Source organism: Natrix helvetica (genome assembly GCF_964273705.1).
Source record: "Natrix helvetica genome assembly, chromosome: W".
Classification (NCBI taxonomy): domain Eukaryota; kingdom Metazoa; phylum Chordata; class Lepidosauria; order Squamata; family Natricidae; genus Natrix; species Natrix helvetica.
In genome coordinates, this window is record NC_138555.1 from 70,730,248 (window position 1) to 71,306,963 (window position 576,716).

Here is a 576,716-nt window from a genome sequence, read left to right on the forward strand (position 1 = left end):
TTTATTTGGATTTATATGCCGCCCTTCTCCAAAAGGACTCAGGGCGGCGTACAACATTAAAAAACACAAATCTCAAAAGTTAAAAAAGATTAAATCCATTTCCAAAAAAAACAAACCGAATTTTTTTAAAAAAACAATACATTTAAAATAAGTTAAAATTAAAATTAACAGGCCAGGCCGGCTTGCTGGAAAAGCCAACTTTTTAGGGCGCGTCAGAAGGACCGGAGGTCAGGGATTATGCGGAGATCCGGGGGCAGCTCATTCGAGAGGGAAGGCGCTCCCACAGAGAAGGCTCTCCCCCTGGGGGTCACCAGCCGACACTGCCTGGCCGACGGCACCCTGAGGAGGCCAACTCTGTGGGATCGTACTGGACGGTGGGAGGCTACTGGTGGCAGTAGGTGGTCTCGCAGGTACCCTGGGCCTAAGCTATGGAGCGCTTTAAAGGTCATAATTAATACCTTGAATCGCACCCGGAAAACAACCGGCAACCAGTGCAGGCCGCCTAAAAGGGGTGTAAGATGGGAGCACCTAGGTACCCCCATGACAACCTGCGCGGCCGCATTCTGGACCAGCTGAAGCCTCCGGGTGCTCTTCAAGGGCAGCCCCATGTAGAGAGCATTGCAGTAGTCCAGGCAAGAAAGGACGAGGGCATGAGTGACTGTGCACAGAGCATCCCGATCCAGGAAGGGGCGCAACTGATGTACCAGGCGAACCTGGTAAAAGGCCCCCCTGGTCACGGCCGTCAGGTGTTCTTCTAAACTAAGCCGCGTATCCAGGAGGACTCCCAGATTGCGAGCCTTCTCTGAGGGGGCTAAAATTTCTCCCCCTATCGTCAAAGATGGAACAAGATGTACAAATCGGGATGACGGAAACCACAGCCACTCAGTCTTGGAGGGATTGAGCTTGAGCCTGTTCCTCCTCATCCAGATCCGCACAGCCTCCAGGCATCGGGACATCACGTCGAGGGCATCGTTTGGGTGGTTTGGGGTAGAGATGAAAAGTTGAGTATCATCAGCATATTGATGATACCGTACCCCAAAACCACGGATGATCTCACCCAGCGGTTTCATGTATATGTTGAACAGGAGGGGTGAGAGAACCGACCCCTGGGGCACCCCACAAGTGACGCGCCTGGGGGTCGATCTCTGCCCTCCAGTCAACACAAACTGCGACCGATCCGACAGGTAGGAGGAGAACCACCGTAAAACGGTGCCCCCCACTCCCAACCCCCCGAGTCGTCGCATTAGGATACCATGGTCGATGGTATCGAAAGCCGTCGAGAGGTCTAATAGGACCAGGACAGAGGAACAGCCCCTGTCCCGGGCCCGCCAGAGATCATCGACCAACGTGACCAATGCCGTCTCCATGCTGTACCCGGGCCTGAAACCCGACTGAAACGGATCCAGGTAGACAGCTTCATCCAGGTACTGGGGAAGCTGACGTGCTACCACACTCTCGACAACCTTCGCTACAAAGCAAAGGTTGGAGACTGGACGATAGTTGGCTAAAGAAGCTGGGTCTAGGGAAGGCTTCTTCAGGAGGGGCCTCACCACCGCCTCCTTCAAGGCGGTGGGAAAGAACCCCTCTCTCAATGAAGCGTTGGTAATCGCCTGGAGCCAGCCTCGTGTCACCTCCCGGGAAGCCGAAACTAACCAAGAGGGACATGGGTCGAGCACACAAGTGGCAGCACTGAGTCTCCCCATAATCCTGTCCATGCCTTCGGGGGTCACAGGGTCAAACACATCCCAGATTGTCTCCTCAAGATTCATCCCCGTCGGCTCGCCCGAATCTACCCAGTCAGAGTCCAAGCCTGTCCGGATCTGAGCGATTTTATCCTGCAGATACTGAACAAATTCTTCAGCCCTACCCTGCAAGGGGTCTTCCCCAGTTCCTTGGTTAAGTAAGGAGCGGATCACCCTATAAATATTGCCGTTTTGCCGCTTCTATCGCCACTAAGTAGGATTTAATATAAATTCTTACTAGTGTTCGATCAGATTCGGACCGTCTGGCCCTCCAACCACTCTCTAGGCGTCTTTTCCAGCGTTTCATCTCCCGGAGCTCCCCGGTAAACCAGGGAGCCATCTGGGATCGACACCGGGTCAGAGGCCGCAAAGGCACAACACAATCCAAAGCCCCAGCGGCAGCCCTATCCCAGGCTTCCACTAGGGCTTCGGTCGAGTTGTGAGCAAGGGATTCAGGAAAAGTCCCAAGCTCCATCAGGAACCTTTCGGGGTCCATCAGGTGCCTGGGGCGGAACCATCTAGTCGGTTCCGCCTCCCTGCGGCGAGGGGTAGCGGTATGGAAGTCAAGCCTGATGAGGAAATGATCAGACCATGACAAGGGTTGAATAGAAATATCCCCTAAATCTAGATCATTCATCCACTGCCCAGAGACCAAAATCAGGTCGAGCGTGTGTCCCTCATTATGGGTGGGGTCTTGAATTAACTGAGTTAGGTCCATAGCTGTCATGGAAGCCATGAACTCCCAAGCTGACCCGGATGTCTCGCCAATGGAAGGCAGATTGAAATCCCCCAGGATCATGAGCCTGGGGAAATCAACCGCCAATCCAGCTAATACATCTAGCAGCTCCGGCAGGGCCGATGAAACATAGCAGGGAGAAAGGTATGTAACAAAAAGGCCCACCTGAGCTCCAAGGCTCCACTTCACAAAGAGGGACTCACACCCGCCTATCTGAGGCACAGTGACCTCATGAGGTCTGAGACTTTCCCTAATAACCACCGCTACCCCCCCGCCCCTGCCCTGGGCTCTCTGCTGGTGAAACGCCCGGAAGCCTGGTGGGCATAGTTCACTAAGGGGCACACCCCCCTCATGGCCCAACCAGGTCTCCGTAATGCACGCCAGGTCCGCTCTACCCTCTTGTATGAGGTCGTAAATGAGGGGAGCCTTATGTACCACAGACCTGGCGTTAAGCGACACCAGCTGGAGACCAGGGTCCTGTAATCCCGGGCACCCGGGGGTGCAAGAAGGGCGATGAGGGTCGGAACGCGCGATTGCTCTTAAACAGCAAACCCGCGTCCTCCGAACATCATTTGGCCCTCCGCCCCCACCATATCTGCCTCTCCCACAAACAGTAGAGATGGTGAACCCCCCAATGGAATGGCTTAATGTCTCCCCCGGAATCCCAACCCTTCCTAGCCCTCCCAACCCGCGCCCATTAGTTAGAGCTGGCCTGTGCCCTGGCAGACTCCCCCCCAAGCCTGTCTGAGCCATCCGAATCAACCCCCCCTCCCCCCCTTAAAATTTGGTTTAAAAGCCCCTGTAAAAAACCCTTAAGAAGTCTCTTCTTCGCATGCCACCTCTCGGGATCCCAAGATCCGTCATTAAGGAAGCGTCTTGATAGGTCAGAAGGCCATCCCCGGGAAAGGGGGAGTTCCCGGAGGGAATAAAGTTCTGTCGGAGTATAGCATAGAGGAGAGTGTGGCATCAACCAAACGGGATGACATCATGGGGAGATGGAATGAGGAGATGACATGTCCACGGGGGGGGGGGGGGTAGCCGGCAGTGTTCAAGGGAGTAGCAGGAAGCTTATGTCCATCATAAAAATTGTCGGTGTTGGGGACAATATGTAAGGGTAATGGCCAGCTGTCCAAAATCGCAGCAGATGCTAGCTTGCGAGGTGGTAAAGCGGCCAGTGATGGCGGCAATGAGGACAGCGGCGGCATCGGCGGCTGCTCCAACTCCGACTCCAACAGCTAAGCTCCGCCCACGCCAGCCGCACTCCGCCCACGCCAGCCGCACTCACATCCATCGCCAGGGCCGCACTCCGTTGACCCAGTCCATAATATCACAGGAGGGGGGGCCAAATGGCCAAATGGCACAGAACGGTGGCCCAGGCAATGGCAGTAATACAAGGGGGGGGCACAATGAAGGACCCCCCCACTCCAGCCACGCCCACGCCAGCTCCCGAAGCCATCTTCTGCTGGCGTTAGTATCCATGCCAGCTGCCTCAGCCACTCCCTGCTGATCTAATTTATCATGTTCACAAGCAAGGGGGGGGAGCAACCGGGATAACACCACGGCGTGGGGAGCGGCAGCTGTAGAGACCCCAAACTGTGACTGTGGAAGAGATGCACGAAAGCTATTTGTAACCAATTGACACACTTTCTATAGTATGTAAAGAAAGAGGATTCTTTGTGTTGTATTTGTGTTTATTCAAAAAAAAAAAAAAGCCATGTCTGACTTCAGCACCTTGTAGTCCTGGCTGTAGCCAGAGAAAAAGGAGTCAGGGTAAAAAAGCTGCTCCATCTTCGTGCACATCAGCTGCGTGCTGGGAGGAGGGGGTAGATGGCTAGGACCATCCGAGATGGCTCGGTGCTCACAGGAAAGACCTTCTTTATCTGCCTGCCTGGGGCGTGGATCGAGTTCTTCTCCCAATGTGAGGAGAGAGCGCTCCTGCCTCCCTCCCAAGCTTCACTCCCAGATTTCAGAAGGGGGAAAAGAAAAGTTTGTCTTTCCGGTGGTTTTTTACAACATGGCAAGTGGGGCACAAGGTGCGGCGGGCGCTCTTTTTGCCACAGTTATTGGGGGGGGGAGCTTATTTTAGCCCATGCCCTGAAAAGCCCGATTGGGCTTAGTATTGGGACATGTCCTATTTTCAGGGAAACACGGTATAAACCGCTTCACAGTGCTTTACAGACCTCTCTAAGCAGTTTAAAGAGTCAGCATATTGTCCCCAACAATCTGGGTTATACTATGTTCTATGTCAGGGGTTTCAAACTCATGGCGTTACGGCGGCATCATGTGACGTATCGTGACTTTCCCCCCTATTATTGTAGGTGTCTCAGGTCTCAGTTTATGTTTCTTTGGGATGATATTTCCGCAAACACAAATATAATTTAGTATCATTTCTTATTCCCTTACCTTCGCTAATCTATCCTAACTTTATTCCCCCACCCCCTTGGGTCTCGCTCTTGTATATATACATATATATTTAATAATTTATTTTCTGTTTTCCCCTTCCTCTTCCCCCCCTTTTCCATTTAACAGTGCATCGTCTGGGTTCTATATCTTCTCCCTACTTTCTTTTCTAGTTTCCTTTCTATAGCCAATCATAAAATCTTCCCCATGTCTTGAAGTACTTCGATTTCTGTTTATCCTTTATTTTCATTGTCAACCTATTCATCTTTGCACAATCTAATATATTTTTTATTATCTCTTCATCTGCTCGTAGCTTATTTAGTTTCCAGTTTTGGGCAAATACGATTCTTGTTGCTGTAGTTACATGCATAATAAAATACCGTATTTTTCGGAGTATAAGACGCACCCTTTTTCCTCAAAAAAGAGGCTTAAAAACTGGGTGCGTCTTATACATCGAACACAGCATTTTTTTTTGCTTCCCAAAGCCCCGCCCCTTCACCAAAATGGCCATGCATAGCCTTATGGAGGCTTTCAGAGAGCTCCTAGGGGCTGGGGAGGGCAGAAATGAGCAAAAAATGGGCTTTTTTTGCCCCCCCCCAGCCCTCAGCAGCACTCTATAAGCCTCCAAAAGGCTATGCATGCCTTTTTTTTTTTGACAAACAGCCGGAGGGTGACAAACAGCCTCCGGAGGGCGACAAACAGCCCTAAGGGCAACTTCCAGGTTGCCCATAGGGCCATTTTTCCCCCTCGGAGGCTTCAGGGAAGCCTCCGTAGGGCCTCTGGGAGGACGGGGGGGGCTGTTTTCGCCCTCCCAAGGCTCCTAGTAAGTCTCTGGAGCCTGGGAAGGGCAAAAAATGTGTCCATCCGCAAAAATGGGAGGGGGGGTCGTGCATGCATGCGTGTGTGGGGGTCACGTGCATAGCATTATGGGTGTGGCACGCAAGCGCATGACCCCCCTGTGCTCCCCCCGCTTTTGGCACGCGATGGCAAAAAGGTTTGCCATCGCTGCTCTAGTGTATCTAATCTGTAGCTTTGTTCTTCCCAGTTTACCAAAATCCCTTCTGTAACCAGCCATCTAAAACTCACCCTTTTCTTAATCAGATTCTTAGTCAGGAAGTGGTATTCTTTTCTTATTTCTCTGACCTTCCTTGGAATTTGCTTCAATACCACTATCTCTCTAGACTTGTATTTAATTGTGGTACTACTTGTTGCTTGCAATATTTCATTTTTTAGAGTTTTTTAAAATAAATCTTACATGTACCTCTCTGGGCAGGTTGTTTCTCATTGCATATCTTGTATGTACTCTAAATGTCTCGTCCATTCCACCTAAAATATATTCCTTACTCATTTCTGTGACCCCTGAGAGAATTTCTGCAATCTTCTCTGCTAATTTCTCTCCTTTCTCCTCTTCAATGTTCTGAAATCTTAGGTAGAATTCAGAGCGTTCCATTTCCCAAAATATGGTGGATTCATCTTGCTTTTTATCAATTGTTAGCAATCTATAATCCATCTCCTCCACTTTTTTCTCTGTTATTTCTGCTCTGTCAGGGGAAGATTTCACCCTGAACTAAATGAGGCTTAGATCGCGGCTTTTCCAAACAGGCATATTCTTCAAGAAGCGAAAAAATGAAAATAAAACCCGATAACGTGTTCTAATGAAAAACAAACTTTTAATACAAAAATAAGAAATAAGGAAATAAACAAATCTATCTAATTGTTACATTTTGGCAGAAGCAGTTTGCCTCCCAGCTTCCTGGCAGACGGACAAAGATCAAAAGGGAAGAAGTCTCTGGAATGTGTGATGTATATAATAAATAATAAAATAAATTTAATTTGTTAGCCGCTCCCTCTCCACAAGGGACTCGGGGAGGCGTACAACAAAAGCACATATATATATACATATACACATACACATACACACATACACATACACGGAGGAGGTAACAATCATTAAATACATACAATAATAGTAATAAAATTAGCAATTAAAATACCCCAATTTAAAAATTACGAATTTAAACAGACTGTCAGGAGGAATGGATGGAACTACGGTTGAGCCAGGCCAGATAATTGAAAAAGGTGGGTCTTGAGCTTTACACGGAAGGAGCGGAGATCGGAGGTAATCCTAATGTCGAGAGGGAGGTCATTCCAAAGGGCTGGGCCAATCACAGAGAAGGCCCTACTCCTGGGTGTCGCCCCCCGACACTGTTTAGTGGACGGCACCCGGAGAAGTCCCTCTCTGTGCGAGCAGATTGGTCGTAGGGATGTATGGGGCAGGATGCGATCCCGCAGGTAGCTAGGTCCTGTGCCATGGAGCGCTTTGAAGATCGTAATCAAAACCTTGAAACGCACCCGATAGACCACAGGAAGCCAGTGCAGCTCGCGCAGGAGAGGTGTCACATGGGAGTATCTAGTACTCCCCTTAATCACCCGCGCGGCCGCATTCTGGACCAACTGTAGTCTCCGAGTGCATCTCAAGGGAAGCCCCATGTAGAGAGCATTGCAGTAGTCTAGGCGAGACGTCACCAGCGCATGGGTGACTGTGCGTAAGGCAGCCCGGTCCAATAGGGGGCGCAATTGGTGCACCAGGCGGACCTGGTGGAACGCCCCCCTTGCCACGGCTGTTACATGATCATCCATGGACAGCCGGGCATCCAGGAGGACGCCCAAATTGCGCGCCCGCTCCATGGGGGCCAGTTGCTCGCCCCCGATGGCCAGAGATGGAAGCAACTGGTTGAACCGGGGGGCCGGAAGCCACAGCCACTCCGTCTTGGAGGGGTTGAGTTTGAGTCTGTTGTCACCCATCCAGACCCATACGGCTTCCAAACCCCGGGACATCATTTCGACGGCCTCATTGGGGTGGTTCGGGGTGGAAATGTACAGCTGAGTATCATCAGCGTACAGATGATATCCCACCCCAAAACCACGAATGATCTCGCCCAGCGGCTTCATATATGTGTTGAACAGGAGTGGCGAGAGGACCGACCCCTGTGGCACCCCACAAGTGAGGGGGCTCAGGGTCGATCTCTGCTCCCCTGCCAACACACGTTGCGTCCGGCCGGAGAGGTAGGAGCCGAACCACCATAAAACGGTGCCCCTAACCCCCAACCCCTCCAGCCGGTGCAACAGGATACCATGGTCGATGGTATCAAAAGCCGCTGAGAGATCTAATAGGACCAGGATAGAGGAACAACCCCTATCTCTGGCCCTCCAGAGATCATCAACCAACGCGACCAAGGCCGTCTCCGTGCTGTGCCCGGGTCGGAAGCCGGACTGGCGCGGGTCTAGATAATCAATTTCCTCCAGGTGACGTGGGAACTGTTGGGCCACCACACTCTCTACAACCTTCGCTAAGAAGGGAAGGTTGGAGACAGGACGATAATTGGCTAGCTCCGTTGGGTCCAGGGAAGGCTTCTTGAGTAAGGGTCTCACAACCGCCTCTTTCAAGGCGGCCGGCAGAGACCCCTCGCCCAACGAAGCATTCACTAGCCCCAGGAGCCAGTCGCGTGTAACCTCCCAGGATGCCAGTACAAGCCAGGAGGGACACGGGTCCAATAAACATGTGGTAGGTCGCAGACGTCCACGTAACCTGTCCAAATCCTCGATGGCAACCGAGTCAAACTCCTCCCAGAGTGGTGTCTCAAGACTCGCCTCGGGCGTCTCCCCTAGCCCACTGAAAGGGACCCATTCCCTCTGGATTTGAGCGATTTTATCCTGCAGATATTTCCCAAATTCCTCTGCCCTGCCCTGTAAAGGGGCTTCCCGCGGCCTCTGTGACAGAAGGGAGCGGGTCACCCGGAACAGGGCGGCAGGGCGGTTATCTGCGGACGCAATAAGAGCGGCACAATGTCGACGTTTGGCCGCTCTTAATGCCACAAGGTACATCCTTAAGTAGGTTCGTACTTGTGCTCGGTCAAATTCGGAGCGGGAGGATCTCCAACGACTCTCTAGGTGTCTCTTGTGGCGTTTCATCACCCTTAGCTCCTCGGTAAACCAAGGGGCCAGGGTGGTTCGTTGCCGCAGGAGAGGCCGCAAAGGCGCCACTCGATCTAGGGCCCCGGCAGTCGCACTATTCCATGCGGCTACCAGGTCCTCTATCCGGGGGCGGGTCAGGTCTACAGGAGGTGGCCCAAGCTCCGTCTGGAACTTATCTGGTTCCATCAGGCGCCTGGGGCGGAACCATCTAATGCCTTCCGGCTCCGCCTCCCCGCCGCGGGGGGTAGCACCAGGGAAGTCAAGTCGGAGAAGTGAGTGATCTGACCATGACAGGGGAGTAATAGTTAAATCCCCTATTCCCAGATCACTCGTCCACTGGCCAGAGACAAAAACAAGGTCCAGCGTGTGGCCTCCTTCGTGCGTGGGGCCCTGAATTAATTGAGTCAGGTCCATGGCTGTCATGGAAGCCATGAACTCCCGAACCACCTCGGACACTTCTCCCATCGATGGCAGGTTGAAATCCCCCATCACTAAAAGTTTGGGGGTCTCAACCGCCACCGATGCGATCAGCTCGAGGAGTTCAGGCAGGGCCGCTGATGTATAGCGAGGAGCCAGGTATACTATCAGCAGGCCCAACTGTCTCCCTGGGCCCCATCTCACGACAAGGGACTCACACCTGGATGTCTGCGGCACAGTGAACTCTCTCGGCTCTAAGTCTTCCCGGATGATCACTGCTACCCCACCGCCCCTTCCCTGGGCCCGAGGCTGGTGGAATGCTCGATAACCTGGTGGGCACATTTCCACGAGGGGTAGACCTCCCTTGTGGCCCAACCAGGTCTCAGTTATTCCTGCGAGGTCCGGCTCCCCCTCCAGAATCAAATCATTGATGAGAGGGGCCTTGTTGACAACGGACCTCGCATTGCATAACAACAGCCTCAGGCCCTGGGTCTGTGGATCCTGACCACCTAGTATGCGGGAGTTGGTACAAACGACCGGGTATGACCAATAACCACGGTCTCCCAACCGACTACGAGTTCTTAATCTGTCCTCGCCCCTGCCCCTCCCTACGACCGTTGGTATCAAAGAGCCCTGTATTGGAATGCTATCTTCCCTCTCCTCCCCCACTCCGCTCCCTCCTCTCTCGACCACACCTATTCGCCTGGCTCTACCATCACTCCTGACCTGATCCTCCCCCCCCCCAACCCTGGAACCCCTTAAAATTATTAAAAAACGATTAATTAAAAAGCCCCTTAGTTTGCGCTTCCTCCACCTCTCTGGGTTAATAAACCTGTCCTCAAGGTGGGCCCTTGAAAGGTCTGGAGGCCATACCTGCAAGAGGGGGGACTCTCGCAGTAGTAGTAGGTCAGACCTCGTGTGCGTGAAAATCATACAAAGATCATACAATTATGTCACAGGGGCAAGATTATTTCAGGTGCTGTAGATGGAATCATAGTTTGTCATGGGATTGTCCTTACCCTAGATGGAAAGGGTAAGTTGGTGGGCTAGCCGACTAGCTAGGTTTATCTAAGGAGGATCACAAGATGGTATTGGAGCCGATTAAAGGATGTTAAGGGCAAAGCCACAGTCATGATAATAGAGAAAATTGATGGAATTCGAAGTTTTGGCAAGGGAGGCAGTTGTCAGCAGGGATAGAAGGGAAAAAGTCAAACCTTCAGCAGATGTCTACCAATCCCCCCCGGTGTCTCTCCTCCATGTCCAGTCCCAGGGAAGAATGGCCATCTGCCTCCTCGGGAGCACTGGAGCTCATCTTCCCGGGGGCTGTTGTTTTCAAATCCGAGGCCGCCTTGGCTCCCTGAGGCTTTCCCAAGCCTCCTGCAGTTGGCAGCACGCTCTAGCACCCCCGGCCTCGTTCTTCCTCTTGCGACTCCCCTGCAAAACCAGGGGTCATGGCGACCAGAGGGTGTGGCGCTCGGCGTCTCCGACTGCCTCCCCTGCCGCCGCCATCGCCAAACCCTCGCCGCCTGAGCCGTGTGAGTTGCCAGGGTAATCCTCACCTCCGACATTGTTCTTCAAACTTGCCACTCCGGTCTGCTTCGCTCCAGTCTGCTTCGCTCAGCTCCACCCTCCACCAGCCGCTTCATTTTGTTCTACTCCACTCCACTCCACAGAACGCGGCAGTTCACGAGCTCTTCGGCCAGCGCCCCGGCCAGCACGCCTCCATGCCTCCATGTCTCCACGCGCTTCTCCGCTCGGCGCCGCTCGCCCAACCAGCCGACCACCCGATCACCCTGCCTGACCAATCCAAAGCCAGGGCAGAGCCGGGGTGGTCGCCGACAAACCCCCGACCCTCAGAATGAAACCGAGGGTCGGCAGCACCTCTACCAGTGGGGAGGCCCCTCCGCAATCATGCGGAGCTCACAGATCGGCCGCCATTCCCTCCGGAAGCTCCTCCTCCTCCTATCTCCTAAACATGTTAAGCATGCGCAATAAATCATTGCTGATAAAGGCTTATGACCTGCGCAGTAATTCTTTCAGTAACTATTCAGTCCAGTTCGGCTAGCAAACAATATTGCGTCGCTCTCATTGCATCCGCAGAGAACCGCCCTGCCGCCCTGTTTCGGGTGTCCCGCTCCCCCTTGTTTCAGAGGCCGCAGGAGGCCCCTTTACAGGGTAGGGCAGAGGAATTTGGGAAATATCTGCAGGATAAAGTCGCTCAAATCCGGAAGGATTGGGTCCCCTTCAGTGGCCCAGTCGAGACGTCCGTGGCAAGTCTTGAGAAACCTTTCTGGGAGGAGTTTGACTTGGTTGTCATCGAGGATTTGGACAGATTGCGTGGACGACTGCGACCTACCACATGTTTACTGGACCCGTGTCCCTCCTGGCTTGTACTGGCATCCTGGGAGGTCACACGCGACTGGCTCCTGGGCCTAGTGAACGCTTCGTTGGGTGAGGGGTCTCATCCGGCCGCCTTGAAAGAGGCGGTGGTGAGACCCTTGCTCAAGAAGCCTTCCCTGGACCCTACGGAGCTGGCCAATTATCGTCCTGTCTCCAACCTTCCCTTTCTGGCGAAGGTTGTAGAGAGTGTGGTGGCTTCTCAGTTCCCACGACATCTGGAGGAGAATGATTATCTAGACCCGCGCCAGTCCGGCTTTCGCCCCGGGCACAGCACAGAGACGGCCTTGGTCGCGTTGGTTGATGATCTCTGGAGGGCCAGAGATAGGGGTTGTTCCTCTATCCTGGTCCTATTAGACCTCTCGGCGGCTTTCGATACCATCGACCATGGTATCCTGTTGCACCGACTGGAGGGGTTGGGGGTCCGGGGCACCGTCTTGCGGTGGTTCGGCTCCTACCTTTCTGGCCGGACGCAACATGTGTTGGCAGGGGAGCAGAGGTCGACCCTAAGCCCCCTTACTTGTGGGGTGCCACAGGGGTCGGTCCTCTCGCCACTCCTGTTCAACACATACATGAAGCCGCTGGGCGAGATCATCCGTGGTTTCGGGGTGGGATATCATCTGTACGCTGATGATACTCAGCAGTACATTTCCACCCCGAACCACCCCAACGAGGCCGTCGAAATGATGTCCCGGTGTGTGGAAGCCGTACGGGTCTGGATGGATGACAACCGACTCAAGCTCAACCCTTCCAAGACGGAGTGGCTGTGGGTTCCGGCCCCCCGGTTCAACCAGTTAATTCCATCTCTGGCCATCGGGGGCATACAACTGGCCCCCGTGGAGCGGGCGCGCAATTTGGGCGTCCTCCTGGATGCCAGGCTGTCCATGGATGACCATGTGACAGCCGTGGCCAGGGGGGCGTTCCACCAGGTTCGCCTGGTGCGCCAATTGCGCCCCCTATTGGACCGGGACGCCCTACGCACAGTCACCCATGCGCTGGTGACGTCTCGCCTGGACTACTGCAACGCTCTCTACATGGGGCTTCCCTTGAAATGCACTCAGAGACTGCAGTTGGTCCAGAATGCGGCCGCGCGGGTGATTATGGGGAGTACTAGGTACTCCCATGTGACACCTCTCCTGCGCGAGCTGCACTGGCTTCCTGTGGTCTATCGGGTGCGTTTCAAGGTCTTGATTACGATCTTTAAAGCGCTCCATGGCTCAGGACCTAGTTACCTGCGGGATCGTATTCTGCCCATACATCCCTACGACCCATCCGCTCGCACAGAGAGGGACTTCTCCAGGTGCTGTCCACCAGACAGTGCCGAGGGGCGGCGCCTAGGAGCAGAGCCTTCTCTGCGGCAGGCCCAGCCCTGTGGAATGACCTCCCTCCGGATATTAGGACCACCACTGACCTCCGCTCCTTCCGTATAAAGCTCAAGACCCACCTATTCCAAATAGCTGGCCTGGCTCAACCATAACTTCATTACGCTCCTGACGGGTTTTTTAATTGGTAATTTTATTTAATGGGATTTTAAATTGTGTTTTTTAATTGTCTTCACTTATTAATTTACCTCCTCCATGCACATGTATATGTCTTTGTTTCTTATGTATGTATGTTGTCTTTATCTGTATTTTATTTGCTTTGATTGTACGCCGCCCCGAGTCCTTCGGGAGAGGGTTGCGGCTAATCAATTAAGGCACATCTTATTTCACAGATATTCGTGTTGAACTGCTGGAAGTGGTTTGTTGAGCATGTCAGCAATCTGATCATGTGTAGAAACATATTGCAATTTAACAAAACCTTGCTTAACTAATTACTTTGTGTTTTGATAACGAATGTCAATGTGTCTGGACCTAGAACCTGTAAAATGTGACTCAGAAATATAAACCACCGATACATTATCTTCCATCACGGTGATTGGTCGAATCGGACGTGTCCAGATAACTGTGATCAAAGCATCAAACCACGTTAGAGAATTACAAGCATCTGAAACACAAGCATATTCAGCTTCAGTAGATGAACATGAAACAAAACTCTGTTTTCTCACTTGCCAGTAAACAGGACATCCATTCAGGAACATCATGTAACCAGAAGTGCTTTTGCGTGATTTCTTATCACTTGCCCAATCAGAATCGGCATAGCAACATAACCTTGCATGATCAGTGTGTGTTGGTTCTAGCAATAACTTCATATGTTTAGTGTGTTTCAGGTATTTCAATAACTTCTTAATGCATGCCCAATGAAATTGTGTTGCCTTACCTACGTGTCGTGATAAAAGATTAACACTAAGTGCAATGTCGGGTCTGGTCCAACTACTAATGTATAACAGTGAACCAATGACTGAACGATAAAGTGTTTGATCCTCGAACTCAGGACTTGGTTCATGTGTTAAGTTGTGAAAATCTGTTTGCATGGGTGTCTTTGTTGTGTTAGCATCTTTCATGTTGCAATGATGTAGAATGTGGTCAATTTTCTCCTCTTGTAAAAGACTAAACCCCTTCTGTGTCTTTTCAATCTGGACACCTAAATAAGTGCTAATGTGTCCTAAAGATTTCAGTGTGAAGTATCTCTGCAAACTTTTGGCAAAAATCTCACTCATTTTCTTATTTGGACCAATGTAAACAATGTCATCAACATAAACAAGAATTATCTCATATGCATTGTTAGATCTTTTTGTGAACATGCATTCATCAGTTTCGGACTTAATAAAGCCCATTGAATTTAGTTTGTCAGTAAGACATAAGTACCACATTAAACCTGACTGTTTCAGACCATAAAGACTTTTGTTCAGGAACCAGGTATCCCCTTCTTGCTGTCGGAATCCTGGAGGGCTTCTCACGTAGATCTCTTCATCTAGGTCTGCATGTAGATAAGCTGTGTCCACATCAAATTTGAAAACTTCTAAACCAAGAATAGTTGCAGTGGTTAAAGCAATTTTTACACTTTCAGTTCTGACTGTTGGTGAGTAAGTGTTTGTGTAGTCCTCAGGATAACGTTGAGCGAAACCCTGAGCTACAAGTCTGGCTTTGTACAAAGACTCACGATTCGGTTTCTTCTTGATTCTGTAGACCCATCGAGTGCCAATGACTTTCTTGTTTGCTGAAGGTTTTGCACATGTAAATACATTAAGTTTCTTTAAACTGTCCATTTCATCCTGCATTGCATCATACCATTTGTCTTGCTCCGAATCAGGAAGCTGTTTGATTTGTGTGAATGTCTCAGGAGGAAGAGTAACGTTGCAAATCAAAGGCAATGGTGTTTTTGTCAGTTGCCACGAATATCGTTGTGGAGGGATTCCTTTTGTGACCCTCTTGGAACGTCTCGGAACAACAGTCCAGTCTCTTCTTCTTCTTTGTCCTCGTCCTCACGTTCGTCGCTAGCATCAGCATCCACGGCTTGCGAAGATGGAACATCAGGTTGTGAAGAACTGGTAGAAGGAATATCTGCCTGTGAATTGTCATCAGGCTGCGTGGCATCTGGAACATCATCTCTAGGAAAATAAACTCCAGGATCATTGGAATGAATCCTGGACCAGTCAATATCTTCCTCAAAATTTGCAGATTGTGAAATGACAATCACATGTTTAGGATCAATGAATTTGCACCATTTTGAGTTATCATCAATACCCATAAATCTCAGTCTCTTTGCCACTGGACCTCCCTTTCTTCTTTGAGTTAAGGGAGTGTTCACCATAGCGTATGAACCAAAAATGTGGAGGTTCTTGAGATCAGGCTTGTAGCCATACATCATGTAGAAAGGAGTTTGATTGATTACACTGCTCCAAGTACGGTTGACAATGTAATTTGCATATTTGATTGCTTCACCCCAGTATATGCTACTGAGATTGGCATCTTCTAGGAGACAACGCATCATGGTTTGTAGAACTCCTTGTCTTCTTTCTACAACTCCGTTATGAGCCGGTGTATATGGAGCGGATGTCTGGTGAAGAATTCCATTCTTATGCATCCAGTCCTGGAAACGCTGAGACATGAATTCTGCACCACGGTCACTCTGGATTCTGGCGATGCGAATTTGGTATTGTGTAGAAACAAAAGCTGCAAAGTCTTTAAAGATCTGAAAGGTCTCAAATTTCTCTCTCATAGGATATACAAATCCATATCTAGAATGATTATCTACAATTGTTAGAAAATACTTTCTACCACCAATTGTTGGTGGGAAAGGACCCACTATGTCAGTGTGTACCAAATCAAAAATGCGTGTTGACAGGCGTGTAGCGTGTTTGGGAATTGCAGCTGCTTTGGATTCAGCTTTCCTGCAAACTGCACAGTCCAAAAACACCTTACACCACTTTAGATCCAAACCTTTTGCGAACTCCAGCATCTTTCTAAGAACACGGAAACTGGCGTGCCCCAATCTTCTATGCCACTTGTGGATACACCTGGAATGCAACGGTTTACCAGTTAGTGAATTCTCAACATTAACAGTTTCATGAGGAACCTCAGGTTTGCTCTATGCAACCTGCTTCTGTTTTCTCTGTTTGTTGGCTTTAGGAGCCTTTGGAACAGTAATGGGTTCTCTCTCTGAACCAACTCTCTCTGGGCCCGTGCGGTCCCTTTTTGGGGTTTGCATACTTGCCTGTGCTTGCCTTTTAGGCTTTGGCTTTAAGTAATAAACACCACCAATCAGCATGGTTTCAGCAACAATATCTCCATCTTTAACTATGTAACTTGCTTTTTCGAGGTGGTGAAACTGGAACTTTAACTCTCTAGACAAATGACTTTGACTAAGCAAATTACTGGTTGCTGAAGGTATGTAATAAACATCAGGGATGAATGTATCGAGCTCTTCAATGTAAACAGTTCCTTTTCCCATGACCTTGCAAGTGTGGTTGGAAAAGGTGTATAGTTCTCGATATTCAGACTCTGGCTCGCCCATCTCTGTGAAAAGTTCCTTTCTGTGGGTAACGTGTACAGCTGCTCCACTATCTAAAGTCCACAAAAGACGTCTGTCGTACTTTGGATCAGGTTGTGGAACGTTGGTTATGGCCAATGTTGGGAGTGGAGCTTGTGGATCACGCCTTGGACCACGACGACCTTGTCTTCTGCCTCTACCTTTGCCTCTAGAGTCTGTTCCTCTGGGCTGGTATGTGACGGGAGCTGGAACTCGTTGGGGGACAATCCCGGGTGTCATGTCCCACACGATTGCAGGTGTAACATTTTGGCATCCTTGGAGCATAGGCTCTTCCTCGGAAGGGACGTCTAGCTGGAGCCTTTGATGCTGGGGGTCGTTGCAGATGTGGCATAGCTAATTTGATAGCTTCCTCCTCCACTAAAAGTCTGCAGACATGGTTAACTGTGCGTTGAGCAATAGGCACATAGTTAATCTTTGCAATGGCATCTTTCCATTCATAATTCAATGAGTTAATGATGATGCTGATCATTTGGATATCATCAAATACATGGCCACTTTCTCTCAATTCACTTCTCATTCTCTTCAGTTTGGTCAAATATCCACCAATTTGTTCACTAGGTTTCAACTTCGAACCATGGAACTCAGACATGAGCAAACATGAAGATTCAATTGAAATGGGCCTGTAGCAATCTTCCAAAATAGCCCAAATTTGTTGGGCTGTTGCATCAGGTGGAAAAGTAACCTGCAGTTCAGTGTCCATCGACATGAGCAAAGTTGTGCATGCCCTAGTCTCTAGGTCTCTCATTGGCTGGGCAGGAGGATTAAAAACCATACAGTGTGTGCCTTCTCTGCGAAGCAAGAGTGCAATCTCACTGACCCAGGCTTTATAAGTCTCTCCTGACTCCTTTAATTTTGACTCACCAGTCAAAGGAGTGACAGAAAATGCCTGCTGAGGGATATGCATTTGAACAACTTGCTGTGCAGGTTGAAAAGCTGGTTGTTGAAACAGGGGGCGCTGTAATTGCACCATTGGTCTTTGTGTGGCAACATTAAATTGACTTGCTTGAGGGGGTGGCCTTGTTCCATCTAGGGAAAATCCAACACCACCAGGGGGAGTTGAACACTTAACCCGTGGAGGCCTTTGTATTGCATCTTTATCATCTGAACGACTTATAGATAGATCTGTCCAGGTTTGCTGCAATTCATTTAACTGTTGCTCTAATAAATTATTTCCGCCAAGAGATGGCAGTGCAGCTTCACTTCTTGGCTGCAACAGGCCTGCGTACGTGGCAGAATCTGAAGAACAAAGAAGATCACGTGACCTCGGTGACGTGTACATATCTCTCTGTTCTGATTTGCCTGACACTTTTTTCACCAGGGGGTGTGTCTTAGGTTGTTTAGAAGAAGGCAAGATGGCGTCCTCAGACATTTTGGAAGTGGGGAAACCCCTCCTACTTGCCTCCAATCTTTCATAGTGTTTTTTAGCTTCTAGGACTTGTTTTTCAAAGAATTCTATCCGATCACGATAGCTTTTTATATCTTCCCCAGGGCCTGAGAAGGATTCATAAGTTTTACTTTCTGCGTGGGGGTGTTTTTCCTATGCCGGCAGTTGCCGCGAGGGCTTTGGCCAGACATCAATCGTTTGATAATCTCCAAAAGTTTGGGAGTGAAGTTGGTCTGGCAACGTGGAACGTTTTGGCTTTGCCCCGAGCATGTCATAATCTCTTGGAGATTTTTGGGAACGTGCATAATCAGAAGGGGGAACTACTGACCTCGGTTCGTAGATTTCACCTCCTGTTGCTCCTTCCCCCACAGCAGGGTCTTCATCCAGTCCGGTTACTGGAGTTTGGGAACTTGGAAGCCAGCGTGAAAAGTATTGCATTTCTGTGTCAGAAGAAATGGATTCCTCCGAGTGTGTTTCATATCTGTCTTTTTTCTTTTTCTTCCTTGGCATGGTTAGAAAGTTGATTTACGCGTACCTCAGTAGCCGGATCATTCTTTCTAATTAGCCTGGTCGCTTATCTCTTAAAGATAGCTTGGAAGGAAACAGCTGTAAATTATAAACCATCCTTCTGCTGCCATTAATTGTCAGGGGAAGATTTCACCCTGAACTAAATGAGGGTTAGACCGCGGCTTTTCCAAACAGGCATATTCTTCAAGAAGTGAAAAAATGAAAATAAAACCCGAAAACGTGTTCTAATGAAAAACAAACTTTTAATACAAAAATAAGAAATAAGGAAATAAATAAATCTATCTAATTGTTACATTTTGGCAGAAGCAGTTTGTCTCCCAGCTTCCTGGCAGACGGACAAAGATCAAAAGGGAAGAAGTCTCTGGAATGTGTGATGTATATAAACATGTTAAGCATGCGCAATAAATCATTGCTGATAAAGGCTTATGACCTGCGCAGTAATTCTTTCAGTAACTATTCAGTTCAGTTCGGCTAGCAAACATTTAATGCAGTGACATGCTCTTTCTTCCACCTTCTGCAGTCTCTGCTCATTTTTCCCCATCATTTCCTTGACTTCTTTCAATTCATCTTCCACCTTGTCCGCTTTCTCTTCTACTTTGTTTACTTGCTCCTTAAGATCCTTAAGATCCGTGTGTATGGCTTGCAACATACTTTTTAATTCCAAGGTATCTTTATCTTGTTGTGTTGGTATGCCTGTTACTAAACCGGGCGGTGTAGCTGTTGTAGAGGCATATGATGTTATTTTCTTCATCTTGGTATTTGTTTCTGACATTGTTGTGTTTGAGTTATAATCAAGTTTTATAATCCAAAGAGTGAATTAATAGATTGATTGTAATCCTGACGTCGCCCACAGCAGCTCAAGCACCGACCTCCAAAAACCCAACCCCTGTTCTTGGACCCAGTCTTCAGGTTCTTGCTACCTTAATCCATTCGCTTTATAATGCCAATGTGTAGTTAAAAAAAGGAAAAAAAACAAGGAAACAAGAGAAAAAGGGATTGGTGAAAAAGCATTCACCCCAACAAACAAACCAAAAAAAAAGCCCCCAAATTAATTCCACAATGGTAATCCACATTTCATTGCAAAAATGCAACAAAAGAAAACAAAAAGAGAGATGGAGAAGAAAAAAAAGGAAAGAAAAAAGATAAAAATTCATGTAGAAAGAAGGACCAAAGTAGACAAGTGGGGGAAAAAACCCTTTAGTGTGGGTTGTCTGGTTTATCCAAGTTTCTTTTTCCAGTAAAAAACCACAAAATTGCACGGTCTGAAAGGTATTCTCAGCAGCCCATTATAATGTAGCAAAAGAGTGCAACACAGTGTTTACACAGCTGGTCTTAATTTCTTTCTTCTAGGGAGACTTTATCATCAGTTCAGTATTTTCAACAAAAAGTCAAGGTCAACTCTTCTTAGCCAGCTTCCTTTTATCTTTTTCGGTCAACTTTGTTCAGTCAACTTTTATTTACCACTAAATGGCAATGCAAACAAATAATTCATCATATTTATCCTTTAAATTTAAATCTTTAAAATCACAGCTTCACAGCAAATCGAAAGCAAATCTCAAGAGATTGTCAAGTTACTAAAAAAGAACAAAAGCGCAGAGTGAAAGTCAAGATTCCAATTTGCTTTCTAGCCCTTAAACAGTTAAACAGTTCTATTGTTCCTTTTGATTTACTAATGGCTTCGTCTGTCTGTTTGCTGCTGGTCCGTGGGTGGAAGAGCTTTCTAATGCCCGTTCTCCCCACTGTCTCCTGCCGCTCTTTCTTTACAAAAAAATTCAACTGGAGGTTAAAGTTAATTACAGGAATGTTGTACTTTCAAGCAATCTTGTTATCTCACCCACACAAAGCACTTCACTGCTTTTCCAAACTGCTCAGTGTGGAAGCTCATAATGGCTGCCTTCCCTGTGTAGGAAGTTAAAACCCATCCCTCTCCTAGAAAAATGAAATATCCTGGGAAATGCTGAAAAGGCAGAATATATTCCCTTGGATGTGAAAAGGGAAACACCTTTTAAAGACAGAATCGCTCCCTGCAGCTTCCTGCCCCCACCCCCTTTGTCAATGGGTCATTAAGATGCCCAAGCCAGTCCCTTTATATAATAAAGAGTTCTCCCCTTCAGCTCCAGGGTGATGGGATTAAGGCATGATAATATTGGCCCTTTACCCAACTCACCACATGGCATCTGAAAACTCAACCAAACCTGGATTCAAAACACAGCCTAGAGAGTTGCCCCTGCATTGCCCCATGGGAGTCTGACAACTAATCAGAATACATTCCTTACACAGGAACAGGAAAGAGATAGGTGGGGCTGAACAGAGTATTAAAACCCCAAGCAAGCCCCTTCCTCAGCCGTTCTCTTCTTCCTCACCCAACATTGAAGCATGTGATCACCTTTTCTGTTCAGGACTCAAGCCATGTGGTCCTGTCCACCATTAAACCATCTTTCCAAGCAGCCTCTGTGTCTTTTTCCCCACTTGGAGCCGAACCCAGGACATTTCTTTCAACACCTGCTTTGGGTCCAGAAGTAAATTGCAGGTGTTTTGGGGGAGTTGCAGGTTCCTCGACCACACCCACTTGTGCTTCCCCTCTTCACTGCCTCCCCAAGACAACTATGGTTAAACACCCCCTCAAACAGCAGTGAATCTGACGGTTCTTCGGAGAGCCCCCTGGGAGAACACGTCCTATTGCTGAGATTCAGGCCACACCCCTGGGTTTATTGAATATGTAAGGTCCCCAAATGTACTTGAGCAGCCCTGGCCAGCCCCCTGCTCTGGCTCCATTAATCTATGGAGCAGGATGTTCCTGGGTAGCTGTTCTGTTCTATCCTCCTTATCCGTTACTTGTGCCAGTGCAGCAAGGAGGGTGTGTGTGTGTGTGTGCCTAGCAACACAGGTGTTGAAAGAAATGTCCTTCTGGGTTCGGCTCCAAGTGGGGAAAAAGACACTGGAGACATGGAGGCTGCTTGGAAAGATGGTTTTAATGGTGGACAGGACCACATGGCCTGAGTCCTGAACAGAAAAGGTGATCACATGCCTCAATGTTGGTGGATAAGAAGAGAAGGGAAGACAAGAGAGGAAGGGCTTGCAGGGCTTTTTATAATCTCTCCGGCCCCACCTATCTGTTTCCTGTTCCTGTGTAAGAAATGTATTCTGATTGGTTGTCAGACTCACATGGGCCTATGCAAGGGCAACCCTCTAGGCTGAGTTTTGAATCCAGGTTTGGTTGAGTTCAAATGCCATATGGTCAGTTGGCCTTATATTATCATGCCTTAATCCCATCCCCCTGGAGCTGATGGGGAGAACTCTTTATTATGTAAAGTGGACTAGCTTGGCCTTCTTAATGGCCCATTGACAAAGTGGGGATGGGCAGGAAGATGCAGGAATTTTCTTTGTGTTTAAAATGTGTTTCTCCCTTTTTTCACATCCAGGAAAATATAATATTCTGCCTTTTCAATATTTCCTAGGATATTTCATTTTTCTGGGAGAGGACTGGGTGATAACTTCCTACACAGGTATTTGCCCAATGTCTGAACCCTGCCAAGCCATGACACACCCCGCTTGTTTGAGACATGCACCAGGCATAGGGTCGTACAGAAAAGGAGTTATATTACCGGTAAAAGCAAATGGCATAGGCAATTCTAATTCGTACAATAGCAAAGCGATTTTTACAGAAGCAAAATGGCAAGTTAAACTAATTCTACTTATTCTATTATGTCCCTTCAGATGAAGCAAATTTTCTGGGTTCGCGTGACATTCAACACACACTGAATTGGGGGGGGGGGTGTCATATACTGTATGTGATTTAATATGTCCTGCAAATATAGCTGCATCCATGCAACATGTTATTGGAAGGTTTCAAATCTTCCTTTGCTAGGTTCGATTTTCCCGCCGGGAGCGTGAAAAATAATTTGAGCGGAACAGCTGCATGGAAGCCAGGTATTTTATTTTTCAGGAAGGAGGTACAAGCAGCAAGGTACAAGCAGCAATGACATCGTTCCTGGGCTAGCTACTCAACTGGGATTGACTCGATATTTTATACTCTTTTTACCTTTTGAAGTCTGATACTAATGATTCTGGATTTTGCGTGATTCCTGTGTTAATGGTTTCATTCCTGCTTTGCTCTTTGACTGGCAAGGAGGTGTTTGCTAGTTTGTGTTTGTAATTTTAACTTTATTTGCCCCAAGTATGTTTCCCAAAACTGATACTATCTTTATAACCTGTCTTCAGCACCTTTTTTCTTCCTTCCTTGTCATTCTGGCCTCTCTTTAGCACCTTTTGCTTCCCCCCTTGTCACCTAGCCCGATCTCCTCTTGTATCCGCATTTCCTGTTTTGTTTTCCTCCACTATATTGGAATTTTAATTACTTTGGTCTCCCTTCTTGGGCTATCTGTTTCTATGGGGGCTTTAGATGATTATCTATTCCAATGTTTCCTGTTTTTCCTAAAAAGCTTCTAGTGGTGCCTTTGTTTCTGAATTTAGGATTTTATTCCTTTTTTTTTTTTTAGTAGTGGTAATTTCCTCCCATTTCCTTCCTGCAATGTTAAGTATGTTCATCTTTTTCAACGCCACAGTATGCTATGGAAGCCCAGCATATGAAATTATTCAGCTTAGTGTATTTCACAAATGAAAACAATTTAAAAAGACTACTCATTCTTCCGCTATTTTGTACATTGACATCGAATGCTCAGCCACCGAACAAGCACTCTGTAAAAAATCCCCAGGAAGCACTCGAGCAACGATGGAAATACTCGAGAGACCTTTATTTTTAAGAAGCCATGGGTTTTTATTTTTTGGTTTTAAGCGGGAATACAAAGGCATGAAACAGGCGCCCGAAAGGTTGTAAGATGAAGGAAATGACGTTACAAAGAATATCCGAGTCTCTCCGTAAAAATCCGAACCTTTCGTAGAGAGGCAGCCTTTCCCGAGGGCTTCTTAGACGATTGGGGGTGGGGACTAGGGAGCGGGGAAAGGCAGCCACTTCTCGAAAGGCATTCCGGAGATAGGCGAGAATTTCCGTTCACATCCGAAGCAGTCACCGGAAGTTGCCGAACTCCCAGAGAAGGCGCTCTTGCGGCCTACTGCGCGAGGAGAACCTGTGCTGGCAGGCGCCACCACCGTGCAACAGTAGCTAGGCATAAAGGGGCGTCCTCCTCCCTTCTCCACAGCCATGTCGGACTTCGACGAGTTCGAGCGGCAGCTAAATGAAAACAAACAGGGTAAGCAAGCGTAGTTGGGGGCAAGCAAGTCTGCTGGGTTCAACGCCAGAGGGAGAAGAAAGAAGTACGAGGTGGTGGCGGCGCTCCCCTTTAACCGCTGTCCGCTCCGTTCTTCACACCGCTGGTTTTCGACGCGGTCCATGGGCTGGCCCCGTTTAAGAGAAGGGTTGGAAATCCTAATTTGGCGCGAGTCTGAAGTGGTTCGTGGGGGGCGGGGGGTAGGAGACGAGGCCGCGTGCCCCGGGACCGTTGGCCGAGTGCACGGCGTGCGTTTAAAAAGGAGGGGGTCAAGGAAAGGTGGGGGGGAGCCCTCAGTTTTTCGGGGGTGGTCCAGAAATGGAGTACGCACGTGGTGCGCCCTCCCCTTCCTGGAGCCGAGCGAGTAGGCGAGACCGGCACTTGGGAAGGACATCCCTGCTAGGGCGGAAGATAGGCGAGCCGCGGAGCGTGCTTGGTTAGCTGCAAGTTGGACGAAATCTGCTCGGCCACTTTCCTCGGGCTTCATGGTGGAAAGGAAGCGAGTGGTGGCCTGGCTTCCTAGGCCCGCGGGAAGCTGTTCCTCAGCGTTACTAAAGCCATGTGGCCTGACGCCTCAACTGTAACAGGATCCCAGAGTTGGAAGGGACCTTGGAGGTCTTCTAGTCCAACCCCCTGCTCAAGCAGGAGAAGCTATGCCATTTCAGACGAAGGGTTGCCCCAATCTCTTCTTCAAATCCTCCAGTTTTATATGAAGAATATGACATTAAAACAAAAATGGATCCTATTGTGGGAAGCTACCCCCCTCCTAGAATAATGAAAGATTTTGAGGAATATTTAAAAAGGCAGGTTATATTTCCCAAAAGGAGAAATGTGGTTTTTTTAAAGACAGAAAGCAACCCCCACTTTCCTTAATAGCCCACAGCAGATGTCAGCACTTAGAGAGAAAGCTTATTGAAAAAAGACAAGTATCTAGATAGCTATTCATAAGCAAATAGCCATCACCCAAGATCCAACACAGGATGAAAACCATTAAGCCACAATAGGAATTACTCAACACCCTTTCAGAATACAAGGCCCTTCATTGCATCACCCTCAGAAACTTCAACCAAACTTAGACAAACACCTAGGATTGCAGCCCATTTTTGGCCTCCCCGGCCTCCAGAAGCACACTGCTGGCCAAAAATGGGATATTCTTGTAGAAGGACAGCATCCCTAAAACAGCACAAAATGTTCAGGATCATTGGTCTTTGGTTGAACATCTGATCAGATCTTTATCACCTGGAAGCCAATGATACAAACCCTACTCTTGAGTAACCTTTATAAAAGGTTACAAGGGAGAGGTTCCAATAAATTTATTTTCCAACCATTTTTGAATTAAATGGCCACTATTCCGATAGTACTTTCAACAAACAAAATCTGCTCAGAACAAAAACATATTTGGGAGAAGTGAAGCAAAGGTGTTTACAAAAGTGTAAACACACAACTGGAAGCCAAGTTATCAATAGTTACATCCCTGCAGCTTTCCAGATAGGGTAGAAAGAACAACTGAAAAACCCCACTATATCCAATTAGCACCTGGACGAACAAGTGAATTCCACTGACCTAAAAAATGTGGATGAAGAATAAGTAATAAATGCCTGCAATACCTGGTAGAAGAGATAGGAAAATGGTTATAGTAAAGAACTGTGGAAGGAAAGAAGGGCATCTTAAGCCTGTGTCAAACGCCCACCATGACCATGCCCACCCCTGGCCACCAGGACCCCTGGCTGTCCGAGGTCAAACACAACCCTGATGTGGCCCTCAATGAAATTGAGTTCCACACTCCCGCAATAGAGCCAGCTATGACCCCTACTACATAACCCAAATAACATTTTCTAGTTCTAAAACATTGTTTGTGTGCAGCACAGTTGCATCAGTCTTCTCCAGTCTCCAAAACAGTTCTGTTTAAGATCTATTGTTCTTCTGTGCGCTGCTTGGGGAATCCACGCATGGGTTAACTTTGTCCATTATCCTAGAGACTGAGTTATGTAATTGTTAACCACGCCTCCTCTGACTGGATAGCCAGTTTTTAAACTCAGTCCAGCCTAAGGAGACGTAAAACAATTTGCTCTAGGACTAATAGGCAAATTATTATTATTTTTTTTCAATTTTTCAATTTTATTAACAAACATGTAAAATACACACAAAACTTAGACGTACAACACATTTACATAATGCAATACAAACAGGAGCTTCCTGTTCTTTCTAATAGCAATTATCAATCGATACCGCTCACCTTATATTATTTCCCCTTCTGTTGTATTTCATTTGGATTTCACCATTCATAACTCTCTTATTTTACTTATAACTATTATTTTTGAGTTTTGTTATATTCATTCATTGATTCTTGTTTCTTTCCTCCATCCACCTATACCATTTATCCCATATCTGATAGAATTCTGATTCTTCTTTTCCCTGAATTTCTTTAGTTAATTTGTCCATTTCAGCACAGTCCATAACCTTTATTATTATTACATCTTCGCTTGGAGTTAGTTTGTTTTTCCATTTCTGGGCAAAAGCAATCCTTGCCGCCGTAATTATATGTAGTATTAAATACTGGATTTCTTTTTTGTATTTTGCAGACATTATTCCTAATAAAAAAATTTCAGGTTTCCATTCAATTTTAACCCCCTTTATTGCCTCCAGCCAATTTTTGATCTTTTTCCAAAATTTTTTAGCCTCCTCACAGGTCCACCATAAATGGTAATATGTTCCGTGTATCGATTCACATTTCCAACATTTTGGGGAGGTATGTCTTGAGATTTTAGCTAACCTTGTTGGTGCCAGGTGCCATCTATAAAACATTTTGTACTGGTTTTCCTTGTATGCAACTGATCATGTCATTTTTAAGTTTGTTCCCAAATTTTTTTCCCATTTGTCTAATTCAATATTATAGCCAAAGTTCTGTGCCCATTTTATCATTTGTTCTTTCACAATTTCCTCTTCCATTTTATACTTCAGGAGAAATTTATATATTCTCCCTATCATTTTTCTATCTGAGCTTTGAATAATTTTATCCAATTCGTGTGGTTCTGTTTCAATGTCATATAATTTGGTATCTTTATTGTATTTCACTTTGATTTGAAGGTAAGTTAGCCAATCAAATTTCATGTTCTGTTCTGCCAATTCTTCAATTGTTTTTAAATTTCCCTGTCTATCAATTAAGTCTCTATATCTTAGCATTTTGTTCAAATCTATAAAATTTGGATGGGTCGTCCTTTCTGTCGGTGATAGCCAATTCCGAATTTTCACATAGTGGATTTTTTTTATTTTGAGCCATTTTTGCAATAACGCTCTTCTAATTAAATGATTTTGAAAGTATTTGTGTGCTTTATTTTTATCATCCCATAGGAATGTATGCCAGCCTGCTTGCAAATCATGGCCTTCCAAGGTCAAAATTCTTTTATTCTTTAGCTCTATCCAGTCTTTCACCCATGTTATTGTTACTGCTGATGCGTATAGATCCCAATTTGGTAATGCTAAACCTCCCCTCTTCTTGCTGTCTTGCATTGACTTTAGTTTTTTGTTGCTTCTGGTTTGTATCTGACTCATTCTTCAGGATTCCAAATCTACAGGATTAACCAGCGGTGATTCTAAATCTGACTGTTGTGGCAGGGCGACAGTTTGCTGTCAGCCCGACATTCATTCTCTCGGCTTTCAACCCCCCACGGCTCTAGTGGCCGGGGGAGGAGAAGGAGAGTTCCAGCCGTTCAGGATTCCCCCCCCCCCTTTTAAGTAATTTTGCCGTTTTACTTCTATGCGCTTGAGAGTAGGTGTGCCGCTCTCCGTTTGCCGTTGCCGTGGTTAGGGGGGTCAGTTCGCCGCCCCCGTGCAGGGCTCGAAAGTCGCGACCCGCTAATAGTGCTGCTGACTCGGCGCGTGGCCGCGCTGTTGGTTGCCGCCGCTTCTTGCCACTGTTGTCGCGCAGGGAAGCCGCCGTTGGTCACGCAGGCCGCCGCCTGTCAGCAGGGCTCCGGCCGAGCAGCGGGCAGTTGATTCCGCTTATTTGAATTTTGTAACTGGCGCCATTTTGGAAGCAGCCGCCATTTTGAATTGCCTTTTTGCGCGCCAAGTGCAGACGGAAGGGGGCATATCTGGGACTTTCGCGCCCTTTTTCTTAACGGCTTATTTTCCAGAGTTCCTGCTGTCTCAAGGTCTGATTTGCAGCCAGGAGCTTCGCTATTCGTAGCAGCACTACTGAGCATTTGGCCTTGAGGTTGAGCCTTCTCAAATTGAACCATTCGTATATTAGCATGGCGGATCAGGCTGTCTCTGGGGGTAGCGCCGGGGCTTTCATCTCCCCCTCCTATCCACCGCGAGTGCTAGGTCGGGCAGGGCCACCACCAGGGCCTCTAGCAGAGCGCGTGCCTCTTCTGCAGCACCAGACAGGGCCGCCAGGCGGGAACAAGGCCAAGGCCGCGGCAAATTCCACAGTGGCCACTGGCAGTTCATCGCCCATGCTGACCGCTTTGGGCCGTTCCCCGGCTTCTTCCATCGCCCCGGCGGGAACCCACGGGTGGTCCCCAGACCAAAATCTGATCCAGAGGGCGGAATATGAGGAGGGGGAGTTGGAGGCCCAATCTGCCCCCACCCTTTCTGAAGTCAGCCTAGCCTCAGCCCAGGGACGTTCGCGCGCTAGGCCCACGGCTACAGTTATGCCTACGGCCGCAGGCCTCAGGCCCGAGGAGGGAGTCGAATTAGACCTTCCCCCTGGCCATCATCAATTAATTTCTGCTGCCATAACGCAAGGGGTGGATGCGGAACTGCAACGCAGGGCCCAATTACCCAGGCCAGCAGCCTTAGCCAGGGAGCCTGTTACCACTCAGGCTGACCCTCCATCGCCCTCCCCTCAATTTATAGCGAGGATTCGATCCTAGGCGAGGAGGGTGAGGTGGCTGACATTGAATTCTCGGATGATGAGGGCTTAGCACAGGACAAGCTAACCTCCTCAGGGTTGTTCCGCCCAGTGCTATTCAAATCCCTGCTGTATAAGGCGAAGGCCACCACCAACAGGGGGGGGCACCACTCAGGCAAGCACCGTGGAAGGGCTTGATTCTACCGAACGGCTGTTTGCAGAACAAGTGCAGGAACAGGAGGTCATCCCCTTTCCAAAATTGTTCCTTGATGTGGTCCAAAAGCAATGGACACAACCCACAGCTGTCCCTCCCCCCAGTAATGGGGACAGGAAGCTCTATGCCTCCACACCAGAGCTGGATGCCATCCTCCAATTCCCCACGGTGGATCCGCCAGTGGCGGCATCGGCCTCTCCAGCCCTAATCCCATCCGAAATTTCGGAGGGCCTTAAGGCAGAAGACCGCAAAGCCGAATTGGTCTTACGCAAGACCCACCAGGCTGCGGCCTGGGCCTTGCGAGTGGCCACAGAGGCTTCATTCTTTAACCGGATCTCATTGGTCTAGGTTTGACAATTACAGGGCAGGCTTGCCCCCGAGGACATGCGCCTCCACCAGGATGTCAACAAGCTGGTGGCGGTGCTGGAATTTTCCTCAGATGCTACCCTCAATGCGGCAGAATTCGCATCTCGAGTGGTAGCATCCAATGTGGCGTCCCGTCGCCTCCTTAGGCTCTGCCATTGGCAGGCTGACCTCTGCTCCAAATGGTGCTTAGCACCCACACCCTTCAAGGGTGGACCCCTGTTTGGCGCCGTGCTTGACCCTATCCTGATTGAGACAAGGGACAAGCACAAGGTGCTCCCAGTCACCAACAGGCGCACGGACAGAAGACAGCAACCCTACAATGCGACCCCTTACGTCCCCCAATTTAACAGATCCTACATGCAGCCACAGGATCGGCCGCAGGACCGATCCGCGGGCAGGGACAGGGGGCGCCAGCAGGCCCAGAACCAATCTCAGGGCCGGCGGCCATTTCGTGGCGCCACCAACCGGTCCTTTCAAAGATACCCGTGACTCGGGCGACGGGGGGGCCTATTGGCGGGCGGTTGTCAGCTTTCGCTCACCAATGGGCAGAGGCCACCTCAGACGCCTGGGCCCTTCAGACAGTGAGGCTGGGCCTCACTCTGGAATTTCTTACCATCCCCCCGAGGCGGTTCATCAGATGTCAGGTAAAGAGGCGTCTGATGGACACCGAGATCCAACACCTTCTCGATATCAACGCCATAGAGTGGGTGCCCAAGGGACAGGAACGACTAGGGTTCTATTCTATTCTCTTTCTAGTCCCCAAGAGCTCGGGAGGATGGTGGGCCATCCTAGATTTGAAAACGCTCAACCTTTATCTAAAATTTCAAAGATTCAAGATGCAGTCCCTAAGAAGCATCTTAGCCTGCATTCGACAGGGCGACTGGCTGACCTCTGTCGATATCAAGGAGGCGTACCTCCATGTGCCCATCTTTCCGGCACATCGGAGGTTCCTGAGATTCAATTTTGCGGGCCGTCATCTACAATACCGGACCCTACCGTTTGGCCTTTCATCGGCTCCACAGACTTTCACGAAGCTGCTGACGGTCGTAGCCGCCTCCCTCCGATCACTACCAGTCAGGGTGAATTGTTACCTAGACGATCTCCTGGTCCTATCGTCATCCTGGGACCAGGCCATCCAGGACATGCAGTGCATGATCGACTCCCTGCAGCGGCACGGGTTCATTCTCCATAGTGAGGGGGGAGGAGTATCCAGGATGGGTTAACCTTATCCCCCAGCTGATTGGACTGAGTCAGATAAGCTCTTGGGACACGCCCCTTGCCCACCAGGCACTCTCCATTATTTGACTCAGTCCTCAACTGGACAGATTGCCATCCTGGATCTCCAAGAGCAACTTTAAGAAGAAAAGAAGAAGAAATCAGCAAGCAGCCGCAATTGAGTTGGAAAGCTCCCAAAGCGGCAGGAAATATTTGCCAAAAGCCCCCTTAGGGGGGCGGCAAGCTGCCCAGGCGTCTGAGTGAGACAAGGATCACTCAGGGATCGACTCTGCCGGGCAAGCCACCAAACAGGGCACAAGCCTTCCATAGGCAAGCCCTGCTGCGCTGAATCCAGAGGAAAAGGAGCGCGATCGGCTGGAAGGACAGCGCAGGATCCCACCCAGAAGGTGAGCCCGCTGCTGGAAGCTCTGTGAGGCGCCGGAGCGCTCCGCTGCTCCCCACCGGGTTGAGCAGCGAACCGCGGCTTCCCCAACTCCGCGGAGCACCCGCGCCTGCATCCACGTGGCTCACCTCACCGGAGGGAGCCACGAGCAGAGCCTAGCTCCCCCAGCGCCAGAGAGAGGCAGAGGGCAGCGAGAAAACAGCGTGGGAGGCGCGCGGCAGCTCCTAGAAGCACAAGCCGCAGGCAGAGGAAAACTTTTTAAAAAGCGCGCCCTTTCTACTGCTGGCGGGCGCCATTTTGAAGCCGGCTGGGACCACATGTTCCAAGATGGCGGCGCCCTGCAGCCAGGAAGAAGCCGGCAGGAGTCCAGCACCTGCAGCAATGGACAGCAGCCCTGCCAGAAGCCCTGAGGAACAGCCAGAGGTAATCACCACCGCTAGGGCTGCCCAGGGAGGGGGGGGGAGGAAAGGCTAAGGAGAAGAGAAAGCACCTTCCCCTCAGGGCAGAGCTGGAAGAGGGTGGTCACAAGCCTGCCAAAGCCTCCAAGTATGAGACTAGAAGGCACAAGAGGCTGGAGGAGATCTATAAGAAGGCAAGTGGGCACCAATCCACCCCAAGCCTGGGACAGAAGGGGAAAGCCCCTGGAGCCCCCCCCTCAAGAGGAGCCACAGGGGAGGAACCCCCATTGCAAGCTAGGATCCCAATTGACACCTCAGGTCTTTGGGGTCTCTCTCAGGGGTGGCAGTCCCCTCCACCTACAGCCTCTCTGGGCCCAGCCCTGCCCATGGGAATCCCACTGCTGGCTTCCCCCCCTGCACAGGTGGGCATGGCACCCAGTCAACAACTCCCACCAGGGGTCCCCAACTTCCAGGACCTAATGATGCGGCCTTTCCAACAATGTATGACAGCAGCCTTTCAGCAGCCACAAGCGCAGCCACAGGCGGTGCCAGCACCCAGGGTACCTGAAGACCTGCTGGACCAGGAGGAGGACATCTCCAACTCCTCAATCTCATCGCAGTACGACAGCGACCTGGATTGCGAGGAGGGGGAAGTCAGGGAGGACAAACTCCGAGGACGAAGGTATACCCCCTCCTAAGCCGGCCTTCACGGGGTTGTTCCAGCCCTCATTGTATAAATCGCTTCTGTTCAAGGCCAAGGCAGCAGCCAAGCTGGGAAATAGAGCGACAGAAGCCTCACCCCAATTCCAAGGGTTCTCGGCTGAGAACATCTTTGACGAGAAGGCCATTGAGACTGACACAGTGCCAACCCCCAAGGCCTTCCTGGAGTCAATCAAACGACAGTGGGCAACCCCCACAGCTGGCCCAACCCCCACATCCACTGATAAGACATTTTTCAATGTGGATAAGGACATGGCGGGGGTGCTGGCCCAGCCCTCCATCGATGAGCCGGTGCGGGCACTGCACACCCCAACTCACCTCCCAGGGGAACCAGAGGAGGCCCTGAAGTTGGAGGACAGGAAAGCAGATCTTACTCTCCAAAAGGGACATCAAGCAGCTGCCTGGGCGGTGAAGGCGGCCACCACCGCCTCCTCCTTCAACCGGACGTCCCTACTTTGGCTACAGGAGCTGCAACAGCGGATTCCCGTCACCGAGAGTAGAGCGCACCAAGACATCAATAAACTGGTGGCAGCCATCCAGTTTTCGGCAGACGCCACCTTGTCCGCGGCCAAGTTCGCTTCCAGAGCCATCGCTTCTACAGTCGCATCCCGCAGACTACTGTGGCTGAGACAGTGGCAAGCCGAGGTGCGGCACAAGTGGCGCCTGGCGTCAGCTCCCTTCACAGGAGACTCCCTCTTCGGGACAGCCCTGGATCCATACCTTGTAGAGAACAAGGATAAGAAGAAGGTGCTTCCCACGGCTGCAAAGAAGGGTCAGTCCAGAGTGACGCCTTACCCCAGACGGTCCTACTCCAGGGGACAGGACTTTGGGACTTCCTTCCGGGGTCAGGACTCTTTCAGGGGTTCTGAGGCGGGGTACTCAGGGGCCAGGCAGTACCAGGGGTTTGCTGCCAGACAAAGGTACCCAGATAGGCCGCAGAAAGGCAAACAGCAGAAGCAGCCCTTTTGAGGGGGCGGAGGCGGCGGCGGCGGGCGCTTCTTCCGCAAACGCTGAGGCTAGACCAGACTCGCCTCCCATTGGGGGGCGCCTAGCGTATTTCGCAGATCGCTGGGACCGCTCCACCTCTGATAGGTGGGTGCAACACACCATCAGACATGGGCTGGCCCTGGAGTTCCTTTCCAGCCCCCCTGGGTTCTTCCGAATCTGCCCGGTGTCCAATAACCCGGCCAGGAGGTTATTGATGCAGGAGGCCATACAGCACCTGCTGGATATCCGAGCCATCCAGCCAGTGCCCCTAGAACAGCAAGGTCAGGGGTATTACTCAATCCTTTTTGTCATCCCCAAGGCTTCAGGGGGATGGAGGGCGATTCTGGACCTGAAGCGGCTAAACCGCTTCATCCGCTACAGGAGGTTCAAAATGCATTCCCTCCACTCCATCCTGGAGCGGATCAGGCAGGGGGACCTCCTCACTTCCATAGACCTTACAGAGGCCTACCTCCACATTCCAATCCTGCGAGATCACAGGAGGTACCTCAGGTTCTGTTACCTAGGGCAGCATTTCCAATACCGGGCCTTGCCCTTCGGGTTGTCATCCGCCCCCCGGGTGTTTACCAAGGTAATGGCTGCCTTGGCAGCCCACCTGAGACAGGTTCCGGTTAGAATCCAATGTTACCTGGATGACCTGCTAATACAGTCATCCTCCATTGAGGGGGCCCTAGGGGACCTAGATACAACCATGGCAGCACTAAGGGAGCATGGGTTCTCCGTAAACCTGGCCAAGAGTCATCTTCACCCCTCCACTAGATTAATCCACCTAAGGACTCTGATTGATTCAGAGGAAGGCAAGGTTTTTCTGTCCACAGAAAGACAGAACTCCCTGAGACGACTAGCCATACAGGTGGTCTCGGGAGGTAGGGTGTCTCTAGCCACCCTGTCCAAGCTGCTAGGCACCATGGTCTCGGCCATTGGCATTGTCCCGTGGGCGCGCCTCCACACCAGAGACCTACAATGGTTCCTTTTGCCTTTCCAGCAAAGGCGCAGGAGCTGTTCCCAGACCAAGGTCCGACTCCCGGCAGAAGTCTCCCGCTCACTGATCTGGTGGACGTCCCCCGCGATTACAAAGGGCGAGGTCTTCACCTGCAACCAACCTCGTCCATACTCCACCTTGGGACCGTCATTGACTCGAACAGCTGCGAAGTATTTCTGTCACAGGAAAGACGTCACAGCCTTCACAGCCTGGTGAGTCACGTGATGTTACAGAGATCCTTGCCATTGGCAGTGCTCTCCCAGCTGTTGGGAAAAATGATTTCCTGCATAGACATTGTTTCCTGGGCACGGGTACACGCAAGGCCGCTCCAGTGGTTTTTGCTCCCCTTTCAGAGGGCTCATACCAGCCACTCACAGGTCAGGGTGCACTTGCCACCCAGGGTGCTACGGTCCCTCCGGTGGTGGACATCCTCCAAGCTACTCAAGGGATGTCTTTTCAAGGAGCCAAACCGCATCGTAGTCAGGACGGATGCGAGCCTCTTCGGATGGGGAGCCCACGCCCTGGACCAAGTCGCGAAGGGTCGTTGGATGGACCAAGAATTGAGGAACAGCATAAACTGGCTAGAGCTGCGAGCCATGCGCCTAGCCCTCCACGAATTCAGACACCTGGTGACGAACAGCCACGTCCTAATTCTAACCGACAACGTGGCCTCCAAGGCTCATGTCAACCGCCAGGGAGGCACGCAGTCCAGGTCCCTGATGTTAGAGGTGGAGAGGCTCCACCACTGGGCGGAGAACCGGCTATTATCCATCCTTGCGGAACACATATCGGGCTCAGCCAACATGCAGGTGGATTGGCTGAGCAGGGCTACGGTGGATCAGGCGGAGTGGCGTCTCCACCTGACTCTATTCCAGGAGATCTCCCGAAGATTCAGCCAGCCCGAAGTGGACCTCTTTGCGCAACCTCACAACTCCCAGTTGCCGAGGTTCTACACCAGATACCACATGCCGGGGGCGGAGGGCACCGATGCGCTCCGCAGCCCATGGCCAGAAGGGCTCCTGTATGCCTTCCCGCCACTACCAATCATCCCATTGGTCATCCAGAAGATCCTGTTGGAGTAGGCAGAGGTTCTCCTGATCGCGCCAATGTGGTTGCGTCGTCCGTGGTACGCCGATCTCGTCCATCTGTCGGTATCCAGGCCTTGGAGAATTCCGGACAGGCAGATCCATGTCTCCCAGGGGGCGCTCATCCACCTGAACCCCCAGCTCCTGCAATTAGCTGCCTGGCACTTGGGCGGGCTATCTTGATCCAGCAATGATTCTCAGAAAAGGTCATCGACACAATCCAAGCGGCACGACGACCATCCACATCCCGCATCTACGAGGCCACCTGGCAGGCCTCCTGTAGGTGGTGTCGGACGACCGGCGTTGACCCGACCAAGGCATCAATACCTCAGGTCTTGAACTTTTTGCAGACGGGTTTGGACAAGGGTCTAACGCCCAACACTCTGCGCCGCCAGGTCGCAGCCTTGTCAACAGTGATTAGCGGCAGGCAGAGTCGTCCGCTGACTCAGCACCCAAGAGTCTGTGCATTCCTTAAGGGTTCAACGAACCTCAGGCCACCGGTAGTACATCGCTACCCTACCTGGGGCTTACCTCTCGTACTCAAGGCCCTCACGGCACCGCCATTCGAACCCATTCGCTTGATCAGCCTCAGATTGCTGACTCTCAAAACTGTTTTCCTAGTGGCCATCACATCGGCCAGGAGGGTGTCCGAGCTGGCAGTGCTGTCGGTCCGCACGGACCTCTGCATCTTTCATCCCAGCAAAGTAGTCCTGCGATTGGATCCGACCTTCCTCCCGAAGGTTAACTCCTGGTTCCACCGGGCGCAGGAGCTCATCCTTCCCGACTTCTGCATCCACCCAGTGCATACACGGGAGCATCAGTGGCATCATTTGGACGTCCACAGTGTTCAGAAGGTCGGAGGGACTGTTTGTGTCGTTTCAGCCATCGTCCATGGGACAGAAGGTATCAGCACACACCATCGGTCACTGGTTAAAGGCTTGAATCGCCCTCGCCTACGACAGCCAGTCACAAACGGTTCCCAGGTGCATCACTCCCCATTCCACCAGGAGTGCTGCCACCACAGCGGCCTGGGCGACACAGGCCTCGGTGGAGGACATCTGTAGGGCGGCGACCTGGTCATCACTGTCACCCTTCATCAGACATTATAAAGTGGACACATACGCCTCGGCTGAGGCCTCCTTCGGGCGGCGGGTCTTACAGAGGGTGATCTCATCATCTGGGAACCCTGACCAGCCTGGCTCCCGCCCCTAACTTTCATTGCTTTGGCATGTCCCATGCTTGGATTCCCCAAGCAGCGCACAGGAGAACGAAAGTTGACTTACCTGAACGGTCCTTCTATGTGCGCTGCAAGGGGAATCCAAACTCGGCTTTGGCTGGTTCGGGCATTGTTCAGACTTCATCCACGGATGTGACATTCCACGGTTATGACATGCACCAACTATGACTGTCTGCCTCCTGACTACTGACTGGAGACTCCTACCTGACACATAGACTTACGACCTTCTGGACTATTGTTTCACTTCCTGGTTTGGCTGGGACTTCATACAAAACTGCCTATCCAGTCAGAGGAGGCATGGTTAACAATTTCATAACTCAGTCTCTAGGCTAATGGACAAAGTTAACCCATGCTTGGATTCCCCTCGCATCGCACATAGAAGGACCGTTCAGGTAAGTCAATGGTCGTTTTGTATCTAATTCTGTTTCATATCACACCTATAGTTGGTCTTGTAGTAGTTCAGAACTATTAGAACGTAGTGTTAGTTTTGTTGAAATAACATCCTGCATTCTTGCAATTATAGCTATTGATATATTTTAGTAGCAGATGGCATATCTTTTGATACACTTTTCCTTGTGTTTTACTTTGTTTTTGTTATGTAGCGTTCGTATCTAGAAGTCTCAAACATCTGGGCAGAAATTATGCCCAGGTTTCCTCAGTGTTTTTCAAAATAGAAAGCAAAGACTACTTGGTTTTGACTTTTAAAGAAATTAATTAAATTGTTGACACCATATTTAGATTATCTCATTTTTTGCTTCTTGGGAATATGTTGCAAACGTCTCATGGAAAATAATTATGTGTGTCTCAAGGTATGCATCAAGGGTTTCCAAATTGGGCTATACAAACATTCTACTTGCTAGATTTGGAGATAAACTTTGAGAGAGTTGTGTGCCATATTAATGTTGAGAAATTTTAAAACAATTACCTTGTCTCTATTTTTCCCTTTTGATCCATTTGTTGTTGCCCTTTTCCAGGGGCAATTAAGATAATTCCAGATGGTTATACGACAGACATGACCCAATCATGGTATCACTTTCTTCTTGGCAATGTTTATTTTCTTCAATGTTCTCCTTTGAAAGCCAAAAAAAACACCAGCTCACTGTTTTAGGGAAATGAAATGGTTTGCGGCAACCAGAGATATGTTCTCTGTTCTGAAGCAACAGCTGGATGGCTCACTGTGTTCCATCCTGTTGCCTTTAGAACGTGATAAAGAGAATCGTCATCGTAAGCGCAGCCACAGTCGTTCACGAAGTCGTGACAGGAAACGTCGCAGTCGTAGCCGTGACAGGCGCAACAGGGATCAGCGCAGTGTTTCACGAGATCGCAGGAGACGCAGGTACAGATCCCCAACAAGATATTTTTATACTGATTAGAGAATCTTAGGCAAAACCTCAGAAACATGGATCCTTTTGCCATTCAGAATTATGCAGAATAGTGATTTTTCTGAAAACTAAATTTAGAGAAACAGATTTTTTACATTGTTTGAGACCAGAATAGTAATATTGTCTAATAATCCAGATTTAAAAGGTATATTGGCAAGTGGAACTAATTAATTATCATTGGAAATGAATGGTTATTCAGTTATTCTGCTGAAACTAAATTTGTTAGGAAACTGTGTTCAAGGATCACCAAAATGAAAGTAGTTTTGTCAGTGCTATACGAGAGCATGCTGAAATTGCATGTAGGCAGTATGTCCTGTCAGTTATGTACTGTATCCTTTCTAGTGTTGCCAACTGTTTTGCCTCTGCATATTGGGTGAGTTGGGAAATGAATAATTTTTTGTAAAAAGCCTAACAAACTGCTTCACAATTACATTTCTAGTTTTTTCCTCCTTGCCTTTAAACTTCTGTTTCCTTGGCAGGCAGGACTATTGCAGTCTTTTGCTGTATCATTTATCTTATATGTAGCGTACAAGATGACCTACAAGGTCCCTTCCAATTCTATTATAGCAATAGCACTTAGACTTACCATGTTTCCCCGAAAATAAGACAGGGTCTTTTTTTCTTTTGACCCCCAAAATATGGCCTTGGCCTTATTATTGTGTGTGTGTTATTATTTTCTGGCAGGTGGGGCGGGCAAGAAGTGAGACATGCGTTTTACCTTTCCAGCTGTGTCGCGTTCCTCGCCATTGTGTCCTGGGAAACACGTAAAAAAAACCTTGCGAATTCAAGCAAATTTCTTGAACTCGCAAGAAGGTTTTTTTACAAGGTGCTTCCCTGGACACAATGGTGAGGAATGCGATGGAGCTGCCAGTCTCTGGTAAGCCGTGTGTCTCACGGTGGGGTGCAGTTTGTGGGTGGAAGGTGGGGCAGGGGATGGGGCAGGCCGGGCCACAAGTCTTACCGGACACTGACAGCTCCCATCGCGTCTCTCAGCCAGTCTGTGCAGGGAAACACCTTGCATGGTAAAGAAAAACTTTTTGCGAGTGCGAGCAATTAACTTCTCAAACCCGCAAGAAGTTTTTCTTTACCGTGCAAGGTGTTTCTCTGTACAGACTGGCTGAAAGATGCGATGGAGCTGCCAGTCTCCAGTAAGCCACGTGTCTCGTGGCCCAAAACCTCCCACCCCAATGGCAACAGCATCCTGGCTGCTTCCCTTTCCCGCTGTCTCTTTAGCAAGAGGGGTGGCAGGTGGGGCAGGGCTGAGCGATCCGCTCCAGCTTCCTCTTTCTGCATTTGGTGGTGGCCAGGCGGTTACGAAGCCGTTTCCTCTCCACCTTGATGCGCTCCTGGTCTTCCATGTTAATGGGAGACATGGCAGGCTTTGCACATCCAGCACCGTCTGGGGCTCCTCTTTGAAACCCTGGGTGGGGTGGGGTAAAGCGAGGTCGCAGTATGTAGCTCAGGTTGGCACTGGGGAAGCTGGACGTGGTTCTCAGGGCGCCAGTAGTGTTATAGCTGGTCAAGTTGGTGTACATAGGTGGCACCTGGGGAAGGGAGGCACCATAGCCGCTGCTGGCCGACGAAGCTGCTACCGCGGCCCCGGTTGAGACATTAGGGGGCGGCATGTGGTTCATCTTATGGAGATCATCCAGCGCCTTAACAAAACTGTCAGTGAAGCCATCCTGCTCTTTGGTGACTCCCCGCGGATAGTAGTATTGTCCTGGCAGCATGGGAGTGCTGGTGATCACGCTGTTGCTGTTCTGAACCATAAGGCGCTCCAACTCCGGAGTAGCTACCTTAAGCAAAGAGCTTGCCGCTGTAGCCGATTGGTGCTAAAGTGAGCCTGGGAAGTAGCCAGTGGGGCTGTCTTCTTGACCGCGGAGGTGATGGGGAAGCTGGGACTTCAAGCTGTGGAACAGATTGGCCGACAGGTTCAAAGCCATGTCCGACTTCAGTGCCTTGTAGTCCTGGCTGTAGCCGGAGAAGAAGGAGTCAGGGTAGAAAAGCTGCTCCATCTTCGTGCACATCAGCTGCGTGCTTGGAAGAGGGGGTAGATGGCTATGACCATCCGAGATGGCTCGGTGCTCACAGGAAAGACCTTCTCTATCTGCCTGCCTGGGGCGTGGATCAAGTTCTTCTCCCAATGTGAGGAGAGAGCGCTCCTGCCTCCCTCCTAAGCTTCACTCCCAGATTTCAGAAGAAAAGTGTGTCTTTCCGGTGATTTTTTACATGTGGCAGGTGGGGCGCAAGGTGCGGCGGGCGCTCTTTTTGCCACAGTTATTGGGGGGGAGAGCTTATTTTAGCCCATGCCCTGAAAAGTCAGATTGGGCTTAGTATCGGGACATGTCCTATTTTCAGGGAAACACGGTGTATACCGCTTCCCAGTGCTTTACAGACCTCTCTAAGCAGTTTAAAGAGTCAGCATATTGTCCCCAACAATCTGGGTTAAGCTATGTTCTATGTCAGGGGTCTCAAACTCATGGCGTTACGGCAGCATCATGTGACGTATCGCGACTTCCCCCCCTTTTGCTAAACCGGGTATGGCTGTGGCCAGCGCATGACGCATCCGGTCCACGGGTCGCAAGTTTGACACCCCTGTTCCATGTGATTGAAACAGCTTTGTTTGTTTTAAAACCCTGGAATCTTGTAGTAGTAGCACTTAGACTTATATACCGCTTCACAGTGCTTTTACAGCCCTCTTTAACCGGTTTACATAGTCAGCATATTGCCCCCAACAATTTGGGTCCCCCTTTTACCCACCTTGGAAGGATGGAAGGCTGAGTCAACCTTGAGCCTGAGATCTGCCAAATTGCAGACAGTTGGCAGTCAGCAGAAGTAGTCTGCAGTACTGCATTCTAATCACTGTACTACCGTGGTTTGATTATTGATAATCAAACACTCTTCTTTTTACTGATTAATGTCTGGCATCCAATGTACTTAGTGATAAATACACATGACCTAGGTATTTGTGCCTGGGCACTTTTTAAACCCAGTTAGAAATGTCATATGCCACAATAATAAATGAATAAAGTTCTTTCTGGAACTTTTTTTCTTAGACTGCTCATTTGTCTACCTTGGTTGCACCTCTGCTCACGGATGCAAGATTAACAAAGTTATTAAATTAATAATTGTTATTAAATCTCTCTGAATGTTTTTCTGGGGTTGCTTTAAACACAAACCCGTTTCATTTTTGTTTTTCAGATCTCCTCTAAGCCTGTCAGGTCCTCTAAGGTGAGCATTGCCAGTTCTTCCTGGTGCTGGCAGGGCAACGAAAAGCCATAGGAGGCTTAACTAAAAAAAATAATTAAGGGAAACAATGCAGGAATCAGAATTCATTGTAGAGGTTGTTGCATTAAAAATATTGGCCCTGGATATCATGAAATATCCCAACTGGGCTAAGCATAGACTTAAGTAGGCATTCATTTTAATTTTAAGACTACAGGAAATTAAATATGTTTTTCCTTTCTTCCTACTAACCTTTACTCTTGCTCCCTACTACAGCCGTTCTCCTCGGCATGAGAAGAAGAAGAAAATCCGCAAGTATTGGGATGTCCCTCCTCCAGGTTTTGAGCACATTACACCCATGCAGTATAAAGCCATGCAGGGTAGGTTCCTCTTTGCTTAAGTCACCTTGATTCACTCAGTTTTATAGCAGGGTTAGGCAACTTGCATAATTTTAAAAATCTTCTAAAGCAAGCAGTTTTGATGTCTCTCTGGTAACAGAGTTTTGTTCCTTCCATGGCAGTTTGAACCATGGGCAGGTCAGTAATAGAGAGCATGGGCAGGTCAGTAATAGAGAGCATAAGTGGCCCTACTCACCAGTTGGTTCATTGCACATCCATTTTGAAGCCGGGAGGACCAATGTGGTCCAAGATGGCAGCGCCCAGCAGCTCCAAGGAAGGAGGAAGTCAGGCAGCTGTAAATCCAGCTAGCAGCCCCACCGGAGGGGCAGAAGACTAGGCAACCAGGTCAGTAACCTTCCCAGAGACTGCCCATAGGAGGGGGGGGGGGAGGAAAGGCTAAATCCAAACAGAAGCACCTCTCCCCCAGGGCAGATCTAAGGGAAGGGGGGGGGCAGAAACCTCCCAAGTCTGCCTCCAAGTACGAGAGGCGAAGGCATCAGACCTTGGAAAGGCTCTGCAAGAAGGCAAGCGGCCACAAGAGCACCCCAGGCATGGGCACAGAGGGACAGACTCCAGGGATTCCTTCCCCCATTGGAGCCACAGAGGAGAACCCAGCAATGCAGGCTAGGATCCCTATAGACACCTCTGGTCTTTGGGGCCCTGCTCAGGGGGGGCAATCCCCCTCCCCTTCTGCAGTGGGAGCAGCCCTGCCCACAGGATCTCCAGGCCTGGGCATTCCTCCAGCACAGGGAGGCATGGGACAGTCCCTTCCCATAGGGCCATGATGGCGACCCTATGGCACGCGTGCCAGAAGTGGCATGCAGAGCCATTTCTCCTGGCACGTGGAGCCATCACCAGTTCCTCTTCCGGGTTCGGGCGCAGCAGCCAGCTGGTCTTGACATGCATTGGCGTGCCAGAAAGCAGAAGTGGAGCCGCCCGGTGCGCATGCGCACGCTAGGAACATGATCTTTTTGTTTCCAGGGTGCACATGCGTGTCGGTCATTTGGTGATCTTGTTCCTGGCACGCATGCACACCAAAAACCAGCAACAGGAAGAGCAATGGCCGCGCATGCGAAAAGACAGAGGGGGGTTCCTGGCCATTGCTTCTTAGTAGAGCTGTGGTTGGGGCTTCCCTCCCTCCCCCGCCTGAGTGGGCTTCTTGCATAGAAGCAACCGGGCAGCCACCGGCTGGAAGCAGCAGCGCAACAGTCGCCGTTACCAGGGGCGAAGGGGTGGTGGCGAGAACGGGCGACTGCCGCCCCTTTGTCTCTTCCCCAACAGCGGCTGTTGCGCTTCCGCTTCCAGCCGAGATGCTGGCGGAGGAGCTGCTGGCGGGGAGGCGAGCTACCCGCATCAAGATGCCGCCAAGGGTCTGGCAGAATATATCCCGGCTGGAAGCGGCAGCGCTCCGGACCGCGGATCCTCATCAGAGCTGCAGGCTGGAGCTCTGAAGAAGTCTGCTCAGGCGGGGGGGGAGGGAGGGACGCCTGGGACAGCCCGTCCTTGCCATCGCTACTCCTTTGCTGTTGCGCTGCTTCTTCCAGCCGGGATATATTCTGCCAGACCCTCAGCGGCGTCTTTATGCGGGTAGCTCACCTCTCCGCCAGCAGCTCCTCTGCCAGCATCCCGGCTGGAAGCAGAAGCGCAACAGCCGCTGTTGGGGAGAGGATGAAGGGGCGGTGGTCACCCGTTCTCTCCACCGCCACCCCTTCACCCCTGGTAACGGCGACTGTTGTGCTGCTGCTTCCAGCTGGGACACTGGATGAGCTGCTGGCAGGGAGGCGAGCTACCCGCAAAAAGACGCCGCTGAGGGTCTGGCAGAATATATCCCGGCTGGAAGCGGCAGCGCTCCGGACCGCGGATCCTCATCAGAGCTGCAGGCTGGAGCTCTGAAGAAGTCTGCTCAGGCGGGGGGGGAGGGAGGGACGCCTGGGACCGCCCATCCTTGCCATCGCTACTCCTTTGCTGTTGCGCTGCTTCTTCCAGCCGGGATATATTCTGCCAGACCCTCGGTGGTGTCTTTATGCGGGTAGCTCACCTCTCCGCCAGCAGCTCCTCTGCCAGCATCCCGGCTGGAAGCAGAAGCGCCACAGCCGCTGTTGGGGAGAGGATGATGGGGCGGTGGTTGCCCGTTCTCTCCACCGCCACCCCCTTCGCCCCTGGTAACAGCAACTGTTGCGCTGCTGCTTCCAGCCGGGACGCTGGATGAGCTGCTGGCAGGGAGGCGAGCTACCCGCATAAAGACGCCGCCAAGGGTCTGGCAGAATATATCCCGGCTGGAAGTAGCAGCGCTCCGGACTGCAGATCTTCATTAGAGCCGCGGGCTAGAGCCGTGCAAGCAGCCAGCTCGTGTGGGGAGGGAGGGAAACGCTTGCCCATGCTTGCCACCACTGCCCCCTCACCCCCAGCGGCTGTCACAGTGCTGCTTCTGGCTGGGATGCTGGAGCAGCCAGAAGGAGAAGCTGCCGTGGGGGAGGTGGGTGGGGCAGACACCGATTGCAAATGCTTCTCCCCCAGTGCAGTCCGAGAGACAGCAAAGAGCCTCGGGAGGGTGGGGGAGGCTGTTTTCACCCTCCTCAAGCTCCTTGAAAGCTTCTCGAGCCTGGGGAGGGTGAAAAACGGGTCTATCACGGGCCAAAAGGGAGGGGTCACACGCATGCGCAGGGTGTGTTTGCGTGCATGCGCAACCAGGGGGGTCGCACGCATAGCATGGGTATGGCACGCCTGCATATGACCCCCTTGCGCTCCCCCCGCTTTTGGCACGGGAGCCCAAAAAGGTTCGCCATCGCTGCCATAGGCACCCAATTTCCAGAAAATGATGATGAGGGCCTTTCAGCAATGCATGGCAGCGGCATTCCAACAGCCACAGCCACAGGGGGCCCCTCCTTCCCCTCTCAGGGCCTGTGACTACCTGGAAGTCCAGGAGGAAGACTTTCCCAGTTCCTCAGCCTCATTCCAGGAGGACAGGGACCTGGAAAGTGAGGAGGGAGAGATCAGGGAGAGCAAGCTATCTGATGATGAAGGCATGCCACCTCCCAAGCCTACATTCACTGGGTTGTTCCAGCCCTCGCTGTTCAAATCTCTGCTCTTCAAGGCCAAGACAGCAGCCAAGCTGGGCAACAAAGCTAGAGGTTCCACCTCCGTGCCAGGGCTTCTCAGCGGAGAACATTTTTGATGAGCAGACTATCAAGGCGGACACAATACCTACGCCCAAGGCCTTCCTTGACCTGGTCAAGCGCCAGTGGGCATGCCCCACTGTGGGCCCTTCACCTTTATCCACGGACAGAGTCTTCTTTAACATGGACCAGGAGATGGCGAAGATGCTGGCGCAACCTTCCATCGACGCTCCGGTCGTGGCTCTGCACATGACTACCACCCTACCAGGGGAACCAGAAGATGCCCTAAAGTTGGAGGACAAGAAGGCAGACCTCACCTTGCAGAGGGGTCACCAGGTGGCCGCTTGGGTGGTGAAAGCAGCCACCACAGCCTCCTTCATCAACCGATCTTCCTTGCTGTGGCTGCAGGAACTACAGCAACGCACCCCCATAACAGATGTCCGAGCCCATCAGGACATCAACAAGCTAGTGGCGGCCATCCAGTTTTCGTCGGATGCCACCCTAGCTGCAGCCAGATTTGCCTCCAGGGCGATCGCTTCTTCGGTGGCTTCCCGCAGACTACTGTGGCTACGACACTGGCAGGCAGACGTCCGTCACAAGTGGTGATTGGCATCAGCTCCCTTCACAGGAGACGCCCTCTTCGGACCAGCACTGGAGCCATTCCTAATCGAGAACAAGGACAAGAGGAAAGTCCTTCCCACCGCCCCGAAGAAGGGCAGCTTCAGGATGGCGCCATACCCCAGACGCTCCTACTCCCGGGGTCATGATTCTGGCTCCTTCTTTCGGTGTCAGGACTCCTTTAGGGGATCAGAGGCGGGGTACTCAGGGAACAGGCAGTACCAGGGGGGATTCTCTGCCAGGCAGAAATACCCAGACAGGAAACAGAGAGGCAGGCAGCAAAAGCGGCCCTTTCGAGGGGGCGGAGGAGGCAGAGGGCGGCGCTCCTTCTGCAAAAACTAAGTCTAGGTCCAGCTCTCCTCCCATCGGGGGGTGCTTGGCGTACTTCGCCGACCGCTGGGACCTCTCCTCCTCCGATAAGTGGGTGCAGGATACCATCAGGCATGGCCTTTCGCTAGAGTTTCTTTCCAACCCCCCCCGAGTTTCTTCCGGATATGTCGGGTCTCTAACAACCCGACCCAGAGGTTGCTGATGCAGGAGGCCATCCAACACCTGTTGGAGATTAGGGCCATTCAGCCCGTGCCTCCAGAGCAGCAGGGTCAGGGGCACTACTCCATCCTTTTTGTCATTCCCAAGGCTTCGGGGGGCTGGAGAGCGATCCTGGATCTGAAGCACCTGAACTGCTCTATTCGATATAGGAGGTTCAAGATGCACTCTCTGCACTCTATATTGGAAGGGATTAGGCAGGGGGACTTTCTAACATCCATAGACCTCACGGAGGCCTACCTGCGCATTCCCATTGCCAGGGAGCACCGTAGATATCTCAGGTTCTGCTACCTGGGGCACCACTTTCAGTACCGGGCCCTGCCCTTTGGGCTGTCCTCGGCCCCTAGGGTATTCACTAAGGTCATGGCGGCTCTGGCAGCACGCCTGAGACAGGTACCGGTACGCATTCAATGTTACCTAGAAGACCTGTTACTACAGTCATCTTCCTTTGAGGGTGCCCTAAGGGACTTAGATATCACCATGACAGTCCTGAGAGACCACGGGTTTTCAGTGAACATGGCCAAGAGCCACCTCCACCCCTCTACTAGCCTGATCCACCTAGGGGCCCTAATAGATACCCAGGCAGGCATGGTCTATCTGTCTCCAGAAAGACCGATAGCCCTCAGGCAGCTAGCCACCTTGGTAGCCAGGGAGCGCAGGGTTTCCTTAGCCATTCTTTCCAAACTTCTGGGTACCATGGTCTCAGCCATCGGCATTGTCCCGTGGGCTCGCCTCCACACCAGAGTCCTCCAATGGTTCCTTTTGCCTTTCCAGCAGAGGGGCATGAGCTGCTCTCAGTCCAAGGTACTTCTTCCAGCAGAAGTCACCCGATCACTGTCTTGGTGGAAGTCCCCGGTGATCACAAAGGGTGAGACCTTTTGGACACCAGACCGCATAACGGTAACTACGGACGCCAGCCTGAGCGGGTGGGGGGCACATCTGCAGGCTCAGATGGCGCAAGGACACTGGTCTCAGGCGGAGGGGACTCACAGCATCAACTGGCTGGAGCTCAGGGCGGTCCGCCTGGCCCTCTTACATTTCCATCGCTCAGTCAGGGGCCACATATTAGTCCTCACAGACAATATCACCACCACATAAACAGACGGGGGGGACCAGATCGAGGGCTCTCATGCAGGAAGCCAGGCAGCTGGGGCTGTGGGCCGAAAGGAACCTCCAGTCTCTTGAGGGCAGAGCACATAGCGGGGGTGGACAACACCAGAGCCGACTGGTTCAGCCGGGCCGAAGTGGACAACGCGGAGTGGAGGCTGCAGCCGGCGATCTTCGAAGAGGTGGTGGAGCGCTTTGGACGCCCAGAGGTCGACCACTTCGCCACTCCTCTCAACGCCCAGCTCCCAAGGTTCTTCTCCAGGTACTGGACACGGGGGGCGGAAGGGGCGGACGCTCTCCGGTGCCCCTGGCCCAGGGGTCTACTGTATCCCTTCCCGCTTTTACCCCTGATCCCCAAGGTCATACGGAAGGTCCTGCAGGAGGGGGCGGAAGTGGTTCTTTTGGCCCCCCACTGGCCCCGCAGGCCGTGGTTTGCAGTTCTCCAGTCTCTGTCAGTGGAGAGGCCCTGGAGAATTCCCCAGGAGAAGATATCCCTCAGCCAGGGGTCTCTGGAGCACCCAGACCCTCAATGGCTCCAGCTGACCGTCTGGCGCTTGAGCGGAGCATCCTGAGGAAAGACCTCTTCTCCCCCAGGGTGATACAAACCATCCAGGCCGCCTGCAGACCCTCCACGGAGTGCATCTACGGCGCCACATGGTGTGCGTTCTCCTCATGGTGCAGCTCCTGGGGGCACGATCCCATCCAGACCACGGTGCCACAGGTCTAGGAATTTCTCCAGGCGGGCCTGGACAGGGGGTTGGCTCCCAACATGATCAGGAGGCAGGTTTCAGCCATTTCATCAATTCTCCTGTGTGGCAGGAACCAGAGCTTGACTCACCACCCCATGGTCAAGCAATTCCTTAAGGGGGCTTCCAATCTCAAACCGCCCACAGTACACAGGTACCTGTTGTGGCCCAGCAGGAGCCGTTGGAGTTGCCACCAGACTCCGACAGCGAGGTGTCCTCTGAGTCGGCTCAAGAGGAGGTGGGGGACCCTGGACAGGGTTCCGACGCTGAGCAGGGCGCAGAGAGGCTGGTTGGCCACCAGGGGGCGCCTGAGGCATGGAGCAGTGGTGAAAGCCAAAGGAAGGGGGCTCCTGATGTCATGCCTTGGAGCAGTGGGGAGGAGTCACAGGACAGTGAGTCAGACATCAGCAGTGAGCTATTAGATGCTCGTTACCAACGTGCTACCCGGTGTAAGGAGCAATTGAGCAATTACAGGAGATAATGGCTCTCAGCTGCTGATCATTAGACTCCTCTCCAGACTATAAAGGGACTGCTTGTGGACACACCCTTTGCAGGAATCAACTGATCATTGGAGTTGGAGAAGCTCAGATCTGTGTCGTACTTTGGCAGGCTGGATTGCTGCTAAAGGTTTTACCTGGATTGCTGTCAATCTGTTCCCTGGACCTTGGCAGGCAGGAGTGCTGCTAAGGTGATTATCTGGAGCTTGGTAGCTGGATTGCTGCCAAGGGGTGTCGCTGTAGCTGGATTGCTGCCCAGAGTGCTATCTTGACCTTGGCAGGCTGGATTGCTGCCAAGGTGGAACCTGTATGTCAATAAACATCTTTGAAGAGACTTTGTGTCGGAGTGTCTTGGTATACAAGAGGAGGGGGTCAGAACAGGTACCCGTCCTGGGATTTACACAGGGTACTGGATGCTCTGACAGGCGCTCTGTTTGAGCCTTTAAGCACTGTTTCCCTTAAGTTCCTGACCCTTAAGGTGGCCTTCCTGGTGGCTATCTTTACTTACTTTACTTTATTCACATTTATAGACCGCCCCCTCTCCCAAAAGGGACTCGGGGCGGTGTACAGTCAATACATAAAAGATACATAGATAAATAAATCAGTACTCCAATATTTAAATACATAAATAGTTAAATAATTAGATACTTAGATGGAGGAGGTTAAAAGAACTGTACATTAAAGTAAAGTGTTTAAAATACAATCTTTAAAAGACCCCTAAAATACCCCAAAGAGTTAAATTTAAAATGGTTCCCCAGAAAATACCAATTAAAATATATCTGCCAGGAGGTAAAAGCTATGAGTGTGCCAGGTCAGCTAATTGAAACAGGTGAGTCTTTAGTTTTTGACGGAAGGAGCGGAAGTCGGTGGTGGTTCTAATGTCGGGGGGAGGTCATTCCAGAGAGTTGGACCCATCACAGAGAAGGCCCTACTCCTAGGCGTCGCCCGTTGGCATTGCCTGGTGGACGGCACCAGGAGAAGTCCCTCCCTGTGAGAGCGGATTGGTCGCAGGGATGTGTGCGGCAGGATGCGATCCCGCAGATAGCTAGGTCCTGTGCCATGGAGCACTTTGAAGATGGTAATCAACACCTTGAAACGCACCCGAAAAACCACAGGTAGCCAGTGCAGCTCGCGCAGGAGAGGTGTTACGTGGGAGTACCTAGTACTCCCCATGATGGCCCGCGCTGCTGCGTTCTGGACTAGCTGTAGTCTTCGGGCGCGTCCCAAGGGAAGCCCCATGTAGAGAGCATTGCAGTAGTCCAGACGAGACGTCACCAGCGCATGAGTGACCGTGCGTAGGGCATCCCGGTCCAGTAGGGGGCGCAATTGGCGCACCAGGCGAACCTGGTGGAACGTCCCCCTTGCCACGGCTGCCACATGGTCGTCCATCGACAGCCGGGCATCTAGGAGGACGCCCAAATTGCGCGCCCGTTCCACAGGAGGCAATTGCTCGCCCCCTATGGCCAGTGATGGAGTCAACTGACTGAACCGAGGTGCCGGTAACCACAGCCACTCAGTCTTGCAGGGGTTGAGCTTGAGTCTGTTGTCCCCCATCCAGACCCCGACGGCTTCCAAACACCGGGACATCACTTCGACAGCCTCGTTGGGGTGGTTTGGGGTTGAAATGTACAGCTGAGTATCATCAGCGTACAGATGATACTCAACCCCAAAACCACGGATGATCTCCCCCAGTGGCTTCACATATGCGTTGAACAGAAGGGGCGAGAGGACCGACCCCTGTGGCACCCCACAAGTGAGTGGCCTCAGGGTCGACCTCTGCCCCCCTGCCAACACACATTGCGTCCGGTCGGAGATGTAGGAGCCGAACCACCGCAGAACGGTGCCTCCGACTCCCATCCCCTCCAGCCGGCGCAATAGGATACCATGGTCGATGGTATCAGAAGCCGCTGACAGATCTAATAGGACCAGGATAGAGGAACAACCCCTATCTCTGGCCCTCCAGAGATCATCAACCAACGCGACCAAGGCCGTCTCCATGCTGTGCCCGGGTCGGAAGCCGGACTGGCGTGGGTCTAGATATTTGGATTCGTCTAGGTGTCGCGGAAATTGCTGTGCCACCACATTCTCTACAACCTTTGCTAAAAAGGGAAGGTTGGAGAGTGGACGATAATTAGCTAGCTCCATCGGGTCAAGTGAAGGCCTCTTGAGCAAGGGCCTCACCACCGCCTCTTTCAAGGCGGTTGGTAAAGACCCCTCGCCCAACGAGGCGTTCACCAGGCCCAGGAGCCAGCCTCGTGTCACCTCCCAGGATGCCAGTACCAGCCAGGAGGGACACGGGTCCATTAAACATGTGGTGGGTCGCAGCCGTCCACGCAACCTGTCCAAATCCTCGGGGGCAACAGAATCAAACTCCTCCCAGAATGGTCTCACAAGACTCACTGTTGACGGCTCCCCTGCCAGAAGGATATCCGAACTGCAAGCGCTGTCCACCAGGGAGGATCTCTGCGTGTTCCACCAGGACAGAGTGGTGTTGCGGTTGGATCCGTCCTTCATCCCCAAAGTGTGCACCTGCTTCCATCGAGCACAGGAACTGATCTTGCACAACTTCTGTCCAGACCCTTCTCACCCGTTAGAGAAGAGGTGGCACACTCCGGACGTAAGGAGGGCTCTGAGGATCTACCTCAGGAGAACCAGGCCAAGCAGGAAATCCAAAGCCCTGTTCGTTTCCTTCCAGCCGGGGACTCTGGGGAAAAAGGTGACCTCCACAACCATAGGCAGGTGGTTGCGATCCTGCATTGCCACTGCCTATCAGTCACAGGGCCTGTCCACGCCAGGCCGCATCACTGCTCACTCCACGCGGAGCACAGCCACTTCTATGGCCTGGGCCACGCAGGCGTCCTTGGCCGAAATCTGCAGGGCAGCCACGTGGGCTTCCCCTTCACCTTTCGTAAGGAACTATAAACTGGACTCCTTTGCTTCGGCAGAGGCCTCTTTTGGCCGCAGGGTGTTACAAGCGGTCCATAGGGCGGGGGCCACGCCTCACCAGGCATGAGTTGGGGGGGCCATGGGCCTCAAGGGTCTCCCTCCCTAGGGACGTGTAGGCTTTGGTACGTCCCAGTCTGGATACTGCTCCCCCTCACTATGGAGAAAGGGCGTTGGTACTTACCTGATACGCCTCTTCTCATAGTGGGGGAGGAGTATCCAGCCCCTTCGTGACAATGTTAAGTTGATAAAGTGTTATGTTGACGGTTTTTAAGTTATGTTGCTGTTTGATGCGATAAAAGATAATATATGTTTTAAGAAGTCTGGAGTGAATGGTACAACGAGTTGGATAGAGTTCTTCGCCAATAACTGGGTAGCACCTGGTGACCAGTGGGCGTTCCCAAAGAGCTTATCTGACTCAGTCCAATCAGTGAGAGGACAAGGTTAACCCAGTCTGGATACTCCTCCCCCACTATGAGAAGAGGCGTATCAGGTAAGTACCAACGCCCTTTTTCAGCAGCAGAGCTGTATAATGTTATTAATCTTAAACCACAGGCTGGCAGTTCTGTGACTGTGCTGCTTAGAAGGGAGAGGCAGTGAGCATGAGTGAACTAGTTTGATATAATGGTTAAGGTGCTGGCCTGGAAACCAAGAAACTCTTGAGTTCTAGTCCCACCTTAGGCATGAAAGCTGGCTGGGTGATTTTGAGTCATTCACTCTCAACCCAACCCACCTTGCAGGGTTGTTGCAAAAATAGGAGGAAGGAGTATTAAGTATGTTGGCTGCCTTCAGTTTCTTATAAAGTAATAAAGGTGGCATAAAAATCTACTAAATAAATACATGAACATGTGATTTTAAAGGCAGAAATGGTACTGAAAAGGCTCAGCCTAGGAGTTCCCCAATTTGACCTTATAACAGCTGTATAACATCCATGTTGTGGTCAGAATGTTCTATTTCAACTTGGGAACATTTTTCCTGTGTCTGGTGCATTTTGAGCTGATGGTTTACTGTGCATAATGGAAAAGATAGCTCTGGTCTTTGCTGGTGAATAGCTAGTTATTTTTTACTGATGAAATAACAAAATTAACACTTCTATGTATTTTGAAAAGTATTTGGATTCCTAGTTCTCTTCATCATTCTATATATGTTTTAATAACACCTTAATTCTCACTGTTGCCACAGAGTGTTTAGGGCTCTTCAAAATGTTCTGACTCCAGGGACAGGAGCTGACGTCGCAACGGTACGACGTGCGATCTTGGAGCTCCGAGATCGCAGTTGATTTTTTTTGCCGCTGGACAGTCCTTTTGGACCTAAACCGTCCCGAAGAGACGGTGACAGGGAAGAGTACGTCTTGTTGATCTCAGGGACATCACAAAGTCCCTGATTGATCCAAGAGAATCTCTTCTTGCAGGCGACAAAAGCGTAGCCAAAAGCTGCTGAAGTTGGGACAGCTTCGCAACGGGTGGAAAGCGGAAAGAGAAAGTGTGTCCATCTGGTGAGGAAATTTTATTGTTATAAAAGAGACTGCCCTCCCCAAAATCAAAGGTAAATTAAACTTGCAAAGAAAACAAAATAAGCGGCGAAATTAAGCTATATTGGACAGTGTGTTATCCTTTTTTGGGGGGATGGAAGTTTTGCAAATATTTCCTACTTTTTAAAGTGAAAGTATTGGTTTTTCTTCTTCTATTTCTTTTTTTACCTATGGATTAAATCTTTTTCTTTATTTTTATAATATTGGTTTGGATGGGTTTTTTCTCTTTATTTTGCTCCATTTAAGAATTTTGTTTCTTTTAAGCCTGGAATATAAAGAAGATATAAAAGGAATATAAAGAGAGTAGTTACATCAGAGGGAAAAGAAGTTACACTGCCACTTGGAAGTTGGAGGTTGAGTCCTGGAAATATTGCTTTCTCTTTTTTCTCTTTGATCATTTTGACTTTGCACTTCAAAGGCTTCAGCTTGTTTACAGAAGAGATAAGGAGAAGAGCATGGGTTGTTTATACACGTGCTCAAAACCTTGTTTTGAAACTAGAGTGGCAGTGTTTACTAGTTGGAAGAATGGCACAAAACCAAAAAGAAACCATAACGTTACAACAGATTATGTTTGAAATTCAAAAATTATTAGAAACAACACAGAGAATTGAGAAGAGATTGGAAAATATAGATTGTAATGCAGTAAAATTTGATGGAAAAATTGAAGATATCCAGCAAATGGAAAAAGTGGAGGTTAGAGTCCTAAAAACTCAAGGGAAAAATGAACAAAGAGGCAAGATAATTGTGGATACTGACAGTGAACTGAGTGTGGTTGGAGATGGAAAGAGTGGAACATGGAAAGGGAAGATAGATGGAAAGGAGCTCTACCCCAGATTTCAAGGTATAGAAGAAGAAAAAATAGAAGACTTGATGGACTTAAGGAGAGAAATTTTGACAAAAACACTACTGATAACCAAAGATAAGCTGATTAAAGAAGCTGATGGAGGGCTTCGAGATTTTACAAGATATGTAACAAGCAACAAGTTGCGAAGAGAAGTCCAAACAAATTCAATTAAGGAAATAACCAGAAGACTAATTCCACAAATGGCAAAAGACATAAGACTGCACTATTACTGGAAAGACACAGGTTGAGATATGAAAACAAATAAAATATTAGTCAAATTTAGTTAAAATTAGAGCATTATGTTAAAAAATGAAGTGATAATGGATATAGTTACATAAATAATTGATAATGATAACAATGTACACATGTATTGGTTTGATAAGAGGAAATTTGGTATAAATTCTAAATGGTGATCATTTAGTTAAACTAAGACCAAAAAGAAGAGAGAAAAAATGAAATGATTATGGATATTGTTAAATAAATGATTGATAATGATAATAATGTAATATTTGTATTGACATGCTAAAAGGGAAATTGGATATAAATTGTAAACAGTGATTAAGAAAGATGGTCTAGAAACTGTTATTAAACATAATTTTTATTTAGAAAGTGTTATAAAGATGTAATGTTGCTGAATGATATTGAAAATAGATAACGGAATGCCATCATGTGGTTTTGCTTTAAATTTTGGAATATTTTATATAAAGGGATGTAAAAACAATTATAGTCATATGAAGATTCAGGTATAATGATAGTAATATATATAAATATATTTGATTTAAAATATATAACTTGATATGAATTGTAGGTGATGACTGTGGAAGGGATGCATGAAAGCTCTTTGTAACCAATTGACACACTTTTTACAATTTGCAATGGAAGACATTTTTGTGGTGGGTGTTGTGTTTTGTCTGTTTGTGTTTATTCAAAAATAAAAAATTATATATATAAAAAAATGTTCTGACTCCAGAATAAGCTATTCTGAATGTTTTGGAAGTGTTCTATCTTCAAAACAGACCTATTTTAAGCCACTTCTGTAACACACAAAATGCAGCTGTTTTGGGTTGGCATGTTTCATAATGGAACATTTTGCACATCCTTAATCCTGTGTATTTATATCATCAACACTTTCCCAATATATAATGTTTTTATCAGGAGAATCAGCTGGTAACGTTCAGTATACTTTTTTTTTCCATTTCTAGCTGCGGGACAAATTCCAGCTACAGCCCTACTACCAACCATGACTCCAGATGGGCTGGCAGTAACACCTACACCTGTGCCTGTAGTCGGCAGCCAAATGACGCGACAAGCTCGACGTCTCTATGTTGGCAATATCCCTTTTGGAATCACTGAGGTACTTGTTAGCTTACTCTGTTATCTCTGCTCAGCCTTGAAACTTTTGACTGCAACAAGTGCTCAGTTTCAGTGACACCACCAGAAAAAGCAACCTGGTTTAGTATTTGTTTCTTTTTTATTTTTAAAGAGATGGGGGTAAGAATGGAAATGGGAGTGCCTCACTATCCAGAGGAATTCCACCACTTCCAGTTTTATTTTGCCATTTTTGGATCAAAAACTACATATTTGACATTTTACCATTGAAATGCCAAAGGGAATACTGGAAGTTTAAGCTGGGAGAGCCAACTGAATTTTGTTAAATACTGTCATGACTTGGCATTTAATGACTCATATTTGATAGATACAAACTTTCTGTGGTGTTTTTCATCGATGAATCGCATGAAATGAATTTTTGCTTTCTCTGAACTAGTACTTATACAATACAATAGCAGAGTTGGAAGGGACCTTGGAGGTCTTCTAGTCCAACCCCCTGCCTAGGCAGGAAACCCTATACCGTTTCAGACAAATGGCTATCCAACATCTTCTTAAAGACTTCCAGTGTTGGGGCATTCACAACCTCTGGAGGCAAGCTGTTCCACTGATTTAATTGTTCTGTCAGGAAGCTTCTCCTCAGTTCTAAGTTGCTTCTCTCCTTGATTGGTTTCCACCCATTGCTTCTTTTTTTTATAAACAAAGTTTTATTGTTTTTTTAGGGAATAAAAAAGGAAAGGGGTAATGGAAAGGTTACAAATTTTGGCAGTTGCAGTGTGCGGCAGGTGTCCCCTCCCTCCATACTCATAGTATACATTTACACAAAGTTCAATACTAAATAGCAATATATAGTCAGCATGTAAATTCAGTTAATGATTTCAATTTTTGTGATCTGAGTTTTCTCGGTATTGCCCCTTCTCCCCCCGCCAGTAGAGCTCAGGCCCCTCCCGTGTCCTGTGTGTCTGTTGTAGGATCATCTGGTTTATCTTTGTTTTTTTCCATAAAGGCCTGCGCCTCTATGGTTGTATTAATTCTAACTCTTGTGTCCTCCCAGAATATTAACATACCTTCAGGCATCAGCCATCTGAACCACACCCCCTTCTGGTAAAGTTTCTTCGCTAATTGCGAATAATTTTTCCTTTTGTCCCTCACTTTCTTGGGGATCTGTTTCAGAATGGTTATTTCCCTATCTTGGTATTTCAAAACTTGCCCCCTTTGTGCACTCAGGATTTCATCTCTTGTGGTTTTTCTGAGAAATTTAATGTGTACCTCCCTGGGTACATTGTGTGTTCTAGCATATGCTGAGTTCACTCTATAAACCAGATCTAGTTCCCACCCCATCTGTTGCTTCTCTTTCTGAATGTATTCAGCCAAAATGCTTGTCATAATGTCCCTTATGTCTTCATCATCTGTCTCTACCACATTTTGAAATCTAAGGTAAAAGGACATTCTCTCAAATTCTGTTTTCATCTGTTGGGTCTCAAGTTCTTTGTTCCCCTTCTGCACCCCTTCCATCTCCCCCCTCATCTCAGCCGTCCCCTCCTCCAAAAGATCCAGTCTCTGTGAGTTTTTACTGATCTGGTCCTGGTTCTCTTTAATTTCTTCTTTCATCTCTTTTAATTGTCTTTTTATCTTCTCTTGTCCCTGTAGAATTTGTTGGAACATTTGTTGGAATTCAGTCTCAGTAGTTTTAGGCTGCATCAGAGATGTTATCGTTGATTGTGTACTGGGACTGGATGTTGTAGATGTCGGGGCAGAGGCAGCAAAGCCAGGCTTCCCAGGAGGTGGTTTTTTACGTGACATTATATATGCAATAAAGAGTTCAGTCAATGCAGAGAGTGATCAGTCAGAGAGGTAGAACCGCCAAGAGAGTTCAGGAGACTAAAGGTCCAGGCAGAAGGAGGTTTTTCTGGTCACACTGGCAGTAGAGTAAAATTTTTCACTCCAGGGAGTCCAAAAAGTCACAATCAACAAGAGATTTATCTGAGTAGCACGGAGACAAAGACCGGAAGCCTGAAGTTTTATAGGTGGAGTCAGTTTTCACTGTTTACAAAGACAACGGAAGTGTGCCATCTTGACCTGCCAGCTTCGGGTTCAGGAGGCATAACAAAAGTTTCAAAGTTTCCAAAGTTTCCAGATCATCATTCCATTGTAAGGTTAAATCCGAAATTCGCCTTTGCTATGAGCGTGGTGTCATTAGTTGGCTCTCTCCCTGCCTCCTCCCCTAGGGCTGAGAGCGAAAATAGTTTATAGCCGCCTGTCCGAGAGGGGGGGGGGGAAATCCCCCTCCCTCCAGCCGTGCCTCTCAAAACCAAGTCGAAAGAAAGTTTTAAATAGCTGGCAATTTCCCTCAAGCAAGCAAAGGGAATGGATAGAAGTTTCCGCCTCACCGCACCGCAGCCGCGTCCTTCTGATCGCTCATTCTTCCAGCTGCCTCGCTGCGAAGACGCCGGAGCGCCTCCCCATCATGCTCCCCGATGCCTAGGGCGATGCGGAGCCCCCCCCGGCCGCTGCCGACTCAGGGGATCCCCCACGGTGCCGCCCCTTCGGCAGGAGCCTCTACGGGGTGTCCTGTGCCCCCCAAGGAGTGAAGGGCCCACCAGGAAAGCGCGGGGCGAGCAGAGCCTGCCCGTCGTAGTCAGCAGCCGGAACCGGAAGTCTCCCACCCATTGCTTCTTGTTCTACCCTCAGGTGCCTTGGAAAATAGTTTGACTCCCTCTTCTTTGTGGCAACCCCTGAGATATTGGAACACTGCTATCATGCCTCCCCTAGTCCTTCTTTCTATTAAACTAGACATACCCAATTCCTGCAACCGTTCTTCATATGTTTTAGTCTCCAGTCCCCTAATCATCTTTGTTGCTCTTCTCTGCACTCTTTCTAGAGTCTCCACATCTTTTCTACATTGTGGCGACGAAAACTGAATGCAATATTCCAAGTGTGGCCTTACCAAGGCATTATAAAGTGGTATTAACACTTCACGTGATCTTGATTCTATCCCTCTGTTGATGCAGCTTAGAACTGTGTTGGCTTTTTTGGCAGCTGCTGCACACTGCTGGCTCATTTTTAAATGGTTGTCCACTAGGACTCCAAGATCCCTTTCACAGTTACTACTGTTGAGCAAGGTACCACCTGTACTGTAGCTGTGCATTTCGTTTTTGTTGCCTAAATGTAGAACCTTACTCTTTTCACCATTGAATTTCATTTTATTAGATAGTGCCCAATGTTCAAGTTTGTCAAGATCCTTCTGTATCTTTAGCCTATGTTCTGGAGTGTTGGCTATTCCTGCCAGCTTGGTGTCATCTGCAAATTTGATGAGTTCCCCATTTATTCCCTCATCCAAATCATTGATGAAGATGTTGAAGAGTACTGGGCCCAAAACAGAGCCTCCGGGTACTCCACTGCATACCTCCCTCCATGTAGATGCAGTTCCATTGAGGACTACACGTTGAGTGCGGTTGGTCAGCCAGTTAAGAATCCATCTGGTGGTGATGCTGTCCAACCCACATTCTTCTACTTTATCTAGTAGTAGGTTATGGTCTACCTTAATGAAATGCCTTACTGAAGTCCAAGTAAACTATATCGACGGCATTCCTCTGGTCCACTAATTTTGTCACATTATCAAAGAATGCAATAAGATTAGTCTGGCATGATCTGTTTTTGACAAATCCATGTTGGCTTTTGGCTATTACTTTGTTTGCTTCTAGGTGTTTGCTAATTCGTTGCTTGATTATTTTTTCCAGAATATTTCCTGGTATTGAGGTCAGGCTGATAGGTCTGTAGTTTCCTGGATCTGTTTTTTTCCCTTTTTTGAAGATGGGAACCACATCAGCTCTTTTCCAGTCCTCTGGTAGTTCTCCGGTGCTCCAGGGTCTCTGAAAGATATAGTTCAGTGGTTCTGAGATCTTGTCTGCCAGTTCCTTCAGAACCCTGGGGTGTAATCCATCTGGTCCTGGTGATTTGAACTTGTCTAGGGTAGACAGGTGCTCACTTATCATTTTCTTCCCTATTTCAACTTGTGTTCCTAATCTGATTTTTGTGGTGCTGTTTTTGATAGTTTGGACTGTTTTATCCCTTTGTGTAAAGACAGATGCAAAACATGAGTTAAATAGTTCTGCTTTCTCCCTGTTGCTTGTCACCTTCTTGCCACTTTCTCCCAGCAATGGACCAATTGTTTCCTTAACTCTTTTCTTGTTTTTAACATGTTGGAAGAAGCTTTTTTGTTATTTTTTACTTTTGTGGCAAGCAGGTGGCAACCCAGACTTTCCAGATATACTGATGGGAATTGTAGCCAGACTGAAAGGATATTCTAAATATTCCTTCCTATCAGATCATGTCTTCTCCTCACACATTTTAGTGTTTGTCTTTAAAAAGAAAAATGCTTGATTTGGGCTTACTGCTATCCACATTTTTGAGGTTAGGTGCAATAGAGACATAATCCATCCTTAGTGCTAGGGTCAAAATTGGTTAAATGATGGCTTGAAGCTGTGCTGAGCATGCAGAAAAAGCAGCTCAACTTTTTTCTCTGTGATACAGATAAGAGGATGCTGTTTTCAAAGGACGTTTCTTGCTTTTCATTAATTATCAACCAAAGTGACTACATTGAGTCAGTGAGTTGCTCAGTTTAATATAGTATTTCTTCTTGGGACATGTTTTAAATTTGTCTCGTACAGTTGATATTTACATTCAAGCGGACCCTGCACTTGCGGGAATACGCTAGGACAGTGGTCAGCAAGCCGCGGCTCGCGAGCCACATGCGGCTCTTTACACATTTTAATGCGGCTCTTCTGTGTGCCGGGCGCCCGCTCCCCTCCCTCCCACTGTTCCGTCTAAGGTGCGCGGCTGCTAGAACTGGCCGCCCGCAAAGGACCTCCCCGGACTTGTTTTGGTGAGCGCGGGGCGACTGACGCCAGGAAAGCAAGCCCGGGGAGGAGGTCCTTTGTGGGTGTCCAATCCTAGCTGCTTGCGCCCGGCGCTGCAGCTAAAGTAAAGCCCCTGCCGCTACAGGTTTTAAGGAGGAAGACATGGGGGGGGGGGAGTGACTCGCTAACAAACTGTACTTTCGCTTTATCTCCTTCGGCCTTAATCTGTTTAAATCGCCCTCGGTATTGGGGGGAGGGGAGAAGACACAGAAGATATTGCATTTCAATGACACTTTGTGGCAAGGACACGTGTTAGTTGCTCCCTTTCAGCCTCAAAACGACTCCGAAAGCGGCAAGCGGGGAACGGCAGCAACTTCCCTCTTCCAACAGCCCCCCCCTCTGGGAAAGTGGCTTTTGTCGGTTGCCTTTTGAGCGGCCAATCCTAGCTGCTTGCGCCCGGCGCTGCAGCTAAAGTAAAGCCCCTGCCGCTACCGGAATATCTGCTGCCGCCTCCTCCTCCTCTAACAGCACCCGACGCTGCGGCAGAGGTGAAGCCGCCAAAGCTCCCGCCGGCGCCCCCGCCTATGGCAGCCGCGCCTCCCCCTCCGTTCGGAGCACCTGAGTTGGGCCCTGCGTTACCCTGCCCCCTCCTCTGCTGTGCTTTTGAGGAGCCATGAGGCCGCGGGAGCCAGTAGGAAGGCGGCGGGGGGTGGGGCAGGAGCAGGGAAAAAAGGCCTCATGGCTTCTCAAAAGCATGGCGGCAGCGGAGAAGGCAGCAGGGGTAACGCGGTGCTCCGAGTGGAGGGGGCGCCAGCGGGAGCTTTGGCGGCTTCACTCCAAATGTAGTGGTGCTGTTGGAGGAGGAGGAGGAGACAGCTGTTGTTCTGGTGGCGGCAGGGGCTCTTCGTCGACATCTTCAGCAGCAGCCCTGCCCCCTGTGAAAAAACCCGAAGATGGAGCAGATCCACGCAGATGACGTCGCCGCAACATGACTGGAGGAGGAATTCTGGGAGTTGAAGTCCACAAGTCTTCAAGCTGTCAGGTTTGAAGACCCTGGGTTTTTTCTTTTTTCTAAAGGGTTAGGGATGCAAGGATCTTGTAACTTGACAGCTTTAAGACTTGCATGCTTCAATGCCAGAGTTCCTGAGCCAACATGACTGGAGGAGGAATTCTGGGAGTTGAACTCCACAAGTCTTAAAGCTGTCAGGTTTGAAGACCCCTGAGTTTTTTTTTCTAAAGGGTTAGGGATGCAAGGATCTTGTAACTTGACAGCTTTAAGACTTGCGTGCTTCAAATGCCAGAGTTTATTGAAACTAAAAACAGTGTACCATCCTATGCATTTTCGGTTTTAAAAATGTGGCTCTCAAAATAAATTTCAATCGTGGTTTTGGCGAGATTTGGCTCAGTTGAAAAAAAAGGTTGCCCACCACTGCGCTAGGAAGAAGAAGAAGAGTTGATATTTACATTTGATCAACATTGTTGGTTTGAAGCAGTGAATTCTGATTTAGACATTCAGATATGGGAATGGGACATTATTTCATCTCATTAAATTTGTTATGGCTGCTACTCCACTAGACCCTGGGCAGTATTATATTTTATTTGCAGTCCTGACTGAAGCTCAGGGTGCTTATATCTAGTAGAGGGAGATGTATTACCGTGTTTCCCTGAAAATAAGACAGGGTCTTATTTTCTTTTGCCCCACAAAATGTGGCTTGGGCCTTATTATCAGGGGAGGGCTTATTGTTTTGGGGTTGCCCGACGGCTGCACTTTTGCGAGCGGGCTCCCGAAGAGCCGGGCACAGCCTCAGGGTCGAATGCCTGTGTTGCTCTGTCGCAGCAGCACTACAGAGCAGCCATGAGGTGACCACACTCACGAGCAGCTGCCCGGCAACCCCCCTTTCCAGCTGGGCACAGCGCCATTCATTGACCTAGGGGTATCGCCAAGCCGTGTGAGCGCCTTAACGCCGCCCTCCGGCTCCTGTGGCTTGGCGTCTTCAGAATGCCCCTAGGTCAGTGAATGGGGCTCTGCATGGCTGGAGAGGGGGGGTTGCACGAGCGGCTTTTCCGCTCCCCGCTCACGTGACTCCCAGGCTCACGATGCCCTTGCCTAACTTTGCCTCTCGGCTCTCCACTACGCATGCCCAAGATGGTGTCCTGTCGCGTTTGAGGAGAGCTTCCGGGAGATGATTGTCCTTGGGGGTTGCAGGGGTACCCTATTTCATCGTTGGTTCCAGGTGCAGCTATGAGAACTTCCTGGGACCTCGGGGGATACCCTTGAGCTGCGATGTCCTGCCTTATAGCCGGAACATCGTGAGTGAAATGGGGCGGTGAAAGGAGAATGGAGAGCGTCGGTCGGCTGCCGGCGTGGGTGTGGTCAGCAGCTGCGGCGGGACGCCCGGCGGGACGCCCAGCCTGGGGTCTTTGCAACCGGCGTGGGTAAGGCCAGCGGTGGCAGTGGGACGCCCGGTTTGGGGTCTCTATAGCTGCCACTCCCCACACCGTGGTGTTATCCCGGTTGCCCCCCCCCCTCTCCTCCTTGCTTGTGAACATGATAACTTAGATCAGCGGGTAGTGGCTGAGGCAGCTGGCATGGATACTAACGCCAGCGGAAGATGGCTTCGGGAGCTGGCGTGGGCGTGGCTGGAGGGGGGGTGCTTCATTGTGCCCCCCCCTGGTATTACTGCCATTGCCTGGGCCACCGTTCTGTGCTATTTGGCCCCCCTCCTGTGATATTATGGATTGGGTCAACGGAGTGCGGCCCTGGCGATGGATGTGAGTGCGGCTGGCGTGGGCGGAGTGCGGCTGGCGTGGGCGGAGCTTAGCTGTTGGAGTCGGAGTTGGAGCAGCCGCCGATGCCGCCGCTGTCCTCATTGCCGCCATCACTGGCCGCTTTACCACCTCGCAAGCTAGCATCTGCTGCGATTTTGGACAGCTGGCCGTTACCCTTACATATTGTCCGCAACATCGACAATTCTTATGATGGACATAAGCTTCCTGCTACCCCCTTGAACACTGCCGGCTGCCCCCCTGTGGACATGTCATCTCCTCATTCCATCTCCCCATGATGTCATCCCGTTTGGTTGATGCCACACTCTCCTCTATGCTATACTCCGAAAGAACTTTATTCCCTTAGGGAACTCCCCCTTTCCCGGGGATGGCCTTCTGACCTATCAAGACGCTTCCTTAATGACGGATCTTGGGATCCCGAGAGGTGGCATGTGAAGAAGAGACTTCTTAAGGGTTTTTTACAGGGGCTTTTAAACCAAATTTTAAGGGGAGGGAGGGGGGGGTTGATTCGGATGGCTCAGACAGGCTTGGGGGGGGAGTCTGCCAGGGCACAGGCCAGTGCTAATTAATGGGCGCGGGTTGGGAGGGCTAGGAAGGGCTGGGATTCCGGGGGAGACATTATGCCATTCCATTGGGGAGTTCACCATCTCTACTGTTTGTGGGAGAGGCAGATATGGTGGGGGCCGAGGGCCAAATGATGTTCAGAGGATGCGGGTTTGCTGTTTGAGAGCAATCGCGCGTTCCGACCCTCATCGCCCTTCTTGCACCCCCGGGTGCTTGGGATTACAGGACCCTGGCCTCCGGCTGGTGTCGCTTAACGCCAGGTCTGTGGTACATAAGGCTCCCCTCATTTACGACCTCATACAAGAGGGTAGAGCGGACCTGGCGTGCATTACGGAGACCTGGTTGGGCCATGAGGGGGGGGGTGCCCCTTAGTGAACTATGCCCACCAGGCTTCCGGGCGTTTCACCAGCCGAGAGCCCAGGGCAGGGGTGGGGGGCTAGCGGTGATTATTAGGGAAAGTCTCAGACCTCATGAAAAGGGGGGTCTCAGACCTCATGGAAAGGGGGGTTGCTGGGTGGCTGCTTGTGAGCGTGGTCACCTCATGGCTGCTGTGTAGTGCTGCTGCGACAGTGCAACACAGCCGTTCGACCCTGAGGCTGTGCCTGGCTCTTTGGGAGCCTGCTCGCAAGAGAGCAGCCACCCGGCAACCCCCCTCTCCAGCTGGGCACAGCGCCGCTCACCGACCTAGCGGTATCCCAAAGGCACCAAGCAACGCGAGCCTTCCCCCCCCCCACCTCGTTCCTGTTGCTTGGCACCTTCGGGATACTGCTAGGTCGTTGAGCTGCGCTCTGCCTGGCTGGAGGGGTGGTGGTTGTCCAGGGGGCTTATTTTGGGGGGAGGGCTTACATTTTTGTCCACCTAAAAAATGTGGCATTGCCTTATGACCTAAATGTCCAGAGAAATAAATATGGTTGCTGGTTATTTAATTATCCCTACCAAAAAGAAAAAAAGACCAAAGAGTTTTCCATTTCTCTTTAAGTGAATAGTGTATGGGACTGCAATCCTCATAGCTTCAGTTTGCTACTATCATCAGCAGGCAAGTAGGAAATGTTGTTTTGTAACCTATGTGTGGTCCAGGCTGCCATTCCAGCTTGTATCATACATCTACTCTTTGCATCTCTTTCCATGATTTTAATAGGAAGCAATGATGGATTTCTTCAATGCCCAGATGCGCCTTGGTGGCCTTACTCAGGCTCCCGGTAATCCTGTCTTGGCTGTGCAAATTAACCAGGACAAGAACTTTGCTTTTCTGGAGGTGAGTTTATAGTGACTCAGGACAGGTTTAAAACACCACTCACATGATTATGATTCTGGAGAAATCAAAGGAAATGCATAAAATTGTTTCATGTAGACTTATTGAATGGTCAAAATATAACATAGTCCATGTTTGTGAGTTCTAAAGCTTGGCTATGTTTGAGGCTCTATAAGAGATTTTTTTGTATGTTTTACCATGATCTTAGGCCACAACTGTAGAGGTTGATGGTGTAAGGTTAATCCAGCCTGCTACAAGTTAATAAATTTAATTCAAAGACTAACTTCAGTTTTTAGAAAAGATTTCCATAGAGCAGTGATGGCGAACCTATGGCACGTGTGCCACAAGTGGCACGCGGAGCCATTTGTCAGGGCACGTGAGGCGCTGCCCTGTCAGCTGGCCAGCGTGCATGTGCGCGCTGGCCAGCTGAGTTCACCTTTTTAAAAGCCATTTTTCGCCTTCCCCAGGCTCCAGAGGCTTTATAGGAGCCTGGGGAGGGCGAAAAGAGCCTCCCCCGCCCCCCCGGAGGCTTCAGGGACCGTCCGGAGGCTTCCCTGAAGCCTTTGGAACGCTTAAAACGACCCTCCGAGCAAACCGGAAGTGACTTCCGGGTTGCTCGGAGGGTCGTTTTAAGTGTTCCGAAGGCTTCAGGTACCGTCCAGAGGCTTCTCTTGATGCCTTTGGAGCGCTTAAAACGACCCTCCGAGCAAACCGGAAGTGACTTCCGGGTTGCTCGGAGGGTCGTTTTAAGTGTTCCGAAGGCTTCAGGTACCGTCCAGAGGCTTCTCTTGATGCCTTTGGAGCGCTTAAAACGACCCTCCGAGCAAACCGGAAGTCACTTCCGGTTTGCTCGGAGGGTCGTTTTAAGCGTTCCGAAGGCTTCCGGGAAGCCTCCGGACGGTCCCTGAACCCTCCGGGGGGGGGGGGGGGAGGCTCTTTTCACCCTCCCCAGGCTCCTATAAAGCTTCTGGAGCCCCTGGGGAAGGCGAAAAAAGCATGTAAAAATGGGGGGGGAGGGTGACAGTGGGATTGACCTTTATTGGATGCAGGACATTTTAGAAATAGTGCCTTGTTTATTTGTTCAGTTGACAAATTCTTTTAATAACATTGTTTTCTAGAATTTGGGACTAATTAGAGCACCCCAATTGTGCTGCAAACTTGTTTCATTATTTAATTATTCTAATTAAAGGCATCTCTTGCTGATGCTACCCTTTGTTGAATGTCTGCATTTAATTGAACAGTAAAACATGGAATTTGTACAGAGGAAGAAAGCTAATATGAAATAGATTGTATGTCATGCATTAATGGACAGGAGATACCGTGTTTCCCCGAAAATACAACATGTCCTGATAATAAGGCCATGCCACATTTTTCAGGTGGGCAAAAATGTAAGCCCTCCCCTGAAAATAAGCCCCCAAGCTGCAGGAACGGGGGGGGGGGAGGCTCGTGTTGCATGGTACCTTCAGGATACCGCTAGGTCGGTGAGCGGTGCTGTGGCCAGCTGGAGAGGGGGATTGCCGGGTGGTTGCTCTCTTGCAAGCAGGCTCCCGAAGAGGGTCGAATGGCTGTGTTGCGCTGCTGCAGCAGCTGAGCAACCGCCCGGCAAACCCCTTTTCCAGCCGGGCACAGTGCCATTCACTGACCTAGGGGTATCACCAAGCCTCATGGGCGCCTGTTTGCCGCCCTCCGGCTCCCACGGCTTGGCGCCTTCGGAATGCCCCTAGGTCAGTGAATGGGGCTCTGCATGGCTGTAGAGGGGGGTTGCGCAAGCGACTTTTCTGCTCCCCGCTTGCGCGCCTCCCAGCCTCACGATGCCCTTGCCTAACTCTCCCTGCAGACCCAGGGCACCTTCTGCTGCCGCCGCATGGCTTTTTCTGCGGCTTCCAAAGCACAGAGGTAGGATGCCGAGTCTTCCGGAAGTTGCCACTCTGGGAATATGCTCTATGGTTGTACGCTCTGGAAGTATGCTCTGCCAGCAGCCAGCCCACAACCATAGAGCGTACTCCCAGAGCGGCCACTGCCAGAAGACTAAGCTGTGGATCTCCGGCGTTTTGAAGCCGGAGAATAGGTTATGCTCGGAGCGCTGCAGCGGTGCCCTGGCCCTACAGGGAGAGCTGGGCCAGGGCATGGTGAGGCTGGGAGGCACACGAGGAGACGGAACAGGCGCTCGCGCAGCCTCCCTTTCCAGCTGGGCAGAGCGCCATTTACTGACCTAAGGGTATCCCGAATGCACCAAGCCGCGGGAGCTGGGGTGGGCAGAGCACCACGCGACTTAGCACCTTTGGGATATCACTGGGTCGGTGAGTGCCGCTCTTCCCGGCTGGAAAGGGGGGTTGCTGGGTGGCTGCTCGTGAGCGTGGTCACCTCATGGCTGGTATGCTGCGCTGCTGCGACAGTGCAACATAGCCGTTTGCCCCTGAGGCTGTGCCTGGCTCTTCGGGCGCCTGCTTGCAAGAGAGCAGCCACCCGGCAACCCCAAAACAATACCCCCCCCCCCGGATAATAAGGCCCAATCAATATTTTGGGGGGGGTCAAAAGAAAATAAGACCCTGTCTTATTTTCGGGGAAACATGGTAGAAGTAAAAAGTGGGATGGATGGCTTGTAGAAACAAACTCGGCGCTCCTGCCCTCCTCCCCAAAAATAAATAATTTTGCAGACCTTAAAAGGTTAAGAAGTTGAATTGTTTGGAACCTTAATCTTGATAAATATGAATATGCATTTAAATATGAGTTATCAGGCCCAAGAGTATTGTGAAAATTTGCAATCTTCTAAAATGTTTGTTAGAATAAAAATGCTAGATATGAAGTAGTGGCTATGTGAGGCTTAGCTTTCATCTGACTGAGTTTCTTGAACTTCTTTGACTTCTAACTTCATATTTCTTTGTATTTTATCTACTCTAAATGCTTTGTGGCTAAATGCATAAATTCCCACTTCAGCTCAGGGCATGTCTCCTTAGGTGTACAAAATAATAGCTTCCTTGTTCTAAGTATTCTACAATCTGGAAGATTATTGGTGAGAATTTCATTCCTTGTAAATTTTGGAAGACATGTATGTTGAACTGTAAATAGTCTACTTGCTTTCATAATCGGGCACTGATCATCTAACCTCATATAAGTCTAGAATTTAATTAGAGATGCCTATTTTGCTTCTTGGTCCTGAGTAGTAGCCATACATTTTATGAGAGACAATAACACTGATTTTGCCCACTTCTCTCCCCCCGCCCACTTCTCTCCCCCCGCCCCCTTCTCTGCTCCAGTTCCGTTCTGTGGATGAAACTACACAGGCCATGGCTTTTGATGGGATCATTTTCCAGGGACAATCACTGAAGATCAGACGCCCCCATGATTATCAACCACTTCCTGGCATGTCTGAAAACCCATCAGTTTATGTGCCAGGTAGGTTTATCAGACGTCTGGTGAATAAAAAAGTGATGATTATGTAATATACAAGGAGGGGAAAATTTAGCAATGTTGTATGCAGCGTATGGATAATTTCATATATTTTCCTGCCATGTTGACCCGCTTCCTTCTTATAGGTGTCGTTTCCACAGTGGTCCCAGATTCTGCTCATAAACTGTTCATTGGGGGTCTGCCAAACTATCTTAATGACGATCAGGTCAGTCTGGGAATATGACACAATTCAGGATAACGTGGGCGTTTCATTCTCCATTCTCCTTAATTTTTAACCAGCTGGGAAATGTTTCATACTCAGTATAATTCTTTGTTAATGCCAGTTTAAGCCAGTTAATAGCCAGTTTGATCTAGCATTTTATGGGAAATCCTTCTGAAGTATTTACTAATTTTAATAACCTCCTTATAAAAGCCAGATAAGTCTTTAAAGACTAGTTTAATTCTTCACAATACCATGCTACTATGAAGATTTGGCTAGTATTTGGTATGATGACAATCATTGACATTGTTTCTTCCGTCTCCATCAGGTCAAGGAGTTGCTCACTTCCTTTGGGCCCCTAAAGGCTTTCAACCTGGTGAAGGACAGTGCCACTGGCCTGTCGAAAGGTTATGCCTTCTGTGAATATGTGGACATCAATGTCACAGATCAGGTAGGGCCAGCCTCCCTTGTTCATTCTCCTTTTATTTTTGCTCTGCAGCGGCCCGCCAAGCTTCCCGTGGGATGAGGGGGGGTTCTTTGTCCTTTGAGCAGGTGGGGTGTTTTTTTCTCTCCTCCTCCCCTCTAGGGGGTGCCAGCTTTTCTCTCCTTTACAGCACAGCTGCTGACATAGCGGCAGACACCATCGAGTTAGTGTTCTGATCACTTCTGCTTTTTGTTCCCCCCAAAAAACAACAACTCTCCCCGAATGTTAGTCGGAGAAGGCTTCGGCCTTTTTGCGAAGACCCTGGCCGCTGTGCCCGACCGAGAGCCGGTAAGAAGCCCTCCCCTCACCAGTCAGGGAAGAGCCGGGTCCGTAGTTCATTTCACCCATTTCCCTACCCCCCAGTAAATTCTCTGTTCTGCACCCCTAATAACTATGTTTCCTTTCTCCCGCTGTGCTTTGTGTTACAGCGGGGGAGGGGGGGAGGAACAGGCCCATAACAGCAGACATGCTTGCTAACTCCAGTGGGAGTTGTAAAATGCAAGTATTGACATTTATAGTTTAACAATAACACAAAGGAAAAGCACCCCAGATTCCCCTTGCCCCATTGGAGAGGGGGGACCTGTGGTGGAGAGGAAACACCCCACAATTCCCAATAAGGTTCAGAGCGTGTTTGTGGTAACTTTGCATGCAGAGCATAAGCTCTTGTTTTCGGGTTGATCTTCACCAGAGTTATGCATGTGTTTCTTTGTAATTGAGTGCCATTGTTTGTATGGATGGATACATGTTTTTTTTAAATATATTCTCCCCCACACCTGCTTCCTGTCCCATACAGTTTTTCTTCCCACATGCTACTTGGAAAGTGTGTGTTTTCCCATGCTCTTCCTTCCCCTCCTTTGGTCTTTCTGCATCAAGGAGAAAGCTATGAGTTTTTAGCAAAAGCTAAACTTTTGGATGAGATCCAAAATCAGATTATAAATCTGAGAGGAATGGATTTTACCTCTTCCTAAGCCACCAACCTCCAAAATGGTTTCATAGATTAAGAAGACAATATTACAAAAAGTAGCCCCAAGAAAGCATACAAAATACATTTTCTGTGTTATTCTCAGGCCAAAGGGGCCTGTCGAACACCCTAACCTGGGAAAAGAGCCAAGGTTTTAGAGTTCACTTGAAGGTGGGTCAGGTGAAAGCTGTATGAATCTTGGGTGGATCCTCTTCTAAAGGGTGGGTTCAGTAATTGAAAGTTCATTTCCTGCAAGATAACATTGCTTGATCAGTGGAACCCAAAGCAAGTCAAATCTGATTATAGAGAACAAGTAGACACAATAAGAGATGGATGGCTGTACACCTTGGGCCCAAGAAAGCCATAAATGTAGTGTATGGACCTTCCTAAGGTTGATATCAAATTGCTATTTCTAATGCAGTAGAAAGACATATTATTGATTTCATGGAGAACATTTTCTAATGTAATTTCAGTTACATTTACATTAAATCAAATTATACCAATAATCCCAATTTGACTCTTGCTTCAAGAAATCCTCTGAAGGAGCAAGTATCTGAAAAAACTCTATTAAAGAAAGTTTATTTTTAGCGAACCTTATTTTTTTACCAATGATAGAGAGATACTTGATTCTTCAGAAGACTTAGACTGTTTTGTATACTCCACAGATTCTTAAATATATAGTTCAAAAGTTATAACTTTCACTTTGCCCATATAGTTTTAAGAAGTGTTTATTGAGTTGTCTCCTTGGATGAGATTTTATCTTCTACAACTAATTGAAAACTGCCGCATCAAGCCATTCCTTTCTGTTGTTTATATAGCTTGTAATTTATATATGCTTTCCAAATGAGATGCTGGCAGTAGATGTTATATGCTCCAAGAAGACCTAAAATTTTAAACTGCAGATAGTTAAAATGTTGAGACAATTCTGCTTTCTATACTTAGCTTTTTTGTGGGGAGGGGGGGATGGACGATCCTGGCCAAGTGTCATTAAGGGAAAGAAGAGTAGGATTATGTCATCTGAATAAGTGAAAATTACTTTCTGACTAGGTAAAGGTAAACGTTCCCCTTACACATATGTGCTAGTCGTTCCCGACTCTAGGGGGCAGTGCTCATCTCCATTTCAAAGTGGAAGAGCCAGCGCTGTCCGAAGACAGCATGTCCGTGGTCATGTGGCCGGCATGACTAAATGCCGAAGGCGCACGTAACACTGTTACCTTCCCACCAAAGGTGGTCCCTATTTTTCTACATGCATTTTTTACGTGCTTAGGTTGGCAGAAGCTGGGACAAGTAACGGGAGCTCACCCCGTTACGCGGCACTAGGGATTCGAACCACCAAACTACCGACCTTTCGATCAACAAGCTCAGCGTCTTAGCCACTGAGCCATCACATCCCCTTCTGACTAGACAAGTGTATAATTGTACCAAACATTGGTATAATAAACATTTTTAAAACCGTAAAACTGTCCTTTTTCCCCGCTTGATTCTGTGTCTTATACTCATACTTTCTCTAAAAACAAGTTTCCAGAAAATTGTCTCTGAGAAAATTAGATGCTGAAAATTTGTTCCCATGTGTATATTTTGAAGTTTCACAGTCATGAATACAACTTCTAGATCATAACTTGAATTATTTTTGCCAACTTGCAGTTTGATATGTATTTTGCTCCATCCCTGGCTGAACCAGCCCTTCATCCACTGTAAGATGTAAACTCCCAAAGCATGACAACCTCAAATCAGTGGAATTCTCATTCTGAGAAGTATGTGGTCTCATCTGCATCCTTTAGAATTTTCTGTCTTTGTTGGGAACATTTGGCTGAGGCTGAAATCTCACCTTTCCTCTTCTCCTTCATGCAGACAGTCTTGTTGACTCATCTTAATCCCTTCCAACAAGATCTATTTTTTTAAAAAACATGCTGATTTTGAGACCCGGCAGGTAAATAACCTAAATCTGGTATTAAATCCAAGAGCAGTGCAGTTCAGGTAGGAATCTGGTGGGGAGGGGGCATAAAAAAGCTATTTTTTGTGTATGAATGTGTGGATGTTTTGGAGCCTGGGGCAGAGGGGTGTGTGGTTGGTGGCTTCAGAGGCTCAAGTTTTGAAGTGTCTGGATTCACTTTTGTTTTGCCCTCGCAGGCCATCGCGGGGTTGAACGGCATGCAGTTGGGTGACAAGAAGCTTTTGGTGCAGAGAGCCAGCGTGGGAGCCAAGAATGCTACCCTGGTGAGGAAGGAAAGGGATTGGGATGAGGGAGAAATGGTGCCAAAGAACAACTTTTCCAGGATGTATTTGCAGGTTCTGTTTCTGAAAGTTAGATGATTGGTGTTATCAATACTATCAAATGCCAGTGGTTGCAGGCATAGGGGAACTACTCATTTCTTGCCTTGCTTAATGAGAGAGAAGCAATTTCAGGCCGAACAAGGTTCCCAAGCCTTTTAGGTTATCCTGGAAATAAGTGTGCATGAAGTAGGGAAAATTCTTCAAATTTGGAACAGCTGTGATTGTTTCATGTCACCTTTGGCTTGGCAATATCAAAACATCTTTAGTGGCTCTGGCTTTCAGACGAAACAGAATCCAAATGAGATCGACAAGGCTGGTGTGTGTTGCCTTCTTTCTCTCCTCCTCTACCCAGAAGCCCCCAGTGCAGCTGTCTGGCTGGCTTGACTGTCCCCATTGTCTTTCCAGCACTTTCACTCCCTCCCTTAAGCTGCTGCCACTATCAATTTCTGATTGAGTATTCCAGGAAGCTTCATGATATTCTAAAAGACTTGTTCAGATGGTGAAAGCCCTTTTTAGTTTTCATAAAGGTCTCTTTAGTGCATAGACTTTATTTTCTGTACTTCTGTACATGGCAGCTGTAATAATAAAATGTTTGCATCACATTTATTTCTGAATCCAATTCTTATTTTTATATTAAAACTATCTAGCCAGGTATGCACATGGACCCAGGATAATTTGAAACCTCAAATGAAATAGTAATACCTGCAGAAATAAATAGTGTCTTTATAAAGACATAGGCACTGGCATGATCAGCTGATGCATTGAAGCCATATATTAGAAGAATAGGGCATCATGCTGATTTCTGGTGATCTTAAAAAAAAAGTTTCCAAAGTAACCAGTACCGGTACCCAAAGAATTATAGTATATCCAAAAGTTATTACATTTTTGAGAATCAGAAATTATTACTTCTGCTTTGCTTATTTCTGCCAGTCATAAGAAACAAAAACTGGCTATTTCGTTGACAGAGAAGTAACACTTTCCAGAGTTTCAGATTTTGGGGCTTGATTTTAAAATACTATTAATAGTAGCTGTTTGGTATATTTGAGATTGAAGAAACGGATACTTTGATTTCTTCCAGAAAATAAAATCAAAGCTCGTAAAGAAAATACAGGATTTTTGTGTGTATTTGGAAACGACAGTTTAAATGGTTGTATCACTGAATTCCTCTGTCTGTGGCTTACTCTCTCCTCTCTTGCTGTCCCTTCCAGAGTACAATAAACCAGACCCCAGTGACCCTACAGGTACCGGGTCTAATGAGTTCACAAGTACAGATGGGCGGTCATCCAACTGAGGTGCTGTGCCTCATGAATATGGTATTACCTGAGGAGCTCTTGGATGATGAGGAATATGAAGAGATTGTTGAGGATGTCCGTGATGAGTGTAGCAAGTATGGTGTTGTCAAATCCATTGAAATCCCCCGGCCTGTTGATGGAGTTGAGGTTCCTGGCTGTGGAAAGGTACTTAATGGTGGGGATGGCATTTTAGAAGCAAATGAAGAAGCTATTGCTCTCTTAACATAGAATGCTTCTGTTCTTATTTGGGTCCATGAGCTCTAAGGTATACATGGGACATAGAAGGTCTCAATCAGATGGCTCTGCTCTAGAGCACAAACCTTATCTACTACAGAATGAAGAGATTGAATAATGGGAATCCAAATCAGGATTTCATTAGAAGTGTGGCTTAGTGTCCAAGAATGGCTTTATGTTTCTTGCCTTTGCAGAAACTTCTGGTATCCCATCTCTATAAAGTAAATTGAAAAAGCAGTGGGGTTTTTGTTAAGTAAGTCATTTGGTTGCAGACTGGGTATCAAAAATGGTTTTTATTTTTTAAAAAAACCTGGACTGATTTTTTGAGGAAAAATGAGACGTTTCACTTTCTATCCTGGAAGCGTCATCAGTTGTATTGGATCTTCACAGACATTTGCACACTGGGTATTCCCTGGTGAACTTACATGCATGTACTAAGCACATCGGAACCTGCTTAGTTGTTTAGGATTGGCTAGGTGCTGTTTGTTTTAAATCAGCCAGCATAAAACTGAGTAGCTTTCAACATAGTAAGTGGTGATCAGTTCATAAAAGCAGCTATCTACAAATTTAGTATGGTAAGTAAATTAGACTAGATGCATGGAAGAAACATTTCATGAGAATCAAATTAGAATAGAAGTACAGTTGCTTCAGTTTATTTTCCTTTTTTTAAAGTCAAGTTTTATTTATTTATATATAAGTATTTGGCTGTATCAATGCTTCCATTGTAGAAAGCAGACTGGTATTTTCCTATAGTTTTGTGATTTAATTTTTTCCCATACTAAAAGTAAAGCATTCCTCAATAGTGTCTTTGAAAGTATCTGTGTGTCATACTCCTTCCATACCATAGAAAAGCATGCCACCCTAATTGAAGATTATGTTCCTTAAATAATAGCAATCTTCTATGCCTCAAGTTTTTCCATTCTTTTACCCATGTAAGTACAGATGCCTGGTAATATAGCTCCCAATCCGGTAGCCCAAAACCCATTGTCTTTGGACTCCTATAACATTTTCAGTTTTATTCTAGTTTTTTCCCCTTGCCAAATATATTTCAAAATTGTTTTATTTAATTCTTCAAAATATTTTTCCTCTAATTTTATCGGCATTGTTTGAAATAAGAAAAGTAACTTCGGTAGTATGTTCATTTTTATAGTAGCTATTCTCCCTTTCATTAAGAGTTGTAGGTTCTTCCATTTCTCCAAGTCCAACTTAATTTGTTGCATTAACTTTGTATAGTTATCATCTTTGATTGTTGCACATCTTGCTGTTAAATAGATTCCTAAATATTTCATTTTCTTTACTATCTGAAGGTCTACTTTCTTTGTCAATTCTTTTGTCTGTAAGGTTTTGTACTATTTTAGTTTTTTCTTTATTTTCAATCCTGCAAGTTCTCCATACACATCAATTTCCCCTATCAATCTGGGGCCGGTTTCTAAAAAAACTAGGTTATCTGCAAATGCTTGTAGTTTATACTTTTCTTTTTTTATTTCCATTCCTTTTATTTCTGGATCCTATCTAATATTTCTAGTTAACACTTCCAATGTTAATATAAATAACAGTGGGGATAGTGGACATCCTTGTCTTGTGCCTTTTTTTAATGTAAAAATTTTCTGTCACATTTCCATTCACAATCACTTTTGCTCTCTGGTTTGTGTAGATTGCCTTAATCATATTTATAATGTTTTCGCCAAACATTTCCATACATTTTAATTGTTGCACCATAAATTGCCAATTTACATTGTCAAATGCCTTCTGAGCATCTAAGAAGATCAATGCTAGTTGTTTTTCACATTGTACTTCATAGTACTCCAGTGTATCTAAAATGATTCTCACATTGTTTCAAATTTGCCTTTTAGGTAGAAACCCATTTTGGTCAGAGTGTATAAACTCACTCAGAAATCTTTTCAGTCTTTTCAGCTATTATTGAAGCAAATATTTTATAGTCTGCATTTAATAAAGATATTGGCCTATAGTTCTTTATTTGTGTTAGGTCTGAAACTTCTTTTGGAATTAAAGTGATATTAGCTTCCGTCCATGAGTGTGGTATCGTGGCTTCTAATAAAACTTCATTATATACCTCTAACATTGACCGGCTCAATGTATCTTGTAGATCAGGGGTGTCAAACTTAATTTCATTGAGGGATGCATCAGGGTTGTGTTTGACCTTGGGGGCCGGGGTGAGCGTGGCCAGGGGCATCACTTGTGTTGGGGGCGCCTGTGGCCAGAGTGCTGTGCCAGAGAAAACGGGCTCTCAAGCTCCGTTTTTGGCTGGGATACCTCCTGCAAACCTCTGCCAGCAAAAAAACAGAGCTCAGGAGGGCCACGTTTTTACTGGCAGAGGCATCGCGTGCCGGTCCTTTGCTATTTCCAGGGCTCCCCCATGGGCCAAATCTAAGCACCCTGTGGGCCAGATCTGGCCCCCGGGCCTTGAGTTTGACACCCCTGTTGTAGATCTTTAAATTTCTGCTGGTAGACCATCTGGACCTGGTGTTTTGTTATTCTTTTGTCTTTTGATCGCCTCTACTAATTCTACAATTGTTATTCTTTCATTCAACATATTCTTCACCATTTCCAACACTTTTGGTAAGGGTTTTTTTCATGCTCATATAACTTATAGAACGCCTGAATTATATATTTTTTCTTTTCCATTTGATAGTGTAATGTACCTTCCTCATCCTGCAGCTTACTTATCCATTTCTTCTCTTTCTCCTTCTTCAATTTATAGGCTAGCCATCTTCCATGTTTGTTAGTGTTTTAAAAAAAATGTTTTGCTCTTTTTATTTGTTGTGCCAATTCTTCTTTTTCCATTTAACTTGTGTTTAATCATCTCCATTTGGTTTTAGCTTCACCTTTTGTGATTCTTTTTGTAACTCTGCTTCAGGTCTTTTATATTCTTCTAAAATCTTTTGGTATTGTTTCTTTCTCTTATTTTTCCTCGCTATATAAGTTATAGCTAATCCCCTAATATATGCTTTCACTGTATCCCACACATTTTGTAATGAAGTCTCCCCTTTCCTGTTCTTTTTTTTAAAAAAATCCCATTTCTTTTTCCATCATCTGTAAAAATTCTTTATCTTTTAGTATAAATTGATTCAAAGTCCATCTTACTCTTATCTCTTGTCCCTTGCAACTAATTTTTATTGGATTATGATCAGCCCATAGATTTGTTTCTATTACTATCTCTTGCACACTTGTGCTTAATTCCAATGACATCCAGATCAATTCTATTCTAAACCAAGATTGATGTCTGTTAGAGTAAAATTTGTATTGTTTTTTTCCCTGGGTTCATTTCTCTCCATGTATCTTGTATACATAGTTCTTCTGTCATTTTTAAAAAGTTTCTGGGTAGAGGGTTTTTTTTTTGCTACTTTTATAATCATGTTTTGTGTCAACTATTGCATTAAAATCTCCTAAGAGACAAATATTTTCATATTCTGTTTCAAGTATCTTCTTATGGAGTTGTTTATAAAATTCTTCTTGTCCATTATTTGGCGCATAGATAGCAACTAAGAGTATTTGTTTTAGATTTAAGGTCACTTCCACCATCAAGATTCTCCCTTCTTCAGCTTTAAAATTTTGATTAGCACTTATTGTTTCTTTAATATATGACGCCACCCCTCTTCTCTTTTGTTGAAATAGCGAGGAGAATAATTTCTCCAGTTTAGGCTACTCTAATAATTTATGATGGTGTTTTTAAATATGTACTTCTTGTAGTGATATTATGTCTAATCTTAATCTTTGTAGTTTTGGAAATATTTTTTCTTTACATGGGGGAATTTAGTCCATTTATGTTGACTGACAACATATTTATTTCTTCTTGCATTGTTTCACTTGTATATAGGTCTTATGCTCCTGGTTGCTTTTATTTCTCTGTTCCTTTGCTCTTGTTCCTTCTCGCTCTGCTTGTTCTTTTTTCTCAGCTTCACTTTAATCTTGTGTACACTTTTCTTCTGTAGTTGACACTTCTTGTCCTTTATATTCTATTTCTCCCCTAGCTTCCTGTCCCTCTTCCATGTTAAAATGATGGTTATAAAATTCCGTTGCTTTGTCCAATGAGTCCAGTCTGTATGGTTTTTCATGCCAAGTAACTAGTATTCCCTCAGGTATCAGCCATCTGAAATTTACATTGTATTTAATCAACATTGCAGTCAAAATTTGGTATTGTTTCCGTAGATCTCTTACTCTCTTAGGGAACTGTTTCAAGACTACCAATTGTTTCCCCTTATGTTGTAATGGTTTGTCTCTTGCCTTATATATTTCATCTCATCGATTTTTTCACAAATCTCACGTGTACTTCTCTTGGAAGTTTGTGCCTACTCGTGTAATTTGTGTGTATTGTAAAAATTTCATCTCTCTCTGCCTCCATCTCCTGCCTATCCATCCCTAGCGCCTTTTACAACAATTCTTTCATTGTGTCAGCTAAGTCTTCCCCTTTCTCCTCTTCTATATTCTGAAATCTTAGATCGTGGGCTTCTTTTTCTGTTTCCAATATTATCACGGTGTTTTCTAGCTCTTTGTTTCCTTGTGTCAGTTTATAATTTATGTCATCAACTTTTTTCTCTGCTTGTTCTGATTTCTCCTCCATTTTCTGAATCCTTTGCTCATTTTTTGTTGTCATTTGATGAAAGTTCTCAAATTTTTCATCCATATTTTGAATTTTTTCTTTCATCACTCCCATATCATTTCTCACTTCTATATCTTTATCTCATTATGATTGTTTTGTCATGGCCTCCTGCAGTGACTGAAACATCGCCTGCATTTCCTTTTGGAATGTATTCGATTTTTCCAGCTGTAGCATGCTCTCTATTGACCTCTGATTGGATAGACTTGAGGAGGCTGATGATGGTGTAGAAGATGCCTTCTTCCCTATTTTAGTTAAATTTGAGCTGCTTGTCATCTCAACAGCTAATATTAATCCCATCTTTTATAAGCTAGCAGCAGGGACACCCACCAATCCTACTAACAGCCAAGGGCTAGCCAACCAAAGACTAACCACAAACTCTACCCCAACACTTCAATATCCCACGTATCAAATAAATAAAAGACCATATCATAAATCCAATTCCCTCAAATTCAATCAATCTTCAGTATCTCAGTCAGTTAAGTTCACAAGGCCTACTGTATCCCCAGTCTTTAGTATTCCAATAGTCCACAAGGTCAATCCACACAGGTCATTCTTTATAAAGAGGATCCAAGAATAAAAAGGGAAAGAAGAAAAATATTTATCCTTCGGAATATCTTTTATACTGTCTTCTCTTTCATCAATTAGTATTTGTAATCCACAAGGCCTGCTGTGTCCCCAGTCTTTAATACTCCAATGTTCCAAAAAGTCAGGCTAAACCCAAAATCATCTTCCCATGTTGTATAAATTTTTGTCTTTCCACTTTTTCCATCAGTCAGCCAAAAGTATTTATAATCCACAAAGATTTAGGAGGAGTTCTCTATAGCTGCCACCTATCTCACGTTTCCCACATTGACTTCCAGAACAAACTCTGTCTTCAATCTATTTCTAAACAACAGGTGCAGCAGTTCTCAAAACAAAGTATTTTCAGTCTCTTATCTAGCTTAGTCACTTCCGAAATATTTATTTTATATACTGTCTTTGGCCAGTAGGTGTCACCCTTACTTTCTTTTTCCCTTTCCACTGTTGAGTTTAAGAGTCAAGACAGGAAAAACTTTCCATTATAGCCAAAAGCGTAGGTTTCGATTTCGATTTATTTCAATTTTTATACCGCCCCCTCTCCCCAAAGGGACCCGGGGAAAATAACTCAGTAAAAATGCATATTATCCATATCCACCTCTTAGTTAGTACTTATCTTATTAAAATACTCAGTCCAGTCTTTCTCTTCCCATTTTAAAAATAATTTTTCCTTTGCTTCTCTTTCTATTCCAGCGGATGTGTAATTGGCTCAAAACTTTCACTCTCCGCTTTCCTTTGGAGGGGGAAAAACAATTCCCTTCCTCCTCTCTGGAGTCCCCCTTCTCAAAAGTACTTTTGGGGAACTTAATTCTGGGTAGAAATTAGGCAATCCTTACCCAGATCCAGTACACTGTTTCCCTTTCCGCTTCTCTTTGTGCTTTCTTCGTTCCGGCTGTCACAGCTCCAGTTCAGCCATTAATGGTCGTCATCTTCTCTGACTGAAGATTTCTCTGGATCGAGGAAAGTGGGCCGCCATCCACTTGCAAACTACGGAGGGCCCTTCCTATTTTCATCACCCCTACAAGGTGACTTTGGTCCCAAAGAGCCTCCTGGCAGGCAGAATTCGGTTGGGCTCTGCTGAGCTCTGGTCGCCACAATTGTCTCACTGCGATGTCAGCACGGATCTTCCTCACTTCAGTTTATTTTCCTAGTCACACACACATATATATATGATCTGGGCCAGATTTGAACCCTTTAATTGTCAATTTTAAAAAATGTAGCACTAATTATTTTCTCTTTTGTCCCCTCACTCTTCTTCTAGATATTTGTGGAGTTCACATCTGTCTTTGACTGTCAGAAGGCCATGCAAGGCCTCACTGGACGCAAATTTGCAAACCGGGTCGTTGTGACCAAGTACTGCGATCCTGACTCCTATCATCGCCGAGACTTCTGGTAGCCCAGCCCTTGAACCAGCCTTGAGGGGGTTTTGTGGAGGAAGGGGCAACTCGCTGGCCGGAGAGGCTCCTTTAGCAGCATAGCCTGTTTATATTTTATGGCCAAAATCTGTATCCCGCCCTTTCCATTTATCCCAGTTCCTTCCTTTTCTAAACCTACCATCAGCCCACCCACCCACACCCCTACTGGTTTCCCAATGATGGCTACTCTGTAGTAGAAATGTTGTCTTATCCCATATTTCCCTTCCCTCCTTTCTCTGTGATGCTTCAGATTTTTTGCTAAAAGGTATTTTGCTGTCAAAACAGTGTTCCTGTTTTTGTTGTGTTTTCCTTTCTTCTACGCTGTGTGTATAGACAACTATTTCTCTAGTGTTGTCTCTCATAATTAAACATTTTTCCCCAATTCCCTGGTGTCATTGGGGCAACTTCAATTTTCAATCCCTGATTGTAAACTAAGATGGTTTAACATGCTTTTCAAAGGGAAATTTATCAACAAAGATGCTAACAGTATCAAAACCTGTTCTGACCCCCTTCCTCCTCTGCCCACACAGAACACGCTCCGGAACAGTACAAGGTAACAAGGTTTATTGCACAAAAAAACAGAAGGTTCCGTGGCAGTAAACCACCAAGACAAAACTCACAAAAACAAAACACGAAAGCAGCTATCCAGCTTGCTAGAATTCCAGACTAGAACTTCTGGCATAAGTCCTCTGTTGACTGCTGCAAAGGGCGTATGCACAGTCAACCCTTTTATAACCTGGAGAGGAGCCTCCTGATCAGCAGCTGAGAGCTCTTATTGCCGATAATTACACCCACGCTCCTTGCGTCTATGGGCGCGGCGATAACGAGCGTCCAGGAACTCCCTGTTCAGTTCTGACTCACTGTCTCGTGACTCCTCCCCGCTGCTCCAAGGCATGGCATTGGGAGCCCCCCTCCTCTGGCTCCATGCCTCAGGCGCCTCCTGGTGGCCGACCAGCCTCTCCGATCCCTGCTCAGCGTCAGAACCCTGTCCAGGGTCCCCCACCTCCTCTTGAGCCGACTCATAGGACCCCTCACTCTCGGAGTCTGGTGGCAGCGGCAACGGCGCCTGCTGGGCCACAACAAAAACCTATCAATAATAATGGATTATTACAGTAGTAACGGTAATCCTTATGGTAATTTGTATCAGAATTTGTCCCTAAATGATGTAAAATGCAATGTCACTTGACTGCCACGTAGTTCTAGCACTTCTGTTACAGTGGTGGGTTAAAACCGGTGCCTGCCAGGAGCACCGGATACCGTTCCGTTCCAGTGCTCCAGAGGGTCTGCCCGTGCTCCTTACCGGTATTTGAGCTCGTCAGGGTTTACGCGCACACACACACCGCATACGTTCCCCTGCACGACGCTCCACCGAGCAGCTGGAGTGTTGTGGAGCGTCGCAGGCGGTAAGTACGCATGCACGCGTGTACGCCAGGCCCTGTTGAACCGTACCGGTTGCAATGGCGCAGGGGGGGTTGCGCGCAGGTGTGCCACACCCATAATGCAATGCACGACCCCAGCATCCCCCACATTTTTTGCATGCTTTTTTCGCTCTCCCCAGGTTCCAGAGGGCCTCCGGGAGGGTGTTTTCGCCCTCCCCAGGCTCCTATAAAGCCTCTGGAGCCTGGGGAGGGTGAAAAATGGCCTCAAAAAAAGGTTGAAGTCATCTGGCCAGCGCGCAAATGCACGCTGGCCAGCTGACAGGGCAACGGCTCGCGTGTCCTGACAAATGGCTGTGTGTGCCACCTGTGGCACGCGTGCCATAGGTTCGCCATCCCTGCCATAGGATGTTGCACAGGCATCAGTTCCATTGGTTTATAGTGCAGGAGGCTGAACGTTTGGTAACCTTGAGCTGAATGAAATGCCAGTATATGGTACTCTGGATCTATAAACTTTCCAAAAATTTTCATTCAACTCCTTTCCACAAAACTGTTTCTCCAGGAGGAGCTTCCTGGAGCATGGCGGTCTGCCTCTGAGCTCCATATGTTTGTGGGGCTCTTTTGATTGGGCCGGGTTGCTGCCGGTCCTTTTTTCCATCTCGAGGACCAGGGGATCCAGTAAACGACCACCCTGGCTTTTTCTAGGACCCAAGTCGGTCCCCCAGGGTGGTCTGGTAGCCGAGGAGAGCGGGTGGAGAATGACGATGTGAGAGCCGTGAGAAGAACGGGAGAATGGCGACCGCCGGCCTGTCGACCAGCTGACGGGGGAGACGCCTTATGAGAACGGAGGAGGCCCGTAAGATGGCTGGGAGACGGCTGGGACGGCTGGAAGATGATGGTTGGCATGCTCGGGGGCATGTTGGCACCGGCGGAGTCACAAGCCTATAGCTTGGGCTGCGAACGCGGAGCAACGGAGCGATGGCGCCGACGGCAGCTGGAGAAGGCGGCCGGAGACGCCGAGCTTGTGGTGATGGCGACGCGAACGGCAGTGGAGGCGAGACGCCGAGACATCGAGTGCCGAATCCCCAGCCTTCTGTTGATTCTTGCTGACTCTTGCGGACTGCCCAGGAGGCTGAGCGAAGGCCGAGCGGAATGCGAGGCGCTGGAGGCCGGCGGGGAGGTTAAAAGCCGGCCGGGGGCGTTGGAAGCTGGCGCTGGAAGCCAGCGGGAGCGGCGCTTAGGCTCGGAGCAGCTCGGAGCGGCGGCTGGGAGACGCCGAACATGCAGGGGTTTTATTGACTATCCACCCCTGCTTATCACCCTCAGACCATCTGCCTCTTGTTGCCCAACGCGGACCATCCACCAGCCCCATTTGAAGATCTGACCAGCCCTCCATTCCCCCACCAAGAATTGTGGTTTCTGACACCTGATAATTTACCACCCGCACCCAAGCCCTGGCCTGCTACACTGCACTGGACTCAAACATCTACAGCACCTAAAATGGACCCCAGGCCCTGCTTAAGCCATAATTGTCATATATCCGAGGTCAGACCTGCTTCTACTGCGGGAGTCCCCCCTCTCGCAGGTATGGCCCTCCGCCCTTTCGAGGGCCCACCTTGATGACGGATTTATCAATCTAGAGAGGTGGAGGAAGCGGAGACTCGGGGTTTTTAACAAAATTTTTATCTAAATGTCATTTAAATGTTTTAGGGGGTTCCAGGGTGGGGGAGGGGGCTAATCAGGCCAAGAAAGGGGTTAGTGCCAGACGGACAGGTGTGGTTAATAGGGGAGTGAGCGGAGTTGGGGAGGGGGGGGAGAAGAATGACATTCCATTAGAGGGTCTTCCCATCTTAACGGTCGTAGGGAGGGGTGGGTGCGTGGATAGACGAAGATTCTATAACCGGTTGGGTGACCGTGGTCGTTGGACACGACCGGTCATTTGTCCCAACCCCCGCACTCTAGGTGGCCAGGGTCTACAGAGCCAGGGCCTGAGGCTGATGTTGTGCAACGCGAGGTCCGTTGTCAATAAGGCCCCCCTCATTAATGATTTGATCTCGGAGGGGGTTCCGGACCTCGCAGGGATAACGGAGACCTGGTTGGGCCACGAGGGGGGTCTACCCCTTGTGGAAATGTGCCCACCAGGCTACCGTGCATTCCATCAGCCGCGGGCCCTGAGTAGGGGTGGTGGGGTAGCGGTGATTATAAGGGAGGGACTGGAGCCGGTTCACTGTGCCACAGATATCCGGGTGTGAGTCTCTGTGCGTGAGGTGGGGCCCAGGGAAACAGTTGGGCTTGCTGATTGTATACTTGGCTCCTCGCTATGCATCAGCGGCCCTGCCCGAGCTCCTCGAGATGATCGCAGAGATGGCGGTTGAGACCCCCAAACTATTGGTTATGGGGGATTTCAACCTGCCGTCGATAGGTGAATCATCCGAGGTAGCTCGGGAGTTCATGGCTTCCATGACAGCCATGGACCTGACCCAAATAATTCAGGGCCCCACACACGAGGGTGGCCACACTCTGGACCTTATTTTTGTCTCTGGCCAGTGGACGAGTGATCTGGGAATAGGGGAATTAGCCATTACGCCCCTGTCATGGTCAGATCACTCACTTCTCCGGCTCGACTTCCCTGGCGCTACCCCCCACCGCGGGGAGGCGGAACCAGAATGTCCTAGATGGTTCCGCCCCAGGCGCCTGATGGGACCGGATAGGGTTAGGAGCTTGGGCCACTTCCTGTAGCCCTGACCCGCTCCCGGATGGAGGACCTGGTGGCCGCATGGAATAGTGCGGCTGCCGGGGCCTTGGACCGGGTTGCGCCTTTGCGGCCTCTCCTGCGGCAGCGAGCCACCCTGGCCCCTTGGTTTACTGAGGAGCTAAGGGTGATGAAACGCCACAAGACACGCCTAGAAAGCAGATGGAGATCTTCACGCTCCGAATCGGACCGAACACAGGTAAGAGCCTATTTACGGACTTACCTTGTGGCATTAAGAGTGGCCAAACGTCGATACTGTGCCACTCTTATTGCGTCCGCAGATAACCGCTCTGCCGCCCTGTTTCGGGTGACCCGCTCCCTCCTTTCACAGAGGCCACGGGAAGCCCCTCTGCAGGGTAGAGCAGAGGAATTTGGGGAATATCTGCAGGACAAAATCGCTCAAATCCGGAGTGGATGGGTCCCCCTCAGTAGTCTAGAGGGGACGTCAGAGCCGAGTCTTGAGGGACCATTCTGGGAGGAGTTTGACTCTGTTGCCGCCGATGATATGGACAGGTTGCGTGGGCGACTGCGAGCCACTACATGTTTACTGGACCCGTGTCCCTCCTGGCTTATACTAGCACCCTGGGAGGTTACACGAGGCTGGCTCCAGGAGCTAGTGAACGCTTCATTGAGTGAGGGGTCCTTGCCGGCCGTCTTGAAAGAGGCGGTGGTGAGGCCCCTACTCAAGAAGCCTTCTCTGGATCCAACTGAGTTAGCTAATTATTGTCCCGTCTCCAACCTTCCCTTTCTTGCGAAGGTTGTAGAGAGTAGTGGCGCAACAGCTCCCACGCCACCTGGAGGAAATTGACTATCTAGACCCGCGCCAGTCCGGTTTCCGGCCCGGTCACAGCACGGAGACGGCCTTGGTCGCGTTGGTGGATGATCTCTGGAGGGCCAGGGATGGGGGTTGCTCCTCCATCCTGGTCCTATTAGACCTCTCAGCGGCTTTTGATACCATCGACCATGGCATCCTACTGCGCCGGCTGGAGGGGCTGGGAGTGAGGGGCACCGTTTTGCGGTGGTTCTCCTCCTACCTCTCCGACCGGACGCAATGCGTGCTGGCAGGGGAGCAGAGGTCGACCCTGAGGCCGCTCACTTGTGGGGTGCCACAGGGGTCGGTCCTCTCCCCTCTCCTGTTCAATATGTATATGAAGCTGCTGGGTGAAATCATTCGTGGTTTTGGGGTCGAGTACCATCTGTACGCTGATGACACTCAGCTGTACATCTCCACCCCGAACCACCCCAACGAGGCCGTCGAAGTGATGTCTCGGTGCCTGGAGGCCGTACGGGTCTGGATGGGAAGCAACAGACTCAAACTCAACCCCTCCAAGATGGAGTGGCTGTGGTTACCGGCACCCCGATTCAACCAGCTGATTCCATCACTGGCCATTGGGGGCGAACAACTGGCCCCCGTGGAGCGGGCACACAATTTGGGCGTCCTCCTGGATGCCCGGCTGTCGATGGATGACCATGTGACAGCCGTGGCTAGGGGGGCGTTCCACCAGGTTCGCCTGGTGCGCCAATTGCGTCCCCTATTGGATCGGGACGCCCTTCGCACAGTCACTCATGCGACGGTGACGTCCCGTCTGGACTGTTGCAATGCTCTCTACATGGGGCTTCCCTTGAGATGCACCCGAAGACTGCAGCTGGTCCAGAATGCGGCCGCGTGGGCAATTATGGGATGTACTAGGTACTCCCATGTAACACCTCTCCTGCGCGGGTTGCACTGGCTACCTGTGGTTTTTCGGGTGCGTTTCAAGGTGGTGACTATGATCTTCAAAGCGCTCCATGGCACAGGACCTAGTTATCTGTGGGAGCGCATCCTACCCCATACATCCCTGCGACCAATTCGCTCTCACAGAGAGGGGCTCCTCCGGGTGCCGTCCACCAGACAATGCCAGCGGGCGGCGCCCAGGAGTAGGTCCTTCTCTGTGATGGGCCCGACCCTATGGAATGACCTCCCCCCCGATATTAGAACAACTACCGATCTCCGCTCCTTCCGCAAGAAATTAAAGACCCACCTGTTCCATTTAGCCGGCCTGGCCTAACCGTAGTTTTAATTTCCAACACTTCTGGCCGGTATTTTAATCCCTGGGGATAGATGTTTTAGATTGCTTTTAATTTTTGTTTTAGAACAGTTTTATATTGTTTTGTTTTATGGGTATCCGATATTTTATTTTGTATGTGGTTTTTAGCTGTGTGTTGTACACCGCCCCGAGTCCCTTCGGGGAGAGGGAGCGGTTTATAAATGTAATAAATAAAAATAAATAAAAATCCTTAAGAGGTACAGGTGCATACTTAAGACTGGTCAATTCATGCTGAGAACTTTATCCTGAGGAATTGCTGAATAAGCCTTCCAACATTTCTATAGCAATACTTCACTGCCTAATATAACGGTGGCCCATATCAATCACTAGCAATAGAAATAATGAAATTAGCATGATCTCTTACATAATCTGTTCAGGTTGCAAGGATTAAACTACATTTGCTGCAGAATTTGTGGTTACTTTATTACTGAGTTCTGATTTATTTAGCAACACGTCACTATAGTTTGTATAAGGCTTTTCTAAAGCTTGCCTCAGCTAAAAGAAAATGAGCTTAGCTTGTTCACAAAACTTAAATAGGATAGTAAATTAAAGCTTATAATGCTCAGTGGAGCTTAGTAATGTGTTGGAATGTGTACAACTGCAGCATGACCCTTGAAAATTCTCAACAGGGACTGATGCAAATATTTGCAATTATTCTGCTTCCAAAATACCAAAGCTTAACATATGAAGTAACTAGTAACTAATATTAATAACTAACTAAAAACCCAGTTGACCTTTCTCAGTATTTGCAATTTTTTTAATGAATGAACTGCTGATATTAATCAGCGTGATGAAATGTGTGCTCATATTGATATTAGGAAACTTATTTTAAATTCACCTTAATGGGGAATTTCATGTTGCTATGATTATTTCAAACTGCCTTTACTGAGTTTAGGTTTACTTCTGTGAACATAGAAATGGGAAAACAGCAAAATAGCGTCCATAGCTTCTTGATTTTTTACTCTAACATCTGGTATTGCTATAAGGCAAGCTTCTTAGATCTGTTATTGAATAAACTTTATATAATGTAGAAAAGATGTGGAGACTCTAGAAAGAGTGCAGAGAAGAGCAACAAAGATGATTAGGGGACTGGAGACTAAAACATATGAAGAACGGTTGCAGGAACTGGGTATGTCTAGCTTAAGAGAAAGAAGGACTAGGGGAGACATGATAGCAGTGTTCCAATATCTCAGGGGTTGCCACAAAGAAGAGGGAGTCAAACTATTCTCCAAGGCACCTGAGGGTAGAACAAGAAGCAATGGGTGGAAACTAATCAAGGAGAGAAGCAACTTAGAACTGAGGATAAAATTCCTGACAGAACAATTAATCAGTGGAACAGCTTGCCTCCAGAAGTTGTGAATGCCCCAACACTGGAAGTCTTTAAGAAGATGTTGGATAGCCATCTGTCTGAAACGGTATAGGGTTTCCTGCCTAGGCAGGGGGTTGGACTAGAAGACCTCCAAGGTTCCTTCCAACTCTGCTATTGTATTGTATAATCATATGAATTTATTTTCTAACATGTATTACAAGTACAACCACAAATAGTATATTACTTTACTTTACTTACTTACTTTATTGGATTTCTAGACTGCCCCTCTCTCAAAAGAGACTCAGGGCGGTGTACAGTCGTATTAAAATAGTTAAACAGTAAATATACATGTTATAAGTATACAATAAATAAATTAAACATAGGACTGGAGGAGGTAGTAGAAGTTCCCTGTACAATTTAGTTAAGTTAGATTAAAAATTTATAAAAATTTTAAAAAGTTAAAAACATTAACCTTAAAAGCTCTCCCAAATAAAATATCCGCCAGGAGGTAAGAGTAAAACTATAAGTGGGCCAGGCCGGCTAGTCGGAACAGGTGAGTCTTAAGTTTTTGTCGGAAGGAGCGGAAGTCGGTAGTAGTTCTAATATCGGGTGGACGGCACCCGGAGGAGTCCCTCCCTGTGTGAGCGAATTGGTCGCAGGGATGTATGTGGTAGAATGCGATCCCGCAGGTAACTAGGCCCTGTGCCATGGAGCGCTTTGAAGATGGTGATCAACACCTTGAAACGCACCCGAAAAACCACAGGTAGCCAGTGCAGCTCGCGCAGGAAAGGTGTTATGTGGGAGTACCTAGTACTCCCCATGAGGGCCCGCGCGGCCGCATTCTGAACTAGCTGTAGTCTTCGGGTACATCTCAAGGGGAGCCCCATGTAGAGAGCATTGCAGTAGTCCAGACGAGACGTCACCAGTGCATGAGTGACGGTGCGTAAGGCATCCCGGTCCAATAGGGGGCGCAATTGGCGCACCAGGCGAACCTGGTGGAACGCCCCCCTTGCCACGGCTGCCACATGGTCATCCATCGACAGCCGGGCATCTAGGAGGACGCCCAAATTGCGCGCCCGTTCCACAGGGGGCAGTTGTTCGCCCCCTATGGCCAGTGATGGAATCAACTGGTTGAACCGAGGCGCCGGTAACCACAGCCACTCAGTCTTGGAGGGGTTAAGCTTGAGTCTGTTGTCCCCCATCCAGACCCGGATGGCTTCCAAGCACCGGGACATCATTTCGACAGCCTCGTTGGGGTGGAAATGTACAGCTGAGTGTCATCACAAGTGAGTGACCTCAGGGCCGACCTCTGCCCCCCTGCCAACACACATTGCGTCCGGTCGGAGAGGTAGGAGCTGAACCACCGCAAAACGGTGCCCCCACCTACAATTATTGTAGGTAATTGCTTAAAACTAGGAGTAGACTTGTATGGACAGATACTCTTATTCCAATTTTAAGGAGAAAACACACACGTTTTCTTGAACATAAGTTTCAAATAGGAAAGCTAGGCTAGTTGATCAGCTGAGAATTATAGGTGGGCAAATATGTTTCTTGCTGCAGAGTAACAAAGTAATGGGAAATGCTTACCTTTTAAGGGCTGTGACTGCTATAAAGTAATAGCACATTAAAGCTGTAAATATCTAAAGCAATGGAATTTTAACATGCATTTTCTTTTCTTAAATATATTTTATTACATTTTTTTTATTCTGCCATTTAAGAAGTTCAGAATAGGAAAAATGTCTTGCCAAATGTTATCCTTGCAGGGACAGCAGTATGAAACAGAATCAAGAGAAAAATCTAATCTTCTGAACTAATGTTAATCACTATGCCTAACAGATAGGTAGCCAGGATTAAAGCTGCAGTTGCTATAGCCCAGAAGCACAAAATTTATATGGCTTTTTAAAAGGTCAGTGACTTTAAAGAAATCCTAGGGACAAATAGGAGTCTCCCTTCCACAAACATGAATTACTGAAAAGGTTCTTCTCTTCGGCTGTGGTTTGGAATTTCTATCCAAGGGAAGCTTTATCTCTGCAGGTTTTCACAACACGCCTTGCCTGTTTTTTAAATATATATAATTTTTTTAAAAAATGAATAAACACAAACACCTTAAAATCATCTTCCATTACAAATTGTAGAAAGTGTCACTTGGTTACAAAGAACTTTTGTGCATCCCTTCCACAGTCATCACCTATGATTCATATCAAGTTATATATTTTACATAAAATATATTTATATATATTGCTATCATCATACCTCATCCTTCATATGACTATAGTTGTTTTAACGTCCTTTTATAACAAACATTCCAAAATTTAAAACAAAACCACATAATGGCATTCCCTTATCTATTTTCAATATCATCCAGCCACATATCTTTAAAACACATTCAAAATAAAAATTAATTATGTTTAATAACAAAAATTTTAGAGCTCTTTTCTTAATAATTGTTTACAATTTATATCCAATTTCCCTTTTATCATGTCAATACAAATATTTGTATCATCAGTCATTTATTTAACAATAGTTTGACTAAATTTAACTTACTTTTTCCCTTTTTTTCACCATTTAAAAATTATACCAAATTTCCTCTTATCAAACCAATACATATGTATACATTGTTATCATTATCAATTATTTATCTAACTTTATCCATTATCAGTACATTTTTAACATAATGCTCTAATTTTAACTAAATTTAACGTGTTTTATTATTAATTTTCATATCTCAACCTGTGTCTTTCCAGTAATAGTGTAGTCCTATTTCTTTTGCCATTTGTGGAATTAGTCTTCTGGTTATTTCCTTAATTGAATTTGTTTGGACTTCTCTTCGCAACTTGTTGCTTGTTACATATCTTGTAAAATCTCGAAACCCTCCATCAGCTTCTTTAATTAGCTTATCTTTGGTTATCAGTAGTGTTTTTGTCAAAATTTCTCTCCTTAAGTCCATCAAGTCTTCTCTTTTTTCTTCTTCTATACCTTGAAATCTGGAGTAAAGCACCTTTCCATCTATCTTCCCTTTCCTTGTTCCACTCTTTCCATCTCCAACCACACTCAGTTCACTGTCAGTATCTACAATTATCTTGCCTCTTTGTTCATTTTTCCCTTGGGTTTTTAGGACTCTAACCTCCACTTTTTCCATTTGCTGGATATCTTCAATTTTTCCATTGAATTTTACTGCATTACAATCTATATTTTCCAATCTCTTCTCAATTCTCTCTGTTGTTTCCAATAATTTTTGAATTCCAAACATAATCTGTTGTAATGTGGTTTCTTTTTGATGTCGTGCCATCCTTCCAATTAGTAAACACTGCCACTCTGGTTTAAAAACAAATCTTTGTTTTCACTTCTTTCCAGCTACGAACAAGCATCCAAAGAGCACCTGTGTAAACAACCCATGCTCTTCTTATTTCTTCTATAAACAAGCTGAAGCCTTTGAAGTGCAAGGTCAAAATGATCAAAGGGAAAAAAGAAAAAGCAATGTTTCCAGGTCTCAACCTCCAACCTCCAGGTGGCAGTGTAACTTCTTTTCCCTCTAAGATTCCTTTTATATCTTCTTTATGTTTCAGGCTTAGAAGAAACAAAATTCTTAAATGAAACAGAATAAAAAGAAAAGTTCCATCCCAACTAGTATTGTAGAAATAAAGGAAAATATTCAATCCATAGGTAAAAAAAGAAATAGAAGAAGAAAATCCGATACTTTCACTTTAAAAAGTAAAAAAATGTTTACAAAACTTCCATCCATAGAAAAAAATTTAAAAAAAAGATATCACACTGTCCAATAATGCTTAATTTCACTGCTTATTTCCTTTTCTTTACCAGTTTAATTTAACTTCAATCTTTTTTGGGCAGTCTTTTATAAAAATAAGATTTCCTCACCAGATGGACACACTTTCTCTTTCTGCTTTCCTCCCGTTGCGGAGCTGTCCCGACTTCAGCAGCTTGAGGCTGTGCTTATTGTTGCCAGCAAGAAGAGATTCTCTTGGATCAATCAGGGACTTTGCGGTGTCCCTGAGATCAGCAAGACGTATTCTTCCCTGTCACCGTCTCTTTGGGACGGTTTAGGTCCGAATGGACCGTCTAGCGGCAAAAGTGTCGACTGCAATCTCGGAGCTCCGAGATCGCACGTCATACCGTCGCGACGTCAGCTCCTTTCTCCAACACGCCTTGCTTTTTAACAAACCTTAGATGTATGATGATGTTCTGCCCCAGCCTTAGCAGAAGCAAGAAACAGACTCCTTGTCACAAAAAACCCCTCTTTATTTACCTCTTGTGAATTAATTGCATTCAACCACGAAAAAGTCCAGGCAATAGTCCTTCAAGGAGTTAACTGCAGTAACAGAACTTATCAGTTCCTTGTGATAATTACAAGGCTGTGAGCTCCCAGCTGAAAGGCTGAAAATTAAGTTCTGGCAAGCAGTCTTTGTGGCACAAAACACAATGAGCACAATCTCCAGAAATACGAACTGTTATCTCCTACGACAACCACTCCCCTTTCCTTCTATTTATTCCCCAGCCAGGGTGGGGTCATTCAGCATCCATGTGTGCTTTGCTTCCCCAATTGACTCCATGTCCTACGTTGTTCACCTTCTAACTGCTCTGTGCATATGTGCATCTGGAACAGGCCCCAGCTATTCTTCCTCCTCACTCATATCAGTCTCCAAAGGGAGCTGCCTCTCCGGTGGCTGGGAAATGTCAGATGGCCCTGACTCGATCTCTGTGTCCTACGCAGAGCATCCATCAGAGCCTTCCCCAGACTCCAGAACTGGCTCAAGTTCCTCCCCAACCTCCTCATCATCTGAGTCTGCCGTCAGCTCTGCTGGCGGGCCACAACAGATGTTGACATCTTCCTGACATCAGTATATATATATCCCTTTTCAGTGAATGTGTTTACTTTATTGTGGGTTTTTGTTACTTGTTAGGATTGTACCTTCAGTATTTGGCTGGAATGGGAGGAGGTGGCAATTTTGCTTGATCTTTTATTTGCTTTAGATTTCTCAGAAAATTAGTATTTTTAGATAGGGCCCTGAGCTTTTAACAAAATTTAACAAAAGCAGAGAATTCCATTGTATATTTTCTATGTATATATGCTTACAAGATCCTTTATAATCACTCTATACCAGGGCTGTCAAACTCCCAGCACACGGGCCGGATACATCACGTGCTAGCCACACCCCCACCCAGTTTAGCTAAGTGGGGGAAATACATCAACCGCCATGTGTTTGACACCCCTGCTCTATACCATTTTGTATGTGCCTAGTTTATAGAATTTCATACACCACAGCAAAACTTTTCTATTCAACTAGTGTTCTCCAGCTCCAATAAACATTTTTGTAGTCAATAAGACTACTGGATTTGGGGGTGGGGGTGTTGTATGCTACCACTTAACATGCTAAATGGGGTGACATGGGTTGGGTACAAACATGTTAACAATACACTGAATTTTCTTTACATTTAATGGAAAATTTGCTGAATCTGTAAGATAAAAATTAAAAAATTCAGAGTTATGATTTGGAGTAGTCTCTTGCGATGGGATTGTTATTCTTTTCCTCCCTCATGGATCCAGTCGCAAACTTACCTTTATATTAATATCGTGCAGGAAAATGCTAGTGCTGTTTCTTTAAAATTTAGAAGGTGATTTGGGATTGACAAATCACAGGCCACATTTCTGATTGGTGTTCCCCTGGGGTGGGGCTCGCCATTTGAGCAAGTAGATACCAGTGTTAATCGGAGGTTGGGAAGAAGTGCAGTACAACCACAGGAACAACTACGACTCTTATTGGAGGGTCGTCCTCCCATTACAAGTAGCTATGCTTTCTGACTTCTTGCAAATTCACACAATACCATCTCGTTTATTAAACATTTGGCAAGGTTTGCCGTGGAGGAAACTACTGAAATTAATGTTTTAGTGTTGGATTATTGTTTCGATTGTAATGAAGTAAAAGTTTTGCTATTTCTGAGATTGGGGGGGTGGGGGGTTAAAAATCACCACCACCACCCCAACCAGGATGCTTACATATGAAGAAATGAAAAAAACCTATGCGCAATTAAACGCCGTGTGAAACGTTTAATTTTTTTAAAAAAATCTATATTACCGGATTGGACCGTTTGCATTTTCTTCCCTCCGTTTGTGGTGTTTTTGTTTTTTGTTTTGGTCACAGTTCATTTTCGCTTAGCCCTATGATGCGGGAACTATCGGCCTCCCAACTTGGAGAAGGATGAGGGCGGAAATGGGCACCACCTGGAGGCGGAACTTGAGGCTTCCGCTTCCGATTCGCGCGGGCCGTCCTCCCGGCGCCGCTGCCGCCGCATCTACCCCGCGGGCTGAGGGGCGGAAAGCCTTCGGAAGGGCCATAGAGTCTTGGTGCGGTAGAGCGGCCCTCCCTGGGCCCAGATGTCTCTGCATTGCCTGGGAGTCGGGAGAGAGCTCAGGGCGTGTGTGTGTGTCTTCAGACAGGGCCGAGGTTTTCCACGGGGACGAAGGTTGAACTGTCTGCTCTCCCCCCCCCCCGCCTCCTCCATTCTGGCCCCCGGAGTCCAGCCTGTGACTTCTGACCCTGCGAAGCCTTTTCCCTGGAGAACTCGCCTCCCTGACTTCCTTGCCTTTGTGACCTTTGAACCCAGTCCGTGCTAGCTTCTCCCAAAAGCTCCCATTCTTTTCGGTTTCTCCTTCCCACCAAGGAGCAGGTCTCTTCCGAGGTCTGTTGCTCAGCTCCGCTCTCGACTTTCACCTGACGTTTCTGCTTTTTCGTCTCTCGGGAGACTGTTTGAAAACGAAGCTTGCTTACTCTCCTGGTCTGCCAAGATTCTCCCGGTTTTTAAAGGAGGGCACCGGCTATGCCCCCTGGCTGGGGGAAGTGGTGAGGCTGAAACCCTTACTAGGGACCCGGGGGAAGGGAGGAGGGCTCCAGTGGTGGTGGTGTGGCTGTTCACAAATCTGTTGGTGTGAGCCCCAACCTTTCTGCGGCCTAGAAGATCGAAATTTCCCTTACACAATCCAGGTAAGTAACTGCCATTGGTAGCTTAAGGTATGAACGAGCGAAGGGTGGAGGCTAGGAAAATGAATTGTTTTTATATAATGTGTGGACAGTGTGTCTCAACTCCATTTCCTGTTGGCTGGAGGTTCTTTCAGTTCTGAGAGCTGAGTCTGATCTCAGAAATTAACTCACAAAGACAGGTGTGTATGGGTGGGTTCCTAACCGGTTTACTACCGGTTCGCTGAGGAACCTCCTTGAGATTTCTAGAAGACAAGACACACTTTTTCTGCATTTTTTGGATTCTCAGCTGTTTCCAGGATGTAGAAATTATCCCATCAAGGCAGAAGAGTGAGCCACGATGGATGAGATGTGAAAAGAAAAGCAGTAAATAGGGGGCTGCCTTATTTTAATTTTTCCTACTCTGTTGCCTTCAAAATATGGTAGACTACAGCTCCCCTAGTGCCCAGTTCACACTGTCTTTCCCAACAGTTTACCTGCAAACATGGCTGTTTCATGTAGCTGTTATGAGTTATAGCTATGGTATTGCATCTGGATTTTTGTCCAACTCCCTTTTGAAGTTAAGCAAGCAAGCGAGCAAATTGCATGTCAGTACAAATCATTCTCTTTTGGATGTGATTCCCGTTAACTACATTGACATTTTCTCCAGTATGGGAGGTAGGTAAAGATTTCCTTCTCCATACTATAGGCAACGCTTTGCATTTTAAAAATGCACCTTAAGCATTTTAAAGAACATGCTTCCTCTTCTGGTTGCTTTTGTTTTCTGGATTAATAGAGTGGTTTGCTTTACCCTTTTTTTGTGCACAGGGAAAATGTTCCTGTCTTTAAACTATTGTAAAAAATAACCCTTACATGATTCTGTTACTTTCTAAGTAATTGGTTCCATCATCAACTGTTTACCATCAAGTCATCAAAAGAATATTTCCCCTTTATTTGTTGTCAATATTTATATCCAGAAATGTGGACCAAAACATTTTCCAGGGTATTTTTTTTTCTATGAAAATGTTTCTCTTCAGGCAGCTTTTGTGAATTCAGAATAGTATATATTCTTAGGTGATTGTTTTTAAAAAATGAGAAGTGGGAATTTCATGGCTCCCTTTCTCTCTCATCAAATATAGTATCTTATTTATAGTAACAAAAGCAATAATTACAAATGTTGAGATAAAATGCTTATTGAACTCATACTCATTTGCATAGGAAAATGTTCCTGAAAACTCACATATTATTTGTATTAATTACTGTAGTGAATGTGTTTATTGCACAATTATGCATAAATTATTTGCATAATTCTTTCCTAAAAATGTTTAGAAAACATGTATGTTTGTATCCCAACTTTCATCAAAGGAATGAAAATCAAAGTTCCTTAACCAGCCAATGTTGAAGTGGATATCAGTGGATAATTGATTTACTGAAAACTGCCCATCAAGTTTGTAGTTGTAGAGAGGGAGAAGAAATTGAACGCACAAATATAGTGTATGGAGAGCAGAAGAGCCAATAATTGTTTTTTTTTTTTCCTTATGGGGAGTTGATGGTAAGATGAATTGATGTAAACATTTAATAATACAATATGATGTTGGCTACGTAATAGTATACATGTGATTATATGTTATGAAAATGAAAAATAAAAAACAATGAAAAAAAAGTTTGTAGTTGCATTTGGCTTTACCAGCTAAGTTTCATGGACAAATTATGTCATTTGATCTTTATACTGGATTTATATAATTCTCTTTCAAACCTGCTTTTGTTAGGGTAGGTTGAAAACAAATAAGGTGCTAGAGATCCAGATAAACACACACAACTTGAGATATTGTGTATTACACATTGTCGTATCTCTTTTCTACAATAAGTATCAGATTTTAGATAAAGTAAGATGATGAGAGTATTAGATTCTGCTTCCAATTACTCCTGTTGTGGAGTGGTATATCTCCAGCAAGATATAGTCCATTGGGCAAGAAAAGCAAATTTCTCCAAAAGAAAAAATGGATTTATAAGTACAAGAAACAGTGCTAGTTTTCATGCTACAGTACTTTTTATCCTAATCCTGCCTAGGACTATTTCAATCCAGCATAAAGCTGTTTCAAGTTGCATTTTATCTCCAAATATGCTATGTATATTCTTCATTTTTGGCAATTTGGTTAAGCTTTGGCAGAAGTGACTTGCTGTCTGCTGTAACACAGATAAAATGCATGGGGCTCCATCTGAAGAGTATTCTGAGGCGATGGTAATACATGTCTTTGAAGTCTTATATCCCTAACATTTATTGATTCTAGATATATCCCAATTTTCAGCTAAGATTAGCTGCTGAAGAGTTTTAAAGTTTGCCCAAACCTACCAAATCATCAAAAATTGTTGCAGTATGAGTTACCCTCTCTGTCGTTTGGCAAGGCAAGCAAGATACTACTCTAGAGAAGGAAAAGGAAAACTACAGATGGTAATTGTGGTGTTTGAAGGGGAAGTGGGCTGACTGTTTTTTTTTTAAATGCCAACCCACAGAAACAGCTGTTAATTGAAGGTGTATACAAATTTGATTTTTTTTCTGAAATGTTTGCTTAGGAAGTGGCACAAGGCTGACATTCTTTGTCAGAGGTCTGTGTTTGCATGTGTTTTCATTTTGTGGCTACCTTACAGCGAATTAGACCCTTGATCTGATTATACCTGTATTGCCTATTGTGACTGGTCAAAGACTGTCCATGGTCTCAGTCAGAAAGCAAAATAAATTAGCAGTAGTACCAACAAGAGTGTATCATGGCTGGAATAATTGCTGCATCAGTTGATGGTGATTTTTTTTTACGTTAAACAAATTTGGGTGGTGGTTTGGATTATAATTTCTGCAGTGGCCAGAAAAAAGCTTACGGTATTTACTTATTTATGGTACTGGTTTTGCTGAAACATGACTTATTTCCCCAAATCATTTCTAATGAAAATGCTAACTGGGAATTTTGTAAGAAGCCTAGAGATTTCTAGGCTGGTGGAGGAGCAATTTTGCTCTTTCCCAAAACTGTTGGAAGTTGAATTTGTTTTAGGTTTTGTTTCTTTAAAAAATTAACAATGTCTCAATGTGTTTTAAGTAGCTTTGTATTCCCAAGCAGGATGGAGAATAATATTCTTAAAATGGCCTTGCCATCTATTTATACCATCTTAACCTTAATAAATTAGAACTTTTCAAACATAAAAATTTAGAAAAGTGTGCCTGAAATCAATGGTCTCATTTATTTGAGCTCAGTGTCCTTGTTGCACATTAGGGCAGTGTGTCTCAATCTTCCTAATGCTGCGACCCTTCAATACAGTTCCTCATGTTGTGGTGACCCCCAACCATAAAATTATTTTATGTTTTCTGTATTTTTCCCAAATATATGTGTTTTCCGATGGTTTTAGGCGACCCCTGTGAAAGGGTCATAAGACCCCCAAAGGGGTCCCAACCCACAGGTTGAGAACCACTGCATCAGGGCCTTCGGTCACTTTCGCTTCTCTTGAATCATCTTCAGGTTATTGTTTGGTGACTTGAAATTTTAGAGCTGGAAACTGAATTGAACAAAACGGAAAAGGGCGGAAAGAGGAAGAATATTCAGCCACTGTGACTCATTCCTTAGAAATGTGGACTTCCTTCCTTTTGAGGTTTAAGAATGTTGAGGCTTAAGTAGGGTAGGGGCTTCCAGGAAGTTAAGGAGAATTTGGAGTCAGATGTTGCCATCTGCACAATTTCCACTTTCCATTGCTCTTACCTCCCTTCTATTCCACCCACCCATCTACTCTTGGGAATTGTACTCCGGCCTGAATTGTCCTAGAAGCAATCCTGACAAATTCAGATTGCTAAGGTGCTTGGGGGGGTGGGGAATGGGGATAAGAGGTGAAATTAGTAAATAATATAGGAAATTCTGTGTGTTTGGGTAAATGTTCCTTTGCTGTGGTTGAAGCATTTTATTCTGTTATGAAGGCTTAAAACTTATTTTCCCAGTTTTGTCTTAATTCCCTCTATTTTTTTGTCCAAGCCTTTTTTTCCCCAGGGCTTCACAAATCTCAGTTGTGGAGTTTCCAGTTCAGTTGCAGACTTTGATGTGGGTAGTCCTCGACTTACAACAGTTCATTTAGTGACTGTCCGAAGTTACAACGGCACTGAAAAAAGTGGCTTATGACTGTTTTTCACACAACCGATGCATGGTCACGTGATCAAAAATCAGATGCTGTGATCCCTTTTTGCAGGGTCATATGTTCATCTTTTGTGACCTTCTGACAAGCAAAGTCAATGGGGAAGGCAGATTCACTTAACAGCTGTGTCACTAACTTAACTGCAGTGATTCACTTAACAGTGGCAGTAAAGGTCGTAAAATGGAGCAAAATTCACTTAAGAAATGTCTCAGTAACATACATTTTGGGCTCAATTGTGGTTGTAAGTCGAGGACTACCTGTACAATGATCTTAAGCCTTTTGTAACACATTTTGAAGCCTACTTCACAAGGTCATCACAAAGATATGAGTAAGGTAGATTCTGTTCCTCCGTGACCTTTTCAGGAAAAGCAACTGTAAAATAAATCATGTATGAGGTTTTGGATCTTGATCCTGCAGGCTGATGCAAGTAAACGCCAAAATTGCAACCTTAACCGAGATGTCTGCTAGTATTTTGACCATAGAAACCTGTCTGGAATAAGGTGATGCTTCATGGGATAAAAAGTAAATAGTATAGAATAGAATTCTTTATTGGCCAAGTGTGATTGGACACACAAGGAATTTGTCTTTGGTGCATATGCTCTCAGTGTACATAAAAGAAAAGATACATTCATCACGAATCATAAGGTACAACACTTAATGATAGTCATAGGGTATAAATAAGCAATCAAATCACACTAGGAAACAATATAAATCGTAAGGATGCGAGCAACAAAGTTATGGTCATACAGTCAGTCATAAGTGGGAGGAGATGGGTGATAGGAACAATGAGAAGATTAATAGTAATAGCAATGCAGACTTAGTAAATAGTTTGACAGTTTTGAGGGCATTATTTGTTTAGCAGAGTGATGGCGTTCAGGAAAAAACTGTCCTTGTGTCTAGTTGTTCTGGTGTACAATGTCCTATAGCATCGTTTTGAGGGTAGGAGTTGAAACAATTTACAGGTGAAACTCGAAAAATTAGAATATCGTGCAAAAGTTCATTTATTTCAGTAATGCAACTTAAAAGGTGAAACTAACACATGAGATAGACTCATTACATGCAAAGCAAGATAATTCAAGCTGTGATTTGTCATAATTGTGATGATTCTTGCTTGCAGCTCATGAAAACCCCAAATCCACCATCTCAGAAAATTAGAATATTACATGCAGTCAATAAAACAAGGATTGTACATAGAACAATATCGGACCTCTGAAAAGTATAAGCATGCATATGTACTCAGTACTTGGTTTGGGCCCCTTTTGCAGCAATTACTGCCTCAATGCGGCGTGGCATGGAAGCTATCAGCCTGTGGCACTGCTGAGGTGTTATGGAAGACCAGGATGTTTCAATAGCAGCCTTCAGCTCTTCTGCATTGTTCGGTCTCATGTCTCTCATCTTTCTCTTGGCAATGCTCCATAGATTCTCTATGGCTGTGATGGCGAACCCCTGGCACGCGTGCCAGGGGTGGCACGCGGAGCCATTTCTTAGGGCACGCGAGGCATTGCCCTTATAGCGGCAGCGCACATGCGCACGCTGGCCAGCTGATTTTAGCCTTCTTTTTCGCTCTGCGGAGGCTTCCCTGAAGCTCCGGAGGGTGAAAAATAACCCAACGCACAAACCGGAAGCTCCACAAAGTGGAGCTCTGCAGCATGGAGTGGAAGGTGGGTGGGTGGGGGCTTTGCAGACTAGACTGGCAGGGCCGGGAGGAAGGAGAAGAGGCGAGGGGGTGGAATTTGTAGGCGGCAGAAGAGTGTGCGTGCAAAAGCTCCTTTAGGAATAAGGAATTGGGCTCAGATCGCTAGAGCCAATCCTGCTGCCTGGAAAACAAGTTCTTTGGAACAAGAATCATACGGTTCTCAGCACAGCCATTTCGACTTGGCATGGGGTTGCTGTGGCCACTTGTGACTGTCTCATCCTCAGCTCAGATTTACTTCACGTTGTCCCTGAAGAACTTCATGCTGGAGGGGAGGGGGGAGAGATCCACTGCTTGTCATCGTTGTTAATATTCTCCCGCCTTCAGGGAGGTGGAGATCAAGTTAAGCTCCTCAATGCAGGGGCAGCATCCTGACGCCCCAGCTTTCCAAAATCCCTCTGCTCCCTTCCATTCAAATAAGTACACCTGGCAGCTTTCGCCCTATTTAAACCCACTCCCTGAGTTTTCCACTCCCAAGAGACACAGGGGTGGGCAGGCGAAGAGGGGGCGATTGCTGAGCGGAATCACTGGTGGGAAGGGAGCATAGGAAAGAGGCAGCCGGGCAGAGCCTTCTTTAGTGCATGGTGGCTGATGGTGTGTGTGTGTGAGTCCTGCCAAAGAAACTGCTGCTGCTGCTACCTGTATTACTACTATTACTGAGGCTGCCGGACTGCCCGCAGTTCTCCTTCCTCCTCTCACGGGCAGTCCGGCAGCCTCAGTAATAGTAGTAATACAGGTGGTAGCAGCAGCAGCAGTTTCTTTTGCAAGACACACACACGCACGGCCATCAGCCACCATGCACTAAAGAAGCTGGCGGCGCTGCGGGAGTTTACTAGCTGGGCATGGAAAACAAGGTGCCCCGTGCAATCGCCCCCTCTCTGCCTGCCCGCCCCTGTGTCTCTTGGGAGCGGAAAACTCAGGGAGTGGGTGTAAATAGGGCGAAAGCTGCCAGGTGTACCTATTTGAATGGAAGGGAGCAGAGTGAGTTCGGAAAGCTGGGGCCTCAGGACGCTGCCCCTGCATTGAGGAGCTTGACTTGATCTCCACCTCCCTGAAGGCGGGAGAATATTAACAATGACAAGCAGTGGATCTCTCCCCCCTCCCCTTCAGCATGAAGTTCTTTTGGGATAATGCGGAGTAAGTCTGAGCTGAGGATGAGACAGTCACAAGTGGCCACAGCAACCCCATGCCAAGTCGAAATGGCTGTGCTGAGAACAGTATGATTCTTGTTCCAAAGAACTTGTTTTCCAGGCAGCAGGATTGGCTCTAGCGATCTGAGCCAAATTCCGTATTTCTTGCTTGCGTTTACTTTTGATTGCATTTGTCTCCAAATGCATACATACACCCCCCCCCCCCAATCTCCCTTCTCTCTTTCTCTCTCTTGCTTTCTCTCTTCCTCCGGAGGGCCTCTGGTGGGGGCTTTTTTCGCCCTCCCAAGGCTCCTAGTAAATCTGTGGAGCCTGGGAAGGGCGAAAAATGTGTCCATCCGCAAAAATGGGAGGGGGGGTCGCGCGCGCATGCGTGTGGGGGTTGTCGCGCGCATAGCATTATGGGTGTGGCACTCAAGCGCATGACCCCCCTGTGCTCCCCCCGTTTTTGGCACGCGATGGCAAAAAGGTTTGCCATCGCTGCTCTATGGGGTTCGGGTCAGGCGAGTTTGTCTGGCAAATCAAGCACAGTAATCCCACGGTCATTGAAACAGGTTTTGGTGCTTTTGGCAGTGTGGGCAGGTGCCAGGTCCTGCTGGAAAATGAAGTCAGCATCGTCATAAAGCTCATCTGGGGAAGGAAGCATGAAGTGCTCCAAAATCTCCTGGTAGACGGCTGTGTTGACCCTGGACTTAATGAAGCACAGTGGACCAACACCAGCAGATGACATGGCTCACCAAATCAACACATACTGTGGAAACCTCACACTGGACTTCAAGCATCTTGTAGTGTGTGCCTCTCCATTCTTCCTCCATACTCTGGGTCCTTGGTTTCCAAATGAGATGCAAAAGTTGCTCTCATCAGAAAAGAGAACTCTGGACCACTGAGCAACAGACCAGGTCTGTTTTTCTTTAGCCCAGGTAAGACGCTTCTGACGTTTGTTGTTCAGGAGCGGCTTGACAAGAGGAATATGACATTTGAAGCTCATGTCCAGGATCCGTCTGTGTGTATGGTGGCTCTTGATGCACTGACTCCAGCCTCAGTCCACTCCTTGTGAAAGTCCCCAACACTTTTGAATGGCCTTTTCCTGACAATCCTCTCCAGGCTGCTGTCATCCCTGCTGCTTGTGCACCTTTTCCTTCCACACCTTTCCCTTCCACATAACTTTCTATTAATGTGTTTTGATACAGGACTTTGGGAACATCCAACTTCTTTTGCAATTACCTTTTGAGGCTTTCCCTCCTTATGGAGGGTGTCAATGATGGTTTTCTGCACAACTGTCAGGTCAGCAGTCTTTCCCATGATTGTGATTCCTACTGAACCAGACTGAGAGACCATTTAAAGGCTCAGGCACCCTTTGCAGGTGTTATGGCTTAATTAGCTGATTAGAGTGGGACACTTTGAGCCTAGAATATTGCACCTTTTCACAATATTCTAATTTTCTGAGATTGTGGATTTGGGGTTTTCATGAGCTGCAAGCCATAATCATCACAATTATGACAAATCATGGCTTGAACTATCTTGCTTTGCATGTAATGAGTCTATCTCATATATTAGTTTCACCTTTTAAGTTGCATTACTGAAATAAATGAACTTTTGCACATATTCTAATTTTTCAAGTTTCACCTGTATGTCCAGGATGTGAGGGGTCTGTAAATATTTTCACAGCCCTCTTTTTGACTCGTGCAGTATACAGGTCCTCAATGGAAGGCAGGTTGGTAGTAATTGTTTTTTTCATTGGATGAAGCTTGGATAGCTTGATTGTATGGTTCTCCCCCCCCTCCCCCCTTGTTTCCAAATCTTACATTTCTTGGGCGATGTTGGAAGCAGCAAATGCAGCATGGCTGGCTGGGGAATTCTGGGAATTGAAGTCCACAAATCTTTAAAGTTGGTCGAGGTTGGACATCCCTACAGTAGAAGGTATTTGGCAGGGTGGGCCAAATGTCTCAGAATATCTCCTTTGCCAGTTGCCACTGCTAAAATACAAGACAGATCGACCTTTGTTCTGAACCAGAATAAGAAAATCATATTCTGTTGCTCAGTTGCAACTTTTGTTTCGAAGCTGTTACCTGTAAGCCAGAGAGAACATCTGAGTCTTACAGACTTACAAGCCTTGATCCGATCTGCTTTTAAAGTGGCTAAACAACAGAAATGAAGAATGTAGCATCTAAAGTGCCATACTGTGCTTTTTATTTTACTTGCTTTTAAAGTTTCTCTGATAAAGAGCTGTATAGAATTTTTTATCCTTTCTCCTGGTTATCAATATGACAAGTTAATTTTTGAAGCAGGTCTGCTTTTTTCATGTCTCTTAATGCTCTTCTCTTGAGGACTTAAAGCTAGCTTGGGTGGGAACTTTTGGTTTGACCAAGTGTCAGCTCCAGCTGGCCCACAGGCCCGTAGTTGACATTCAGGTGGGGGGCGGGGAGGGGACTGGGAGAGCTGCCAAGAATCGTGCTTACCAGCTGGAGATCTCCCTCCTACACAAGCAATCCAGCTGAGAACTCTCCATAACTCTACATGACTGACTGCGGGGTGATTTTCAGTGAGAACTCTCCATAACTGATAACTGATTGAGAACATTCCATGACTGATTGCTGGGTGGTTTTCACTCTGGGTCACGAGGTGATGGGTGTGCGCAGGGGTGGGGTTTAACCTAGTTACCAAATAAATTATAAAAGGTGGTGGGGAGCACCGGATGTCAGCTCTGACAATTTATTCATTGCCTTCGTGCTTTGTTGGTCAGTTTGTGCCAGAGGAAGAGAAACTGCATTTTTTTCTTTTTTTTTAATCTGATTTTTTTTATTCTCTTACATACCATTTTAAGTATACATTCACATAATGGTTATTCTTCTTTACATTTATCATTCTTATACATTTATTATTTCATTTAATAGGTTATACTATACAGTTTGGGTTGCTTTGTTTACCATCCTGTTGCAGAAAATAACGGCTTAGATGTTTCAGGATCAAGGAGAAGTTTATTTGGCAGCCAGGTTCAGAAAAGCTAGTCAAAGGCAAGCATGTAATTTCTGAACAACTCTTCTAATGGAAGAGTTATACTTTGTCAAAAGCAGCACAACCCGGAAATACTTAACCCATTTCTGATTGGTTACTGTCTTGCTTCCCCTTTTTGTCTGGGCCGCATGGAGCTCTAGTCTCATAATGGCTACGTGGCTTTGTAAGAACTTTAGCTGAACTTTGTGGTTTTGCCAGAACTTTAGTTGAACTCTGCGGTTTTGGCATTCACACTTCCTGTTCTTCCGCAAGCTTCAAACTCCGTCTTTTACTTTATAATAACAAGATGAAAGGTACCCCAAGAGGCTATCCACCCTGACCCCGTATGTTCACTCTTAATGTCCAAATCTCACTTTACGTCCTACTTTAATCCCTCCTGTTGTAACACCACCTTATTTTCCCTTTCTTTTCTCCCTCTCTCCCTTCTCTACTTCCTTCCTTCCTCCTCTCCTTCCCCTTCCTTCTTCCCTTCCCTTTCTCCTACTCTTCCTCTTCCCCTCCCTACCCTCTCTCCTTCTCTTCCTCTCCCTTCCATCCTCCTCTCTGTGAGAATCAAGAAATCTACCCTATTGATCTATTAGATTCAATAAGTCCTATGGATGATAGAAGGCCCAGAAGAAACAGATACGAACCAAATATACTTATATATTTGCTATTTTCTTTTCTGTTTTCCCCTTCTTCCATTTAACAGTGCATCGTCTGGGTTCTATATCTTCTCCCTACTTTCTTTTCTAGTTTCCTTTCTCTAGCCAATCATAAAATCTTCCCCATGTCTTGAAGTACTTTGATTCCTCTTTATCCTTTATTTTCATTGTCAACCTATTCATCTCTGCACAATCTAATATCTTTTTTATTATCTCTTCATCTGTTGGTAGCTTATTTAATTTCCAATTTTGGGCAAATACAATTCTCACTGCTGTAGTTACATGTATAATCAAATAAGTATCCTCTTTCTTGAATTTCTCTGGGATAATACCTAGTAAAAATATCTCTGGTCTAAATTCTATTTCTTGTTGTAACATTTTCTTTAACCATACTCTTCTCTTAGTCCAATATTTCCTTGCTTCTGTACATGTGAACCACATATGATAATAGGAACCTATTACTTGTTGACACTTCCAACATTTCGCTGATTTATCTTTAAACATCTTTGCTAATTTTTCCGGTGACATGTGCCATCTATAAAACATTTTGTATAAGTTTTCTTTGTAAGCTGTTGACATTGTTAATTTATAGTTCCTGTGAAGTTTCCAAGAACTGACCTAATTAATTTACGAGCCTGGAGACAAAATTTTAAAAAAACCCATTCATTTATTAGGACTAACATCTTGGCACGGACTTCTGTGGAGCTGAAACTAAATCCCACTTAATGGTGTCTGAACTTTACCCCTGTGTCCCCTCCCCTCTGCCTGAAGTCATCAATCACATTCTCCAACAGGACGTTACAGCAGAGTTCTGGACATGCGCATTCACATCCCAGTTACAGAAATATGAGACTTTTTATTCTGGCCAAAAGTATGCATGGCATTTTCCCCCCTTCTCAAGTTGATAGTAGTCATGGAAACACTTTAGACGTTGACATTCAGCTCCCCTCACTTCCTCAAAGCGACCTGTGTAAAACAAAGCAATTTGAGTACAGGTGTATAACTTAGGGATGTGTCCCTCCCCCAGGCTTGCTTGGATTTTCTGCGTGGAATTTTGCTATAAGGTGATCAGCCTGGATATTTCTACTTTCCACCCAAGATGCCTCTGATAAGGGGTAGCCCTTCCACTTGATTGGAGTTGTCTCCTGTGCCACCTTGAATCAAGGATACGTTGAACTTCATAATGGGTTTGGCCCCCTATGACCATAGGGCCCGGGGGCTCCCAGGGTAGTGGTCTCAGAGTTGATCCAATCACGGGTTTTAAGAGGCTACTATGAAATGCTGGGTGTATCTTCCCCAACAATCGAGGCAGTTTCAATTGCACTGTAACTGGGTTGATGATCTTTACTATGGGGAATGGTCCCATAAACTTTGGCCCCAGTATCTTGCTAGGCAGTTTTAACCTCAAATATTTTGTGGAGAGGTAAACCTTCTCTCCCACCCGGAATGGTCATTGCAGAGCTCGGTGTTTATCTGCCTGTTTCTTAAAGGTTCGTGCCGCTTTAGCCAGCGCTTTTTTGACATTTTCCCAGGTTGCTTTCAGCATTGACATGCAATCAGCCAAGCTGACTGAGGAGGGAGGATCCCTTGGATACTCAGGCATTGGGACAAAGTCCATACCGCTCACTATTTTGAATGGCGTGAGTCCTGTGCTACTGTGAACAGCATTATTGTACGCCACCTCAGCAAAAGATAAAACGTCTGCCCAATTGGACTGCTGATAGTTCACGTAGCACCTCAGGTACTGCTCCACCATGGTGTTCAGTCTCTGTGCTGCCCCATTAGTGCTCGGATGAAAAGCTGAACTAAGACCCTGAGATGATCCAATGGACCGCAGGAACTCCCTCCAGAACTTAGCCGTGAACTGGACCCCTCTGTCTGAGATAATTCTTAGAGGTACTCCATGCAGTCGGTAGATATGCTTCACGAACAGTTTAGCCAGCTTTTGAGCCGAGGGTTAGGGTTAGAAGTGTTCCTGTTTGGAGAACAGGTCTATTACAGTCCAAATCACCGTGTTTCCCCCACTTTTTGGCAACTCTACTATAAAGTCCATTGCGATCTCCTCCCACGGCCTCATTGGCTCTGCTACTCCTTGTAGTAGTCCTGGGGGGTTTCCTGGTTGTCTCTTCATTGTGGCACAGATGGTACAACTTTTCATGTAACTATCTACATCTTTCTTCATGCCAGGCCACCAGAATTGCCTCCGGGCTAAGTGTAAAGTCTTTAGGAACCCAAAGTGGCCTGCCGGTTTGGCATCATGACTCCTCTGGAGAATTAGGGTACGTAGGGATTCTGGGACGTAGAGTTTTGTCCCCTTCCATGCAAGGTCATCTCTTTTTGTTAAGATGTGTTGGTTGGTTTGGAACCAGGGGTCTGCTAGCAGTTCGGTTTTGAGCCTCATGGTTAGGTCGCTTGCAAGTTGGTCTTGCTGGTCACGCCGTTGCCCCCTGGTGGTCACTTGGGCAGTGGTTTGGGTAGAGGGAAAGATGGCGTCCACTTCGTGCTCTCGTTCGCATTTGTACTGAGGCATGCGGGAGAGGGCTTCAGCTAGAAAGTTCCTCCTGCCTGGAATATGCTTTAAAACAAAATCAAAACGGTTGAAGTATTGAGCCCATCGGACCTGTTTGGGTGGTAGTTTCCGTGGGGTCCTAAGCGCCTCCATATTTTTGTGGTCTGTCCAGACTTCGAATGGTTTCTGGCCCCCTTCCAACAGGTGTCTCCAGGTTAGCAGTGCCCATCTCACTGCGAAAGCATCCTTTTCCCATACGGCCCATCGTCTCTCTGTGTCTGTGAGCTTGTGGGAGGTGTAGGCGCAGGCTTATAAGTTTCCTTGGTTGTTTCTTTGGAGTAGCACCGCTCCCACTGCCATGTTGCTGGCATCTGCCTGGATCACGAAAGGTTGCTCGAGGTCAGGATGCTTCAGCACCGGCTCCTTTGCAAACATTTCTTTTAGTGTTTTGAACGCCTCTTTGCAGGTTAGGTCCCACTGTAGGGGTTGTCCCAGACAGGATTTCATTCCTGGGCTCCCTGTCTTCAGGAGGTCTGTTAGGGGTTTGGCAATTTTTGCAAAGTAGGGGATGAGTTGCCTGTAGAAGTTCATGAAACCTAGGAAACTTTGTAGTTGTCTGCGGGTGCAAGGGGGTTGCCAGCCTAAGACGGCTTGCACTTTGGCTGAGTCTATCTCTATTCCCTCATTTGACACTCGGAAACCCAGGTAGTCTAACCATGCACGGTGGAATTCACATTTTTATACCTTGACGTACAGGTTGGCTGCCAGAAGTTTTTCCAGTACTTGGCGGACCAGGGGTATGTGCTCGTCCATGGTCTCAGTGTAGATGATGATGTCACTCAGGTAGACGAGGACCCCCTTGTAGAGGTGCTCGTGCAACACCTCATTTATTAACTGCATGAATACCGCTGGGGCCCCCTGCAGTCTGAAAAGCATCACTTTGAATTGAAAGCTCCCTAGGGGGCAGTTGAACGCTGTTTTCCACTCATCTCCCTCTCTGATTCGTACTTGGTAGTATGCTTCTCTGAGGTCTAGTTTGGTGAAGACTTTTCCCTTGGCCAGATGAGATAGCATGTCCTTCATTAGTGGGAGGGGGTATAGGTTGTGTACGCACACCCCGTTTATCCCTCAAAACTCCACACACAACCTCATAGTTCCATCTTTTTTTTTTCTTTCAAGAGGACTGGGGCTGCGACCTGTGGCTTGGCTAGCTCAATGAACGCCATTGCTAGGTTTTTGCCTATGTATTTATGCATCTCTTGCATTTCCCGGGGTGTCATGGCGTACAGTTTGGGCTTGGGTAGTTTTGCCCTGGGGATTATTATGATGGCACAGTCTGTCTCACGGTGGGAGGCAGAACATCGCACTCGGCCTCGCTGAATACTTCTGCGAGGTCCTGATATTCCATCAGAATCAGTTCAGCCTCTGGGGTTTTGTCGGATGTGGTTGACAGTTGTTCTTGTGGCCTCTTTTCGGGGGTTTCCAGCGTGGGTGGTGTTTCTGCTTGCTGGTGTGGGAGGGGTTGGGGGGCCCTTCATATCCTATGTCTGCGGGTACCACCTTGCCACCAGATGGTCGGTCCCCACTTGTCTAGCCAGGAAAGTCCTAGTATGACTGCGTCTGTCATTTTGGGGGCTATTATGAATCGAATTACTTCCTAGTGATCCGCTAGCTCTAGTCTCACTGGTTCAGTCAGGTGGGTGGCATAGGCTCCTTCCATTCGGGACCCGTTGACCTCGAACCGGATCGGGTGGGCCAATCTTTTTGCTCTGATCCACAGTTTCAGGACTGTGGTTAGGTTGATCAAGCACCTTGTGCAGCCTGAGTCTATTAGGGCTTGAAAATCCCCCTGGTTTCCTGTTTTTGGGGCTGTGAGGCGTATTGGAAAAAGGAAAGGGTGAATTGGTTCTCTCACCATTGGGTCATTTTCTCCCTCGTCCTCGCTGTCATATGGTTCGGGAAACTGGTTGTCGTTGCCTGGGGTTCCACCACTTTTGCCTGGAGGGGAAGGGGCGTCTGCAGCCTGGAGGGCTTTCCCGGACATGTTGGTGGGCCCTCATTTGGGGTCTTGTTCTGGTCGTGCCCTGGGCGGTGGGTCTGGCCTTGGTTTTGAGGCTGGGGTTGGGCATGCAGCTGCCATGTGGCCCATCCCCCCTCATCTGTAGCATTTCAGTGGACTTCGAGGGAGGGTTGGTCTCAGGGCCTGCTGTGGTGCTGTCGTTCCCCGCGGGCTGGGTGGTTTCAGGTCAAGTTGACTTCTCTCTTTTGTGTCCGGTTGCTTTCTCATGTCGTTGGCACGCAGCCTGCTGTCGACTTTTGTTGCTACCCGGAACCACTCTGGGATGTCGCGGTATGCAGTTACATTGGCAATTTGCTTGTCTAGGCTTGTTCTGAAAAAATGCACCAGCAGTCGCTCTGGTAAAGGGGGTAGCCTTCCTATGACCTTCCTAAATTCAAGGATGTGCTCTTTGATGGGGCAGCCCCTCTGCTTTAGTTTGCTGAGTTCCTCTTCCGCATATGGGTCCTCCCCCTCCCCCTTCTCAAACCTGGCCTCTAGCAGTTGCAGGAAATCATCTATGTCTTGCAGTTGGGGGGCTCTCCTCTTGTGGAGGGCTGCTAGCCATTCCCTTGCTTCTCCCTCTAGACCAGTGGTTCGCAAAGTGGGCGCTACCGCCCCCTGGGGGGTGGTGAGATGGCTTAGGGGGGCAGTAAGAGGCCAGGGGGGCGGCAGAGGGGCGGTAAGAGGCTGGGGGGCGGCAAAGAAGTGCTGGAGGTGGCCGCCTCTAGCGAGCTATTCAGAACAAGTTTGCTCACTCACCCCCGCCTATCCAGAAGCTGCTCGATCGCTCACTTCCCCCACCCATCTGCACTATGCTAGCCCTGCCCACTCACTGATTGGCTGGCTCACCAATCGCCCCGCCCGCCTCTAAGAGCCCTATCTAAACCCAGTTATCTTTTTTTCTGCTTGGCTTTCTATAGATAGGGCTCTTAGAGGTGGGCGGGACGATTGGTGAGCCAGCCAATCAGTGAGCGCAGGGCTAGCATAGTGCGGACAGGCGGGGGGAAGCGAGTGATCAAAAGGAGGCCATTTCGCCTCCCTTCACTCCCACTTTGTCTTGATGAGGTCGCTGCAGCTGCAGGCGCGGATGGACGGAGGAAGCCAGAGGAAGCCCGGGGGGGCGGGCGAACAAGTGATCGAGCGAGCTGCCTGATCCTCCATTGCTCGCCCGCTCGCCTGCCCGGGCCGCTCAGGCTACCTCCGTCCGTCCGCCCCCGGAAGTTGCAGCGACCTCATCAAGACAAAGTGGGAGGCGAAGGGGCCTCGGTGCCCTGCCTGATCCTCCTGCGCTCGCTCGCTATTTTGCCTGCATGGGGTGCCTCGGCGGAAGCCCTTTGCTGGCGGCCAGACCTCCCCTCCCCGGGGTGACAGCACATCCATGATCACCGTCCCAGTAACGCTGCGGCCGCTCGGCCTGCGAAGAGAGGGAGGGAGTAAGAGTGAAGGGTGAGGGAGAGCAGCAGGGGCTCTCTGCAGGGGCTCTGCATTCCCCCACCCCCCACCGGAGCCTTCCCAGAGGAGGTGGGGCTGGGGAATGTGGGGCAGGGAGGCGCTGTCTGGGGTGGGACTAGATGACCTCTGGGGGTCCCAACCGGCCCTTCTGACTCTGGAGACCAGAAGCAAGCAAGCAAACACACACACACACAGCAAAAGTGTCTGGTTTTGAATATAATCCTCCCTAGTGCTTGGGGGAAAAAAAAGAGGAACATTTGGATATACATTTTGAATTAACTTGGAAAGAAAATTGCTAAAATCACTTTTAGTTGTGTTCTGCATTAAGAATTCATGCAGTAGCATTTCTTGTTGAATTAGCAGAGTAATATTTACAACAGCCAGCTAAGATAGTTTTATCTGTCTTATAATGTGCGTGGGTAGAGGACTTAGGCATAAGTGCAATGTTTGCCTGTGATTATATAATAAATTCACAGCTTATACATTTGAATTAGATGTTAGTCAATTCATGTTTAACCTATACTTGATATACTTGTATTCAATACATAAGGTGTTAATTATGTCAATGGAAGAGATAGGAAACTGCATTAGTGATATATATGTCAATGCGTTGATTTGTACTAAAAATGTTTAGTTTAAAGAAGTTATAAGGAATCACAAATATGAGTGTGGAAAATGTAATGTAGTTGTGGATGACCCTTTGCATGAGTTGTATTGGGAAAAATAAATAAAATAATAATAATAATAATAATAATAATAATAATAATAATAATAATAATAATAATAATAATAATAATAATAATAATAATAATAATAAAATTAAAATTAAGAATGGAGAGTTGGCAGAACAAAGCATTGCATGGCCAATTTCTGGAAAAAATAAAAGATAAAGTGGACAGTGAAAAAACTTGGTTATGGTTAACAGCAGGTACATTAAAGAAAGAAACAGAGTCACTAATCCTGGCTGCGCAAGAACAAGCCATTAACAAGCCACACAAATGCCATTAAGGCCAAAATCGAAAAATCCTCTGATGATGCCAAATGTAGACTTTGCAAAGAGGCTGATGAAACTGTTGACCACATACTCAGCTGCTGTAAAAAAATCGCGCAGACTGACTATAAAATGCGGCACAATTCAGTGGCACAAATGATCCACTGGAATTTGTTGAAAAATTATAATATTAAAACAGCAACAAACTGGTGGGAACATAAGCCTGAAAAAGTCGTCGAGGGTCAGATGGTCAAGATCTTGTGGGATTTTCGCATACAAACGGATAAAATACTAGCGCATAATACACCAGACATCACACTGGTTGAGAAAAATAAGGTTACAATCATAGACATCGCAATACCAGGTGATAGCAGGGTCGCCGAGAAGGAATATGAAAAAATCGCGAAATACCAGGACTTAAAAATCGAAATCCAACGATTATGGCACAAACCAGCAGTGGTAATTCCAGTGGTAATCGGCACACTGGGTGCTATTCCAAAAGCACTGGAATTACATTTAAAACAGTTAAAAATTGACAAAATCACCATCAGTCAAATGCAAAAGGCCGCACTGCTTGGATCTGCACACATATTACGAAAATACGTTACGACGTCCTAGGCCCCTGGGTGGGGCCCGACTAGTAATTAATGCCAAATCCGGCGAAACAACTGGCCGCTGTGATACAATTCTGTTGATGCAATAATAATAATAATAATAATAATAATAATAATAATAATAATAATAATAATAATAATAATAATAATAATAATAATAATAAATGAATGATTCCCCAAAGAGGTAAAAGGCTACATTTTGCTAGAATTATTCTTCCAAACTGTTGAGGAGGGGGATTGGACTCCATTGTCTATATTTCCCTTTCCATCCCCATGGTTCTTTAGTGAAAATTATAACCCAAGAACATATAGATCTGTTAAAATGTTCCATTCTCACTTTCCATATTGGGAATCCCTAGGTACCATGCAATAATCTCATCAAATAATTCAAGCAAATGTTGGTGACATTGAGCTGAAGCCAAAGTTCAAGAAATTGTACCAAGAGTTTTAGTTACAGAAAGAAATTTCTGATCGCTACCCTGCACTATGGACAGTGGTTAAGAAGTTCCTTGTTGCATTTCCAACATCATATTTGGTGGAACATGGCTTCAGTGTGGTCTCAAAGCAAAGAAAATGACTCCAGATTACTGAATGTGGTGATTTAAGACTCCTGCTAAGTGACTTAAAACCAGACATTGGGAAACTGGTATCACTTCATCAAGCCCATCCAGCACATTAAGAATTTACTGAACAGTGAAGTAGTTACTAAATTTTGCTAAGTTACTAGTTACTAAGGTTCTTGATAAATGACTATCAGACTTTGAAAACCTGGTATCACTGGATCATGTTCAACAATTTTGTTGAATTAACTAACTACAAAGGTTTTTAAATTGGATTTTTAATAAATGTGCAATTAATTGTTACAGTTTTGAATTTTACTGTTACTATCTTTATTCCTTCATGCAAACCACCCAGTCACATGACTCCTCCAGCCACGCCCATCAACCCACGCCCACAGAACCGGTCGTAAAAAAATTTGAATTCCACCACTGGGTGGGGGGCACTGAGGATCAGTTTGTAGCACCAAGGGGGTGGTGGACTGAAAAAGTTTGGGAACCACTGCTCTAGACCCTCTGCGATGCCATTCACCATGGTTCTGGGGGATGGGTAGAGGTGCCCATAGCGTTTTAGGTGGATATCAGCTGAATCAAGGAATAGGGCTAGCTGATCTGAGTCTCCGTCAAACTTTCCCCTGAATTGGGGCGGGTTGTTCAGCCCTACTCCAACCTCCTGTCAGCCTCTGTATGCTTGTGCCTGATATGGCTGGCCATCTTCTTCACCCCTAGTTTGGAGAGAGGGAGGGGGTTGCTGCTCTTGGTAGCGTGCCTGCTGCGTGGGAGAGGCACTGGTTGCCAGTTTGGGCTCCTTCTCCTTCTATCAGGAGGGGGAGGGGGCTGCGCTGCAGTCTGCATCTCCTCCCCTCAACAGGATCAGATGTCCCTTCCCTCTCTTTTGGGTGGCATGATGGCCCCTCATCAGCAAGGGTGGCCCGGTCAAGATCCTCCTTCAGTTGCACTATTGCACTCCCTAGGGATTGCATCTGGGGCTTTGGGAGCCTGGCTTGTTTCCAGTCCCACCTCCAGTCCGCCCTTGCCAGCTTGCTTGAGACCCTTCCCTGTATCTGGGGACTAGGGCAAGGGAATTCCACCTCAGCTGCTTTAGGGGTTGATTTCCAAAAGTACTCATCTTTTCTTGCTTCTGCTGCTGGGGAAGACATCGCTGCTTGGCATTGCCGCATACCTCCAGCTGTAATCAGTCTTTTTCTTCAGCCTCCTGTTGCCTGATTTTCCCTCCAAGCACCCCAAATATTGGGGGAGTGCTCGGAGCGCCCGGGATTCAGGAAACCTGGAAATCTTAATAGATTTTTAAAAGTCAGTTTCGGCTCTCTGTGAAGTTTCCAAGAGCTGACCTAATTAATTTACGAGCCTCGAGACAAAGTTCAAAAAAACCCGATTCATTTATTAGGACTAACATCTTGGCACGGACTTCTGTGGAGCTGAAACTAAATCCCACTTAATGACGTCTGAACTTTACCCCTGTGTCCCCTCCCGTCTGCCTGAAGTCATCAATCACAATCTGCAACAGGACGTTACGGCAGGGTTCTGGACATGCTCATTCACATCCCAGTTACAGAAATATGAGACTTTTTACTCTGGCCAAAAGTATGCATGGCATTTCCCCCCCCTTCTCAAGTTGATAGTAGTCATGGAAATGCTTTATTCATTGACAGTTCCTTTCCCATAGTTGTTGCCACTTTTCTAACTCAATCGTATGACCGAAATTCCTTGCCCAAGTTATCATTGTATCTTTAACCACTATTTCTTCTAACCTAGTTCTTTGCAGGTAACTATATAGTTTCTTAATTATTTTTTCTTCCGTAACCATAAGTATCTTATCCAATTCCGAACTTCCTTTATTCCTGTATTCCCTTTTATCTTTTACATATCTTGATTGTATTTGTAATTGTGAAAACCATCCAATATCAATCCCTTGTTTTTCTAATTCTTGTTTTTGTTTTAGTTCCCCCCTTTCTGTTCAAATATCTTTGTATCTAATAATATTTTTCATACTACTAATATTTGGATGTGTCAATGCTTCCATTGTTGAAAGCCACATTGGTATTTCTAAATAGTGTTTCCCTTTCATTTTTTCCCATATTGTTAACAATCCATTCCTTACATAATGTCTTTGAAAATAGCCATGTGCCTTACTTTTACCATACCACAAAAAAGCATGCCAACATAGTTGCAAATCATGACCTTCCAATGTCAATAATCTTGTATTACTCAGTAAGATCCATTCTTTCATCCACGCTAATCCCGCTGCTTGATAATATAATTCCGTTTGGTAAACCAAATCCACCTCGAACTCTTGCATCTTGCAACATTTTTGTATTAATTCTTGCTTTTTTCCCCTGCCATATATATTTCCCCACTATTTTATTCATACTTTCAAAATATTTTTTCTCTAATTTTATCGGTATTGTTTGGAATAGATACAGCAGTCTTGGTAGTATATTCATCTTTACTACTGCTATTCTTCCCATCAATGATAGTTGTAAGTTTTTCCATCTTTCCAGATCTATTTCTATTTGTTTTCTCACCCTATAATAGTTATCCTCCTTTAGTGTTACACACCTTGATGTCAATTGAATACCCAAATATTTCACTTTTTTCACCACCTGTATGTCCAGTTTCCCCATCAACTCTCTTTTCTGTTTTTCTGTCATATTTTTCACCACAATTCTTGTTTTATCTTTATTAATCTTCAAGCCCGCTACTTCTCCATATTCTTCTATTATTTCAACTAGTTTTGGCCCTGTTTCTATTGGATCTTCCATAATAAACACCAAATCATCTGCAAATGCTTGTAATTGATATTCTTCTTTCTTGACCCTCATCCCTTTTACCTCTTTATTTTGTCGTATTTCTCTATTCAAAATCTCTAGTGTCAGTATAAATAATAATGGTGATAGTGGACATCCTTGTCTAGTTCCCTTCGTGATCTCTATCTTTCCTGTCATCTCACCATTTACCATTACCTTTGCCGATTGGTTATTGTATATCGTTTTGATCATATTTATGAATCCCTCACGAAATCCCATCATTTGAAGTTGCATTATCATAAATTGCCAGGCCTTTTGTGCCATTTGCTTCTCTGGGTGAGCTTCGTAGTACTCTAGCGTATTCAATACAGTTCGCATATTGCCTCTGATCTGTCTCTTAGGGAGAAATCCATTTTGGTCTATGTGTATAATTTCATTTAAAAGTCTCTTCATTCTTTCTGCCATTATTGATGCAAAAATTTTACAGTCCACATTTAGTAGTGAGATAGGTCTATAGTTTTTTACTTGTAGATCTGACTCTTCTTTTGGTAAAAGCGTTATATATGCCTCCCTCCATGTTTCTGGTATCTTTGCCTCCCTTAATAAGTCATTAAATAGTTCCAACATTACATTGCTTAATACTTCTTGTAGTGTTTGATACAGTTCTGCCCGTAATCCATCTGGTCCTGGTGTTTCCCCCTTCTTTTGCCTTTTTTATTTTTAAAGAATTTTATTGGTTTTTACAAATATTTATAGGAAGGGGTAGGTAGGTATAAAAAAATTTGACAGCTACATCGTGCGAAAGGTGGAAATCCCCCCAAATCTCACAACTTTTACAGAAAAAAAAATTAAGATCAAAAATTAAAAGATAAACATTGGCAGCTTTTTGTTTTACATTATATGAACAATATATTCAATCATCTTATATGTCACTTCCAACAATTACATTATAACAACAATTGCAATAATATTTCAAACTTATTTTTGTGACCTGAGTGTTCTCAATGTTGCTTTCTCCCCCCTGTCCTCTGGCAGAGCCACGGCCCCTCCCTCCTTCATATCTTGTGTACTGTCCCCTGTTCCATCTAGAAAGGCAATGTGTTTTTAATGAAGGCCTCTGCCTCCACAACTGTGTTGATTCTAATTCTATTGCCCTCCCAAAAGATCAACATTCCTTCTGGCAATAACCATCTAAACCAAACTCCTTTATCATATAATTTCTTTGATAAAGAGGAATATTTCTTCCTCTTATCTCTTACTTTCTTCGGAATTTGTTTAAGAATGGCTATTTCTTTGTCTTTATATTTTAATGGTCCCACCCTCTGAGCTCCTAAGACCTCATCTCTTGTAGTCTTGCTAAGAAATTTAACATGTACTTCCCTTGGAACGTTGTGTGTTCTAGCATATGCTGAATTGATCCTATAAATCAAATCAATATCCCACCATAGCTGTTGTTTGTCTCTTTTAATGTATTCTGATAAAATTGTGGTCATAATCTCCTTAAGGTCTTCATTTTCTGTCTCTGGTAAGTTTTGAAATCTAAGAAAAAAAACCATTCTTTCAAATTCCACCTTTATCATATGATTTTCAAATTCTCTATTCCCCTTCTGGACTGTCTTAACCTCCTCCCTCAACCCAGTCGTGTCTTCCTCCAACACACCAATTCTCTGTTTGTTTTGTGTTGCTTGTTGTTGCGTTTCTCTGAGCTGTTCATTTAAATCTGCCAATTGTTTTTTCAGTTCGTCCTGTCCCTTCAAAATAGTTTGAAACATTTGGGCAACAGATAAGTCCTTTGAACTCTCTTCAGTTGTTTTAGGTTGTAGAAATGAAGCCATTTGTGTCTGTTGTGTAATCAGACTAGACATAGAAGATGTCGGGGCCGAAGATGCCTTACCAGGCGGTGGCTTTTTAGGTCCCATACTAAGTTCAGAGATAGCTATAAGACTTATGCAAAAGAAATGGCATCTGTGGAATACACAGCTGGGAGAGATCGTGGAGGCAAACAAGCCAGAAGTGAAAGTTAATCCTCCTGTACAGCTGCAAGACAGAGGATAAGAGTCAAATCCAAATCCAAGGGGACCACATAAGAAGAGAGGCTCCAGGAGATCTCCGGGGTGTAGAATAATATAAAGCCAGAAATTCTTTCAAAGGGGAAACTTCATTCGTAAAAGCAAAGAAGAAGGAGGAAGTTGGCCATCTTGGCTTCGCTTTCACAGGGGACCAGGGAGCAACATGTCCAAAGTTTTCATAAGGTAGTTTAAAAAAAAACAACTCAGCAGTCATCCCTTGCAATTGTAGCAAAAATCATTCTCCCATTGTTAGAGGAAGTGAAAGTTAGCTTTTAACTCTCTCTCTCTCTCTCCTCTGAGAGAGAGAGATATTTTCCTGTACACCGCTTGGAGAGTCCAAGCAATGGGTTAATTCAGTCTGCTTGCCCTTAGGACTGAGGAACTTTTTTTCCTTTAGCCACACCTCCTGGTGTAGTCACTCCCCAGAATTATTCCTCAGTCAGCCCGATTCGGATGCAATTAGCTTGAGCTCCCAGCTGAATTAATCCTTTTTGGCTTGGACTCTATTTTTTACTTTTCTTTTTTCCTAAAATCTCCCCTATTATTGTGTACTTTTTCTCTCTTCGTTGCTGTGTATTTCCCAGCAGATCTTCGATGTAGAAGGCCAGGAGGTAAGTCGGAAGGTGGGGGGGGGGTGCTCCTCAGCCGATCCGAAAGGGACGGCTTCGGAGGCATGCCGCTTGTCTTTAAAACGACGCGGCTGCAGCGGCGAGGTCCCTGATCCCCCAGGCCCCTCGTTTGTTGTTTTAGATGGAGTTTTTTTGTGTCCCCGGCCTGCTAGAGGACCTCTGCTGCAGGGAGGAGTGGGCGATGGTCGCCATTGAGGCGCGGTCGCCCCTCTAGTCCCCCTCTGCCCCCACGCTGTTGCGGCAGCCATTTTAGGCGTGAAAAGTTCGCGCTCTTTTCTGGCCGCCATTGCGCTTCAGCCACGCTATACAGGAGACCGCTGGAGTTTGAGAGGGCCTGGCAAGGGTCTCCAGGCCGGCCCACCAGCCTCCATTTCCCCTTTTTTGCGAGCGGTGCTGGTTCCTGGGCCGTGCAACGGTCACCATACCGGCTCAGGGAGGAGGCCTCTGTAAGGTGCAGGCCGAGACCATTTTTTTGCTTAGTCATTCTCCTCCCTGTCTCTCCTGCGGGGCCTTGCACCTGGGTGCAGGCCCCGATCCTACTCCTAGGCCATCCTACTGGTCTTTATGCAAGGGCTTTTGTTATGGTTGGATATTTTTATAACTCGAATGATTTCTATACTGTTCATTCACTAATCCTTGATTTTTTCTTTGTTTCCCCCTTTGCAGCAGACCAGTCTCGCTTCTACTTCCACTGCCTTGTCATAGCCTTGCACCATCTTGTGTGGTCATTGACTATGGAGCTGCCCAGTCCCCCTGATTCCCAAGAGACTAGGCCAGGCCTCTCCCAGGCCCCTAGCAAGGGTTCCTCCTCTTCAGGGAGTGGGGGTGCGGGCAAGAGTGGTGGGGGAGGATCTGGGAAACATCGTTCCAGAACCCCATCAGTGGCAGAGGCCAAGGATGTTGAAAGGCGCCAGCGTGCCCTTGACAAGCAATTCGAAAAGGCCAGACGCCAGGCAGGCAGGGAACCATCCCACTCCGAATTTCCCTCATCCCAGGAGGATCTCCAAAGGGTCCTTTCCGAGGAGGTGGAGTCCCAGGACCTGTCCCCAAACAGGTCACTCGCGGAGCCGGCTTCCCCAGCCCCCTCCTGGGCCTGCGAACAAGCCCCTCCCCCTGGGGATGCTAGCATAGATGACATGCCAGGAGAGGCTCACCCTCCTCTAGAGGAGGCCCTAGATCCTGATTCGGATCAAGATGAGCTCTCCCCCCGCATGCAAGAGCTGATGGCACGTGCCATTGCCAAGGGCATTACCGAGGCCATGAAATTTAAGAATCCCCCTGCAGTGGCCCCTAAGGGCTCCGGATCCGACCAGGGCGCTCCCCCTCCAGCTAAGCGAGCTCGACACCCTTCTCTGGAATCTTCTGTGGTCAGTGAGGCCTCAGCTCTTGAGGACCCTGACTCGGAGGCCCTAGGGTTGTCAGAAGACGAGGACCTCCCCCCCGAGGCACCCGCCTTTGCGGGTCTCTTCAAACCCAGCCTCTTCAAGTCAGTCCTCCATAAGGTCAAGGCTGCCACCAGGGTGGGGATCAAGCCCAAATCGGCTGCGCCAACGGCGGAATCGACCCCGGTCAACCCTAACGCGGTCATGTTTGACGTGCCCACTCCTCAACAGGAGTTGGTTCCTGTCCCTGGGTTGTTCCTCGATCTTATCCAGCGCCAGTGGGCTCAGCCAGCCACGCAGTCCTCTCCCAGCGGAGTGGACAAAAAGCTTTACACTATGGAGCCGGTACTGGAGGACCTTCTGGTCCTACCAACTGTCGATCCGCCCATAGCAGCCCTCACTTCTAACTCCTCCCTACTGGCTGACCTCCTGGAAGGCCTCAAGGCGGAGGACAAGAAGGCGGAGAAGGCGTGCCACAAAACCCATCTTGCCGCCGCCTGGGCCATTAGGGCTTCTTCGTCCGCGTCCTTCTTCAACAGGGCCTCTGTAATCTGGCTGCGCGAGCTGCTAGCTAAGCTCCTGGCGGGGGACATCCGTCTCCACCAAGATGTGTCTAAAATAATAGCGGCCTCCCAATACGCCGCTGACGCATCCCTTAACGCCACCAAATTTGCCTCCAGGGCCCTGGCGTCCAATGTCACATCTCGCCGCTTAATCTGGCTCAGGCATTGGCAGGCGGACCAGAAAAATAAATGGAAATTGGCTTCCGCCCCCTTTAAGGGGTCTAAATTGTTTGGCGAGTCTCTGGAACCTCTCCTCATAGAGTCCAAAGACAAGAGGAAGGTCCTTTCTTCTCTAAACAAAAAACAGGACCGCAAGGCTGCCCCCTATCCTAGGAGGCAGTCCTTTCGAGCCTCTGAGCCTTCCATTTCCGCCTCCTCCTTCTCTTCCCCCAATAGGTCCTTCGGACAGCAGGGGGACAGATCCCAGGACAGGCCGGCCTTCCGAGACAGAAACAGACAGCAGTTCGGCTTCCGCAAGTATAACCGCGGTGGGGCCTCCAACAGGCCGTTCCGTAAGTCAAAGTGACTGCCCGATCTCAGCGCCCATAGGGGGTCGCCTCCAACTGTTTGCCTCCCATTGGGCCCAGACCACCGAGGACGCCTGGGTCCTCCAGATTGTCAGGGAAGGCCTCTCCCTGGAATTCCTGTCCCTCCCTCCCCGGAACTTCATCCGGTGCCCCACCCCAACCTGCCCTCAAAAGAGGGAACGTATGGACCAGGAGGTCAGGCACCTCTTAGACATCAGGGCCATGGAACCCGTTCCACGGGACGAGGAGGGGAGGGGGTTTGACTCCATCCTCTTCCTGGTACCCAGGAGCTCGGGGGGGTGGAGGGCCATCTTGGACCTCAAGAACCTCAACAGGCACATCGCCTATTGGAGGTTCAAGATGCAGTCCCTCCAGACCATTCTGGCGGGGATCCGTCAGGGAGACCTCCTCACCTCTATAGACCTAAAGGAGGCATATCTCCATATCCCTATCCGTCCCCAGCACAGGAGGTTCCTGCGCTTCTTCTATGCCGGCCGCCACTTCCAGTACAGAGCCCTTCCATTCGGCCTCTCGTCCGCTCCTCGGACGTTCACCAAGGTTCTAGCGGTTGTGGCGGCTCAGCTAAGACGCAGGCCTGTAAGGCTACAGTGTTATCTGGACGACATTCTTATCCAGTTGTCGTCCAGACAGCAGGCCTTACGGGACCTCCAGGTCACCATGAGGTCCCTCAGAAGTCATGGCTTCTCTCTAAACATAGAGAAGAGCCACCTCGTCCCAACCACCAGACTGGTCCACCTGAGGGCGGTGATAGATACCACCTTGTGCAGGGTTTTCCTCTCCCAGGACAGGTTGGAAGGCCTAAAGTCCATGACCCACAAGGTGATGCACATGAGGCAAGCTCCAGTGGTCCTTCTGTCACAGCTGCTGGGGAAGATGATTTCCTGCATCTCCATCGTCCCCTGGGCCCGCCTACACTCCAGGGCGCTGCAGTGGCTGCTGTTACCACATCAGAGGGCCTCCAGGAGCAACTCGCCCATGCTGATCCGTGTCCCACCAGAGGTGAAGAGGTCTCTCCGTTGGTGGGTGTCTCCGGCGATCCTCAAGGGCCACCTCTTCAAGGAGCCCGAGAGGCTGATCATCACCACAGACGCCAGCCTCACCGGCTGGGGGGCCCATATGGGTCACCTGGTAGTACAAGGCAAGTGGTCCCAAGTAGAAGCCAGCTACAGCATCAACCTGCTGGAGCTGCGGGCCGCCCGCCTGGCCCTGCGCCATTTCCGCCAGTCTGTCCATCAACGCCATGTGCTCCTGATGACGGACAATATGGCCACCAAGGCGCACATCAACCGCCAGGGTGGCACCAGGTCCAGAACACTGATGAGAGAGGCGGAGTCCCTCGGCTGCTGGGCGGAGTCTCACCTGGAATCCCTCCGCTCCAACCACATCTCCGGAGTGGACAACACCCAGGCAGACTGGTTGAGCAGGACAACCATAGATCCCGCGCAGTGGAAACTGGACCCTCGTCTGTTTCATCAGCTGTCCAGCAGATTCGGCGCCCCGGCAGTCAACCTCTTCGCGTCCAAGGACAACGCGCAGCTCAGGCGCTTCTACACCCGGTTCTTCACCCCGGGGGCGGAAGGGACGGATGCCCTGCGTTGCAGGTGGCCCCGCGAGCTGCTGTATGCCTTTCCTCCTCTGCCTCTCCTTCCTCAATTCATCACCAAGGTCATCGTGGAAGGGGCAGAAGTCCTTCTAGTAGCTCCCCACTGGCCCCGCAGGTCGTGGTTCGCCGACCTTGTTCACCTGTCGGTGTCTCCTCCGTGGCGCATTCCGCCGGACCAGATCTCCCTCAGCCAGGGGGCCGTTGTTCATCCGGAGCCCCAGTGGCTTCAGTTGGCCGTCTGGCACTTGAGGGGGACCAACTGAAGGGCGAAGGTTTGTCAGATGAGGTGGTGCGTACCATACAGGCGGCTAGACGCCCTTCTACCACGAGAATTTACGATGCGTCCTGGGCCGCCTTCGCAAAGTGGTGTGAGGAGCTGCACATCGAACCGACAACCGCACATGTTTCCCGGGTTCTAGATTTCCTGCAAGGAGGACTCAACAAGGGTCTGGCTCCAAATACACTTCGGCGCCAGGTGGCGGCCCTGTCCACCATCTGGTCAGGTGACCCCCTTTTGCCACTTAGCAAGATTCCGAGGGTGCGCCTCTTCCTCAAGGGCGCCTCTAACCTCCGTCCTCCCACTGTTCATCGCTACCCTACTTGGCAGCTGTCTGTGGTCCTGCGGGCTCTCTCCGCCCCGCCCTTTGAGCCTCTACGCACGGCGTCCCTCCGCCATCTGACGCTGAAGACAGCCTTCCTTGTCGCCATTACGTCCGCCTGTCGGATTTCCGAGCTGGCGGCCCTGTCAATTCGCCAGGACCTGTGTGTCATCCATCCCGACAGGGTTATATTGAGGCTGGACCCGACCTTCACCCCGAAGATAAATTCGTGGTTCCACAGGGTGCAGGACATCGTCTTGCCGAATTTCTGTCCCCGCCCGTCGCACCCCAGGGAGCGCTCCTGGCACACTCTCGATGTTAGGAGGGCTCTGAAGGTCTACATCGCTCGGACTGCAGAGTTCCGGAAATCGGAGGCCCTCTTCATTTCGTTTCAACCAGGCTCCTTGGGGAAGAAGGTTTCTTCACCCACAGTTGGCAGGTGGCTTCGGGCCTGCATATCATCAGCGTATGAGTGCCAGTCCAAATCGGTTCCGCGCGGCATCACCGCACACTCCACTTGGAGCGCGGCCACCTCTGCGGCCTGGGCCACTCAGGCCTCGATACTGGACATCTGCAGGGCCGCTACGTGGTCTTCTCCGTCGCCCTTCGTGCGACATTACAAATTGGACGTTTTCGCCTCGGCTGAGGCGTCTTTTGGCAGACGTGTGCTCCAGGCGGTTGTGTCAGCGACCGAATCCCGGGAGTCTTCTTCTGCCCACCCGGATGGACAATAACTTGGGTATGTCCCATTGCTTGGACTCTCCAAGCGGTGTACAGGAAAATGACCATTGGCTTACCTGAAGGGTCCTTTTCTGTACACCGCGGGAGAGTCCAACCCGCCCTGGATGTTTTTTGCCGGGATTCGGGTTCTTCGTGTCAACAGAATATCATCTTGGACGCTTCGCTCCATCCTCACGTACTGACTCTATCAAATAATTCTGGGGAGTGACTACACCAGGAGGTGTGGCTAAAGGAAAAAAAGTTCCTCAGTCCTAAGGGCAAGCAGACTGAATTAACCCATTGCTTGGACTCTCCCGCGGTGTACAGAAAAGGACCCTTCAGGTAAGCCAATGGTCATTCCAAGTGCCGGTTTTTCCGAGGGGGTGGTGGAAAATCCCCCCCTCTAATCTTAACACTTCAAAAGATTGAATCCACAATTTGGAGAGGCTGCTGTTCATCAGTTAGATAGATTTACAGGAGATTGAGGGAAACCTCTCACCTCACCGCACTTCAGATGTAACATCTAATTGATTCTTTCCTTCCGGAATCTGATCGGCGAAGGCGCACAGGGACAGCGGAAAACGCCGCCATGCACCCCCCCACGCTCCCCGGCTCCTGGGGCGAGGCTGGAAACCTCCCTGTGGCTGCCGCCGATCCAGGGGGTCCCAACAAGCCGCCCTGCAGCAGGGAGCCCCTCCAAGGCCCCCTGTGCTCCTAAAAGGAGCCCACCGAAGAGACGAGCGGCGGACACACACGTCCGTCACCTTTGGGGACCGGAAGTCGTCTCTCCTTTCTTTTGCCTTTTGATGCCTTCTATTACCTCCATCATTGTAATTCTTTCTTCTAGTGCCTTCTTAAATATTTTTGGGATTTTAGTTATTTTAGTTTTCTCTAAATATTGTCTTATTTTCCCTTCTGGTACCTTCTCATGTTGATACAGCTTATTGTAATAGTTCTCAATTATTTTTTTCTTTTCTCCATTTGAATGTTGTAGATTCCCTTCTTCATCCACCAATTGACTTATCAGCTTTTTTTCTCTTTCCTTTTTCATCTTGTAAGCCAACCAAAGTCCTGGTTTATTTGCATTTTCAAAAGTTTTGTTTTGCCGATTTTATTTTGTTTGTCAGATCTTCATTTTCTATTAGGTTCAGTTTATGTTTTTGCAGTTTCAACATATTTTTTACTTTTTTGTTTTGTGGGTTTTTCTGCAGCTCCATCTCCAAACATTTATATTCTAATTCCAACTTCTTTTGATTTTGTCTGTTCTGCCTATTCTTTTTCCCTAAGTATGTCATTGTGAGGCCTCTAATATATGCTTTACAGGTGTCCCATACATTCTGTAATGATGTGTCTTCCTTTCTATTTTCCTGGAAGAAATACGTCAGTTATTTTTCCATATATTGCTGGAAGCTTTTTTCATTCAATACTCTTGAATTTAAAGTCCAGCTCCCCTTTTTCCTCTGTCCCTTCCAAGTCATTGTTATTGGATTATGATCAGCCCATATGCTTACGTTTATGTCTATCTTGAATGTTTTGAGTATTAACTCTGTTGACATCCATATCATAACTATTCTTTACCAAGATAAGTGTTTGAGTAGAAAGTATATTGTCTTTCTTTCGGGTGTCTTGTTCTCCAAATATCTTGCAAATTTAATTCTTCCGCCATCGTGAAAAATGTTTTGGGTAGGGTTTTCCTTGGCTTCTTGTTCATCTTTGTGGATTTATGGGCTATTCCATTATTTACAATTGCATTGAAGTCTCCTAGCATGCATATATCTTCATATTCATATTGTATTATCTGTTTGTGTACTTTCCCAAAAAATTCTTCTTGTTTATCATTTGGGGCATATATTGCCACTTGTTAGGGTGTAACCAACAAGTTGGGTAGACAATATATTGCACAAGGCATGTTATGTATCTTTAAGAGAGGAGCTCTGCTAATTAGTAGATTACAGCATTTAAATTGCAGCTGATGTTGTTGCTCTCTCTCTCTCTCTCTTGATTGATGTATGATAACTGCTGTCTAACTGTTACTACTGTTGCTACTACTTACTGTGTGTAAGTTATTTGCTACTTGTATCCAAGTTATCATGGTAGTATTGGACTGTTTTTTCTGTGTATGACTTTTTGGCTGTGTTTATGGATTTTGCTATATTCTTCAAAAAGTAAAGTTTATTTTGTTACTTTACTATCCATTATTCAGTGTGGTTGCTTTATCTATCGCACGCTGCGTATACTTTACAGGGTTGCTCTGTTATAACCTCGACCTGGGGTTCATTGCTAGTGCTTAATCGCACCAGTACCTAATAATAATATCTTTCTCAAATTCATCATTATCTCCACCATCAGTATTCTCCCCTCCCCATCTTCAAAAATTATATTTGATTGAATTGTCTTTCTAATGTATAGTGCTATTCCCTTTTTACTTTGGTCGGCCAGAGTTGTGTATAAGTTACCTAGTTTTACCTGTTCCAAAAGTTTCCTGTGTTTCTTTCTAATATGTACTTCCTGTAAGCATATAATGTCCAGTTTCAATTTCTCTAATTTGTTGAATATTCTTTTTCTTTTTATTGATGAGTTTAGTCCATTTATATTTATTGAGATTACTTTTATTTCTTCCTCCATGTCATTGATTTATAGGTTTAGTTGATCTAGTGGTTCTAGCCCCTCCAAGACGGAGTGGCTGTGGCTTCCGGCCCCCCCGGTTCAACCAGATGATCCCATCTCTGGCCATTGGGGGCGAGCAACTGGCCCCCATGGAGCGGGCGCGCAATTTGGGTGTCCTCCTGGATGCCCGGCTGTCCATGGATGACCATGTGGCAGCCGTGGTGAGGGGAGTGTTCCACCAGGTTCGCCTGGTACGTCAAATGCGCCCCCTATTGGACCGGGATGCCCTTCGCACAGTCACTCACACGCTGGTGACGTCCCGCCTAGACTACTGCAATGCTCTTTACATGGGGCTTCCCTTGAGATGCACCCGAAGACTACAGCTGGTCCAGAATGCGGCCGCGCGGGTGATTATGGGGAGTACCAGATACTCCCATATAACACCTCTCCTGCGCGAGCTGCACTGGCTCCCTGTGGTCTATCGGGTGCGTTTCAAGGTGTTGATCACCATCTTCAAAGCGCTCCATGGCACAGGACCTAGCTACCTGCGGGATCGCATCCTGCCCCATACATCCCTACGACCAATTCGCTCTCACAGAGAGGGACTTCTCCGGGTGCCGTCCACTAAGCAGTGCCAAAGGGCGGCGCCCAGGAGCAGGGCCTTCTCTGTGATGGGCCCAGCCCTCTGGAATGACCTCCCCCCCGACATTAGGATTACTACCGACCTCCGCTCCTTCCGTTCAAAACTCAAGACCCACCTTTTTCAACTAGCCGGCCTGGCTCAACCATAGTTCCATTTTAATCCTTCTGGCAATCTTTTAAACTTGTAATTTTATATTGGGGTATTTTTATTTTTAATCTTATTATTACTATTTCTATGTACTGTAATGATTGTTGTGTGATTTTTTACCTCCTCCGTGGAATGTTTAATTGTATAATATGTGCTTTTTTATTTTATTTATTGTACGCCGCCCCGAGTCCCTTCGTGGAGAGGGAGTGGCTAACAAATCTAATAAATTCAAATTCAAATTCAAATTCTTAGCTCCCTCTGCTCCTTTGTCTCTTTGGCCCTTGCTCCTTCTCTTAGCGCTTTCTCTTCCTGTTCTTTCTCCATCTTCCCTTGCTCTTTTCCCTTAGCTTCCTGGCATTTGGCTCCTCCCTCTTCTCTTACCAGCATTCCCTCCTGTGCTACTATATGTTGCTCATAAAAAAGTTCTGCTTTCTCTAGTGTATCTAATCTGTACCTTTGTTCTTCCAGTTTACCAAAATCCCTTCTGGAACCAGCCATCTAAAACTCACCCCTTTCTTAATCAGATTCTTAGTCAGGAAGTGGTATTCTTTTCTTATTTCTCTGACCTTCTTTGGAATTTGCTTCAATACCACTATCTCTCTAGACTTGTATTTAATTGTGGTACTACTTGTTGCTTGCAATATTTCATTTTTTAGAGTTTTTTAAAATAAATCTTACATGTACCTCTCTGGGCAGGTTGTTTCTCATTGCATATCTTGTATGTACTCTAAATGTCTCGTCCATTCCACCTAAAATATATTCCTTACTCATTTCTGTGACCCCTGAGAGAATTTCTGCAATCTTCTCTGCTAATTTCTCTCCTTTCTCCTCTTCAGTGTTCTGAAATCTTAGGTAGAATTCAGAGCGTTCCATTTCCCAAAATATGGTGGATTCATCTTGCTTTTTATCAATTGTTAGCAATCTATAATCCATCTCCTCCACTTTTTTCTCTGTTATTTCTGCTCTTTCTTCCACCTTCTGCAGTCTCTGCTCATTTTTCCCCATCATTTCCTTGACTTCTTTCAATTCGTCTTCCACCTTGTCCGCTTTCTCTTCTACTTTGTTTACTTGCTCCTTAAGATCCTTAAGATCCGTGTGCATGGCTTGCAACATACTTTTTAATTCCAAGGTATCTTTATCTTGTTGTGTTGGTATGCCTGTTACTTTCTGTGTCGCTAAACCGGGCGGTGTAGCTGTTGTAGAGGCATATGATGTTATTTTCTTCATCTTGGTATTTGTTTCTGACATTGTTGTGTTTGAGTTATAATCAATCATATGCTCAAGCACCGACCTCCAAAAACCCAACCCCTGTTCTTGGACCCAGTCTTCAGGTTCTTGCTACCTTAATCCATTCGCTTTATAATGCCAACGTGTAGTTAAAAAAAGGGAAAAAAACAAGGAAACAAGAGAAAAAGGGATTGGTGAAAAAGCACTCACCTCAACAAGCAAACAAAAAAAAGCCCCATAATTAATTCCACAATGGTAATCCACATTTCATTGCAAAAATGCAACAAAACAAAACAAAAAGAGTGATGGAGAAGAAAAAAAAGGAAAGAAAAAAGATAAAAATTCATGTAGAAAAAAGGACCCAAGTAGACAGGTGGGGGGGAAAACCCTTTAGTGTGGGTTGTCTGGTTTATCCAAGTTTCTTTTTCCAGTAAAAAACAAAACAAAATTGCACGGTCTGAAAGGTATTCTCAGCAGCCCATTATAATGTAGCAAAAGAGTGCAACACCATGTTTACACAGCTGGTCTTAATTTCTTTCTTCTAGGGAGACTTTATCATCAATTCAGTCTTATCAGTTATAATTCAAGGCCGTTTCTTCTTGGCCAGCTTTTTTGCTTTTTTTTTCCAACTAACTTTGTTCAGCCAACTTTTATTTACCACTAGATGGCAATGCAAACAAATAATTCATCTTATTTATCCTTTAAATTTAAATCTTTAAATTCACAGCTTCACAGCAAATCTAAAGCAAATCTCAAGAGATTGTCAAAAGTTACTAAAAAAGAACAAAAGCGCAGAGTGAAAGTCAAGATTCCAATTTGCTTTCTAGCCCTTAAACAGTTAAACAGTTCTATTGTTCCTTTTGATTTACTAATGGCTTCGTCTGTCTGTTTGCTGCTGGTCCGTGGGTGGAAGAGCTTTCTAATGCCCGTTCTCCCCACTGTCTCCTGCCGCTCTTTCTTTTAAAAAAATTTCAACTGGAGGTTAAGGTTAATTACAGGAATGTTGTACTTTCAAGCAATCTTGTTATCTCACCCAGACAAAGCACTTCACTGCTTTTCCAAACTGCCCAGCTTGGAAGCTCATAAAGCCTGACTTCTCTGCTTTGTGTCCAGAAGCAAATTGCAGGCGTTTTGGGGGAATTGTGTGTTCCCCGACCACACCCATTTGTGCTTCCCCTCTTTACTGCCTCCCCAAGTCAGCTATGGTTAAAAAAACCCTCAAACAGCAGGGAATCTGATGGTTCTTCGGAGAGCCCCCCGGAGAACATGTCCTGTTGCTGAGATTCAGGCCACACACTCCGATAAACTGCATTTTCAAACCATCTCTGTGTTTGGCTGTTTTCCTTAACCCTCCGGAACCTGACACCAAGTTCTTAAACAAAGTCCTAAAGTAAGGGCCTTTAATCCAAAATTTGGATAATATTCTGGGACCTGATTTTTGGATTCATGCAAACCACGCATAGGAAGAGGAACATTGTCCTTCATTCCAAACTTGGTGTTTGTGGCGAAGGTGCTTACCTGGAAACCAGGAGTCTGTGAGTTCTAGTTCCACCTTAGGCACAAAACCTGACTGGGTGACTTTGGGCCACTCACAGAGTTGTTGGAGGGTGGGAAGAATAAAAATAAAAGTTTTTCTCTCTTTCTTTTTCAGCCGTGTCTCGGAATGGCTGCAATGCCCAGATGGATGCTCAGACAGTACATGACCAGCTAGGGACTTCAGGCAAGTGGCACAGGAGCAGAGGTTGTGCCCTGCGTCTTGCAAAGCAAACTAGGTTCCAATTACTACCAACCTGCCTTCCATTGAGGACCTGTATACTGCACGAGTCAAAAAGAGGGCTGTGAAAATATTTACAGACCCCTCACATCCTGGACATACAGGTGAAACTCGAAAAATTAGAATATCGGGCAAAAGTTCCATTCAGACTGGATATGCAGGATTCACTGTCTTAAGCAATTGGTTAAACTTTATTTGCTTTAACCCGGATAACCCATTAGCCTGGCTTATTTCAAAGCCATCCACAGGAAGCTTGGAGTACAGTACAAATTGGCTCTCTCCCATCCACCACTCCACCATCACCACCATGTCGACATCTTCACTGCGCCGTCAGATGAAGAATATTGTACATAATTACTCTGAAGCCGAAATCAAGGTTCGTGAGGCTACATCAAATGACCCTTGGGGCCCATCTAGTTCTCTCATGTCTGAAATTGCCGATCTCACCTACAATGTGGTAGCCTTCTCAGAAATCATGAGCATGATCTGGAAGCGTCTCAACGATCATGGGAAAAATTGGCGTCATGTCTACAAGGTAAACATACCCCGTCTCTTGTTCTTGGAAATATATACGTCTCTAGTAATGGTGCCATAATCTTTCCGTTTTGTTTTTTAATAGCTATTCACTGTTAAGTCTGTTTCATTCCATTCCCACCCTTTTCCACAGATACCTTATTAAGAAAATGGAAAAAATATTCATATGTGCATTTTATTACAGAAGGCATGCTTCTGCTTCTGCTTCTGCTGCTGCTGCAGCCACCAGAGACTCCTTCCTCACTACCGCTTTGTTTCGGGCTGAGAAGCGACTCCTCTTAGGGGCTGTCCGCGGCTCTCGGAGGAAGGAGGCAGGGATGCTGGCCGGCACTCACTCCCTTGCCGCTTTCCCAGCCAGCCACGTGGCTAAACAAGCCAGGCGGGGCTGCAGCCAGCGGGCCACAGGGACAGTGGTGGCGAGTTGTAAGGGAAGCGAGCGCCAGCCAGCATCCCTGCCTCCTACCTCCGTGAGCGTGGCTGGGGAGAAATTAAGGGGAGAGAGGGAGGAGAAGGTCGTCCCTAGCAGAAGCTCGGCTTTCTCCTCCCTCTCCCCCCCTGATTTCTCCCCACGGCAAGCAAGGCGGCTCTCAAAGAGAACGAAACACAGGCGCTTCTTCCAACAGCCAAGGCCTCTGCTCCTCTTCCTTCCTTGGCTGTTTCTTTCTTTTGCCGGTACGGGGATGTGACCAGGCTGCCATCGCTACCGGTCCTATCCGGTATGCCAGATTTTCACTACCTCTCCTTGCGTACCGAACCGTACCGGGAGGAACCCACCTCTGGCTGTTGGTCAGTGGTAGAGAACTTCTTCTCCACCTGATCCCAAATTCAGGCCATGACATCTTCAGGAAGGACTGGAAAGATCTAAAACCCTAGAAATCTTCTAAACTAGGGCTGGGCACCTTTTGGTAGCCCAGGAGCTCAGTTAATTCTTGGGGCAGTGAGGCTTTAAAATGAGGGGACAGGATTCCATCATGCAGGTAGTTCTCAGCTTATGATTACAGTTAAGCCTGGATATTATGGTTGAAACTCATGGGTCATCATGTGACCACATCTGATTTTACAACTTTTTGTGCCGGTAATTAAGTGAACCCATTGTCCAAGCGGCCATTTTTGCTGGAAACCAGATGTGACCACAGGACATTGCAAGTATCTAAAAGTGGGCTGGTTGCCAAATGCCTAAATGCAATCATGGGACTGGGAGGGGCGCTTGACCATTGGAACTTTGCATCTGGGTTTTAAGTATCTTTTTGGGGGTCTGTCATAACATTGAATGGTTGCTAAGTGACTGCCTGAGGACTAACTTTACCAGGACTGAACTTGGAGACAGGTTTTGGGGGGGGGGGGGTGTTGTTCTTTGATTTTTAATTAGCGCTTCCAAAATCAGTGTTTTCTTTATACATCTCCAATAGAGCAGGAAATTATGTTGATGTTTTCAGCATCATGTCCAGAAGGGCCTCCAAGATTGCAAGAAGAGTTCTCAGGGCTTGCCTGCAACCCTTTTGATGTAGGCTATTGAATTAGATGGGACAGTAACCTCTATTCATTTACGTATCTTCTTTGACTATATGCAGCAGAGGTGGTATTCAGCAGGTTCTGACCAGTTCTGGAGAACCGGTAGAGGAAATTTTGAGTAGTTCGGAGAACTGGTAAACACCACCTCTGACTGGCCCCAACCCCATCTATTCTCTGCCTCCCAGGTCCTAGCTGATCAGGAGGAAATGGGGATTTTGCAGTAACCTTCCCCTGGAGTGGGGAGGGAATGGAGATTTTACAGTATCCTTAGAGTACCACCACTGATATGCAGCACATTTGGTTAGCAAGGCCAAGTAAAAAATATTGCCCGAGTAAAGCTTTGTGAGCTATTTTCAGTCAAAGTTGAATGTCCTATGTTAAGTGGAGCATACAATGATTTTCATTAGATGGGATAGGCAACCATTTAACCTCTAGATGTTGATGGATTCTAAATAGCACCGACCATGATGGGAAATGTATTGAAGAATGCCGTTTTGCACAAAGAATGGAGAAGCTGGTGATTTGAGCTACAATTTTATGAAACATTAGCCATCATGGGGAGAATAGTGGGAGAAGTAGACCAGCAACATTTGGATATGTACAACTTGCCCAGATGCGTTTCTTCATATTTCCCCCTTTTTTTGTGCTGCTTGAATTGTGGGCTACCTTGCTGTTTACAGATATATTATAGAGAAAGCAGTGGTTATTGACAACAAGTCAAGGAGTTGCAATTAGTTTTCTGATATTTGTTGGATCTGGTTCCCATCTGGATGAATCATTTGTTTATCATTCCTGTGTAAGTCCATGTTTTCTAAAACACAATGCAGGTACCTTCCAGAAACACAGAAAGGATGCTGGGTCTGTGCTTATTATCTCAGTCTGCCTTTTTATCATGACAATCCTTACCATATGCTGCTTTGGTTGCTTAAAATCATTTTTCCCCACAAATGATGTCAGTATGATGGCATTTTGATGTGGATCACTGATTTTTATCATCTAATTACCATGTGGAGCAGGAGTGGCTGAAACCACGATGTAGAAAAGATGTTGAGACTCTAGAAAGAGTGCAGAGAAGAGCAACAAAGATGATTAGGGGACTGGAGACTAAAACATATGAAGAACGGTTGCAGGAACTGGGTATGTCTAGTTTAATAGAAAGAAGGACTAGGGGAGACATTATAGCAGTTATCTCTGTTTCTGACAGTTAGAACAATTAATCAGTGGAACAGCTTGCCTCCAGAAGTTGTGAATGCCCCAACACTGGAAGTCTTTAAGAAGATGTTGGATAGCCATTTGTCTGAAACGGTATAGGGTTTCCTGCCTAGGCAGGGGGTTGGACTAGAAGACCTCCAAGGTCCCTTCCAACTCTGCTATTGTATTATTGTATTAAAGAAGAAACAACCAGCCCAAGGTTACTAATGAAATTCATCCCTGGCCTGGCCCCACATTTTTACCATTGAATCATTAATTCATATAAATACAGGCAATCCTTTTCTTTGACAGAGAACCTGCAGATTTGCATCCAGTTCAACCTGGGCCTCTGCTTCAAAAATATAAAGCTACCCAAGACATTTAGATAGTGAATTCCACCTATTAACTGTCTGCTGTATGAAAACTTATTTACTTGACTTGAACCTTGGCATTCCCATAATCCTGCTTCCCAGGACCAAAATTTCTCAGATTCTCATTTTCACCTTTATCTTCTAAACATGTCATGATTTCTTTTCTTCTTGCATCTCTTCCAGGCTATGACACTTATGGAATACCTAATCAAGACAGGTTCAGAGCGGGTCGCACAGCAGTGTAAGGAGAACATCTACGCCATCCAGACACTAAAGGATTTTCAGTACATTGACCGGGATGGCAAAGATCAAGGGGTCAACGTGCGGGAGAAGGCCAAGCAGCTGGTGGCCCTCCTTAAAGACGATGAGCGTCTCAAAGAAGAGCGGGTCCACGCCCTCAAAACTAAGGAGAAGCTGGCCCAGACTGCAACTGGTAAGTATTCTGGGCCTTGATCTAGTTATCCAAATCTACATCTCTCCTCTCCAGGTGATTCTTCTTTGGTATAATGAGATTTTGCCTATGTATTTCATAAGGTAGGACAGAACCACATTATTCCTTTGAATGATGGGAAGAATAATTATTAAATAGCAAAGCTCTCAATCATACATTGGACATAAAAATGGAGAGATATTTTCCTTTGAGTTCACCATATTTAATTTGTATGTGGTCTCTAGGATGCTGCAATTATCTTTAACTCTTTGGGCAGAAGTGATAACACAGGTATTCCTTGTTTAATGACTGCCTTGTACAGGTTTTCCTCAATTTATAGGTATAATTGAGCCCAGAATTATGGTCATAAGTCATGCTGGTGGTTAAGCAGGTCATCTTTTGACTGACCCCATTTTATGACATTTTTTGCAGCAGTTGCTAAGCAGATCACCATGCTAGTTAAGCAAATCAATGAGCATTAAGAGAATGATGTAGTCAGTAAACAAACCCCTTGTCTGCAATGAGAGGTTTTTTGCTTGAGACTGGAAGTAAGCACCCATTGTAAATTGTGGTCACGTGACTGCAGAATGCTGCAAATGGCTGTAAATTCAGGCCAGTTGCTGAGCACCCGAAATGTGATCATGTGACCATGGGGAGTGGCCATCAGAACTTCAAATCCAGGTCGTAAGTAACTTTTTTTGGAATCCGTTGTAACTCCAAATGGTTGTTAAGTGAATGGTCGTAAGTTGAGGTCTATCTATACAGCATTCATGCACAGTTATGACAACAATGAAAAAGTAATTTTGTGACCAATCCTCACATTTACAATCTTTGCATGTCTATAGGCAAAGGAAAGCTGAGATAAGATTGTAAGCACAGTCACAGTTTCACTTAGCAATCACTTAACTTAATGACCCAGTTGCTGGTCCCAGTTGTAGTTGCTAAACAAGGATTACCTGTATAACGGCCTGAAGGCCAGAGCCATCACCCAGAGCATTCTTAATTTCATTAAATTTCATTAATTTCTCATTGTATACAGAAAAACAATGGTACCTCTGGGTGTATAGTATAAATACTGTCATCTTGGAGAAAAAGCATTAGAATAGAAATTGGGGACCAGATGAATGTTACACTTTCTCAGTGGTGGGTTTCAAACTTTTTAAGAACCTATTCTGTAGGTGTGGCCTGTTTTGTGGGAGTGGCTTGGCAGTCATGTGACTAGGTGGGAGTGGCTTGGCAGTCATGTGACTGGGTGGGAATGGCCAAGTCGATGTCACTGAATTCTTTGCCCCAAAGAATGACCTATAAAAAGAAGATACAAAAAAGGAAATTTATTATTTGGTGCACTTACTACTTAAATAAGAATAAAATAAGTACACAAAACAATAAAACAGCTACTTGCAGAGGAAATATGGCTGTCCTTGCTGGTCTCCAACATTACTGACCAACTTACACACACGCTTCCAGCCCCTCTGCCTCTTCCCTCTTCCTGGATTCACTCAGACATTTTTAAAACTCACACCCTGTGCACAGCACACACACACTTCCAGCCCCTCTGCCTCTTCCCTCTTCCTGGATTCACTCAGACATTTTAAAAACTCAACAGCCTGTGCACACACAAGACATTTTAAAAACCCACAGCCTGTGCACAGCACACACATACTTCCAGCCCCTCTGCCCCGTCCCTCTTCCTGGATTCACTCAGACCTTTTTCTTCCCTCTTCCTGGATTCACTCATTTTTAAAACTCTCAGCCTGTGCACAGACAAGACATTTTTAAAACTCACAGCCTGTGCACACGCACACACTTCCAGCCCCTCTGCCTCTTCCCTCTTCCTGGATTCACTCAGACATTTTAAAAACTCAACAGCCTGTGCACACACAAGATATTTTAAAAACCCACAGCCTGTGCACAGCACACACATACTTCCAGCCCCTCTGCCCCGTCCCTCTTCCTGGATTCACTCAGACCTTTTTCTTCCCTCTTCCTGGATTCACTCATTTTTAAAACTCTCAGCCTGTGCACAGACAAGACATTTTTAAAACTCACAGCCTGTGCACACGCACACACTTCCAGCCCCTCTGCCTCTTCCCTCTTCCTTGATTCACTCATTTTTAAAACTCACAGACTGTGCACACACAAGACATTTTTAAAACCCACAGTCTGTGCACAGCACACACACACTTCCAGCTCCTCTGCCTCTTCCCTCTTCCCTCTTCCTGGATTTGCTCAGACATTTTTAAGATTCACAGCCTGTGCACAGCACATCCACTTCCAGCCCCTCTGCCTCTTCCCTCTTCCTGGATTCACTCAGACATTTTTAAAACCCACAGCCTGTGCACAGCACACACATACTTCCAGCCCCTCTGCCCCGTCCCTCTTCCTGGATTCACTCAGACCTTTTTCTTCCCTCTTCCTGGATTCACTCATTTTTAAAACTCTCAGCCTGTGCACAGACAAGACATTTTTAAAACTCACAGCCTGTGCACACGCACACACTTCCAGCCCCTCTGCCTCTTCCCTCTTCCTTGATTCACTCATTTTTAAAACTCACAGACTGTGCACACACAAGACATTTTTAAAACCCACAGTCTGTGCACAGCACACACACACTTCCAGCTCCTCTGCCTCTTCCCTCTTCCCTCTTCCTGGATTTGCTCAGACATTTTTAAGATTCACAGCCTGTGCACAGCACATCCACTTCCAGCCCCTCTGCCTCTTCCCTCTTCCTGGATTCACTCAGGCATTTTTAAAACCCACAGCCTGTGCACAGCACACACTTCCAGCCCCTCTGCCTCTTCCCTCTTCCTGGATTCACTCAGACGTTTTTAAAAGAGTAGAAGAGTGTGTGCTGTGCACAGGCTGTGAGTTTTCAAAACGTCTGAGTGAATCCAGGAAGAGGCAGTGGGGCTGGAAGCATGTGTGCTGTGCACAGGCTGTGAGTTTTCAAAACGTCTGAGTGAATCCAGGAAGAGGGAAGAGGCAGAGGGGCTGGGAGTGTGTGTTCCTATAGTATCTTCCAGCCCCTCTTCCTCTTCCCTCTTCCTGGATTCACTCAGATGTTTTTTAAAACCCACAGCCTGTGCACATGCACACACTCTTCCAGCAGCCCCTCTGCCTCTTCTCCAACATCCTCCTCCCCCCCAGCCACTCACCAGTTCTTTCTTCTTCTGGTTCTTCTTTTGAGAACTTTTTGGCAGCATGGTGCGGATGGGCAGGGCGAGTGAAAGAGCGAATGAGGGGAAGGAGCGTTCCGGTACGGGGCCTCCTGACTAACGGGTACGTGAAGGCACGCTAAATTTCACCATCTGGTTCGACCGTACTGGTCCGTACCGGTTGAAACCCACCCCTGCACTTTCTGCATCTGCAAAAAACATGTCCTGACACCATCTGCAAACCCATTCCCATACAGCAGCCTTTCGCACTTCTGGTTTCATCTGGTTCTAATATGATTGTCAAGAACAGGAAATCAAGAGTCAAGGTAATGGAAATGAGTACAGATATATGGCATGCTAACACTCTCTACAAGAATCTGAACTACCGTGTTTCCTCGGAAATAAGACAGGGTCTTATTTACTTTTGACCCCCAAAATAAGCACTTGGCCTTATTTTCGGGGAGGTCTTATTATTTTTGAGGTGCAGGAGGCGGTGAGTGTGGTCACCTCATGGCTGCTGCTGTGTTGCAATATTGTCAGGGAGGGCTTATTTTGGGGAGGGCTTATTTTAGCACAGGTGCTCAAAAGCCCGATTGGGCTTATTATCCGGGGAGGTCTTATTTTGGGGGAAACAGTACTAGCTGTCAGAGCAAATTGGCGGTAGATAAGAATTAATGGAATTCAAAGTGGGCTGAAGTTAAATCTCTTGTGGGTGCAAAGGGACTTGGGAGTGATGACATGCTTGACCCTTTCGGCTCAGCCTAGTCATCTACCGTGATAGAACTGTAACTTCCAGAATTCCCATATTGTTTTAAGAGCTAGATTCTAAATGCATTTGGGAAGTTCCTGATAAGGTGAGGTGCTGGAATTTGTTTGTAGATGCTGGATTGTTTTGGCTGTTTAGGTTCAATTAGGAGGATGCTTGAAAAATCTGAACCTGCTACTTGTCTCCAGTGCAACTTTGTGTTTTCTCGTTGGAGACAGCAAGGTCAGTGTGAAATCATTCATAGGAAAACACTGGTGTCTTGATCGTGTTCATTTTTCTGAAATTATACCTACAGAGCAAGGCATGCCCCTGATATACCTCTCACCAATTTGGCAGGTTGCCAGGCTCTGAGATTTAGTTACAGGCCTCCTTGATCTGCTGGTGCCCTTTCTCCATATCGATAACCTGTGGATCAACTTCCACCACATTTGTTTGCACGACATCTGGTAGGGCAGATTCAGATTTTTTTTTTAAGTGCAGCGTTTGCTTCCTGTTGGAATCATTTCAGCACAAATACAGGGAACTGGGGAATTGCAACTTAGAACTGAGGAGATGGCAGAGCCATTTGTCAGGGCACTCAAGGCGCTGCCCTGTCAGCTGGCCAGCACACATGCGCGCGCTGGCCAGCTGAGTTCACCCTTTTTTAAAGCCATTTTTTGCCCTCCCCAGGCTCCAGAGGCTTTATAGGAGCCTGGGGAGGGTGAAAAGAGCCTCCCCGCACCCCCGGAGGCCCTCCGGAGGCTTCATGAGCTTCCCTGAAGCCTTCGGAACGCTTAAAACAACCCTCCGAGCAAACCAGAAGTGACTTCCGGTTTGCTCGGAGGATCGTTTTGAGCGCTCCAAAGGCTTCAGGGACCGTATAAAGCCTCTGGAGCCTGGGGAGGGCGAAAAAAGCATGTAAAAATGGGGGGGGGGGGTGTTTCGCGCCTGTAGTGCGCGCATGCGCATTGGGGGGGTCGCACATTGCATTATGGGTGTGGCACACCCGCACACTACCCCCCTGCGCTCCCCCCACTTATGGCACGCGAGCCAAAAAAGGTTCTCCATCGCTGGTATAGGGTTTCCTGCCTAGGCAGGGGGTTGGACTAGAAGAGCTCCAAGGTCCTTTCCAACTCTGCTATTGTATTGTATTGTATTGTATTGTATTGTATTGTATTGTATTGCTAGAGAGAATTCAGTAGAAAAAGGAAGGAGGGAATATCCATAGCCTCCCTCCCAACCCCCAAATGGAGCTGCAGATAGACTTCTAACCATATCTGGCCAGAGGACTATCCCAAGCAATGACCTGCAGTTAAATTCAACCCCCAACCTCATGACATGTGTAGTGTTAACACTCCTACACCCTTTGATTGAAGTTCAATAGATAAAGGAATATAAAGTTGCCTTGAACACTAATTCCTAAAACAAATACAGTATATGAAAAATAAAACTATAACGTCACATAAGAGAGATATGAAAGAGCAAGTCCTATTGAGTTCTTCAGAAGTGCTGCCCTCATAAATTTAAGTTTCTTGGATGTGTTTGTGGAAATATGAAAAACCAAAGGCCATACCAACCTTTTGGACAATGGGAAAATTGGTGCTTAAAATAGCAATGCTGTCATTCATACATCAAGTGTCAGGAAGGAGAGAAAGTTTCCCTTGAGTTCACCATATTTAATTTGTCTGTGTATTTAGGTCTCTAGATACTGCAGGCTGTCAGGGTTCTGACAGATGCCCTAATTAAATCATGAGTCTCAAGCCAAGCTTCAAAAGAAATCCAGTTATTAGGCGCTTCATGCCGGCACAGACCAGGTGGAGCCAACTCTGACCTTAGTTAAGTCGCACTTTGCCTCTGACCCTGTTTCCCCCTCCCCCCTATATGTGTCTTCAGTCACATTCCCCAACGAAGTAATTTTACAGGTTGTAAAAGTCACTCTCCTCCGGCCACTGTGGGTTTCCATAGAAACGACCTTGGCATATCAGTTGGAATGTGCCTTGTTTTGACTGAGATGCCAGCTTCTCGATGCAGCTGCGAAGTTTGCTTTCCCACCCCCACCCCCTGCCTTTTGCTACTCAAGAGCAGGTCAGGGATGCTTTGCGAGTTGACATTTCGCTCCCATCACTTCCTGAAGGCGACCTGGGCAAAACAGTTTGAGTACTGGTATAGATTTTAGGTTTGTGATTCCCCCAGGCTTGTTTGGGTTGTCTGCATGGAATTTAGCTATGAGGTGGTCAGCCTGGATGTTTCTACTCTTTACCCAAGACGCCTCTGATAAGGCGTAGCCCTTCCACTTGATTAGGTATTGGAGCTGTCTCCTGTGCCACCTCGAGTTGAGGTATGACCACTGGGTCCAGGGGCTCATGGGGTAATGGCCTCAGGGTTGACCCGACCACGGGTTTTAAGAGGCTGCTATGGAATATTGGGTGTATCTTCCCTAGCAGCCTGGGCAATTTTAATTGCACCGTGACCAGGTTGATAATCTTCACAATGGGGAATGGCCCCATGAACCTGGGTCCCAGCTTCTTGCTGGTGAGTTTTAACCTCAAGTATTTTGTGGAGAGGTAAACCTTTTCCCTCAGCTGGAATGGTTGTTGCGGGGCTCGGTGTTTGCCTGTTTCTTATAAGTCTGCACTGCTTTAGCTAGTGCTTTCTTTACATTTTCCCATGCTGCTTTTAGCATCGACAGCCAGTCTGTCAAGCTGAGGACGGGGGATCCCTTGGGTATTCTGGCATTGTAACGAAGTCCATGCTGCTCACTATTTTGAATGGAGTTAGCCCCGTGCTACTGTAAACAGCATTATTGTATGTGAACTCATCGAAAGGCATGAGATCCACCCAATTGGACTGCTGATAGTTCACGTAACACCTCAGGTACTGCTCCAGCATGGTATTCAAATGTTCCCCCCCCCCCCCATTGGTATCTGGATGAAAAGCTGAGCTAAGGCCCTGGGACGACCCAATAAACCACAGGAACTCCGTCCAGAACTTAGCCATGAACTGGACCCCTCTGTCTGAGATGATTCTTTGTGGTACTCCATGCAGGCGGTAGATATGTTTCAGGAACAGTTTGGCTAACTGGTGGGCTGAGGGTAGTCCACTGCAGGGTATGATGCGTGCCTGCTTGGAGAATAAATCAATCACTGTCCAGATCACTGTATTCCCCCCACTCTTTGGCAACTCCACAGTAAAGTCCATTGCGATTTCCTCCCATGGCCTTGTTGGCTTTGCCACCGGTTGCAGCAATCCGTCTGTGTGTGTGTGTTTCCTGGTCATTTTTTCATAGTGCTGCAGATGGTGCAGCTTTTCACATAACTGTCAATGTCTCTTTTCATGCCGGGCCACCAGAATTGCCTTCACTCTAAGAGTAAAGTCTTTAGGAACCCAAAGTGGCCTCCCAATTTGACATCATGGCTTTGTTGGACGATTAAGGTGCGTAGGGACTCTGGAACATAGAGTTTTGTCCACTTCCATGCTAGGTTGTCCCTTTTTGTCAAGATGTGTTGGTTGTCACAGAACCAGAGGTTATGCTAGCAGTTCGGTTTTGAGTTTTGTGGTTAGATTGCTTGCGGGTCGGTCTTGCTGGTCGCGGTGTTGTCTGGTGGTCACTTGGGCTGCTGTTTGGGTAGGGGAGATGATGGTGTCTACTACCTTCTCCCGTTTGCATTTGTACTGGGGCATGTGGGAGAGGGCGTCAGCTAGGAAATTCCTTCCCTGGGGATATGTTTCAGCATGAAGTTGAACCGGTTGAAATATTGGGCACAGCGGACTTGTTTGGGAGATAATTTCCACTGGGTCCTAAGGGCCTCCAGATTTTTATGGTCAGTCCAGACTTCAAACGGTTTCCCCCCCTCCCCCTTCCAGTAGGTGGTGCCAGGTTAAGAGTGCCCAACTTACCGCAAAAGCTTCTTTTTCCCATGAAGCCCATCATCTCTTTGTGTCTGTGAGTTTATGGGAGGTGTAGGCGCAGGGCTGTAATTCTCCTTGGCTGCTCCCACTACCACGTCACTGGTGTCTGCTTGGATGACGAAGGGTTGTTCAGGGTCTGGTTACTTCAGTTCCTTTGCAAAAAGTCCCTTTAGTGTTTCAAATGCCCTTTGGCAGTTTAGATCCCACTGCAGAGGTTGTCCCGGGTGGGGCTTTGCCCCTGGGCTTCCTGTGTTGAAGGAGGGGATGAATTGCCTATAAAGATTTGCTAATCCTAGGAAACTTTGTAGGTGTCTGCGGGTGCGGGGGGGCTGCCAGCCTAGGACAGCTTGTACTTTGGCTGGGTCCATCTCTATGGCCTCATTTGACACTCGGTAGCCCAGGTAATCTAGCCGTCTGTGGTGAAATTAGCATTTTGACAGCTTGACATATAGGTTTGCCTCCAGAGGTTTTTCCAGTCTGGAAAAACCTCTGGGACCAGGGATATATGGTCCTCCATGGTCTCAGTGTAAATGAGGATGTCGGTCAGGTGGACAAGGACCCCCTTATAGAGGTGCTCATGCAGCACCTCGTTTATTAACTGCATGAACACCACCGGAGCCCCCTGCAGTCCGAATGTCATTACCTTGAATTGGAAGCTCCCTAGGGGGCAGTTGAATGCTGTTTTCCATTCATCTCCCCCTCTGATGTGGACTCAGTAGTATGCTTCTCTTGAGGTCTAATTTGGTAAAGACTTTTCCCTTGGCTAGGTGGAACAGCATGTCCTTCATGAGAGGGAGGGGGGTATAAGTTTATACCTCTAAAGTCAACACATAATCTCATAGTTCCATCTTTTTTTTCTTTGAACAGAACTGAGACTGCGACCTGTGGCTTAGCTGGCTCGATGAACCCCCTTGCTAGGTTTTTGTCTATGTATTTGTGTATTTCTTGCATTTCCCAGGGTGTCATGGTGTACAGTTTGGGTTTGGGTAGTTTTGCCCTTGGGGATGATTTAGATGGTACAGTCTGTCTCACGGTGGGGGGATAGAACGTCACACTCAACCTCACTGTACACTTCTGCAAGGTCATGATACTCTTTGGGGATCTGTTCGACCTCTGGGGTTTTGTCAGAGGTGGCTACCAATAGTTGGGGGGGGGGGGCTTTAGGGAGGTTTCCTGCATGGGTGATGCTTCTATTTGCTGGTGCGGGAGGGGTTTGGGTCCTCTAACTATCCTCAGCCTCTGGGTACCCCCTTCCCACCAGATCGTCGGGCCCCACTTGTCTAGCCAAGAGACTATGACTGCGTCTGTCATTTTAGGGGCTATTATGTACCGAATTGCTTCCCAGTGGTCCGCCAGCTCAAGTTTCACTGGTTCAGTTAGATGGTGGTGTAGGCTCCCCCCAATAGTGACCCATCAACCTGTTTGAATCTGATGGAGTGGGCCAGTGTCTTTGGTCTAATCCCCAGTTTCAGGACTGTGGCTAGGTTAATCAGGCATCTTGTGCAGCCTGAATCTATTAGGGCTTGAAAAATGGCCTGGGTCCATGTCTTTGGGGCTGTGAGGCATATAGAGAGGACAAAGGGGTGGATCGGTTCACTCACCATCGGACCATCTTCACCATCGTCCTCACTGTCGTAGGGATCCAGCTATTGGTCGTCGATGTCTGGAGTCCCCCTTTCTTCGACTGGGTTAGGAGGAACCTCTATGGCCTGGAGGGTTTTTTGGGTCGTGTTGGCAGCATGCCTGGGGCCTCGTTCCAGTCACTCCCTGGGTGGTGGCTCTGGTTTGGTTTTTGGGGCTGGGGTTGCACATGCTGAGGCGATGTGGCCCATCCGTCTGCATCTGTAGCATTTCAACTGGCTTCGTGGGAAGGTTGATTTTAGGGCAGGCTGTGTTGCTGTGATCTCTCGTTGACCAAATAGTCTCTGGTCTGGTTGGCTTCTCTTCTTGGTGTTTGGTTGCTTCCGCATGTCATTTACACGCAATCTGCAGTCAACTTTTATGGCCACTCGGAACCACTCAGAAAGTCAGTTTGGAATATCCCGGTAGGCGGTCACCTGGCTAATTTGCTTGTCCAGGCTTGTTCTGAAAAAATGAACTAATAGTCGTTCTGGCAAAGTGGGTAGCTTCCCCACGACTCTTCTGAATTCATGGATGTGTTCTTTAATGGATCGCCCCCTCTGCTTTAGGTTTTGGAGCTCATCCTCCATTTACATATCCTCCACCACCACCTCAAATGTGGCTTCTTGCTCTAGAAGGAAATTGTCAATGTCTTGCAGTTGGGGGGGGGGCTCTCCTCTTATGGAGGGCTGCTAGCCATTCCTTTGCTTCTCCCTCTAGCCTCCTCGGTGATGGTGTCCACCATGGCTCTCTGCGATGGGTAGGGGTGACCATAGCGCTCTAGGTAGACTCTACCAGAGTCAAGGAATAGAGCCAATTGATCTGACTCCCCATTGAATTTACCCCTGAATCATGGCGGTTTGTTCAGCCCTGCTCTTCCTTTGCCATGTTGGGCCCCATGAACCTGTATTTGGTGTGTTTGGTGGTCTCTTTCGGCTCTGGTTCGGAGGGAGGGGAGGGGCCTCCCCCCTTGGGCGTCTTGCTTGTTATGTGGAGGTGTCACCAGCAGCAGCCTTGGGCTCATTCTCCCTCTGGGTAGTGGAGAAGGAGGGCTGTGTTCCCATCTGCTTCTCCTTGCTGGGTCATTCCATGTCAAGTGGTCTGATTTCAGAAAAGTGCCCAGCTCAACCATCACGGATTTCGATGAAATTTGGTGTTAACATATCAAGAGTTTTGGCAGCGTGACTTATTATTATGAAATAAACCCAGGAGCAAAACACAGCACACAGCACACAGAGGCTTTAGATAACTAATAGTGGTTTATATATACATATATACAGACATACACATGGTAGATAAACCCCTTACAACTCAGCTACGGACACAAGGAGAGAAATGAGATACATGACGAGAGAGGAAAACGGCCTCTAATGGCCACCCATATATAGACACATCTTAAGATGGTAAAAGACCTGTGTGGACCCCACTAGAGTCTTAAACTGGCTATGCATGTATTGCTGAATCATCCTCATTGCATCAGATTACAGTTTACAGTTTACAACTTTACATCAGCTTACAGCTATTAAATTCTCAGTACCTGACACGTCCCCAATGAACATTAGTAAAGTGTTACGTTTGCCAATGCAATACTTCCAGATAAGGAGTGCATTAATGCTGTACTAATGATCAGCTGTCAAATGAAAAGCGAGAAGCTTTGAGTGGGATACCTCTTTTGGGACTGGTAAGAGATGGAAGTCGAAGCTTGATGGCGGAGATATAATCATTTGTGTGACCCCATACCACAGCCTTCTACAGTGACCCTGAGGGTTCAGCAACTTTGAGACATAATATCTGCGGCAATATTTTGTTGAGAGAAAGAAAACTTGGTCAACTTGTACAACTTGTTTTGCTCTATTAAGCAAAATAATAAAAACATTTTCATGAGCGATTTCCATCTAGATAGGTTAGAGCAAAGTTGGCCAAAAATGACTGTGGCTCGAAAAAAGGTTAAAGTTTGGCTTTTTATATCTCTGGAAGGAAAGGTATGAGAAACGTGTAACTTTGTGCGTAATAATTCAGCAACACAAGGTTTTGGAATATAAAATTTCATTCTCCTACTGCTTTCCAATAGTTCACAAATTGAGTGTGAAGTTTACAGTTTTTGTAAAAACACCAAAAATAGGGTATCTTCAGCCCACTTTTACAAAAAAAGACCTTCTGGAAACTCTGTGAAATCATTCGCATTAGAAAGAGCATGTTTCAAACCCCCTAAAAAAGTAGCATTTGTGAGAATCAAGAAATATAGCCTATTGATCTATTAGATTCAATAAGTCCTATGGATGATAGAAGGCCCCAGAAGAAAGGGATATGAACCAAAGTTTTCAGCTAGGATGTCTTCAAAATTTACCAGAAATATTTGTAATGCCGCTGAACTGTTACTAACTGTGAAATATGTTTTTTTGCAAAATATGCACTTGTATGGATTCAGTTAAAACAGGAAGAATGAAACTGTTGGAAATGAGGAATTGAAAGTAATGTTACACAGGTGTTCACAGAAAGTGACAGTTAGTGAACTTGTGAACCATGTATGTGGTTAGAACAGTATAAAAGATAGGGTTCAAGATCGGCTCGGGGCTCTTTGATTTATAGCAGTCCTTGTAGGACTTACAATACAATACAATAGCAGAGTTGGAAGGGACCTTGGAGGTCTTCTAGTCCAACCCCCTGCCTAGGCAGGAAACCCTATACTGTTTCAGACAAATGGCTATCCAACATCTTCTTAAAGACTTCCAGTGTTGGGGCATTCACAACTTCTGGAGGCAAGCTGTTCCACTGATTAATTGTTCTAACTGTCAGGAAATTTCTCCTCAGTTCTAAGTTGCTTCTCTCCATGATTAGTTTCCACCCATTGCTTCTTGTTCTACCCTAAGGTGCCTTGGAAAATAGTTTGACTCCCTCTTCTTTGTGGCAACCCCTGAGATATTGGAACACTGCTATCATGTTTCCCCTAGTCCTTCTTTTCATTAAACTAGACATACCCAGTTCCTGCAACCGTTCTTCATATGCTTTAGTCTCCAGTCCCCTAATCCTCTTTGTTGCTCTTCTCTGCACTCTTTCCAGAGTCTCCACATCTTTTCTACATCGTGGAGACCAAAACTGAATGCAGTATTCCAAGTGTGGCCTTACCAAAGCATTATAAAGTGGTATTAACACTTCATGTGATCTTGATTCTATCTCTCTGTTTATGTAGCCTAGAACTGTGTTGCCTTTTTTGGCAGCTGCTGCACACTGCTGGCTCATATTTAAATGGTTGTCCACTAGGACTCCAAGATCCTTCTCACTGTTACTACTATTGAGCAAGGTACCACCTATACTGTACCTGTGCATTTCGTTTTTGTTGCCTAAATGTAGAACCTTACTCTTTTCACCATTGAATTTCATTTTATTAGATAGTGCCCAATGTTCAAGTTTGTCAAGATCCTTCTGTATCTTAAGCCTATCTTCTGGAGTGTTGGCTATTCCTGCCAGCTTGGTGTCATCTGCAAATTTGATGAGTTCCCCATTTATTCCCTCATCCAAATAATTGATGAAGATGTTGAAGAGTACTGGGCCTAAAACAAAAGCTTGGGTTACTCCACTGCATACTTCCCTCTATGTAGATGCAGTTCCATTGAGGACTACATGTTGAGTGCGTTTGGTCAGCCAGTTACGAATCCATCTCGTGGTGATGCTGTCTAACCCACATTCTTCTACTTTATCTAGCAGTAGGTTATGGTCTACCTTATCAAATGTCTTACTGGAGTAAGGCTATGACTTGCTATATCTCATTGGCCCTCTGCATTAATATGTTAATGTAGTGTATTAATGCTATTATATCTTTTATATCTATTCATTTTGTAATGTTCCAAATTATTAGAAACAATAAACCTCTGATCTTAAAGTAAGAATTTTTGCTTCTGTTGTTGCCTTTGTTTCCTATTGGAATTTTCCTATGACAGGTTGGTGTTTCATCGCTGACGTATAAAGCCCTAAAAATAGGGACAAAGTTGAGGACGTTGTATGGCAACGTCACATGCATTCTATTATTTTTTCGTCTTCTTTGTTTTATATAGACATCATTACTGCTATTATATTGCGTTGGTCCATGGTGGCATTGTCGCTACCAGTTCAGGCACGTTACCCCGCAACCCCATCGTCATAGGGGGCACGTCCAATAGCCGTACAACACCAACCACAGGTGGGTTTCTTGGTTCAGCATCCCAATCCTGTAGTTTGGTTTCTTCCTCGAGGTTCCAAAGCCATGTGTGGGTATCTGTCTGGTTCCAGAGCCAACAATTAGGCAGCTTATCCTAGGTTCCCAAGCCTGAAGTGGGTATCTTATATGGTTCCCAAACCAAAGTCCGTACTGTTTGTACTGCCAAATTCCAACGATCACTTATGTCATGTTCCGAAAGGAAAGAACGCAATCCTAGTTTGAATTCTGTTTTATCTTCCACTCCGGCATGAACTGACAATCACAGAAATGCAGTGAATTCTAGTCAGGGCTAATTGCCCAGTGCTCCCCACCACCTTTAACTACTTTGCATTAGCCTGTGAGAATCAAGAAATATAGCCTTTTGATCTATTAGATTCAATAAGTCCTATTGATAATAGAAGGCCCCAGAAGAAAGAGATATGAACCAAAGTTTTCAGCTAGGATGATTTCAAAATTTACCAGAAATATTTGTAATCCTGCTGAACCGTTGCTAACTGTGAAATACGTTTTTTGTAAAATATGCACTTGTATGGATTCATTTAAAACATGAAGAATGAAACTGTTGGAAATGAGGAATTGAAAGTAATGTACACAGGTGTTCACGGATAGTGACAGTTAGTGAAGTTGTGAATCATGTATGTGGTTAGAGGAACACTATAAAGGATAGGGTTCAAGATCAGCTCGGGGCTCTTTGATTTATAGCAGTCCTTATAGAACTTGCTATTTCTCATTGGCCCATTGCAGTGATTATTATTTCTTTTATATCTATTCATTTCTAATGTTCTACATTATTAGAAACTATAAACCTCTGATCTTAAAGTAATTATTGCTTGTGTTGTTGCCTTTGTTTCCTATTGGAATTTTCTTATGACAGGCCCTCCCATCCCGCACACGCAATCCCAACCCCATGTGACCCCGGAAGTCTCTCAAGTACAGATACAAGCCTCCCAGCTGGGCCAGCCGCCACAACTGCCATTTGGTGGATTTGCGGCTTCTCCGCGGCTCGCCTGTGATGACATCATCACAGGCGACTGACTCTCAGCTGCTCCTGTAGTCAGCTGTCAGCCGTTCCTTGTGGCCGCCTGTCAGCTGTTCCTTTGGCCGCTCGTGCAGCCCCTAGTAGCGCAAAAGTCAGGCTGTCCCATCTCGGCTGGTGCTGCCAGCTTCGGAATGTGTTGGAAGGGTGGGTGGCCTCAGAAATGCTCTGACACTTTCCCTGCCTGAATGGCAGCTCCGGGCCTTCAGACTTGCTGGAGCTCGCATGCAGCCCCTACCACGGAGACAGCACCTGGAAGACAAAGATCATAGTAAGCGGATGCGAGGTGGACCCCCTCCCCCCAGTTTATCTGGGTGCTTCCGGTGAAACCTGGCAACAAATGAGGGGCCCTTACATCAATACTGGGCACCCACGTTGCCTCTGAGAGGGGGTACCCTTTCCATAATATGAGGTACTGAAGGTGTCCTCTATGCTACTGGGTGTCCAGTACATCTTTTATCTCATAGTGTTGCTCCCCACCCACAGTGATAGGTGGAGGCGGCTGAGTGGGAGGTCCTCTGATCTGGGACATGTGGGCCAGACGGAGTAGGCTGCAGTGGAAGACTGGGTGAGTTTTCCCCCAAAACTGGGGAAGTCAGAGATGGACCATGATAGGGTTAATAACCTTCACAATGGGAAAGGGACCAATGAATTTCAGGCCTAGTTTCTTACATAGTACTTTCAATTTCAGATATTTGGTGGAGAGGTATACTGGTTGACCTATGTAGAATGGGGATTGAAACCTCAGTTTCTTGTCTGCTTGTTGTTTATGCTCTTGCTGACTGCCGTAATGCCTCTGTGACCACTTTCCATACTCGTTGCATCTGCGATACCCAATCCTTTAACCCTAGATCCTCGGGGTCCACCCAGGTACACTCAGGTATCGGAACAAACTCCCTCCTGGTAGCCACCTGGAAAGGGGTAAACCCAGTACTGCTATGAACTGCGTTTTTATACGCTACTTCCGCAAAGGGGAGTAGGTCGGCCTAATTGGTTTGCTGGTGTTTAACTTAGCAGCACAAATATTGCTCCACCATCACATTGATTCTCTTGGCAGCCCGGTTGGTAGCTGGGTGGAAGGCCAAGCTAAGGCCTTGGTAGGACCACACCATCGCTAAGAACTTACACCAGAATTTGGCGGTGAACTGTTACCCACCCCCCAGTCGGAGATTATCCTCTTGGGAACGTCATGGAGGTGATATATATGAACCACAAATAGTTTCACCAGCTTTCTGGCGGATGGAAGGCTGGAGCAATCCAAGAAATGGGCCTGCTTTGAGAAGAGATCTATCACAGTCCAAATTACCTTATTACCCTGGCTCTCCGGTAGTTCTACAATGAAATCCATGACTATTTGTTCCCATGGTTGGATAGGGACCGCCATGGACTGTAACAGGCTGGAAGGTTTACCTGGCCAGCTTTTCATGGTGGTGCATATGACACAGCTGCACATGTACTCCTCTGTCTTTTTTCATATGTGGCCACCAAAATTGTTGATTAGTTAAATGCAGGGTTTTGAGAAACCCGAAATGGCCAGCCAACTGAGCATTGTGGCAGAGATGCAGCACATCCAATTTGACCGCACTGGGGATGTAAAGCTTGGACTCCTTCCAAGCAAAGCCAACTGTCTGCATCAGTCATGACTGGTTTTCTTGGCACCACGGATCTGTTACGAGTGCTGCCTGGATAGCCTGGGGCATGTTGTCTACCGGTATGTTCAGTTGGGATGTGGGTGGTGTCTGTTCAGCCGCTAGAGTTCGGGGCTGCAGTGTTTGTATTATCACCTGTACTACCACTTCCCGCCCGCTATCATACTGTGGTTTCCAGGACAGGGCGTCTGCCAAAAAGTTCTTCCCACCTGGTATGTATTTTAACTTGAAATTAAGCCATCTAAAATACAACGCCCACCGAACCTGTTTTGGCAAGAGCCGCCGTGGGGTTTGGAGGGTCTCCAGGTTCTTGTGGTCCATCCATACCTCAAATGGCACCCCCCCCCCTTCCAGTAGATGCTGCCATATTAACAAGGCCCACCTAACTGTCAAGGCTTCCTTTTCCCATATGCGCCAGTTACGTTCGGTATCATTCAATTTCTGTGAAGTATAGGCACACAGCTGGAGGGTCCCCTCCTCATTAGTCTGTAAGAGGACTGCGGCCACCACCACCTTACTGGCGTCTGTTTGTACCACAAATGTTTAAGCACCGGTTCCCTTGCGAATAGGGATTTTAAGTGCTCAAATGCTCAACCTGGGGTTGTCTGGTGCGCCATGCACAGCTTCTCAGGAGTAGTTTTCACGCTCTTTCTGGCAGTTCCCCGTCTCGTGCTGGATGTACCTGAGGACACCTTAAGGCCTGCCTCGGAGTACTCGACTGCCCTATGGCGCGGCTTCCCACAGTGGAAACACCTCAGTGGCGGTCGGATGGGTGAGGTCTTCTCTGGTACCATCATGGGTCGGACCGTTGTCGTAGGTGGCTGGGCTCTCAGCCTGAAGTTGCTGGAATGGGCCGGTGGTTTTTGGACCCGTGTACCCCAGTCTCTCTTCTGCCAATCGTCCCGGAACTCTATGTCCAACTTGGTCATTGCCTGGAACAACGCCATTAATCTGGGAGGCAACCCTCGGTACACACAGGCTTGCCGCAAGGTCCGATCGAGTCCAGCCTTGAAGTGGTGCACCACTGATCGCTCTGGCCAACCCCGCACCTTACCTGCCAACCACTGGACTTCTCTGATATATTCAATCACCTGCCTCTTTGCCTAGCAGCCAACAGCTCCCGCTCTGCTTGCTGTAACTTGGTGCTGTCTTCAAACCTTTGGGCTGCCAGGAGCAAGCCAACATCCCCTAGCTCCACAGCATGGTCCCCATACAAATCCGCCACCCAATGAGCGGCTTCCCCATTCATGGCTGCCGCCACCGCCATTGCCATGTCCCACTGTGACATGTATAGGTGACCATATTGATCCATGTGGTTCAACACCTGCCCCATAAACAGGGCTACTTTATCTGGGTTGCCATCAAACGTAGCCCGCACAGCCAGCGGGACCCAGCAACCCAATACTGTAGGACCCTGACCGGCTAGAGCCCCTGCTTGGGCTAGGGGGTGTTGGGCCCATAGCCTCGAGGTGTCTCCACTTCCTCGTGTTGCCCATAGGGGAACCAGGCGGCTCGTGCCCTGTCAGGGTTTGGGAGTTGGCCCACCCCTCCAGGCTGTCCCCGGGTGTCATATGGCTGGTCTGTGCCAGGAACCCTGAAACGGCTGGCGACTGCCCCTGGAAGTCGTGGTTCCTGGGACAGACGACCCGCCTCGCCCCGCCAGCCACTGCCACGCCTGTTCCCTAAATCCTGCCGCCTCAAACATCTGCAGCACCTCTATAGTCTGGCTGCCCACTGCGGTGGAATAACTCCAGTCATCATCCGAAATCTGCCGCTCCTGCCACTGTGCGAAATGGGCCCCAGAAGGGGTTAGCAGGAAGGCTTGAGGTGGAGGGGCCCGATAGTCCACAGTCCCCAATGGGCCCAACCACTACTCCCCTGTCCCACCATGTCCAGTCTCCAACCACTCCTGGTCATCTACAGGCTTCTGCAAACCTGGGCGATCCTTTGGCCTGACATCCAAGAATGCCTCCCCTGCTGGACAGCACAGTAATGTCCGGCGTTGCTACCGACTCCTCCAAGTCTGCAGCCTCCAAGCCCGGCACTGTACCTTCAGTCATAATGAGCAGTGAAGAACCCTGACTAAACTGTCAGGTTCCGAAAGGAAAGAAAAACTGAACACAATCCTGGTTTGAATTCTGTTTATCTTTCACTCCGGCATGAACTGACAATGACAGAAATGTAGTGAATTCTAGTCAGGGCTAATTGCCCAGTGCTTCCCACCACCTTCAACTACTTTGCACCAGCACTCCCATCCCGCACATGCAATCCCAACCCCACGTGACCTCGGAAGTCTCTCAAGTACGGACACCAGCCTCCCAGTTGGGCCAGCCACCACAGCTGCCATTCGGTGGATTCGTGGCTTCTCTGCGGCTTGCCTGTGATGACATCATTGCAGGCAGCCGACTCTCAGCTGTTCCTATAGCCACCTGTCAGCTGTTCGTTGTGGCCGCATCTCAGCCGTTCCTTTGGCCTATCATGCAGCCACAAGCAGCACAAAAGTCAGGCGGTCTTGTCTCGGCTTCTGCCACTGCTTCGTGGCTGGTCAGTCCAGGAAGAAGAATGCATCGGAAGAGTGGGTGGCTTCAGAAACGCGCCGCTGCTTCCCCTGCCTGAATGGCAGCTCTGGGCCATCAGGCTCGCTGGAGCTGACAGCTTATTTATTATTGAATTTACGCGCCATGTTCTTTAGCATGGCTTCTGGGAATTGATACTGTCGACCTGACAATGAAAATGAAGGCACTGGAAGCACGCAAATAAGATGTGGTTCTGGAACCCAACAAACATCTTGTCTTTCAGGCCAATAAAATGAATGAGCAGGGCCTCACAGATGCATAAATGTTACCATTTCTTCCTTCGGAACATATAAATATATATATTTAATTCCGTGAATGTTTCTGTTGCAAAAGTTGAACAGATCTGTCGGCATCAGTATTTGGTCGGTTGATGGGCGCTGGGGGCTGGCTCGAACAGCCAAATGTTTATTCGTGCCACCAACTCCTTTGCATGGTGATTTGGTGAAATTCCCAGAAGCGACGCTGAAGAACATGGTGCGTAAATTCAATAATACATAAGCAATCGTTGGAATTTAGCAGTACAAACACTACGAACTTTGGCATGGGAACCATATAAGATACCCACTTTAGGCTTGGGAAGCTAGGATAAGCTGCCCAATTGTTGGCTCTGGAACCAGACAGATACTTACACAAGGCTTTGGAACCTCGAGGAAGAAACCAAACTACAGGATTGGGATGCTAAACCAAGAAACCCACCTGTGGTTGGTGTTGTATGGCTATTGGACGTGCCCCCTATGACGATAGGGTTGCGGGGTAACATGCCTGAACTGGTAGCGACAATGCCACCATGGACCAACGCAATATAATAGTAGTAATGATGTCTATATAAAACAAAGAAGACAAAAAAATAATAGAATGCATGTGACGTTGCCATACAACGTCCTCAACTTTGTCCCTATTTTTAGGGCTTTATACATCAGCGATGAAACACCAACCTGTCATAGGAAAATTCCAATAGGAAACAAAGGCAACAACACAAGTAAAAATTCTGACTTTAAGATCAGAGGTTTATTGTTTCTAATAATTTAGAACATTAGAAATGAATAGATATAAAAAGATCTAAGGGCAGGTGTTGTGGCCCAGCCGGTGCCGGTGCCGCTGCCACCAGACTCCGACAGCGAGGTGTCCTCTGAGTCGGCTCAAGAGGAGGTGGGGGACCCTGGACAGGGTTCCGACGCTGAGCAGGGCGCAGAGAGGCTGGTTGGCCACCAGGGGGCGCCTGAGACATGGAGCAGTGGTGAAAGCCAAAGGAAGGGGGCTCCTGATGTCATGCCTTGGAGCAGTGGGGAGGAGTCACAGGACAGTGAGTCAGACAGCAGTGAGCTATTAGATGCTCGTTACCAACGTGCTACCCGGTGTAAGGAGCAATTGAGCAATTACCGGAGGTAATGGCTCTCAGCTGCTGATCATTAGACTCCTCTCCAGACTATAAAGGGACTGCTTGTGGACACACCCTTTGCAGGAATCAACTGATCATTGGAGTTGGAGAAGCTCAGATCTGTGTCGTACTTTGGCAGGCTGGATTGCTGCTAAAGGTTTTACCTGGATTGCTGTCAATCTGTTCCCTGGACCTTGGCTGCTAAGGTGATTATCTGGAGCTTGGTAGCTGGATTGCTGCCAAGGGGTGTCGCTGTAGCTGGATTACTGCCCAGAGTGCTATCTTGACCTTGGCAGGCTGGATTGCTGCCAAGGTGGAACCTGTATGTCAATAAACATATTTGAAGAGACTTTGTGTCGGAGTGTCTTGGTATACAAGAGGAGGGGGTCAGAACAGGCAGGTATACCATATTAGGTTTCCTTCTTCCTCTCCTTCTCCTTCTCCTTTTCCTTCTCCTTCTCCTTCTCCTTCTCCTTCTCCTCCTTCTCCTTCTCCTTCTCCTCTCTCTCTCTCTCTCTTTCTCTCTCTTTTTTTCCCCATCTCTGTTTGTTTTCCTCCACTAAGACAGCCCAGGGAACCAGCCGTCTCAGGAAAATGAAAGGCAATTGAATCCTGACAACACAGGCAGCCCTTATGTATGGAAAAGATAAATTCCTTCCCAAAGAAAAATTAAGGAGAAAGACATGCCACCTCGGCAAGAGATCTGACCCTTATCTACGGGAAAGGTAGCAGGCACAGGAAATAAAACAACACACCCTTCCAGCAAACAAGCTGACCCTTATCTACAGGAAAAAGGGGCGACATGGCAGGAAGTAATTAAGTTGGGATATAGACACTTATAAAAGCAAGCTAAAAGACACTAATAATAATTTGAGATTATTATAAGGAAAGACAGAAAGGGAAAAACAGTGTCAGGTAAAGAAAAATCATAGTGCCGAAGGAAAAAATACCCAGGATGAAAAAGGGCGTTGGTACTTACCTGATACGCCTCTTCTCATAGTGGGGGAGGAGTATCCAGGATGGGTTGACCTTGTCCTCGCTTGATTGGACTGAGTCAGATAAGCTCTGTTAGCCACGCCTTGGTCACCAGGCTCCATCCAGTTATCGGCGAAGAACTCTATCCGACTCGCTGTGTCATCCACTCTTTTAGTTTCAAACCTTTATTTATTACTTCAACAGAACAGTTCAACAAACAACATAACAATTTTGCAACGTACCCATATCTGGGAGGGGCTGGATACTCCTCTCCCACTATGAGAAGAGGCATATCAGGTAAGTACCAACGCCCTTTCTCCATAGTGAGGGGAGGAGTATCCAGGATGGGACGTACCAAAGCCTACACGTCCCTAGGGAGGGTTACACATTTGAGTATATGCCCAAACCTATGCCTGGTGAGGAGTGTCCCCCGCCCTGTGAACAGCCTGCAACACCCTACATCCGAATGAGGCTTCTGCAGAAGCAAAGGAGTCCTACTTGTAATTCCTCATGAATGGTGAGGGGGAAGACCCCGTGGCTGCCCTACAGATCTCAGATAGTGAGGCCTGCATGGCCCAGGCCGACGAAGTGGCCGCGCTTCATGTAGAATGCGCTGTGATAGAGCTTGGTGTTTGCAGAACCTGATAGGCAGAAGCAATACAGGTTCTTAACCACCTGCCTATTGTGGTGGAGGTCACCTAATTCCCCAGGGACCCCAGCTGGAAGGAAACAAATGGGGCTTCCGACTTCCTGTTCGGCCTGGTTCTTCTGAGGTAAATCCTCAGAGCCCTCCTTGTTTCCAAGGTGTGCCACTTCCTCTTTAATGGGTGAGAAGGGTCCAGGCAGAAATGGGCAATATCAGCTCCTGCGAGCGATGGAAGCAATGACACACCTTGGGTATGAAGGAGGGGTCCAACCTTAGCACTACCCTGTCCTGGTGGAACACGCAGAGATCTTCCCTGGTAGACAGAGCCTGCAGTTCGGATATCCTCCTGGCGGAGGTGATGTCCACCAAAAAGGCCATCTAAAGTGTCAGGAACTTCAGAGAGAGTATGTAATGGTTCGAACCGAGGGCCTGTCAGAGCATCCAACACCTTGTGTAAGTCCCAGGAAAGGTACCTGTGCACCGTGTGCGGTTTAAGATTGGAGGCCCCCTTGAGGAACTGCCTGACCATTGGATGGTGAGTCAGTGTCTGAGATCTACCACCCAGGAGAACCGATGAAATGGTCGAGACCTATCTCCTAATCGTTTTGGGAGCCAACCCTCTGTCCAGCCCCGCCTGAAGGAAGTCCAGAACTTGTGCAACAGTGGCCCGGACCAGATCACGGCCCCTAGAGATGCACCCTGTTGAAAAGGCCCGCCATGTAGCACCATAAATGCGCTCCGTGGAGGGTCTGCTAGCTGCCTGGATAGTCTGTATAACCCTGGGGGAGGAGAGATCTTCCCTCAGGGAGCTCTGCTCAAGCGCCAAGCGGTTAGCTGGAGCCACTGAGGGTCCAGGTGTTCCAGCGACCCCTGACTGAGGCACATTCTCTCCTGGGGGGTTCTCCAGGGCCCGTCCACCAAGAGGAATTGGAGATCGGCAAACCAAGGCCTTCGGGGCCAGTGTGGGGCAATCAGTACCACCTCCGCCCCTTCCCGCAAGATTTTTTTGTATAACCCTGGGGATCAGGGGTAAGGGTGGATAGGCATAGAGGGGGCCCCCGGGGGCAAGGGTCGTGGAGAGTGTCTACCCCCTCCGCCCCCCGTGTCCAGTACCTGGAGTAAAACCTCGGGAGCTGAGTGTTGAGAGGGGTGGCAAATAGGTCGACCTCTGGGCGTCCGGAGCGCTCTGCCATCTCCTCGAAGATTGCTGGCTGCAGCTTCCACTCTGAATTGTCCACCTCAGTCCGGCTGAGCCAGTCGGCTCTGATGTTCTCCACCCCTGCTATATGTTCTGCCCTCAGCGAATGCTGTCTAAGATCATAGGCTATCTGAGGTGCTTCTGCGATTTCTCATAGTCGGACATCCCATTCTGAGTTTGTGGTGGGTTCCGGCATGGGGACCGGTCTGTCTGACCCTTTTGCCATGGCTAGAAGGGTGCTATGATTCTATGACTAAGATTAGCTCATTTTTTTTTAATAAAAATATTTATTTATTTATTTATTTATTTGTTCAATCCACTTGTCGGCCTCTAGGGTGGATGCAGGCGCAGTTCACGTGTCAGCCACTAGAGTGCATTGCAAAACTTTGTAGATGCAGAGCAGTTCACTGGTCAGCCACTAGAGTGCGTGTAAAGATGAAGTGAGGAAAGCTAAGGCTTACAATGGAGAAAGGCTTGCCACAAAGGTAAAAAAATAACAAAAAAAGGCTTTTTCCAACATGTTAAAAATCAGAAAACAGTTAGGAAACAATTGGTCCATTGCTGGGAGAGGGTGACCAGAAGTTGACAAGCAACAGGGAGAAAGCAGAACTATTTAACTCATGGTTGGCATCTGTCTTTACACAAAGGGATAAAACAGTCCAACCTATCAAAAACAGCACCACAAACTCAGATAAGTTGAAATAGGGAAGAAAATGGTAAGTGAGCACCTGTCTGCCCTAGACGAGTTCCAATCACCAGGACCGGATGAATTACACCCCAGGGTTCTGAAGGACCTGGCAGATGAGATCGCCGAACTATTATCTTTCAGAGCTCCTGGAGCACCGGGGGCCTACCAGAGGATTGCTGATGTGGTTCCCATCTTCAGAAAAGGGAGAAGAAGGGGAAGGAGAAGGAGAAGGAGAAGGAGAAGGAGAAGGAGAAAACTATAGACCTATCAGCCTGACCTCAATACCAGGAAGATTCTGGAAAGGATAATCAAGCAACAAATTAGCCAAAAGCCAACCTGGGTTTGTCAAAAACAGATCATGCCAGACTAATCTTATTGCATTCTTTGATAATTGGACAAAATTAGTGGACCAGAGGAATGCCGTCGATATAGTTTACTTGGACTTCAGTAAGGCCTCTGATAAGGTAGACCATAACCTACTACTAGATAAAGTAGAAGAATGTGGGGTAGACAGCATCACGCCAGATGGATTTGTAACTGGTTGACCAACCGCCCTCAACGTGTAGTCCTCATTGGAACTGCATCTTCATGGAGGGAAGTATGCAGTGGAGTACCCCAAGGCTCTGTTTTGGGCTCAGTACTCTTCAACATCTTCATCAATGAATTGGATGGGGGTGTTAGATATGTAAGCTAACAGTTGGGTTAACAATATATAAGCCATGATAGTAGTACTGTTTCTTTAAGTACCGCTGTAAATGTTATTGGATGCTGTTACCTCAAGCAGCCATAAAATGGAGCCAGAATGACTGTTAGCTTTCTGTTTGCTAAATGCTGATCGGTGGGGGACTCATCAAATTTGCAGATGATACCCAGCTGGCAAGGGTAGCCAACACTCCAGAAGATAGGCTAAAGATACAGAAGGATCTTGACACACTTGATCATTGGGCACTATCTAATAAAATGAAATTCGATGGAGAAAGGAGTAAGGTTTTCCTGTGGCTCCGGTGGGAGGGGCTACAGCAGGGTTTGTTACAGCCTGATTGGTCCAAAGACTGAGGGATTTTTCTTAAGTATCCTCCTTTCCCTCCTGGCTCCCAGTTCCCTCAGTCTTTGGTCCAAGCAACTAGCTGGCTCCTGTGAGGTACCTTATTAACTATATTGAACAAATTTGAAATAATTGGATTTAATTGGAAATTCTAAATTTATTGCATACTATTAAATCAAATTAATTAAGGGAGCAAGGGGCTTTGTCTCCAGAGCTCCGAGGAGCTCTCTGAGAGCCGTTGGCTCCTCCGGAGCACTGCGGGGGCTGTAACAATTGAAAACAGCAAGGCAACGAGGCTTTGCGCTTTTTACGAACCCTGCCGTGAATTTAAAACCTGCCGGAGCGTGCTATCATCCCAATCGGCAGACGGCTTCAAAAGACCTGCTGCGACGCAGCTATTGGGCCGATCTCAGCCGCGGCTTCAAAGACCTGCTGCGGCTTATTAACTTGAACAAACGATCGGAAGCAGGTGCAGCGGGGCGCAGAAGGAGCTTTGTGCTCGGACCGTTGCGAGGCTAATCCCTCAGAGCCGCCATTATCTAAATCGCCCGAATCTTCACCCATGAGGCGCGGCGGCCATTTTGGTGCGACCTCATGGGCGGCGGCCTCTCGCCACGTTTTCCTCAGCGGCTGAGAACGAGACACTAAGCAGAGGCGCACCAGACCTCGCGAAGCTGCTGCAGTGAGGCCAAGGATGAAGGCCGGCAGGCACCACAGCAGGTCACGTGAGTGGGGCATGGCCTCTACAGTTCCAGATCAGCAGGCCCAAGGAGAGGGGGTGGAGGAGACCCAAGGCAGGCTCAGGCCCAGAACAGCAGCCCCCAGACCTGCAGCAGAGCAATCCCCTCCAGAGCTGCTACCAGAGATGAGTCCAGACGACAGAAAGCTCTGGAAAAGCAGGTGGCCAGGGCAGAAAAATTGGCTCAGGCTTCTAGGCCTCCGTAATTGGCAGATGAACAACAAGTCCAAATGGAATCTGGCGGCAACGCCCTTTTCGGGTCCCAACCTTTTCGGGGCTTCTCTAGACCCAATCCTTGTGGAGAAAAAGGATAAGAAGAAGGTCCTCCCCTCTAATACCAAGAAGCCGGATAACCGTCCGTCTTCATACCGGAGGCCTTCCTTCACGTCTTTGGACCAGGATTATAGACAACAAAGATCCGCCCCCTACAGGTACGCTAGGCAGAACCAGCAACCATTTTATCAGGATAGGAACAGGTTCCAGAGCCAATCCAAACGGCCCTTTCGTGGAGGGGGCGGCTGTCCCTTCCGCAGGGGTAAATGACTCTAACCCGAGTTTACCCATAGGCGGCCGCCTGGCATCTTTCCCGGATCAGTGGGATCAGATAACATTGGATGCCTGGGTCAGATCAACGTTGAGACAGGGTCTCCGGCTGGAGTTTCTCGCCCCTCCCCCGACGCTCTTCAGGACTTTCGCCCCCTCCAGGGACCCGGAGAGGCGCCGCTTGATGCTCCAAGCAATCCAACACCTGCTGGACATTCGAGCGGTCGAGCCGGTTCCTCAGGAGGAGCGGGTTCAAGGCGTGTACTCAAACCTTTTTGTAGTCCCGAAGAGCTCTGGGGGATGGAGAGCTATTCTGGACTTGAAGCATCTGAATTCCTTCCTGGTCTACCGGCGCTTCAAGATGTCCTCACTCAAATCAATTCTTTTGGGAATCAGGTGGGGCGACTTCATGGCCTCAATAGACCTAACAGAGGCATACTAACACATTCCGATTCGGCCAACTCACCGCAAATTTCTCCGTTTCTCCCACGGGGGTCGACATTATCAGTACAGGGCTCTTCCCTTCGGCCTGGCCTCTGCCCCCCACACATTCACAAAAGTCCTGGCGGCAATAGCGGCTCACCTACGGTCCAGACTGGTGAGGCTCCATTGCTACCTCGACAATGTGCTCATCCTCGCCCAATCCCGGGCACAAGCGGTCCAAGATTTGCAGATTACCATCCGAACACTGCAATCCCTGGGGTTCTCCATCAATTTTCCCAAGAGCCATCTCTCCCCCTCAACAACGATTCTGTACTTGGGCACGGTGATCGACTCAATATCGGGCCTAGTTCGCCTGTCCCCAGAACGCCTTACAAGTCTGCAGACACTCGCACGACGCATCCACGCAAGTCGGTTCGCTTCCATCCTCACCTTGGCACAATTGTTGAGCAAGATGGTGTCGTGCATAGGGATCGTCCCGTGGGCACGATTGCATTCCAGGACACTCCAGTGGGCCCTCATCCCATTTCAACAGAGGAGATTGAGCAACTCCCTGCATCCCATTCAGCTCTCCCCAGACCTCTGCTGGTCCCTGAAGTGGTGGTTGTCCCCGTCCTTGAACCGCGGGGCCGAATTCTGGGAGTCGGACCGCATATCCATCACGACGGACGCCAGCCTCTTTGGATGGGGAGCAGTGATGGAGTCCAGCCTGGCGCAGGGATGGTGGTCCACATCCGACCTGCACCACAACATCAATTGGCTGGACTTGAAGGCGGCTCGCCTAGCCCTTCTTCATTTTCGAGACTCGATAGCCAACCAGCATGTCCTCCTCTTGACGGACAATATTGCAACGAAGGCCCACATAAACCGTCAAGGGGGGACCCACTCCATGAGCCTGTGGCAGGAGGCTCGGAAGCTCGTCCGATGGGCAGAGAAGAATCTGGCATCGATCCTGTCGTTTCGGGGGTTGCAAATCACCAGGCAGACAGGCTGAGCCGGGCGACAGTGGATCACGGCGAGTGGCAGCTGGACCCGGAGTTGTTCCACAGAATTTGTCTCAGATTCGGCGATCCACTGGTGGACTTGTTCGCAAGCCTGAGCAACTCCCAACTTCCCCGATTCTTCTCCCGTTTCCTGGCTCGCAATGCGGAGGGCACGGATGCTCTCAGAAGCCCGTGGCCTCCCGGCCTTCTTTATGCCTTTCCTCACCTTCCTCTCATCCAGGGCACCCTGAGGAAAATAGTGTTAGAGGGGGTCCATGTCATCCTGGTGGCCCCATTTTGGCCGAGGCGCCCCTGGTTCGCGGACCTTGTCAAGCTCTCAGTGTCCCCGCATTGGAGGATTCCTCAGGAGGAGGTCGCTCTGTGCCAGGGGGTCCTCAAACACCCGGAGCCCCAGTGGCTCCAGATGACCGCCTGGCACTTGAGCGGCACATCCTGAGGAACGCGAGCCTCTCCGCCAAGGTCATCTCCACCATCGAAGCGTCTAGGTGCCCCTCGACCACTCGCATTTATAACTCTATGTGGTCCGCCTTTGTGTCATGGTGCGGGAGGTTCCAGATTAATCCGGTTTCGGCCTCGGTCGCCCAGGTCCTCAAATTCAACACGGGCTGGACCGTGGCCTCTCCCATAACACGTTGCGAAGGCAGACAGCTGCCCTGTCCTCAGTCCTAGCACTAGCAGGGGAGGGTCACTGGTCGTTAACTCAGTCACCGTTGGTGAAACGCTTCCTGAAGGGAGTGCAGAACCTGTGCCCCCCCCCCCCGGTCCACAGGTTCCCCACATGGGACCTGTCCCTGGTCCTTGGGGCCCTAACGGAGGCTCCCTTCGAACATTTAAGGACCGTTCATCTTAGGTTTCTTACCCTAAAAGTGGTTTTCCTGGTGGCCGTTACCTCAGCCAGATGCATTTCCAAGTTGGCCGCCCTGTTGTCTAAGGAGGATTTGTGTCAGTTCCACCAGGACAGGGTGGTCTTGAGGTTGGATCCGACCTTCTTGCCGAAGGTCAATTCCATGTTCCATAGGGCACAGGAAGTCATCTTACCCAATTTCTGTCCCTCCCCGGTTCATGAGAGGGAGGTCCGTTGGCATCGTCTGGATGTCCGCCGCGCCCTCCGCATTTATCTCAGGCGCACATCCACTTTTCGTCAGTCAGAGGCCCTATTCCTGTCTTTCCTCCCTAGATCCCAGGGGGCCAGGGTTTCCTCTGCCACTATCGGTTGGTGGGTGCAGCAGGCCATTACGGAGGCCTACCAAGCTGTTCACCGGGTTCCACTGCAGGGTATCACAGCGCACTCTACCAGGAGCGCGGCTACCACCGCCGCCTTGGCTACCAGGGCTCCGCTAGAGGATATCTGTCGGGCGGCTACCTGGGCTTCCCTGTCCCCCTTTATCCGGCACTACCGGCTGGATCATTATGCTTCAGGGGACGTGGCCTTTGGCCGTAGGGTGTTGCAACAGGTGGCGACCACCCCTCCCCCGCAGCATGTGGCCCGCCCTGGGACTTAGCTTGGGTATGTCCCTGCTGTAGCCCCTCCCACCGGAGCCACAGGAAAAAGAGCGTTGGTCCTTACCTGAACGCTTATTTTATGTGGCGGAGGTGGGAGGGGCTACTTTCCCACCCTGGGGTATGGCTTAGGGTCGGGGTGGTTGGGGTATGGTTGCAATGTATTTGGTGTTGTTTCCTTACATATTGCTATCAGCTTTTTTTCATTCGACTTCGGAAACTGGGAGCCAGGAGGGAAAGGAGGATACTTAAGAAAAATCCCTCAGTCTATGGACCAATCAGGCTGTAACAAACCCTGCTGTAGCCCCTCCCACCTCCACCACCTAAAAGAAGCCTTCAGGTAAGGACCAACGCTCTTTCTACATTTAGGCAAGAAAAACAAATGCACAGATACAGTGTAGGTGGTACCTTGCTCAACAGTAGTAACTGTGAAAGGGATCTTGGAGTCCTAGTGGACAATCAATTAAATATGAGCCAGCAGTGTGCAGCAGCTGCCAAAAAAGCCAACACAGTTCTAGGCTGCATCAACAGAGGGATAGAATCAAGATCACGTGAAGTGTTAATACCACTTTATAAGGCCTTGGTAAGGCCACACTTGAAATAATGCATTCAGTTTTGGTCTCCACGATGTAGAAAAGATGTGGAGACTCTAGAAAGAGTGTAGAGAAGAGCAACGAAGAGGATTAGGGGACTGGAGGCTAAAACATATGAAGGACTGTTGCAGGAACTGGATATGTCCAGTTTAATGAAAAGAAGGCCTAGGGGAGACATGATAGCAGAGTTCCAATATCTATGGGGTTGCCACAAAGAAGATGTTGGATAGCCCTTGTCTGAAACAGTATAGGGTTTCCTGCCTAGGCAGGGGGTTGGACTAGAAGACCTCCAAGGTCCCTTCCAACTCTGCTATTGTATTGTATTGAATTTTGCTCTTTGCCTAGTCGCCCCCACCCTTGGATGGGCCTTCAGGGGTAATATCTAACCTGATTGGAGGCTCTTCTGCCCCTCCAGTGTGGCTGCCTGCTTTAGAAGCAAGGACTTGATTCCTGCCTGTGTCCTCCAAGGTGCAGGGGGGCGCCATCTTGGGCCACATGGGGCCTCTCCTCCCCTTTCTTTTCAAATGGCTCTGCGGGCAAATACAATAGCCCTGCCCTCAGGACTTTGAAAAAACAACAAACAGCTTGTGCTGCTAAGAGCTCCCACTCTCACCTGTGGCCTCCTGCTGTTAACTGCAGATTGCTGCCCCCCTCCCCCTTCTGCTGCTTTCCTTTCTCTGCCTTAAAGGGAAAGTTTTTCCTTAAGGGAAGACCTTCTTTAAAGTGGGAGCCTCCGCAATTATCTGAGCCTCTTGCCCTGTCTGGGCTTCTCCGGCTAGTCAGGCCCTCAGAAGAGGATTGAATAGGGCTTGCATAAATCGTGATAGCAAGGTTGCTGGAACACAGGAGGACAAAGGCGAAGGGAATCCTCACCTGGAGGGAGGGGTCCCCTTCTGCAGCCCTGCCAGGTGAAGAGAAACCTGGTAATCTTTCCTCAGGTTCCAGGCGGGCTGGGTGTGTGGGGGTGTTCTTCCTGCTGCTGGCCTTGTGGCAGATCCCTCTGCCTTTCGTACTTGGAGGTAGGCTTGGGTGGGATTCATCCACCACCTGCCTCTTTAGCCTCCTTGATGGAGATATTCCTCCTTTGGGCCTTTACTTGCCTCCCCTGACCTAGCTAATGCCTCTGTGATGGTTTCTAACCTTTTTAAGGGCTCCTCAGTGCCTCTGGTGGTTGCTGCTGCAGGGCTGAGAGCTCCGTTCCTGCCGGCCTCCTCTGAGCTGCTGGGGGCTGCCCTCTTGCACCACGTGGTTTGCAAAATGGCCCCCGGCTCCAAATTCAAAAGGCTCCTCTTTGCTGGAGCACATGGAAATGGCTTGTGCCTTTGCAGGCTGCCATGCGGCTTCCGCTGCCGCTGGGGGTTCTCTCTCTCGCCTCCCCCTGCCTCCAGCAGCTCTTTCTGAGCCTCTCCAGCTCTCACCTTGTTCCCTGGTGATCGCTGCCAGCGCAGGCACTCCGGGGCGTTTTAAAATGCAGCAGTTCATCGCTCAACCCCTGAGGGGAGCGGGGGAGTACTCCGGCACCCTTAGAGCCTCCTTGGGCGTTGCCCATGCTGCAGGGGCCTCTGCGGAGCTCGCTTGCCTGTCTTTGGTGAGAGTCCTCACTTAGCGCCCTGGGTCTCGCTCTGTGACCTGGGCTGCATGCTGCCTTAGCGGTTGCTGCGCGGGCTTTCTACCACCACTGGGGATTTCCTCAACCTCTAGTGATTGATCAGGCAGCATGGAGGCAATTTCAATTGCTTTTGCAGCAATTTAAAATTTTTCCTTTTAAGTTTCTTCAGGATCTCATGATGAACACAGCCGTCCGTACATGGACTGAGTCGATAACGGGGTGGAGCCTGGTGACCAAGGCGTGGCTAAAAGAGCTTATCTGACTCAGTCCAATCAAGAGAGGACAAGGTCAACCCATCCTGGATACTCCTCCCCTCACTATGGAGAAATAGAAATTCAGACAAAAAAAGGAATGAAAAACTCAATCCTAGGAGCAAGGTTAAGCTTCCTCCTATTAAGTTAGGCAGTATCATAAAGAAGACTAAATGACAATAAGGAAGAGAAAAATAAACCAATATAGCAAATTGAGCATAGTATAAAGAAGTAAACAATTCAAAATAAAGGAGTCAATAGAGAGATGATAGATAATGAGAAGAAGGCATAAAGGACTCTGACACAGGCATGCTCCAGTTACATTGAGGCATAACCTTAATCAGGAGAAAAGCACTAGCAAAATAATCAAGAGTCATATGTTCAAAAATCTTATCACAGGAATCATTCAAAGAAACACACTCGGCATAATCAATGTAACAATCACAAAACCTACATATGACCACCAAGGCAGGGTGAATAACAATCCACCCAGCTCATACAATAAGGCTTTGGGAAAGATCTGGTCAAAAGGGATTCAAGAAACACTTCACAATATCAATGCAAACACATACGTACAGTGCCTATAAAAAACCCAACAACGGACTTCCGCTTCCGGGTCCAGATGGCGACGGATGCGTTGTCCGCCGTTCGCTTTCCCGGTGGCTTCCGAAAGGAACACAGGAGACTCTGGACGGGTCTCCTGCCGAAGGGCGGCTTGCTAGGGCACCCCGCAATCGCCGGCGGCCGGTGGGGGCACTTTCCCAGCTTCTCCTAGGTGCCAGGGAGCAGAGGGGGGGGGGGAGTGACTTCGCCCTTTCGCCGGACGGCTCCGGAAGGGTTTCAAAACAGCAGGAGAAGTGCGGCTGGGGACTGGAGATGTGGATCCTGTCCGGTGCTCTCTTTTTACTTAGAAGAAAAACAGCAGACGTTTGTAAGTCAGTGTGTTCCGGTTTTTGGAATGGAAATTAGAGGGGGGTGGTTTTTCTATTACCCCCCCCCCCTCGGGCTAAGCGGCATTTAAATGAACTCTCTTGAAGAGAGAAAATAAAGGCTTGACTTGTCACTTGAGACAGTAAATTGAGAATGACTTCTCACAATTGCTGGAAATGATTTCGGAGCCGATTTTCTAAAAAGGAAAAAAAAAAAACTTTTTGTGACTTCTTTCCCTGCGAAAGGGAGGGCCAAGATGGCGCCCGCCCTCCTTCCTTTGTCTACATATGAATGAAGCCTGTCCTTTGAAACTACTCCCAAAGGGAAAACAAAGAAAGTGGATTGTTTGTTTTACTCTCTCGAAGGGAAACTGGGACTTCTTCCTGATGTGGCTCTTCTGAACTATGGTTATTTGAACTTTCCTCTTGGAGTATTTCTCTCTTGGAACTGTAAATTGGGTGCCTTTGCTCTTGTTTGCCCTTTGGAGACCAGGGCAGCTGCGAAATCCCCGGACACCACATTCTCTGGAAAAGACTTGCATCTCTGAACCTAAGTAAATGGCTTCAAGGAAACCACTGACGGGCAAGTCCCACTCAGCCCCCTCATCTGCCGCCCCCAGCCCCACAACACAACAGACTAAGATTACTTCAATGTTGCAGAAAGGAGGGGCTGGAGAGGAACCAAAAGAACTATCTGTTACTGAAATATTTAAAGAACTTATGAGGGGGCAAAATGAACTAAGAAAAGAAATGGCAGAGATTAAAGAAGAACTCAGAGAGGTTAAAGAACACATAGCTGGAAATAAACAGAGAATTTTGGTGTTAGAGGAAGGAGCGACAACTGGGGGAAGAAATTAAAACAATACGCAAGGGAAACATAGACATGGAAAATTTTCAGACAAAAATAGAATTTGAAAGAATGTCCTTTTTTCTTAGATTCCAAAACCTACCAGAGACAGAAAATGAAGATCTTAAAGATATTATGAGTACAATCTTAGCAGACTACATTAAGAGAGACAAAAAACAATGATGGTGGGATATGGATCTAGTATATAGGATAAATTCAGCATATGCTAGAAATCACAATGTTCCAAGGGAGATACATGTTAAATTTGTCAGGAGATCCACAAGGGATGAGGTGCTTGCGGCCCAAAGGGAGAGACCATTGATATATAAAGAGGAAGAGATCACCATTCTTAAACAGATCCCCAAAAAAATAAGAGAAAGAAGGAGGAAATATTCCTCCTTATCAAAAAAATTATATAATAAAGGGGTCTGGTTTCGATGGCTGTTACCAGAGGGGATGTTGGTCTTCTGGGAGGGAAGTAGGATTAGAATTAACACAGTTCAGGAGGCGGAAGCCTTCATTAAAAAGAATCTTTCCCTCCCAGAGGAGGAATTTAGTGGGAGTAGCGAAAAGGACAGCAAGATGCAAGCTGGGAGGGAGGGGGGCGTGGAGGCCTCTTCTGGGGGCAAGGAAGAAGGAGCAATATCGAAAAGGCTCAGATCACAAAAATAGAGGTATTTGGAACAATAACAATTGGTGATGTTTTAGAAAGTGACAAATAAAAATGTAGAAACACATGATTGATAATATAGAGTAAGATTTGCTCTGCTGCTTTCTTTCATATTTTGTTTTTAAGATTGTTAAATCTGTGAGTTTCTTGGAGGGATCTCCACCACCAGTGTGGAAGCTGCCAAAATTTTTATACATCCCCTTACCTTTCCCTATACATTCAAAAACCAATAAAACTTTGTTTTATTAAAAAAAAAACCCAACAACGAGGCAATGATAGTAGCAACATCAGGGGAAAAAATACACAATCTCAGAAAATACACATATCAATTAAATGCATAATATATCAAAAAGATTAAACCTTACCACACATTGTCAATGAAGAGGAGGCATAAGAAAGTATTCATCTTTCAAGAAAGGCAAAGTATAGTAAAACACACAGGGGCATGACCCCAACCACAACTTCCAATACAAGGGAGTGATCAGTTCCCAGGGGAGTCAGCTCCTGGGGTCCCAGCCACGGGACCATCCCCGACTGTTTTGCCCAGAAGGCACGACAGGTAAGGGAGAAAGAAAGAGAAACCTGTCCTTAAAGCAAGTCCGGGTGTGACCCTTCCCTTACAGCCAAATTGTGAGACAGGCTTTAGCTAGCTAACTAAACCACAGCAATTTCCCTATCTAAGTACTCTATGTCCCCAAAGAGGGAACTTCCAGCTTACCTCTGATCCAAAGTAGATTGTGTTCGAAAGGAGCAGGCTGGTCATCTGGAGGCCAAAATCCAGGAAGTTGTAAAAATCCCAGATGGACACCCGATCTCTTCCAGCAACAGTCCTTTTCCTGGCCAACGCACCAAAAACTGTCATAGGAAAATTCCAATAGGAAACAAAGGCAACAACACAAGCAATAATTCTTACTTTAAGATCAGAGGTTTATTGTTTCTAATAATTTGGAACATTAGAAATGAATAGATATAAAAGATATAACAGCAGTAATACACTACATTAACATATTAATGCAGAGGGCCAATGAGATATAGCAAATCCTACAAGGACTGCTATGAATCAAAGAACCCCGAGCCGATCTTGAACCCTATCTTTTATACTGTTCTTCTGACCACATACATGGTTCACAAGTTCACTAACTGTCACTTTTTGTGAACACCTGTGTAACATTACTTTCAATTCCTCATTTCCAACAGTTTCATTCTTCCTGTTTTAACTGAATCCATACAAGTGCATATTTTGCAAAAACAACATATTTCACAGTTAGTAACAGTTCAGCAGGATTACAAATATTTCTGGTAAATTTTGAAGTCATCCTAGCTGAAAACTTTGGTTCATATCCCTTTTTTCTGGGGCCTTCTATCATCAATAGGAGTTATTGAATCTAATTGATCAATAGGCTATATTTCTTGATTCACACAAACTGTACTTTTTAGGGGGTTTGAAACATGCTCTTTCTAACGCGAATGATTTCACAGAGTTTCCAGAAGGTCTTTTTTTGTAAAAGCGGGCTGAAGATACCCTATTTTTGGTGTTTTTACAAAAACCGTAAACTTCACACTCAATTTGTGAACTATTGGAAAGCAGTAGGAGAATGAAATTTTATATTCCAAAACCTTGTGTTGCTGAATTATTACGCACAAAGTTACACATTTCTCATACCTTTCCTTCCAGAGATATAAAAAGCCAAACTTTAACCTTTTTTCGAGCCGCAGTCATTTTTGGCCAACTTTGCTCTAATCTATCTAGATGGAAATCGCTCATGAGAATGTTTTTATTATTTTGCTTAATAGAGCACAAGAAGTTGTACAAGATGGCCAAGTTTTGGACTGAGAGCCAACGTTGCGACATGACAACGTGCGGTCTCGACTGTCCGAGACAGCCGTTGATACTTTTATCGCCACATGGTCCAAACAGACCTAAGCCGTCCCGAAGAGATGGCGAACAGGGACACAAAGCCATAATGGTTTCAGGGACATCGCAAAGTCCCTGATTGACCCAAGGGAAGCGCTCCAAGCTCACAATAAACAGACAGCCCCGTGTTGACAAAGTCGGAGACGGCTCTGGAAAGAAGGCAGCTGAAAGTGAGTCCATCTGGTGAGGCTTTTTTCTTTGAGAATGATTGCCCAAAGGGATTTAAAAAAAAAAGATAAATTAGTCCTTTAAGCAAAGAATAAAGCAGCGGAATTTATCTTTATTGGACTGCCTTGGAAAGCTTTTTTTTTTTCCTGTTAACGATGTTTTGTGGATTGAAGTGACTAACGCTTTTTGTTTCTCTTCGTAAGTGAACGAACTGTTTTTGTTTCCTCCTATTTTCTGCTGCCTTATCTGTTGGCTGGAACTAAAACCTTTTTTATTCTAATAATTCTTCTTACTACTTCTCATTAATTTTCATTAAAGACTTTTAAAGATTATTGTTTTCCATAAGCTTGAGATAAATAGGAGAAGAACTGAATCTGCCATTCGGAAGTTAGAACTTGGTTTTTTTTTCTCTTTGAAACAATGTATCATTTGCTCTCTCTGTCTCCGATTTCACTGACACTGTAACGGAGAGCTTTGCAGCTTATCTGTGCAATTTGATAAGAAGTCAAGGGTACGGTTGTTTTTACAGGTGCCTTTCTTTTTAAAACACTCTTGGCAAGGGAAGGAAATTCTTTTTTTTCTCCCTGCTTTTTTTTCATTTGGAAACATGTACCAATCTTCAGATGAGGGAATACTGAGTCTTCAAGATTTGTTGATTGAAATTCAAAAGTTATCGGAAAGATCTGAGAGATTTGATAAGAAGTTGGATAGACTACTATCTCCTACAATAAAGGATGATGGAGTTGGAGTCCCAAAAAATAAAGAAATGAATGAAGATGAAGAAGATAAGGATAAGATAACAGATGAATTTAATGATGGAGCAAACCTAGGTGAAATTGGAAAGAAAGTGAATTTGATATGCAGGAGCTCTATTCCTTTCTTCAAGATACAGAGGGGGGAAAAAGTGATGATGATGGAACTAAGAAGAGAAACTGTTTCAGAAATACGTTTAATCAAAGACATGCTAATCTTAATACCAGTTCAAGGGCAACAATGTTTTTTGAGCGATCTTTCAAGCAAAAAAGTGTGGAGAGAAGTTTATAAAAACCTTATAAAGAAATTAATAAGAAGATTGACACAACTGGCAAAAGAGACAAGATTCTTTTTTACTGGAAAGATATAGGTTGATAATGAATGTTGATGATAAAAAATTTAATTAATTTTTGGTGATTAATAGGTAGGAACCTTTATATTTTATATAATTTTTTTAGATTGTTTTTAAATGTTTATTCATTAAAAAGTAATACATTATGACAATAACAATGAAATAATAACTCTAATCAGTTAAAACAATTTGGATATAAATAGCAAATTGGGGCCTGGGGGGAAATTTTTTTTTTAATGAATCTTAACAATAAACTTTTGTTTAGATTTTGTTATAAAGAAGTAAATTTTTCTTGGGTCTAACGAGAGGAGAGGTGACATAAACAGTAAATAATCCTTAGTTACCTATAATAATAATGATAATAGTAATGAAATAATGATTTTGACTAGTAAAAGCCATCTGGATATAAATTGCAAATTGGGACCTGGGAAAAAGACTTATAAATCTTATTAACAAATCCTTGTTTATTATGTATAAAAATGTAAGTCTTCTTGGGCCGGATGAGAGGAGATGTGATATACATAATAAATAATTCTTAATTAGTTACAATAATAACCAAAGAAATGTTAACGGATAATGATTAATGATATTTATATGTGTTGGCATTGGTAAAAGCAATTGTATGAAAGCTTTAAATGGTGAATTGTGGGGGAAAGGGGGGAATGCTTAGATATTTTATTAACTGATTTTTTCTTTTAGAATATGTTATAAGATGTAATGTTACAGGAGGTTTGTTGAGATTGCCAATGAATGCCAGTGGGTGTTTGTGTTTTTAAATGCAAATGATATCAGATAAAAGCACGTTTAAATAACTTTAGCTAAATGAGAATGGTGGTGTATTGACAGTAAAATACATGAAGATTTTTGATGTAAAATGTACTATCCAATGGGAAGGAAATATATGTAACAATTATGATAGAAACGCACGAAAACTGTTTGTAACCAATCGACACGCTTTCGACAGGATGTAATGAAGGATGATTCTTTTTTGTGTGTGTTTTTGTTTATTTAAAACATACAATACAATACAATACAATACAATACAATAGTAGAGTTGGAAGGGACCTTGGAGGTCTTCTAGTCCAACCCCCTGCCTAGGCAGGAAACCCTATACCGTTTCAGACAGATGGCTATCCAACATCTTCTTAAAGACTTCCAGTGTTGGGGCATTCACAACTTCTGGAGGCAAGCTGTTCCACTGATTAATTGTTCTAACTGTCAGGAAGTTTCTCCTCAGTTCTAAGTTGCTTCTCTCCTTGATTAGTTTCCACCCATTGCTTCTTGTTCTACCCTCAGGTGCCTTGGAGAATAGTTTGACTCCCTCTTCTTTGTGGCAACCCCTGAGATATTGGAACACTGCTATCATGTCTCCCCTAGTCCTTCTTTCTCTTAAGCTAGACATACCCAGTTCCTGCAACCGTTCTTCATATGTTTTAGTCTCCAGTCCCCTAATCATCTTTGTTGCTCTTCTCTGCACTCTTTCTAGAGTCTCCACATCTTTTTTACATCGTAGCGACCAGAACTGAATGCAGTATTCCAAGTGTGGCCTTACCAAGGCATTATAAAGTGGTATTAACACTTCACGTGATCTTGATTCTATCCCTCTGTTGATGCAGCCTAGAACTGTGTTGGCTTTTTTGGCAGCTGCTGCACACTGCTGGCTCATATTTAAATGGTTGTCCACTAGGACTCCAAGATCCCTCTCACAGTTACTACTATTGAGCACTGTACCACCTATACTGAACCTGTGCATTTCATTTTTGTTGCCTAAATGTAGAACCGTACTCTTTTCACCATTGAATTTCATTTTATTAGATAGTGCCCAATGTTCAAGTTTGTCAAGATCCTTCTGTATCTTAAGCCTATCTTCTGGAGTGTTGGCTATTCCTGCCAGCTTGGTGTCATCTGCAAATTTGATGAGTTCCCCATTTATTCCCTCATCCAAAACATTGATGAAGATGTTGAAGAGTACTGGGCCTAAAACAGAGCCTTGGGGTACTCCACTGCATACTTCCCTCCATGTAGATGCAGTTCCATTGAGGACTACACGTTGAGTGCGGTTGGTCAGCCAGTTACGAATCCATCTGGCGTGATGCTGTCTACCCCACATTCTTCTACTTTATCTAGTAGTAGGTTATGGTCTACCTTATCAGAGGCCTTACTGAAGTCCAAGTAAACTATATCGACGGCATTCCTCTGGTCCACTAATTTTGTCACATTATCAAAGAATGCAATAAGATTAGTCTGGCATGATCTGTTTTTGACAAATCCATGTTGACTTTTGGCTATTACTTTGTTTGCTTCTAGGTGTTCGCAAATTCGTTGCTTTATTATTTTTTCCAGAATCTTTCCTGGTATTGAGGTCAGGCTGATAGGTCTGTAGTTTCCTGGATCTATTTTTTTCCCTTTTTTGAAGATGGGAACCACATCAGCTCTTTTCCAGTCCTCTGGTAGTTCCCCGGTGTTCCAGGATCTCTGAAAGATATAATTCAGTGGTTCTGAGATCTCGTCTGCTAGTTCCTTCAGAACCCTGGGGTGTAATCCATCCGGTCCTAGTGATTTGAACTCATCTAGGGTAGACAGGTGCTCACTTACCATTTTCTTCCCTATTTCAATTTGTGTTCCTAATCTGATTTTTGTGGTGCTGCTTTTGATAGGTTGGACTGTTTTATCCCTTTGTGTAAAGACAGATGCAAAACATGAGTTAAATAGTTCTGATTTCTCTCTGTTGCTTGTCACCTTCTTGCCACTTTCTCCTAGCAATGGACCAATAGTTTCCTTAACTTTTTTCTTGTTTTTAACATGTTGGAAGAAGCTTTTTTTGTTAATTTTTACTTTTGTGGCAAGCCTTTCTTCATTGTGAGCCTTAGCTTTCCTCACTTCATCTTTACAGGCTCAGGCTATTTGCTGATATTCTGCCTTAGTTATGTCCCCCTCCTTCCACTTTTTATACTTACCTTTTTTGTCTTTCAGTTTGTCAGATAGTTCTTTATGCAGCCATGCTGGTTTCTTTTGGGAGCTGTTATTTTTCTTCTTCATTGGTATTGTGCTAGACTGGGCTTTTGTAACCTCATTTTTCAAAATTTCCCAAGCTTCTTGAGTTATTTTCCCCTTGAGGATTCTCATCCATGGAATTTTTCCCAAGCTCTCTCTAAGTTTATTGAAATTAGCTTTCTTAAAGTCCAAGACTCTAGTTTGACTTTGTTCTACTACTTGTGTTTGGATAATGTTGAATTCCAATATTGCATGGTCACTTGCCCCCAGGGTTCCTATGGCTTCAACACCTTCTATCATTTCCTCTCTGTTAGTGAGAATTAAGTCCAATATAGCTGATCCCCTTGTTCCCTTCTCTACTTTTTGGAAAACAAAGTTGTCTGCTAGGTTTGTTAAGAACCTGTTGGATCTTCCACTTGGTGCAGAGTTTGTTTCCCAGTTGATGTCAGGGTAGTTAAAATCTCCCATTACTATTGTGGTGTGCTTCCTACATACCTTAGTTAGCTGACTAGCAAAAAGTTCATCTACTTCCTCTGCTTGGTTGGGTGGCCTGTAGTATAGACCTATGGCAATGTCATTTCCCCCACAACCTTTAATATTGACCCAAATGCATTCAAGATAGTTCTCATCATTGTTGTGCTCTATTTCTGTAGAGATGTAGTTATTTCTTATATATAGTGCAACTCCACCTCCTCTTTTATTTGGTCTATTTCTTTTAAATAATTTAAATCCTTCTAGCTGTATGTTTCATTTGTCGGTTTCATCCCACCAAGTTTCTGTAATGGCAATAATATCGTATCTGCCCTCTTTTACTTGAATTTCTAATTCGCCCTGCTTATTCCTCATACTCTGTGCATTGTTGTATAGACATTTGAGTCCATTTTGATTGACCTTGTGTTTACTGTCTACATAACCTGTGTTATGCCTGACTGCCCCTATTTTCTTGCCACTTGTGTGATTCATGCACATGGTATGGCAATCACTATTACATGCTTGGTTTTGCTTGACAGCAGGAGTGATAATCTTACCCACACAAACATCTATGTTACATGCACTTATAACCCTTACATGCACTTATAACCCTATGAATTGCACTTATAACCCTATGAATTTTAGTTTGCTGGGGACAGAAATGTTCTGTATCTATTAATTCTCTGTCCCCGCTCTTAAAACAATTAAATTTTTTTTAAAAAAAAGATGACCAAGTTTTCTTTCTCTCAACAAAATATTGCCAGAGATATTATGTCTCAAAGTCTGCAAGGAGTTTGGAATCTATGTTCTTTTCTAGAGGACTTTCCTATTAGTTTGTAAACGTCTAGGACAATTTGTAGCCAATTTACCTACTCGCCATGGGGCAACTTGCCACGGGACAAGAGTTACACATATCGAAGAGATGGTGGAATAGAATAATTTAAAAAAGGATGTAAAAGGAGGGACAAAGTAAAATGTAAATGACAATTAAAATTATTTTTAAAATTATTTTAAATAATTAAATTAAATTGTTGGATTGTCCTGCAGTGAGTTGTCCCGTGGCAAGTTGGTTGCAGTGAGTTTTCCCATTTTGAGTTTGTAAGATAGAAGTGTCAATGGAGCCATACTGATTTTCCTTAGCAGGCAGTAACAGTTGACTTGGAGGTTTAGAAGACAAGCCATAATGGGGATTGGGCCATGGTGGGCAGTCTCCAGCACATGGGTTGCATGCTGCACATCACAGCTTTTTCATAGCCTTTGTATCAATTGATTTGCTTTTTTGCGGCAGAAAAGTCACCACTATTTTGGAGTATATGCCATATAGCAAAAAATCTCCAGTCTTTGTCCTAAATGGGAAAAGAAATAAACACATCCAAACAAAGTGAAAATACAGCTTGTCTCACCCAGTACCATTCTCCAGTGCGCTGCTTGGAGAGTCCAAGGAAGGGTTAACGCAGCCTATCTGCCCAAGGACTGAGTAGATTTTTCCCTCTGGTCACGCCTCCTTTGCCTCCTCAGGATCAGTTTTAAAAACTCAGTCCACCCGATAGGACTAGTTTTGGGGAGCTCTCAATTTTTGGACAGATAGGCTGAGATCTCCAGTGTATTTTAGTTCAAATATTTAGTTTAGTAGTTGTTAGGATTTTTCCCTTTCTCTTTTTGTAGTGTTGTTTTTTAGTTGTGTTTTCTTTTCATTTGGTGTATTTTGGCTGTTTTTGAGTTAGGTTATGATGGTTGAGGCTGCAATCGGGTTTCCCTGCTGTATTTAGTTGCAGCGGGCGGAACAAGTGAGGCCGCTGGTCCGGCGACTGCTGGCGAGCGTGGGGACGGCGGCAGCTTTCCGCTCGTCTCTGGCCGTTCCTGAGGAAGGGGTTTTAAAAAACCTTCGCTTCTTCGGGCGGCGTCTCTAGCCGATCGGGAGGGCGCGCCGGCCATTTTTGAAGGTGTCGCGTTGGCACGCTTTTTAACGGCCACCAATAGAAAGCCTGCTGCATCCTGGGACGCTCCCTGAGCGCGCGAAAACCGCAGCATCCATTTTTTTGCTAGTTGAATTGCCGCCGACAGCAGCAGTTTCCAGCGCCTCTCCGCCTCACCGCAGATTGCCGCCGAGGGTTGCGAGGGCCTGTCTGGATCACCGGCAGACCTAAGCTTCCCTCTCAACGACCCCCACCCCAGGGGGGGGGCGGCAGGGAGTGTCCTGGTACCTGGATCCAGCCTCCAGCCCTTATCTGCGGACGCTTTGGAGCCGTCTGGCCAGCGTCCATTGCCCTTCCCTCAGCTGCTTCCTCTTGTACTCGGACTGACCATCTGATATGGCTGACAAAGGTTTGGAGCAAAGGGAGGAGCTGGCAGGGCCATCTGCTAAGCGCAGTAGGCCAGATCTCTCAGGCCAAGGGAGAAAGGGAAATAAGGGCACAGGGGGGAAGTCTTCCCATTCCTCTACTGGGAGCAAGGCCCCTAAACACCACGGGGACAAGGGGCAGGAAATTCCAAAGGAGAAGCCTGTTAAACCCCAGGTTCCCTTGCCTTCTCTGGCTTGCGAGGCTGGGCCAAAGCCTCCTCTGCCCAGTCAGGGGGAGGAGGAGTATATTGCCAATCTAGGGGATCAATCTCCTTTCTGTGACAGAGATTCGATGTCAGGTTCCCCTGCAGCCTCCCTGGGTTACCCAGATTCTCCTAGCTCTTCAGTGAGGGAAGAACTAGCTCCCTTCCAGTGTTGCCTCCACGTAGAGGATTATAGGGGTCCCGCTAGGGGTGATAAAGGTCAGACCTCTTCCAGGCCCAGGCCTGTGGAGGATAAGGGCCCAGCTATGTCAGCTGAGATGAGGGAGCTTATTACCCAGGCCATCTCCCAGGGAGTAGTGGAGGCCATGCGACTAAAGGAAGGTACAAGTGGCAAGGCCTCTAAGGCTTCTCGCCCCCCCGGGGAGGGTAGAGGCCACACCCTCGATTCCCTGGGCACTTCTGTTACCACGGAGGTGTCTGCGTGGGAGGAGGAGGCCGCGGATGAGTTTGAACTCTCGGAGGATGATGACATGCCTCCAGATAAGCCTGCTTTCACCGGCCTATTCAAACCATCCTTGTTTAAGGCTATCTTACATAAGGCCAGGGCTTCTACGGAGCTCAGAGCCAAACCCAAAGACAAGGCTGTTCCCTCCTCGTCTCAGGACCTTAAGGTGGGGCTGTTTACTGAAACTACCCCGGATCCCGAGCTCATACCAGTCCCTGACATGTTCATGGACGTGGTCCAGCGCCAATGGGCGCAGCCGGGCACCTTGGCCAACCCCAGTGGTGCAGACAAGACCTTGTACCCTTTAGAACCAAAATTGGAGGACGTGTTAAAGTTACCGGAGGTGGATGCTCCGGTGGTCTCGCTGACCTCCAACTCGACTCTTCCAGCTGATCTTTTAGAGGGATTAAAGGCAGAGGATAAGAGGTCCGAAAAGGCTTGCCACAAAACGCATCAGGCAGCCGCCTGGGCGATCAAGGCATCCACCTCCACTTCCTTCTTTACGAGGGCTTCCCTGCTCTGGCTACGCCAGCTGAGATCGCAACCTCCTTCAGAGGTGTCTCGTTGGCGACACGATCTCAACAAGATCATTACGGCTGTGGAATACTCAGCAGATGCCTCCCTGAATGCAGCAAAGTTCGCATCCAGGGCGTTAGCCTCCAACGTGACCTCACGCCGCCTGCTGTGGCTTCGGCACTGGCAGGCGGACATGAAGGCCAAATGGAAGCTGGGTTCAGCTCCGTTCAAGGGGAGCAATCTCTTTGGGGATTCCTTAGAGAAATTCTTGATTGAGACGAAGGATAAAAGGAAAATCCTTCTGTCCACCTTCAAGAAAAATGAGAAGAAGGGCTCTGGCTCCTTCAGGAAACAGGCCTTTCGGGCACAGGACAGCGCCCAGGCCTCCACCTCTTCCTATCCCTACCAGAGGTCCTACAACCAGTCTACTGACAGGACCCAGGATCAAAACAACTTTACCCCCAGGGGCAGGCAGCACAATCAGAGCTCTTTTCGGAAGCCCTTTCGAGGAGGTTCTCACAACCGACAGTTCAGGCGTGGGAAGTGAGCGCCAGGGTCCCCCTCCCATCGGGGGCAGCCTGCAGCTCTATGCAGACCGCTGGGAGGGAATCACCACGGACATGTGGATCTTAAACACCATCAGGAGGGGGCTGACATTGGAATTTCTGTCCTTTCCTCCACGAACATTTGTTCTTTGCCCCCTGGCCAAGAACCCTGTAAAAAGGTCCCTCATGCAGGCAGAAATCGATCATCTTCTGCAAATAAATGCCATAGAGCCGGTTCCCCCTGAACAGGAAGGGAAGGAGTTCTACTCCATTCTCTTCCTGGTCCTCAAGAACTCAGGGGGGGGTGGTGGAGGGCCATACTAGATCTGAAGCGCCTGAACAGACATCTGGCCTACAAGCGCTTCAAGATGCAGTCCCTCCAGTCAATCCTAGGCTGCATAAGGCGAGGCGACCTGCTCACCTCCATCGATCTCAAGGAGGCGTACCTGCATGTGCCCATTCATCCGTCCCACAGGAAGTTCCTTCGGCTGTGCTACAACGGGAGGCACTATCAGTACAGGGCTCTGCCGTTCGGGCTCTCATCAGCACCCAGGACGTTTACAAAGCTTCTTGCGGCTGTGGCGGCTCATCTGCACAAGCATCCCGTCCGCCTGGAATGCTACCTAGACGACATCATCATCCACTCGAGGAGTCGTCTACAGGCGGTGAGAGACATAGAGGTCACCATTTGCACCTTACAGGACCACGGGTTCTCTGTAAACGTGGAAAAGAGCCACCTGGACCCTGCCACGCGCATCCAACACCTGGGCGCCATAATAGACTCCGTCTCATGCCAGGTGTTCCTATCTCCAGACAGGCTCCACAATCTCAGGAGCAGGATCCGGCTGTGCCGCAGGGCCACCTCCTTACAGATCGTCCAGCTCTCCCAACTGCTGGGGATCATGACTTCCTGCCTCAATGTGGTTCCCTGGGCGCGACTTCATGCCAGGGAATTGCAATGGTTTCTGCTGCCAATGCAAAGGGCGAAGGCAAGCAACTCAACCAGGAAGGTTCGGCTTCCACCGAAGGTGTCACGTTCCCTGGGATGGTGGCAGTCGAAGGTGGTGGAGAAGGGCTGCCTGTTCAAGGAGCCCAACAGGATTGTGGTGACGTCAGACGCCAGCCTCTATGGTTGGGGAGCGCATTGCCAAGGCCAGTTGGCGCAAGGCAGGTGGTCGTGCACGGAGGCAGCCCGAAACATCAATTGGCTGGAGCTGAGAGCAGCCCGACTCGCCCTGAGACGATTTTCAGGTCAACTGGAGGGTCGCCACGTTCGGTTGCTTACGGACAATATCGCCACAAAGGCCCATGTGAACCGGCAGGGCGGCACCCACTCCAGACAACTCATGGCAGAGGCGGAGGCCCTGGGTCGTTGGGCGGAGATCCACTTGGCGTCGTTGAGAGCGGATCACATCTCCAGCACCAGCAACGTGAGTGCGGATTGGTTGAGTCATCAGACGATCGACAACTCAGAGTGGAAGCTGCATCCGGACCTGTTCGCCCAGATTGTGAGGCAGTTCGGTCTTCCGCAAGTCGACCTGTTCGCCACGACGGCAAACACGCAACTCCAGCGATTCTTCTCGCGTTACCGATCGGCGCAGGCAGAGGGGACAGATGCTCTGAGGGCCAGATGGCCTCCGGGTCTGCTGTACGCGTTTCCGCCCCTCCCACTTATTCCGCAGGTGATCAACAAGCTCCTGGCGGAGGGGGCGGAGCTCATCCTGGTGGCTCCACATTGGCCCAGGAGGTCCTGGTTCGCGGATCTGGTCGATCTTTCTGTGGAAAGGCCCTGGAGAATTCCCCCGGAGGAAGTGGCTCTGAGCCAAGGGGCCATCAGTCATCCAGAGCCCCAGTGGCTTCAGCTAGCCGTCTGGCGCTTGAGGGGCAGCTCCTGAAGGATCAGCGCCTCTCGGACAAAGTCATCCACACCATTCAAGCTTCCAGACGACCGGCCATGACTCACATATATGAGGCGACCTGGTCTGCGTTTTCTGCTTGGTGTAGGCAGCGGGACATTGTTAATGTTGAAGCGTCCATACCACAGTTATTGGACTTCCTCCAGGAGGGATTGGACAAAGGTTTGGCGCTCGCCACTCTTTGGCGTCAGGTTGCGGCCTTGTCCACCATTCTGGCTAGACATCATCCTCAGTCCTTGAGTCATCACCCCCAGGTCAAGAGTTTCTTGAAGGGGGCCTCCAATCTCCGACCTCAGGCGGTACATAGGTATCCGACCTGGAACTTACCATTCGTCCTGCAGGCATTGACTGCTACACCGTTTGAACCTTTGAGAAAGGTCTCTCTGCGACACTTGACTCTTAAAACCGCCTTTCTGATAGCGATCACTTCAGCTAGAAGGGTGTCAGAGATTGCTGCCTTTTCAGTCAGGGAGGAGCTGTGCATCATCCATCTGGACCGAGTCATCTTACGTCTTGATCCAGCCTTCTTACCGAAGGTGAACTCTCATTTCCACAGATCTCAGGAAGTGATACTCCCGAACTTCTTTCCCAAGCCTCAGCACTCCAGGGAGCGCATGTGGCACAAGTTGGACGTGCGGCGAGCTGTTCGACTCTACTTGAAACGGACTAAGGACATTAGGCACTCTGAGGCCTTCTTTGTGTCTTTTCAACTGGGATCGTTGGGTAGCAAGGTCTCATCATCGACCATTGGGCGCTGGCTAAGGGCCTGCATTAAGATGACCTACGAACACCAGGGCAAAGCTGTTCCGGCTCGGGTGACGGCCCACTCCACAAGAAGCGCTGCCACGACTGCGGCTTGGGCGACCCAAGCATCTATTCTTGACATTTGCAGAGCGGCTACTTGGGCTTCCCCCACGGCTTTCATTAGAAATTATAAGGTCGATTCCTTTGCCTCCGCCGAAGCCTCCTTTGGAAGAAGAGTTTTGCAAAGAGTTATTGAGGCTCCGGACAGTGGTGATTCTTCCCGCCCTGGGACACAATAGCTTGGGTATGTCCCTTCCTTGGACTCTCCAAGCAGCACACTGGAGAATGACCATTGTCTTACCTGAACGGTCATTCTCGGAGCGCTGCGGTAGAGTCCAAGACCCGCCCAGGGTTGATAGGTGTCACCGAGACTGTTTTCGTGCAGTTGTGTGAGCTAGTGGCGTCCTCGTCGGACAAGACCTCGTTTTTAAAACTGATCCTGAGGAGGCAAAGGAGGCGTGACCAGAGGGAAAAATCTACTCAGTCTTTGGGCAGATAGGCTGCGTTAACCCTTCCTTGGACTCTCCCGCAGCGCCCCGAGAACGACCGTTCAGGTAAGACAACGGTCATTCTCCCATCTGCTGTAGTTCTTGCTCCTACCAAAACAACTTTAATTCAATTCAACCTTTATTGTCAGTGCACAACATGTGTACAATGAGATTGGCTGAGCCACCCTTAGTGCAACCCCCCCCCCCCCGGCACAAATACATATCACAGTGAAAGAAAGAAAATCCCAAACCCAATAAATCATACTAACAACAATTTTAAGGGTGGCCCCTGGTCACCAAAAGTGGCTTAATTTGAGATTTGGATAAGTTACCTTGGATAAGAGCCAATGTAACTTGGATGAGTAAATGACAATTCCTGAGAAGGCTTCCTTCTCTAACAGTATCTTATAGAAGTAGGGGGCAGATAGGAGTTCTATTTTTTTTTTATTGGAAGGTAAGGTAAAGGTAAAGGTTCCCCTCACACATACTAGACATGTTAGTCGTTCCCAACTCTAGGGGGAGGTGCTCATCTCCATTTCAAAGTCGAAGAGCCAGCACTGTCCAAAGACGTCTCCGTGGTCATGACTAAATGCCGAAGACGCACAGAACGCTGTGAACCTTCCTTATTGGAAGATACCAAGATAATTAAAACTATTTTCGACTTAGCGTTTGACCTTCCTCAGCTTCATTTCTGATTACCGGTAAGTTCCTAGTGATAGCTCTCTGCTCTGCGTTTGGTTCATAATGTAAGATGGGCTTTTAGCCAATTTTGCAAAAAGTGTGCCTGTTTGGATTTGTAGAGAACCAGCTTTATAACGTGGCTTATCTTTCTTTGGCCTTGCACTATGGAACTACATTCACTGCTTTAAAGTTAATTAGACTACTCAGTTGGTTTTTTAAAAAAAACGATTCTGAGTACAGGTATTTCTTGACTTACAACAGTTCATTTAGTGACCATTCAAAATTACAGTGGCACTGAAAAAAGTGACTTATGACTGTTTTTCACACCTACGTCCATTGCAGCATCCATGTGGTCACATGATCAAAATTCAGACTCTTGGCAAGTGACTCATGTTTACAATGGTTGCAGCGTCCTGGGGTCATGTGATCACCTTTTACGAGTTTCTGACAGTCAGTGGGGAAGATGGATTCACTTAACAACCGTCTTTCTAACTTAACAATTGTGATAATCCACTTAACAATTGTGGCAAGAAAGTTCATTATAAAGTGGGGTAAAACTCACTTAACGACTTCCTTGCTTAGCAACATAAATTTGAGGCTCAATTGTGGCTGTAAATCAAGGATTACCTGTAATTTCAGGAGAGGAAACACATATAAAAACCTAAACGAGTTCCAGCTTTTCTGTTCTGTTACATCTTTCCCTATTTTTTATTACAATAAAATAATTGTAGAGGCCATTGGGTTTCTGTGTATAAGTTAGAGTTAATTGGTGGACATTTTCATGCTGTTGATCAGCACTGTGTCTGAAATAGTGCTTTAAAATGCAATAAAGAGCAGTTTAGAAATAATCACCTCATTTCCTTTTGAAGGAACCCATCTGGGAGACATGGCAACTCTGTTCTCAATGTGTCATGTACATTTTGTCAAATCACATCACCTGGTTTAAGAACACTCAATTTTTGCTTGACAAAATCATTTTCATCAGGTAAATAATCTTCTGACTACATATAATTTGAAAGTTTGATTCTCTTATTCATCTCCTGAGCACTTCATGATTGGATTATCGCAGTGTGCTCTTGTCTGTCAAGGCACTCACATGAACAAAAATACTTTATTGGCCTTTTCCATGGGGGCCGTTCAGCAAATCCATTCATTTGACTTGGCATTGTTTGCCCAAACCAGCAAAAAAACATTGCAAACTATAGTCACATGACTCTGGGATGCCACATCCAATCGTAAAGCTGACCTGCCTGACATGTAGTCATGTGACTGCAGAGGGAGGTGGCGATGTTTTATGGCTGGGGAAGTTTTATGGGCTGTAAAGCATCTGTTCTATGACCGTTGTAACTTTGAATAGTTGTAAAATGAGGACTACCTGTACATGGGACTGCCCATGATGGCCATCTGGAACCTTCCTACACCAGTTGGTTTCCAAGTGCAATTCAAGGTATTGGGTACTGCCTATAAAGCCCTGTTATCTCACAGGGCCTAGATATCTGAATGACTGCTTGTTTCCAATTGTTTCTGCCCACAAAACAAATTCTGACAGAGTGGGTATGCTCCAGGTCCCTTCCATTAAATATTGCCTTGTTGTGAGACTAAGAAAATATGCCTTCTCTTCTTCTGGAACAGCATCCCGCCAGAGATAAGGATGGCGTTCTCTCTCCCAGGGTTCCAGAAAGCTCCAAAAATCTGGCTTTGGTCAAGGGGTGGGTTTCAAAAATTTTTACTACCTATTCTGTGGGGTTGGGCTATTCTGTGGGCGTGGCTTGGCGGTCATGTGTCTGGGTTGGCATGGCCAACTTGATGTTACTCACCAGGAGATGTCATGGATTGGGTAAAATGTGGTGAAACTCACTTAACAACGCTCTTGCTTAGCAACCAAAATTTTGGCCTCAATTGTAGTCATAAGTCAAGGACTATCTCTGCCTTCCTCTGCATGGCAGCCTTGTCCTAGTAAACTCTTTCTCCTTTCTGGCAATTTTCCTCTCTGTTAGAGGCACCAAAATAATCCAGACAATGTAAGGTTTCCTGCTGCAGCAGGGGGTTGGACTAGATGACCTCTGTGTAGCCTTCTAGCCCTAAATTGCTGTGCTGTTTTGCTTGCTTGCTTGCTTGCTTGCTTTCTCCCTTTCTTTCTCCCTTCCCTCTGTGGGAGGGAATACCCCCCCAATAAAATTTTACTCCCAGAACACCATGTGACCCGTTGGGCGTGGTCAACTTGTAAAATATGGTGAAACTCACTTAACAATGCTCTTGCTTAGCAACCAAAATTTTGGGCTCAATTGTGGTAATAAGTTCTCTTTCTTTTTCTTTCTTTCTTTCTTTCCTTGTTTCTTGTGTCTCTCTCTCCTACTTTCTTTCCTTCTTTTTCTTTCCTTCTTTCTCTTTCTTTCTCTTTCTCTTTCTATCTTTGTCTTTTTTCTCTCTCCCTTCCTTCCTTCCTTTTTCTTTCTCTCTTACTCTTTCTCTCACACACACACACACACACATCCCTTCCAGTAAATATTCGTAGATATATTCTATGAACTAAAACCGACACCCAACAAATCCCATGATCACGGCCATCCGTGTCCTACAAACCAACTCACAGAGCCCCCAATTCAGCCTCTTCCCACTCTGGGGGTTAACCAAATATGGTTAGTCCTCCTGTTATCTCCTGGCCGTGGTTCCCGCCTTTTTAGCAGAGCAGCAGAGAGGGCTAATTTCAAACAGTTTTTTTTCCTTTTGCTGGAGCCCGATTTCTCTGCCCCTCAGCGGGTTACCTGGTGGGTGTCCGAAGGTGTTGAGCATGCCACAGAAGGCACACACAAGCAGGCACGGCTGTTCCCGGTGTTGTGGCCAGTGAGTGAGACTCTTCAGTCCAATTTCACCGGACTTGCCTTTGATGGCGCGCAAGCAAGTGCGGTCACTTTTTAATAGATTTTGACAGCTTGGCTGCATGGAGAGGCTCTAGCAACTGGTGGGTGGTGCGCACGAGTTGCCGCGCCTGCTTCCAGGCTGACAGACTTTGCCAGTTTGCGGGAGGCACGCGCGAGCAGGCGTGGCCGTTCCCAGCCTCAGTGGCAGCTCCGGTTCACGAATCGTCCTGCCTGTCAGAGCGCTGGCAATGGCAGCTTCCCAGCCACCAGCCAGTTTTATTGTGCCAGAGCCGCATGGGGAGGTTAGGGAAGATACTAATCTCCCCTCTGTCAGTGGCAGCAGAGGTGGCTCATTTTACCCACAAGTCTCTTTGGAGTTGAGCCTAGGAAATTAGTGCTCAACCCAGGAGAGCGGCTCCCATCCCGCCCTCCCCTGGTCACCCACCAGGAACACAGCGCACAGGATCCATGCAGGGCAACGGAAAGGACTTTGCGCTAGGCCGCCTCTTCCCTGTGGGTGGCTGGAATTTCCATTGGGCGATTCTATGCTCATATGACTGCCTCCGCGTGGACGCGCCCGGCAGCAGTGGTGTTGGCGGCAGTGGGGGGAAAGCTTGCCTTGGCTCTCTGCCATCCCGGAACTGTGCCGTGCTGGGGAGTTCTCTTGCGTGGACACGCCTGACAGCAGCAGCTGCAGCAGCGGTGGCAGAGCACACCCTGCCTTCGGAGTCTGTTCCCCCAGCCAAATCAACTGCGGCGGCACCAACTGACGATGGGATATTCTTTCTTTAGCCGGCGGGAGAAGGAAGAAAGTGCTCCAGGAGGGCAGGCACCAGGCAGATGTCCCAGGGCTGCTGCACATGTGCACTGCCTGCTCTCCTGGAGTACTTTCTTCCTTCCCCCGTTGCCCATTGTTGCCACCATGGTTGATTCGGCTGGGGGAATGGGCCCCCGAAGGCAGAGTGTGCTCTGCCACTGCTGTTGCCGCTGCTGCTGTCAGGCCCGTCCATGCAGAACTCCCCAGTGTGGCACAGTTCCGGGACCGCGGGATATTCTTTCTTTCGCTGGTACAGGGGTGTGGCCAGACCACCATCACATCTGGTCCGGTCCGCCAGATTTTCACTACCTCTTCTGGCATACTGTACCGTACCAGGAGGAACCCACCTCTGAACAGGCTGGCTGACATAGATAGATAATCCAGAAAATATTACTGTTCATAGTAAGCTTGATGGCTGAACAAAAATGATTGGACCATGTGACTGACTGATTGGGGTTGTGGGAAAACTTTCTCTTTTAATTAGGTGAAAACTGCGGGAAACTTCAGAGTTGGTTTTCACCAGATTTGTGCCAATATGATATCTCCAATAAAGCTATTCTTTGAGGAATTCATCTGCCTCGGAGTTTTGCTTGCTATGGGACTATTACTTGGAACCCTGACATTCAGTATATTGCCCCCAACAATCTGGGTCCTCATTTTACCAACCTTGGAAGGATGGAAGACTGAGTCAACCTTGAGCCGGTCAGGATTGAACCCCTGGCAGTGGGCAGAATTAGTCTGCAATACTACATTCTAGAGGGACGTGGTAGCTCAGTGGCTAAGACGCTGAGCTTGTTGATCAGAAAGGTGTGCAGTTTGGTGGTTCAAATTCCTTGCGTCACGTAACGGAGTGAGCTCCCGTTACTTGTCCCAGCTTCTGCCAACCTAGCAGTTCGAAAGCATGTAAAAATGCAAGTAGAAAAATAGGAACCACCTTTGGTGGGAAGGTAACAGTGTTCCGTGTGCCTTCTGCATCTAGTCATGCTGGCCACATGACCACGGAGACGTCTTCGGACAGCACTGGCTCTTTGGCTTTGAAACGGAGATGAGCACCGCCCCCTAGAGTTGGGAATGACTAGCACATATGTGCGAGGGGAACCTTTACATTCTAACCACTGTGCCACCATGGCTGTACATCAGTGTACATAGATTTGCCATAAAATTGATCAGGTTCTGTGATAAAGGCAATCACAAATAAGGTTGGAGTGAGAGGCTGTGTATTATTTGCAGTTGTTCGGGAGAAATATCTATCATCTGTCATCTCCTTACTGTCTACGTGGAAACATACAGATTGCTTTGGTCCTTCAACTGAGGTTGGAAAGATCTTCATTCTGGACCAACTATCTTCTGTCCTGTTCTGCTTTTTCAGCTTCTTCTGCTTCATTGTCTTTGGCAAATGCCCCAGTAGAAGCAGAGCAAGCATGGCCCCAGAGCAGTGGGGAAGAAGAGCTGCAGCTACAGTTGGCACTGGCCATGAGTAAAGAGGAAGCGGAGCAGGTAAGCACCAAGGTAAATCTGTCACTGGAGGCTCTTTGGATGCACGGAGTTGGGGCAAAGAATGGGCAAATGATCATTGTCTGATGGGATATAAAATACTGTATATTTCAAGGGAGGGGCTGTTATTTGGTGTGCAAGTTCTTTGAATCTATTGAAGCTTAAGAACTGTCATGTAGAAGAATATAAAACTTTATTAGATCAGGAGTACTATTTTGATTTGGGACCATTCTCCTATTTCTTTGTAGGAAAAACATCTCCAGAAGTTTCCTCTCCCCACCTCAACGTCTAGCTGGTTGAAAAACTGAGCAGCTGCTACAACTGTAGACTTGTATAGGTTATTCTAGCTCAATATTCTCAACTTCATCACATTTAAGATCTGTGGATTTCCTCTCCCAGAATTCTACAGCCAGAATGTTGGCTGGGGAATTCTGGGAGTTGAAGACCACACACTTAAAGTTGCTGAGCTTGAGGAACACGGCTATAGGCCATGAAGAGAATCAGAAATAGAGTCTGCAGGCTTTTGAATTTTGTTCCCTTAATTATATTCCACACTTGGGAGTGATGTAGTGGACTTTGCATTAAATCTAATCCCAAAGCATAGCCTGATCCCACTTCCTTTTGTACTTTTCTGATTGTAATTGTAACCCCACTTGAGTAACATCAGAAGCTCTAAGAGGGCTCCCCTTCTGTAGGGATGGCTGGGCAAGCTAAGATAGCAGCCAATGATTCCTCTCAGGCTCTGTGCAGAGACGTCATAGCCTCTTAAAGTCTGGTACCTGAAGGATTGCCTTTCCTAACCTCTCTGTTTAGGCAGGAGTCCCCAATCCCTGCACTGTGGCCTGGTACTGGGCTGCAGCTTGTTTGGAACCGTGCCATGCAAGCAGCAGGGGAGCGCGTGTGTGCAGCTCCATTTGCACAAGGGCCTGCTGCTGGCACAAATGGAACTTCACACAAGCAAATGGAGCTGTGCGTGCAAGCATGCTTGCCTGCCACTCACACGGAATCATTTCCTGTCCCTCCCCCCCCACCCCCCAGTCTGCAAAACTGGAAAGGTTGGGGACCACTGTGCTTAGGCACCAGAGATCATTTTCAAAGTTTCCCCCCAACATTTCTCTGCATCCCCCCATCTTTGACGAGAAAAAAGTTTTATGAATGGTAAACCCCAGTTACTCAATGACTCACCACCTTTTGATGGTTGTTCAGTGCCAAAGAAAAGCACACTAGTCTTCTGGTTACAACAGTAATGGGGATCTAAATTTCTGTCACTAAGTGAACAGACATAAAGTACAACATCATGTGACCTCATCGTTCAGCAATGGGAATCCCAACAGTTCCCATGGTTAATAGAATCCCAAAGGTTGTTCGACAAGGATCCACCCCAATCCAAGGCATTCCTGGCTTGGTCCCTCCCTGCCCCAAGCCTCAATAACCGAAGGGACTGCCTCCTCTGCCTTCTTTTTGGCTCCTTCACCACCACCACCACCCTGGTCTCTGCAGTTTTTGGCCACCCTGTAGTCCACCACCTGGGAAGAAAGCCAGCTGTGATTTGGACAAGGCTGCATGTGGCCTTGGGAAGAAAGCTTAGAGCGGCCAGTAGCTACATCATGAAGGACCAGGCCAGATGCGCCTTGTCAACAGTGGGTAGAAGAAGATGGGGAAGGCCAGCTGGGAGCAGCAGAGCTGGCAGGATGAGAGGAATGCAGGCTGGCAGGGAAAATGGAGCCCAGGGCCAGCAGAGCCCAGAGTAGCAGGATGAGCAGAGCTGGTGGAGGGCAGGGAGGCCAAAAGGGCAGAGAGGGAGGCAACAGAATAGGTAGGGAGGAGTTGAAAAACACTCCTCCAGTTATTTATTGTGGGTGGTCTGCAAAGCCCCTGAATTTTGATCACATAACAACAGCAGGGGCACTGGAATGTCCATAACTTTGGGGACTGGGCAGTAACATTCAGTCATTGCTGCCGTAATTTCAAACAGTTGCTGATCTTCAACTTTGTTTCCACTGTATTATGCTGCTGTTTTATCAGCAATTATTAATTATTAATTACTTTCAATTCTGTGCATTTGTTGTCCTATTTTTTAATTCAAAAATTAAGCTTAAAAATATGATCGTGAGAAAGTCCCTGGCTTTAATAGCTTAAAGCAGTGATGGCGAACCTTTTAGACACCAAGTTCCCAAACTGTGCGCATGTGCATGACCAAACTGAAAGGTGTGCACGCATGCACAGCAGACACCCGAAGACCAGCTGGTCGGCGCGAGGCAGGGCATTCCAACACCAGCAGCGCAGCAAGAGGTAAGACCTTTTTCTTTCATGAGCTTCTGTTTCGTCGTTTGCAGGGAAACAGAAGCTCACGAAAGAAACGCCACAGAGATCTGACCTGGGGCGACAGCATGCGTGCCAGCAGAGAGGACTCTGTGGGCCACCTCTGGCACACGTGCCATAGGTTCACCATCACAGGCTTAAAGGTTTTTAAAAGGTTACTTGTAAATTAATTTTATTTTGTTTTATGAAGGCTATTTTAATCAGCTTGGATTCAGTTTGAATAATCAAATCAATTTTATGCATTGAATTTTCAAATCAGATTAATTTGGAAAAGTGATTTGAAATTGCCTTCAAATGATCAAATGATTTGAGTTGAAGCTGTCACATCTTGACGCTGAAGGACCTTAAAGAGGGCTTGTGTGTAAGTGGCCAGTGCCCTATTGAATGATAACTGGACCAAAAAGAACAGTGCTAACAGACATGGTTCCAAATAAAAACAGCAATAGAAGTGTGTGTGTCACTAATTAGTCAAAAAGAACTAAAATCATAAGGCTTTAGTGAGCCTTTTTCAACCAGGGTTCTGACAGATGTTTTGGTTTAAAAGTTCATCATCTCGGAACATTGATCATGTGGCCTTGGGCTGATAGTTGTGGTAGATTGCAATGTCCAGAGGGAATCAGATTTGAGGAAGAAATCTTTTTGAAAGAGGCTGCTTTATTAGGGCAGCTTTCCCTCATCTGATGTCTTCCAGATGTGTTGGACTGTAGTTCTCATGTTATGGCTTAGTCTTATGTGCAGAACAGACCAGTGTGGGTGCTTCCTGGGTTTTCCACCCAGAACTCTGATTTAATTTTGGATGATATTTGGAACGCTGACACAATGTACACTTGAGGCTGTTGAAAGTCATGAATCTGGTTTAACAATTATGCCTGCGGGATAGAGTGAATTGTGGAAGGAGGTTGATATTGTCAGTTCCTTCAGCTGTTGCTCCTCTTAAGAGTATGATCCCTGTTTAAAATGTCTTGACTGGAGCCCTTAGAGTGCCAGATAAGGGAGCTGGATTTTGATAGGGATTGTTTTGAGCATAACTGAGCTTTGAAGTAAGTATTGTGTAATGTCAAGATAAGGGGTGAATTGCTATCCACAAATCTTCATATGCCACTGGAAGTAAAATCAGTCATGATACTCTTCTGGACCATCTTCAAGTGGTGGGATGGGCAGTATGGTGGTGTTCTGTCTTTCCTTTTTCCTCCAGAGCTGGTTCCAGTTTATGTGGATAGGAGAGGAGACACCCAGCCTACGGCTCCCGCTACATGGGGTTCCATGCTTTCTCCTCTCCTCTCCTCTTTAATATCTGCATGAACCCTCTGGGTGAGATCATCCCTTTATTTGGGATGAGGTGTATCATAAGTGTACAGACGATACCCAGCTATATATCTCCACCCTGGGCCATCTGAGCGATGCTGTGGAGGTCTTATTGATGTCAGGAGGCTGTGGGAGACTTGATGGAGAGCAAGAGTGTCAGGTTCCGAAGGGTTAATGAAAACAGCCAAACACAGAAACGGTTTGTAAATGCAGTTTGTATTCTTCCTCCAGCACGAACTGACCAACAAAGCACTAAGGCAATGAATAAATTGTCAGAGCTGCCACCCTGTGCTTCCCACCACCTCTTATAGTTATTTGGTAATTAGGATAAACTGCACCCCACGCGTGCGCACACCCATCCCCTCGTGACCCAGAATGAAAAACACCCAGCAATTAATCATGGTTTGTTTTCAGTCAGTTATCAATAGCTTTTTAAAAAAAATAATTTATTTTTAGTTTTCAAGACAAACACAACACACCCTTCTTTACATACTGTAGAAAGTGTATCAGTTGGTTACAAAAAAGCTTACATGCATCTCTTCCACAGTCAACAAACATACTTCATATTAACTCAAGTATTTTAACTCAGATATTTATACATGTTACCATCATCATACCTCCATTTTCATTTGACTATAATTGTTTAAACGTCCTTCATCATAGAATATACCAAGATTTAATACATAACCACATACTAGCATTTCATTTACTATTTCTAAAATCCTCCAATAACACTGAATCTTTATATCCTATTCTAGCTAAACATCCATAATATTCAATAACAAAATTTTCTAATCCTTCTTTCGAAATCATTATTTGCAATTTACATCCAATTTCCTTATGTTGTACCTATATCTATATATATACGTTATTATCATTATCCCTCCTTTATTTAACTATATCCTGTATCATAACATTTTCCCCCTAATATTGAAAACTTAACTATATCTAACTGTTGTGGCCCAGCAGGAGCCGTTGGAGTTGCCACCAGACTCCGACAGCGAGGGTCCCTCTGAGTCGGCTCAAGAGGAGGTGGGGGACCCTGGACAGGGTTCCGACGCTGAGCAGGGCGCAGAGAGGCTGGTTGGCCACCAGGGGGCGCCTGAGGCATGGAGCAGTGGTGAAAGCCAAAGGAAGGGGGCTCCTGATGTCATGCCTTGGAGCAGTGGGGAGGAGTCACAGGACAGTGAGTCAGACATCAGCAGTGAGCTATTAGATGCTCGTTACCAACGTGCTACCCGGTGTAAGGAGCAATTGAGCAATTACAGGAGATAATGGCTCTCAGCTGCTGATCATTAGACTCCTCTCCAGACTATAAAGGGACTGCTTGTGGACACACCCTTTGCAGGAATCAACTGATCATTGGAGTTGGAGAAGCTCAGATCTGTGTCGTACTTTGGCAGGCTGGATTGCTGCTAAAGGTTTTACCTGGATTGCTGTCAATCTGTTCCCTGGACCTTGGCAGGCAGGAGTGCTGCTAAGGTGATTATCTGGAGCTTGGTAGCTGGATTGCTGCCCAGAGTGCTATCTTGACCTTGGCAGGCTGGATTGCTGCCAAGGTGGAACCTGTATGTCAATAAACATCTTTGAAGAGACTTTGTGTCGGAGTGTCTTGGTATACAAGAGGAGGGGGTCAGAACAGATTGATTCCTGCCCCAAACAAAACTCCATTAAGTTGCAATGGAGCACCTACAGGCTGAGAAGGCCCAGTTGGCTCAACTGATTGCTTTGCTGGCTGGTCAGGTCTCTCAGCTCCAGGGGCTTGCAAACGCCCCCCCCCCCCAGCCAAGGAGGAAATGTCCAGTGGCTACACCAGACAAGTTTGATGGCAAACAAGCTATGTTTGCAGCGTTCTTGGGCCAATGCCAGCTGTTTATCAGCTTGAGAGCGGAGGACTTTCCCACCGACCGGACGAAGGTGGGATTTATCATCAGCTTGCTCTCAGGCACAGCAGCGAGGTGGGCCACTCCATTGCTCTCTCAACCAAGCCCCCTGCTGGATGATTTTCAGGGTTTTTGTAACCATCTCCGGCTGATGTTTGAAGATCCCATTAAGGGGGAGACAGCCACCAGACTCCTGAAAGAATTGCACCAAGGGCGTGGTTCTTTGCAGGATTATGTCAGCGAATTCCGGCTGCTTAGTCAGGACTCTGCTTGGAATGAGCCAGCCCTTATGGACACTTTCCAGGACGGCCTATCAGATGGCCTGCAGGACGAGCTTGTGAGGGTGGACAGGCCTCCAACGTTCGACCCGTTGGTTCATTTGTGCCTCCGGATAGACGCCCTGCTGCAGAGGCGGAGGCCTCGCCGCGTGTCCCAGGAGACCAGTAGGGTGCCGGTCCCTCACGAGACTGCAGTTGCACGGGAGGAGCCCATGGAGTTGGGTGCCGCCAAACCCCGCTTGTTACGCATGGAGATGGATAGACGGCGTGCAGGGGGGTTGTGTTTCTACTGTGGGGATTTTGGACACTTGGCTTTGGTTTGCCCCAAAAAGGGTAGGGGGGCTGTGCGGACTGCGGCCTCCCCTAAGCAACGTCTCGGGAAATGGGCGGGGCCCAATCTTAGGGAGACTTCGGGTCGGGCACAGGCCGGAACAGAGGTGGAGGGGCCTCCACGGCATATGATTTTAGCAGCGCACATTCTCTTGTCGGGTGGTCCGCAGGGAATTCCAGCCCATGCCTTGGTCGATTCCGGGGCTACCACGAACTTTATGGATGGGGCGTTTGCTACAAAATACAACATCCCTCTGTGCCCGGTGGACCCTCCGATGCGAGTGGAGACCATTGACGGTCGGGTGCTTCTGTCTGGGCCCATCAAGAACGCCACACAGCCTTTGTGCCTGATCCTCGGGGAGCAAGAAGAGGCCAACCAATTTTACGTGGCTTCGGGTCTGCATTTCCCCGTGGTGTTGGGTTTGGCTTGGCTGCGGGCGCACGACCCCCAGATCTACTGGTTGCAGAACCGCATCTCGTTCCCGTCCTTGCAATGCGTCGACCACACCCGTCATGTTTGCGCGGCTCAGGTGCCCAGTTCGGACGAGGTGACAGTGCCGCCGGGTTTAGCGGAGTTCGCGGACGTGTTTAGCGAACAGGAGGCGGACCAACTGCCACCGCACCGGCCTTACGACTGTCCCATTGACCTGGTACCTGATGCGAAACTCCCGACGGGCCGCCTATACTCCATGTCTGAACCGGAGTTGGCCGTATTGCGGGACTTCATTGACAAGAACCTTGCCCGGGGTTTTATCCGGCCTTCGTCTTCGCCCTTGTCTGCCCCGGTTTTGTTCGTCAAAAAGAAGACCGGGGATCTAAGACTTTGTTGCGATTACCGGCGCTTGAACGCCATCACGATCCGTAATCGCTACCCGTTGCCTCTGATTCCCGAGTTGTTGGAGCGGCTCCGGGAGGCCGCAGTGTTTACAAAACTGGACTTACGTGGGGCTTACAATCTGGTCCGAGTCAGGGCGGGGGACGAATGGAAGACAGCCTTTGGCACCCGATACGGACATTTCGATTATACGGTCATGCCGTTCGGGTTGACCAATGCCCCAGCTGTCTTCCAACATTTTATGAATGATATCTTTCGGGACCTTTTGGATCAGTTTGTCGTCATCTACCTGGACGACATCTTGATCTACTCTACGTCTCGGAAGGATCATCAACAGCACTTGCGTCACGTCTTGCAGCGCCTTAGAGAGCATCGCTTATTTGCCAAGCTGGAGAAGTGTCAGTTCTGGCAGACCACCATCGAGTTCCTGGGGCACCGTATATCCCCTGAAGGAATTGCGATGGAGCCAGGCAAGGTGGAGGCGTTACAAAGTTGGCAATCTCCTCGACGGATGAAAGATGTTCAGAGACTCCTCGGGTTTGCCAACTACTACCGGTCCTTCATCCCCGGCTTTGCTTTCTTGACCGCGCCCCTCACTCGGCTCCTGCAAAAGAAAGTGCCGTTTCACTGGGGGTCCACGGAACAACAAGCGTTCGTGGCCTTGAAGCGCGCTTTTACGAGGGAGCCGATCCTGAAGCACCCTGATCCCTATCGCCCCTTTGTAGTCGAGGCGGATGCGTCTGACATTGCGGTGGGGGCGGTGTTATTGCAGGCTCACGCCCCTGATGGCACCCTTTTCCCTTGCGCCTATTACTCTCGGAAACTCAATCCTTCCGAGCGTAATTATACCATCTGGGAGAAGGAGTTGCTGGCTATCAAGGCGGCGTTCGAAGCCTGGCGACATCACCTGGAGGGGGCCAGGCATCAGGTCGAAGTCCGGACAGACCATCGGAATTTGGAGTTTTTGACAACAGCGCGGAAGCTGAATCAACGCCAGATCCGGTGGTCTCTGTTTTTTGCCCGGTTTCATTTCAAGGTCACGTATATCCCCAGTGCCTTGAACCAGAGGGCAGATGCCCTGTCTAGAAAGCCAGAGTATTCAGACCCTGCTGATTCACTTCCCCCCCGGACGGTCCTACCCGTCGAGTCCTTCGCTGCAATCCAGCTACCTGTGGATTTACGGTCGTTGATACAGAATGTGCAGCGAAACGATGAGTGGGTGGAACAACGGCGGGCAGAGGTAGGGCCGACATCCCCGTGGACCTTTGACGAGGACCTTTTGAGGTATCGGGATCGGCTCTACGTGCCTGCAGGACCGCTCCGTGGATTGGTTCTCTCCCAGTGTCATGACACTCCGGCAGCGGGACATTTTGGCCTGTTCAAAACCTTGCACCTGGTTTCCCGTACGTTTTGGTGGCCTCGCCTGCGACACGACGTGCAGACGTACGTCACGTCATGTGTGCAGTGTCGACAGGCCAAATCAGCGACGGGAGCTCCTCCAGGCTTGCTACAGCCATTGCCGACCCCGGACAGACCCTGGGGAGCTGTGTCCATGGACTTCTTGACGGAACTGCCTCCGTCGTCCGGTTTCACTACGGTCCTTGTGGTGGTGGACATGCTCACCAAGATGGCGCATTTCATCCCCTGCCGGAGATTGCCGACAGCCCGCGCCACCGCCCGCATGTTCATCCAGCACGTGTTCCGGCTGCACGGCCTACCTGACCGGGTCGTCTCCGATCGTGGTACACAATTCACGGCCCAGTTCTGGAAAGGGCTGATGGCCGCTCTTGACGTTAAAGTTTGTTTGTCCTCGGCGCACCATCCCGAAACCGATGGGGGGACGGAGAAGGTGATTGGGATTCTGGAACAATATCTGCGCTGCTTCGTGAACCAGCAGCAGAACAACTGGGCGGAGTACCTCGCCGTGGCGGAGTTTGCGCTCAACAACTCGCAGCACTCCTCCACACGGACGACGCCTTTCATGGCGAACGTCGGGTACCACCCTAGTTTTTTCCCTCTCACCCCCGTGGACTCTCCGGTCCCAGCAGCGCAGGATTTCCTCTCTGAGCTTCAGGCGGTTCACCAGATGGTGCGCCGCTATTTGAATCAGGCGAAGGAGGATTACAAGCGAGTAACGGACAGGTCTCGCCGTGCGGTGCCGGAATTGGCTGTGGGTAATCGCGTGTGGTTGTCCACCCGGCATCTTCCGTCCCACCGGCCTACGAGGAAGTTGGACCACCAGTATCTGGGGCCGTTCCCTGTGGAGGCCGTTATCAATCCGGTCTATCGCCTGACCCTCCTGCGCTCGATGCGAGTACACCCGGTGTTCCATCGCTCGCTCCTGATCCCTGAGCGGTCGGATTGTCCTCTCCGACGTCCCTCCTCGCCCCTGCCGTCGTCGCAAGGGGTGCACGCACAGCCATCGCACAAAGTGACCCGGATCCGTGACTCGAGATGGCTCCAGGGTCGCTTCCAGTATTTGGTCGACTGGGCGGACGAGGACTCGGACGGGGGGGACCTGGACCGATGCGACGGCTGTGCATGCTCCAGCTTTGGTGCGGGCCTATCATGTACAATTTCCCTCACGACCGCATCCCGAGCGTCAGACCCGGGGGAAGGGCCCTGCTGTGAGGGATAGTGTTGTGGCCCAGCAGGAGCCGTTGGAGTTGCCAGCAGACTCCGACAGCGAGGTGTCCTCTGAGTCGGCTCAAGAGGAGGTGGGGGACCCTGGACAGGGTTCCGACTCTGAGCAGGGCGCAGAGAGGCTGGTTGGCCACCAGGAGGCGCCGGAGGCATGGAGCAGTGGTGAAAGCCAAAGGAAGGGGGCTCCTGATGTCATGCCTTGGAGCAGTGGGGAGGAGTCACAGGACAGTGAGTCAGACATCAGCAGTGAGCTATTAGATGCTCGTTACCAACGTGCTACCCAGCGAAAGGAGCAATTTATTTATTTATTTATTTACTGAGCGCTTATAGACCGCCCCCTCTCCCGAAAGGGACTCGGGGCGGTGTACAGTCCATATCAGAAATACATCATATAAATAACTATAAAATTAAACAATTAAATTATTAAATAGATAAATAGATACGAAGGAGGATAAAAAAAGTTTAAAGAACTGTACAGCTGAGTAAATAGTTTAAAACCCCAACAAATATCCCATAAAATTAAAGTTAAAAAACAATTCCCCTAAAATAACCAGTAAAGAAATATGTTTGCCAGGAGGTAGCAGTTATGATTATGCCAGGCCAGCCAATCGGAACAGGTGTGTCTTCAATTTTGGTCGGAAGGAGCGGAAGTTTGTGGTGGTTCTAATGTCGGGGGGGGGGGGGGAGGTCATTCCAGAGGGTTGGGTCCATCACAGAGAAGGCCCTACTCCTTGGCGCCCCCCGTTGGCATTGCCTAGTGGACGGCACTAGGAGAAGTCCCTCCCTGTGAGAGCGAATTGGCCGCAGGGATGTGTGTGGAGAGATGCGATCCCGCAGGTAGCTAGGTCCTGTGCCATGGAGCGCTTTAAAGATGGTGATCAAAACCTTGAAACGCACCCGAAAAACCACAGGCAGCCAGTGCAGCTCGCGCAGGAGTGGTGTTACGTGGGAGTGCCTAGTACTCCCCATGACAGCCCGCGCGGCTGCGTTCTGGACTAGCTGCAGGCTTCGGGCGCGTCCCAAGGGAAGCCCCATGTAGAGAGCGTTGCAGTAATCCAGGCGGGACGTCACCAGCGCATGAGTGACCGTGCGTAGGGCATCCCGGTCCAGTAGGGGGCGCAATTGGCGCACCAGGCGAACCTGGTGGAACGCCCCCCTCGCCACGGCTGCCACATGGTCGTCCATTGACAGCCGGGCATCTAGGAGGACGCCCAAATTGCGTGCCCGTTCCACAGGGGGCAATTGTTCGCCCCCTATGGCCAGCGATGGAGCCAGCTGGCTGAACCGAGGCGCCGGTAGCCACAGCCACTCAGTCTTGGAGGGGTTGAGTTTGAGTCTGTTGTCCCCCATCCAGACCCCGACGGCTTCCAAACATCGGGACATCACTTCGACAGCCTCGTTGGGGTGGTTTGGGGTTGAGATGTACAGCTGAGTATCATCAGCGTACAGATGATATTCAACCCCAAAACCACGGATGATCTCCCCCAGTGGCTTCACATATGCGTTGAACAGGAGGGGCGAGAGGACCGACCCCTGCGGCACCCCACAAGTGAGTGGCCTCAGGGTTGACCTCTTCCCCCCTGTCAACACACATTGCGTCCGGTCGGAGAGGTAGGAGCCGAACCACCGCAAAACGGTGCCTCCGACTCCCATCCCCTCCAGCCGTCGCAATAGGATACCATGGTCGATGGTATCAAAAGCCGCTGAGAGGTCTAATAGGACCAGGATAGAGGAGCAACCTCTATCTCTGGCCCTCCAGAGATCATCAACCAACTCGACCAAGGCTGTCTCTGTGCTGTGCCCGGGTCGGAAGCCGGACTGGCGAGGGTCTAGATATTCGGATTCGTCAAGGTGTCGCGGAAATTGCTGTGCCACCACATTCTCAACAACCTTCGCTAGAAAGGGAAGGTTGGAGACTGGACGATAATTAGCTAGCTCCATTTGGTCAAGTGAAGGCCTCTTGAGTAAGGGCCTCACCACCGCCTCTTTCAAGGCCGTTGGTAAGGATCCCTCACCCAATGAGGCATTCACCAGGCCCAGAAGCCAGCCTCGTGTCGCCTCCCAGGATGCCAGTACCAACCAGGAGGGACACGGGTCCATTGAACATGTGGTGGGTTGCAGCCGTCCACGCAACCTGTCCAAATCCTCGGGGGCAACAGAGTCAAACTCCTCCCAGAATGGTCTCACAAGACTCACTGTTGACGGCTCGTCCGGTCCACTGGAGGGGGCCCATCCGCTCCGGATCTGAGCGACTTTGTCCTGCAGATATTCCCCAAACTCCTCTGCTCTTCCCTGCAAGGGTGCCCCCCGCGTCCTCTGCGACAAGAGGGAGCGGGTCACCCTAAACAGGGCGGCAGGGCGGTTATCCACGGACGCAATAAGAGCGGCACAATGTCTACGTTTGGCCGCTCTCAATGCCACAAGGTAGGTCCGTAAATAGGCTCTTACCTGTGTTCGATCAGACTCGGAGCGTGAGGACCTCCACCTGCTCTCTAGACGTCTCCTATGGCGCTTCATCACCCTCAACTCCTCGGTGTACCAAGGAGCTCGGGTGGGTCGCTGCCGTAGGAGAGGTCGCAAAGGCGCAACCCGGTCCAAGGCCCCAGCCGTCGCCCTATTCCAGGCGGCCACTAGGTCCTCCGACCGAGCGCGGGTCAGGGCTACAGGTAATGGCCCAAGCTCCGTCTGGAACCTATCCGGTTCCATCAGGTGCTTGGGGCGGTACCAGCTTGGACAGTCTGGCTCCGCCTCCTCGCGGTGGAGGGTAGCGCCAGGGAAGTGGAGCCGGAGACATGAGTGATCTGACCATGACAGGGGAGTAACAACTAAATCCCCTATTCCCAGATCACTCGTCCACTGCTCAGATACAAAAACAAGGTCCAGTGTGTGGCCACCTTCGTGTGTGGGGCCCTGAATTAATTGGGTCAGGCCCATGGCTGTCATGGAAGCCATGAACTCCCGAGCCACCTCAGATGCTGCTCCCGTCGACGGCAGGTTGAAGTCCCCCATAACCAAAAGCTTGGGGATCTAAACCTCCGTCTCTGAGATCAGCTCGAGGAGCTCGGGCAGGGCCGCTTATGTATAGCGAGGAGCCAAGTATACAATCAGCAGACCCCACTGCCTCCCTGGGCCCCATTTCACATTTAGGGACTCACACCCGGGTATCTGAGGGACAGTGAACTCCCTCGGCTCTAGACAATCCCGTATAACTACCGCCACCCCACCACCCTTACCCAGGGCCCGAGGCTGATGGAATGCACGGAAACCCGGTGGGCACATTTCCACGAGGGGTAAACCACCCTCGTGGCCCAACCAGGTCTCCGTTATCCCTGCAAGGTCCAGCTCCCCCTCAGAGATCAACTCACTAATGAGGGGGGCTTTGTTGGTCACGGACCTTGCATCTCAAAGCATCAGCCGCAGGCCCTGGCTCTGTAGTTCCTGACCACCTAGACTGCGGGGGTTGGTACAAACGACCGGGTGTAGCCAGCAGCCACGGTCTCCCAACCGACCTTGTGATCTTCTCAATTACAGGAGATAATTGCTCTCAGCTGCTGATCATTAGACTCCTCTCCAGACTATAAAGGGACTGCTTGTGGACACACCCTTTGCAGGAATCAACTGATCATTGGAGTTGGAGAAGCTCAGATCTGTGTCGTACTTTGGCAGGCTGGATTGCTGCCAAAGGATTTACCTGGATTGCTGCCAATCTGTTTCCTGGACCTTGGCAGGCAGGAGTGCTGCTAATGTGATTATCTGGAGCTTGGTAGCTGGATTGCTGCCAAGGTTGAACCTGTATGTCAATAAACATCTTGAAGAGACTTTGTGTGTCTTGGAGTGTCTTGGTGACGAAAGGGTGGGTCAGAACATCTAACTTAGTTCTTTTTTATTAACCTTTATATATAATCCAAAAGAATTTCTAATCTTCCTTTCATGGTTACCGTTCAATATTCATATCCCATTATTGCTTATCATGACACTACACATTGTAGACATTATTATCAATTATTTGTTTAACTATATCTATAATCACTAAATTTCACTAAGTTTAACTAGTTTTAAATTATACTCTTCCATCTATCAACCTATATCTTTCCAGTAGCAAAACAGTCTCATATCTTCTGCTATTTGTGGTATCAGTCCTCTAATCATCTCTTTAATCAACTTTGTATGGACTCCTCTTAGCAACTCTTTACTTATAAAATCTCTCATGTAATTTCGATGCCATTCTTCTGTTTCCTTAATCAGTTTATCTTTTTTTTGTCGGTGGTGTTATCAAAACTATTGCTAATAAGATTTCTCTCTTTAAATCCATAAATTCTTTTATTTTTTCTTCTTCTGTATCTTGCCATCTGGGGTCGGTTTCCCCTCCATTTAATTCCTCTTTCAGTATTCCACTCTTTCCATTTTCAGAGACAAACCAATCAACATAAACATCAGCAATTTTAATTTCTTTATATTCATTTTCCTCTTCGATTTTTTTGGATTTTAACCGCCACTTTATCCATTTGAACTTCTTCAACTTCTCTGTCATATTTTGCTGTTAAATGCACTAAGTCATCCAACTTCTTCTCTATTCTCTCACGTGTATTTGATAATTTCTGTATTTCTGAGAATATCTTTTGCAGACTTAAAACTTTCTGCTGTTGAAATTGTGCCATTGTCTCCAGCTAATAGACACTGCTATTATAGCTTAGAAGGTTTTAACAAAGATTAAACATTGATTCACAATAATCATTTCATTTTCACCTTTCTCTGGTTAGAAATACAATACAATACAATACAATAGTAGAGTTGGAAGGGACCTTGGAGGTCTTCTAGTCCAACCCCCTGCCTAGGCAGGAAACCCTATACCGTTTCAGACAGATGGCTATCCAACATCTTCTTAAAGACTTCCAGTGTTGGGGCATTCACAACTTCTGGAGGCAAGCTGTTCCACTGATTAATTGTTCTAACTGTCAGGAAGTTTCTCCTCAGCTCTAAGTTGCTTCTCTCCATGATTAGTTTCCACCCATTGCTTCTTGTTCTACCCTCAGGTGCCTTGGAGAATAGTTTGACTCCCTCTTCTTTGTGGCAACCCCTGAGATATTGGAACACTGCTATCATGTCTCCCCTAGTCCTTCTTTCTCTTAAGCTAGGCATACCCAGTTCCTGCAACCGTTCTTCATATGTTTTAGTCTCCAGTCCCCTAATCATCTTTGTTGCTCTTCTCTGCACTCTTTCTAGAGTCTCCACATCTTTTTTACATCGTAGCGACCAGAACTGAATGCAGTATTCCAAGTGTGGCCTTACCAAGGCATTATAAAGTGGTATTAACATTTCACGTGATCTTGATTCTATCCCTCTGTTGATGCAGCCTAGAACTGTGTTGGCTTTTTTGGCAGCTGCTGCACACTGCTGGCTCATATTTAAATGGTTGTCCACTAGGACTCCAAGATCCCTCTCACAGTTACTACTATTGAGCACTGTACCACCTATACTGTACCTGTGCATTTCGTTTTTGTTGCCTAAATGTAGAACCTTACTCTTTTCACCATTGAATTTCATTTTATTAGATAGTGCCCAATGTTCAAGTTTGTCAAGATCCTTCTGTATCTTAAGCCTATCTTCTGGAGTGTTGGCTATTCCTGCCAGCTTGGTGTCATCTGCAAATTTGATGAGTTCCCCATTTATTCCCTCATCCAAAACATTGATGAAGATGTTGAAGAGTACTGGGCCTAAAACAGAGCCTTGGGGTACTCCACTGCATACTTCCCTCCATGTAGATGCAGTTCCATTGAGGACTACACGTTGAGTGCGGTTGGTCAGCCAGTTACGAATCCATCTGGTGGTGATGCTGTCTAACCCACATTCTTCTTCTTTATCTAGTAGTAGGTTATGGTCTACCTTATCAAAAGCCTTACTGAAGTCCAAGTAAACTATATCGACGGCATTCCTCTGGTCCACTAATTTTGTCACATTATCAAAGAATGCAATAAGATTAGTCTGGCATGATCTGTTTTTGACAAATCCATGTTGACTTTTGGCTATTACTTTGTTTGCTTCTAGGTGTTCGCAAATTCGTTGCTTTATTATTTTTTCCAGAATCTTTCCTGGTATTGAGGTCAGGCTGATAGGTCTGTAGTTTCCTGGATCTATTTTTTTCCCTTTTTTGAAGATGGGAACCACATCAGCTCTTTTCCAGTCCTCTGGTAGTTCCCCGGTGTTCCAGGATCTCTGAAAGATATAATTCAGTGGTTCTGAGATCTCGTCTGCTAGTTCCTTCAGAACCCTGGGGTGTAATCCATCCAGTCCTGGTGATTTGAACTTATCTAGGGTAGACAGGTGCTCACTTACCATTTTCGTCCCTATTTCAATTTGTGTTCCTAATCTGATTTTTGTGGTGCTGCTTTTGATAGGTTGGACTGTTTTATCCCTTTGTGTAAAGACAGATGCAAAATATGAGTTAAATAGTTCTGATTTCTCTCTGTTGCTTGTCACCTTCTTGCCACTTTCTCCTAGCAATGGACCAATTGTTTCCTTAACTTTTTTCTTGTTTTTAACATGTTGGAAGAAGCTTTTTTTGTTAATTTTTACTTTTGTGGCAAGCCTTTCTTCATTGCGAGCCTTAGCTTTCCTCACTTCATCTTTACAGGCTCGGGCTATTTGCTGATATTCTGTCTTAGTTATGTCCCCCTCCTTCCACTTTTTATACTTACCTTTTTTGTCTTTCAGTTTGTCAGATAGTTCTTTATGCAGACATGCTGGTTTCTTTTGGGAGCTGTTATTTTTCTTCTTCATTGGTATTGTGCTAGACTGGGCTTTTGTAATCTCATTTTTCAAATTTTCCCAAGCTTCTTGAGTTGTTTTCCCCTTGAGGATTCTCATCCATGGAATTTTTCCCAAGCTCTCTCTAAGTTTATTGAAATTAGCTTTCTTTTTTTTTTTAAACAAAGTTTTATTGGTTTTTTTGGTGTTTTACAAAAGGAAAAGGTATGGGGAAAGTTACAAATTGTGGCAGCCGCAAACTGCGGTAGGTATACCCCCCCTCCAGACTCATGGTGTACATTTGCATAGCATTCAAATATTACATAATAACATATAGTCAGTGTGGTAAGTTCATTAATAATTTCAGTCAGTTTGTGTCATGTGGATTTTCTTACTATTTGTGTGATCTGAGCTTTCTTGATGTCGCCCCATCTCCCCCCGTTGGCAGTGCTCCGGCCCCTCCCGTGTCTTGTACATCTACTGGGATATCTTCTGGTTTTTCTAGAAGTAATTTATTTTTTTCCATAAAGGCCTGCGCCTCTATGGGTGAATTAATTCTGACCCTTGTCTCCTCCCAGAATATTAACATACCTTCAGGCAGCAACCAACGAAACCACACCCCCATCTGGTATAATTTATTCGCCAATTGCGAATAATATTTTCTTTTCTCCCTCACTTTCTTGGGGATCTCTTTCAGTATGGTTATCTCCTTATCTTTGTATATCAGGGCTTGTCCCCTTTGTGTATTCAGAATTTCATCTCTTGTGCTTTTCCTAAGAAATTTAATGTGAACCTCCCTGGGGACATTGTGTGTTCTAGCATATGCAGAGTTCACTCTATAAACCAGGTCTATTTCCCACCCCATCTGTTGTTTTTCTTTCTGAATATACTCAGCTAGAATAGTTGTCATAATGTCCCTTATGTTTTCATCATCTGTCTCCATCACATTTTGAAACCTAAGATAAAAAGACATTCTCTCAAACTCTATTTTCATTTGTTGGGTGTCAAGCTCTTTGTTTCCCTTCTGCACGCCCTCCACCCCCCCCCCCTCATCTCAGCCGTCCCCTGCTCCAATAGATCCAGTCTCTGTGAGTTCTTATTAATTTTTTCCTGGTTCCCTCTAATTTCTTCTTTCATGTCCTTCAGCTGTTTCTTTATTTCCTCTTGTCCCTGTAGAATTTGCTGAAACATTTGTTGAAACTCCAAGTCCGTAGTTTTAGCTTGTTTAAAGGCTGTCAGTGTTGATTGGGTGCTTGGACTTGAGGTTGCAGATGTCGGGGCAGAGGCAGCAAAGCCAGACTTTCCAGGAGGTGGTCTTTTAGATGTCATTGTTAGTGATAAAGGGTCCAGTCAATATAGAGAGAGATCAATCAGAGTGGTAGATTAGCCAAGGGGGTCCGGGGGGTAGAGAGACCAGGCAGAAGGGAACTCTCTAATCACCCTGACAGGGAACAGACGTTTTTCACTCCAGAAAGTTCAAAAGCAAACAATCCACAAGAGAATTATCCAAATAACACGGAGACAAAGACCGGAAGCCTGAAGCTAAGAGGTGGAGTCAAGTTCAGCTTTCATGAAGACAACGGAAGTGTGCCATCTTGCCCTGCCAACTTCGGGTACTGAGGCAACAAATAAAGTTTTCAAAATTCAAAGTTCCCAAAGATCACATTTTCTTAAAGCCTAAGGGTTTAAGTCTGAAGATCCATTTAGTTGGAGTGTGACCTCTTTGGTTTGGCTCTCCCCCTCCTCCTTCCCTGGGGCTACGAGCACTTTTGTTTCTAGCCACTTGTCCAAGGGGGGGGGGGGGGAATTAGCTTTCTTAAAGTCCAAGACTCTAGTTTGACTTTGTTCTACTACTTGTGTTTGCATAATGTTGAATTCCAATATTGCATGGTCACTTGCCCCCAGGGTTCCTATGGCTTCAACACCTTCTATCATTTCCTCTCTGTTAGTGAGAATTAAGTCCAATATGGCTGATCCCCTTGTTCCCTTCTCTACTTTTTGGAAAACAAAGTTTTCTGCTAGGTTTGTTAGGAACCTGTTGGATCTTCCACTTGGTGCAGAGTTTGTTTCCCAGTTGATGTCAGGGAATCTCCCATTACTATTGTGGTGTGCTTCCTACATACCTTAGTTAGCTGACTAGCAAAAAGTTCATCTACTTCCTCTGCTTGGTTGGGTGGCCTGTAGTATAGACCTATGGCAATGTCATTTCCCCCACAACCTTTAATATTGACCCAAATGCAGTCAAGATAGTTCTCATCATTGTTGTGCTCTATTTCTGTAGAGATGTAGTTATTTCTTATATATAGTGCAACTCCACCTCCTCTTTTATTTGGTCTATTTCTTTTAAATAATTTAAATCCTTCTAGCTGTATGTTCCATTTGTCAGTTTCATCCCACCAAGTTTCTGTAATGGAAATAATATCGTATCTGCCCTCTTTTACTTGAATTTCTAATTCACCCTGTTTATTCCTCATACTCTGTGCATTGGTGTATAGACATTTGAGTCCATTTTGATTGACCTTGTGTTTACTGTCTAGTAAATACTTCAAAGGAACATCTGTGTGCTTTTCTTCTTATCACTCTCTATAAACAAGCAATAAGACCTTGAAGTGCCAAGCCAAGATAATCAGTGAAAGAAAATAAAGTGTTTCATTTCCAATACAGAAAGCTCTAGCCTCCGAAGTAGCAGTGTTATTGTTACAGTGTTGAAATTTTTTAAAGAATACCTTTTTTGTATTTCAAGTTGAAAAGAAAGTCCAATTCTTAAATGAGTTAGAAAAACACCCACAGTAATGAAAGAGGAGAATTTTAGACCATAGGTTACAAAGTGTAATGAAAAAAAAAAAGAAAAACAGAAGAAGAAGGCTTGATCCATTCGTTTTAAAAGTCTTGCATAAATTCCATCCATGAAGATAGCATTTTAAAAAAAAGATAACCCCCTGTCAAAAACCATTCCAAATTTAATTCCGCCACTTATTTCTTCTGTTCTCCAATTTTGAATTTATTTTAGGTTCTTTATAGGCAGTCACTTTTAAAACGGTATAAATTCCTCACCAGCTGAAAACACTTTCTCTTTCCACATCCTTCCGTTTTGGAGCCGCCCTGACTTCATCAGCCAAATGGCTGGATTTTTTGTCACCGGCTTGAAGACCTTCTCTTCTATCAATCAGGGACTTTGCGATGTCCCTGAGATCAGGAAGACATATTCTTCCTGTTCACCGTCTCTGCTGGACAGTTTAGGTCCATTTGGACCACCCAGTGGCAAAAGTGTCGACTGCGATCTCAGAGCATTGAGATCACACGTCGTGTCGTCGCGTCTTCGGCTCCTCCTCCAGTTATCAGTAGCTTTGTAGATTACTCAGCTGGACTGCTTGTGGAGGAGGGAAACCTGGTGAGTCTTGGCAGCTGGCCTGGTTTTCTCTCCTGAATGGCAGCTCCAGGCCTCTGCGGCCCCCTACTACGGAGACAGCATTTGGGGAGCTAAAAATTAGTCAATTAGGAGTTGAAGGACCACTTCCCCCCGGTTTTGTGGGATGTCTACAGTGGAATCTTGCTACCAGGTGGGGCGCCGTACAGTCCTTGGCTATGAAACCACAATGCCTCCGACGGGATAACCTTTCCATAAAACAAGGTATTGTAACTGACCCCTGTGCAACCTGGTTTCTAGTATATCTTGCACTACATAGTGCTGTTCCCCATCTACAGTAACTGGAGCTGGCGGCTGTAGCGGATCTCCTCTGATATCAGATGCCTGAATTGATTGGAGCAGTCTGCAGTGGAAGACTGGATTTGTTTTCCCCAGTAGAGGGGGGAGTCTTAGCTGCACTGTGACCGGGTTAATAACTTGCATGATTGGGAAAGGCCCATTGAACTTGGGCCCGAGTTTCTTACATGGCAACAGCAGCCTGAGATATTTAGTGGAGAGGTATACCCTCTGGCCTACATGGAAAGCTCCTTGCGCCAAACTTCCGGGTCCGGCGGCCGACGGCGACGAGCAAGATTTGCTCGCCCCCCGCTTCCCCGGTGGGCTTCCCACTCCCTGGGGGCACAGGACTCCCCGTAGAGGAGTCCTGCCGAAGGGGCGGCACCGCGGGGGATCCCTGGATCGGCGGCGGCTGGCGGGAGGTCCCCTGCCTCGCTCCAGGCACCGGGGAGCACAATGGGGAGACGCTTCGGCGTCTTCGCTGGGATGCCGTGCGGAGATTAAGAAAGCTGAAGGACGCGGCGGCGGTGCGGTGAGGCGTAGACTTCCTCCATTCCCATTACTAACTTTAAAACTTGTCAGTTGTGTAAACGTTACTTTTCGGCTTGACTTGGAGAGGCGCGGCTGGAGGGAGGGGGATTCCCCCCCCCTCGGACAAGCGGCTGGAAACAAGTGTGGTCTCAGCCCCAAGGGAAGGAGGAGGGGGAGAGCCAAACCAATGATGTCACACCCTTGCTAAGTGGCTTTTTAGACTAAAACTTATAATATAATGAGGATCTGGAAGCTTTGGGAATTCTGAACTTTTGAACTTTGAAAACTTTATTTGTTGCCTCGAAACCCGAAGCTGGCAGGGCAAGATGGCACACTTCCATTGTCTTCATGAAATGTGAAACTTGACTCCACCTTGCAAACTTCAGGCTTCCGGTCTTTGTCTCCGTGCTACTTGGACAATTCTCTTGTTGATTGTTTCTCTTTGAACTCCCTGGAGTGAAAAACTTTTGCTCTTCTGCCAGGGTGATTTGAAAATTCCCCTCTGCCTGGACCCCCTGTCTCCTGGACTCTCCTGGCTGCTCTACCCTTCTGACTGATCCTTCTCTATACTGACTGGACTCTCTACTTTATAAACAATGGCATCTAAAAGACCACCTCCTGGAAAGTCAGGCTTTGCTTCCTCTGCCCCGACATCTGCAACCTCCAGTCCCAGTACACAGTCAACGTTAACAGCCTTAAAACAACCTAAATCTACGGACTTGGAGTTTCATCAAATGTTTCAGCAAATTCTACAGGGACAAGAGGAAATAAAGAGACAACTGAAGGAGATGAAAGAAGAAATTAAAGAGAACCAGGATAAAATTAATAAGAACTCACAGAGACTGGATCTTTTGGAGGATGGGGCGGCTGAGATGAGGGGGGGGGGATAGAGGGTGTGCAGAAGGGAAACAAAGAACTTGACACCCAACAAATGAAAATAGAGTTTGAGAGAATGTCTTTTTATCTTAGATTCCAAAACGTGATGGAGACAGATGATGAAAATATAAGGGACATCATGACAAACATTTTGGCTGAGTATACTCAGAAGGAGAAACAACAGATGGGGTGGGAAATAGACCTGGCCTATAGAGTGAACTCAGCTTACGCTAGAACACACAATGTTCCCAGGGAGGTACACATTAGATTTCTTAGGAAAAGCACAAGAGATGAGATTCTGAATGCACAAAGGGGGCAAGCCTTGACATACAAAGATAAGGAGATAACCATCCTGAAACAGATCCCCAAGAAAGTAAGGGAAAAAAGAAAACATTATTCGCAATTGGTGAATAAATTATACCAGAAAGGGGTGTGGTTTAGATGGTTGATGCCTGAAGGTATGTTAATATTCTGGGAGGAGACAAGAGTTAGAATTAATACACCCATAGAGGCGCAGGCCTTTATGGAGAAAAACAAACTACACCTAGAAAAACCAGAAGACTCCTCAACAGACATACAAGACACGGGAGGGTCCGGAGCTCTGCCAGCGGGGGGAGATGGGGCGACATCAAGAAAGCTCAGATCACACAAATGAGTAAGAAAAGCCACCTGATATAAACTGACCGAAATTACCAATTGAATTTACCACACTGACTATATGTTATTACTTAATATTGATTTTTATGCAAATGTATACTATGAGTTTGGAGGGGGGGTGCACCTTCCGCATTTCGCAGCTGCCAAAATTTGTAACCTTTCCCTTACCTTTTCCCTTTGTAAAATATAAAAAAACCAATAAAACTTTGTTTATAAAAAAAAAAAAAGCTCCTAGCGCCTTCCGCCTTTTATCGGCACTCTTTTAATATGTGGCAAAACAGTGACATAACGCATCCCTCACCACTTTCCAAAGTTTTTGCATCCGGGCTATCCACTCCTGCGAGGTGGTATCATCTGGGAACATCTGAGGACACTGCGGAATTGGGATGAACTCCTTCCCTGTAGCCACATGAAATGCAGTAAACCCCATACTTTTGTGCACTACATTGTTTATATGCAACTTCTCCAAAGGGAAGGAGTTCAGCCCAATCTGTTGGTACTGGATGTAACATCTTAAGTAGTGCTCCACCATCGCGTTAGCCCTCTCCGCACCACCATTGGTCATAGGGTGGAAGGGTGTACTAAGTCCCTGTGAAGACCCCACCATTGCCACGAATCTGCACCAGAACCGGGCAGTGAATTGCACTCCCCTGTCTGAAATTATCTTTTGGGGATGCCATGGAGTCTATAGACATGGATAATAAACAGCTTCCTAGCAGATGGAAGGCCCGTACATGATACAAAATGAGCCTGCTTGGAGAACAGGTCTATTATCGTCCAAATGACCTTGTTCCCTTGGCTGTCCGATAAATCCACGATGAAGTCCATGACTATCTGTTCCCATGGCTGAATTGGATCTGCCACCTGCTGTAAAAGACCAGGAGGCCGACCAGGCCGGGCCTTCATGGTAGTGCAAACAACACAACTCTTTACATATTCCTCTATTCATGTCCCTCTTCATGTGGGGCCACCAGAACTGGCGATTTACTAAATGCAAAGTCTTGAGGAACCCAAAATGTCCAGCTGAGCAAACGTCGTGGCAGCGCTGCAGCATGGCCACGTGTACCACACTTGGTAGGTATAACTTCGACCCCTTCCAGGCAAAGCCCTCTCACTGTGTTAATAAAGTTTGATTTTCTTGAAACCACTGGTCCATTGGGAGTGCTGCTTTGATTGCTCTGGAGAGGTCCTCCCACTGGGCATACAAGTTTGGTGCCAGTGGGGCCTGTTGAGTGGCTAACACCCTAGGCTGTGAGGTCGGGATGATAGCCTGCACTAGATCCTCCCTTTTATTATGATACTGTAGTTTGCGGGAGAGGGCATAGGCTAAGAAGTTCTTCCCCCCCCCCCCTATATATTTTAATTGGTTGAATCGCCGAAAATACAATGCCCATCTAACTTGTTTAGGCGACAATCTTCACGGGGTCTGGAGGGCCTCCAAATTCTTGTGGTCCGTCCAAACCTCAAAGGGTATCCCTCCCCCTTCTAGTAAATACCGCCACATCTACAGGGCCCACCGGACCACAAACACCGCCTTCTCCCAAATGGGCCGGTTGCATTCAGTCCCTGTCAACTTCCTCGAGGTGTAGGCACACGGCTGTAGAACTCCTTCATTGTTCTTTTGTAAGAGGACTGAGGCCACTGCCACATCTCTGGCGTCTGCCTGAACCACAAATGGCTTAGTGGGCTCTGGATGTTTCAGTACCTGCTCTTCTGCAAACTAGGACTTCAGACGCTCAAACGCTTGCTGACACGCTGTTGTCCACACAACTGGGCTTCCCGGTCGAGGGTTTGCCATGAGATGTTTTGCGCGCAAGAGGTCGGTTAGTGGAAGGGCCACTTGGGCAAAGAATGGGATGAACTGGCAATAGAATAGGCAAACCCTAAAAAACTCTGCAACTGCTTGCTGGTTTTAGGAGCCTGCCAGTCCAACACTGCCTTTACCTTCGCAGGGTCCATCTCCACCCCTTTAGGTGAAATACGGAACCCAAGGTAATCCCGTTGTGTCCTGTGGAATTCACATTTAGACAATTTGATGTATAAATGTGCGTCCAGCAGCTTTTTAAGCACTTGACGTACAAGAATTTCATGTTCCTCCATGGTCTTGGTATATATAAGAATATTGTCTAAATAGACGAGTACCCCTTGATACAGATGCTCATGCAGGACTTCGTTAATTAGCTGCGTGAACACCGCTGGGGCTCCTTGCAGTCCAAAGGGCATAACCCGGAACTGGTAACTGCCTAGAGGACAATTAAAGGCTGTCTTCCATTCGTCACCAGCCTGAATGCGTACCCTATAGTATGCCTCCCTGAGATCTAATTTCGTGAATATGCATCCTTCTGCTAACCTAGCCAGCATGTCCTTCATTAAAGGGAGAGGGTACAGATCTTCCACACAGACGGCATTAAGACCCCGAAAGTCAACACAGAGGCGTAAGCCCCCATCCTTTTTCTCCCAGAAAAGAACAAGGGCAGCCACCCTTGATCTAGCTCAGTGGTTCCCAAACTTTTTCAGTCCAACGCCCCCTTGGTGCTACAAACTGATCCTCAGTGCCCCCCACCCAGTGGTGGAATTCAAATTTTTTTATGACCGGTTCTATGGGCGTGGCTTGATGGGCATGGCTGGGGGAGTCATGTGACTGGGTGGTTTGCATGAAGGAATAAAGATAGTAACAGTAAAATTCAAAACTGTAACAATTGCACATTTATTAAAAATCCAATTTAAAAACCTTTGTAGTTAGTTAATTCAACAAAATTGTTGAACATGATCCAGTGATACCAGGTTTTCAAAGTCTGATAGTCATTTATCAAGAACCTTAGTAACTAGTAACTTAGTAAACTTAGCAAAATTTAGTAACTACTTCACTGTTCAGTAAATTCTTAATGTGATGGATGGGCTTGATGAAGTGATACCAGTTTCCCAATGTCTGGTTTTAAGTCACTTAGCAGGAGTCTTAAATCACCACATTCAGTAATCTGGAGTCATTTTCTTTGCTTTGAGACCACACTGAAGCCATGTTCCACCAAATATGATGTTGGAAATGCAACAAGGAGCTTCTTAACCACTGTCCATAGTGCAGGGTAGCGATCAGAAATTTCTTTCTGTAACTAAAACTCTTGGTACAATTTCTTGAACTTTGGCTTCAGCTCAATGTCACCAACATTTGCTTGAATTATTTGATGAGATTATTGCATGGTACCTAGGGATTCCCAATATGGAAAGTGAGAATGGGAACATTTTAACAGATCTATATGTTCTTGGGTTATAATTTTCACTAAAGAACCATGGGGATGGAAAGGGAAATATAGACAATGGAGTCCAATCCCCCTCCTCAACAGTTTGGAAGCAAAGAATAACTCTAGCAAAATGTAGCCTTTTACCTCTTTGGGGAATCATTATTTATTATTGTTGTTGTTGTTGTTGTTACTGTTTATTTATTTATTTATTTTTCCCAATACAACTCATGCAAAGGGTCATCCACAACTACATTACATTTTCCACACTCATATTTGTGATTCCTTATAACTTCTTTAAACTAAACATTTTTAGTACAAATCAACGCATTGACATATATATCACTAATGCAGTTTCCTATTTCTTCCATTGACATAATTAACACCTTATGTATTGAATACAAGTATATCAAGTATAGGTTAAACATGAATTGACTAACATCTAATTCAAATGTATAAGCTGTGAATTTATTATATAATCACAGGCAAACATTGCACTTATGCCTAAGTCCTCTACCCACGCACATTATAAGACAGATAAAACTATCTTAGCTGGCTGTTGTAAATATTACTCTGCTAATTCAACAAGAAATGCTACTGCATGAATTCTTAATGCAGAACACAACTAAAAGTGATTTTAGCAATTTTCTTTCCAAGTTAATTCAAAATGTATATCCAAATGTTCCTCTTTTTTTTCCCCCAAGCACTAGGGAGGATTATATTCAAAACCAGACACTTTTGCTGTGTGTGTGTGTGTTTGCTTGCTTGCTTGCTTCTGGTCTCCAGAGTCAGAAGGGCCGGTTGGGACCCCCAGAGGTCATCTAGTCCCACCCCAGACAGCGCCTCCCCGCCCCACATTCCCCAGCCCCACCTCCTCTGGGAAGGCTCCGGTGGGGGGTGGGGGAATGCAGAGCCCCTGCAGAGAGCCCCTGCTGCTCTCCCTCACCCTTCACTCTTACTCCCTCCCTCTCTTTGCAGGCCGAGCAGCCGCAGCGTTACTGGGACGGTGATCATGGATGTGCTGTCGCCCCGGGGAGGGGAGGTCTGGCCGCCAGCAAAGGGCTTCTGCCGAGGCACCCCATGCAGGCAAAATAGCGAGCGAAGGAGGATCAGGCAGGGCACCAAGGCCCCTTCGCCTCCCACTTTGTCTTGATGAGGTCGCTGCAACTTCCGGGGGCGGACGGATGGAGGTAGCCAGAGTGGTGGGGAAGCCCGGGGGGCGGGCGAGCAATGTAGGATCAGGCAGCTCTCTCGCTCACTCGCTCGCTCGCCCCCCCGGGCTTCCCCACCACTCTGGCTACCTCCGTCCATCCGCGCCCGCAGCTGCAGCGACCTCATCAAGACAAAGTGGGAGCGAAGGGAGGCGAATTGGCCTCCCTTTGATTACTCGCTCCCCCCGCCTGTCCTCACTATGCTAGCCCTGCTCTCACTGATTGGCTGGCTCACCAATCATCCCTCCCACCTCTAAGAGCCCTATCTATAGAAAGCCAAGCAGAAAAAAAGTTAACTGGGTTTAGATAGGGCTCTTAGAGGCGGGCGGGGCGATTGGTGAGCCAGCCAATCAGTGAGTGGGCAGGGCTAGCATAGTGCAGATGGGTGGGGGAAGTGAGCGATCGAGCAGCTTCTGGATGGGCGGGGGTGAGTGAGCAAACTTGTTCTGAATAGCTCGCTAGAGGAGGCCACCTCCAGCACTCCTTTGCCGCCCCCCTTGCCTCTTACTGCCCCTCTGCTGCCCCCCTGGCCTCTTACCGCCCCCCTAAGCCATCTCACCGCCCCCCAGAGGGCGGTAGCGCCCACTTTGGGAACCACTGATCTAGCTGGTTGAATAAAGCCACTTTTTAAATTCTTTTCTATGTACGCCCTCATTTCTGCTATCTCTTGCAAGGTCATAGAATACATTTGGGGCTTTGGCAGTTTAGTCCAAGGGAGTAGTTCCACTGCACAATCCGTGGGGCAGTGAGGAGGCAAGGTATCACTGCTGTTTTCGCTCCTCCCCAGCTGTATGTACTGATGGCACTGTAGCTCGCAATCCCAGCCGACCCTGGGCCGTGGTTTGCGTCTCATGAGAAGGGGGGTCAGAGGAGTCTGGTTTAGATGGTTATTGCCAGAAGGTATGCTGATTTTCTGGGAGGGCAGCAGAATTAGAATTAATACAGTTGTGGAGGCGGAGGCTTTCATTAAAAAACACAATGCCCTCCTAGACGAAACAGGGGACAGTACACAAGATATGAAGGAGGGAGGGGCCGAGGCTCTGCCAGAAGAGAGTGGGGAGGATCCAACACAGAAGACTCAGGTTACAAAAATGAATTGAAACATTATTGCAATTGTTGTTATAATGTAATTCTTGGAAGTGATACAAAAAAATGATTGAATATACTGATGATCTAATGTAAAATCAAAAACTGCCAATGTTTATTCAAATGTTGATGTTTTTCTATTTCTCTTTGTAAAAGTTACGAGATCTGGGGGGATTACCTTCCCCCGCATGATGTAGCTGTCAAAATTTTCTATACCTTTTTTTTACCCTTTTTCCTTTAAAAAATTTGTAAAAACCAATAAAACTTTTTCAAAAAAAAAAAGAGAGAAGGGGGGTCAGGACCGAGGCCTATTCTGAGATGCCTACTACCGACACCCCACCATATCGTGGGTCCCCATTTATCCAACCACGCCAGGCCTAGTACACTCTCCTCTGTAATGTGCGGAACCACTACAAAATGCAAGACCTCCCGATGGGGTCCTATCTGCAATACCACCTGATCAGATATATGTGTGGCTGGTTGCCCCCCCCCCCCAATAATGACCCATCCATCTGTTCAAAACGGATCGGCCTAGCCAACTTCCTGAGGCCCACCCCCAGATTATCAGCGACTGTGGCGTTCATTAAGCAACGAGTGCACCCTGAATCGATCAGGGCTGTACATTGTCGTTGCCTGGCCGCTTCCACCACTACCTGTATCACAAACGGTGTAAGGCCTGCAGTTATATTCCTTTTAGGATCTTTGGCCTGCCACACTCTCTATTATTTTTCTATGCTTTTTCATTAGTGTAGTAATTGGGAGGGGGAGTAGAATTGTAGAATGTGTTGTTGTCATTACTTTCTAGAAGCCCAAGGTCATTCTTTGTCTCTGCACCTCTGCACCTGACTGGAACTAGATGGGTGGAAATGCCAGCGTGGCAGAGGAAGATTGGACCATGTGATGAACTTGTGGGTGTGGGGGCAAGATAGTGAACTTTCAACTGGGTGGGAACGCAGGAAGCGTTCAGATTCGGGATTGCCACAGATGTACCAACATGTCCCTCTTATTAAATTGGAAGTTTAAGGATAGTTCTGCCTTGGACTCTGATTTATTTCTGGATGATATTTGGAACGCTGACATTATCCCGAATCTCCCTAAAATATAAATCACCAGAAACACCGGCACAGAGCTGGTGAGGGGTGCTGACTCCCAATGCTGACCGGGTCAGCGTAAAATATCAGTGAACAATTAAGAGAAAGCCTTTTGAGATAAGAAGCTGAGATGAGACGCTTCTGTACATACCTCCCGAGCAGCAAAGGAATTTGCGTAGGAGGATTTTTTCTGATTTATTGCCCCTGGGAAGATGCAGCCAGAGGGGGCTGGAAAGGCTTATTCTACACACTGCTGGAAGCGACAAGATGTTTGTAATCCCAGACCAATTTTTACAACTAAACGTGAGTGCATACTGCCCCTCCTCCTTCTCCAGCCAAGGCTCGGAAAAAAAATACTGGGGTGGAGATAATTACTTTTTCTATACAGCGATAAATGAGCTGAGCCAGCAAGAAGGGATTTGGCCAGCATCTTTCACTAGCCAGCCACCAGAAATTGGGCTGCAGCTTGTGAATCAAGCACCACCAAATTGAGCTTTCTTCCCAGGTCATGGATGGAATAGATGCCAGTGGGCACCTGCTAAGCCATCAACATGGGAAAATCCTCCAAGCCAGCAGAGGGGGCCTTGGCACATACCCCCCCCCCCCAGCCAGCAATCATTGGTTGAACTGCAACCTGTAAATCAGGCAACCCCGGGATGGGTCTTAACCCCAGGTCATGGATGGAATGGATGCCAGTGAGCACCTGCCCTCCCTCAGCAGATGGCACGATGGCAGATAACTGGGCAGTGGCCAAACCAGAGATTGACCTCCCCACCAGTTCCAGTCTCGCCTGCAATGCCCCAACAGGTTCTTACCCCACCTTCCTACAGAGAAGAGTTCTTGACAATGGAAGAAGGGATGAATGAGAGGGAAGCTGCAGGATGGATAGTGGAACAATGTGATGAGGCGGTTCCTAAGTTTAGATATGTAACTAGGTTCCTTCCCTCGTGGGGGCCAATAAAATGCCACCGTTGCTGTCAACTTGGCCACAGAGCGTCAGAGTGCTTGGCTCCAGCCCCAATGCCACAAACGTACGCACCAACTGCCACAGCAGTAAAGAGAAGGCCCCAGATGCCACCAGAAAAGAGTCATCTGGGCCAACAACCTCTGGAAGAGGATCCCCAACCTAAGGTGACGAAGAGTCCTACCAATGGGAAGTCCTCGGAGGAGGAAAATGCCGACGATGACCCAATGGTGAGTGCACCCATCCGTCCCTTCGCCTTCCAAGTCAACCTAGACTGTCAGACTGTCCGACTGTCCTAGATGGTTCCGCCCCAGGCGCCTGATGGATCCAGATAGGTTCCAGACGGAGCTTGGGCCACTTCCTGTCGACCTGACCCGCTCCCGGATGGAGGACCTGGTGGCCGCATGGAATAGTGCGGCCGCCGGGGCCTTAGACCGGGTTGCGCCTTTGCGGCCTCTCCTGTGGCAAAGATCCACCCTGGCCCCTTGGTTTACCGAGGAGCTGAGGGTGATGAAACGCCACAAGAGACGCCTAGAGAACAGATGGAGATCCTCTCGCTCCGAATCTGACCGAACACAGGTAAGAACCTATTTAAGGACATACCTTGTGGCATTGAGAGTGGCCAAACGTCGATATTGTGCCGCTCTCATTGCATCCGCAGACAACCGCCCTGCTGCCCTGTTTCGGGTGACCTGCTCCCTCCTGTCACAGAGGCCGCGGGAAGCCCCCTTGCAGGGCAGGGCAGAGGAATTTGGGGAATATCTGCAGGATAAAATCGCTCAGATACGGAGGGAATGGGTCTCCTTCAGTGATCCAGGGGAGACGTCCAAGGCTAGTCTTGAGAGACCATTCTGGGAGGAGTTTGACTCTGTTGCCACCGATGATTTGGACAGGTTGCGTGGGCGACTGCGAGCCACCACATGTTTATTGGACCCATGTCCCTCCTGGCTTGTACTGGCATCCTGGGAGGTCACACGAGGCTGGCTCTTGGGACTAGTGAACGCTTCATTGAGCGAGGGGTTCCTACCAGCCACCTTGAAAGAGGCGGTTGTGAGGCCCTTACTCAAGAAGCCTTCTCTGGACTCAACTGAGCTAGCTAATTATTGTCCTGTCTCCAACCTTCCCTTCTTAGCGAAGGTTGTAGAGAGTGTGGTTGCTATACAGTTCCCACGTCACCTGGAGGAAGCTGATTATCTAGACCCGCGCCAGTCCGGCTTCCGACCCGGGCACAGCACAGAGACGGCCTTGGTCGCGTTGGTAGATGATCTCTGGAGAGCCAGGGATAGGGGTTGTTCCTCTATCCTGGTTCTATTAGACCTCTCAGCGGCTTTCGATACCATCGACCATGGTATTCTATTGCGCCGGCTGGAGGGGCTGGGGGTAAGAGGCACCGTTTTACGGTGGTTCTGCTCCTACCTCTCTGACCGGACGCAATGTGTGTTGGCAGGGGAGCAGAGGTCGACCCTGAGGTCGCTCACTTGTGGGGTGCCACAGGGGTCGGTCCTCTCGCCCCTCCTGTTCAACACATACATGAAACCGCTGCGTGAGATCATCCGTGGTTTTGGGGTGGGATACAGTCCCGCTCTCACAGAGAGGGACTCCTCCAGGTGCCGTCCACTAAGCAATGCCAGAGGGCGGCGCCGAGGGGAAGGGCCTTCTCTGTGATGGGCCCAGCCCTCTGGAATGACCTCCCCCCTGACATTAGGACAACTACCGATCTCCGCTCCTTCCGCATGAAACTCAAGACCCACCTGTTCCAACTAGCCGGCCTGGCCTGAATTATAATCTACATTCTCTAATCCCCCCTGGACAATTTTAAATTTAAATTAACTGATTTCTTGGGTATTTTAATTGTTTTAAATTTTATTGTGTTGTTTTTAACTTATGATTATTTATTTATGAATTGTACAATGTTTTTGATTACCTCCTCCTTGTCATTTATTTGTATATTGAGTTGTACGCCGCCCCGAGTCCCTTTGTGGAGAGGGTGCGGCCTATAAATTAAATAAATCAATAAATAATAAATAAACCTCCAAGTACCTGAAACGGGGGTGGATGGGGAAGTTGAAGCAGTTGTTGACATCAGTTGCAATCGATGTTTAATCAGCAGGTCGATTATAAAGCAACTGGGCATATGCACAAGACCTCTAGCCTGTCCCATTCGGGTTGAGCAGGTAGATAGAACGCTAATTGGAGGGGCCCCAGCCACGCTAATAACTGAACTGGTAAAGTTAGAAATGGGCCGCCACTATGAGCTTCTCAGATTCGTTGTGGCTCCAGAGATGCCGGAAAATATTATCTTGGGGCTTGCATGGCTTGACAAGTGGAAGCCTATGATAAAGTGGGAAGACGGCGGTAGGAAACTGATTATTGCGTTTGGGCCGCTACCACTGGTGGAGGAAAAGGGCCACCCAGGGACGATTGAACCCAAGAGCCCAGAACCTGCAGCACCTGCAGCAAAGAGAAAAACCCCAGGGATCCAACAAGTACCAAAAACCTTGTTGGGGGATGTTTTGTCGAGAAAGCCGCAGTACGACAGTAAGAAGGGAGAAGTTGTTCACCCCATCATTTCTTCCTCCCACCAAAAGACAGCCCAAGTCACTAACCAAAGCCAGGGTAAGCTGATGACAGCTATGAAATTGGCGCTCTCAACAGACCAGTAGCTCAACAATAACCAGGATAGCCTAACGATGGAAAATGGATTAGCCTGGAAGGGGTCAAAACTGTACATCCCTGCAGGGTTGAGGCTGGAAGTTCTACAGCAAAGCCATGAGGCGGAACTAGGAGGCCACGTTGTATTCCTAAAAATGCTCCACCTCACCAGGCATCAGTTTTGGTGGCCAAAGATGAAAACGGAGGTGGAAGACTATGTAAAAAGCTGTGCTACTTGCTCAACGATGAAAACACTGCCGGAGAAGTCCCCTGAACTACTACGAGTGGCCAGACATAACCGACCATGGGAAGAGGTTGTAATGGACTTCATCGTCAAACTCCCAGACAGCAGTGGGAGTAAAGTAATCTGGACAGTTATCGATTTGGTTTCCAAGGAGGCCCAATTCATCACTTGCTCAGGGCTGCCGTCCACAAAGAAATTAGCAAAAATGTTTGTGAAACACAGTTATCACCTGCACGGAGTGCCCAAGAGGATCATTTCAGACCGCCGAGTCCAGTTCACAGCCAAGTTCTGGAGAGAGGTTCTGAGGTCCATTGGATCCACACAAGAACTGAGCTCAGAGGTTCATCCCAGCATTAACTGCATAGCAGAGAGGGGCAATGCGATGGTGGAACAATACATCAGGTGTTATGTGGACTATCAGCAAGGCAATTGGTCGGACTTGCTACCCTTCGCTGAACTGGCGTACAACACGGTCCACAGCAGCACGGGATTAATGGCTTTCCAAATTACCAGTGGCATGGAATTTGTTCCCATGCCTGAGCTGCCTAGAGAACCTCCCTCCTCCATGTCTCTGAAGGACTGGATGGACACACTAAAGAAAGGATGGGAAAATATGAAGAAAGCTCTAGCAGATGCGGCAGAAGCCTACCAGAAGCAAGCTGATAAACAACTCTCGCTCCAAACCCCCTTTCGTGTGGGGGACAAAGTTTTTGAGTCTACCAAATACATAAGATTAAGAATGCCTAGCAAGGAATTTGGTCCAAAATTTCTAGGTCCATTCCCAATAGTGAAGATAGTTAACCCAGGTACAGTTCAACTCAGTCTACCCAGAAGTCTAGGGAAAATTGACCCATAATTTCATTGTAGCATGTTGAAGCCAGTAATTGGGTCATTTAGTGCATTGGAAGTGTTACCCTTTGTCTGAAGCTACTTGGGTGAAAAGCTGGAACCTAAAAGTGGAGAAGTTAGTAGAACAATTCCATGAGAAGTTTCCCAATAAGCCAAAGGGTCCCCCTGGGCGGGGAAGAGGTGGTTAATTTTGTTATGTTAACTTTTATGTTATAATTTTTTCACGAAACATTTTTCTTGTTGGACCACCGGTATCTGGGACCGTTCCCTGTGGAGGCCGTTATCAATCCGGTGGCCTATCGCCTGACCCTCCCGTGCTCGATGCGAGTACACCCGGTGTTCCATCGCTCGCTCCTGATCCCTGAGCGGTCGGATTGTCCTCTCCGACGTCCCTCTTCACCCCTGCCGTCGTCGCCTGAGGTGCACGCACGGCCATCGCACAGAGTGACCCGGATCCGTGACTCGAGATGGCTCAAGGGTCGGTTCCAGTATTTGGTCGACTGGGCGGACGAGGACTCGGACGGGGGGTCCTGGACCGATGCGACGGCTGTGCATGCTCCAGCTTTGGTGCGGGCCTATCATGGACAATTTCCCTCTCGACCGCATCCCGAGCGTCAGGCCCGGGGGAAGGGCCCTGTGGTGAGGGATAGTGTTGTGGCCCAGCCGGTGCCGCTGTCACCAGACTCCGAGAGTGATACTCCATACGAGTCAGCTACAGAAGAGATGTGCGATCCTGGACAGGATTCGGAGGCTGAGCAGGAATCCGAGAGTCTGTGTGTGTGTGTGTGTTGTATTTGTACTGATAAATAAAGGGAGACTAGTATAGATCTATTTCAAGCTAATTAGCTCTCATCAGCTAGCCATGCCCTTACTGGGATTTGAACCTGGGCTGTATTATATCTTAGGCAGGAGTCTTAGCCACTAAGCCACAGGCTCTCCTCCTTATCAGTTGAGCCAGGGAAATAGGTATGTATTTGTGTTACAACCCCTGGTATGCCTAAATATGGGAGGAAGGTCACTACTCCCTCTTTCTGTCCTTCGGTTCATCACAGAAGACCATGCAGGCAGAAAACCATATTTTTATTTTTAATGTTGCCTTTTTATATTTGTGTTGTATTTGTAAATGCAAGACTGTATTTGTAATACTCCTGCCTAAGATATAATACAGCCCAGGTTCAAATCCCAGTAAGGGTATGGCTAGCTGATGAGAGCTAATTAGCTCGAAATAGATCTATACTAGTCTCCCTTTATTTATTTATCAGTACAAATACAACACAAATATAAAAAGGCAACATTAAAAATAAAAATATGGTTTTCTGCCTGCATGGTCTTCTGTAATGAGCCGAAGGACAGAAAGAGGGAGTAGTGACCTTCCTCCCATATTTAGGCATACCAGGGGTTGTAACACACACACACACACACACACACACACACACACATATATGTTGTATTTGTACTGATAAATAAATAAAGGGAGACTAGTATAGATCTATTTCGAGCTAATTAGCTCTCATCAGCTAGCCATACCCTTACTGGGATTTGAACCTGGGCTGTATTATATCTTAGGCAGGAATCTTAGCCACTAAGCCACAGGCTTGCCTCCTTATCAGTTGAGCCAGGGAAATAGGTATGTGTTCTGACCCCCCCTTCCTCCGTTGCCCACACAGTACACACACTCCGGAACAGTACAAGGGAACAAGGTTTATTACACCAACAGACAAGAGGCTTTGTGGCAGCAAGCCACCAAGACAGAACTCACAAAGACAGAACACACAAAAGCAGCAATCCAGCTTGCCAGGATCCCAGACTAGAGTTGCTGTCCAAAGTCCTTTGTTGATTGCTACGCAGAGCCTGTCCAGAGTCAACCCTTTTATAACCTAAAAAGGGCGTCTCCCAACAGCACCTGAGAGCTCTTTACTGCCTATAATTACGCCCACGCTCCTTGCGTTTGTGGGCGCGCCGGAAACGAGCATCCCGAAACGCCCTACTAAGTCCTGAGTCACTATCCTCTCTGCTGCTCCAAGGCAGGGCAACGGGAGTCCTCCTCCTCTCGCTCTCACCGCTGCTCCATGCCTCTGGCGCCACCTGGTGGCCGACCAGACTCTCGGATTCCTGCTCAGCCTCCGAATCCTGTCCAGGATCGCACATCTCTTCTGTAGCTGACTCGTATGGAGTATCACTCTCGGAGTCTGGTGACAGCGGCACCGGCTGGGCCACAACAGGTATGTATTTGTGTTACAACCCCCGGTATGTCTAAATATGGGAGGAAGATTATATATATATAATCATTTGTTTTCTAATCTTTGCATCTATTAACTAACCAATTGTACCATAGGTTCCATTTTAAATAATACTCTGTTTCTCCTTTGGCTTTAACTTCCATCGTTAACTTGTCCATTTTGGCGCATTCTAATATTTTCTTTATTACCATTTCCTCTGTAGGTATGCTTCCGTTTTTCCAATTTTGTGCATATGTAATTCTAGCCGCTGTTGTTATATGTAACATTAAATATTTAATTATTTTATTATATTTCCCTGTTAGTATGCCTAATAAAATAGTTCTGGTTTTAGGTCTATTTGTTGTTTTACCATCTCCTCTAACCACTTTTTTTATCTTTGCCCATTTTTTTTTTGCCAATGGACATGTCCATCACATGTGATAATAAGATCACTGTGTCTGTTTGCATTTCCAACATTCTGGTGACATATTTGGAAACATTTTTGCCAACCTTGCTGGCAGCAGATGCCATCTATAGAACATTTTGTACAGATTTTCTTTATATGATGCTGACATTGTTAATCTATAATTTCTTTCCCACTGTTTTTGCAAATTGTCCAGTTCTATAGTGTACCCAAAGTGTTTTGCCCATGTTATCAAAGTTTCCTTTACTGATCCTTCTTCCATTTTAAATCTCAATACCGTGTTTCCCTGAAAATAAGACATGCCCTGCTAATAAGCCCAATCGGGTTTTTCAGAGCATGCGCCATAATAAACCCTCCCCCAAAAATAAGCCCGCCCCCAACTATTTAAGCCCATGTGCAACCAGTCCGCCATTACCACTGTACCACCTACCGGTACAGCTTGCGGGGCAAAAAGAGGGCCCGCTGCAAAAACAGCGGCAGGTGAAGCAAAGTGTTTCCACCCCCCTCCCTTCCCTCCCGCGCAAAAAGAGCCCACCCCAATGGTAAAGGCAGCCTGCCTGGTTCCCTTCAGTGCCGCCCCTTTAGCGAGGGGTGGCAGGTGGCGGGGGGGAGAAGTGAGGCGCGCCTCTTACCTTTCCAGGTCTGTTGCGGTGTCCGATGAAAGGGCGAGGAACGCAATGGACCTGGAAAGGTAAGAGGCGTGCCCTGCGGCCCAACACCGCCCACCTCGCCCCAATGGTAAAGGCAGCCTGCATGGTTCCCTTCCCTGCCGTCCCTTTAGCAAGGGGTGGCAGGTGGGGGTAGAAGTGAGATGTGCGTCCTAGCGCTACCAGAGACTGACAGCTCCGCTGCGTTCCTCGCCCTTTCATCCATTGAAGCCCCTTGTAAAGAAAACCTTGCGAGTTGAACTCATGAGGGCTTTTTTACAAGGGGATTCACTGGACAAAAGGGTGAGGAACGCAACGGACCTAGAAAGGTAAGAGGTGCGCCTCCTCTCCCCCCCCACCTGCCACCCCTCATTAAAGGGACAGTGGGGAAGGGAACCAGGCAGGCTGCCTTTACCATTGGGGCGAAGTGGGCAGTGTTGGGCCGCGAGGCGTGCCTCTTACCTTTCCAGGTCCGTCGCGTTCCTCCCCATTGTGTCCAGGGAAGCCCCTGGTAAAAAAAAAAAAACCTTGCAACTTCAAGAAGTTTGATTGAACTCGCGAGAAGGGGTTTTTTTTTTACCAGTGGCTTCCCTGAACACAATGGGGAGGAACGCGACGGAGCTGGAAAGGTAAAAGGCGCGCCTCACTTCTTACCTGCCCCAGAAAATAATAAGCCCTCCCCCTATAATAAGCCCAAGGCCATATTTCGTGGGGCAAATGAAAATAAGACCCTGTCTTATTTTTGGGGAAACACGGTAGGTGGTTATAAAGCTTATTTATCAATTTTTCATCTGTCCCCTGTAGTATCTTATCCAATTCTTGTGGTTCACTATAGAATCCATATTTTTCTGTGTCTTTCTTATATCTCATCTGTATTTGCGTATACGGCCTCCAGTCCAAATCAATTCCCTGATTTTTTAGTTCCTGTTAACATTTTTAATTTTCCTTGTTCATTCAGTATATCTTTATATCTTACTATCTTATCCAGATCTAACACATTCGGATATATTAGTTGTGCTGCTCAGCAGTATATAGCTAGTGTAGGAATTAAGAACTGTCTCCTTTAAGAAACTACCTCCTGGGAAATGTAGGCAGAGATTGCTTTATGGGAAATGTAGTTCCATGACATGTGATCACATCTGTGTTTCTGATTGGCCACTGGGGCATTCTGTCTGCGTGCAGAGATTATAGCCGGTCATTTTAAATGTCTTTGTGAACCAGAGAAGTAATGTTTGTATCTCTGCTCAGCATGGGAGTGAAATCATCATTTTTTTACACCACGGGATAGAACAGATTATGGAAAATCAGAAGTATCTTAACACTGAACTGTAAGTTTTGCTATTAAGAATGCCTGTGAGATAAAAACCCAATTATTAAATCCTCACAACACAGAGACAAGTCTGGTTCACAATTCAAAAAGGTTTATTTACAGAAAAATAAAAAGCGTTTGGAAAGGCGGCCTCCAAGTCTCCTCCCAAGTGGATCGAGTACAAGGAGAGCAAAGAATAGCATTCAAACAATACATTTATAGACTCTACTCCTCAGAAACTCCCCCCCCCCCTTCCTGCTCATTCATTTACATCGTTTCTTTCGTCATTCCATATTCTAAAGGGTCAATTTGACATTTTCTTGAGAGGCCCCTATCCCTATTTGGTTTTTCTGGTGCCTTTTGTCTGAGCAGATGGCTTCCTATCTAACTTGTACGTAGACTTGGAATAACAAAGGTTATCTTCTCCTGTTTACTGAACACATTTTGTGGTTAGCAAAAGCACAGTAACATTACACATTTTAGGCAAGAATTTAATGGCTTATACATTTAACATTGCAAAAGAATACAAAAGTAACCTTTTAACATTTTATAAAAGAGTAACTTAATATCATTTCCTTCATGCCTGATAATAAACTTGGAGTTAACTGCATGCCCCAGCAATGCTACAACGCTTGAGGCAGAAAAGTAAAAATATGTTGTTATTTTGAGCCCCCCTCGAGTAAAAAGGACATTGAAGTTGAATCCCAAACAGTTTGCATTTTAACTTAGAACAGCTGCCGGGATTACCCCCACCCCCTCTTGGAGCAAAGAGAAATATCCCGTTTCAGAGAGAAAGGCTGAATAACTCTCCTGAGATGAAGGACTTTGTTGTGATTAAGAAAATGTGCTAAAAGGGGGCCAAGAGTTGCATGAGAAAAGCAGCCTCTACAACCTAGCTGGCTCAATCTTCTCTGAAAAGCCTGTTTTTGTTTGTGGAAGAATGCTTACAGGCTAGACCAGCGATGGCGAACCTTTTTTGGCTCGCGTGCCACAAGTGGGGGGAGCGCGGGGGGGGGTCATGTGCAGGCGTGCCGCACCCATAATGCAACACGCAATCCCCCAGTGTGCATGCGCGCACAATGCGCGATCTCCCCCCCCCCCCATTTTTACATGCTTTTTTCGCCCTTCCCAGGCTCCAGAGGCTTTATAGGAGCCTGGGGAGGGCGAAAAGAGCCTCCCCCGCCCCACCCCCCCAGGCCCTCTGGAGGCTTCAGGGACCGTACGGAGGCTTCCCTGAAGCCTTCGGAACGCTTAAAACCACCCTCCGAGCAAACCGGAAGTCACTTCCGGTTTGCTCGGAGGGTGGTGCCATAGGTTCGCCATCACTGGGCTAGACTCTTTGTTTATCCTCTGATATACTGGAAAAGCAGATCTTGCAGTTAGAACAGCATGTTTCCTCTCTCCCTGCTTGAAAGCAAGATCGACTTTGTTTCTGTTTAATTGAGCTCCAGGGGAGGGGACCCAGGAATCGCATGATAAAGCACCCCCCCTTCCCAACCTATCCAGTCCGATCTGCTGTTGTTAAGGCCAAGCGCATGTGGCTTGGAAGCAAGCAGCAGCCTAGCAAAGAAAGAAAAACCCGTTTCAGTAAATCAAAGCAAATTCCAAGCCTTACTGCATAAGTGATTGTAAAAGCCTCATGGAAAGGTCTCCATGGAAATGGAATTTGAATAAGAAAGGTCAGCTAGCCCAAATAGTTAGCTGAGAATCTGACCTCCCAAGTTCTTTGAACTTAATTGATAAGTTGTCCTGGCAACGAGGGGAAATAAAGAGGCCCCACCCATCCCAGCATTAGCTTACTTTGTGCAGAGCCATTTGACAGTCAAATGGCATAAGGCAGATGCAGTCAGGCTGAAGAGATTAAAATTATGGGCAGGCTGTTTTTGTGCTTACTGTTTATGAATTATTGGAAAGGCAAACTCCTTAGGAGGACCTGGAACAAGTCCAACACAAGTCCCAAGTCGGGAAAGGCCATTAGGGAGCTCAAACTGGAGAGTTAGCTTTACAAACCTCAGCAAGGAAAACGCCATTACCAGTTACTCCAAACATTAGCGCCCTCTGGTGGCTCCTCTACAAACTGCAATCCAGTATTTCAAGCCAACACATGCAACGCACCCTAATGGCCAAAAGATGAACTGCACCTGCATCTAAACAGTCTTGCAACGCACCCTAGTGGCCGACAAGTGGACTGTGCCTGCATCTACACAGTCTTGCAAAGCACCCTAGTGGCCAAAAAGTGAATTGAACTCAAAAATTCATAATACATTCAGGAAATTTCCTGTGCTAATCCTAGTTATAGAATCTTCTCTAACCATGGCAGAAGGGTCAGACATGCCGAATCCCATGCCTGAACCCGACACAGAACCAGAATTGGTCGTCGAAAGTTCAGAATTGGTTGTCCAGCTCTCAGAAAAGGCAGAGGCACCTAAGAAAACCTACGACTTTAAACAGCGTAGAAAGTCTACTGATGCCAAGAAGCATAACCTGAGGGAGGAGTGGGACAAGCAATATGTCAGGCCTGCAGAGGTTCCTTTAAGAATCTTTGGCCTGCCATACTTTCTTATAATTTCCTATGTGTTTCATTAGTGTAGTAGTTGGGAGGGGGGAATAGAAAGGAGTAGGATTGTGGAATGTATTATTTTGATTCTTCCTAGAAGCTCAAGGTCATCTTTTGTCTCTGCACCTCGACACACGACCGGAAGCAGAGGGGTGTAGATGCCAGCGTGGAAGATGATGATTGGAACATGTGATGAATTATGGGGTGTGGGGATAGATCATGAACCTTCAACTGGGTGAACTCTCAGGATGTAAATCAGAGTTGAAATTTCATAGCATAATGCCAACATGCCTGTCTTATTAAATTGGAACTTTAAGGATGATGCTGTTCTGGACTCTGATTTACTTTTGCATGGTATTTGGAACGCTGACATTATTTCAACTCTCCCCCCCCCCCCAAAAAATTTTTTTTCTTTCATAGGGGTACTGAATCCCAGTTCTGACCCAATCCTGGGCAGGACGAAATTTCAGTGAAGATGGAAGAAGGAAAGAATGCAGCAGAGAAGGCTAAGGATAACGGATCACTTATTTTTGTCGATACTATCTATGCACCTTCTAAAGAAATAGTTGAACTTGCAGAGGCAAGGGAAAGGGAACTTCAGCTGAGCGCCCGGCGAAAGGAACCGAAACCCAGACTTTCCTCGTGGACGGAATTAGACCTGCGAGATGAAGCTTCGGGATTTACAGCTTCTCAGGAATGCCTGCTAGGAGAGGGGGCCCCCAAGGGAACTCCGACAGACAACTGGAGGATGGAGAGAAGATCTAATGAATGGAGGTCTCAGCCGCCCTCACGCAGCCATTCTTTGATGGGCCTTCAAGACCAATTTGGATGCCTAAATGTGAGTGAAATCAAACCCCTCGGCCCCCCAGGACCACCCAGGTGGAGCCTGGCAAAGCCCACATTATCCTTTCCCTGCGCAGTGGAGTGGAGACCTTGGCTCCTTCCACACAGCCACCAGCGAATCAGCACCCCCCCCTCCTGGAGTGCAACAAAGTTGGGAAGTAAAAGCCAGCCAGCCGAAAGGGGCCTGGAGCACTTTCACCTCCCCCCCTCTGCAAAGTGGTGGCTCTGAACCCATGAATCAAGCCAATCCAGGTTGGGCTTTCTTCCCGGGTCATGGATGGGCTCAAAGCCAATGGACGCCTGCCCCTTCCCAACAAATGGCGCCATCCCAGATAGCCGCTCCTAGGCAGAGCCAGGGACTGGGACCACCACCGGGTCCAGCCCCCCCACCAATGCCTCAGCAGGCTTTTGCCCAACCAATGGGTGTGGCCCAACAAAGGGGCTTACCACCACAAGCAGCAGGCCAACAGGTTGCTCCAGTTCAACCACCAGCACCCCCTCCTCCTCCAACACTCCCACATTTCCGTGCAACATACGATGGGAGCCAAGACAAGCTAGCTTACTTCATGATGGTTTTCCACGGATCTGGATGGATGACAACCGACTCAAGCTCAACCCTTCCAAGACGGAGTGGCTGTGGGTACCAGCCCCCCGGTTCAGCCAATTAATTCCATCATTGGCCATTGGGGGCATTCATCTTGCCCCCGTGGAGCGGGCGCGCAATTTGGGCGTCCTCCTGGATGCCCGGCTGTCCATGGATGACCATGTGACAGCCGTGGCAAGGGGGGCGTTCCACCAGGTTCGCCTGGTGCGCCAATTGCGCCCCCTACTGGACCGGGATGCCTTGCGCACAGTCACTCATGCGCTGGTGACGTCTCGCTTGGACTACTGTAACGCTCTCTACATGGGGCTTCCCTTGAAATGCACCCGGAGGCTGCAGTTGGTCCAGAACGCAGCCGCGCGGGTAATTATGGGGAGTACTAGGTACTCCCATGTGACACCGTTCCTGCGCGAGCTGCACTGGCTTCCTGTGGTCTATCGGGTGTGTTTCAAGGTTTTGATAACTATCTTTAAAGCGCTCCATGGCTTAGGACCTAGTTACTTGCGGGATCGTATTCTGCCCCATACATCCCTGCGACCAATTCGCTCGCACAGAGAGGGGCTCCTCCAGGTGCTGTCCGCTAGACAATGTCGTGGGGCGGCGCCTAGGAGTAGAGCCTTCTCTGTGGCGGGCCCAGCCCTGTGGAATGACCTCCCTCCGGATATTAGGAATACCTCTGACCTCCGCTCCTTCCGTATTAAGCTTAAGACCCACCTATTCCAAGCAGCTGGCCTGGCTCAACTTTGATCTAACCATATCGCTCCTGACGGGTTTTTAACTGGGTATTTTAATTATATTTAATTTCTAGGGGTTTTATATACTGTATTTTAATTGTTTTTATCAATCGACCTCCTCCTTGTGTATGTTTCAGTGTATGTCTTTGCTATATGTTTGTTTTGTTTACATATTTATTTTGTATGTTTCGTTGTACGCCGCCCCGAGTCCTTCGGGAGAGGGTGCGGCTAAGAAATAAATATATTATTATTATTTTTATTATGAATCGAGTATTGGCATACGTTGACCAAGTAGGCCCACAATACCCGACGGATCGAGAATTGATCCAAGAAATAGCAGAGGGGATGAATGAAGGAGAGGCTGCACAATGGATAGCGGAACTCCAGGAAGAAGCAGCTCCTGAGTTAGACGATGTAACGGGGTTCATCCAACTGATGCGTGCCCGATTTTACGATGTGGCCCAACAGGTAGATGCTGAAGACCAAATCCAGGAATTACGACAGGGTGGTCGTCCGGTCAAAGAATTGGTTTGGGAGTTCCGGAGAATAGCTTGGAGACTACGATACTGGCCAGAAAGACTATTGGTCTATATGTTCAAAAAGGCCTTAGATCCCAAACTGAAAGAAGCTTGTGCCGTAAGGGGGACCCCAGACCATCTCCAAGATTGGTACACCACTGCAATCATACTGGACCACGAGATTAATACCTATCCAAAAACTGGTACCAGAACCCCTGCCAAAAAACTGTTGGCCTACCGAACGCAGAGACAGCAAATTGAAAAGCCCCCACCAACCCCTTGTTTCTGGGACCCAAAATTTAAGTGCTACCGATGTGGTCAGTTTGGCCACCGGGCATCAACATGCCGGGCTCCAGCCCCAGTTCCACAACCGCGCCAACCACCTGCCAGCACAACCAAGAAAACCCCCAGAAAACCACCAGAAAAGAGTCGTCTGGTACAACAGCCAGCAGAGGCAGGGAGCAAAGCCACTGAAAATGCCCCTGCCACCTTGGAGGAGCAGGAAGAAAATCCCGAAGATGACCCGATGGTGAGTGCACCTATCCGCCCCTTCCAGATAAAAGCCAAAGTCCAAATACCAAAAACGGGGGTAGAAGGGGAAGTTGGGGTGATTATAGATACCGGTTGCACCTGATGCTTAATCAGCATGTCAATAGTGGAGCAACTAGGTATATGCACAAAACCCCTAAAACATCCCATTCCATTTGAGCAAGTGGATGGAACCCTAATTGGGGGGGCTCCGGTTACAAAGATCACTGAGTTAGTAAAGCTGGTGATAGGCCGCCACTATGAGTTCCTCAGATTCATCGTGGCCCCTGGAATGCAGGAGTCAATTATCCTAGGACTTGCATCGTTGGACAAGTGGGTACCTACTATAAAGTGGGAGGACGGCATTAGAAAGGTGATTATTGGAGTTGGCCCGTTACCACCGATGGAACCAAAAGGCCACCCAGGAACGTTGGAACCCAACAGCCCAACCCATCCAGAACCTGCAGCAACCACAGCAGACACTAAACCTCCGGGAATCCAACGAGTCCCAAAGATCTATTGGGATCTGGCGGAGGTGTTCAGTGAGGAAGACGGAAACTACCTTCCACCTCACCGCCCCACAGACTGTGCAATAGAGTTCAAACATGGGGCAACCTTACCAAAGCCAAAAATGTACTCTATGACTCCTAAGGAGATGATAGAATTGAGGAAGTACATTGACACCAATTTGAAAAGAGGTTTTATTGAACCAGCAAAATCGAAAGTAGCGGCCCCAGTGCTCTTCAGAGAAAAGAAGGATGGGGGAATTCGCCTCTGTGTGGACTTACGAGCTTTGAATGCAGTATGCGAAAAGAATACCTATCCCCTCCCTCTCATGAAAGATATGTTGAACCACTTGGCTAAAGGCAAAATCTTCACCAAGCTGGACTTGAGAGAGGCGTATTACCGTATACGAATCCGGAAAGGGGATGAGTGGAAGACTGCTTTTAACACTCCCCTGGGAAGCTTCCAATATAAAGTCATGCCTTTTGGACTACAAGGAGCACCCGCAGTATTCATGCAGTACATAAATGAAGTGCTACACGACCACCTGTACCGCGGAGTACTCGTCTATTTAGATGACATCTTGATCTTCTCTGAGACCCTGGAAGAACATGTGAAACTGGTACGGCAAGTCCTGAAAAAACTTCTAGCTGCCAAACTATACACGAAATTGTCAAAGTGTGAGTTCCACAAGACCTCGCTAGATTACCTGGGGTATCGTATCTCCAATGAAGGAGTAGAAATGGATCCAGCAAAAGTGAAAGAGGTGTTAGATTGGAAACCTCCAAGCACTCGCAAACAATTACAAAGCTTCCTTGGATTTGCAAACTTTTATAGGCAGTTTATTCCAACATTCACTGAAATTGCCCTACCATTGACTGAACCGAAAGCAAACCAACCACTAAAATGGACAATGGATTGTCAACAGGCTTTTGAGAAATTAAAACGGCTCTTTGCCCAAGAACCCATATTGCAACACCGCGATCCAGAGCGAACTTTCATAATCCAAACGGATGCCAGTGATGTCGCGATAGCCGCGATGCTACTGCAAAAGAATAAAGAAGGCCACCTCTTACCTTGTGCTTACATCTCCAAGAAACGTACCACTGCGGAAAGAAGGTGGCCCATTTGGGAGAAGGAGGCATTCGCGATCAGGTGGAGCATGCTCACCTGGAGACATCTCCTGGAAGGGGGGGATATACCGTTCGAGGTATGGACTGATCATAAAAACCTCGAAGCTCTCCTTGCCCATCGGAAGTTATCCCCCAAACAAGTTCGTTGGGCCCAATATTTCCAAAGGTTCAAATTTGAAATTAAACACATCCCCGCAGGAAAGAACTTGTTAGCAGATGCCCTGTCGAGAAAACCCCAGTTTGACAGTAAGAAGGAAGAAGTTGTCCACCCCATCATATCTCCTTCTCACCAAAAGGCAGCTCAAGTCACCACTCGAAGCCAAGATAAGCTGAAAACCGAGTTGAAAGCGGCCCTCCGGACAGACCCGTGGTTCAACAACAACAAGGACATCCTAACGATGAATGATGGCGTAGCCTGGAAGGGGTCCAAACTGTACGTCCCTGCAGAGATGAGACTGCAAGTGCTACAGCGGAGTCATGATGCGAAACTAGGAGGTCATTTCGGATTCCTGAAAACTCTCCACCTCCCCAGGCGTCAATTTTGGTGGCCAAAGATGAGGTCGGAGGTGGAAGATTATGTAAAAAGCTGTGCTACTTGTGCCACAATGAAAACCCGTCCGGGAAAGCCCCCTGGACTACTACAACAAGTGGCCAACCCTAGCCGACCATGGGAAGAGATAGCAATGGACTTCATCGTCGAGCTTCCAGATAGCGGTGGTAATAGAGTAATCTGGACAGTTATTGATTTGTTTTCCAAGCAAGCACACTTTATCGCTTGTTCAGGCCTACCATCTGCAAAGAAATTAGCGAAAATGTTTGTGAAACACATTTATCGCCTACATGGGGTACCAAAAAGGATCATTTCAGATCGTGGAGTTCAATTCACTGCCAAGTTCTGGAGAGAATTCCTAAAATCGATCGGGTCCACACAGGGACTCAGCTCAGCATTTCATCCCAGCACAAATGGGGCAGCAGAGAGGGCCAATGCGATGGTGGAACAGTACATCCAGTGTTATGTGGACTATCAGCAAGACAATTGGTCGGAATTTCTACCCTTCGCCAAAGTAGCATATAATAATGCGGTCCACAGCAGTACAGGATTAACTCCTTTCCAGATTACCAGTGGCATGGAATTCGTTCCCATGCCTGAACTATCTAAAGAACCCCCCTCCTCCATGTCTCTGAATGAATGGCTGGAGGTACTAAAGAAGAGATGGGAAAATACGAAAAAGGTGCTAGCAGATGCGGCAGAAGCCTACAAGAAGCAAGCTGATAAACATCGCTCCCTACAACCCCCCTTTCGAGTGTGGGACAAAGTTTTTGTGTCTACTAAATACATAAGATTAAGGATGCCTAGTAAGAAATTAGGTCCAAAATTTCTAGGTCCTTTCCCAATAGAAAAGATAATTAACCCAGTTACAGTTCGACTCAGCCTACCTAGACTCCTAGGGAAGATTTACCTGGTATTCCATTGTAGCTTATTGAAGCCAGTAAGGGGGTCTAGCATAAGGCTATCCACCCAAGCTCCACCTCCTCCCGTAGTGGTAGAAGGGGAAACGCATTATGAGGTGAAAAAAATATTAGATTCCAGGCTGTATAGAGGTCGCTTAAAATATTTAGTGCATTGGAAGGGGTACCCTTTGTCCGAAGCTACGTGGGTGAAAAGTTGGGATCTGAAAGCGGATAATTTAGTCAAACAATTCCATGAGAAGTTCTCTGATAAGCCAAAGGGTCCCCCTGGGGGAGGCAGAGGTGGTTAATTGTGTATAGTAATTTCTACTTTTACTTATTTTGCAGACAACATGTTTTTTTTTTAAGAGAGGCCGCCTGTCGGGCCTGCAGAGGTTCCTTTAAGAATCTTTGGCCTGCCATACTTTCTTATAATTTCCTATGTGTTTCATTAGTGTAGTAGTTGGGAGGGGGGAATAGAAAGGAGTAGGATTGTGGAATGTATTGTTTTGATTCTTCCCAGAAGCTCAAGGTCATCTTTTGTCTCTGCACCTCGACACCTGACCGGAAGCAGAGGGGGATAGATGCCAGCGTGGAAGATGATGATTGGAACATGTGATGAATTATGGGGTGTGGGGATAGATCATGAACCTTCAACTGGGTGAACTCTCAGGATGTAAATCAGAGTTGAAATTTCATAGCACAATGCAAACATGCCTGTATTATTAAATTGGAACTTTAAGAATGATGCTGTTCTGGACTCTGATTTACTTTTGCATGATATTTGGAACGCTGACACAATATTGATGCTATAAAAAGAACATTAGTGCTTCCATTGTGGATAGCCAGACTGGTATTTTCCTATAGTGATTCTGTTTAATTTTTCCCCATACTAACAACAGAGCATTTTATAACCTGGTGTCTTTGAAAGTAGCTGTGTGTTTTGTTTTTCGCATCCCATATAAATGCATTCCATCCCAATGGTCATGTCCTTCTATCGCTTATACACTGAATACAGCATTTTAGCCTCCTGAAACCCCGCCCCCTTCACCAAAATGGCCGTGCATAGCCTTTAGGAGGCTTATAGAGTGCTCCTGGGGGCTGGGGAGGGCAGAAATGAGCGAAAAAGTGGCCAGTTTTCGCTCAATTTTGCACACACACCCAGCCCCCAGGAGCACTCTGCAATCCTCCTAAAGGCTATGCATGCACTTTTTTGATGAAAAACCGGCTGTTTTTTGCTCATTTTGGGGGGGGGCACCCCCAGGAGCACTCTACAAGCTTCCTAAAGGCTATTCATTGAATTGAATTGAATTGAATTTACTCGATTTGTTAGCCGCTCCCTCTCCACAAGGGACTCGGGGCGGCGTACAATAAAAAGCAAATAAATATACATAAACACATACACATACACATACAGGAAGGAGGTAATAATCATTAAATACATAAAATAAGAATAATAAAATTATTAGCCAATAAAATACCCCAGTTTAAAAATTACGAATTTAAACAGACTGTCAGGAGGAATAGATGGAACTATGGTTGAGCCAGGCCGGATAATTGAAAAAGGTGGGTCTTGAGTTTTGTACGGAAGGAGCGGAGATCGGAGGTAATCCTAATGTCGAGGGGGAGGTCATTCCACAGGGCTGGACCCATCACAGAGAAGGCCCTACTCCTGGGTGTCGCCCTCTGACACTGTTTAGTGGACGGCACCCGGAGAAGTCCCTCTCTGTGCGAGCGAATTGGTCGTAGGGATGTATGGGGCAGGATGCGATCCCGCAGGTAGCTAGGTCCTGTGCCATGGAGCGCTTTGAAGATGGTGATCAAAACCTTGAAACGCACCCGATAGACCACAGGAAGCCAATGCAGCTCGCGCAGGAGAGGTGTTACATGGGAGTATCTAGTACTCCCCATAATCACCCGCGCGGCCGCATTCTGGACCAACTGTAGTCTTCGAGTGCATCTCAAGGGAAGCCCCATGTAGAGAGCATTGCAGTAGTCTAAGCGAGACGTCACCAGCGCATGGGTGACTGTGCGTAAGGCATCCCGGTCCAATAGGGGGCGCAATTGGCACACCAGGCGGACCTGGTGGAATGCCCCCCTTGCCACGGCTGTCACATGGTCATCCATGGACAGCCGGGCATCCAGGAGGACGCCCAAATTGCGCGCCCGCTCCATGGGGGCCAGTTGCTCGCCCCCGATGGCCAGAGATGGAAGCAACTGGTTGAACCGGGGTGCCAGAAGCCACAGCCACTCCGTCTTGGAGGGGTTGAGTTTGAGTCTGTTGTCATCCATCCAGACCCGTACGGCTTCCAGACACCGGGACATCATTTCGACGGCCTCGTTGGGGTGGTTCGGGGTGGAAATGTACAGCTGAGTATCATCAGCGTACAGATGATATCCCACCCCAAAACCACGGATGATCTCGCCCAGTGGCTTCATATATGTGTTGAACAGGAGGGGCGAGAGGACCGACCCCTGTGGCACCCCACAAGTGAGGGGGCTCAGGGTCGATCTCTGCTCCCCTGCCAACACACGTTGCGTCCGGCCGGAGAGGTAGGAGCCGAACCACCGTAAAACGGTGCCCCTAACCCCCAACCCCTCCAGCCGGTGCAATAGGATACCATGGTCGATGGTATCAAAAGCCGCTGAGAGATCTAATAGGACCAGGATAGAGGAGCAACCCCTATCTCTGGCCCTCCAGAGATCATCCACCAACGCGACCAAGGCCGTCTCCGTGCTGTGCCCGGGTCGGAAGCCGGACTGGCGCGGGTCTAGATAATCATTTTCCTCCAGGTGACGTGGGAACTGTTGGGCCACCACACTCTCTACAACCTTCGCTAAAAAGGGAAGGTTGGAGACAGGACGATAATTGGCTAGCTCCGTTGGATCCAGGGAAGGCTTCTTGAGTAAGGTTCTCACAACCGCCTCTTTCAAGGCGGCTGGCAGAGACCCCTCGCCCAACGAAGCATTCACTAGTCCCAGGAGCCAGTCGCGTGTAACCTCCCAGGATGCCAGTACAAGCCAGGAGGGACACGGGTCCAATAAACATGTGGTGGGTCGCAGACGCCCACGTAACCCGTCCAAATCCTCGATGGCAACCGAGTCAAACTCCTCCCAGAGTGGTCTCTCAAGACTCACCTCGGGCGTCTCCCCTAGCCCACTGAAAGGGACCCATTCCCTCCGGATTTGAGCGATTTTATCCTGCAGATATTTCCCAAATTCCTCTGCCCTGCCCTGTAGAGGGGCTTCCCGCGGCCTCTGCGACAGAAGGGAGCGGGTCACCCGGAACAGGGCGGTTATCTGCGGACGCAATAAGAGCGGCACAATGTCGACGTTTGGCCGCTCTTAATGCCACAAGGTATGTCCTTAAGTAGGTTCGTACCTGTGCTCGATCAAATTCGAAGTGGGAGGATCTCCAACGACTCTCTAGGCGTCTCTTGTGGCGTTTCATCACCCTTAGCTCCTCGGTAAACCAAGGGGCCAGGGTGGTTCGTTGCCGCATGAGAGGCCGCAAAGGCGCCACCCGGTCTAGGGCACCGGCAGTCGCACTATTCCATGCGGCTACCAGGTCCTCTATCTGGGGGCGGGTCAGGTCTACAGGAGGTGGCCCAAGCTCCGTCTGGAACTTATCTGGTTCCATCCGGCGCCTGGGGTGGAACCATCTAATGCCTTCCGGTTCCGCCTCCCCGCAGCGGAGGGTAGCACCAGGGAAGTCAAGTCGGAGAAGTGAGTGATCTGACCATGACAGGGGAGTAATAGCTAGATCCCCTATTCCCAGATCACTCATCCACTGGCCAGAGACAAAAACAAGGTCCAGCGTGTGGCCTCCTTCGTGCGTGGGGCCCTGAATTAATTGAGTCAGGTCCATGGCTGTCATGGAAGCCATGAACTCCCGAACCACCTCGGACGCTTCTCCCATCGACGGCAGGTTGAAGTCCCCCATCACTAGAAGTTTGGGGGTCTCAACCGCCACCGATGCGATCAGCTCGAGGAGTTCAGGCAGGGCCGCTGATGTATAGCGAGGAGCCAGGTATACTATCAGCAGGCCCAACTGTCTCCCTGGGCCCCACCTCACGACAAGGGACTCACACCCGGATGTCTGCGGCACAGTGAACTCTCTCGGCTCTAAGTCTTCCCGGATAATCACCGCTACCCCACCACCCCTTCCCTGGGCCCGTGGCTGGTGGAATGCTCGATAACCTGGAGGGCATATTTCCACGAGGGGTAGACCTCCCTCGTGGCCCAACCAGGTCTCTGTTATTCCCGCGAGGTCCGGCTCCCCCTCCAAGATCAAATCATTGATGAGAGGGGCCTTGTTGACAACGGACCTCGCATTGCATAACAACAGCCTCAGGCCCTGGGTCTGTAGATCCTGACCACCTAGCATGCGGGGGTTGGTACAGGCGACCGGGTATGACCAATAACCACGGTCTCCCAACCGACTACGAGTTCTTAATCTGTCCTCGCACCTACCCCTCCCCACGACCGTTGGTATCAAGGAGCCCTGACTTGGAATGCTATCTTCCCTCTCCCCCCCCCCACTCCGCTCCCTCCTCTCTCGACCACACCTATTCGCCTGGCTCTACCATCACTCCTGACCTGATCCACCACCCCCCCGCCCTGGAACCCCTTAAAACTATTAAAAAACTATTAATTAAAAAGCCCCTTAGTTTGCGCTTCCTCCACCTCTCTGGGTTAATAAACCCGTCCTCAAGGTGGGCCCTTGAAAGGGCTGGAGGCCATACCTGCGAGAGGTGGGACTCTCGCAGCAGCAGTAGGTCTGACCTCGAATATAACATGTTCGTATAATTACAACAGGGCCAAAGCTCGTCAACTGGGTGCTGTCGGTGTTGATGTAAGTTAGCAAGCCAAAATACCCCACTAAAGGGGATAGACAGATGGTAATAGTACACATCCTAGGTGGAAAGGATGGAATAGTCCCGGCTAAAGGGGATAGACAGATGGTAATAGTCCACATCCTAGGTGGAAATGATGGAATGGTGAGCTAGCCAGCTGGTGTATAGATGAGACTGGGAGGTAGTTCGTAGTGGGCGGTAAGGGGCAGGTAGCCCAAAGTAAATGAGTGGGGGGGGCGGGTTGTAATAAGCACGGCAGGGGTACAGAGTCAAACCTTCAGCGTAGGCCTCCAGTGCTCCAACGCCTCCGTCCCCATGGCCTGCCTTCGTTGCAAGTAGTCCTCCACCTATTCGGCAACCCACAGCCGTTGTTCCGGGCCCGCAGGGCCGCTTCGGCCTCCCTGCGGTCTTCCTGCCAATCTTCCAATGCCCTCCGGCACCTCGGGCCTCACTCTCCTTCCCGCGGCCCTCCCGCTCGTCTGGGCTCACAGCGACCGGAAATTTGGCGCTCGGCGTCTCCTGGGTCGCTGCTTGGGCCGCTCGGGTCTCTTGGGTCGCCACCATCACCGCTATCATTCTTCCGCTCAGGCCACCGCCATCCTCCGTCCTCCTCCGCTCAGGGCCTTCGCCGCTCCGTTCCGCTCCACTCGAAAACACCAGCTCGAAAACGCCAGTCACCGGCACCAGCCAGCGTGCTCTCCTCCTTCTGCCCAGCTGTCAGGCCGTCCTAGCGGGCCAGCCTGGATCCAGGGCGAAAGCCGGCATGGTCACCAACAAATTCCCGACCCTCGAGCTGGAAACGAGGGTCGGCAGCATCCCTGCCCGTCAGAGAGCCCCCGCAATCAAGCGGAGCTCAGAGGCAGACCTCCATTTCCCTCCGGAAGCTCCTCCCAAGCAATTCATGCCCTTTTTGGGGGGGGGGGGGAGACCCATTTTTGTGAAAAATGGGTCGTTTTTGGGAGGTCTGCAGAGTGCAAAAACCTTTTTTAATTTGCCTCTTCAAAATCTTGGTGCATCTTATACTCCGAAAAATACGGTTCCTGCATGCCCATCTTTTCCATCAATTCGTTTTTCTGTTTATTTGTAATGTTCGTTGTCAGTATCTTGGTCTCTTCATTGTTTATTTTAAGTCCTGCCACCGCGCTAAACTCTTCTATTTTTTTTACTAATTTGGGTCCTGTTTCTAGTGGTTCCTCCAGAATAAATACCAAATCAGCAAATGCTTATACTTTGTATAGTTCTTTTTTTATCTTCAGACCTTTTATTTCCTGGACTTCTCTGGCCTGTCTAAGTAGGACTTCTAGAGTTAATATGAATAGTAGAGGTGATAGGGGACATCCTTATCTTACTCCCTTATTTATGTTAAATTTTCCTGTTGTTTCTCCATTTATTATCACATTCACCGTTTGATTGGAATATATTGTTTGGACCATCTTTACAAAGTTCTCTCCAAAATTCATATTTTTAGTTGTAATATCATGAACTGCCAATTCATGTTGTCGAAGGCTTTTTGTGTGTCCAAGAAAATCAATGCTAGTTGCCTTTCAGGGTGGGCTTCATAGTATTCCAATACATTCATAATAATTCTCATGTTGTTTTTTAGGTAGAAAATCATTCTGGTCAGGTTGTATGAATTCATTTAAGAATATTTTTAGTCTTTCTGAGATTATGGAAGCAAATATTTTGTAGTCCACATTTAGTAGTGATATTGGTATATAATTTTTTATCTGTTGGTGATCTGTGTCTTCTTTTGGTATTAGTGTAATGTATGCTTCTGTCCAGGATTTGGGTAATTTGGCCCTAAATAGCGCATCGTTATAGACCTACAACAGTGAGGATCCTAATGATTCTTGTATGTTTTTGTACAGTTCTGCAAGGAGGCCGTCTGGACCAGGAGTTTTATTGTTTTTTTGTTTCTTAATTGCCTCTGTTATTTCCATTGTCATTATTCTTTCGTTTAACATTTTTCTCATTGTGTCAATTATTTTGGTTAGACCAGCTTTTTCCAAGTATTGTTTAGTAATGTCTTCTGATATATTTTCTTGGCTATGCAATTTCCTGAAAAATTCCTGGGTTATTTCCTTTTTATCCTCGTTCTGATGATAAAGATTTCCCTTCTCATCCTGCAATTGGTGTATTTTTTTCTTCTCTTTTCCTTTTTTTAGCTTATATGGTAACCATCTACCTGGCTTATTTGCACATTCAAAAAAAATTGTTTCACCATTTTGACTTTTTGTGCCATTTCATCGTGTACTATTAAATTCCATCTATGTTTTATTAAGTCCCTTTTCTCTTTTATTTTTTTTTTTTTTGCAGATCTTTCTGTAGGTCTAACTCTAGTCTTTTGAGCTCGTCTTGTAGTATATTTTGCTATTGTTTCTTTTTCTTCTTTCTTCTTGCTATATATATTATTGCTAGTCCTCAGATATATGCTTTTGCCATATCCCACACGTTTTGAAGTGATGTTTCTTCTTTTCTATTTTCTTTGAAGAAGAATTTAATTTCTTTTTCCACCATTCGTATGAACTACTTGTCTTTTATAATATTTTGGTTCATTGTCCATATCTGTTTCTTCTTTTGTCCCCTCCATATAACTTTTATGGGGTTGTGATCTGCCCATGTGTTTGTTGTTATGTCTACTTCTTGGATGCCTGCTCTCATTCCAGATGTCATCCATACCATGTCTATTCTTGACCATGATTGATGTGTATTTGAATAAAATGTGTGTTGATTTGTTTTTAAGTTTAGCTCTCTCCATGCAGATCTGCCCTTATTTCTACAGTCTGTATTCTCTGCTCATTCTTTGTTATCATTTGTTGGATACTCCCTGTTAGGGATGTAACCCTAGGCTTGGCTTGGCAATGTATATAAGCTATGATTACTTTACTGTTACTTTATATGCTTAACAGATGTAATTGGCTTGTTACCTCATGCAGCTATAAGAGGGAGCCAGAATGACTGTTAGTTCTCTCTGTCTGTTTTCTTAGAAGCTGATTAGTTGTATTTTGAGGTATTGTGGTTTGCAACTGTTAGCTATATTTTGTGTGTGAGACTATTTGATAACTGAATTACTGAACCGTGTATGACTTGGACTGTTAACCGGACTCTGAATACTTCTATATTTCTACATAGTAAACTACTATATTGTTATACTATTCAGTGTCTCTGTATGCTGGTTTGTGCATGTTATTCCATATCACTCTCATTACGCTTCTCTGCATACTCGCTCTTCTAACGGGGAGCTTAATTACTTAACACTCCCTATTTTATCATCCATCTTTTGAATGTCCCCTTTCATCTCCCCCATTTCAGTTTTAATCTCCTCGTGGTTTCTAGATATGGTTTCCTGGGTCTTTGTCATGGTTTCTTGTATCTCAAGCAGCATCGCCTGCCTGTTCTGCGTAGAGCTTGACTTCTCCAAGCCTAACATTGGGGAGAGCCTTCTCTGTGGGAGCGCCTTCCCTCTGGAATGAGCTGCCCCCGGAGCTTCGCATAATCCCTGACCTCCGGTCCTTCCGATGCGCCCTAAAAAGTTGGCTTTTCCAGCAAGCCGGCCTGGCCTGTTAATTTTAACTCATTTTTAAATGTATTGTCCTATAAATTCGCTTTGGTGGTTTTTTTTTGGATATGTATTTAATTTCTTTTTAACTTTTGGGATGTGTGTTTTTTAATGTTGTACGCCGCCCTGAGTCCTTTGGGAGAAGGGCGGCATATAAATCCAATAAAAACAAAACAAAACAAACAAACAAACATGTTTTCTATTGATCGCTGATTAGAGGGAGATGATGTTGCAGATGTGGGTGTTGATGAGGTGTTCTTTCCTATTTTTGAGATATTTGATATACTTGTCATCTTTAATCATCGAAAAGTATTTCTCCAAAATGACATGCAATAGTTTTAATTTTTTTTCTTTTTCCCCTTTCCTCTAGGGTTTTTCCCCACTCCCCCTAGTATATCTCCTTCAACACCTTGTTATTATAACAATGACAATCAACCCACTGCTCAGTAACTCATATAGAATATATAGAATCTATCAAATATATATGTATAGCTTAGGCTAAACAATTACTACTTAATAGTTAATAATCAATAAAAGTAAGTGTTTTATCAATTATTTAGATTATTCAAAAGCCTTCAATGTGTGTGTTTCCTCAATCTTCTTTTTACTTTGACGATTAGATTTATAATCCACACTGAGTTTGTCCCACTGTTGTTATAGTTCTTTTGGCAATCTTAAAGTTTTTAATCCATACAGGCCCCAAACCTCAACAAATCCTTAAAGGTTTCCCAAACAATAGCTAGATAGTTGTAGAATTTTCAAGTTCATCCAGAAGTATCTCTTCTTTTTCAATCTTTCATTTCCAAACTTAATTAATGTCCTCTAAATGTCACAGAAATCCTTCTTTAATTCTTATAGATGTTGCATCAGTCACTTTACTCTCAGACACACTCTTCTCGTCCTTAGATGGCACTCTTTCTTTAATAAAGAAGAAGCTCTTCCCAAAGTCTTAATCCCAGTCACAAAGAAAAAGGGATAAGAGTAAGCGTATTTTCTTAAAGGTTCTTACCAACTATTTGGTCTGGACTTCCTCCAGCTTAGTCTCCGTTTTCTATAAATGTCTTGTATCTCTTCTCCAGATCTGTCAAAGGCTCCAGCCACCTGGTCGCTGCTGTTCTCCTGGAGCGGAAATCCTGCTCCAATCTTTTTGAGTCTCACTTTCACCACTTCTATCTTATGTCAAGGTAGATCTTTTGCAAAGCTTTAGAAATAAAAGGTTCTCACCCAGCATAAACGTGTTGCTTCTTGATTTTGTCTTCCTGATTCTTGCCTGGTTGTCACGACTTTGGATCTGCCATGCTGGCTGACTTCTCTCCCGCCGGCATCAAGGAGTTTCCCTTCATCCTAACAGGAGATTGCCTTTCTCCACGCTGTCTTCAGGGCTTCCCCTCTGCCTTTGCTAACCTCTCCGGGCTCAGCAATGCCCATTAGGGGTCTCCAGGCAGAAGAAATCGGATAGGGATAGCAGAGCTCCCGTTTCCCCACTCCGCTCTGTCATGACATCACCACCGGAAGCCCCCTCCATGCCACATTTCCTCCAACTCCACCCTTTTGTTTGTAAACAGAAAGCAAATAAATTCTCACAGAGATATTAAGATCTGTGCTGTTGTGCTAGATTTTATTTTTATTCTATTTGTATTAAGGAAAGATGTCTAGGTAACATCATCAGGGCTAGAAGGGGTTTTGCACTGATAATATTATCTAATTAGGTAATGTAACATCTGCAAGAAAACAGCCAAGCTCGGAGAGAACCAAGCACCCCACAGTTCAACCCTGAGGTACAAATATTATTTCAGAAACTGAATATATTGGGCAGTTCAAAATCTTGGAGGTGATGGGCTAGTTGATTGGATTGGGCTTTTGCAACCCAGTGTGGAAATAGCTTTGAGAATTGGAGATACCCTCCGGCTGTCTGTCTTCTCCTTCTTCCTCTCCATGTGTCAAACTCCATTCCATGCCTCTTATGTTGTATTTCTTCCCTCCCAGCCCCCTGCAGTGGCCGACGAAGACCTACAGCTCCAGCTAGCCCTTAGCTTGAGCAAAGAGGAGAATGACAAGGTTAGACTGCTATCATGCCACCCCACTCAGTTCTTGCTGAAATAATGAACTAAACTACTTTCTCTGAGCTAATCTTGACCTCTCACATTTTTCTAACTAACGTGGCATTCTCTGTCTATCCAAGATTTTACTGGATTCATCCAGTAGATGAAAGATAAAATACTAGAAATACTTTTATGAAGTATTGGGAAAAGCAGCCAAAATTCAGGATTCCCGTTATTTGGCAGGAACTAGTTTGTTGGAAGGTTAGAACAGCATTCTCTCTCTCTCTCTCTCTCTCTCTCTCTCTCTCTCTCTCTCTCTCTCTCTCTCCCTCTCTCTCTCTCCCTCTCTCCCTCTCTCTCTCCCTCTCTCTCTCCCTCTCTCTCTCTCTCTCTCTCTCTCTCCCTCTCTCTCTCCCTCTCTCTCTCCCTCTCTCTCTCCCTCCCTCTCTCTCTCTCTCTCTCTCTCTCTCTCTCTCCCTCTCCCTCTCCCTCTCCCTCTCCCTCTTGCAAAACACAAACAACAGTAGCAGATGCTTCAAACTTGATCTGATCCCTGGCCAAGCTGCTGCTCCATCTGTATTCTGGCTCTTGCTCTCTCCTTGCCAAAGGTGAGTAACCACCTGTCACTTTCTACTGCCTCCATTAATGCCTCTGTCTTTTTCACAACCCTCTTACAGGAAGAGAGGATCCGACGCGGGGATGACCTTCGCCTCCAGATGGCCATTGAAGAAAGCAAGAAGGAGACTGTCCCTGCTAAGGAGGAGGTGAGGTGGAAGAGACAGGCTGAGAGCTGCCTACCATGATAGTTAAACAGGATCTCCCATGGAAAGGGGTGATGTGGGTGGGAGGAGGGCAATGTGGAACAGCAAATGATTCCTTTTGTGCCCCAGGGGGTCAAAACCGAGAGGCATCTGGCTGGCAGCTTTTGAATGCTCAAGTAGAAGACCTGTCAGTCACAAATAACTAGGAACATGAGTTTTCGTTCAGACTACTTCAAGTTTATTACTAGTAGTCCTCAACTAACAACAGTTCATTTAGTGACTGTTCGGAGTTACAACAGCATTGAAAAAAAGTGACCTGTGAACCATTTTTCACACTTAACAACTGCTGCAGCATCCCCATGGCCACATGATCAAGATTCAAATGACTCATATTTGCAGTGTTCTGTGGTCATGTGATTCCCCAAACCCCTCTTTTATTTATACGGCTGTGAATTATGGTCATTCACAGCCCGCAAGGCTTCACAAACAGTTTGTGAAAATTCCGACAGATGTCTGTTCGACTTGCCACAGTCTTTCAGGGGAATGTTGATAAACACCCACCTTGTCTCCATTGGATTGCGTCCAGAGACCTAATTGCCAAATGCAGAGCAAAGCCAAACTTAGCACAGAGTCAAACAGAACTTTTCAAACAGAACCAGATGAACTAATTGCTTCCTGCAAAAGCTCACTTCCTGTTCACTCCTCTTTTATGTCTTATGGGAGGGGCCAATCATCTCCAAGCTTTACTCCTGAGTTGACCCTGTTTTCTTAACTGTTCTTGCCTTCTGGCAGCTCCGTGCATGCGCACACAGGGAACAGGCTCCTGCTGTTCTTCTGCCTTGCTGATGTGAGGCTCTGGAGGCAGCAAATAACTACCAGATGGCCTTGGCCCCCTCTCTGCCTCCAACACAGAGCCCTCGTCCGAGCCTTCCACAGACTCCAGGACTGGCCCATGCTCCTCCCCAACCTCCTCACTGTCCGACTCTGCTGTCAGCTCCGCAGGCCGCTGGCGGACCACAACACCTTTTGCTACTTTCTGACAAGCAAAGCCAGTTTGGAAGCTGGATTCACTTAACAGCCGTGTGTTACCAACTTAACAACTGCAGTGATTCACTTAACAACCATGGCAAGAAAGGTCATAAAATGGCACAAAACTCACTTGACAAATGTCTTACTTAGCAACAGAAATTTTGAGCTCAGTTGTGGTCATAAGTCGAGGACTACTTGTACATGCTACCTGTACACAAGAATCTGTTCTACTAATGATCAAGGCAAATTGGCGCCAGATAAGAGTCAATGGAATTCAAAGGAGTCTGGACTTAGATCAGTGGAACAACAACTCCAGATTGATGATGCTCTTGACCCCGCCCTCGGTCTCAGTCTGGTCATCTCCTACAAGACCCATGATTTACTCTAGCAAAAACACCTCTTAGCCATCTTGTGAAATAGTTATTATTTTATGGACACGATTCGTATCCCATCTTTCTGATCCAAGTCAACTAATACCATTTTGTATCTTCTTCCAAAGAACTTTATATGTGGAAGCTGTGGCTTTACCTTTGCACAAATATTATGTTGAAAATTACACCAAAAATGAATATAAATCAGAATCTCTCCCTAGATTTCTGTGTGGTTTGCAGGCGATCATCATGGGTGCTCTGTCTCCCCTTTGTGTAATAATATCAGAGTTGAAAGGACTTTGACAACTTAAATGACACTTCCAAAATAAAAGAAAAAGAAAACCAGAAGTAGACCTTAGTGTAATGAAGCCTTTGAATTCAGTTATTGAGAGCAAAGTGCCTAGCTGTGGCAGTTGGCCATATTTTTCGGAGTATAAGATGCTCCGAAGTATAAGACGCACCTAGCTTTTGGGGAGGAGAGCAAGAAAAAAAAATCTGCCTCCCAGCAATTTGCCTCCTTGCAGCAAACAGCCCATTTCAGTTTCAGCACAGCCTGATTAGCACAAGCAGCTCATTGTCGGTTGGATCGGCCTCCTGACGATCAGCTGTTTCAGGTTGCAGGGATTGCCATAGCCTATTGCTGCCTCTGTGTGCCCCATTTTTGGCCTCTGCATCCTGTTTTTAGCCTTTGCACGCCCCGTTTTCAGCCTCCGCGCACCCCGTTTTCCGCCCATTCTGGATGGTGGGGATTGGAATGGGTGGAAAATGGGGCGCGCAGAGGCTGAAAACGGGGTGTGCAGAGGCCAAAAATGGGATGTGGAGGTTGAAAATGGTGCATGCGGCGGCGGCAATAGGCATTGGCAATCCCTGCAGCCTGAAACATCTGATGGTCGTGAGGCCGATCCAACTGACAATCAGCTGCTTGTACTAATCAGACTGTGCTGAAGTTGAAACTAAAACAGGCTGTTTGCTGTTTGCTGCAAGGAGGCAAATTGCTGGGAGGCAGAGGCCAAAGGGTGGGGGCCGGCGGGTGGGTGGTTCTACATTTGGTGTATAAGACGCACCCAAATTTTCACCCTCTTTGGGGGGGGGGGGAAGAGTGTCTTATTTTCTGAAAAATACGGTAAATAAACTGATTCTGCCCATTTCTAAGTTAGAACAAAGATTTTATTTATTTATTTGGCATATAGCATCTACAAAGGTCGTGCAATCATTGGCATACAACACTAATAAAATACTGTATCTATACAAACACAAATATAAGTTAGTTTGTTTATGAAATTTATTTGCCGCTTATCTTGTATCCAACGACTCTGGGCAGCTCGCAGCATAAAAACATTAGAGCATTAAAAACATTAAAATCAACAATCAGAGAAACACAGCAGATAAAATCATTAGCAGTTTAAATAGAGCATCAGCAAATATATATAGGACCTATATATACAGTAGGTCTACATTTAGGGTTGAGTGTGAATCTGTGCCTTGGCTCATTAGTCCTAGTCCACATTTCTAACACTACATTCCATCAGTATGCTCTAGACCAGGGAAAGGAAGAAACCATTGGATGTTAAATGGAACAGTGAAGGTACGCTATAATTTTTCTCTTTCCCACTGCAATCTTTTTTGCCTTCTCCATCACCCAGTCATCCTTGATGGACCTTGCTGATGTCTTTACTGCTCCACCACCTGCTGACCCTTGGGGTGGCACTGCCACAGTTGTACCTGCAGCTCATACGGACCCGTGGGGACCCCCTGCTGCTGGAGCAGCCCCTGCAGGAGATCCATGGGGAACTTCCACAGCACCTCCTGCACCTCCCTCAGACCCCTGGGGAGCCCCCCCAGCTGCCAGCACTGGCCCCTGGAAGGCCGAAGGTAAGATCCAAATCTAGGCAGGATCAGATGTTTGAAACATTGTTCATCACCATTACTTTTTAATGATGTACTTGTGTGGGGTTCCTCTTCTGAAAAGATCTTTTAAGAGGAGGGGGTGGGCAATATGGGGTCCCACTGCATTTCATAAGGCCTATGGTGGAGGCTGTTCATGACAGCTGTCTCTGCTGCGAGCTGTTCAGTGGAGTGTAGAGAAAAGAGTGTGGGGTAGGGGTAGGTAACTATGGCAACTTTACGACCTGTGGGCTTCAACTCCCTGAATTCCTGACTGGCTGAGGAATTCTGGGAGTTGAAATCCACAAGTTGTAAAGTTGCCACAGTTGCCAACCTCTGGTATAGAGTGGTATAGGTGTAGAGCTGTGATAAAAAGAAAATGGGGGTATTAGAAACTATTCTTTTTTTGGTGCTGTCCGCCACCTCCTGCTTCTTTATCCCTTCCCAGCGTGCAACTTCCCACAGATTACCTTCATGTGAATTGACTCTTTGCAGATTGAGAAAGGCTGCCTGTCCCTTTTCAGTCATGAAGGGTGTGAGGAAAAAACGTTTCAACCAGGTCAGGTCAGCACCAGGCTAGGTGAGCCCTTCTTTTATGCTGCCTTCAGTCCTAGGATGAAGGACATTGTCATCCTGGCTCTACAACCATGGTGTCTCTCATTTTTAATGAAGAGGTTCGCTGAGGTTTGTCCTAAAAGCCAATTTCCACACACAGCCTCTTTATCCATTGGAAGAGAGAGGCCTTCGATGTGCAGAGCAGACCCTATTTAACTGAAGGTCCAGTGCTATTCTTAGCTTTCCTGCAGAAAAGCTCTCGGCAGATAATTAATGTTTTTCCTTTTTTTGTACCCAAAATACCCTTTTTAAGGTGAGTAACCACAGCTATAGGCCATGTGGTCTCACCCTAGATTTGGGGAAAGGCATTACAGGTAGTCCTCAACTTACAGCCGGTTGCTTAATGACCCAGAGCTACTTACAACCTGTTTTTTAAGTTATGACGGAGGCATGCCCTCTATACCACCTACCACCATAGTCACGTGATCACATTTTGGGCACTTGGCAACTAGCTCATCCTTATGGCCGTTTGCAGGATCCCAGGGTGACTTGACTGCATTTTACAACATATTGTTGCTTATTTCCAGCGTTTAGGTCCGGTTTGTGCCCCCCCCCCAAAAAAAAGCCCATTGAAGAAAATAGATTCTCTTGATGACTGCCATGTTTGCTTAATGTCCACCACAGAAAATGTCAAAAAATCAGGTCCAGTCACATACCTCAATTTACAACCAGAACAACTTACAACCATAATTCCAGGTTCAATTACAGTTGGGAGAACTATCTGTATTAAATTGGTAGTTGTAGTTTTTCCTAATAATTCCACAAATGAAATTTCTCTTTTTTTAGAGCAGGCTCATGCTAGGTTAATGGTTTGGGGTTTTTTTTAATCAAGCTGTCCCCTGTGACTCCCAAAATCCATTTCCTGGTCAGTCACTGCCAGTTGAGGCCTCTTTAACATATTATATACTATATCTTCTTCTGTCTGTCTGTCTGTCTGTCTGTCTGTCTGTCTGTCTGTCTGTCTGTCTGTCTTTCTTTCTTTCTTTCTCTTATCTTATTATATACTATACTATACTATACTATACTATACTATACTATACTATACTATACTATACTATACTATACTAATATAATCTTTATATTATATATTATTATATATATACCGTATTTTTCAGAGTATAAGATGCACCTTTTTCCCTCAGAAAAGAGTCTGAAAATCTGGTTGCATCTTATACACTGAGTGCAGCATTTTTTTGCCTCCCAAAACCCCACCCCCTTCACCAAAATGGCCATGTATAGCATTTAGGAGGCTTTCAGAGTGCTCCTGGGAGCTGGGAGGGCAGAAATGAACAGAAAACAGGCCGTTGTTTGCTCAATTTCCCCATCCCCCAACCCCCAGGAGCACTCTATAAGCCTCCTAAAGGCTATGCATGGCCTTTTTTGACAAAAACGGGCCCATTTTTGCAAAAAACAGGCCGTTTTTTGCTCGGTTTTGGGCCTCTTCAAAATCTTGAAGCGTCTTATACTCTGGTGCATCGTATACTCTGAAAAATATGGTAATTACATTATTATTATTATACTTTATTCATTAAACATGAAACATTAAATATGAAACTCAGTCAACTGAACATTCAAAAATGTATCACAAATACCATTGACTGGTGCTAATGGTTGATACGGGTTGCAGACAGCGTTCTAGGTATCAACCAAGTACCTTCTTAAAATATATGATGTTCCAAGTAGCGTGTGAGATTTCCTAAAAATGCCCTAATTGATTCATGAGCATCGAGTCAAGGTTCAATGCAAAAATTAGTCATTTATTAGGAACACCATTAGGCAAGATCTGTTCGCAGTCAAGTCTATGCTTTGTTTGACTTATTGCTGACCTTTACCCCTGTTCCTTCCCTCCACTCAGTCTGTGTTATAGATCACATTCCCCTATAAGATGCACCCCTCCCAGGCCGGCTGCAGTAATCTGAGATCCGACTCCAGTCAACAGTATGTGTGGAATGCACTCCCCCTCCTTGTCTCCCATGGCAATGCTGGGAGTTGACATATGACTCCCCTCACTTTCCAAAAGCAACCTGTGCGAAGCAAAAACAATTTGAGTTAAAGTATATGGTTTAAGGCTACGTCCTCCACCCAGGCTTGTTTGGATTTTTTTCATGGAATCTTTCTATAAGGCGATCAGCCTGGATATTTCTACTCTTTACCCAAGATGTCTCTGACAAGGGGTAGCCCTTCCACTTGATTAAGTACTGGAGTTATCTCCTGTGCCACCTCAAATCAAAGATTCATTGCACCTCATAATGGGTTTGGTCCCCTATGACCACAGGGCCCGGAGGCTCCCGGGGTAGTGGTCTCAGAGTGGATCTGACCACAGGTTTTAAGAGGCTACTATGGAATACCAGGTGTATCTTCCCTAGCAGTCGGGGCAGTTTCAATTGCACTGTGACTGGGTTGATGATCTTTACTATGGGGAATGGTCCCACAAACTTTGGTCCCAGTTTCTTGCTAGGGAGTCTTAGCCTCAAATATTTTGTGGAGAGGTAAACCTTCTCTCCCACCCAGATTGGCCGTTGCGGAGCTCGGTGTTTATCTGCCTGTTTCTTATAGGTTTGTACCAGTTTAGCCAGTGCTTTTTTGACATTCTCCCAGGTTGCTTTTAGCATTGACATCCAATCAGTCAAGCTGACTGAGGAGGGGGATCCCTTGAATACTCAGGCATTGGGACGAAGTCCATGCCGCTCACTACTTTGAACGGCGTTAGTCCTGTGCTACTGTGAACAGCATTATTGTACGCGACTTCAGCAAAAGATAGAAGGTCTGCCCAATTGGACTGCTGATAGTTCACGTAGCACCTCGGATACTGCTCTACCATGGCGTTCAGTCTCTCTGTCCCCCCATTCGTGCTTGGGTGAAAAGCCGAGCTAAGGCCCTGGGATGACCCAATGGACCGCAGGAACTCCCTCCAGAACTTAGCCGTGAACTGGACCCCTCTGAGATAATTCTTCGAGGTACTCCATGCAGGCGGTAGAAGTGCTTCATGAACAGTTTGGCCAGCTTGTGAGCTGACGGTAGTCCGCTGCATGGTATGAAATGTGCCTATTTGTAGAACAGGGCTATTACAATCCAAGTCACTTTGTTTCCCCCACTTTTCGGCAACTCTACTATAAAGTCCATTGCGATCTCCCACGGCCTCATTGGCTCTGCTACCGGTTGCAGCAGTCCGAGGGGGTTTTCCAGTCGGCTCTTCATTGTGGCGCAGCTGGTGCAACTTTTCACGTAACTGTCCACATCTTTCTTTATGCCGGGCCACCAGAACTGCCTCCGGGCTAAGTGTAAAGTCTTTAGGAACCCAAAGTGGCCTGCCGGTTTGGTGTTGTGGCTCCTCTGGAAAATTAGGGTGCGTAGGGTTTCCGGAACATAGAGTTTCGTCCCCTTCCATGCTAGGTCATCTCTTTTTGTCAAGATGTGTTGGTTGTCTAGGAACCAGGGGTCTGCTAACAGTCCGGTTTTGAGTCTCATGGTTAGGTAGCTTGCTGGTTGGTCTTTCCGGTGACAGCGTTGTCGTCTGGTGGTCACTTGGGCAGCTATTTGAGTAGGGGGAATGATGGTGTCCACCACCTGCTCCCATTCACATTTGTACTGGGGCATGCAGGAGAGGGTGTCAGCTAAAAACTTCCTCCCCCCTGGAATGTGCTTTAAAACAAAGTCGAAATGGTTGAAGTATTGAGCCAATCGGACTTTTTTGGGTGATAGTTTCCGTGGGGTCCTGAGTGCCTCCAGATTTTTGTGGTCAATCCAGACTTCAAACAGTTTCTGGCCCCCTTCCAGCATGTGTCACCAGGTTAGCAGTGCCCATCTCACCGCGAAAGCCTCCTTTTCCCATGCAGCCCACCGTTTCTCTGTGCCCATGAGCTTGCGGGAGGTGTATGCACACGGCTGTAGGTTTCCTTGGCTGTTTCTTTGGAGTAGCACTGCTCCCACTGCCACATCGCTGGCATCTGCTTGGATAACAAAGGGTTGTTCTGGGTCTGGATGTTTCATCACCGGTTCCTTTGCAAACATTTATTTTAGTGTTTCGAATGCCTCTTGGCAGGTTAGGTCCCACTGTAGAGGTTGTCCCGGGTGAGGTTTCACTCCTGGGCTCCCTGTCTTTAGGAGATCCATCATGGTTTTGGCAATGTTTGCAAAGGAGGGGATGAATTGTCTGTAGAAGTTCGCGAACCCTAGGAAGCTTTGTAGCTGTCTGTGGGGGCGAGGGGGTTGCCAGCCTAGGACGGCTTGTACTTTGGCTGGGTCCATCTCTATTCCCTCATTTGACACTCGGTAGCCCAGGTAGTCTAGCCGTGCATGGTGGAATTTGCATTTTGATACCTTGACGTACAGGTTGGCTGCCAGAAGTTTTTCCAGTACTTAGTGGACCAGGGGTATGTGGTCATCCATGGTCTCAGTGTAGAGAAGAATATCATGCAAGTAGACAAGGACCCCTTTGTAGAGGTGCTCGTGCAGCACCTCGTTTATTAACTGCATGAATACCGCAGGGGCTCCCTGCAGTCCGAAAGGCATCACTTTGAATTGAAAGCTCCCTAGGGGGCAGTTGAACGCTGTTTTCCACTCATCTCCCTCCCTGATCCGTATTTGGTAGTCTAGTTTGGTGAAGACTTTTCCCTTGGCCAGGTGAGATAGCATGTCCTTCATGAGGGGGAGGAGGTATAGGTTGTGTACGCACATGGCATTGATCCCTCACACAATCTCATAGTTCCATCATTTATTTCTTTGAAGAGGACTGGCGCTGCGACCCGTGACTTGGCTGGTTCGATGAACCCCCTTGCTAGGTTTTTTTCTATGTATTTACGCATTTCGTGCATTTCCCAGGGTGTCATGGCGTACAGTTTGGGCTTGGGTAGTTTTGTCCCGGGGATGATTTCGATGGCACAGTCTGCCTCACTGTGGGGGGGCAGAACATCGCACTCAGTCTCACTGAATACTTCTGCGAGGTCCTGATGTTCCCTAGGAATCTGTTTGGCCTCTAGGGTTTTGTCGGATGTGGCTGCCAGTTGTTCTGGTGGGCTCTTTTGGAGGGTTCCCTGTGTGGGTGTTGTTTCTGCTTGCTAGCATGGGAGGGGTTGGGGCCCCTTGCTATCTTAGGTCTGCGGGTACCTCCTTGCCACCAGATGGTTGGTCCCCACTTGTCTAGCCAGGAAAGTCCCAGTATGACTACATCCGTCATTTTGGGGGCTATTACGAATTGAATTATTTCCTATTGATCCGCTTGCTCTAACTCAGTTTCAGGACTGTGGTCAGGTTGATCAAGCATCTAGTGCAGCCTGAGTCTATTACGGCTTAAAAATCGCCCGACTTCCTGTTTCTGGGGCTTTGAGGTGTATTGGAAAAAGGAAAGGATGAATTGGTTCACTCATCATGGGGTCATTTTCTCCCTCGTCCTCGCTGTCATAGGATTCGGGTGACTGGTCATCGTTGCCTGGGGTTCCACCCCTTTTGCCTGAGGGGGAAGGGGCGTCTGCAGCCTGGAGAGCTTTCCAGGACGTGTTGGTGGCCCGTTTGGGGCCCCGTTCTGGTCGTGCCCTGGGTGGTGGGTCTGGCCTTGGTTTCGGGGTTGAGCATGCAGATGCCATGTTACCCATCCCCTTGCATCTGTAGCATTTCAGCAGACTTCGAGGGAGGGCTGGTCTCAGGGCCCGCTGCGGTGCTGTGGTTCCCCGTCGGCAGGGCAATTTCAGGTCAGGTTGACCTCTCTCTTTTGTGTCCGCTTGCTTTCTCATGTTGTTTGTGCGCAGTCCGCTATCGATTCAGAACCACTCAGAGAGTCGATTTGGGATGTCCCGGTACGAGGTTACCTGGGCAATTTGCTTGTCCAGGCTGGTTCTGAAAAAATGCACCAGCAGCCGCTCTGGTAAAGGGGGTAGCCTCCCAATGACCCTCCTAAATTCACGGATGTGGTCTTTGATGGGGCGGCCCCTCTGCTTTAGGTTGCTGAGTTCCTCTTCTGCATATGGGTCCTCCTCCACCTCCTCAAATCTGGCCTCTAGCAGTTGTAGGAAGTCATCTATGTCTTGCAGTTGGGGAGATCTTCTCTTGTGGAGGGCTGCTAACCATTCCCTTTCTTCTCCCTCTAGCCCCTCTGCCATGGTATTCACCATGGCTCTGGGGGATGGGTAGAGGTGCCCATAGCGTTCTAGGTGGATATCAGCTGAATCAAGGAATAGAGCTAGCTGGTCTGTGTCCCTGTCAAACTTTCCCCTAAATCGGGGTGGGTCGTTCAGCCCTACTCCTCCCACCTCTTGTCAGCCTCTGTATTCTTGCGCTTGATATGGCTGGCCATCTTCTTCACCTCTAGTTCGGAGAGAGGGAGGGGGTTGTCTGCCCTGGGCAGTCTGCCTGCTGCATGGGAGAGGCACTGGTTGCAGTTTCGGGCTCCCTCTCCTTCTATGGGGTGGAAGAGGGGGTCTGCGCTTCAGTCTGCATCTCCTCCCTTCAACAGGATCGGATGTCCCTCCCCTCTCTTTTGGGTGGCATGATGGCCCCTCATCACGAAGGGTGGTCCGGTCAAAATCCTCCCTCAGTTGCTCTATTGCACTCCCCAGGGATTGCATCTGGGGCTTTGGGAGCCTGGCTTGTTCCCAGTCCCACATCCAGTCCACCCTTGCCAGCTCGCTCAGGACCCTTCCCTTTTTCTGATCATTGGGGTAAGGGAACTCAACTTAAGCTGCTTTAGGGGCTAATTTCCACCAGTAGGCATCCCTTCTTGCGTCTGCCACTGGGAAAGGCATCTCAGCTTTGATGTCTGGAGCTGTGATGTCTGGAGCTGGCTGCACTCCTCCCGCTGCAATCAGGCTCTCTTCGGATAGTCCGCCCTCTGCCATGGTTGCCTGAGTTTCCCTCCAAGCACCCCAAATATCAGGGAGCGATTGGAGAGTCCGGGATTCAGGAAACCCGGTAATCTTGATAGATTTTAAAAGTTAGATCTGACTATCTGTCAGGTTTCCAAAAGATACCCTAATTAATTTACGATCCTTGAGCCAAAGTTCAAAAGAAATCCAGTCATTTATTAGGAGCAACATTTTTGTCAATGCCTGCCGTGGAGTCAGATCTGATTTCCGTTTAATGGTGGCTGAACTTTACCCCTGTGTCTCCTCTCCCCTCAGTCTGTGTCATAAATCACATTCACCAACGAAGTGCTTCAGCAGGTTGTAAAATTTCGCGCCTCACGCGCCTGCTGTAGAAATCTGAGATCCGACCCTAGTTGAAGGTAAGCATGGAATTCTCTCCCTCCTCTCCTCCAATGTCAACTTGATAACAGGCATGGACATGCTTTACAAGTTGACACATATGCATATACATATATATGTATATCAGTGGTAGGTTTCCATTTTTTTTACTATTGGTTCACACGTGTGCGCGTGTGCATGACACTTCTGCGCATGCGCAGAAGCTTCCAGGTGGATGGGCGGAGCCTTCTGCCGCCGCCACTACCGGTTTGCCCAGTCCAGGCCAAACCGAGAGCAACCAACCTCTGATGTATATATATAGGGACATGGTGGCTCAGTGGCTAAGACGCTGAGCTTGTCGATCAGAAAGTATATAGTACACCCAACACACATCCCTTTAATTTAATTACACGTACCTGCATTTGCTCTTTGAAAGCCCATTTGTCTCCAAATTGGGAACCCTCTGAAAACTCTTGATTTAACATCAAGCTCTGAATGGTTTGATGTCATCAGCAAACAGAGCCACTTCAATGCTTAGCCCTAGTTCCAGATCATTGGAATCTCAAACAAAAAGTGTTGGTCCCAGCACCTGTTGCTGGAGGGCAGATGCTTTGCACATCTTTGCACATTTGAGATTTGCCCATTTATTTTTACCACTTATTTCGTTTTTTAACCAGCTCCCAGTCCCTGAGTGTATCTACAGTCTTAACCCATGGAAGCTGACTGACTTTGCTCAAGATCAGGGGGTCTTCCAAACATGTCAACTTGAAGACTTATGGACTTCAATTCCCAGAATTCCTCAGCCAGCAAGGCTGGTTGAGGAATTCTGGAAGTTGAAGTCTACAAGTCTTCAATTTGCCACATTTGAAGACTCCTGCTCAAGACCCTTGGTGAGCACTTTTTGAAAATCCAAGTACACAATATCTACTAGGTATCTTGTCCACATGCGTATTCCCATCTTCGCAAAACTCCAAAAGGTTCAGGGGATCACTCACCTTTTGGAAGCCATGTTGGCTTATTTTCAATTACTGCTTTTTCTTTTCTGTGAGCCACTTCTAGTCAGGAGGTTGAGATAGATGCATCAATCTATCTAACAGGGAAGCCATTTCCTTTGCTTGAGTTAAACCTCTGCAGTTTGAAGGTCTGTCGCCAGTGGAAAGGAAAGCATGCTCTCCTGCATTGCAATACAGAGTGCAGAATAACAGAGTTAGGAGAGATGTCGAAGGTCTTCTAGTTCAAACCACTGTGAGGCCAAGCAGGAGATCTACACATTCTGGACAAATGTCTGTTCAATCTCTCCTTAAAAGCTTGCAGTGGACTTCCGGTTGATGTCGTGGCGAGAACGGCTGGAAAATAGCAGAGCTCTGCCGGGGTCTGTTAAATGCTGCCGGCAACTGCTTGCTGGGAGACCCTATGGGGTTAAGCTGCCCTGGAGAGGTGGTGAAGAAAGGAGAGGCGCTTCGTTGATCGCGAGGAAACTGCAATTTCCTCGTTGATCCAAAGAAAACTCTCCTGAACAGCAGCAGGGATGACGGCCATTTTTGGTGAGTCACAAGCTGGGACAACTGGGACACTAAGATCTTGTGCTGGAGCGGTGTGTGGACAGAGCAGTGAAACTGGGTGAGAAAATTTCCAACTGTTACCTTAGAGATTTAACCTAAGTTAAAAGTTTCAAAAATGATCTCCAAACATTAAAAAAGTGGTGATTGGATTTATGGAGAAAGATTAAAGACTAAAAACTAAAGATGAAGATTAAAGATTAAAGATTTAGAAGTAAAAGAAAAACCTAAAGGATGATTTAAAACATAGAAAGCCTGGGAAAGCCAAACAATGTTGTGAAAAGTGACTATTAGGAGAAATTGCTTTTCTAAACTTTATCTCTAACTCCCCTGACTGGATGACAATCAGCTGTTTCTGGTTTTTTACATTCTGTGGAACCCTGGAATTGGGAGCAGGGGAGCCATCTACTGGAGGAAGACGATTACTGCATTGTATAAAATTCAAGGGAAAGTAATGAGAAAGTAAACAACATCTGGAAAGCTGCCTGACCTTGACTTTATCTTAGTAGGCAATTTGGATGCTGGGAAATATTTACTGAGCTCAGTTTGTGTAAAAATGTTAGAAAGGCATATAAGTTTCCAAGAGAGAAACATAAAAGAATCACAAAAAAATCAATAAATGATAAAATTCTAAAAGGCTGAAAGATGATGGATAGAGAAACAATATTTTGCAATATAGTAACAATATTGAAAATGTGTGTGTGTGTGTATGTGTGTGTGTATTGCTGATAAAGAAAAGAAGGGAGACTAGTACAGATCTAATCTAACAGGATTCGAACTCTTTATCAGCAAAAATGTAGCACAAAATGGTTTGTCATGTAAGCGACTGCCTGGAAGGCTTCTGGAGTGGGGCTGAAAGGCGAAAGGGAAGCAGTATGCTCCCTCCCATGTTTGGGCAGACCAGGTGCTTTGACAGAACAAAAAACAGTATATACATATATACATATACATATACATACACATACACATACACACACACACACACACACACACACACACACACATATATAAGAATTTATTATAAATACAGACATATTAAGATTAGGAGATGGAAGACTAGGACTAGGTATATCTAAAGGTATGATTAACAGGATGGAAAAAATATGGAAAATATAGTTTCCAAGGACTATAAATTCAGGGGACTTAGAGATATAATCTTGGGACTGATTAAATCTTACTGACAACTGGTTTTAGTGGTGTTTATAAAAAGTCGACATTGAAAATGTGCTGGAACACTGAGTGAGATCTATAATATTAAAATGTTATGAGTTACTAAGTATATAAAATAATATAATTACAATGAGCACATTAAGGTTAGCAGTTGGAAGATAAACATTCTGTATATGCAATTGTATTATTACTGTGAGCACTGTGTGAAAAATATGTTAACACAGTCATTACACTGTCCACAAAAATGTTGGTTGTTAAAGAAAAACTGCAAATAAAACATATACCCCCCAAAAAGCTTCCAGTGATCTAGCATTATTTTGGCCACCTCACCCCTCAAAACCCTGCTGTGTTTTCCTTGTCCACTCGGATCTAAACACGCCATCACTGCTGGACAGGCAGTTCTCGAATTCCATCTCTGGCATGGTTTATTTTCTTCCCAGGTGGGACTTCTGTGGTGCCTACAACAGCACCACCCACAGACCCATGGTCATCCAGCACGGCTCCAACATCCCAAGGACAGCCTGCTCCTGATCCTTGGGCTCCAGCGTCCACTTTTTCAGATCCCTGGGGGGCCTCCCCTTCTACCCCTAGCACCAACAGCATGGCAGGTAAGGATGAAACGAGCAGTAGGGGCTTGGGGACCAAGTGCTGGGAAAAAGGGAGGCAGAGAGGCCAGTATTTCTCACTGGGTCAGCTGAAGGGGAAGGACTCCTAATTCATAACTCGTCCTGCTCCCAGCTAAACCTTCTGCCCCATCCTTCCTCTTGTGCCCTGTTCCTCTCCCAGCTGCCAGAGGCTTTGAGCAGTTTGATGACGGGGACAGGGATGAATTCTCTGATTTGGCAGCCTGCATCCAGCAGTGCCCAAATCTGGAAGTAGCACAGGTTAGCCTTGCCCCCCACCCCCGTCCCTTTCCTAGGCATGGTTCCTAATACTCCACCTCAGTGTGTTTTTCAACCATGGCAGCTTGAAGATGTGTGGACTTCACCTCCCAGAATTCTGGGAATTGAAGTCCACACATCTTCAAGTTTGCCATGCTTGAGAAACACAGCTCTAACCTTCCTTACCTCTAACCTGACCAGGCCTGTGGTTTGTGGACTAGATGACCTCTAACTCACCTGGCATGGGAGTGAATTTGCATGCTCCTCCCTTTGATTCTCTCCCTCCCTATCTCCTCTAATCTTGTTTGGACCTTGGATTTCCAAACTACATGTTCTTGCATGTGGTTTAAAAGAGATGGGGAAATAATTTAATACTTTAATTAACAAAAAAACTAAAATCTGGGGAAGGGAAGGTTGTTTGTGGTTTTGGGGATGAGGGCAAAATGATTGTGGACAGCCATAAACTAAGCACAATTCCTTACATGCCCAACGAATTGCCCTGTCTAAAATGGAGTCTGTGTTTTTTGTCCATATTCTCTGTGCTTCTGGATTTTTACTCCTCCCTTCCACCCCTCCTCTGTCTCTCATTTCTTGTTCCACAGGTGAACTGTCCCTCTTAGCAGGGGAGGTCCCTTTTTCTCAGGCTGACAGTGGCAAGGACAGCCCCAATGCTTTTGATATGACTGCTGTGGCTGGGTCACTGCCAGAGACCTGCAAGCCGATGTGTAAAACCCCTGAGTCGTTCCTGGGTCCCAATGCAGCCCTCGTTGATCTGGAATCTCTGGTCAGCAAACCTGCTGCTCCATACAGCAGCACCAAGGCTTCAAACCCCTTCCTCCCCCCTGGTAAGGGTTTGTATGCTTTAGGGTGTCAGGGTGGGTTAGAGCAAATAAAGGGGCTCCTACATTGCTGTGCTCAAGGAGACTTGGTTTGAAGTGTAGGAAATCAGTTCCTTTGCACTGATTTCACTGAGATAGAAATCAAAATGAATCATCTAATTACAGATAGTCCTCGATTTACGACCACAATTGAGCCCAGAATTTATGTTGCTAAGTGAGAAATTTGTTTAAGTGAGTTTTGTCCCACTTTACAACTTTTTTTGTTAAATGAATCACTGCAGTTGTTAAATTAGTAACATGATTGTTAAGTGAATCTGGCTTCCCCCATTGACTTTGCTTGTCAGAAGGTCGCAAAATGTGATCACATGACCCTGGGACACTGCAACCGTCATAAATATGAACCAGTTGTCAAGCATTTCAATGTAAATCACGTGACCTTGGGGATGCTGCAATGGTCAGAAGTGTGAGAATGGTCATAAGTCACTTTTTCCAGTGTCGTTGTAACTTTGAACAGTCACTAAAGAAACTGTTGTAAGTTGAGGACTACCTGTATAAGCAACACTGAAATTGGACTAGCCAGTTTGGTCTAGTGGTTAAAAAGCAAGAGTCTGTGAGTTCAAGTTCTGCCTTAGCCATGAAACACAGCTGGGTAACTTTGGCCCAGTCACTAGGAGACTTTGAATTATAGTCCCACCTTAGCCATGAAAACCAGGTGGGTGATTTGGGCCAATCACCAGGAGACTATGAGTTCTAGCTCTGCCTTAGACATGAAAGCCGGCTGTGTGACTTTGGGCCAGTCATGGTCTCTCAGCCCAACCCACCTCACAGGGATGATGATGTGGGGAAAATAGGAGGGAAGATATGTTGGATATGTTCACCCCCTTGAGTTATTTGTAAAAATAATAAAGGTGAGATACAAATAAATAAAATGTAAATTCTTTTTTGAAGCAGCTTTATCCCAATTTGACTGCCTGATAAAATGTTAATTATTGTTCTCAGCTGGTATGGGAATTATGGGGTGTGATTGCCAAAAATATTTCAAAGTAGTGGTTCAGGTTTTGAGTGTAGAGAATAAGATTCAAGTTCCCACTTCACTTTAGGGCTTACTGGATAACTGAGTCAGTCACGGTCTCTCAATCCAGCCTACCTCAAAGGGTTGCTGTGGCTATGTAATGAATGACTCCATGCGTGTCATCTTGAGCATCTAAAGGATCAGTAGGAAATAAAGGTTGTAAGACTAGAAAAATAAAAATTTCTTTATCTGGATGGGTGCCCGATTGGGGAAAACTATGTGAAGGTTTATTCATAGAGCAGAGTTTGCTGGCACTAAGCAGGGCCAGACTAACAGGTAGAACCTTCTAGAGTGGTGTTTCTCAAGCTTGGCAACAATGTGTGGACTTCAACTCCCAAAATACCCCAGGCAGCATGCTGGCTCAGGAATTCTGGGAGTTGAACTCCACACATATTCTAGATGTCAGGGTTGAGAAATAATATTTCTAGAGGATGCATTAGAACAGTGTTCCTCAGCCTTGGCAACTTGAAGATGTGTGGACCTCTGACAGGGTTAAGCAACTCCCCCAATAGCCAAACCTCTGGGGTTTTTAGGCCAGAAGGAGGCCCTCTGGGGTTCTCTGTAATGATACTTTCTTTTCTGTTTTCTTGCCTGCTGCAGGTTCAGTTCCCGCCCCATCTGCGTTGGCCACCAATCCATTCCAGGCAGCGGCATCCACCCCGCTGTCACTCAATCAGCTCCGTGTCAGTCCAGTTCTTCCGTTGCCCCAGCCAGCGCAACCAGTGTTTCCTGCCACAGCTCCAATTGTCTCCATATCCCCCATGGCTCCTGGGATGCCCTTAGCGTCCATTTCCCCCATGGCGGTGGTGCAGCCCTTGGCGGCTGTTCCATCTCTGGGGCTCCCTGCCATGGGGCTGCCCCCTCAGAGCCTGCCCCCTGCCGGCGTTGTTCCCAGCAGCACTTCGGCCTCCACCCTGGGGAGCACCAACCCCTTTTTGCTATAACTGGGGGACCTTTGGCCCGGTGTTGACCACCCAAACGTCCCCTTTTGCCCTGTGTTCTTCATTAGCAGTGGGGCCCTTCCAACGGCAGCCACCAAGCAGGAGCAGCTGGATTGTGGTGGAAGGGAGGTGGAAGGAAAGGGAGGGACCCAAGTCCTTGCAGGCCCTCCACCCCCATGTTGGGAGGTCAGGAGAGTCTTTCTGCAAATTTGTTCATCAATCGCTGTCTTCTCCTTTGTGGAAAGATAGAAGAAAGGGAAATTGCTAACTCCCTACCACTGTGATGTTCCAGATGAAATTATTTGGGGAAATGAAGACACAACCTTTTAAATTAATGTTTTTCCCCTTAGATACTCCCCTTCCTTCCCTTCTGAATGTTTGTTGCCTCTTCTTCAACCTCCCTCTCTCCCCACAACCCCTTAGCTGGGACCAGTTTTTCTGTTTCTTGGGGATTTTTTTTCCTCCTGAGGAAGTAGGGGGTAATGTGTGTGTGGGTAAACAGGAACAATTGAGATGCCACTAACTTAATGCCAGAGACCAGAACTAGGTCTTGCTCCTAGGCCTCTACCCCTCGTACACCCACTTTCTGCAAACGTTGGATCCCGAAAGAATATCTTTTTGCAAGAAATGCAGGATCTTGCGAACACATTGAGTGGGTCAACAGTGGGGAGGACCTTGAAATACTCAATGCAACCTACTGTGAAGGGGAATCTGGAAGCCGCTGAAGGCTGGGCGTTCTGATATGCTAGAAAGGCTTTAAAGGCAGAACTTCCCACACTGGACCATGACTAGACTTGAAAGGCTTTCTTGCCCCGTGTCTTGGAAGGCCTGAAAGACAGAAGCCCCTGCTGGATTTTGGAACAGCAGGATCTAAAATTCTCTGTCCTGGTCTATGGGCCACGGCCAACTCAACCAAGGAGACCAAGGAATATACTGAAAATTGTGGGGCTTGGTGGCCAGCAGAGTTGAGAAGCTCTTCCTGCCTCTGGCTCAGTGGCCTTCCAGACACGGCATGCATGGCAGCGTCCTTCCCTGTCTTTGGGGGTTGGACGCCCTGTGGCCCACCAGGAAAGTACCATTTCTCAGATGCACAGTCAGACAAGAGACCTGTACTTCAACCAGCGCAACTCCAAAAGAGCCTCGAATTTTCTTCGGACGGGTGGGGGGAACAGAGGGAGGGACAGGAGATGTTGGATGGTCACTTTTACCCCTGCTACAGCAGCAGCAGCAGCAGCTTGTGGGGGAAGGGAGTCATGGCTGTGTGTGTTTGTGAGTATGTGTGCATGTGTTGCTGCTTTTCTAAATTCCTCTTTGATGTTAGGGAGGGGCACTCATTAGCACCCAGGACAATTTGTTTGGCCTTTCTTTTCTCCCCCTCCAAATAAATTATTGGAATGTGTTTCCTATGCCTCCCTGCCCCCCCCCCCAATCATGCTGGGGTTCCCCCCCCCCAATCCAGTATATTTGAATCATTGTGTCATTTGTTGGTGGGTGGGGAGTGATTTAGCTGTGTGTGACCCTTGCCCTTGGCTCAGTCCCATCCCTCCTTCCCCCCCCTCCATTTCTCCTTCCTAGGTTCCTAATTGATTCTGGTATGCTTCAGGAAAAAATGCTATTAATGAAATGAAATAAATAGAAATTCTTCTATGCCACCCAAAGGCTTTGGCCACTTTGAGATTTGCTTTGTATGGAAAATGGCTGCGGAGGGAGTGTTGGGGTGCTTCGTTTAGCAATAGCACTTAGATGTACAGTATATACCACTTCACAGTGTTTTATAGCCATCTCTAAGCAGTTTACAGAGTCAGCATATTGCCCCACTACAATCTGGGTCCTCATTTTACCGACCTCGAATGGATGGAAGGCTGAATCAACCTTGAGCCGGTGAGGATCAAATTGCTGGCAGTCAGCAGATTTAGCCCGCAATACTGCATTCTGACTGCTGTGACTGGCCTTTCCCATCACAAGGCTTCCATGGATGGCAGTCAGTAGTCCGGAAGATCTAGAGAACAGCCCAACTAAGTATGTTGTGTGTTTGACAAGCAGTGAGCCCCTCCTGAATGACTCTTCCCCTTTGTGTGCCTTACAAACTTCTTGGGTTTGGAGCTGGTGGAAGAAGCAAGGAAAGAGACTGGTTAAGCCAAGGTTGCGTGGCTACACAAGTGACAAGGATATGAAGTTGCCCTCTCCGTGCAAACAAAGCAGCAGCAAAGCCTCCTTCCAAAAGAAAAAAAAAACATTCTACAGATAGTCCTTGATTTATGACTGGGATTTGAAGTTATGATGGTCATTATCCACCCACCCCTGCAATCACATGACCGAACTTCAGGCGTTTGGGTTGCATTTATGGTCGCTTGCGACCTCTCATGGCCACAGGACTGCCTTTTACAATGGCTTTGCCAAAAACTGGCACTTAGTTCTGGTTTTTGGCAAAACCATACTCACAGCAAATCATTGCTTCACTTAATGACCATGGTGTTCGCTTAGCAACTGCAGCAAAAAAGACTGTAATATCAAAGTCGGTGATATGACCAGCCTGTTTTACTAAGACCGTAATAAACAGGCTCCATGACAGTCATAAGATGAGGGCTACCTGTATCTTGATTTAGGAGGGCCAGCGTGAAAGGTCTAATCAAAGCAAAACATGCTTCCAGATGTCATTCAGACTGGGGGTGGGGTGGTGGGGAGTGTATGGGGTTCTTTTCAAAAACGTATTCCTGAAGATAAAGAGCATTGCAGAAATGCTCCTATTGCTGTCACTAAAATACACTTGGAATGATTGTGTTTCTTGAATAATAAGTTGGTAAGGTTCATACAACATGCTAAGCTATAACCTACAGGTGAAACTTGAAAAATTAGAATATGTGCAAAAGTTCATTTATTTCAGTAATGCAACTTAAAAGGTGAAACTAATATATGAGATAGACTCATTACATGCAAAGCAAGATAATTCAAGCTGTGATTTGTCATAATTGTGATGATTATGGCTTGCAGCTCATGAAAACCCCAAATCCACAATCTCAGAAAATTAGAATATTGTGAAAAGGTGCAATATTCTAGGCTCAAAGTGTCCCACTCTAATCAGCTAATTAAGCCATAACACCTGCAAAGGGTTCCTGAGCCTTTAAATGGTCTCTCAGTCTGGTTCAGTAGGAATCACAATCATGGGAAAGACTGCTGACCTGACAGTTGTGCAGAAAACCATCATTGACACCCTCCATAAGGAGGGAAAGCCTCAAAAGGTAATTGCAAAAGAAGTTGGATGTCTACCAGGAGATTTTGGAGCACTTCATGCTTCCTTCCACAGACGAGCTTTATGTGGATGCTGACTTCATTTTCCAGCAGGACTTGGCACCTGCCCACACTGCTAAAAGCACCAAAACCTGGTTCAGTGACCGTGGGATTACTGTGCTTGATTGGCCAGCAAACTCGCCTGACCTGAACCCCATAGAGAATCTATGGGGCATTGCCAAGAGAAAGATGAGAGACATGAGACCGAACAATGCAGAAGACCTGAAGGCTGCTATTGAAACATCCTGGTCTTCCATAACACCTCAACAGTGCCTCAGGCTGATAGCTTCCATGCCATGCTGCATTGAGGCAGTAATTGCTGCAAAAGGGGCCCAAACCAAGTACTGAGTACATAGGCATGCTTATACTTTTCAGAGGTCCGATATTGTCTATGTACAATCCTTATTTTATTGATTGCATGTAATATTCTAATTTTCTGAGATTGTGGATTTGAGGTTTTCATGAGCTGTAAACCATAATCATCACAATGATGACAAATCACAGCTTGAAGCCCATAATGTGGCTTGAGATTGTTCTGAATGAAGCTCAATTACCACAAAAGTCATAAAACAGGTCTTTTCACATGACTTGCTTACAAGCAGTTCATTTATTGACCATTCAAAGTTTTTGTAAACACCCGTGTACATTTGAAGCTTCAGACACTTGTTACTTTCAGTTCCTCATTTCCCACCATCTCATTCTTCCTGCTCTAAATATATCCGTACAATTACACACTTTGCAGAAAACACAGCACACACGTCAGCACATTAGAAATGTGTCTGGTACAGTTTGCAATTATGTTAGTTTAAAACTTTGGTACAGTGAGGCCTTCAAGCCCATTCCTAGACCTTATTACTTGCAACTTTCCAATGGATATAGCTCTCCCCTCACAGAAGGTATCATGGTAGCCCTAAGATCCTCCTGAGTCAAGCATGTGTACATGATTGAAAGACTAGGTCACTATTATTGGCTCAATCTGCCATTAATTACTTTCTGATTCATGACTGTGAGTTTTCCATCTGAAAATGTGTTGGTTCTCTTGAGGCTGCCCTGACTTACACACTGCTGTGAAGCTGCAGGTGGAAAGATGTTGCAGAGTGAGGAGAAATAATTCCACTTATTTTCCTACTGTAAACAGTTTAATTTTGGGCATCATTAGAAGCTAGGAGGGCTTGGGATGTTGAGTTCTGGAAGACTGGGCTGGTTATAATTTTGGAGGACTAGGCATGTTGATTGCAGGGGGTCTTGGGTAGTCTGCTACTGGAGAAATTAGGGCAGCCTCTTCTGATTTTTCTGAGCTTTCTGAAGTTTCTGAACCATCTTTACCATCATCTTCATTGTCTTTATCATCATCGTCTTCATCTTGTGATTCAGTTTCTTTTTATGTCTTTTTACGACAGCAGTACCTGCAGCATGGAGGACTTGTGAGTGCAGCCTTAAACTGCTCCATTCTAGGCCGTGAGTTAAATTGAACAGCGGAAGTACTGCCAGGTTCGTGGGCATGGTCCCATTCACATGCCCAACAGTGCTACAGGTAGTCCTTGGGTTATGACCACTGGTTCAGCAGCCAAAGTTAAGACAGTGGGGACTTGCAAGCACTCCATGAAGTTGGGCCTGTTGCCATGTCCCCAAGGTCAAATACCACAGTTTGGGCACTTGGCAACCGCCCCCCAATTACAACATTTTGCACTGCCCTGTAGTTATATAATCTCCACTTGTGACTTTCCCTGCTAGCTTCCCTAAGCAAAGTCAATGGAGAAGCTGCCAAGAAGTCTCAAGTTGCTCCCATTCCTGCCACTTTATTGCCTGCCTATGCTCTGTAGTGCCCACCCACTTCCCTGTGGGACTCACCCACACTCCATAGTACCACCCCCATAGTCCTTGCAGTCATGTCAGGTCCTCGCTTAACAACCCATGTGATCCTGGTTTTATGATGCTAAGCAGTGCAGTCAAGTGATGTCACATATTATGACTGCATCATTTAGCAGTCCTAATTGCCGTTGTAACCCTGTATAAAACAGGTCTGCAATAAAAATGCTTTATCAAATTGTGGAAGTATTCAGATTTCATCAGATGTTCATTGAACCAGTAGCTCACTCTCAAACATTAACTAGGCAATTGCAGTGCCTGATTTCCCCAAGCTCAGAGCAATTGGTTTTCTGCATGAGTTTCTTCCAACTTAGCACCCAAGTGTAACATTCCCAACAGCTGGAGGATGTCAAGTTGCAATAAACCGATTTACCCACATACACAATACACAGAATGGTAAGTATGGGTGATTCCCCACCAGAATGGAGAATGGAGTCCAGATCTTGGTCTTGCATATTAAGAAGGGTTCAAACCTCTGGGTTCAGAGAATGCAACAGAAGTTAAATGGAAGGAACTGGGTATATTATTAAGGAGATTTCAGGGAGGGGATGGTTGATATAAGATAGGGCTTTGGATATACCTGAAATGTATTACAGGAGAATGAAAATTGGATACTAAAGCTGTAAGAAAGCAAATTTCTGAATGTAGAGGGAAATGGCAAGAATGATCAATAATTGAATCTATTTCCCAGAGAGGTAATGTGCATCTCTTTGCTGGATTGTCCAAGCAAACATCTGTTCAGGATGCATTGATTTAATACCTGTGCTGAGCAATAAGTTTGGGTTCAATAGCCTAAATGATCTTCCTAATTCTGCCATTGTTCAATCCTGCAAATGCTAAGCAACTCACCACATTGCAACTCTCAGTACCCCCAGCAAGACTGCAAGGGTTATCAACACAGCTGCAGCAACATTGGGTCCTGCAGTAAAGGGAAAGACCAAAATAGAAACCTGGCATCATTCAGTTAATATCTCTATGAAATAAATCTCTCTCTAGGACTTCAGTTTTTGAAACCTTTACAGTCAGGAAGCTCACTGTAGCATGGCCAAAGCATAAACATTGTACAGATCAGTACCTTTCCTTATGTATTAGAACATGGCAGATTTTTTAATGGGCGATTTATGATCCTGCAGGCACAGGTTTCTTGGCAGGATTGCAGCCAGGTGAAGGATTCAGGGGTCTGTTTCTGCCCTATTCAGTTAAGGGATTCAGTGATTCTGAAAGGGGGGAGGGGGATTTTCCACACATCGCCAAAACAAGTAATAGTCGAGTGGATGTGTTATTGAACCAATTTTCCTTTTCTTAGAAGCAAGCAAGCGAAAGGGAAAGAGCTAAGTTAAGACTCCCTTGATAAGGGGTCCAGAGTGAGTGAAATAATTCTATGTGTTGGGTGAGGGATGAAGAAGAAGTTTTGTTGTAATTTGTTCCCTATTCCATTAAGGAGTATGTCTAGTTTTCCTCTCCGTGTCTATATTAATTCCACAGCAATGTTGTGAAACGGATGTAAGCTGAAGAGTGATCTAGCTGAGGCTGCCTAACTAGTTTAATAGCCTGATCTCTGTGTCATCTCAAAAATCTTAGGTTTTACTCTATAACCACAGAGGTCAAAAACTCTGTGTTTTAAAGCAGCTTTTAATGAGTCACAAATAGGTCGATATACTGTATCTTCCCATTGCTGCTATTTCCCTCTTCATTGCAGAGAGATTCTGAATTTATGGGTTTCTTAGATGTCTAGCCCACCATTATTGAATCTCAGCATATTTTATATGTGCAGTTTGTTTCGACAGAGGCAAAGAGAGATGGAAAAGTTAGGGAATAAGGGGAAAGAGATGGCAAAAGACAATCACCTGTGCATATTCTGAGGTCATAGCAGGGCGTCTTGAGACTTTGGCAGTTTCTGCATTGTACCACTTCGTAAGGTCAAAACCGTGATTGGCCCGTGGAAGGGATGGAAGAAATGCTGTTAGATCAACCCTCCATATCCTGTGCAACATAAACACCCATGTTCTCAGCCAGACTTGCCCTATTTACAAGTAGAAGATTAAGTAAAACAATAACACGAGTCATGCTTTAGTGCACATGAAATGAGCACCCACCCTTTGCAAAGGGAAACAGTTATTATAATTTTTGAACCCCAGCATGAGACAGATCCTGGATGAACTATTGGGTTCAAACCACAGATGGCATGATTGAAACTGAAACCATCCTAAATGTGGTTGGGGGGACGAAGACGACATGGGACCTAGTCTGCTATTATATCTGAAATAATCCAAATCACATCCAAAGATGATTATGTTTTAAGCCTAGATTTAATTATATTTAGAATAGACTTATTAAAATCAATGGTGTTTTACTGTAATTACAAACTAAAGCTTTGCTGATTGCAATGGACTTGCTCTGGGTCTGCACCCATTCAGTGAATTTAATCAGTACATTATCTACTTTGCCTTTAGAAGTCCAGATAAAATTGACCCAGTCAATCTAGAATTGTTATCCTGTCCCCTCTTTGAATCCTTGTCCCATTAATTTAAAATATTTTTGTGTCCAAGGAGTACACTTCCCTTTCTCTGTTGTTTCAGATGCTAAAAGGTCAAGTGGATGGTAGCCGTAACTTTACCACAACCCTGAAATGGGTGGGTACCTTGCTCAATAGTAGTAACTGTGAGAGGGATCTTGGAGTCCTAGTGGACAACCATTTAAATATGAGCCAGCAGTGTGCAGCAGCTGCCAAAAAGCCAACACAGTTCTAGGCTACATAAACAGAGAGATAGAATCAAAATCACGTGAAGTGTTAATACCACTTTATGTTCTGACCCCCCTCGTCCCCCACCAACACACACTCGGAGCCAAAGATAAGTTACAGAATTTATTTACAGACAGACAGGTCCTTGGCAGCAATCCAACGCAGATAAGCTTCAGCAGCAATCCAGCTTGCCAAGCCACAATACTGTTCTCCAACAGTAGTTAATGCGTTGACTTCTGCAAAAGGGCGTGTGCACAAGCAGTCCTTTTATAGTCTGGAGAGGAGTCTAATTACCATCAGCCGAGTGCAATTACCTCCTGTAACTGCGCAACTGTTCCTGATGCCTATTATCTCTACAGTGACGAGCATCCAACAACAACTCACTGCTGACGTCTGACTCATCCTCCCTTGTCTTCTCCCCACTGCTCCAAGGCATGACATCAGGAGCACACTCCCTTTGGCTTTCACCACTGCTCCATGCCTCAGGTGCCTCCTGGTGGCCAACCAGCCTCTCTGATCCCTGCTCAGAGTCGGAACCCTGTCCAGGGTCCTCCACATCCTCCAGAGCCGACTCATAGGGACCCTCACTGTCGGAGACTGGTGGCAGCTCCAACGGCTCCTGCTGGGCCACAACAACTTTATAATGCCTTGGTAAGACCACACTTGGAATACTGCATTCAGTTTTGGTCGCCACGATGTAGAAAAGATGTGGAGACTCTAGAAAGAGTGCAGAGAAGAGCAACAAATATGATTAGGGGACTGGAGCCTAAAACATATGAAGAACGGTTGCAGGAACTGGGTATGTCTAGTTTAATGAAAAGAAGGACTAGGGGAGACATGATAGCAGTGTTCCAATATGTCAGGGGTTGCCACAAAGAAGAGGGAGTCAAACTATTCTCCAAGGCACCCGAGGGTAGATCAAGAAGCAATGGGTGGAAACTAATCAAGGAGAGAAGCAACTTAGAACTGAGGAGAAATTTCCTGACAGTTAGAACAATTAATCATTGGAACAGCTTGCCTCCAGAAGTTGTGAATGCCCCAACACTGGAAGTCTTTAAGAGGATGTTGGATAGCCATTTGTCTGAGATGGTATAGGGTTTCCTGCCTAGGCAGGGGGTTGGACTAGAAGACCTCCAAGGTCCCTTCCAACTCTGCTATTGTATTGTATTATTGAGGAGCATCAGAGAATGAATTCCAGCAAATTTCTTTCACTCCTAGTCACAAATTCAGTATCCTGTCCAAAAAGTTACTCCCCAGCCCACATCTTAAGTTGTCTCTGTTTGCATGTTCCATGGCTCTAAATCAGTATTTCTCAACCTTGGCCGTTTTAATATGTGTGGACCATGCTGGCTGGGGAATTCTTGGAGTTGAAGTTCACACATCTTAAAATGGCCAAGGCTGAGAAACACTGCACTAAATAGTCTGCTGCCAACTCTTCTAGCCATCACATATGCTGCTTCTATTTTAATTATCCTGAACAACAGGCTTTGTATTTATTGTTCTAGCCAGACTCTAGAAACACAAAAAAGGCTGTTTCACAAGTTATGTACAATGTATGTGGCTTCTTGATTCGGACAAGGGAGTTGTCAATGAAAAAATTAAATCAACATCCTTAAGGCAAATATTGGTTTTTGAATCCTATTCATTCCTCCAGAAGGAGCTTTTTCTGTTCTGAAAGGACTCATGAGGTAAAGTATTTATCTGGTTCTAACATCTAATTTGGTCTTTTGGGGGAATGAGGGACTTTTTAAATTAGCTTAATTGTATCATAAAAACATTAGGTTGAGAGGAGGAGCCAATGTCGCGACGAGACGACATGCGATCTCAATGCTCTGAGATCGCAGTCGATACGTTTGCCGCTGGGTGGTCCAAACAGACCTAAACCATCCTGCAGAGACGGTGAACAGGAAGAATACATCTTGCTGATCTCAGGGACATCGCAAAATCCCTGATCGATCCAAGAGAAGTTCTTCAAGCCGGCGACAAAAAATCCAGCCATTAGGCTGATGAAGTCGGGGCGGCTCCAAAACGGAAGGATACGGAAAGAGAAATGTGCAAGTAAGCCTTTTTGTAACCAACTGATACACTTTCTACAGTATGTAAAGAAGGATGTGTTGTGTTTGTTTGTTTTGAAAATAAAATAAAAATATTTAAAAAAAACATTAGGTTTTTCTGTGCAGTGGCTACTTATCCCGATTTAAAAAGGGCAATTCAATTTTTTGAAGGGTTGATCAACTCAGGTCCAATGTAAACATTAACAAGAAAAAAAATTCCCTTCATATGTCCATAATGTCTGTCAAAACTGGCCACAAAAGAGACTTTTGTATTCCCAAACAGCTACTTTTGAGGTCAGACACATTGTTGGGATCACAACTGGAAAAGCTCTGAGATCCTAGGATGAGAGGGAGGGGGAAAACTCTGTAAGGCTATCAGATCTGAGCTGCCACATTCCAAATGGCCACTACATGGCAGCAGAAAGGCAACATTGCTGCCATTTATTGTTATTTTTTAAAAAATCATGTTGGTATCCAAATGAATAAACACCACAAATATATATAATAACAGAAGTCCAGGATCCAATCTGAGTCGGTCACCAAGCTTTTGGACTCATGCTGAAGCCCATTCCCAGGGAACCTCTCTCAAAGCCACACACAACCAAGCACCACATAGATAGTATGCAAAGAACAGCCCAGTACACACATTCTGGAGAGAGAGAGGTTCCCTGAGGATGGGCTCCAGCACAAGTCCAAAATAAACCTCTGGTCCCAGTGACCACCTTAGATTGGATCCTGCAACTTTATCCTGGGACGTGTACATTTGCCTTCATTCCTGAGTAGAAGACCAACACAACCACCGAATTAAAAGCAATTCTGTTTATTGATCAACATCCTATTGAGAAGGTGTTGACCTTGGAGCATAGATAATTCCTCCAGAACTGCAAACTCTGTTTGTTTGTTTGTTTGTTTGCCTATAGTTTGCCTTTATTTTTATAAATAACCCATAGCAGCAAACATAACCAATAATTATTTCTCCTGTTTTCCTCACAACAACAACTCTGTGAGGGTGTGTGTGTGGCCTGAATTCCAGCAACAGGACGTGGTCTCTGGAGGGCTCTCTGAAGAACCATCAGATTCCTGCTGTATCGGGGGAGGGCTGACCTGTAACTCCACCATAGCTGTCCTGTAGAGACAGTGAAGGGGGGGACACAAGTGGGTGTGATTGGGGAACCCGGAACTCCCCTAAAATGCCTGCATTTGCCCCCGGACCCAAAGCAGGAAAGGTAGACAACGTGAGCTATCGCAGCTGGAAGGCCAGACAAAGCACAGGAATCAACGTGGGCAGCATCTGGGTGAGATAATAAGAATGCTTGAAAGTGCAGCATTCCTGTAAACTAACTTTTAAACCTCCGGTTAAAGCTTTTTAAAGAGAAAGTGGCAGAAGAAAGGGGGGAGAGGACGTTACGAAGCTCTCACTCCCTCGGGTCAGCAGTGAACGGATGGAGCCATTACATGGAACAAAGGAAGTGATAGATCTTGAGAACTGCTTAAGGATGTTAGAAAGTGAATCGGAAGCCATTGGTGTTTAACTTTCACTCTATGCCTATGATTTTCTTGGTAACTTGGTGACTTTTGAGAATTGCTTAGGTTTGCTTTTGAAGCCAGAAACTTAAAAGAAAATATGTTGAATTAATTATCTGCATTGCTGTCTAGTAGCAAACAGTACCTGGTAAAAGCTGCCTAAGAAGAGTTGACCTTGAAAACATTGTGGATAATAACGAACTGATAAAAGTCCTCTAGAAGAAAGGAATAAGACCAGCTGTGTAAACATTGCCTTGCCTTCCCTTGCTACATTATAATGGGCTGTTGAAATTGTCGTCCTGTTAGTGTGTGCCTCCCCCTTCTGCCTGAGGGGGGGGGAAAGAAATTTGGATAACCCAGACAACTCATACCAAAGGTTTCCTTTTTTTTCTCTTTGTTTATTTGGTTACTTTGGGTCATTTTTTACCTACCCAACTTTTTTTTAATCTCTTTTTTTACCTCTTGCAATGAGGTGTGGATTACCCTCGTGGAATTAATTTTGTGGGGCTTTTTTTCTCTCCCCATTTTTTTTTTTGGGGGGGGGGAAGGTGAGTGCCTTTTGACCAATATTTTTAATGTGTCTGTTTTTCTTCCCCTTGTTTCCTATTTTTTTTCCTTTTGCTACTTCATGTGGTCATTATAAAGCGATTGGATTAAGGTAGCAAGAACCTGAAGACGGTGCCCCAAAACAGGGGTCAGTTTATTGGAGGCTGGTGCTTGGGCCGGTGTGGGCGACTCCAGGACTACAATTAATTTACTAACCTATTTTTTGGATTACAAAACTTGATAACAAATTAAATACAACAATGTCAGATCCAAATACCAAGATGAAGAAAATAACATCATATGCATCTGCAACAGCTACCCCACCTGGTTCAGTGACACAGAAACCAGCAGGCACAGGAACACAACAAGACAAAGCTATTTTGGAGCTAAAAATTGTGTTGCAAGACATACATGCGGATATCAAGGAGCACATAAACAGAGTAGAAGAGAAAGTCGACAAAGTGGAAGACAAATTGAAAGAAGTCAAGGAAATGATGGGGGGAAATGAACAAAGACTGCAGAAGGTGGAAGAAAAGGCAGAGATAACAGAAAAGAGTGGAGGAGATGGACTATAGGCTGACAACATTTGATAAAAATCAGGAAGGAGCCAACGTATTGTGGGAGATGGAAAGATCTGAATTCTATCTAAGACTCCAGAACATAGAAGAGGAGAAAGGAGTGAATTTAGCAGAGATGATCGCAGAAATTCTCTCAGTGGCTACAGAAATGAGTAAGGAATATATTCTAGGCGGAATGGATGAGACTTTTAGAGTATATACAAGATATGCAATGAGAAACAACTTGCCCAGAAAGGTACATGTAAGATTTGTCAAAAAACACCCTAAAAAATGAAATATTGCAAGCAGCAAGAAGTACCACAATAAAATACAAATCTAGAGAGATAGTAGTATTGAAGCAAGTTCCAAGGACGGTCAGAGAAATAAGAAAGGAATACCACTTTTTGACTAAGAGTCTGATTAAAGAAGGGGTGAGTTTTAGATGGCTTGTTCCAGAAGGGATTTTGGTAAACTGGCACGAACAAAGGTACAGATTAGATACACTAGAGAAAGCAGAATTATTTTATGAACAAAATATAGCAGCACAGGAGGGAACGCTGGTAAGAGAAGAGGAAGGAGCTAAAGAAACTACAGACCTATCAGCCTAACCTCAATACCAGGAAAGATTCTGGAAAAAATAATCAAGCAACAAATTTGCGAACACCTAGAAGCAAACAAAGTAATAGCCAAAAGCCAACATGGATTTGTCAAAAACAGATCATGCCAGACTAATCTTATTGCATTCTTTGATAATGTGACAAAATTAGTGGACCAGAGGAATGCCGTTGATATAGTTTACTTGGACTTCAGTAAGGCTTTTGATAAGGTAGACCATAACCTACTACTAGATAAAGTAGAAGAATGTGGGTTAGACAGCATCACCACCAGATGGATTGGTAACTGGCTGACCAACCGCACTCAACGTGTAGTTCTCAATGGAACTGCATCTACATGGAGGGAAGTATGCAGTGGAGTACCCCAAGGCTCTGTTTTAGGCCCAGTACTCTTCAACATCTTCATCAATGATTTGGATGAGGGAATAAATGGGGAACTCATCAAATTTGCAGATGATACCAAGCTGGCAGGAATAGCCAACACTCCAGAAGATAGGCTTAAGATACAGAAGGATCTTGACAAACTTGAACATTGGGCACTATCTAATAAAATGAAATTCAATGGTGAAAAGAGTAAGGTTCTACATTTAGGCAACAAAAACGGAATGCACAGGTACAGTATAGGTGATACCATACTCAGTAGTAGTAACTGTGAAAGGGATCTTGGAGTCCTAGTGGACAACCATTTAAATATGAGCCAGCAGTGTGCAGCAGCTGCCAAAAAAGCCAACACAGTTCTAGGCTGCATCAACAGAGGGATAGAATCAAGATCACGTGAAGTGTTAATACCACTTTATAATGCCTTGGTAAGGCCACACTTGGAATACTGCATTCAGTTCTGGTCGCCACGATGTAAAAAAGATGTGGAGACTCTAGAAAGAGTGCAGAGAAGAGCAACAAAGATGATTAGGGGACTGGAGACTAAAACATATGAAGAACGGTTGCAGGAACTGGGTATGTTTAGCTTAAGAGAAAGAAGGACTAGGGGAGACATGATAGCATTATTCCAATATCTCAGAGGTTGCCACAAAGAAGAGGGAGTCAAACTATTCTCCAAAGCACCTGAGGGTAGAACAAGAAGCAATGGGTGGAAACTAATCAAGGAGAGAAGCAATTTAGAACTGAGGAGGAATTTCCTGACAGTGAGAACAATTAATCAGTGGAACAGCTTGCCTCCAGAAGTTGTGAATGCCCCAACACTGGAAGTCTTTAAGAAGATGTTGGATAGCTATTTGTCTGAAACGGTATAGGGTTTCCTGCCTAGGCAGGGGGTTGGACTAGAAGACCTCCAAGGTCCCTTCCAACTCTACTATTGTAAAATTGTAAATTGTAAATGCCAGGAAGCTAAGGGGAAAGATCAAAGGGAGATGGAGAAAAAACAGGGAGAGAAAGCACTAAGAGAAGGAGCAAGGGCCAAAGAGACAAAGGAGCAGAGGGAGTTAAGAACGATTAGATCAACTAAACCTATAAACCAATGACATGGAGGAAGTAATAAAAGTACTCTCCATTAATATAAACGGACTAAATTTGGCAACAAAAAGAAGAACATTCAATAAATTAGAGAAATTGAAATTGGACATTATATGCTTACAGGAAGTACATATTAGAAAGAAACACAGGAAATTTTTGGAACAGGCAAAACTTGGTAATTTATATACGACCCTGGCTGACCACGTCAAAAAGGGAATAGCATTATATATTAGAAAGACAATACAATCAAATCAATTTTTTGAAGATGGGGAGGGGAGAATACTGATGGTGGAAATAACAATGAACATGAGAAAGATATTATTAGTGACAATATACACTCCAAACGACAAACAAGAATAATTTTTTGGAGGAGCTGACGTTGTGACGATACGACGTGCGATCTTGGAGCTCCAAGATCGCAGTCGATATTTCTGCTGCTGGACAGTCCTTTTGGACCTAAACCATCCCGCGGAGACGGTGATAGTGAAGAGTACGTCATGCTGATCTCAGGGACACCGCAAAGTCCCTGATTGATCCAGGAGAAGCTCTTATTTCCGATGACAGAAACACAGCCTTTGAAGCTGCTGAAGTTGGCACAGCTCCGGAATGGAAAGAAAGCGGAAAGAGAAAGCGTGTCGAATTCGTGAGGAAATTTTATTATTAGAAAAGAGACTGCCCCCCAAAAAAATCTAAGTTAAATTAAAATTGAAGACAGAAGAGAGTAATTGCGAAATGAAGCTACATTAAACTTAGTCTCTTATCTTTTTAAAATTATTTTTTATGGATGGAATTTTTGCAAATGTTCCCTATTTTTTAAACTGAATGGATTAGTTTTTCTTCTTCTCCTTTTTTTTTCTTATACCTAAAAATTTCTTTTTTTCTATAATGCTTGATTGGATTGTTTTTTTTCCCTCCATTTAAGATTTTTTTTCTTTAAATTTGGAATATAAAGAAGGCTGTAACAATAGAGGGAAAAGACGTAACACTGCCACTTAGAGGCTGGAGGCTTGGAAACATTGTTTTTTCTCTTTCTCTTTGATCATTTGACACTCCAAGGTTTCTCAGCTTATTTACTGAGAGTGATAGTAGGAAGAGCACAGATTGTTTACACAGGTGTTCTTCGGGAGTTCTATCACTAGCTGGACTGGAGGGAAGACAAAACCTTGACTTGAAAGATTATAATGAACTTGCTTGAAATTTAATAAAAATCCTCGAATGCTATAGTGGCAGTGTTTACAATTTGGAAGAATGGTGCAGCAGGAAAAAGAAACTATAACATTGCAAATGATTATGCTTGAAATTCAAAAGTTACTAGTAGTAACAGAGAAAATTGAGAAGAGATTGGAGAATATAGAATACAAAACAGAAAAATTTGATGGAAAAATTGAGGATGTTTATCAAATGAAGAAAGTGGAGGACAGAGTTCTAAAGATTGAAGGAAAAAATGAGCAAAGAGATAAGAAAATTGTGGACACTGACAACAAATTGAGCGTGGTTGGAAATGGCCACAGCGGAATATGGAAAGGGGAGATAGATGGACTGGAACTCTACTCCAGATTTCAAAGTATAGAAGAAGAAAAGACAGAAAAATTGATGGAGATAAGGAAAGAAATCTTGACAGAAGCACTAGTGATAACCAAAGACAAGCTGAGGGAAGGAGCAGATGGAGGGTTGCGAGTTTTCATGAGATACCAAATGAACAACAACTTGCGAAGAGAAGTCCATACAAGACTTACTAAGAAAGTAATTAGAATACTGATGCTACAAATGGCAAAAGATATAAGACTGTACTGTTACTGGAAAGATACAGGTTGATGTAATGAAAGTGCATAATAAAAATTAAGTTAATCTTAGTTAAATTTAGAGTATTATGTATAAAATGAAGTGATAATAGTTATAGTCGAATAAATGATTAATAATGATTGGCAGAAACCCAAAACTCAGCCTGAAGATGGCGAGTGAGACCTTGCCGAAACGTTGCCAAGACAATCTCAATCTTACATGGGAAAAGACCCGAATACAACAAGACCAGCATACCTACTCCCGTGAAAATCTATGAATATATCTATATATCTATATATCTATATATCTATATATCTATATATCTATATATCTATATATCTATATATCTATATATCTATATATCTATATATCTATATATCTATATATCTATATATCTATATATCTATATATCTATATATCTATATATCTATATATCTATGTGTATGTGTATGTATATGTATATGTATATGTATATGTATATGTATATATATGTATATATATGTTGTATTTTGTGCTGATAAATAAATAAAGGGAGACTAGTATAGATCCATTTCAAGTTATTTAGCTCTCATCAGCTAGCCATACCCTTACTGGGATTCGAACCAGGGCTGTATTACATATTAGGCAGTTATATTAGCCACTAAGCCACAGGCTCTCCTCCTTATCAGCTGAGCCAGGGAAATAGGTATGTATTTGTGTTACAACCCCTGGTATGCCCAAATATGGGAGGGAGCTCACTACTCCCTCTTTCTGTCATTCGGCTCATCACAGAAGACCATCCAGGCAGAAAACCATATTTTTATTTTTAATGTTGCCTTTTTATATTTGTGTTGTATTTTGTGCTGATAAATAAATAAAGGGAGACTAGTATAGATCCATTTCAAGCTATTTAGCTCTCATCAGCTAGCCATACCCTTACTGGGATTCGAACCAGGGCTGTATTACATATTAGGCAGTTATATTAGCCACTAAGCCACAGGCTCTCCTCCTTATCAGCTGAGCCAGGGAAATAGGTATGTATTTGTGTTACAACCTCTGGTATGCCCAAATATGGGAGGAAGCTCACTACTCCCTCTTTCTGTCATTCGGCTCATCACAGAAGACCATCCAGGCAGAAAACCATATTTTTATTTTTAATGTTGCCTTTTTATTTAGAAACACTCCAACAAACTCTACAGACTAGAAAAACGACAGAAGCCTAACCCCCCACCTCAGCAACTCATGAAACAAACAGTACACAACATATCAGACAGAACCCTCACCACAGCTGAAACCAATGTCCTTTCCAGAGGATTCAACTTTGCAGTTGCTCCTAAACGCATCCCCACTGAAGACATCATATGCGGAGTTGAAGCTACACTCATAAAAATCAACCCAGATGAAGCCAATAAAATCAGACTTGCAGTCACCAACATCCTTTGCTCCAGTAATCCACCCAGAAGCAACTTACAGCAACAAGAAGAAATAGCACTCACCAACCTGAGAAAAGACAACAACATAATCATTCTCCCAGCAGACAAAGGAAATGCCACAGTGGTGATGAACACATCTGACTACCAAGCCAAACTATCCAACCTACTCCAAGACCCTGCTTACAAACCTATAAACACAGACCCCACCACCTACCTGGAAAAAACCACCAAATCCAAAATAAAAGCCTCTGCCATCAGTGAAGAGATCCAGCAAAGAATCATCCCCAGAGAGAAATCTTCCAGATGCCCCAAACTCTATGGCCTCCCCAAGATACACAAAGAAGGGATACCACTCAGACCCATAGTCAGCTCCATAGGCTCACCTCTACAGAATCTTGCCAAATTCCTCGCCAAACAACTCCAACCCTACGCAGAATCCATCACCTCACACGTACAAAACTCACTCCACTTCATAGAAACAATAAAGAAACAAAACCTACAACCCAGCGACCTACTCGTGAGTTTCGATGTCATATCCCTCTTCACCCAAGTGCCTATAAAAGAAGCCTTGACAGCTATCCAGAACAAACACAACCCCCCTAAACACATCCTGGACCTGACCAACCACTGCCTAACCAACACATACTTCATCCATAATGGACAAAGATACAAACAGATAGAAGGAGCACCCATGGGATCACCCCTCTCACCTGTCATTGCAAACTTATACATGGAACATTTTGAAACCAACGCCTTAGACAAATCTGAACACAAACCCAAACTCTGGCTTAGATATGTTGATGACACTTTCGTGATTTGGCCACACGGGAAAGAAAAACTGGACAACTTCCTCACACATCTCAACAGCCTACACCCCAAAATACAATTCACCATGGAAATAGAAGCAAACAACCAACTTCCCTTTCTGGATGTCCTAATCTACAAAAAACCCAATGGCTCCCTAGGACACACCATCTACCAGAAAAAAACACACACCAACTGCTACTTAAATGCACAATCCCATCACCACCCTGCACAGATCAACTCTGTAGCCAAGACCCTCATCTCCAGAACCAAATGCCTAGCCGACAAAGACCACCTGAAAACTGAATTACACAAACTCACAAATGTATTAATCTCCAACGGATTCCAAAGAAAAACAATCACCAACCTAATCCAAAAGGAGACTCCCCCAAAAAACCAAGACACAGAACAGGACAATGGCATCGCCCTCCTCCCTTACATCAAAGGCACCACAGATAAAATCAGCAAAATTCTCCACAAGCACAATATCAAGACAGCCTTCACCAATGACCAAAAAATAGCCAACATCTTAAGAAACCCCAAAGACAAAATCCAGCTAGAAAACCAAGGAGTCTACGAAATACCATGCAAAATCTGCCCGGCAACATATATAGGACAAACAAACAGGAGGAGAATAATAATAATAATAATAATAATAATAATAATAATAATAATAATAATAATAATAATAATAATAATAATAATAATAATAATAATAATAATAATAATAATTTAATTTGTTAGCCGCTCCCTCTCCACAAGGGACTCGGGGTGGCGTACAATAAAAACATACATGCATACATATAAACATACAGATACACACATATACATACATATACATATACGTACACGGAGGAGGTAATAATTAAATATACAACACATTAATAATAATAAAAAATTAGCCATTAAAAATACCCCAAAGTAATAATACAATTTAAAAAGGACTGTCAGGAGGAATAGGATAAACTACGGTTGAGCCAGACCAGATAATTGAAAAAGGTGGGTCTTGAGCTTTACACGGAAGGAGCGGAGATCGGAAGTAATCCTGATGTCAAGGGGGAGGTCATTCCACAGGGCTGGGCCCATCACAGAGAAGGCCCTGCTCCTGGGTGTCGCCCCCCGACACTGTTTAGCGGACGGCACCCGGAGAAGTCCCTCTCTGTGTGAGCGGATTGGTCGTAGGAATGTATGGGGCAGGATGCGATCCCGCAAGTAACTAGGTCCTGTGCCATGGAGCGCTTTAAAGATCGTAATCAAAACCTTGAAACGCACCCGATAGACCACAGGAAGCCAGTGCAGCTCGCGCAGGAGAGGTGTTACATGGGAGTACCTAGTCCTCCCCATAATCACCCGCGCGGCCGCATTCTGGACCAACTGTAGTCTCCGAGTGCATCTCAAGGGAAGCCCCAATGCACGCATCACAGAACACAAGAACGCAGTAAGAAAAAAAAAGAAAAAACTTCCTCCCTTTTCCAGCACCTTGAAGCTACAGGACATGAAATCAATTTTGAAGGAGCCAGGTTAATCTCCAAAACAGAACACCTCAACAAGAGAATAATTATGGAAGCCATCGAAATAAACACCCCCACAACATGAATAAACGTGATGATACCTCCCGCCTACCAAACATCTGGAAACCAGCCCTAGTCAACAAACGAACACCACCCACCACCCAGGCCGTTACAATGCAAAACAACAATGCACACACAGCCAGCACCAATCAGCACCAATCTACCAATCATGATACAACCACACAACCAATCATTCCACTTACTGAAACAAAGCCAGCACCCCATCCCCTCCCACCAAGATTTACAGATAGACGGCAGCTCCGTTCGCATTTTAAGCCTTGCCGACAGCAGCCTAAATAGCTTCAAGCTATTTAGCTCTCATCAGCTAGCCATACCTTTACTGGGAGTAGTGAGCTCCCTCCCATATTTGGGCATACCAGGGGTTGTATCACAAATACATACCTATTTCCCTGGCTCAGCTGAGAAGGAGGAGAGCATGTGGCTTAGTGGCTAATACAACTGCCTAATATGTAATACAGCCCTGGTTCGAATCCCAGAAAGGGTATATATATGTTTAACAATATGAAATTTTATATAATCTACAAATGAAGACTAAGTGAGGAGGTTTAAAAGCTTTGTTATTAAATATAATCAATTTTTATTTAGAACATGTTATAAAGATGTAATGTTATTGGATGTTTTTAGGAATATCTAATGGAATGCCATTATAATATTTTACTTTAGATTTAGAATATTTCACATAAAAGGATGTAAAAGCAATCACAGTCAAATGAAGGTTGAGGTACAATAATAGTAATATATATATAAATATGTTCTGACCCCCCTTCCTCCGTTGCCCACACAGCACACACACTCCGGAACAGTACAAGGGAACAAGGTTTATTACACAAACAGACAAGAGGTTTTGTGGCAGCAAGCCACCAAGACAGAACTCACAGGGACAGAACACACAAAAGCAGCTATCCAGCTTGCCAGGATCCCAGACTAGAGTTGCTGGCATAAGTCCTTTGTTGACTGCTACGCAGAGCCTCTCCAGAGTCAACCCTTTTATAACCTAAAAAGGGTGTCTCCCAAACAGCACCTGAGAGCTCTTTACTGCCTATAATTACGCCCACGCTCCTTGCGTCTGTGGGCGCGCCGGAAACGGGCATCTAGAAACGCCCTGCTAAGTCCTGAGTCACTGTCCTCCCCGCTGCTCCAAGGCAGGGCATTGGGAGTCCTCCTCCTCTGGCTCTCACCGCTGCTCCATGCCTCTGGCGCCACCTGGTGGCCGACCAGACTCTCGGATTCCTGCTCAGCCTCCGAATCCTGTCCAGGATCGCCCATCTCCTCTGGAGCTGACTCGTATGGACTATCACTCTCGGAGTCTGGTGACAGCGGCACCGGCTGGGCCACAACATAAATATATTTGATTTAAAAATATGTGATTTGATATGAATTGCAAGTGATGACCATGGAAGGTATGCATAGAAATTTTGTAACCAACTGACACACTTTCTATAATTTGTAATGGAAGATGCTTTTATGTTTTTTCTTTTTTGTTTGTCTGTTTGTGTTTGTTCAAAAAATAAAAAAAGTTAAAAAAGAAGACGATTTTTTTGGGAAACTACACAAAAAGATAACAGATTATGACTATGAAGACATATGTATACTAGGAGACTTTAATGTAATCGTAAATAATGAAATAGATTATAAATCTACAAAGATGAACAAGAAGCCGAGAAAAATACTACCCAAAACATTTTTCACGATGGTGGAAGAATTAAACTTGCAAGATGTTTGGAGAATAAGACACCCGAAAGAAAGACAATATACATTCTACTCAAATGGGCATTTATCGTGGTCAAGAATTGATATGATGTGGTTGTCAACAGAGCTAACGCTCAAAACAACTAAGATAGACATAGATACAAGCACATGGGCAGATCATAATCCAACAACAATGACTTGGAAGGGACAGAGGAAAAAGGGGAGATGGACTTTAAATTCAAGAATATTGAAAGAAAAATGTTTCCAGCAATGCAGCATATGGAAAAAGAATTGACATATTTCTTCCAGGAACATAGAAAGGAAGACACATCATTACAGAACATATGGGACACTTGCAAAGCATATATCAGAGGCCTTGCAATGACATACTTAGGGAAAAAGAATAAACAGAACAGACAAATTCAAAAGAAGTTGGAATCAGAGTACAAAAGTCTGGAGACGGAGCTGCAGAAAAACCCATAAAACAAAAAAGTAAAAAATATGATGGGACTGCAAAAACATAAATTGAACCTGATAGAAAATGAGGACTTGGCAAATAAAATAAAATTGGCAAAACAAAACTTTGAAAACGCAAATAAACCAGGACATTGGCTGGCTTACAAGATTCAAAAGGAAAGAGAAAAAAGGCTGATAAGTCAAGTGGTGGATGAAGGGAATATACAACATTTAAATGAAAAAAAAAACAATAATTGAGAACTTCTACAATAAGTTGTATCAGCATGAGAGAGTTCCAGAAGGGAAAATAAGACAATATTTAGAGAAAACTAGAATAACCAAAATCCCAGAAAAATTTAAGAAGGCACTAGAAGAAAGAATTACAATGATGGAGGTAACAGAAGGCATCAAAAGGCAAAAGAAGGGGGATGACTTCCGGCAGCTGAAAGTGACGGACGCGTGCGTCCGCTTTTCGCTGTTACGGTGGGCTCCCCTGAAGTCTAGGAGGAGCACAGGGTGCCTTGGAGGGGCGCCCTGCCGTATGGGCGGCTTGCTGGGACCCCTGGAACGGCGGCGGTCGCTGGGGGTCTCCAGCTTTGCCCCAGGAGCCGGAAAGTGTAGGGGGTGCGCGGAATGCCACCGCGCGCTTTCGCCGAACAGAGCCTGGAAGGAAATGACCAATTTGAAAGATACAGCTGAAGTGCGGTAAGGTGAGAGGTCTCCCCAGGTCTTTTACTGTTTTATTCTATTGACTGATCTGCAGGTTTTTTTTTTTTTGAGACTCTGTTTCAACCTTTGGAGGAGTTAAGATTGGAGGGGGGGGGGGAAATTTCCACCCCCCTTGGAAAAGCGGCACTTGGAAAATCTCTCCCTTTTATGAGAGAGAGAGAAAGCTTAAAATCCACTTTCAGTTCCCTTAAATAATGGGAAAAAATTTTCTTTTTTGACCACAACTGCGAGAGAAAGGATGGTTGAACTCATTCTTCTCTAAACTATATGTGGGAACTTTGATCTTGTTGTTTCCTGACCACCTGTACTGGCTGAGCCAAGATGGCCAACTTCCTCTTTCTTCTTTGTCTTTATGAATGAGACTCCTCCCTTGGAAAACTTTATGGCTTTCAACTAATTTCCACCCCAGAGATCTCCAGGAGCCTCTTCAAATGTGCTTTTTCCCTGGATTTGGAATATTTTGACCCACCCATCTGTTCTAGTTTTGTACCAGAGGATTTACTCTCTTTTGGATTTGCTTGCCTGGTGATCTCTACTGGCTGTGCTCTCCCACAGACACCATTTCTTTGTATAGACCAATAACTATCTCTGAGCTTCATAATGGGTCCAAAGAAGTTACCGCCTGGCAAGGCCTCATCGGCCCCGACATCTTCCACGTCAAGCCCGATTGCTCACCAGTCACAGCTGGGGTCTTTTTTACAACCTAAAGCCCCTGAAGAGACTGCAAAGGACTTGTCTATTCACCAGATGCTTCAATGTATCTTAAAGGGACAGGATGAAATGAAAAAACAACTGCAAGACTTAAATGATCAGCTCAGAGAGACGAAACAACAAACCATACGGAATGAACAGAGGATAGGTGTACTGGAGGGCGTGCGGTTGGGATGAGAGACGAGGTGAAGACAATCCAAAGGGGGAATGTAGAATTTGAAAACCACATGATAAAAATGGAATTTGAAAGGATGTCTTTTTTCCTTAGGTTCCAAAATCTGCCAGAAGTTGAGAACGAAGATCTTAAGGAGATTATGACCACAATATTAGCAGAATACATTAATAGAGATAAACAACAGCTTTGGTGGGATATTGACCTGATCTATAGGATTAATTCAGCCTATGCAAGAACGCACAATGTTCCAAGGGAAGTTCATGTTAAATTTCTTAGAAAGACCACAAGAGATGAAGTTCTAGGAGCTCAAAGGGGAGGACCACTAAAATACAAGGATAAAGAAATAACCATTCTTAAACAGATCCCAAAGAAAGTAAGAGATAAGAGGAGGAAATATTCCTTCTTAGCAAAAAATATATATAATAATGGGGTCTGGTTTAGGTGGCTATTACCAGAAGGCATGTTGATTTTCTGGGAAGGCAGTAGAATTAGAATCAACACAGTTGTGGAAGCGGAGGCTTTCACTAAAAAACACAGTGCTCTCTTAGGCGAAATGGGGGATGTTACACAAGAAACAAGGGAGGGAGGGGCTGAGGCTCTGCCAGTGGACGGGGGGGAGGATGCAGCAACTAGACGACTCAGATCACAGAAGTGATTTGAAACATTATTGCAATTGTTGTTATAATGTACCTTTATGGAAGTGATACAAAATAAGATGATTGAAACATACTGATGATCTAGTGTTAAACTTAAAACTGCTAATACTTATGCAAATGTTGATATTTTTCTATTCTTGTTTGTAAAAGTTGTGAGACTTGGGGGGGCTTCCCCCCCCCGCACGATGTAGCTGTCAAAATGTTCTATAACCTTTTAACCCTTTTTCCCTGTAAAATTTGTAAAATCAATAAAATTTGGGGGGGGAGGCAAAAGAAGGGGAAAAAACACCAGGACCAGATGGGTTACCTGCAGAACTGTACCAAACACTACAAGAAGTATTAAGCAATGTAATGTTGGAATGTTGTGGGCCAGCAGGAGCTGTTGCAGCTGCAACCAGACTCCGACAGTGAAGGGCCTTATGAGTCGGCTCTGGAAGATGTGGAGGACCCTGGACAGGGTTCTGACTCCGAGCAGGGATCAGAGAGGCTGGTTGGCCACCAGGAGGCGCCTGAGGCATGGAGCAGCGGTGAAAGCCAAAGGGAGTCTGCTCCTGACGTCATGCCTTGGAGCAGTGGGGAGGAGACAAGGGAGTGGTTTCTGGATGCCCGGCAACGGAGAGCTGATAGACGTAGAGAACAGGTATGCAGTTACAGGAGATAATTGAACTCAGGTGAATGAACAGAAAAGGAAGAATTTTTGAGAAGGAAGAAGAAGAAAAGGCACCTACTTTCCTTCGCAAAAAAGATTAGATGCTTCTTCCAAATGCTTGATAAAGTCTGCTTTTTCCAACTCTGCCTCATTCATCAGGACTTCATGATCTTTTGGTAGAAAGAAGGGAGACAACAGAGGCCAAGACTTTTGAGATATAGAGGAAGGAGCAGCTGCTTCAGGTTGTGGGAATGTAGTGCAAATAATGAATAAATCAAGTATTCTACAAGAGTTTATTACAATTTCTTGAAAGGACAATTGGATTTTTCATTAATAAATTACCTGTAATAGGAGGCAATTAATGAATGTTTTGCTTAGATTAACCAAGAGTAATGGTTGGAATTTGATCTTGGATTTCATGATGATATAGAACAGGGATATCCAATCTTGGCAACTTTAAGATCTGAGGATTTCAACTCTCAGAATTCTCCAGCTGGTTGGTTGAAGTTCACAAGTCTTAAAGTTGCCAAGGTTGGACATGCCTGATCTAGAACATCTAAAATTCTCACTGGAATGAGAATTCAATGGAATTCTTAATTGCATTGGTTTGTTATTAATGCAACTCTGAATTGCATTAATTAAAATCTTATCCACCAAAAATGAACACTGTGCATGAGTTTAATTAAGGGATGGATAATATGTAAGAGTTGGAAGCCACAATTAAGTATCTTCACTTTTCGAAAGACCAAAAGGGGATATTCAGCAATGGCTCCAGAATATATAATCTCCATTCTGGTGAGCTGTAGGAAGTTAACACCCACCCCTCTCCTAGAAGAATGAAATATTCTAGGAAATATTAAAAAGGCAGAATATTACTAAATGAAATCCGGAAAGATCAGGGAATAAAAGGTCTAAGACTCAAAAATGAAGAATACAAGGCACAAGCCTATGCCGATGACTTAGTATTTGTATTAGAGGACCCTTTAGATTCTAGTCGAAAATTAATTCAAAAATTAGAAGAATACGGCGAAGTGGCAGGATTAAAGATCAATAAAAACAAAACAAAAATGATAACCAAAAACATGACCAAAAAGCAAAAAGAGGAACTGGAAATAATAACCGATATGCAAATAGCTAAGAAAGTAAAATACCTGGGGATCTGGGTGTCGGCAAAATGTTCCACAATTAAAGATGATAACTATAACAAATTAGTGATACAAATAAAGAAAGACTTAAAAAATTGGAAAAATATTCAACTATCGCTCATGGGACGCATAGCGACAATCAAAATGAATATATTACCAAGAATCCTATTCCTGTTACAAGCCGCACCTATTAACCCAGGTAAAAAATTCTTTCAAGAATTAAAGAACATAACCACTAGGTTTATTTGGCAGGGACGAAAAGCAAGGATCAAACTAAAGTCATTGCAGGACAGCAAAGAGAGAGGAGGTTTAGCACTACCAAATTGGGATTTATACGCATTGGCAGTATCAATAACATGGGTGAAGGATTGGATAGAGCTAAAGAATAAAAGAATTTTGACCCTGGAAGGCCATGATTTGCAAGCAGGCTGGCACACTTTCCTATGGGATGCTAAAAATAAAACACACAAATACTTTCAAAAACATTTAATTAGAAGAGCGTTATTGCAAAAATGGCTCAGAATAAAAAAAATCCATTACGTGAAAATCCCGAATTGGCTATCACCAACAGAAAGGACGACTCATCCAAATTTTATAGATTGGAACAATATACTAAGATATAGAGACTTAATTGATAGACAGGGAAACTTAAAAACAGTTGAAGAATTGGCAGAACGGAACATGAAAGTGGACTGGTTAACCTACTTTCAAATCAAAACTAAATACAATAATGATACCAAATTATATGACATGGAAACAGAATCACACAAATTAGATAAAATCATCCAAAGCCCAGATAGAAAATTGATAGGGAGAATTTACAAATTTCTCCTGAAATACGAAATGGAAGAGGAAATTGTGAAAGAACAAATGATAAAATGGGCACAGAACTTTGGACACAACATTGAATTAGACAAATGGGAAACATTTTGGGGAACAAACTTAAAAATGACACTCTCGGTCGCATATAAGGAAAACCAGTATAAAATGTTTTACAGATGGCACCTAGCACCAACAAGATTAGCCAAAATATCGGCAAATACATCCCCAAAATGTTGGAAATGCGAATCAATACATGGAACATACTATCATCTATGGTGGACCTGTGAGGAGGCTAAAAAGTTTTGGAAAAAGATCCAAAAGTGGCTGGAGGCAATAACGGGATTTAAAATAGATTGGAAACCGGAAATTTTCTTATTAGGATTACTGCCTACAAAATACAAAAAAGAAATCCAGTACTTAATATTGCATATAATAATGGCGGCAAGGATTGCCTATGCCCAGAAATGGAAAAACAAGCTAACCCCAAGCGAAGAGGAAATAATAAGAAAGGTGATGGACTGTGCCGAAATGGACAAATTAACTAAAGAAATCCAGGGAAAAGAAGAATCAGAATTCTATCAGATATGGGATAAATGGTATAGGTGGATGGAGGAAAGAAATAGGAATCCTAGGCAATAAATAAACAGAATGTGGTAGCTCTCATAGATGGTTGTCGGTGTTAAAATGTTTATCCATTGAATAATATAAATACGAATGTCTCTTGATAAAAGTACTCTCAAAACAAATGTAGCTAAAGGAGAATGTGGGTATCGTTTTTGATTTAAAATGCACAATTTAATGTGAATGAAGTATAAAGAATGATTGTAGTAATGCACGGAACTCAAATGTAACCAATTGACATGCTAGCTGGCAGTTGTATTGAAGAGTGTTTTGTGTGTGTGTTATTTGTCTAATTAAAACAATAAAAAATAATAATAAAAAGGCAGAATATTATGTTTCCCTGGATGAGAAATGGAGAAACATGTTTTAAAGACAAAGCAGCTTCCTGCAGCTCCCCCCCCCCCCCCCCAGCTCCACAGTGATAGGATTAAGACATGGCCCTCAGGACATGATAGGATTATTCCTCTACTCATCTCACCACATGGCACCTGGGAAGTTTACATCATCCAGCAAGGCTCAACCAAGCCTGGGACTCAGGACAGCCTACAGAGTTGCCCCTGCATGGCCTCATGGGAGTCTGACAACCAATCAGAATACAAGCTCAAATTCAAAAGCCCAGAGAGGGTATAAAACTCAGGCACTCTCAGCATCTCTTCCCCTTTTTTTTCTTCACCCAACGTCTTCAAGGCATGTGATCCTGTTCACCATTAAAACCATCTTTCCATTCAGCCTCCATTAATCCAGTGTCTTTTTCCCCACTTGGAACTGAACCCAGGAGGACATTTCTTCCAACAGAACAAAATATATAAACCTGTGTTAGGCTGAGATTTAAGAGTGTGAGAAGCAAGAAATATAGCCTATTGATCTATTAGATTCAATATGTCCTATGGATAATAGAAGGCCCCAGAAGAAAGAGATATGAACTAAAGTTTTCAGCTAGGATGATTTCAAAATTTACCAGAAATATTTATAATCATGCTGAACCGTTGCTAACTGTGAAATATGTTTTTTGTAAAATATGTACTTGTATGGATTCGTTTAAAACATGAAGAATGAAACTGTTGGAAATGAGGAATTGAAAGTAACGTACATGGGATTTGACAGGAAGTTCCTCAGCTGGACAGATGTGGGAGATGTGAGCTCTGAAGAGCCTCACATGAACCCTGTCTGACAAACCTACTCTGGTGTTCCTTTTTTGGAGCAGAACCTCCCTGGAGGGGGGGCGAAGAGGGGCAGCGTCTCATCAGACCCAGAGGGAAGCAACAGATCCCTCAAAGGTCTGAGATTTGGCTATGAATCAGAGTCGGGGTGGCAGCCTTCAACATGGCTGACAAGATGCTGGGTTTTTGTCAAAATAATTTTGGAACAGGAGGGGAATGGAAGAGATGAAAGGCCAGGTAAGAAAATTTATTTAACCCACAACTATAAATTGAACCTGGAAAAGGCAAAAAAAATTTGAGAACATAAATAATATTGATGGTCAGATCGGGACTTTCTCCAAAAGAAAAGGAAAAAAGGAAGGTGGAGGGTTGTAACACCAGCCCCCCCAGAAGCTCTTTGTTTGTAACGCTTTTGGACAGAAGGTGTCAGGTTCTGAAGGGTTAATGAAACCAGCCAAACACAGACACGGTTTGTAAATGCAGTTTGTATTCTTCCTTCGGCACGAACTGACCAACAAAGCACTAAGGCAATGAATAAATTGTCAGAGCTGCCACCCTGTGCTTCCCACCACCTTTTATAGCTACATTGGTAATCAAGATAAGTCGCACCCCGCGCGTGCGCACACTCATCACCTTGTGACCCAGAGCGAAACCACACGGCAATTAATCATGGATTGTTAGCAGGAGTTTCTTCAGCTTGTGTAGGTGGGACGGTGAGTCTTGGCAGGTTGCCCAGTCTTCTCCCCTGAATGGTAGCTCCAGGCCTCTGGGCTGGCCGGAGCTGACATGCGGCCACCTACCACGGAGACAGCATCTGGGGAGCTACACCTTCGTTCCTCTACTTGGTTTTGTTTCCCTTTGATTTCTTGTCCTCACTCCTTCTCTTTCCTGGATTTCTGTATCGGTCTTCTTTCTCGCATCTTGGTCTAATCCTTTTTCCTCTGCCAGCTGCTCCTCTTGGCTTTGGGTTTCCAACTCCTCTCTGCTGTCTGATTCTCCCTCCCTCCCTCCTTCTTCTTCATAGAATTCCTGGGCTTTCTCTATGGTGTCAATCCTTATTTTCAGATCTTGCCAGGTTATTACCATGCCTTCCAGTATCAAGCAGCAGAACTTTATTTTATATTTTATCAGTTGTGTAGAGAGGAATTGGTAGTTCCTTCTTTGCTCTCTGATTCTCTTTGGTATCTGTTTAAGGGTTATGACTTCTTTTCCTTTATGGACCAGCTGTTCGTCCCTCATTCTTTTATAAATTTCATCTCTGACAGCTTTTTTTGCAAACCTTATATGTATTTCACAGGGCAACCTATATCTTCGTGCATAATTAGTATGCACTCTATAGATTTCATCGATATTGTTCCTCAGTTCACTTTTGTCCATTTGCAGTTGGTCAGCTAGAAGATCCCTCATGAGTTTTGGTAGGTCCTCATATTTTGTCTCTACTATGTTCTGAAATCTTAAATAGAAAGAGGATCATTCTAATTCTAAATGGACTATTGCCTCCCCCAGTTCTCTATTGGCTGCTGTCAGTCTTTCTTCTGTTGCTTCCAATTTCTTTTCAATTTGTTCTGTCCTTGCTTCTACCAGTTTTATCTTCTGCTCATTTTTAGCTATTGTTTCCTGTATCTTCCCCATTCTATCATCCAACTTCTTTATATCATCTTTCACTTCCCCTAGTTCGCCTTTCATGTCCTCATGATTTTTGGTTAGTGATTCTTGTGTTTTTATCATAAATTCCTGAATCATGTTTAATGAGGCTTGTAGGCTTTGTAGGGTTGGTGCAGATCCTGGTTTTTCACTGCTCGGCATGTCTGTTGTTAACTACTGTCCTGCTGGAGACGCCATCATTGGCAGTGTTTTCTTTACAGTTTTGGTAGCTGTGGATGTGTTTGCCATCCTTAACTTTTGGAAACAATTATTCCACAATACCATAAGTTTCCAATTTTTCACGCTAAGTCTTTCCCTAAGCACTGTCCCTTCTCCTATCCCTCTTTTTAAAAAAAAATCTGATAGTTAACAATAGTAAAGTTATATAAGTCACTGATTAAATCCAACCCTTAATATCAATTTTCTATAGACAATTATATAAACAGTTATAAATGAAATCACAATTATAGTCTCAGAAATCAGTAGAAATTCTCCACTCAGCAGCTACATCACTTTCACTCTCTACAGATTCTGAAATTCGTCCTGGTCCTCACAGCTCAGGCGCCGTTGTTTTCCTCTTTGGAGACTCACTTAATTGCTCTATTGTAAATTCCACCAACTTGGAGAAGTGTCTCGGAGTATCAAATTATTTAACACTGTCTGCCGATATTTCTACTGCTTCTCACTTTTTACTCCCTCCACCATTAATCAGGCTGTCACATCTCTGGACCAGGCCATGACTAAGCCATGACAGCTGGTCTCTTCCATGTCAGATTTCAGGGATTTCACCCTTTGGAACGGGAGATCGCCTTTCTCTCCGTCACCGCTGGATTTTCCCCTCTTTAAAGCTGTCCCCTCCAAGGCTCAACTTTGCTGCTGTTAGCCTCCAGACATGAAAAACCAGACAGGGAGAATGGAGACTCGTACCCCTATATACGAAGCTGCACTGGTGTGGGGGTCCTTGCCACCTGCAAGGACCGGGGGGAGGCTTGCTTCTCCGGGGACCCTCGCAAGGGTGCATGCCATAGCATGGGGGCACCTGGCTCAAGAACGACTCGACACCATGAAGTCCTCGAGGTGGGGTGCACCACAGATTGCTCCGTCCTACCCCCTTTTATTAGCAAGCTTAGACAAAGAAGTAACATTCTATTGGTCAAAGAGCCAAGCATATGCATAGATAACTACTGCCACATATACAGAAACATGATACTGCACATAGCTTCTTCATGGTCACCTGATTTACAGGAAATCTTGTAAATATTCAGGAATGGAAAAGCGAAAGTTATCTTGTACTTGGGCCTAGCTTCAATCCAGGCCAGTGATCGCTACACCTATAGCTGCTCCAATGTGATGTCACCCCAGGAAGTCTCCACATCTAGGGAGCTACAAATTACAGTTACTTAGGTGTTGAAGGACCGCTTACCCCTGGTTTTGTGGGATGTCTGCAGTGGAATCTCACTACCAGGTGGGGTGCCCTAAAGTCCTTGCTATGAACCCAAGATGCCACCAACAGGGGATAACCTTTCCATAAAATAAGGTATTGTAACCGTCCCCTGTGCCACCTGGAATCTAGTATATCTTGCACTATATAGTGCTGTTCCCCATCACAGTAACCGGGGCTGGCAGCCATAGCGGGTCTCCTCTGATAGTAGAGGCCTGAATTGATCGGAGCAGGCTGCAGTGGAAGACTGGATGTGTTTTCCCCAGTAGAGGGGGGAGTCTTCGCTGCACTGTGACCGGGTTAATAACTTGCACGATTGGGAAAGGCCCAATGAATTTGGGCCCAAGTTTCTTACATGGCAACGGCAGCCTGAGATATTTAGTGGAGAGGTATACCCTCTGGCCTACGTGGAAAGGTCCTTGCGCCTTCCGCCTTTTATCGGCACTCTTTTTATATGTGGCAAAACAGTGACATAACACATCCCTCACCACTTTCCAAACTTTTTGCATCCGGGCTATCCACTCCTGTGAGGTTGTGTCATCTGGGTGCACTTGAGGACACTCTGGAATTGGGATGAACCCCTGCCCTGTAGCCACATGAAATGGGGTAAACCCCATACTTTTGTGCACTGCATTGTTATATGCAACTTCTGCAAAGGGGAGGAGTTCAGCCCAATTGGTCTGTTGGTACTGGACATAACATCTCAAGTAGCGCTTCCCCATCGTGTTTGCCCTCTCCGCTGCACCATTTGTTGCAGGGTGGAAGGCTGTACTAAGTCCCTGTGAAGACCCCCACCATTGCCACGAATCTACACCAGAACCGGGCAGTGAATTGCACTCCCCTGTCTGAAATTATCCTTTTGGGGTTGCCATGGAGTCTATAGACATGGACAATAAACAGTTTGGCCAGCTTCCTAGCAGATAGAAGGCCAGTACATGCTACAAAATGAGCCTGCTTGGAGAACAGGTCTATTATCGTCCAAATGACCTTTGGTGGTCATATGTAGGTTTTGTGATTGTTACATTGATTATGCCGAGTGTGTTTCTTTGAATGATTCCTGTGATAAGATTTTTGAACATATGACTCTTGATTATTTTGCTAGTGCTTTTCTCCTGATTAAGGTTATGCCTCAATGTAACTGGAGCATGCCTGTGTCAGAGTCCTTTATGCCTTCTTCTCATTATCTATCATCTCTCTATTGACTCCTTTATTTTGAATTGTTTACTTCTTTATACTATGCTCAATTTGCTATATTGGTTTATTTTTCTCTTCCTTATTGTCATTTAGTCTTCTTTATGATACTGCCTAACTTAATAGGAGGAAGCTTAACCTTGCTCCTAGGATTGAGTTTTTCATTCCTTTTTTTGTCTGAATTGCTATTTTTCATCCTGGGTATTTTTTCCTTCGGCACTATGATTTTTCTTTACCTGACACTGTTTTTTCCTTTCTGTCTTTCCTTATAATAATCTCAAATTATTATTAGTGTCTTTTAGCTTGCTTTTATAAGTGTCTATATCCCAACTTAATTACTTCCTGCCATGTCGCCCCTTTTTCCTGTAGATAAGGGTCAGCTTGTTTGCTGGAAGGGTGTGTTGTTTTATTTCCTGTGCCTGCTACCTTTCCCGTAGATAAGGGTCAGATCTCTTGCCAAGGTGGCATGTCTTTCTCCTTAATTTTTCTTTGGGAAGGAATTTATCTTTTCCATACATAAGGGCTGTCTGTGTTGGCAGGATTCAATTGCCTTTTATTTCCCTGAGATGGCTAATTCCCTGGGCTGTCTTAATGGAGGGAGACAAACAAACAAACAGAGAAAAAAAGAGAAGAAAAGAAAAAGGAAACCTAATGCGGAATACCTGCCCTTAGATCGGCAAGCGAATACTAATAGAAATACACTGAGATCCAGTGTATCCAGTGAGATCCAAATCCATCAGTGTAACCACAGGCGTCTGATCTGGACCACTTTTCCATAGATAAGGAAGGCCTTTTTCTGTTGGCCTGTGGTCTAGAATTGCATTCACTATGCATAGCGTTAATGTGTGTTGCCTTTTTCTGCTCATTTTCTGATGGATGTTCTTGCTTTGTGATGAGGGGCTCCTGGTCTAAAATGGTTATGCCTATGATTTGGTAAATATATCCTAGATGCCACCATGCAAACTTTTGCCAAACTTTTGGAACTTTCAGTGTAAAATTTGTAGATACGGAATATTTAACTGCTTTCTAGTTTATTTCCAAGCTGTGAGCTCACGATCTTTGTCTTATTCCATTGTGAACTGTATGAATAGACTAGGCTGTGAATGTGACTCATTCATAGGAAGTCTTGTGTGTGTGTGTGTATTTGGAGGGGGTATTTGGAGAAAGTTTTTGCCAAAAAAAGCAGCTACAAATTTAAGCTGTGTAAAATGTGACTAAAGGAGTCTAGGTTTGAAAAAAAAGAGAGAGGGGGGGGACGTGTATAAAAAAAATGATGCAGTCTTTTTACCCATTGGGATTGTAGAATTCATTGTGCAATTTGTAATTTTTTAGGCTTGTTCAGTGCTGAGAGAGAAAGAATTTAGCAATGTAATCATTAATTTGGCTTCTTTCCTGATTTTTCCCCCTCCCCTAATTATAACTTTACCTTGGCTTTTCACTTCATAACAACAAAGTAGTTGTCTCTATGTCTCTCTTGTCAGTAACTCACTGCATTTTACCATGCATTTCTTTCACACATCTTCCATAGAACTTCTCTCATTTCTTTTCCTTGAAAAACACTTGCTATTGCCTTTCTACTGAATGTATTAAACATATTACATCCTTGGTTTGAGGATTTGGGCAGAATTGATTAAAATAATTTTCAGTAGTGTTAAGGAGTGCCTAAACCAAATAATATCAGTGTCCTCTGTTCCAGATGCTATTATGCTTCTGTTCCATGAAAACAAGTGAATTTTAATCAGAGGATAGTAGAATATCCTATACATACAATGCAATTGATGAAAAAAAAGCAGAGAAAATGTTTGCAAATGTGGGACCTGGATGAAAAATTAAATTGAGGATCTCCAATAAAGAATGCTGAGTATGTTAAAGGTCTGTTGGATGTGCTGCACCTGCCCTCTCAAGTTGCTGTCGTGCAGTGCCTCTGCTCCTGTCTCTGACCACTGTGTATGGTGCAACTCTGACTGTACTGTTGATTCCATAGGGATATGGCATCACCTGGATGGCTGCCCCGTTTGTCCATGCTCTCTTTTGTCCTATCTTGTTCGTCTCCAACATGGGCCTGCCCATGTTGGACAGGAGGGGTTTGCTCCTGGAGTTCATGTTCTAGCTAAACATTTTTGCTCTACCTGTATTGTCTGCTTCTCCTTCATCTGTGGTGAACATGGCTGACATACAAGCCCTGGACAGTATCATGTTAGACTATTACTTGCCCTTGTCACAACCTTAAAGACATGTCATTCACAGGTTGCTGCTGCGCTTCCAAAAAATAGACTCTACATCCTTGCCACCCCTTGGCAACTGGTGAAGGTATTTCAGCAAAAGAATTGCCTGGCTCCTTGTTGGAAGGGTCCATTCCAGATCATCTTTTTTTTAAAAAGCAAAGTTTTATTGGTTTTTTTATATTTTACAAAGGGGAAAGGTAAGGGAAAAGTTACAAATTTTGGCAGCTGCGAAATACGGTAGATGCACCCCCCCTCCAAACTCATAGTATACATTTGCATAAAATTCAATATTAAGTAATAACATGTAGTCAGTGTGGTAAATTCAATTGGTAATTTCGATCAGTTTATATCAGATGGCTTTTCTTACTCATTTGTGTGATCTGAGCTTTCTTGTTGTCGCCCCATCTCCCCCCGCTGGCAGAGCTCCGCCCCCTCCCGTGTCTTGTATGTCTGTTGAAGAGTCATCTGGTTTTTCTAGGAGCAGTTTATTTTTCTCCATAAAGGCCTGCGCCTCTATGGGTGTATTAATCCTAACTCTTGTCTCCTCCCAGAATATTAACATGCGTTCAGGCATCAACCATCTAAACCACACCCCCTTCTGGTATAATTTATTCGCCAATTGCGAATAGTGTTTTCTTTTTTCCCTCACTTTCTTGGGGATCTGTTTCAGGATGGTTATCTCCTTATCTTTATATGTCAAGGCTTGCCCCCTTTGTGCATTCAGGATTTCATCTCTTGTACTTTTCCTAAGAAATTTAATGTGTACCTCCCTGGGAACATTGTGTGTTCTAGCATAAGCTGAGTTTACTCTATAAGCCAGGTCTATTTCCCACCCCATCTGTTGTTTCTCCTTCTGAATATACTCAGCCAGAATGTTTGTCATGATGTCCCTTATGTTTTCATCATCTGTCTCCATCACGTTTTGAAATCTAAGATAAAAAGACATTCTCTCAAACTCTATTTTCATTTGTTGGGTGTCAAGTTCTTTGTTTCCCTTCTGCACACCCTCTATTCCCCCCCCCCCTCATCTCAGCCGCCCCATCCTCCAAAAGATCCAGTCTCTGTGAGTTCTTATTAATTTTATCCTGGTTCTCTTTAATTTCTTCTTTCATCTCCTTCAGCTGTCTCTTTATTTCCTCTTGTCCCTGTAGAATTTGTTGAAACATTTGATGAAACTCCAGGTCCGTAGATTTAGGTTGCTTGAAGGCTGTTAACGTTGATTGTGTGCTAGGACTGGAGGTTGCAGATGTTGGGGCAGAGGCAGCAAAGCCTGACTTTCCAGGAGGTGGTCTTTTAGATGCCATTGTTTATGAAGTAAAGAGTCCAGTCAGTATAAAGAAGGATCAGTCAGAGGGGTAGAACAGCCAAGAGAGTCCAGGAGACAGAGAGTCCAGGCAGAGGGGGATTTTCTAATCACCCTGGCAGATGAGCAAAAGTTTTTCACTCCAAGGAGTTCAAAGGCAAACAATCAACAAGAGAGTTATCCAGGTAGCACGGAGACAAAGACCGGAAGCCTGAAGTTTGGAAGGTGGAGTCAAGTTTCACATTTCATAAAGACAATGGAAGTGTGCCATCTTGCCCTGCCAGCTTCGGGTTTCGAGGCAACAAATAAAGTTTTCAAAGTTCAAAAATCCCAAAGCTTCCAGATCTCATTATTTTATAGGTTTAAGTCCGAAAATCCACTTAGTTAGGGTGTGGCATCTTTGGTTTGGCTCTCCCCCTCCTCCTTCCCTTGGGGCTGAGAGCACACTTGTTTCCAGCCGCTTGTCCGAGGGTGGGGGAAATCCCCCTCCCCTCCAGCCGCGCCTCTCCAAGTCAAACCGAAAAAAAAGTTTGCACAACTGACGAGTTTTTAAATTAGTAATGGGGATGGAGGGAGTCTACGCCTCACCGCTCCGCCGCCGCATCCTTCAGTTTTCTTTTTCTCCGCACAGCCTCTCAGCGAAGACGCCCACGCGTCCTCCGATCTGCTCCCCGGTGCCTTGGGCGAGGTGGGGGACCTCCCGCCGGCCGCCGCCGATCCAGGGATCCCCTGTGGTGCCGCCCCTCCGGCAGGACGCCTCTGCGGGGCGTCCTGTGCCCCCCAAGAAGTGGGGAAGCCCACCGGGGAGCCGGAGCGAGCAACAAATTGCCCGTTGCCGTCAGCTGCCGGAACCGGAAGTCTCCATTCCAGATCATCTTGACCACCAATACTGCTGTGAAGTGTCAACATCTGGCCTCTTGGGTTCATGCTTTGCACTGTAAGACGGTACCAGCCCCAGATGAGGAAGCCACTCAACTCAGGTCACCTGACTGCTGCAAGGCAAAGACTGAAGCTTTGCCCAACAGGGAGGCAAGTGTTAGTAACCTCTGCCCCTGCTCTCCATACAACCTTCACCCAAAGCCACGCCAGTATTGAGTAACAAAAGACCAGTTTCATGAAAACCCAGCAATGACTGCCAGAAACAGCCTGCATTAGGAGAGGTCTTCTGCCTGCAGTTGATGTCCCCAAAAGTGGGCTCTTGCTTGGTGTCGAAGCCGATAAGTCACTGGACACAAGGCGTGATACAGAATTATACTTTTATTTTGGTGCCAAAATATAAGGACCCTGGTTTGAAAAGCTAACCAAGGGCCCAGAGTAGAATCTTACAGCAGTTTTTATAGTCAAGGGATGGTCGCGTTCAACCCTTTGCCCTTCACCTAATAATGCATGCATAACAGATAACATTGATTGGTTATTTGGATTTCAGCCCCCCCTAAACCCTTAGGTTAAATAGCTAAATGTCACGTCACCTGTGTTTCACCCTGGGTCACGGATATCTTGCAAAGTGTGCCAGCTATGTGGGTTTTGGGGTTTTTCTTGTAAGCGAGCTATTCTTGTTCCTAATATCCTGGTTAGTGGTTTAAAGGTGCTAACTTCTGTCTTGCTGTTAATGTGCAGCCCCCCTCCTTCCTATTGCAGAGCAGGATAAAAGAACAAACAGTTTTTTCTGAGGCAGTCCCCCCCTGCAACCCCCCCTCCCTCTTCAGTGAGAGAGACAGGAAAGGAGCAAAGCTCTTAATTGTCAAGGCAAAGAAATGAAGACAAGATAAAATGTTTTATCAGAATTCATATTACAATACAATAGTAGAGTTGGAAGGGACCTTGGAGGTCTTCTAGTCCAACCCCCTGCCTAGGCAGGAAACCCTATACCGTTTCAGACAGATGGCTATCCAACATCTTCTTAAAGACTTCCAGTGTTGGGGCATTCACAACTTCTGGAGGCAAGCTGTTCCACTGATTAATTGTTCTAACTGTCAGGAAGTTTCTCCTCAGTTCTAAGTTGCTTCTCTCCTTGATTAGTTTCCACCCATTGCTTCTTGTTCTGTCCTCAGGTGCCTTGGAGAATAGCTTGACTCCCTCTTCTTTGTGGCAACCCCTGAGATATTGGAACACTGCTATCATGTCTCCCCTAGTCCTTCTTGCTCTTAAGCTAGACATGCCTATTTCCTGCAACCGTTCTTCATATGTTTTAGTCTCCAGTCCCCTAATCATCTTTGTTGCTCTTCTCTGCACTCTTTCTAGAGTCTCCACATCTTTTTTACATCGTGGCGACCAGAACTGAATGCAGTATTCCAAGTGTGGCCTTACCAAGGCATTATAAAGTGGTATTAACACTTCACGTGATCTTGATTCTATCCCTCTATTGATGCAGCCTAGAACTGTGTTGGCTTTTTTGGCAGCTACTGCACACTGCTGGCTCATATTTAAATGGTTGTCCACTAGGACTCCAAGATCCCTTTCACAGTTACTACTACTGAGCAAGGTATCATCTATACTGTACCTGTGCATTCCGTTTTTGTTGCCTAAATGTATCACCTTACTCTTTTCACCATTGAATTTCATTTTATTAGATAGTGCCCAATGTTCAAGTTTGTCAAGATCCTTCTGTATCTTAAGCCTATATTCTGGAGTGTTGGCTATTCCTGCCAGCTTGGTGTCATCTGCAAATTTGATGAGTTCCCCATTTATTCCCTCATCCAAATCATTGATGAAGATGTTGAAGAGTACTGGGCCTAAAACAGAGCCTTGGGGTACTCCACTGCATACTTCCCTCCATGTAGATGCAGTTCCATTGAGGACTACACGTTGAGTGTGGTTGGTCAGCCAGTTACAAATCCATCTGGTGGTGATGCTGTCTAACCCACATTCTTCTACTTTATCTAGTAGTAGGTTATGGTCTACCTTATCAAAAGCCTTACTGAAGTCCAAGTAAACTATATCGACGGCATTCCTCTGGTCCACTAATTTTGTCACATTATCAAAGAATGCAATAAGATTAGTCTGGCATGATCTGTTTTTGACAAATCCATGTTGGCTTTTGGCTATTACTTTGTTTGCTTCTAGGTGTTCGCAAATTCGTTGCTTGATTATTTTTTCCAGAATCTTTCCTGGTATTGAGGTCAGGCTGATAGGTCTGTAGTTTCCTGGATCTAATTTTTTCCCTTTTTTGAAGATGGGAACCACATCAGCTCTTTTCCAGTCCTCTGGTAGTTCCCCGGTGTTCCAGGATCTCTGAAAGATATAATTCAGTGGTTCTGAGATCTCGTTTGCTAGTTCCTTCAGAACCCTGGGGTGTAATCCATCCGGTCCTGGTGATTTGAACTCGTCTAGGGTAGACAGGTGCTCACTTACCATTTTCTTCCCTATTTCAATTTGTGTTCCTAATCTGATTTTTGTGGTGCTGCTTTTGATAGGTTGGACTGTTTTATCCCTTTGTGTAAAGACAGATGCAAAACATGAGTTAAATAGTTCTGCTTTCTCCCTGTTGCTTGTCACCTTCTTGCCACTTTCTCCTAGCAATGGACCAATTGTTTCCTTAACTTTTTTCTTGTTTTTAACATGTTGGAAGAAGCTTTTTTTTGTTAATTTTCACTTTTGTGGCAAGCCTTTCTTCATTGCGAGCCTTAGCTTTCCTCACTTCATCTTTACAGGCTCAGGCTATTTGCTGATATTCTGCCTTAGTTATGTCCCCCTCCTTCCACTTTTTATACTTACCTTTTTTGTCTTTCAGTTTGTCAGATAGTTCTTTATGCAGCCATGCTGGTTTCTTTTGGGAGCTGTTATTTTTCTTCTTCATTGGTATTGTGCTAGACTGGGCTTTTGTAACCTCATTTTTCAAAATTTCCCAAGCTTCTTGAGTTGTTTTCCCCTTGAGGATTCTCATCCATGGAATTTTTCCCAAGCTCTCTCTAAGTTTATTGAAATTAGCTTTCATAAAGTCCAAGACTCTAGTTTGACTTTGTTCTACTACTTGTGTTTGGATAATGTTGAATTCCAATATTGCATGGTCACTTGCCCCCAGGGTTCCTATGGCTTCAACACCTTCTATCATTTCCTCTCTGTTAGTGAGAATTAAGTCCAATATAGCTGTTCCCCTTGTTCCCTTCTCTACTTTTTGGAAAACAAAGTTGTCTGCTAGGTTTGTTAAGAACCTGTTGGATCTTCCACTTGGTGCAGAGTTTGTTTCCCAGTTGATGTCAGGGTAGTTAAAATCTCCCATTACTATTGTGGTGTGCTTCCTACATACCTTAGTTAGCTGACTAGCAAAAAGTTCATCTACTTCCTCTGCTTGGTTGGGTGGCCTGTAGTATAGACCTATGGCAATGTTGTTTCCCCCACAACCTTTAATATTGACCCCAAAGCATTCAAGATAGTTCTCATCATTGTTGTGCTCTATTTCTGTAGAGACGTAGTTATTTCTTATATATAGTGCAACTCCACCTCCTCTTTTATTTGGTCTATTTCTTTGAAATAATTTAAATCCTTCTAGCTGTATGTTCCATTTCTCGGTTTCATCCCACCAAGTTTCTGTAATGGCAATAATATCGTATCTGCCCTCTTTTACTTGAATTTCTAATTCGCCCTGCTTATTCCTCATACTCTGTGCATTGCTGTATAGACATTTGAGTCCATTTTGATTGACCTTGTGTTTACTGTCTACATAACCTGTGTTATGCCTGACTGCCCCTATTTTCTTGCCACTTGTGTGATTCATGCACATGGTATGGCAATCACTATTAAATGCTTTGTTTTGCTTGACAGCAGGAGTGATAATCTTACACACACACACATTTATGTTACATGCACTTATAACCCTATGAATTTTAGTTTGCTGGGGACAGAAATGTTCTGTATCTATTAATTCTCTGTCCCCGCTCTTCAGTTTAAATGTTTATCATGAAAATCTGTGAATGTAATGCCAAGTAACTCAGTCCCTTTCTTGGATGGGTGCAACCCATCTCTTTTGTACAGTTTTTCATTGGACCAGCTACAGGCATCATGACTAATAAAACCAAAGCCTTCCCTTTTACACCACTCCTTTAGCCAAACATTAAACTCTGCTACACGCTGGCCCTTCCCTTTTTGTTCCTTATATACAGGTAAAACCTCTGAAAAGATAAGCCTACAACCTATACTATTAAGTTCAAACCCCAAGTTCTGGAAATCATTCTGCACAGAAAGTACATCTTTCTGGGACAGATCATTAGTGCCAAGATGTATAATAGCATCAACGTCACAGTCCTTACTTGCATTCTTTACTATCTTAAGAATACGCCTCTTGTCTCTGCTGGCAGTAGCACCCGGCAGACACCTGACCTCTTTTAAAACCTCCATATCCTCTCCTAAATTTACATCCCTTAAGATTGAATCACCAACCAGAAGGTGGCTTCTCTTTTTGTTTACCTTGCTCTTCTTCTGTGACTGATGTGTGATACCTGGTTCCCCATTTCGCATTTCCGAAGAAAGTTCTTCGTTTTGGACCACGATCCCCTGCTTATTTGAGTCATCATTATCACAACTACCTTGACCTATCTCTTTAGTGTCCCCATTAAGGTCAGCAAGGGCACTATATCTGTTTTGCTGGGTCACAGCAAAAGCTTTGTGTTTATGGTTCACAGCTCTCAACCTGCCAGATCCCACGGTTGTCCAGACTGCTCTTCTCCTGCAAGATCTTTGTGGCAGAGGGGGCTGATAGCATGGCATCGCCATAGAGTGGAATGGCTGAAGTAGACACCTAGTTTCTGCTTGGAGAGCACAGATTACAGATTCTAGATAGGTAATCTGTCTATGTAGACTAGTAATTTGTTTACAAAGGGGACAGTATCCAAATTTGAAAAGAGTACTGCGAAAGACAGGTGCAAAACAGCTATTACATTGAACTAAGCCGGTCATTTTGAAATAAAATAAAATCACAATCTCAAGCACACTAATCTAGAATGTATTATTGCTATTTTGGTTTATAGATATATGATTCAAATGATATGGAGTTTAAGGGCTCCCACCTCAGTCTCTTTGTCTCTGTGACTCACCCCCCTTCTATCCAGCAGCTCCAATCCCAGCTTCAGGAAGGTTCAAATGATATGGAGTTTAAGGGCCCCCACCTCAGTCTCTTTGTCTCTGTGACTCACCCCCCTTCTATCCAGCAGCTCACTTTCATGTCCTCACTTTCATGTCCATTCCGTCATGTCCATATTCATGTCCATATTCCTCACTTTCATGTCCATTCCGTCCACGCCTGGGTCCTATTGCCACATATGAAGCTTCCTCTGATTCCCAGGGCCTCATCTGTGCATACATTCCATCATCTCATCCTTCATTTTCCCCTTGAGGACCTTGGGAAGGGCTACTTCCCAAAGGTCCTCCTAAAACGATCAATTCTTTTTCAAACCTTATTTGCTTTAATGACCTCATAACCAGTTGTCTGAGTAGAGGTATTGCACAGGGCATGAAGGCTATTCCTGCTACCCCACACAGCAACAGGAACAACAGCTGTTTGACCCAGGCTGTGTGGGGTAGCAGGAACCATGGCAACCATGAAAACCACTGGTCTGTCCCTAATAATCTCTGTCCAATCTGGGATGCTCTGTCTTGCAGGTCCTTTGCAGCTTCTCTGACCATTCCTGATTTATTCATATTGAAACAGCATTCTTCTCCTAAAAACAAACACAAACCACCTTTCTCAGCTGTCAGGATGTCCCGGCCCCATCAATTTTGCAGGACGACTGCCACCAAGGGATCTATCTAGTCTTGCACTTTGACTAAAGTCCGGGCAATCTGACCTAGGCTATGTTGGAACTCCTCTGACAGCTGCTTAAATTGCACTGTAGAGTGAGCTAGGCCACCCACCCCTGTCCCAACTGCTGTGCCTATCCCCAGAATCACTAACAGTGGGATCACTAGTGGCACTCTTTTCTGATCATGGCCTGTTCTGACCCCCGTCTTCATACACCAAAGCACACCGAGAGAAAGATACTGCAAGGATTTATTAACACACAGACTAGACCTTGGCAGCAATCCAGCACAGACTAGACCTTGGCAGCAATCCAGCACAGACTAGACCTTGGCAGCAATCCAGCACAGACTAGACCTTGGCAGCAATCCAGCCTGCAAAGACAGCCCCCAATAGCTTCTCCAGCTCTAGTAAATACGTTGATTCCTGCGAACAGTTTGCGCCAAGTCATTTCTTTTTATACAGTCTTGAGAGGAGCCTAATTACAACCACCTGAGTTCAATTATCTCCTGTAACTGCATAGCTGTTCTTTACGTCTATTAGCCCTCCATTGCTGGACATCCAGAACCACCTCCCTTGTCTCCTCCCCACTGCTCCAATGCATGACTTCTGGAGCACACTCCCTTTGGCTTTCACCACTGCTCCATGCCTCAGGCACCTCCTGGTGGACAACCAGCCTCTCTGATCCCTGCTCGGAGTCGGAACCCTGTCCAGGGTCCTCCACATCTTCCAGAGCCGACTCATCAGACCCCTCGTCGTCGGAGTCTGGTTGCAGTTCCAACGGCTCCTGCTGGGTCAAAACAATGGCCTATGAGAGGGACTGGGAGGGACTGTTCCCCAGCAACAACACCCCTCTTTGGGAAGAGATGTGCGCAAGGTAGACATCCCAGTCCAGTTGCAAGGCAAACATACATGTGCATTCCCCCTCACAGACATAAGACACCATTTTCTTCTAAACAAACTGCCATGCTCATGGAGAAAGCATGAAAGTGCTTGTAATCATTATACCAGATCCCCAAAGTCCCTGCCAAACATGCCAGTTAGGGGTTGTACATGTCCCTGGACTTTGTCAATGATAAAGGGAACTCCAGGCTCCAGGAAATAGCGGGACCTCTCATTTCCAAAGGGAAAGGGAGCACAGTCTGAGCCCACTTTGCTGCTGCGGAGCCAAAGTGGGAATTTGGGTGATGAAGACTGGCTTTTACAAGACCCCTTCGTGGAGTTTCCTCTCTGTTTGGTAATGTGCAGCTGTGGCCAAGCAGAGAAAGTGACCTTGTTTCTGTAGAGTTTGTATGTGGAAGGGGAAATGTGTTGGGTTATTTTGACATCCTCATGCGTTTTCTGAGGAGGGCTGATGGTCAATTCCATTTGCCAGTGGCCCCCCATCCTTTCCCCCACCAGAGTGCCCCCCTGGGGGTCCTGTCTCCTTTTGACACATAAGGAAGGTGGCCCCAGAAGGCTTACACCAACAGCCACGGGGCCAATGATGGGAAGGTGACTGACTCCCAACCTTACCCAGCTTTTGCAGAGGTCATCATGTAGTTTTGCGTCTGCCAGGATCCCCCTCCCAAAAAAATCTGGCAACTCTCTCAAAGGCTATGGTGGCGTTGGTGTTTGTCCAAAGTTCAGGCATGACAGGGGCTGTGTGGTATGCCGATGGGGATGCAGACAAACACAACCAGCATCATTGGGCTAAAATCGGGTCAGATTGGTTGACCAGACTCTGAGCTATGTCCAGCATTTTCAACATATAGTCCCCTTCCCTTAAATGTCGCATAGGCCCCTTTTTAGCCCGGAATGATATCCATCCTTGAGGTGAAGGACACAATAGATGCAACGGTGGTGACGTGGGGGGGGGCGGGGGGCTCAGGTCTCTCTTTGTTTGGTGTTGCAGAGTACCCCAAACCATGGGCCCTGATCCTTCCTCCCCCCTCAGGATCCCTAACAACTCCAGGGGCCCCCTCTTGGGTGGGAGTAGGAAACTGGCCATGTTCACAACAGGCTGAGCTGTTGTTCAGGACCCTATCCACCAGCAGGGCACACAGAAACACCAAACACAGCCATAGAGGACTCATGCCTGCCAATTTGAAAATAAGTCAGGGTAATCAGGAACCTCCTCCTTCTGTGGTTCAGGTTCAAGGAGTTCAGTCCAAATTCTCACACTTAGTTTGACAGTCCACACACACAGCACAACAGTCACAGCAATGGGAATAACAACATTCAGTGATGCAGTTGCAATCACAAAATCAACACATCAGGGAGCTGAGCTTTATTGGGTGTGGTCTGGGGAGGTGTACTCTTAGTCCTGGGTTGTCCACAGCGCCAAGTTTTGTTTGCCAAGTATAATGCCCACAATCCCAAGACTCCCAACAGACTCCAGAGGACCAACTTCCAAGGTGTTTCAAACATAATTGTCCAGAGGGGTTGCACACCTGTCACTGTCACAGTTTGTGTTCACAGGGGCAATGCCTCCTTCCTTGGGGATGGGACAGTTCCATAAGAAAAAATGTCCAATAAGACAAGTCACAGTCAGCGTAATCAGCAACACAAGGGCCAAACTCACCGCACCTATAGCTGTGTATTGCAGTCCTACCATTCCTCGAAATGAGCCAAGTCAGCAAAGTCAAGAGAAAGGTGTTGAAATGCGGATTAGGTGGTGGTTTATTGTTTGAAAAGAAATGTCAGTCCCAAGTCTCCGTCGCCCTGTGGTTTTGGGATCGATGTCAGCCTCTGCTTTGCTGCTTGCTTTCGGCTGCCATTGAAATGCCATTTTCTCACCATCTACTGCCATGCTGCAGATACTGGAATTGCCGCCAAGGCCAACGGTCTGGCATACCAACCTGATGATGGTTTTTGAAGATGCAACCCACATGACACCTGTGGGTTGCGCGGATTGGACTCGGGGATGGGGTTACCAGGGGGAGGGAGTTGGGTCACATATTGATATCTATGATTACGTGCGCTTTTGCCTCAGATATTGCTTTGCCTAGCTGCTATCTACTCATAACCAGTAAAAGTACTCTTAATTCTGAAAAATGGAGTTGAGTGGTTTCTTTCTTGGTTACTGATGGAGGCTGCCCTGACATTAAGCAAGATCTCAGTTTTTCAACCCAGAGTTAACACCTTCCGAGGGGAGTGCAACAAAATCCCAAACTTCAAAAGAATGTCCCACCCGGGCAGTGGCCAGGAGGACGACATGGGGCTGGCTGCATCTTTGTGCCCTGTGGAAACGGAGCGAATGGCTGGACTACACTTGGAAGAACAATCCGTTCGCCCCAGATGGACATTGGGAGTGGGGCAGAAGTATGATTCCGAAGAAACTCCGATTGGGGTCACCACAAGGAGACAGAGGCGTGAGAGTGGTCCTGAAAGAGAAGATATTCTCCCAGAAACAGAGGAGAGAGCTGCAGAGGGACTGTTCTGCCCAAGAGAGGCTGGGGGGGGGGGGGGAAATGGTAGTGAAGACCTACCTACAGAAGAGGCCAAGGTAAGAGTCGTTACCATGGCATTAGAAGATAAAGCAGCAGCTTGGATGGTTGCCTTGCATAACGCTGACTCCCCCCTACTGAGAGACTATAATAGATTTATGGCCGCCCTGAGGAAAAGCTTTGATGATCCGCTCGCAGAGCGAAAAGCTAGAATTAAATTTAAAACCCTTACCCAGGGGAACAGGCCAGTTGCTGAATATATACAGGAATTTCGTGAATTGTCTGTTTATATGCAGGGTTGGTCCGAACAGGCCCTGTTGGATGGCTTCATGGATGGTTTAAACAAAGATATATACCAGAACTGTGTAAACAGCCCCCCCCCCCCCCCCGGCAGATTGCAGTCCTGGTATGAATTGGCAGCGGATGTGGAAATTGATTTAACCCAAGACAAGTACCGTGATGACAGGGAAAAATAGAAGGCTAACCCCCCCCCAAACCCCCAAAGGAGCTCCAAAAGGAAGGGAAAGTTGGTCTACTAGCAAGCCCCGGGCCATCATCTGTTTCCGTTGCGGGAAGGAGGAGCAGCAAACTGCCGCACCAAGATAGGACCAAAACCTTCTGCTGGGGGAGAGAGAAAATCAGACAAACAGCCTGGGAAAAGAAGGGAGACTTGGGGAAACTTCCAAAACCCCAAATCTACTCAATGACCCCCCATGAAATGGATGAATTACAGAAGTTTATTGACAAAAATTTACAGAGGGGGTTTATTGAACCTGCCAGGCCCCGAGTGGCTGCTCCAGTGTTGTTTAGAGAAAAGAAAGATGGCTCCTTTCGTCTCTGTGTGAACTATAAGAACTTAAATGCAGTGTCTGTACATAATGTTTACCCCCTCCCTCTGATGAAGGATATGTTGGCCCAATTGGGTAAAGGAAAGATTTTCACGAAATTGGACCTAAGGGAGGCTTATTACAGAGTCAGGATTAAAAAGGGAGATGAATGGAAAACTGCTTTCAACTGCCCACTTGGTTGTTTTCAATTCTGAGTACTCCCTTTTGGCCTACAGGGGGCACCAGCGGTTTTCATGCAACTAATAAATGAAGTTTTGCATGAACACCTGTACAAGGGTGTGATGGTCTATCTTGATGACATCCTTATTTACACCGAAACACGTGAAGAACACGTGACATTGGTGCGTTCAGTTCTCAAAAAACTCCGCCGGCAGAGCTTTATGCCAAATTGTCTAAATGTGAATTTCATCAGGAAAAATTGACTACCTTGGTTATCGCATCTCCCACAATGGCATCGAAATGGACCCAGCTAAAGTCCAAGCCGTCACCGAATGGACACCCCCCACACACCCGCAAACAATTACAGAGTTTTTTGGGATTTGCGAATTTTTATCGTCAATTTATTCCTTCCTTCGCCAGCATTGCGCTACCAATTACAAATCTCCTAAAGTCTAAAGGAGAGCCCAAGCCCAAACCAGGGAAGCCGTTAAAATGGACTATGGAATGTCAAGCTGCATTTGAAAAACTGAAGCGACTCTTTGCAGCTGAACCCGTTTTGAAACACCCGGACATGGATGCACCATTTGTCATTCAAGCTGACGCTAGTGATGTAGCGGTGGGGGCAGTGCTACTTCAAACAAACACTGACGGAAACCTGCAGCCTTGCACTTATACCTCCCGAAAACTGACAGAGACGGAGAGACGATGGGCTATATGGGAAAAAGAAGCTTTTGCTGTCAGGTGGGCTTTGGTGACCTGGCGACATTTCCTTGAGGGAACTAAACACCCTTTTGAGGTGTGGACTGATCACAAGAATCTGGAGGTGTTAAAGACCCCTCAAAAGCTGTCTCCTAAACAAATGCGTTCGGCGCAACATTTCAACCGATTCAATTTCACCCTAAAGTACATCCCTGGAGGGAAGAACTTCATGGCTGATGCATTATCCAGATTCCCACAATACAACAGTTCGAAGCTAAGTGTGGTACTTCCAGTCATCCCAATGAAGAGTCTTGCTGCCCCAATGGTTACCAGAAGCCAAAGCAACTCTAATTTGGAGGTCACAACAGACCTCATCTGCAGACTCAAGGAAGGCCTTGAGTCTGATGACTGGTTTAAGGAACATTCAAATGAATGCACCATGAAAGATGGACTGGCTTGGATAGGTGCTAAATTGTATGTTCCTGAAAGCATGAAGTCTTTTGTGTTACAACAAGCTCATGATTCCCGCATGGCAGGCCATTTTGGGTTTGTGAAAACTCTGCATCTCATTAAAAGACAATATTGGTGGCCGTCTTTCCGGCATACCAACCTGATGATGGGTTTTGAAGATGCAACCCACATGACACCTGTGAGGTGCGCGGATTGGACTGGGGGATGGGGTTACCAGGGGGAGGGAGTTGGGTCACATATTGATATCTATGATTACGTGCGCTTTTGCCTCAGATATTGCTTTGCCTAGCTGCTATCTACTCATAACCAGTAAAAGTACTCTTAATTCTGAAAAATGGAGTTGAGTGGTTTCTTTCTTGGTTACTGATGGAGGCTGCCCTGACAATCACAGTCCACTGCTCGGGCACCTCCTAGTCTGCTCACTTCTTTACGTGGGAATGATGGACCCACGAAGACAGGCCTTTCACCTCCAGGATAGTATATGTGGTCAGCAGCACTTGGAATGGGCCTTTCCACTTCTCCTGGAGTGGGGAGTCAAGTCTCCACAATTTCACTAGGACTCAGTCTCCTGGTTGAAAGGGATGCACTGGATGGTCCAGGCCCAAGGGTTAGTTTTCGGCATGTAACGAAAAAGAGAATTCACAACCCACTGATGGAGGGTCTCCTCCCCCAACAAATGCATAGCCTCCCCATCTACTCTATAGAATGAATAGGCACGTTCATACAGAAGTTCAAAGGGGCTAAGGCCACTAGGTTTTCGTGGGGCAATTCTGAGCTATAGCAAAGCTATGGGAATGTCCTGTAGCCAGTGCAGGTGGGCTTCCTGACAGAGTTTGGATATGGGCTACTTCTTTAGCCTTGTTTGTACGGCATGGAAAAGCCTCAACCCACCCAGAAAAAGTACACACAAAACCAAGAGATCTCTAAATCACCACCCTTTGTCCTAAACTTTGTCCTAACCACCCATCTTGGGACCAAGTGGCTCCCAGTTCTTGAGCCCATTTTTCTTCCTCTTTAGTATAGGATGGTTTGGACAGGGATGTTTCCAACTGATAAGGGACAGACCTGTGCAGGGGCCAGCTGAGCGGCCTCTTTTGCTGTCTTGTCTGCTGCCCTATTTTCCTTTGCCACCAAGGTGTCTTCATTGGAATGACCCCTGACATGCATGACTGCAACCTCATGAGGGAAGTGAACAGCTTCCAGTAATTCTATGATCTGGGGCCCATGTTTGATTGCCCCCCCCCCCCCCGGGCAGTGAGCATACCCCTTTCTTTCCAAATAGCCCCATGAGCATGTAAAACTCCAAATGCATATTTACTGTCCGTGTAGACATTAACCCTCTTCCCTTTTGCCAACTGGAGGGCTCTTTCTCTGACTGGGCTGCAAACAACCTCCTTGTACAATTCTTCTGGCAGTTTCCCTGGCCTCCCGCTCTTCCTGTCTAAGGGTCTCGATGAGAAAAATTGTGTTTCTTCTTGCCCTTTGAAGTTCCTTCTTCTCTGAGATTTGAGCCTGATTAATATACACTTGGTATGCTAATTCCACAAGTTCAGAGATCGCCTTTCCTGGGCCCCCCTCTGTCTTCTGTAATTTTGCCCTAATGCCATCTGCAGACTGACCAATGAAGATCATATTGACCATTCTCTTATTTTCTTAAGCCTCAGGATCTAATTGGTATTTTGCCTAAAGATTTAATAAGTGCATTCTAGGAATTCCCCTGGATTTTCATCCCATTTCTGTTGAATTTGATAGACCTTCCCTAAGTTCTTAACTTTTGGGACCCCCTGTTTGAGTCCTAACAAACTAAGGTCCGATAGTTTTGCAGCCGAATGGACTGAGGTTCCCAATCTGGTTTCTCCAGTAAACATGTCCAGTCTGGATCTGTTGCATGATCTTTCTGCAAAGCCTTATCCATGGTTCCCTTCACCATCCTTCTTTCCTCTGCAGTTAAAATTTCCATCAACTTTGTATGGCTGCCCAAGTAGGCTGGTGAGTTCGGAAAATGGACGCAAAAAGGGCATGCATCTGATCTGGGCTCTCTCTATAATTAGAAGTTTGATTTTTCCAATTATATAAATCAGCCATTGAGAATGGAGCATACACCCACACCTTACGTAGCTCCCCCTCAGCTCCTGGCAATACAGTTTCCCTTAGGGGCAATTGGAGTTCTGTCTCAACTGCTCGCTTGGACTGGGTTTGTGGTCCAGTTGATCTGTCCCTTCGGGAACCTTTTTTGGTTTCCTTCCTCCTGGTCCCACCTACTTGGACCGTTTGTTCTTTCTGACCGGTATCTAATTCCTCCTTTTGTCACCCTGGGTCTCCTACCCCTTCAGTGCCAACCACTTCATGCCAAGGATACACAGGTGGAGGGCACTGATGTCAGAGACTCTCTCTCTCCTTTTTTAAAATTTTAAACACTTAAACACATCAACAAAGACAAACACGCAAGTTAAAACAACACAGGAACTAAACGTTTCGTTGAGACTCTCCTCCCCCCCCCCCCCAGTTTTACATTTGTTATCTGAGATTCTACCCCTTTTTACCTTTCCTCCTGTAGGCTTATGACCCATTCTGGTGACTGACTATGTCTCAAGGGTTTTCATAAGAGTGTTGTATTCTGTCCACCCTGGACTTCACACCTTACAACCCCTGGGGGCGTCCCCCGCAAGTCTCACCTTGTCCTCTGGATGGTCAACTTCAGCCATGTAACCTGAGGAAGCCTGGTTTTTGTTTCCAATATCTTTCTCCACAATGAAATTGTCCACACCTTGTTTTTTCTGGGCTTCGACCTTTGAGTCCCACACCGTCCAGGGACTTATCTCATGGCCAGGTCCAAAAGTAGGCAGCTTGTAGTCATTCAGACACACTTTATCTGAGCCAGGATGGCACGAGTGTCCACTCCAGGAGTCCTTGCTAATTAAGTTCCCCAGTCACAGCTCAGACAACCTCGCGAGAATTTTTTTTTTTTGTAAAAAGTTTTTTTATTTTTCCTTTCAAATTCATTATTAAATATACATTCTTATAATTGTTATTTAACATATGTCAATTCATATCATTTTTCCACCTGTATATTTACATTTTGATATTTTCTTATTTCCCCTTCCCCTATTTTAATCATGTGTCGTCTGAGATATTTATTTCATGTTTTGTTCCTTATTCTTTCTATCTATATCTTTTTTCAAGCCACTCATAAAATCGCCCCCATGTCCTGTAGTACACTGATTCCTCTTTGTCCTTTATTCTCAATGTCAACCTATTCATTTCTGCACAGTCTAATATCTTCTTTATTACCTCCCCTTCCGGTGGGGTTTTGTCTGCTTTCCAGTTTTGTGCAAATACAATTCTAGCTACTGTTATTATTTGTACAATCAAATATGAATCTTCTTTACTATATTTCTCTGGTAGAATACCCAATAAGAACACCTCTGGCTTAAACTCTATGGGTTGATGTATCATTTTCTGTAACCATGTTTGTATTTTAACCCAATAGCTTTTTGCGTCCCTACACATCCACCACATATGATAATATGTTCCTGGCAATTGGTGACATTTCCAACATTTAGCTGATTTATCCTTAAACATTTTTGCTAATCTTTCAGGTGTCATGTGCCATCTATAAAACATTTTATATAAATTCTCTTTATATGCTGTCGCCATTGTTAAATTATAATTCCTTTCCCATAGTTGTTGCCATTTTTCTAGTTCTATTGTATATCCAAAGTTTTTTGCCCATCTTATCATTGTTTCTTTAACCTCTTCTCTTCTAAATTTATTCTAAGTAGATAACTGTACAATTTTTAAATCATTTTTTCATATGTTCCCATGAGTATCCTATCTAATTCTGAGTTTTTCATATTAAAACCATACTCTTTAACATCTTTCTCATATCTTGTTTGTATTTGCATTTGTTTAAATCATCCTATACCAATCCCTTGTTCTTCTAATTCTTTCTTCTGTTTTAGTTCTCCCTGCGCTGTTAATATATCTTTGTACCTAATAACCTTTTTCATACTACTAATATTCTGATTTTGAAGTTCCCAGAAGATGACCTAATTAATTTATGAGCCTCGAGACAAAATTCAAAAGAAATACATTCATTTATTAGGATCAACATTCCGGCGTGTGCTCCTGCAGAGCCAAAACTGATTTACACTTAATGGCATCTGAACTTTACCCCTGTGTCCACTCCCCTCTGCCTGAAGTCATTAATCACATTAGCCAACAAGATGCTACTGTAGGTATGGACATGCGCAGCTGTTAAGAATATGAGACCTGAATCTAGCCAAAAGTATGCATGGAATTTTCCTCCCTTCTCTATGCCACTTGATAGTAGTCATGGCAACACTTTACAAGTTGACAATTGGCTCCCCTCACTTCCCGAAAGCGACCTGTGTAAAACAAAGCAATTTGAGTACAGGTGTACAACTTAGGGATGTGTTCCTCCCCCAGGCTTTCCTGGATTTTCTGCATGGAATTTTGCTATAAGGCGATCAGCCTGGATATTCCTACTTTTTACCCAATATGCCTCTGATAAGGGGTAGCCCTTCCACTTGATTAAGTATTGGAGTTGTCTCCTGTGCCACCTCGAATCAAGGACTCATTGAACTTCATAATGGGTTTGGCCCCCTATGACCACAGGGCCTGGGGGCTCCCGGGGTAGTGGTCTCAGAGTGGATCCGATCACGGGTTTTAAGAGGCTACTATGAAATGCCGGTTGTATCTTCCCCAGCAATCGAGGCAGTTTCAATTACACTGTGACTGGGTTGATGATTTTTACTATGGGGAATGGTCCCATAAATTGGTCCTCCTCCACCTCCTCAAATCTGGCCTCTAGCAGTTGCACAAAGTCATCTATGTCTTGCAGTTGGGGGGCTCTCCTCTTGTGGAGGGCTGCTAACCATTCCCTTTCTTCTCCCTCTAGCCCCTCTGTGATGGTATTCACCATGGCTCTGGGGGATGGGTAGAGGTGCCCATAGCGTTCTAGGTGGATATCAGCTGAATCGAGGAATAGAGCTAGCTGGTCTGAGTCCCTGTCAAACTTTCCCTTGAATTGGGGCGGGTCATTCAGCCCTACTCCTCCAACCTCCTGTTGGCCCCTGTATGCTTGTGCCTGATATGGCTGGCCGTCTTCCTCACCTCTAGTTCGGAGGGAGGGAGGGGTTTGTCTGCCCTGGGCAGCCTGCCTGCTGTGTGGGAGAGGCACTGGTTGCAGTTTCGGGCTCCTTCTCCTTCTATGGGGTGGAGGGGGGGGGCTGCGCTCCAGTCTGCATCTCTTCCCCTCAACAGGATCAGATGTCCCTCCCCTCTTTTTTGGGTGCCATGATGGCCCCTCATCAGCAAGGGTGGTCCACTCAAGATCCTCCCTCTGTCACTTCCGGTTCCGGCGGCTGACGCCGACGGGCAAGCTTTGCTCGCCCCGCGCTTTCCCGGTGGGCTCCCCACTCCTTGGGGGGCACAGGACGCCCTGTAGAGGCTCCTGCTGGAGGGGCGGCACCACGGGGGATCCCCTGGATCGGCGGCAGCCGGGGGGGGCCGCCTCGCTCCAGGCACTGGGGAGCATGATGGGGAGACGCTCCGGCGTCTTCGCTGTGAGGCTGACGGAAGAATAAACAAGCAGAAGGACGCGGCTGCGGTGCGGTGAGGCGAAAACTCCCTTCCATTCCCTTTACCAGTCTGGAGAAATTGCCAGCAGTTTAAACTTTTCTTTCGGCTTGGTTGGAGAAGCGCGGCTAGAGGGAGGGGGATTTTCCCCCCCCTCGGACAGGCGGCTTGAAACAATTCTGCTCTCAGCCCCAGGGGAAGGAGGAGGGGGAGAGCCTACCAATGATGTCACGCTCTTATTAAAAGCGAATTTTGGATTTAACTCTACAATGCAATGATGATCTGGAAATTTTGGAAACTTTGAAAACTTTGTTATGCCTCTTAACCTGAAGCTGGCAGGGCAAGATGGCACACTTCCGTTGTCTTTATGAACTGTGAAAATTGACTCCACCTTTAAAACTTCAGGCTTCCGGTCTTTGTCTCCGTGCTACTCAGATAAATCTCTTGTTGATTGCTACTCTTTGGACTCCCTGGTGTGAAAAACTTTATCTTATTGCCAGTGTAACTAGAAAAATCACCTTCTGCTTGGACCTTTAATCTCCTGGACTCTCCTGGCTGTTCTACCTATCTGACTGATCACTCTCTGTATTGACTGAACTCTTTATTCTACAAACAATGTCTCGTAAAAAACCACCTCCTGGGAAGCCTGGCTTTGCTGCCTCTGCCCCAACATCTACAACATCCAGTCCTAGTACACAATCAATGATAACAGCTTTGATGCAACCTAGAACCACAGAGAGTGAATTCCAACAAATGTTTCAACAACTTCTACAGGGACAAGAGGAAATAAAAAGACAATTAAAAGAGATGAAAGAAGAAATTAAAGAGAACCAGGCCCAAATCAACAAAAACTCACAGAGACTGGATCTTTTGGAGGGTGGGACGGCTGAGATGAGGGAGGGGATGGAAGGGATGCAGAATGGGAACAAAGAACTTGACACCCAACAGATGAAAATAGAATTTGAGAGAATGTCCTTTTACCTTAGATTTCAAAATGTGGTGGAGACAGATGATGAAGATATAAGGGACATTATGACAAGTATTTTGGCTGAATACATTCAGAAAGAGAAACAACAGATGGGGTGGGAACTAGATCTGGTTTATAGAGTGAACTCAGCTTATGCTAGAACACACAACGTACCCAGGGAGGTACGCATTAAATTTCTCAGAAAAAGTACAAGAGATGAGATTCTGAGTGCACAAAGGGGGCAAGCTTTGAAATACCAAGATAGGGAAATAACCATCCTGAAACAGATCCCCAAGAAAGTGAGGGAGAAAAGAAAAAGCTATTCGCAATTAGCAAAGAAACTATACCAGAAGGGGGTCTGGTTCAGATGGCTGATGCCTGAAGGTATGCTAATATTCTGGGAGGACACAAGAGTTAGAATTAATACACCCATAGAGGGGCAGGCCTTTATGGAAAAAAATAAAGCTCTCCTAGAAAAACTAGATGATTCTACAACAGACATACAGGACACGGGAGGGGCCGGAGCTCTGGCGGCGGGGGGAGATGGGGCAATACCGAGAAAACTCAGATCACAAAAATGAATAAGAAAATCTGCTTGACATAAATTGTTCGAAATTATTAATTGAACTCATATGCTGACTATATATTACTATTTGGCAATGAACTTTGTGTAAATGTATTTTATGAGTATGGAGGGAGGGGGCACCTACCGCACATCGCAACTGCCAAAATTTATAACCATTCCACTACCTTTTTCCCTATTATTTTTCAAAAAACCAATAAAACTTTGTTTAAAAAAAAAAAAAAGATCCTCCCTCTGTTGCTCTATTGCACTCTCCAGGGATTCCATCTGGGGTTTTGAGAACCTGGCTTGTGCCCAGTCCCACCTCCAGTCTGCCCTTGCCAGCTTGCTTGAGACCCTTCCCTGTATCTGGGGACTAGGGCAAGAGAATTCCACCTCAGCTGCTTTAGGGGGTGATTTCCACCAGTACTCATCTTTTCTTGCTTCTGCTGCTGGGGAAGGCATCGCTGCTTGGCATTGCCGCATACCTCCTGTTGCCTCATTTTCCCTCCAAGCGCCCCAAATATTGGGGGAGTGCTCAGAGAGCCCAGGATTCAGGAAACCCGGAAATCTTGATAGATTTTTAAAAGTCAGTTTTAGTTCCCAGAAGATGACCTAATTAATTTACGAGCCTCGAGACAAAGTTCAAAAGAAATCCATTCATTTATTAGGATCAACATTCTGGCGTGTGCTCCTGCAGAGCCAAAAGTGATTTACACTTAATGGCATCTGAACTTTACCCCTGTGTCCACTCCCCTCTGCCTGAAGTCATTAATCACATTAGCCAACAAGATGCTACTGTAGGTATGGACATGCGCAGCTGTTAAGAATATGAGACCTGAATCTAGCCAAAAGTATGCGTGGAATTTCCCCCCCCCCTTCTCTATGCCACTTGATAGTAGTCATGGCAACACTTTACAAGTTGACACTGATGTGTCAAAGCTTCCACCATTGAAAGCCACTCTCAGGGTTCTAAATAACATCCAAAATTAAATCAGAGTGCAAGGCAAAGTATTGCTCAAAGTTCCAATTTATTAAGAGAGTCATGTTTGCACATCTGGGAAAACCCGAATCTGAGCTTCCTGGGTTTCCCCCACCCAGTTGAGAGTTCATGATCTTTCCCCACACCCACAAGTCCATCACATGGTACAATCTTCCACTGCCATGCTGGCAGTTCCACCCATCCAGTTCCGGTCAGGTGCAGAGGTGTAGAGACAAAGGATGACCTTGGATTCTAGAAAGGAATTTTATTTTGACAACATCACATTCTACTCCTTACTATTCCCCCTCCCAATTCCCCACTAATGAAACAGCATAGTATAATAGAAAGAGTGTCAGGCCAAAGATCCCAAAAGGAACTGGCTGCAGGCATGACAGCCACATTGGTACTTCCATATAGTCCTTTTCTTTTACTTTTCCCATAGTGCGTATAAACCATTTCTTATATAGTGTCTCTGAAAATAACCATGTATTCTATTTTCCCCATACCATAAAACTGCGTGCCAACCCAGTTGCATATCGTGTCCCTCCAAGGATAGTAACCTTGCATTTCTTAGTAATATCCATTCTTTTATCCACGTTAGAGCTGCTGCTTGATAGTATAATTCCCAATTCGGTACACGAAATCCACCTCTAATCCTAGAATCTTGTAGCCTTCTTATATTAATTATCGATTTCTTTCCTTGCCAAATATATTTTCCTATTATTTTATTTAATTTTTTGAAATACTTTTTTTCCAGTTTTATCGGTATTGTTTGGAATAAAAATAATATTCTTGGTAATATATTCATCTTAATTAGGTATTTCCGCCTTCTCTAGATATTGTTTTATCTTTTCCTCTGCCACTGTGTCTTGCTGGTATAATTTCTTATAATATTTTTCTATTATTTTTTCCTTTTCTTCCTTTTGATAACAAATATTCCCTTCTTGGTCTAATAATTGATTTATGAATTTTTTTTCTTTCTCTTTTTTCATCTTATATGCCAACCATCGTCCTGGTTTATTTGCGTTTTCAAAGAAATTTTTGTCCTTCATGGCTTTTACTTTATTTGCCACTTCTTCGTTTTCCATTAAATTCAATTTATGTTTTTCTAGGTCCATCAAATTTTAATTTTAACATTTTGTGGGTTTCTTTGTAGTTCTATTTCCAGTCTCCTGTGTTCCTCCTCTATCTTCTTTCATGTTTGTCTGTTTTGTTTGTTTCTTTTTCCTAAATAAGTCATTACTAGTCCTCTAGTATATGCCTTGCTGGTATCCCACACATTCTGTAGGAATGTGTCCTCTTTCTTATTCTCTTTTTTAAAAAAGTTCAATTTTTTTCCATATATTGCTGAAATTCTTTTTCATTTAATAGATTTTGATTTAATGTCCATCTCTTTTTTTTCTCTGATCTTTCCATGTCATTATTATTTGATTGTGGTCTGCCCATATACTTGTTTCTATATCAATATTTTGTGTTTTAGCAATTAGATATATTGTTGTCCAAATAATATCTATTCTTGACCATGACATGTGTCTATTTGAGTAAAATGTATATTGTTTTTCTCTCAAGTGTCTACTTCTCCATACATCTTGTAGACTTAATTTTTCCATCATTGTAAAGAATGTTTTAGGCAGTATTCTCCTTAACTTCCTATTCAACTTTGCAGTTTTATGATCCAGCTCATTATTTACTATTGCATTAAAGTCCCCTAATATGCATATTTCTTCATATTCGTATTCTATTATCTTTTTGTGGAGTTTTCTATAAAATTCTTCTTTTTTTAAAAATTATTTTTTATTTATTTTTTTTCTTTAAAAAGGACAAAACAACACATACAGAACAAGAGCAAGGAGGGGAAAAAAAGAAAAAAACCAATTTCATCAAGCATGTCGTTTGGTTACAAGTTTTTGTGCAACGGTTTTTACAGTCACTGATTATCCATTAAACATAATTAAATATTTCATCGAGCATTGTGTGTTCAAGTTACCATTAATATTCTTTCATTTGTGACAACCCTTGTTTCCTTACATCCATAATTATCTACTAGGTAACAATAAGTCTTTATAAAATTGTATCACCAATCTCTAAGAGATAAGAATAAGGATTAAGTCAAAGAATTCCCATTAATTCATATTGCACATTTCTACTTTCCGTTAACCATAGAATTTCCGGTCATCCACAACTCCAAATATAATTTTCCATTATTAATTGTCAATCCATGTGATATTTCAATCTATATTTATATCCATTATTCATTATATCATCGTTATTTCATTTTATATTATAAAATAGTCACCAGCTACAATCATACCTAACAATTTAAATCATCTCACTCTTATAAATTAAATACATTATTATTCTTATATCGTATAAGTAGTCTGTTTCATAGTAAAAGCTTAACATATATAGAAAGAGAAAAAAGAAAGAGAGATTTTTTCAAAACATTAAGTATAGCTTTCTATTATTATTACATATAAAATAAGATAAAGGAAAAAAAAGATTCATTTCCAGGTTTTTTTATCCAGCCATTGATAAAACAAATCCCATACTTTATAGAATTGCTCATCCTCTAGTTCTCTAATTTCAAATGTAAGTTTACTCATTTCAGCACAGTCCATTATTTTCCGAACAATTTCTTCCTCTGTTGGTAATTTCTCATTTTTCCAGTTTTTAGCAAATACAATTCTAGCAGCTGTTAACACATTTATGATCAAATATTTCAAGTCCTTATTGTATATTTCTGGTATTATTCCCAATAAAAAGAGTTCTGGTTTCAAGTCTATATGTTTATGTATCATTTTCTCCAACCACATCTGTATTTTAGTCCAGTATCTTTTAGCTTCAGAACAAGTCCACCACATGTGATAGAATGTGCCCGGCGTATGTTGACATTTCCAGCATTTTTCAGACTTATTCTTGGACATTCTTGCTATTCTCGATGGGGATAGGTGCCACCTATAAAACATCTTATACAAGTTCTCTTTATATGCAGTTGACATTGTCATTTTATAATTTTGAGTCCACAGTTTTTGCCATTTTTCTAAGTCAATCCCATGTCCAAAGTTTTTTTCCCAAGCTAACATAGTTCCTTTCACTTGTTCTTCATATAATTTCACCTCTAATAGATAGGCATAAAATTTTTGAATTACTTTTTCATCATTACCTGTTAAGATTTTATCTAATTCAGTCATTTTATCATAAAAGCCCTCATTTTTTCGATCTTCATTATATCTAGAATGTATTTGCACATATGAATACCAATTGAGTTCAATACCTTCCTGTTTCAATTCTTGTATGGATTTGAGTTCACCCTCTGTATTCAATAATTCAGCATATCTAACTGTTTCTTCCCTTTTATATACTATTGGATATGAAAAAGCTTCAATAGTTGATATCCAGATTGGAATTTTCAAGTAGTACAACCTCTTAACCTTCTCCCAATTTGATAACAGAGCCTCTCTCATAAAATGCCTTCTGAAGTAACCATGCGTTTTGGTTCCCTTATACCATAAATATGCATGCCATCCCAACAACAGGTCATGACCCTCTAGATTCAAAAGCCTAGCATTTCTTAGCATTATCCATTCCTTAATCCACATCAGACTAGCTGCCTGGTAATATAACTCCCAATCGGGTAGACCCCACCCTCCCCTTGATTTGGCATCTTGTAACAATTTACGTTTTATTCTTGCTTTTTTCCCTTGCCATATGAATTTCAACACCATTTTATTTAATTCTTCAAAATAGCCTTTCCCCAGCTTAATTGGGATAGTCTGGAACAAATATAACAGTCTAGGTAGGATATTCATTTTGATTGTTGCGATTCTACCAGTCATTGATAATTGAAGATTCTCCCATTTCGCCAAATCTGTTGCAATTCGTTGCTTCAATCTAAGATAATTATCTTCTTTAAGAGTGCTGCATTTGGCTGTTAGGTGAATCCCCAAATATTTAACTTTATTTGTAATTTGCATTTCCAAAATTTCCGCCAATTCTTCTTTTTGTTTTAGGGGTATATTTTTTGTCAAGATCTTTGTTTTGTCTTTATTTATTTTCAAACCTGCAACTTCTCCATATGCCTCAATTTCTCCTATCAATTTCGATGCAGATTGAAATGGCTCCTCAAGAATGAAGACTAGATCATCAGCAAATGCTTGCAACTTGTATTCTTCCTTTTTAATAGTCATTCCCTTTATTTCTTCCTCTTCTCTAATCTTTCTATTTAGTACTTCTAATGTTAAAACAAAAAGCAGTGGTGATAGTGGACAGCCTTGTCTCGTGCCTCTTTTAATTTCGATTGGATCCGTCAGTTCTCCATTTATCATTATCTTGGCTGTTTGCTTGTGGTATATCATTTGTATGGCTTGAATAAAGTTCTTACCAAAGTTCATTTGTTCCATTTGTTGTATCATAAACATCCAATTCACATTATCGAAGGCTTTCTGCGCATCCAGAAACATCAAAGCCATTTGCTTCCCAGAGTGGACCTGATAATATACCAAGGTATCCAAAATTGTCCTTATGTTGTCTCTAATTTGCCTCTTTGGTAAAAAGCCATTTTGGTCCGGGTGAATGAACCCATTTAAGTATTTTTTCAGTCTCTCCGCCAGTATAGAAGCAAATAGCTTGTAGTCTGAATTCAACAAAGAGATAGGTCTATAATTCTTAATTTGCGTATGGTCTGCCTCCTCTTTGGGTAGCAATGTAATATATGCCTCCAACCATGAATTAGGTATTTTGCTTTCAATCATTACTTCATTCATAACTTCTAGTAGTGGAATGGCCAAGGATTTTTCTAGTGTTCTATAGAATTCCACAGGAAGGCCATCCGGTCCCGGGGCCTTCCCATTATTTTGTCTTTTAAGGGCCTTGGTTAGTTCCATCATTGTTATTTTATCTTCTAGTATAGTTCTAGTATCACTTGGTATTTGGGGGAGTTTGGCATTTTGTAGATATTGTTTCACTTCTTCCTCTTTTATGTTCTCTTGTTCATACAACTTGGCGTAGTAATCTTGTATAATTTTCTTCTTTTCCATATTTCCATAGTGCAATTGTCCTTGTTCATATCTTAGTTGTATTATTTTCTTGGTCTCTCTTTCTTTTCTCAGTTTATATGCCAGCCATCTGCCTGGTTTATTTGCATTTTCAAAATAGTTCTGTTTAGTGCCTCTGATTTTTTGAGCCAAGTCCTCCTTTTCCAGTAGGTCCATTTTGTGTTTTATTGTGTCCATCTTTATTTTAATCTCTTTCTTTTGTGGAAATTTCTGTAGTTCTTTTTCCAATGTGCTGTAGTCTTTTTCTAGATCCTTAAACACTTGTCTTTTCTTTAAATTTCTCTTTCTTGCATAGTCTATTATCAAACCTCTAGAAAAGGCCTTCATTGTATCCCAGAGATTCTGTAAGGACGTGTCTTCTTTTTTGTTTTCTTTAAAGAAGAAAGTCAATTCTTTTTCCATTTTCTTTACAAATTCTTTCTCTTTCAATATCATGTTATTTAGTGTCCATCTAGATCTTATTCTTTGTTGTCTCCAACCTATTGTCGTTGGGTTGTGATCCGCCCAAGTGTTCGACTCAATCTCCACGTCTAGTGCGCTGCTGGATATGTCCGTTGAGGCCCAAATCATGTCAATTCTAGAGAGCGATGAGTGTCTATTTGAATAGAAGGTGTATTGTTTTTTAGTGGGGTTCCTTTCTCTCCAAACGTCTTTTAGGTTTATTTCATCCATCATCCTGAAGAAGGACTTTGGGAGTGTTTTTCTATTTAATTTTGTTGTTTTATGGGTTTTATAGTCCATGTTCTGGTCTACAATACCATTGAAGTCTCCCATCATACAAATATCAACATAGTCTAGGTCAGAAATTTTCTTGTGGATTTTTTTATAAAATTCATCTTGTTTTTCATTAGGTGCGTAAATTCCAATTAAAAGTATTTTCCTAATATTATCCATTATTTCCACCATTAAAATTCTTCCATCTTCGTCTGTATAGATTTGTTTCGCAGGGATTTTATCTTTAATGTAAAAGGTCACGCCTCTTTGTTTACAATCCGCTAACGAAGTAAAATTTTTCCCCAGTTTTGGTTGTACTAATAGATGGCTGTTTCTTTGCTGGATATGTACTTCTTGTAGGCAAATTATGTCTAATTTTAGTTTTCCTAATTTATGAAATATTTTCTTTCTTTTATTTGGCGAATTAAGTCCATTTATATTAATTGAGAGTAGTTTTATTCCTTCCATCCTTATGTTTTATATATAGGATTTATAGCTCTAGTTGATCTTGGTTCCCGTTGTGCTCTGATCTCTACACCCCCAACAGCACCTTCTTCAATGTCAATTCCACCTACAGCGCCCTCTGTCCTCTCAATTTCAATTATAGGTAAATCCAGCAGTTGCACCGGTAGCTCTTCGTTTCCAGGCTTCTCTGCCTTTCCTCTCAAATGTTCTGTATAGAAAGCTTCTGCCTTCTCAATTGTATCAATTCTGTATCTCTGTCCTTTCCATAAAAATATTAGGCCTTCCGGAATCAGCCATCTATAGTTAACTCCTATTTTAAGTAAAACTGTAGTCAAAAATTGATATTTTCTTCTCTTCTCTCTCACCCTTCTTGGTATTTGCTTTAGAATTACAATCTCCTTGCCTTTATATTCCAGTTTTTTATCTCTTATATTTTGCAGAATTTGTAGTTTTAATGCTTTTTTAGTAAATTTTACACGGACTTCCCTTGGGAGGGAGTTTTTCGTTGCATATCTTGTATTAACTCGAAATGTCTCATCTATACCATCCAATATCTTCTCTTCAGGTATCTCTAATATTTCTATGAGAATTTCAGATATTATTTGTGGCAGATTTTCACCCTTTTCTTCTACTATATTTTGAAACCTCAGAAAATATTCGGAACGCTCCATCTCCCATCTGATTATTGCACTGCTTTCTGTTTCCACTTCACTCAATCTAGAATCAAATTCTTCATCCCTCTTCTCTCTTTGCTTCTCTCTTTCAGCAATTTTTTGCATATCATCTTCTTGTTTTTTGACCCACTGTTGTATATCTTTTATATTTCTCTCTGCTTCATCTGTTTTTTTTCTATGTTCTCCATCTTTATTTCCATATTGCCCATTTTCTTTATAAGTGTATCCAATTTTTCATCGGAGCTTGTTTGCAGTTTCTGTATTGATTGCATAATTGAATCTAACGATATGGTCTTCTCTTTTTCCTGTTGGATCATAGATTGTATTGATCTTTGTCCTCCTGCCGGTGAGGAGGCAGGGGTTGTTGTAGAGCCCACTGGTGTTGGCTTTCTACTCATCTTGCTAGTTTATTCTCTCTTCTTCTTCTTTTTCGTTTTCTAGTTCAGTCCAATTGCAATAAACACTAGGAGAAAGAGAAGATAAGAAGAAGAAAAGAGGAAGGGAGGAGGAGAAAGGGAGAAAGAGTGTATAGTAGTTAGATAAAAGTAATAAGGGGAGAGGTCAAGATTAAAATAGAGAGCACAGAATATGGGAAATATGATAAAGGATACGGAAAAGGGGTAGAAGAAAGAGAGGGGCAAGAAAAGAAAGAAAAAAAAGTAATCTGTATAAGAAAGATAAGGGTAGATGAAGGGAGTGGGAGGAGAGAAAGAAAAAAATGTATCTCTGTTATTTCAAAAAGAAGAGAAAAAAAGAAAAAATTTAAGGACCAAGAAAAAAAAAGAAAAGAAAAATTATTCAGCGCTTCCAGGCTTCAGGACTTTGGGAAAAAAGAAAAAAAGATATTTAGAGTGTGACAAACAGCACACGCACCAACCAGGAAAAGGAAAAATCATCACATCCCCAGCAGAATAGTATAAACACTCGATATAGTTTCCAAAGTCACTCCAGTTTTCTCTTATAAGTCTTTCAAGATAAGTTTCCAGACCTTAAAGCTCCACAAGAAACAGCCTGCAATAAACAGCTGTATTTCTTGCCTCTTATCAGGTCTTGACCTTGAGTGGATGGTTTTTTCTCAAAATAGTCCCAGCAGTAGGAATTAGTAACAATGTTTCAAAGTCCGCTAGATGGCAGTGTTAAAATGTATCCAGTCCCTAGCCCCTTAAAGCGCTTCCTTTAGTAAAAGGGAAAGTTAGACTAGGCAAAAAAAGAAAAAAAAGGTCTTTCAGGCATTAAAAGGAATAAAGTAAAAGAAAAAAGAAAAAAATGGCTCTAATGAAATCACTTTAAAAAAAGAAGGAAGTTGAGCAGCCAGAACCGGAAGCCATCGCCCCAGGCACCGGGAGGCAAAATGGGGAGGCGCTGCGGCATCTTCGTGAAGAGGCAGCTGGAAGAACATACTATCTGAAGGACGCGGTTGCTGTGTGGTGAGGTGGAAACTTCCCTCCGTTCCTTTGCTTGTAAGAAAAAAAAAGAGACTGCCAGCTGTTTTTAGAGCTGTTTTCAATTCGGCTCGGAGAGGCGTGACTGGAGGGAGGGAGATTTTCCCCCCCCCTCGGACAGGCGGCTAGAAACGACTCTGCTCTCGGCCCCAGAGAGGAGGAAGGGAGAGAGCTATATAATGATTTCACGCCCATAACGAAGGCAGATTTTGGATTGTCATTCTATAAATGAGGTGATGATCTGGAAACTTTGGGAACTTTGAAAACTTTTTTTTATGCCCCTTAACTCCGATGCTGGCAGGGCAAGATGGCTTGCTTCTGTTGTCTTTATAAACATTGAAATTTGACTCCACCCATAGAACTTCAGGCTTGCTGTCTTTGTCTCCGTGACACTCAGATAAATCTCCTGTTTGTATTGGACTCTCCTGGAACAAAGGACTTTACTACTCTATTGCCAGAAGCTGCAATTAGAAAGAATTGTTTCCTTTCTGTATTGACTTTGAACTCTTTCTGCTCAATATAATGCCACCTAAAAGACCACCCCCGGGGAAGCCGGGTTTTGCTGTCTCCGCCCCGACATCTACAGTATCCAGTCCTAGTGGACAAACAACTCTAACATCTCTGATGCAGCCCAAGCCTCAAGAGACGGATTTTCAACAGATGTTTCAACATATCTTAAAGGGACAGGAGGACATAAAAAGTGAACTAAAGGAGATGAGAGAGCAGCTTAAAGCGAACCAAGACCAGACGAGTAAAAATACACAGAGACTGGATCTTTTGGAGGGAGGGATGGCTGAGATGAGGGGGGAGGTGAAGGGGGCGCAGAAGGGGAACCAAGAGATTGAAATCCACCAAATGAAAACAGAATTTGAAAGAATGTCCTTTTTTCTTAGGTTCCAAAATGTAGTTGAGGCAGATGATGAAGATTTAAGGGACATCATGACAAACATCTTGGCTGAATACATTCAAAAAGAAAAACAACAGATGGGGTGGGAACTGGATCTGGTTTATAGAGTAAACTCAGCATATGCTAGAACACATAACGTGCCCAGGGAGGTACATGTTAAATTTCTCAGAAAGACCACAAGAGATGAGATTCTGAGTGCACAAAGGGGGCAAGTGTTAAAATATCAGGATAGAGAAATAACCATTCTGAAACAGATCCCCAAGAAAGTGAGAGAGAAAAGAAAAAACTATTCGCAATTAGCGAAGAAGTTATACCAGAAGGGGGCGTGGTTCAGATGGCTGATGCCTGAAGGTATGTTAATATTCTGGGAGGACACAAGAGTTAGAATTAACACAACCACAGAGGCTCAGGCCTTTATGGAAAAAAACAAAGCACTCCTAGATAAAACTGATGATCCTACACCAGATCTACAGGACACGGGAGGGGCCGGAGCGCTGCTGGCGGGGGGAGAAGGGGCAATACCAAGAAAACTCAGATCACAAAAATGAACAGGAAAATCTATATGATAAAAATTGATTGAAATTATTACCTGAATCTATATGCTGACAAAATATTGCTATTTAGTATTAAAGTTTATGTTTAAATGAATATCATGAGTACGGGGGGAGGGGACACCTTCTACATTTGTAACTGCCAAAATTTGTAACTCATTCCACCACCCCTTTCCTTTCTTTTCCCTAAAAAAACCAATAAAACTTTGTTTAAAACTAAAAAAAGAAGGAAGTTAAAAATCAAGAGAGGGCTTCAACAACAATTGTAACAGCTGTAACAAAAGTCCAGTCTGGCTCCGGTAGATAAAAAGGGGGAAAAAAACCCCCTCCAAATGGTTTCAATTAACTCTATTCAAGCCCGCCGCTAAGTCTCCGGTTATTTTCTATTTTCCTTAAGTCTCCGATTTAAGGGTGTCCTCTGTATAATTTAAACAACAAAAAAAGACTTTTTCAAATAGTCTCACCAAAACGTGGCATGCTTCTTTCTCTCCTGCTCTTGCTTTGCGGAGCCGTCAGCAGCTTCGGCAGCCTGGGGGCTGGCTCTTGATCGCTGGCAAAAAGGGCTTTCCCCAGGGTTTCCAGAGACTTTGTGGGTGTCTCTGGATCCCCCGGAATTTCCCCTTACCTCCCACTGTCTCTACGGGACAGCTTGGGTCCAATCGGACCGTCCAAACGATCGGGATTCAGCGGCTCATCTGGAGTAACCAGAAAAGCCACGGTAACGCTGCGACACGTGGCTCCTCCTCTTTAGGCAGTATTCTCCTTAACTTCCTATTCAACTTTGCAGTTTTATGATCCAGCTCATTATTTACTATCGCATTAAAGTCCCCTAATATGCATATTTCTTCATATTCGTATTCTATTATCTTTTTGTGGCGTTTTCTATAAAAATTTTCTTGATTGTCATTTGGCACATATATCACCACCATCAATATTGTTTTATTATTCATCATTATTTCCACTATCAATATACTTCCTTCTTCATCTTCAAATATTTGCTTTGATTGTATTGTCTTTTTAATATACAGTGCCACACCTCTTTTGCTTTGATTGGCAAGTGTCATATACAGCTTACCCAATTTCGGATAATCCGAATATTTTTGTGTTGTTTTTTGATATGTACGTCTTGCAGGCATATTATATCTAATTTCAATTTCTCTAATTTATCAAATGCCTTTTTTCTTTTTATGCTCGAATTTAGTCCTTTTATGTTTAATGAAATTATTTTTATTTCTTCTTCCATGTCTTAATTATTTGTCGTTTTAGTTGATCTAGTCACTCTCATCTCCATTTGTTCTTTCATCTCTTTTCCTCTTGCTCCTTCTCTTAATGCCCTTTCTTCTTGATCTTTAGCTAGTTCTCTCATTTCTTTCTCCTTCTCTTCTTGCAGTTAATACAATACAATAGCAGATTTGGAAGGGGCCTTGGAGGTCTTCTAGCCCAACCCCCTGCCTAGGCAGGAAACCCTATACTGTTTCAGACAAATGGCTATCCAGCATCTTCTTAAAAACTTCCAGTGTTGGAGCATTCACAACTTCTGGAGGCAAGCTGTTCCACTGATTAATTGTTCTAACTGTCAGGAAATTTCTCCTCAGCTCTAAGTTGCTTCTCTCCATGATTAGTTTCCACCCATTGCTTCTTGTTCTACCCTCAGGTGCCTTGCAGAATAGTTTGACTCCCTCTTCTTTGTGGCAACCCCTGAAATATTTGAACACTGCTATCATGTCTCCCCTAGTCCTTCTTTTCATTAAACTAGACATACCCAGTTCCTGCAACTGTTCTTCATATGTTTTAGTCTCCAGTCCCCTAATCATCTTTGTTGCTCTTCTCTGCACTCTTTCTAGAGTCTCCACATCTTTTTTACATTGTGGCGACCAAAACTGAATGCAGTATTCCAAGTGTGGCCTTACCAAGGCATTATAAAGTGGTATTAACACTTCACATGATCTTGATTCTATCCCTCTGTTTATGTAGCCTAGAACTATGTTGGCTTTTTTGGCAGCTGCTGCACACGGCTGGCTCATATTTAAATGGTTGTCCACTAGGACTCCAAGATCCCTCTCACAGTTACTACCATTGAGCAAGGTACCACCTATACTGTACCTGTGCACTTCATTTTTCTTGCCTAAATGTAGAACCTTACTCTTTTCACCATTGAATTTCATTTTATTAGATAGTGCCCAATGTTCAAGTTTGTCAAGATCCTTCTGGAGTGTTGGCTATTCCTGTCAGCTTGGTGTCATCTGCATATTTGATGAGTTCCCCATTTATTCCCTCATCCAAATCATTGATGAAGATGTTGAAGAGTACTGGGCCTAAAACAGAGCCTTGGGGTACTCCACTGCATACTTCCCTCCATGTAGATGCAGTTCCATTGAGGACTACACGTTGAGTGCAGTTGGTCAGCCAGTTACGAATCCATCTGGTGGTGATGCTGTCTAACCCACATTCTTCTTCCTTATCTAGTAGTAGGTTATGGTCTACCTTATCAAATGCCTTACTGAAGTCCAAGTAAACTATATCGACGGCATTCCTCTGGTCCACTAATTTTGTCACTTTGTCAAAGAATGCAATAAGATTAGTCTGGCATGATCTTGAGTTTGAGTTTGAGTTTTATGAAATTTATATACCGCCCCCCTCTCCCCGCAGGGACTCGGGGCGGTGTACAGACAGTACATATAAAACAACAAAGCAAGAACAACAAAACATTAGACAACCAACATAAACATATGGTCTGTAAAATACCCAAACTCATTTAAAGTTAAAAACAGTCTAAAACCAAATTAAAACCCCAAAATTTACAATATTAAAAAGCCATCCAGGAAGGTCAGTAATAGATTGTACTTTTTGTGTTCCAAGGCAAGGAGTAAAAGACGGCTGCTAGAAGTTAATCTTTATTTAAAAACAACAGTAACTGACTAAGCCAAGCTACACAATCCCCGGCTGACAGCAATTTATACAAAACGCCGTCAGTCGGGGGACCAATAAGGGTAATCAGGATTCTCCCGCCGGATGTATGGGCCAATGAAAGGAAGGTCTATGCGCGCCACCTACTGGTGGACCGGCTCAGTAAACAACACCCCTTTCCCCTGGTTCGCGCAGACGTAGTCCCGTAAATACCCGGGACGCTGGCGCACGCGCAGAGATCTTCGCAGGGGAGGAGTGGCTGTGGTTGATGTAGAAGGATGGCTCGGTCCGGAAGGCAGGCGGAGCTGTTCCAAAGGCCCCGCCCCGGGAGGTGCACCAAAGTTACGAGATAAGTCTGCAGATCTAAACGTGGTGGGGGACACGGGTTCGGAGCTAGCTGCGTTGCTGTCGTTAGGCTGGCAGGCGGCGGCGCTAGGGCCTAGTCTACTCGGAGTTGATGGTCTATCCGGAGACCCATCGTCAATTCGCCGCAGCAGCTGATCTATGTGGCGCCGCCACATTCGTCCATCGCCAAGTAGGACCCTGTAAGAGCAGGGCCCCGTTATGTCCGCAATACTTCCGGGTACCCACTTCGGATCACCTGCAAAGTTCCGTGCAAAAACCCTCTCACCCACCCGAAAAGCCCTAGGAGGGGGAGAGGTAGGAAGAGGGGAAGAGGAATACAGAGGGTGTAGACGGTCCAGGGTGGTCCGGATTTTTCTGCCCAAGAGGAGTTCAGCAGGACTTTTACCTGTGAGGGGGCACGGGGTGGAATGCTGGGAACGCAGATAGGTAGTAATCCGGGAGGATAAAGGAAGATTCACCATGCGGGCAAGTGATTCCTTGGCAGAACGCACAGCACGTTCAGCCAGGCCATTCCCCGCAGGGTGAAAGGGAGCGACTGGGGCATGGCGAATACCCAAAACTGCAAGGAATTGTTGGAATTCCTGGGAAGTGAACTGGGGGCCATTGTCCGAGAGAATGACGTCCGGCAACCCATGGGTGTTGAACAGTGAATTAAGGATGCGGATAGTGGCCGCGGAAGTGGTAGAGGGCATAGGAAAAAGTTCCATCCACTTAGACCAGGCATCTATAACAAGAAAGAAGGAAGTGCCTGCGAGGGGGCCCATGAAATCTATATGGAGGTGGCTCCACGGAGCCCTAGGATGTTGCCACTCACGAGCAGGGGCGGAGGGAGGGGCGGGACAGACCTGTTGGCATGGGGTGCAGCGCTGCACCCAAGCTGTAATGTCTGCATCCATGGAGGGCCACCAGACATACCCCCTGCCCAGGGATTTCATCTGGACTATGCCTGGGTGCCCTTCATGGAGGCGTGCAAGCACAGACTGGCGCAAACGGTCAGGAATGACCACGCGATGGCCCCATAGGAGGCAACCCTGAAGCGCGGAGAGCTCTGTGCGGCGCCGGTAAAAGGGGAGAAAACGGGGTTCGACAGAGGAGGGAGGCCATCCCCTGCGAACATAGTTAAGGACAGCAGAAATGGTGGAATCAGAGAGAGAGGACAGGGCTATATCAGAGGCGGTAATGGGCAGATGGAGTTCATCCAGAAGGTGGATGGACTCGATGGGAGCTGGGTCGGAAAGAAGCAGGGGAAGCGGGCAGCGGCTAAGAGCGTCCGCGTGGCCCATGTGGCGGCCGGGCTTATGAATGAGGGAGTAATTGTAAGCAGAGAGGAATTCCGCCCAGCGCAACATGCGAGGGGAGAGGATGGGAGGAGTAGGGCGATCCCCTGCGAGGATGCCCAAAAGAGGCTTGTGATCCGTAAAGAGGGAGAAGGGACGGCCATAGAGATAGTGGTGAAAACGTTTCACCCCCGCAATGGCGGCCAGCGCCTCTTTGTCCAGCTGGCTGTAATTTCACTCAGGCTTGGACAAAGTGCGGGAGTAAAAAGCAATAGGGGCTTCCGAGCCATCAGGGTAAGCGTGGCTCAGGACAGCCCCGACGCCAAAAGGGGAGGCGTCGCAAGCAAGGAGCAGAGGAAGGGACTGATCGTATTGTGCCAGGACAGGTGGGCGCGTGAGGGATTCCTTGACAGCCGCGAGCGCCTGTGCTTCGCAGCTAGTCCATGTCCAGACGGCAGAGCTATCTAAAAGCTTATGGAGAGGCTCTGTGAGGGAAGCTTTATGAGGAATGAAAGAGGAATAGAAGTTGAGGAGGCCAAGAAAGGCCTGCAACTCAACCTTGTTAGAGGGAGTGGGGGCGGAGAGAATGGCGTCTATTTTGGAGGGGGAGGGATGGACGCCATGACGGTCAATGAGGAAACCTAAGAATTCAACAGAGGGAACGCCAAGCTGGCATTTGGAGGGTTTAAGGCGGAGGCCAGCTTTACGGAAACGCTGTAGGACGGAGCGAAGAACTTTGGCAAGTCCTGATCGATCCTGAGCAGCGATCAGGACATCGTCGAAGTAGGGAGTGACGCCAGGGATCCCATGGAGCAACCGCTCCATGAGACTTTGAAATATGCCAGGAGCAACACTAATGCCAAACTGGAGCCTTTTGCATTTAAAAGCGCCACGGTGGGTCACGATTGTTTGCACAAGCGCCGTGGCGTCGTCAACAGGGAGCTGCTGATACGCTTGCGCAAGGTCCAATTTAGCAAAAATCTTGCCCTGGCCGAGTGTGTGCAGGACGTGTTGCACAACTGGAACAGGATAGGGATGGGCTTGAAGGGCCTTATTGACAGTTGACTTAAAGTCCGCGCAGATCCTTACGGATCCGTCGGACTTTAAGGGGACTACTATAGGAGTCTCCCACGAAGAAAAGTCCACAGGTTGAAGCACCCCCTGGGCAAGAAGCTTATCAATTTCAGCGTCTACCTTTGCCCTTAAGGCAAAAGGCAGACGTCGGGCTTTGAGACGGATAGGAGCAACAGTAGGATCAAGGTTGAGGGAAATAGGAGAGCCCGTATAGCAGCCCAGAGAAGAAGAGAAAACATCAGAAAATTCAGAAAGAAGGGAAGAAAGGTCATCCCCAAGGGAAGAAGAACACCGGGTGGAGTGGATCCCTGAAACAAATAGACCGAGAGCACGGAACCAGTCCATCCCTAGTAGAGAAGCTAGGTTTTTTTTTACAATTAGTAGTGGCAGACGCCCACTGAAAGAACCGTAGGTAACAGTAGGCGACGCGCAACCCAGCAGTGGAATTGGGTTGCCCTGGTAGTCTCGAAGACGGCAGCAGGCAGGAGTTAGGTCACGTGTTCGGAAGTTAGGCAGAAGAGAAGAGAAGGTGCTCCAGGACATGATAGAACGGGCAGATCTGGTGTCCAGCTCCATGGAGCACGGGCTGCCTTCGATCTGAAGCGAGAGATGGATCTTACCACGTTCTCCCTGGGAGGAGGAGGAAGCGTAGACGACCCATTCCGGACAAGAGTCATCGATGTCACCTAGGGAGAGAAAATTTTGGCGCCTGGCAGGGAGAGGCGGCGGGGCTGGCCGGTAGATAGAAGGCACCATAGCAGGATGGAAAACAGGAATGGTAGAGCGGCAAACATTTGCTAAATGGCCCCGTTTACCGCACTTTCGGCACACAGCAGTGCGGAAACGGCAGGCTGAGCGCAAATGGCGGCCGCCGCAGCTGAGGCAATTCCGTGTATCTTTATGGCTCAAAGATTGCAGGCTGTCAATCGCCAAATCTAAGTCAGTTTGAAAAGAGTTAGAGGCGACAAGCTGGTTGGTGGCTGAAGAAATAGCTGGAGGAAAACGCCTCTGGTCAGGAGTGGATTGACCTGCCATTTCGTAAGCGTGAGCCTCATTGACAGCATTCTTCAACGTGAGGTCCGAGCGGGAGAGAATGCGCAGGTGGAGATTAACATCCTTTAAACCATAGATGAATTGCTCGAGGAGCGCTTCGTCTAGGTCGGCGAATTCACAAGTAATAACGGCAGCTCTAAGCGCGGCTACGTACTGACTTATAGATTGTCCATCTCGTTGAACGCAGTGGCGGAAATCTTGGCGCCTGGCAAAACGTGAGGGCGCTGGCTCATAGTGCGTTTTAAGTTTTGCCATGAGGAGCTCCCATGGCATGGTATGAACAGGGGTGGGGGCAGATAGTGCCCTTGCCGTGGCAAACATTTCTGGGCCACAATAATTCAAGAAAATACCCCTCTTACGTTCAAGCGAGAGATTCAGCAGGTCATGGGCTTGAAGAAAACATTCAAACCGTTCCATGAACGCCTCCCAGGATTCGACCTCAATGCGGAATGAAGCGAAGAAAGCTGTATTAGCCATAGTTCTTGTGGTGTAAGGTTCAGGTTCGCTCACCTTCATCGCCAGTTTTGTGTTCCAAGGCAAGGAGTAAAAGACGGCTGCTAGAAGTTAATCTTTATTTAAAAACAACAGTAACTGACTAAGCCAAGATACACAATCCCCGGCTGACAGCAATTTATACAAAACGCCGTCAGTCGGGGGACCAATAGGGTAATCAGGATTCTCCCGCCGGATGTATGGGCCAATGAAAGGAAGATCTACGCGCGCCACCTACTGGTGGACCGGCTCAGTACACAACAGTACTTATGATTACGATTAGGCTAGGCCAGCTAGCCGGAACAGGTGGGTCTTGAGTTTCTTACGGAAACTGTTTTTGACAAACCCATGTTGGCTTTTGGCTACTACTTTGTTTACTTCTAGGTGTTCTCTAATTCATTGCTTGATTATCTTTTCCAGAATCTTTCCTGGTATTGAGGTCTGTAGTTTCCTGGATCTATTTTTTTTCCTTTTTTGAAGATGGGAACTACATCAGCTCTTTTCCAGTCCTCTGGCAGTTCCCCGGTGCTCCAGGATCTCTGAAAGATATAGTTCAGTGGTTCTGAGATATCGTCTGCCAGTTCCTTCAGAACCCTGGGGTGTAATGCATCTGGTCCTGGTGATTTGAACTTGTCTAGGGTAGACAGGTGCTCACTTACCATTTTCTTCCCTATTTCAACTTGCGTTACTAATCTGATTTTTGTGGTGCTGTTTTTGATAGGTTGGACTGTTGTATCCCTTTGTGTAAAGACAAATGCAAAACATGAGTTAAATAGTTCTGCTTTCTCCCTGTTTCTTGTCAACTTCTTGCCACTTTCTCCCAGCAATGGGCCAATTGTTTCCTTAACTTTTTTCTTGTTTTTAACATGTTGGAAGAAGCTTTTTTGTTATTTTTTACTTTTGTGGCAAGCCTTTCTTCATTGTGAGCCTTAGCTTTCCTCACTTCATCTTTACAGGCTCGGGCTATTTGCTGATATTCTGCCTTAGTTATGTCCCCCTCTTTCCACTTTTTATACTTATCTTTTTTATCTTTCAATTTGTCAGAGAGTTCTTTATGCAGCCATGCTGGTTTCTTTTGGGAGCTGCTATTTTTCTTCTTCATTTCCCAAGCTTCTTGAGTTGTTTTCCCCTTGAGGATTCTCATCCATGGAATCCTTCCCAAGCCCTCTCTAAATTCATTGAAATTAGCTCTCTTAAAGTCCAAGACACTAATTTGACTTTGTTCTACTGCTTGTGTTTGCATAATGTTGAATTCCAATATTGCATGGTCACTTGCCCCCAGGGTTCCTGTGGCTTCAACACCTTCTATCATTTCCTCTCTGTTAGTGAGAATTAAGTCCAATATGGCTGATCCCCTTGTTCCCTTCTCTACTTTTTGAGAAATAAAGTTGTCTGCTAGATTTGTTAGGAACCTGTTGGATCTTCCACTTGGTGCAGAGTTTGTTTCCCAGTTGATGTCAGGGTAGTTAAAATCCCCCAATACTATTGTGGTGTGCTTTTTACATACCTTAGTTAGCTGACTAGCAAAAAGTTCATCTACTTCCTCTGCTTGGTTGGGTGGCCTGTAGTATAGACCTATGGCAATGTGATTTCCCCCCCCCCCCCAACCTTTAATATTGACCCAAATGCATTCAAGATAGTTCTCATCATTGTGCTCTGTTTCTGTAGAGATGTACTTATTTCTTATATATAATGCAACTCCACCTCCTCTTTTATTTGGTCTATTTCTTTTAAATAATTTAAATCCTTCTAGCTGTATTTTCCAATTGTGGGTTTCATCCCACCAAGTTTCTGTAATGGCAACAATATCATATCTGCCCTCATTTACTTGAATTTCTAATTCACCCTGTTTATTCCTCATACTCTGTGCATTGGTGTATAGACATTTTAGTCCATTTTGATTGACCCTGTGTTTACTGTCTACATAACCTGTGTTATGCCTGACTGCCCCTATTTTCTTGCCACTTGTATGATTCGTGCACATGGTATGGCACTCACTATTAAATGCTTGGTTTTGCTTGACAGCAGGAGTGATAATCTTACCCACACAAACAATAATCTTACCCAGACAAATATGTGCAGGTAACAGTTGTGTTCCTCTTTCCTCTCTCCGTCTCTCTTCTTCTTGTGGTCTAAAGTATTGTTCATAAAATAGCTCTGCCTTCTCTACTGTATCCAGCCTACGTCTTTGTTCCTGCCAAGTTACTAGTATCCCTTCTGGTATTAACCATCTGAAGTTGATTCCTTTTTTTATTAGGCATTTGGTCAGGAATTGATATTCTCTTCTTAGATCTCTCACCCTTCTTGGCACTTGTTTAAGGACTATTATTTCTTTAGATTTGTATTTTATTGTAGTGTTCCTTGCAGCTTGCAGGATCTCTGTTCTCAGTGTTTTCTTAGTAAATCTTACATGTACCCCTCTAGGTAATTCATTTCTTATAGCATATCTTGTATGGACCCTGTAAGTTTCATCAATCCCGCTTAGCATCTTTTCCTTGGTTTCTTCCAGTCCTTCCGCCAATATGTCAGCGATTTTTTCTGCTAGATTCTCTTCCTTTTCCTCTTCGATATTTTGGAATCTTAAATAAAAATCAGCCTTGCCCATTTCGCACAAAATATTTATTTTTTCTTGCTTTTTATCTATTGTTGTCAGTCTATAACCCATCTCTTCCATTTTCTTCTCTGTTATTTCCACCTTTTCTTCCACTTTTTGCAGTCTCTGCTCATTTTTTCCCATTATCTCTTTAACTTCTTCCAGGTCTTCATCCACTTTGTCCATTCATTCTTTGAGGTCTTCATGTATAGCCTGTAACATACTCTTTAACTCCATACTAACTTCATCTTGTTGTGTTGTTGTATTTGGTGATTTCTGTACTGTAGGGCTGGAGGTTGTTGCCGTCAATGAGGAATATGCTGCCATCTTCTTCATCTTGTTGATTTATTTTTATAATCCAAATATCAGAAAAGAGAAAAGAGAAAAAAAATCCAAATGTTGAAGGTCGCCTCTCCAAGTCTGGTGGGCCAAGCTTCAGGTTCTTGTTACCTTAATCCAATTGTAGTAGTAAAGTAAAAAGAGAAAAATAAGAAGAGAAAAAAAAGACCAAATTCCAACAAAAAGGACAACAAAAATAGTAAAAAATTGACCACAATTGTAAAATAAAAATATCTTTAGTCCCCCTTATTTCTTCCAAGCTTCAGGTTATTGTTACCTTAATCCAATTGCAGTGGAAGGTAGAAAGACAAAAACAACAACAAAAACAACAACAAAAACCCAAATTCCTACAGAGAGAATAGAGAGAGAAAACGTAGTAAAAAAAAATTGACCACAATTGTAAAATAAAAATATATCTTTAATCCCCCTTATTTCCTCCAACTCTAACAGTAGGAGAGAAAAGGAGGAAAGAGAAAGGAGAGAGAGAAAATATAAATAAAAAGTAAAAATCAAGTAAGTACCCACTAAATGGAAAGTTACAAGGAAAAATTAAGAAAGAAATTGATTTTAAAAAAAGGAACCAAGTACAGATCCACCTAAAGAAAATAACTTCCATTCTTAATATAAGCAAAAGCTCCACAGTTCCAAACATTTCCACAACAATTCCAGAGCTCCAAAGTTATAATCAGGAAAGTGGAAAACAAAAGCGCCAAAGATGAATCCACAGCTGGTGTTTTTTCTTATTTAGCACTTTTTATCACCACTTTGTTTATCAAATCACTATGGATTTGTTCAAGGTCATTTTTTATTCTCTGAAGAGCTTGCAAGGACTTAAGGGTGGCTGCCCCCGGATGAATGCACAGCCAAGGTACCTGGCCGGATAGAATTCTTAGGAACCATTCACTCTCCTCTCAACTGCCAACTTACATGACCTGGAGGCCTCCCCTTTGATTTGTCCCTCAGGCAGTGGTTGCCCTCATTCTCCACCAAATTGTTGACTCCAAAACTGGGCTCTTGCTTGGGGTCGAAGCCAATAAGTCACCGGACACAATGTGTGATACAGAATTATACTTTTATTTTGGTGCCAAAATATAAGAACCCTGGTTTGAAAAGCTAACCAAGGGCCAAGAGTAGAATCTTACAGCAGTTTTTATAGTCAAGGGATGGTTGCATTCAACCCTTTGCCCTTCCCCTAATAATGTAACAGATAATTTTGATTGGTTATTTGGATTTCAGCCCACCTAAACCCTTACACCTGTTAGGTTAAATAGCTAAATGTCACGTCACCTGTGTTTCACCCCAGGTCACGGATATCTTGCAAAGTGTGCCAGCTATGTGGGTTTTGGGTTTTTTCTTGTAAGCGAGCTATTCTTGTTCCTAATATCCTGGTTAGTGGTTTTAAGGTGCTAACTTCTGTCTTGCTGTTAATGTGCAGCCCCCCCTCCTTCCTATTGCAGAGCAGAATAAAAGAACAAACAGTTTTTTCTGAGGCAGTCCCCCCCGTGACCCCACCTCCCTCTTCAGTGAGAGAGACAGGAAAGGAGCAAAGCTCTTAATTGTCAAGGCAAATAAATGATGACAAGAGAACATGTTTTGTCACAATTCATATTCCTTTTTTCCCCCACATGTTTTTTTTATTTTTAAACATAAAAGACAACAATTTAAAAAAATGTCATCCATTAGGGGAATTCCAATAGCGACGGTCATAGGGAGGGGCGGGCGCGAGGACATTAGAAGAACGTATAGTCGGTTGGGAGACCGGGGCCGCTGGACACGCCCAGTCGCTTGTACCAACCCCCGCAGTCTAGGTGGACAGGATCAGCAGAGCCTGGGCCTTAGGCTGATGTTATGTAATGCGAGGTCCGTGGTTAACAAGGCCCCCCTCATCAGTGACTTGATCACAGAGGGGGAGCCGGACCTCGCAGGAATAACGGAAACCTGGTTGGGCCCGGAGGGGGGGTTGCCCCTCGGGGAAATGTGCCCTCCAGGTTACCGTGTATTCCACCAGCCACGGGCCCAAGGTAGGGGCGGTGGGGTAGCGATAATCATCCGGGAAGATTTGGCACCGAGAGAATTCACTGTGTCGCAGATATCTGGTTGTGAGTCTCTAGGCGTGAAATGGGGCCCAGGGAGACAGTTGGGCCTGTTGATAGTATACCTGGCTCCCCGCCATACATCAACAGCCCTGCCCGGACTCCTCGAGCGGATCGCGGAGATGGCGGTTGAAACCCCCAAGCTATTAGTGATGGGGGATTTCAATCTGCCGTCGACGGGAGAGGCATCCGAGGTAGCCCGGGAATTCATGGCTTCCATGACAGCCATGGAGCTGACTCAAGTAGTTCGGGACCCCACACACGAGAGAGGCCACACACTGGATCTTGTGTTTGTCTCCGACCAGTGGACGAGTGATCTGGGAAGAGGGAATTTAGTCATCACGCCCCTGTCATGGTCAGATCACTCACTTCTCCAGCTGGACTTCCCTGGCGCTACTCCCCGCCGCGGGGAGGCGGAACCAGATTGTCCCAGATGGTTCCACCCCAGGCGTCTGATGGAACCAGATAGGTTCCAGGCGGAGCTTGGGCCACCTCCTGCAGACCTGTCCTGCTCCCGGGCAGAGGACCTGGTAGCCGCGTGGAACAATGCGGCCGCCGGTGCCTTGGACCGGGTTGCGCCTTTGCGGCCTCTCCGATGGCAACGATCGACCCGGGCCCCCTGGTTTAACGGGGAGCTAAGGGCGATGAAACGCCACAGGAGACGCCTAGAGAGCAAGTGGAGATCCTCCCGCTCCGAATCCGACCGAACACAGGTAAGAGCCTACTTAAGGACCTACCTTGTGGCAATAAGAGTGGCCAAACGTCAGTATTGTGCCACCCTTATAGCGTCCGCAGAGAACCGCCCTGCCGCCCTGTTTCGGGTGACCCGCTCCCTTCTGTCACAGGGGCAGCGGGATCCCCCATTGCAGGGCAGGGCAGAGGAATTTGGGGAATACCTGCAGGATAAAATTGATCAGATCCGGAGGGGATGGACCCACTCCAGTGCTCCAGGGGGGGCGCCCGAGGCTAGTCTTGAGAGACCACGCTGGGAGGAGTTTGACCCTGTTGTCACCGAAGATTTGGACAGGTTGCGCGGGCGACTGCGAGCCACCACATGTTTATTGGACCCGTGTCCCTCCTGGTTGGTACTGGCTTCCTGGGAGGGCTCACGAGGCTGGCTACTGGGACTGGTGAACGCTTCGCTGAGTGAGGGCCTTTTACCAGCCGCCTTGAAAGAGGCGGTGCTGAGACCCCTGCTCAAGAAGCGTTCTCTGGACCCAAAGGAGCTAGCAAATTATCGTCCTGTCTCCAACCTTCCTTTTTTAGCGAAGGTTGTTGAGAGTGTGGTGGCTCAGCAGTTCCCGCGTCACCTGGAGGAAGCTGATTATCTAGACCCGCGCCAGTCCGGCTTCCGACCCGGTCACAGCACGGAGACGGCCTTGGTCGCGTTGGTGGATGATCTCTGGAGGGCAAAGGATGGGGGTTGTTCCTCCATCCTTGTCCTATTAGACCTCTCGGCGGCTTTCGATACCATTGACCATGGTATCCTATTGCGCCGTCTGGAGGGGTTGGGGGTCGGAGGCACTGTGTTACGGTGGTTCCGCTCCTACCTCTCTGGCCGGACGCAATGTGTGTTGGCAGGGGAGCAGAGGTCGACCCCGAGGCCCCTTACTTGTGGGGTCCCACAGGGGTCGATCCTCTCGCCTCTCCTGTGCAACACATATATGAAGCCGCTGGGCGAGATCATCCGTGGTTTCGGGGTGGGATATCATCTGTACGCTGATGATACTCAGCTGTACATTTCCACCCCAAACCACCCCAACGAGGCCGTCGAAGTGATGTCCCGGTGTCTGGAAGCCGTACGGGTCTGGATGGGTGACAACAGGCTCAAGCTCAACCCCTCCAAGACAGAGTGGCTGTGGCTTCCGGCTTCCCGGTTCAACCAGCACATTCCATCGCTGGCCATCGGGGATGAGCAATTAGCCCCGGTGGAACGGGCGCGCAATTTGGGCGTCCTCCTTGATGCCCGGCTGGCTATGGAAGATCATGTGGCAGCCGTGGCGAGGGGGGCATTCCACCAGGTTCGCCTGGTGCGCCAATTGCGACCCCTTTTGGACCAGGAGGCCTTGCGCACAGTCACTCACGCGCTGGTGACGTCTCGCCTGGACTACTGTAATGCTCTCTACATGGGGCTCCCCTTGAGGTGCACCTGGAGACTGCAGTTGGTCCAGAATGCAGCCGCGCGGGTAATTATGGGGAGATCGAGGTTCTCCCATATAACACCTCTCCTGCGCGAGCTGCTCTGGCTTCCTGTGGCCTACCGGGTGCGCTTCAAGGTGTTAGTCACCATCTTCAAAGCGCTCCATGGCACACGGCCTAGTTATCTGCGGGATCGTGTCCTGCCCCATACATCCCTGCGACCCATTCGCTCACACAGAGAGGGACTCCTCCGGGTGCCGTCCTCCAGAGAGTGTCAGAGGGCGGTGCCCAGGAGTAGGGCCTTCTCTGTAGTGGGCCCTACCCTTTGGAATGACCTCCCCCCAGACATCAGGACAACAACCGACCTCCGCTCCTTCCGTATGAAACTGAAGACCTACCTTTTTCGACTAGCCAGCCTGGCATAACTCTACAGCTTTTCCACCCCTTGGTCATTTTTTAACTGTTAATTTTAGTTTTTAAATTTTTAATGTTATTGGGGTTTTAACTTTTTCTAAGCACTGTAATTTATTTATTTATTTTTACCTCCTCTATATGATACTGTTTTGATTGTTGCTTTTGTACGTCGCCCCGAGTCCCTGTGGGGAGAGGGGGCGACTAATAAGTTCAAATAAATAAATAAATAAATAAATAAATTACATACAGCATGTCGTTTGGTTACAAGTGTTTTTGCATCCATATTTTCAATTACATATACAATCACAATTTTTCCATCCAATATAGCCAAAAACCTCACTTTCATTGTACAGCATATGTTCAATTACGATTAATATTTCTTTCTTTTCAATAAGCTTAATTCTCTTACATTCTTGATTGTCTGCTTAACAACAACATACCTTTATGCAATCATTGTCTCATTTTAAATATTTTTACAGTATAGACTTTACCAAGTGTTTAAGTTTGTATATCTTTCACTACTTTCAACAGGATATCTTTATGGTATGCACTTAGAGTTATATATTATATTACCAATCCTCTATCAAATGTACATTAATTCATTTACTATCTTTGTCCTTCATTTTATAACAAAAGATTCTAAATTATTCATATATATGTCAGTGTTTCATTGTATTATTATTAGTCTATTTAACAACATTATTGTATTTTCGCTTTTCTCCTTCAATTAAAACATTGTATCACTATTAGTCTATTTAACAACATTTATTGTATTCTCACTTTTCTCCTTCAATTAAAACATAAATAAAACATTCTTCATGTCCAGGTTCTTTTTTCCAGCCACTGATAAAACAAATCCCATATCTTATAAAATTGCTCGTCTTCTTGTTCTCTAATTTCAAATGTCAATTTGCTCATTTCGGCGCACTCCATTATCTTTCGAATAACTTCTTCCTGTTTTGGTATCATTTTGTTTTTCCAGTTTTTTGCAAATACGATCCTAGCTGCTGTTAAAACGTTTACAATCAAATATTTTAAGTCTTTGTTGTAAATTTCTGGTATAATTCCCAGTAAAAAGATCTCTGGTTTGAGGTCTATGTGTTTATGTATCATTTTCTCCAACCACATGTGGATTTTAGTCCAGTATCTTTTAGCTTCAATACAAGTCCACCACATGTGGTAGTATGAACCCGGTATCTGATGACATTTCCAACACTTTTCCGATTTATTCTTGCAATTCTCATTGGGGATAGATGCCACCTGTAAAACATCTTATACAAATGTTCTCTATATGCAGTTGACATTGTCATTTTATAATTTTGAGACCAAAGTTTCTGCCATTTTTCTAAGTCTATCCCATACCCAAAGTTTCCCCCCCAAGCTATCATAGTTTCTTTAACTTGTTCCTCTTGTAATTTAGACTCTAATAAATATCCATATAGTTTTTTAATTACTTTTTCATCAGTACCAATTAAAATTTTATCTAACTCAGTCATTTCATTGTAAAGACCTATTGATTTTCTATCTTCATTATATCTAGATTGTATCTGTAAGTATGAATACCAATTCATTTCTATTCCTTCTTGTTTCAACTCTTGAATAGATTTGAGTTCACCCTCTGTATTCAATATTTCAACATATCTTACTGTTTGTTCCTTTTTATATATTATTGGATATGAAAATGCTTCAATAGTTGATATCCAGGCTGGAGTTTTTAAGTAGTGTAATCTTTTAACATTTTTCCCGTTTAATAACAAGGCCACCCTTATATAATGTCTTCTAAAATAACCATGTGCTTTAGTTCCCTTATACCATAAAAAGCATGCCATCCCAACAGTAAATCATGACCCTCTACATTCAATAATCTGGAATTTTTTAGTGTTACCCACTCCTTAATCCACATCAGGTTTGTTGTTTGATAATATAACTCCCAATCAGGTAGGCCCAATCCTCCTCTTATTCTAGCATCTTGTAACAATTTAAGTTTTATTCTTGCTTTTTTCCCTTGCCAAATAAACTTCAAGACTATTTTATTTAGATCTTCAAAAAAGTCCTTGCCCAATCTAATTGGAATTGTCTGGAACAGGTATAAAATTCTGGATAAAATGTTCATTTTAATTGTAGAGATTCTTCCTAACATTGATAGTTGCAGGTTTTCCCATTTCATCAAATCAGTTGCAATTTGTTGTTTTAGTCTAGTATAATTATCCTCCTTGAGAGTGCTACATCTAGCTGATAAGTAGATCCCCAAATATTTAACCTTACTTGTGATGGCAACTTTGTCTCGTACCTTTCTTTATTTCAATAGAATCTGTCAATTCTCCATTTACCATTATCTTTGCGGTTTGTTTATGATATACCATTTGTATAGTTTGGATAAATTTCTTACCAAAATTCATCTGTTCCAATTGTAAAAACATGAATTGCCAATTCACGTTGTCAAAAGCCTTCTGTGTGTCAAGAAACATCAAAGCCATTTGTTTTTCAGGATGGGCCTCATAGTATTCCAAAGTATTCAAAATCATTCTAATATTATCTTTCATTTGTCTCTTTGGTAAAAAACCATTTTGATCAGAGTGGATAAAGCTATTTAAATACTTTTTGAGTCTCTCTGCTAGTATAGATGCAAATAACTTGTAAACTGAATTTAATAAAGATATTGGTCTATAGTTCTTGGTTTGTGTTAGATCTGTCTCCTCTTTGGGTAGCAATACAATATATGCTTCTGACCATGATTTAGGTATTCTGCTCTCTGATATCACTTCATTCATAACTTCTAAAAGAGGGAGAGACAAGGTTTCTTCAAATGTTTTGTAGAATTCCACCGGTAATCCATCTGGACCTGGGGCTTTTCCATTATTTTGTTTTTTGAGTGCTTCCATTAGCTCCATCATTGTTATTTTACTTTCCAACATTATTCTAGTTTCATCTGATATCTGGGGAAGATTAGCATCCTTTAAATATTTTTTAACTCCCCCCCCCCCTCTTCCATTTTCTCTTGTTGATACAGCTTAGCATAGTAGTCTTGTATAATTTTCTTTTTCTCAGCATTTCCATAATGAATTTGTCCTTGCTCATTTCTTAATTGGAATATTTTCTTTGCTTCTCTCTCTTTTTTCAATTTATATGCCAACAATCTGCCTGGTTTATTTGCATTTTCAAAGTAATTCTGTTTAGTGCCTCTGATTTTTTGTGCCGGTTCTTCCTTTTCCAGTAGATCTATTTTATGTTTGATCATATCCATTTTTATTTTAACATCTTTTTTTTGTGGCAATCTCTGCAACTCATTTTCAAGTTTTTTATAGTCATTGTCTAGGGCTTTATGTGTTTGTCTTTTCTTTAAGTTTCTCTTCCTTGTATAGTGTATTATCAGGCCTCTAATAACAGCCTTCATTGTGTCCCAAAGGTTCTGCATTGATGTATCTTCTTTTCTATTTTCTTTAAAGAAAAAAGCCAATTCTTTTTCCATTTTCTGTATACAATCTTTTTCTTTCAATATGATATTATTTAATGTCCATCTAGATCTTATCCTTTGGCCTTTCCATTTAATTGTAATTGGATTATGATCCGCCCATGTGCTTTCTTCAATCTCAATTTCTTGTACATTACAAATCAATTCTGTTGAAGCCCATATCATATCAATTCTGGAAAATGATGAATGTCTATTTGAATAAAAAGCATATTGTTCTTTTGTAATATTTCTTTCTCTCCATATGTCTTTTAAGTTTATTTCATCTATCATCCTAAAGAAGGATTTCGGAAACGGTTTTCTATTTAACTTTGTTGTTTTGTGTGTTTTATAGTCCATGTTTTGGTTTACAATGCCATTAAAGTCTCCCATCATACAAATATCAACATAGTCCAAGTCCAAAAAATTTTTGTGCAGTTTTTTATAAAATTCATCTTGCTTTTCATTAGGAGCATAAATTCCAATTAGGAGTATTTTTTTAATATTATCCATAATTTCCACCATCAAAATTATTCCCTCTTTATCTGCATAAATTAATTTTGCTGGAATGTTGTCTTTAATATAGAAGATCACTCCTCTTTTCTTGCAGTTCGCCAGTGTAGTAAATGTTTTCCCAAGCTTTGGTTGTGTTAGTAGGTGTCCATGTCTCTTTTGAATATGCACTTCTTGTAGGCAGATTAAGTCGCATTTTAGTTTTTCTACTTTGTGAAATATTTTCCTTCTTTTAATTGCTGAGGTTTTTTTTTATTTTTATTGGTTTTTTCAAATATTTTGGGGAAAAGGGTACATAAGTATGGAGAAAAAATTTGACAACTACATCATACGGAAGGTGGTGCCTCCCCGGGATCTTACATCTCTCTCTTATTTTATACATATCAAAATATCATTGCTACATACACATTAGCAGTTTAGATTTCAAATTATTTAACATCTTCAATCATTTATTACATCACTTCTAACCATTTCATTGTATTAACAATTGCAATGTACTTTTAATTCATTTCTGTGACCTGAGCCTCATTGCTGCCTCCTCTCCCCTGTCTGTTGGCAGAGCCATGGCCCCTCCCTCTTTCATATCTTGCGCACTGTCTCCTGTTCCGTCTAGAAGAGTTTTGTGTTTTTCCATGAAGGCTTCCGCCTCCACCACTGTATTAATTCTCACTCTACCTCCCTCCCTCCCAGAAAATTAACAACCCTTCTGGAATTAGCCATCTAAACCAGATATTTTTTTCATACAATTTTTAGTTAAAGAGTAAAATTTCTTCCTCTTATCTCTTATTTTTTTTGGTATCTGTTTTAAGATGGTTATTTCTTTATCCTTATATCTTAAAGGTTCCCCCCTTTGAAACCTTAGAATCTCATCTCTTGTAGTCTTTCTAAAAAATTTAACGTGAACTTCCCGTGGAACATTGTGTGTTCTAGCATATGCTGAATTAATTCTATATATCAAGTCAATATCCAACCCTAGCTGTTGTTTATCTCTTTTAATATAGTCTGCTAACATTTTTGTCATAGTCTCTCTCAAATCTTCACCCTCCGCTTCAGGTATATTTTGAAATCTAAGAAAGAAAGACATCCTTTCAAAGTCCATTTTTTCCATATAGTTTTCAATTCCAGCGTTTTGTTTTTGTAGTGCCTTCACCTTTTCTCTCATCCCCACAGCACCCTCCTCCAGGACGTCTATTTTCTGTCTATTTTGTGAAGTTTGTTGTTGATTTTCTCTGAGTTGTTCCTTTAAATCCACCAGCTGCTTTTAAATTTCATCCTGTCCCTTTATAAGCGTCTGGAACATTTGTTGAAACGTTTCTTGAGACGGCTGTTCCCCCTCAGAAGTTTTAGGTTGTAAAAGAGAAGATAATTGTGTTTGTTGGGGAACAGGGCTTGAAACAGAGGATGTTGGAGCCAACACCGATTTGGGGGGGGGGGGGGGCTTCTTCGCAGGCATTGCGAAACTCGGAGAAAGTTAAAAGTCTAGACAAAAATATGGCGTCTGTGGAAGTGCACCGTCAGGCGAGATCCACAGGCAGGCAGAGTCCAATGTGGGATATTAGTCTTTCAATACAGCTCCCCGCCTGTTAAAATCAATTTTTTCCAGTCCAAGGAAGATTATCCGAAGAGATGCCTCTAGGATTCACTGGGGTATAGTAATTCCAACCCAGAAGATTTTTCATAAGAGACAGTTCATTTGTAAAGGCAGTGAGAAAGGGGGAAGAAACGCCATTTTGGCTCAGCCCTCCAAGAGGATCAGAGAGCAACAGTTCAGAAAGTTTCCATACATAGTTTATAAAGTCAGCTCAGATTCTTTCTTTCGCAATTGTTCTAAAAAGTCCTTACCCCATTGCTTGAGAGAAGTGAGTATCAAAAGAGTTTTTTTCCAATTCTCTCTCTCTCCTCCGAGAGTGAGATCGTATAAAGCCGCTTTTCCGAGAGGGGGGGGAGAAATCCCCCCTCTCCAATCTTAACACTTTTCCAGGATCGAAGAGTCTTAGGAAAACTGCTAATCCTTATTTACAAGTCTATTCAGAAAAGAAAAAAGGAGACCCCGGGGGAACTCCCCTCTCACCTCATTTCAGCTGTTGCCTTCACGTATAGCGTTTCTTCCGATCTCCTCAGGACGAAGGCGCGCGTGGCATTGCGCACCCCCTATGCCTCCTGGCGCCTAGGGCAATGCTGGCAGCCCCCCTGCGGCCGCCGCCGCTCCAGGGGGCTCCAGCAAGCAGCCCCTCCGGCAGGACGCCCCTACAAGGCACCCTGTGCCCCCCCTAAATCAGGGGGAGCCCACCAAGACGGCGAACGGCGGACAGCATGTCCGTCGTCCCCAGAAACTGGAAGCGGAATCTCCTTTTAATTGCTGAGTTAAGTCCATTTATATTGATTGCAATCATTTTTTCCCTCCATGTTTATACTTTATATACAGGATTTATAGCTGCAGTTGACCTGGGTTCTCGTTCTCTGAGATTTGCACCGCCCACCGCACCTTCTTCCTTATCAATTCCGCCTACGGCTCCTTCTACTTTTTCAGTCTCAATTATAGTTGTCTCCAGTGGTTGCACCAATAATTCTTCTTTTCCAGGTTTCTCAGCCATTTCTCTGAAATGTTCTGCATAGAAAGCTTCTGCCTTGTCAATTGTATCTATTCTGTATCTTTGTCCTTGCCATGTAAATAATAAACCTTCTGGTATGAGCCATCTATAATTAACGCCTTTTTTGATCAGAACCTTAGTGAAGAATTGATATTCTCTTCTTTTCTCTCTCACTCTTCTCGGAATTTGTTTCAGCACTACAACCTCCTTGCCTTTGTATTCTAATTTTCTATCTCATTTTCTGTAGTATTTGTAGTTTGATTGCTTTCTTGGTAAATCTTACATGGACTTCCCTTGGAAGAGCATTTCTCATTGCGTATCTTGTATATACTCAAAATGCTTCATCTATGCCATCCATCATCTTCTCTTGGGATATCTCTAAAACATTTATCAATATCTCAGATATTATCTGTACTAAGTTCTCTCCTCTTTCTTCTTCTATGTTTTGAAATATTAAAAAAAATTCAGACCTATCCATCTCCCATCCTAATATTCCACTGCTCTCCCTTTCCACGTTGCTCACTCTGCTGTCTATTTTCATATTTCATCATCCAATTTTGCATATCTTCCATTTTTCCTTCCATTTTAGCAACTTTTTGTTCTATTTTTTGAGTTTGCTGCTCTATGTTCTCAGTCTTCTTTACAATGGTATCTAACTTTTCATCCTTACTATCAGCTCCTGCTTGTAATTTCTGTATCGCTTGCATGATTGAATCTAAAGTTATTCCCTTCTCCTTTTCTTGTTGAAGCATCGACTGTATTGATCTTTGTCCTCCTGCTGGTGAGGAGGCAGGGGTTGTTGTTGTGGAACCAACAGGTGTTGTTTTTCTGCTCATCTTCTATTTTTTTTTTCTTCTACAATCTGGTCCAGTTAATATCACAAAAATTTGAAATTTAGAATTTAAACATCAACTTATGGGGGTTAAAAGTTTATAGGTAAAGTAGAGGGGGAGAGAAAAGAAAAAAGAAAGGAGGGGAAAAGAAAAATAAAGCTCTTTCACTTAGAAAGAAAAGTAAGAAAGAGAAAGGGGAAAGATAGGAGAGTAAGAAGGGGTAGGATAAAATAGAAAAGTAAAAAAGAAGATAGTAAAAAAAAGAATCTTCAATCCAATTTCCTCATATTTAAGGCAAACCATCCATTTATGTCTAATATCTTCAAAAAGTAAGCATAAAATAAAGAGAGCAACAAGGAAGAAAAAAAAATCAAAACTCAATACTTCAGAGAGCCCCCCCAAAAAATCACCATCTTCCCAGCAAGATAATATGAAAATAGTATGAGAACTGCCACCAAGCTAAAAAAGAATAGATTGTCTCTTTGTTCTTATTTTTTTTAAGATAAGAGTCTTTCCAAGGTCACTCTGAGCTTTCCCTTAAAGCTTCTGTTTAGTCTAAAGTAAGTTTCCAGATACTGAAAGATTCCACAGAAAACAGCTGTTCAAACAAATGTATTTCTGCCTCTCACAGTTCTGAAATTTTAAGGGAAACGACTCTGTCGAGTAACAATGTTTCAAGTCCACTAGATGGCAGTGTTAATTGTATCAACTCTCAATGCTTGCCTTCTTCCATCTTAAAGATTTTTAAAGGCTTATCTTATAAACCAAATAACGCCAATATAACAAGAGTAGCCAAATCAAAAAAAAAAAAAAAGAATCTTCAGGGCAATTAAGATTTAAGTATGTTCAAAGCCCCCCACGAGGTCCAAAATTAAAAGCATAAAAAACGCAATGAGCCAATCCACATTGAATTACGATGAGAGTCCAGCCTGGCTTCTGAAAGTAAAAAGGGGAAACAAAGGAGCTTTAATTGGTAAACTGATATCCGCCGCTTTTCTCTCTAGTCAGCCTTATTTTAAATTAAGTTTCCAAATTCAGGGTGTTCTCTTTCCAATAGAAAAAAGGGTTTAAAAACTCTCACCAACACGGCATGCTTCTCTCCTGCGCTTGCGTGTAGGGGCTGTCAGCAGCTTCAGCAGCCTGGTGGCTGACTCGCGATCGCTGGCAAAGGGGGCTTTTTCCGGATCACCAGAGACTTTGAGAATGTCTCTGGGACCACTGGATCTCCCACTACCTTTCACCGTCTCTTCGGGACGGCTTAGACTCAGATTGAGTCGTCCAGATGATCCGAATTTAGACGGCTATTCCAGAGAAATTGGAACAGACATCTTCTCGCTGCAACATCAGCCCCGCCCATCAGAATTCATATTCCTCCCTCTCATGTCCATTCCATCCATACCTGGGTCCTATCGCCACATATGATGCTTCCTCTGATCCCCAGGGCCTCATCTGTGCATACATTCCATAATCTGATCCTTCACAGTGCTGCATTGCTCCTCTTCAGTACCATGCTGTATTTAGGGTTGCATGTCCCACCATTCAAATGGTTCAGCCTGTCTATCCCCTTTCATGTATTTGCCTAGCTGAAATGCGTTTTAATCAAAGTAACTGTCCTCCTTCATCTCAAATGAAGGATTTTGGTTTATTTCACTTATTTCCATAATTTATATGAGGTAGTTTATGTGCAGATATTGCTTTTTAAGTATCATTTTGTGTTGTTCTTATGAACAAGAAGTGACGATTGTGAGAACCAAGAAATATAGCCTATTGATCTATTAGACTCAATTAGTCCTATGGAAGATAGAAGGCCCCAGAAGAAAGAGATATGAACTAAAGTTTTCAGCTAGGATGATTTCAAAATTTGCCAGAAATATTTGTAATCCTGCTGAACCGTTGCTAACTGTGAAATATGTTTTTTGTAAAATATGTACTTGTATGGATTTGTTTAAAACAGGAAGAATGAAACTGTTGGAAATGAGGAATTGAAAGTAATGTACACAGGTGTTCACAGAAACTGACAGTTAGTGAAATTGTGAAGCATATATGTGGTTAGAAGAACAGTATAAAAGATAGGGTTCAAGATCAGCTCAGAACTCTTTGATTTATAGCAGTCCTTGTAGGACTTGCTATATCTCATTGGCCCACTGTGTATTACTGCTATAATATCTTTTATATCTGTTCATTTCTAATGTTCCAAATTATTCGAAACAATAAACCTCTGATCTTAAAGTACATTTTTTTGCTTGTGTTGTTGCCTTTGTTTCCTATTGGAATTTTCCTATGACAAGAGTGAGAATTACTGTAGATCTCTCAGTGGCAACTTATTCCCATTCTTTCACAGGTAGTCCTCAATTTACAACTGTAATTGTGGAGCCTGGAATTACAGTCATTAAATCATGCCAGTTGTTAAGCAAGTCACCACATAACAACACCTAATATTATAACATTAAAAAAAAAGATTGAACGCTTCACGAATTTGCATGTCGTCCTTGAGCAGGGGCCATGCTAATCTTCTCTGTATCATTCCAATTTTAGTTTATGTGCTGCCGAAGCGAGCACTTATTATAACATTTTTTTGTGGTGGTCATTAAGTTTGCTGGTTGTAAAGTGAACATGATATTTGTTAAGTGAATGCTGTGGTTGTTAAGTAAATTCATTGTCTGCAACGGGTGCTTTTTGCTGGAAACCAGAAGTAAACGCTGGTTTAAAAAAAACGTAAATTATGGTCACATAACCGCAGGACACTACAAATGGCCATAAATGAGGGCCAGTTGCCGAATGCCCAAAATGCAATTACATGACAGGGGGAGAAGGGCAGCCATTGTAACTTTGAATGACCTCTGAGTGATGAGATGTAAATTGAGGACTAGCTATAAAAGCACTTCAAATCTTGAAAACCAGGCAATTTTGTCACTATAGTTACATGACCTGAGACTCTTGGGGACAGCTACATGCAGGATGAACTTTATACACTTCTGGTTGTAGAAAAATGTATAAAATACCAAATTAATTTTCTTGAAACAGAGACAAATTTCTTGACAGTCAAAACATGTTAGGGTGATGTTTCTCAACCTTGGCAACTGTAAGATATGTGGACTTCAATGCCCAGAATTCCCCAGCCAGCCATGGGAGTTGAGGTCCTGAGGCAACCCTGCTCAGTTCTTCCCTTGATTGTATATACCCAAATATCCACTGCCATACGAAGCAAGATCTTTAACATTTCCCAGGAAAAATGTCCCCAGGTGATCAGAGGCTGCTGAATGCTCTTGCAGCAGCAAGTTAGCATCATAAATAAAATATGCAGCAGCATTTGGCCAGCAAAGGGGGCAGGTACCAGCCAGTTGCATGGGGACAGCCCATAGAAGTAATCCGAGCAGAGAGGCTGTAGCCATGAGAACCAGAAATCAAAAATAGCACTTCCTGTGTCAAGATGACATCAGCTATGGCTTATGCAGCATCAAACGTCACTTCCTGTTCTATTCCTAGCATCACAAATGCTCACACCAGTGGTGGGATTCATTTTTTTTTACTACTGGTTCTGTGGGCATGGCTTGGTGGGTGTGGCTTGGTGGGGGTCATGTGACTGAGTGGGCATGGCCTAGTTGGCCATGCCCGCTCAGTCACATGACCTCCTACCAAGCCACGGCTGCCTTCCGAGCAACTCCGATGTGATGCTGTCCCTCTGGCGCAGCAGGCTGTTCTCCTGGCCGGATCTGGCAATAGGGTGTGGCCGTGCACTGGCAGGCAATGGGGTGCACATGCGCAGCTGGCGTGAAGAACAGGGCAGTGACAGCAGTGACGGGACTTCAGGCCTCTTTTTCAGCCGGTAGTTTTTGCCGCAAGAAGTCTGCAGCCTCCTCTGTTTCAGTACAAGAAGCCTCCAGCTGCTGCTGCCGGCTCGGGTCCAGCTGGCAAAGAGGCGGTAGCTGCAGACTTCTTGTGCCCAAAACTACTGAAAACTACAGGCCAAAAAAGAGGCCTGAAGTCCCATCGCTGCTGCCATCGCCGCCCTGTTCTTCACACCGGCCACACACGTGCACCCCATTGTCTGCCGGTGTGCGGCCGCACCCGATTGCCAGACCCGGCTAGGAGAACGGCCTGCTGTGCTGGAGGGATGGGGTCACAGTGGAGCTGCTCGGAAGACAGCCAAAAACTACTGGCAGTTGGAGGCTTCTCATGAAAGGCGACCAAGCCTCACCAGGGACCCCAACCAAGGTGTGGACGAAGGAGGAAGGTGAGCGGGTGGCATGTGGGCAGAGGCCCCGGGGAAGGCCAGAGGCGGTGAATGGTGCATTCCCCGACCCAGCTGAGGTGAATGGTGAGCGGGCAGAGGCTCCGGGGCCTCGGGGAATGGCACATCCCCTGAACTAGAGCTGAGAAATATGGCCACACATATCAAGTACAAGCATACAGGGGCTGACAAGAGGAGGGAGGAGCAGTGCTGATAAAACCACCCGGGTTCAGGGGAAAGTTTGATGGGGACTCAGACCAGTTAGCCCTATTCCTTGACTCAGCTGAGATCCACCTAGAATGCTATGGACACCTCTGTCACGATGTTAAAAAGTTTGCTAGGCCTGAACTGCATAAACTGACATTCAAGAGTTAAACTAAGAAAGCTTTATTGCGCAGGTCATAAAACAAAAAGTTCTTATCTGAAAGTGATTTATTGCGCATGCGGTTACACATTCCAAAATTCCTTTCTTCTTTGTCCGGCTGCCAAGCAGACTTGGCAACCGAAGCTTTCATTATCAAAATGTAACCAATTAGTTATTTCTGTTTCATTTACTTTTATTATTTTATTATTAAAGTTTGTTTATTAATTAGAATATACTTGTCAAAGGCTTTTATTTTATTTTATTAATATCTCAAAAGATATGCGGAAGGGAATCAGCCACGGTCCATTGATCTCAGATATCAGGCGTTTTTTCCCCTGACAACTTGGTAGCAGAGGATGGTTTTGATGACCAGCTGAGATGGCTACAATTTATGGCTGTATTTTCCCTTCATGCTATCTAAAGATAACCAACTAAGCCTAATTAGCAATGTCGGAGAAAAAGAAAAAAAAGAAAAAGAAAGATGGGGCAAGCACAGACGGATCAGCTTCTTCTGACAAAGAATCCATTCCCTCAGACACAGAGGAACAACAAATTCCTTCAGGTGCCGAGCCAGATGTGGGGGAAGGAGCTACAGAAGGCAAGATCTACGGACTGAGGTCAGTAAATCTCCCTCATTATCAAGATACAATTAATGAACGGCAAAAGTCCAAACGGCAACTGCCGGCAGAGAAAAAATCCTCCCACGCAGAAAGCAAAGTTTATGAAATCTCCCCAGATGATGAGCAAGAAATGCAAAGCTATCTATATCGATTAAAGCTGTTTGAAAAATATACTAGGGAGGTGAGAGAGTGCTTTAACGAAATAAAGCGAAGTAGGAGGAGCTCCCCCACTCCCAAAATGTCTGAGGACGCCATCTTGTCTTCAAAACAACAGCCTAAGACACACCCCACAGAGTTCATTGGTCAATTAGAACAAAGAGACATGTACACGTCACCGAGGTCACGTGGTCCCTTTGAGTCAACTGAACTTCCGCATATGTATAGAGGGCTGCAGCCAAGAAGTGAAGCTGCACTGCCATCTGCTGGCGGAGAAAAATTATTAGAGCAAAAGATGATGCAGTTTCATCAAAGCTTTAGAGATTTAGCTATGAGCCCTTTAGAAGCCAAAACTTTGCCTCCAAAGGTTAGGTCTTCAACACCCCCTGGCGGTGTCGAATCCTCCCTAGATGGAAAAAGGCAAAGCCAAAGGCGAATTCGAGGAAGCCAATTTGATGTTGCCACGCAAAGGCCAATGATGCAACCCCAGCATCCCCTGGTTCAACAACCAGATTTGCAACCAGAGCAACAAATTGTTCCGATGCACATTCCTCAGCAGGTATTCACAGTCACCCCCTTGACTGGTGAGTCCAAATTAAAGGAGTCAGGAGAGAATTATAAAGCCTGGGTCAGTGAAATTGCGCTCTTGCTTCGAAGAGAAGGCACACATTCCATGGTTTCTAATCCTCCTCCTCCACCCTGGACACCTGCGATAAGAGACCTCGAAAACAGAGCAATCACGACTTTACTCATGTCAATGGAAATTGAGATCCAAGGTATCTTTCCACCTGATGCAACTGCCCAAGAAATTTGGGCTATTTTGGAAGATTGCTACAGGCCCGTTTCAATTGAATCTTCATGTTTGCTCATGTCTGAGTTCCATGGTTCGAAGTTGAAACCTGGTGAACGAATTGGTGGACATTTGACCAAACTGAAAAGAATGAGAAGTGAATTGAGACAAAATGGCCATGTAATCGATGATATCCAAATGATTAGCATCATCATTAACTCATTGAATTATGAATGGAAAGATGCTGTTGCAAAGATTAACTACGTGCCTATTGCTCAACGCACAGTTAACCACGTTTGCAGACTTTTAGTGGAAGACGAAGCTATCAGGTTAGCTACACCACATCTGCAACGAACTCCAGCATCAAAGGCTCCAGCCAGACGTCCCTTCCGAGGAAGAGGCTACGCTCCAAGGATGCCAAAATGCTACACCTGCAACCGTGTGGGACATGACACCCGGGATTGTCCCCAACGAGTTCCAGCTCCCGCCACGTACCAGCCCAGAGGAACAGATTCCAGAGGCAGAGGTAGAGGTGGGAGACAAGGTCGTCGTGGTCCAAGGCGTGATCCACAAACTCCACTTGTGACACTGGCCATAACCAACGTTCCACAACCTGATCCAAAGTTCGACAGACGTCTTTTGTGGACTTTAGATAGTGGAGCAGCTGTGCACGTTACCCACAGAAGGGAACTTTTCACAGAGATGGGCGAACCAGAGCCCGAGTATCGAGAACTGTATTCCTTCACCAACCACACTTGTAAGGTTATGGGAAAAGGAACTGTTTACATTGAAGAACTCGATACACACATCCCTGATGTTTATTACATACCTTCAGCAGCCAGTAATTTGCTTAGTCAAAGTCACTTATCTAGAGAGTTAAAGTTCCAGGTTCACCACCTCGAAAAAGCAAGTTACTTAGTTAAAGATGGTGATATTGTTGCTGAAACCATGCTGATTGGTGGTGTTTATTACTTAAAGCCAAAGCCTAAAGGGCAAGCACAGGCAAGTATGCAAACTCCAAAAAGGCACAATGTAGACCCAGAGAGAGTTGTCCCAGAGAGAAAAAACGTTACTGTGCCAAAGGCTCCTAAAGCCAACAAACAGAGAAAACAGAAACAGGTTGCTCAAAGCAAGCCTGAGGGTCCTCATGAAACTGTTAATGTTGAGAATTCACTAACTGGTAAACCTTTGCATTCCAGGTGTATTCACAAGTGGCACAGAAGATTGGGACATGCCAGTTTCCGTGTTCTTAGAAAGATGCCGGAGTTCGCAAAAGGTTTGGATCTAAAGGGGTGTAAGGTGTTTTTGGATTGTGCGGTTTGCAAAAAGGCTAAATCCAAGGCGGCTGCAATTCCCAAACACGCTACACGCCGGTCAACACGCATTTTTGATTTGGTACACACTGACATAGTGGGTCCTTTCCCACCAACACTTGGTGGCAGAAAGTATTTTTTAACAATTGTAGATAATCATTCTAGATATGGATTTGTATATCCTATGAGAGAGAAATCTGAGACCTTTCAGATCTTTAAAGACTTTGCAGCGTTTGTTTCTACACAATACCAAGTTCGCATTGCCAGAATCCAGAGTGACCGTGGTGCAGAATTCATGTCTCAGCGTTTCCAGGACTGGATGCGTAAGAATGGAATTCTTCATCAGACATCTGCTCCATATACACCGGCTCATAACGGAGTCGTAGAAAGAAGACAAGGGGTTCTACAAACCATGATGCGTTGTCTTCTAGAAGATGCCAATCTCAGTAACGCATACTGGGGTGAAGCAATCAAATATGCAAATTACATTGTCAACCGTACTTGGAGCAGTGTAATCAATCAAACTCCTTTCTACATGCTGTATGGCTACAAGCCTGATCTCAAGAACCTCCATATTTTTGGTTCATATGCTATGGTGAACACTCCCTTAAGTCAAAGAAGAAAGGGAGGTACAGTAGCAAAGAGACTGAGATTTATGGGTATTGATGATAATTCAAAATGGTTCAAATTCATTGATACTAAACATGTGATTGTCATTTCACAATCTGCTAATTTTGAGGAAGATATTGACTGGTCCAGGATTCATTCCAATGATCCTGAAGTTTATTTTCCTAGAGATGGTGTTCCAGATGCCACGCAGCCTGATGACAATTCGCAGGCAGATATTCCTTCTACCAGTTCTTTACAACCTGATGTTCCGTCTTCGCAAGCCGCGGATGCTGATGCTAGCGACGAACGTGAGGACGAGGATGATGATGAAGAAGAAGAAGACTGGACTGATGCTCCTAGACGCTCCAAGAGGGCCACAAAAGGAATCCCTCCACAACGTTATTCATGGCAACTGACAAAGTCACCATTACCTTTGATTTGCAACGTTACTCTTCCTCCAGAGACATTCACACAAATCAAACAGCTTCCTGATTCAGAACAAGACAAGTGGTATGATGCAATGCAGGATGAAATGGACAGTTTAAAGAAACTTAATGTATTCACACCTGCAAAACCTCCAGCAAACAAGAAAGTCATTGGCACCCGATGGGTCTACAGAATCAAGAAGAAACCAAATGGTGAGTCTTTATACAAAGCCAGACTGGTAGCTCAGGTTTTCGCTCAACGTTATCCTGAGGACTACACAAACACTTACTCACCAACAGTCAGAACTGAAAGTGTAAAAATTGCCTTAACCACTGCAACTATTCTTGGTTTAGAAGTTTTTCAATTTGATGTGGACACAGCTTATCTGCATGCAGACCTAGATGAAGAGATCTACGTAAGAAGCCCTCCAGGATTCCGAAAGCAAGAAGGGGATACCTGGTTCCTGAACAAAAGTCTTTATGGTCTGAAACAGTCAGGTTTAATGTGGTATTTATGTCTTACTGACAAACTAAATTCAATGGGCTTTATTAAGTCCGAAACTGATGAATGCGTGTTCACAAAAAGATCTAACAATGCATATGAGATAATTCTTGTTTATGTTGATGATATTGTTTATATTGGTCCAAATAAGAAAATGAGTGAGATTTTTGCCAAAAGTTTGCAGAGATACTTCACACTAAAATCTTTAGGACACATTAGCACTTATTTAGGTGTTCAAATTGAAAAGACACAGAAGGGGTTTAGTCTTTCACAAGAAGAGAAAATTGACCACATTCTACATCATTGCAACATGAAAGATGCTAGCACAACAAAGACACCCATGCAAACAGATTTTCACAACTTAACACATGAACCAAGTCCTGAGTTCGAGGACCAAACACTCTATCGTTCAGTCATTGGTTCACTATTATACATTAGTAGTTGGACCAGACCTGACATCGCACTTAGTGTTAATCTTTTATCACGACACGTAGGTAAGGCAACACAATTTCATTGGTCATGCATTAAGAAGTTGTTGAAATACCTGAAACACACTAAACACATGAAGTTATTGCTAGAACCAACACACACTGATCAACCAAAGTTGATTTGTTTTGCTGATTCCGACTGGGTGAGCGACAAGAAGTCACGCAAAAGCACTTCTGGTTACATGATGTTCCTAAATGGTTGTCCTGTTTACTGGCAAGTGAGAAAACAGAGTTTTGTTTCATGTTCATCTACTGAAGCTGAATATGCTTGTGTTTCAGATGCTTGTAATTCTCTAACGTGGTTTGATGCTTTGATCACAGATATGTGGACACGTCCGATTCGACCAATCACCGTGATGGAAGATAATGTATCTGTTGTTTATATTTCTGAGTCACATTTTACAGGTTCTAGGTCCAGACACATTGACATTCGTTATCAAAACACAAAACAATTAGTTAAGCAAGGTTTTGTTAAATTGCAATATGTTTCTACACATGATCAGATCGCAGACATGCTTAACAAACCACTTGCTGCAAATCAACACGAATATCTGCGAAAGAAGATGTGCCTTAATTGATGATTTGATGACGTCAGCCCAGACTAGCAAAAGAAGGGGTGTCACGATGTTAAAAAGTTTGCTAGGCCTGAACTGCATAAACTGACATTCAAGAGTTAAACTAAGAAAGCTTTATTGCACAGGTCATAAAACAAAAAGTTCTTATCTGAAAGTGATTTATTGCGCATGCGGTTACACATTCCAAAATTCCTTTCTTCTTTGTCCAGCTGCCAAGCAGACTTGGCAACCGAAGCTTTCATTATCAAAATGTAACCAATTAGTTATTTCTGTTTCATTTACTTTTATTATTTTATTATTAAAGTTTGTTTATTAATTAGAATATACTTGTCAAAGGCTTTTATTTTATTTTCTTAATATCTCAAAAGATATGCGGAAGGGAATCAGCCATGGTCCATTGATCTCAGATATCAGGCGTTTTTTCCCCTGACAACCTCTACTCATCCCCCAGAGCCATAGTGAATACTATCGCACAGAGACTAGAGGGAGAAGCAAGGGAATGGCTAGCTGCCCTTCACAAGAGGAGAGCCACAATCCACAAATTTAGGAGAGTCATTGGAAGGTTACCCCCTTTACCGGAGTGTCTGTTAGTGCATTTTTTCAGAACAAGCCTGGACAAACTGCTTACCGTGACATCCCAAACTGACTCTCTGAGTGGTTCTGAGTAGCAATAAAAGTCGACAGCGGATTGCACGCTAACAACATAGAAGTCCACCGGACACGAAAGAGAGAGGTCAACCCGACCTGAAACCGCCCGGCTGATGGGGACCCACAGCAACACAGCAGGCCATGAAACCAGCCTCCCCCCAAGTCCACTGAAATGCTACAGATGCGGTGGCACATGGCATCTGCATGCATGACCCAACCCCAATGCCAAGGCCAGAGCTACCACCCAGGGCACGACTGGAGTTGGGCCACAAACGGGCCACCAACGCATCCTGGAAGGCCCTCCAGGCTGCAGAGGTCCCTCCCCAACCAGACGAAGGGGTGGGGAGACCACAGGAAACAACGACCAGTCACCAGAATCCTATGAGAGTGACGACAAGGTTGAAAACGACCCAATGGTGAGAGGACCAATTCACCCTTTCCTTTTTCCAATACGCCTCACAGCCCCCAAAACAGGAAGCCAGGGGGATTTTCAAGCCCTAATAGACTCAGGCTAATCACAGTCCTGACACTGGGGATCAGAGCAAAAAGACTGGCCCACCCAATCCTGTTCGAACAAGTCGACGCGTCCATAATGTGGGGAGCCTATGCCACCCACCTGACCAAACCAGTGAGTCTAGAGCTAGCAGATCACTGGGAAGTAATTCAATTCATAATAGCCCCCAAAATGACAGATGCAGTCATATTGGGACTCTCCTGGTTAGAAAAGTGGGGACCGACTTAGTATAGAAAAGAGGCCCCAACTCCTTCCATGCCAACAAGCATAAACACCACCCAAGCAGGGAACACCCCCAAAAGAGCCCCCCAGAACATCTGGGAGCCACATCCGACGAAACCCCAGAGACTGAACAGATCCCAGGGGAATATCAGGACCTCAAAGAAGTTTTTAGAGAGACAACATGCCCACCCACCGTGAGGCAGATTGTGCCATCGAAATAATCCCCGGGGCAAAACTACCCAAACCCAAACTGTACATCATGACGCCCTGAGAAATGCAAGAAATTTGCAAATACAAAGACAAAAACCTAGCACGAGGGTTCATCGAGCCAGCCAAGCCATGGGTCGCAGCACCAGTCCTCTTCAAAGAAAAAAAAGATGGAACTATGAGAATGTGTGTGGACTTTAGAGGGATCAATGCCGTGTGAATGCACAATCTATTCCTTCTCCCCCTCATGAAGGACATGCTAACTCACCTGGCCAAGGGAAAAGTCGTCACCAAACTAGACCTCAGAGAAGCATACTACGGATCAGGGAAGAAGATCTTAACTTAACTTAACTTTATTGGATTTCTAAAGATGAGTGGAAAACAGCGTTCAACTGCCCCCTAGGGAGCTTCCAATTCAAAGTGATGCCTTTCGGACTACAGGGAGTCCCAGCAGTGTTCATGCAGTTAATAAATGAGGTGCTGCATGAGCACCTCTACAAGGGGGTCCTCGTCTACCTGGGTGACATCCTCATCTACACTGAGACCATGGACGACCACATACCCCTGGTCTGCCAAGTACTGGAAAAACTTCTGGCAGCCAACCTGTACGTCAAGCTATCAAAATGTGAATTCCACTGTGAGCGACTAGACTACCTAGGCTACTGAGTGTCAAATGAGGGAATAGAGATGGACCAAGCCAAAGTGCAAGCTGTCCTAAGCTGGCAATCCCCTCGCACCGCAAGACAGCTACAAAGCTTCCTAGGGTTCACGAACTTCTATAGGCAATTCTTCCCCTCCTTTGCGAAGATCGCCAAACCCCTGACAGACCTCCTGAAGACAGGGAGCCCAGGAACAAAACCTCGCCCGGGACAACCTCTACAGTGGGACCTAACCTGCCAAAAGGCATTCAAGACACTAAAATAAATGTTTGCAAAGGAACCGGTGTTGGAGCATCCTGACCCCGAGCAACCCTTCGTGATCCAAGCAGTTGCCAGCAACATGGCAGTGGGAGCGGTGCTACTCCAAAAAAAACCTGTATTGATCTTTGTCTTCCTGCTGGTGAGGAGGCAGGGGTTGTTGTTGTAGAACCAACAGGTGTTGTTTTTCTACTCATCTTCTAAATTTTTTCTTCTACAATCTAGTCCAGTTAATATCACAAAGATTTAAACATCAACTTATGAGGATAAAAGTTTATAGGTAAAGTGAAGGGGAAGAAAAAAAAGGGGGTGGAGAAGAAAAAATGAAGATCTTTCACTTAGAAAGAAAGGTAAGAAAGAGAAAGGAAAAAGATAGGAGAGTAAAAAAGAATAGACTAAAATAAAATAAAAAAGAGGATAGTAAAAAAAATATTCAATCCAATTTACTCATATTTAAGGCAAACCATCGATTTATGTCTAAAATCTTCAAAAAATAAGAATAAAATAGAGAGATGATGATCCGAACTAGATGGCTATTCTAGAGAGATTGGAACAGACATCTTCTCGCTGCGATGTGAAGCCCCGCCCTTGGCTTTAAGTTAGCTTTGTATGTATAAAATGACTTTGTAAATGCATGTCTTCTGTTTTTTTTATGTAATGCTGAATAATTTCTGAGGTTTATAAAATACTAGACTTAAAAATAAGAGAAGAAAAAGATTCACTCCATAAGGATAAACTTGAGGGAGAGATTCAAATTTAATGAGCTAAATGGAATTAATTGGACTTATATTGGTGTGATATATATAATTGAATGAAAGCTTTAATGTAGTGTGGTAAGAAATATGCATCTGGTTCAGTTCCAAGCTGGGAGAAAGGCACTGGAGACAAAATGGAGGCTGGAGGCTGATTGGAAAGTGGGTCCATTTATTGAGGAACAGGACCACATGGGTTGTGGTTCTGGTGCAGCTGACCACATGGAGTTGAGAGTGGGGTTTTTTATACCTTCTCTTAGGCTTTGCACTTAAGCTTCCTGTTCCTGTGCAAGAACATGTATTCTATTAGCTGTTGTCAGACTCCCATGGGGCCATGTCATAGCTGGCTGTATAGGTTGTCTGAGCTCCCAGGTTTGGTTGAAGTTTGAACTGCTGAGATGCTGCAATGAATTCCTATTGTGACTGAGGGCTAATCCTACCTTTGTTGGATCTTGGGTGAGGGTATTTGCTTATGAATAGAGCTGTCTATCTCTTTATCTCTTAAGTGCTGACATCTGCTGAGGGCTATTAAGAAAGTTGGGGGCTGCTTTCTGTCTCCAAGAGCATGCATCTTCCTTTAGGGAAATATAATATTCTGCCTTTTTAATATTTCCTAAAATATTTCATTCTTCTAGGAGAGGGGTGGATGCTAACTTTCTACAGTAGTATTGTATTTTGGATTCTGGGTTTAAAATGAAGGGTTTTCTTTTTTCTCCTTTATATATAATACTTGAGTACTTTTTAAAATTAGTAAAATATCAAAACTAAAAAAACTGTTTTCTCCCTTTAGGTTTAAAAAAATGATAAATTATTCCCCACAGCAAAGAGAAGCAGAGATGGTTAAATTGATTCTTTTATTCAAAGAAGAGAATATATCTAACCTTGTTTCTATTCTGAAATTGCTTCTGGATTTTGTGCTTGTAATGCGAAAAAAATGAAACTTCAATTTCGTTTTTGTTAACTAGATAGGCTTATTGTTATAGAAATGGCTTTTACATACTGTTGTGTAAAAGCAAAAAGTTGTGGTTGTAATGTTATCTTCTACTGTGCTAAAGAGAGTCAGAAGGCTGTGCCTTTTTCTTTCCTTTTCTCCCTTTACACTGTATCTCTTTTCTTTTAAAAATATATTTTTTATTTGAAAACAAACAAAAACATACATATAACATAAAAAATATCATCAGTTACATATCTATGTAGCATGTTGTTTGGTCACAATATGAGAATAATTTTGAATACATTGGAGTATTATGAGGCTCACCCTGAAGAACAAATGGCTTTGATCTTCTTAGATGCTCAGAAAGCATTTGACAACGTGAACTGGCAATTTATGTTCTTACAATTTGAACAGATGAATTTTGGCAAGAAATTCACACAAGCCATTCAAACCATATATCATAAACAAACAGCAAAGATAATGATAAATGGAGAATTGACGGATTCCATTGAAATAAAGAAAGGTGCGAGACAAGGCTGCCCATTATCACCTTTACGTTTTGTCTTAACATTAGAAGTATTAAATAGAAAGATCAGAGAAGAAAAAGAAATAAAAGGAATGAAAATAAAAAAAGAAGAATATAAACTACAAGCATTTGCAGATGACTTGGTTTTTATTCTCGAGGATCCACTTGAAACGGCACCTAAACTGATTGAGAGAATAGATGAATATGGGAATGTAGCTGTTTTGAAAATAAATAAAGACAAAACGAAAATTTTGACAAAGAATATAACATCGAGACAAAAGGAAGAATTGGCAGAAGCATTGGAGATTCAAGTTACAAACAAGGTTAAATATTTAGGGATATATTTAACTGCAAGATGTAGCACTCTTAAAGACAATTATCATAAACTTAAGCAACAGATTGCATCTGATCTAATGAAATGGGACAATTTACAATTATCAATGATAGGGAGAATTTCTACAATCAAAATGAACATTTTACCTAGAATTTTATATCTGTTCCAGACAATTCCAATTAGACTAGGGAAAAATTACTTTGATGAATGAAATAAAATAGTATTGAAGTTCATTTGGCAGGGGAAAAAAGCAAGAATAAAATTAAAGTTGTTACAAGATGCAAGAACAAGAGGAGGTATGGGCCTACCCAATTGGGAAATGTATCACCAGGCAACTAGCTTGATGTGGGTTAAGGAGTGGATAACAGTAAGGAATTCCAGACTATTGACTTTAGAAGGACATGTCTTACTGTTGGGGTGGCATGCTTTTTTATGGTATAAAGATACTAAAACACAGGGTTATTTTAGAAGACATTACTTAAGGGAGGCTTTGTTATTGAATTGGGAGAAGATTAAAAAGTAATATTACTTAAAAATACCAGTCTGGCTATCAATTATTGAAGTTTTTTCATATCAAATAATATACAAAAAGGAACAAACGGTTAGATATGGTGAAATTTTGAAGGCAGAGGGCAAACTCAAATCTATGCAAGAGCTGAAACAGGAAGGAATAGAAATGAATTGGTTTTCATATGTGCAAATGCAATCCAGATAGGACAAAGACTGTAAAATGGAAGGTTTTTATGATAAAAAAACTGAGTTAGATAAAATCTTGACAGGTACTGATGAAAAAGTAATTTAAAAACTATATGGACATTTACTAGAAGTTAAACTAAAAGAAGAACAAGTTAAAGAACCTACAATAGCTTGGGGGAAAATTTTTGGACATGGGATTGAACTAGAGAAATGGGAGAAATTGGAGACGACTTCTGATCCCCGAAGGCGACGGACGTGCGTGTCCGCTACTCATCCCTTTGGGAGCACAGGGGGCCTTGTAGGGGCTGTCTGCTGCAGGGCGGCTTGTTGGGACCCCCTGGATCGGCGGCAGCCGCAGGGGGGTCTCCAACTTCGCCCCAGGAGCCGGGAAGCGTGGGGGGTGTGCGGCGGCTCTGTCATGTCGCCACGCGTCTTCGCCGAGCGGAGCCTGGAAGGAAACAACTAATTGGAGGCTACAGTTGAAGTGTGGTGAGGTGGGAAGTCTCCCAAAATCTCTTGCTAATCTATTCAATTGATGAACAGCAATCTTTACAAAGCTTCGTTTCACTCTTTGGAAGTGTTAAGATTGGAGGGGGGGGTCCACCCCCCCCCCTCGGAAAAGCAGCATTCGTAATATCTCTCTCGGAGGAGGAGAGAGAGTTAAAAACCTACTTTCACTTCCTCTAAGTAATGGGAGAATGACTTTTTACTACAATTGCGAGAAAGGATGGCTGAGTTGATTCTTTTAAACTATTTTATGGGAACTTTTGACTTGTTGCTTTCTGACCTCCTGTGAAGGCTGAGCCAAGATGGCCAACTTCCTCCTTGTTCCTTGCCTTTACGAATGAAGTTCCTCTCCTGAAAGATTTTCTGGCTTTGTACTATTTCACACCCCAGAGACCTCCAGGAGCCTCTCCTACCACGTATTTCCCTTGGATTTGGAATATTTGATTCAATTATTTGGCTTGGAGCTGTACAGGAAGACTAACATTCTCTTCTGGGCTTGCCTGCCTTACGATCTCTCCCGGTTGTGCTTTTCAACAGACGCCATTTCTTTGTACAGACTTATAGCTATCTCTGAATTTAATAATGGGCCCTAAAAAATTACTGCCTGGTAAGGCATCCTCAGCCCCGACATCCTCTATGTCCAGCCCGATTACTCAACAGACACAACTGGCATCATTTCTACAACCTAAAGCTCCCAAAGAGAGTTCAAAGGATTTATCTGTTCACCAAATGCTTCAAACTCTTTTAAAGGGACAGGATGAATTGAAAAAACAACTGACAGAATTAAATGACCAGCTCAGAGAAACGCAACAACAAACAACACAAAATAAACAGAGAATAGGTGTGCTGGAGGAGGGCGTGACTGGGCTAAGGGAAGAGGTTAAGACAATCCAGAAGGGGAATGTAGAATTTGAAAATCATATGATAAAGGTGGAATTTGAAAGGATGTCTTTTTTCCTTAGATTCCAAAACTTGCCAGAAACAGAGAATGAAGATCTTAAGGAGATTATGACTACAATCTTAGCAGAATACATTAAAAGAGATAAACAACAGCTATGGTGGGATATTGATCTGATTTATAGGATCAATTCAGCATACGTTAGAACACACAATGTTCTAATTTCTTAGAAATGTTAAATTTCTTAGAAAGACCAGAAGAGATGAGGTCCTAGGAGCTCAAAGGGGGGAACCACTAAAATATAAAGACAAAGAAATAACCATTCTTAAACAGATTCCGAAGAAAGTAAGAGATAAGAGGAAGAAATATTCCTCTTTAGCAAAGAAATTATATAATAAAGGAGTCTAGTTTAGATGGTTATTGCCAGAAGGTATGCTGATTTTCTGGGAGGGCAGCAGAATTAGAATTAATACAGTTGTGGAGGCAGAGGCTTTCATTAAAAAACACAATGCCCTCCTAGACGAAACAGGGGACAGTACACAAGATATGAAGGAGGGAGGGGTCGAGGCTCTGCCAGCAGACAGGGGGGAGGATACAACACTGAGAAGACTCAGGTCACAAAAATGAGCTGAAACATTGTTGTTATAATGTAATTGTTGGAAGTGATACAAAAAATGATTGAATATATTGATGATTAAATGTAAAACCAAAAGCTGCCAATGTTTATTCAAATTTTGATGTTTTCCTTTCTTTCTTTGTAAAAGTTGCGAGATTTGGGGGGATTACCACCTTCCGCATGATGTAGCTGTCAAAAATTTTTATACCTATTTACCCCTTTTCCTTAAAACATTTGTAAAAACCAATAAAAAAATTTTCAAAAAAAAAAAAGAGAAATGGGAGACATTGTGGTCCCAAAATTATAAAATGACAATGTCAACAGCTTATAAGGAAAATTTGTATAAGATGTTTTACAGGTGGCACCTACCCCCAACGAGAATAGCAAGAATGTCCAAGAACAAATCGGAAAAGTGTTGGAAATGTCATCAGACACCGGGATCATACTACCACATGTGGTGGACTTGTACAGAAGCTAAAAGGTATTTGACTAAAATCCACATGTGATTGGAGAAAATGACACAGAAACGCATAGACTTTAAACCACAGACTCTTTTATTGGGTATTATACCAGATACATATAATAAAGACTTGAAATATTTGATCGTAAATATTTTAACGGCAGCCAGAATTGTATTTGCAAAAAATTGGAAAAATGAGAAAATACCAACGCAGGAGGAAGTTATTTGAAAAACAATGGAATGTGCTGAAATGAGCAAATTGACATTTGAAATTAGAGAACAAGAAGATGAACAATTCCATAAGATTTGGGACTTGTTTTATCAATGGATACAATTATCATAATTTTGAATTGTAATAATAGAATGTAATAGGAGATACTATAAAGACATATTACTTTTATATAGATTTTATAGATTTATAACAATGTAAGGTATATATATGAATTGAATATATAGATTCTATAGATTCATAACAAAGTAATGGAATATTGGTATATATATGAATTGAATGTTTAGAATATTTATTTTAAAATGAAGAAACAAAAATGATAGTTGAATATATGAGATACAATGATAAAGATGTACTTTTGATAGATATTTTATGATTTTACATATAATGAAAGTAATGATACACAAATATAAAATGTTGGTGAACCTTTTCTTTATATACTGTAAGAAATACTAGAATAAGATAGATGATACCAAAAAGATATGTTATTATTAAATAGATTTACAATGATGTAACAGATAGCATACATATGAATTTAATCTTTAGAATACATGTTTAAAAGGAAGAAATTATAAGAGTAAACTGAATATATGATTTACAATGATAATCAATGTATTAATGTATATTGGGTTGATAACTATTGATTTTATATGCAACTGTAAGCGGTGACGCACAAATGTTTGTGACTCTTTTCTTTTCCCTCCCCCTTTTTTGTTTTCAATTTTTTTTTTTTGTATTCTATACTTTGATAAACTAATAAAGACACTCTGAAGACGAAAAGATTTTGAATGTGTTCAAAATGAAACTTGTACATTCTGTGAAAGGACTATTTTACTAAAGGCTTGAATTCAGTTCTATACAACTTGTTCACTTAAGGTCAAATCCCGCATTTAGTGGATTCCTTCTTCTACAACTCAAGAACTAAAAGTGCAACCTCACAGTTTAATTGAGATGCAACCTTTTCTGTATATACTGTATTTGATGAAACCCTAAATCGGTAACAGCGGTAAATTCAGTCAAAAATGTATTAGAAACAGTCTAGAAATTCTTAGTTGACTCTCTAATTCAGGGTTTCAAACTCAAGGCCTGTGGGACGCACTCTCTTGCTTGCTCACTCTTGCTGTGGCAGCAGTGGGCGCAGTTCAGTGCCTGGCTGACAGGGCGCTTCTCACTTGGCTGCTTTCCCTCTTCCTTTCCCTGCTTCTCCTCCTCCTTCAGACAAAAGCTGCACTTTTCATCTGTACATTGCAGCCCCACAGATTTACTTTGAGAGTGATGGGGCTTGGGGGATGGTCAATCCCCGTTTGTGGCACAGTGGAGAAGGTGGAAGGCAATCCCCCCCATCAGACCAAACCAGCCTGGTGTGGGAATGGGGATTAACCACCCCACAAGTCCCACCACTGTCAAAATAAATTCTGGGTGCTGCGCTGCAATGGGCAGATGTAAAGCGTAGCTTTTGTCTGAAGGAGGAGAAGGAGTGGGGAGAATAAAGAGGGAAAGTGGCTGAGTAAAAAGCGCCCCGCCAGCCAGGCACTGAAGCGCCACCACTGCCACCGCAGGGAGACAGAGCGAGAGAGCACAAGACAGCAATCCAATTCAACTTTTGTGTGTGTGTGTTTGTGTGTGTGTGAGAGAGAGTGAGAGTGAGAGCTCTCTCTCTCTCTCTCTTACACACACACACACACATTTGATTAGATCATTCTCTCGCTCTCTCACGCCACCTCATGGCAGAGGCACCAGCCATGCTATCCACGGTGGCCTGCACTGCTTCGTCCTCCACCCCCTCCACCTCTCTTTGTTCATCTTCGTTCTTCACCACTTCTTCTCCTTGTTCGCTGCCATAACAGCAGGAGGATGAACGACACACTAGTGCAGTGGCCACAAATCGAGGTGGTGGGGAGTGGTGGAAGACGAAGCAAGGCCGAGGGTGTGGATCTGCCGCACACATTACTTGAGGGTCCCACAGCCAGGCCATCAATGTCCTGACAACTGTCTGGCCATGTGGCGGCAGCTCCAGAAACCCCGTCCAGGACCTCATGTGGCTGCCAGCCCGTTTCTCCTTGCTCACTGTTGCAATGAGGCAAGCAGCTGAGCGACACTTGTGGGGTCCTGGATGGAGCTTACTTCATCCTCCACACCCCACCACCACACTTTGTGGCTGCCACACCAGTGCGTTGCTCAGCCTCCTGCTCTGTTACGGCAGCAAGCAAGGAGAAGAAGTGGCGAAGAACAAAGAAGAATGAAGCGGGGGGGGGGGGTGGAGGACGAAGCAAGGTAGGGGGTGCGGAGCTGCCCCACCTGCCCCACAACAGGCTTACCTGAAGGCACTTAAGCCATACTAGCCATGCCAAACCCTCAGCACCCCACCCACACCCCAGGGCAGCCACATCCCTTCACTAACCTGGTTTCCAGCTGTGTTTGCCACCACTGTGTGCAGTCTGTGGGACTACAGTGAAAAAAATAGTTCAGACCTCCCAACTTCTCACAAAAAAAAAAAAAAAAGATCTCGTGGGGTTGGAAGGTCTGAACTATTTTTTTTACCATAGGCCCACAGACTTCTTTTGTTCCCCTGCATGTGGTGGTGGGGAACTGTGCCTGTGCGCATGTGCGTCCGCCTCCTGTGTGCACGAATGCACGTCGGGATAACCTGGGCTGGGCTGAATGCTACAATTTCAAGACAAGAAGAGGCTTTTGCAAAATACCCAAACACGAACAAGATTATATTTTCCATGATGGGTGCATGGGCCGGATCTGACCTCATCACAGGCCAGATCTGGCCCATGGGTCTTGAATTTGACACCCCTGTCTTGGAGAGTTTGAAGAATGGAAAATGGATTTGGATGGTAATTTTGGTAACCAAGAGACTGCTTTATATATAGTATGATGAGGTGATCAATCTATGAGGATTGGAATTGGGTCATTGTGGTTTCTGCACACCAGTCAATTCATATATATTGGGTTGCCTAGGGTACTGTTCCAGGGATCTGTGGGCTAAGCAACTGCCATGCCAATGTATAGGCTGGCATCCCAGAAGTGAAATGGGAATGTTTAAGTCCTACCATTTGGGATATGTTGCGGAGGGCTTACGCTTCTCATTGAAAGTATATTCCAACTGAGGACTTCTGGTTTGATGTCATGGCAAGATCAGATGCGAGAAGCGAGGCTCTGCGAACTTACGCCAAATCCTCCTCGTTGGAGGGGCCCCCAAGGAGTTAAAGTCATCCTGTAGGGGTGATGAAGAAAGGAGGCACACCTTGCAGGTCACGGAGAGCGGCGGCTCTCCAGCTGGACCCAGGGATTCCCTCCCATTAAGCTGGGGCAGTCGAAGAAACAAAGAATGTGCTGGAGTGGTGTAGAAGATGAACAGTGATTGGAACTGGGTGAGGTTATTCATTTTTAACCTAGACCCTAACCCCAAAGAAAATAAACCTTTGAAAAGAGACTCTTTGAAATGCTTCTCAAAGTGGTGAATAATTACAGAGAGAAAAATTATAGACCCAAAAGAAAAGGAATTAAATGGAGAGCACAAAATCTTTAAAATATAGAAAGATTGGATTTTTAAACTTTATTGGTAATATATTTTGGTAAGTCATTTTAAAATGCTGGAATTATTTTTCTGAATATTGACTATTTGCAAAAAACTGAAATAAATATTTGTCAGATTAAGTGCAACTTTGAAATTTAAGATGAAGGCGCCATGTACTGGTGAATAGAATATATACTAAACTCCTACAACCTTGGGAAGTACTGATAAGACGAAGGAAAAAAAGTGGAAATAAATAACACCTGGAGACTGATATGCTGTCTACTGTTCTATATCTGTGTACTTCATGGTTGTTGGAGGTTTAACTCTGAGATTATGGAAGACATCGAAAGAAAGTGACTTTTAAATGCCAGGATCTATGACTGAATTTACAGAGTGGATTTAAGGAGACATTTGGAAATCTTCCTGGATTACCTAAATGGAACTAATTGCCTAACTGTGGGACACAAAGAACTATAACTATTGCATTCCCCTGAGGAGCAACGCTATGATTGAGCAAATGGTTTCTAAGGTGGCTTTCTGAGGTCATAGACAATTGAGACTTTGGGGCAGTGACAGACTACTGACAGGCTATTGAGCAATAATTGGACCTATCAAAATAAGATAAGATCATCAGGGGGAGCTGAGTGGATTTCAAAAAGAAATGGTGTTGATGCTCCAAAGTACTTATGATATGTTGATAAAAAACCACAGGGAGATAAAAGACAATGCATGACATTGTGGGGAAATCAGAAAATGTTCAGCAAGGGACAATGAGTAAAGATCATAAAACACAGGAAATAGAGGAAATAATAGAAAGACCAGAGGAAAAGACAGAACAGATAAATCAACAAATAAAACAAGAAGAGAAGGAGAAGACAATAAAGACTTATGAATCAAATAAGGGACAATATACCATGTATTAAGAGATCAAAAATGTGATTGAATAAAAAGAAAGATATTTTTGAATAGAAGATAGGGGCTTGGGCAGATCCACCGGAGGTACAGCAGCAAAAGATAGTAGAGATGGAAGAAATATTTGGGTTAAATAGGAAAGATGTAGACAGAGACAAAGACCCAAGAGAGGAATTTGGGAGGTAAGTCAAAAAACGAATAAGAATTGAAATACTAAAGCAGGCAAGAGATGATGGTTAGAAAGGGAATGCTGTTTAATATAAGATTGGCTTTATTGAGAGCTAGAATAGAGGTTGAAACAAGATCAAGGGGGAAAATTATTATACATATTTTTATATAATATACTAAAAGCAATAGCTAGATATAAAGATTCGATGTTGAAAGATGGTATCACTATGTACATTTAAATAATATTGTGATTTTTATTAAATAGCGCACAAAAAAACTGCACAATTAAACAATGAAGGAACACACTCTAATACAAATATGTATAACACCACAAGCCCTGCAAAACCTCAACGTCCGAGGTGAACTGTGATGCCAACGGAGGAGAGTGGGCGATCCAGCAGCCAAAGGACCCCGAGCAGTCACCCGTGATCCAGCCGCAACTGATCAAGCAGTCGACCAAGCCGGGGGAGCAGCAGCTGTGCCAGGGATCCAGCCTCCTGCCGTTCCAGCCCAGATGATGTTTCCTGGCCAACCCAGAAGCCCACAGCTGGAAAGGAAAGCTCCCCCTTTGGGGTTAAAATTTGACAGAGATACCCAGAAATTGGGGTTTTTCCTGGCTCAGATCCTCACCTATATACAAGAATATGGATGCAATTTTCCAACCCAGGGAGCACAAGTGCGAGTCGTCACCCTAGCCCTAGAACAGGCAGCTGCCAGATGGATGGTGACCCTCCACAATGCTGATGCTCCAGAGCTGCGGGACTTTGATCGATTCATGACAGCCCTGCACCACCGCTTCAAAGACCCCCCTCACTGATTGTAAAGCCTGCGACGGTATTAGAGTCATAAAGCAGGGCCGTCACCCTATAGCTGAATACACCAAGGAATTCCGAGACTTGGCTGGCTGAGTCGACTGGCCAGAAGACATCCTAGTCTGCTGGTTCAAAGAAGGGCTCAACAATGACCTGTACACTGCCTGCCTGGCCTGCAGGGCCCCTAACCACCTGCATGAATGGCACCTGGTGGCAGAGGAGGCAGAGATTGACATGACTCAAAACCAGTACCGCACCGGCAGAGCCTGGAGAAGATCCCCACTCCAGGGGTGGCAGGAACCATTCAAGCCTCAAACCACCATGGCACTGAGGCCATCAGGCTGCTCCAAGTGTGGGAAGGAGGGGCACCGTGCAGCAGAGTGCCATTCAAATTCCCCCCCCCCCAGAAAGCCTGCTTGTCTGTCAGGGGGAAAACCTGCAAAACCCACCCACCCCCACCCCCGAGGAAAAGAAACCGCACTGAGAAGCCAGGAGGTCATGGAGTTCAATTCCCCCGCAAACCCAGTGGAAGGAACTCCGGCACCCGGAGAAGACTCGAGGCAGTCCGAAAGTGATCCAGAAGACAACTTGCTGGTAAGAGAACCAATTGAACCACTCACCCTACCCCTAAGAACTTTTTATGCCCGGTCGAAGGAAAGGGGAGGAAGTAGCAGCATTACTGGACTCGGGGTGCACCCGATGCCTAATTAACCCAACCATGGCAGGGAGATTGGGAATTCACCTAAGGAAAATGAAAAAACCCCATCGCTTTCTGCTAGCTAGACGGTAGCAGGGGTGAACCAGCCAATTTTGCCACAGAATCATTACAAATAAAACTGGGGGACCATAGTGAGACCCTCACGATCATAGTAGCAGCAGGAATGGAATGGCCACTAGTCCTAGGGCTCATGTGGCTACGGAAGTGGAACCCTAAAGTAAACTGGAGGGGTGGAAATGTAAAATTCCAGAGACATGTAACATTTGCAAACCTCCCAGAGGGAAGGGAGGTGGAGAAAAGGAACAGGGAAATGGCCATGGCTGGCCACCCTGCTGAGGCCACTAGCATCTTCAAAGAATGCCAGGATTTGGCTGAGGTATTTAGTGAGGAGGCGTCAGATGAACTTCCACCTCATTGCGCCACGGATTGTGCCATTGAGATCTTACCGGGGGCTAAACTTCCAAAACCAAAGATGTACTGCATGTCCCCCAGAGAACTAGACGAACTCAGAGTGTTTATCAACAAAAATCTAAAAAGAGGTTTCATCGAACCCACCTGAACAAAAATAGTGGCCCCTGTATTGTTCCGCAAAAAGAAAGATGGCTCCTTACGCCTTTGTGTCAACAACCGTAACCTCAACATGATTAGTGTTGAAAATGTGTACCCTCTCCCCCTCATGAAGGACATGCTGGCCCACCTCTCTAAAGGAAAAATCTTTTCAAAGCTGGATTTACGAAAGGTATACTACCGCATCAGAATTAGGAAAGGGGATGAGAGGAAGACTGCTTTTAACACCCTGCTGGGGTGTTACCAATTTAAAGTACTTCCTTTCTGACTACAAGGGGTCCCTGCCATGTTTATGCAACTTATTAACAAGGTGCTCCATGAACGAGCAAGGCGTCGCCTCAGGGGGTTTTTAGCTAAATTTCTGATTCGTTTTTTAGGGGGTTCTAGGGTGGGGGGAGGGGTAAGCCAGGCTGAGGGAGGGACCAGTGCCAAGCCGGCGGGTGGAGTTAGTAAGGAAGTGAGCGGAGCCATTAAGGGGGGGGAGTAGCGATACTCCAGAAGAGGGTCTTTTCATTCCAACGGTCGTGGGGAGGGGCAGGTGCGAGGGTAGACAGAGATCTCATCACCGGTTGGGAGACCGCGGTCATTGGGTACGGCCGGTCATATGCCCCAACCCCCGCAATCTAGGTGGTCAGGACCTACAGAGCCAGGGCCTGAGGCTGATGCTATGCAATGCCAGGTCCGTTGTCAACAAAGCCCCCCTCATTAACGACTTGGTGTCAGAAGGGGAGCCGGACCTGGCATGAATTACGGAGACCTGGCTGGGCCACGAGGGAGGTCTCCCTCTCGTGGAAATGTGCCCACCAGGTTACCGCGCATTTCATCAGTCATGGGCACTAGGCAGGGGTGGTGGGGTAGCGGTCATTGTGAGGGAAGGTCTTGAGCCGAGACAGACCACTGTGCCACAGAGAGCCGGTTGTGAGTCCCTGTGCATGAAGTGGGGCCCAGGGAAGCAGTTGGGCTTGCTGATTGTATACCTGGCTCCTCGCTATGCATCAGCAGCCCTGCCCGAGCTCCTTGGGGTGATTGCCGAGATGGCAGTTGAAACCCCCAGACTGTTGGTCATGGGTGACTTTAACTTGCCATCGGTAGGGGAGACATCCGAAGTAGCTCGGGAGTTCATGGCTTCCATGACAGCCATGGACCTGACCCAAATAATTCAGGGCCCCACACATGAGGGGGGACACACACTGGATCTTATTTTTGTCTCTGGCCAATGGAGGAGTGATCTGGGAGTAGGGGATTTAGCTATCACTCCCCTGTCATGGTCTGATCACTCACTTCTCCGGCTCGACTTTCCAGCCGCTACTCCCCACCGCAGGGAGGCGGAACCGGATTGCCCAAGATGGTTCCGCCCCAGGCGCCTGATGGAACCTGACAGGTTCCAGATGGAGCTCGGGCCATTTCCTGTAGCCCTGACCCACACCCGGTTGGAGGACCTAGTGGCCGCATGGAACAGTGCGGCCATTGGGGCCTTGGACCGGGTGGCGCCTTTGCGGCCTCTCTTGCGGCAGCGAACCACCCAGGCCCCTTGGTTCACCGAGGAGCTGAGGGTGATGAAGCGCCACAAGAGACGCCTAGAGAGCAGATGGAGATCGTCACGCTCTGAATCTGACCGAACTCAGGTGAGAGCCCATTTACGGACTTACCTTGTGGCGTTAAGAGTGGCCAAGCGTCAGTATTGTGCCACTCTTATTGCGTCCGCTGATAACCACCCTGCCGCCCTGTTTGGGGTGACCCGCTCCCTCCTCCAACAGAGGGCGCGGGAAGCCCCTCTGCAGGGCAGAGCAGAGGAATTTGGGGAGTATCTGCAGGACAAAATCGCTCAGATTTGAAGCGAGTTGGTCCCTGCTAGTGGTCTGGAAGGGACGTCGGAGGCGGGTCGTGAGGTTCCATTCTGGGAGGAGTTTGACTCTGTTACTTCCGATGATATGGACAGGCTGCGTAGGCGACTGCGAGCCATCACATGTTTATTGGACCCGTGTCCCTCCTGGCTTGTACTGGCATCCTGGGAGGTCACACAAGGCTGGCTCCAGGAGTTAGTCAACGCTTCTTTGAGTGAAGGGTTCCTGCCGGCCGCCCTGAAAGAGGCGGTGGTGAGGCCCCTCCTCAAGAAGCCTTCCCTGGACCCAGCTCTACTAGCCAACTACCGTCCCGTCTCCAACCTTTGCTTTTTGGCGAAGGTTGTAGAGAGTGTGGTGGCACAACAGTTTCCACGCCACTTGGAGGAAACTGATTATCTGGACCCACGCCAGTCCAGTTTCCGGCCCGGTCACTGCACGGAGACGGCATTGGTCGCGTTGGTGGATGATCTCTGGAGGGCCAGAGATGGGGGCTGCTCCTCCATCCTGGTCCTATTAGACCTCTCGGCGGCTTTCGATACCATCGACCATGGTATCCTATTGCATCGACTGGAGGGGTTGGGGGTGAGGGGCACCGTTCTGCGGTGGTTCTCCTCCTACCTCTCTGGCTGAGCGCAATTTGTATTGGCAGGGGGGCAGAGGTCGACCTCGAGGCCGCTCACTTGTGGGGTGCCACAAGGGTCGGTCCTCTCGCCTCTCCTGTTCAATGCATATATGAAGCCGCTGGGCGAGATCATTCGTGGGTTTGGGGTAGATTGCCATCTGTACGCGGATGACACCCAGCTGTACATCTCTACCCCAAACCACCCCAACGATGCTATCGAAGTGATGTCCCGGTGTCTGGAAGCCGTACGGATCTGGATGGGAAGTAACAGACTCAAGCTCAACCCGTCCAAGACTGAGTGGCTGTGGCTACCGGCGCCCCGGTTCAACCAGCTTATTCCATCACTGGCCATCGGGGGCGAACATCTGGCCCCCGTGGATCAGGTATGCAATTTGGGCGTCCTTCTGGATGCCCGGCTGTCCATGAACGACCATGTGACAGCCGTGACCAGGGGGGCGTTCCACCAGGTTCGCCTGGTGCGCCAATTGCGTCCCCTATTGGACCGGAGCGCCCTTCGCACAGTCACTCATGCGCTTGTGACGTCCCGGCTAGACTACTGCAACGCTCTCTACATGGGGCTCCCCTTGAGATGCATCCAAAGGCTGCAGCTGGTTCAGAATGCAGCCGCGCGGGCAATCTCGGGAGTCTTTAGCTACTCCCACGTAACACCTCTCCTGCGCGGGCTACACTGGCTGCCTGTGGCTTTTCGGGTGCGTTTCAAGGTGTTGACCATCATCTTCAAGGCGCTCCATGGCACAGGACCTAGTTATTTACGGGATCGTATCCTGCCCCATACATCCCTTCGGCTGATTCACTCACATAGAGAGGGACTCCTCCGGGTGCCGTCCACTAGGCTGTGCCAGCGGGCGACGCCTAGGGGAAGGGCCATCTCTGTGATGGGCCCGACCCTCTGGAATGACCTTCCCCCTGACATTAGAATGACTACGGACCTCTGCTCCTTCCATCAGAAACTCAAAACCCACCTGTTTCAGCTAGCCGGCCTGGCCTAATTCCAGCTTCCCCACCTCAGTTTTATTTTTAAATTTTTATGATTGGTTTTATGGTCTAAGTTTTTAATTTTTATAAATTCGTACAGGGGCTATTTAATCTAATTTTAGCTATGTATACTATTGTTTGTATGGTTTTTTAAATTTATACCTGTACACCGCCCCGAGTCCCTTCGGGGAGAGGGGGCGGTCTAGAAATCTAATTAATTAAATAAATAAATAAACATTTACACAAAGGGGTCCTGGTTTATCTTGATGACATTCTCATTTACACCAAAACAAAAGCAGAACACATAAAACTAGTCCGAGCAGTTCTCGCTAAACTCCAAGTCACCAAACTCCATGCAAAACTCTCTAAATGTGAGTTCCACCAAGAAAGAATTGACTACCTGGGATACAGAATATCCCACGAGGGTATAGAGATGGATCCATGAAAAGTAAAAGCTGTCATTGATTGGGAGCCACCACAAACCCATAAACAACTACAAAGTTTCCTGGGTTTTCCTAACTTTTACCATCAATTCATCCCATCCTTGTGAAAATTGCTCTCCCCATTACAAACTTGCTAAAGCCAAAAGGGGGAGGGGGGGAGAAACCAAAACCAAGGCAACCCCTTAACTGGACCATGGAATGCCAAGCGGCATTTGAAAAACTTAAACAACTGCTGACAGCTTCCAGTCCCCGAAGGCGACGGACGTTCGCGTCCACTGCTCGTCTTCTCGGTGGGCTCCCCTTAAGCTTAGGGGGAGCACAGGGAACCTTGGAGGGGATCCCTGTCGTAGGGCGGCTTGTTGGAGCTCCCTGGATCGGCGGCGGCCGCAGAGGGGTCTCCAGCTTCGCCCCAGGAGCCGGGGAGCGTGGGGGGTGCGCAGCAGCGCACCTTCACTGAGCGGAGCCTGGAAGGAAACAACTAATCGGACGTTACAGCTGAAATGCGGTGAGGTGGGAAGTTTCCCTCAATCTCCTTAACTACTCAATCGATGAACAGCAGCCCTTTTTAAACTGTACTTTCAATCTTTTGAAGTGTTAAGACTGGAGGGGGGGGTTTCACACACCCCCCTCGGAAAAGCGGCAATTGGAAAATCCCTCTCTCTCGGAAGAGAGAGAGAGAGTTAAAAGTTACTTTCTCTTCCTCTAAGCAATGGGAGGATGATTTCTTGCTACAACTGCAAAAGACGACTGCTGAGTTGATTCTTTTAAACTATTTTATGGAAACTTTGGACGTTGCTTTCTGATCTCCTGTGAAGGCGGAGCCAAGATGGCCAACTTCCTCCTTCTTCTTGCACTTATGAATGAAGTTTCCCTTTTGAAAGAATTTCTGGCTTTGTATTATATCACACCCTAGAGATCTCCAGGAGCCTCTCCTTGCACGTATTTCCCTTGGATTTGGAACACTTGATTTATATCACCTGGCTTGGAGCTGTATAGAGACCAACGCTCTCCTCTGGATTTGCTTGCCTTTTGACTTTTCCCGGTTGTGTCTTTCCACAGATGCCATTTCTTTGTGCAGACTTATAGCTATCTCTGAACTTGATATGGGTCCTAAAAAATTACCACCTGGCAAGCTGTCTTTGGCCCCAACATCTTCTACGTCCAGCCCGGTCACCAAAAAGACACCATTGGCTTCATTTTTACAACCTAAAGCGACTGAAGAGAGCTCAAAGGAATTAGGAGCAAATGTTTCAAACTATTATAAAGGGACAGGACGAACTGAAAAAGCAACTGGCAGATTTAACTGATGAGCTCAGAGAAACGCAACAACAAACAACACAAAATAAACAGAGAATAGGTGTGCTGGAGGAGGGCGTGACTGGGCTAAGGGAAGAGGTTAAGACAATCCAGAAGGGGAATGTAGAATTTGAAAATCATATGATAAAGGTGGAATTTGAGAGAATGTCTTTTTTTCTTAGATTTCAAAACTTGCCAGAAACAGAGAATGAAGATCTCGAGGAGATCATGACCACAATCTTAGCAGAATATATTAAAAGAGATAAACAACAGCTATGGTGGGATATTGATTTGATCTATAGAATTAACTCAGCATATGCTAGAACACACAACGTGCCAAGGGAAATACATGTTAAATTTCTTAGAAAGACTACAAGAGATGAGGTCTTAGGAGCTCAAAGGGTGGGACCACTAAAATATAAAGACAAAGAAATAACCATTCTTAAACAGATTCCAAAGAAAGTAAGAGATAAGAGGAAGCAATATTCCTCTTTAGCAAATAAATTATATAATAATGGAATCTGGTTTAGATGGCTATTGCCAGAAGGAATGCTGATTTTCTGGGAGGGCAGCAGAATTAAAATCAACACAGTTGTGGAGGCGGAGGCCTTTACTAAGAAACACAGTGCCCTCCTAGATGAAACGGGACAGTACACAAGATATGAAGGAGGGAGGGGCCGAGGCTCTGCCGGCAGACAGGGGGGAGGATGCAACACTCAGAAGACTCAGGTCACAAAAATGAGTTGAAACATTATTGCAATTGTTGTTATAATGTAATTCCTGGAAGGGATACAAAAGTGATTGAATATATTGATGATTGAATGTAAAAACAAAAAGCTGCCAATGTTTATTCAAATTCTGATGTTTTCTTTTTCTTTTTTGTAAAAATGGTGAGATTTGGGGGGATTTCTATCTTCCGCATGATGTAGCTGTCAAAATTTTGTATACCTATTTACCTTTTTCCTCAAAACATTTGTAAAAAACCAATAAAATTTTACAATACGAAAAACAACTATTCTCAGCTGAACCAATCCTAAAACACCCAGACCCAGAACAACAGAATTCTAGCTGATGTTAACACGTGTAAGATTAAATATGTATTCCCTTTATTGTATTTTTCTGGTAAGATACCCAAGAAAAATATATCTGGTTTTAGATCTATGTTTTGCTCTACCATTTTTTCTAACCATGTGTGTATTTTTTGTCCAATATTATTTTGCCTTTGGGCATGTCCACTACATATGATAATACAAATCCGGTATCTGATTTCATTTCTAACATTTAGTGGACATGTCCTTAAATATCTTTATAATAATAATAATAAACTTTAATTTATAAACCGCACCCTTTCCTAAACAGGACTCGGGGCAGTGTACAGTCATATTAAAACAGTATGAATACAAAATATAGAAATACTTAAATATACAAATAGGTAAACGGAGGAGGTAGGATATGGACTGTACAATATTTAAATTAAAATACAAATAAACATTAAAATTACCCTTAAAAACTACCCAATAAGATGTTTGCCAGGAGGTGAAAATGGGACTATAAATCAGTTAAGCCAGCTAATTGGAACAGGTGGGTCTTAAGCTTCTGTCGGAAGGAGCGGAGGTCGGAAGTAGTTCTAATATCGGGGGGGAGGTCATTCCAGAGGGTTGGGCCCATCACAGAGAAGGCTCTACTCCTGGGCGCCGCCCGTTGACACTGCTTAGAGGACGGCACCCGGAGGAGTCCCTCCCTGTGAGAGCGGATTGGTCGCAGGGATGTATGAGGTGAGATGCGATCCCGCAGGTAACTAGGTCCCGTGCCATGGAGCGCTTTGAAGATAGTAACCAACACCTTGAAACGCACCCGAAAAACCACAGGCAGCCAGTGCAGCTCACGCAGGAGTGGTGTTATATGGGAGTATCTTGTCCTCCCCATGATGGCCCGCGCGGCCGCATTCTGAACTAGCTGTAGTCTTCGGGTGCATCTCAAGGGGAGCCCCATGTAGAGAGCGTTGCAGTAGTCCAGGTGAGACGTCACCAGCGCATGAGGCGTCCCGATCCAATGGGGGCGCAATTGGAGCACCAGGCGAACCTGGTGGAACACCCCCCCTGCCACGGCTGCCACATGGTCATCCATCGACAGCCAGGCATCAAGGAGGACGCCCAAATTGCGCGCCCGTTCCACGGGGGGCAGTTGTTCGCCCCCTATGGCCAGCGATGGAATCCACTGGTTGAACCGGGGCGCCAGTAGCCACAGCCACTCAGTCTTGGAGGGGTTGAGTTTGAGTCTGTTGTCCCCCATCCAGACCCGAACGGCTTCCAAGCACCGGGACATCATTTCGACGGCCTCGTTGGGGTGGTTTGGGGTGGAAATGTACAGCTGTGTGTCATCAGCGTACAGATGGTATCCAACCCCAAAACCACGGATGGTCTCACCCAGCGGCTTCATGTATGTGTTGAACAGGAGGGGCGAGAGGACCGACCCCTGTGGCACCCCACAAGTGAGTGGCCTCAGGGTCGACCTCTGCTCCCCTGCCAACACACATTGCGTCCGGTCGGAGAGGTAGGAGCAGAACCACCGCAAAACGGTGCCCCCTACTCCCATCCCCTCCAGCCGGCGCAATAGGATACCATGGTCGATGGTATCGAAGGCCGCTGATAGGTCTAATAGGACCAGGATAGAGGAACAACCCCTATCTCTGGCCCTCCAGAGATCATCCACCAACGCGACCAAGGCCGTCTCCGTGCTGTGACCAGGCCGGAAGCCGGACTGGCGCGGGTCTTTGCCAGTCTTCCCGGTGGAAAGTGCCATCTATAAAACATTTTATATAGATTTTCTTTATATGCAGTTGACATTGTTAGTTTATACAAGTGAAACTTGAAAAATTAGAATATCGTGCAAAAGTTCATTTATTTCAGTAATGCAACTTAAAAGGTGAAACTAATATATGAGATAAGACGCATTACATGCAAAGCAAGATAGTTCAAGCTGTGATTTGTCATAATTGTGATGATTATGGCGTACAGCTCATGAAAACCCCAAATCCACCATCTCAGAAAATTAGAATATTACATGCAATCAATAAAACAAGGATTGTACATAGAACAATATCGGACCTCTGAAAAGTATAAGCATGCATATGTATTCAGTACTTGGTTTGGGTCCCTTTTGCAGCAATTACTGCCTCAATGCGGCGTGGCATGGAAGCTATCAGCCTGTGGCACTGCTGAGGTGTTATGGAAGACCAGGATGCTTCAATGGTGGCCTTCAGCTCTTCTTTTCTTAATTTTTTTTATTGTTTTAAATAAACAAAAACACACAAAAAAGAATCATCCTTCATTACATCCTGTCGAAAGCGTGTCGATTGGTTACAAACAGCCTTTCTATCATAATTGTTACATATATTTCCTTCCCATTGAATAGTACATTTTGCATCAAAAATCTTCATGCATGTTACTGTCAATACACCACCATTCTCATTTAGCTAAAATTATTTAAACGTGCTTTTATCTGATATCATTTGCATTCAAAAACACAACCACCCACTGGCATTCATTGGCAATCTCAACAAACCTCCTGTAACATTACATCTTTTTTTTAAATATATTTTTATTATTTTTACATTTAAAACAATGCAATACTGCGGAGTCGGAGTGACCATACATTCACATTATTTGATTTGATTTTTGATTTTATTAAATTTATAAACCGCTCCCTCTCCCCGAAGGGACTCGGGGCGGTGTACAGTCAAAAGTTAAAACATCATATATATACATAGAGGAGGCATCAAAAACCCGTAAAAACGGATTACATAAAAATCTGTACAATCCTAATAAAATTAAAATTACATTAAAATCTACCCCAGAAATTTAAAATAACTGCCAGGAGGATTAAAGAATAAAACTATAATTGGGCCAGGCCGGCTAATTGGAACAGGTGGGTCTTGAGTTTCTTGGGGAAGGAGCGGAGATCAGTGGTGGTTCTAATATCGGCAGGGAGGTCATTCCAGAGGGTTGGGCCCATCACAGAGAAGGCTCTGTGATTTCCTTCCCTTGCCAAGAGTGTTTTTTTTAAAAAGAGCACCTGTAAAAACAACCTTACCCTTGACTTCTTATCAAATTGCACAGATAAGCTGCAAAGCTCCAAAGCTGCAAAACTCTCCATTACAGAGTCAGTGAAATCGGAGACAGAGAGAGCAAATGATACATTGTTTCAAAGAGAAAAAAAAACAAGTTCTAACTTCCAAATGGCAGATTCAATTCTTCTCCTATTTATCTCAAGCTTATGGATAACAATAATCTTTAAAAGTCTTTAATGAAAGTTAATGAGAAGTAGTAAGAAGAATATTAGAATAAAAAAAGATTTTAGTTCCAGCCAACAGATAAGGCAGCAGAAAATAGGAGAAAAAAAAACCAGTTCGTTCACTTACGAAGAGAAACAAAAAGCGTTACAGTCACTTCAATCCACAAAACATCGTTAACAGGAAAAAAAAGAAGTAAAAGCTTTCCAAGGCAGTCCAATAAAGATAAATTCCACTGCTTTATTCTTTGCTTAAAGGACTAATTTATCTTTTAAAAAAAATCCCTTTGGGCAATCATTCTCAAAGAAAAAAGCCTCACCAGATGGACTCACTTTCAGCTGCCTTCTTTCCAGAGCCATCTCCGACTTTGTCAGCACGGGGCTGTCTGTTTATTGCGAGTTTGGAGCGCTTCCCTTGGGTCAATCAGGGACTTTGCGATGTCCCTGAGACCAGCAAGGCTTTGTCTTCCTGTTCGCCATCTCTTCGGAATGGCTTAGGTCTGTTTGGACCATGTGGCAATAAAAGTATCAACGGCGGTCTCGGACAGTCGAGATCGCACGTTGTCATGTCGCGACGTTGGCTCTTTTAGTCTCCGGCCTGAGGTGTTAGGGAAGACCAGGATGCTTCAATAGCGGCCTTCAGCTCTTCTGCATTGTTCGGTCTCATGTCTCTCATGTTTCTCTTGGCAATGCCCCATAGATTCTCTATGGGGTTCAGGTCAGACAAGTTTGCTGGCCAATCAAGCACAGTAATCCCACAGTCATTGAACCAGGTTTTGGTGCTTTTGGCAGTGTGGGCTGCTGGAAAATGAAGTCAGCATCCCCATAAAGCTCGTCTGCGGAAGGAAGCATGAAGTGCTCCAAAATCTCCTGGTAGACGGCTGCGCTGACCCTGGTCTTAATGAAGCACAGTGGTCCAAAGTCTTGTTGCTCAGTTGTCCAAAGTCCTCTTTTCTGATGAGAGCAACTTTTGCCAAAAGCACCAAAAACTGGTTCAATGACCGTGGGATTACTGTGCTTGATTGGCCTCTCCATTCTTCCTCCATACTCTGGGTCCATGGTTTCCAAATGAGATGCAAAAGTTGCTGAACTTTGCCCATGATGCTGTCCTCCCATCAGTCTGTGTCATAAATCACGTTATCCAATAGCTTCATTCATCTCAACCCAGCTACTGAAATCTGAGATCTGGCTCCGTGATGCTCTGCATGGAATGTCAACAAAGAGAGTTGACATCCGGCTCCCCTTACTTTTCAAAGGCAATCTGTGCAAGCAAAAACAATTTGAGTACCAGTATAGGATTCAAGACTACGTCCTCCCCCCAGGCTTGTTTGGATTTTTTTCATGGAATCTCTCTATAAGGCGATCAGCCTGGATATTTCTACTCTTTACCCAAGATGCCTCTGACAAGGGATAGCCCTTCCACTTAATTAAGTACTGGAGTTGCCTCCTGTGCTACCTCGAACCAAGGATGTGTTGCACCTCATAATGGGTTTGGCCCCCTATGACCACAGGGCCTGGGGGCTCCCAGGGCAGTGGTCTCAGAGTGGATCTGACCACGGGTTTTAAGAAGCTACTATGGAATACTGGGTGTATCTTCCCTAGCAGTCGGGGCAGTTTCTTTCTTTTTGCTTTAAATTACTTTTTATTGAATGTTTTAATCTTTAAAAACAGTAAAAAAGACACAACAAGGAAAAAAACACAATAAAACAAAACAAAACAAAACACGGAACATACATAACAATATAGAGTAATTTTACAGCTTTCAATATCGGCTTTCCTGCCTAGCTTTTATAATTCTCCCTTCTGCATTGCCTTCCTATTACTATAACCTTGTCCTATGATGTAACAAGCATAATATAAACACTTATAGTAATATTCATTATTTGTATCTCCATCTATTTGTATTCTCTATTTCCTGTTTTGGCTTCTGATTTCTAGCCACTTGCATATTTTATTCCATACTTTATAGAAGTCCGATTCTTCTCTTTCTTTTAGTTCTATTGTCATTTTGTCCATTTCTGCACATTCAAGTATTTTCCTGATTGTAGTTTCATCTGAGGGTGTATTAATTTTTTTCCAATTTTGTGCGAAGGCAATCCTGGCTGCAGTGAGTATATATATGATTATGTATTGAGATTGTTTGTCCATTTTTGATCCAGTAGTCCTAATAAGAATGCTTCTGGTTTGAGTTCCTCATTTTCGCTCAGTAATTTCTTCTAACCACTTTTGAATTTTGCACCAGTACTTCCTTGTGTTGGGGCACGTCCACCACATGTAATAAAATGTTCCAGGCTTGTGATTGCATCTCCAACAATTAGGGGATAAATTTGGGTACATTTTGGGCAATCTCACTGGAGGCAAATGCCATCTATAAAACATTTTATAGAGATTTTCTTTGTAAGCTGCTGCCTTCGTAAATTTATAATTTCTTTCCCACAGTTTATCCCATTTTTCTAACTCTATATTGTGGCCAAAATTTCTTCCCCAGCTAATCATTGTCTCCTTTACCGTCTCTTCCTCCATTTTATATTTTAAAAGAGAATTATATAATCTAGTGATCATTTTTCCTCCCGTTCCTAGTAATATTTTATCTAATTCCACTTGTGTCTCATATATTCTGTATTGTTCCTGATCTTTTTAAAATCTTGTTTTAATTTGTAGGTAGGGCCACCATTCCATATTTATTCCCTGTGCTTTCAGATCTTGTACTGATTTTAGTTCTCCTTTTTCATCTAAGAGGTCTGCATATCCTACCATTTTACTAAGGTCTATAGTAAATGGATATGTCATTGCCTCCATGGTTGATAACCAGCTTGGGACTTTCAGGTAGTGGTTTTTGTTTTTTTTTCAGTCGGGGCAGTTTCTGTTGCACTGAGACTGGGTTGATGATCTTTACTATGGGGAATGGTCCCACAAACTTTGGCCCCAGTTTCTTGCTAGGGAGTCTTAGCCTCAAATATTTTGTGCCAAGGTAAACCTTCTCTGGAGACACCTGTTGCAGAGCTCGGTATTTATCTGTCTGTTTCTTATAGGTTTGTGCTGCTTTAGCTAGCGCTTTTTTGACATTCTCCCAGGTTGCTTTTAGCATTGACATCCAGTCAGTCAAGCTGATTGAGGAAGGGGGATCCCTTGGATACTCAGGCATTGGGACAAAGTCCATACCTCTCACTACTTTGAACAGTGTTAGTCCTGTGCTGCTGTGAACAGCATTATTGTAAGCAACCTTGGCGAAGGTCAGAAGGTCTGCCCAATTGGACTGCTGATAGTTCACGTAGCACCTCAGGTACTGCTCTACTATAGCATTCAGTCTCTCTGCGCCCCCCCCCCCAATTGGTGCTCAGGTGAAAAGCTGAGCTAAGGCCCTGGGATGACCCAATGGACCTCAGGAACTCCCTCCAGAACTTAGCTGTGAACTGGACCCCTCTAACTGAGATACTTTTTCGAGGTAATTCTTCCATGCAGGCGGTAGATGTGCTTCAGGAACAGTTTGGCCAGCTTGTGAGCTGAGGGTAGTCCGCTGCAGGGTATGAAGTGCGCCTGTTTGGAGAACAGGTCCATTACAGTCCAAATCACAGTGTTTCCCCCACTTTTCGGCAACTCTACTATAAAGTCCATTGCGATCTCCTCCCACAGCCTTGTTGGCTCTGCTACTTGCTGCAGCAATCTGGGGGGGTTTCCTGGTCGCCTCTTCATTGTACTGCAGATGGTGCAACTTTTCACATAACTGTCCACATCTTTCTTTATTTTGGGCCACCAAAACTGCCTCCGGACTAAGTGTAACGTCTTTAGGAATCCAAAACAGCCTGCCGGTTTGGCGTCGTGGCTCCTCTGGAGAATTAGGGTGTGTAGGGATTCCGGGACATAGAGTTTCATCCCCTTCCATGCAAGGTCATCTCTTTTTGTCAAGATGTGTTGGTTGTTTTGGAACCAAGGGTCTGCTAGCAATTCAGTTTTGAGTCTCATTGTTAGGTTGCCTGCTGGTTGGTCATGCCGGTCACAACGTTGTCGTCTGGTGGTCACTTGGGCAGCTATTTGGGTAGAGGGAATGATGGCATCCACCACCTGCTCCCGTTCGCATTTGTACTGGGGCATGCAGGAGAGGGCATCAGCTAGAAAGTTCCTCCCCCAATGGAATGTGCTTTAGTACGAAGTTGAAGCAGTTGAAGTATTGAGCCCATTGGACTTGTTTGGGTGATAGTTTCCGTGGGGTCCTGAGAGCCTCCAGATTCTTATGGTCAGTCCAGACTTCGAACAGTTTCTGGCCCCCTTCCAACAGGTGTCTCCAGTTTAGCAGTGCCCATATCACTGCGAAAGCCTCCTTTTCCCACGCAGCCCATCATCTCTCTGTGTCTGTGAGCTTGCGGGACGTGTAGGCGCAATGTTGTAAGTTTCCTTGGTTGTTGTTTTTTTGGAGTAGCACCGCTCCCACTGCCATGTTGCTGGCAACTGCTTGGATCACGAAGGGTTGCTCGGGGTCAGGATGCTCCAGCACCGGTTCCTTTGCAAACATTTATTTTAGTGTCTTGAATGCCTTTTGGCAGGTTAGGTCCCACTGTAGAGGTTGTCCCGGGCGAGGTTTTGTTCCTGGGCTCCCTGTCTTCAGGAGGTCTGTCAGGGGTTTGGCGATCTTCGCAAAGGAGGGGAAGAATTGCCTATAGAAGTTCGTGAACCCTAGGAAGCTTTGTAGCTGTCTTGCGGTGCGAGGGGATTGCCAGCTTAGGACAGCTTGCACTTTGGCTTGGTCCATCTCTATTCCCTCATTTGACACTCAGTAGCCTAGGTAGTCTAGTCGCTCACAGTGGAATTCACATTTTGATAGCTTGACGTACAGGTTGGCTGCCAGAAGTTTTTCCAGTACTTGGCAGACCAGGGGTATGTGGTCGTCCATGGTCTCAGTGTAGATGAGGATGTCACCCAGGTAGACGAGGACCCCCTTGTAGAGGTGCTCATGCAGCACCTCATTTATTAACTGCATGAACACTGCTGGGACTCCCTGTAGTCCGAAAGGCATCACTTTGAATTGGAAGCTCCCTAGGGGGCAGTTGAACGCTGTTTTCCACTCATCTTTAGAAATCCAATAAAGTTAAGTTAAGTTAAGATCTTCTTCCCTGATCCGTAGTATGCTTCTCTGAGGTCTAGTTTGGTGACGACTTTTCCCTTGGCCAGGTGAGTTAGCATGTCCTTCATGAGGGGGAGAAGGAATAGATTGTGCATTCACACGGCATTGATCCCTCTAAAGTCCACACACATTCTCATAGTTCCATCTTTTTTTTCTTTGAAGAGGACTGGTGCTGCGACCCATGGCTTGGCTGGCTCGATGAACCCTCGTGCTAGGTTTTTGTCTTTGTATTTGCAAATTTCTTGCATTTCTCAGGGCGTCATGATGTACAGTTTGGGTTTGGGTAGTTTTGCCCCAGGGATTATTTCGATGGCACAATCTGCCTCACGGTGGGTGGGCATGTTGTCTCTCTAAAAACTTCTTTGAGGTCCTGATATTCCCCTGGGATCTGTTCAGTCTCTGGGGTTTCGTCGGATGTGGCTCCCAGATGTTCTGGGGGGCTCTTTTGGGGGTGTTCCCTGCTTGGGTGGTGTTTATGCTTGTTGGCATGGAAGGAGTTGGGGCCTCTTTTCTATACTAAGTCGGTCCCCACTTTTCTAACCAGGAGAGTCCCAATATGACTGCATCTGTCATTTTGGGGGCTATTATGAATTGAATTACTTCCCAGTGATCTGCTAGCTCTAGACTCACTGGTTTGGTCAGGTGGGTGGCATAGGCTCCCCACATTATGGACGCGTCGACTTGTTCGAACAGGATTGGGTGGGCCAGTCTTTTTGCTCTGATCCCCAGTGTCAGGACTGTGATTAGCCTGAGTCTATTAGGGCTTGAAAATCCCCCTGGCTTCCTGTTTTGGGGGCTGTGAGGCGTATTGGAAAAAGGAAAGGGTGAATTGGTCCTCTCACCATTGGGTCGTTTTCAACCTTGTCGTCACTCTCATAGGATTCTGGTGACTGGTCGTTGTTTCCTGTGGTCTCCCCACCCCTTCGTCTGGTTGGGGAGGGACCTCTGCAGCCTGGAGGGCCTTCCAGGATGCGTTGGTGGCCCGTTTGTGGCCCAACTCCAGTCGTGCCCTGGGTGGTAGCTCTGGCCTTGGCATTGGGGTTGGGTCATGCATGCAGATGCCATGTGCCACCGCATCTGTAGCATTTCAGTGGACTTGGGGGGGGGGGCTGGTTTCATGGCCTGCTGTGTTGCTGTGGGTCCCCATCAGCAGGGCGGTTTCAGGTCGGGTTGACCTCTCTCTTTCGTGTCCGGTGGACTTCTATGTTGTTAGCGTGCAATCCGCTGTCGACTTTTATTGCTACTCAGAACCACTCAGAGAGTCAGTTTGGGATGTCACGGTAAGCAGTTTGTCCAGGCTTGTTCTGAAAAAATGCACTAACAGACACTCCGGTAAAGGGGGTAACCTTCCAATGACTCTCCTAAATTTGTGGATTGTGGCTCTCCTCTTGTGAAGGGCAGCTAGCCATTCCCTTGCTTCTCCCTCTAGTCTCTGTGCGATAGTATTCACTATGGCTCTGGGGGATGAGTAGAGGTTGTCAGGGGAAAAAACGCCTGATATCTGAGATCAATGGACCATGGCTGATTCCCTTCCGCATATCTTTTGAGATATTAAGAAAATAAAATAAAAGCCTTTGACAAGTATATTCTAATTAATAAACAAACTTTAATAATAAAATAATAAAAGTAAATGAAACAGAAATAACTAATTGGTTACATTTTGATAATGAAAGCTTCGGTTGCCAAGTCTGCTTGGCAGCTGGACAAAGAAGAAAGGAATTTTGGAATGTGTAACCGCATGCGCAATAAATCACTTTCAGATAAGAACTTTTTGTTTTATGACCTGTGCAATAAAGCTTTCTTAGTTTAACTCTTGAATGTCAGTTTATGCAGTTCAGGCCTAGCAAACTTTTTAACATCGTGACACCCCTTCTTTTGCTAGTCTGGGCTGACGTCATCAAATCATCAATTAAGGCACATCTTCTTTCGCAGATATTCGTGTTGATTTGCAGCAAGTGGTTTGTTAAGCATGTCTGCGATCTGATCATGTGTAGAAACATATTGCAATTTAACAAAACCTTGCTTAACTAATTGTTTTGTGTTTTGATAACGAATGTCAATGTGTCTGGACCTAGAACCTGTAAAATGTGACTCAGAAATATAAACAACAGATACATTATCTTCCATCACGGTGATTGGTCGAATCGGACGTGTCCACATATCTGTGATCAAAGCATCAAACCACGTTAGAGAATTACAAGCATCTGAAACACAAGCATATTCAGCTTCAGTAGATGAACATGAAACAAAACTCTGTTTTCTCACTTGCCAGTAAACAGGACAACCATTTAGGAACATCATGTAACCAGAAGTGCTTTTGCGTGACTTCTTGTCGCTCACCCAGTCGGAATCAGCAAAACAAATCAACTTTGGTTGATCAGTGTGTGTTGGTTCTAGCAATAACTTCATGTGTTTAGTGTGTTTCAGGTATTTCAACAACTTCTTAATGCATGACCAATGAAATTGTGTTGCCTTACCTACGTGTCGTGATAAAAGATTAACACTAAGTGCGATGTCAGGTCTGGTCCAACTACTAATGTATAATAGTGAACCAATGACTGAACGATAGAGTGTTTGGTCCTCGAACTCAGGACTTGGTTCATGTGTTAAGTTGTGAAAATCTGTTTGCATGGGTGTCTTTGTTGTGCTAGCATCTTTCATGTTGCAATGATGTAGAATGTGGTCAATTTTCTCTTCTTGTGAAAGACTAAACCCCTTCTGTGTCTTTTCAATTTGAACACCTAAATAAGTGCTAATGTGTCCTAAAGATTTTAGTGTGAAGTATCTCTGCAAACTTTTGGCAAAAATCTCACTCATTTTCTTATTTGGACCAATATAAACAATATCATCAACATAAACAAGAATTATCTCATATGCATTGTTAGATCTTTTTGTGAACACGCATTCATCAGTTTCGGACTTAATAAAGCCCATTGAATTTAGTTTGTCAGTAAGACATAAATACCACATTAAACCTGACTGTTTCAGACCATAAAGACTTTTGTTCAGGAACCAGGTATCCCCTTCTTGCTTTCGGAATCCTGGAGGGCTTCTTACGTAGATCTCTTCATCTAGGTCTGCATGCAGATAAGCTGTGTCCACATCAAATTGAAAAACTTCTAAACCAAGAATAGTTGCAGTGGTTAAGGCAATTTTTACACTTTCAGTTCTGACTGTTGGTGAGTAAGTGTTTGTGTAGTCCTCAGGATAACGTTGAGCGAAAACCTGAGCTACCAGTCTGGCTTTGTATAAAGACTCACCATTTGGTTTCTTCTTGATTCTGTAGACCCATCGGGTGCCAATGACTTTCTTGTTTGCTGGAGGTTTTGCAGGTGTGAATACATTAAGTTTCTTTAAACTGTCCATTTCATCCTGCATTGCATCATACCACTTGTCTTGTTCTGAATCAGGAAGCTGTTTGATTTGTGTGAATGTCTCTGGAGGAAGAGTAACGTTGCAAATCAAAGGTAATGGTGACTTTGTCAGTTGCCATGAATAACGTTGTGGAGGGATTCCTTTTGTGGCCCTCTTGGAGCGTCTAGGAGCATCAGTCCAGTCTTCTTCTTCTTCATCATCATCCTCGTCCTCACGTTCGTCGCTAGCATCAGCATCCGCGGCTTGCGAAGACGGAACATCAGGTTGTAAAGAACTGGTAGAAGGAATATCTGCCTGCGAATTGTCATCAGGCTGCGTGGCATCTGGAACACCATCTCTAGGAAAATAAACTTCAGGATCATTGGAATGAATCCTGGACCAGTCAATATCTTCCTCAAAATTAGCAGATTGTGAAATGACAATCACATGTTTAGTATCAATGAATTTGAACCATTTTGAATTATCATCAATACCCATAAATCTCAGTCTCTTTGCTACTGTACCTCCCTTTCTTCTTTGACTTAAGGGAGTGTTCACCATAGCATATGAACCAAAAATATGGAGGTTCTTGAGATCAGGCTTGTAGCCATACAGCATGTAGAAAGGAGTTTGATTGATTACACTGCTCCAAGTACGGTTGACAATGTAATTTGCATATTTGATTGCTTCACCCCAGTATGCGTTACTGAGATTGGCATCTTCTAGAAGACAACGCATCATGGTTTGTAGAACCCCTTGTCTTCTTTCTACGACTCCGTTATGAGCCGGTGTATATGGAGCAGATGTCTGATGAAGAATTCCATTCTTACGCATCCAGTCCTGGAAACGCTGAGACATGAATTCTGCACCACGGTCACTCTGGATTCTGGCAATGCGAACTTGGTATTGTGTAGAAACAAACGCTGCAAAGTCTTTAAAGATCTGAAAGGTCTCAGATTTCTCTCTCATAGGATATACAAATCCATATCTAGAATGATTATCTACAATTGTTAAAAAATACTTTCTGCCACCAAGTGTTGGTGGGAAAGGACCCACTATGTCAGTGTGTACCAAATCAAAAATGCGTGTTGACCGGCGTGTAGCGTGTTTGGGAATTGCAGCCGCCTTGGATTTAGCCTTTTTGCAAACCGCACAATCCAAAAACACCTTACACCCCTTTAGATCCAAACCTTTTGCGAACTCCGGCATCTTTCTAAGAACACGGAAACTGGCATGTCCCAATCTTCTGTGCCACTTGTGAATACACCTGGAATGCAAAGGTTTACCAGTTAGTGAATTCTCAACATTAACAGTTTCATGAGGACCCTCAGGCTTGCTTTGAGCAACCTGTTTCTGTTTTCTCTGTTTGTTGGCTTTAGGAGCCTTTGGCACAGTAACGTTTTTTCTCTCTGGGACAACTCTCTCTGGGTCTACATTGTGCCTTTTTGGAGTTTGCATACTTGCCTGTGCTTGCCCTTTAGGCTTTGGCTTTAAGTAATAAACACCACCAATCAGCATGGTTTCAGCAACAATATCACCATCTTTAACTAAGTAACTTGCTTTTTCGAGGTGGTGAACCTGGAACTTTAACTCTCTAGATAAGTGACTTTGACTAAGCAAATTACTGGCTGCTGAAGGTATGTAATAAACATCAGGGATGTGTGTATCGAGTTCTTCAATGTAAACAGTTCCTTTTCCCATAACCTTACAAGTGTGGTTGGTGAAGGAATACAGTTCTCGATACTCGGGCTCTGGTTCGCCCATCTCTGTGAAAAGTTCCCTTCTGTGGGTAACGTGCACAGCTGCTCCACTATCTAAAGTCCACAAAAGACGTCTGTCGAACTTTGGATCAGGTTGTGGAACGTTGGTTATGGCCAGTGTCACAAGTGGAGTTTGTGGATCACGCCTTGGACCACGACGACCTTGTCTCCCACCTCTACCTCTGCCTCTGGAATCTGTTCCTCTGGGCTGGTACGTGGCGGGAGCTGGAACTCGTTGGGGACAATCCCGGGTGTCATGTCCCACACGGTTGCAGGTGTAGCATTTTGGCATCCTTGGAGCGTAGCCTCTTCCTCGGAAGGGACGTCTGGCTGGAGCCTTTGATGCTGGAGTTCGTTGCAGATGTGGTGTAGCTAACCTGATAGCTTCGTCTTCCACTAAAAGTCTGCAAACGTGGTTAACTGTGCGTTGAGCAATAGGCACGTAGTTAATCTTTGCAACAGCATCTTTCCATTCATAATTCAATGAGTTAATGATGATGCTAATCATTTGGATATCATCGATTACATGGCCATTTTGTCTCAATTCACTTCTCATTCTTTTCAGTTTGGTCAAATGTCCACCAATTCGTTCACCAGGTTTCAACTTCGAACCATGGAACTCAGACATGAGCAAACATGAAGATTCAATTGAAACGGGCCTGTAGCAATCTTCCAAAATAGCCCAAATTTCTTGGGCAGTTGCATCAGGTGGAAAGATACCTTGGATCTCAATTTCCATTGACATGAGTAAAGTCGTGATTGCTCTGTTTTCGAGGTCTCTTATCGCAGGTGTCCAGGGTGGAGGAGGAGGATTAGAAACCATGGAATGTGTGCCTTCTCTTCGAAGCAAGAGCGCAATTTCACTGACCCAGGCTTTATAATTCTCTCCTGACTCCTTTAATTTGGACTCACCAGTCAAGGGGGTGACTGTGAATACCTGCTGAGGAATGTGCATCGGAACAATTTGTTGCTCTGGTTGCAAATCTGGTTGTTGAACCAGGGGATGCTGGGGTTGCATCATTGGCCTTTGCGTGGCAACATCAAATTGGCTTCCTCGAATTCGCCTTTGGCTTTGCCTTTTTCCATCTAGGGAGGATTCGACACCGCCAGGGGGTGTTGAAGACCTAACCTTTGGAGGCAAAGTTTTGGCTTCTAAAGGGCTCATAGCTAAATCTCTAAAGCTTTGATGAAACTGCATCATCTTTTGCTCTAATAATTTTTCTCCGCCAGCAGATGGCAGTGCAGCTTCACTTCTTGGCTGCAGCCCTCTATACATATGCGGAAGTTCAGTTGACTCAAAGGGACCACGTGACCTCGGTGACGTGTACATGTCTCTTTGTTCTAATTGACCAATGAACTCTGTGGGGTGTGTCTTAGGCTGTTGTTTTGAAGACAAGATGGCGTCCTCAGACATTTTGGGAGTGGGGGAGCTCCTCCTACTTCGCTTTATTTCGTTAAAGCACTCTCTCACCTCCCTAGTATATTTTTCAAACAGCTTTAATCGATATAGATAGCTTTGCATTTCTTGCTCATCATCTGGGGAGATTTCATAAACTTTGCTTTCTGCGTGGGAGGATTTTTTCTCTGCCGGCAGTTGCCGTTTGGACTTTTGCCGTTCATTAATTGTATCTTGATAATGAGGGAGATTTACTGACCTCAGTCCGTAGATCTTGCCTTCTGTAGCTCCTTCCCCCACATCTGGCTTGGCACCTGAAGGAATTTGTTGTTCCTCTGTGTCTGAGGGAATGGATTCTTTGTCAGAAGAAGCTGATCCGTCTGTGCTTGCCCCATCTTTCTTTTTCTTTTTTTTCTTTTTCTCCGACATTGCTAATTAGGCTTAGTTGGTTATCTTTAGATAGCATGAAGGGAAAATACAGCCATAAATTGTAGCCATCTCAGCTGGTCATCAAAACCATCCTCTGCTACCAAGTTGTCAGGGGAAAAAACGCCTGATATCTGAGATCAATGGACCGTGGCTGATTCCCTTCCGCATATCTTTTGAGATATTAATAAAATAAAATAAAAGCCTTTGACAAGTATATTCTAATTAATAAACAAACTTTAATAATAAAATAATAAAAGTAAATGAAACAGAAATAACTAATTGGTTACATTTTGATAATGAAAGCTTCGGTTGCCAAGTCTGCTTGGCAGCCGGACAAAGAAGAAAGGAATTTTGGAATGTGTAACCGCATGCGCAATAAATCACTTTCAGATAAGAACTTTTTGTTTTATGACCTGCGCAATAAAGCTTTCTTAGTTTAACTCTTGAATGTCAGTTTATGCAGTTCAGGCCTAGCAAACTTTTTAACATCGTGACAGAGGTGTCCATAGCATTCTAGGTGGATCTCAGCTGAGTCAAGGAATAGGGCTAACTGGTCTGAGTCCCCATCAAACTTTCCCCTGAACCCGGGTGGTTTTATCAGCACTGCTCCTCCCTCCTCTTGTCAGCCCCTGTATGCTTGTACTTGATATGTGTGGCCATATTTCTCAGCTCTAGTTCAGGGGATGTGCCATTCCCCGAGGCCCCGGAGCCTCCGCCCGCTCACCATTCACCTCAGCTGGGTCGGGGAATGCACCATTCACCGCCTCTGGCCTTCCCCGGGGCCTCTGCCCACATGCCACCCGCTCACCTTCCTCCTTCGTCCACACCTTGGTTGGGGTCCCTGGTGAGGCTTGGTCGCCTTTCATGAGAAGCCTCCAACTGCCAGTAGTTTTTGGCTGTCTTCCGAGCAGCTCCACTGTGACCCCATCCCTCCAGCACAGCAGGCCGTTCTCCTAGCCGGGTCTGGCAATCGGGTGCGGCCGCACACCGGCAGACAATGGGGTGCACGTGTGTGGCCGGTGTGAAGAACAGGGCGGCGATGGCAGCAGCGATGGGACTTCAGGCCTCTTTTTTGGCCTGTAGTTTTCAGTAGTTTTGGGCACAAGAAGTCTGCAGCTACCGCCTCTTTGCCAGCTGGACCCGAGCCGGCAGCAGCAGCTGGAGGCTTCTTGTACTGAAACAGAGGAGGCTGCAGACTTCTTGCGGCAAAAACTACCGGCTGAAAAAGAGGCCTGAAGTCCCGTCACTGCTGTCACTGCCCTGTTCTTCACGCCAGCTGCGCATGTGCACCCCATTGCCTGCCAGTGCACGGCCACACCCTATTGCCAGATCCGGCCAGGAGAACAGCCTGCTGCGCCAGAGGGACAGCATCACATCGGAGTTGCTCGGAAGGCAGCCGTGGCTTGGTAGGAGGTCATGTGACTGAGCGGGCATGGCCAACTAGGCCATGCCCACTCAGTCACATGACCCCCACCAAGCCACACCCACCAAGCCATGCCCACAGAACCAGTAGTAAAAAAAAATGAATCCCACCACTGGTGTGAGCATTTGTGATGCTAGGAATAGAACAGGAAGTGACGTTTGATGCTGCATAAGCCATAGCTGATGTCATCTTGACACAGGAAGTGCTATTTTTGATTTCTGGTTCTCATGGCTACAGCCTCTCTGCTCGGATTACTTCTATGGGCTGTCCCCATGCAACTGGCTGGTACCTGCCCCCTTTGCTGGCCAAATGCTGCTGCATATTTTATTTATGATGCTAACTTGCTGCTGCAAGAGCATTCAGCAGCCTCTGATCACCTGGGGACATTTTTCCTGGGAAATGTTAAAGATCTTGCTTCGTATGGCAGTGGATATTTGGGTATATACAATCAAGGGAAGAACTGAGCAGGGTTGCCTCAGGACCTCAACTCCCATGGCTGGCTGGGGAATTCTGGGCATTGAAGTCCACATATCTTACAGTTGCCAAGGTTGAGAAACATCACCCTAACATGTTTTGACTGTCAAGAAATTTGTCTCTGTTTCAAGAAAATTAATTTGGTATTTTATACATTTTTCTACAACCAGAAGTGTATAAAGTTCATCCTGCATGTAGCTGTCCCCAAGAGTCTCAGGTCATGTAACTATAGTGACAAAATTGCCTGGTTTTCAAGATTTGAAGTGCTTTTATAGCTAGTCCTCAATTTACATCTCATCACTCAGAGGTCATTCAAAGTTACAATGGCTGCCCTTCTCCCCCTGTCATGTAATTGCATTTTGGGCATTCGGCAACTGGCCCTCATTTATGGCCATTTGTAGTGTCCTGCGGTTATGTGACCATAATTTACGTTTTTTTTAAACCAGCGTTTACTTCTGGTTTCCAGCAAAAAGCACCCGTTGCAGACAATGAATTTACTTAACAACCACAGCATTCACTTAACAAATATCATGTTCACTTTACAACCAGCAAACTTAATGACCACCACAAAAAAATGTTATAATAAGTGCTCGCTTCGGCAGCACATAAACTAAAATTGGAATGATACAGAGAAGATTAGCATGGCCCCTGCTCAAGGACGACATGCAAATTCGTGAAGCGTTCAATCTTTTTTTTTAATGTTATAATATTAGGTGTTGTTATGTGGTGACTTGCTTAACAACTGGCATGATTTAATGACTGTAATTCCAGGCTCCACAATTACAGTTGTAAATTGAGGACTACCTGTGAAAGAATGGGAATAAGTTGCCACTGAGAGATCTACAGTAATTCTCACTCTTGTCATAGGAAAATTCCAATAGGAAACAAAGGCAACAACACAAGCAAAAAAATGTACTTTAAGATCAGAGGTTTATTGTTTCGAATAATTTGGAACATTAGAAATGAACAGATATAAAAGATATTATAGCAGTAATACACAGTGGGCCAATGAGATATAGCAAGTCCTACAAGGACTGCTATAAATCAAAGAGTTCTGAGCTGATCTTGAACCCTATCTTTTATACTGTTCTTCTAACCACATATATGCTTCACAATTTCACTAACTGTCAGTTTCTGTGAACACCTGTGTACATTACTTTCAATTCCTCATTTCCAACAGTTTCATTCTTCCTGTTTTAAACAAATCCATACAAGTACATATTTTACAAAAAACATATTTCACAGTTAGCAACGGTTCAGCAGGATTACAAATATTTCTGGCAAATTTTGAAATCATCCTAGCTGAAAACTTTAGTTCATATCTCTTTCTTCTGGGGCCTTCTATCTTCCATAGGACTAATTGAGTCTAATAGATCAATAGGCTATATTTCTTGGTTCTCACAATCGTCACTTCTTGTTCATAAGAACAACACAAAATGATACTTAAAAAGCAATATCTGCACATAAACTACCTCATATAAATTATGGAAATAAGTGAAATAAACCAAAATCCTTCATTTGAGATGAAGGAGGACAGTTACTTTGATTAAAACGCATTTCAGCTAGGCAAATACATGAAAGGGGATAGACAGGCTGAACCATTTGAATGGTGGGACATGCAACCCTAAATACAGCATGGTACTGAAGAGGAGCAATGCAGCACTGTGAAGGATCAGATTATGGAATGTATGCACAGATGAGGCCCTGGGGATCAGAGGAAGCATCATATGTGGCGATAGGACCCAGGTATGGATGGAATGGACATGAGAGGGAGGAATATGAATTCTGATGGGCGGGGCTGATGTTGCAGCGAGAAGATGTCTGTTCCAATTTCTCTGGAATAGCCGTCTAAATTCGGATCATCTGGACGACTCAATCTGAGTCTAAGCCGTCCCGAAGAGACGGTGAAAGGTAGTGGGAGATCCAGTGGTCCCAGAGACATTCTCAAAGTCTCTGGTGATCCGGAAAAAGCCCCCTTTGCCAGCGATCGCGAGTCAGCCACCAGGCTGCTGAAGCTGCTGACAGCCCCTACACGCAAGCGCAGGAGAGAAGCATGCCGTGTTGGTGAGAGTTTTTAAACCCTTTTTTCTATTGGAAAGAGAACACCCTGAATTTGGAAACTTAATTTAAAATAAGGCTGACTAGAGAGAAAAGCGGCGGATATCAGTTTACCAATTAAAGCTCCTTTGTTTCCCCTTTTTACTTTCAGAAGCCAGGCTGGACTCTCATCGTAATTCAATGTGGATTGGCTCATTGCGTTTTTTATGCTTTTAATTTTGGACCTCGTGGGGGGCTTTGAACATACTTAAATCTTAATTGCCCTGAAGATTCTTTTTTTTTTTTTTTTGATTTGGCTACTCTTGTTATATTGGCGTTATTTGGTTTATAAGATAAGCCTTTAAAAATCTTTAAGATGGAAGAAGGCAAGCATTGAGAGTTGATACAATTAACACTGCCATCTAGTGGACTTGAAACATTGTTACTCGACAGAGTCGTTTCCCTTAAAATTTCAGAACTGTGAGAGGCAGAAATACATTTGTTTGAACAGCTGTTTTCTGTGGAATCTTTCAGTATCTGGAAACTTACTTTAGACTAAACAGAAGCTTTAAGGGAAAGCTCAGAGTGACCTTGGAAAGACTCTTATCTTAAAAAAAATAAGAACAAAGAGACAATCTATTCTTTTTTAGCTTGGTGGCAGTTCTCATACTATTTTCATATTATCTTGCTGGGAAGATGGTGATTTTTTGGGGGGGCTCTCTGAAGTATTGAGTTTTGATTTTTTTTTCTTCCTTGTTGCTCTCTTTATTTTATGCTTACTTTTTGAAGATATTAGACATAAATGGATGGTTTGCCTTAAATATGAGGAAATTGGATTGAAGATTCTTTTTTTTACTATCTTCTTTTTTACTTTTCTATTTTATCCTACCCCTTCTTACTCTCCTATCTTTCCCCTTTCTCTTTCTTACTTTTCTTTCTAAGTGAAAGAGCTTTATTTTTCTTTTCCCCTCCTTTCTTTTTTCTTTTCTCTCCCCCTCTACTTTACCTATAAACTTTTAACCCCCATAAGTTGATGTTTAAATTCTAAATTTCAAATTTTTGTGATATTAACTGGACCAGATTGTAGAAGAAAAAAAAAATAGAAGATGAGCAGAAAAACAACACCTGTTGGTTCCACAACAACAACCCCTGCCTCCTCACCAGCAGGAGGACAAAGATCAATACAGTCGATGCTTCAACAAGAAAAGGAGAAGGGAATAACTTTAGATTCAATCATGCAAGCGATACAGAAATTACAAGCAGGAGCTGATAGTAAGGATGAAAAGTTAGATACCATTGTAAAGAAGACTGAGAACATAGAGCAGCAAACTCAAAAAATAGAACAAAAAGTTGCTAAAATGGAAGGAAAAATGGAAGATATGCAAAATTGGATGATGAAATATGAAAATAGACAGCAGAGTGAGCAACGTGGAAAGGGAGAGCAGTGGAATATTAGGATGGGAGATGGATAGGTCTGATTTTTTTTTAATATTTCAAAACATAGAAGAAGAAAGAGGAGAGAACTTAGTACAGATAATATCTGAGATATTGATAAATGTTTTAGAGATATCCCAAGAGAAGATGATGGATGGCATAGATGAAGCATTTTGAGTATATACAAGATACGCAATGAGAAATGCTCTTCCAAGGGAAGTCCATGTAAGATTTACCAAGAAAGCAATCAAACTACAAATACTACAGAAAATGAGATAGAAAATTAGAATACAAAGGCAAGGAGGTTGTAGTGCTGAAACAAATTCCGAGAAGAGTGAGAGAGAAAAGAAGAGAATATCAATTCTTCACTAAGGTTCTGATCAAAAAAGGCGTTAATTATAGATGGCTCATACCAGAAGGTTTATTATTTACATGGCAAGGACAAAGATACAGAATAGATACAATTGACAAGGCAGAAGCTTTCTATGCAGAACATTTCAGAGAAATGGCTGAGAAACCTGGAAAAGAAGAATTATTGGTGCAACCACTGGAGACAACTATAATTGAGACTGAAAAAGTAGAAGGAGCCGTAGGCGGAATTGATAAGGAAGAAGGTGCGGTGGGCGGTGCAAATCTCAGAGAACGAGAACCCAGGTCAACTGCAGCTATAAATCCTGTATATAAAGTATAAACATGGAGGGAAAAAATGATTGCAATCAATATAAATGGACTTAACTCAGCAATTAAAAGGAGATTCCGCTTCCAGTTTCTGGGGACGACGGACATGCTGTCCGCCATTCGCCGTCTTGGTGGGCTCCCCCTGATTTAGGGGGGGCACAGGGTGCCTTGTAGGGGCGTCCTGCCGGAGGGGCTGCTTGCTGGAGCCCCCTGGAGCGGCGGCGGCCGCAGGGGGGCTGCCAGCATTGCCCTAGGCGCCAGGAGGCATAAGGGGTGCGCAATGCCACGCGCGCCTTCGTCCTGAGGAGATCGGAAGAAACGCTATACGTGAAGGCAACAGCTGAAATGAGGTGAGAGGGGAGTTCCCCCGGGGTCTCCTTTTTTCTTTTCTGAATAGACTTGTAAATAAGGATTAGCAGTTTTCCTAAGACTCTTCGATCCTGGAAAAGTGTTAAGATTGGAGAGGGGGGATTTCTCCCCCCCCTCTCAGAAAAGCGGCTTTATACGATCTCACTCTCGGAGGAGAGAGAGAGAATTGGAAAAAAACTCTTTTGATACTCACTTCTCTCAAGCAATGGGGTAAGGACTTTTTAGAACAATTGCGAAAGAAAGAATCTGAGCTGACTTTATAAACTATGTATGGAAACTTTCTGAACTGTTGCTCTCTGATCCTCTTGGAGGGCTGAGCCAAAATGGCGTTTCTTCCCCCTTTCTCACTGCCTTTACAAATGAACTGTCTCTTATGAAAAATCTTCTGGGTTGGAATTACTATACCCCAGTGAATCCTAGAGGCATCTCTTCGGATAATCTTCCTTTGACTGGAAAAAATTGATTTTAACAGGCGGGGAGCTGTATTGAAAGACTAATATCCCACATTGGACTCTGCCTGCCTGTGGATCTCGCCTGACGGTGCACTTCCACAGACGCCATATTTTTGTCTAGACTTTTAACTTTCTCCGAGTTTCGCAATGCCTGCGAAGAAGCCCCCCCCCCCCCAAATCGGTGTTGGCTCCAACATCCTCTGTTTCAAGCCCTGTTCCCCAACAAACACAATTATCTTCTCTTTTACAACCTAAAACTTCTGAGGGGGAACAGCCGTCTCAAGAAACGTTTCAACAAATGTTCCAGACGCTTATAAAGGGACAGGATGAAATTTAAAAGCAGCTGGTGGATTTAAAGGAACAACTCAGAGAAAATCAACAACAAACTTCACAAAATAGACAGAAAATAGACGTCCTGGAGGAGGGTGCTGTGGGGATGAGAGAAAAGGTGAAGGCACTACAAAAACAAAACGCTGGAATTGAAAACTATATGGAAAAAATGGACTTTGAAAGGATGTCTTTCTTTCTTAGATTTCAAAATATACCTGAAGCGGAGGGTGAAGATTTGAGAGAGACTATGACAAAAATGTTAGCAGACTATATTAAAAGAGATAAACAACAGCTAGGGTTGGATATTGACTTGATATATAGAATTAATTCAGCATATGCTAGAACACACAATGTTCCACGGGAAGTTCACGTTAAATTTTTTAGAAAGACTACAAGAGATGAGATTCTAAGGGTTCAAAGGGGGGAACCTTTAAGATATAAGGATAAAGAAATAACCATCTTAAAACAGATACCAAAAAAAAAAAGAGATAAGAGGAAGAAATTTTACTCTTTAACTAAAAATTGTATGAAAAAAATATCTGGTTTAGATGGCTAATTCCAGAAGGGTTGTTAATTTTCTGGGAGGGAGGGAGGTAGAGTGAGAATTAATACAGTGGTGGAGGCGGAAGCCTTCATGGAAAAACACAAAACTCTTCTAGACGGAACAGGAGACAGTGCGCAAGATATGAAAGAGGGAGGGGCCATGGCTCTGCCAACAGACAGGGGAGAGGAGGCAGCAATGAGGCTCAGGTCACAGAAATGAATTAAAAGTACATTGCAATTGTTAATACAATGAAATGGTTAGAAGTGATGTAATAAATGATTGAAGATGTTAAATAATTTGAAATCTAAACTGCTAATGTGTATGTAGCAATGATATTTTGATATGTATAAAATAAGAGAGAGATGTAAGATCCCGGGGAGGCACCACCTTCCGTATGATGTAGTTGTCAAATTTTTTCTCCATACTTATGTACCCTTTTCCCCAAAATATTTGAAAAAACCAATAAAAATAAAAAAAAAACTCAGCAATTAAAAGAAGGAAAATATTTCACAAAGTAGAAAAACTAAAATGCGACTTAATCTGCCTACAAGAAGTGCATATTCAAAAGAGACATGGACACCTACTAACACAACCAAAGCTTGGGAAAACATTTACTACACTGGCGAACTGCAAGAAAAGAGGAGTGATCTTCTATATTAAAGACAACATTCCAGCAAAATTAATTTATGCAGATAAAGAGGGAATAATTTTGATGGTGGAAATTATGGATAATATTAAAAAAATACTCCTAATTGGAATTTATGCTCCTAATGAAAAGCAAGATGAATTTTATAAAAAACTGCACAAAAATTTTTTGGACTTGGACTATGTTGATATTTGTATGATGGGAGACTTTAATGGCATTGTAAACCAAAACATGGACTATAAAACACACAAAACAACAAAGTTAAATAGAAAACCGTTTCCGAAATCCTTCTTTAGGATGATAGATGAAATAAACTTAAAAGACATATGGAGAGAAAGAAATATTACAAAAGAACAATATGCTTTTTATTCAAATAGACATTCATCATTTTCCAGAATTGATATGATATGGGCTTCAACAGAATTGATTTGTAATGTACAAGAAATTGAGATTGAAGAAAGCACATGGGCGGATCATAATCCAATTACAATTAAATGGAAAGGCCAAAGGATAAGATCTAGATGGACATTAAATAATATCATATTGAAAGAAAAAGATTGTATACAGAAAATGGAAAAAGAATTGGCTTTTTTCTTTAAAGAAAATAGAAAAGAAGATACATCAATGCAGAACCTTTGGGACACAATGAAGGCTGTTATTAGAGGCCTGATAATACACTATACAAGGAAGAGAAACTTAAAGAAAAGACAAACACATAAAGCCCTAGACAATGACTATAAAAAACTTGAAAATGAGTTGCAGAGATTGCCACAAAAAAAAGATGTTAAAATAAAAATGGATATGATCAAACATAAAATAGATCTACTGGAAAAGGAAGAACCGGCACAAAAAATCAGAGGCACTAAACAGAATTACTTTGAAAATGCAAATAAACCAGGCAGATTGTTGGCATATAAATTGAAAAAAGAGAGAGAAGCAAAGAAAATATTCCAATTAAGAAATGAGCAAGGACAAATTCATTATGGAAATGCTGAGAAAAAGAAAATTATACAAGACTACTATGCTAAGCTGTATCAACAAGAGAAAATGGAAGAGGGGGGGGGGAGTTAAAAAATATTTAAAGGATGCTAATCTTCCCCAGATATCAGATGAAACTAGAATAATGTTGGAAAGTAAAATAACAATGATGGAGCTAATGGAAGCACTCAAAAAACAAAATAATGGAAAAGCCCCAGGTCCAGATGGATTACCGGTGGAATTCTACAAAACATTTGAAGAAACCTTGTCTCTCCCTCTTTTAGAAGTTATGAATGAAGTGATATCAGAGAGCAGAATACCTAAATCATGGTCAGAAGCATATATTGTATTGCTACCCAAAGAGGAGACAGATCTAACACAAACCAAGAACTATAGACCAATATCTTTATTAAATTCAGTTTACAAGTTATTTGCATCTATACTAGCAGAGAGACTCAAAAAGTATTTAAATAGCTTTATCCACTCTGATCAAAATGGTTTTTTACCAAAGAGACAAATGAAAGATAATATTAGAATGATTTTGAATACTTTGGAATACTATGAGGCCCATCCTGAAAAACAAATGGCTTTGATGTTTCTTGACACACAGAAGGCTTTTGACAACGTGAATTGGCAATTCATGTTTTTACAATTGGAACAGATGAATTTTGGTAAGAAATTTATCCAAACTATACAAATGGTATATCATAAACAAACCGCAAAGATAATGGTAAATGGAGAATTGACAGATTCTATTGAAATAAAGAAAGGTACGAGACAAAGTTGCCATCACAAGTAAGGTTAAATATTTGGGGATCTACTTATCAGCTAGATGTAGCACTCTCAAGGAGGATAATTATACTAGACTAAAACAACAAATTGCAACTGATTTGATGAAATGGGAAAACCTGCAACTATCAATGTTAGGAAGAATCTCTACAATTAAAATGAACATTTTATCCAGAATTTTATACCTGTTCCAGACAATTCCAATTAGATTGGGCAAGGACTTTTTTGAAGATCTAAATAAAATAGTCTTGAAGTTTATTTGGCAAGGGAAAAAAGCAAGAATAAAACTTAAATTGTTACAAGATGCTAGAATAAGAGGAGGATTGGGCCTACCTGATTGGGAGTTATATTATCAAACAACAAACCTGATGTGGATTAAGGAGTGGGTAACACTAAAAAATTCCAGATTATTGAATGTAGAGGGTCATGATTTACTGTTGGGATGGCATGCTTTTTATGGTATAAGGGAACTAAAGCACATGGTTATTTTAGAAGACATTATATAAGGGTGGCCTTGTTATTAAACGGGAAAAATGTTAAAAGATTACACTACTTAAAAACTCCAGCCTGGATATCAACTATTGAAGCATTTTCATATCCAATAATATATAAAAAGGAACAAACAGTAAGATATGTTGAAATATTGAATACAGAGGGTGAACTCAAATCTATTCAAGAGTTGAAACAAGAAGGAATAGAAATGAATTGGTATTCATACTTACAGATACAATCTAGATATAATGAAGATAGAAAATCAATAGGTCTTTACAATGAAATGACTGAGTTAGATAAAATTTTAATTGGTACTGATGAAAAAGTAATTAAAAAACTATATGGATATTTATTAGAGTCTAAATTACAAGAGGAACAAGTTAAAGAAACTATGATAGCTTGGGGGGGAAACTTTGGGTATGGGATAGACTTAGAAAAATGGCAGAAACTTTGGTCTCAAAATTATAAAATGACAATGTCAACTGCATATAGAGAACATTTGTATAAGATGTTTTACAGGTGGCATCTATCCCCAATGAGAATTGCAAGAATAAATCGGAAAAGTGTTGGAAATGTCATCAGATACCGGGTTCATACTACCACATGTGGTGGACTTGTATTGAAGCTAAAAGATACTGGACTAAAATCCACATGTGGTTGGAGAAAATGATACATAAACACATAGACCTCAAACCAGAGATCTTTTTACTGGGAATTATACCAGAAATTTACAACAAAGACTTAAAATATTTGATTGTAAACGTTTTAACAGCAGCTAGGATCGTATTTGCAAAAAACCGGAAAAACAAAATGATACCAAAACAGGAAGAAGTTATTCAAAAGATAATGGAGTGCGCCTTGACTTCCGGTTCCGGCGGCTACGGCAACGGGCAAGCCTTTGCCCGCTCCCGCTCTCCCGGTGGGCTTCCCCCGCTTCTGGGGGGGCACAGGACGCCCCGGAGAGGCGTCCTGCCGAGGGAGCGGCTCGCGTAGGGCCCTGCCATCGGCAGCAGCTGGTGGGGGCTTCTCCGCTTCGCTCTAGGCACCGGGGAGCAGTATCGGAGGGCGCGTGGGCGTCTCACTCCATGCCGATCAGACAACATACTTTTGAAGGAAGCAGCGGCGGTATGGTGAGAGGCTTCCTTTCTTCACTCCCTTTCTTTTTGAATTGATGGACTTTCCAGCGTTTTTAAAAGTTAAACTTTCGGATTCTTGCTGGAGGTGCGGCTAGAGGGAGGGGGATTTCCCCCCCCTTGGACAAGCGGCTTGAGAAGATTTTGCTTTCGCCCCCAGGGGAAGGAGGAGGGGGGAGAGCCAACTAATGATGCCTCACCCCTGTAAAAGTGACTTTCATTGGATTTAGTTCCAGAACTTATGGGTGAACTGAGAATTTTCTGAACTTTTAAAACCTTGTTATGCCTCTGAGCCCAAAGCTGGTAGGGCAAGATGGCACACTTCCGTTGTCTTCATGAACTGTGAAACCTGACTCCACCTTTAAAATCCAGGCTTCCGGTCTTTGTCTCCGTGTCACCCAGAAGAATCTCTTGTGGATTGCTATTTTCTGAACCCTCTGGAGAGAAAATTTTTCTCTATTGCTAGACTGACTAAAGAATCTCCCAGCTGCTTGGATCTTCTGCCTCCTGAACTCATCTGCCTGCTCTACCTCTTCAGCTGTCCAGTCTCTACACTGACTGATTTCTCTGCTTTATAAACTATGTCTCCAAAAAGACCACCACCTGGAAAACCTGGCTTTGCTACCTCTGCACTGACATCTGCAACATCCAGTCCTGCCACACAGTCAAAGATTGCAGAACTGATGCAACCTAAGAGTACAGAGATGGATTTGCAACAAATGCTTCAGCAACTTATACAGGGCCAGGAAGAAATTAAGAAACAATTAAAGGAAATGAAGGAAGAAATTAAAGAGAATCAAGTTCAAATTTATAAGAACTCACAGAGACTGGACCTTGTGGAGGGTGGGGTGGCGGAGGCGAGGGGGGGGGGGTAGAAGCTTTGCAGAAGGGTAACAAAGAACTTGATATCCAACAAATGAAAACAGAATTTGAGAGAATGTCCTTTTATCTTAGATTTCAAAATGTTATAGAAGCAGATGGGGAAAACATAAGGGACATCATGACTAATATCTTAGCTGAATATATACATAAAGATAAACAACAGATGGAATGGGAGATAGACCTGGTCTATAGAGTGAACTCAGCATATGCCAGAACACATAATGTACCCAGGGAGGTCCATATCAAATTTCTTAGGAAAAGCACAAGAGACATAATTCTGGGTGTACAAAGGGGGCAAGCATTGACATATCACGACAGGGAGATAACCATCTTGAAGCAGATCCCCAAAAAAATTAGGGAGAAAAGGAAAAATTATTCGCAATTGGCGAATAAATTATACCAGAAAGGGGTGTGGTTTAGATGGTTGATGCCTGAAGGGATGTTGATACTCTGGGAGGAGACAAGAATCAGAATCAATACACCCATAGAGGCTCAGGCCTTTATGGAAAAAAATAAAGCGAACCTAGAAAAAACAGAAGACTCTTCAACGGTCACACAGGACACGGGAGGGGCCGGAGCTCTGCCAGCGGGGGGAGAAGGGGCAACACTAAGAAAGCTCAGATCACAAAAATGAATAAGAAAATCACATTGTTATAAACAGACCGAAAGTAATAATGAAATTATATCTAGACTATACATTATAATATATAAGCTGATTGAAAATTTTCTATAGAACTAATATGCTGATTTTATACGATTTTGTATTAATGTTTTATACATAGATGTATCTTATGAGTTTGGAGGGAGGGGGCGTCTGCCATACTTGCAACTGCCAAAATTTGTATACCATTCCACCTACCCTTTTCCTTATAAATGTTTTAAAAAACCAATAAAATTTTCTGGGGGGAAAAAAAAAAAAGGATAATGGAGTGCGCCGAAATGAGCAAATTGACATTTGAAATTAGAGAACAAGAAGACGAGCAATTTTATAAGATATGGGATTTGTTTTATCAGTGGCTGGAAAAAAGAACCTGGACATGAAAAATGTTTTATTTATGTTTTAATTGAAGGAGAAAAGTGAGAATACAATAAATGTTGTTAAATAGACTAATAGCGATACAATGTTTTAATTGAAGGAGAAAAGCGAAAATACAATAATGTTGTTAAATAGACTAATAATAATACAATGAAACACTGACATATATATGAATAATTTAGAATCTTTTGTTATAAAATGAAGGACAAAGATAGTAAATGAATTAATGTACATTTGATAGAGGATTGGTAATATAATATATAACTCTAAGTGCATACTATAAAGATATCCTGTTGAAAATAGTGATAGATATATAAACATAACCACTTGGTAAATTCTTTTATACTGTAAAAATATTTAAAATGAGACTATGATTACATAAAGGTACGTTGTTATTAAGCAGACAATCAAGAATGTAAGAGAATTGGCTTCCGGTTCCGGCTGCGGATCGCGACGGGCATGCTTTGCTCGCCCCGCGCACTCTTGGGGGGCTCCCCCCTGATCGGGGGGGTTCAGGGAGCCTCGTAGGGGCCCCTGCCGAGGGGGCAGCTAGCAGGGGGTCCCCTGTGTCGGTGGCAGCCGTGGGGGGGCTCCCTGCATTGCCCTAGGCACCAGGAGGCAAAAAGGGGAGGCGCTCTGCGCTTTCGCGTCGAGGCAGCTGGGCGAGATTGATGATTTGAAGGCTGCAGCTGCAATGCGGTGAGGTGGAAATTCCCCCCGTTCCCTTTCTTGACTGAAGGGGAAAAAAAGAATGTCAGCTTTTTTTAAAAAAAAAACATTCAATCCGTTCCTGGGAAGTGTGACTGGAGGGAGGGGGATTCCCCCCCCCCTTGGATAAGCAGCTCTAAACTGCTCTCTGCCCCCAGAGGAGGAGGAGGGGGGAGAGCTCTGGAATGAAGTCACGCTCATAGCAAGCAGCAGATTTATCTTACTGCAATTGTGAAATGAGGTGATGATCTGACTTTTTGAAAACTTTGAAAACTTTTGGTTTGTTGCCTTCTGATCCCGGTGCTGGCAAGGCAAGATGGCACACTTCCGTTGTCTTCATGTACTTTGAAATTTGACTCCACCCACAGAAATTCCTGGCATTTTGTCTTTGTCTCCGTGACACTCAGAGATATCTCTTGATACATTTTATCCTGGACCTGGAACAATGGTTTTTATTCCCTGGATTTAGACTTTAGAAAAGGTCTTTATTTGTCTGGACTGCCTGCCTCATGATCTCTCTCGGCTATCCACTTTTACAATCGCTTTTTCCCTGTATTGACACAGACATTTCTGAGCTCTTCTTACCACAATGGCACCAAAAAACCACCACCGGGGAAACCAGGCTTCGCTGGTTCTGCCCCAACATCCTCAGCGTCCAGCCCCAGTGGACAACAGACACTAACATCTTTGCTCCAGCCCAAGCCCCTTGAGGTGGACCTAACTCAACACATGTTTCAAACGATCTTAAAGGGGCAGGAAGAACTGAAGAATCAACTAAAAGAAATGAATGAACAGCTCAGAGAAAACCAGAACCGAACGGCCCAAAATGCACAAAGATTGGAACTTTTGGAGGAGGGGACGGCTGAGATGAGGAGGGAAGTGGGGGGGGGGAGGTCCAGAAAGGAAACCAAGAACTTGAGAACCATCAGATAAAAATGGAGTTTGAAAGGATGTCTTTCTTCCTTAGATTTCAAAATGTAATTGAAGCTGATGATGAAGATTTGAGGGACATTATGACAAAATTATTGGCTGAATATATCAAAAAAGACAGACAACAGATGGGGTGGGATATTGACCTGGTCTATAGAGAAAACTCAGCATACGCCAGAACACACAATGTTCCAAGGGAGGTCCACATTAAATTTCTCAGAAAGACTACAAGAGATGAGATTCTGAGTGCACAAAGGGGGCAAGTATTAAAATACAAGGATAGAGAAATAGCCATCTTGAAACAAATCCCAAAGAAAGTTAGAGATAAAAGAAAAAAATATTTGCTTCTAGCGAAGAAACTATACCAGAAAGGGGTGTGGTTTAGATGGCTCATGCCAGAAGGTATGCTGATATTCTGGGAGGACACTAGAGTTAGAATTAACACAACTATGGAGGCTGAGGCCTTCATGGAAAAAAACAAAGTCCTCCTGGATAAATCTGATGACACTACACGGGACACACAGGACACGGGAGGTGCTGGAGCCTTGCTGGTGGGGGGAGAAGAGGCAACACCGAGAAAACTTATATCACAAAAATGAACTAGAAAATCTGTTTGATATAAAATGATTGAAATCACTTGAAGATAAAAGGCTAAAATATGCTGACAAAATATTATTAAGTAGTAACAACTTAATGTATTAATAAATGAAAGTTATGAGAATGGGGGGGAGGGCCATTTCCTGCATAATGTAGCTGTCAAAATTTGTAATCTTATCCACCATCCCTTTTCCTGATTATTTTTTGTAAAACCAATAAAAATTTTGTTTGAAAAAAAAAAGAATGTAAGAGAATTAAGTTTATTGAAAAGAAAGAAATATGAATGGTAATTGAATATATGCTGTACAATGAAAGTGAGGTTTTTAGTTATATTGGATGGAAAATCTGTGATTGTATATGTAATCGAAAATACGGATGCAAAAACACTTGTAACCAAACGACATGCTGTATGTAATGGATGAAAATTTTTTAATGTTGTCTTTTATGTTTAAAAATAAAAAAAATGTGAAAAAAAGCTAACTTAAAGCCTTCTTTCAATACACATATCAAACTTTTAAAAATTCATCCCAACTAATTAAGTCATTAAATTTAAGTCACTCCCTCCAGCTTGTCTTCATAGAATAAAGTCTTTTTCTTCTCAGGAGAGTCTATCAAGTCTCTTTTCTTCAAGAAGTTTTCAGCATTATTTATATCCATGAAAAAAATGTCCCAGAGTTGTTCTGTTAGATGTTGTAAATTAGCCTGAAGCAATTCTTCACAGATTAAAGTTTCCTTTGCTAAGATAACTGTTCTGATCCCCCTCTCCACGCCTGTGAATAAACCAGAACACAGGCTTGGCTGTTTGCCACTGTTTAATTACTGAGATAATGAATCCTTTGGCTGAGGGCCCAGACAACTTACGTTCAATAGAGCAACCCAGATAATTGAATGAAGCAACGCAGATAGTCCAAACGAGCAGACACGGCTAGAATACATAGATTTTCTTAACTACTAATTCAAACGGTTGTTTCCTGCAAATGTCCCCTCCCAACGCGTCACCTATAATCCCTCTTGGGAGGGGCCAATCCACAACCACCTGTGCTTAATCATCTTCTGTGAGTCTGCCTACAGAGTTGCTGCTTCCGTTTCTCAGCCCTTCTCAAGCTAGCATCAGGGACAAACTGCCTTTGATCCTCCACACTGCTCCATGCCTCAGGCGCCTCCTGGTGGCCAACCAGCCTCTCTGGTCCCTGCTCTGAGTCTGAACCCTGCACAGGGTCCTCCACATCGTCCAGGGCAGACTCATATGGTTCCTCGCTATCCGAGTCCATCAGCAGCTCAACTGGATCCTGCTGGGCCACAACAGATAACTATCATATCTTTTTTTTCTCAAAGAATTCTTGACCTTGTTAGTATCCATGAAGAAAAAGTCCCAGACTTGACCTCTTGAGAATTGTGAATTTACCTGATACTCTTATTTCAGTTGCACTGGGAGGGTTCTACTCAAACCTTATCATCATAAAAAAGCTAATGTCAGATTTATATTCCAAAGGTACAGTTAGGTTGTTTGCATTGTCCAGCATTTGTAGAATTGACACAGTGGGTTGATAATTTTCTACACCTAATTGTGTCTCTTGTTTTTTTTAATATCCTCTGTATAATTACTATCTTTTAACTGTTTTACAAAAAGAGCAATTTTCTGTATTGACTGCTCAAATATTTCTCTGATGGCAGACTCTGGTGGTCACAGACTGTTTTGTTTGTTTGTTTGTTTCTTTTCCTTTTTCTAGCCAATCATTTCATGAAAATCGGCAAATTTCAACCACTCACAACAAAACAATACAGCTGAGCCCCGCAAGTTACAGCTGTCACACTTTGGCCACCGGAACCGGAACTGTTTTCTGCCTGCCTGGGGGCTCTATTAGGGCTGAATGTCACCTTGAGGGGCAGCAAGAAGGAAGAGCGCCTGCAGATCGCAACTGGACGGCGGTTCACTTTGCCAGATCTGGGGGATTCTTCTCAACAGGCAGAGAAGAGGGCAGCCATTAATGGCCCAACCGAAGTTCTGTAAACCGGGACACAATGAAGAAAGCGGAAGAGAACAGTGGAATGGATTGGGGTAAGAACTGTCTAATTTCTACCCCAAATCAAGATTAAACTCACCAAAATATTTTAGTGACAAAGGAGGTCTCCAGTAAGAAGGAGGAGTGGAAGAAGAAGAAGTGGACTGCACACTCACAAGAAGTGAAAGTGAAAGAAAGAGGCAATTATCCCTAAGCTGAAGAAAAGGACTGGCTGGCTTTTCTTTTTGACGATATAGAACCAATAAAATACCTTTGAACTATTTTCCTAAACCCCTCTGGAGTTACAGTTACTGAAAAAAACTTTTGTTTTTGTTAGGGATGTAACCCTAGGCTTTGCTTGGCAATGTATATAAGCTATGATTACTTTACTGTTACTTTAAATGCTTAAGAGATGTAATTGGTTTGTTACCTCAAGCAGCCATAAGAGGGAGCCAGAATGGCTGTTAGCTCTCTGTTTTGTTAGATGCTGATCAGTGTATACTGAGGTATTGTGGTTTGCTACTGTTTAGCTATACTTCGTGTGTTAGACTGACTATTTTTGATAACTGAATTACTGAACCGTGTATGACTTGGACTGTTAACTGGACTCTGAATACTTCTATATTTCTACATAGTAAACTACTATATTTTATACTATTCAGTGTCTCTGTATGCTGGTTTGTGCGTGTTATTCCATATCACTCTCATTACGCTTCTCTGCATACTCGCTCTCCTAACGGGGAGCTTAATTACTTAACAGTTTCATTTCTTTGTTTTTCTCTCTATACTATTCCCCCCCCCCCCCCGCTGGACTCCTACACTATAGTGGATAAGAAAAAAGAAGCAAGGCTGACACCTACTGGCCAAAACTGGCATATACCAGAGGGGATATTTTGTACTGATTAGTTTGAATAAAAAGGTAGATAACATAGTGTTCTGAGAACTACAACATCTGGTGTGGAGGAACAAGTGAAAAGCTTTGCCTTGTTTTTGGCAGTTATCATGAGCAAAGCAAGAGTGGAACTGTTTTAGAAATCTGGATGGATTATAAATAATTGGGGTTGATTGACATAAAAGACGAAGGACAAATACGGATTTTGCTGATGATTGGGGTAACAGCGGGCCCTATGGATTTCAAATTATAGACAAATTACAAATACCAACAAAGACTGCACAATAGATATAAAAAGTAGACATTTGGCTAGAAGGAAAACCAATCTGGAGACTTTGTGGGTCTTTTGGATTACAACTCAGCTGCTTTGAGTCTGGTTTGGGAAAATTTTGAGATACTGAGACTGACAGGGAAGACTGACAGGGAAGACTGACTGACCTCCAATTAAATGAGAGTTGAAGCTGTTATATGACCTCTCTCCTTTGGCATGTGGGTAATTTGCAATATGTACTGATTTTATTGTTTGTGGAATATTGTATGTGCTGGCATACTACAGGTGTCTAGCCTTTGGTTGATTTACCTTTTTGGTGGAGGAGAGAAGTGGGGGAAATATTTAGTGATAGTTACAAATAAGAGAAAAGAAGAATTAACACAAGCTGAGATGTCAACCTTGAATATAATTAAAATAGGGAAGAAGAATTAACACAAGCTGAGATGTCAACCTTGAATATAATTAAAATAGGGAAGAAGGCATCTTCTACACCATCCTCAGCATCCACTAAGGAGTTAGAAAATACCGTGATAATTTTAGAGGCAGAAAAAGCTGCCCACTATTTAAGATTTCAAAATTTGGAAGAGAAGGGAGAAAATTTACAAGAGATAATGGAAGAATTATTGGCAAAGGCATTAGGGACAGATAAGCAGGATATGGAAATGGAAATAGATGAAACATTTAGGATTTACACAAACTACATGAGAAAATATAATTTGCCTAGAGAAGCACATGTAAGGTTTGTGAAAAAGTCAAGAAGAGATGAGATACTCAATAAGGCAAGAGACGAACCATTAGAATATAAAGGAAAACAACTGGTATGTCAGGCCTGCAGAGGTTCCTTTAAGAATCTTTGGCCTGCCACACTTTCTTATAATTTCCTATGTGTTTAATTAGTGTAGTAGTTGGGAGGGGGGAATAGAAAGGAGTAGGATTATGGAATGTATTGTTGTGATTCTTCCTAGAAGCTCAAGGTCATCTTTTGTCTCCGCACCTCGACACCTGACCGGAAGCATAGGGGTGTAGATGCCAGCGTGGAAGATGATGATTGGAACATGTGATGAATTATGGGGTGTGGGGATAGATATGAACTTTCAACTGGGTGAACCCACAGGATGTACATTAGAGTTGAAATTTCATAGCATAATGCCAACATGCCTGTATTATTAAATTGGAACTTTAAGGATGATTCTGTTCTGGACTCTGATTTACTTTTGCATGTTATTTGGAACACTGACATTATTTCAACTCTCACATAAATATTTTTTACTTTCATAGGGGTACTGAATACCAGTTCTGACCCAATTCTGGGCAGGATGAAATTTCAGTGAAGATGGAGGAAGGAAAGAATGCAGCAGAGAAGGCTAAGGATAACGGATTGCTTAATTTTGTCGATACTATCTATGCACCTTCTAAAGAAATAGTTGAACTTGCAGAGGCGAGGGAAAGGGAACTTCAGCTGGGTGCCCGGCAAAAGGAACCGAAACCAAGACTTTCCTCACAGACGGAATTAGACCTGCAAGATGAAGCTTCGGGATTTATAGCTTCTCAGCAATGCCTGCTACAAGGAGAGCCCCCCCCCCCCCAGGGAACTCCGACAGACGACTGGAGGATGGGGACAAGATCAAATGAATGGAGGTCTCAGCCGCTCTCACGCAGACATTCTTTGATGGGCCTTCAAGACAAATTCAGAAACCTAAATGTGAGTGAAATCAAACGCCTCGGCCCCCCAGGACCACCCAGGTGGAGCCTGGCAAAGCCTACATTATCCTTTCCCAGCAGAGAAACTGCTGCGCAGTGGAGTGGAGACCTTGGTTCTTTCCACACAGCCACCAGCGAATCAGCACCCCCCTTCCTGGAGTGCAACAAAGTTGGGAAGTAAAAGCCAGCCAGCCGAAAGGGGCCTGGAGCACTTTCACCTCCCCCCCTCTGCAAAGTAGTGGCTCTGAACCCATGAATCAAGCCAATCCAGGTTGGGCTTTCTTCCCGGGTCATGGATGGACTCAATGCCAGTGGACGCCTGCCCCTTCCCAACAAATGGCGCCATCCCAAATAGCTGCCCCTAGGCAGAGCCAGGGACTGGGACCACCACTGGGTACAGCCCCCCCCCCCCCCGATGCCTCAGCAGGCTTTTGCCCAACCGATGGGTGTGGCCCAACAAAGGGGCTTACCACCCCAAGCAGCAGGCCAACAGGTTGCTCCGGTTCAACCACCAGCACCCCCTCCTCCTCCAACACCCCCACGTTTCCGTGCAACATACGATGGGAGCCGAGACAAGCTAGCTTACTTCATGAATCGAGTATTGGCATACGTTGACCAAGTAGGCCCACAATACCCGACGGATCGAGAATTGATCCAAGAAATAGCAGAGGGGATGAATGAAAGAGAGGCTGCACAATGGATAGCGGAACTCCATGAAGAAGCAGCTCCTGAATTAGATGATGTAACGGGGTTCATCCAACTGATGTGTGCCCGATTTTACGATGTGGCCCAACAGGTGGCTGCTGAAGACCAGATCCAGGAATTACGACAGGGTGGTCGTCCGGTCAAAGAATTAGTTTGGGAGTTCCGGAGAATAGCTTGGAGACTACGATACTGGCCAGAAAGACTATTGGTCTATACGTTCAAAAAGGCCTTAGATCCCAAACTGAAAGAAGCTTGTGCCGTAAGGGGGACCCCAGATCGTCTCCAAGATTGGTACACCACTGCAATCATACTGGACCACGAGATTAACACCTATCCAAAGCCGGGTACCAGAACCCCTGCCAAAAAACCATTGGCCCACCGAACGCAGAGGCAGCAAACTGAAAAGCCCCCACCAACCCCTCGTTCCTGGGACCCCAAAATAAAGTGCTACCAATGTGGTCAGCTTGGCCACCGGGCATCAACATGCCGGGCTCCAGCCCCAGTTCCACAACCGCACCAACCACCTGCCAGCACAACCAAGAAAACCCCAAGAAAACCACCAGAAAAGAGTCGTCTGGTACAACAGCCAGCAGAGGCAGAAAGCAAAGCCACTAAAAATGCCCCTGCCACCTCGGAGGAGGAGGACGAAAATCCCGAAGACTACCCGATGGTGATTGCACCGATCCGCCCCTTCCAGATAAAAGCCAAACTCCAAATACCAAAAACAGGGGTAGAAGGGGAAGTTGGGGTGATTATAGATACCGGCTGCACCCGATGCTTAATCAGCATGTCAATAGTGGAGCAACTATGTATACGCACCAGACCCCTAAAACATCCCATTCCGTTTGAGCAAGTGGATGGAACCCTAATTGGGGGGGCTCCGGCTACAAAGATCACTGAGTTAGTAAAGCTGGTGATAGGCCGCCACTATGAGTTCCTCAGATTCATCATGGCCCCTGGAATGCAGGAGTCAATTATACTAGGACTTGCATGGTTGGACAAGTGGGTACCTACTATAAAGTGGGAGGGCGGCATTAGAAAGGTGATTATTGGGGTTGGCCCGTTACCACCGGTGGAACCAAAAGGCCACCCAGGAACATTGGAACCCAACAGCCCAACCCATCCAGAACCTGCAGCAACCGCAGCAGACACTAAACCTCCAGGAATCCAACGAGTCCCAAAGATGTATTGGGATCTGGCGGAGGTGTTCAGTGAGGAAGACGGAAACTACCTTCCACCTCACCGCCCCACAGACTGTGCAATAGAGTTCAAACATGGGGCAACCTTACCAAAGCCAAAAATGTACTCTATGACTCCTAAGGAGATGATAGAATTGAGGAAGTACATTGACACCAATTTGAAAAGAGGTTTTATTGAACCAGCAAAATCGAAAGTAGCGGCCCCAGTGCTCTTCAGAGAAAAGAAAGATGGGGAGTTCGCCTCTGTGTGGACTTACGAGCTTTGAATGCGGTATGCGAAAAGTATACCTATCCCCTCCCTCTCATGAAAGATATGTTGAACCACTTGGCTAAAGGCAAGATCTTCACCAAGCTGGACTTGAGAGAGGCATATTACCGTATACGAAACCGGAAAGGGGATGAGTGGAAGACCGCTTTTAACACTCCCCTGGGCAGTTTTCAATACAAAGTCATGCCATTTGGACTACAAGGAGCACCCGCAGTATTCATGCAGTACATAAATGAAGTGCTACATGACCACCTTTACCGCGGAGTACTCGTCTATTTAGATGACATCTTGATCTTCTCTGAGACCCTGGAAGAACATGTGAAACTGGTACGGCAAGTCCTGAAAAAACTTCTAGCTGCCAAACTATACGCAAAATTGTCAAAGTGTGAGTTCCACAAGACCTCGCTAGATTACCTGGGGTATCGTATCTCCAATGAAGGAGTAGAAATGGATCCAGCAAAAGTGAAAGAGGTGTTAGATTGGAAACCTCCAAGCACTAGCAATTACAAAACTTCCTTGGATTTGCAAACTTTTATAGGCAGTTTATTCCAACATTCGCTGAAATTGCCCTACCATTGACTGAACTATTAAAAATGGGGCCTTCCCCAACTAAACCGAAAGCAAACCAATCACTAAAATGGACAATGGATTGTCAAAAAGCTTTTGAGAAATTAAAACGGCTCTTTGCCCAAGAACCCATATTGCAACACCCCGATCCAGAGCGGCCTTTCATAATCCAAACAGATGCCAGTGATGTCGCAATAGGCGCGGAGCTACTGCAAAAGAATAAAGAAGGCCACCTCTTACCATGCGCTTACATCTCCAAGAAACTCACCGCTACAGAAAGAAGGTGGCCCATTTGGGAGAAGGATGCATTCGCGATCAGGTGGAGCATGCTCACCTGGAGACATCTCCTGGAAGGGGGGGATATACCGTTCGAGGTATGGACTGATCATAAAAACCTCGAAGCTCTCCTTGCCCATCGGAAGTTATCCCCCAAACAAGTTCGTTGGGCCCAATATTTCCAAAGGTTCAAATTTGAAATTAAACACATCCCCGCAGGATAGAACTTGTTAGCAGATGCGCTGTCGAGAAAACCCCAGTTTGACAGTAAGAAGGAAGAAGTTGTCCACCCCATCATATCTCCTTCCCACCAAAAGGCAGCTCAAGTCACCACTCGAAGCCAAGATAAGCTGAAAACCGAGCTGAAAGCGGCCCTCCAGACAGACCCGTGGTTCAACAACAACAAGGACATCCTAACGATGAATGATGGCGTAGCCTGGAAGGGGTCCAAACTGTACGTCCCTGCAGAGCTGAGACTGCAAGTACTACAGCGGAGTCATGATGCGAAACTAGGAGGTCATTTCGGATTCCTGAAAACTTTCCACCTCGCCAGACGTCAATTTTGGTGGCCAAAGATGAGGTCGGAGGTGGAAGATTATGTAAAAAGCTGTGCTACTTGTGCCACAATGAAAACCCGGCCAGGAAAGCCCCCTGGGCTACTACAACAAGTGGCCAACCCTAGCCGACCATGGGAAGAGATAGCAATGGACTTCATCGTCGAGCTTCCAGATAGCAAGGGTAATAGAGTAATCTGGACAGTTATTGATTTGTTTTCCAAGAAAGCACACTTTATCGCTTGTTCAGGCCTACCATCTGCAAAGAAATTAGCAAAAATGTTTGTGAAACACATTTATCGCCTACATGGGGTACCAAAAAGGATCATTTCAGATCGCGGAGTTCAATTCACCACCAAGTTCTGGAGAGAATTCCTAAAATCGATCGGGTCCACACAGGGACTCAGCTCAGCATTTCATCCCAGCACAAATTGGATTACCAGTGGCATGGAATTCGTTCCCATGCCTGAACTACCTAAAGATGAACTACCTCCTCCATGTCTCTGAATGAATGTCTGGAGGCACTAAAGAAGGGATGGGAAAATACGAAAAGGCGCTAGCAGATGCGGCAGAAGCCTACAAGAAGCAAGCTGATAAACATCGCTCCCTACAACCCCCCTTTCGAGTGGGGGACAAAGTTTTTGTGTCTACTAAATACATAAGGTTAAGGATGCCTAGTAAGAAATTAGGTCCAAAATTTCTAGGTCCTTTCCCAATAGAAAAGATAATTAACCCAGTTACAGTTCGACTCAGCCTACCTAGACTCCTAGGGAAAATTTACCCGGTATTCGATTGTAGCTTATTGAAGCCAGTAAGGGGGTCTAGAATAAGGCCATCCACCCAAGCTCCACCTCCTCCTGTAGTGGTAGAAGGGGAAGCATATTATGAAGTGAAGAAAATATTAGATTCCAGGCTGTATAGAGGTCGCTTACAATATTTAGTGCATTGGAAGGGGTACCCTTTGTCCGAAGCTACGTGGGTGAAAAGTTGGGATCTGAAAGCGGATAAATTAGTGAAACAATTCCATGAGAAGTTCCCTGATAAGCCAAAGGGTCCCCCTGGGGGAGGCAGAGGTGGTTAATTGTGTATAGTAATTTATACTTTTACTTCTTTTGCAGACAATGTGGGTTTTTTGAAGAGAGGCCGCCTGTCAGGCCTGCAGAGATTCCTTTAAGAATCTTTGGCCTGGCACACTTTCTTATAATTTCCTATGTGTTTAATTAGTGTAGTAGTTGGGAGGAGGGAATAGAAAGGAGTAGGATTATGGAATGTATTGTTGTGATTCTTCCTAGAAGCTCAAGGTCATCTTTTGTCTCCGCACCTTGACACCTGACCGGAAGCATAGGGGTGTAGATGCCAGCGTGGAAGATGATGATTGGAACATGTGATGAATTATGGGGTGTGGGGATAGATATGAACTTTCAACTGGGTGAACCCACAGGATGTACATTAGAGTTGAAATTTCATAGCATAATGCCAACATGCCTGTATTATTAAATTGGAACTTTAAGGATGATTCTGTTGTGGACTCTGATTTACTTTTGCATGGTATTTGGAACGCTGACATGGTAGTTCTGAAACAGACCCCTAAGAGAGTAAGAGAGCTTAGAAAACAATATCATTTTTTGACTACAGAGCTGATTAAACATAATGTAAACTTTAGATGGTTAACACCCGAAGGGATATTAGTCACTTGGCAGGAAAAAAATATATTGATTAGATTCACTTGACAAGGCAACGGATTTCTATAAGAACTATCTCAATACAGAAGAGACACAGGAAATAAGAGGAGCAAAAATATGCAATCATCAAGAAATACCAAGAACAGAAGGGAAACTCCTACAATGAGATGAGAGGGAAAAGGAGAAGAAGGAACACTCAGAATGAGGAGGAGCAATAGCAAAAGAACCTAGAGAAATAAGAGCAACCAGGAGTATAAGACCTAAATATAAATAAAACAATGCAAGAAGAAGCAAAAGATGTTTTCAGTTAATATAAATGGACTGAACTCCCCTACCAAAAGGATTTTTTTTTTCTAGATTACAAAAACTAAAACTGGATATAATTTCACTTCAAGAAGTACACATTAACAACTACCACTACAAATTATTGAAATACCCCAAGCTACGGAAACTATTTTATTCATTATCACAACAGAAAAAAGAGGGGTGATACTATATGTTAAAGAGACAATAAACGCTGAACAAATATTTAAAGATAAAGAAGGGAGAATTTTGATGCTGGAGGTGACTTTGAACCAAAAACGGACACTTTTGGTGGCTATATATGCACCAAATAAACGAAAAGAGGAATTTTACCGAAAACTTCAGCAAAAGATACTAAAAACAGAATATGAAAACATCTGCATCATGGGAGATTTCAATACAATCGTGAATACAAAAATGGATTTAAAAAGTAGCAAAATAAAGTCTACCTAGAACCTTTATTAAACTGACAGAAGAATTATCAATAAAAGACACCTGGAGAGAAATGAACCCAGGGAAAAAGGAGGACACATTCTACTCTAATGTGCATCAACCTTGGTCCAGAATTGATATGATCTGGATGACAGCAGAACTGAGTGGGAATCTGCAGGAGATAGAGATAGAAACAAACTTATGGGCAGACCATAACCCAGTCAGGATTAGTTGGAAAGAACAAAAAAGAAAAGTAAGATGGACTTTGAATCAATCGATAATAAAAGATATGGAGTTTATACATAAGATGACAAAAGAAATGGGGTTCCTTTTTAGAGAGAATAGAAAAGAGGAGACATCATTACAGAAAGTTTGGGATACAGCCAAAGCATTCATTAGAGAATTAGCAATAATTTACATAGGGAGGAAAAAAAAAAAAGAAACAGCACCAAAAAACATTAAAAGAAGAGTATAAAGGACTTGAGATAGAACTACAAAAAGAGCTACACAAGATAAGCTTAAGGAACCAAATGGAGCTGATTAAACATAAACTAAATACGATAGAAAAAGAAGAACTGGCACAACATATAAAAAGAACAAAGCAAAACTTTTTTGAAAATGCCAATAAACCTGGAAGATGGTTAGCTTATAGATTGAAGAAAGAATTGCGCAACAGGTTCATGGCAGTATCCCTTCTCTTCCCAAGTTGTTTGTCTGGCTTCCTCTCCCGCCCGGCAGAGGGCTTTGGGCCAATCTTGGAGCAGCAATTTGCTGCCCGGTGCCCCTCCTTTCCACAACAGAAGCAGGTGGTAGACCAGGGCTTGCTTGTAGACCAACTTTTTCCTCCTTTCAGAGTTCCTTTGGGGGGGTTGGGAGGGGTAGCTTTCTCTTTCTCACTGTCTTCGCAGTACTTGTCTCTGGCTAGATCGATCTCCACGTCTGCTGCCAATTCGTACCAGCGTTGCAAGTTGCCCCCCCCCCCTGTTCACACAGTTTTGGTATATATCTTTCTTTAAGCCATCCATAAAACTGTCCATTAAAGCTTCTTCTGACCAACCCCGCTTATAAAAGGACAATTCACGAAACTCTTGTATGTAATCAGCCACTGGGTTCTTCCCCTGGGTAAGGGTTTTCATTCTGGTTCTGGCCTTCCGCTCCATGAAAGCGTTTCCTCAGAGCAGCCATAAACCATTATAGTCTCTCAGCAGGGGGGAGTCAGCGTTATGCAGGGCAACCATCCATGCCGCTGCCTTGTTCTCTAGCGCCATGGTAACAACTCTTACCTTGGCTTCTTCTGTGGGGAGATCCTCTTCGAACTGTTGCATGAAATTCCAGACTTGGACCAGGAAAAATCCTAGTTCCTTTGGGTCACCTCCAAATTTCACACCCAGCGGAGGAACTTTTGCCATCCGGCATCTGTGGGGGGGCCCTCCTCCTCTTGGAAGGGCTCTTGAGGCTGCTGCTGCTGCTGCCGGGGCTTCCCCAACCTGATGAGCTCCACTGTCTGCCCCCAGGGGCCCCCTTGGGCAGAACAGGGCTTCTGCAGTTCTCTCCTCTAGGTCTGGGAGATCAACTTCTCTTTCGAGACCGCTCTCGCGTAAACATCGCCTCTCCCAAGCCTCTTGAAAGAGTTTAATAGCCTGGGACATCATAAGGTTCTCCTCATCGACGTCCTGCCAAGCAGCTGCCGGCCGCCAATGTCGCCTTGTGGTAAATCCAGCAGGAATTTCCTCAGGGTCATACTTCAGTCCCACTCCCAACGAACACCTGGGGCAGATGGATCATTCCTCCAAATTCAGATCTGCCATCCACTCTGTCTCCAAGGGACACGAGGATGCAGCCGCCCCCATGTCGTCCTCCTGGTCGCTGGTAAGACATTCCTTTGAAGGTTTTGGTTTTATTTACACTCCCCTTGGAAGGTGTTAGCTCCGGGATGAGTGTGAAAGTGAGATCTTGCTTAATGTCAAGCCGGCCTCCCTCAGCAACCAAGAAAGAAACCACTTAACTCCATTTTGCAGAATTAAGAATACTTTTACTGGTTATGAAAAGATAGCAGCTAAGCAAAGCAAGATCTGAGGCAAAAGCGTGTGAAATCATACATATCAATATGTGACCAACCCCCTCCCCCTGGTAACCCTCTTCCCACTGTCCAATCTGTAAATCCCTTAGGTGTCATGTGAGTTCCATCTTCAAGGAGCATCATCAGGTTGGTATGCAGGAAGGTTGGCCTTGACCGACACCAAGCACTAATCTCCAGCATGCGCAGTAGACGGTGAGACCAAAACTCCCTTTTTACAATCTTTCCTGTACTAAAACTTCCCCTCCCAAATACCAGCCCCCCTCCCCGTTTCAATGGCAGCCGAAAGCAAATAGCGAAACAGAGGCTGACAGTTTCCCCTGCAATGCCCCAACAGGTTCTTACCCCACCTGCCTGCAGAGAAGAGTTATCGACAATGGAAGAAGGGATGAATGAGGGGGAAGCTGCAGGATGGATAGCGGAATAATATGCACTTGCAATGCCCCAACAGGTTCTTACCCCACCTTCCCACAGAGAAAAGTTCTCGACAATGGAAGAAGGGATGAATGAGGGGGAAGCTGCAGGATGGATAGCGGAACAATGTGATGAGGAGGTTCCTAAGTTTAGAGATGCAACTGGGTTCCATCCCTCGGGGGGGGGGGGCAATAAAATGCCACCGTTGCTGGCAACTCAGCCACAGAGCGTCAGAGTGCTTGGCTCCAGCCCTAATATCACAAACGTGTGCACCAACCACCAGCGTGGTAAAGAGAAGGCCCCAGAAGCTACCACAGAAGAGTCATCTGGGCCAACAACCTCCGGAAGAGGATCCCCAAACTAAGGTGATGAAGAGCCCTATCAATGGGGAGGCCTTGGAGGAGGAAAATGCTGAAGACGACCCAATTGTTAGTGCACCCATCCGCCCCTTTACTATAAAATGCAACCTCCAAGTGCCAGAAATAGGAGTGGAGGGGGAAGTTGGGGCAATTGTGGACACCGGCTGCACCCGATGCTTAATCAGCATGTCGATTGTGGAGCAGCTACGCATACGCACAAGACCTCCAAACCATCCTACTCGGTTTGAGCAAGTGGATGGAACACTGATTGGTGGGGCCCCAGCCATGAAAATTACCGAGTTGGTAAAGTTGATGATAGGCCGCCACTATGAATTCCTCAGATTCATTGTAGCTCCAAGAATGCAGGAGTCAAGGCAGACCGTCCAGAACCTGCAGCACCTGCAGCAGACACCAAACCCCCAGGGATCCAACAAGTACCAAAAGACTACTGGGACTTGGCGGGGGTGTTCAGTGAGGAAGATGGCAACTATCTTCCCCCTCACCAGCTCACAGATTGCACAATAAACTTCAAACCTGGGGCTACATTACCAAAGCCAAAAATGTACTCCATGACTCCCAAAAAGATGGTTGAATTGAGGAACTACATCTACATCAATTTGAAACGGGGCTTTATTAAACCAGCGAAGTCGAAAGTAGCGGCCCTAGTGCTCTTCAGAGAAAAGAAAGATGGTGGGGTTCATCTCTGTGTTGATCTGCGAGCCTTGAATGCGGTATGCAAAAAGAACACTTATCCCCTTCCCCTCATGAAAGTTATGTTGAACCACTTGGCTAAAGGCAAGATCTCCACCAAGCTGGACTTGAGAGAGGGGTATTACCGCATATGGATCAAAGAGGGAGATGAGTGGAAGACCGCTTTTAACACCCCCCCTTGGCAGTTTTCAATACAAAGTCATGCCATTTGGCCTACAAGGAGCACCCATAGTCTTCATGCAGTACATAAATGAGGTGCTACATGAGCACCTGTACCGCAGAGTGCTCGTTTATCTAGATAACATATTGATCTTCTCTGAAACCCTAGAACAGCGGTTCTCAACCTGTGGGTCGCGACCCCTTTGGGGGTCGAACAACCTTTTCACAGGGGTCACCGATGAGCCTCCCACAGAGAGGCTGGCGAGAAGCCGGCCCGAAGGGAAGGAGCGGCTCGGGTTCCCCGCACAGCGGAAGGTGAGGTGCCAGAAGAGTGACGAGCTTCCCAGCAGGCCAATCTGGCTGGCCTCCCATGCGGGCATTTTTCAGTGACTGTTCCTGCCCGGGAGCTTCTACAGGGCACACGCCTTCGCCAGGGTTGAGCTGCATCAAAGGGGGAGGCTTGGGCAGTGAGAAGGGCAACGGATGAGGAGCGGCTGCAGCAGCTGCCGAGTCTCCACCTGACATTGCTTCTCCCCCCACCAGCACAGGCCTGGCTCCGCTGAGCCAGCTCTGCTTCGTTCTGCCGGGATCCGAAGGGGAGACCGTTAGCTGCTTATCTCTTGCGCACATGCGTGCAAGGAAAATACACTCCTGGGCCAGGATCAAGGCGGAGGGGACAATGACTCTCCTCCTGCTCTCGCCACTGTGCAATGAGGTGAGTAACTGGGTACGCAGCGCAGGTGAGCCACACTGCACAGGAGACTCCTCAGCACCAGAGTCAGGTCACTGCGACCCACGGTCCCCTTCGTGTTGGCTCAGGAAGGAGGGGAATGGGGAGCAGCAGCAGCAGCTGGTTGGGTGCAGGGAGGGAAGAGCTCCAGTTCTCCTGCGCTGCACAGGGCTCTCCTTGCACAGGGCTCTGGAACTCTTCCCTCTCTGCATCCAGAGACAGATGCTCTGGCTCTTTCCTGAGCCAACACGAAGGGGACTGCGGCTGGCGCTGACCTGAGTCTGGCACTGAGGAGTCTTCTGTGCAGCGTGGCTCTCCTGCGCAGCGCAGCCAGCTACTCACTTCTCAGTGGCGGCAGCAGTAGGAGTTGCTGTCCCCGCCGCCGTGATCCTGGCCCAAGAGGGTATTTTGCTTGCACGCGCAAGAAAGAGATGAAAGAGAAAAGGGGAGAAAGAGAGAGAGAGAGAGAAATGAAAGAGAACTGGAAGGACAGAATGGGAGAGAGGGAAAATAGAGGAAAACAAATTAGAGGGAGAAGGGGGAGAGGGAGAAAGAAATGAAAGAGAGCTGAAGGGAGAGAATGAGAGAGAGGGAAAAGAGAGGGAAATAAATCAGGGGGAAAGAAAGGAAGAGGAAAGAAAGAAAGAAAGAAAGAAAGAAAGAAAGAAAGAAAGAAAGAAACTAACTTTCTTAGACCTATGACAAAAGCAATGGCAAACTAGATCTCTTGCCAAGAAAACTGCAGTTTGCCAGAAGGCACAAATTGGAAGCAAGTCTGATATTTTTTAAAGAAAATAACAGAGATGGCAAAAAAATGCATCTGAAAATAAGATTATTTATAATTTTGGATAACGTATTATATTGTCAAACTCAAAAGAAATCAAAATATATATCCTATTGCTGTTAGTGCAATCTTGCCAGCTTCTATCAACTTAGAGTTCACTATGAAAAGGTTACAGAGAAGCAATTTCCTACAATTAATAACTTTATTTTAGATTTGCTATCATGTTCAATGAGAAAGAAAGAAAAAGAAAGAGGGAAAGGGAAGAAAAGAAAGGAAGAAAGGAAGGAGAGAAAGGGACAAGAAAAATAGAGAAAAACAGAAATGAGAGGGAGGGGTTGAGAAGAGAGAGAGACCCTATTCCCACAGAAAAACTGAGCCATGAAACCTGGGTAGGCATGTCTGGTGGGGGGGATGTCATGTGACTGGGTGGGAGTGATGTTGAGTTGGCCACACCCACCTAGGTTTTGTGGCTCCCGGTGTTTTCTTTTCTGTGGGAAATGGATCCAAATGGCTCTTTGAGTGTTTAAGATTGCCGACCCCTGTGCTACACCATGCTTCAAGACAAAATTTCATTTATTTGTAATTAGAAATAAATATTTCACAATATATAATTACATATTGTTTTTGTGATTAATCATTATGCTTTAATTATGTTCAATTTATAGCAATAAAAACACATCCTGCATATCAGATATTTATATTATGATTCATAACAGTAGCAAAATTGCAGTTACATAGTAGCAATGAAAATAATTTTATGGTTGGGGGTCACCACAACATGAGGAACTGTATTAAAGGGTCGCGGCATTAGGAAGGTTGAGAACCACTGCCCTAGAAGAACACGTGAAGCTGGTATGGCAAGTCCTGAAAAAACTTGTGGCCACCAAGCTATATGCAAAGTTGTCAAAGTGTGAGTTTCACAAGACCTCACTAGATTACTTGGGTTATTGCATCTCCAACGAGGGCATAGAAATGGATCCAGGAAAAGTGAAAGCTGTGTTAGACTAGAAACCTCCAAGCACTCGCAGACAACTACAAAGCTTCCTTGGATTTGCCAATTTCTACAGGCAGTTTATTCCAACTTTTGCGGAAATTGCCCTCCCATTGACTGAACTATTAAAAACGGGGCCTTCCCCAACAAAGCCAAAAGCAAACCAACCCCTGAAATGGACAATGGACTGTCAAAAAGCCTTTGAGAAATTAAAACGGCTCTTTGCCCAAAAGTCCATAATGCAACACCCCGACCCCAAGCAACCATTCATAATGCAGACGGATGCCAGTGATTTAGCAATAGCTGCAGTGCTACTACAAAAGAATAGAGAGGGCCACCTCTTGCCATGCGCTTACATCTGCAAGAAACTCACCACTACTGAAAGGAGGTGGGCCATTTGGGAGAAAGAAGCGTTTGCGATCAGGTGGAGCCTGCTCACGTGGAGACATATCCTGGAAGGGTGGGATATGCCATTCGAGGTCTGGACTGATCATAAAAACCTCGAACTATCCATGCCCATTGAAGACTATCCCTCAAACAATTTCGCTGGGCACAATACTTCCAAAGGTTTAAATTTGGAATTTAACACATCCCTGCAGGGAAGAACTTGTTGGTGGATGCTTTGTCGAGAAAACCGCAGTATGACAGTAAGAAGGAAGAAGTTGTTCAACCCATCATTTCTTCCTCCCACCAACAGGTGGCCCAGGTCACCACCCAAAGCCAGGATAAGCTGACGACAGAGTTCAAATCAGCACTCCCAGCAGACCTGTAGTTCAACAATAACAAGACATCCTAACGATGAGCAGTGACTTAGCATGGAAGGGATCCAAACTGTACGTCCCTGCAGAGTTGAGACTGAGTTGAGTCCTACAGCGAAGCCATGATGCGAAAATAGGAGGCCACTTTGGATTCCTAAAAATGCTCCACCTCGCCAGGCGTCAATTTTATTTATTTATTTTAATTAATTAATCCATTTTATATGCCGCACCCTCTCCACCAACCCCGGGGCGGCGTACAATTTACTACATAACAAATAAATAACAAGGAGGAGATATACAAAAAGCATTATACAACACATAATAAATAAATAATCAATTAATTAAAAACAGCAAAAAGCAATTAAAAAACAATTAAAACACCCAAAGTCAAACCTAATTTAAAATTTTATCCAGAGGGATTAGAATAGCTATAATTCAGGCCAGGCCGGCTAGTTGGAACAGGTGGGTCTTGAGTTTCGTGCGGAAGGAGCGGAGATCGGTTGTTGTCCTAATGTCGGGGGGGAGGTCATTCCAGAGGGCTGGGCCCATCACAGAGAAGGCCCTGCCCCTCGGCGCCGCCCTCTGGCATTGCTTGGTGGACGGCACCCGGAGAAGTCCCTCCCTGTGAGAGCGAATTGGTCGCAGGGATGTATGGGGCAGGATACGATCCCGCAAATAGCTAGGTCCTGTGCCATGGAGCGCTTTAAAGATAGTAATCAAAACCTTGAAACGCACCCAAAAGACTACAGGGAGCCAGTGCAGCTCGCGCAGGAGACGTGTCACATGGGAGTACCTCGTACTCCCCATCACTGCCCGCGCGGCCGCGTTCTGGACCAAATGCAGTCCTCGGGTGCATCTCAAGGGAAGCCCCATGTAAAGAGCATTGCAGTAATCCAGACGAGACGTCACCAGCGCATGAGTGACTGTGCGAAGGGCATCCCGGTCCAATAGGGGGCGCAATTGGCGCACCAGGCGAACCTGGTGGAACGCCCCCCTTGCCACGGCTGCCACATGGTCATCCATAGACAGCCGGGCATCTAGGAGGATGCCCAAATTGCGCGCCCGTTCCACGGGGGCCAGTTGGTTGCCCCCAATGGCCAGCGGTGGGGTCAGCTGGTTGAACCGAGAGGCCGGTAGCCACAGCCACTCCGTCTTGGAGGGGTTGAGTTTAAGTCTGTTGTCTCCCATCCAGACCCGTACGGCTTCCAGACACCGGGACATCACGTCAACAGCCTCGTTGGGGTGGTTCGGGGTGGAAATGTACAGCTGAGTATCATCAGGGTACAGATGGTATCCCACCCCAAAACCATGGATGATCTCACCCAGCGGTTTCATATATGTGTTGAACAGGAGAGGCGAGAGGACCGACCCCTGTGGCACCCCACAAGTGAGTGGCCTCAGGGTCGACCGCTGCTCCTCTGCCAACACACATTGCGTCCGGTCAGAGAGGTAGGAGCAGAACCACCGTAAAATGGTGCCCCTTACTCCCAGCCCCTCCAGCCGGCGCAATAGGATACCATGGTCGATGGTATCGAAAGCCGCTGAGATGTCTAACAGAACCAGGATAGAGGAACAACCCCTATCCTTGGCTCTCCAGAGATCATCAACCAACGCGACCAAGGCCGTCTCCGTGCTGTGCCCGGGTCGGAAACCGGACTGGCGCGGGTCTAGATAGTCATTTTCCTCCAGGTGGCGTGGGAACTGCGTAGCCACCACACTCTCTACAACCTTCGCTAAAAAGGGAAGGTTGGAGACCGGACGATAATTAGCTAGCTCAGTTGGGTCCAGCGAAGGCTTCTTGAGTAAGGGCCTCACAACCGCCTCTTTCAAGGCGGCTGGTAGGAACCCCTCACTCAACGAAGCGTTCACCATTCCCAAGAGCCAGCCTCGTGTGACCTCCCAGGATGCCAGTACAAGCCAGGAGGGACATGAGTCCAATAAACATGTGGTGGCTCGCAGTCGCCCACGCAACCTGTTCAAATCATCGGGGGCAACAGAGTCAAACTCCTCCCAGAATGGTCTCTCAAGACTGGCCTCGGACGTCTCCCCTGGAACACTGAGGGAGATCCATTCCCTCCGGATCTGAGCGATTTTATCCTGCAGATATTCCCCAAATTCCTCTGCCCTGCCCTGCAGAGGGGCTTCCCGCGGCCTCTGTGATAGAAGAGAGCGGGTCACCCGAAACAGGGCGGCAGGGCGGTTATCTGCGGATGCAATGAGAGTGGCACAATATCGGCGTTTGGCCACCCTCAATGCCACAAGGTATGTCCTTAAGTAGGCTCTTACCTGTGTTCGGTCAGATTCGGAACGCGAAGATCTCCATCTGCTCTCTAGGCGTCTCTTATGGCGTTTCATCACCCTCAGCTCCTCGGTAAACCAAGGGGCCAGGGTGGTTTCTTTTTGGTGGCCAAAGATGAGATTGGAGGTGGAAGATTACGTAAAAAGCTGTGCTACTTGCACAACAATGAAAACACGGCCGGGGAAGTCCCTTGGACTACTACAATGAGTAGCCAGCCCTAGCCGACCATGAGAGGAGATCGCAATGGACTTTATCGTCAAGCTCCCAGACAGCAGCAGGAATAGAGTAATTTGGACAGTTATTGATTTGTTTTCCAAGCAGGTGCATTTCATCGCTTGCTCAGGGTTGCCATCTGCAAAGAAATTAGCTAAAATGTTTGTGAAACACATTTATCGCCTGCACGGGATGCCCAAAAGGATCATTCCAGACCGTGGAGTTCAGTTCACCGCCAGGTTCTGGAGAGAGTTCCTGAGATCCATTGGGTCCAGACAAGGACTCAGCTCAGCGTTTCATCCCAGCATGAACGGTGCAGCAGAGAGGGCCAATGCGATGGTGAAACAATATATCCGGTGTTATGTGGACTATCAGCAAGACAACTGGTCGGACTTTGCCCTTTGCCAAAGTGGCGTACAACAATGCAATCCACAGCAGCACTGGATTAACTCCTTTCCAGATTACCAGTGGCATGGAATTTTTTCCCATGCCTGAGCTGCCTAGAGAACCTCCCTCCTCTATGTCTCTGAATGAATGGATGGACACACTAAAGAAAGGATGGGAAAATATGAAGAAAGCTCTAGCAGGTGCGACAGAAGACTACAAGAAGGAAGCTGATAAACACCACTCGCTCCAACCTCCCTTTTGTGTGTGGGACAAAGTTTTTGTATCTACCAAATACATAAGATTAAGAATGTCTAGTAAGAAATTGGGGCCAAATTTTCTAGGTAAATTCCCAATAGAGAAGATAATTAACCCAGTGACAGTTCGACTCAGTCTACCCAGAATTCTAGGGAAAATTTACCCAGTGTTTCATTGTAGCTTGTTGAAGCCAGTAATTGGGTCCAGCATAACACCGTCCACCCAAGCTTCCCCTCCTCCTGTAGTGGTAGAAGGGGAAACACATTATGAGGTGAAAAAAATCTTAGATTCCAGGCTGTATAGGGGTCGCTTACAGTATTTAGTGCATTGGAAGAGGTACCCTTTGTCCAAAGCTACTTGGGTGAAATGTTGGGACCTGAGAGGCCGCCTGTCAGGCCTGCAGTCATATTCCTTTTAGGATCTTTGGCCTGCCACACTCTCTCTCTCTTTCTTTACTATGCTGTTTCATTAGTGGGGAACTGGGAGGGGGATAGTAAGGAGTAGCATGTGTTGTTGTTAAAATAAAACATTCCTTTCTAGAAGCCCAATGCCATTTTTTGTCTCCACACCTCTGAACCTGACCAGAACTAGATGGGTGGAAATACCAGTGTGGCAGAGGAAGATTGGACCATGTGATGGACTTGTGGGAGTGGGGACAAGATCATGAACTTTCAACTGGGTAGAAACCCAGGAAGCTTTCAGATTCAGGTTTCTATGTCTCTTTTATTAAATTGGAACTTTGATGAAAGCTATGCCTTGAACTCTGATTTAATTCTGGATGATATTTTTGGAACGCTGACACCTACTCTAAGATCACTAGAGATTTGATTATTGACTAAGGACTTCAGTTAAGAGCCCCTGAACATTATTGAGTATTATTGAACATATAAAGTAATTTGAAGAGGCGTGGATAACCTCCTCGTGATTTTAAATTGTTTGTACTCACTATTGATGACACATTTAAAATTGTGACTTGGAAGTTTGGCTTTTTGAATTAATGAACTCTGGACAGTGGACTAAAAAAGAGATTGACTAAACACAGACGTAACACAAGATGGAAGTGAGGGGAACCTAAACAGAATGGAGCTTTTTCAAAACATTGAGAAAATATTTGATCGTATAGACCAGTGATGGCTAACCTTTTTCTTGTTGCGTGCCGAAAGTACGCGCACACGCCCACACCAACACTCCTGCGTGCCAGCACCCATAATGCAATGCACAGATCCCCCATGAATCTTTCCCCATGTGCATGCCCCCATGTGCATCCCCCCCCCCCCCCGTTTTGGACCAATCTTTGCCGGCACAAATGGCCTGCTTTTGCAGAGATGGCAGCAGCTCCTCCTTCTGACAGCCTTGCACTCTGGGAAGCATCCGTCCAGCCAGCCATGCCAGACGGCAGGACCGCAGAGGAGCAAGCCGCCCAGCCTGCTGCTGGGATGCCACCCTTACAGAAATGCTCCGCTCTGCCCATGCAGCCCACCCCTCTTGGGGACTGCAAGCTGGCTAGCCCTGCAGGGCCAGTGAAGAAAGCAGCGTCCCAAGTAATGGCGCAGTGGCTTGTAATCTCAGAGCACTGCAGCTTGAGCCGAGCTTGACCGCGTACTCACCACATGCACAGTACCACACCATGTACCCTAGTTTGCAAATTCAGCCCTTGGAAATCCCTTAAATTTGCCATGCTGGACACTGCCCAGAATGAGGCTGGCAGGAGAAGGAGGAGCTGTCCGGTTGCATCTGTCTCCCTCCCTACCGCCCCATGCACCCGAGCAGCCCTTCTGCCTGCAACTATTGCTGCTGCTATTCTAGGGTCTCACTTCTCCCCCCCCCAAACCACTTCATACTCACTCCAAATTAGGCAGAGGGGGGGGATGGTAAAGAAGAGGTGGCGTCCGTGTGCACAAGGATTTCTAATCCTTCCTTTTCTCTCTCTGGCGTTCCTCCTGCGCAGCTCTGCTGCCCCAGAAGGGCAGCTGCAGTGGCAGGGGGAAAGGCCAGAGTGACTGGCCGGCTCGGGCACTCAAGGGAGCAAGGCAGTATTTGCTGCCTGGGCGGGCGGCTGCCCCTCCCGCTGCTCCTTCCCCTAGCCATGTTGGACTTTGAAGAGTTCGAGTGGTAGCTAAATGAAAACAAACAGCATAACGAAGTGTGGTTGGGGGCAATGTTCCCTCTAAGGTGTGCAGCTGTGCGGCCGCGCACGTGGCAAGAAAACACCGCGCAGCATTTTTAAATGCCGCACAGTGATTTCTATTGCCACAGGCTCCGGAAGCTGGGGAGGTCCTTTGCAGGCAGCTAGAACGGGCCGCCCGCAAAGGACTTCCCCGGACTTGCTTTGATGAGCACGGGGCGACTGAGGGTAGTTGTGAAGCCCCAAAGCCCCCACCGCCACCAGAATAACTGCTGCCACCTCCTCCTCCTCTAACAGCACTGCCGGATTTGCTGCCCGGCGCTGCGGCTGAGGTGAAGCCGCCAAAGCTCCAGCTGGCATCCCCGGGCGTGGCAGCGACGCCTCCCCTCCGCTCGGAGCACCTGAGCTCAGCGTCGCGTTACCCCTGCCCCCTCCTCCTCCTCCGCCGTGCTTTTGAGGAGCCATGAGGCTGCAGGAGCCAGTAGGAAGGCGGGGGGGGAGCTGGGGGAAAAAAACCCTCATGGCTCCTCAAAAGCACGGCGGAGGAGGAGGGGGCAGGGGTAACGCGGCGCTGAGCTCAGGTGCAAATGTGGTGGTGCTGTTGGAGGAGGAGGAGGTAGCAGCAGTTATTCTGGTGGCAGCTCATCGGCATCTTCAGCAGCAGCCCTGCCCACGATGAAGAAACCAAAGATGGAGCAGATCCACGCAGATGATGTCGCTGCAACATGACAGGAGGAGGAATTCTGGGAGTTGAAGTCCACAAGTCTTAAAGCTGTCAGGTTTGAAGACCTTTGCGTTTTTTTTCTAAAGGGTTAGGGGAGCAAGGGTCTTGTAACTTGACAACTTTAAGACTTGCACACTTCAAATGCCAGAGTTTCTGAGCCAACATGACTGGAGGAGGAATTCTGGGAGTTGAAGTCCACAAGTCTTAAAGCTGTCAGGTTTGAAGACCCCTGGGGTTTTTTTCCCTAAAGGGTTAGGGGTGCAAGGATCTTGCAACTTGACAGCTTTAAGACTTGCATGCTGAGTTCCTGAGCCAACATGACTGGAGGAGGAATTCTGGGAGTTGAAGTCCACAAGTCTTAAAGCTGTCAGGTTTGAAGACCTTTGAGGTTTTTTTCTAAAGGGTTAAGGGAGCAAAGGTCTTGTAACTTGACAGCTTTAAGACTTGCGTGCTTCAAATGCCAGAGTTTCTGAGCCAACATTTTGGTTGCTAAGCAGGAGCGTTGTTAAGTGATACTGATATTATATAACACTTTTAATTAAGCGGGTACCTTGAAGAAACATAACTTTGAGTTTCAAATAATACTGATTTCGTTGTTGTCTTAGGTGACATCTGTGAAAAAAATTCAGGTGCTCAGGCATGAAAATGTGCCGCTCAAACACGATACTTTTCTGCTCACATTGAAAAAAAATTAGAGGGAACATTGGTTGGGGGCAAGCAAGTCCAACATGGCTAGGGGAAGGAGCAGCGGGAGGGAAGCAGTGAAGGAGCAGTGAAGGAGTGATGGCTGTTTTCCCCCCTCTCCTCTTTCCAGAAAACAGCCCCCCCTTCTTGCTGTTCTCTGGACCTGCATTGCCAGACAGCCGGCTCAATTTCAGGCAGCTTCCCATTCCATTGCAGGAGAGATAGCCAGACGAGTGGGCTTTCTCAGCCGCTGCCGGGTGAGAATAACTCTCTAAAAAGCCAGCTTGCCTCTTCTTCCCACCCCCGAGTGGGAATCGCCTAGAAAGGGGCCATCTGGCAATGCAGGTCCAGAGAAGAGCAAGAAGGAGGGGGGGATTTTTCTGGAAAGTTGTGCACCCTGTGTGTTATTGCTGCCGAGCTCAAGTAACTGCATTCAGGCGTGAGCCCACACATGCATACACATCTACGTCGCCCTTTAAGGCAGAGGAAATGGGCAAGAAAAGCTGATCGTGGCCCATCTTAATGGCCAAAATCACTTGAAAGAAGTTGGTGGAGATCTCGCCTGCTTCCATTTTTCATGCCAAAGGCACTTAGGAGACACATGCACACCCAGGAAGGGAAAAGGTTGGATGGAGAAAGGCGTGAAGGAGCTATGGCCGTTGTCCCCCCTCCCCTCTTTCCAGAAAAAGCCCTCCCTCCTTCTTGCTCTTCTCTGGACCTGCATTGCCAGACGGCTGGCTCAACTTCAGGCAGCTTGCAAACGTGCCTGCAGCCAAGCGCCGCCACCTTCCTGTCCCCTTTCTCGGCTATTCCCACTCAGGGGTGTGAAGAAGAGGAAAGCTGGCTTTTTAGAGAGTTATCATCACCCATCAGCAGCTGAGAGAGCCTGCCCGTCTGGTCACTTCTCCTGCAATGGAATGGGAGGGAGAACTCCCAATCTCTTTCCCAAGTAGCCGACGGGAGCATGTGATTCATAGCGCTTGTAATATTTCAGCTTGGGGATGGCTTTGGCACTCTCTTTTTGGCCTCCCCCCACCCCTTTGAGTGGGGAAAACTCATTTGGGGAATGAAAATCCGGAGCAGCTCCCCACTTCAAGTCAAGGATGACGTCTGATCTTCTCCCGTTAGGAGAGAGCCAAAGCCATCCCCGTCTTTGCTGCCAGGAGGCTTCACAGGGAAGCCTGTTAGCATCAAAACAAGGGTTGAGTGCGCAAGTCCGGGGGTGGGTTGGAGTGGGGAAGCACCAAAAATGGGGCATGGGGAGCTGTGCAACACCCCCCTCCCCCCTGAATGCCCGCTCTCCCCCCTCCCCCTACTCACCACGCATTCACATGTGTCTCCTGCCGACACCAGAGACTCAAAAATCAGATGCCTGGCGGGAGGCGTGGGCATGCACAGTGGATCTGAGCTGAGCGACTGCTTGCGTGCCAGCAAAAAGGGCTCCGCGTGCCACAGGTTCGCCATCACATGTATAGACCAACAGTTGGGAACTTTCATACAAAGAATAATGGAAAAGGATCAGGACAAGGAAGAAAGAATGGAGCCGCCAGAAGAAACAGAGGAGAAAGCAGAGAGAAACCAACAAGAAGAAGATAACAAAGAGGAGATGTTACCAAAACTGATAGTGATTAAGGAATTAAAAAAGGAAGGAAATAATGTAAAAGACCTAAAAAGGGAATGGGAGAAACAGGAAGAGAACTGGGGAAAATAGATAGGAGGTGGAATGGATAGTTCTGGCATTAGACAGTGGGAAAGGGTAGAGTTGGGAGGAAAAGTTACATTGCTTAGCCAAATAGAGGGGATAAAAGACCTAAGGGACAAATATGGGAGGAAAACTAAAAAGAAAATAAGATGAAAGGTTCACATGCAGGTAAGGGATGATGGATAAGGGAAAATAGAGGAAAAGAATATTTTTATGAATATATTTCAATAATGTGTATTAATATTAGAACTATACAGGTTGGATTATTATTTTAGCAGTGTGATAGACATCAGGATGATATTTTAACATAAATGGATATGAAGAATTGGAAAAATAGATTTTGAATGACTGTACTACTAAATATGTATAAAAATATGAACAACAGTGGAAGGTTAGAACATAACAATAGGCGACTAGGTAAATATATATAAATACATATTAATTTAAACATGTGTTTTAATCGTAGAATTATATGGATTGAAGAACTGGAAAGAATATGAATAGAAGTACCTTAAATGTATAAATGATTGTGAGTGATACTAAAACTGTATAAGGAGAAATTGAATAATGGAAGAATGAAGGATGGAACTTTGATTTAACTAAGAAAATATGAACAACAAAATAGGTGGAAAACACATCTTTGAATATTATAGCGATATGAAAGGGGAAAAGAAGTTAAAATAGGGATAGAAAATAGTGGGGAATAATAATAATTATATATTAATATGTTAAGATATACAAAAGGACAGAAAGATGGTTCAGAAATGAAAGGTGATAATAAAAGGCATGCATAAATAATATGAAATAATGGAAATGAAATGTAATATTTAGGAATAATAAGACTATATTTATGTGTACTGAAATGTATGTTACCCAATTACCACACCATTCACACAATGATATGTATAAAGATTATAAAAAAATGATTGAAAAAAAAGAAAAGAAAAATAAGACAAGACCCGGAAATTAAAGGGATGGAAATTAAAAAGGAAAAATACAAATTACAAGCATTTGCTGATGGTTTAGTTTTCATATTAGAGGAACCATTAGAAACAGGCTCAAACTTGATAGGGAAAATTGAGGAATATGGAGAGGTGGCAGGGATGAAAATAAATAAGGAAAAAACTAAAATAACAGTCAAAAACCTCACCAATAAACAAATAAAGGAACTGACAGGAAAAATGGGTTTCCAGATAGTGAAGAAGGTTAAATATTTAAGCATATACCTAACAGCAAGGTGTGTCACAATTAAAGATGATAATTATATGAAACTAAGCAACAATTACAGAATCAAGGGGTGAAGTTAGATTGGTGGCCATACCTCCAGATACAATCAAGTTATGAGAACATGGGGCATAAACAAGGAACCAATAGCACTTGACATGATTCTGATGGGGATGGATGAAAAATCGATAAAGAAAATGTATAACTACTTATTGACATTTAAAATGGAAGAGGAACAGGTTAAAGAACCAATGATTGCATGAGGAAGAAATTTTGGTTAACACATTGAATTAGAGAAATGGCAAAAATTATGGGATAGGATTCATAAATTGACTATGCCCTTGGCGTATAAAGAAAATCTAATTACTCCCAGAAAGACTGGCAAAAATGTTTAGCAACCTGTCTACAAAATGCTGGAAATGTAATCAGTCCCCAGGCACATACTGTTACATGTGGTGGACGTGCAGCAAAGCAAGAAAATATTGGGAGAAATTACATAATTGACTGGAAGAGATAACTAAACAGAATATAGATTCGAAGTCAGAATTATATTTGTTGTGAATAATACCAGAGGGTTACGATAAAGGGACCACATATTTAGTTTTACATATACTGACAGCAGCAAGGATTATATTTGTCAAATACTGGAAAAATGAAAACACTCCACTAGACGAAGAAGTAATTCAGAAAATTTTAGAATGTGCTGAAATGGATATGTTAACTTTTAAAATTAAGGATAAAGAAGATTCAGTATATTACCTGACATGGAACAGTTTCTAAGAGTGGCTAGAGACAATGGGTAGGAATTAGAGGAAAAAAGACTATGAATGTCTGTATTAAAATAGAGATGGTTTTCAGCTATAAGTATGATAATGTATAAAATGTAAATAGGCCAAGATATTTTTTAAAAAGAGTTTAAACTATTTGGTTATACTATTGCAATTATATTTAATACAAGTGTTATCATATTATAGTTACTGTTATGAGCTCATGTGTTAATATTTACCAAGGTGTTTTTTAAAAATTGTGGTCTTTGTCTGTGTAAATGACATGTCCTGTATTCAAGTCAAAAAATTTATACACACACACAAAATACAGGGCTACACATTATTTTAATAGTAGTAGATTAAAACCACAACTTTTATCCTTATATTTCAAGAGAAAAAATACTCTACATTTCCTTATTTTGGCTGCTTCTAGCAACCCTCTTCGTTGTTGTTTAACAATAAAGAAGTCTCAAAAATGGTGTTCAGACCTTCAAAAAGGAGTGATAGGCTGTAACTAAAGAGAGCCTATTTTAATAAAGATAATAGTCTCATAAATTGATTAAGAAATGAAGGGCATAGCTTATTGTCTGTTTGAAAAATAAATTCCAAAACAGCTGTTTTATCCAACAACAATGTGATCTCGACCCCACCCCCCAGCTTCAGCTCACCAGCTATTTTGGAAGCCCAGCTTCTAAAATTGCTTGCAGACTATTGCTCTTATCGGAGGATCCTTGAGGGATGATTCTGGGACTCTCCTTAACCCCGGAAAGTCAAGTAAAAAGAAGCCTGTTCCTTCTCCTATTCAGATGGAAAAACAACAGTCCAGAGAGAGATTCTCTGGGCATGTCAGCTGCTGGCCATGTCTTCACAGGAAGTGATCACATTCAAAATCTGATTCAGAGTTGGAAAGGTTCAAAGACAAAAAAAAATGACAACCATAATCATGAGGACAACAGTATTTGAAATGCCAACAATTAGCCAAGAGACGTATGTATCAGAGGTCTATAAAATTATGACTAACATTCCACATGGAGACAGGAATTTTCCTATTCTTACTGACTCCAGGAGGGCTCTTATGGAAATTGATTGGGTAGAGCATACTCAGGCAGACAAACAGAAATTAATCTATGGATGCTGTTTCTACAGTATGCAGTGATGACGTCTGATAAGAAGAGAGATTACTTAAGTTTCGATTTGCCAAAGGAGGGACCCTGATTTGCATTCATCCCTGGACAAACAGCAATGTTGGCGCAGGGGAAGAATTATTTCCTTGCTTTGTAGCAGCTTGGGTTGCAACAAGAATGCAGCGTATTTCTTGTTTTAAAAAGGACTAGACAACCTGTGATAGGTTGGGTCATTGTTTCAAAATTATTTCCTTACCAAAGAAAGAAAGAGATGACAACAGGGCAATGGGACTGGGAGTGACTTCTGACTTCCTGTCAGTGACTTTCCTTGTAGGAAGCAGCCAGAGAATATTGGAAATGATGATCACCTGACTGCAACAATGTAGCCACACTGAAGCCACCACACTTTTGTCAAATTTTAATTTCACAGAGTAATAGGTCCCAGATTTTGGGTGCATTGTTTAAATTAGCGCATTTGAGGTATGTTGATTCAAAAACTGTTGCCTGATTTGGTTGCACTGTTTAATTCATTGGGTCCACACAAGGACTCCATGGGCAAAAATGTCCGGGGTGGAATCGGGTCTTTGGTACACGAATACTCGGGTTTCCTTGATAGGGCATCTGCCCTTTGATTGTGCGCACTGGGGATGTACGTCATGCAGAAATTGAACCAGCGCCAGATCCGGTGGTCTCTTTTCTTTGCATGGTTCAATTGTTGCATGACGTACATCCCCAGTGCGCACAATCAAAGGGCAGATGCCCTATCAAGGAAACCCGAGTATTCGTGTACCAAAGACCCGATTCCACCCCGGACATTTTTGCCCATGGAGTCCTTCTCCATGGTTCATGAGTCTGTGGACTTACGGCCTAAGATACAGGAAGTGCAGTGGCATGATGTTTGGGTGGAACAATGGAAGGAAGAGGTGCGGCCTGCCTCCCCATGGACATTCACCAATGAACTTTTGTGGTACCGGGATAGACTCTATGTGCCAGAGGGGCCCCTTAGGGGACTTATTCTATCCCAGTGCCATGATAATCCTGCGGCAAGTCAGCGACAGGAGCCCCTCCAGGGCTGCTTCAGCCATTGCCAGCCCTGGAGAGACCCTGGGGGGCCATTTCTATGGAGCTCCTGACAGACATGCCTCCGTCTTCTGGATTTACCACGGTATTCGTGGTGGTAGACATGCTGATGAAGATGGTGCATTTTATCCCGTGTCGGAGATTACCAACAGCCCGCGTCACTGCCCGCATGTTTATCCAACATGTTTTCAGGCTGCACGGCCTACCTGACAGGGTCTTGTCAGACAGAGGAATGCAATTCACAGCCCAGTTTTGGAAAGGGCTGATGACGGCCTTGGATGTCAAGATCTGCTTGTCCTCAGCGCACCATCCCGAAACCGACAGAGGGATGGAGAATGTGATCGGGATCTTGGAACAGTACCTGCGCTGTTTTGTGAACAAGCAGCAAAATGATTGGGCGGACTATCTAGCAATAGCGGAGTTTGCGTTCAATAACTCACAGCACACATCCACACAGACGATGCCCTTCTTGGCCAATGTGGGGTATCATCCTCGGTTCTTTCTCCTCACACCCATCGACTCACTGGTCCCCGCAGCTGAGGACTTCCTGTCGGAACTACAGGCAGTCCATCAAGTAGTGTGGCGATATCTGGATAAAGCCAAGGAGGACTATAAAAAGAGTCACGGACAGGTCTCTGTGCACGACACTGGCATTGACTGTGGGCGATTGAGTGTGGCTGTCCACTAGACACCTTGCGTCAAATCAGCCGGTCAAGAAGGTAGACCACCGTTACCTTGGCCCGTTTCCTGTTGAACCAGTCATCAATCCGGTTGCCTATCGCCTGACTTTACCACGTTCAATGTGAGTCCATCCGGTCTTTCATTGATCTCTTCTTGTTCCTGAATGGCCGGCTTGTCCTCTTCACCAACCCGATCATCCCCAGCCAGAACCCTCTGTTGATGAGGCGCCGGCCAAGTACGAAGTTGCCAGGATTCGGGATTCCCGATGGCTGAAAGGACGGTTGCAATACCTGGTGGAATGGAAAGGCCGAAAGCCGGAGGATGTTACCTGGGAGGATGCAACCTCCGTGCACGCACCTGCTTTGGGGCAGGCCTTCCATGAACAATTCCCAGCTAAGCCACACCCTGAGCGTCAGACCCGGGGGAAGGGCCCTGTGGTGAGGGATAGTGTTGTGGAGAGCAGAGCAGGAACTAGAGAGGCCTGTTGGCCACAAGGTGGCGTCTGAGTGAGGGAGCAGTGAGGAGGAACAGAGGGAGGTTGTCCCTGATGTGCGTATGCGTAGAATTGATAAGAGAAAGGAACAGCTGTGGAGAAGATGTCATAGAAGGAAGTAAGGACAGCTGGTTAAGGGTGTGGCCCCTCTCAAAGAGTTTATAGGTGGAGCGACAGGAGGGGAATCTTTGCAGGAAACAACAGTCCATTACGAGCCGTTGCGGAAGCATTCTGTAAGTTTTATCTTGGGTTCTTGAAGATAACTTTCTAGGCTCCTAGCCAAGGGGTGGCTTTATCTATGTAATTAGTCATGGCAGACAGCCAGGCCTGTGTCTGCATATTCATTGGAATCAAGGTACAGAACACTAACTTATCAGCTTTTATGTTCCAGCTTCTCACCCAAGTAGCTTCGGACAAAGGGTACCCCTTCCAATGTACTAAATATTGTAAGTGACCCCTATACAGTCTGGAGTCTAAGATTTTTTTTCACTTCATAATGAGTTTCCCCTTCTATCACTACAAGAGGAGGGGGAGGTTGAGTGAACGGTCTTATGCTGGACTCAAGTACTGACTTCAATAAGCTACAATGAAATACTGGGTAAATTTTCCCTAGAATTCGTGGTAGACTAAGTTGAACTTCTAACTGGGTTAATTATCTTCACTATTGGGAATAGACCTAGAAATTTTGGGCCAAATTTCTTGCTAGGCATTCTTAATCTTCTGTATTTAGTAGACAAGAAAACTTTGTCCCCCAAATGGAAGGGGGGTTGGAGCGAGAGGTGTTTATCAACTTGCTTCTTGTAGGCTTCTGCCGCTTCCGCTAGAGCTTTCTTTATATTTTCCCATCATTTCTTTAGCATGTACATCCATTCAGTCAGAGATAATGGAGGAGGGAGGTTCCCTAGGCAGCTCAGGCATGGGAAGAAATTCCATGCCACTGGTTATTTGAAAAGGAGTTAATCCAGTGCTGCTGTGGACCGTGTTGTTGTACGCCACTTCGGCGAACGGTAGCAAGTCCGACCAGTTGTCCTGTTGATAGTCCACATAACACTGGATGTATTGTTCCAACATCGCATTGGCCCTTTCTGCTGCTCCATTCATGCTCGGATGAAACACTGAGCTGAGTCCTTGTGTGGACCCAATGGACCTCAGGAACTCTTTCCAGAACTTGGCGGTGAACTGGACTCCGCAGTCTGAAATGATCCTCCTGGGTACTCCGTGCAGGTGGTAAATGTGTTCAACAAACATTTTCGCTAACCTCTTTGCAGATGGTAATCCCTAGCAAGCAATGAAATGGGCCTGCTTGGAAAACAAATCAATAACTGTCCAGATTACTCTATTCCCGCTGCTGTCTGGGAGCTCGACGATGAAGTCCATTGGGATCTCTTCCCATGGTTGGCTAGGTCTGGCCACACGTTGTAGTAGTCCAGGGGGCTTCCCCGGCTTCCCTGGCTGTATTTTCATGTTCGCGCAAGTGGCACAGCTCTTTACGTAATCTTCCACTTCTGATTTCATTTTTGGCCACCAAAATTGGCGCCTAGCGAGGTGGAGCGTTTTTAGGAATCCAAAGTGGCCTCCTAGTTTTGCCTCATGGCTTCGCTGTAGAACTTCCAGCCTTAAAGTCATGGGGACATACTGTTTGGATCCCTTCCAGGCTAAGCCATCTTTCATCGTCACGATGTCCTTCTTGTTGTTGAGCAACGGGTCTGCTGGCAGCACTGATTTCATCACTGTTGTCAGCTTATCCTGGCTTTGGGTGGTGAGTTGGCCTGCTTTTTGGTGGGAAGAAGAAAGGATGGGGTGAACCACATCTTCCTTCTTACTGTCGTACTGTGGTTTTCTTGACAAGGCATCTGCCAATAATTTCTTCCCTACAGGGATGTGTTTCAGATCGAATTTGAACCTTCGGAAGTATTGTGACAAACAAACGTCCTTTGGGGACAGTCTTCAAGGGCTTTTGAGAGCTTTGAGGTTTTTATGGTCGGTCCAGACCTCGAACGGCACATTTCCCCCTTCCAGGAAATGTCTCCAAGTGCGCAGGGCCCACCTGACCGCATACGCCTCTTTCTCCCAAATGGCCCACCTCCTTTCAGTAGTGGTGAGTTTTTTGGAGACGTAAGAGCACAGCAAGAGGTGCCCTTCTTTGTTCTTTTGCAGTAGAACTGCCGCTACAGCTACATTGATGGCATCTGTCTAGATTATGAATTGCTGTTCTGGGTTGGGGTGTTGCAGTATGGACTCTTGGGCAAAGAGCCATTTTAATTTCTCAAATGCTTTCTGACGGTCCATTGTCCACTTTAGGGGTTGGTTTGCTTTTGGCTTTGTTGGGGAAGGCCCCGTTTTTAATAGCTCAGTCAATGGGAGGGTAATCTCCACAAAAGCTGGAATGAATTGCCTGTAGAAATAGGCAAATCCAAGAAAGCTTTGTAGCTGTCTGCGAGTTCTTGGAGGTTTCCAGTCTAACACAGCTTTCACTTTTCCTGGATCCATTTCTATCCCCTCGTTGGTGGTGTGATAACCCAAGTAATCTAGTGAGGTCTTGTGGAACTCACACTTTGACAACTTTGCGTATAGTTTGGCGGCCAGAAGTTTTTTCAAGACTTGCCATACCAGCTTCACGTGTTCTTCTAGGGCAGTGGTTCTCAACCTTCCTAATGTCGCAACCCTTTAATACAGTTCCTCATGTTGTGGTGACCCCCAACCATAAAAAAATTTTTGTTGCTACTCTATAACTGTACTTTTACTACTGTTATGAATCGTAATGTAGATATTGATATTGGAAGACTGCTATCATATCACCCTTAAGTCCTTCTTTTCATTCAACCAGACATACCCAGTTCCTGCAACTGTTCTTCATATGTTTGAGCTTCCAGTCCCCTAATCCTCTTGCTTGCTCTTCTTTGCACTTTTTCTAGACTAGAGTCTCCACATCTTTTTTATAGAGTCAGCCAACATCTTGTCTGCTCCTAAATTTTGTGTCTGAAAAGAATCACATCCTGGAGGCTGGACATCCTCGGTTGCTATACAATCATACACACACATACACAAAGACACACAGTGGCTTTATTCCCACAGCCTCCTTAACTAAGAATCACCACTGACCTCCGCTCCTTCCGCAAGAAACTCAAGACCCACCTGTTCCAATTAGCTGGCCTGGCCCAATCATAGTTTTAATCTTCAACCCTCCTGGCCGGTATTTTAAATTCCTGGGGTAGATTTTTAAGTTGTTTTAATTTTTATTACTATTGTACAGATTTTTATTTAATTTGTTTTTACGGGGTTCTGATGTTTTTCTATGTATATGGTATTTTAACCTTTGTCTGTACACCGCCCCGAGTCCCTTCGGGGAGAGGGAGCGGTTTATAAATTTAATAAATAATAATAAATAATAATAAGTTGCCTGCAGCTGCATTCACAAACTTGGTTACCCAGCCTGGATGGATCTTCAACCTGGTTTGGGGTTGTTTACAGGAGTGCTCTTAACCTTGGTGGTGGTGGTAAACTTAACCTTAATTTATTGGGCAAACGTTGTGCATTGTTTATTTTTAATTTTTTTAAAAAAGTTTTTTATTTTCAAGTTCATTCACAACAGTGGTGGGTTTCTGCTGGTTCACACCGGATTGGGCGAACCGGTTGGTGAATTTCACCGATTCAGTGAGAGGAGGTTCAACCGGTGGACCCGGAAGTAACTTCTAGAACGCCTGCCCCGGTCCTGTTGCTCACTTGCCCTTGCTGTCCTGTCGCAGCTCGCTTGCTCCCCCGCCCATCTGCACTAAACTAGGCTAGCCCAGCCTGCCGCTCACTGATTGGCTGGAGTCTAGCCAATCAGTGAGCGGGCTGGAGGCGACCCTTTTAAAAGCATGGCACCAGAGTCTTTCTCGTTCCCGAGCAGCTGTGGCATTGCGCTTGCTGATTGGTCCTCCCTTCGGTTCGCCTTCCAGCAGCTTGCTGCTTCCCTCAGGTAAGCAACTAAGCACGACGGGGGGTGGCAGGAGGCTAGCTTATGCCAGCTCGCAAAAGCCGTGGGCTGGCATACGCCACACGGCCGAAATCGGGTGGGCGGCGGCGCGGCCTAGCATTCGCGAGGGAAGGTCTTCAGGCCTTCCCTAGCGAAAGCCGCCGGCTGGCGTACACCACGCAGCCGAAAGCGGGTGGGCGGCAGCAGCCTAGCATTCGCGAGGGAAGGCCTTCAGGCCTTTCCTAGCGAAAGCCGCGGGCTGGCGTACGCCACACGGCCGAAAGCCCCCCGTCCCCCCTCTCCAGCCTCGCCTGGCTGGCTAAGCCTGCCAGGTGGCGTGCTTAGCGACAACCCTTGTCCCTCCAGTCCAGTCTTACCTGTCCTGCTGCCTTGCTACCTGCCTGCTCCCTGCTGCATCCATCCATCACATCTGATCCATCGCATCAGAGTGTTGCTGATTCTGCCTGCTGGTAAGTGACCAGGTTTTTTTTTCTTTTCTTTTTTTAATGTATTTTAAAATAATATTTTATTTATTGTGCATAGAATTTTTTGAAATAGTTTTACTTACAAGTATTGAGTATAGAATATTTTAAAATGGTTTACTTCAATTTATTTTGTGTTGATTCTTTTTTTAAATTGTCTTAGACTATTTAAAAAAAGATTCTATCCAAAACAAATTAAAATAAATCATTTTTAAAAATTCTATACTCAATACTTTAAAATGTATTGTGCTTGAATTGTTTTAAATCGTTTTATTGTACTTTATTGTGTATGGAATATTTTTAATGGTTTCATTTTAAATTATTGTGTGTGGAATAGTTTGAAATGGTTACAGTATAAATTATTGCTGGTGGAATAATGGTTACAGTATACTATTGCTGGTACAATACCTTAAAATGGTTACAGTATAAATTATTGCTGGTGGAATACTTAATGGTTTTTAAGGATTTTTTAATTTATAGAATATCTTTTTTTTAAATTATTTTTAAGGATTTTTTATTTTTTAATTGTTTATAAAATATATTTACTACAAGAAATGTTATTCCTTTTTGCAAATGTTTTCTTTGTGATGCAATATGTTGCTTTTAAGTGTTCAGACCAGGTTTATGTGTCTCAAAGTGGCTGCTTTTCTATGGGCAGGCCAGGTTGGTGCAAGGCAGCTTTGCCAGATTTAGTGTTTCACCCTGGTTGTTTAGGTAATTCTGGGGTGGTTGCTGGTTCTGTGAGCTTCCTGGCACTGTCCTTTATAATTTCCCACAATGCCTTGATGCTTTTTATTCCAGTGGCTTTGTCTTTCCTGTCCTTAGGGTTAGGGAAACAACTGGTTTCATTTGCAGTCTTTTTTTTTGGGGGGGGGGATTCTTATTTTTTTGTGTTTTCCTGGCACTGTCATAGTTGGTGTGGGTGTGGGTGTGTAATGTCCTGCAGTTATCTACGCATTAATAATGATCTAGTAATATTTCCTTATACATTTTAGTGACCTTTCCTTATATAATTGGTGTTTTCTTTCATACTTTTGGATTTCTAATTTCTGTTTCTTTTAGTTAGCAATTGCTAAAACAAATCCCATGTGAAAAAGTATTCAAAGCCTTCTTGATTTTAATTGTCAATTTATTTATTCCTGCAGATTGTAATATTTATTCATTTTCATATCTCTGTTTTTCCACTGTTGTGCAAACACAATTCCAGCAGCTGCTAACATGTGTAAAATTAAATATATATTGTACTCCCTTTCAAATAGCCAACAAAATATTTCTGGTTTTAATTCCATATCTTGCTTTACCATTGCTTCTAACCACTAACTTCTGAATAGCTACTTGGACCGACCTAACAACCAGGAAAGCAATAACACAAGTAAGTACTTGAGTGTATATCTTTCATTGTGTTATTCTTATGTAAGGTGTAAGTGCAAGCGATTAAAGTCTTGCTTTCTGTGTCTCTCCTTTGTGCAGGTTGTTGGAGCAAGGTGGTGAGGTGGTGGTGCAGAAGACCAGCAAGGCAGTAATCTTCCCTCTGTAAGTAGCTGTCTTTATTGTTTTGTGTGCTGGTTTCATCCCAATGCAGTGCATGCAATGAAAGAGTTCATTTCTGTGTCTCTTCTTTGTGCAGCCCATTCATTGGAGTCAGTGATACTGAAGACTGGCAAGAACAGTCATCTTCCTTCTGTAAGTAGCTATTTTATTGTTTTTGTACTTACTTTAATCTTATTGTAGTTTATCCATTGGGGCAAAGAATTCAGTGACATCGTCTTGGCCACTCCCACCCAGTCACGTGGCCAGCAAACCACTCCCACCCAGTCACATGGCCGGTAAGCCACTCCCACCCAGTCACATGGCTGGCAAGCCACTCCCACCCAGTCACATGGCCGGCAAACCACTCCCACCCGGTCACATGGCTGGCAAACCACTCCCACAAAGCAGGCCACACCCACAGAGTAGGTTCCAAAAATTTTTGAAACCCACCACTGATTCACAAATATACACTCTTATAATTACTATTAATTATATCATTATCATTAATCATTTATCGCTATTTTTTTACAAATATATAGAATACAGTTTTGGTCACTTTCTTGCCACCCCATTTTATTTTGCAACAACTTTGCTCCTTCTATCTTCTCTACCTCCCTTCTCTGCCTTCTTTCCTCCTCTCCTTCCTCCCAACTTCTTCCCCTCTCTTTCCTCCCCTCCTCCTCTTCTCCTCCTTCTTACCCTCTCTCCTACTCTTACTTCCCCTCCTTTGCTTCCTCTGCTTTACCCTTTCTTCCTTTCCCTCCTCCTCCTCCTTCCTCCCTTCTTCTTCCCCTCTTTCCTCCCCTTCTCCTCTCTTCTCCTCCCTCTTAACCTCTCTCCTACTCTTGATTTCCCCTCCTTTACTCCCTCTGCTTTATCCTTTCTTCCTTTCCCTCCTCATCTTTCCTCCTTTCCATTGTTGCCCTTGCTTATTTACTTTCTCTGATGGGTTCTCGGGGTGGCATTTCAGGAAACCCAACTTTATATTTTCATATATATCATTTTCTCTGTTACATTTTATTTCTAATAATAATTCCACTTGTATCATTTTTTAAATTGTTATCTTGCATTGCATTTTTTCTTGCTCTTTTCCTTTGTGCATGGTTTATGGTACTTTTAGCAAGCAGGTTTTCATTGTGCGAATGGGGCCAATTCGGGCTCCTGAGCTTGGCTCTTGATGACAGGGCTGGTTGTCGATTTAGATATAGTTAAAAGTACCTGGCAGCAGCATAAACAATTACAGCCCGGAGCAGGACCTAAGCCCCTTCCTCCCTCGCAGGAACACTTTCTCTCCATTACGAAGTCTCCAAGGCTAATAGTACGGGGTGTGCGCGCGCACCTATGATTTTTACAGAGTGGAGCCGCGGCAACGCTCTGAACGGCCATTCTGGAGCCCATCCATGGGGATTTCAAGGAACGCGAGGTGGAGTCTAAACTTTAGAGTTGTGCTGGTCTCAGCGACCCCTGTGAAACAGTCATTCGACCCCAAAAGGGGTCACAACCCACAGGTTGAGAACCGTTGTTCTAGGGTTTCAGAGAAGATCAAGATGTCATCTAGATAAACGAGCACTCCGCAGTACAGGTGCTCATGTAGCACCTCATTTATGTACTGCATGAAGACTGCGGGTGCTCATTATAGTCCAAATGGCATGACTTTGTATTGAAAACTGCCAAGGGGGGTGTTAAAAGCGGTCTTCCACTCATCTCCCTCTTTGATCCATATGCGGTAATACCCCTCTCTCAAGTCCAGCTTGGTGGAGATCTTGCCTTTAGCCAAGTGGTTCAACATATCTTTCATGAGGGGAAGGGGATAAGTGTTCTTTTTGCATACCGCATTCAAGGCTCGCAGATCAACACAGAGATGAACCCCACCATCTTTCTTTTCTCTGAAGAGCACTAGGGCTGCTACTTTAGACTTTGCTGGTTTAATAAAGCCCCGTTTCAAATTGATGTAGATGTAGTTCCTCAATTCAACCATCTTTTTGGGAGTCATGGAGTACATTTTTGGCTTTGGTAATGTAGCCCCAGGTTTGAAGTTTATTGTGCAATCTGTGAGCTGGTGAGGGGGAAGATAGTTGCCATCTTCTTCACTGAACACCCCCACCAAGTCCCAGTAGTCTTTTGGTACTTGTTGGATCCCTGGGGGTTTGGTGTCTGCTGCAGGTACTGCAGGTTCCGGACGGTCTGGGCTGTTGGGTTCAATCGTTTCTGGGTGGCCTTTTGGCTCCACCGGTGGTAACGGCCCAAAGCCGATAATTTCCTAACTCCGTCCTCCCACTTTATTGTAGGCGCCCACTTGTCCAGCCATGCAAGCCCCAAGATAATTGATTCCGGCATTCTTGGAACTACGATGAATCTGAGGAATTCATAGTGGCGGCCTATCATCAACTTTACCAACTCGGTAATTTTTGTGGCTGGGGCCCCTCGAATTAGTGTTCCATCCACTTGCTCAAACCGAATGGGATGGCTTAGAGGTCTTGTGCGTATGCCTAGCTGCTCCACAATCGACATGCTGATTAAGCATCGAGTGCAACCAGTGTCCACAATTGCCCCAACTTCCCCCTCCACTCCCGTTTCTGGCACTTGGAGTTTGCATTTTATAGTAAAGGGGTGGATGGGTGCACTCACCATTGGGTCGTCTTCGGCATTACCGTCCTCCGAGGTCTCCCCAATGGTTGGACTTTTCATAACCTTAGTTTGGGGATCCTCTTCCTGAGGTTGTTGGCCCAGATGACTCTTTTGTGGTGGCTTCTGGGGCCTTCTCTTTACTGCGCTGGTGGTTGGTGCGCACGTTTGTGATATTGAGGCTGGAGCCAAGCACTCTGACACTCTGTGGCTGAATCGACAACAACGGTGGCATTTTATTGCTCCCCCCGAGGGATGGAACCCAGTTGCATCTCTAAACTTAGGAACCGCCTCATCACATTGTTCCGCTATCCATCATGCAGCTTCCTCCTCATTCATCCCTTCTTCCATTGGTGAGAACTCTTCTCTGTAGGAAAGTGGGGTAAGGATCTGTTGGGGCATTGCAAGTGAGACTGGACTCGGTGGGGGGTGGTGTCAATTTTTGGGTTGGCCACTGCCCAGTTATCTACCATGGTGCCATCTGCTGTGGGAGAGCAGGTGCCCACTGGCATCTCTCCCATCCATTACCTGGGAAGAAAGGCCATTCCAGGGTTGCTTGATTCACAGGTTGCAGCCCAAACATTGATGGCTGACTAGGGGGCAATATGGCCCAAGCCCCTTTCTGCTGGCTGGGTTGATTTTCCCATGTTGATGGCCAAGCAGGTGCCCACTGGCATCTCTCCCATCAATGAGCTAGGAAGAAAGCCCAATTTGGTGGTGCTTGATTCACAGGCTGCAGCCCAAATAGCAGTGGCTGACTAGTGAGAGATGCTGTCCAAGTTCCTTCCTGCTGGCTCAGCTCATTTATCGCTGTATGGAAGGAGTAATTATCCCCACTCCAGTCCTCCAGTCCATTGCAGCTTTTACTAGTGAAGGAGGGGAAAGATTCACTCATGTTTGGCTGCACAAGTTGGTCTGGGAGGCTCCAATCATCTGGTTGGCTAGTGGGTGAATGTTCTTGCATTCTCCAGCCATGTGTTGAATTAGCTTTTCTAAACCCCTCCGATTGCGACCGCATCTTCCCAGATGCTATAAATCTTCAATTTTACTCCTCCACAAATTCCTTTGCACTTTGCAGAAAAGCAACTCATCATCAGCTTCTTTTTTCAAGGCTGTATCTTAATTCTTTGGTGATATTTTATGCTGACCGGGTCAGGTCAGTGTTGGGAGTCAGCACCCCTCGCCAGGACCCCTTGCCGGGGTTGCTGGTGATTTATTTAAAAGCAGATTCGGGTTAATGTCAGTCTTCCAAATATCATCCAAAATTAAATCAGAGTCGAAGGCAGAACTTTCCTCAAACTTCCAATTTATTAAGAGAGACATGTTGGCACATCTGTGGAAACCCAAATCTGAAAACTTCCTGGGGTTTCCACCCAGTTGAAAGTTCATGTTCTTGCCCCCACACCCACAAGTCCATCACATGGTCCAATCTTCCATTGCCACACTGGCATCTCCACCCATCCACTTCCGGTCAGGGCTTCTAGAAAGGAATGTTTTATTTTGACAACAACACATTCTACTCCTTACTATTCCCCCTCCCAATTACCCCACTAATGAAACAGCATAGTAAAATAACAGATAATGTGGCAGGCCAAAGATCCTAAAAGGAATATAACTGCAGGCCTGACAACGGGTTTGTTAAAAACAGATCATGCCAAACCAATCTTATTTCACTAAAATAAGACTAAATTAGACCAGCAAAATACTGTGGACATAATATACTTAGACTTCAGCAAGGCATTTGACAAAGTAGACCACAACCTACTTTTTGGTAAGCTAGAAAAAAGTGGGATAGTATACAATATACAATTCTAATATGGGTTAGACAGCATCACCACCAGATGGATTTGTGACTGACAAACCGTATTCAGTGAGTAGTCCTTAATGGTACTACATCTATTTATTTATTTATTTATTCTTAGCGCTTATAGACCGCCCCCTCTCCCGAAAGGGACTCGGGGCGGTGTACAGTCCATATCAAAAATACATCATGAATAACTATAAAATTTAGACAATTAAAATTATTAAGTAGATAGATAAATAAATAAGAGGAGGATAAAAAGATATACAGAACTGTACTGCTAAGTAAATAATTTAAAATTTAAAAATTTAAAACCCCAAACAAATATCCTAGAAAATTAAATTTAAAAGAACAATCCCCCTAAAAAACCAGTAAGAAATATGTATGCCAGGATCTACATGGAGGGAAGTAAGCAGTGGAGTACCACAAGGTTCCATCTTAGGGCCAGTACTCTTCAATATCTTCATAAACGACTTAGATGAGGGAATAGAAGGGGAACTTACCAAATTTGCAAATGATACTAAACTGGCAGGAATAGTCAACACCCTAGGAGATAGGCTCAAGATCCAGCGGGATCTTGACAGACTTTAACACTGGGCCCTATCTAACAAAATGAAATTCAATGTAGAGAAAAGTAAAGTCTTACACTTAGGCAAGAAAAACCAAAAGTAGAGATATAGACTGGGTGAAACCAGGCTTAATAGCAGTAACTGAGAGGGATCTTGGAGTCTTAGTGGACAGCCAATTAAATATGAGCCAACAGTGTGGAACGGCAGCCAAAAAAGCCAGTGCAATCCTAAATTGAATTAACAGAAGGATACAATCAAGATCAAGTGAGGTACTAATACCACTCTATAAAGCCTTAGTAAGACCACACCTAGAGTACTGCATCCAGTTTTGGTCACCACACTATTAAAAAAATGTTGACACTCTAGAAAGAGTGCAGAGAAGAGCAACCAAGATGATTAGGGGACTGGAGGCTAAAACATATGATGAACGGTTACAGGAACTGGGCATGGCTAGTCTAGTGAAGAGAAGGACCAGGGGAGACATGATAGCAGTGTTCCAGTATTTGAGGGGCTGCCACAGAGTGGAGGGGGTTAAGCTATTCTTCAAGGCACCTGAAGGCCAGACAAGGGATAATGGATGGAAACTGAACAAGGAGAGGTTCAACCTGGAAATAAGGATAAATTTTCTGACTGTGAGAACAATCAACCAATGGAACACCTTACCTTCAGTAGTTGTGGGAGCTTCATCACTGGAAGCTTTAAAGGAGAGACTGGGCTGCCATCTGTCAAAAATGATGTAGGGTCTGCTTGGGGGGGGGGGGTTTGGACTAGATGACCTACAAGATCCCTTCCAACTCTGTTAATCTGCAATCTGTAAAGGCAAAACATTTAATTGTATAAGACTTTATAATTGATTAATCAATTAATTGGATACATATTTCAGCTGTTTTCCACACAACTCCTTCAAATAGGTTCACGCACAGACCGAATTAGAACGGATTCAACAGGCAGGTTAGTTTTCTTCTGTATTTGCTAGACAAAGCGAATCTTCAGAAGAGAGACTTGAAGGTAGTGCCATGAGAGTGAAAATGGCAGTGGAGACAGAGGCAAAAGCAGGCTTGGGACCCGTAAAAGTGCCTCTGCGGTTACATGGAATCAAAAGAGAAGAACAAGGAGGAGCAAATTTCAATATGGGAGAAGCTCCAGAGAAAGCAGGACAGATTCCTTGTGTCCTTCATGTGGGAAAAATCTTGAGTTGGAAGTCATCTCCACTGGTAAAGGAAGTGCCCAATGTAGGGGTGATCCAGCACTGGGAAATTCAAGGCCAAGATCCAGAACAACCCCTTCATTTTGGATGCAGGGGGAAGTGGCCAATAGCATTTGAGCCATGGGAGGACACACAAGTGCTTCTAGTTTCTTTTGAACATGTAGCCTATGCCTGCCAGTGGTCTAAGGAAGAACTAGTAGCCTGACTTTTGCCAACTTTGAATGGGGATGCCCTGGAGGCCTATCTGAGTTTGGATGTTAGCAACAGATGGGACTATGGGAAGGAAGGCTGCCATCTTGAAGAAAGAACCTATGCCCACTGAGAAGCTAAGAAGACACTTCCAACAAGATCAGGAGGCCAGGAGGCCATGGGATGCTTGCAGGAGGCTTCAGGAGCTTTGCTGTCCGTGGCTAAGGCCGGAGAGCAGCACCAAGGATCAGATCTTGGAGTTGTTGATCCTGGAGCACTTCCTAACAATCTTGCCCCAAGAAATCCAAAGTCAAGTGTGGGAACACGTCCCTGAAACCTGCACCAAGCAGTGACTATAGCCGAAACTTTTCTAGCAAGGCATCAGGAAAGAGAGAGGCAGGTGCTGCAGGTGAGGAAATGTTCAATTCCCTATTGGCATGTTAAAAGTTTCAGATTTGAACTCGGGAGGGCTTTTTTCCCTTGTTCCTGGTTATGGTGAATGGGAGACAAATGGTTTCCCCCAAACTGCTGCTTGATTCCCGGTGAAGCTCAATTCCTGGTAACTTTATGGACGTGACATTTTCTTGGCAACAGCATGGAATATTTTCTTTTTTATTATTTTTTTTTCAATTTTATTAACAAATACACACACACACAAAACTTAGACGTACAACACATTTACACAATGCAATACAAACAGGAGCTTCCTGTTCTTTCTAATAGCAATTATCAATCGATACCGCTCACCTTATATTATTTCCCCTTCTATTGTATTTCATTTGGATTTCACTATTCTTAACTCTCTTATTTTACTCATAACTATTATTTTTGAGTTTTGTTATATTCCTTCATTGATTCTTGTTTCTTTCCTCCATCCACCTATACCATTTATCCCATATCTGATAGAATTCTGATTCTTCTTTTCCCTGAATTTCTTTAGTTAATTTGTCCATTTCAGCACAATCCATAACCTTTCTTATTATTTCATCTTCGCTTGGAGTTAGTTTGTTTTTCCATTTCTGGGCAAAAGCAATCCTTGCCGCCGTAACTATATGTAGTATTAAATACTGGACTTCTTCTTTGTATTTTGCAGACATTATTAGCATGGAATATTTTCTATTGCCTTCTTTTGAAATGGTTTTTCAAGATCCCAGAATTTTCCAAGAGTTTCATCCCCAAATATTAACCAGGTGCCTTGGTTAATTTGCACACCTTTTTAAAATCAGCCAGAATTAGGTTAAAATCACCTCACAATTGGCCATGGTGGCTGAAGGGTGTCCCAGTAATACTTGAAGGACCACATATTTTACACCTTTTTTCTATTTTCCTTGCACGTAAATTCAAGCGGCATTCCAAAATATACAACATTCAAATTAAAAATTGCATAGTGTGAAAACTCAGTATTGATAAGGCAGAGGAAACCTGCAGCCTTCAGCTTATTTTATTTGGGTCTGAGTCTAAGATCAGTAATCACAAAATTGAAGCCTAGAGTAGGAAATAGGAAAGAAAAATCATGGAAAATACAAAGGCAAATTACTCCCATATTACAACATTGCTGGGAAAGGAATTAGATGCATCTGTTGAATTACCAAGAGTTGAGTTTCAATCAGAGATTTAAGGTTTTTACTAAGTTTAACTGTTCTTTGTAAGGTCAGCTCTCTGAGCACAGTTATTTAATGGATGCAATGGAAGAAGGGAAAGTAGAAAGAAAAAGAACATAGGTAAGCACTGTCTGTCCTTGTTTTCATTCCACCAATGTTCTTTTGCTTTGCCTTGTGATAGCGTCACCTCATGGGGTGTTTGCATCTATCTACCCCCAAATGCCTTTCATGCTGGAGGTTTTGGAATGGGCTAGTGGAAGCTGGATATCATATTTTGTGTGTGAATAAAACAAAATTGCTAAAAAGTTAGAACTGGACAAGGATCAAACTCCAAGCTCCTGAGATCAAAAGTTGGTGTGTGATGCAAATAAAATAGATGGATGGCTGCTTCAAGAACAAAAAGAGGAGGAAGGAATTCCAAATGCCAATGAAAATAATGTTATTGAAGCTTTTTGGAATTTGGAAATAAATTTCTCAAGGAAGAAATGACTATGCAAATATTTATATAGTACATATTACACAATTTATAAAAATAGATCATTTTCTTTGTGCAACCTAACCTACAAAATTTTAAGATACTGTTATTGGTATGCCCTACAATAGAGACAGGGGCAGTCTCAAGCTCAGCTGCCTGGGAATTAATGGACCTGTTTGGCTTCTAGGAACAAACTGATTAAACACTGAAGCAGACAAGAAGTCCAGCTTAGTGACTGCTCAGAAGTCAGTTTGCCTGTTTGCACTAAGAAGGCAATGTTGGCCTTAAGGTTTGACAGCCTGAAGCTTTTTCAAGGCTGGCCCTCTAACTTTTATATATGTTTGGTAAGCAACATTGTAGAGCAGGGGTGTCAAACTCAATTTCATTGAGGGCCGCATCAGGGTTGTGTTTGACCTCGGAGGGATGGGGGGGGGGGTTGGAGCATGGCTGGGGATGGGCGTGGCCATGGTGGGTGTAACACGGGACTTGTGTCTGTTTTCACTGGCAGAGGCACCACAGATCGGTCCTTTGCTGTTCCTAGGCCGGCCCCACGGGCCAGATCTAAGCACTCTGCGGGCTGGATCTGGCCCACGGGCCTTGAGTTTGACACCCGTGTTGTAGAGCATTTTGAGTTTATGTCAATGAACCATTTGTTTCTAACTATCATCCATCCATCCATCCATCCATCCATCCATCCATCCATCCATCTATCAACTATAAAATTTAGATACAGTACCATCCATCCAGCTGGATGGCTGCTTCAAGAACAAAAAGAGGAGTAAGGATTTACTCCTCTTTTTGATACAATACCATCCGTCTCACTCTCAGAGATTTATCCCTTATGTTTGCTAATAAGGGGTTGTTGAAGAAAACCTACAGCTCTTAATTCCTAATTTTCACGGACATACCAAATCTTTCTCCAACCCAACGAGATATTTATTCCCATTCCAGTTTGTCAGCTAAAACATGCAGCAGTATTCCCTCTACAAACCTAGTTCTTCCGTATGGAATTGATCTCATCTTGCCATTTCAGATGTCAGGACCACGGAAGCACATGGATTCTGTGAATGCCCCAGAGGCACAGCTGATTCTGTTAAATACTAGACTGATACTCCCCTACAGGGAGACCAAGCAGGGAGGTAGTGGGGATACCAATTCACTGAGTGAGTGATTCCAATTTTCTATGTTCCCTGGGGATGGGATCTGAAGTCTTCCCTTTGTACACCTGTCTGCACATTGCTCAAACAATTACATACCTATTTATCTTATAAATGATGGATGTGATGCTTTAGGGTAGTGTTTCTTAGCCAAATTTGAGAAACACTGCTTTAGGGGCTTTGCAAATGGTTCTGCAAAACTTACAAGGATGTACCTCTTTTTAAAAAAAAAAAAAGTTTTATTGGTTTTCAAATATTTAGGGGAGGGTAAATAGGTATACAAAATTTTTTGGCAGCTTCCATACTGTTGGTAGAGATCCCAGCACGATACTCACATATATAACATTGTACAAACAAAATTATAAAAGAAAACAGTAAACCAAATCTTACTCTATATTGTTAGTCTTGTGTTCCTACATATTTCTCTTTGTCATTTTCTAATATATCACTAAATGCTATTGTTTCAGATCATTTTATTTTTGTGATCTGAGCCTTTTCGATATTGCTTCTTCTTCCCTGTTGCCAGAGAGGGCCTCAGTGCCCCCCTCCTTCCCGTCTTGAGTCTTACTATCTTGTGTTTTACTGTCTCTTTCACTACTCCCACTCAATTCCTCCTCTGAGAGCGGAAAATTCTTTTTGATAAAGGCCTCCGCCTCCTGAACTGTATTGATTCTGATCCTATTTCCCTCCCAGAAGATTAACATCCCCTCTGGTATCAACCATTTAAACCAAATCCCTTTTTCATACAATTTTTTTGATAGGGAGGAAAATTTCCTCCTTCTATCTCTTATTTTTTTCGGGATCTGTTTGAGAATGGTGATCTCTTCATCTTTGTATTTCAGTGGTCCCCCCTTTGGGTCGCAAGTACCTCATCCCTTGTGGATCTCCTGACAAACTTAACATGTATCTCCCTTGGAACATTGTGTCTTCTAGCATACGCTGAGTTTATCCTATATACTAGATCCATATCCCACCATAATTGTTTTTTGTCTCTTAAGATAATCTGCTAAGATTGTACTCATAATATCTTTAAGGTTTTCGTTCTCTGCTTCTGGTAGGTTCTGGAATCTAAGAAAAAAGGACATTCTTTCAAATTCTACTTTTGTCTGAAAATTTTCCATATCTATGTTTCCCTTATGTATTGTTTTCACTTCTTCCTCCAGCCCCGCCACTCCGTCCTCTAACACCAAAATTCACTGTGTATTTCCAGCTATATGGTCTTTAACCACTCTGAGTTCTTCTTTGATCTCAGCCCTCATTTCATTCTGTCCCTTCATAAGTTCTTTAAACATTTCCGTAACAGATAGTTCCTTTGGGTCCTCTCCAGCCACTCCTTTCTGCAACATTGAAGAAATCTTAGACTGTTGCGTCGTAGGGCTTGGGGCAGCAGATGAGGGAGCTAAGTGCGCCTTGCTGGTCGGGGGTTTCCTTGCAGCCATTTGCTTAAATTCAGAGATGCAAGTCTTTACCAAGAAAGGTGATGTCAGAGGGTTTCGCAGCTACGCTGGTCTCCAAAGGAAAACAATCGCAAAGGCACCCAATTTACAGTTCCAAGAGTAGAATACACCAAGATGAAAGAGAAAAGAAGTCAGCCAAAGATCAGAAGATCCATACACAGAAGGAGGTCCCAGTTTCCCTTTGGGAGAGTAAATAATCAATCCACTTTTCTTTATTCTCTCTTTGGGAGTAGCTTCAAGGGACAGACTTCATTTGCATAGAGACAAAGAAAGAGGGGCGAGTGCCATCTTGGCCCTCCCTTTCGCAGGGAAAGAAGTCGCAGAAAGTTTTTTATTTTAAAGCAACAGTTTAGAGTCGTTTCCAACAATTGTGAAAGTCATTTCCAATTAAAAGTTCAAAATGACAAATCAGTCTTTTATCCTCTCTCTTCCAGAGGGTCCATTTTCAAAGCCGCTTAATCCAAGGGGGGGAGGAGTAATACCCCCCCCCCTAATCTCCCTTCAAGAACAGAAACACAAAAAACTCACAAAGTGACTATTGCCTTTCTCCTAAGTCCTCCAAGAGCACCGGTCAGGATCCCCACTTTCAGTCTCCAGCTGCACTTCTCCGACTTTTCTTTTAGCCTCCGGAGCCATCCGACGAGAGGGCGAACAGCACGATGCTGTCTCTCGCCCCCCCTCCGCTCCCCGGCTCCTAGGCGAAGCCGAAAAGCACCCCAGCTGGCTGCCGCCACATGCAGGGTGCCTCGGCCGGCCGCCCTTCGGCAGGAGCCCCCTACAAGGCCTCCTGTGTCCCTTAAGGGACCCACCGGGGAGACGAGCGGCAGACAAACACGTCCGTCGTAGTCCAATCCCGGAAGTGATGTCAAGGATGTACCTCTTTTTGAACAGGCTGAGAACATGTGAGTAGACTGCCTTTCATTGGTCAGGTTGTGCTATAGATGTGCTGTAGAGATAACCTTCATTACAAGAAAGAGCACAACAACCCAATGTTAGAAGAGGAATGGATAGCTGGATATGTATTGCGTGAGGCGAGGCTCTGTGATTGAAATAAATTAAAACTTTACTTTTAAAGAGCATTTGTCTTTGAGGGGTATTGGTTTTCTTCCAGTGTCAGAACGTCATGGCCACCTGTGGCTGTTATCTTTTTCCTTCTGTATAGCTTGGGGTGGGCAAAATATGCTAGCTTCACACTAAAAGATTTTTTTTCCTCCTTTATTTGGGGCGGTGTGCTTGTGAACTGAATACAGTGAAGCTGTCAGTCTTCCAAATATCATCCAAAATTAAATCAGAGTCCAAGGCAAAGTATTCCTCAAAGTTCCAATTTATTAAGAGAGACATGTTGGCACATCTGTGGAAGCCCAAATCTGAAAGCTTCCCAGGTTTTCCCACCCAGTTGAAAGTTCATGATCTTGTCCCCACACCCACAAGTCCATCACATGGTCCAATCTTCCTCTGTCACACTGGTATTTCCACCCATCCACTTCCAGTCAGGTGCAGAGGTTCAGAGGCAAAGAATGACCTTGGGCTTCTAGAAAGGAATGTTTTATTTTAACAACAACACATTCTACTCCTTACTATTCCCCCTCCCAATTCCCCACTAATGAAAAGCATAGTAGAAAAGAATATTAGTGTGGCAGGCCAAAGATCCAAAAGGAACATGGCTGCAGGCCTGACAGGCGGCCTCTCCTCAGAAGAAAAACGTTTCCTGAAAAGAGAATAACATAAGGGTTAACATAACAAAACTAACCACCTCTCCCCCCACCCCCCGCCCCAGGGGGACCCTTTGGATTATCAGGAAACTTATCATGGAATTGTTTTACTAACTTATCCACTTTTGGGTTCCAGCTTTTCACCTAAGTAGCTTCAGATAAAGGGTACCCCTTCCAATGCACAAAATACTGTAAGTGACCCCTATACAGCCTGGAATCTACGATTTTTTCCACCTCATGTGTTTCCCCCTCTATCACTACAGGAGGAGGAGAAGCTTGGGTGGATGTTCCTATGCTGGACCCAATTACAGTCTTCAACAAGCTACAATGAAATTCTGGGTCAATTTTTCCTTGATTTCTGGGTAGACTGAGTTGAACTGTAACTGGGTTAATTATCTTCACTATTGGGAATGGACCTAGAAATTTTGGGCCAAATTTCTTGATAGGCATTCTTAATCTTATATATTTGGTAGATACAAAAACTTTGTCCCCCACACGAAAGAGGGGTTAGAGCGAGCGGTGTTTATCAGCTTGCTTCTTGTAGGCTTCTGCTGCATCTGCTAGAGCTTTCTTCGTATTTTCCCATCCTTTCTTAAGCGTGCCCATCCATTCAGTCAGAGACATGGAGGAGGGAGGTTCTCTAGGCAGCTCATGCATGGGAATAAATTCCATGCCACTGGTAATCTGGAAAGGAGTTAATCCAGTGCTGCTGTGGACGCCACTTCGGCAAAGGGTAGCAAGTCCGACCAGTTGTCTTGCTGATAGTCCACGTAACACCAGATGTATTGTTCCACCATTGCTTTGGCCCTTTCCCCAGCGCCGTTCATGCTGGGATGAAATGCTGAGCTCAGTTCTTGTGTGGACCCAATGGACCTCAGGAACTCTCTCCAGAACTTGGCTGTGAACTGGACTCCACGGTCTGAAATGATCCTCTTGGGCACCCCATGCACGCGATAAATGTGTTTCACAAACATTTTCACTAATTTCTTGGCAGACGGCAACCCTGAGCAAGCAATGAAATGTGCCTGTTTGGAAAACAAATCAATAACTGTCCAGATTACTCTATTCCTGCTGCTGTCTGGGAGCTCGACAATGAAGTCCATTGCGATCTCTTCCCATAGTCGGCTAGAGCTGGCCACTCGTTGTAGTAGTCCAGGGGGCTTCCCCGGCCATGTTTTCATTGTTGCACAAGTAGCACAGCTTTTTACATAATCTTCCACCTCCAAATTCATCTTCGGCCACCAAAATTGACACCTGGTGAGGTGGAGCGTTTTTAGGAATCCAAAGTGGCCTCCTAGCTTTGCCTCATGGCTTCGCTGTAGAATTTCCAGCCTCAACCCCACAGGGACGTACAGTTTGGACCCCTTCCAGGCTAATCCATCTTTCATCATTAGGATATCCTGGTTATTGTTGAGCCATGGGTTTTCCCATCCAGTTGAAAATTCATGATCTTGCCCCCATACCCACAAGTCCATCACATGGTCCAATCTTCCACTGCCACGCTGGCAGTTCCACCCATCCAGTTCCGGTCAAGCTCAGAGGTGTAGAGAACAAAAGATGGCCTTGGTTTCTAGAAAGGAATTCTTTTATTTTGACAACAACACATTCTACTCCTTACTATTCCCCCTCCCAATTCCCCACTAATGAAAAGCATAGTAGAAAAGAATATTAGTGTGGCAGGCCAAAGATCCTAAAAGGAACCACTGCAGGCCTGACAGAAGCTTTTGTTCTCCTCAGGAAGAATGTAAATAGGAATCTGCACCAGCTACATTCTATGTGATTCATTTAGGGAATAACTGCTATATTTCACGTGGTCTGTCCTTGATTAGAACTGCTCTTCTGATAAGGATGGGACTTGAAAAAAGGTTCTCCATGACAGAAATATCTGGCAATCAAAAATCAAAGCGTGGAAGACTTTATACAGGCCAATCATGGGGAAATGTATTTTACTTCAAAAGCAATAGTCTATCATCCTTCCTAACACTTCTCCTTTTCTTCCTTCCTTCCCTGACTTTATCTCACTCTCTTCTTTCTTTGTCCTTTCCTCCTTTTTCTCCCCTTTATTCCCTGTGAAGCATCTTTGCACGTGACAATCTGAGAGTCTCATTCACTATTTTCTGCTTGTGGCTTAAGGAACTGTATACAAACTACCCTGGATAACTTGCTGGATTTTTATTGTAGAGAAAGTTCAGTTAGTCTTTAACTTAGTACCATAATTGAGCCGTCAAGAACAGTTCAGTCTTCCCCCTTCTTTTAACTGCTCCTTGAATGAGGGCCTTAGACTAGGAAAACAGTATTCCAAAATAATGTTATTGGCACAGCACACAATTCTAGGTACATATCTTACAGGAAGCATAATAATCCATTCGTTTCCTAAGGGAAAACTGAGATCAGCATTCATGTCATCAACACCCCATTGACTGAACATTATATCTCTTCTGATGTTGTTTCTTGTTCTCTTTATCTATGTTGGGCTGACCTGCTCTGAACTCTTCCTGCTGCAGGTTCTTCTGGCACAGAAACTACATTGCACTCTTCACCATAAGGGGGCTCTGGTGGATCTGGTAGGCAAGATCCTTCTGTAAGAGTAAGTAACTTAAATGGTGGAGTAGCTTTTCCTAGCCTGATGCTCTCCAGATATACTGGACCTCTTTCTTTCTCCCTTTCTTTCTTTCTTTCTTTCTTTCTTTCTTTCTTTCTTTCTCTCTCTCATCTCTTTCTCCCTCCCTCTCTCTCTCATCTCTTTTTCTTTCTCCCACCTCTTTCTTTCTTTCTCCCTCTCTCTCTGTGTTTGTCATCTCTCTCCTCTCTCTTTCTCTTTCTTTCTCCCTCTTTCTCTCTCATCTCTCTCCCTCTATCTCTCTACGTCGTAATGGGCTCCAGGAGGAGGAGGAGGAGCGGATGCCGTCTTCCCATTCTGAAGCATGCTAAGTTTAAGGGTGCTGTGTGAGGTGCTGCAAGAGCAGCGAGCAGCCATGGAGGTGAGAGCAGCAGCGTCAGCCGCAGCCGGCCTAACCGGTGTCTCGGGGCAGAGAGAAAGTCGTGTGTCTCCCTATATTCCTCTCACTGCCTCCATACGTCTCATGCAGCACACAGGTTTAAAGCGCATTTCACAAATGGAGGAGGTGGCATCCCCTCCTCGCCCTCCTGGAGCCTATTACTCTGCACATCGGCTGCAACCGGCATGGCCAGTGTCCTGGTGCGGAGAAAAGTCAGGAGCAGCAGTTCTGGTAGAACCTTAAAGGGACAGGCTGCCACTGCAGCTCCTTTCCAAGCAGCTTCACTGTGAAGGGAGGCAGGAAAAGTTCGGCCAAGTCATCTCCTTCTCAGCCTTAAACACACACACACTTCATGGTGCTGGGACTTTCTACGAGGAGTCCTGGGCAGCACAGCTTCAGGGCCTTTCCTGGTGGCGGTGGCAGCATTGTTAAAAGCCACCAGAGGCAAGTGGGCAAGGGGCGTGGGCTCCTCCTCCTGCCAGCATCGTGTTCCAGGCAGCAGCCAGCCAGCCATACCTGTGCTCCCACTGCGGCAGCCCACCTGGATCCCAGACAGCACGGGAAGTGCCAGGAAGCTCCAGTAAGCACATTAAGTGGCATACATGAGCGGCCTGCCTCCCAGACAGCGCAGGAAATGGTGGGAAACGGCGTGGGCGAAGGAAAGTCCACGCATGGCTGGGTGTGTTTGGTGGCAGGAGGGGCTGTGGCATGATGGGGCTGTTTTGTTCCTCCTCACCTCACACCAGCCACCCCATTGCCCACTTTGCCATTTTAGCCCTGGGCTGCGCCACAGAGCTTTCCCCACCCACCACCGCCCAGATGCCCTCTCTTCTCCCAAGCATTTCTTTGCCTACCTGATGTCCAGCTCCATCGCGTTTCTCACCATTATGTGCTGCAGAGAAATAAAAATTTGTGGGACTGAAAAAAAAATTCATTCAATCAATTCCAACTTCATGAGATCTTTTTCTTTTGTGAGAAGTTGGAATTGATTGATTGAACTTCTTTTTAGCCCCACACAAACTTTCATTTCCCTGCACACGAAGGAGCGCTTCTCATCAGGTAGACAAAGAAATCCTTGGGGAATTTGTTCTCCCAGCCAGCATGGCCACGCGACTTCCTGGCCAGGGAGAGAGCGTTCTCCCAGCCAACACGGCCATGCGGATTCCCGGCCAGGGGGAGAGCGTCCTCCCAGCCAGCACGGCCATGCAGCTTCCTGGTGGTGCGTGGGATGCAGCCACAGCGGCGAAGCAATGCAAGCAAGCTAGAAGCTGGGGACGGGGGTGGGAAGCTTTCTAGGCCACTCCATGAGTGCCACAGCCCACGTGGAGCTCGATGACGGGGACAGGGGGGTGGCTAGTGCGACTTGCAGGCTTACTTACTCAGGCAGGAAGATCAGGGCCACTCTGTTGGGGCGCAGGCACAGCGTTGGAAGGCAGGCAAGCCTCAGAGCAGAGACTGTCTGGTCAATGCCACACAGTGTGCTGTGCCAGGGAGGTGAGGAGTGACTGGGCGGGGTTAGCGGGTGGGGCAAGCGGTGACTGGGGCGAGTGGTGACCAGGCGACCAGGTGGTTGGGGGCGGGGGCAGCGAGAGGTGGTATTTGCCGGTTCTCCAAACTACTCAAAATTTCCGCTACCGGTTTGCCCGAACCGGTCCGAACTGGCTGAATACCACCTCTGATTACGTAGAAAATTTTGAAGTCCTACCTTACCTGGAAAGCAATCATCTTACCTTTGTGTATGTATATGAAGCCCTTCATCTGGCAGATGCCCTTTTGGGACCAATTTATTGCTGCAATTTCTCCAGCAGGCCCAACAAGATGTAGGGTCAAATGGTCCCAACAACTTGACCAGAAAGTGAGGAGAGCCCTATCAGAGGACAATCTTCAACAACTCCATTCAGCCTTTATTTCAGCCAACACGTCTCAAGATTTACTACAACTACAGTATATAAAAACATAGTTCATAAGCTGCAACCATTACTGGCACATGACCAGAACTTCTCAGCTAAGAGGCCCTGTATCGCCTCCAAACCATGGTTTGACAAGGATTGTGTAGAAGCCAAGAAAGCTCTCACCTTGGCCTATAAGATGTACAAAAGCGAGACTGAGAATGGCAATAAAACAACTCTTAAACATCTTACACTCAAAAAACCATTTAAGCAATTGATTGCTCTTAAGAAGAGAAACGACACAAGGTCCTCTGGGGAACAGCTTATTGTAGCAGCAAAGCAAAAGAACTCTTCGCTGGCATCTAATAGCTAGTCACTCTGACAGAATTCATACCCCACTAGACGCCCATATACCTCCTACAATCTGGGAACTTCACTTTTGGAGAATTTATAAAGACCCCTCCAATGAGAGTATAAGGTATACAATGAAGGATCTACCTGAATGGCCCGCAGTTTCAGAGTCCGAAATTAAATTGCTCATTGGCCAGCTCAGGACTGGGAAGGCCCTAGCTCACTTCATTTCTGCCGAATTATTAAAGAACAATTTGGAGTGGTGGATACCACTTCTGGTGGCGCTATTCACTTATATCGACTCCACTGGCCATGTCCCAGAAGATTGGGGCTTGGCAATTGTCCCAATTTTTAAAAAGGGAAAGAGAGATGACCCTGCCAATTACAGACCAATATGTCTGCTAAATATAATCAGCAAACTCTATGCCAAACACCTCCAAGATAAATTGAAGGAGTGGCTGGATCTTGAGAACTTGATCGCTGAAGAACAAGCCAGGTTTAGTGGGGGAAGAGGCGCCATAGATCAGTGCTTAGTTCTTTATCATCTGATTGAAAAATATGTATCAAATAGACCTGTATCATTATACGCCATATTTATGGATCTCAAGGCAGCCTTTGGTATGGTTACCAGGACTAAGCTATGGGAGAAGCTGGAAGCTGCCTCAATTGACCACAGGCTTCTTCATCTATTACGTGCCCTACATACTAAAGCATCCCTCAAGGTGAGGTGTAATATGAAGGGTCTCTCACGGAGTCAGTTAAAACTGAAAAGGGGTTAAACGGGCGCATTTTGGCCCCCTTGCTTTTCAACTTCTATATAAACAACATGGTAAAATGGTTAAATAAACCAAATTACCACCCCCCCAAAAATAGGTGATCGAAGCATCACCCTGCTGCTCTGTGCAGATGACAGTGTGATCCTCTCCAGAACACCAGTAGGCCTTAAAAGAGCCTCGTGAGCCCTCATCCAGTATTGTAATTACAATAACCAGGACATAAATTATGAGATAACAAAGATTATGGTGTCACGTTCCGGCGTTCACGTTGCATACAAACAGAGATTCAGTTTGTTTGGTGAAAAACTTTTATCTCTATCTAACAAACTATGTGATAACCAGCACTAAATGACAATGATAAAGGTAATCAAATCCAAGTCAGTTCTAACCAAGTTAACACCATCACCCATATATATACCATTACCCCACCCAGCTCCACCCACAACTCCACCCAGATGACACCCACCCACCATCACCAATCACCAAGGCCCACACCTCCAGCCACACCCCCACTCAGTGTCATCATAGCCTCTTTCCTGATTAGCAGCAACCGAGCAAAAGAGTTACATCAGAGTAGGCAGTTGCACCCGAGTAAAAGAGTTACATCAGAGTAGGCAGTTGCACCCGAGTAGAAGAGCTACATCAGAGGAGGCACTTGCACCCGGGTAGAAGAGCCATATGCAGCTACAGGCTCAATTGACATCAGAGAGGCAACATCAACGTGGCAGCGTTGCATGGTGGGCATGGTGATGGACAGGGTCCCCCTGGATGGCAGCCTGAGGGCTGACATGCCACCCCCTTACCAGTGAAGAGGATTCTGGCAGACAAAAAGCGCTATTAGCAGTATCCTCTATAGGTATATCAGGGTATCAACGATTGAATCAGGAGTGGTGCACGCACCTCAGATGACCTCACCCACGATGCATCTGTCAACGGGTATCCCTTCCAAACTACTAAATACTGTAAAGTGCCATGACGATGACGGGAATCTACTATCTGTTCGATTTCATAATGGCGTTCACCATCAACCTGCACCGGAGACGCTGGTGTTGGAAGATTACGCAGCCCAGTGGTGGTCACCGGTTTGAGTAAACTGCTGTCAAACACCGGGTGGGTTTTCCCCAACATGGGAGGCAGCTTTAATTCTACCGTGACCGGATTAATTACTCTGACAATTGGGAATGGACCTATGAACTTGGGACCCAGCTTACGGCAGGGCACTTTAAGGCGTATATACTTGGTAGATAAAAATACCTTATCCCCGACCCGAAACGTTGGTTGTGGACTGCGTTTCTTGTCGGCGTGTCTCTTGTATGTGTCTGCTGTAACCCACAATGCTTTTCAGACATTTTCCCACACTGGATACATGTAGTCTATCCATTCCTTTATAGTTCCGTGATCAGCAGTGGCTTGAGGACATTCAGGTATAGCCATGAAATCAAACCCATTCACAATACGGTAGGGGGTATACCCAGTACTACTATGTACTGCATTGTTATGTGCAACCTCAGCAAATGGCAGTAGACACGCCCAGTCAGTTTGCTGGTACTGCACATAACAACGGAGATACCGTTCCACTGCAGCATTAGTTCTCCCTGCTGTGCCATTGGTAGCCGGATGGAATACAGAACTCAAACCCTGAGAGGACCCCACCCTCTTCAGGAAACTGTGCCAAAATTGAGCAGTAAACTGTACTCCACGATCTGAAATTATACATTTAGGTACACCATGTAAACGGTAAATATGTACTAGGAAGAGTTTGGACAACTTTTTGGCTGACGGAAGCCCTGGACAGGCAATGAAATGAGCCTGTTTTGAGAACAAATCAACAACTGCCCAGCAATGTTCCCTCTAATTTTTTTTCAGTGTGTGCGGAAAAGTATAGTGTTTGAGCGACACATTTTCATGCCTGAGCACCTGATATTTTTTAGCCATAATTGCCATCAGAGCAGATGTTGGGGAGGGGGGCAAGGAGGTAAAGGGCCCCCTCCCTCTCCCTCAGACCCCCAGGAAGGAGGGAAGGGGAGGGGAGGGAAAGGAAAGGAATTGGGAAAGAAGAAAAGGAAAAGAGAAGAAAGGAAAAAGGAAAGGAAAAAGGAAAGGAAATGGAAAAGAAGGAAAGGAAAAAGGAAAGGAAATTGGAAAGAAGAAAGGAAAGGAAAAAAGAAAGGAAAGGAAAAAGTGAAATTAGTTAATTAGTTAATTACATAGTGAAATTAACACCAACAGTAGCATCTCTGTCTAGTTGTATTTATCTTTAAGAAACAAAAAAAATCAAGCAGGGTGATAGATTGCAGAACGGCTTTCAGAAGTGAGTGTCTTATCTGAGCAATATGAAGACCTTTTCTTGAGCTTTACTTCAGGAAATCAGAAGAAAGAATAATCACTATGTAGTGAGCAGACTAACCCGATTAGTTCACTTCCCAAAACTACAGGAAAAACATGAGATTATAGAAAAACACAAAAAAGTTCTGGTTTTTTGGCAGCAATCTGCTGTGCAAGTCACTCAGTAGTGATTCATTAGCTATCAGTTATCCTGCATTAAAAAAAAGCTAGCAGAAAGCCCTAAGATTAGCTGATTTAGGCTAGTAAATCACAGAGAGGGACTCCTCCGGGTGCCGTCCACGAGGCAGTGCCAGCGGGCGGCGCCCAGGAGTAGGGCCTTCTCTGTGATGGGCCCGACCCTCTGGAATGACCTCCCCCTGGACATCAGAACAACTACCGATCTCCGCTCCTTCCGTAAGAAGCTTAAAACCCACCTGTTTAGTTTAGCTGGCCTGGCCTAATCCCAGTTTAGTCCCTCAATTCTGCACTTTTAAATTTTTAGGGGTTGGTTTTAAGTTGATTTTAATTTTTACCATCCTGTACAGCTTTAAGGTTTAATTTGATTTTAAGTGTATTTATTCTTTGTATATGGTTTTTAATGTGGTGCCTGTACACCGCCCCGAGTCCCTTCGGGGAGAGGGGGCGGTCTATAAATCAAATAAAATTGAATTGAATTGAAAAGGGCTCTGAAAAAAAAATCCAGAGAGATGAGGATTCTGCTTCCATCATTAAAGAGAGCTGTCAATTTGCAATGATCAAAAACAAGATACCATTTATTTGGCCTCTGCACCAATCCATCCTCAAACTTTTGCCCCATATTCATGAGTAGAAATCACAGGATGAAAGGTATGGGACTTGAGTTTATTTATTAGATTTTTACCTACCTTTATTACTTCATAGGTAACTCAAGAAAGCGAACATACATAATACTTGGGTATGGAGAAAGGAAGGGAAATGGAAAAGAAAGAAAGGAAAAAGGAAAGGAAAGGAGAAAGGAAAGCAAAAGAGAAAGGAAAGGAAAAAAGAAAGGAAAGGAAAAGGAAAAGCAAAGGAAGATAGAAGAAGGACAGAAAGGGAAAAGGAAAGAGTGGAATGGATTGGTACTGCTCAAAAATCAAGTCTCAAGATCCCGTTGACCACTTTGGCTCAGGCAGTCCAATTCCACGCTGCTTCCCTCTCTCTGCAAAGCGAAGGGATCTCAGAAAGGCTGCCTAGCCCAGAACGGGGCTTCAGACTATGCAATGCCTGAGAAACCCCGGATGTGCAGGGAAATGCAGGCTACAACCAGTGAATCGCGTTTTTCAAGGAACCGACGAAGCCCCAGAGGACTAATGAGAATTCTCCGTTCTGCAGCGTCATCAGTCTCCGGGTAGAGTCTTCCTTGATTTGACAAATCACCAGATGGAGGAGAGAGTTCGGTGCAGAGAGAGAAGGGAGGGAGGGGGGATATTTTCAGTCATATTTTAAGTTTGAGTTTTAGTTTTAGTTTTATTAAATTTATATACCGCCCCCCTCTCCCCGCAGGGACTCGGGGCGGTGTACAGACAGTACAAATAAAACAACAAAGCAAGAACAACAAAACATTAGACAACCAACATAAACATACGGTCTGTGCAATACCCGAACTCATTTCAAGTTAAAAACAGTCTAAAACCAAATTAAAACCCCAAAATTTACAATATTAAAAAGCCATCCAGGAAGGGCAGTAATAGATTGTACTTATGATTCTGATTAGGCTAGGCCGGCTAGCCGGAACAGGTGGGTCTTGAGTTTCTTACGGAAGGAGCGGAGATCAACAGTAGTTCTAATGTCAGGGGGGAGTTCGTTCCAGAGGGTTGGGCCCATCACAGAGAAGGCCCTACTCCTGGGCACCGCCCACCCGCATTGTCTAGCGGAGGGTACCCGGAGGAGACCCTCCCTGTGTGAGCGGATTGGTCGTAGGGATGTATGGGGTAGAATGCGATCTCGCAAATAACTAGGTCCCGAGCCATGAAGTGCTTTGAAGATGACAATCAACACCTTGAAACGCACTCGAAAAGCCACAGGCAGCCAGTGCAGCTCGCGCAGAAGTGGTGTTACATGGGAGTACCTGGTACTCCCCAAGATTGTCCGTGCGGCTGCATTCTGAACCAGCTGGAGCCTTCGGGTGCATCTCAAGGGGAGCCCCATGTAGAGAGCATTACAGTAATCAAGACGGGAAGTCACCAGGGCCTGAGTGACTGTGCGAAGGGCGTCCCGCTCAAGTAGGGGGCGCAATTGGCGCACCAGGCGCACCTGGTGGAACGCCCTCCCAGCCACGGCCGTCACATGATCATCCAGCGACAGCCGGGAGTCTAGGAGGACGCCCAAATTGCGTGCCCTATCCACAGGGGGTAGTTGTTCCCCCCCGATGGCCAGAGATGGAGCAAACTGGCTAAAGCGGGGCGCCGGTAGCCACAGCCACTCCGTCTTGGAAGGGTTGAGCTTGAGTCTGTTGTCCCCCATCCAGACCCGCACGGCTTCCAGACACCGGGACATCACCTCGATGGCTTCGTTGGGGTGGTTCGGGGTAGAGATGTATAACTGAGTGTCATCTGCATACAGATGGCACTCAACCCCGAATCCTCGAATGATCTCGCCCAGCGGTTTCATGTATGTGTTGAACAGGAGAGGTGAGAGGACCGACCCCTGCGGCACCCCACACGTGAGCGGCCTCAGGGTCGACCTCTGCTCCCCCGTCAACACACATTGCGTCCGACCGGAGAGGAAGGAGGAGAACCACCGCAACACAGTGCCCCCCCCCATCCCCTCCAGCCGGCGCAATAAGATACCATGGTCGATGGTATCGAAAGCCGCTGAGAGATCTAATAGGACTAGGATGGAGGAGCAACCCCCATCTTTCGCCCTCCAGAGATCATCCACCAACGCGACCAAAGCCGTCTCAGTGCTGTGCCCGGGCCGGAAACCGGACTGGCGCGGGTCTAGATAGACAGTTTCCTCCAGGTGCCGAGGGAACTGTTGCGCCACCACTCTCTCAACAACCTTCGCTAAAAAGGGAAGGTTGGAGACAGAACGATAATTGGCTAACTCTACTGGGTCCAGAGAAGGCCTCTTAAGTAGGGGCCTCACCACCGCCTCTTTCAAGACGGCTGGTAGGAACCCCTCCCTCAACGAGGCGTTCACTAGTCCCAGGAGCCAGTCTCGTGTAACCTCCCAGGCTGCCAGTACAAGCCAGGAGGGACATGGGTCCAATAAACATGTGGTGGCCCGCAGTCGCCCGCGTAACCTGTCCATATCCTCGGCGGCAACAGAGTCAAACTCCTCCCAGGATGGTACCTCAAGACTCTCCACCGGTGTCTCCCCGAGATCACTCAAGGAAACCCATTCGCTCCGGATGCGATCGATTTTATCCTGCAGATATTCCCCAAATTCCTCTGCCCTACCCTGCAAAGGGGCTTCCCGCGGCCTCTGTGAAAGGAGGGAGCGGGTCACCCGAAACAGGGCGGCAGGGCGGTTTTCTGCGGACGCAATGAGTGGCATAATATCGACGTTTAGCCACCCTTAGTGCCACAAGGTAGGTCCGTAAATGGGCTCTTACCTGTGTTCGGTCAGATTCGGCGCGAGAGGATCTCCATCTGCTCTCTAGGCGTCTCTTGTGGCGCTTCATCACCCTCAGCTCCTCGGTGAACCAAGGGGCCAGGGTGGTTTGCTGCCACCGGAGAGGCCGCAAGGGCGCAACCCAGTCCAAGGCCCCGGCCGCCGCACTATTCCATGCGACCACCAGGTCCTCCATCCGGGCGCGGGTGAGGGTTACAGGCAGTGGCCCAAGCTCCGTCTGGAACCTATCAGGTTCCATCAGTCGCCTGGGGCGGAACCATCTAAGATCTTCTGGTTCCGCCTCCCCGCAATGGGGGGTAGCGGAAGGGAAGTCAATTCCCCTATTCCCAGATCACTCTTCCACCGACCAGAGATAAAAACAAGGTCCAGCGTGTGGCCTCCCTCGTGTGTGGGGCTCTGAATTATTTGGGTCAGGTCCAGGGCTGTCATGGAAGCCATGAACTCCCGAGCTACCTTGGATGATTCACCCGTCGATGGCAGGTTGAAGTCCCCCATAACTAATAGTCTGGGGGTCTCAACCGCCACCTCCGCAATCACCTCGAGGAGCTCTGGCAGGGCCGCTGATGCATAGCGAGGAGGGGCGAGGAGGAGCTCTGGCAGGGCCGCTGATGCATAGCGAGGAGCCAAGTATGCAATATTTTAAGACATTAAAAAACACTGCATGCAGTTTGAAACTTCTGCGCGGTGTTTTTTTGTTATGTGCGTGGCCGCGCAGGCGCGCAGCTTAGAGGGAACAGTGCTGCCCAGATAACGGTATTTCCCCCACTCTCTGGCAGCTCCACAATGAAATCCATTGCTATGTCTTCCCAGGGCCAAGTGGGCTCTGCTACTTGTAACAAGCCAGGTGGCTTTCCTGGCCGGCTTTTCATAGTTTCACAAACGTTACAACCCCGAACGTATTCCTCAATATCCCGCTTCATATTTGGCCACCAAAACTGCCGATTCGTCAAATGCAGTGTTTTCAGGAATCCATAATGTCCTGCTACCCGTGCGTCATGACAACGCTGTAAAACTGCTATCCATTGTTCTGATGGAACATATATTTTTGGCCCTTTCCAGGCTAAACCATCTCTTTTGGTTAGAGTCTGCTGATTCACCTGGAACCAAGGGTCTAGTGGAAGTGCATCTCTAATAGACTGTGTGATATCAACTGGAGGCCTTCTACCCTGACTGCTGGCCACTAAAGCTATATTCGCCAACTGGGGAAACATAGGCTGGAAGGTCTGCTCTCAATCACTATCAAATTGTGGTTTCCGTGACAAAGCATCTGCCATAAGTTTCGCCCACCAGGAATATATTTCAGTTGGAAGTTAAACCTACGGAAGTAGTGCGCCCATCGTACTTGCTTGGGCGACAGCTTCCGGGGAGATTGTAGAGCCTCCAGGTTCTTGTGGTCAGTCCGTACCTCGAAGGGGACCGTAGCCCCCTCGAGTAAATGCCTCCATGTAAGCAGCGCCCATCGCACCGCAAAAGCCTCCTTTTCCCATATAGCCCACCGTTGTTCAGTGCCACTTAGTTTGCGGGAGGTATAGGCACATGGCTGCAGCTCTCCTTTTCCATTCAGTTGGAGTAAGACAGCTCCCACTGCTACATTGCTCGCATCTGCCTGCACTATAAATTTCCTGGCTGGAACAGGATGTCTCAATATTGGCTCATGTGCGAACAATCCCATCAATGTTTCAAATGCTTTTTGACAACCCAGGTCCCACTGTAAGGGTTGACTTGGACAAGGCTTTCCGGCAAGGTGTCTTGTTTTCAATAGGTTGGTCAGGGGTAAAGCCACCTTGGCAAATGATGGTATGAACTGACGGTAGAAGTTGGCAAACCCCAAGAAGCTCTGTAATTGTTTCCGAGTTCTTGGAGCCTGCCAGTCCATTACCGCCTGTATCTTTGCCAGATCCATTTCTATTCTCGACTTGGAAACTCTATAGCCTAAGTAGTCCAAATGGGTCTGGTGGAATTCACATTTGAATATTTTGACATACTTTTGGGCTTTTAACAATTTGGTCAGAACGTCCCTTACCAATTTTATGTGCTGATCCATGGTCTTCGTGTAAATCAAAATATCGCCCAGGTAAACGAGTACACCTTTATAGAGATGTTCATGCAGCACTTCGTTTGCATGAACACTGCCGGTGCCCCCTGTAACCCGAATGGCATCACCCGATATTGGTAGCTCCCCAGGGGACAGTTAAAGGCTGTCTTCCACTCATCCCCTTCTTGGATCCTGACATGATAATAAGCCTCCCTCAGATCTAACTTAGTGAAAATCACTCCCTCAGATAAACAGGCCAGCATATCCTTTATGAGTGGCAGTGAGTACATATGCTCTTCGCACACTCCGTTTAAACCCGGAAGTCTACACATAGATGCAGACCACCATCCTTTTTCTCTCTGAATAACACAGGAGCTGCAATAGGAGATCTTGCTGGCTGTATAAAACCCCATGTCAGGTTCTTGTCAATATATTTTCTCATCTCTAACTCTTTGGGTGTCATAGAGTACATCCTTGGCTTGGGGAGCTTGGCTCCTGGCATGATTTCGATAGCATAGTCAGTAGAACGGTGTGGAGGGAAGACGTTGCACTCTTTTTCACTAAAAACCTCAGCTAAATCGGTGTATTCCTCTGGGACCCCTACCAATTGGTCCACACTCTTCAACATCTCTACCTCCTGCTGCTGACCACTCCCTGTGAGCCAACTTCCTGTGCTTAGCTGTTCATGTGGCGGTGGTTCAGGGCCCACCCCAATGCATATACACCGACAACCCCCCCCCCCACCATATAGGGGACCCCACTTATCCAGCCATGCAAGGCCAAGTATCACAGTTTCCGTCATCCGTGGCACTACGATAAACTGGATTAACTCTCAATGGTCCCCAAGCTCGGGTCTGATTTTCTCTGTAATCTGGGTAGCTGGTGCCCCACCCAACGCTGACCCATCTACTTGTTCAAACCGTAGGGGACGGGACAGGTTTCGAACTTTTATCCCCAGCTCCCTCACCATGCTTAGACTTATGAGGCAATGAGTATTCCCAGAATTGATTAAGGCGTCATACGTCCGATGCGTCTGAGCAGTGAGGGTAACAGGCACCCAGAAGGGTTTTATTGGCCTACTCACCATAGGGTCGTCTTCACCCTCTTAATAGGTTTCGCACCCTTCCGCTGGAGGATTTGCATATGCTGGATCTCAAGAGTCATCAACCCCCACTGTGGAGTTTTCAGTAGCAGCTTGTTGAATGCCCCGAGATTTCTCCGGCATTTTCCTCATGGTTTTCCGAGCCGTACTAGGTGGAACTGGACTCGCCTGGACTGGCTTAGGCTGTGCGGCTGGAGTCATCGTGTTGCAGTCCACTGCTCTGTGCCCGGGTTTTCCACACCAGAAACATATAATGGACTTAGGGAAAGCTCCGCTGTTTCTGCCTTCAGACGCCATTAGATATGTTGTTACTCCTGTCAGTTATCTTATCCAGTTGGAGTCAGCAAACCACTGGAAAGCAGTTTCGTTCGCACGGTGCCATGCACTTCCATTGGCCGTCCTGTACGGCAAGTATAAAAAGATACCACTGACTGAAAGACCGTGGGTCACATACTCCTTCAATGCTCCTTTTACAGAGATTCAGAAAAAATACATCCTGCCAATAACTGCTAGGTATCCTGGCCGTTCTGACACTGCTTATCTTCAGTGGCTGCTTAAGGATGAACAGTCCATAACTACAGCGCAGGTGTCTAGATTCTGCACAGCAGCACTGGGGATTCATCAGGAACACGTGTCTAATCCAGCATAGTTATGTTATATAACAAATATGGAAAACCCTTTGCATTGCTTATTCTTTTCCCTTTTACTATTAAACTGACAACTGGCCACACAGTTTATGGATTGTAATTTTAGTATAGTTAGACCATGTAAAATTGACAGACTGGATTTTATCATAGATTTTAGTTGTTATTTTGGAATACTAGAATTTTTAATTGTATATTTACCGAGTGTTTTTATTTGTTCTGGTCTCTGGTCTATGACTGTAATAAACGGAATTGATTGACTGACTTATGACCATTTGTTTAACAATAGTTGAAGTTATGAGATTTGGAGAAAATGATTTATGACCTCTCCTCAAAGTTACAATCGTTGCACCACTGAGCCAGGATAAAATTAAATAATAAATTTATTTACATTTAATTTTAATCAAAAGACCCAGTAGTTATGATTGCTGTACAATTAAGTATTGAATCATCATTACAATTTGGGAAGAATCTGGAAGATTTCTGAGGTCTGCATCCAAGACTATTGTGGCCTGCAGGCACCTCTGTGACCCCTTTAATTCTGCATCTACAATCAGGAAGTCTACATATCCTCCACTGCCAGCATGGATGGTTCTGAACCAAATAATTAAACAGCTACAGTCAGCATAAAGGACCTTCTTAGAACTTTGGAGGTCTTTGGAACAAGCAATGATGACCTCATGTACATCATTCCATTATACTAATTACTTGAATCAGGTTGATAGCTTTCTATCCTTTTTAGTTGTTGACAGCTATGGAGTGACATCTGTATTCTGTCCTCTGTCTACACCCGAGAGCCCAAGTCATACCCAAAGAATCCTTTCAACAAGAAAAGTATGAGGAAAGTTTTGAGGGAGCTGAACAGTTCCAGACTCATCCTTAGATCCTCAGCAGGGACAGCACTTATGCCTGTACCCATTGTGGCAAAGGGTTCCGGTGGCCATCAGTGCTCACTGTGCACCAGAGGACTCACACAGGTGAAAAGCAGCATCGTTGTACTGAGTGTGGGAAGCGGTTTGGCCAGTGAGGGCATCTAACGGTACACCGGAGGATCCACTTGGGAGAAAAGCCCTCAGTGCAGGAAACAATTTGTAGACTCTTTCCACCTCACCAAGCACCAGAGGACCCACTTGGGGGACCAACCCCATCAGTGTACTCAATGTGGACAAAGTTGCGCAAGTAAATGCTCCCTGGTGCAGCATCAGTGAATTCACAGCAAAGAGAAGGACCAGCCTGTGGGTGCATGTGGTCCTCTTGTGGAAATGCTGGAATAGAACTATAATAGTCTCATGAGAAAGGATCCTTCATCTCTCTTTGCAGAGGTGAAACTTGGGTTAGGTGTGAAGGGCTCATCTCCCCGTTCATCAGCAGCACCCTAGGATCTGAAGAATAGCATTCACTGATTCTTCCTCTTTTCATCACGATATCATTTTGGATCCCATATTAAAATGTCTCAGGAATAACTAAAGATTTTGGGGAAAGTGGGAAGATGGTGGACACAATTGTATGACTAAAGCCACGCCCTGTTTTTAGACATATCATTCAGACCTTTAAAGTGACTTGGAAAAAGTGTACTTGGGCATATATATATCCTTGCAAATTTTCTGAATCATTCAGAAGCAGTTCATCAGCATGTTTCGATTCTCTGAAGGTTTGTTTTGAAAATTCAGATTGAGCCAAATCCCCACAGAATCTCTGAATTATTCAGACAATCCTATTGTTTACTGTTCTAGCCAGGATGACCGGTGAACTAACAAGAGGTCTGCATCAGAGGTGGGTTGCTCCCGGTTTGGCCCGGTTCAGCCAAACCGGTAGTGGAATTGTGGCCTGGGTCGCAGAACTGGCAGTGACCCAGGCTCACCACGCCTCCGAACCAGTTCCCTGATCTCTTATGTCATTGCTGGCATGTTTCTGCACATGTGCAGAATAATATTTAGTCAACTGCGCATGCACCAGCAACGTGTGGCTGGCACATGGGCAAGCGAAGCGAGCGCACAGGGAACTGGTACTGACCGGTATAGGAACCCACCCCTGGTCGGCATAGGCTGAATTAGTCTTCACTTGATGAAATATGGGGGTGGTTATGGAGGAGGACCTTTTGGAAAAAAGAAGGAATTAAGCTTTAAGGAGTTACAGGACTTCTGGTGGCACCGTAGACGTTGAAGGACGTTCCTTTGGGAACGCCAGCCTCGAGATCGCGTTTAAGCTGCTAGAACAGCGTAAATCAGCTATCAAGCGGCTTAAAAACTCTCCCCTCGGGAAAAGAGGGGGAGGAGAGCAGTCGGGCAAGGGTAGAGCTCCCCAAAGACCCCCAGGAGCAATTCTGGGGCTCGAAGGGTGAGAGCCCCCCAGCAGCCCGACAAGGCTCCGCATCTCGGGACGCTTCTGCTGCAGCAGAAACAAAACGCCACGACCACCCCTGCAATCAATGTTTTAATCTACAATTGAATACAAAGCAGGCAGAGCAAAGACAGGAGCGATTATAATTGCAAGTATAAACTTTAACTCCGACGCAGTATCACTTCCTTCTGTGAAGATTGAGGAGAACAAAGGGTAATAAAGATGGCGTCTGCAAGTCAAAGGGTGTGATCAAAGCGAAACTTAAAAGGAAAGTATTTGTTAAGCGTTTGTTAACGTCGTTAAAAGAGCTCAAGATTAAAGAAAACAGTTTTGGTTTGCTAATGAGCTATAAGATTTAACAAGTTTGGGGATTAAGTGGACTTTTTGGACTCAATAATTTGGTTGTTGGAAAGTGTGATTTGAATATTCGGAAATGCCTTCAAAACAAATCAAAATAAGTGCCTCTAAGAGTGCTGGAAGTCACCCGGCCCAGCCACCTAAATTGCAGTCTTTATTATCTTTAGCGGATACACAAACAGTGACATTTGAAACTCAACAAATCAACAAATAAGAGAGGATATAGTGGATGCGTTTAAGGGTTTGTTTGCTTTTGTAACATCATTGGACGACAGGGTGGAAGAAATTACTCACTCTAATGTGAATTTGGAGAATAAAGTTGATGAGATTCAAATCAAGATTGAAAAATCAGAGGCAGAAGTTACAATGATACAATACAGCGCGATGGAATTTCCTTTGAGAATAAGAGGCCTGAAAGAAAATAACCAAGAAAATTTGAAAGAAATCTTTGCAGAAGCTTTCGCTCAGTTAATTGGTGAACCAAAAGCAGAATATGATTGGCAGATTGAAAAAAATTATCATGTTAATTCATGGATTGCCAGACAGAGACAACTACCAAGAGATATTGTAATCTACTTTGTTACCAGGAAAACAAGGAATGGAATATTACAAGCGACTTATGAAAGCAAACTACAGGTGGCAGGACAGGAGGTGGCAGTACTGAAGGAAATTCCTTTTAAAATATTGAGATCCAGAAAGGATTATGCATTCCTAGTTGATGAACTTAGAAATCGCCAGATACAGTATAGATGGGAGGCCCCAGCCGGATTGGTGAATTATTTAGAAGAAAGCTATTGTCTTAATTCAGTTTGGAAGGCAAAAGATTTTTACAGTAATGTACTAAAGGCTGGATATCCACCATCCCCAGGATAAATTCAAAAGAAGAATCAGAAAAATAACAGGATGTGAGATAGTAAAAAAGGTTATCCACTTAGGACTCTATATTACAATTTTAAATGGGATATTACATAAGTATAATTATGACCATTATGGCACAAAATATAGATAGAGATAGATAAATGGGAGAATTTACAATAGTTTTTGCTGGGAAGGATAATAGTAGTAAAATGAAAGTCTTGTTTAAGTTTTTATTTTTTCTTTAAATGATACCAAGATTTTTTAAAAAAGGAAAAAAAAGATGCAAATATGGAAGAATGGTAGAAAGGTATTGATAATTTTGTCTAATAATGATGGGAATATGGGAAAAGATTTGGGTAAGAAATGAAAAATTTATGCAAGATTAAAACTTGATAGAGTGTTTTTATAAGATGTTTTATAGACGGTCTTTAGATCTTAAAAAGTTAGCTTGTGTGTATCCCAATTTATAATTTAAATGTTGGAAATGTGATTGTGTTGATGCTATGTATTATTATGTATGGTGGATTTGTAAAGAAGCTAAAGCATTTTGGATAAAAATATGGTGGATTATTTAAAATATTCTCAAAAAGAGGATAAAGTTCACTCTTCAGTTGTTTTTGCTAGGTATAATTACAGACTGTACAATTATAGAGACTAATTTGATTCTGAATTTGATAATGGCAACAAGATTGCTGGAAGAAGGAAGAATTGCTTACTATTTAAGATTGGACGTTAAAAGTAGTTAATTTAGCAGAGACGGCTAAAATTTCAGCATATTGGAAAGACTAATCAGAGGAGAAACACAAGTTGGAATGGAGAAGATGGATTGACTATATTCAAAAAAACATTGGACTAAGGAACTTCAATTAGCTTATGAATGAATAAGGAATGTTATAGTTTATCCAAACTTAGCTTAATAAAAGGGGAGTTAAAGTACAAGAGGGAGGTAAGATGTTATAGTTAGTTAGCTTATGTTAGTGTATGATTGTTAAATGTTTATACCCTGTATTTTGCTCTGGGAAGTTGGGGGGAGGGAGGGTTGGAGGGGTGGCAGGGTTGGGGTGGAGGGAGGGAAGGGGAAATTTCTGTAAATTCTACTAAAACTTTTCAATAAAAAGAAAGAAAGAAAAAGCTTTAAGGAGTTACAGATAGTTGTTCTGGCCAACTGAAAAGATTATTATGTTTACTGTTCTGAAAATGTTTAAATGTGCTGCTTTAAATAATTTAAAAATTCTGAGTCGTCTCAGTGATTCTAAGGATCTGGGGCTAGTAGTGACTTCAAATTAATTAAAAAGGAAAGGCTTTAAAATGTTTTGTGTACCTGGGACAGAAGACAGAGTAATATTTAGAGCAGCAACACTACTGTGCATATTTGTTCAGTTGAAGCTAATATCCCTTTTCCAGCAGCTTTGAAGGAGTTGCTATGTGCTCAACACTGATTAGTAAGTAATGTGGCTCTGACTCCAAAACTTTCTAAAGCCTTTCAGCACCTTTTACTTTATAAACAATGAATAGCAAACGTGTGTGATTTGTTTTGCCCTCGGCCTTAAGATTGCTTACGCTGAGTGTGTGAAAGAATAAGGGACAACATGAACAATGGTAAAAGAGTAAGTCTGGCATCTCAGGAGAATTGAGATCAAAGGATAGAACTTTAATAAATCTTATAACATTAGTTTGCACTGCAGTATCCGAAGTTTGTCAAGTTTGCTAGAGGGCCATGTATTCTGCTGGGGTTTAGACTGCACAGATTGTAGTCAGTATGGAAAGAAAGGCATTGTTTCTAAATCTAAGGGAAAACATGGAGATCAAGGAAACAGTTGTTGAACACCCATTACTGGGAAACAATTTTGTGACCTTGCTTATACACTTCTAGAATCTAGATCCAAGTAACTTTAGTGTCAGAGTTCCAAATATCATCCAAAATTAAATCAGAGACCAAGCCAAAGTATTGGTCAAAGTTCCAATTTATTAAGAGAGCCATGTTGGCACATCTGGGAAAACCCGAATCTGAAAGCTTCCTGGTTTTCCCCACCCAGTTGAAAGTTCATGATCTTGCCCCCACACCCACAAGTCCATCACATAGTCCAACCTTCCACTGCCATGCTGGCATGTCCACCCATCCAGTTCCGGTCAGGTGCAGAGGGGTAGAGACAAAGGATGACCTTAGCTTTATAGAAAGGAATTTTATTTTGGCTACATAGCATTTAACTCTGTACCATCCACCTTCCCATTTTCCCACAATAGAAATGGCATAGTAGAATAATAGAAAGTGTGGCAGGCCAAAGATCCAAAAGGAACATGGCTGCAGGCCTGACAGACGGCCTCTCCTCAGAAGAAAAATGTTTCCTGAAAAGAGAATAATGTAGGGGTTAACATAAGCAGAACTAACCACCAGCTTTGGCTTATTGGGAAACTTATCATGGAATTGTTTTAATAACTTATCAGCTTTTACATTCCAACTTTTCACCCAAGTAGCTTCGGACAAAGGGTACCCCTTCCAATGCACAAAATATTGCAAACAACCTCTATGCAACCTAGAGTCTAAAATTTTCTTCACTTCATAGTGTGTTTCTCCCTCTATCACTACTGGAGGAGAGGGAGGCTGGGTGGACAGTCTTAGGCTGGACCCAATCACTGGCTTCAGTAAGCTGCAATGAAAGACTGGGTGAATTTTCCCTAGAATTCTAGGCAGACTGAGCTGAACCGTAACTGGGTTAATTATTTTCACTATTGGAACGGACCTATAAATTTTGGGCCTAATTTCTTGCTAGGCATTCTTAACTTTATGTATTTGGTAGACAAGAAAACTTTATCCCCCACACGGAAAGCGGGTTGGAGCGAGCGGTGTTTATAAGATTGTTTCTTGTACTTTTCTGCTGCTTCTGTTAGGGTGTAACCAACAAGTTGGGTAGACAATATATTGCACAAGGCATGTTATGTATCTTTAAGAGAGGAGCTCTGCTAATTAGTAGATTACAGCATTTAAATTGCAGCTGATGTTGTCTCTCTCTCTCTCTTGATTGATGTATGATAACTGCTGTCTAACTGTTACTACTGTTGCTACTACTTACTGTGTGTAAGTTATTTGCTACTTGTATCCAAGTTATCTTGGTAGTATTGGACTGTTTTTCTGTGTATGACTTTTTGGCTGTGTTTATGGATTTTGCTATATTCTTCAAAAAGTAAAGTTTATTTTGTTACTTTACTATCCATTATTCAGTGTGGTTGCTTTATCTATCGCACGCTGCGTATACTTTACAGGGTTGCTCTGTTATAACCTCGACCTGTGGTTCATTTCTAGTGCTTAATCGCACCAGTACCTAACATTGGTTATGGGCCCAGACGCCCTGCCTTAAACATAAATTTTTTTTTTTTAAGCACCACTTTTTGGATAGTTTATTTTTGTGAATATGGCACAAGAACAGTCTGTTGCACTCTCCATGATTACCCGGTTTGATGGAACCAACTATGTTTCCTGGTCCTTGAAGTGTTCCCTACTTCTGCGTAGAGAAGGACTGTGGTTTGTGGTTCAGAACCCACCAGATGTTACAGATTGGGATCCTGCTGATAATGAGGATGCGAAGAAGATTGCGCAGTTTAACAGGGACAATGAGAGAGCTCTCTGCATTATTGGACTAACACTGAATGACCAGCAACTGGTCCATATTCGTGGCGAAGAGTCTGCTGCTAGGTGTTGGAACACATTGCGGAGAATTTATGTTCGGGACAGTGTGGGTGCTCATATTCATCTCACACGGAAACTGTTTAGAGCCCGTTTGCAAAAAGGTAGTGACATGTTGGCTCATTTAGACTTCATGAAGAAAACTTTGCAGGATTTGCAAGAAAAATAGTTGATTTTTTCTGAGTTTCAACAGGTGTATATTATTCTATCATCGCTTGATGAAAGCTACGACTCTTTTGTTTCCTCATTGGAAGTTCTTTCACGAGATAAACTGACATTATCTGAGGTTACCGGGAGATTGCTTGAAGAGTCCAGACGAAGAGAGGATAGAGTTCAGTTCAGAGACAATCAATCACAAGAAGAAACACAGTTTTCAACTGTAAATTTTGTTAAGAAATGTTATTCTTGTGGTGGTAAGGGGCATATTGCTAAGAACTGTAAAAATAGCAAGAAAAGGAGTGTTGCTAATAGTAAAAGAAAAAGCAACAATGTTACTGTAACTGTAGCTAAGGTAGATAAGGCTGTAAACCATAGTTTCTGGGTGGTTGACAGTGGCGCATCCCATTCTATAACTAAGGTTAAAGAAAGGTTTGTTACTATGAAGGCTAGCAAACAGCACATTTCCTTAGCAAATGGTTGGAAAATTAAGGCTTCAGGTGAAGGTACAGCTTATTGTCCATGTATTAATGAAAAATTGGAAATGTTATATGTACCTAAAATGAAATTTAACCTATTATCTGTAAAAGACCTTGTGAAATGTGGGTTTACAGTAACATTTAAGAATGATAGATGCATTATTGAAAAGGAAGGTAATAGTGTTATTGCCAATTTGGAGAATAATTTATTTATTCTACATGAGAACTCTTTAAATATTGCGTGTTCTGAACCTGGTTATAAGAATAAACAGCCCCATGATAACTGTATACATCTACTTCATAGACGTTTAGGCCATGTAAATTTTAAAATGGTACGTCAAACTGTTATTCTATCTAATGGAATCATTTTGAAACCTTGTTCAAAATATCTTAACTGTAATGCCTGTAACCAGGCTAAAAGTAAGGTTACCCCTGCAAACCGGTTTCAAGGATTCAAGACATCTAAACCACTGGATGTAGTGTTTGCAGACCTAATTGGCCCTAAGAAACCTAGCTTAGGAGGTGCCTGCTATATACTCAGCATTATGGACCATTATTCTAGGTATGGTTTCTGTTATGTAATGAAATCAAAGGCAGAAACTTTCCAACATTTTACTAAATGGTTAAAGTTTGTTGAACGTAAGATGGATAAAAAAGTACTTTGCCTAGTCACTGATAATGGGTCTGAATTCACTAATCATAGGTTTACATCAATGTTGGAGAATGCTGGTATAGAACATAGGCGTTCTGCCCCCTACAGGCCAGAACATAATTCATTTATTGAAAGACGTGGTCAATCATTGCAGGCAATGACCAGAACTATGCTGGTTGATTCTGGTTTGTCAGAAAAGCTTTGGGGTGAGGCTATAATGTGTGCAAACCATATTCTGAACATAGTAGTTAACTCAACTACAGGTAAGATTCCTTATACTCTTTGGCATGGTAGGAAGCCTGATTTGAGTTATTTACACACATTTGGTGTCCCTGCTTGGGTGCATATTCCCTCACAGACTAGACAGAAGGATCAAAGCAGAGCTAGGAAGATGGTTTTTGTTGGGTACAATTCCAATCATAGATCGTTTAGGTTCTGGGAACCTGGAACTCGGAGAATTATGCACAGTGCTAGTGCTAAATTTTCAGAACATGTTGGTTGGGAGAAGCTAGAACAAGAGTTTCACAAGGTTTGTGATGATATAGATGTTGATCGTTTGGTTAATCATGATACACCAAATGAGCAGTTAGAGAATCAGGATGGTCCATCTATTACTCTGAAAAGGGAGGAAGATGTAGATGTAGAATCTACTCGTGAGGTGGAACAGGATGATTCTGCAAGTCCTGTATTGCCTAGGAGGTCTACTAGGGACAGGCATCCACCCGACAGATACCAAGCCAGTGTAGTATTGCAAGTTAGCATAGAACCTTCTAGTTTTGCAGAGTTAAGGCTGTATCCTGAAAAGGAAAAGACATTGTGGAAAACAGCTATGGAGAAGGAGTTGAAATCCTTACAGGAATTGAAGGTTTATGAAGAAGCTAGGCTCCCTTCAGGGGAGAGTGCAATTGGCTGTAGATGGGTGTTTAAAATTAAAAACGATGCTGCTGGCAATGCTATTTATAAGGCTCGTTTAGTTGCTCAAGGGTTTTCCCAAACTGAGAGGGATTACGATGAGGTTTTTGCTCCGAGCTTGAAAGCCTCTACGTTGAGGGCAGCATTGGTGTGGGCTGCTAAGTATCGGTGTAATGTTACCCATATTGATGTTGAAACAGCGTATCTGCATGCTCCATTGCAGCATACCATTTATATGAAGATGCCACCAGGTGTGGATTCTAATGGCCAGACTGGTTGTTGGAGACTTAAAAAGAGCCTTTATGGTTTAAAACAGTCCAGTTTTGAGTGGAACAGATGCATAGTAAATGAACTAAAAGCTATGGGATTTATTCCAGGTTTGGCTAATCCTTGTTTATTTAGACGGGTGAAAAATGGTTTGATCTCGTTGTTGCTTTTGTTCACGGACGATATAGCTATTATTACTAGGTCTGAGCAGGAAGCTATTGACATTGTTTCACAATTAGAGAGTAAATTTAAAATCCGGAATTTGGGTGAAATTAAGCATTATCTGGGCTTAGACGTGGTTAGAACCAGTAAATGTTTTAAGCTGTCGCAGGCTGGTAAAATTAATCATTTACTTAAGAAATATAGCATGGAGCTATGTAAGACTGCAAAGACACCAATGGCATTGGAGTTTAAACCTGAGGTTACTGAGAGTACTGGTTTTGATAAGGGAATCTATCAATCTTTGATAGGTAGCCTAATGTACCTAAGTAATTGGTCTAGACCAGATATATCATTTAGTGTGAACCAACTGGCTAGATTCAATGATAGTCCTTCAGAGAGGCATTGGCAAGCAGCAAAGCGTGTGCTGCGTTATTTGAAGAAAACTATCCACTATGCATTATATTTAGAACCGAATAGGGATTTAGTTTTGACTGTGTATGCTGATGCGAATTTTGCAGCTGCTATAGATAATAGGAAGTCAACTTCCGGCATAGCCTTTATGCTAGGTGGTGTACTGATTGGATGGAAGTCGATACGACAGAAACACATAAGCTTATCCACAATGGAAGCTGAGTTTTCATGTTTGTCGTTGACATGTACTGAGCTGATATATTATAAGCAGTTGCTTATAGATATGGGATTAAGTATCAATGAACCTTTTACTGTTTATGAAGATAATCAGGCAGCAATAAAAATGGCGACTAGTTTAGCTATTAAGACGAGATCGAAGTATACTGATTTGAGGTATCTTAATGTTCGACAAAGCATTAAGGATGGCCTGATAAAGTTGGAATATTGTTCAACTGAAGACAATTTAGCAGACAACTTCACTAAGGCACAAAGTTCAGTAAAACATACCTCATCATGTGAAGGTTATCATCTTACATTGTGAGTGGATATATTGATCTACCCAAAGGGGAGAATGTTAGGGTGTAACCAACAAGTTGGGTAGACAATATATTGCACAAGGCATGTTATGTATCTTTAAGAGAGGAGCTCTGCTAATTAGTAGATTACAGCATTTAAATTGCAGCTGATGTTGTCTCTCTCTCTCTCTTGATTGATGTATGATAACTGCTGTCTAACTGTTACTACTGTTGCTACTACTTACTGTGTGTAAGTTATTTGCTACTTGTATCCAAGTTATCTTGGTAGTATTGGACTGTTTTTCTGTGTATGACTTTTTGGCTGTGTTTATGGATTTTGCTATATTCTTCAAAAAGTAAAGTTTATTTTGTTACTTTACTATCCATTATTCAGTGTGGTTGCTTTATCTATCGCACGCTGCGTATACTTTACAGGGTTGCTCTGTTATAACCTCGACCTGGGGTTCATTGCTAGTGCTTAATCGCACCAGTACCTAACAGCTTCCGCCAGAGCTTTTTTCGTATTTTCCCACCCCTTTTAAAGAGCGTCCATCCATTCAGTTAGAGACATGGAAGAGGGGGGTTCCCTGGGCGGTTCAGTCATGGGAACAAATTCCATGCCACTAGTTACTTGAAAAGGAGTTAATCCAGTGCTGCTGTGGACAGTGTTGTTGTACGTGACTTCGGCGAAAGGTAGCAAATCCGACCAGTTGTCTTGCTGGTAATCCACATAACAACGGAGGTACTGTTCCACCATCGCATTGGCTTTTTCCGCTGCTCCGTTCGTACTTGGATGAAAAGCTGAGCTAAGTCCTTGTGTGGACCCAATGGATCTCAGGAACTCTCTCCAGAACATGGCGGTGAACTGAACTCCACAGTCTGAGATGATCCTTCTGGGTACTCTGTGCAGGCAGTAAATGTGTTTAACAAACATTTTCGTTAGCTTCTTTGCAGATGGTAGTTCTGAGCAAGCAATGAAATGGGCTTGCTTGGAAAATAGGTCAAAGACTGTCCAAATGACTTTATTACTGCCGCTGTTTGGGAGCTCGACGATGAAGGCCATTGCGATTTCTTCCCATGGTCGGCTAGGGTTAGCCACTGGTTGCAACAATCCAGGGGGCTTGCCTCACCGTATTTTTCTGGTCGCACAAGTGGCACAACTTTTTATGTAGTCTTCAACTTCATCTTTCATCTTTGGCCACCAAAATTGATGCCTGGCGAGATGGATCGTTTTTAGGAATCCAAAGTGGCCTCCTAACTTTGTGTTGTGGCTTTGCTGTAGTACTTCCAGCCTCAAGGTTGCAGGAACGTATAGTTTGGATCCTTTCCAGGCTAAGCCATCACTCGTCAGGATGTCCTTGTCATGGAACCAGGGGTCTGCTGGCAGCGCTGATTTCATTGCTGGGGTCAGCTTGTCCTGGCTGAGGGTAGGCGGCCGGTTAGTCTGGCCTCTGGTAGTCTGGTCACCATTTGGTGGGAAGGGAGAAGGATGGGGTGAACCACATCTTCCCTCTTACTGTCGTACTGCGGTTTCCTTGAAAAGGCATCTGCCAGCAAGTTCTTCCCTGCAGGGATGTGTTTCACATCAAATTTGAACCTTCGGAAGTATTGTGCCCAACGAACGTCCCTTGGGGGACAGTCTTCGAGGGCTTTTGAGAGCTTTGAGGTTTTAATGGTCGGTCCAGACCTCGAACGGCACATTTCCCCTTCCAGGAAATGTCTCCAAGTGAGCAGTGCCCACCTGACCGCATACGCCTCTTTCTCCCAAATGGCCCACCTCCTTTCAGTAGTGGTGAGTTTTTTGGAGACGTAAGAGCACAGCAAGAGGTGCCCTTCTTTGTTCTTTTGCAGTAGAACTGCAGCTACAGCTACACTGCTGGCATCTGTCTAAATTATGAATTGCCGTTCTGGGTCGGGGTGTTGCAGTATGGACTCTTGGGCAAAGAGCCGTTTTAATTTCTCAAATGCTTTCTGACGGTCCATTGTCCACTTTAGGGGTTGGTTTGCTTTTGGCTTTGTTGGGGAAGGCCCCATTTTAATACTTCAGTCAATGGGAGGGTAATCTCCACGAAAGCTGGAATGAATTGCCTGCAGAAATTGGCAAATCCAAGAAAGCTTTGTAGCTGTCTGCAAGTTCTTGGAGGTTTCCAGTCTAACACAGCTTTCACTTTTCCTGGATCCATTTCTACCCCCTCGTTGGAGATGCGATAGTCAAGGTAATCTACTGAGGTTTTGTGGAACTCACACTTTGACAACTTTGCGTATAGTTTGGCAGCTAGAAGTTTCTCCAGGACTTGTCGTACAAGCTTCACGTGTTCTTCTAGGGTTTCAGAAAAGACCAAGATGTCATCAAGAGAAACGAGCACTCCGCGGTACAGGTGCTCATGTAGCACCTCATTTATGTACTGCATGAAGACTGCAGGGGCCCCTTGTAGCCCAAATAGCATAACTTTGAATTGAAAACTGCCAAGGGGGCAGTTAAAAGCGGTCTTCCATTCATCTCCCTCTCTGATACGTATGCGGTAATATGTGTTAGGGTGTAACCAACAAGTTGGGTAGACAATATATTGCACCAGGCATGTTATGTATCTTTAAGAGAGGAACTCTGCTAATTAGTAGATTACAGCATTTAAATTGCAGCTGATGTTGTTGCTCTCTCTCTCTCTCGATTGATGTATGATAACTGCTGTCTAACTGTTACTACTGTTGCTACTACTTACTGTGTGTAAGTTATTTGCTACTTGTATCCAAGTTATCTTGGTAGTATTGGACTGTTTTTCTGTGTATGACTTTTTGGCTGTGTTTATGGATTTTGCTATATTCTTCAAAAAGTAAAGTTTATTTTGTTACTTTACTATCCATTATTCAGTGTGGTTGCTTTATCTATCGCACACTGCGTATACTTTACAGGGTTGCTCTGTTATAACCTCGACCTGGGGTTCATTGCTAGTGCTTAATCGCACCAGTACCTAACCTCTCTGATACGTATGCGGTAATATGCCTCTCTCAAGTCCAGTTTGGTGAACACCTTACCTTTAGCGAAGTGGTGAGTCATGGAGTACATTTTTGGCTTTTGTAGGGTAGCCACAGGTATGAATTCGATTGCACAATCGGTGGGCCGATGAGGGGTAAGATAGTTGCAATCTTCCTCACTGAAAACTCCTGCCACGTCCCAGTAGTCTTTTGGTACTTGCTGGATCCCCGGGGGGGGGGGGGTTGCATCTGCGGCAGGGGCTGCAGGCTCTGAGTGGTCTGCTTTATTGGGTTCAATCATCCCAGGGTGGCCCTCTGGTTTCACCGGTGGTAACAGCCCAAAGCCGATAGTCAATTTCCGAACACCGTCCTCCCACTTTATTGTAGGTACCCACTTGTCCAGCCATGCAAGCCCCAAGATAATTGATTCCTGCATTTTTGGAGCCACAATGAATCTGAGGAACTCATAGTGGCGGCCTATCTGTAACGTTACCAATTTGGTAATTAGCATGGCAGGGGTCCCCCCACTTAGCGTTCCATCTACCTGCTCAAACTAAATGGGATGGGCTAGGGGTCTTGTGCGTATGCTTAGCTGCTCTACAATAGACATGCTGATTAAGCATCGGGTGCAGCCGGTGTCGATGATTGCCTCAACTTCCCCTTCCACCCCTGTTTGAGGTACTTGGAGCTTGGCTTTGATGGCAAAGGGGCGGATGGGTGCACTCACCATCACTATTCTCCTCCTCCTCCTCCGAGGTGGAATGGATTTCCCCATCGGTTGGACTTTTCATCTCCTTAGGTTGGGCATCAGCTTTCTTAGGTTGTAGGACAAGATGACTTTTTTCTGGTGGCTTCCGGGGCCTTCTCTTTATCACGCTGGTGGTTGGTGTGCACATTTGTGGGATTGGGGTTGGAGCCAGGCACTCTGATGCTCTGTGGCCAGGTTGACTGCATCAGTAGCATTTTATTGCCCTCCCTGAGGGAAGGAGGGGGGGAGGCTTCTCAGCTCGCTGAGTCTGCATTCGGCGGCCCAACGGCCTTCTATCAGGTTTTCCTGCAGTGGGCTTTTGATGGGGGTGAAGATCGTGGTCCAGCGGGATTGCGGTGGTGTACCAATTCTGGATCTGTTCTGGGACCCCCCTTATGCTGCAAGCTTTCCTCAGTTCAGGGTCTAAGGCGTTTTTGAACGTGCGGACCAGGAGTTTTTCTGGCCAGTCTCTCAGTTTTCCAGCTGTTCTCCTGAACTCCCAAACTAACTCTTTCACAGGACGGCCAGCCTGTTGCAATTCCTGGATCTGCTCTTCTGCTTCCATGTGTTGCCCCACATCGCTAAATCAGGTGCGCATCAGTTGGATGAACCCGGTTGCATCTTTAAAAAAAAAAGGAGGCGCCTCATCGTGGAGCTCTGCTATCCACTCTGCAGCTTCCCCCTCATTCATCCCTTCTGCTATTGCTGAGATTAATTCTCTATCGGAAGGGTATTGACCCCCCAAATTGATCAATGTACGCCCAGGTTCGTTTTAGGAAATACACTAGCTTTCTTGGGGTCCCATTAAACATTGCCAAAAATCGAAGTGGCGTGGGAGCCCGCGGGGCTAGTTGCTGAAATTGAACGGGCGGTTGGGTGGCTGCTTGGGGTGGTAGGCCCCCTTGCTGGGCTGCTCCCACCGGCTGAGGTGGGGAAGAGCCTGTTGTGGCATTGCAGGTGGGACTGGAATTGGTGTTGGGGGGGGGGGGTTCAATCCCTGGGGTTTGACCATGCAGGGACGTTTCAGTTCAAATTTGAACCGTCGGAAGTATTGTGCCCAGCGAACTTGCTTTGGGGACAGTCTTCAGGGGCTTTTGAGGGCTTGAAGGTTTTTATGGTCAGTCCAGACCTTGAATGGCACATTCCCCCTTCCAGGAAATGTCTCCACATGAGCAGGGCCCACCTGACTGCATATGCCTCTTTCTCCCAAATGGCCCACCTCCTCTCAGTAGCGGTGAGTTTTTTGGAGACAAATAAACGCAGGGCAAGAGGTGCCCTTCTTTGTTCTTTTGCAACAGCCCTGCCACTACAGCCACATCACTAGCATCTTTCTGGATTATGAATTGCTTTTCTGGGTCAGGGTGTTGCAGTATGGGCTCTTGGACAAAGAGCCGTTTTAATTTCTCAAATGATTTTTGACAGTCCATTGTCCACCCAATGGGTTGGGTTGGCTTTGGCTTTGTCGGGGAAGGCCCAGTTTTTAACAGTTCAGTCAATTGCAGGGCAATTTCTGCAAAAGCAAGGATGAATTGCCTATAGAGGTTGGCAAATCCAAGGAAGCTTTGTAGCTGTTTGCGGGTACTTGGGGGTTTCCAGTCTAACATAGCTTTCGCTTTCCCTGGATCCATCTCTATCCCCTCGCTGGAGATGCAATAGCCAAGGTAATCTAGTGAGGTTTTGTGGAACTCACACTTTGACAATTTTGCGTATAGCTTGGTGGCTAGAAGTTTTTCCAGGACCTGTTGCACCAGCTTCACATGCTCTTCTAGGGTCTCAAAAAAACCTAAGATGTCATCAAGGTAAACAAGCACTCCTCGGTATAGGTGCTCATGTAGCACCTCATTTATGTATTGCATGAAGACTGCAGGGGCCCCTTGTAGCCCAAATGACATAACTTTGAATTGGAAACTGCCAAGGGGCAGTTAAAGGCGGTCTTCCATTCAGCTCCCTCACTGATACGTATGCAGTAATATGCCTCTCTCAAGTCCAGTTTGGTGAACACCTTGCCTTTAGCCAAATGGTTCAACATGTCCTTCATGAGGGGTAGGGGGTAGGTGTTCACGCATATGGTGTTTATCCCTCGAAGGTCAATACATAGCCTCACCCCGCCATCTTTCTTCTCTTTGAAGAGCACGGGGGCTGCTACTTCTGACTTAGCAGGTTCAATAAAGCCCTGCTTTAAATTGATGTCAATGTACTTCCTTAATTCTACCATCTCTTTAGGAGTCATGGAATACATTTTTGGCTCTGGTAGGGTAGCCTCAGGTGTGAACTCTATCGCACAATCGGTGGGCCAATGAGGGGGGAGATAGTTACAATCTTCCTCATTGAAGACCCCTGCCAGGTCCCACTACTTTTTTGGCATTTGCTGGATGCCTGGGGGGTTTGTATCTGTTGCAGGGGCTGCAGGCTCTGGGCGGTCTGCTTTATTGGGTTCGATAGTGCCGGGGTGGCCCTCTGGCTTCACAGGGGGTAGCAGCCCAAAGTTTATGATCAATTTCTGAACGCCGTCTTCCCACTTTATGGTAGGTGTCCACTTGTCCAGCCATGCAAGCCCCAAGATAATTGATTCATGCATCTTTGGGGCTACGATGAATCTGAGGAGTTCATAGTGGCACCCTATCTGCAACTTTGCCAAGTCGGTAGTTAGTTTGGCCGGGGCTCCTCCAATGAGCGCCCCATCCACCTGCTGAAACTGAATGGGATTGGTTAGGGGTCTTGTGTGTATGCCTAGCTGCTCCACGATAGACATGCTGATTATGCATTGGTTGCAGCTGGTGTCCACGATTGCCTCAACCTCCCCTTCTACCTCTGTCTCGGGCACTATGAGCTTGGCTTTGATGGCAAAGGGGCAGATGGCTGCGCTGACCATCGGGTCTTCATCCCCACCATTTCCTTCATCCGGGCTTGGCAAGGGCCTTCGGCTGGGCCTCCACTGATCCCTGGGGAAAGGTTTGCATGTCTGAGGCTTGCTTGGCAAATTTAGTGGCTTGTCTTTTCCCAGGCAACTTCATTTGACTCTCTGCTGGCTGAGGTTCCTGGAGGAGCTGTCCCTTCAGCACTTTCCCTTGTCTTGCTACTGGCAGGGAATCATCTTTGAAAGGGGGACCTCACCCCCCTCTGAGCTTCTCAAGCTCCCCCCCCCCGACTATCAGCAGTCAACTCTTGCTCATAAAGTGAAACCCTTTAGCAGAGTGTTCATTTAAGCTCTCCAGAAAGTGGGTGGGCACACTTGTGCTACAAAATTCCAAGCTAAAGAGACAAATTAACAAATTATATAAAGAACCAAGGTTCAAGTCTCTGCCCTCCCAAATTTGTCAAGCACGGCTGGTCTCACTCACCTCACACGATATCCTAAGGAAATCATCCAGATTTTTAAAAAGATCGCATGCCCCCCAGAAAGGTGGTAAAAAAATCAGTGTCAAGCTTGCATCCTGCCTCTTGGAAGTACATCCCAAAAGGACACACCACAGGCAAGCTCAAGTGTAAACATGTGAGATAAACCTAACTACAAAGAATGCAATTAGCGCTAGAATGTAGCAAAAGAGCAAACACAGTAGCTGTTGCTTGTTAAACCAATTACCAGAACAAATAGACATAGGACTAGCCAGATTTCTGAATTCTGCTTCTTTTCACTAACAGAGATTAAACGTTTTCCTTCCAAACAAAGCTGAATAGAGAAAATTATCCCATCAAGAAACACTGGATTAAACTTCACCAAGCACAGAATTAAACTTCACAAAAAAACAGTTTTAGACCAAAGCTCAGGGTATGTAAACTCACATTTGAATGCCAATCTTTCTAGCTAGCCATGAAGCCTTGCTGAATGTCACTCATCTTGGTTCCTTGTCATTAAAAGCTTCTATCCAGCAGCTCTGCTTTGTTATTCAATTATTTCTTCAAAGTGCTGATCATTGCATCTCTGCTGGAAGAACTCCAACAGGGGAGTATTTCCTACCAACAGCAGTGTAAAAAGCTTAAAACAACCCTTCCCGTTTAAGAAAGTCAAGGCCCAGCAAAAAGTACCAGCAAAGAAAAAAAAATCTCCGGAGAAGCTCCAGAGGCAACAGTAAGTCAAGAATGTAATAAGAGTTAACGGAGAGGCAGTTTCTGTAAGCAAGGCAATAAAGATTAGGTTAGAAAGAACACCAGAATGTTTCCTTCCTGCCCTCCTTACAGGATTAGCCCTGTAAAGTGAAAAAAACCAAAAGGAGATTTCTTCCAACAACCGGTTCTCCAAAACTGCTTAGAAAGTTAACAACTGGTTTTAGCAAATAGGTGCGAATCGGTTGAATCCCACCACTGAAAAACAATGGTTTTCAACCTTTTCTTCACCACGAACCCTCTTTAAATACCTTTTATGGCCACAGACCATGTCCACGACCCCTAAGACTTAAGATTTAAATCATAACATTTCTTCAAGCCTTCGCAGATCTCCTTTGAGGGCATCGTGGCCTCCCAGGTGTCCGCAGACCACAGGTTGAGAACCACAGGTCTAAAAAGAGAAACAGCACCAGCATTAATTTTCTTCAAAATTAACCCATATACAGTACATTTAAAAACAAAACAAAGTTGTTTTTCAAAAATAACTATCTGATTGGGCCAGCCTCAAGGTTCACATTCAACAGCTACAGATGAGGAACCTTGGCCTATGTACATTCAGGATGATGAATGAGTAAATGCATTACTCATTAATACTTTAGTATTACATTTTTGTTTCTATGAAGTCCTGTCTTCCCTGCTGGAGGGTCAGCATTAGTGGCTTTCAGATGTGTTAAATTCCATCCTCTATCACAGAATTGGTGAGCAAGCATAGGGAAAGTCAAGAGGTAGCTCAGGGTTGAAATGAGAGGTCCTCGGTGCTCTCTGAGCTTGTTTTTGTGCAAACGTTTCTGATGATGATGCACTGATGATGTTACCTAGTTTGGGTAATGAAATGTCTGTAAGAAAATTAGGATCTGTCTGGTGGACCCCTTGGGTTTTTCTGTCCTAATCTAAGAATCAAGGAGTCAACAGCATTTTTGTTTCTTTTTACTATTCTTGTAGTCAATGATGGCCAAGATAGTTGACTGAACATGTACGTCTAAAGTGTCAGAACTATGGCCAAATGATTACATTGTTGTGGTTGTTTCCATGACAAGTACATTGTTTCCATGACAAGTGATTTTACAAAATATTGTTATTATTTGCCAGTGTGTTATTCTCCATAACTCCCAATTCAATAAATAGTAATTATTTCCTGATTCTTCCATGAAATACAGAAAGAATCTAGACCCGATATAAAATTTTTCCAAATATTTTGATATTTCTTTCTTCCAACTGATTCTTGAAATGAGTTGCTCAGAGGTCACCATTTCAAGGACAAGTTTCTGTGTATCAGATTGAAAAAGGGAGAACGGACAAGGATTTAATTAAGCCAAAAAGGGAGAATATTTGTAGCTCAGGGTTGAAACAAGGGGTCCTTGGTGCTCTTTGAGCTTGCTTGTTTTTTTGCAGATGTTTCTGATGATGATGCACTGATGTTACCTAATTTGGGTAATGAAACGTCTGAGAAAACAAGCAAGCTCAAAATGCATGAAGGACCCCCTCACTTAAGCCTCAAGATTCTTGGGCAACCTCCAAAATTCAGTGCAATGTCAGTCAGACCCCTTTTTCTAACCCCAGTGGGGAAGACTAAAATTAGTGCAACTATGAACTCTTAAACAGGCATTGTACATTTAGCAGCTGTCTTCAGTACTGACAGATTAGTACAGATACTTGCAACAGTTCATTTAGTGACTGTTCAAAGTTACAATGGCACTGAAAAAAGTGACTTATGACCATTTTTCACACTTAACGACTGTTGTAGCATCCCCATGATCACACAATCAAAATTTGGATGCTTGGCTATTGGTTCATACTTGACAGTAGCAGTGTCCCAGGATCATGTGATCATTCTTTGGCGATCTTCTCACAGTCAATGGGGAAGCCAGCTTAATGACTAATTAAGATTATTTTTAGGCAATAATTCCTAGGTATTTGGGTATTTTTATCTTCTAGCAGATTGATTATGTTCATACCAGATGCTTTAACCTGGCTCTTGAATTAACCCATTATCTGGGGTTACATGATGTACTGGAATTTAATCTAATTAAATGAGTGGGATCCACATAACACGTAAGCAACTTCCCAAAGAATAATGAAACTTAATGTGCTGAGCAGTGCTATAGCTTTAGTGTTCATTGTCCTGATAAATGTATTAGGTTAACATGGTCAGGGATATCAGGCCAAAGTCAATGAAAAGGATGAATTGCATTAAATGTCATCTACTGATTCCCTCCAGCAAAGGACTCTCTAACTTCTTCCACCACTTCCCATGACTCAATGCGAACAGCATTAAAAATGTGATGTCAACTTGTAAAGCATTTCCATGACTATTATCAAGTTGGTATGAAAAGGGAGGGAGAATTCCATGCATACCTTCAACCAGAGTCGGATCTCAAATTTCTATAGCAGGCGTGTGAGGTGCAAAGTTCACAGCTTGCTGGAGCACCTCGTTGGTAGATATGATTTATGACACAGACTGAGGGGAGGGGAGACACAGGGGTAAAGGTCAGAGACCATTAGCAGGAAATCAGTTTTGGCTCCACAGAAGAACATGCCAAAATGTTGATCCTAATAAATGACTGGATTTCTTTTGAACTTTGTCTCGAAGCTCATAAATTAATTAGGTCATCTTTTGGAAACTTCACAGAGAGCTAAAACTGACTTTTAAAATCTATCAAGATTTCCTGGTTTCCTGAATCCCGGGCTCTCCAATCACTTCCCGATATTTGGGGTGCTTGGAGGGAAAATCAGGCAATCATGTCTGAAGAGAGAAACTGATTGCAGCTGGAGGAATGTGGATAGCTCCAGACATCGAAGCTCTAGACATCCAAGCTGCAATGCCTTTCCCAGCGGCAGAAGCAAGAATGAGACTGTGTGTGGACTTTCAAGGGATAAACGATGTGTGCGTACACAACCTATACCCTCTCCCCCTCATGAAGGACATGCTATCTCATCTGGCCAAGGGAAAAGTCTTCACCAAACTACACCTCAGAGAAGCATACTACTGATTATGTATCAGAGAGGGAGATGAGTGGAAAACAGCGTTCAACTGCCCCCTAGTGAGCTTTCAATTCAAAGTGATGCCTTTTGAACTGCAGGGCCCCCCAGCGGTATTCATGCAGTTAATAAACAAAGTGCTGCACGAGCACCTCTACAGGGGGGTCCTCATCTACTTGAATGACATTCTCATCTACACTGAGACCATGGACAACCATATACCCCTGGTCTGCCAAGTACTGGAAAAACTTTGTCTCAAGGCTTGTGAATTAATTAGGTCATCTTTTGGAAACTTCACACGTAGCAGTGTTCTCCTCTTGAAGTACCCAAGAATATACTTTTGAGATATTCTTTGCTGAATGTGAGGAAAGTGTGTTTTGCCAGTGTTGTCGGTCACAAAAAAGAAAGAGGCTGAGGTGTGCAAATAGACCAGTAGCATTACCGGCAATGAAAAGGACCAGATGGGAGGCCTGCATCAAAATCCCTTTGTATATTCATGGCCAGCCCTAAGAGTCAGCCATAATAAAGTTCACCTACCCTGCCGGCCAACCCATTGAAATAATACCCAGCCCTGTTGTATATATTCCATGTCACTACAAATTCAGGTTGACAATTTTCCCATTTATCAAAGTTATAATTTCAAAAACAAACAGAAACCAAAAACAAATGCAGAATACTCCACAGCAGCTTCTCCAAGAGTGGATCTCCATCATTTTAAAGATTTCAGCCCTCTGCTAATACAGACTGGTCATTTTCTCTAAAAAATACAATGCTTTTGCTTCACGACAAAGAAATGGTCTCAGGGCAAGGACTACAGGTTGTGTTATGTAACAATAAATCTGTCTAGATTATTAGAAGACCTATTACCTTTTCTATTAAAAGAGAGAATAAGGGAGGAAGGAATAGGAGATAGAGAAAGAAAAAAAGACCACCACAATATTACTGGTTTAGTATTGTCCAGGAAGTCAACTCTAGCAAGGCTCAGCAACTTTTTAGAGTAATCAGTTCCGCTCTACTGTGACTTTCTAGGTAGAACACAAATTGGTATTATGGAACTGCCACCTTGCCTATCCCGCTGTAGATAGACTGGATTCTTTCTAATTGAGCCACATCCACAGATAAACCTCTGCAGATATTGAATCAAAAGTCCATCTGTCATGTGGTTCATTATGACACTAAGCTAAGTGGCAGTCTGGTTCCATGCTTTGGCCCTTATTGAGCTCTCAATGCTGGGAAAAAAGGTTTTCTTTCATTCTGGGAAGATCTTGGCTAAGTAGTGTGGGTTCTCCGATGTCGAACCAGGTGTGAATTCTGACCAAACTTCTTCCCGCAGTCAGGACACTTGTACGGTCTCTCTCCTGTATGCGTGATTTGGTGTCGGATGAGATCAGAACTCCAACGGAACTTCTTCCCACATTGGCTGCAGCCGTATGGACGATCTCTGGCATGGGATACTCGATGCCTGGTCAACTCTGAGCTCTGGTAAAAACTTCGGCTGCACTGAGCACATCGGAAAGGTCTCTCTGAGGCATGGGTCCTCTGATGACGAGTCAGCTGGGAATTATGACCAAAACGTTTGCCACACTGAGGGCACTGGTGGGGCTTCTCCCCAGTGTGGATCCTTAGGTGGGTGAGCAGATGTGAGTTACGGCTAAATGTTTTCCCACATTCTGAACACTGGTGAAGGGACTTTCCTGCTGGGTGAGAGCCTCCAAAAGAGTTGGGGTGTGCAACTGGATTCTCTCTTATGTCTCCACATCTCACTTCACATCGTTGACTCACCCGTTCACCACAATTCTCACCCAACACTTTCCCCCAGGAATTCCCAGGTAGCAATCCCATTTCCATTGTGCCTCCAGGCAAAGAGTGCTCCACTCCGTTTCCATTGGCCAGTAGAGAGCCTGTCAAGCAAGAAAAGTATTTCATAATGGGCAGATGAGTCTGACAACATGCAGCTATCAACATCAAGACAAACAGGCACAGGTAGTCCTTGATTTACCACCAGTTGTTTAGTAACCAGTTGAAGTTGCACCAGACCCCCAAAAGCTACTTAAGTTCTGACATTGCGCTCTCCTGCCAACATGCGACTGCATTTTGGGTACTTGGCAACCGGTCCACATTTATGGCTCTTGCAGTGCACTGTGGTCAGATGGCTGATTTACAGTATGATAGTTTTCCTGGGAACCTGCATTTACTTTCGGTTTCCAGCAAGAAACAGTCGATAGCGAACAATGGGTTCACTTAACAGCCATGACATTCACTGAACCACCCCAACAAAAGAGATTGTAAAATTGTAACATGGTGACTCTGCTTTACAACCATCATGACTTATGACCGTAGTTGCCAGGCTCAATTATGGCTATAACTCAAGGACTAACTGCATGCTCTCCATTGTACATTTACTACAAACCGTCTCAGTTCTTGTAACTGCTGTTTGCAAACTGATAGCTAATAGTTTATGGTTTTAGAAATGAGGAAGCTGGAAAGTTACTTTGGACCTTTATAACCTCAACAAAAATGTTGTTCTGCTATTAGCACAAGTGTTTGTGAGTGTGGGTGTCACCTGATGTCTGCAATTTGTTATGGTAGGAAATGGCAGGTAAGGAAGGATAGTTAAGTTCCTCTTCTAGCTGCCATTCTCAAGCACGATGGTCATTTACTTTTTTTCTTTTAAGTTCACACAGTGTGCATGGTGATACATTGGGTTCAGCTCTTAATACAAACATAGCTGTCTTTCTTTCAGCCTGTGGGTACGGTAACTTAAGGCTTTCATAGGCAGTTTCTTTAAGGAAAAAAATGTATTTATCTTCTCTAAAAATAACGGTGATGGGAATGTTATTTCAAGAAACTATGAACTAATTTGTAATAAGTCTCCTTGTCAGCAGATTTGATCATGTGCCATCAAAGTGGATCTTAACAAATACATAAGTAGATTTTCTCCAGGATAATCTGGCTCTTCAGATCTCCCATTGGTATAGCCATTGGTACAGTAATTGAATCCACCCATCTTGTTGCTGGTAGCCTTCTTCTGTTTGTTCTTTGCATCTTTCCTAGTGTTTGGGTCTTTGTACAATATATTCAAAATATGATAATATGAGCCTGGTCATTGGGCGAATTCTGGACTGATTTGTTTATAATCAATAGGCTTTTCTTGGCTATCAATATATTCTCAAGAGTCATCTCCAACAATGTAGTTCAAAAGTGTTGATACTCTTTCTACCTTGCTTCTTAACTTTTGCTTCCATAGTCACAGGGAAAATCACTGTCTGTATGATTCTAATCTTTGTTGGTAGAGATATGTCATAGCATCTGAATATCTTTTCCAAGGCGTTCTGTCAACTCGTGAAGCATTCCTGACCTGCTCTCAAGTTGCCATAGGCAACTCCTTGCAGCTGCATCGAGGAACTTGCATTTCAGTCAAAATAAAGCACATTCCAGCAGCAACATCAAGGTCATCTCCAGGGGGGACCCACAGTGGCTGGAGGGAGTGATTTCTACAACCCATGAAATTGCTTCATTGGGGAATGTGACTGATGACACACCTTGGGGGGGAGGGGGAAACAGGGTCAGAGCCAAGGCGCAAATTAAGTGAGGTCAGAGTTGGCTTCACTTGGATCATGCTGACATGAAGCTCCTAATAAATAACTGGATTTCTTTTGAAGCTTGGCTTAATGCTCATGATTTAATTAGGGCATCGGTCGGAACCCTGACAGCAAGCCAACTCTCCCAAAACTAATCAAAACAATGGGGATTCCTGAGTCCCAGGCTCTCCATTCGCTCCGCAACACCTGGGGTGTGTGGAGAGAAACTCAGGCTACCATGGCAGAGGGCGGACTATCCGAAGAGAGCCTGCTCCAGGCGACCCAGAGCGGGACAGAACTTGCCCCCACCCAGGGAACTCCAGGAGCCAGTAGCCCAGTTGGAACCAAACTGCAGCCCTCTCTGGACATCAAAGCTAAGACAGCCGAGACGCCCACCCCACCAACCAAAACAAAAAGGGATGAGTGTTGGTGGGAAAAAGTCCCTAAAGCGGCTGAGGATGAGCTCCCCCACCCTAGAACCTGGGGAAAACCCCTGAGCGAAGTAGCAAGAGTGGAATGGATGAGGGACTGGGAATAGGCCAGACTCCCCAAAACTCTGATGGAACCCTTGGGGGGATCCTTAGAACAACTGAGGGAGAAATTTGACCAAACCACCCTTCGTGATGAGGGGCCGTCGTGCCACCCAAAAGAGAGGGGGGGTTACAACTGAGCCCTTTGAAGTGAGGAGACGCAGATGGGAATGCAGCCCCCCTTCTCCACCCACCAGGAGAATGAGCCCGAGGCTGCTGCTGGTAGCTCCTCCGCACAACAGGCAAGCCGCCCAAGGCGGGTGGCCCCTCCCCTCTCTACGAACTAGAGCCGAGGGAGACCGACAGACACACCAAGCACAGGCATACAGAGCCCAACATGATGATGGAGGAGCAGTGCTGAACGAACTGCCCTGATTTAGAGGGAAATTCGATGAGGACTCAGATCAACTGGCTCTATTCCTTGACTCTGCTAGAGTCCACCTAAAGCGCTAGAGACACATTTACCCATCGCACAGAGCCATGGTGAATACCATCGCGGGGGGGCTAGAGGGAGAAGCAAAGGAATGGCTAGCAGCCCTCTATAAAAGAAGAGCCCCCCAGCTGCAAGATGTCGATGACTTCCTACAAGAGCTAGAAGCCAGAGTTGAGGAGGTGGTGGAGGATCACTATGCGGAGGATGAGCTTCGAAACTTAAAGCAAAGAGGGTGACCCATTAAAGAAGACATCCGTGAATTCAGGAGAGTCGTGGGGAAGCTACCCACTTTGCCAGAGCGGCTATTAGTTCTTTTTTTTAGAATGAGCCTGGACAAGCAAATTGCCCAGGTAACCGCCTATCGGGACATTCCAAACCGACTCTCTGTGGGGTTCTGAGTAGCCATAAAAGTTGACTGTGGATTGCTGACAGGAGGCCGCAGCAGCACAACCAGCCCCAAGGCCTACCCTCCCACAAAGCCAGTTGAAATGCTACAGATGCGGAGGGATGGGCCACATTGCATTGGGCACCAACCCAGGGCGTGACCGGAACGAGTCCCCAGGCGTGCCTTCTTGAGTTGTTTTCCCCTTGAGGATTCTCATCCCTGTTTTTCACCGTCCCCAGTCTCTGGAGGCTTTCCTGAAGCCTGCGGAGGGTGAAAACCGCCTCCCACAGCCCTCTGGAAGGCCGAAAATCAGCTGGCCGGCACGCACATGCGTGCCAGAACTGACAGCTCATGTGCCGGCAAATATGACTCTGCGTGCCACCTGTGGCATGTGTGCCATAGGTTCGACATCACGGTACTAGACTTTCGCTCTTCGCCCACTAGATTAGTTTTTGCAAAGCACTTTGTATTCTTCTTAGGATATATCTCCCTCTTTCCATTTTTTGTACATTTGCTTTTTTCTTTTAAACAATTTATTAAGTTCTGTGTAGATCCACTTTGGTCTCTTCAGATGTTTCTAATTTTTCTTTCTTGTATGAATTGTTTGGATTTGTGCCTCCAAGATCACATTATCACAGAAGCTCCCAATCTTCTTGGACATTTTTCTCCTTTACAATATCAAACTATTGGATCTTGTCTACTATCCTCCTAAGTTCAACAAAGTTTTATCTCATGAAGTCTAAGACTGAGGTATGATTGCAGTTTCTCATCATCACACTATCTGAAATTCCAGGACATCATGGTCGCTGCCTCCAGGAGTTTCAGTTACTTTTACTTCCTTAGCCATTTCCTCTGTTTGGTGGTCGCTTTTGACATTCACCCATAACAACTTCTTTTAATTCTATAGTATCTTTGGTTTCCTATCAGTGAGGTTCAGTCCTTCAAAGCACCTAATGTTGTCTTTGAAAATGGTAGGCTTATGTTTAAAATCTTACTTTGAAAACTGTCTGCCTTTGTTCTTCCACTTTAGCTTGAGCTGAATCTGTTCTGTGATTACTTCTTGGTCACATCTTTGTTCTTCTAACTGAGCTCTTCCACCTCTTTATATAAAAATATAATCAATTTAGTTTCTGTATGTTCCATCTGGCAATGTCTGTATACATAGGCATAGTTTTGGTTGTGTGTCAGACTAATAGTTGATCAAAAATAAATTGGCGTAGGATAAAGACCTATTTTATGCCAGAGCATCCATACAGAGTACAAACAGAAGTAAACAATTTTAAAAATCATTTCCACAAATTAATGTTTAGTTCTTGGCTGAAGATTCTCTGGCAATATAATTATTGGCCATATAAAAGCAATTATTGTTGGATTTGGAAAAACAAGAAGTAAAGGATAAATATACAAAAAGAGGAACCATGCGCAGCTAACTATAGGCAAGAAACGTTTGAAGTTTGGTAGAATAAAAAGAGATGACTCATTTATGATTGATTTTGCTCAGTTCTTCCTTCCTCAGATTTTTAAACTTGTTCTATTCCATTTCTATTGTAATTAGTAAGCTTTGCTTCAAAATAGCAGATTTAGGTGAACCCAATGCATTCCAGTTTGCCCGTAGATACAGGAATTGGAAATCAGATAAATTTACATTACACTATTAATGAACATCTGTGGAGATTCTCAGTCATCCAGGTCATAGTTGTTTCAAAGGTGCTGTTTCAAAAGGCAACTGGACTTTGTTTTTCCTTGAAGACATTTCACTTCTCATCCAAGAAGCTTCATGGGTTTTGGCAGGATGGTGGGGGCAATGGAAGGACTAGTTCTGGCAGGATGGGGTGGTGGTGGAAGGATTATATTTCTTTGCAGTCCTCTGGTTGTTAGCACTCTCTCTGAGAGCTCGAGGCCACTTGGGGGTTTATCTGTGCTCTCAGGGACACCTGTATCAGAGGGCAAATGGGGTGGAATCTTCTTGGAACTGCTGAAAGGACTGTGTTGTAGACAGGAGATAGGTGGTGTCATATTCCTCCCCCTCTATTGAGAGGGAGCTGCTCAATGTTAACATAAATGGCCTCATTTACCCCTCTTTCAAACCAATGGTCCTCTTTATCTAGAATGTGGACAGCCCAATGTGTCCTCTCTATCCAGAAAGGCCACATTCTGGACTTTCGCCCCCAACATCCTGCCAGAACCAATGAAGCTTCTTGGATGAGAAGCAAAATGTTGTCTTCTTCCTCAAGGAAAAAGCAGTCCAGTTGCCTTTTGAAAAAGCATCTTTGAAACTGTCAATGAACATTTCTCTACTCTCCCTAGCTTGGATAAGAAAATGCCTGAGTCAGTTAATTGGAGGAGCAACAGTTGGGCAAAATTAAAAGTTCTAGAAATGGGAATTACTGGAGTTTAACACAAGATATCTGGAAGGATCCAGTTCAAGCTGCATTAATGGAACACCCTTCATCTTTCTAAACCTACAATCACTTTAGTTAGCCTGAATAATATGTACTGTTTTGATTTCTATCTCAAATCTTTGTCCTCTGTAATCAGTCAATGGCGCTTCTGTGAAAAGTGTAACTGATAAATATATATCCTCCATTTATTTGGAATAGAGTTTCAACTCATCTGAAATGCATCAAACAGAGAAAGACAGGCTTCAACTGCAAGATGCATTTTTCTCTCAAATGCAATACACACAAATGAGATCAAATGAGATAGAATTTAGATACAAAATCATTTAGATTTTGTAGTGGTATAGCAGTTTCAAGTTCTAGTTCTGCCTTAGGCTTGAAGCTGTCTGGGCCCAGTTTTCTCTCTTAGCCTAGAAAGCACGGAATGGCAAATCACTTCTAAAAAACCTTGACAGGAAAACTGTAGGGATTCATCTAGATATTTGCCAGAAATCATGAATGACTCAAAGGCACAAAAAGAAAAACCGCTGTATTACTGGAAGAAATTGAATTTTAAGATTTATTGTTTTTCCACCTCAGCTTCCCCCCCACTCCCCAAACATCTGGGTAGAGTATATCTTGTTTAGATTGATCATGTGCAAGCTGCTCTAATGAGTGAAGTCAAATGCTCAGCTAGATAGGAGACAGATAAAGTAGATTATATTGTCTCTTCCATCTTCATCAAATTGCTGTCCCCTAAAAATGTGGAAGAAATTTCTGGGGACTGGAGAAACAGAAATATTTTTTTTATCATACTTACTATTAAATAACATGGTTTACACAGAGCTACCAAATCTTTACTGCAAACATCTGGATGCCCACTAAATAGAAGCAAAGCATTATAATTCTTAAATGAATCTTATCTGATAGCTAATCATTCCATAGATTTTAAAAAACTGTCTGAATTTCTTAGCTCAACTATCTTTCAGATATTGCTGAACGACAAATTCCTGTTCTAGATCCACTGGCTGGAGATAATGGGAGTTGGGCAATCCCTAATCTGTTATAGACAAAACTTCCCTAAATAATTTATCATTGATTTGTTTTTCTTGTGGCAACTGATTCCCTTTGGCAGGAAAAATTCCTAGAACATTCCTGCTTCTCTCTTCCTTCTTACCTGTTTCCTGAACGCCTTGTGGTTCCTGTTTTGGGATGCAGGGCTTCTTGAGAGCAGGGCCTGGGATAGGTTGGTTTAGTGTTATATTGGCTGAGGACAGGTACTCGGGATGGGGCAGCAGCGAGGCTGAAGGATCCCATGGTGCTCCAGGTAAAATCATTTCCTGTGGGCTTACCTGTTCAACCTTGACCCGCACTGTAACCTAGCAACAAGGACAACAGAGGGTCACTAAGAACTTAGGGGAATCTACCCATTCCACTTATTTGTTTCAGCCTTAAATCTAAAAGAGAATAATTAATCAGCCATTCAAGCATCCATGGTTGTTGTTTTGCAATTCCCATTCCAAAAACTTTTCAAAAGGATACAAAAGATGAATCTGATAGCAAGTCCATCTTATCTAGTACGCTATTTATTGGAGTGACCAAAAGTCTGGGGTCTTCTGAAGCTTTTGGATTTCAGTTCTCATCAGTTCTAACCAACATGGCTAATAACAAGAGCCTGTAAGAGCTGCTGTCCAAGGCATTTGGAGATGCTGCTTTTGGCTTGTTTCCACCAGAATCCCCCTGCATACTTGCATACAAAGAGGCCCTCAACAATTGATGAACAGCCATTTCCAGCCTGAATAAATCAGGAAGAAAAGTGGTCAGTTGAATGAAGGTTCATTTCCTAATAATGAGGAAGCCTGTCGTATGACCCAATCTTTTCCGCCCTCTTTGTATATAAAATTTTTAAAGCTTAATTAAAAAATTATCTATAAACAAATCAACATATTAAAAAAAGACAATTCTGTTGAAATCCTGTGCCAACTCAAAGAACTTTTACCCATGTATCACCCTTCCTTTATTCTTGACTGAGCTTTTTCCTGCCAATTTTGCATCATGTAGATTGCAAGTTGCATTTGGGCAAATTTTTATTTTTATATCCATGAAACACAGATGCAATCATTAAAACACTGATACAATTCTCTGTCTTGTGGGTGGGTGGGTGGGGTGGTGGTGGAATGAGAAAACATATTGGAGTGCTAAGGATGTTAGAAGTTTTCATCACAATGTATCTCCTAGACTCAAGAAGATTAAACATTCCCTTACCTGCTGCTCCCACGTCCCCGCCTCTCGCCGTCCCATCTGGTATCCTTCCACCAAGGACACTGCTTGGGCGCACGTCTCAGGGCCTCGTTCCCACACCCAGCTCTGGATCTCTTGGGGCAAGATGGTCAGGAACTGCTCCAGGATCAACAGTTCCAGAATCTGCTCCTTTGTGCGGCTCTCAGGCTTCAGCCAACGGCGGCAAAGTTCCCGGAGCCTCTGACAAGCCTCCTGCGGGCCTTCGGAGTCCTGGTAACAGAACTGCCGGAAATGCTGCCGTTGCATTTCCACATTGGCACCTGCCTCCCCTTGCAGGATGGAAGATTTGGACTTTCTGTGCTCATTCCTGCCACCTCTAGCATCCAAGCCATTATGGGGTGGCTGGACTTTTCCAAGAGCTGGCATAAGGAGGCTCATCCACTCTCCTCTCGGCCACTGGCATGATTCGGCTGCCCGCTCAAAGGATGACAGGTAGGCTTCGATGTCGTCCATGGGTGCAAGCTCAGGTAGCTGGAGATTGCTCCAGCCAGTGGCTGATGGGACAGGCACAGGGGCTGGCATCACGTCAGCAGGTGTCCTCAGGGTTTGCACCATCTCCTGGCACTGCACCTCCCACAGCTTTGGAATTTGGTCGCTCCTCACTTGGGGAGGAGTTGCCCACCTCAACAGATCACTAATGGTTCCTGCCTGGACAACAAGAGGACTCTTTCCCGGAGGATCCCATTCCCAACCAGCTTCAGGGCATGGGGGTCCAGGCTCTTCTATTTTCACCCTGGGTGCCACTGTTTCTTCTAATGGGTACAAAAAATGGAGGCCCAATGCTGGAGGAGGTACTTCCTGTGTGGTAGCCATCTTTTACTGTCACAAGAAAGGAAGTTCTTGTCCTTCAAGCTTCCTGCAGACAAAAGTAGAACCACCCAGCCAGAGGAGACTGGGCCAAGTGAAAGAGAGCTTCAATGCAACATGTAGTCCCAGGGAGCCAGATAGGTATAAGACACCCAACAGGAAAGGATGGACTATCTTTAAAGGTATCCTATTGCCAGTGATGTGATGATTAAGTAAAAGGGCACCTCCCTGATACAGAAAGGAAAAACACCATTAAGAATTATGCTCAGAAGAAGCAGGCCCATTCTTAAATATCACTTTTTAAACCATTATTTGCCTACTACTAATACTGATTTCACGCCTAGGCAGTAGCAGTTAGGTGCTAATACATTATATGAGGGTCAAATGATCACCTATGGTTATTTTCCCTGGCAGCCTCAATCAAAGGCTTGGATAGTAATACAAAATGGTCTAGTTTTCTACAAAATTGTAACCTCCAGATGTTCTGGTTTACAACTCAAATGGGCGGTGATGGGTGGGCTTTATGGGAGTTATGGTCTATAAAGGCATCAAGTAGGAATCCCTGAATTAGAATATATCTGCTGCACAGGCGTGAATGTAAGAATGCCCATTCTGTCTTCAAAAATCCATTGTTTCTGGAATTTAGCTTACAATAATATCCAATTAGATATCAGGAAATCATCAGCAGAGAAGGAAGCAATGTGTTTCCCCTCATGTTTTCAGGAGCATATACCGTATTTTCAGTGACGTGCGGTGAGGTTTATGACTGGTGAGGCACTGACACAGTGCTGGGTTTCAAATATTTTTAGACTTGTGGACTTCAACTCCCAGAATTCCACAGCCAGGCATGCTCAGTTCCAATTTAAAGCGACAGCATTTGTTTTTCTCCTTTGCTCCTTCTTTCTTTTTCTTTTTCTTCTCCTTCCCCTCCCTCCCTCTCTCCCTTCCTCCCCCTCTCTCAAACACACACACACACACACACACACACACAAGTTGGATTGGACTATCTCTCCTACCCCTTCCCTCTCTCACTCACTCTCAAACAAACCCCCCCCCCCCACAAAAGTTGGATTGGATATCTTTTCCAGTGGCTTGAAAGCAGCTCCTCTGCCATCCCTCCCGCCCATTCCCCTGCTGCCTTTCCCAAACACCTCCACCATTGCAAATGCAGCCTGCTGTCTGGGTGGGAAATGCCTGGAACACAATAAAGCCCGCTCACCACCTCCTGCTGGCAGGCTGGGGTGAGAGGAGAGGCAGAGAAGCCGGAGGGGAGCCGATCCGAGCCTTCCAAAAGAAAGAGGCTGGGGGGAAGTGTGTGTACTACAGCATGGCTCTTTGCCTGGCTTCCTGCCTCCTCCTGTGGTCTCCTCAGTGCTCACTTGTGCTCTCCCTCCCCAAGTGTAGTTTGATTGCAGGTGGAGCCACGTTGCCTTTTCAAACTTGTAATCAGTGAAGCTGGGCTAGATTTTTATATAGTTTTATCCAGCTGTGTGTGTGTGAGAGAGAAATGAATGGGGGCCTGGGGAGGAAGTCACTACACTTGGGGAGGGAGAACACCAGTGAGGTTAAGCAGAGTCATCCACGGTGAGGCAGCAACTAGCTCAGCTTTTTCCTTTTACTTTTTTTTTTCATGATGAGAGTGGTGAGGCTGTGCCTCACTTGCCTCACCTGACTGCACGTCACTGCATATTTTTCGGAGTATAAGACGCACCTTTTTCCCTCAAAAGAGGCTGAAAATCTGGGTGCGTCTTCTACACTGAATACAGCATTTTTTTGCCTCCTGAAACCCCGCCCCTTCACCAAAATGGCCATGCATAGCTTGTAGGTTTTCAGAGCGCTCCTGGGGGCTGGGGAGGGCAGAAGTGAGCAAACAATGGGATGTTTTTTGCTCAAATTTGCCCCCCCCAGCCCCCATGAGCACTCTATAAGCTTCCTAATGCCCTTTTTTTGACACAAAACAGGCCCATTTTAGTGAAAACGGGCCATTTTTTGCTCGTTTTTGGCCCTCCCCACCCTCCTAAAGGCTATTCATGCCCTTTTTGGGAGAAAAAAGAAATGGGCCCGTTTTCATGAAAAACAGGCCGTTTTTGGGAGGTTTGCCGAGTGCAAAAACTTTTTAAAAATTTGCCTCTTCAAAACCTTGGTGCATCTTATACTCCAGTGTGTCTTACACGCCGAAAAAAGGGCATGAATAGCCTTTAGTAGGGTGGGGAAGGCCACAAACGAGCAAAAAATGTTTTTTTGTCAAAAAAAAAGGGCATTAGGAAGCTTATAGAGTGCTCATGGGGTCAAACAAATGACTACCATATTTTTCGGAGTACAAGAGGCTCCGGAGTATAAGACGCACCTTAGTTTTTGGGGAGGAAAATAAGAAGAAAAAAAATGCTGCCTCTGCCTACAAGCATCCATGGCATTCAGCTGACACATGGTAACAAGGTCAGCCAATGAATAGGCATAACAACTGAGTCAGCCAATGAGGGCTATTTGGACTCTGAAATTTGCAGTGTGAGCAACAAGGAAAAAGGAAGGAGCCTGGCTTAGCTGAGAACTGAAAGTGAAACTGCTTGTGTTTTGCTTGTATTTACTGCTACCTTGGAAAACCTGCTTTTGGTAATGTATTGTATATTATTATTATTTTGAATCCTGCTGAATCAGTTACTGTGCTTTCTGAATGTGATTGCTGCTGCAAAATCTGACCAGCCAGGTCAGCTTCAGCACTTATTGCAGCCTGATTCAGCACAGCTGATTGGCGGGTAGATTGGACTGCTGGAATATCCCCAATCAGCTGTTCCAGGCTGCAGGGATTGCCACAGACCACAGCTGCCTCCATGCCTCGCGTTTTTGGCCTCTGGTGGGGGTGGATGGGGCTACATTTGGTGTATGAGACGCACTCCGCAAGTATTGCATCGGCACACGTAACACTTTACCAATGTTCATTGGGGACGTGTGCATGTTCATACAAAATTTCATCAAAATCCGTGATGGTTGAGCAGGGCACTTTTCTGAAATCAGACTACTTGACATGGAATGACCCAGTTGTAGTCTGATATGTCATCTGAATCTGTAGTCTCCAGTAACTACCATTGTTTCCACCTGCAATAGAAACAGGCTGATGGAATAACTGCAAGGCAGAGTTGTTCTGACAGCAGCATCTTTACTCCTCTGGCTTCTTTTCAATGTCTGTGAACATGCAGGAAATTAATTGGGCTCAGGAGGGAGGTGGGTGAAGATGCAGCCATCCCCCACTCTGTGCCTACAATTCCAAAGCCATTAGACATTTTTATTCTATTTTTTAAACTCAAGGAAAATGCATAAGTGGCTTATATATCTGGTGTGAGACTGTTTGCTGCAGGGGTGGTTAATTTGATTACCTCTGCATCGATCAGGATCTTAGTTCCCCAATCATGCTTCAGGGTGATTTAAACTCAGCAGATTATACAGGCATACAGTAGTCTTATCCAGTATACTGGAAGGGAGACTCTAGAAAGGAGACTTTTATTTCATACCTTGCTTGTATGCATTTAGATCAAGCAAAATATGAACAACTTTGCTACCTTTTCTCAGCACTTAATTATATATTGCTTTAAACTAGCTTTTCCTAATCTGATGTCTCTTCGGGTGTTAAACAATTCCTAGAATCCCAAGCCAACAGAGCCATTGCTGAAAGGATTTATTTAAGCATATGGTTTTCATTGTTCCGCCTTGTGCCTGTGATTTATCTAAATTGGCCACGCAATGAAGAAATTGGCGAATTCTTTAGTTAATCCCACACTAAGTGCCAAACCTTTCTCTGGGCAACTCAAACTGTACATGGAGCATCTTGGATATCCCATCTTTAGGCCCAAATCCCATAATATAGTAAATGGGCGTTGGTGCTTACCTGGTACGCCCTTTCTCAGGATGGTGCAGACAGCAGCCATGCATGGGTTAACTCTGTCAGTATCCAATAGCACTGAATCTACAAATCATGACGTCATAGCTCCTGAGGTAGCTCCTCCCGCTTTTGATGAAGTTGAGTAGTAGATTGCTGTGCTGTATGTGAGTGATATTGTATGCTCCTCTCTCCTATCAACTACACATGGAATTAGGTCTGCACGAATCATTAGGGTGAGGATGGCTGCTGTCTCCACCCTCCTGAGAAAAGGCATATCAGGTAAGCACCAACGCCCATTCTCCAAAGTTGGTGGAGACAGCAGCCATTCATGGGACATAGCAAAGCTTGGCCTGTCCATGGGTGGGACCATGCATAGACCTAGACGTCCTGTGTGGGAAGGACTTGTTGTAGGACCTGACTTCCAAAGGCCGCTTCCGCTGATGCGTACTTGTCGAGCTTGTAGTGGTGGACAAATGGAGATGGTGTAGTCCATGTAGCCGCCCTGCAGATCTCCTCAACCCAGGCCTGCGTTGCCCAAGCTGCTGAGGTGGCCGCACTGTGTGTTGAGCGTGCTGTGACGTTTCATGGTGGTCCTAAGTGATGAGCCTGGTATGCTTTGGCAATGGAGAATCTGATCCAGCGACCTATGATCGAAGATGAGGCTTTCAGTCCTTTATAGGTTGTGTGAAAAGAAACAAAAAGGGCCTCAGATTGTCTGAATTCAGCGGTCCTGTTGATATAAACTCTACGGGCACGGCGCACGGCAAGGGTATGCCACTTTCGCTCGAGCCTGTGAGTTGGACTGGGGCAAAAATTTGGTAAAATCAATTCTTGAGATCTATGGAAAGCTGAGTTTACCTTCGGGACGAATGTGGGGTCCAGACGGAGAACGACCCTGTCTGAGTGAAACACACACAGATCGTCTCTGATGGATAGTGCCATCAATTCCGAAACCTGCCTCACTGAGGTGACAGTGACTAGAAGGCCACCTTTAGCGTGAGGTGTTATAACAAGATGGACCTCAAGGGTTCAAAGGGAGGTTCGGTAAGAAAGTTGAGGACCTTGGCAAGATCCCACAGAGGGAATCTGTGGGAAACAGGTTGGTAATGCCCTTAAGGGATCGACGTATGTGTGGGTGCAAGGAGAGCGGTTCAGAAGGAGAGAGGGTGAGGACTGAAGAGAGGGCCGCTACATGTCGCCTGAGCATGTTTGCTGAAAGTCCCTTATCCAGTCCTAGTTGTAAGAATTTGAGGACATTGGCGATGGAAGCCCTGAGAGGAACAATGTCCTGTTGATTGCACCAGGTGGTAAATGCCACCCAAGTGGCGTCGTAAATTCTATTAGTGGAGGGGCATCGAGGCACCTGGATTGTCTGAATAACCTTGTCATAGAAGCTTGATGTAAACTTCTAAAGCATTGCCATGACTATTATCAGGCTGGCATGGAGGGGGAAATTCCATGCATGCCTTCGGCAGGAGTCGGATCTCATGTCTACAGCCTAGTTGGAGAATATGAGTTATGACGCAGGACAGAAGGGAGGGGATACAGGGGTGAAGTTCAAACGCAATTAAGCGAAAGCAGTTTTGGTTCCACAGGAGTCCACGCCAGAATGTTGATCCTAATAAATGATTGGATTTCTTTTGAACTTTGTCTCGAGGCTTGTAAATTAATTAGGTCATCTTCTGGGAACTTCACACTTGCAGCTGTTAAGGCCGCCTGCTCAATCTCCAAGTGGTTAGCCACAACCATTGAAGGTCGGGGTGGTGGATTGACTCTTGATGGAAAAGTGATTTTGTCATGGGGAATCGCCATGAGGGAGCCACTGATAGGTTCACTAAGTCTGCAAACCATGGCCGGCGAGGCCAGTGGGGGGCAAGGAGTAGTAGTTCTGCATCCTCTTCCAACATCTTGCATATGACCCTCTGGATCAGTGGAAAGGGAGGGAAGGTGTATAGGAGCCCGGGGGGCCATCTGCACCTGAGTGAAGCTGGCCTGAAATATGTTCTGCGCGAAGGGAGAGCAGGTTGGTCTCTGCCCAACAACCCAGGCGAAAGGCTGACTCCATGAGGGATATGGCCCTCATCCCCCCTTGGTGATTGACATGAGCCTTGGGAGTCGTATTGTCTGTGAGAATCAGTACGTGGGTGTTGCGCACTGAGGTCTGAAAGTGAAGAAGGGCGAGGTGGATTGCCCTCAACTCCAGCCAATTTATGCTGTGAGCTTGGTCGGTGTGGGACCATAGACCTTAGGCCACGTGAGAGTTGAGGTGAGCACCCCACCTGCTCAGGCTGGCGTCGGGCATGAGCTGCTAGGGTTCCCTGAAGAGGGACCCCCTGGGCGATGGCCGGGGACACCCACCACTCCAGCGATTCGACCACCTCTCGGGTTATCCTTACTTGTACAGAGGAGCAGCTGCTGTTGGTTCTTCTGATATGGTAACAGGAACCACTGGAGACAGTGAGAAACACAAGACCATCTTCCCCAGTAATTGAGAAAGCTGGATCAGTGGAACCTGTTGCTTGCTCTTCACTGCATTGGCCAGATCCCGGAGACTGCGTTTTCGCTCCAGGGAGAGGAACACTTTCCCCTGGACAGAGTCTATCAGGGCTCCCAGGTGTACAAGATGGGAGGTGGGCACTAGATGGCTTTTTTCTCAATTTATGGAGAAACCCTGGTCCTGAAGCACTAGAATCGTGGTGTGGAGACCCTTGAGAGCCTGATTGTGTGATCTGGACAGCAGCAGTATGTTGTCCAGATAGCACAACATCCTTATGGGCCTGGACCTCAGGTGGGCCGTTACCACTGCTAGCAGTTTGGTGAATACCCTCAGGGCAGATGATAGCCTGAAGGGGAGGGCCCTGTAGTGAAAGTGGTTTCCCGCATAGAAAAACCACAGGAACTGTCTGTGATCTTTGTGAATAAGGACATGGAGGTAAGCCTCCGTTAGATCTAGATGTGAGGAGGTCGTTCTTGTGTACACTCTCCAAAATGGAATGCAGAGAGTGCATGTTGAACCTCCTGTATTTGATGAAACAGTTGAGGAATTTGAGGTTGAGGATTGCTCTCCAGCCCCCCAAAGACTTTGGCACAGTAAAGAGACGAGAGTAGAACCCTTGTCCCGCCTGGCCTGGAGGCACAGATTGAATGGCCCGAATGTGGAGCAGGTCCTGAATAGCCTGCTCCACTAGGTGGCACTTGACAGGGTTTTCCCGCTCAAAGAAAATGGCCGCTGAGGTGATCCAAGCCTCGTGGAGCCAGGCAGGAGCAGCAAGGCCTAAACGACCGTTGGCAGAAAGTGGCAGCGGTGGCTGCTGGCGATGTTCTGCGATGGTGGCAGTCTGTTGCTGTTGAACGTGGGGCCCTTGGTGGCGGCGGCGTTAAGGCGGACGTCATTTAAAGCAGCAGCTGCTGTGGTGCTATCGGAAGGGGTGGCAATGGCTGAAGGAGCTGTTGCCTGCTGCCGAACCTTTTAAAATGGTGCCCTTGTGCAAGCAGAGCCTTTTAAGGCTACCACGGAGTAAAAAGGCCAGCGGAGATGGTGATCCGACCTAAGGGCGAGACCGTGGAGTTACCTCGTGGGCCTGCCTGCAGCTGAGGTCGCTGCCTAGAGCTGGCGCCCTGCCCGCCGCTGGCAGGCGCGCGATGTCCTCGCCGCTGACCTCCCCTGCAAAGTCCAATAGAGGCAGAAGGGAACTTTTAAAGAGATTTTTGGCCGAATTGAAGAATTTAGAGCTATTTAATTGTCCAAAATTGGGGGAGAGCGCAAGAAGCAGACAGTCCAAGATCGACTGAGTCTCAAAAGTGGGAGGAGCTACCTCAGGAGCTATGATGTCACAATTTGTAGACTCAGTACTATTGGATACTGACAGAGTTAACCCATGCATGACTGCTGTCTCCACCAACTTTGGAGAATATACAGTAGTAATTTTTAAAAGTCTTCCCTGCATCTCGTTGTAGAAAGTTAGCACCCACCCCTCTCCTAGAAGAATGAAATATTCTAGGAAATATTAAAAAGGTAGAATATTATATTTCCCTGGATGAGAAAGGGAGAAACATGTTTTTAAAGACAAAGAGCAGCTCCCTGCCCCCAGTAGATATTTGGTGCACATTAAGACTGGACCAGCCTATCTCCAAGACAATTAGAACTTCAGCTCCAGGGTGATGGGATTAAGACATGACCCTGAGGACATAATAGGATTAGCCCTCTACCCATCTAGCAGCAGGGCTCACTGCATTGCGAAATCACCTGGGAACATTACATCCAGAGGTGGGTTGCTCCTGGTTCGGCCAAACCGGTAGTGGAATTTAGGCCTGGGTCACAAAACAGGCAGCAACCCAGGCCTGCCACACCCCTGAACCGGTTCCCTCACCACCACTGGGCTGCCGCCATTTTGATTTTTAGTGACTGCACATGCGCAGTTCACTGTAAATTGTTCTGTGCGCGGGTTGCGAACAGGTATTAAAACTGGCAACCCACCCCGGATTACATCACCCAGCAAGGTTCAACCAAACTTAATTCAGACAACCTAAACAGTTAGCTATGACCCCTGCATAGCCCCCTGGGAGTCTGATAACCAATAGGATACACAGGAACAGGAAGCTCAAGTTCAAAGCCCAGAGAGGGTATAAATAACCCACTCTCTCCACTCCATGTGGTCAGCTGCCCAGGACCTAAAACCCATGTGGTCCTGTCCATCAATAAACCATCTTTCCAATTAGCCTCCATGTTTCCAGTGTCTTTCTACCCACTTGGAACTGAACCCAGATGGATATTTCTTCCAACATAGTAACAATAATTATGAACTTTAAAGTACATGATTCATTCTGTTCTGAATCATCTGCCAATCTATTTCATTAGATAGACCACAAGATTTTCCTTTATAGTAAAGTGGAATAAAATATGGATTAAAAATATAAGAATGAAGACGTAGCATAAAAGGGACAGTTGGAAACTTGCTTAAAGGGACAGGGAAATGTCATCAGCCCTCAACCACAACATGTTCCAGTAAAAGTCCCTATGTCAAAAGTCCAAAACCACAAGGTTCAAATAAAGTTCGTTAATGACACATAGCCCTTACCTGTAACAAAAGGAGAAGTAAGACCCCCATCTACTTATAAGGCTTTTTCCCCTAAATAACCAATAAGAAATGTGTTAAGTATTTCCGTGTTACGCTGCTTTGAGAATGTATAAAAATGCGTGCATCAATAAGAAAGATTGTTCAGAATTTCCAATGCTAGCTATTTGCTTGCTTTCTGAACCTGGCTGCCAAATAAACTTTTCCTGTATCCTGAGAAGTCTAAGCCTGTCATTTTCTGCAACAATTCTGGCGACCGTGGCGGCAGGACTTAGAGCGATATTTCGCTGAGGACGGAATGGACCGACCGGTGCCCCATCGAGGCCATCTCGCCCTTCTTCAGGCGCCACGGAGATCTTTCTCTGGAAGGGGGGCCGATGACCCCTCTTGGGCATCCGGAGGACACCACCGATCCAAGGATCTGACCAGAATCAGGACAAGTTAATAAAATTTACGCCGGCTGAGAAAGAAGACGCCTGCAGGCAAGTATTAAAAGAATTGTGGACCCACTCGGTTAGGAGTGGAAGAGGGGGCCTGATCACCTCCCTGAGCCCAGGATAGCGTCCGTTCCAAACGGAACAGGCGTATCCTAAAGAGGCTCTAGGTTTGTGTGGGTGGTTAAGTCATCGCAGTTCCTGAAGGCGACCGTGGTATTCCGGCACCCCAGGTCGGTGACAGTGTCTTAGAAATAGAACATGGGAGGGGGGGGGAGCGTTCCTCGAACGCCTCTCCAGTGCATGTTGAAAAACTTCAAGAAAGCTTTTAGTGGAGACTATGGAGATCCCAAACCCAACCCTGGGGAGCTAAAAAAATTCTGTGAGAACGAATGGCCAACCTTTAATGTAGGATGGAAACCCGAAGGCACCTTTAATCCAGACATCATTTCAAAAGTACATCAGATCATAGTAGATGCTAAAACTGGTCACCCAGATCAATATCAGTATATTGACCAGTGGCAGATAGCAGTGCAACAAAATCCTGACTGGCTCCATAAATGTAAAAAGGAAGCCGTAAAAGTTTGCGTGGCTCGGATAAAAGGAAATGAAAAAAGCAAGGTTAAAATGAATCACCCTGAGAAAAAGCCTCTCCTCCAAACTGCGCCCGATGAAGAAGAAGGCCCCCCTCCATATGCCCCTCTTTATCATCCAAAGCAACCTTCAAATGCCGGCAGTAGAATCAACCAAGGGGCAGTAGGACAAAGTAACCAGGGAGAAAAGCAGAAATTGGAAAATCCGCCTAGCAGACCCCCTTCTCCTGTAACCCAACGAAATTCCCCAGTTTCTGCCCGAACCAGAAGTCAGCTCCTAGCTCCGCTGCGCCAAATGGATCAAAGGGTTATAGATGGACAGGGACAAGTAGAGATCCAGCCTTTGTTTCAATACGTCCCGTTTACCACCACAGACCTGTTGAATTGGAAACAACATTACGGACCGCTGTCCACTAAGCCTCAGGAAGTCATTGACTTGGTTAGGGTCATTATCAGAACCCATAATCCAACATGGCAGGATTTGGAACAAATAATGATTACTCTCCTTAATGGAGAAGAAAGAGAAAGGTTGAGTGGTGCCATTGAAAAAATCTTGAAACCCGCAGATGGAGGGGGCCTTCAAGCTGCACTAAATTTACGGTTTCCCCAGCAAGATCCACAGTGGGACCCCTATAGAGACATGGCCTCCCTCCGGGACTATCAGGCACTAATTCTTCAAGGCTTAGAACAAGCTGCAAAACCCCCAGTAAATATGTCCAAACCCTCTCTTGTGATCCAAAAACCAGACGAAAGTCCCGAAGCTTTTTTCCAAAGACTGATCGATGCCTATAAAACCTACACCCCAATCAACCCCCTGGATCCTGAAAATGCCCGTATGCTAATGATGGCTTTCATATCCCAGAGTGCCCCAGACATTAAACAAAAGCTCCAGAGGCAAGAAGGAGCCTTAGGGATGAATATAAGCCAATTAATGGAAATTGCTCGCAAAGTCTTTGTGAACAGGGAAAAAGTAGAAGAGAAAAAGAAGAACGATAGAATGCAACGCAAAGCCGAATTGCTGGCAGTTGCATTGTCAAATAAATCTCAAATCCAGAGCAGAGGTCGATGTAATTGGTGCAAGGAAGAGGGTCACTGGATGTTAGAATGCCCCAAAAGACTAGAAGCTGGGATAAGGGGGCAGGGAAGAGGACAGAATAGAAGAATGGAACCTGGTCGATCGAATCGAAAGGTCAAGATTTATGATTCCCCGGGAGGGAGAAGAGGAATGAAGCCCCGTGGATTCACGGGCAGAGACCGAAGACTGCCCCAAAGCGAGGCGGAAGCCATAAGCTTAGCCGTGATAGACGAAAGGTCTGAAGACTGAAGGGGACCAGGGTTTAGTCCAGCCCCCCCTGAACCCTTGGTCCGAATGAAGATAGGGGGTAATAATGTAACCTTTTTAGTAGACACAGGGGCGTCAAGATCAGTAATTACAAAACCCTTGGCTCCCATTTCTAATAATGTACTAAACATCCAAGGGGTTGATGGCCAGATAAACAGACGCCCTGTGTTGAAACCTTTAAAATGTTCCCTGAATGGAAGAGACATAGAACACCAGTTCCTATACATGCCTGAATGCCCAGTTCCGCTGTTGGGTCGTGATATTCTATGTAAAATGGGAGCTAGACTGTCCTTTGAAGAAGACAAAATGGTCCTAACAATGAGGCACCCCCCAGATGAGATATGGCGAGTGATGGTAATTCAAGATGACCAGATCCCCGATACCTGGCAGGAATTTAAAGTACCTAAACTTTGGGCGGAAGACAACCCCCCCGGCCACGCATCTCATCATGCACCTATAATTATACAAGTGAAGCCTCTAGCTGTGCCTGTCCGCCTGAGACAGAAAAGTTATCCCCGATCTGTTACGCAGGCAATTCAGGACCATATTGTCAAATATTTGGAAGCTGGCATTCTGAGAACAATACAGTCTCCCTGGAATACCCGAATTTTGCCCATACCAAAACCAGATGGCTCTTACAGGCCAGTTCAAGACCTAAGGATTTTGAACATTGCCACGGTAACTGTACATGCCATTGTCCCCAATCCATATACTCTTTTGAGTCTGATTCCAGCCTCAGCTACTTGGTTTTCAGTGGTAGATTTAAAAGACGCCTTCTTCACCATCTCAATACACAGGGACAGTCAAAAACTGTTTGCGTTTGAATGGGAGGATCCTTTAACAGGTCGTAAGAGGCAATACGCTTGGACTCGGCTTCCCCAAGGTTTCAAAAACTCACCTACCCTTTTTGGTGAAGCCTTGGCCTCCGACTTGGAAAATTTCCAGCCTTGTGAAACCGGAGATGTACTACTCCAATACGTAGACGATATCTTAGTGACAGGACAGACGAAGGAAACTTGTTGGAAAAATACCAACCAATTACTCCATCTATTAATGGAAAAGGGATATCGGGCCTCCAAAAAAAAGGCACAATTAGTAAAAACCCAAGTTAAATACTTGGGATATTCCATAAGTCAAGGACAAAGAGCAATAGGACATGAGCGAAAGGAGGCCATTTGCCGAATTCCGGAACCAACAAACAGGAAAGAGTTGCGAGGATTTTTAGGTGCAGCTGGATATTGCAGAATCTGGATTCCAAATTTCGCTCTTTTGGCCAAACCTTTGTATACCTCCACGAAGGGGGGTGAAAAGGAACCCTTCATTTGGGGGCTGGAACAAAAACGGGCATTTGAAACTCTAAAAGCAGAATTATCTCAAGCTCCGGTAATGGGGCTCCCCAATTTGGAAAAATCTTTTAATCTTTTTGTGGATTCAAAAGGCAACACTGCTCTGGGAGTCCTGACACAGAAAAAGGGAAGCTGGCAGCAACCGATCGCTTATCTATCCAAACAGTTGGACTATGTTGCAAAGGGATGGCCCCATTGTCTAAAAATTCTAGCCGCAACTGCCCTCCTGATGGAGGAAGCTAATAAATTAACTTTCGGACAGCCCACCACTATCTATACCAGCCATGCAATTCAAGGGATTTTAGAAACAAAAGGACATTTGTGGTTAACAAACCCTAGAATTTACAAATATCAGGCACTCCTGACTCAAAATCCACAAGTGACCTTGAAGCAAACAAATGCCTTAAACCCTGCCACCCTTTTGCCAATACCAGGACCCGAAATTGAGCATAATTGTATGCGAACCATTGAAAGTCAGTTCTCATGCAGACCAGACTTAACGGACATGCCGTTGAAATCTGCAGATTATAACTTGTTCACTGATGGATCAAGCTTCATTACTACGGGAGAACGTTATGCTGGCTATGCGATAGTCTCTCTCGACCAAGTCCTTGAGAGTGGACCTCTCCCAAAAGGCACCAGTGCCCAAGTGGCAGAATTGTGGGCTTTAATTCGTGCATTAGAAAGAACAAAGGATGAAAGAGTAAACATATGGACTGACTCTAAATACGCCTTTCTCACTTTGCATGTTCATGCAGCTGTCTACAAAGAAAGAGGTCTTTTAACGGCCTCAGGGAAGGAAATCAAGCACCCCTTCCTAATTGAAAGGCTAATTGCTGCAGTAAAAATGCCAAAGAAAGTCTCTGTTATGCATTGTAAAGGCCATCAGAAGGGACAAGATGAAATAGCCAGAGGGAATAGGGCAGCTGATAAAGAAGCAAGACTAGCAGCCACCAGAGATGATCAAGGCTATCCTGACATACCTGTTTACGTAGCACTAGAAATACCAAAAGAACTCAGCCCTAGATATTCCAGGACAGAGGAACTCCAGGCGACTGTAGACCTGAATGGTATGTACTTCCGGACGGAAGAATCTTTGTACCCGCCAATATTGCCTGGCATGTGGTAAAGGAGTCCCATTCAACAACACACATGGGGAAAACTGCATTAGCTGAGGCACTTCAACGTATAGCGTACATTGACCGCCTTCACTCTCTATGTGCTCATGCCAGCGAAAGATGTAACACGTGTGCCCAAGTTAATCCAAGGCAAGGACCTAAACTTCCCCCTGGGAGCCAGCCTAAAGGGTATTACCCCATGGATTCGTTAGTTGTTGACTTCACAGATATGCCCAAGTGTGGACTTTATAAAGCTATGTTGGTCATGGTGTGCAATTACACTGGGTGGCCTGAGTGCTTCCCCACAAAGACGAAGCAAGCCCGTGAAGTAGCTAGGATCCTACTCAAAGACATTGTGCCCCGATATGGAATTCCCTCATTCATATCATCAGATAATGGGCCAGAGTTTGTGCATCAAATAACCCAAAAGTTAGCAAAATCCTTGGGAACCCAATGGAGGCTCCACTGTTCTCTGCACCCCCAAAGCGCTGGCCGTGTGGAACGCTCACACCGCACTATTAAGGAAAAGATAACTAAGGTGTGTCTAGAAACCCACCTTAAATGGATAGACGCCTTACCTTTAGCCCTTTGGTCTGTAAGGTGTACTCCACGAAAAGGACTTAAATTGTCCCCTTTTGAAATGATGTTTGGACGGCCACCGGTAATAAGTTCTAATTTGAAAAATCACGTAGGGGACCTGGGACAGCTGGGGGCCTCATGGGTGAATCAAATGGTGGGAGAATTAAATAAGAAAGTGCAAGAAATCCAACAATATTGTGTCTCCCTTACCCCACCATTTTTAACAAGTTCCAGTCATAATATTCAGGTGGGGGATAGAGTGTGGGTAAAACACTGGAAAGGGGAGAACTTGAAACCTAGATGGAAGGGCCCGTATACTGTAGTTATGTGTTCTCCACTTGCAGTAAAAGTTTTAGAATCCAAGTCTTGGATTCATTGGACCCGCATTAAACCAACACTTCCAGCTAGGTATTTGACAAACCCTGTAAGAAAGAAAAATGCAAAGCCCAGGGAAAACGGACCCCTTCAGCAGTTAAGACAAGGGGATTACATGTTAAGAGTGTTGGAATTAGGACAAAGCTTAATCAATCAGTCTGACCCTGCCCTGGGCCAGAAATGCTGGTTATGTTTGTCTGCTGGACCCTCATCTTATCATGCGGTACCAGTCGAGTCAGATCTCTGGGAAAAAACCAGAGCTACGATAGTTTTTGACAAGGGAGGTAGATGGGGAACTAAAACGGCAGAAGCCCGGCTACATGGCGACCTGTATGACGCACTTAAAAGACTAGGGATGAGCCGTCTCCCCATCGTTGGGCCCATAGCAGTTGACATAGAAATTATAGGGTCACCCTCCTTGTGCATCAAACGATATCAGGAGCCTGGTATTCCTGTGGGGTCACTATCAGAGGAACAATGCCCATCTGAAATGTACCTAGCCCCCAGGAAAACCCTAATAGACGTAAAATTGACTCACAGCATGTCTCCCTCTGCTCACAAGCTCTTCCAACAAAAGGTCACTTTCTCACTCCCACCTCCAATTGTTTTTAATCGATGGAAAGGGAATCTGACCACTGGAAGCTGCCCCAGGCCATTCCAACCGCCCCGATTGCCCATTTGGCTCTCAATACAGTCTACTACGGGAGTCTGTGTTTACTTCCCCCCTGGAAATGCAAGTTCCCAATATCTCTTTGAAGGACCAGTCCTCAGAAATAAGCTAATGGACCCTAATCAAGAAGTTCCATTGCAGCCCCTGTCTGGTATGTTCCTAGCAGGAACTTTACAAGTCTGGACTAATGAAAGGAACCTCCGAGTCCATGCCTTTTCCATGAACATTGGTGTATGTGTAGGAGAAAATGGAGTTTTCTTTCTCTGCAGGAGAAATGCCTATCTGTGCTTGCCTACCAATTGGACTGGCACATGCACCCTAGTACACCTCCTCCCCAAAATGGGGGTAGTAAGTGGGGAACAGGCCCTCCCTGTACCCCTCATGGGACATGTCCAGAAAAGAGTGCCACTCCTAATTCCACTGTTAGCGATCCTGGGCATAGGGACAGCAGTAGGAACGGGTATAGGTGGAATGACCCATTCTATTACACAGTTCAGGCAACTGTCGGAAGAATTCCAAGAAAGCCTGAACCAAATTGCTGGCACCTTGGTTGAAGTCCAAGACCAAATTGATTCTTTAGCAGCTGTAGTATTACAGAACCGGCGAGCCATTGATCTTTTAACTGCTGAAAAGGGTGGGCTATGTGTATTTTTGGGGGAGGACTGTTGCTTTTATATGAATAAATCAGGAACAGTCCGGGGTGTGATCCAAGAACTACGAGATCGAGCTTCCTCTATTGGTCAAAAAATACAAGGGACAGATGCGTGGTTCTCTTGGCTACCAGGAACAGGATGGATTAAGCAAATGCTATTTCTTTTATTATGTGGAATCGCAAGTTTAGCCTTCCTCCCCTGCATAATGCCCTTGCTTAAACAGCTCGTTATGAGGTCTGTAAAAGAAATGCAATCTGAAAAGGAATTGATAATAATGGAAAGCCTAATTCCTCATACCCTCAAGGAAGATGAAGTCTCAGATACTAGTTCCTATATTCAAATTGCCCTCTTAGAAGTAGAGAAAGTGATTCCAGAAGATAAGCCCTAAGATGTGTATTCTTGTATCCTTGCTTTTTCTGCTATTCTGTATTCTGCATGCTTATATTGTTAATCTAACAGGCTAGACTCAATTGTGGGCCTTAATAGAGTCTAGAAGGGGGGAAATAAAGTGGAATAAAATATGGATTAAAAATATAAGAATGAAGACGTGGCATAAAAGGGACAGTTGGAAACTTGCTTAAAGGGACAGGGAAATGTCATCAGCCCTCAACCACAACATGTTCCAGTAAAAGTCCCTATGTCAAAAGTCCAAAACCACAAGGTTCAAATAAAGTTCGTTAATGACACGTAGCCCTTACCTGTAACAAAAGGAGAAGTAAGACCCCCATCTACTTATAAGGCTTTTTCCCCTAAATAACCAATAAGAAATGTGTTAAGTATTTCCGTGTTACGCTGCTTTGAGAATGTATAAAAATGCGTGCATCAATAAGAAAGATTGTTCAGAATTTCCAATGCTAGCTATTTGCTTGCTTTCTGAACCTGGCTGCCAAATAAACTTTTCCTGTATCCTGAGAAGTCTAAGCCTGTCATTTTCTGCAACAATAGGAAGAGGAGGAGAAAATACCAGTGTTGTACTAAACTCAGAGGGCCAAGAAGGGCACGCTGAACCCTGTTACCAAACTATTCTTTCCTGATTCATACATATAATTTTATCCTAAATTCAGAGGTGGATTGTCTACTTCAAACTGCCACTCCTTTGTTCTTGGGCTGTTGAAGTTAAACAAATTTACAGGAACACCTTTGTGATCTAAAGCAAGATCTGTGTGGTAACCTCCCCTAACCTGGATTATATGTTTCAACTACAACTCCCATTCTGGCTGGGGATCCTGGGGAATGAAATTCCCTATTAAGGATTTCTGGTCTCTTAAGAAGGTAGCAACAAAGCTCTTTTATTACAGAGATAGCCTTTCTGTGTAAGAACTGAGTACACTTGGGCCATCCCGTTAATTTTAAAAAGTAATATTTTTAACACTGGGGTTGAATTACCTCTTCCTGCCCCTGAAGAAATCCAGAATTCCACCACTGTGGGATGTGAGTAAAAAAAAAAAAGACCCAGATTCCTTGTGCCAAGTAGATCCCACTATGTCTTACTCAAGGCAGATCCTGGGCTATTATTCCCCCCCCCCCCCAATCAATCTTTCCTCTACCCCTTTTCCCCGTGCAGCTGCCCGGCAAAACCCAAGGCACATTCAGAAGATGCGTTTGAGCCTTCTCTTTTCTCTCCTCCGGAGAAACCAGGGGTCCAGACGGCTAGGTTTCTCCAGGACGAGAAGCGTGTTTCCAAAAAAGCCCCTCTCCCCTTCGGCGAACAGCAGCAGTCCTCCATGGCGCATTCTCCTCCTGGAGCCAATCCAGTCTCCTTCCTAAACGACTAAACGTCTTGCCGGGTAACATGGCAGGACTAGCCCTGTTACCCGGAGGGGCAGGGAGGATGGGGGGGGGGGACCGCGGGCTCCTCGCCGCCGCCCTCCTTCCTCCCCGAATAACTCCCGAAGTTCTAGTCCCGAACTCCGAGTCCCGTCCCACGGGGAACAGCCATGAAGCCCGCGCTCCCCTGCCAGCCCTAACCGTCCCACGCCGCTCCGGAGCAGCGCCGAGCCCCGGCGCGAAGCTCCCAGCCCAACGGTTTCCCTCCGGCTCCAGCCAGCCGCCCGCCTAAGCCCGCTTCCCCTTTGTTTCCTCCGCCCGTCCGCCCTTCTTCGCCCGCCTTGGCGCGCCCCGGGCCCGGCTGCGCTACCTGGGCCGGGGCGCCTCCAGCGCGGCTCTCTTTCAGGGCTCTGGTGGCGGTAGCAGCGGCTCCGCCTTGAGTTCTTCGGCGCCCATCATACCCTGGCCGGCTCGGCCCGCCCCAGTTCCTTGCCTTGCCTTGCCCCTGCCCTGCCCTGGAGGTGGCCACCAGGTTGGTTCCCGGGCTGCGCCGGAGAGGCTGGGGTTAGTCCCCCCTCCACAGGGCACGGAATGCTGCGACAGTGGCTGCGATCCCTGTCAGTCAGCGTCGAAAGGAAGGGGAACCCGGCTTGGGGACAACCCCTCGGCCAAAGTGGGAGGGGGAGTCTGGTTAGGGTTGCCTTGCCAGGATTGCTCCATGGAGGAGTTGCCGAGCCAGGCCGGGCCCTCGCTGGACGATTCCCTCCGCCCGCTGGGATGCGCCGGGGGCCAATGGCGTGCTGCTCCTTCTTGCTCTCCCGGGCGCCTTTTCTCTTTCTCAAAAAGGGCTCAAAGGTATCGAATTAGCAGTATGCTTGGGGAATGGGGTTTCTTTTTGTGCATGGCTTCCGAGTATGTGCAGAGTGTTCTTCCTCCGGGTAAAGGAATGACCACCACAGAGGTAGAAAGATGAAAGGGGAGTTTCTGGGTTTCTTTGGCCCAATAGAAAGCAGTGCTGAACACGAATTTGAAAAAAAATGGTGGCATCAACCTGGACAAGCCAAGATGAGTTTCCGGGATCCACTGCAAATCAGGAACTGTGGAACTGGGTTAGATGGAACAGTGCTTGTTTACAGACTTGTTTATTGCTTTCAGGTGGGATTTTAATCTGGCACCTACTTTGTCTTATTACTTAATTTTTACTAGGGTTGCAGATGATCTTGTCCTTAGTTAACCTCCAGTATTTGCCATTTACCGGTACTACTTTTCCTTTTGAAAAAACCAATAGAAAAAAACGCACTGAGGAGGAAGAGATGAATTGAGCCTTGTCAAAAACCCCAGGAATGGTCTATCTATCCCTAAACTCTTGCCATCTAAGGCAGCATGAGACAATGCCTTTTAAAAGAAGCACAATATGACATGGCGCCTCTCTGCACATGTTGCTGAAGTTAAGTTAGGAATACCAAATTTTGCATGCACTCAGGTATAGAATAGAATAGAATAGAATTCTTTATTGGCCAATTGTGATTGGAAACACAAGGAATTTGTCTTCGGTGCATAAGCTCTCAGTGTACATAAAGCTATAAGTGATAAATCATGATCATAATCATAAAAATCATTATAAATCGTAAGATACAACACTTAGTGATAGTCATAGGATACTAAATAAGTGATGAAAGAAATGTCCTTCTGGGTTCGGCTCCAAGTGGGGAAAAAGACACTGGAGACATGGAGGCTGCTTGGAAAGATGGTTTTAATGGTGGACAGGACCACATGGCCTGAGTCCTGAACAGAAAAGGTGATCACATGCTTCAATGTTGGTGGAGAAGAAGAGAAGGGCCGATGGAGGGGCTTGCTAGGCTTTTTATAACCTGTTCAGTCCCACCTCTCTGTTTCCTGTTCCTGTGTAAGAAATGTATTCTGATTGGTTGTCAGACTCACATGGGCCCATGCAGGGGCAACTCTCTAGGCTGAGTCCAGGTTTGGTTGAATTCTCAGAGTTCTCAGATGCCATGTGGTCAGTTGAGTAAAGGCTTATATTATCATGCCTTCATTCCCATCCCCCTGGAGCTGAAGGGGAGAACTCTTTATTATGTAAAGGGACTGGCTTGGCCTTCTTAATGGCCCATTGACAAAGTGGGTAGAGGCAGGAAGCTACAGGGAGCTATTCTCAATTTAAAACATGTTTCTTCCTTTTCACATCCAGGGAAATATAATATTCTGCCTTTTCAATATTTCCTAGGATATTTCATTTTTCTGGGAGGGCTGGGTGATAACTTCCTACATAAGCAAGCAGCATAAATCATGCTAGGAAACTAAATTAAACAATATAAGATAAGGTACAAGTAACAAAGTTACAGTCATAAGTAGAAAAGGAAATAGGTAATAGGAAAGATAAGAAGAATAATAGTAATACAGTCTTACTAAATAGTTTGACAGTGTTGTGGGAATTACCGTATTTTTCAGAGTATCAGACGCACCAAGATTTTGAAGAGGTAAATTTTAAAAAAGGTTTTTGCCCTTCCTGGGCCCCCAGGAGCACTCTACACTCCATTTTTTGTGAAAAACGGGATGCAGAGAGTTTGGGAGGCCTGCAAAGTTCTTCTGGGGGCTGGGGAGGACAAAAACGTGACACATGGGGGCTCTATCTTCCTAAAGGGTAAGGCTTTTATTGATCTCAAATCCACTTTTCTCTACCCCTCCCATGGCAGGGGAGGACTAAACATATCTCTCCACGCTTTATTTTTTTCCCTCTGACTGGTGACGACGCGGAGCCGCTTGGCCCAAGGAGCGGCAGTTGGCTCGCTTCTTCTCTTCAGCAAGGAGGGAAAGGCACGCAGGGGCTGCTGAATAGCCACCGCTTTTCTCGACCGGGAATGGCCCATTTGGCGAGAAGGGGTGGCGAGAAGGCTTTGGCTCCTGAAATCGCTGTTCTGGCACCCGAAAATGCTATTACCGTAACCTCTGCTGCCTGGAACCGCCCAAGAAGGGGCAGGTAAAGCGGGCACTGCAGAGATCACAGTACCAGCATTTTGGGTAGCAGCACAGTGATCTCAGGAGCCAAAGCCTTTGAATCAAGCTTGATTGTACCCCATTCCAGGTTTTTAACTTCCCAATCTAGCATCCTGAGAAAAGTCTTCGTAGAGAGGAGATCATTCCGCTTCCCTTCCCTTCCTCCACCACCACCCCCAATCTTTCCGGATCTGCTTATTGCTATTGCTGCAATTGAGCCCAGCTACCGTATCTCTTTGCTGCATGACAGATCTGGGCGGATTGGGGGGGCGGGGGAGGAAGGGAAGAGAAACGATCTCCACGAAGGCTTTTCTCAGGAACCAAAGCCTTTGAATCAAGCTTGTTTGTACCCCATTCCAGGTTTTTAACTTCCCAATCTTGCGTTCTGAGAAATCTAGCCTCTCTGAGGCACCTTTCGTTTGCAGGAGGAGGAGGAGGGTGGCGTAAAGCAGCGCCTCCTTAAACCAAAGGCTCTGAATAACTGGGAAAGAAAGCCGTGCTTTTCGGGCAGCAGTTTTCGACAGGTTCCAAGCGTGGCTTTCTTTCCAGTTACTCAGAGCCTTTGGTATACTCTGCCCTCACCCTCCTCCTCCTCCTGCAAGCGAAAGGTGCCTCAGATACTCGGCGGGCATCTCAGGGGAGACAATGGCCACAATGACTTCACTCCCCAGCAATGTGAGGAGCCTCTGCCACCGCCTAAGCCCTCCCGGGAGCTGAGCTGAGCGGAAGCCCCGAAAGCAAAATGTCACATTCCCCAATGAGGTGCACCCCTCCCAAGCCTGCTGTAGTAATCTGAGATCTGACTCCAGCCGAAAGTATGCGTGGAATGTGCTCCACTCCTTTCCTCACCATGGCAACTTTATGAGTTGACACTTGAGCCTGGTGAGATTCAAACTGCCGAATTGCAGGAAGCTGGCAGTCAGCAGAAGTAGCCTGAAATACTGCATTCTAACCACTACGCCACCACAGCTCATTTATAAAATTTAAAATATTTCATTGGGCGTCCGAGTTATTCATAAGAAAGAGTGCTCCCAAACCATTGAATACATACCTACTAGGTCCCCCCCCCCCCCCCCCAAATAATACTGTTGGAATAAATATCCACCTGGATTCAGTTCCAAATGAGGGGTGGATGCTAACTTTCTACAATACAGAAGTATCATTTTTACAGGGCAGGGGGAGGTGTGAATACTCTTTTAACAAATAAGGTCATCCTGATCATGTCCAGCTTTCCTTTCAGTTATGGAACAGGGAGCAGTGACAAGTTGTAATAAAGAATTCAGGTAGTCCTTGACTTGCAGCTGGTTGGTTAAGCACCATTCAGAATTACAGTGGACAGCCTCAGAAAGGGTACTTTACAGCCCTTCCAGATGTTGTAAAATGTTGCGCCACACCCATCCACCCCGTGGTCATATTATGACATTTCAGACACTTGACAGCCAGCTCATATTTACAACGAGTTGCAGCACCACAGTTACTTGACTGCAATTTGTGATTTTTTGGCAAAAACTGATTATTTAGCAGAATGGGCTTGCATTTAGGATGGTATGATTGGATTAATGCCTGCTGTAAAACCAGTTTTAAAAACAGATCCTGTCACATGGATGTCTCAACTTTCAACCGTCACAGTTTACAACCAAAATTTCAGTCCCATTTTCAGTCATAAGTTGAGGACTACCTATAAGAAAATCAGAGGAAGAACATAACAGAATAACAGAGTTGGAAGGGACCTTGGAGGTCTTCTAGTCCAACCCCTTTGCTGAATTATTCTGTTCATTGAAATGAATATTACAGTCTGCTTGACTGGGTATTAACTCCAATTATTTGAAGTCATGGAAGTATCGCCATTGTCATTGTCATCGTTGTCATTATCATCATCACTTGCCCTCCCTCTCTTCCTCCCTCATGTTTATATTTGGTAGAACAAAATCACCTAAAACAAGTAGCACTATGGAAGAGAAATTCCTCTTATTCTGTGTAGAGAGTCATTGTTAGCGAAAGGCAGTAGACATGAAGTCACATCTATGATATTTCTTCTCTCACACTTTTTGGTTCTATGCCAGAGGCTGAATGTGGGATGCAAATGAACCTGGTAACTTCAGTGTCCATACTGACATGGGTTTTGTCATTTGTTAACTAACATAGTTACTTTGTATTTTAATCTGATTTATATTCTTTATTTTAAAGTGATGTTCAAGATTTATTAGTTTTTAACATTCCTAAACTGATAAACAAGCTGGCGTGTCAGTCCTGCAAGCCATCTTTTCTGTTTTGGATTTCAGGCCTCCCACACCTTCTACTGTGGGAAAATGGGAGGCGGGATTATACGGAGTTGGGTGATGTGTAGCCATAACAACATTCTTTCTCAGAAAGTCAAGGTCACTTTTGTCCCTGCACCTGGGTGGATGTGGATGGGAGGAATCTGTCTTTGTGTCAGTGAAGGATTGGACCATGTGATGCACTTGTGGGTGCTGGGGCAGGATCTTGAACTTTCAACTGGGTTGGAAAACCTGGAAGCTTTCAGATTTGGGTTTTCCCAGATGTGCCAATATGACATCTCTAATAAAGTGGAACTTTGAGGAAACAAGCCTCGGAGTTTTGTTTCGTTGGGGGTGTTTTTTCAAACCCTGACATGGAGACTAGCTCCTGATAAGAAAACTTGGTTATTACAAATTGGGGTCTGGCTTATCTCTTTTGTGAACCCTAAACAACCTTTCTCCTTACAATTTATTCCCCATCAGACCTCATTTTAATAAACATGTATGAGGAAACGTCACTGCAGAATGTGTGGGATACCAGTAAAGCATACACTAGAGGACTGATAATGACATATTCAGGAAAAAGGAATAATCAGAATAGACAAACATGAAAGAAGATGGAGGATTATAAGAGGTTGGAGATAGAATTACAGAAAAATCCACAAAATAAAAAGATTAAGAATCTGATGGACCTGCAAAAGCATAAATTGAATTTAATGGAAAATGAAGATGTGGCAAATAAAATAAGATCAACAAAAAACTTTTTTGAGAATGCAAATAAACCAGGACGATGGCTGACATAAGATGAAAAAGAAGAAAAAAATTAATAAATCAATTAATAGATCAAGAAGGAAATACATGTTACCAAAATGAGCAAAAGAAAAAAATAGTAGAGAATTATTATAAAAAACTATATCAATGAGAGATAGTAGTAGAGGGTAAGATAAAAATATTTTTAAAAAGCTGAAACACTTTTAAGATTCCTGAAAAATTTAAAAAGGCACTGGAAGAGAGAATAACAATGCAGAGATGCATTAATATGGGTCTGGAACAAGATTAAAGCAAAAGACTACATGAAAATACTGATATGGCTCTCCGCCATGGAAGCTATGACACATCCCAATACGCTAGATCTATCAAAAATGGTTAGGTACAGTGAAATTTTAGATAACCAGGGGAATCTGAAAACAAACCAAGAACTAAAAGAGAATAATATAAATATAGACTTGTGGCCATATCTCCAATTACAATCAAGATACAAAAAAGATGTAAAAGAATATGGAATACATACAGAACTGGAACAAATAGATAAAATCCTAATAGGCCCAGAAAACAAATTTATAACGAAAATGTATAAATATTTGCTAGAAATAAACTTAGAAGAAGAAATAGTTAAAGGTTGTATGATAGCATGGGCCAAAAATTTTGGTTATAATATAGATCTAGCGGATTGGGAAAGAATTTGGGGTTCCGGTTCCGGCGGCGGCGGCGACGGGCAGCTCTTTGCCCGCTCCGGCTCCCCGGTGGGCTTCCCCACTCCTTGGGGGGCACAGGACACCCCGCAGAGGGGTCCTGCCGGAGGGGCGGCATCGCGGAGGTCTCCTGCAGCGGCGGCAGCCGGCGGGGGCTCTCTCGCGCGCCCAAGGCACCGGGGAGCAAGCTCGGAGGGCGCATCGCGTTTCCACGCCTCGCGCCTCGCTACAAGCCGACTGGAGAATGCTACAATTGAAGGAAGCAGCTGCGGTGCGGTGAGGTTGCCTCTCTCTTCATCCCTTACTTTGCATGAAGATTTGATTCAGCTTTTAAAACTTTAAAACAACTTTCGGAGCATTTTGGAGGTGCGGCTGGAGGGAGGGGGGTTTCCCCCCCCCCCTTGGACAAGCGGCAAGAAACAATTTTGCTCTCAGCCCCCGGGGAAGGAGGAGGGGGGAGAGCCAACGAATGAAGCCTCACTTAGGCTGAGATGATTTTCTTTTCAATTTAATTTTACATATTACAATGATTTGAGGACTTTTGGAACTTTCTAAAACTTTGTTACGCCTCTGTGCCCAAAACTGGCAGGGCAAGATGGCACACTTCCGTTGTCTTTATGAACTCTGAAACCTGACTCCACCTTTAAAATTCAGGCTTCCGGTCTTTGTCTCCGTGTCTCCCAGAGGAACCTCTTGTGGATTGGTATTTTTTTAACCTTCTAGGGGAAATTTTCTATCTATTGCCAGACTTATTGGAGAGATTCTCTTCTGCCTGGTTATTCTGCTCCCGGATTCACCTGGCTACCCTTCTTTTCTAATTGCTTACTTCATATTTGGACTGAACTTTTAACGTTATAAAGGATGGCATCTAAAAGACCCCCTCCTGGAAAACCTGGCTTTGCCACTTCTGCTCCAACATCCGCAACATCCAGTCCAGCCACACAGTCAAAGATAACAGAACTGATGCACCATAAGACTACAGAGATGGACTTTCAACAAATGCTTCAACAAATTCTACAGGGCCAGGAGGAAATCAAGAAACAGTTAAGGGAAATGAAAGATGAAATTAAAGAAAATCAAGCCCAAATATATAAGAACTCACAAAGACTGAATCTTGTGGAAGGGGGGGTGGAGGAGGTGAGGGGGGGGGTGGAAGCCGTGCAGAAAGGGAACAAAGATCTTGACATCCAACAGATGAAATTAGAATTTGAGAGAATGTCCTATTATCTTAGATTTCAAAATGTTATAGAAGAAGATGGGGAAAATATAAGGGACATCATGACAAACATTCTGGCTGACTATACACACAAAGAAAAACAACAGATGGGGTGGGATATAGATCTGGTTTATAGAGTGAACTCAGCTTATGCTAGAACACACAATTTACCCAGGGAGGTTCACATTAAATTCCTTAGAAAAACCACAAGAGATGAAATTCTGGGTGTACAAAGGGGGCAAGCATTGACATATCATGATATGGAGATAACCATTCTGAAGCAGATCCCTAAGAAGATTAGAGAAAAAAGAAAAAATTATTCGCAATTAGCGAATAAATTATACCAGAAAGGGGTGTGGTTTAGATGGTTGATGCCTGAAGGTATGCTGATATTCTGGGAGGAGACAAGAATCAGAATTAATTCACCCATAGAGGCGCAGGCCTTTATGGAAAAAAATAAAACACTCCTAGAGAAACCACCAGACACTACAACGGACACGCAGGACACGGGAGGGGCCAGAGCTCTGCCAGTGGAGGGAGATGGGGCAATAGCAAGAAGACTCAGATCACAGAAATAAATATGAAAATCATATTATTATAAATTGACCGAAAGTGAAAATGGAATTATATTTGGATTTTATATTGTAATGTTTAATTTGATTGAATTTAATAATAGAACTAATATGCTGATTATAATCAATTATATACTAATGCATTATATATAAATGTACGCTATGGGTATGGAGGGAGGGGGGCCTCACACACTTTGCAACTGCCAAAATTTGTATACCTGTCCATTTACCCTTTTCCCTATAAATTTTGAAAAACCAATAAAATTTTATTACAAAAAAAAAAAAAAAAAAAAAAAAAAAAAAAGAATTTGGAATATAAATTATAAATTAACGAGATCAGCAACATTGAAAGAAAATATTTGCAAAATGTTTTATCGTTGGCACCTACCACCAACAAGATTGGCAAAAATGTATCCAAATCTGGAACCGACCTGTTGGAAAGAACAAGGGACCTTCTATCATATGTGGTGGACCTGCCCGGAATCACAAAAATTTTGGAAAAAAATTTGGAAGTGGGCGCAAGAAATCATGGGGGAACAAATAAAATATAAACCCGAAACCTTCTTACTGGGAATAATCAAAGGGAATTACACAAAATTTTTTAAATATCTACTAACACATACTAACCACAGCTAGAATAGCTTTTGCCCAATGCTGGAAGCAAAATAATACACCGCCGGACGAATTAGTGATAAAAAAAACCTTGGATTGTGCAGAGATGGACAAATTAACTCTACAATTAAAGGACAAAGAAGAATCGGAATACTACGAAATTTGGAATAATTGGTATGAATGGTTGGAAAATATGAAAAATAATTAAGCTGAAAACAGTATACATAAATAAACATAGAACTGTATATAAAAGTAGGTAAATATGTAAAATATCATAAAAATGTATAGATAAGATGACACAATGACTGTAATATATGGTAACGAGAGAAAAACATGTATAGATAAGACGATGTAACAATGTACAAACTGTTGATATAACGATTGTAATATATGGTGAAAAGAGAAAAACAATAAAAATTAGAAATATTAAAAGACAAAAAAATGGGAAAACACCAGGTGAGAAGTTCCCAGAAGACGACCTAATTAATTTACGAGCCTTGAGACAAAGTTCAAAAGAAATCCAATCATTTATTAGGATCAACATTCTGGCGTGGACTCCTGTGGAGCCAACATTTAATTAATTTAATTTATTAAATTTATAGACCGCCCCCTCTCCCCAAAGGGACTCGGGACGGTGTACAGACCACAATAAAACAATATACAAACTTAAATAATTATAAATACCCATTAAAGCAAATTATATGATAGGCTGTACAGTTATAGTTAAAAATTAAAACAACCTAAAAAATCTATCCCTAAACATTTAAAATTTAAAATATAGGCTAGAGGGACACAAAAGCTATAGTTAGGCCAGGCCAGCTAAGTTAGACAGGTGGGTCTTAAGTTTTTTACGGAAGGAGCGGAGATCGGTCGTTATTCTAATGTCGGGGGGAGGTCATTCCAGAGGGTCGGGCCCATCACCGAGAAGGCCCTACTCCTGGCCGTCGCCCGCTGGGACTGCCTAGTGGATGGCACCCGGAGGAGCCCCTCCCTGTGAGAGCGAATCGGCCGCAGGGATGTATGGGGCAGGATGCGATCCCGCAGGTAGCTAGGTCCTGTGCCATGGAGCGCTTTGAAGATGATAGTCAACACCTTGAAACGCACCCGAAAAGCCACAGGTAGCCAGTGCAGCCAGTGCAGCCCGCGCAGGAGAGGTGTTACATGGGAGTATCTGGTACCTCCCATAATTGCCCGCGCGGCCGTGTTCTGGACCAACTGCAGCCTTCGGGTGCATCTCAAGGGAAGCCCCATGTAGAGAGCATTGCAGTAGTCCAGTCGGGACGTCACCAGTGCATGGGTGACTGTGCGCAGGGCGCCCCGGTCCAATAGGCGCAATTGGCGCACCAAGCGAACCTGGTGGAACGCCCTCCTTGCCACGGCCGTCACATGGTCATCCATTGACAGTCGGGCATCCAGGAGGACGCCCAAATTGCGCGCCCGCTCCACGGGGGCCAGCTGTTCGCCCCCGATGGCCAGTGATGGAACCCACTGGTTGAACCGGGGCGCCGGTAACCACAGCCACTCCGTCTTGGAGGGGTTGAGTTTGAGTCTGTTACTGCCCATCCAGACCCGTACGGCCTCCAGGCACCGGGACATCATTTCGACGGCCTCGTTGGGGTGGTTCGGGATGGATATGTACAGCTGAGTATCGTCAGCGTACAGATGGTACTCAACCCCAAAACCACGGATGATCTCACCCAGTGGCTTCATATATGTGTTGAACAGGAGAGGCGAGAGGACCGACCCCTGCGGCACCCCACAAGTGAGTGGCCTCAGGGTCGACCTCTGCCCTCCCGTCAGCACACATTGCGCTCGGCCAGAGAGGTAGGAGGAAAACCACCGCAAAACGGTACCCCTCACCCCCAACCCCTCTAGACGGTGCAATAGGATACCATGGTCGATGGTATCAAAAACAGCCGAGAGGTCTAATAGGACCAGGATGGAGGAGCAACCCCCATCTCTGGCCCTCCAGAGATCATCCACCAACGTGACCAAAGCCGTCTCCATGCTGTGGCCGGGCCGGAAACCGGACTGGCGCGGGTCTAGATAATCAATTTCATCCAAGTGGCGTGGGAACTGTTGTGCCACCAAACTCTCTACAACCTTTGCCAAAAAGCAAAGGTTGGAGACAGGACGGTAGTTAGCTAATATAGCTGGATCCAGGGAAGGCTTCTTGAGTAGGGGCCTCACCACCGCCTCTTTTAAGACGGCTGGCAAGAACCCCTCTCTCAAGGAGGCGTTGACTAACTCCTGGAGCCAGCCTCGTGTGACCTCCCAGGATGCCAGTACAAGCCAGGAGGGACACGGGTCCAGTAAACATGTGGTGGCTCGCAGTCGACCATGCAACCTGTCCATATCTTCGGTGGTAACAGAGTCAAACTCCTCCCAAGATGGTACCTCAAGACTCGCCTCTGGCGTCCCTCCTAGCCCACTGCAGGGGACCCACTTGCTGCGGATCTGAGCGATTTTGTCCTGCAGATATTCCCCAAATTCCTCTGCTCTACCCTGCAAAGGGACTTCCCGCGGCCTCTGTGAAAGGAGGGAGCGGGTCACCTGAAACAGGGCGGCAGGGCGGTTGTCTGCGGACGCAATAAGAGTGGCACAATATCGACGCTTGGCCACTCTTAATGCCACAAGGTAGGTCCGTAAATAGGCTCTTACCTGTGTTCGGTCAGATTCAGAGCGTGAAGATCTCCATCTGCTCTCTAGGTGTCTCTTGTGGCGCTTCATCACCCTCAGCTCCTCGGTAAACCAAGGGGCCTGGGTGGATCGTTGCCGCAGGAGAGGCCGCAAAGGCGCAACCCGGACTAAGGCCCCGGCAGCCGCACTGTTCCATGCGGCCACCAGGTCCTCCATCCGGGAGCGGGTCAGGACTACAGGAAGTGGCCCAAGCTCCGTCTGGAACCTATCAGGTTCCATCAGGCGCCTGGGGCGGAACCATCTAGGACATTCCGGTTCCGCCTCCCCACGATGGGAGGTAGCGCCTAGGAAGTCGAGCCAGAGAAGTGAGTGATCTGAACATGACAGGGGTGTAATAGCTAGTTCCCCTACTCCCAGATCACTCCTCCACTGGTCAGAGACAAAAATAAGGTCCAGGGTGTGGCCTCCCTCGTGTGTGGGGCCCTGAATTATTTGGGTCAGGTCCATGGCTGTCATGGAAGCCATGAACTCCCGAGCTACCTCGGATGATCCCCCTGTCGACGGCAGGTTGAAATCCCCCATAATCAATAGCTTGGGGGTCTCAATCGCCTTCTCGGCGATCACCTCGAGGAGCTCTGGCAGGGCCGCTGATGCATAGCGAGGAGCCAGGTATGCAGTCAGCAAGCCCAACTGTTTCCCTGGGCCCCACTTCACGCATAGAGACTCACACCCGGATATCTGTGGCACAGTGAACTCTCTCGGCTCCAGCCCTTCCTTTACAATAACCTCTACCCCACCACCCCTACCCAGGGTCCGAGGCTGATGAAATCAGACCCCCCTCGTGGCCCAACCAGGTCTCTGTAATCCCTGCAAGGTCCGGCTCCCCCTCCAAAACTAAATCATAAATGAGGGGGGCCTTATTGACAACGGACCTTGCGTTGCACAACATCAGCCTCAGGCCCTGGCTCTGTAGGTCCTGGCCACCTAGGGCGCGGGGGTTGGGACAAATGACCGGTCGTGTCCAACGACCACGGTCTCCCAACCAGCAACAAGATCTACGTCTGCCCTCGCACCTACCCCTCCCCACGACCGTTGTGATAACAAGACCCTCTGCTGGAATATCACTATTCCCCCTCCCCTCCGTAGCTCCGCTCACTTCCCTACCGACCTCACCTGTCGGCCTGGCACTAGCCCCTCCCTCAGCCTGATCAGACCCACCCCCCACCCTGGGACCCCTTAAAATATATATAAAACATTTTATTAAAAAACCCCTCAGTTTTCGCTTCCTCCACCTCTCTGGATTAATAAATCCCTCATCAAGGTGGGCCCTCGAAAGGGCGGAGGGCCATACTTGCGAGAGGGGGGACTCCCGCAGTAAAATCAGGTCTGCCCGCGAATACATAAAAGACCATAATTCAGCAGGGCCTCAGATCGAATTGAGGATGCTACAGATGTTAAAATGGGATTGAAAGATGTTAGAATAAATAGTACATAAGTCCAGTGGTATACAGAAAGCCGGAGCTGGGTACAGATGGTAAAACCAAAGTCCTAGGCGGGGATGGTGGGGATGGTGAACTGGTCAGATGGTCTGCAAGTGGTAAGTGATAGGTGGGCGATGGGTGGTCAGTCAGTAGGGGGCAGATGGTCAATTTGATGGTGAGCGGGGGGCAGCTAGTCAGTAGGTAGAAAGCAGGGTGATAAATAGGTGGTAGGCAGGGGGCAGATGGTTAGTGGTGGTCAGCAGGGGGCAGATGGTCAAAAACAAGGTAACTGCTTTTGCTTAATTGCAGTTGAACTTTACCCCTGTATCCCCTCCCTTCTGTCCTGCATCATAACTCATATTCTCCAACTAGGCTGTAGACATAAGATCTGACTCTGGCCGAAGGCATGCATGGAATTCCCCCTTCCATGCCAGCCTGATAATAGTCATGGCAACGCTTTAGAAGTTGACATCCGGCTCCCCTCACTTCCAGAAAGCGACCTGTGTGACACAAAGACAATTTGAGTACAGGTATATAACTTAGGGATGTGTCCCTCCCCCAGGCTTGCTTGTATTTTCTGCATGGAATTTTGTTATGAGGCGATCAGCCTGGATATTTCTACTTTTCACCAAGATGCCTCCGATAAGGAGTAGCCCTTCCACTTGATTAAGTATTGGAGTTGTCTCCTGTGCCACCTTGAATCGAGGATTCGTTGAAATGGGACTTCCGGTGGTGACGTTGAGGCAAGTGCGGGGAAGAAAGCAGGGCTCTGCTTTTCGAACCCCGATATACACGTTTGGAGGATCCCCTAGGGGGATACGCTGAGCTTGAAGGGTGAAGCGGAGAAGTAGGGATACCCCAGAACGAACGAGGCGGAAGGCGATCGCCCGTTACGACTGGGGATACCCTTTTTAACCCAGCGTGTGAACGTTCGCCGCTTGCTTCCCTTAATGGTGGACCTGAAGCCTCGGCAAACCACCAAATAGAAGGGAAGAGATTTAAATCAACTTTTGCTACATTGTTGCAACGCCTGATACAAGTGAAAACAGCGGAGAGCTACAGGCTGGGAAAGACGTACCGCAGATTATAGAGGAGAACGGGCAAACAGGGAGACTCCAGAGATCGGGCGAGAGAATCCCACAACTAAGAAGGCCACTGGAAGAGGTGAGAGCGACAACTTTAAAATCCAAAACTAGCCCGAAGAAACAAGGGGAAAAAATACGATCTGGCTGGGGTTCCTGTAGACTCGGGCAGCAGGAGAAAGGAGACAGAAGGAGACATTGAAAGATCACGCTATACCGGGGAACAGCAGCGGACAGCCATTAATTATAGAGCAACAAAGTATCAAGGCGGAAGAGAAAGCTGACAAAACAGCAACATTGTAACAATTTAGAAGAGCCCGGATAATTGTGTAAAGTTGAAAGAAAGGAACTGAAAAGAATTTAAAGAAGCTCTGAACTTAAAGAAACACAGAGGAAAAGTGGTGAATGAACTGTCTATATTAACAATACATAACTATATACAATTGTTATAATCTTTATAATCAAATATTTAAATTAATTAATATTTAAGACAAATATCTCTATTTATATTTATATTTATTGCTACATTGTTATACCTATAAATAAGTAAGTTTGAAACCCTGTGGCAATTACTAGTTATATATACCTATATATTGTACCTATGCTACAAACGTTTAATCAAATTAAAATTTAGTATTATTAAGGACAGAGTGAACAACCTAAGCACTTAAGTACTTAAGATATAGTATTGTGGAAGTTAATATGAACAAATATTGAGATCCCCCCCCTGTCCTCCCTCCTTGCCTATATAACCCCATCTGCCAACATCTCTAGATATTATTGTATAATCTATATATATCATTATCATTATATATATTATTTAAAACTTATATAGTATATTAAGATTACTGTGGATATATTAATACAAGAAAAAAAAAGGGGGGGGGGAAAGATTGAATGCCAATTTGGGACAATATATACAAGATACTTATAGAACAAGATAAAACTATAAGAGAAATGGCAAATATAACATCAACAGCACTAAGAACCGGAAAAAAGACGAACATTAACCCTGTGATAAATCCAACAACAAGGGGATCGACTGCCTCCCCAACACCCAAAGGAACAACAGAAGAAATGAATGCAACTGAAAAAACAAACGCAGGGTCGAATATTGAAAATGTACAGACAGTGCTGCAAACCATCCAAGAAACCATGTTAAAACTCCAAGAAACAGTAACAAAAAATCACGATGAAATGAAAATAGATATGAATGAAATGAAAGCAGAGATGTGTGAAATGAAAAGCGAAGTCAAGAATGACATACAGAAATTAGATGATAAAATGGAAACCATACAACAATCTCTGGGAAAAAATGAACAATCAATAAAAGAAGTAGAAAAAAGAACAGAACAGACAGAAATGAAAATAAATCAGGTTGAACAACAAATGAAAGCATCAAATAAAAATCTAGAAGAATCGCTTATTCATATGGAGATGGACCGTGCAGCCTTCTACCTCCGCTTTCAGAATGTGACAGAGGCAAAAGATGAAGACCTAACTATGATAATGTCCAGCTTAATTGCAGAAACTTTAAACAGAGATAAGCAAGAGATCATAAATGAATTGGACGACACCTATAGAGTTACCACCAACTATGCTAGAAAACATCGACTACCCAGAGAAGTGCACATCAGGTTCGCAAGGAAAAAAGTAAGAGACATATTATATAAAATAACAAGAGACGAACCGATGATGTACAAGGGGAAGGAGATACTAATACTAAAACAAATTCCACGAAGAGTGAGGGAACAGAGAAGAGACTACCAATTCTTGGCGATGCAATTAATTAAGAGGGAGATACTATTTAGATGGTTAATACCAGAAGGGATGTTAGTAACATGGCAGGAGAAGAGAATCAAAATTGACAACCTTGAAAAAGCACAGGAATTATACGAGTAATTAATGTATCCGGAAGAGAAACAAAATACTGAAGAGGAGATAGAATATAGAAGAAAGGAGGAAAGACAACAAAAGGTAATGGAAGGAAGACAGGGAGGACACAGCAGGGAAGAGGAAGAACAACAGAAAGAGGAGGAAGTAAGACCAAAAACAAGAAGTCAAAAAGAAACTAGAGGCAATAAAGCTAAGGACAAGTAGAGAATTAGGAGAATGGAAGAAGAAATCCAACTACTATCTGTAAATATCAATGGTTTAAATTCGCCAACAAAAAGAAAACATATCTGGACAAAATTAACAAAACAAAAAGCAGACATAATATGTCTACAGGAAACACATATCAAACAACAAGATATAAAATACTTAGAATGTCCGAAATTGGGAAAATTATATACAGCATCGGCAGAAGAAAAAAGAAAAGGATTAGCAATATATGTTAAAGAGAGGATAAAGACAAGCTTAATTTATGCAGATCCAAGGGGAAGAATATTAATATTAGAGATATGGATAAACCAAAAACCAATACTGCTGGTAGCAATTTATGCCCCAAACGAAGACCAGAAAAAATTCTATAAAAAATTACATGAAAAAATTAGAGAAATCGGAGGGAAAAACATTTGTATAATAGAAGACTATAATGCCATAGTAGATAGTTTCGGGGTGGGATACCATCTGTACGCTGATGATACTCAGCTGTACTTTTCCACCCCGAACCACCCCAACGAGGCCATCGAAGTGATGTCCCGGTGTGTGGAAGCCGTACGGATCTGGATGGATGACAACCGACTCAAGCTCAACCCCCTCCAAGACGGAGTGGCTGTGGGTACCAGCTCCCCGGTTCAGCCAATTAATTCCATCATTGGGCATTGGGGGCATTCAACTTGCCCCCGTGGAGCGGGCGCGCAATTTGGGCGTCCTCCTGGATGCCCGGCTGTCCATGGATGACCATGTGACAGCCGTGGCAAGGGGGGCGTTCCACCAGGTTCGCCTGGTGCGCCAATTGCGCCCCCTACTGGACCGGGATGCCTTGCGCACAGTCACTCATGCGCTGGTGACGTCTCGCTTGGACTACTGTAACGCTCTCTACATGGGGCTTCCCTTGAAATGCACCCGGAGGCTGCAGTTGGTCCAGAACGCAGCCGCGCGGGTAATTATGGGGAGTACTAGGTACTCCCATGTGACACCGTTCCTGCGCGAGCTGCACTGGCTTCCTGTGGTCTATCGGGTGCGTTTCAAGGTTTTGATAACTATCTTTAAAGCGCTCCATGGCTCAGGACCTAGTTACTTGCGGGATCGTATTCTGCCCCATACATCCCTGCGACCAATTCGCTCGCACAGAGAGGGCCTCCTCCAGGTGCCGTCCACTAGACAGTGTCGCGGGGCGGCGCCTAGGAGTAGAGCCTTCTCTGTGGCGGGCCCAGCCCTGTGGAATGACCTCCCTCCGGATATAACTGGGTATTTTAATTATATTTAATTATCTAGGGGTTTTTAAATACTGTATTTTAATTGTTTTTATTTATCAGCCGACCTCCTCCTTGTGTGTGTCTCGGTATATGTCTCTGTTATATGTTTGTTTTGTCCACATATTTATTTCATATGTTTCATTGTACGCCGCCCCGAGTCCTTCGGGAGAGGGTGCGGCTAAGAAATAAATATATTATTATTATTATTATTATAGCAAAAAAGACTATGTAAGTGACAAAAAAACTAAAAACAAAAACGTGTTTGGAGATGATGGAAGAGTTAAATCGGATAGACACCTGGAGAAAAATGGAACCAAAAAAAAAAACAATTTACCTTTTACTCCAACCCACACCAATCTTGGTCACGGATCGACATGGCATGGATGAATGGGGAAATTGGGGCAGAAGTACATAAAATTGAAATACTACCAAACACTTGGGCAGACCATAATCCCATTAAAATAATCTGGAAAGGGGGGAAAAAAACTAGACGAAGATGGACATTAAATCTGCAAATATTAAAAGAAAAAGAATTTATCCAAAAATGTAAGAATGAGTTGGAACTATTTCTTAAAGAAAATACAAAAGAACAGACATCAATACAAAATTTATGGGCTACTATGAAAGCCTATACACGGGGAATCATTATAGCTTATTCAGCAAAAAGAAAAATGGGCACAGCAGAAGGTATTAGAGAAGGCAATTGAGAACCTAGAAAGAGAACTGCAAAACAAACCACAAAGTGACAAAATTAGAAAGGATTGGATGCTAGCGAAACACAAATTAAACATACTAGTCCAGGAAGAAATAGTAAAAGACTTAAAATTAACGAAGCAAAACTTTTTTGAGCAAGCAAATAAACCAGGGAGGTGGCTATCTTATAGACTGAGAAAAGAAAGAGAAAAAAGATTAATATATCAACTCCAAGAGGAAACGGGTGAATTACAATACACAATGGAAGGAAAGAAAAAGATCGTACACAAATATTTCGAGAAGCTATATAAGGGGGAACAAATAGACGACAAACAAATACAAGAATACTTAAACGGAGAAGAAACCCCAGTAATACCGGAAGAGATGAAAGAAATGTTAACAAAACAAATAACAAAAATTGAACTGAAACAGGCAATTCAGAAACAGAAAAATAATAAAACACCAGGCCCAGATGGATTCCCAGCAGAATGGTACAAAATAATAGACGACCTGAATGAATCAATAGAACCCCTGATGCTGGAGATGTATAATGAGACATTGATGAAAGCAAAAATACCGAACTCATGGAGGGAAGCATACATCACGTTAATATCTAAAGAAGGTACAGATCAAAACCAAATTCAAAACTACAGGCCAATCTCGTTGTTGAATGCTGACTATAAAATATTTGCAACAATAATAGCGGAGAGACTAAAAAGACTACTAAATGACTACATACATCCAGATCAAAATGGGTTTCTCCCAACAAGACAAATTAGAAATAATACCAGAATAATAGCTAATATCTTGGAGTATTATGAGGTGCATCCAGAGAAACAAGTGGCACTTGTATTCCTGGATGCACAGAAGGCATTTGATAATCTAAATTGGCAATATATGAAACAACAAATTAAGAATATGAATCTAGGAAACAAATTTGAAAGATTAATAGAAACAATATACTCCACCCAAAAGGCAAACATACTATTAAATGGGGAAAATACAGAGTTCTTTGAAATAACGAAAGGAGTGAGACAGGGCTGCCCACTACCACCTCTGCTTTTTATTCTGACACTAGAAAGCCTTCTGATACGAATTAGACAAAACCAGGAAATAAGAGTGTTCTGACCCCCCCCCCCCCGCTCTCGTATACCAAGTCACTCCGACACAAAGTCTCTTCAAGATGTTTATTGACATACAGGTTCAACCTTGGCAGCAATCCAGCCTGCCAAGGTCAAGATAGCACTCTGGGCAGCAATCCAGCTACAGCGACACCCCTTGGCAGCAATCCAACTACCAAGCTCCAGATAACCACCTTAGCAGCACTCCTGCCTGCCAAGGTCCAGGGAACAGATTGGCAGCAATCCAGGTAAACCCTTTGGCAGCAATCCAGCCTGCCAAAGTACGGCACAGATCTGAGAGCTTCTCCAACTCCAATGATCAGTTGATTCCTGCAAAGGGTGTGTCCACAAGCAGTCCCTTTATAGTCTGGAGAGGAGTCTAATTATCAGCAGCTGATAATTAGCATGCCGGTAACGAGCATCTAATAGCTCACTGCTGATGTCTGACTCACTGTCCTGTGACTCCTCCCCACTGCTCCAAGGCATGACATCAGGAGCCCCCTTCATTTGGCTTTCACCACTGCTCCATGCCTCAGGTGCCTCCTGGTGGCCAACCAGCCTCTCTGCACCCTGCTCAGAGTCGGAACCCTGTCCAGGGTCCTCCACATCCTCCTGAGCCAACTCAGAGGGACCCTCGCTGTCGGAGTCTAGTGGCAACTCCAACGGCTCCTGCTGGGCCACAACAAAGAGGAACCAAAATTAAAAACGAAGAATACAAAATACAGGCCTTTGCAGATGACTTGGTATTTATTATAGAAGATCCATTAGAAACAGGGAACAGGTTAATGCAAGAACTAGGAAAATATGGAGATGTGGCAGGATTAAAAATCAATAGAGAAAAGACCAAAATAATAACCAAAAATCTGAAGGAAGAACAGAATAAAGAATTAGAAAAAACAATAGGACTCCAAGTGGTAAAGAAAGTCAAATATCTTGGAATATGGCTAACTGCAAAGTGCTCAACCATAAAAGAAAATAATTACACAAAATTAGTGCAACAAATAAAAAAAGATTTAGAACTATGGGGGAAATTGCAACTATCTTTATTAGGGAAAATAGCAACTATAAAAATTTATTTATTATTTATTTATTTATTTGAACTTATTAGTCGCCCCCTCTCCCCACAGGGACTCGGGGCGACGTACAAAAGCAACAATCAAAACAGTATCATATAGAGGAGGTAAAAATAAATAAATAAATTACAGTGCTTAGAAAAAGTTAAAACCCCAATAACATTAAAAATTTAAAAACTAAAATTAACAGTTAAAAAATGACCAAGGGGTGGAAAAGCTGTAGAGTTATGCCAGGCCGGCTAGTCGAAACAGGTAGGTCTTCAGTTTCATACGGAAGGAGCGGAGGTCGGTTGTTGTCCTGATGTCTGGGGGGAGGTCATTCCAAAGGGTAGGGTCCACTACAGAGAAGGCCCTACTCCTGGGCACCGCCCTCTGACACTCTCTGGAGGACGGCACCCGGAGGAGTCCCTCTCTGTGTGAGCGAATGGGTCGCAGGGATGTATGGGGCAGGACACGATCCCGCAGATAACTAGGCCCTGTGCCATGGAGCGCTTTGAATATGGTGACTAACACCTTGAAGCGCACCCGGTAGGCCACAGGAAGCCAGTGCAGCTCGCGCAGGAGAGGTGTTATGTGGGAGAACCTCGATCTCCCCATAATTACCTGCGCGGCTGCATTCTGGACCAACTGCAGTCTCCGGGTGCACCTCAAGGGGAGCCCCATGTAGAGAGCATTACAATAGTCCAGGCGAGACGTCACCAGCGCGTGAGTGACTGTGCGCAAGGCCTCCCGGTCCAAAAGGGGTTGCAATTGGCGCACCAGGCGAACCTGGTGGAACGCCCCCCTCGCCACGGCTGCCACATGATCTTCCATAGCCAGCTGGGCATCAAGGAGGACAAAAATGAATATACTACCAAGAGTCCTATATCTATTTCAAACTATCCCCATAAAATTAGAGAAACAAATCTTTACCGGACTGAATAAAATCATACTAAAATTTATCTGGCAAGGGAAAAAAGCTAGGATAAAACTGAAAGCATTACAGGACGATAGAAGCAGAGGCGGTATGGGGCTACCTGACTGGGAACTCTATTATAATGCAGCAGCACTAATTTGGATCAAAGACTGGATAAATTTAAAAAAACAAAAGAATATTAGCAATAGAAGGCCACGACCTGCAAACAGGATGGCACTTTTTCTTATGGGAAGAGAGTAAAAAGAAACAAAAATACTTCCATACGCATTATATCAGAGATGCATTAATACAGGTCTGGAACAAGATTAAAGCAAAAGACTACATGAAAATACCGATATGGCTCTCCGCCATGGAAGCTATGACACATCCCAATACGATCTATCAAAAATGGTTAGGTACAGTGAAATTTTAGATAACCAGGGGAATCTGAAAACAAACCAAGAACTAAAAGAGAATAATATAAATATAGACTTGTGGCCATATCTCCAATTACAATCAAGATACAAAAAAGATGTAAAAGAATATGGAATACATACAGAACTGGAACAAATAGATAAAATCCTAATAGGCCCAGAAAACAAATTTATAACGAAAATGTATAAATATTTGCTAGAAATAAACTTAGAAGAAGAAATAGTTAAAGGTTGTATGATAGCATGGGCCAAAAATTTTGGTTATAATATAGATCTAGCGGATTGGGAAAGAATTTGGAATATAAATTATAAATTAACGAGATCAGCAACATTGAAAGAAAATATATGCAAAATGTTTTATCGTTGGCACCTACCACCAACAAGATTGGCAAAAATGTATCCAAATCTGGAACCGACCTGTTGGAAAGAACAAGGGACCTTCTATCATATGTGGTGGACCTGCCCGGAATCACAAAAATTTTGGAAAAAAATTTGGAAGTGGGCGCAAGAAATCATGGGGGAACAAATAAAATATAAACCCGAAACCTTCTTACTGGGAATAATCAAAGGGAATTACACAAAAATTTTTAAATATCTACTAACACATACTAACCACAGCTAGAATAGCTTTTGCCCAATGCTGGAAGCAAAATAATACACCGCCGGACGAATTAGTGATAAAAAAAACCTTGGATTGTGCAGAGATGGACAAATTAACTCTAAAATTAAAGGACAAAGATGAATCGGAATACTACGAAATTTGGAATAATTGGTATGAATGGTTGGAAAATAAGAAAAATAATTAAGCTGAAAACAGTATACATAAACATAGAACTGTATATAAAAGTAGGTAAATATGTAAAATATAAAAATGTATAGATAAGATGACATAATGACTGTAATATATGGTAACGAGAGAAAAACATGTATAGATAAGACGATGTAACAATGTACAAACTGTTGATATAACGATTGTAATATATGGTGAAAAGAGAAAAACAATAAAAATTAGAAATATTAAAAGACAAAAAAATGGGAAAACACCAGGTGAGAAGTTCCCAGAAGACGACCTAATTAATTTATGAGCCTTGAGACAAAGTTCAAAAGAAATCCAATCATTTATTAGGATCAACATTCTGGCGTGGACTCCTGTGGAGCCAAAACTGCTTTCGCTTAATTGCAGTTGAACTTTACCCCTGTATCCCCTCCCTTCTGTCCTGCATCATAACTCATATTCTCCAACTAGGCTGTAGACATAAGATCTGACTCTGGCCGAAGGCATGCATGGAATTCCCCCTTCCATGCCAGCCTGATAATAGTCATGGCAACGCTTTAAAAGTTGACATCCGGCTCCCCTCACTTCCAGAAAGCGACCTGTGTGACACAAAGACAATTTGAGTACAGGTATATAACTTAGGGATGTGTCCCTCCCCCAGGCTTGCTTGTATTTTCTGCATGGAATTTTGTTATGAGGCGATCAGCCTGGATATTTCTACTTTTCACCAAGATGTCTCCGATAAGGAGTAGCCCTTCCACTTGATTAAGTATTGGAGTTGTCTCCTGTGCCACCTTGAATCAAGGATTTGTTGAACTTCATAATGGGTTTGGCCTCCTATGACCATAGGGCCCGGGGGCTCCCGGGGTAGTGGTCTCAGAGTGGATCCGATCATGGTGTTAGCGTTCTAAATACCATGTATGAAATCAATCAGAGACCAGGCAGAATCATCCTTAAAGTTCCCTTTTAATCATACAGGCAAGTTAGCACGTCTATGGAATTCCAACTCTAATGTTCTTCCTGGAATTCCACCCATTGAAAGTTCATGATCTATCCCCACACCCCATAATCCATCACATGTTCCAATCATCATCTTCCACGCTGGCATCTACACCCCTCTGCTTCCGGTCAGGGGTCGAGGTGCGGAGACAAAAGATGACCTTGAGCTTCTACAAAAGAATGACAACAATACATTCCACAATCCTACTCCTTTCTATTCCCCCCTCCCAACTACTACACTAATGAAACAGCATAGGAAATTATAAGAAGGTGTGGCAGGCCAAAGATCCTAAAAGAACCATAACTACAGGCCTGAGAGGCGGCCTCTCCTCAGAAGAAAAACGTTTCCTGTAAAGAGAATAACATAAAAGTTATCATAATAAAATTAACCACCTCTTCTCCACCCAGGCTTATTGGGAAACTTCTCATTGAATTGCTTTACTAACTTCTCCACTTTTTGGTTCCCACTTTTCACCCAAGTAACTTCAGACCAAGGGTAACCCTTCCAGTGCACTAAGTACTGTAAGCGACCCCTATTCAGCCTGGAGTCGACAATTTTTTCCACCTCAGATTGTGTTTCCCCTTCTATCACTACAGGAGGGGTGAGCTTGGGTGGATGCTCTTCTGTTAGACCCAATTACTGGTTTCAACAAGCTACAATGAAATTCTGGGTCAAATTTCCCTAGACTTCTGGGTAGACTGAGTTGAACTGTAACTGGGTTAACTATCTTCACTATTGGGAATGGACCTAGTGTTAGGGTTCTAAATACCATGCAGAAATAAATCATTGTCCAAGGCAAAACATCCTTAAAGGTCCAATTTATTCTACAGGCAATTTAGCACGGCTATGGAAAATTCCAACTCTGAATTACATCCTGTGGGTTCACCCAGTTGAAAGTTCATGATCTATCCCCACACCCACAAATCCATCACATGTTCCAATCATCATCTTCCACGCTGGCATGTACACCCATCTTCTTCCGGCCAGGTGTCGAGGTGTGGAGACAAAAGATGACCTTGGCTTCTATAAAAGAATGTCAACATACATTCCACAATCCTACTCCTTTCTATTCCCCCCTCCCAACTGCTACACTAATGAAACAGCATAGAAAATTATAAGAAAGTGTGGCAGGCCAAAGATCCTAAAAAGAATATAACTACAGGCCTGACACCTAGAAATTTTGGACCAAATTCCTTGCTAGGCATTCCTAATCTTATGTAATTGGTAGACACAAAACCTTTGTCCCCCACACGGTAGGGATTTTGGAGCGAGCGATGCTGATCAGCTTGCTTCTGGTAGGCTTCTGCCGCAACTGCATGAGCCTTCTTCGTATTCTCCCATCCTTTCTTTAGCGTGTCCATCCATTCATTCAAAGACATGGAGGAAGAAGGTTCTCTAGGCAACTCAGGCATGGCAACAAATTCCATGCTGCTGTTAATCCGGAAAGGAGTAAATCCAGTGCTGCTGTGGACCGCATCGTTGTATGCCACTTCGGCGAAGGTTAGCAAGTCCGACCAGTTGTCTTGCTGATAGTCCACATAACACCGGATGTATTGTTCCACCACAGCATTGGCTCTCTCTGCTGCGCAGTTCATGCTGGGATGAACCTCTGAGCTCAGTTCTTGTGTGGACCCAATGGATCTCAGGACCTCTCTCCAGAACTTGGCTGTGAACTGGACTCCGCGGTCTGAAATGATCCTCTTGGGTACACCGTGCAGGCGATAAATGTGTTTCACAAACATTTTCGCTAATTCGTTTGCGGATGGAAATCCTGAGCAAGTAGTGAAGTGTGCCTGCTTAGAAATCAATTACTGTCCAGATTACTTTATTCCCACTGCTGTCTGGGAGTTCCACGATGAACTCCATTGCGACCTCTTCCCATGGTCGGTTAGGGCTCTCTGCTGCAGGTGCTGTAGGTTCTGGGCTCTTGGATTTAATCATCCACGGCTGGCCCTTTTCCTCTTCCGAGGCCTCCCCCTTGGTTGGACTCTTCGTCACCTTAAGTTGGGGATCCTCCTCTGGAGATTGTTTGCCCTTTTCCTCCTCCGAGGCCTCCCCCTTGGTAGGACACTTTGTCACCTTAAGTTGGGGATCCTCTTCCAGAGGTTGTTGGCCCAGATGACTCTTCTGTGGTGGCATCTGGGGCCCTCTCTTTACCACCGTGGCGATTGGTACAGACGTTTGTTCTTCGGCAATTCCCTCCTCCGAGGCCTCCCCCTTGGTAGGACTCTTCGTCACCTTAAGTTGGGGATCCTCTTCCAGAGGTCGTTTGGGCTTTTCCCCCTCCGAGGCCTCCCCCTTATTTATTTATTTATTTAATTTATTATTCGTATTTATAGACCGCCCCCTCTCCCGAAAGGGACTCGGGGCGGTGTACAGTCACTAAAATGCGTTATAAAATACATACATAAAACAGTTAAATAATTAAATACGTAGGTGGAGGAGGTTGCAAGACTGTATATAGAATAATAAATATAGTACATTAAAAGCTCTAATAACCCAGGAGTTAAAATATTACCCAAAATTACCCATTAAAATATATCCACCGGGAGGTAAAAACTAAGAATGTGCCAGGCCAGCTAATCGAAACAGGTGAGTCTTTAATTTTTGACGGAAGGAACGGAAGTCAGTGGTAGTTCTAATGTCGGGGGGGAGGTCATTCCAGAGGGTTGGGCCCATCACAGAGAAGGTCCTACCCCTAGGCGTCGCCCGCTGGCACTGCCTAGTGGACGGCACCAGTAGTAGTCCCTCCCTGTGAGAGCGGATTGGTCGTAGGGATGTGTGCGGGAGGATACGATCCCGCAGGTAACTGGGTCCTGTGCCATGGAGCGCTTTAAAGATGGTAATCAATACCTTGAAACGCACCCGAAAAACCACAGGTAGCCAGTGCAGCTCGCGCAGGAGAGGTGTCACGTGGGAGTATCTTGAGCTCCCCATAATCACCCGCGCGGCTGCGTTCTGGACTAGCTGTAGTCTTCGGATGCGTCCCAAGGGAAGCCCCATGTAGAGGGCATTGCAGTAGTCCAGGCGAGACGTCACCAGCGCATGAGTGACCGTGCGTAGGGCATCCCGGTCCAGTAGGGGGCGCAATTGACGCACCAGGCGAACCTGGTGGAACGCCCCCCTTGCCACGGCTGCCACATGGTCATCCATAGACAGCCGGGCATCTAGGAGGACGCCCAAATTGCGCGCCCGCTCCACAGGGGGGAGTTGTTCACCCCCTATGGCCAGCGATGGAGTTAGCTGGCTGAACCGGGGTGCCGGTAGCCACAGCCACTCAGTCTTGAGTGGTCATCCATTGACAGCCGGGCATCTAGGAGGACGCCCAAATTGCGCGCCCGTTCCACAGGGGGCAATTGCTCGCCCCCTATGGTCATTGATGGAATCAACTGACTGAACCGGGGTGCCGCTAGCCACAGCCACTCAGTCTTGGAGGGGTTGAGTCTGAGTCTGTTGTCCCCCATCCAGACCCCGACGGCTTCCAAACACCGGGACATCACTTCGGCAGCCTCGTTGGGGTGGTTTGGGGTTGAGATGTACAGCTGCGTATCATCAGCGTACAGATGGTATTCAACCCCAAAACCACGGATGATCTCCCCCAGCGGCTTCACATATGCGTTGAACAGGAGGGGCGAGAGGACCGACCCCTGCGGCACCCCACAAGAGAGTGGCCTCAGGGTTGACCTCTGCCCCCCTGTCAACACACATTGCGTCCGGTCAGAGAGGTAGGAGCCGAACCACCGTAGAACGGTGCCTCTGACTCCCATCCCCCCCAGCCGGCGCAATAGGATACCATGGTCGATGGTATCAAAACCCGCTGAGAGGTCTAATAGGACCAGGATAGAGGAACAACCTCCCTCCAGAACTTAGCCGTGAACTGGACCCCTCTGTCTGAGATAATTCTTCGAGGTACTCCATGTAGTCGGTAGATATGCTTCACAAACAGTTTAGCCAGTTTGTGAGCCGAGGGTAGTCCTCTACAGGGTATGAAATGTGCCTGTTTGGAGAACAGATCTATTGCAGTCCAAATCACCGTGTTTCCCCCACTTTTTGGCAACTCTACTATAAAGTCCATTGCGATCTCCTCCCACGGCCTCGTTGGCTCTGTTACTGTTTGCAGGAGTCCGGGGTGTGTGTGTGTGTCTCTTCATTGTGGCGAAGATGGTCGTCTCTTCATTGGGGCGAAGATGGTACAACTTTTCATGTAACTATTCACATCTTTCTTTATGCCAGTCCACCAGAATTGCCTCCGGGCTAAGTGTAAAGTCTTTAGGAACCCAAAGTGGCCTGCCTGTTTGACGTCGTGACTCCTCTGGAGAACTAGGGTATGTAGGGATTCTGGGACGTAGAGTTTCGTCCCCTTCCATGCAAGGTCATCTCTTTTCGTCAAGATGTGTTGGTTGTTTTGGAACCAGGGGTCTGCTAGCAGTTCAGTTTTGAGTCTCGTGGTTAGGTCGCTTGCGGGTTGGTCTTGCCGGTCACGGCGTTGCCGCCTGGTGGTTACTTGGGCAGCTGTTTGAGTAGAGGGAATAATGGTGTCCACTATGTGCTCCCGTTCGCATTTGTACTGAGGCATGCGGGAGAGGGCGTCAGCTAGAAAGTTCCTCCCGTTTGGAATGTGCTTTAAGACAAAACGGTTGAAGTATTGAGCCCATCGGACTTGTTTGGGTGATAGTTTCCGTGGCGTCCTAAGTGCCTTCAGATTTTTGTGGTCGGTGCAGACTTTGAATGGTTTCTGGCTCCCTTCCAACAGGTGTCTCCGGATTAGCAGTGCCCATCTCACTGCAAAAGCCTCCTTTTCCCATGCGGCCCATCGTCTCTCTGTGTCTGTGAGCTTGCGGGAGGTGTAGGCGCAGGGTTGTAAGTTTCCTTGGTTGTTTCTTTGGAGTAGCACCGCTGCCACTGCCACATCGCTGGCGTCTGCTTGGATCATGAAAGGTTGCTCAGGGTCAGGATGCTTCAGCACTGGATCCTTTGCAAACATTTCTTTTAGTGTCTCAAACGCCTCTTGGCAGGTTAGGTCCCATGGTAGGGGTTGTCCCGGATGAGGTTTCGTTCCTGGGCTCCCTGTCTTCAGGAGGTCTGTCAGGGGTTTGGCAATCTTCGCAAAGGAGGGGATGAATTGCCTGTAGAGGTTCGGGAACGCTAGGAAGCTTTGTAGCTGTCTGCGGGTGCGAGGGGGATGCCAGCTTAGGACGGCTTGCATTTTCGCTGGGTCCATCTCTATTCCCTCATTTCACACTCAGTAACCCAGGTAGTCTAACCGTGCACAGTGGAATTCACATTTTGATACCTTGACGTACAGGTTGGCTGCCAGAAGTTTCTCCAGTACTTGGCGGACCAGGGGTACGTGGTCGTCCATGGTCTCCGTGTAGATAAGGATGTCATCTAGGTAGACGAGGACCCCCTTGTAGAGGTGCTCATGCAGCACCTTGTTTATTAACTGCATGAATACCACTGGGGCCCCCTGCAGCCCGAAAGGCATCACTTTGAATTGAAAGCTCTCTAGGGGGCAGTTGAACGCTGTTTTCCATTCATCTCCCTCTCTGATACGTACTCGGTAGTATGCTTCTCTTGTTTCTGTTCCTGAGAAAGGCATCGAAAGCAGTTTTGGCTCTCTGTGAAGTTCCCAGAAGACGACCTAATTAATTTACGAGCCTCGAGACAAAGTTGAAAAGAAATGCAATCATTTATTAGGATCAACATTCTGGCGTGGACTCCTGTGGAGCCAAAACTGCTTTCGCTTAATTGTACTTGAACTTTACCCCTGTATCCCCTCCCTTCTTTCCTGCATCATAACTCATATTCTCCAACTAGGCTGTAGACATAAGATCCAACTCTGGCCGAAGGCATGCATGGAATTCCCCCTTCCATGCCAGCCTGATAATAGTCATGGCAACACTTTCGAAGTTGACACCAGGGCCCGATGGACTACCAGCTGAGGTCTATAAAGCATTACAAGATGTGTTAAGTGATGAAATTTTGGAAGTATTTAATAAGTTGCTATTAGAAGCAAAAATACCAGACTCATGTTCGGAGGCGTATATAACCCTTATTCCAAAAGAAGAGTCAGACTTGCAGCAAATAGAGAACTATAGACCAATCTCTTTACTAAATGTGGATTATAAAATTTTTGCATCAATAATGGCAGAAAGACTGAAGAGACTGCTAATTGAATTCATACATTCAGATCAAAATGGTTTCCTACCCACGAGACCGATCAGAGACAATATGCGGATTATATTGAACACTTTAGAATATTATGAAGCACATCCGTAGAAGCAAATGGCATTGCTATTTTTGGATGCACAGAAAGCCTTTGACAATGTGAATTGGCAATTTATGATAATGAAATTACAAATGATGGATTTTGGGGAGGGGTTTATAAATATGGTTAAAACTATCTATAAAGAACAACCGGCAAAGGGGATTGTAAATGGTGATATGACAGAAAAAGTGCCTATTAGGAAAGGAACTAGACAAGGGTGCCTGCTATCCCCATTATTATTTATATTGACATTAGAGATTCTGAATAGAAAGATAAGGCAGGATAAAGAAATAAAAGGAATGAAAATTAAGAAAGAAGAATATAAATTACAAGCATTTGCAGACGATTTAGTGTTTATTATGGAAGATCCAGTAGAAACAGGTCCAAAGTTACTTGAACAAATAGAAGAATATGGAGAAGCAGCAGGATTGAAAATTAATAAAGATAAAACAAAACTCTTAGTGAAAAATATAACAGAAAAACAGAAAAGGGAAATAATGGGGAAATTAGCTATCCAAATAGTGAAGAAAGTGAAATATTTGGATATACAGCTGACTTTGAGATGCATAACTATCAAGGAAGATAATTATTATAAACTGAGAAATCAAATTGAAATGGATATAGAGAAATGGAAGAACTTACAGTTATCATTAATGGGAAGGATAGTGGTAATTAAGATGAATATATTACCAAGAATTTTATTTTTATTTCAAACAATACCAATAAAACTTGAGAAAAAGTACTTTGAAAAATTGAATAAAATAATGTGGAAATATATTTGGCAAGGAAAAAAAGCAAGAATTAATGTAAAAATGTTACAAGATTCAAGAATTAGAGGTGGGTTTGGACTACCAAATCGGGAGTTATATTACCAAGTGGCAGCATTAACTTGGATAAAAGAATGGATTTTACTGAGAAATATAAGGTTATTGTCTTTGGTAGGACATGATATGCAACTGGGCTGGCACGCATTTTTATGGTATGGGAAAAATAGGATACATGGTTATTTTCAGAGACATTATGTAAGAAATGGTTTATTTACAGTATGGGAAAAAGTGAAAGGAAAACACTACTTGGAAATACCAATGTGGCTTTCAACAATGGAAGCTTTGACACATTCGAATATTAGCAGTATGAGAAACATTATTAGATATAAAGATATTCTATCAGAAAGGGGAAAACTAAAACAGGAAAAAAAATTAGAAGAACAAGGGATTGATATAGGCTGGTTTACACAAATGCAAATACAATCAAGATATGAAAAAGATGCTAGAGAGCATGGTTTTAACCTGGGAAGTTCAGAATTGGGTAAGATACTTATGGGAACAGATGAAAAAATGATTAAGAAACTATATAGCTATTTACTTACAGTTAAATTAGAGGAAGAAGTAGTAAAAGGAACTGATAGCATGGGCAAAAAACTTTGGTTACACGATTGAATTAGAAAAATGGCAACAACTATGGGAAAGGATCTATAAACTAACAATGGCAACAGCATATAAAGAAAATTTGTATAAAATGTTTTATAGATGGCACATGCCACCCAAAAGATTAGTAAAAATGTTTAAGGATAAGTCAGCTAAATGTTGGAAATGTCATCAATTACCAGGATCATATTATCATATGTGGTGGACTTGTAGAGAAGCAAGAAGTTATTGGGTTAAAATACAAACATGGTTAGAGAAAATGTTACACCGACTTGTAGAGCTGAGACCAGAGGTATCTTTATTGGGTATCTTACCAGAGATATATAGTAAAGAAGACACATATTTGATTATACATATAATAACAGTGGCTAGAGTTGTATTTGCACAGAATTGGAAAACAGACAAAATCTCGTCAGAAGGAGAGATAATAAAGAAAATATTGGACTCTGCAGAAATGAACAGGTTAACTTTCAGAATAAAGGACAAAGAGGAATCGGTGTACTTAAGGACATGGGGGCGATTTTATAATTGGTTAGAAAAGAAATATGAATAAAAGATTACAGATCAAGCAACCCAGACGACACACTATTAAACTAAGAGCTTGGGACTTTTCCTGAATCCCTTGCTCACAGCTCGACCGAAGCCCTAGTGGAAGCCTGGGATAGGGCGGCCACTGGGGCCTTGGATCGCGTTGTGCCTTTGCCGCTTCTGACCCGGTGTCGATCCCGGGTAGCTCCCTGGTTTACCGAGGAGCTCTGGGAGATGAAACGCCGGGAAAGATGCCTAGAGAGTGGTTGGAGGGCCAGCCGGTCCAAATCTGATCGAACACTAGTAAGAATTCATATTAAATCCTACTTAGTGGTGATAAAAACGGAAAAACTGCAACATTTTCCCACTCTTATCGTGTCCGCAGATAACTGCCCAGCCGCCCTGTTTAGGGTGACCCGCTCCTTACTTAACCAAGGAACTGAGAAAGACCCCTTGCAGGGTAGGGCTGAAGAATTTGTTCAGTATCTGCAGGATAAAATCGCTCAAATCCGGACAGGCTTGGACTCTGACTGGGTAGATTCGGGTGAGTCGACGGGGATGAATCTTGTGGAGACTATCTGGGATGAGTTTGACCCTGTGACCCCCGAGGGCATGGACAGGATTATGGGGAGACTCAGTGCTGCCACTTGTGTGCTCGACCCGTGTCCCTCTTGGTTAGTTTCGGCTTCCCGGGAGGTGACACGAGGCTGGCTCCAGGCAATTACCAATGCTTCATTGAGAGAGGGGTTCTTTCCCACCGCCTGGTGAGGCCCCTCCTTTATCTAGACCCACGCCAGTCCGGCTTTCGCCCTGGGCACAGCACAGAGACGGCCTTGGTCGCGTTGGTAGATGATCTCTGGAGGGCCAGAGATAGGGGCTGTTCCTCTATCCTGGTCCTATTAGACCTCTCGGCGGCTTTTGATACCATCGACCATGGTATCCTGTTGCACCGACTGGAGGGGTTGGGGGTCCGGGGCACCGTTTTGCGGTGGTTCGGCTCCTACCTCTCCGGCCGGACGCAACGTGTGTTGGCAGGGGAGCAGAGGTCGACCCTAAGCCCCCTTACTTGTGGGGTGCCACAGGGGTCGGTCCTCTCGCCACTCCTGTTCAACACATATATGAAGCCGCTGGGTGAGATCATCCGTGGTTTCGGGGTGGGATATCATCTGTACGCTGATGATACTCAGCTGTACATTTCCACCCCGAACCACCCCAACGAGGCCGTCGAAGTGATGTCCCGGTGTGTGGAAGCCGTACGGGTCTGGATGGATGACAACCGACTCAGGCTCAACCCTTCCAAGATGGAGTGGCTGTGGGTTCCGGCTCCCCGGTTCAACCAGATAATTCCATCTCTGGCCATTGGGGGCATTCAACTCGCCCCCGTGGAGCGGGCGCGCAATTTGGGCGTCCTCCTGGATGCCAGGCTGTCCATGGATGAACATGTGACAGCCGTGGCCAGGGGGGCGTTCCACCAGGTTCGCCTGGTGCGCCAATTGCGCCCCCTATTGGACCGGGACGCCCTACGCACAGTCACCCATGCGCTGGTGACGTCTCGCCTGGACTACTGTAACGCTCTCTACATGGGGCTTCCCTTGAAATGCACTCGGAGACTGCAGTTGGTCCAGAATGCGGCCGCGCAGGTGATTATGGGGAGTACTAAGTACTCCCATGTGACACCTCTCCTGCGCGAGCTGCACTGGCTTCCTGTGGTCTATCGAGTGCGTTTCAAGGTCTTGATTACAATCTTTAAAGCGCTCCATGGCTCAGGACCTAGTTACCTGCGGGATCGTGTTCTGCCCCATACATCCCTATGACCCATCCGCTCGCACAGAGAGGGACTTCTCCAGGTGCCGTCCACCAGACAGTGCCATGGGGCGGCGCCTAGGAGCAGAGCCTTCTCTGTGGTGGGCCCAGCCCTGTGGAATGACCTTCCCCCGGATATTAGGACCACTACTGACCTCCGCTCCTTCCGTGTTAAGCTCAAGACCCACCTTTTCCAAATAGCTGGCCTGGCTCAACCATAACTTCGTAACGCTCCTGATGGGTTTTTTAATTTAGTAATTTTATTTAAGGGGATTTTAAATTGTGTTTTTAATTGTCTTTCACTTATAAGTCAACTCTCCTCCATGCACATATGTATATGTCTTTGTTCTTTTTGTATATATGTTTGTCTTATGTGTATTTTTACCCGTTTTGATTGTACGCCGCCCCGAGTCCTTCGGGAGAGGGTTGCGGCTAATCAAATAAAATTATTATTATTATTATTATTATTATTATTATTATTATTATTATTATTATTATTATTATTATTATTATTATTATTATTAGTAAGAAGCCTTCCCTGGACCCAGCATCTTTAGCCAACTCTCATCCGGTCTCCAACCTTCGCTTTCTAGCGAAGGTTGTCGAGTGTGTGGTAGCATGTCAGCTTCCCCACTACCTGGATGAAGCTGCCTACCTGGATCCATTTCAGTCGGGTTTCAGGCCAGGGTACAGCATGGAGACGGCATTGGTCGCGTTGGTTGATGATCTTTGGTGGGCCCGGGACAGGGGCTGCTCCTCTGTCCTGGTCCTATTAGACCTCTCGGCGGCTTTCGATACCATCGACCATGGTATCCTACTGCGACGACTCGGGGGGTTGGGAGTGGGGTGGTTCTCTTACCTGTCGAATCGGTCGCAGTTCATGTTGACTGGAGGAAAGGGATCGACCCCTTGGCGCGTCACTTGTGGGGTGCCCCAGGGGTCGGTTCTCTCACTCCTCCTGTTCAACATATATATGAAACCGCTGGGCGAAATCATCCGTGGTTTTGGGGTACGGTATCATCAATATGCTGATGTTACCCAACTTTTCATCTCTACCCCAAACCACCCAAACGATGCCCTCGACATGATATCCCGATGCCTGGAGGCTGTGCGGATCTGGATGGGGAGGAACAGGCTGAAGCTCAATCCCTCCAAGACTGAGTGGCTGTGGTTTCCGTCATCCTGATTTACAATAATACAATAATATAATAGTAGAGTTGGAAGGGACCTTGGAGGTCTTCTAGTCCAACCCCCTGCCTAGGCAGGAAACCCTATACCGTTCCAGACAAATGGCTATCCAACGTCTTCTTAAAGACTTCCAGTGTTGGGGCATTCACAACTTCTGGAGGCAAGCTGTTCCACTGATTAATTGTTCTAACTGTCAGGAAGTTTCTCCTCAGTTCTAAGTTGCTTCTCTCCTTGATTAGTGCATCTTGTTCCATCTTTGATGATAGGGGGAGAAATTTTAGCCCCCTCAGAGTGGGCCCGCAATCGGGGAGTTCTCCTGGATCCGCGGCTTAGTTTAGAAGAACACCTGACGGCCGTGACCAGGGGGGGCCTTTTACCAGGTTCGCCTGGTACGTCAGTTGCACCCCTTCCTGGATCGGGATGCTCTGTGCACAGTCACACATGCCCTCGTCCTTTCTCGCCTGGACTACTGCAACGCTCTCTACATGGGGCTGCCCTTGAAGAGCAACCGGAGGCTTCAGCTGGTCCAGAATGCGGCTGCGCGGGTTATCATGGGGGTACCTAGGTTCTCCCATGCTACACCCCTTTTAGGTGGCCTGCACTGGTTGCCGGTTGTTTTCCAGGTGCGATTCAAGGTACTAATTATGACCTTTTTTTTTCTTTTTAAAAGAATTTTATTGGTTTTAAAACATTTATGGGGAAAAGGTAAGAAGGTACATAGAAAATTTTGGTAGTTCCCATGCTGGTAGTAGAAATCCCTCCAAATCTCACAATTTTACAAGTTTAAAAATAACATATAAAAGATAAGCAGAAACAGAATTCTTACTTTATATCAACCATGTGTTCAATCATCTCTTTCTTTGTCACTTTCTAGTATATCAACAATTACAATAATATTTCAAATACATTTATTTTTGTGACCTGAGCCTTTTTGATATTGCTCCCTCCTCCCTGTCCCCAGGTGGAGCCATAGCCCCCCCTTCTCCATGTCTTGTACATTGCTGCCTTTTCCCCCACCTCCGCTGTCTTCGTCCTCTAGGAGAGAAAAATATTTTTTAATAAAGGCTTCAGCCTCATCCACTGTCCCACCCACCTAGGATTATCTAGGCTGCTACCACCCTTTGGACCATCTCTCCACCCCCCCAGACCACTTGGACATTTGATCACCCCCCCCCCTTTTATTGACTGACCACGCATGATCTACAACACCTTGATCCCATCGTGTTTTTAAAGATTTTTTAAGATTATTTATTCGAGGCTAGACCTGCTCCGCCTGCGGGAGTCCCCCCTCTCGCAGGCATGGCCCTTGACGCTCGTAAGGGCCCGCCTTGATGACGGGTTTATAGACCCCGAGAGGTGGAGGAAACGGAAGCTTAGGGGTTTTTTAACCAAGTGTTTTTAATCCTTTTTAGGGGGTTCCAGGGAGGGTTTTAGGGTGGGGGGGAATCTGTCTAGGAGGGGGGCCAGTGCCAGGCGAACAGGTGAGTCTAGGAGGGAAGTGAGTGTGGTGGAGGGGGGGAGGGGAAAGAACATTCCAATAGAGGTTTGTTTTATTACATCGGTCGCAGGGAGGAGGGGATGCGAGGACAGGAGAAGACCACAACGTCGGTTGGGAGACCGTGGTTGTTGGTTACACCCGGTCGTTTGTACCAACCCCCGCAATCTAGGTGGTCAGGAACTACAGAGCCAGGGCCTGAGGCTGATGCTCTGCAATGCAAGGTCCGTGACCAACAAGGCCCCCCTCATTAATGAGTTGATCTCAGAGGGGAAGCTGGACCTTGCAGGGATAACGGAGACCTGGTTGGGCCACGAGGGTGGTTTACCCCTCGTGGAAATGTGCCCACCGGGTTTCCGTGCATTCCATCAGCCTCGGGCCCTGGGTAAGGGTGGTGGGGTGGCGGTAGTTATGCGGGAATGTCTAGAGCCGAGGGAGTTCACTGTACCTCAGATACCCGGGTGTGAGTCCCTTGGTGTGAAATGGGGCCCAGGGAGGCAGTGGGGCTTGCTGATTGTATACTTGGCTCCTCGCTATGCATCAGCAGCCCTGCCCGAGCTCCTCGAGCTGATCTCAGAGACGGCAGTTGAGACCCCCAAGCTTATGGTCATGGGGGATTTCAACTTGCCGTCGACGGGGGAAGCATCCGAGGTAGCTCGGGAGTTCATGGCTTCCATGACAGCCATGGACCTGACCCAATTAATTCAGGGCCCCACACACGAAGGTGGCCACACTCTGGACTTTGTTTTCGTATCTGAACAGTGGACGAGTGATCTGGGAAGAGGGGATGTAATCATCACTCCCCTGTCATGGTCAGATCACTCATGTCTCCGGCTGGACTTCCCTGGCGCTACCCCCCACCGCGAGGAGGCGGAACCAAACTGTCCAAGTTGGTACCTGATGGAACCGGATAGGTTCCAGACGGAGCTTGGGCCATTCCCTGTAGCCCTGACCCGCTCTCGCTCCGAGAACCTAGTGGCCGCCTGGAATAGGGCGGCCGCTGGGGCCCTGGACCGAGTTGCGCCTTTGCGGCCTCTCCTGCGACGACGACCCACCCGGGCTCCTTGGTTTACCGAGGACCTGAGGGTGATGAATGAATAAATGAATGAAATTTAATTTGTTAGCCGCACCCTCTCCAAAAGGACTCGGGGCGGCGTACAATAAAACACATACAATATACATATATATACAATACATATACAAATACAAATAAACACATACACGTACATGTACATGGAGGAGGTAACACTCATAAAATATATATAAAATAGAATTAAAATAACTATTTAAAACACCCTCAGTTAAAATTACAAAATTTAAAAAACCCATCAGGAGCAATAGGATAAAACTATGGTTGAGCCAGGCCAGCTAATTGGAAGAGGTGGGTCTTGAGCTTTACACGGAAGGAGCGGAGATCAGAGGTAATCCTGATATCAGGGGGGAGGTCATTCCACAGGGCTGGGCCCGCCACAGAGAAGGCTCTGCTCCTAGGCGTCGCCCCCCGACACTGTTTGGTGGACGGCACCTGGATGAAGCGCCATAGGAGACGCCTAGAGGGCAGGTGGAGGTCCTCACGCTCCGAATCTGACTGAACACAGGTAAGAGCCTATTCACGGACTTACCTTGTGGCATTAAGAGTGGCCAAACGTAGATATTGTGCCACTCTTATTGCGTCCGCCGATAACCGCCCTGCCGCCCTGTTTCGGGTGACCCGCTCTCTCTTATTACAGAGGACGCGGGAAGCCCCTTTACAGGGCAGAGCAGAGGAGTTTGGGGAATATCTGCAGGACAAAATCGCTCAGATCCGGAGCGGATGGGCCCCCTTCAGTGGACCAGAGGAGCTGCCAACAGTGAGTCTTGTGAGACCATTCTGGGAGGAGTTTGATTCTGTTGCCCCCGAGGATTTGGATAGGTTGCGTGGACGGCTGCGACCGACCACATGTTTAATGGACCCGTGTCCCTCCTGGTTGGTACTGGCATCCTGGGAAGTGACACGAGGCTGGCTACTGGGCTTGGTGAACGCCTCTTTGGGCGAGGGGTCCTTACCTGCCGCCTTGAAAGAGGCGGTGGTGAGGCCCTTACTCAAGAGGCCTTCCCTTGACCCGATGGAGCTAGCTAATTATCGTCCAGTCTCCAACCTTCCCTTTTTAGCGAAGGTTGTAGAGAATGTGGTGGCACAGCAGTTTCCACGGCACCTTGAGGAATCCGAATATCTAGACCCACGCCAGTCCGGCTTCCTGCCCGGACACAGCACGGAGACGGCCTTGGTCGCGTTGGTTGATGATCTCTGGAGGGCCAGAGATAGGGGTTGTTCCTCTATCCTGGTCCTATTAGATCTGTCAGCGGCTTTTGATACCATCGACCATGGTATCCTATTGCGCCGGCTGGGGGGAATGGGAGTTGGAGGCACCGTTCTGCGGTGGTTCGGCTCCTACCTCTCCGACCGGACGCAATGTGTGTTGGCAGGGGGGCAGAGGTCGACCCTGAGGTCACTCACTTGTGGGGTGCCTCAGGGGTCGGTCCTCTCGCCCCTTCTGTTCAACGCATATGTGAAGCCGCTGGGGGAGATCATCCGTGGTTTTGGGGTGGAGTATCATCTGTACGCTGATGATACCCAGCTGTACATTTCCACCCCAGACCACCCCAACGAGGCTGTCGAGGTGATGACCCGGTGTTTGGAAGCCGTCGGGGTCTGGATGGGGGACAACAGACTCAAGCTCAACCCCTCCAAGACTGAGTGGCTGTGGCTACCGGCACCCCGGTTCAGTCAGTTGATTCCATCACTGACCATAGGGGGCGAGCAATTGCCCCCTGTGGAACGGGCGCGCAATTTGGGCGTCCTCCTAGATGCCCGGCTGTCAATGGATGACCATGTGGCAGCCGTGGCAAGGGGGGCGTTCCACCAGGTTCGCCTGGTGCGCCAATTGCGCCCCCTACTGGACCGGGATGCCCTACGCACGGTCACTCATGCACTGGTGACGTCTCGGCTGGACTACTGCAATGCCCTCTACATGGGCCTTCCCTTGGGACGCACTCGAAGACTGCAGCTAGTCCAGAACGCAGCCGCGCGGGCTATTATGGGGAGTACTAGGTACTCCCACATAACACCGCTCCTGCGCGAGCTGCACTGGCTGCCTGTGGTCTTTCGGGTGCGTTTCAAGGTGTTAGTTACCATCTTTAAAGCGCTCCATGGCTCAGGACCTAGTTACTTGCGGGATCGCATCCTACCACACACTTCCCTGCGACCAATTCGCTCTCACAGGGAGGGACTCCTCCGGGTGCCGTCCACTAAGCAATGCCAACGGGCGGCGCCTAGGAGTAGAGCCTTCTCTGTGATGGGCCCAACCCTCTGGAATGACCTCCCCCCCCCCCGATATTAGAACCACCACCGACTTCCGCTCCTTCCGACAAAAACTGAAGACTCACCTGTTCCGTTTAGCCGGCTTGGCCCATTCATAGTCTTATTCTACCTCCTGGCAGATATTTTTAATTGGGTATTTTTTAGGGGTTATTTTAAATATTGTTTTTAAATGGTTTGCTTTATGTACAGTTTCTTATAGCCTCCTCTTTTAGGTACTAAGTATGTAATTATGTTTGTACTTTCGATTTATTTATGTGTTTTATCTGACTGTACACCGCCCCGAGTCCCTTTGGGGAGAGGGGGCGGTATAAAAGTCCAAATAAAGTAAAGTAAAGTAAAGTCTTAATTCTGATTCTGCTTCCCTCCCAGAAAATCAACATTCCCTCTGGCAATAACCATCTAAACCAAATTCCTCTATTGTATAGTTTCTTTGATAAGGAAGAATACTTCCTCCTTCTTTCTCTTATCTTTTTCGGAATTTGCTTAAGAATATTAATTTCTTTATCTTGATATTTTAAAGGTCCCTCCCTTTGGGCCCCTAGCACCTCGTCCCTCATGGTCCTCCTAAGAAATTTAACATGTACCTCTCTTGGAACATTATGAGTTCTAGCATATGCTGAGTTAATTCTATAAACCAGGTCCATATCCCACCACAACTGTTCTTTGTTTCTCTTAAGGTTTTCTGCTAAAATTGTGCTCATAATATCTTTAAGATCTTCATTTTCTGTTTCTGGTAGGTTCTGGAACCTGAGAAAAAAGACATTCTTTCAAATTCTATTTTGGCCATAAAGTTTTCCAGTTCTAAATTTCCTTTTTGGACCTCCTTAACCTCTTTCCCCATCCCAGCTGCCCCCTCCTCCAGCACCACAATTCTTTGTCTATTTTCTGTTATGTTATGTTGTACCCCTCTGAGTTTGTCTTTGAGATCTGCCACCTCCTTCCTCAGTTCGTTTTGACCTCTCATAATTTCCTGAAACATTTGGTTGACAGATAATTCTTTTGAACTCTCTCCAGCTGCTTCTTTTTGTAGCAATGAAGTAATTTTCGGCTGCTGCGTACTTGGACTGGAAGTTGCTGAAGCGGGAGCCGATAGTGACTTGCCCGTTGGTGGTTTCTTAGGTCCCATTGTCTAAGTTCAGCGATGGTAAATCTTATACAAAGAAAATGGCATCAGTGGAGCGTGCAGCCGGGCCGTCCAAGGTGGCAGGCAAATCCGAAAGTAAAAAGTTAATTCTCCTTCACTGTTCCAAGACACGGAGGTACACCAGAAAGAGAAAAATCAAATAATCAAAATCCAGAAAGTCCACGTAACAGAAGGAGGTCCAGAGCACCCTCAGGGGAGGTATAATAAGATGCCAGAGATTATCATTTCCCCCCCAAAGGTAGTTTCAAAAGGCAGACTTCATTTATAAGTACAAAAACAAGAACGGAGGGGAGCCATCTTGACTCCTCCTTTTCGCAGGGAGAAGAGCAAGGGTTTCGATTTTTAAAAACAGCTCAGCAAGCACCTCTTGCAACTGCGATTTCAGTCTTTCTCACATAGTTAATTCAAGTGGCAAGTCAGCCTTTGTTCTCTCTCCATTCCGATGTAGACAGAGATAGTTTAAATGCCGCTTTGTCCGAGGGGGGGGGGGTAAAGGAAAAAAACCACCCCTCTCTAATCTTCGGTTTTAAATAGATTGAGCAGGAATTTACAATAATCTGCCTATCCGTTACCGATTGTTGAGGAGATTAGGAAGGATCCTCCACCACCAACATTTCAGCCACACTTCCTTTGATTAACTTGTTCCTCCCTGAGCCCATTTGACGAAGGGGCAAGCATGCCCCCCCTTCTGCTCCCCGGCTCCTGGGGCGAAGCTGGAAAAAACCCCACCGGCTGCCGCCAAGTCTGGGGGGTTCCAACAAGCCGCCCTATGGCAGGGGACCCCTCCAAGGCCCCCTGTGCTCCTGAACGGAGCCCACCAAGAAGACAAGCAGCAGATGAAACGTCCATCGCCTACAGGGACCGGAAGTGATCTCACGCCTTGAGCCAAGGTACTAATTATGACCTTTAAAGCACTCCATGGCTTAGGCCCAGGGTACCTGCGAGACCACCTACTGCCACCAGTAGCCTCCCACCGTCCAGTGCGATCCCACAGAGTTTGCCTCCTCAGGGTGCCATCGGCCAGACAGTGTCGGCTAGCGCCCCCCAGGGGAACAGCCTTCTCTGTGGGAGCCCCTTCCCTCTGGAATGAGCTGCCCCCGGAGCTTTGCATAATCCCCTACCTCCGGTCCTTCCGACGCGCCCTAAAAAGTTGGCTTTTCCAGCAAGCCCGCCTGGCCTGAACAAAATAAAATAAATGATTAATTTAATTGTTAATTTTAATCTAATTTTTAAATTTTTATTGTTAATATTAATTGGGTTTGGTTTTGGATACTTTATTTAATGTCCTTTTTAACTTTTGTAATATGTGTTTCTTTTTATGTTGTATGCCACACTGAGTCCTTTGGGAGAAGGGCGACATATAAATCCAATAAACAACAAACAACAACAAGGGGAGGGGAAAGGAAAAACAAAAGTATTAATATACAAATGTACAGTTAAAAGATGATATATGTCAGCGATGGCGAACCTTTTTTGGCTCGCGTGCCACAAGGCGGAGCGCAGGGGGGTCGTGTGCGGGCATGCCACACCCATAATGCAACGCGTGATCCCCCAGTGTGCATGCACGCACAACGCGCGACCCCCCCATTTTTACATGCTTTTTTCGCCCTCCCCAGGCTCCAGAGGCTTTATAGGAGCCTGGGGAGGGCGAAAAGGGCCTCCCCCGCCCCCCCGGAGTCCCTCCGGAGGCTTCAGGGACCGTCCGGAGGCTTTCCTGAAGCCTTCGGAACGCTTAAAACCACCCTCCGAGCAAACCGGAAGTGACTTCCGGGTTGCTCGGAGAGTCGTTTTAAGCGCTCCGAAGGCGTCAGGGAAGCCTCCAGACGGTCCCTGAAGCCTTCGGAACGCTTAAAACGACCCTCCGAGCAACCCGGAAGTCACTTCCGGTTTGCTCGGAGGGTCGTTTTAAGCGCTCCGAAGGCGTCAGGGAAGCCTCTGGACGATCCCTGAAGCCTCCGGGGCGGCGGGGGAGGCTCTTTTCGCCCTCCCCAGGCTCCTATAAAGCCTCTGGAGCCTGGGGAAGGTGAAAAATAGCTTTTAAAAAGGTGAACTCAGTTGGCCAGCATGCGCATGCGCACTGGCCAGCTGACAGGGCAGCGCCTCGCATGCCCTGACAAATGGCTCCGCATGCCACTTGTGGCACGCGTGCCATAGGTTCGCCATCACTGATATATGTGGAACTATTACAATGAAAATAAAATGTGGAAGAGGGGATTTATTTTTATGTAAATATGGAACCGGATTTGCTTGAATTCCACCCCGAAAATCCATGAGTGAAGAAGAAATTAAGTAAATCCAACAATGGAAAGAGGGAGAAAGAAGAGGGAAAGAAGAAAGGGAAAAGGAGAGGAAGTAAGGGAGGGGTAGTAAGAGTAGGAGAGAGGGTAGGAAGAGGAAGAGGAGGAGGAGTGGAAAAGAGGGATGGGAAGAAGAAAGGAGGAAAAAAGAAGGTAGAGACGGGAGGTTGGGAGGATGGAAGAAGTAGTGTTGTAAAATAAGATGGATGTACAGGGTGGCAGGAAAGCGACCCCAATTATATTTTTAAATCTTTAAATGAATTGTGATAAATGTTAAAAGAGAACATATAAATATTAACAGTACTTATGAGAATGTATATTTGTGAATAATATATGAGAAAGAAAAATAAAACTTAAAAAAAAGGCATGAGCCTGAAAAAGCCATATTTGGCCATCAATGCTGAATGTTATTTTTTGGCATAGCAGATAAAAATCAATGATCTGTTCTCTCTTAAGTTGGAGTTCAGCAATAAGTTCAACTGGGTTAATTGTTAAGTGCCTCTCAAAAAAAAAAAACCTGGGAATATGTGGGGAAAATGAAAGTCTCATATTAGAGCTCTCTAACCTTCTCATATACTTTAACACAGAGATGTCAAACACAAGGCCTGTGATGAATCCAGATTTGGCCCACAGGGCCACCCCGGAGATCGTGTGGGACCAGCCCCTACAGACCATGGTCCACCCCAGCCAGACGGCCCCCACCCCGGCGCATGCACAGGAGGCAACAAGCTCGTGAGGGACGACTGTCTGGCAGCAGCAACAGCCCGCCAGCCCATTGGCCAGCACATTCTGGGGCTTCTCAGCCTGTGCAGTGTAGGTGGGTGGGGCACTGCAACCACTGGGCCAGCCCTCTAAACAGCAGGCAGAGGCGGGGGGGAAGGCACATGATCTGGCCTGCTGGACATGCCAGGCCCGCCCACCTGCTCTGTCCCACCGTCTGTCTTAGCTTGTCCATAGCTGCTGCAGCTGGGACGGGGCAGGCGTCTGGTGGGCTGGATTACGTGGTCCCCCCCGCGCCTCTACCGCCACCTGCTGCTGGTGCTGCTGCAGCTGGGCAAGGCAAGGCAGGTGGCAGGGCAGGGGTGGCCCTCGCCGGCCAACCGCGTCTTCAGCTCCACCGCACATGTGGCATGAGCCTTCCGCCCGCCGCCCCATCTAGGACGGCCCCGGTGAACAGAAAGGGTGGGGAGCCCCAATCCCTAAGAGGCAGCTAGGACTTCACAGCCCACGCAGTGCAGGTGGGTCCGAGCTGGGACTACCAGGTCGATTCTCCAAGCAGCAGGCGGATGCAGAGGCATGGCAGGGGAGGCACATGATCTGGCCTGCCGAGTGCGCCAGGCGGTAGCATGGCTGCCTGTTGTAGCTGTAGTGGCCGCAGGCAAGCAAAAACAGTGGGGTCACTGCAAGGCACCTCAACATTACTGCCTCGTTGCAGCCCCTGAGTGCTCCGCCCCCACCATCCAACCTCATCCTCCAGCCAGCTTGCCTCCCACCCACCCCCAACGTCCCTGGCAAACGGGAAGGGTGGGGAGCAGGCTTGCAGGAGGACAAGGTTGGATGGCGGGTGCTAAGCGCACAGGGCTGTCTCGCCACAACCCCACTGTCTGTTTTTGCTCCTCCGGTGGATCAGGCCCTGGCACCAGCCCTGGTCCTGCCCCCTTCCACTGGAGACACCTGGATCTTCCACAGGCCTGCCTGGTCCCAACAGGCAGCCCCCGACACGAGCGATGTCGAGCTGGCCATGCCCACCCAGTCGTCCGTGAAAACCCCCCGCCTCCCCCCCCCGCCGGGCAACCACATTGCTGATGCGTCCCTCAGTGAAATTGAGTTTGACACCCCTGCTTTAACAAAATCCCTACACTGAAGGGAGTCTAGCTGGTCAAAACAAGTTGCATTTCTGGTAAATCAATAGTCGGCTTTGCTTTAGGATGTGAGTGAATTTCCTGAAAAGAACCACTAGATGGCAAACTCAGCATAGACAGGAAAATTACTTAGCCCATCAAAGATAATACTTTTTCTCCTCATCACTCAAAACTGGTACTTACCTTGCAAGGCTAGAGGGCATGTGAAAGGCCTGCCTTGCTTTTCAGCCATACTGGCACTGGTTATACTGGCATCCTGACAGCATGTTCAAGATTTAATCTAGG

At 45.5% G+C, this 576,716-nt stretch overlaps 3 protein-coding genes, 2 long non-coding RNA genes and 1 pseudogene across 18 annotated transcripts; 3 read left to right on the forward strand and 3 right to left on the reverse strand.

The window, feature by feature from the left end:
• Nucleotides 1–23,509: 23,509 nt before the first annotated feature.
• On the forward strand, nt 23,510–79,809 carry LOC309400527 (splicing factor U2AF 65 kDa subunit-like). Its single transcript, XM_081969094.1, has 12 exons — nt 23,510–23,721; nt 37,420–37,555; nt 40,803–40,832; nt 41,103–41,206; nt 54,375–54,526; nt 63,847–63,963; nt 67,218–67,356; nt 67,497–67,576; nt 67,899–68,021; nt 71,146–71,232; nt 72,498–72,746; nt 79,274–79,809. Exons 1-12 carry the CDS (start codon nt 23,673–23,675, stop codon nt 79,406–79,408), a joined length of 1,401 nt encoding a protein of 466 aa, XP_081825220.1. The 5' UTR covers nt 23,510–23,672; the 3' UTR covers nt 79,409–79,809.
• LOC309400294 (transcription factor JunB-like) lies at nt 38,831–39,628 on the reverse strand (annotated as a pseudogene). The gene has a single exon. The product of its transcript is annotated as a transcription factor JunB-like (transcript).
• On the reverse strand, nt 79,630–93,156 carry LOC309400530. The gene is made up of 2 exons (XR_014176677.1): nt 93,044–93,156; nt 79,630–80,496 (listed from the first exon to the last, which is right to left on the reverse strand). It is a non-coding gene; the product is annotated as an uncharacterized lncRNA (long non-coding RNA).
• Nucleotides 92,675–267,126, forward strand: LOC309400524 (epsin-1-like). 12 transcript variants are annotated; one of them, XM_081969082.1, is made up of 10 exons: nt 92,675–92,752; nt 129,928–130,585; nt 133,842–134,091; nt 187,690–187,829; nt 245,122–245,193; nt 245,855–245,941; nt 248,982–249,210; nt 260,182–260,349; nt 261,225–261,467; nt 263,134–267,125. In XM_081969082.1, exons 2-10 carry the CDS (start codon nt 130,358–130,360, stop codon nt 263,475–263,477), a joined length of 1,761 nt encoding a protein of 586 aa, XP_081825208.1. In that variant the 5' UTR covers nt 92,675–92,752; nt 129,928–130,357; the 3' UTR covers nt 263,478–267,125. The 12 variants fall into 12 exon arrangements, with proteins under 12 accessions (XP_081825208.1, XP_081825214.1, XP_081825204.1 ...); XM_081969077.1 differs by lacking the exon at nt 92,675–92,752 and adding an exon at nt 93,277–93,949; XM_081969081.1 differs by lacking the exon at nt 92,675–92,752 and adding an exon at nt 93,277–93,808.
• LOC309400462 lies at nt 114,710–125,124 on the forward strand. Its single transcript, XR_014176662.1, has 3 exons — nt 114,710–116,228; nt 124,433–124,706; nt 124,748–125,124. It is a non-coding gene; the product is annotated as an uncharacterized lncRNA (long non-coding RNA).
• A 235,973-nt stretch (nt 267,127–503,099) lies between the features above and the next one.
• On the reverse strand, nt 503,100–531,940 carry LOC309400526 (zinc finger and SCAN domain-containing protein 21-like). 2 transcript variants are annotated; one of them, XM_081969093.1, is made up of 4 exons: nt 530,980–531,081; nt 512,692–513,762; nt 511,604–511,805; nt 503,100–505,020 (listed from the first exon to the last, which is right to left on the reverse strand). In XM_081969093.1, the coding sequence occupies exons 2-4, from the start codon at nt 513,538–513,540 to the stop codon at nt 504,389–504,391; spliced, it is 1,683 nt and encodes a 560-aa protein (XP_081825219.1). In that variant the 5' UTR covers nt 513,541–513,762; nt 530,980–531,081; the 3' UTR covers nt 503,100–504,388. The 2 variants fall into 2 exon arrangements, with proteins under 2 accessions (XP_081825219.1, XP_081825218.1); XM_081969092.1 differs by lacking the exon at nt 530,980–531,081 and adding an exon at nt 531,731–531,940 and having other exon boundaries at nt 503,719–505,020.
• Between the last annotated feature and the right edge of the window lie 44,776 nt (nt 531,941–576,716).

What these genes read in the sequence shown, in the direction of transcription:
- LOC309400524 (XM_081969082.1), top strand. Translation starts at nt 130,358, where the DNA reads ATGTCGACATCTTCACTGCGCCGTCAGATGAAGAATATTGTACATAAT. An exon ending in TAGCACCAACAGCATGGCAG is followed by an intron (nt 260,350 to 261,224) that starts GTAAGGATGAAA and finishes CTTGTTCCACAG; the next exon opens with GTGAACTGTCCCTCTTAGCA. An exon ending in AAACCCCTTCCTCCCCCCTG is followed by an intron (nt 261,468 to 263,133) that starts GTAAGGGTTTGT and finishes TGCCTGCTGCAG; the next exon opens with GTTCAGTTCCCGCCCCATCT.
- LOC309400527 (XM_081969094.1), top strand. Translation starts at nt 23,673, where the DNA reads ATGTCGGACTTCGACGAGTTCGAGCGGCAGCTAAATGAAAACAAACAG. An exon ending in CGAGATCGCAGGAGACGCAG is followed by an intron (nt 37,556 to 40,802) that starts GTACAGATCCCC and finishes TTTGTTTTTCAG; the next exon opens with ATCTCCTCTAAGCCTGTCAG. An exon ending in ACATCAATGTCACAGATCAG is followed by an intron (nt 68,022 to 71,145) that starts GTAGGGCCAGCC and finishes TTGCCCTCGCAG; the next exon opens with GCCATCGCGGGGTTGAACGG.
- LOC309400526 (XM_081969093.1), bottom strand. Translation starts at nt 513,540, where the DNA reads ATGGCTACCACACAGGAAGTACCTCCTCCAGCATTGGGCCTCCATTTT. An exon ending in CGGGGACGTGGGAGCAGCAG is followed by an intron (nt 511,806 to 512,691) that starts GTAAGGGAATGT and finishes CCTTGTTGCTAG; the next exon opens with GTTACAGTGCGGGTCAAGGT. An exon ending in ACAAGGCGTTCAGGAAACAG is followed by an intron (nt 505,021 to 511,603) that starts GTAAGAAGGAAG and finishes CTTGCTTGACAG; the next exon opens with GCTCTCTACTGGCCAATGGA.